Source organism: Chrysemys picta, chromosome 1, assembly GCF_011386835.1.
Source record: "Chrysemys picta bellii isolate R12L10 chromosome 1, ASM1138683v2, whole genome shotgun sequence".
In the NCBI taxonomy this organism is placed as follows: domain Eukaryota; kingdom Metazoa; phylum Chordata; order Testudines; family Emydidae; genus Chrysemys; species Chrysemys picta.
Genome location: NC_088791.1, coordinates 92,252,138 through 92,761,560, shown reverse-complemented (window position 1 = coordinate 92,761,560; position 509,423 = coordinate 92,252,138). Strand labels below are relative to the sequence as shown.

At 45.4% G+C, this 509,423-nt stretch overlaps 13 protein-coding genes and 1 long non-coding RNA gene across 40 annotated transcripts; 10 read left to right on the top strand and 4 right to left on the bottom strand.

Annotated features, from left to right (window-relative positions):
• The first annotated feature begins 2,638 nt into the window (after window positions 1-2,638).
• On the top strand, window positions 2,639-4,471 carry MCHR1 (melanin concentrating hormone receptor 1). Its single transcript, XM_005302559.5, has one exon. The coding sequence runs from the start codon at window positions 3,265-3,267 to the stop codon at window positions 4,195-4,197; it is 933 nt and encodes a 310-aa protein (XP_005302616.2). The 5' UTR covers window positions 2,639-3,264; the 3' UTR covers window positions 4,198-4,471.
• Window positions 4,472-35,625: 31,154 nt separating this feature from the next.
• SLC25A17 (solute carrier family 25 member 17) lies at window positions 35,626-457,003 on the bottom strand. Of its 7 annotated transcripts, XM_065580685.1 has the most exons (11): window positions 87,670-87,838; window positions 80,653-80,709; window positions 80,158-80,381; window positions 67,449-67,509; window positions 64,080-64,146; window positions 56,437-56,588; window positions 50,417-50,533; window positions 49,458-49,603; window positions 39,204-39,299; window positions 36,983-37,065; window positions 35,626-36,240 (listed from the first exon to the last, which is right to left on the bottom strand). In XM_065580685.1, the coding sequence occupies exons 4-11, from the start codon at window positions 67,492-67,494 to the stop codon at window positions 36,093-36,095; spliced, it is 855 nt and encodes a 284-aa protein (XP_065436757.1). In that variant the 5' UTR covers window positions 67,495-67,509; window positions 80,158-80,381; window positions 80,653-80,709; window positions 87,670-87,838; the 3' UTR covers window positions 35,626-36,092. The 7 variants fall into 7 exon arrangements, with proteins under 7 accessions (XP_065436757.1, XP_065436744.1, XP_065436739.1 ...); XM_065580672.1 differs by lacking the exons at window positions 80,158-80,381; window positions 80,653-80,709 and adding an exon at window positions 456,999-457,003 and having other exon boundaries at window positions 87,670-87,812; XM_065580667.1 differs by lacking the exons at window positions 80,158-80,381; window positions 80,653-80,709; window positions 87,670-87,838 and adding exons at window positions 96,343-96,576; window positions 98,695-98,987.
• LOC135980745 (uncharacterized) lies at window positions 51,439-53,579 on the top strand. Its single transcript, XM_065580645.1, has 2 exons — window positions 51,439-52,015; window positions 53,010-53,579. Exons 1-2 carry the CDS (start codon window positions 51,439-51,441, stop codon window positions 53,483-53,485), a joined length of 1,053 nt encoding a protein of 350 aa, XP_065436717.1. The 3' UTR covers window positions 53,486-53,579.
• Window positions 87,936-91,946, top strand: LOC135980748 (uncharacterized). Its single transcript, XM_065580656.1, has 2 exons — window positions 87,936-90,726; window positions 91,322-91,946. Exons 1-2 carry the CDS (start codon window positions 90,183-90,185, stop codon window positions 91,822-91,824), a joined length of 1,047 nt encoding a protein of 348 aa, XP_065436728.1. The 5' UTR covers window positions 87,936-90,182; the 3' UTR covers window positions 91,825-91,946.
• Window positions 103,350-144,973, bottom strand: ST13 (ST13 Hsp70 interacting protein). Of its 2 annotated transcripts, none has more exons than XM_005302561.5 (12): window positions 144,648-144,937; window positions 139,883-139,937; window positions 138,434-138,503; window positions 138,230-138,300; window positions 137,535-137,601; window positions 136,085-136,169; window positions 131,173-131,283; window positions 128,626-128,728; window positions 121,918-122,034; window positions 120,995-121,046; window positions 119,637-119,737; window positions 103,350-105,205 (listed from the first exon to the last, which is right to left on the bottom strand). In XM_005302561.5, exons 1-12 carry the CDS (start codon window positions 144,755-144,757, stop codon window positions 105,077-105,079), a joined length of 1,071 nt encoding a protein of 356 aa, XP_005302618.2. In that variant the 5' UTR covers window positions 144,758-144,937; the 3' UTR covers window positions 103,350-105,076. The 2 variants fall into 2 exon arrangements, with proteins under 2 accessions (XP_005302618.2, XP_065436637.1); XM_065580565.1 differs by lacking the exon at window positions 103,350-105,205 and adding an exon at window positions 109,410-109,911 and having other exon boundaries at window positions 144,648-144,973.
• On the top strand, window positions 108,120-110,874 carry LOC135980746 (myb/SANT-like DNA-binding domain-containing protein 1). The gene is made up of 2 exons (XM_065580649.1): window positions 108,120-109,404; window positions 110,399-110,874. Exons 1-2 carry the CDS (start codon window positions 108,828-108,830, stop codon window positions 110,872-110,874), a joined length of 1,053 nt encoding a protein of 350 aa, XP_065436721.1. The 5' UTR covers window positions 108,120-108,827.
• Window positions 145,082-172,343, top strand: XPNPEP3 (X-prolyl aminopeptidase 3). Its single transcript, XM_065580495.1, has 10 exons — window positions 145,082-145,497; window positions 149,173-149,289; window positions 151,838-152,245; window positions 156,083-156,285; window positions 156,853-156,915; window positions 159,767-159,880; window positions 163,557-163,642; window positions 164,313-164,496; window positions 165,734-165,854; window positions 166,536-172,343. Exons 1-10 carry the CDS (start codon window positions 145,416-145,418, stop codon window positions 166,700-166,702), a joined length of 1,545 nt encoding a protein of 514 aa, XP_065436567.1. The 5' UTR covers window positions 145,082-145,415; the 3' UTR covers window positions 166,703-172,343.
• On the top strand, window positions 197,560-211,664 carry RBX1 (ring-box 1). Its single transcript, XM_005302563.4, has 5 exons — window positions 197,560-197,718; window positions 200,380-200,458; window positions 208,218-208,288; window positions 209,982-210,067; window positions 211,477-211,664. Exons 1-5 carry the CDS (start codon window positions 197,605-197,607, stop codon window positions 211,487-211,489), a joined length of 363 nt encoding a protein of 120 aa, XP_005302620.2. The 5' UTR covers window positions 197,560-197,604; the 3' UTR covers window positions 211,490-211,664.
• Window positions 239,265-262,505, bottom strand: LOC135974763 (uncharacterized). The gene is made up of 4 exons (XR_010591845.1): window positions 262,236-262,505; window positions 256,598-256,749; window positions 251,094-251,288; window positions 239,265-246,815 (listed from the first exon to the last, which is right to left on the bottom strand). It is a non-coding gene; the product is annotated as an uncharacterized LOC135974763 (long non-coding RNA).
• Window positions 270,450-424,626, top strand: EP300 (E1A binding protein p300). 11 transcript variants are annotated; one of them, XM_065563265.1, is made up of 35 exons: window positions 270,450-274,044; window positions 295,636-296,294; window positions 317,320-317,496; window positions 321,989-322,250; window positions 324,218-324,331; window positions 325,598-325,834; window positions 342,480-342,573; window positions 343,271-343,408; window positions 344,012-344,129; window positions 344,794-344,968; window positions 347,466-347,543; window positions 348,146-348,255; window positions 348,728-348,886; window positions 349,286-349,741; window positions 350,311-350,499; window positions 351,779-351,935; window positions 361,775-361,893; window positions 363,266-363,505; window positions 364,379-364,467; window positions 366,871-366,981; window positions 370,299-370,355; window positions 371,767-371,844; window positions 373,063-373,130; window positions 375,815-375,965; window positions 376,520-376,666; window positions 377,193-377,306; window positions 378,803-378,968; window positions 379,661-379,825; window positions 380,738-380,812; window positions 385,458-385,619; window positions 386,108-386,389; window positions 388,119-394,779; window positions 415,490-416,434; window positions 420,534-420,606; window positions 422,406-424,626. In XM_065563265.1, the coding sequence occupies exons 1-32, from the start codon at window positions 273,951-273,953 to the stop codon at window positions 390,378-390,380; spliced, it is 7,503 nt and encodes a 2,500-aa protein (XP_065419337.1). In that variant the 5' UTR covers window positions 270,450-273,950; the 3' UTR covers window positions 390,381-394,779; window positions 415,490-416,434; window positions 420,534-420,606; window positions 422,406-424,626. The 11 variants fall into 11 exon arrangements, with proteins under 11 accessions (XP_065419337.1, XP_065419325.1, XP_065419349.1 ...); XM_065563253.1 differs by having other exon boundaries at window positions 420,461-420,606; XM_065563277.1 differs by lacking the exon at window positions 415,490-416,434 and having other exon boundaries at window positions 348,731-348,886; window positions 366,901-366,981; window positions 420,461-420,606.
• LOC135983814 (histone acetyltransferase p300-like) lies at window positions 440,925-450,584 on the top strand. The gene is made up of 7 exons (XM_065597219.1): window positions 440,925-441,015; window positions 444,812-445,015; window positions 445,679-445,772; window positions 447,019-447,156; window positions 447,862-447,979; window positions 448,785-448,947; window positions 450,321-450,584. The coding sequence occupies exons 2-6, from the start codon at window positions 444,934-444,936 to the stop codon at window positions 448,929-448,931; spliced, it is 579 nt and encodes a 192-aa protein (XP_065453291.1). The 5' UTR covers window positions 440,925-441,015; window positions 444,812-444,933; the 3' UTR covers window positions 448,932-448,947; window positions 450,321-450,584.
• On the top strand, window positions 456,497-479,416 carry L3MBTL2 (L3MBTL histone methyl-lysine binding protein 2). Of its 8 annotated transcripts, none has more exons than XM_065579601.1 (17): window positions 456,497-456,708; window positions 458,725-459,001; window positions 459,344-459,477; window positions 459,851-459,974; window positions 460,081-460,160; window positions 465,213-465,330; window positions 465,734-465,868; window positions 467,590-467,678; window positions 469,381-469,612; window positions 470,658-470,737; window positions 472,289-472,393; window positions 473,830-473,977; window positions 474,691-474,773; window positions 475,505-475,739; window positions 476,484-476,549; window positions 477,584-477,706; window positions 478,449-479,416. In XM_065579601.1, exons 1-17 carry the CDS (start codon window positions 456,688-456,690, stop codon window positions 478,556-478,558), a joined length of 2,160 nt encoding a protein of 719 aa, XP_065435673.1. In that variant the 5' UTR covers window positions 456,497-456,687; the 3' UTR covers window positions 478,559-479,416. The 8 variants fall into 8 exon arrangements, with proteins under 8 accessions (XP_065435673.1, XP_042699442.2, XP_042699443.2 ...); XM_042843508.2 differs by having other exon boundaries at window positions 456,534-456,801; window positions 465,734-465,901; XM_042843509.2 differs by having other exon boundaries at window positions 456,535-456,801.
• Window positions 479,417-481,825: 2,409 nt separating this feature from the next.
• On the bottom strand, window positions 481,826-488,998 carry CHADL (chondroadherin like). Its single transcript, XM_005302566.4, has 4 exons — window positions 488,840-488,998; window positions 486,276-487,949; window positions 483,934-484,100; window positions 481,826-483,134 (listed from the first exon to the last, which is right to left on the bottom strand). The coding sequence occupies exons 1-4, from the start codon at window positions 488,996-488,998 to the stop codon at window positions 482,897-482,899; spliced, it is 2,238 nt and encodes a 745-aa protein (XP_005302623.2). The 3' UTR covers window positions 481,826-482,896.
• LOC101936552 (chondroadherin-like) lies at window positions 484,073-508,099 on the top strand. 3 transcript variants are annotated; one of them, XM_008179271.4, is made up of 7 exons: window positions 484,073-484,109; window positions 488,913-489,016; window positions 496,639-496,832; window positions 500,747-500,870; window positions 503,055-503,500; window positions 503,823-504,421; window positions 506,207-508,099. In XM_008179271.4, the coding sequence occupies exons 5-7, from the start codon at window positions 503,062-503,064 to the stop codon at window positions 507,077-507,079; spliced, it is 1,911 nt and encodes a 636-aa protein (XP_008177493.2). In that variant the 5' UTR covers window positions 484,073-484,109; window positions 488,913-489,016; window positions 496,639-496,832; window positions 500,747-500,870; window positions 503,055-503,061; the 3' UTR covers window positions 507,080-508,099. The 3 variants fall into 3 exon arrangements, with proteins under 3 accessions (XP_008177493.2, XP_008177492.2, XP_065435845.1); XM_008179270.4 differs by lacking the exon at window positions 500,747-500,870; XM_065579773.1 differs by lacking the exons at window positions 484,073-484,109; window positions 488,913-489,016; window positions 500,747-500,870 and adding an exon at window positions 489,966-490,062.
• The last annotated feature ends 1,324 nt before the right edge of the window (window positions 508,100-509,423 follow it).

The window sequence follows — 509,423 nt, the reverse complement described above, 5'->3', positions numbered from 1 at the left end:
AACCCACCTGCTACCAGGGGCAGCTCTGTTTTTTGCCGCCCCAAGCACAGCAGTCAGGCAGCCTTCAGCGGCACGCCTGCGGGCAGTCCACTGGTCACACGGATTCAGTGGTGTGTCTGCGGGTGATCTGCTGGTCCCAAGCCTTTGGCGTGCCCGCCGCCGAATTGCCACCGAAACCATGGGACCAGTGGACCTCCCGCAGGCATGCCGCTGAAGGCTGCCTGACTGCCGCCCTCACAGCAACCGGCAGGCCGCCCCAGGCATGCACTTGCTGTGCTGGTGCCTGTAGCCGCCCCTGCCTGCTACCATTCTGGGGAAGAGAGGAAAGAATGAAGAAGCAGGAACAAGATTAATCTTTAAATAACATAGCCCAAACAGGAGAAAGTTGATTTCTTGGGTGCTGTCTGCAGGCTATTTCCCACTGTTTCTGTTCCACCAATTGTGAGAGTACTAGTTTGGTAGGCTCCTGTCATTTTAACCACCATGTCATCTACCCTGTTTGGAGCAGGCCTAGATGAGAGGTTTGGCAATGCTAGTAGCAGCTGGTACCTTGTCTACACAAGAACTTCCACTATCACTGCTACTGATGGAGCTGCACCAGTGTTACAACTGTGGGGAATTTAAAGAAAAATACCCAGTTTCTGGTATGTTGGAGCTGATTTGCACTGTCCATTGCTACAAAGCAGTACTAAACTGAGCATATCAAGCCAGTTGAAGATTTCCCAAGAGTAAAGGAATTCTTGGGTGACAGAGTTCCTACAGAGCCGCCTAGGGTGACCAGATGTCCCGATTTTATAGGGACAGTCCCGATTTTTGGGTCTTTTTCTTATATAGGATCCTATTACCCCCCCCCCCCCCCATCCCCAGTCCCGATTTTTCATATTTGCTATCTGGTCACCCTAGAGCCGCCTAAGGTATTCCCGCCACCCCTCCTACCCCCCAGCTATTGGTGTCAGGGGCATTGCTAGGGGAAACTGAGTGTAGCCAAGCTCCTTTATACTTTCTGATCTCCAGCTGCCATTGGTAGCCAATTTATCAGAACAGCCTGTGGGCTTTTAACATATACCAGGGACCAGACAGAGATGACCCCCAAGCCATTGTTGCAACTCCCTTCAGTGCTTGCAGGGAGGGCTCCTTAGCCATATCATAGGATCAGGGCTAAAAGTACAATGTAAAACAAAAAAAAGTTCTGTTTCAAGCTCTTTTCTCAAGAAAGGAGTAAAATACACCCTCACCTGGCATATTGGTGTATAGTTCCTGCATTTCAGGGTCAGAAGATCTGCTCTTGGCAGCACTGGGGACTCAGCATCTACATGGATCTATCACTCAGGCATCCTGGCTTGCAGAGGGGCAATTTAATATGCAATAGCTCAGGCCTCCTGGGTGTGGCTGGGCCAATAAACAGGCTGAGGCCTCTTGGCCTAGGGATTAGCACTCATCCAACCCTAAATGCAGGGCCAGGGGGTCCCAGCCCAGGGCCCTTTAAGCAACAGGTGATCCCATCACTGGGCTGGCAGGGAAACATGAAGTCACTGCCTTGCCTCCAAGCAACACAAGACCAATGTCTCATTTCCCTGGACTGCCTCCTATCAGCATCTGGTTGGATTGCTCAGCAGCTGCTGGGGCCTGATTCCCAGTCTCTCTGACGAGCAGCTCACTCTCCACTTTCTCTGTGGGTTTCTCAGCCTGCCTGGTCAGTGTCTTGCCTTTAGAGCCCTGCACAGATACAAACTTATACCCATGGATGCAGATATAAATCGGTATCCACGGAACCGCAGGGCTCTCCCAGGAACCACAGCAGCAAAAGGAGCAGAACGTAGGGCCGCCTCTCCCAAGAGCCAGCACCCCACACCAGCAGCTCCTCTGGCACAGCTGTATCGCCCCCAGCCCTGCCCACTAGGGCACACACCAGGCTGACCAGCAGCTGTCCCTAGTCATGCTCTTGTGTTCAAGTGGCATGCATGCCCCCAGACAGGAGACAGACAGCTGTGTGGAAGGAACAGGGGTGGGGCTGGAGGTAGAACAGCCATACCAGAGGTGCTGCCGGCACAGGCCACTGACTCCTGGGAGCAGTGGCCCCATGGTCTGCTCCTTTCACTGCTGCGGATCCCAGGAGAGCCCTGCAGTTCCACAGATACCAATTTATATCCACGGATATAAATTTGTATCTGCACAGGGCTGTACTTGCCTCATCTCCAGGCTTGTTCAGGAGAGACATTGCCTGCCACAGCCGGTCATGGGCTCCACAGGTGGTTCAGCTCCCTGGGAAGGATATCTGGCTCTTTCCCTGGTCTTCTCTCAACTGAGGGGCAGGTTCCTGCCCTTATATTTCCTGCTCCGCCCCTGCACTTCCTGCTAGGGGGAAAGGGCAGGGTTAGCTGAGCCCAACAGGGTGAGTTAACACCCACTGTGCAAGAATGAAGTTGTTCCACCTCATTACAATTGGGTTCAGTCTGGTCACTGAATCTCAAAGATACTGCAGAAATGGAGAGGGTCCAGAGATGGGTTTTAAAAACAATAAAGGCACAGAGAGATTTCCATGTTGAAACTGAAAAGACTAGAACTGTTTTAGAGAAGAGATTAATAAAAGAGAAAATAATAGAGGTATAGAAAATAAAATAGAGTACAGAGAGGGTAAATTGGATGCTGCTTATTGCTCCCTCTTCAACACATCAATAAAAGGGGCATTTACACAACTAAAAAGAGAGACGTTTTTATACAATACATGGTTCTGTTGTGGCAATGAATTTCACAAGTTATCACTGAGGCCAAGAGCTTATTGTGATTTGAAATAGGATTAGACTTCCTTTAAAACAGATAAGGAGAACATCTGCAGTTACATTAACTAGGATAATAAAGTATAAGGGATAAAATCCTACATGCTTCAAGGTATAAGTTAATCATAAAATGTCTGGATTCAGAAACCCTTTCTTGAAGGGTAAATTATTCCATAATTGTGCATTATGGGTTTTCTTTAATCTTCCCTTGAAGAATATCTTATTGCTCTCTATTAGAGATAGGATACTAGACTCCAGGGGCTACTGGCTTGATCTGGTTTGGCAATTCCTGTGTTCCTGTTGAGGTGTATTGGTAGAGCTGTGTGGCCCAGAACTGGAATAACAAAGCTGCTGCAAGTCTCACCCATTGGCAGAGTTTGTGTGGAACAGCAGAGAGTGTGATAGGGCTAGTCTGGAGGTGCATTGGCAGAGCCATTTTTCCAGCACCAAATTCTGTCACAAAGGTAAATGACAAGTCCACCTGTTAATGTTTCCTTTGTTTTCAGAGTGGCCACGACTGCAGAGCATTTCTTATACCAGCATCATCATGCCCTCTGTGTTTGGCATCATCTGTCTCTTTGGCATTGCTGGCAACTCTATGGTCATCTTTACAGTGGTGAAGAAATCCAAGTTCCATGGGTGCCACAATGTCCCAGACATCTTCATCATCAATCTCTCAGTAGTGGACCTCCTTTTCCTCTTGGGCATGCCATTCATGATCCACCAACTCATGGGCACTGGAATCTGGCACTTTGGTGAGACCATGTGCGCACTCATCACTGTCATGGATGCCAACAGCCAGTTCACCAGTACTTATATTCTTACTGCTATGTCCATAGACCGATATTTGGCCACGGTTCACCTCATTTCCTCTTCAAGGTTCAGGAAGCCCTTTGTCGCTATCTTGGTGATCTGCCTCCTCTGGGGATTCTCATTCATCAGCATTACTCCAGTATGGCTCTATGCCAGGCTCATTCCATTCCCTGGTGGTACTGTGGGCTGTGGCATCTGCCTCCCCAATCCAGAGACTGACCGGTACTGGTTCACTTTGTACCAATTCTTCCTGGCCTTTGCTCTTCCCTTTGTAGTTATTGTTGCCGCATATGCACAGATACTTCAATGCATGAAGTCCTCTGTAGCCCCAGCTAGCCAATGCAGTGTCCGGCTGAGGTTGAGAAGAGTGAGACGGATTGCCATTGCTATATGCCTGGTCTTCTTTATCTGTTGGTCACCATATCACTTGCTACAGTTGATACAGCTGTCTATCAGTCACCCAAGTCTTATCTTCTATTACACATATAATGCAGCCATCAGCCTAGGCTATGCGAACAGTTGCCTCAACCCCTTTGTGTACATTGGGCTGTGTGAGACTTTTCGCAAATACCCGGTTCTCTCTGTCACTCCAATGGCACAGGAGTAGCACAAGTTCATTCTGCCATTACCAGATAGCTGATACCTGACCTAAAAGGGATAGAGAATATGGGGATGGGCACCTTAAGTCCAGAAAGACTTTGAACAGCTAGAGAATATTCCAAGAACACCAACAACAAAAAGATGAAGAGCTTGATGCACAAGAAAAGATTAAAATAATTAAATATAAAACTTGATTGAACAACCACTACAGAGGGGAAGAGGATGACTACCTAGAAAATTGAAGGATGTAAACACCATGGAAGAAGGATTGATTGAAATAGTATTAGGGATATAACTCGGAGTAACTGAGTGAATCTGAGTAAAGGAAAATTTTAGCTGGATATAGGAAACAAATATAACTTTAACCCCCCCCTCCCCCGCACCACTCTCCCCCCTCCTAAAAAAAAAACAACCCAGAAACACATTGTGACGTTGTGCAGTCTATATGGTTTATAAAAATATAATTAGTGAATATAATGTAACTGGGATATGCTTCATGCAAAAGGTCTCTTGTAAGGTATCATTACAAAGCTTATAATCTACTGAGTGTGATCATCCTATTTGTATAAATGTACCACTCTTATATCTGAAACAAGGAATATGAAATATAACTCTGAGGGCCTATTGTAATTATGCAAACTGTGGGCCATTAATGATGGTTTGGAATCTTGATGACTCCCATTAACCAGAACCATTGTCTGCAGATGGCTGTGTTTTACCTGTGAGTCTTCCTATATACCTGTGTGCTGGCAAGTGGGTAATGAAGTCTTGCAGTGACATGTGATCATGTCACCTGAACTGGAATCCATCTTTAACCTGGTGCTTTTCCGGGGGGTGGGAGTGGGGGTGGAAACCCAGAGGGACAAAGCGTTCCTGCCTTATGCAAAAGATATAGATAGATAGATATACACATTCAGGGGTGGAACAGAACAAAAGGGAGACAGGAGCCATCATGAAGAATCCCCTAGCTACCACCTGAGCTGGAACAAGAGCTGTACCAGGGGAAAGAATTGTGCACAGTCTGAGAAAAATACTTACTGAAGCATCTCTGAGGGTGAGATTATCTGTATTCAGTTTGATTAGATATAGATTTGCACATTTTATTTTATTTTGCTTGGTGACTTTCTTTGTTCTGTCTGTTACTACTTGGAACCACTTAAATCGAACTTTCTGTATTTAATAAAATCACTTTTTACTTATTAATTAACTCAGAGGATGTATTAATACCTGGGGGAGCAAACAACTGTGCATATCTCTCTATCAGTGTTATAGAGGGCGAACAAATTATGAGTTTACCCTGCATAAGCTTTATACAGGGTAAAACAGATTTATTTGGGTTTAGACCCCACTGGGAGGTGGGCATCTGAGTGATAAAGACAAGCACACTTCTGTGAGCTGTTTTCAGGTAAATGTGCAGCTTTGGGGCAAGTAATTCAGACCCTGGGTCTTTGTTGGCGCAGACGGGAGTGTCTCGCTCAGCAAGACAGGGTGCTGGAGTCCTGAGCTGGCAGGGAAAACAGGAGCAGAGGTAGTCTTGGCACATCAGGTGGCAGCTCCCAGGGGGTTTCTGTGATCCAACCCGTCACACGCATCAAACTAAAAAAAGGTAAATGAACCCCATACCCCAACTAAAATTTTTGCCCCAAAGAGGGAGAAGTGGCAGCTACTCCATTAAGTCCAGTAGGGACTTCACTATTGCTATCAATTTTATTTGAAAGGTACTCAGATACCACTGTGGGTGGCAGTATTACATTTAAAATAGATCTCCTGTCAGTGATCGCCATTTGACTGGAATAATCTCCCAAGTGGACCTCGATGAGGCATAGGTGCCAATTCTGAGGGTGCTTTTCATGGAAAAAAAATAGTGGGTGATTAGCACCCACCAGCAGCCAACTCCTCCCCTCCCCCCACAGCACCTCCCATCTGCCAGTGGCCCTGTTGATCAGTACCTCCCCCTCCTTCCCAGCACCTCCCACCCACTGCGATAAACTGTTTTGTGGTGTGCAGGAGGCTCTGGGGGGGAATGGGGAGGAGAAGGGATGGGGCGCACCTGGGGGAGGGAATGGAACTGGGGGGAAAGAGCTGGGGTAGAACGGGGGTGGGGGCTTGGGGAACGAGGTTGGGGGGCAGGTCCAGGAGAAGAGCTGGGGGTTGAGCACCCCCAGGGCCCAGAGGAAACCAGTGTCTGTGCAATGGGGCATACAAACTGCACACTTGCCAGGAATGAGCTGCTGTGGTCTCAATCAGCCCCACCCCAGCATACCTGCAGTAGGTGGCAGGTTTAGAGGGAGAGGTTAAAAGGGGAGAGCACAGCTCAGTTGAGGGCTGACTCATAAGTAAAGCAGACCTTCAGCTCTCACTATGTGAGACAGATCTGGCTGGGAGGGAGGGGCTGTTTAAGAGATGGGTGCCTATCACCATAGTATGCCTGAGGGAAAGCAAGCCTGATGCAGGACTATAGTTGTGATGTCCTAGCTATGATGTGCTTGAGGGTCTACAGCCAGTCAGAGCATCTCTGAAGGGAAGGTAGGCCTGACATGTGAATGTCATACAACCTTGCTACCAATGACTTCCCTATGGCTGCAAAGGCAGGCAGTAATAGATGGTGCCCTGCCTAAAGGGGTGATAGCCAAATAAAACCCCTCTGGTTTCTTTACTCTTGAATGGCGACTTGGTAGTGATTTGGCCTGAGCCCAGGAGTGGCCTGAGTCAGTGTGCAATAGAAGCCCCACAGGAACTAAACAACACACTGGAATATATACTGTACTGAGTAATCTTTCACTGGTCAGCAAGCATGGAGGATGAACTACATCATGTTTTTTTTAATTTCTAACGTCTGTTATTATGTAACAGGTACTTTTGCCAATTCTGGAGATAATTCATTTGGCACCAGTGAATTGTTTTCTCCTGCTCCAGAATTGATTAGTTCTTTCTGTCCTCCTTCCCCAGAGGAACATGGCTTGAAGAGACAATTGTCAGCCCCTTTAATCACAGAGAAAAAGCTGGCAGGCAGAGGACAGTATGGCATGGAAGAAAAGTCTGAACTGGAGACTACTGTAGTAGTTTCTTAACAAGCAATTGCCTCCTACTCAGAAGTTGGGTATACTTTCTCCACTGGGATGTGTGATGGCATCCCCGGGATGCAGCCTGGGACTGTGGGACCGCTGTGCCCCCTGAACTCTCTCCAGTCTGGGCTGTCTCTCACAATGCCTTGCTAGTGACCAGCAGCAAACCAAACCCCTCCAGGTGCTGTTATCACTCAGCACAACTTTATGTGGAGCCCCAGGCCCAGCTAGATTGCATGAATGCTCCCAGAGCCACTCATGTATCACACAGAGAAAGCCACCAGAGCCAAATCCCACCAGCTCCCAGCACTGTACCTCAGGAATATATCATCTTGCACTACTCAAGATGAGCAATACAGATTTATTAATTGGTTCACCACTTTATCAATGGAAAATTAATATAAATCAGCCTTTGCAAACCCTGAGCAGATTTGCCACACACTTCATACAAACTCACCGGAAAAGATAAACAGTAAAATAAATTTATTGACTACAAAAGATAGATTTTAAGTGATAGGCAAAAAGTCAAAGTTAGTTACCAAAAGAAATAAAATATAAGCACACACAGTCTAATCTGTCAACCCTATTAGACTGGGCAACATCTAGATTAAGCAGTTTTTCTCACCCCACTGGATATTGCAGTTCATAGTGTTACACCCCAAGGACCCCTCCCTCAGGGAGTTCCCTGGGAAGGCAAATTAGCATTGTATATTGCTAACGCTGTTGCTAGCATTGCAAAGCATTTTGGGGAGGGTCAAAGGTGTGTGAGTGGGGAGTGGAAGATTCCTTTGCAGGTTGTGAGAGGCCAAGAGGGGGAAAGAGGAAGAGAGCAGAGAACGGGTTAACTTGGCACCTTAGCTAGCTCTGTGTGAGAATAAGACGCTTGCCCCGGCCCAAGGTCGTGGGGTCAAAAAATTAGCAGCTGCCCAGCCATGAGAAGAGAAGAACTAAGTTGAGCAGAGTTGCAGAAATAACAGCAAGAACAGTAAGAGCAAATGAGACATAAACCTGCAGAACTGCAATATCCAGTGGGATGAGAAAAACTGCTTAATCTAGATGCTGCCCAGTCTAATAGGGTTGAGAGTTTAGACTCTGAAGTTTGATCTATGTTTATAGTATGCTAATCTGTGTTTTCTCTAAGCTGCGTGGCCGCATTGCTGCCCAAGAGTCAATCAAGTGCCGCGAACTTGATTAGCAGAGCCATGCACATCTAGCGACGTGTGTTCAGATGTCCCTCCCACCCGTTGCTCTGCAGCCGTGTTGCTCCTACCCTCTGCCTTGGAGCCCCTGACCAGCTGCTCCTGGGACCCTCCTGCTTGCTGTGCAGAGCAGAGGGAGATAGGGGGGCACTGATGTCAGGGTGTCCCCTCCACCCATGTACCCCAGGGATCAGGGGTTTGAGGTCCAGGCTGCTTCAGGGCTACGGCAGGGAGAGAGGACTCCCCCCAGCTCTCTCTCCCTGCAGCAGTACCTGGGCTCGGGGTGGGGGGTAGAGGTGCCTCTCCCCACCATGGCTGCTCTGGGGCTAGTGCCGTGGGATAGGTGCCTCTCCCCCATCCGCGGCAGGTCTGGGCCAGACTGGGTTGGGGCCGGGGGAGGGGTGCCTCTCTCCCAGACGCAGCAGGTCTGGGCTGGGGCTGGATGCCATCTGCTGTCTTATTATATTACTACAGCTTAACTGTACTGGTTCTTGCCTATGTAGACAGAAACATGTTAGACTTTGTCTATGATAAGCAAACATTTCTCACCTTTGCTAACATCAGCAAAGTTCTACTGGTGATACTAATGGAAAAGTGCTAGCGTCAGCAAGAGTCCTATGTGTTTAGATCTATTTATGTCATCCAGACTCACTCTGAACAGGGCTGGATGATACAGTGGTAAAAATACCAGGCCACTGTCTACACTGGAACTTCCACTGCTGGTGGGACTGCAGCTGTGGGAAATGTTAAGAAAAGCTCAATGTAGGTAAGCCTGAGAGGAATAAGGGCACGTACATAAGCCACGTTTAAGGTGAGTAGTAGTTCAGCTGATTGTGACTGGATGGCTTACATTGTCTGTAGTTAGATAACAAAGAAACCCTGAATGTTATCAGAATTCCCAGAAAATAGTGCTAGAAAAATAAATCCTGGTCCTCTGCTTGATGGTGTTTATTTTTGTGTCTACATAGAAGTTCTCTGCACACGTAGGAGGCATCTGAGAGGTTCATGCAAGCAGTAACTTACTTAGCTCTGCCTGGGGGTGTTTTCTGTGTTTCCATGTGACCTCCGACAGAAAAAAAAAAGAGAGAATTTTGTGCTCATTTTTGCATCTTGATGATAAATAAAAATGACCTGAAAAGGGTCCTTTTCCCCGCCCATGGGATTTTTTTTCCTGCATGTCCTTTTACAGCAGAAATTCAGGCCTTGTCAAGCTTGTTTTTCTTGGAAGATTCTTCAGACAAATGGAGAAATAGTAGGCTCACAGATAGCTACAAGTGCAACCCGATGGAGAAGGGAACTGACTTTTATTCAGATCACTTGAAACACTTCTAATTTGTTTGCTTTTGATACAATTGTTTAATTCAAAACATTAGAAACATTTGGGAGAAACAAACTGGTGGTTTAAAAAAATGTCCTGAAGGAAGAAATTTATTGTATGAGATTTTACTAATAGGTCCACTTTGTTCTCTAATACAGAAACTCCTAAAAATTGATGCCAGCCTTATTATGAGCTAAACCAAGGGCTTCTTTTAACTGAAAGTCATAGCTCCCTGTGCCAATTACAGCCCTACCAATTTTACAGAGCTTCAGTACTTCCCATCACACTCTTACTTGACCACTAATTTTTATTCCCCTGCAGTTTAAACTCTACTTGGTTATTCAGAGAGCTAGATTGGTTGTATGTGTTTAAAAAGAAGCTTATATCCTGTGTGTGCTGCTTAAACAAGAGCGCTTCAGTGGCAGTCTATTGTTAGTAAATACTATTTTTTGTATATGTTTAGCATGTAAAAGAATTATAAGTTTACCAAAATCCTTTTTATGTTATGTATCCATATATTTAGTGCCCTATATCAATGGAAACTAAAAAGTTATTTGTCCATCAATTGAATCTAATGGATGAAAGGAAAATGAACTCAATGGAATGTGTGTAATCTTTTACTCCTGCCTTTGACCTTAATTTTACTAATATAGTCCAGGTATCCAAGGAAGAGACCTCTGACCAATGAAAAATGTCTGCACACGTATGTTATAAACAAAACTGGGTGATGGATCAGTGATACTTGTTGTAGATAGGTTCTGTAATAGATGAAATAATGACCCACTAAAAGATGTTTTTAACTCATTGAGAACTGTCAGTTGTCACAACTGTTAGTAATAATGACTGGATTAGAGAATCCTGTTTGCTTGTCAATCAGGTAAATTGAGGACCATAAGAGATTCCATTAGTAATTAGGAAAACAGAACACATGCTAAAACTAATCATGGGAAAGTATTTTCCATCCAAAAAAGAGTTTTCTTTGTTTCATACCTATAAAATGATAGAGGGTTTGGAAGAGACAAAGTGGGTGAGATAATATCTTTTTTTGGAACCAACTTCTGTTGGTGAGACAAATAAACTTTTGAGCCACACAGAGCTCTTCTTCAGGACTGGGCAAGGTACTCCTAGCATTACAGCTAAATGCAAGATGAAACAGTTTGTTTAGCATAAGTAGTTACCACGCTGGTGTTGTTCGTCCGTCGAGTTTGAAGATGACCATGACATCACTGGTTGGTTTGGTTTCTGTGTACACATGAGTGGCTGATCAGGCCAATTTGAGCTTTGAATGGTCTGTGGCACACAGAACAAGAGATGCCGCTATGGGTTACTTGATTAACAGCAGACATGTTGCTGTTGTGAGATTTACGCTGCTGGTGCTCTGCTCTGCCTCAGCAGTTCTCCTCTGCTCATAGACTGTAGCTCCAGTATGGATGAGGCTTTGCCAGGTAGAATGATCATGAGCTAGGTCTTCTCAAAACTCTGAGTCAATGTTGAAATGCTACAAGTATAACTTGAGGGACTCCTTGAAACGTTTCTTCTGGCCTCCCTGAGAACGCCTTCCCATCGTTAGCTCGCAGTAAAAGATTTTTGGCAGTCGCTCATCTGACATTCTGGTGACATGGCTTGCCCATCTCACTATGAATTCATCAGAGTATGGATGCTTGGAATATCTGCCCGTATGAGAACCTCAGTATCAGAATCTTGTCTTGCCATCATATCCTCACCAGTTTCCTCAAGCAGCCCCTATGAAAGTGATTCCGTTTCACAGCATGGTGTCTGTACACCATCCAGGTTTCACATGCATACATCAAAGTTGGCAACATGATGGCTTTGTATACCTTCAGTTTTGTTTGTTGACTAATGCCTCTACCCTCCCACACATTTGCAAAAGTCTGCTAAATGCCATACTTGCTTTAGCAATTCTGGCTTTGGTTCATCCATGCAAGATGGAACAGATTGTTTAGCATAAGCAGGGCCACCGAGAGTGGGTTTGGGCCCCGGTGAAAAAAAATTTTCGGGCTCCCCCCAGCAAGGGTGGACCGGCTAAACAGGGCCGACGAGAGGGGGGGGAAGCCAGGCCCCGGGCCCCTTCCGGACCACCGGGCCCTGGTAATTTGTATTGGCTTCCCTCCGCTCTCGTCGGCCCTGAGCATAAGTAGTTAGCACATATTGTAAGGGACCATTCAAAGTAGACAGGTTTCAGAGGGGTAGCCATGTTAGTCTGTATCATTCTCTAAGGTGCCACAAGGACTTCTCCTTGTTTTTATTCAAAGTAGAGTGGACAATTAACAGATTGTTGTAATAAACTATAAATCCAGTGTTTAGAAGTTATTGTGGGGAATGCGGGCTGAGAGAGGTCATCTCTTTACCTTACATTCACACCTTTGGTGTATCTATTCGTTTGTATTCTATATAGTGCTGTATTAATCAAAGATTAATAATCTTTGTCAAGTAACAGGCTCAAATGGAATTATTTAATCTCAAATTGTTATTAAATTCAAACACACAACAGTATGCACAAACATTTGCTGAATACCACGCAAAATTGATGCTAAATATCAAACAATAGGGAAAACTCCTACAATAGAGATGGAAGTAAGTGGCACAGTAGAAACAAACGTACAAACGTCAGTGATGGAAAGGAACAGTAAATTGAGCCTTAAGCACAATATGTTCCTCTTAAAGTTAATTTAGTGCTCAAGAAAAATGCTGTATTGACAACCCCTGGAGGCTGTCGCATTTTATCCACAGAATACAGCATTTGAAACAGTGCCTTTAGTTCACCTCCTGCATACGTGCTTTGTTTTGTGTGGGGCCATCTCTATGGGGTACAAATGGAGTTCAGTCTCCATTACACTAACAATCTTTGGCTTCTCTATCGAGATTGCCAACTTGGGTGTCAAGTACTGCCAAGTGTGGGGGTGGCTTTTATTATGTGGACACTTGTCTCTTAGGAACTGAAATGCAGTACCTTTCCTCTCCCCTACAACTAATTTCACATCAGGCCACCAAACAGCCTTCAAATTGTAATGACTCGGTTGCTCCTGACCTGGGATTACATTTGAGTTTCTGCATTTTTAACTAGATCAGTACAGCTCTGGAAAAAACATTTGTTAGTTGGCTGACTTTTTGATGCAATAACTTTTGAATGTGGCATCCAATCAATTCCAAAATCTCAGGGAATGTTCTAGGCATCAGTGGCCAAAACCTTATTGATTATTGGGGACATTTGGAACATTGGAAGGGGAAAGGGGGAACACATGCTGCCATCTGTTCAGTGGTACTCATTAACATCTTGCAACATAACAATAGCCCAGCTTATCCTCCCAACAGAGTTCAACATGAGAAATAATTGCTCTCTGCTGGGAGTTGTGAGGTAGATACAGTGCCAGCAGAGGTGATATGTGGGGGGGCATGCAGGGTCAAGTGCCCCCCCCCCACCCCGATTACAGGGAGTAACCAGAGGAAGAGGGGAGAGAAGGAGGTTTCATTCATCCCTTCCTACTATCCTACCTCCTCAAAGCCTGCTCCAGGTGAGGGAGGGAGTTCAAGGAGGCATTGCCAGAAGATGGGTGAGTGTAGCAGAGGTTACCATTGGTTGTGGACAGATATGGGGAGGAAAGTGAGAAGTCATATTTGAGGAGCATAGGGAATGCATGGGCTAGTGAACAGAAAGAGATGAAATTAGGAATGGAGGCAAGTAAGATAACATGTCATGATGCTGACATTGTCTCCTCATGAGTCACAAAACATCGACTCAGCCCCTCTTTTTGGGAGATCCTTTCACTTTCTCTCTCATGCATACACACAGTGTTTAGTTTCTGATTTAACATGAATTTGCCAACCCAGGGGAAGACATGGGAAATGCAGTTGCTATGCCAACCATCTGCCTTCTGAATTATCTTGTTGAAATGGTTTCAAATTGTATTCTATGCAGTGTCAAAGCAGCATGACCCCCTCCAGCTCATCTTTAGGGGGGGCAATAAAGGAGCTGAAAGACTGTCAGATCCTCGGTATCTGAATCGCTGTCCAAGGAAACAAAGAGGGAAGATTTCAGAGAGAATCTGTTACTCATCACCACAAGTGGAGCCTCCAGATGATACCAACACTAGGTTCACAGGGACAATCACTTTTACGGACAGGGTCCTGGTAATGTGTCAACCCACACAGAGGTTCACTGATCATAGTGATCTCATATTTGTATAGTGTGGGCCTTGTGATGCAGTGGGTTACTATGTTCACCTTTGACCTCCTGCCACAGGAGTTACCCAGCACATACATGGAAAGGAGTAAGAGTTGGATGGGGAAATAGTCTCTCAGTTCAATCTCCCATTTGCACACTTCACAGAATCAATATACAATTGCCAATCTCGGTTCAACTTAGTCCCAGGACTGGAATAGGCAGCAACAGAATTGGATGAGTTTGAATTAGTTGATACAAGATGTTGACAGGTCAGGGGGCATTGAATCAGGCAGTGTTCAAGTGTTTGCCTATGCTCTTCACATACATGTGGGGTCATTCCTCAGCTTCCACTTGGTCATATTGTCACCAGTCTTTGCCATCCCAGCTCTCGCTTGATTTAGAGTATGCCAGTGTTTGTCCATGTGCGGGGTGGTTACCTGCTCTTGCCCTGAGGGGTTTAAAACAGCCCTGGAGGAGGGCTGTGGGAGGAGAAAAGCAGCGAGGCTGACTGGGGGAAACAGCCAAAGCTGGAGGACACGCCCCAAACAGACCCAGCTGGCCCTATAAAGGTCAGGGCAGCCAGGAGTTCAGAAGGCTCTCTCTGGTCTGAAAGAGAGCAGGGCCTAGCTGCCTAGCAGAAAGGGTACTAGGAGTGAAGCAGGGCAGGGGAGAGCCAGAGGAGCAGGGGAGCTCCTGGCTAGCAACTCCCCAGGCTGCAAGGCCTGGTTTAAGGCCTAAAAAGGTACTGGGTGGTAGAGGAAGGCAGCAGGTCCGAACCCCCTTGCCTGTGATGAGTGGCTTATACTGCAGTCTGCCCCAGGGAATGGGGCTAGATGGTGACTGGCAGTAGCTCAGACTGAGGCGAGGTGGGGTTAGTGGGTGGGGGTTCTCCAGGGTGGGAGACCCAGAACCTGAGAGTGTGGGGGTACAGCCAGGGGGGCAGTAACCCAGAGAAAGGTGCACTGGGGTCTGTGAGGGGCATGGGGGGCCAGCGGTGAGCAGGACACTGGCCTGCAGAGGGTGCTCCAGGCTGGAAGAAAGCTAATTCCCAGGACACCAGCAGGAGGCGCCACAGGGGTGAGTCCCGCACGGCTACAGTCCACTACACCCAGGTGTAGCGAAGTGTAGAAAGTAGACTAGACAGGCCTCAACCAGAAACTAGCAAGATTATTTGTACTGCTGGGACAGTTACACCAGTGATCTCCACCAGTGGAGACCTGGAAATGGAGACTTCTCAATAGATAGCCTGGCTTGAAACAAGTGTAATCCAAATGATGGCTTCAACATCTGTGCATCATTGGGAACACTTGTATGAGGACAGATAGTGTGTTATAGGTGTCCTAGAGGGATCCCATAGTGATTAACTTTGTTTTTGTTTTTTTTAACCCTAGACAAGCCTGGATCAGCTTTGTCCCATCAAAGAAGATAGACAAAACTTTCTTGGAACAGAAACTTGTACTTGAATACGAACAGCCCATTAACAGCTTTACAAGTCACCCTGAGGGAAACTATGAAAGCTTGTTTCAGAGGAAGAAAAGCAGCATTTACATGCAATGAAACAAAAAACAAACAAACCCCAAAATCCCCCAGCAACTTAATTTTGACAGATTTCCCAATTAAATGGAAAGAATTAAATAGTTGTCCCCATTCCTGGAAAGCTTGTGAAACTAGATATTAAGTATAACACCCAGGCTGAATTAACTGCATTTAGGCTTCAGCAATCCTATTAAGCATCCAAGGAAAGGCAAAGAAACTTGTAACACATTGATTTAACAGAAAACAAGGAGAGCCATAATTACTACAGTCCAAGAATCCTATGACACATTTCACACTTCACAGCACGGATAGGAACCCAGGGTCAGATCCTCAGCTAGTATAAACTGTCATCAGGGGTGAAAGTAAGTGAGGCCATTTACCGGGCGGGGGGGGGTGTCTCCGGCCCCTGGAAGGGGCGGGGCGGGGGGGGGTCAGCATCCCCAACCAGCCCTTTCAGGTCACCTGGCCCGTGCCGCCCAGGGCTCCCGTGTTGATTTAAATAGCCCGGGGCTTCGGATGCCGCTGCTGCGTTAGTGGCAGCAGCGTTTGGAACCTCGGGACCTTTTAAATTGCCAGCCCCAGGGCAACTGCTCCCTTTGCGCCCCCCCCCCCCCGCCCGTCAGCCGCGGCAAAGGACCATCCTTAAAGCACTGCTGCGGCAGTGCTTTAATGTCCCTGCCCCTTTTGTTTCCCCTGTTGATGGCCCTGCCGGTACAGACCCTACTGGCAGGGCCGCCGACAGGGGGGAAGGGGCAGAGCTTTAAGGACAGAACTTTGCCGCAGCAGCGCTTTGACAATCCTTAAAGTGCCACTACAGCAAAGGACGGTCCTTAAAGTGCTGCTGCCGCAGCACTTTAACCTCGCTGCCCATAACTCCCCCCCCCCGTCGGCGGTCCTGCTGGTACAGACCCTACCGGCAGGGCTGCCAACAGGGGAGGCAAAAGGGGCAGGGACATTAAAGCGCTGCCAGAGCAACGCTTTCATGTGGGCTGGGTATGGGCCGGTGCAGGTTCTTACCGGTATGGAGTACTGGCTCACTTTCACCCCTGACTGTCATAGCACCACTGAAGTCAATGGAGCTAGGCCAGGTTACATGAGATGAGGATCTGGCCCTCAGCAGACTTTTGTACGGCATTATACCCAATTGATCCATTCCCCTCAAATGAGGACCTTGATAATGTTGTGGATATACTACCATGCTGTAAATTAGCCAAAGACTAAATGGATTTCTCTGAAGCCCCCACTGAATTGTAGGGAATAAAGAAGGCTTCTATTTTGCAGGGTTTATTTTGTAGCAATTTTTGAGTTTTATGAAGAGGCCCAAAAATCAGAAGGTTTGGGGGCTCTCCTTATACATATTGTAATGAGTAGTGCATATTATACACATCGCTCATTACTTATCACAGTTCATACAACTGTAATCTCATTGTAATGTTCACTAGCGCACTTTAATGTAATACTGTTTCAAACAGCACTGTGGTAAAGTGACTAGAGCAGAGGTTCTCAAACTGTGGTCAGTGGTCTGCGAGCTCCATTTACGTGGTCCGTGGATAGTTCCCTCTAAGGTGCGCGCCTGGGCAGCCGCACATGAGACTGAAGGGCTACCTGTCTAATTAGTGGAGCTGCGCAGGCGTTGCTCCACTAATTATGTGCCTGGACCCTGGAGAAGACACACATGTAAGATGAGGTGGTGACCTTGGGAAGAAATAGGGGGTCGGTGTGAGGGGGCAGTGGGGTGAGAAGAGGGGGTAGGGGGGAATTTGGGATGTGCAGGGCTGCGGTGGCCAGAGAAAGAAGCTACTTTCCCCAGCTCCAGGGATGCGGCTGCTGGGGAGAGACCCGCCTCCTTCCCAACCTCAGCTCTGTGGCTGGGGAGAGACCCCCCCCTTCCCAACCTCAGGCTGCCGTGGCTGAGGAGAGACCCCCCTCCTTCCCAGACCCAGCTCAGGGGCTGCCGCGGCAGGGGAGAGAAGGCATATCCATTGCATTAGAAAGGTAAGATTACTGATATTAAAATGAGTTGTGTGCTTTTATTTGTAGAACTAAAAATGTTTATATAGTGTTTTTATCCAAAGTGCTTTAGAATATAGTAACTCCTCACTTAAAGTTGTCCCGGTTAACAGTGTTTCATTATTAGGTTACTGATCTATTAGAGAACATGGTTGTTTAAAGTCGTGCAATGTTCCGTTATAAGGTTGTTTGGCTCGCCCTGCTCCGTCCACCCAGTGCTCCTGCCGCCTGCCCGGCATTCTATCTGGGGAGTGGGGTCAGAGTTCGGGGGCTTACCCCACTCCGCCCACCTGGCATTCCAGCCAGGGAGCGGGCAAGGTCCTGACCCCGCTCCCCAGCAGGAACGCAAGGTAGGAGGAGCCGGGCAAGTCGCTACGCCCCTGCCTCAACCAAGTTTCAAAATCATCATTGGTGAGTACAGTATTAAATTCTTTGCTTAAAATTATTTAAAACTTATACTGTATATGTATCTAATGTCTTTTATCTAGCGAAAAAAATTCCTTGGAACCTAACTCCCCCATTTACATTAATTCTTATGGGGAAATTGGATTCGCTTAACATCATTTCACTTAAAGTAGCATTTTTCAGGAACATAACTACAATGATAAGCGAGGAGTTACTGTAGTTAGCTAACAGTACAAACAACATTTGGAAAGATCATTAAGTGGTCCACCGAAACCCTCAGCAATTTTCAAGTGGTTCAGGAAAATAAAAGTTTGAGAACTACTGCTCTAGAGAACCTTTAGTGCACACCTGCAGGTTCTACACGGACCAATTAATGCACAACATGTTAGTGTGCTTTAGAAGTGACATCCCTGTAGTCCGCATTACTGCGCTGTGTTGAGTTAGATATAAGTAACCATTTCCAGTGCTTATTGGATAAGCACTGATTTATTTATTGCTGTATTGCATGTATTTTATTGGTTAAAACCTAAAATCAGAAGCTCTAGGAATAAAGGATGCCACTAAAAAATATGGAGGCAGGGAAGACCCTGGGATCTGATACAATTCTGTAGGAGAACTATCAGTCTCTTTAAAATCCGCTAGGCATGATGATTCTTGACATGCCAATTAGGCCAAAGCTACAGAAGAGTGCCCCTTACTGTACAGACAGCTCTCAGATCAGTTCTATTCAAACTCAACAAGCCTATGGATAACTCTGTCTGAAACACTCCCATAGCATTGATTAATTCAAACTGCAAAAATCTGTCTAAGTCATTAAAAGGTTGAAAGTTATTCTACACTGTATCATCCCATCCTAATCAAGTAGGCTTTATTGGGAGAAAGTATGAGGTGGGTGATCTTTGCCAGTTTATTGGTATTCTGGCATTAACACAAGAGGTTGTTGACCTCTGCGCTATCATTTTTCTCCATACTGAAAAGGCATCTGATAGGGGAGGCATGGATTCTTCACCCCTTCCCCCATCCCTTGTTCCCCCTAATACTTTAGAAAACAATTGGATTTGGTTTTAGATGCTGAATAAAATGACTATAGAAAGGTGTTGTGACTTCAATTAGTGTACTATGTTCAATGAGTGTTGCACTGCTCTGTGCATCGATGCAAGTACAGCTAGTGAGCACACACTCCACTGACACAATGAGCATGGACACGCATGACCGACTTAATTACTGCAGCAGCTGGATGTCAACTTACATTGTCAACTTAACTCTGTAGTGTAGACATGCTCTCAGTTCGGCCCCCTTCCATGGGTGTAACACAGTTCCAGATACTGCCCCTTTCCTGGGCTTGTTTAAACTCCTTTTCTCAGGGCATAGCTACTTCCACAATGGCTCTTGGGAGAGGTCGGGCCTACCCACTACTCAGAGTCTCAACCCAGGGACCCTCTAAGTAGCAGCCACATTTCATGTCCCTTTAACTAACTATGTTGCCCTGGGCCACTTCCCCACGGCCCGCCCTCATCTTCTTTGAGGCCAAGCAGCCAGCCAAAACTCAGAGCACCTTTGTTGCTCCCCCACTCCCTGCCAGCAGACTGAACTCACTCTGGCCCTGCAGCTCCTTTTATACAAGCTTGATGGGCCCTGATTGGCTGCTTTCCTGCAGCATCTTTCTGATTGGCTGCAGCCCACACAGCCCCTCTAGGCAGCTTGGAGGACCCACCTCCATTGTTCTTTTTGGGATGGGGAGTGGTAGGACTGTGAGGCCTCCTGTAGGGGACCTCTGAGACTCATACACCCCCTCACAAGGCCCTTTTACTTACTTTTCAGTATTGTAATGTAGGTTTTTTGGAGAGGGTGGGCATTGCAAGAAGAGGGGGGAATGTATGACCCCATTGATTCTATCTTCTTGTCTTCAATTGTATTATTTTATGTTTGTATTAATTTCAAGATAGTAATACAAATATTTAATTACACATGAAGAAACAGCCAGTTACCCTTGAACTGAACTGTAGTTGGTAAATGTCATCCAGTGAAGTGACAGAATATACATTTAAAGGAGCAAGACTAGCTTTGATAGCTAGAATTTAATCATTCCTTTTGTATAAATATCCTAGATTGGGGACAATATGTTAAAGACCTTTATAAAAATTAAGTTGAATACTGTTTAGAAATCTGTACATGTACTTAATAATGGACATAGTGCATTTTAAGTAGGGATATTTTGGCTAAAAGCAAAGGGTAATTTTATGGGGAAATAAATCTGAATATTATTGTTTAGTGTTAATCTCATGAATGGTGTCTTGGTTCAGAAACCAGTATTAAGAAACCCAACCACCTATGCTGCTGCCTAACTGCTGAGTCACATCTGCCACTCTTCCCAGCATTTGACAATGGAAGAGATCACCACAAGAAAGAAAAGCTGGTTTATCCTGGCAGTTGGTATATTGGAAAAGAATTATAAAAGTGTCATGATTAAAGAATGAACCCAGAGAGAAGGCACATAGCTACTATTAAAGGAGAATGATCTTTGGCTACCTTGAGAAACAATGCTCAGCACATCAAACAATGAGATTGGAATCTTCCTTTTCCTATCTTTCTATTCTAAGCGTGAACTGGTGCCTTGCCAAACAATGACAGTTAATTTCTGTGAGTTGGGTGTGTACCACCACAAAAATTTCAATCTCTTTATGTCAGACACGAGGAATGTCACCCCAAATATCCAAAACACTGTACAGATTTACAACGCCCTCTACCCAAAAGTCCCATAAGTAAAGAGTAGGTGATTCTCACACATCTCTCACAAGCTGGCTACAGAGAGTAGAGGGCTTGTTGAAGACAGAACTCCAGAATCCACAAAGGATGCCCTCAGGACATACCTTGTAAACCATCTTCAGAGAAATACATGGTTTCTTATCATCCACTGTAAAAAATGCCAAAGGGAGACAGGGATTTTGGTCTGGTTTCTTGAACAAATGTTCACTTCCCTTAGGTTACAGTCATTTAAAAACCAATGCACACTCAAAATACTTCAAAGGCAGATCACAACAAAGCTGGCAATTCAAGTGCCAAAATTTTTAAAGATAACCTCACATGATTCTAAATTCATGGTATATGGGGAGGGTGAGTGAGAGAAATGTGGAGTTTTATTGTTAGTTCTACATCCACCTCTTGATCAAAGTATTGCTTGCTTGAGATCTATGCTTTATTACAGGAGGAATTACATTTGGCAGGGGGTAGGGCATCCATTCCTCTCCTCCAATATCAGCAAAGTGCCAGCATCTTTTTCTGCTTTAACACCTCTATGACCGAGATCCTAGTGGAGAGCCAGCTGTGGTTACTCAATTAGAGTGAACTGCAAAGAATGGGGGGCAGACAATCCCCCAAAAACTAGTGGATCTTCCAGTACTTAGATTTACCAAGCCAGCATAAAACAGCTTATTTATTACCTTACAGGTTACTCAGAAGTCCAAACACAGTTCCCTTAAAGTGATCCAGCCTCAGACCTCCATCTAGGTACCTAAGTCACATATGATGTAAAAAGAACAGGAGTACTTGTGGCACCTTAGAGACTAACAAAGTCTCTAAGGTGCCACAAGTACTCCTGTTCTTTTTACGGATACAGACTAACACGGCTGCTACTCTGAAACCTGTCACATATGATGGCTTCTGAAAATCTTATTTCATCATATAAAAGAAAAGTTTCTACCAATCCCAAAGGATCGGACACATTACCTACCAGGTGATTGAATATTCCAGATCTTACCCAAACACGCTACAGCCAATTCTTATTAACTAAACTAAAATTTATTAAAAAAACAAAAGAGAGAGAGTATGGTTAAAAGATCAATATACATACAGACATGAGTTCAATCCATTTAGGTGCAGATTCATAGCAGAGATGGTGACCTTTGTAGTTGCAAAGAGTTCTTTTAGAAATAGTTCATAGGTTACAATCCAATGTCCAAATATCATATTCAGGGCGTACCAGCATAACTGGGACCTCAAACTTGTGACTCAAACTTCTCCTGATGAAGCTTAAGCAGATCTGAGATGACAGAATCAGGACCCAAGGATCTTTTATACGATTTCATGTCTTTTGACAAGTTGGGAGTTCAGAAGGTAATTAGCATGACTTTGAAGGAGGTCCATCACCGGTACTTAGCTATAGAATTAACATAAGGCAATTTGCTTGTTCCTCCGCCATTCATAGATTGTATTAATCTCTCTTTGAAATGTATAGCAAATAGACATATCCCATGTTTACAATTCATTTAAATGATAGGATGTTCTTTTCACCTCTGAATTATCAGAATACAGCACAGACAGGGACTGTTGATTACATTGTCCACCCTACTCATATACAGGTGAGTCTCATCTTACATGCATTTAACATGCGCGAATTCAGCTTTGTGCAGTCGGCAAAAACAAAAAAAAGGAGAAAAATAACAATTAAATACTGTACCTGTAGTGCGGGCGATTCCACCCGCCATTACGCTCAATGTAATTTTGACTATACGCGATTTTCGTTTTACGCGCTGACAACGGAACATAACGCCAGCGTAAGATGAGACTCACCTGTATATGTAAATACACAAAAACATAAACATCATCTCCCCACATGTCTTTTGAGGGTTATTTATTTTGCAGGATGTTTAACCCTTTCTAGCCATGTGTCACAACATCAATTGCACTGGATGATGCAGTCTCAAAGTATATTTGGTGTGATTGTGTTTATACCCTACCTCTCTGCCTTGTGCCTGAATTGAGGCTACCTTTGGGGAACCCCAAATTGAGGGCACTGCACAGGGTGCCATCCATCCACATCATATCCCATAACCTCCTTCCCCACTCTGTATGGCATCAGGCATGAAACAAAGTTGCTTGATACTGGTGCTGTGACAGTACCTTACCAAATTAGTAGCAGCCAGGGAAAGGTGGTAGAAATATGGCAGCAGTCAGTATGAAGTGGGGACAGGGAGAAACTGACAGAACAAGGGCCAGTAGCTGCAAAAAAACATGATTAGGGAAAGAGTAAAAGAGAAGGGACCTGCAGTAGGAAAACCTTCCCTCACATCAAGCTGAAATGGGTAAGCCGAAAGGTTATTCTGAGAATGAAGGTGTCTGCCTAACCCCAGGTTAGGAAAAACAAGATGCATGAACAGAACTTACCACACCTCTGCATCTCTAGTCTCATCCTTCAGGCAACATTCCTGATATCCTGCACTTCAGTAGAGGAAACTGTCTCTATCTCATTCTCCACTAAGGGCTTGGCTACACTTGCAAGTTAGAGTGCATTAAATCAGCCTTGGGCGCCCTAACTCCTGAGGTGTCCACACTGGCAAGGCACATAGAGAGTCCGGACCCTGCGGCTGGAGCGCTCCTGGTAATCCACCTCCACAAGAAGCATAAAGCTTGCTGCGCCCCGGCTGGAGTGCCGCAGTGCCAGTGTGGACACCCTGGTCTATTAATGCGCTCTGAGTGGCCTCCAGGAAATGTCCCACAATGCCTGTTCTAGCCACTCTGGTCATCACCTTGAAGTCTACTGCCCTGCCCTCAGGTGACCAACCGTCAGACCCGCCCTTTAAAATCTCTGGGAATTTTGAAAGTCTCCTTCCTGTTTGCTCAGCTAGGCATGGAGTGCTCTCAGTGCATCTTTCCAAGTGACCATGCCTCTACGTGCCAGGCAATTCCCAGTATGGAGCAATGGCGAGGTGCTGGACCTCATCAGTATTTGTGGGGAGGAAGCTGTCCAGTCCCAGCTGCGCTCCAGCCGTAAGAATTACGATACCTATGGGCAGATATCAAGGACCATGATAGAAAGGTGCCATGACCGGGACGCACTGCAGTGCAGGGTTAAAGTGAAGGAGCTGTGGAACGCCTACCACAAAGCGTGGGAGGCAAACAGCCGCTCCGGTGCTGCCCCCATGACCTGCTGGTTCTACAAAGAGCTGGATGAGATACTTGGGGGTGACCCCATCTCTACTCCGAAGACCACCATGGACACTTCAGAGACCGTGGCAGCCCAGGGTGCAACAAGGCAGGAGGAGGAAAGTGGGAGCAAGGGTGCTGAAGAGGGGGGCCCAGAATTAGAGGACGGCACGGCATCCCTAGATGCATGCGGCCAGGAGCTGTTTTCAAGTTAGGAGGAAGATAGCCAGTCTCAGCAGACAGTGCTTGGGGAAGAACAAACAGCAGATGAGGTGCCAGGTAAGTGGCTTTTATTTTGAGAAGGGAGTTGTTGGTGCAGGTTGTTGGGGTGAGGAGGGATTGGGGCTACGTGCATGATTGCAGAAAGAGGGATTGGGGCTACGTGCATGCCTAGATGCGGAATAGGGCGTTGATGTGCTCTCTCACATCGTGTAATTGGCCTCAGTGATCTCATCGAAGGTCTCATGCAGAAGCTGGGCAATCCACTTGCGCAGGTTCCTTGCCAGAGCTACTGTGCTCCTTGTCCCAGTAAGGCTAACATATCCGCGCCAATGGGGGACCATTACTGCAGACAGGCAAGCCACATAAGGGCCAGGTTGGAAGCTGCATTATTGCAAAAGACCCTCTCTTGCTTCCCAGGTCACCCTCAGCACAGAGATATCTTTCAGGACAAACCCATCCTGTGGAAAATGTGGGGACAGTGTTGAGTATAGGGGCCCCCTGCAGCTGTTGGCTCTCCCCAACGCACAGGATCCCAGAGTACAGTAGGGTCCTGGAACAATCAGTCCTCCCTGCCCCTGTGGTTACTCACCATTTTGGGGCCGTTGTGGGTTATGTGCACTTGCCTTGGGACAGGCAGTTTGTGCTATTGTGTGTACTGTGCTTGTCTATAAGTTCGGCTGAATCATTGCTCTGTCTAGTGTTAACAATGCTGCCTCTGTTAAAATGTTGCATTTTGGCTTTACAGATGCAACCTTGAGATCCCAGCCAAACTTGTTATCAACGGCCGAAAGGCTGCGAAGACTCAGGAAGCGGCCATGAAGAAGCAAGGAGGACCTTCTGCATGAAGTCATGCAGCAGTCCCTTACTGAAAATAAAAAAGCATAGGAGTGGTGGGAGACCGAAAGGAGGGTCCACCAGGAAAATGCGGATCGCCAGCAACAAACCATGGAGCGGCTCCTAAACATTATGGAGCGGCAAGTGGACTTGATGCAGGCGCTCATAGCACTGCATACAGAGCAGATCCGCGCTCCCCCTGTGCCCACCCTCCCCCCCCCGCAGCCCTTGTCCCAAAACTCTTTCCCTTGTGCCCCCATGTCACCGCCAACCCACTTTCCCCAACATCTGGTTTCTTATTGCCACCAGCTGCCTCCAACACCTTTAGCTTCACCACCCAGCCCTGCAAAACTAGGACCCTTACCCACTGCACTCAACCCCTATCACCATGCATTTTAGCCAGCCTGAAGTGCAGCACTCATTGAATGGCACTCCAGACAGGAAGGCTGACTATGATAACAGGACATACGCAAATCTGTGATTGAACTGTTCCCCACCCCATCCCCTTCCCTCCTCCCACACAGCACAGATGTGTCATGCCATGTGCGTTTCTCCAGCAGTTGTGTTTCTTTTCAATAAATTAATTTTTTGGTTTTGGAAACATTAAGTAAAAGATAGCATAGCACAGGAAAGCAACTGGCACTGCTAGTCAGTGCATCATACGTAGCAAACACAGATGCCTACTAGAATTGGAACCACTGCACTTCACTCCCGTGCAGGGCACCAGACATTACTGGTGGCTTTCAGCCTCAAATTGCTCCCTCAAGGCATCCCTAATCTTTATGGCCCTGCGCTGGACCCCTCTAATAATCCTGGTCTCTGGCTGTTCAAATTCAGCCTCCAGGCGTTCAACCTCAGCGGCCCATGCCTGAGTGAAGCTTTCACCCTTCTCTTCACAAATGTTATGGAAGGTACAGCACGCGGCTATAACCCTAGGGATGTTGTCATCGGCCGGGTCCAGCTTCCCATACAGATAGCACCAGCGGCCCTTTAAACGGCCAAAAGCACACTCAACAGTCATTCTGCACCAACTCAGCCTGTTGTTGAACCGCCTGACGGGACTAGCAGCTGGAGCCGGGGGCACAGTAGGAGCCCCCGGCTGGGGCGCCCCCAGCCCTGCCCCTCCCCTCCAATAGCTAGATTTCATAGAGAAGGTCTGATTTCATGATCCATGACACGTTTTTCATGGCTGTGAATTTGGTAGGGCCCTATTGATAAGCAGCAGGGAAATCACTCCAATTTTTATCATATTTTAAGCAAGAAGTTCCTGACATCCCACTCCAGCACATAATTGTAAGGTGCACAGGGCACAAAGTTTTCTGTCTCCATGAACCAAAGTGTCATCTATGAGGCTATGGCTACACTTGCAGATAATTCTTTTCTGACACGGATCCTTGCAACCCATCTTCTGCCCCTGTCAGAAGAAATTTTACCCGAGTCACAAAGTAGTTTCCGACCATGTCTTGGAACTGTGGATATGATCTTCACAGCATGGCAGCTGCAAGAGAAGTGTGGGGAGCAAAACCGACCACTGTACATAGCTCTTATTGACATAACTAAAGTCACATCTCAGTCACAGTTTGCTCAGACTACCTTTGGCCACCCCCACCCAATCCATCTGACCCTCCACAGATGATGGAAGGGGCAGGCTGCCCTCCAACCAGCAGTTCCCAGAGAGCACAGGATCTGCAGGACCACGTCATCCATCTGCAGGCGGAGAATCTTGCACTGCAGACCCATGCTATGCAGTGTCCACTCAAAGAACAGACCCTGCACGAGCAACTAGCCTGGTCGCAGGCTCAGGTGGCGCCACTCACTGCTGAAGTGCAGACCCTGCACGAGCAGCTTGCACACTTGCAGGGAGAAGCAGCGACCCTTTGTGCCCAGACAGGCCACACATCACTGGAACAGCCCCACAGTGGCCACTGCCCAGACAGTTCAACAGGGACCATTGAAAATTCTGGGGTTTCCTGAATGCAGGCTGCTCTTCCTGCTCTGTCCCTGAATGTACCCCACAGACCAGACTAAGGTAGGGCTGGTAGTCAGTCTGCTCTCTGGTGAAGCGCTTGATTGGGCCTCCCCCACTGTTGGAGCAGAAGAGCCCTGAGCTCTCTGTCTGCAATGCCTTCCTGCAAGCCATCCTGACGAACTTTAATGACTCACATTGTGTCTGCTCTGCAGAGGCTACCCTCTTGAAGCTTCACCAGGGGCAAGGGTTGGCCACCTCCTACACCATTCATTTCTGATGACTTGCGGATGATGCTGAATGGAATGAGGCAGCCCAACTTTACCAATTCCAGCAGGGGCTCAATGAGGAGATAAAAGATGAGCTAGCCCGCATTGAAACCCCACCCATCTAGTTCCCTTTATTGACCTCACTGACTCCCGGCTGCGTGAACAGACGGAAAGGAAGGGTAACCCAACACCTCCATGCCAGACTTTCATACCAAGGCCTGTAGAAATGAGTCCTGAACCCATGCAAGTCAACCTTGGAAGAGAAAGTGTGTCAACAACAGCTGAATCTCTGCTTTTACTGTGTAGAACCAGGACACACCCTTGCCTCCTACCCTGCTCAGAAGAACTTGGGAAACAGACAAGACCAGGCCCAGTAGGAGCACAGCCTGGGCACCACCAGAGCTCCATGCTCCAGAACCATCCTGCCCACCCCTCCCCCAAGTAGAACCTGACTTGGGAACCCTGGTGCCTCCCTGCACTTCCAATTGCTACTGCAGTTGCAGGTCTTGGGGCAGGTGCAGCAGATTCTCTCCCCTCCTTTGCCCCCCTCCCCCCCTAGCTAGCAATGATAGACTCTTGGACTGCTGCCAACTTTCTAGATATTGAGGCAGCCAACACCCTCCAGATCCCCCTCCAGTCAAAACCAACAGTGGGCCTGGTGGAGCTGGTTGATGGGTTGGGGTTGTCTCTGTTGTTGGGATTATTGACTCAAGAGACTGTCCCTTTAGAGGCCATAGTGCAAGAGCACCAAGACACAACATGCTTTGATGTGCTCCACTCCCCATTCTCCCCCATAATTCTTGGCATTCCTTGGTGGAAGTGGCAGGACCCAACAGAATAGAAACACAAATAAGGTGCTTTGCACGTTCTTGTCTTTTTTATTATTGTTTCTTTTGCTTTTTTTGTAAAAGTGGTTGTCTGTATAACAGTTCTGAAGTAAATTAAAAAATGCTTTGACCTAATAGAAGTCCAAATAATAATGAAAAACATATCTGGGTGGCTTGGGTCTGAGGAGGGGAGGGGAGGCATGGCTTTGACCAGCCCGGGGCTCCTCTAGGCAGGTGTGTGTGTGTGTGTGTGGGGGGGGGGGGTGGTCTTGGGGCCTCGGCCAGCCCGGGACTCCTCCAGCCACCGGGGGGTGGAGAGGGAGTGCTTCTCCGGGCGGGGGGCTTGTGGCTCCAGGTGCAGGGGGCCTCAGGTCTCTGGCTGCCAGGGGGGGAACGTGGGCAGAAGGGGTGGAGTTGGAGGCTAGCCTCCCCAAAGGGGAGCTCCATCCACTGTCCATGTGCCTGCCGCTCACCTCCTCACCCCCCCACCCTATGTCCCTCTTCAGTCCCCCACCCACTGCTCGTCTCCTCCCATCCCGCCGCTCGCCTCCTCTCTGCCCTGCCAGACACCCCCCTGCCTGATGCAAGAATTCCCTGGTGGCTCACTGCTCACCTCCTCACTCTCCCGCTTGCAGCTAGACCCCCTGCCTGTCTCCTCACCCTGCTGCTGGCTCGCCATTCGCCTTCTTACTCCTCCACCAGGGCCCCCCCCGCCACTCGCCTCCTCACCCGCTGCTCGCTTCTCCGCTTGCCTCCTCACCCCCGCCAGCTGCTCACCTCACTGCTTGCCTCCTCACCCCCTCCTTGCTGCCTCACCTTGCTCCTTAAGCATTGTGTGTCCCACCTGTGTTTCCAGAGAGGCGGTGGTGCATGCAGGAGCAACAGGGAGGAAGAGGAGGGGCTGATGCTTCCCCCCACTGCCCAGGAAACTGCTATGGCTGCAGGGAAACCCCCTAGTGGCTGCATGCGGTCATGGTGGCCGCATTTGAGAAACGGGGACCTAGACCACATGGAAATAAACACCACAGGAAATACCACCTGGGAAGGGTGAATATACACTTCCCTCATGGCTCCTAATTGGCCCCTTTATTTAAGCCTAAGAGAAGTTCCAGGAAACGTCTGTGCAAGGAAGTTGACTCCACTGCAGCCACAGTGATAGATTTGCCTCTCGGTTCACCCTCAGACCATTGCCCTCAACTCTGACACTTGGCTCTGACTTCTGGTTCCTGACCCCGTCTCTAACCTTAGGTGCTGCTCTTGGCCTTGGACTCCTCTACTCCGACCTGACAGTCCAACTCCTAGTCATGACACCTCCTGCATCTTTAAGAGATAATTTACAGCAATGAAGTGCACATCTGGAAGCACACATTGGGAAGACACATTTCTAATGAAAATCAGAAAGGTCAGGATGTCCTAGAGGAATCAACCTATATGTAGCACTTCAGTCCTTGGTTGCTAAATTCATTTTGTACTCAGGTTTGTAGTGACCATGTAATGGCTGTTTACTCTGTGAAATGAGATGGCCAGATGTCCACACAATATATAAATAAAAATCACCAATTCAATAGAAAGGCCAGTAACTGAATGGGACGGATGCCTCCAGGGCAAGGCTGAAGTCCACTGCCAGTGGCTACTAGGAGGTAAAAGCTTTATACTGCTGCTGCATGTGCTGTCCAAGTTTGATGGAAAAAAGGGAGACTCTGTAGCTGCCAAGGCAACACTGGTCACCAGCCCTTAGTTTATTTAAATTTAAATAAATCAATATATAAATCAAACTTTTAAATTATTAAAAAAAACGCTTCTGTGGTTGTGAAAGGAAAAAAGCTAGGACTAGCAAGCGTTCTTTTCAATACTGTTTAATATGCATTTAATCTAAGATTACTGAGTTACCTAGTGGGAGTTAAATGTCAGCTGGTTATTTACACATAGTATTTAATGAAAAGATTAACAACTGCTAAATATTTGCATTTCAATTCAGAAAATGAGTTGGGAATTTAACTGACACAGAGTGTGCTGGTCTTGATTTAAAATATTGACACCCTAAAGAACCTGTCTTTAGTTGTAGATTAAAGCTGGATCAGCCAATGTAATCCCTGTAACTTTTCCCAATGGGCCTTTCCAGTTATCTCTGAAGCCACTAAAAATTTTCATAGAGGATCCCAAATTTTATTAGACCAGCCTCAGCCTCAAAATGTGAGTCCCAAACTCACGAATGTTTTAGAAGAGGCCTTAAATTTTCCAGTTCCTCCAATACCCTCTCCCCATCTCCAGACACCTATAAAAAGGTCTTAGGAGCCCACACTCACCATTCCAAACATGGAGGTTTTCAGACCCTTTTGCAATGAAAATTCCTAGTCTACAGAAAAATCCCTACCTGACTGGTTGCTCTTCCCCAGACCCCTCAGCACAGGGAACAGGCAGAGCTCCCCCCACCTATGTAAACAGAGTGCTGAGCCCTTCAGCGGACTCTGTAGGTCCCCAGCCCTGCTTTGGTTCTTCCTGCCCACCTTGTCCCCAATGCCAGGGAAAGGGTGAAGATGCTCGCTCTCTCCCTCTTCCCTCCCCACACTGCAGCTTCTGGCCAGTGAGGCCCAAATTGGGAAGATCAGGCTCTCAGTGTCGTCAACCTCCTCCCAGAATTCCCACTCACCACCTGCCACTGCTCCATATGTGTTGCTGTACTCCATCCCCACACCTAACCCCAAGTCCCATCTCCCTTCTTACAGGTGCCATTTTGCTCTTCCCACTGGCTTTAGGGCAGCAGTTCTCAAACTGTGGGTCCGGACCCCAAAGTGGGTCATGACCCCCTTTGAATGGGGTTGCCAGGGCTGGCTTAGACTTGCTGAGGCTCAGAGCTGAAGCCTGAGCCCCACTGCCCAGGGTCAAAGCCAAAGCCCGAGGGCTTCAGCCTTGGGTGGCGGGGCTCAGGTTGAAGGCTCCCTGCCTGGGACTGAAGCCCTTGAGCTTTAGCTTTGGCCCCCTGCCCAGAGGAGTGAGGCTTGGGCTTTGGCTCCCCCAACCGGGGTAGTGGGGCTTGGGTTGGCTCAGGCTTCAGTTCCCCCTCCTGGGGTCGTGAAGTAAATTTTTTTTTTTGTCACAAGGGGATCGCGGTGCAATGAAGTTTGAGAATCCCTGCTTTAGGGGATGCCTCTCTCCCCCTTCTGCAATCTTCCAATCTTCAGAGAGCCACCAGGAGGGGCCACTGCCCTCGCCCATCCTGTAGAGAGAATGCACCAGGATCTTCAGGGGAAGGGATATAATCTCCTCTTCCTGCTAGCACAGGGCCCAGTCCCATTCACAGACTGGGCTTTGCTGTCCTGGGCCATGCCAGTCAGGGATAGCTCCATTCCTGTAGGCAGGGTTTGCCTGTGATAGGGATAGGGAATCTTATCCCCAGGGACTGAGGTCCCCTCAGCCAGCAGGTCCTGAACCAGCAGTGCTCAGTCTGAGAGTGGAGCAGCGCTTGGCCGTACTGGGTGGGAGGAGAATGTCCCCCTCCCGTGAATATCCCAGAGCTCTATCTATGGGATTTAGGGGGCAGTGGCCACCCCAAAAACTGGAAGATGCAGAGACAGAGTCTATTTTAAGGTCATTTTACATCACTTTATGGAGGGGGAAATGACCTCAACAGACTATAGAATTCAGACTGTTAGGTTTATCATGTATTGTCATTAAATAGTTACATCTTACATCATGAGAAAGAACTCTGAAGTATTTTTGCACTAGCCATTGGGTGCATTGAATAACGTGACTCACTCATAATCCTTGATAGTTCCTTTTCTCATAACCACATTGCTCCATGTGGAACCTTTAGCAGAAAAAGGAAAGTGATGTAGTGGCTTGTAACAATTCTGGAAGTGAGGTTCAAAATAGAACTCCCCTTGCTGTGCTGACCACTTGTTCAGCGTATACCCTATTTCAATAAAAATGTTTATGAATGATCGTACAGTAATTCCTCACTTTACGTCCTAGTTATGTTCTTGAAAAATGCTACTTTAAGTGAAACAATGTTAAGTGAATCCAATTTCCCCATAAGAATTAATGTAAATGTGGGGGTTAGGTTCCAGGGAAATTTTTTTTGCCAGACAAAAGACATTAGATACATATACAGTATAAGTTTTAAATAATTTTAAACAAAAAATTTAATACTGTACTCACCAATGATGATTGTGAAGATTGGTTGAGGGAGGGGCGTAGTTGGTCGGGGCACGGGGGCTCACCCCATTCTGCCCACCCAGGGCTCCTGCTGGGAAGTGGGGTCAGGGCACAGGAGCTCACTCTGTTCCGCCTGCCTGGGGCTTCTGCTCCTCTCCGCCCGCCTGGCATTCCACCCAGGGAATGGGGTCGGGGTGCAGGGGCGCCAGGCGGGGGTCCCTGGCAGGTGGCTGGAGCCAAACAACATTATAAGGGAACACTGCAGGACTTTAAAGGAGTATGTTCTCTAATAGGTCAGCGACCCAATAGCAAAACAACATTAACTGGGAGGATGTTAAGTGAGGAGTTACACATCTACCCCGATATAACGCAACCTGATATAACACGAATTCGGATATAACGCAGTAAAGCAGTGTCCGGGGGGTGGGTGGGGGGGAGAGAGGCTGCACACTCCGACGGATCAAAGCAGTTCGATACAACGCGGTTTCACCTATAACGTGGTAAGATTTTTTGGCTCCCGAGGACAGCGTTATATTGAGGTAGAGGTGTACTGTAAAATAAAAATTAAGAAGAGAGGAACTCACAAGATGTATAAGTAACATAAGCATCTCTCAGGGAATGTCTGCACTGCAGAACGAGCCCCATGACAGTGAGTCTAAGAGCCAGGGTTAACTGACCCGGGCTCACATGGCTCACGCTACAGGGCTAAAAATAGCAGTGTAAATGTTTGGGCTTGGGCTGAAGCCCACGCTCAGAAACCCAGGAAAAGGGGTGGATCTCAGAGTCCAGGCTCCAACCTGAGCCTGAAGGTCTACGCTGCTATTTTTAGCATTTATCTGCAGAGGCATGTGTTGGGGTGAATATACAATGAAAAAGGCTCATCTGGTTTACTATAAATGGATCAGAGGTGCTAGCCTTTACTGCAGGAATCAGCAAGGAAGTAGAGTGGGATCAGCAACTGACTCTAGTTTCCTTCAAAAGGGAGAAATGAGACATGCTCCTGTGCTGGCAGCCCTCAAATGGAGCAAGCCATTTTGCGATTGGGCAGGCTGAAGTAAACCTAGCTCCTTTTCCCTTGCAGTATGGTGCATCAGATTGAAGAGTTTGGTTGGTTTACTCGACTTAGCTGTTAGGAAAATGAAAGCTGTGTCCTGTTCTTGTTAGGTATGAGTAAGAAGGAGTTATTGACTGGAGAGCACTATCTGGTTTTAATTTTATTACCTGCAGCTTTCAGATAAGTGAATTCCAAAGCACTATACAAACTCACTGACTGTACAAATACTGAATATATGAATGTCTCTGTGTACCACTAAAGTACAGCCAGTTCTGGGATGTGCCACGACAACTGTTTACAATGCACAGCAATACTACACCATCATTTAATGCAGGAAGTGAAGATAGTGTCACAACCCAGTGGCCCCCTCCCTCAGGGGGTTCCCTGCGGAGGCAGATCAGCATTGTATGTTGCTAACGCTGTTGCAAGCGTCGCAAGGCATTTGGGAAGGGTTAAAGGTGTAAGTGTGGAATGAAAGGTTTCTTTACATGCGGCGAAAGGCCGGAGGGGGAGGAAAGGAGAAAAGAACGGGTTAACTTGATGTTCCAGCTACACCTGAAGATAAGGAGCTGACTCCAGCCCAAGGCCATTGCACACTCTGCTACCTGCCAAGAAAGAAGGGGGGAGTCAACCCCCCACAACCAGCCGTGAGAAAGGAGAGTGGCTGAATAAATTGCAGGGGGCCGCAAAAAAGGAGTGAGACAACAAGGTCAACAAGGGAAAAATAACTGTCTCACGGCTGCTGGTGTATTTTGGGGAATGCTGAGAAGGCCACAGAAAGCCAATTTGGACTAGTACAAAGAGCACCAGGAACAGAGGTGAACACCCCCAAAAGAAAAAAGGCAAACACCCCCAAAAGAACCCAGGACTTAAAAACCCTCCCGAGAGCCAAAGCAAGTTGGAGATCACAGCAGACCCTGGATGACCTGGGCCCAGGACAAGAACTCCTGTCCATCCCTCCCTCTCTTCTTCTTACGTTACACCCAGGCTTGGCCAGCCTCGGGTAGTGCGGGTGTGAGTATGAAAGTGGGTTAGGGCTTGGGGCACTAACGCCTTCTTTCTTCCTCTGAGTGACGTGGGGAACCCATCCCCAAGCACTCACTGCTGTTATTTTATTATTTTATTAATAAGCTTTAAATTAAAACTCAGACCCGTGGTGTGTTTCGTCATCTCCTCTCCAAACGATCCTGTGACCTCAGCCTGATCACGTGACGCCTCAGGCAGATTGGTAACAGCAATCTGTCACAATAGCAGTTCTCAAACTCTAACCTGTGGATCACTAGTGGTCCATTACACTAACAGGTGGTCTACAGGGAGTAACAGGTCACAGGGTGCTGGTTCTTCTCCTTGATTCCAGCAACTAAATTGCATTGAAAGACGCTTAAAATATTAAATACCCCACTAATATCACCTGCCTATGTAAGCAACTGCTGTAATTATCAGAGGGATGTACTATAAATGCAAACTGGAGTGGAAGTGGTCCCTGCAATCATGAATGGAAGGAGAGGTAGTTCATGAGATAATCATTATTAAGATGTTGTCCCACTGAAAAATTATCCACTTATAACTGAAGGGGGAATTTAAATAGGCAGAATAGAATTATCCATGTCAGAATTTGGGCTGGATTTACTCTACTACTCTCACAAGGAGTGCTAGGAAGTCAAGGCCTCAATTTTCACTCTCATCCATAAGATAGCAGATCAGCATTCCCCAACACTACAGGGATGGGATGAGTAATGCCTCAAGAGTGTGCCATTTACTAAATGCTACTTCCTGCAGTACCTGACTTTTCCCCAGAGGTCTTTGCTATTCAACTACTGACCCAGCATGATTTTACCTGGATTATGAGATCACATATTAAAATGCTATTGCTGCAAGCCTGGCAAAGGCTATAATAGGACTTAACAGACTTTCATGAACTAAGACTATTCAACAATAAAAATAAGTAAGAAGAGCACGTGCAGTTACACTAGCTGGAACAACAATTACCTCATCTCATGCTTCATGGCACAAGCTGACCAACCTGCAGAGGCCAGGAGAAAAACAACATTTACAATTAGGTGTGCTATAGGAGGGATTCACTCTCCTCCCCGAGGTACCTAGCATTGGTCCCTGTTTGAGGCACAGTACTGGATTAGATGAACCAATAATTAGTTTCAAGAGGGAAGGAGCTGGAGTACCAGACTAGACAGAATACATGCCTGCTACAGTATGGAAATCCCTATATTCAGTTAGGAATATTGAGAAAGCCAGATGCATTGCCATTCATACAGAATCTGTGTTTGGGTTCCAAGTTCACGGGGGGGGGGGGGGGGGGGAAGAGGGTGTTCCAAGGGACAGCACACTCAGCCCTTAAAATGAGCATTCTAGTTTCTCACAAGTCTCATCTTCTGATAGATATTTGGAATAACATCCAGTCATGCTCCAACAGAAAATAAAATCAGAAATTAAATGGGAACTATGCCAGAAACCCAGTTCTGCATGAATTATTTTAATGAACAAATATCAGGTGAGATGAACACCTGACAGGGAGCTGCTGACAACCAGTACAGGGAGGAGAATGGCTGACAACAAGTTGAAAAAAAGGAAAATTAAGTGCAGTAAAAGTACTCCCTCCCCCTAAGAGAGCCAACCAAACCACTCCAGTAATTAACAAATCTTCTTTTCCATTTAATTTCTTAACACAATCGGGTCGCAAAATGTCAATACAGTGAACAAGCCACCACAAAGAGAACTGGCAGAAATCCTACTGGACTTCACTCTAAATTTCTCCTCACGCAGCTTCCGAGACAGAGACAATAAGAATGGAAAGTAATGGAGAAGGAGGTGACCTTAGAGAGAGAATTCTTTGCTACCCAGCCTGTCCTCAGATTTTGGATCTCCCTCTCCAGACCCCCAGTTTATTTCCATGCTCATTGTGCTGCAGATATCACTTTCTCAGTGCTTCTGTGAATGCTTTAATCCCATGACTGTGAAGGTAGCAGCAGTCAGTTTTTCATAGACTAGGAACATGAGTGCGGCAGTGAGGACCGTCTGCAGGAGCTTTGCTTCAAGGCCTTTGTAGAGTCCCACCAATCCAAAACGCCTAAGAAGAAACAGGTTTGACAAATGTGAAGTTTTCTCTAAGCAAATTACAGCACTAATGAGAAATGCTGCATTGACAGCTCTGCATGCTGAAGCTCTTCTTTTATCCCTAGAAGAGGGATAAAGCATGGGAAACTGAACAAGCTTCTCACACACTCTACCCCACCAAAATACTTCATATTTTGTTGAGGAGAGTAAGTCAATTTCCGTGGCATAGTCAACTTTTGGCCTCCATGCAGAGATTGTTAGCAAAGAAGCCAGTTAGGATGCAGACATTTGCCTGTCAGACTTATCGGCCAACTAACTAACAGCCTTAGAACAGCATTGTCCTACAGTGACTACTAACCTATTACTAATTAAAGTTAGAAATTAAATTACAGACACAGAATTAAGATTCCTTATCCTATTCCCAGTCTCCTAACTACTTAGATTAGAAACATATGGGTTCAATAGAGAAGGGTAAGCATTCTTTGCAGGAAACTTAACTCTTTTCCAGAGGAGAGGCTGACTGAGTTGCTATCTATAGAATCACCTCACTCTGAACAACGTACAGATATTTAATTTGAAAGTAGTTACTTGCTCTCCCATCCCTGTTTTCAATATTCGACAAGTGGAACTGGGTTACTAGTTCAAGTGGGTGAAAATAAATAATGGTCAGGCCCAGCAATATTAACTGCCAATATGTTAAAAACCCATTCTTTTGTGGGAGTGTGCGTCATTAAGACAGAAACTAGAAAGCTCACCTTACTCTCTGTCGAAGAAGATAGAGAACATTCTTAAGACTGCCTAGTGTCCGGTTTTCGGGGTTCAATCTGTGACGTCCAAACTGAAAGGGAAAGGAAAGAAACAGCGTTAACAATTTATTGGGATTATTTCCTCCTAACCACAACCCTCATTACCAGACCGAGAACCCTGATGAACAGGTAAAATGCGCAGAGGCTACTAAATTCTATGGTAATTTCTAAGATTGATTATCCTATATCTATTTTCACATCTTCCAGCTTGTGCTGTTGTCAAAAGGTTGCAATAAGTGCAGAAGAGTGTAGCCAAAGCTTTTACTGCCCTGAGTTTTACTGCCCTGAGTTTATACTGAACTGATATCATACCTCCAGCAATAAATCTTTGTTTGCTAGAAGTGAAATCTTATTGATTTTAAACTCCAGTTCCATTCCAATCATAAACACGGAACTACACAATGCTATTATGTTTCATTCACTCCCTGGAAAACAATTCTCATTTTCAAGATTATTTTTTTAATTAACAGTCCTGCAAAAATCAATCTGGGATCCGAAATTCAAGCTGAGTTCTTTCTGACTTGTACATCACTGAGTTAAAGATTCACTAGGACAGATTATGCCCTCCCATCTATGCAAAGCTGTTAACTTCAGTGAAATTACACAGGTGTAAGCACGGGCAGAATTTAGTGCTAGCACTGGAACTTCATTTACAACTATATTGATGATTAAGGCTAAGATTTAATCACGGGTATTTTTAGTAAAAGTCATGGACAGGTCACCGGCAATAAACAAAAAGTCACGGCCCGTGACCTGTCCATGATTTATACCATAAATACCTCTGACTTAATCTTTTTTTTTTTTTTTTTTGGGGGGGGGGGGTGTGGGAGAGGGGGGGAGACGACGACTGTGGGGGGAGAGCCTGCAACATCAGCTGCGAGGGGGGCTAGGGGGGACCTTACTGCTGCTCTGGCAACGGGCGGGGGGGGGAGGGAGGGAAGAGAGGAGCCCCACTGCTCTGGCCACCCCGGGATCACAACGGTTGCTCCCGCTGCCACTGGGACTGCTGCTCAGGCAGTCCCCAGGGCCAGCCGCATCAGCCGCTGCTCGGGCGGTCCCGGAGCCAGCTGCCCAGGCCGTCAGAGCAACAGTTGGTATGGTTGGCTGTGAGGCCACCTGAGGGGCTGGCTGCAGAGCCACTCCAGCAGTGGCCATTGTAGCTGGCCCCAGGGCCGCCCGAGCAGCTGGCCACAGGTCCAGCTGCTCGGGTGGCCCTGGAGTCAGCCACACCGGCCGCTGCAGAAGTCACGGAGGTCACAGGAAGTCACGGAATCCGTGACTTCTGCGACCTCTGTAACAAACACAGAGCATTATTGATGATCCATGCTCCATGCAAACATCCAGCTAATTCTACCACATTTGGCTCTGCAGTGCTAACTACTTAGTATTAAAGTAAGCAGATATGACTTTGAATAGTTACTAAAATTTTTATCTCTGTTATAATACTACACCAATGTCAACATGTATAGTTACCCAAGCTAAAATAAAGGTATTCACATTACATGCTGCAAGATGAACTGACTGCTTCCAAGGATCAGGAGTGAGCGATTCCCTCACCACTCCAATTAGTGTACAACACTGGGCAACTGGCTAGGTGCATTATTTATGAGTTCACTTTCCTCTAATGCGTCAAATATTGGCCACCGCTGAAAGCAAGTAGTGGTCTGACTAAGTAAAGCAAACCTTATGTATATTATTTGCTTTTTTAGTTTACCTTCAATCATTTGCTCTTTAGTATTTAGTCTTTAAAATTTATTTTCCATGGTTATGGAACCTATTTTCTATTTATATTCAGAATCCACATTTTATGCAGCCTTTAAATCCACATTTTATGCAGCACTTAAATTGTAAGGTGCCTCAAGAGTTTTTGTGAAAGACACTACACAAATGTATTATATTGTAATTACTATTAGCTGCTTAGGAGACTGCCCTATGCCTACTGAAGTTCCGGCAGGCTCCATTGGCAAGGCAACAAAAAAGCCCAAGTCTAGGCCCTTACAAATGGTGAGACCTGCCAATGACCTTCAACATAATCAGCAAGATAAGAGAAGTCCGTCTAGCAAAGACTCATGAATAGACAGGGCTTGGGTTGTACAGTAGTGGCCTCCAGAGGCAGAGCTGCCTTCGCCTGGAGTTAGATGGACCTATTTTCAGCGTAACAAATACTCACCCGCAAAATTGATTGTACTGTCTGCATGGGGTAGGTGATGGTGGTGGCAACTGCCTTAGCTACTGCACCAATGACGAATGCATCCAAAGAGGTAAGCTGTTCAACAGTGTAAGGAAAATATTACTTGCATGAAGAAACAGATCAGATGTTACAGTTTTATACCTATCACCATAATGTCTGAGTGCTTTCCACATAAAATCAATAGCAAAATCCCTAGTGGACTTCATGGAATTTCTGATACTTCTCCCTTTTCAGGGTCAAAACTATAAATAAACCCACACAGTTAGAGAGAGGATTTACAACAACCTCTTTCATATCTAATATCTCCATTACTGAAACCCAGTGGGAGGAGCCACATGACTGGAATGTTTTAAAGTCACTGGATACACCCTATTTAGCAAAAAGAGCAGGTAGAAGGGAGGGGGATGGCACTCTACATGAAAGATACCATTATGAGCTTTAAAGTTATTGACAATTGAGAGGAACAGGATCTGAACTGCTTATGGTTCAATGATCTGATAAATCACAAGATGAGGTACTGGTGGAGATCTGTTACAGGCCATTAAAGCAGATAAGGGAATAGGATGAGCAGATCCATAAACATCTATCTGCAATCATAGAATCATAGAAGATTAGGGTTGGAAGAGACCTCAGGAGGTCATCTAGTCCAATCCCCTGCTCAAAGCAGGACCAACACCAACTAAATCGTCCCAGCCAGGGCTTTGTCAAGCTGGGCCTTAATGTTTAGAAACACTGAGTTATCAAGGGTTATTTCCATCATCGAAACATATGTTAGAGTTCTCATGCTGCCATTAGTAAAGCATCCTTGAGTTCTAAAATTTATAGATGGTAACTTTCTAGCACAAAAAAACAGTGTGTCAAACATACAGAATTACCCCAAGTTGGTTGCACTATTAGACCTCAGTCTAAGCAATAAAGATGAACTGATCATTGACCTAAAAACTGATGATTGCTCAGATGCACATGATCAAACACTAATTTCATTTGTTGTGTGCAAACAGAATGTAGTCCTGACCAGTAATATATACGTACTTGGTGCTTTAAAAATGAACAAATTGCTGGTGCTAAAAACAAACATGAGAAAAATTGAGTGGGAGAAAACATTTAAACATAAAAATAAAAGTGATAATGAAGAGTTAAAGAATGCTTTTTTACATGCCCAGGAAACCCACAAATCTGCAATCACATTGTGACATTCTATACTTTGTGGGAGCGTCCTGTAACCCCCATATTCCTCATTGATATATAATTGTAATCTTGCATATAAAGCATGCCATGTAAGATATCAGGGGAAAGGTTATGATCTGCTGGAAGCCATTGTTCTATCTAAATATGTATATCATCAATGCATACGAAATTATAAGAATTGTGTTATATGGTTTTCACTAAAATATGCTGTGGGTGTGGGAAGTGCCCAGATACTAGCTCAAAGGAGACAATGATGAGGGAAGAGGTAACCAACAGATGCTGAACAGATATCACCAGCCATTGTCCAGCAGAGGAGTTATAATTCAATGACTCACCCACAGGAGACACACCAGGGTATTGCTTCACCTTGTGACTCAGCAATGCCCATCAGACATGCCTGGACTTGTGTTCTCCAAGTACATGGACTAAGGGTATAAAACAGAACACAGGGGCCACATGCTTTGCCTTTCTCTTGCCCCCATCTATGCTGCAAGCAACAAAGACACTCAGAAGACTGGAAACTCCAACAGAAGAAACTGGCCCAGGTTTAAGGGACAAACCTGTATATTAAGGACTGCAATATCCAGCGGGGTCAAAAAAACTGCTTAATCTAGATGTTGCCCAGTCTAATAAGGTTAAGAGTTTAGACTGCGTGCTTATATTTTCTTTTCTTTTGGTAACTAACTCTGACTTTTTGCCCATCACTTAATATCACTTAAAATCTATCTTTTGTAGTCAATACATTTGTTTAGCTGTTTATCTTTACCCGTGAATTTGCCTGAAGTGTGTGGTAAATCTGCTCAGGTTTGCAAAGGCTAGTGTATATCCACTTTCCATTGATAAAGTGGTGAACCAATTAATAAATTTGCACTGCTCATCTTTAGCAGTGCAAGATGGTATATTCCTGAGGTACAAGGCTGGGAGCTGGGGGGATTTGGCTGGTGCCTTTCTTTGTGTGATTCATGAGTGGCTCTAGGAGCACTCATGTAATCTAGCTGGGTGTGGAGCTGCATATGCGGTTGTGCTGAGTGATAATGGTGCCCGGAGGCACTAGCAAAGCGTTTATCACTGTGAGTGACAGGCTGGAGAGTTAAGGGGGCACAGCGGTCCCATAGTTCCAGGCTGCATCCCGGGAATCCTGTTACACACATAAGAAGGCTTCTTGTGTGAAAAGAAATCCTAGTTAAAAGAGGAAATGGAAGTATCAATTAAAATAAAAAAGAATACATATAACATATGGAAAAATAGGAAAGTGGATAGCAATGAGTATAAATCAGCAGTTAGGAAATGCAACAGTTGACAAAGGAAAATAAAGGTATAAAAAAAATAAAAAAATTACTATGGCCAGTAGGATTAAGGACAATAAGGAATTCTTTAAATATATCAGGAACAAATGAAATCCTAACAATGGTATAGATCCAACAGTAGATAAGGATGGTAAAATTGTCAATAGCAATGCAGAAAAGGCAGAAATAGTCAATAAATATTTCTGTTCTGTATTTGGAATAAAGCAGCCTGACGTATTCATATCTTACAGAGATAAGGAAATACTTTCTATTCCATCAATACCTATGGCAAATATTAAAGCGCAACTATTAAAGTTAAGCATTTTAAAACTGTAAGGACCAGATAATTTGCATCCAGGGGTATTAAAAGAATTGGACCAGGGAGCACTCTGAACCACTGATGTTGATTGTTAATAAATCTTGGAATACTGGGGAAGCTCCAGAGAACTCAGAAAAAAGGAAATGTTCTGTCAATATTTAAAAAAGAGTAAATGTGATGACCCAGGTATAGGGTAGTTAGTCTGACATCACTCCCAGGCAAAACCATGGGAAGGTTGATATGGACACGATCTGTAGATAATTTAAAAAAGGAAGCACAGTGAATGCCAATCAACAGGGTTTTATGGAAAATAGGTCTTGTCAAACAAATTTGGTACTGTTTTTGAATAACTTACAAGTTTGGTTGATAAAGATAATTGTGTTGACATAATATACTTGGACGTCTGTAAGGCACTGATTTAGTCCTGGATGACATTCTGATAAAAAATAAGATCTATACAAAAATCAATGTAGCCTATATTAAATAGGTCATAAAAAGTAATTGCAAATGGGGAATCCTCCTCCTCGGGGGATTTCTAGTGGGGCCTTGGTGGAATCTGTTCTTGGTTCAATGCTATTCAATATCTTTGTCAATGGTCTGGAAGGAAATATAAAATCAAGGCTGGTAAAATTTGCAATGACACAAAATTGGTGGAGCAGTAAATAATGATGGAAATAGGTGAGTCATGCAGATGAGTCTGGATTGCTTAGTAAGATGGGCTCGTTTGAACAACATGCATTTGGCTATATTAAAATGCAAGGTTGCAGTGTTGTAGCCATGTTGGTGCCAAGATATGAAATAGACAAAGTTGGTGAAATATTATCTTTTATTGGACCAATGTCTGTTGGTGAAACAGACAAGTTTTTGGGCTTCACATTTGATGTGCCAGGAACAACTACGTTGGTGAAACCATATAATCACTATGCTGTTGAATGAACTCATATAGAAACATGATAACAGCCAAAAAAAAAACCCTATCACCCATGGGCAAACACTTTTCACAAAGCGATCACTCTGTATCTAACCTATCAGTCCTCATCCTCAAAGGAAACCTGCATAACACCTTCAAAAGACAAGCACAGGAATTTAAATGTATAACTCTGCTAGACACTAAAAACTCATGGTTTCAGCAGAGACTAGTTTTATGGTTCATTTCAACAATTTGTAATCTACTAACTCTCCTCTGTCCTGTGACTGCAGAGGTGTTAATTGCCCACTTCGTTTTAAGTGGTTTCTTGCAACATGTGTTAACCTCTTATACTTCATCTGTCCCATCTTGTATTTATTTATGACACAGCTATCTATTTCAGACCTGAAGAAGAGCTCTGGGAAGCTTAAACATTTGTCTCTTTCACCAACAGAACTTAGTCCAATAAAAGATATCTTATCCACCTTGTCGCTCCTAAAATGCAAGGACAGATATCTAAGAACAACAAATGTAGGTTGCACTTACAAGATGCGAGACAGTATCCTGGAATGCAGTGACAGTGAAAAGGGCTTAGGTGTAATTGTAGATAACCAAATGAACATGAGCTCCCAGTGCAATGTTGTCACTAAGAGGGCAAATACAATCCTTGGATGCATAAGTAGGGGAATATCAAGTAGGAGTAGAAAGGTGGCATCATACACAGCATTGGTGAGACCATTCCTGGAATACTCTGTCCACTTCTGGTGTCCACACTTCAAAAAGGATGTTGAAAAATTGAAAAGGGTTCAGAAAAAAGCTACAAGAATGATTTGAGGTCTTGAATATATGCCTCATAGTAAGCTTTAAGAAGCTCAATATATTTAATTTATCCAAGAGAAGGGTATGACAAATATGGCAATTTCCAGTGATATCCTGGACAAACCATATTGAAAAAAGCTAAACCTTATTAAATTAAGTTTAAGTATCTTAGGAGTTCATTGTATTAATAATACAAATGTTTATGTAATGTTGTGGAATTGTATTAACATCTCTAGAGGGAGAGACATGACTAATGTAGACCCTAGAGCTTCAAAAGTCAGATAAGTGAACTTTTAAAATTAAGTGGGTTTCCCAGGAAATTTCTGGGGAAGATGAATACATAAGACAGAAGAATGACCATAAGTCAGACTAATGATCCATCTACCCCAGGATCCTGTCTCTCTCAGTGGCCAGTGCCAGATGCTTCTAGCAAGTTGGAAGTTTAGGGACACCTGGAGCATGGGGTTATACCCCTGATCATCTTGGCTAATAGCCATTGATGGACCTATCCTCCATGAATTTACTAATCCTTTTTTTAAACCCAATTATATTTTTGGTGTTCAAAACATCCCATGGCAAGGAATTCCACAGATTGACTGTGCTTTGTGTGAAAAAATACAGTACTTCCTTTTGTTTGTTTTAAACCTGCTGCCTATTAATTTAATTGTGTGACCCCCTAAGTTCTTGTGTTATGTGAAGAGATAGGTAACACTTCCCTACTCACTTTCTCCACACCCTTCATGATTTTATAGACCTCTATCATGTCCTCTCTTAGTCATCTCTTTTCCAAGCTGAAAAGTCACACTTTTTAATCTCTCCTCATATGGAAGCTGTTCCATACCCTTAATCATTTTTGTTGCCCATTTCTATACTTTTTCCAATTCTAATATACCTTTTTGAGATGGGATGAAAACTGCACACAATATTCAGTGTGGGTGTACCATGGATTTGTACAGTGGCATTATGATATTTTCTGTTTTATCTATCCCTCTCCTAATGGTTCCTAACATTCTGTTAGCTTTTTTTGACCACCGCTGCGTATTGAGTGAATGTTTCCAGAGAACTATCCACAATGACGCCAAGATCTCTTTCAGGAGTGATAACAGCTAATATAGACCCCATCATTTTTTAGGTATAGTTGGGAGTATGTTTTCCAATGTGCATTACAGTAACTCCTCACTTAACGTCGTCCCGGTTAACGTTGTTTCGTTGTTACGTTGCTGATCAATTAGGGAACATGCTTGTTTAAAGTTGTGTAATGCTCCCTTCTAACGTTGTTTGGCAGCCGCCTGCTTTGTCCACTGCTTGCAGGAAGAGCAGCCCGTTGCAGCTAGCTGGTGGGGGCTTGGAACCAGGGTGGACCGGCAGCCCCCTATCAGCTCCCCGCTCCCCTAAGTTCCCTGTGCAGCAGCTGCCAGCAGGCTAGCAATTGCAACTATCCCTCCCCCCACTGCCATGTGCTGCTCCTGCCCTCTGTCTTGGAGCTGCTCCCTGTATGGGGGAGGGGGGAGGAGGGGGTTAATGTCAGGGTGTCCCCCTCCCCCCTGCTCTGACACCCCGCTTACCCCTTCTCCTCCATATAGAGCAGGGTGGGGACACAAGGGAGAGAGACAGAGAGAGCCTGGAGCAGCAGCTACTGTCTCAACTTCCTGATCCACTTAAAGACAATACACTTAAGAGTGAGTCAGCTTACTTAAAAGGGCAGTGTGCATTTCTCTTTCTCTCCCACACACGAGGTGTGTGTCTGTCTCTGTCTGCTATGCTGTCTCCCCTCCCTTGTGTTCCTGCTGCCTTGTAGAATGCGAGGCTACATTAACAACAATGTGTTAACCCTTCAGGGCTCAGCCCAGTGCTAGTTCATCAGGGGTTCTCAAATTGGGGGTCGGGACCCCTCAGGGGGTCACGAGGCTATTACATGGGGGGTCGCGAGCTGTCAGCCTCCACCCCAAACCCTGCTTTGCTTCCAACATTTAAAATGGTGTTAAATATATAAAAAAGTATTTTTAATTTATAAGGGGGGGGGTCGCACTCAGAGGCTTGCTATGTGAAAGGGGTCACCAGTACAAAAGTTTGAGAACCACTGATTTAGCAGCAAGGCATTCCCTGGGAAATATCCCTCCCTCTTCCACCCTCTAACTTCACCACCTCAACCAAGCATCACAACCATCATAGCCGTGAACAGTATTAAACTGTTTGTTTAAAACGTATACTGTGTATAGAGCTATATAATATATAGTTTTTTGTCTGGTGAAAAAAATTTCCCTGGAACCTAACCCCCCCATTTACATTAATTCTTATGGGGAAATTGGATTCGCTTAACATCGTTTTGCTTAAAGTTGCATTTTTCAGGAACATAACTACAATGTTAAGTGAGGAGTTACTGTACTTTGCACTTAACACTGAATTTCATCTGCTATTTTGTCATCTAGTCAAGAGAGATCCCTTTGCAAGTCCTCACAGTCAGTTTTGGACTTAAGTACCTTGAGTAATTTCATAGTCTGCAAATTTTGCCACTTCACAGTTTACCCCTTTTTCCAGATAATTTATGAATGTTGAACAGCAAAGGTCCCAGTACAGATCCTTTGGGGACTGCAGTCCATTGGGGGGAATGGCCCCTCCCCCTCTGGGTCTGTGGGTGGCCAATTCGCCTCACTACGTCTCTGGGAGGTCCCCTGGAGTGGGGAATCAGCGGGACGACGGGAGACGTGAGCATGGGTCTGTGATCAGGGCTGAACGACAAACACGGTTACAGAGCCCAGCCCCTGGTCAGGGTGGGGCAACAAAGAGTCTGAGAGCTCAGGCCTGTACTCAGGCTGAGCTGCAAAACAGTCGGGTCTCCTAACTCTAGCGGAGGGCTGACAAGCGCAGGCTTCTTGCCTAAGAGAGGGGGAGACTGCCACTCACGGATTGGGGTGGCAGGGGGGACGCAGGCCCACCCACTCACTGCGTCCCGGTCCAGGGCCCTAGCAGTGGCAGAGTGGTCTGCCACTGGGTCAGCAGAGATCCTGACCACAACACGGTGACTCATTCGCTGGCAGCGTTGCAGCCAGACAGGGGTCAGCTACCCCTGGGCCACTTCCTAACTCCCCCTCAGGACACACCTGGCTCTGTAGAGGGTCATCCAGGAAGAGGGCCTCTGTCAGGGTTTGGAGCTCCTCCATGTTCGGGTCTGTAAATGGCCCTGGCTAGTACTCAGCTTCCTCGGGGTCTGTGGCAGCATTCCAGCTCAGGAGCTTGCAGGAGGCATCTGGTTCCTCCGGTGGCTGGGCCCCAACTGAGTTATCTAGCCCGCCTTTTGTACTTCCTGCCCCGCCCCCTGAACGTCCGGTGGGAGGGTTGAGCATGGAGTGGCTCCGCCCACCAGGGTTCAAAGTGAGGGGCCCCTCCCCCTCCGGGTTTGTGGGCAGCCAATCTGCCTCACTACAGGGACCCTGCTATTTACCCCACTCTGTTGTAAAAACTGACCATTTCTTCCTACCCTTTGTTTCCTATCTTTTAACCAGTACTGAACCATGAGAGGACTTCCCTCTTAGTCCATGACTGCTTACTTTGCTTAAGAGCCTTTGGTGTGGGACCTGTCAAAGACTTTCTGAAAGTCCAAGTACACTATATCAACTGGATCACTTTTGTCCACATGCTTGCTGACTCCCTCAAAGAATTCTCACAGATTGGTGAGACATGATTTTTCCCTTTACAAAAGCCATGTTGACTATTCTGCAACATATCATGTTCATATATGTGTCTTCACAATTCTGTTTTTTACTATAGTTTCAACCAATTTGCCAGATACTTACTGGCCTGTAATTGCCAGGATAATCTCTTGAGCCTTTTTTAAAAATAGGTATTACATTACTTACCTTCCAGTCATCTGGTAGACAGGCTGATTTAGCAATAGGTTACATACCAGAGTTAGTAGTTCTGCAAATTCATATTTGAGTTCTTTCAGAGCTTTTAGGTGAATACCATCTGGTCCTGGTGACCTATTACTGTTTATCAATTTGTTCTGAAACCACCTCTACTGACACCTCAGATCTGTCACCTAAAAAGAATGGCTCAGGTGTGCGGATCTCCCCCACATCGTCTGCAGTGAAGACCTATGCAAAGATTCATTTTGTTTCTCCACAATGGCCTTATCTTCCTTGAGTGCTCCTTTAGCACGTCATCTGAAAGTCCCCAACTATGGGACAGTTTCCCTCCGCTCTAGCCTGAAGTTCTCCTTATCTGAGACTTTCATCCTCCATCATCCAGCAGAGAGGCTGTCAAACTGGAGTGAGACCGCTCTATTGTGTCCCTGAAAGTCTCCTCTATGTGGCTCTCTGTCTCCCTTAGCTCCTCAAGTTCAGTCACTTTGGCCTTAAGAGTCTGTTTTATATAGTGTGTGTGTGTGTGTATATATGTATATACACACACACTATATTTGCATATACACACACAGATTATGCAAGAACTCATCCTTTTGAAGTTTCACCATGAGGAAGGACCATCTGCTGATTACCTGTTACTTGAGGACAATATCAGAGGCCCAAACTGTACAAAGGAATGATTCACAGATTCATGGGGATTCTTGTTCTGAACTAACAGCTGTTATGAACACGTCAGCACAGAAACCCCGCTGGTGAGATGTGAAGGATTGATCACTTGCCAGAGCCCTTGTTGGAAATGAGGTTCTCTCTGGTAAGCTTATTAGCAACATATGTTCTTCTATTGTTTTTAATTTGTTTTCTCTATAATGCTTTCACCTTAAGAATAAATATGCTTGCTTAGGACAAGCTGTGTAGTACACTATGACTACGGGCAATTCTGCTGCTTATAGCGTCTGGCGAGAAAGCAAAGCAGGCTTGCTTAGAAAGTCTGACTTGCTGGGAAACCCAAACTGTAGGCAGGGAATTGGGCAACCTGCAAAATCCCTGGTCAGGAGGGAGAGAGACATGGGTCTCCACCCAAGAGAGGTGATGGCTGGGGAGCCAGGATCCTAATAGAGGGTGCCCTTCATGGACCACAGAGGGGGAATACACAAAGTATTCCTGTGACACAAAGTAAGAGGTGACTTGATTATGGTCTACAAGTACCCACATAAGGAAAAGATTTCTGACAATAGAATTTAAATCTAGCAGAGAAAGGCATACTAAGATCAATAGTTGGAAGCTAAAGCAAGACAAATTCAGACTAGAAATAAGTATTAATTTAATTTTTTTTTAAACTGAGGGGAATGAATTACTGGAACAACTTCCTTAGGGATGCAGTTGATTCTCCATCATTTGAAATCAGGAATGACGCTCTCTCTAAAAGATAAACTATAACTCAAACAGAAATTATGGGCTTCATCAAGAAGCTAGTAGTTGAGGTTGTATGGTCTGTGATATACAGGAGGTCATACTAGATCAGGATTTCTCAAACGTCATTGCACCCTGACCCCCTTCTGACAACAAAAATTACTACATGACCCCGGGAGGGGGGACTGAAGCCTGAGCCCCACAACCCCAGGCTGGGGGGCCAAGGCAAAAATCCAAGCCCTGCCATCCTGGGGGGCGCTGAAGCTTGAGGGCTTCAGCCCTTGGGGATGGGATGTGGCTCAGATTTTGGTTTCAGCCCTGAGCCCTAGCAAGTCTAATTAGCAAGACCCATTAAAACAGGGTCGCGACCCACAGTTGGAGAACCGCTGCACTAGATAATCATAACAGTTTCTTCTGATCTCAAAAATCTATTACTCTCACCTGCAGTCGTGTCTTCAAAAGCTTTCGTTTAAACCCTTCATAGAACATGAACTGTATGGCAGGATTGAAGACCAGCAGCAAGGAGGGGAAAGTACCATTCCACAAAGCCAAGACTCCTTCATCCCTTATTATCTGATGAAAGGCATCTGAAGTGGAAAATGGAGCGAAGCAACAGGAATTCTTAACATACAGAGTGACATTCTGATTGCAAAGGGTATGATTAATTCTACATTTTGAATATCATCCTCCATTGTGTACGGGTCATCTCAGCAGCCTGGACCCACTGCTCCCTGTGATACACTTCTTCTTTTGCCTTTTAAACTAATGAACAGTCAGCAGCACTGGGTCATGGTCATAAGGTCACTCTCTGGAGTTCTCAGGCAGCAAGAACCTCCCTACCCCCCTCCGGAATCATGGGATGTATATCCTACCTCCACCAATAGAACATTTACTATATAGGAGCTATACAGGAATAGAGCACTGAGGCCTATTTCAAAAAATGGAGACAGTTTGGAGGACTGGATAGCTCAGGAGATTAATGATGGTAAATAAAGTCTCATATTTCTAGACTGACAGTTCAAACTTTAGTCCAGTTCAGTGATGACTGGAAGCCACTGTTACCTCATTGGCTAGTCAATAACCTATATGAAATCAATTTGTGGGCCTAGCAGAATAAGTGTCCACAACCCTAACAGCTACAACCAGAACTGGCAAAAGTTGGCTTCCTTGCCAGTTTCTACAAAAAAGTTCAAGAACTGAATGGGTCAGGAAGACTGTACAACCCTCCTCCCTTAGGTGGGGCCCTCTTCAGGATCAACAATGGGCACCGTGCACACATACAAGGAGGGTGGGAGACTTACGCTACTGTGGATAAGGGTCTTTGGTCTTCAGAGCCATCAATCCAATCTTTTTCACAAACATGAAATTCACTGAGAAAAATGACTTCACCAGGTGCTTACCCACAATGCCCTTGTAGTTGGTTGGTACAATATCTTCATTTCTAAACTTTGCTCCCTGCAGTTTCAGTCGTGTGTTCACGACCCAGAGTGGAGTGGTCAAGAGTACGTTCACGACACCTAATACAAAAGCACCCCACAAGGAGAAGAAAATAAAACTTAACAAAAGTAAAACAGAAACAATGGGTATGTCTTTCTACATTTTTTCCTTCTTTAATTTCAATGTACAAACTAATTCAGTAGTAATTCACATAGTATAGAAAACTACTTAGCAGGAATTTTAAAAAAGATCAACACACAGCAAAGGTAATTACATAACTTCTAACTAAAATTATTTCTGTAGTTTCTCCAATGAGGCCAAAGAAGTCAAAACAATGGGTTTTTCAACAACTAATTAAAGGTTCCTTAGGTCAAGCAAATTCCAAGACAGTCTTCAATGGGGTTACTTCCGGGATTAATTTGGCCCAACATGTTGAAAAGCATATCTATTAGTCACCATCCAGCTAGACTCAGTTATAAGAGAAGTCATGTTGTTTACAGCTTTGGGAATTTTTAGAAACCTGACAAGTTTTGTTAAAACTCTTCCAATCTAGTTTTGTTGCCTGCAAAGGAAGACCTCTCATCTGTTAGGCCTGGTCTACACTAGGCGTTTATGTCGAAGTTAGCGCCGTTAAATCGAATTAACCCTGCACCCGTCCACACTGCGATGCTATTTAGTTCGACATAGAGGTCTCTTTAATTCGACTTCTGTACTCCTCCCCGACGAGGGGAGTAGCGCTAAATTCGACATGGCCATGTCGAATTAGGCTAGGTGTGGATGGAAATCGACGCTAATAGCTCCGGGAGCTATCCCACAGTGCACCACTCTGTTGACGCTCTGGACAGCAGTGCGAGCTCGGATGCTCTGACCAGCCACACAGGAAAAGCCCCGGGAAAATTTGAATTTGAATTCCTTTTCCTGTCTGGCCAGTTTGAATCTCATTTCCTGTCTGGACATCGTGGCGAGCACAGCAGCACTGGCAACGATGCAGAGCTCTCCAGCAGTGATGGCCGTGCAGTCTGGGAATAGAAAGAGAGCCCCAGCATGGACTGATCGTGAAGTCTTGGATCTCATCGCTGTGTGGGGCGATGAGTCCGTGCTTTCCGAGCTGCGATCCAAAAGAAGGAATGCAAAGATCTACGAGAAGATCTCTAAAGACATGGCAGAGAGAGGATACAGCCGGGATGCAACGCAGTGCCGCGTGAAAATCAAGGAGCTGAGACAAGGCTACCAGAAGACCAAAGAGGCAAACGGACGCTCCGGATCCCATCCCCAGACATCCCGTTTCTACGAGGCACTGCATTCCATCCTCGGTGCTGCCGCCACCACTACCCCACCAGTGACCGTGGACTCTGAGGATGGGATACTGTCCACGGCCGGTTCCTCAGACATGTTAGGGGACGGGGAAGATGAGGAAGGAGATGAGGAGGGCGAGGCAGTTGGCAGCTCTCACAACGCTGATTTCCCCGACAGCCAGGATCTCTTCATCACCCTTACAGAGATCCCCTACGAAGCGTCCCCAGCCATTACCCCGGACACAGAATCTGGTGAAGGATCAGCCAGTAAGTGTTGTAAACATCTAAACATTTATTTTTAACAAAACAGGAATATTAACAATTAAAAGAATGGGTTGTTCATGATTAGTGTGCCCTAGGCGCTTAACGGTTTAGTAAGGGGCAGTGCAAGTTTTGAAAAGAAATCTAGCAATGTCCGGTTTTCAGTGATTGTCCTGCACAAGCCGCTCTACTGTGTATTCCCTGCTACTGCAGCTACAGTAAAATGCGGTCTATATGTGCGGGGATAGAGCAGTAATCCTCCTGGGACATCTCGATGAAGCTCTCCTGGAGGTAACTTGAAAGCCGTTGCATGAGGTTCTTGGGGAGAGCGGCCTTATTGGGTCCTCCGAAGTACGACACGTTGCCGCGCCACGAGATTATCAGGTACTCGGGAATCATTGCTCTGCACAGCAGGGCGGCATACGGCCCTGGTCTTTGGAGGCTTTCCCGGAGCATTCTCTCTTTGTCGCTCTCGGAGATCCTCATCAGGGTGATGTCGGCCATGGTGACCTGCTTTTAATTAGGTAGGGGAATGTTAGTGTTGGGACTGCTTTCCCGTTCCTTTACAGAACTGTCACCGCTGGTTTGCAGCCACGCGGTGGAGGCGGGAGAGGGGCAGCCGAAAGGGATCATTCCCGGGGACAGCCGCGAGGGGGTGGGACAGGGGCAGAGTTCCCGCTTGCCGGATTGCTGGCAGCAGGGACTGACATTGATTTAAATGTGAAATGAGGCCAGTGGTAATATAAAAGTTTTAAACTGCCACAAGTGTACGGCTTACCATGTCTGCCTGCAACAGAAATTCCGTTGTGCTGCCTCGCTTCTCAAATGTGCTGTTCAAGACCCCAGGCACAGAATGCGAAGGCCGAGAATTCGACCTTGTGCTGAGTGCGCATGTGAAAGGTGCTGTGCATGGTCTTGTTCACAGAGAAAGACTATGTTCTTTGTTCACAACTACATTTATCTTTCAGAGGAATTCACTCCCTTTTTCCCATTTCCACAGCCCCGTCTGCGACTGTCTCACAACCTAGCCTGGAATCACACTCCCAGAGGCTAGCGCGGATTAGGCGTAGGAAGAAGAGGACACGGGAGGACATGTTCTCTGAGCTTATGGCCTCTTCCCAAGCCCAGGCAGCACAGCAGACCCAGTGGCGGGAGAACTTGACCCGAATGCACCAAGCCAACATGGATCGGGAGGAGAGGTGGCGGCAGGAAGACCAGCAGGCGACTCAAACGCTGCTTGGACTACTGAGGGAGCAAACGGACACGCTCCGGCGCCTTGTGGATGTTCTGCAGGAACGGAGGCAGGAGGACAGAGCCCCGCTGCAGTCCATCTCTAACCGCCCTCCCCCGCCACCAAGTCCCATACCCACCTCACCCAAAGTGCAAAGAAGGAGAGGCGGCAGAGTCCCTGCTAACTCTCACTCCACCCCTGCAGAGAGCTCTAGTAGCAGAAGGCTCTCATTTCCCAAAATTTGAAAAGTTCTTTCCTTCCCGCCTGACACAAGCCCACGTCCAAGTTTCACCTCCCAATGCCATGTGTAGTTGATAATAAAAAATTCGTTTCTGTTAACTACTGTTTCAATCATGTTCTTTTGGAGGAGGAGGGGAAAGGGGGTTGGAAATTGGACAGGACAGTCTCCTTTGGCAGGGTACATAGTCGGGGGCAGGCACAGCAGCAGGGCACATACACAGTGCAGTGATGCAGTGACTAGTTGCCCCGGTTAGTCTGGGAGGTTGTTTTGATGTAATGTTGGGGGGGGTGGGTTGCTCTGTGACTTTGTGGCGGGGGAGGGCAGTTACAGATCTTAAGCGCCGGTCCTTAGACAGGATCACAGAGCCACACAGCATGGGATCTGTAACCGTCCTCCCCCTGCCACAAAGTCAAATAGACCTCCCATACACACAGTCCCGATCAGGAGGGGTGACAGGCTCCGTTGAAACAAGCATCCCACCGCAGCGGAGCCTGTCAATCCTTGAGTTTAGAAGCTGCATTCGCATCACAACACTAGACCCGCCCCGCACCACAGTCTGCGTCCCAGTTTTAAAAAATTCCCGCTAAAACAGTATTAAAGAAAACGGTGTGCTTTAACAAAGTAGAACTATTTTTATTTCGACACGTGTGTTGGAGGGGGGGTGAAGGGGGTATGTAACTGGATAGGATAGTCAACATTACCTGGGTAAAGAAACGGGGGCAGGTTTAGCTTCTCAGTACACAAACTATAAAATCACAGGTTACCCTGCTCACTCAGGAACTTTGCTTTCAAAGCCTCCCGGATGCACAGCGCTTCCCGCTGGTCTCTTCTAATCGCCCGGCTGTCTGGCTGTGAGTAATCACCAGCCAGGCTATTTTCCTCAACCTCCCACCCCGCCATAAAGGTCTCCCCCTTGCTCTCACAGAGATTGTGGAGCACACAGCAAGCTGCTATAACAATGGGGATATTGGTTTCGCTGAGATCACAGCGAGTCAGTAAGCTTCTCCATCTCCCCTTGAGACGGCCAAAAGCACACTCCACCACCATTCTGCACTTGCTCAGCCGGTAGTTGAAGAGTTCTTTTTCAGTGTCCAGGGCGCCAGTATAGGGCTTCATGAGCCAGGGCATTAGCGGGTAGGCTGGGTCCCCGAGGATGACTATAGGCATCTCCACATCCCCAACAGTTATTTTGTGGTCCGGGAAGTAAATACCTTGTTGCAGCCGTCTAAACAGACCAGAGTTCCTGAAAACACGAGCGTCATGAACCTTGCCCGGCCATCCCACGTAGATGTTGGTAAAACGTCCCCTGTGGTCCACCAGTGCTTGCAGCACCATGGAAAAGTATCCCTTTCGGTTAATGTACTGGGTGGCCTGGTGGTCCGGTGCCAGGATAGGGATGTGAGTTCCATCTATGGCCCCACCGCAGTTTGGGAATCCCATCGCTGCGAAGCCATCTATGATCGCCTCCACGTTTCCCAGGGTCACTACCTTTGGCAGCAGTACATCAACGATTGCCTTCGCTACTTGCATCACAACAACCCCCACGGTAGATTTGCCCACCCCAAACTGGTTCGCGACTGACCGGTAGCTGTCTGGCGTTGCAAGCTTCCACAGGGCTATGGCCACTCGCTTCTGTACACTCAGTGCAGCTCGCAACCGGGTGTCACTGCGCTTCAGGGCAGGGGACAGCAACTCACAAAGTTCCAGGAAAGTTCCCTTCCGCATGCGAAAGTTTCGCAGCCACTGGGATTCATCCCAGACCTGCAGCACTATGCGGTCCCACCACTCAGTGCTTGTCTCCCGTGCCCAGAATCGCCGTTCCACGGCATCAACATGACCCATTGCCACTGTGATGTCCTCGGCGCTGGGTCGCCTGCTTTCTGACAGGTCTGTGCTACTCTCAGACTTCAGGACATCACCGCGGTGCCGTAGCCTCCTTGCCTGACTTTTCTGCATCTGCCTCAGGGAAACCTTTATGATAAGCTGCGAGACGTTGAGAGCGGCCACAACTGCAGCGATGGTCGCAGCGGGCTCCATGCTCGGAGTACAGTGGCGTCCGCGCTGTCAATGACTGGAAAAGCGCGCAAACTGTTTTCCCGCCGGCGCTTTCAGGGAGGGAGGGCGGGAGTGATGGACGGATGACGACAGTTTCCCAAAAGCACCCTCGACTCATTTTGTTACCCAGAAGGCATTGCCGGCTACACCCAGAATTCCAATGGGCAGAGGGGACTGCGGGAACTGTGGGATAGCTGACCACAGTGCACCGCTTCGAATGTCGACGCTATCACCGTTAGTGTGGACGCACAAAGTCGAATTACTGTCCTTAGTGTGGACACACACGTTCGACTTTGCAATATCGATTACAAAAATTCGATGCAAGTAAAATCGAACTACTCTCGTAGTGTAGACAAGGCCTTAGATATCTGCTGGAAGTTCTACTCCACATGATTCAATGATGGTGGTAAAAGCTACTGATTCAAAACCTAGTTAAAGAAGATTTAGTTATTCAAAATATTGCAAAAATCTTCTTTAACAAAGAACTCTAATATCAGTAGGAAATCTACTCCCACTTTGATCTGTCCTGGAAGATAATGGCATCTAAGTACCATGGTAATGGGTACATTACATAGAGAAAATGACTCAATATCGGATTTTTTTTTTGTCCGAGCGTTCAACAGAAATCATTTTATAATTGTGTGTGTATATATACGCCTACACCCATGCACACAGAGAATGTGGGGTGGTAGAAGACCTAGAATAAATATGTATGACAAATAAAGAGAGCCATAATATGAAGCGGTTCTCTATAAGATACAAAATACAAAACACCCAGGCAACATGACCTCCAATGGGCTTCATAAAGCATGGTCATTATGTAATTTGGTTAAAAATCTGAATTTCACAGAATCTCATGTTATGACATACTATGTCATCATGCCTTATAGGTTCCATTACCTGCAACAAACCCCAGGACCAAATCTTTTCCTGTGGTTGAATGTTGGCCTTTGACCCAGAGAGCTCTGAGACTGTTAAATGTATAAAAATAGACAAAATTGGAGCAGCAGAGGCTGGAAATAACAGGGAACCACCCTCGATATGGTGCCAGGCTGAGGAGAAAAAACAACAGGCAAAGTAAGGGTCAGAAAACTACCATTATAAATTTAAAGCATCTGGGATCTGACCCAAAGCTCACTGAAGTCAATGTGAATTTTTCCATTGGTTCAACAGACTTTGGATCAGGCCTCCAAAGAGAAAAAACATACTGGAAGCCATTGGTTAAACAGATCCACAGAGAACAGAGTTGTGGACCCAAGAAGGAGTTATACAGTGGCTTTCATCCACAAGGATCCCAAAGTGTTTTGCAAATCCATCAATAGAGGAATTGTTTATATGCTACTGAAATACTGTACCTTTGGGATAGAAAACAACATCTACTCTTTGCCAGGGACAGCACACAATTTTTAAAAATTGCGTTTATTTAATTTTCTTTGTATGTTTGTGGGAAGATTCACACAGCTGGCACTATATATAATACCATTATATTGAGACAATTTCCAACCAGTAACAATCACACTGACTCAATATAATTCTTAACTCTATTACTGGTTAAAATAAAGCACTCAATTCTTTGCTTATACTGATAACACTCATGAGTAATTCCACTGAAATAAGTGAAGTTACAAAGGCTGGTATAAGTGAAAAGAGAAACAGACTCGGGAAATCTATAGTCGGTGTATCTTCAAATTGTACATATCAACATTCCCCCATTTAGTTGGGAAAGTACAAAGAGTTAAGTTTCTAAAGTTACAGGCTTCCATGATTAACTATCAGTAGTACAGTTACTGGTGGGGAGAAAGAAGATGGAGAAGGAAAAACCAACTCTTGCATGTTTCTGGTCCCTTCTATCTCAGGAAAAATATATATACACCTTATATGAACCATATACTCTATTTAAAAACAAAATAAAGCCCCAAAGTCTTCATAAAAATCAGAGATACTTCCGATGATCTGATTACAAATATTTTTTCAGAAGAAACCTCCAGAAGTGCAAAACAGCAAACATCGAAGATAAGAAAAATCAGTTTATTTTAGTGGCTCAAGTTACCAGTACCCTCAATCCAAACCTGTTCTGGTGATAAGAGTAAAGTCCAAGTTACTGTTCTGAATTTTATCCAGGTGTTGAACTTGTCTCATCTAGTTCACATCAGCAAGATGAACTAGACCACACCAGCAGAAAACTGTTTTCAATGTCATTTGAGAAAGGTGGGAGTGAGAGGAAATAGATAAAGCAGTTTTTGACACGTTAAGAACAGTGTTTTCCTGGTGCAGACAAGAGCCTAAGAAGAAAACTTGTGTTAGCGAAACCGGTTTTTAAAAAACAAATTCCACTACCACAAATATTTGTATAGCGTGAAAGGAGCCTTTGCCAACTAACACCCACAGTATGCTTGGGATCTTGCACCTTTTATTGTTTTTCCAGTTGTCCCATCCATTTCTCCAAAACTAGCTTTATCTAGGGCTCTTAAGTGTCTTGAGGGAAATCAATAAGTTTCCCATTGCCAGGAAAAAAACAGTTACGTACCTGTTTGGTAACTGTTGTTCTTCAATATGTGAAGCACATAGCCATTACACTTCAGGTGGTGCATGCCTGTGTCGGAGATTTTTTTCTCCCATAGCAGTACCCATTAGGGCAGTATACGTGCCCTCCATATGCTTGTGGTGCCAGCTAAGGGTAAAAGGGGCGGAGCCCACCCCAAATTCCTACACACCAGCAGCCCATATTTTTGACTCCGATGTAAGAGGGAAAGAGGCTGGGTCATGGAATGGACACATGCAACTTATCTTGAAGAACAAGTTACAGAACAGGTATATAATTTTTTTTCTTCAAGTGTTTGCACATGTCCATTCCAGGTGACTCACAAACAGTATGAGATCAAGGAGGGTATCGGAGTCTAGCTGAACAAGGACTGCAACACAACTGTCACAAATCTAGCATCATCTTTTGGGGCTTGGGAGACAGCATAATGACTGGTGAAGATATGAACAGATGACCTAGTTGCAGCCTTGCAAATGTCACTGTTGGCTAAGAAAGCAGCTGATGCTGCTTGCAGTGTGCTGAAACTCTCTCAGGTGTAGAAAACGTAGTGATATCATAGCACAGTAGAATACAGGAAGAAATCCAGGAGGAAATTCTCAGAGGAGGAATGAGTTGACCCTTCATCTGTCAGCAAAGGAGATGAATAATTGACGGGACACTCTAAACTGCTTAGTCCTGTCCAGATAAACTAATGCCCTGCGGATGTCCAAAGTATGGAGTTTTCCCTCATCTTTATGAGAGTGAGGCTTTGGAAAAAAGGTTGGTAAGTATATAGACTGATTTTGGTGAAAATCTGACACCACTTTAGTTAGAAATGTAGGGTGTGGATGTAACCAGACCTTACATGTATAGAACACCATATGGGAGATGGAGGATCAGCAACTAAAGCCTGAAATTCTGTTGTGCTACTAGCCAAAGTAATAGCCACCAGGAACACTACCTTCATTGAGAGATGAGAAAAAGAGCAACTAGTCATAGGCTTAGAAGGGGGAGGGGAGGTCCCATTAAAGCTGACAAAATCAATCTTAGATCCTATGATGGTGTGGGATCTCTTACAGATGGGAAGACCCTGTCCAACCCTTTCAAGAATCTAACAGTAGTAAGGTTAGAAAAAACAGATCTTCCTTCTATAGGAGAATGGAATACGGAAACAGCCACCAAGTGAACTCTCAGGGAACCGACAGAGTTATTTTCTGTTAGGTGAAGCAGATAATCCAGAAGAAAATATATGGAAGCCTGCAAGGGAGGGGTACCCTTCTGTTGGACCACACAGAGAATCTTCTCCATTTCATGAGCAGGGTCCTGTGAAAATTCCAATTTCATGAACTGTGCAGAAAATGCTAAATTAGTCCAGTATCACTATTTTCCAAACAGCAGAGAGGTAGAAGTGGGCATTCATGCAAGCCAGTCTTGTGACTGGTATGGCTTGTAGTGTGTTCTGGGTAGTAGCTGCACTGCCTACTTTACGTCACATAAACCAGCTCCTGAGTCCCTCCCACAAACTATTGTTCTGACATGATGATGATGCCGCATGTTAGGAGCCGCACAGAGCACAAGACTGGTGCACATGGATGCTCATTTCCAACTCCCTGCTGTTGGAAAAAATCACAGTAGTTTGGAGGGGACTTGGCAATCATGCATATTCCACAAAATTCTATATTTTACCATTACACTGCCATGAATTTAAAAAAAAAAGCCATGATTTTCTCAGGGCCTATTCATGAGGTAAGTGCATTTGGTGGATGGCTTTCTGCTATTTAAAAGCATGTTTTGAATTTAAAGGAACACTCCATTTCCTGGGGAGTTAACCAAGGAGCATCCTCATAGATCTACTAATTGTCAGGAACCAGGGAGGACAAGTCAGAGACAGTGGCTTCATCAGGAGAAGGTGAGAAAGTGTTCAGTGAGGACATTGCAGTATCAACCTGTTCTGATGCCTGCTGAACCTCCTTACCACATGGGCCAGACACTGGAGATTTAAGTTCCACCACTTACCGGGTACTAGGATTGGCAATAAATCGAGTGCCTGGACAGAGACTTAGTAGTAGCAGGTGCAGGAGATGAGGACCTAGTGTCTGGAGGGACACCCTGAGGATTCCAAAAAAGCCATTACTGGATCTGAGATGGTATCAGAGACCAACTCCAAAGCATCCTATACCTGGACCTGGTCCAGTGAGAATGCCAGTGCCAAGACCTCAACTAGCAGAAAGGGAAATCTGAGACCTCCTGTAATGTATGATCCCACCTTCGACTCCAGGGAGGAGTAAGTATAATCAGAAAGCCAAGGTGGTGCAGTACCAGGCAATGCAGCAGGACATTGGGACCAGGAAGGACAAGAAGTAGATGGTAACATGGGAAGCATTAGCAGCTTTCTTGCTGATGGTACTGTTTGTCTTCCCTGCTAAACAGCACAGCTTTTGGCTACCATCAGTATCGATTGGAAGGCAGAAGCTTGCTGTGAATTGGGAAGCAGAGAGGGATAGGAGGGGAAGCAAGGGGAGTTACTAAGACTCAGAGGGAGGGAGTAGCCAGCTCCAGGATGGGATGGGGCATCCCAGCAATTCCTATACCAGTTCCTCAGTGGCTGGCACACTCACACCTGCTCTCTCTGGACTGGGTATCTCTATCAGCAATGGCTGGACGGTCAGACCCGGCTGGACTAGGGACTCACATGAGTGACCATCTCTCCCAGCCAGCCCTGTGTGGTCCCTGCACACTAATCCCAGACAATGTAAAAGAAGAAGAGGAGAGGAGAGTTATTGCTACCTGCTCCCTGGCGGCAAACCTGAACCCATGCACCAACACAACCATTCCAGACCCTCTCCAGATCCTACACTGGCCTTCGCAAGATAGTATGGGGGCAGAAAATATTGGGGGCCAGAAACATACATCAACCCTTGTAATATTTCCATTACGTAGGTGCTAGCCCTCACCACCTCCCAGTTCCACCACAATGGTACCAAAAACTGCGTAGCCCCTCATGGTGCCAAGGATGAAACAGGTACCAAAGCTTGCATTGCATGAATGGGCAATGCCATACCCCAATGTCTTGCAGCAAAGGTGAGTCTGGAACCAAGAAGCAAAGGAGGTCCCTCAGGTGTCATCTGTACCAAGAGGGAGAGATGTCCCAAAGCATTCACTGAAAATTAAGTTAATGCTGCAGAAGATCCTAACAACGCAGTCAGTCTCCATGGTACCAAAGGTGGTGCTGGATACAACAACTCTACATTGCTAGTCAAGTCTAGGATACCAGGGAGTTGCCTAGCTGGGCCTGGAGATCTAACCTCAGTTCCCACCTTTTTCCTGTGTGACGTAGTTGCGGTCCTAGCCCTCATGAACGAAGAGGGCTTTTCTGGCTAGAAGAACGCGAACTGTCTGATTTCTTCTGCCATTTGTGCAGTACCAGACAAGGAGAGTGGCATCTTTTCTCTGGCGAGGTGATACTGCCAATCTAGTAGTGCAATCCTGGATGGATTAAGTCTGAACCCCTGTGTACCGAGTGGCTAGGTTCCAGTGGAGGCATAAAGCAGTTTCCATGAAGAGGTGTCGAAGTCTTACTTCCTGTAGAGAAGTGAGCCGGGGCTCATCTCTCTCTGGGGTGGTGGGGACCCACACCACCTCACTAAATTGGGGACTAGGTCTTGCGGGAAATTAGTCCAGCTGCAGGAGTCGTACTCTGTGGCCACAGTAAGCCCAGGCCCTAGGTCAGGGAAGGGCAATGGTGAGTCAGGCCCTCAGGCAGAGGCTGAGCAACAACAGTATATAAACAGTAGGCTCAGGCCCTTGGTTCCAAAGGGCCTGGGAGAGGGGGAGACTGCCACCCGCGAGTTGGGTGGCCGGGGGGACGCAGGCCCTCCCACTCCACTGCGTCCGAGCCTGGGGTCCTAGCAGCAGCAGAAGACCCACTGCTGTGTCCGTGGGGATCCTGGCCGCAATACACTGACATGGGTTCTGGCAGTGCTGCAGCCAGATGAGGGTCGGCTGCCCCTAGGCTACTTCCAGACTCCCCCTCTTGAGGTACCTGGGTCAGGGTGGTGTCCTCAGGGGAGTCTAGCACCATGGGTTCCTCGGGATAGCTGGAAAGGCGTAGACTCGGCAACTCCTTCTGGTAGCTGGCACAGGGCAGGCTTGGCAACTCTTCCAGGTAGCTGGCGTAGGGCAGGTCAGGTCAGTCCTCGAGTTTACTGCAGGCCACTGGGGTTTCCCAATTGCGAGCTAGGCCGGAGGCGTCTGGCCTCCCTGGCAGCTGCTCTCTCAGTGAGCCCTGAGGTTGGGCCTTTATACTTCCAAGGCAACGCCTGACCCTCTGGGGGGGCGGGCTCAGAGTTCCCTGGCTCCGCCCACTCTGGTGTCCGGAGGGACTCGTCTCTCTCCAGGGCAGCAGGGAACCACACCGCCTCACTACACTTCCCTAGACTCAAACCCTTGCAGATAGGGCACCTATACCTAATAGGTCCTCCCCTCAAACCCTAAACAATGGGAGTGAGGATTTCTGACTACCATAGACTTGTTACAGCCAGAAAAGCACTTAAACCCTGGGGACTTAGGCATGCCCCAGGACTGAGCTTGAAAAGCTCCAACAAAAACAAGCAAAAATTTGTCAAAAGCAAGTACACTAACTAAAACTATGAACAATAATAATTTTTAGAAAACATTATCTCATAAGAGAAAGGGAAAGGTGTGATGAGTACACACATTCCAACCACCATGGTGAGAAGGAACTGAGGAGGATTGAGGCAGCTCTGCCCTTTGTACCTTAAGCTCACAGCGAAGCTTGCTGAGAGCGCATGCACCACCCTGACAGATATCAACATGGGGAAAAAATTGACTGCCTTGGGTGCACTGGCACACACACACTTGAAGTGAAATGGACATGTGCAAGCATTCGAAGAACTTGGATTTTCAATTTTGCTGTAGGTGTACAAAGTCTCATTTTTACAGTCTTTCAAATCCAACTATTACATCCTCAAATCTCTCTCTTATTGTGGGCTCCTTGATTTCTGTAACTGTTTATACCTTCTATAAATTCCTCAGAGTAGATAATGGAAATACAGAACTGTGAGCCAAAGATGGTATCAACTGGTTTACAAGTGTTTTTTCCTCCCCATGCTCACTCTTACTTTTTGGCATTTGCTTTCCCAGAGCCTTACACACATTTTATTGTTGATTCTGCATGATTCTCAGGTCACAAAATCATGCCATCCATGTCAGTGTATTCCTCTTTCACTCCTCTTCTATTTTTAGGGGGTAGGAAAAGTGTTTAACCTAGGCCTGGTCTACACTGGAAAAATAAGTCTGCCAGGGATGCAAAAAATCCTCACCCATAAGCGGTGTAGTCAGCGCTAGGTCAACAGAATTCTTCAGTCAACCTAACTACTGCCTCTTGGGGAGGTAGATTACCTATGTCAATGGGAGTTTTAAGTGTAGACAAACTCCTAGTTTCACCAATTGTAATTGCATGGGTAAAGTCTGAAAAAGGCAAAATGTTATTATGCAAACTGGAACCTGGCTAGGATAGACAACTCTACTCTAGTGTAAAATACCAGGAATTCTTGGAGTGAGCGCTCCAAGGGAGGGTTACATACACACCTACTTGTCAGTCAGTACTTTTCAACAAGGTTCTGCGGTCAGGCATGCAACTCCTACAGCATAGCTCTGTGCAAGGTCATGAAGGTTAACTTCTGCTACACAGGATCCTAATTCTCCATACTGGGTCCCAACAGGGGTTTGTGGGGTTCTCCAGGTGATGGGGGAGAAGAAAGAATGAACCTTTGACTGGAAAGCATATCCCAAAACAGCTTATTATTCAAGGTGGCTAGGTTATCTAAAAGGAGACTGCACCTGTATGATTAGAAACTGATGCCCCAGAGAATCCAGACAAATGAAGAGAATGATATATGGAGAGTAGTATATCCAGATATATGGAGGCTCACTGGATGCACATGCCCAGCACTTCTGAACGTTTACTTTTATCAAGATAATTGTGAACATCTGTACTTACAGGCCTTCTTCTTTGATTATCTCCAGTAGCACTGTGTGAGTTGTCTTGGACTTGCGTTTCTCATCAACTGGAAGACAAAAGACAGATCTAATTTTTAGCACTTTAAAAGTTGAAAGTACTCATCATCAGCTCCTTATTCCTCTAAAACTGCCAATTTCGCCTTCTCCACAAATGACTGTTTTCTCCCAGCTCCCTAGCCACCCCTGAAAGCATCTCTCTCTTTCCTCTTGATATTTAAGGTTTCCTGCCTCCTTATTTGTTTACTCCCCAACAACACTAAGGGCAGGTCTACACTACAGGGCTCAGTTGACCTAAGTTACGCAACTCCAGTTACGTGAATAATGTAGCTCTAGTCGACATAGCTTAGGTCGACTTTTTCCGGTGTCTACACCGCACTGGGTTGATGGGAGAAACACTCCTGTCAACTTACCTTATGCTTCTCATTCCGGTGGAGTATGGGAGAGCAACCAGCAGTAGATTTAGTGGGTCTTCACTAGACTCGCTAAATCGACCCCCATGGATTGATCACTGCACGTCGATCCCCTGGTAAGTGGAGAGAAGCCCTGAGATGTGCCCCCTGGGCAGCTGCCCCTTAACTTTTGTTAATTCCTGATCTGATAATTGGACCATGAATCGGAGATGGGGCTCACTTCCCTGTTTCACTGTCATAAACATTCCCTGACCCCCAGACCCTAATAAACCTGCCTCTTACAGCCAGTTTACAGGTGACCATGCATTGGGAAAAAGCCTTGTTTTCTAAGAGCTGAGGATTGCTGTACAGTATTATGGGGCTAATTCAAGCACACATCTCTGAAGATTTGTCAAATGATCTCATCCCAGTTCTTAATAAAGCTTTAGCCACAATATCAGATGCCTTCTGGTTCTGTAGTTTATAAGTAGGAAATACCCAGGCTTGACTACCCAGGGCTGTTCAGGAGTTTAAAGTTTAATTTTGGGAAACATGGGATACTTGTACTCCCAATTTCGGTCTCACTCTGTGCTTTTAAATTCCCCTGTGGCACAATGCCTTAGGCAAGAACATGCTGGTTTTACTCCTGCACATAGTGTTGTTCCCACGGGCTGGCAAGACCAGCTGCACAAAACTAATGCAATCCTGGGCAGTTTCTCTCTAACTCTCAATTTTGATCAACTCTTCTAAATCTGAGAATATTCCTAGAGAGAAGTACTTAGGACAAGTCTACACTTAAAATGCTGCATCAGCACAGCTGCTATAGCACTTTAATGAAGATGCTCTAAGTTGACAGGAGAGACTGTTCTCCCATTGGTGTAGTTAATCCACTTCCCTGAGAGGCGGTAGTTACGTCGATGGGAGAAGCAGTGCTGTCTACACGGGGGGTTAGGTCGATATAACTATGTCACTCAGGGGTGTGGATTTTTCACACCCCGAGCAACAAAGTTATTCCAATATAGGTCTGTAATGTAGACCAGACTTCAGACATTCAAATCTGAGCCATAAGTCACACAGCAATGACTTTTCAACTAATTAAAGAGTAAGTCAGTGCTGTTCCTAAAGGGAGAATCAGCCTCAACTAGAAGAATGTTGCTGGTGATGAGGAAGGAATAAAAGGAAAGATCCTTGTTTACACAGAGGAGATCCCTATAATGGGGGTGTGCCAGGCCCTTTGAGGCCCCCTGCTGGAGGCCTCACAGTCCTAACACACCCTGCCTCAGGAAAGGAGCAGTGAAAGTGGGTCCCCCAGGGCTGCCTAGAAAGGCTGCAGGGCCTGAGCAGGTCAGTTGCTAGCTGGGACCAGAAGGGTGAGGAAGGACTGGAAGACAAAGAGACTCTCTAGGAAGGAGGCCTGGGAAAGACCCTGCTCAAGCAGGGATACGACAGAGAGAACCCAAAGACTGTAACCCTAAGGTAATGGGCGAAGGTGATGGGACTCAGTGGGAAGCAGCCCAGGGAATACAGCAGCAGCAACTATTAATGGAAGCAGTACAAGGCTGCTGTTTATAGGGTCCCTGGCTTGGGACCTGGAGTAGTGGCCGGGCCTGGGTTCCCTGGGGAAATGGCCTAAGCCCTGAGAAGGGCTCAGAGAAGCTGGGAATGGATCACTTGATAATTACCGGTTCTGTTCATTCCCTATGGGGCTGTGGTGGGGCAGCTGCCCCACTCCCATGAGAGAGAGGGCTAGAGTAGGCCAGAGTGACTGCGCAGGCCGGCAGCCAATTAGAGAGGGGCCTACTGATTAGAGCCAATCAGGGCTAGGCTAGGCCCTATATAAAGGCTGCCTAGGAGAAGAGTAGGCAGTCTGTCCCAGACCTTCATGGGAGAAGGTCTGTCTCTGGAGCAGGAGGCCAGCACTTTGGACAGAGCAGTGCTGGGGAAGGGCAGAAGGAGCTGAGGAGCTCCAGCCAAGGAAAACCCCAGGCTGCAGGCCTTGCTACAAAGGGCAGAGCAGGTGCACAGGGCCGAAGGGGAAGAGGCCCAGGGACAAAGTCTGACAAGGGGAGAAACGGAGGGAAGGGAGGCTGCCACTGGAGGGTCCCTGGGTTGGGACCCAGAATAGCGGGTGGGCCTGGGTTTCCCCCCCCTTCCCCCTTGTACTACACTTGGTTGAGGAGGAGCATGGCCTGATACAGGCTGTGGCAGGCCCCTGTGACAAAGGGGCTAGACTTAGAGGCTGCAGCTGGCTATTAGAACAGGTGCAGCTGGAGGACTGCTGATAACACCAGACCCCTGGAAGGGGGTGAGACCAGAGCAGTGGGCACTGCCAGAGGGCAGTGTCCTGAAAAGGATGCCGTCGAGCGGGGAGCAATGCGGGTCCGGACTCCAACAGAGGGCAGACGACGGATGGGACACCACCGGCAGAGGGCGCCCCGCAAAGAACAGAGCTAATTCCCAGATACGCCAGCGGGAGGCCCTGCGGTGGTGAGCCCCAACCCTGTCACGGGGCACATGGTATTGGCGGCTGTCAGAAGATGGGATACTGGGCTAGATGGACCTATGGCATAACTGTTCTTATGAGTTGGGGCTGAAGACCCTGGAGAGAGCCAACCATTAGTGGGACTTTGTTACTCCAGAAGGGGACTGAACTTGAGAGATGATCTGACTGGATGGCTGGGGCAGCAAGAATGGATGCTTGATACCCCAGAAGGTGTTCATCCATTTTAGACTGTGATGTGAAGGGAGGACTGAGCCACTGAAGACATGCCCTGCAACAGCTGACAGGGCACCAGGAACAGAAAAAGAGTACAGGATCATACCCAGGTGACGGGGTGCACTCACCTCTTGTGAGTGCCTCCTATCACAATCCCCATGCAACTACTCCCAGAAGTGCCGAGGTTAAAAGGAAATGGAAACAAAGACAGGAGTCACAAAAATACTGGTGTTTACACACTTACCCTGAAGTCTAAGTCTAGCGGTATCCAAAGGAAAAAATACTGTCATTGCAGTCACACTGCCCTGAAAAATGATAGAACAGTTAATTAGATAGCATTTTTTTATATCTGTCTGTAATGAGTTACATACACAATCATTACAAGTTTCTCAGCAAAATTAGTCCACATAATCAAGAACTAAACTATATTCTTTGTTAAAAACTGCTTAACAATGACCTTTTGTTTACCCCTGTAAATTCTGTTCCCACCCAAAATCAAAATTTGCTGAATAAAGGTAAAGAGTAATATGCATATCAAAATTTAACAGAAAAAGAAAATGAACCCCACACATACCACTGAGAACTGGACACTTTTAGTCAGGGTTAGAGAAAAGACTTTCAAATGTGATTAAACAAATTATAAATAAAAAATGGAAATGATTGCAAAACTCTCCTTTAGCATAAGTTTTTAGAAGTCTGATGTCAGTAAGCATATAAAAGAGCACTAGTTTTTCTCCATTCTCACTTCTACCCCACCTATACAAGGCTGATAAAAGCTAATGAAGGAGGAATGTTAAAATTACATGGCATTCATCCCTCTAAATTAGGACCAAAACAGTGCCCTAGAGCACAATACAAGGGACCATTGTTTTATGGGAGGTGCTGCCTTCTAAATGAGACAAAATAGCAGTTCTCATGCTCATTAAAAATTCAGATGCAATTTTTGCAAGTCAATCCCAGTGCTTAGCCAAATTCCAATTTAGGAAATTACAGTCTGCTTCCATAAAATTCACCATGTAGTTTTAATTAGATATAGAGGGTGAAATCTTGGCCAATATTTTCTACTTCGTGTGCAGCACTGCCGTTGGATGCTGTAAACACAGGCACTGGTTTCTAATTTTCCCTAGGGGTGGTAAACCCTGGCTCAGACCAGGCCACGCCCCTAACTCCACCTCTTCCCCCAAGCCTCCACCCCACCCTGGGAGGGAGGGGGAGGAGTTGATTGGCAGGGGGGCAGCTGGTGGGTGGGAAGAGGGGGGCTTGGGTGCTAAGCACCTGCTAATTTTTCTCTGTTAATTTTTCTCCCATGCCTGTAAATATGGCAATATGTAAATATGGCTCCTCCCTCCATGAATCTTACTTTTAAAACTGTAAGCTCTTTAGAATGGAGCAGTCTTTTACTGTTCAGCACCTAGCACAATGGGAGAGATGCCCTATCTTCTCCGCTTCAAATTCCAGCTAATGTAGCTCTGTGGTATTGAAAGCATGAGAGCACTGGGCTTGAGTCTTTTGTTGGTAGAGATTGTTTAACGCCCTTTTGGGGAAGGGCAAGTTACCAGGACATGGGCGGTCAGACCTAATTGTCAGAGCAGAAGTCAGACCGAGTCTGGTACCGGGAAGTCAGAGTCCATGACAGGCCAGAAGGCAAAGAGAATCAAGTATCAGGAGGCAGGCAGGGTCAGAAGCCAGAATATAGTGTCTCTTGCGAGCAGGGTCTGGAGCAGAGGCAAGCAGGCAGTCTATGTTGTTGCTCACACAGCTCCCCTTCAGGGCTACCTGTTTTATATATTGGTATTGGCCAATCAAGGAGTTGTCTGAGACCGCCATTCTGGTTCTGCTGGGTGGTACTTCCTGCCAAGCTGAGCCCCACAGGGTCCTCAAGTAGGAGCAGAGTCTAAGCCTCTTGTGGTGATTGTGGAGGCATCAGTAGCCCTGAACCCGCCCCCCCCAGATACCAGCCTTGCGGGTTGTAACATCATCCCTGCCTACAGACCCCCCTTCGAGATGGTGTCAGTCCAGGCTTGTCAGGGTGAGTTTTGTGGAATTTCTCCACCAGGTCAGGGGCATGGACATGGGAGGCAGGCTCCCAAGCACATTCTTCAGGGTCGTAGGCTTCCCAATCCAGCGGATAGCACAGGCAACCACGTATCTGTCGGGAACTGAGGATGCCAAGCACTATCGTATTCATCGTGACCCTGGATTTCAAGTGGTTGAGGTAGTGGTGTGGTTTGGTTGGGGAGAGGGTGTTCATTATAGGACTTCAGAAAGGAGACATGGAAAACTGGGTGTCGAGAGACTGGGGAAGCTGGAGTTTTGAAGATAAATTGGTTAATCTGATGGCATATCGGGAAGGGTCCCAGGAACTTGTGGTCCAATTTGCAGAGAATCACCTGGTCTGGAGGTGTTTGATGGCAAGCCACATCTTTTGGTCTACCATAAATACTGGAGCTTCTTGTCATCAACAATCTGCATGCCGCTTGTATAACTCCTTCGCCTCTTCAAGGTGGTTCTTGAGCTTTTCCTGAATGAGATGGATCTGTTGGACCCCATCAGTGGCAGTGGGATTCGGAGAGATTGCTGGTAACACCAGGTGGAAATGGGGATGAAATCTATAATTAGTGAAGAAGGAGCTCCGACCCTTAGAGGCATAGTCTGCATTGTTGTAAGAAAACTGCATATGGCAGGAGTGTGGACTTGGTTCACCCATTTAGTTTGTCCATCTGTTTGGGAGTGATATGCAGGAAAAGTGGATATGCAGACCTCCAGTAATCTGAAAACTTCACACGAGAAGCAAGAGCTGAACTATAAGCCTCAATCAGAAACTGTGATCTGGGAGTCTATGGAGCTGGATCACATTGTGCAGTAGCCTCAGCAGAGGGCAGCCAGTTGCAGGGGATGAAGTGGGCTATTTTGGTCAGGCAGTCCACAACCGTTAGGACTACGGTGTGGTCATCAGACGGTTGGAGTTCTGTGGACCAAAGCCTAGCCAGTCTCCAGGAGTACTAAGGTGCCAAGAGGTCTGATTTGGGGTGTCTTGGTATGTGCACAGCACTTGCAGGAGTCTACATATGCTTGGACCTTTGCCTGCATGAAGGACCTCCAGAAAAAGTGGGTGACCATGCGGGAGATCTTCTAGTAGCCAAAGTGACCCACTGTTGAAACATCATGGCACAACTGTAGCAGCTCCAGTCATAGTCACCCTGGGGGCACATACATGTGCTTGTAGAAGTACATTACACTATCCAACACAGAATGATGCAACTTAGCCCCTAATGCCATGGGCAATGTCCCTTGGGCAACTAGATCTTCTTTCTAGGCGGATCAGATAAGAGAGCAGGTCTTGCTGAATTGTGGCATTAGCAAAATTACCAGGCTTGAGGAGGTGGGGGGCGTGGAAATTGGTTCTTTTCTTCCCTGGTTGTAATCTCTGTTTCCACAGAGCAGCGGTTCTCAACCAGAGGCCGCATGCGGCCCAATTAGCACACATCTGCAGCCCACAATGATAAATTAGTTGAGAACCACTGCCATAGAGCATCAACCTTCCCATTTCATTTTCCTGGGAAGTAGGTAATAGTAAAATCAAACAGAGAAAAGAACAAGGCCCACCTTAACTGTTTCTGGTTCAACACTTGGGCCTTGCGGAGGTACCTGAAGCTCTTATGGTCACTGAAGACCTGTAGTGGGTGCTAAGCTCCCTTGAGATGGTGACACATCTGCTTCTACTATACATGGACAGGTCAGGTCAGGGTGTGCCAGGATTGGGGCCATGGTGAAGGCAGTCTTTAGCTGGTCAAAAGCAAGCTGAGCTTCAGGCAACCAAGCAAATGTCACATCTTTGCGAAGGAGTGAAGTTAAGGGAGTTATTACTTCAGAGATGTTAGCAATGAGTCTCCTATAAAAATTCACAAAGCTCATAGAGGGCTTGGGTGCTGTCCAGCTGTGAATGGCTTCCAACTTCTGCAGATCCATTTGGATTCCCTCCAGAGTGATGATATACCCCCAAAAATTCAATGGTGGCCTTGTCAAAGATGCACTTTTCCAGTTTGGAACCCATGCTTCTGTAGGTCCCCAGGACAGACCAGACATTATGGTAGTGCTGCTCTGGGTTCTCTGAGAATACCAGTATATTGTTAAGATAAATAATCACATACTGGTCCAAACATATTGTTCACAAAATGCTGAAATGTTACAGGGGCAGTGGTTAAGCCACACAACATCACCAAGTATTCAAAGTCCCCATATTGGGTACCAAAAGCAGTCTTTTATTCATCCCCAGGCCTTATGCGTTTAACACAGTACTGTACTTGCTTTTTTTGTCTCTGCTGCTGCCTGATTGCATACTTCCAGTTCCAAATGAGAGGTGTGGTTGACTGGTCAGTTCATAATTCTGGTGTTCGTAACTCTCAGGTTCTACTGTACTTGTCAAGGAGGCTGAGGTTCTTGCCTGGGGCCACTCCTGTCTGGCTAGCCCGCATTGTAAAGAGTTCTGCTTCCAAGGGTCTCCTTCCATCCTGGGGACCCAGGTGCAGGTCAGCTGAGAGTTGGTTGCTTTGTTGGAGGTACGCTTTCTGAAAGTATTCAGGGAAGCTAATTTTCCTCTGCCATCAGGAGATACATGGCCGCTCCAACCAAGGAATTCCAAAGAATGGGGACCGGATCACATCGAGGCATACTGTTTCTTGGTGCTTCTGTACTACAGCCTCTAGTGTGGCAGCCTCTTGAGTTACTGGTCCCGATGATAGGGGCAACCCAACAATCATCTCCATAAGGTCCAGTGTGGGTTTCAGCCAGAAGGGGATCTGGAGGGTTTGCGCTTCCTCAGCATCTATAAAGTTGGCAGAGGCCCCAGAGTCTATCATTGTTAATGTGGGGGGATCTGCTGTGCCTGTTCCAAGACCTGCAACTGCAGTAGCAACTGGAAGTGCGGGGAGGCGCCATGGTTCCCAGGTCGGGTTCTACTTGAGGGTAGGGTAAGGAGGGGGTAGTGGTTATGGAGCTCTGGTGCTATGCAGGCTGTGCCCCTCTACTGGGCCTGGGCTGGTCCATTTCCCAAGTTCTTCTATTCTGGGCAGGACGCAAGGGCATGGACTGATCCCCTGCACTAAAAACAGAGGTTCAGCTGTCAATGACACTCACTCACTCTCTCTCTCTTCAGGGTCAGATGTTAGCAACCCAGGTTGACCTGCATGGGTTCAAGACTCTATTCTACAAGCCTTGGCATGGAGGGCGGGTGGGGGGGACTGTTGGGACACCCTTCCTTTCCTTGTTCCATTCATGCAGCCAAGAGTCAATGTTCAGGGCAAAGTCTACAAAGGTGCCTAGGTAGGTGGGGCTTTCGATGCAGGTTAGTTCATCTTTTACCTTGTCATTGAGCCCCCAGCAGAACTGGTAAAATTGGTCTGCTTCATTCCATTCAACATAGGCCACAAGTCATCGGAAATGGGTAGGGTATGAGGTGGCTGGCCATTGCCCTGGTGAAGTTTCCGGAGGACAGCCCCTGCTGCACGGATGTGAAGCAAGTCTTCGAAGATGGTCACAAAGGCTTGCAGGAAGGCATCCCAGTCAGAGAGCACAGGGCTGTTCTGCTCCAACACTGGGGAGGCCCAATTAAGTGTTTCACTGTTGAGTAGGCTGACTACTATCCCCACCTTAGTCCAGTCTATGGGGTACACTTGTGGGGCAGAGCAGGATGAGCAGCCTGCACTGGTTCAGGAAGCCCCAGAATTTCCAATGATCCTCACTGAACTGTTCAGACAGTGGCACTGCATGAACTGGTTCAGTCAATGCATGGTCTGTTTGGACACATAGGGCACTGCTTCTCCCTGCGAGCATGCGAGCTGCTTGTGTAGTGTTTGTGCTTCGGCAGTGAGCTGCGCCACCTGAGCCTGTGACTGGCCTAGTTGCTCGTGCAGGACCTGTGCTTTGAGTGCACACTGTGTAGCATGGGTCTGTAGTGCAAGGGTCTCTGCCTGCAGATAGGCAACTGGGTCCTGGGCCCTCAGGGACCCATGGTTGGGCGGCTTCCCCTTCTATCATCTCTGGAGGAGATAGATGCATTTGGGGTGGCAGCGAAGAGGGTCTGAGCAAACTGTCATGATCAGGATGTCGGTGGTCAGACCTAGTGGTCAGAGCAGGAGTCAGGCCAGGAGGTCACAGTCCAGGATAGACCAGAGGGGAAACCAAGAGTCAGGTGTCAGGAGGCAGGCAGGGTCAGGTTACCAGGAAGTCAAAAATCCAGGACAGGCCAGAGGGCAAACCAAGATTCAGGCATCAGGAGGCAGGCAGGGTCATGGGTAGGTATGGACCAGAGACAGACAGGCAGTCTGTGGCTCACACAGCTCCCCTTCATAGCTTCCTGGTTTACATACTGGTTCTGGACAATCAGGGAACTGTCTAAGGCCACCACTCTGGTCCTGCTGGGGCGAGTCTTCCTGCCAAGCCTAGCCACACAGGGTCCTCCCATGGGAGCCCAGCCTAAGCTTCTTCCTGTGATGCAGGGGCATCAGTGGCCCCAAAACCCCACAGTTCCAGGTTCCAGTCCTGCAGGTTCTAACAGCCTGATTTAAAAAAAGTTTGTGTATGACTTGTGCTCAAAAAACTATTTAATGCAAAAAACATCAATGCAAAGTTAAAATCACCCCGTGGTAACTTGTGGTCTTCCTGAACATCAAGTTTGGCAAAACTCAAACTTCTGAAAACCAGAAATACAGAGTTAAGGAAACATCCATGTAACCCATACTCTGCCCCTTGGAGCTGGCAAGAGACACTGGGAATTATCTGCATGTATTCCAGTTGCTTTCAGTGGTTTAGGTATAACTGTACTGAATGTTGGAAGCAGTAAGTGGGAAAGGTTGGCAGAAGAATGTTTGTGATGTGAGCAGATCTGGGGATTAATTTTGAGGAACTGTTACAGAGCTGTTGTTATGATATGAGGTCATCTGGGTCTGAGTCCCCACATGTGTGTGATCAAAGGAGAAAGATGAATATGTATCTTGAGGTTCCAGTCTGGGTCATTTCAATACAGAATTGTGTAGGTTGTGTCAGTAGCAGGACACTGAGGTCTTCTTGCCATGTGCATTGTCAGTAGTGAGGTGGGACATGAGAGCAGTCTGTAGATTAATGATAGGTTTAAAGGGTATTCTGTGAGTGTGAATGGGTTGTAAAAGAGTATGAACTGGTTGTTACATTTTAGAAGTGTGGTACTCTGTAGGGGAAGTAGGCTCCATGTTTGAGCACAGGGCAAATGCAGGTAGCACCTGTCAATTACAGCGAAGAGTGGAAATGTGTGTACTTGGGCATGGCTCAAAGAGGACAGAGTTATGGTTGTGTGGGCATTTACCTTAACTCTGTATTTCTTGGTGTTACACCCTGACACCCCAATATTCACCACTGTCATGTAATTAGGATATGTCTTATACAAAGTATGCCTTGTGAGGTGTCATTCTAAAAGTCTTGATCTGCTGGACAGTAATATCTCGTTGGATTGTATGTGCTATCATCATGTGTGAAGTTATGAAGTTTGGCTATGTATGTGTTGCTGAAACATGTCCTGAGGTTGAAACCACACACAAGCAGCCTTTCAGGTAAGAAAGTAAAAAGGCCAAACAATGTTAATGGTTTATTGAGGAAATGCACACGAGCACAAGGATTACCCCAAGAACTGTGTACAATAGAAACCTCTCAAAGATAGCACTACACCATGGCAACCAGGTCATAGCAAAAGAGCTTTCCAGCAAGTGGGGAGAAGATATAAAAGGGGGGAAATGACATGATGGGGGGAACCTCACTCTTCTTACATCACACCTGGAAACACCTGAGGAACAAAGACTGAACTGTGGGAAGTGATGGTCCCAGGCTAGAAGGATTTTTAGCCTGTGTATGAAAACCTGGGAAAGCCAAGGCAACTTGTGCCTTAAGAATCTGCCAGCCTGTTTATCACGCAGGGTGAGAATTTGCTAATTTATATCTTACCTATTTAGTATATTAAGCGCAGTTTGCGATTTTTATTTACTAAGGTAATCTGCTTTGATCTGTTTGCTATCACTTAAAATTTACCTTTTGTAGTTGTTAAACTTATTTCTTGTTTAGAACATAACCCAGTTTGTACAATTCATATCTGGGGGGGGGGGTGGTCAAGAAGCTGTGCACATCTCTCTCCACATTGAGAGAGAGGGCGAATTTTTATGAGCTTGCACTGTGCAGATCTTCCTATACAGTGCAAGACAGTATTATTTTGGGCTTATCTCCCAAAAGATAAGTGCACTTGAGTGCTGGGTGAGTCCTCTCATTCAGAGCTCACCTCAGTCTGTGTCTGCAACTGGGTATGGCCCTACCTGTCTGTGTGTGCTGCAAGAGGCCAGAAAGCCTAATTCAGCAAAACAGGGAGAGGGAATCCAGGCTGGTGGAACAGGCGAGGCTCAGTGAAACCCCAGTACATCAGGTGGCATCCTGGATAGGGGGTCCAACCCATCATGCTTGGTTTTCAGAATTTTAAGTTTTGCTGAACTGGATGTTCTGGAAGAGCACAAGTTACCACTTTAACTTTGCAAGAATTAATTTTTTTGCCAGTTAATTTCCTAGTTTTTTAAAGAGAAAAATGTTTGTTGGTAGGAGTTAGTGGTCATTCAGGCAGTTGTAGTTCTCATCCAAGTTCACAGTTGATATGCTGCAGTGGCTAGGTAATAATCAAGAGGCATAGTTTTTTATATAGTGCTTTTCATCAGTAGGTCTCAAAGAACGTTACATCATTATTCCCATTTGGGAAAGTGAGGCACGGAGAGGTGAAGTGACTTGCCCAAGGTCACTGGGTTACCCTGGCTTTGAGAGGTATGTGTAACACAGATTTTGATCAAGCTAACTACAACCATGTTATGTGCCTTCAGCCACCACGAATTAATAAAATAGACTACCACCTAGTTAAGAATTAATTTGAACAAACAGGGCTTCTGGAGGCAAGGTCAAACCCTTGCAGGCTTGCAGTTTCTGCTAATCAGAATGGGAGGAGGGAAGAAAGTCAATTTGAGACTGAAAGAAACCAAGTGGATAGGAACCTTGAGTTTTGGGCGTCTTTGATATAGAAACAATCATAAGAAGATTGTTAGGAATATTTGTTAAGTTTATTGAAGTTAGGAGAGGTAATGACCCAGTAGGGGTGACTATGAGCAGTGTGTTTTGTAAATGTTAGTTATAAAAGACTGGATAATAGAGTGTATTTTGGAGCAGTCCTCTGATGCTATCCGGAGAGAGTCCCACCCCCGACATTTTACTCCCCGATGGGGAAGAGACCGGCCATCACAGAACTGCTGAAAATTACTCAATACCCTCCCAGATTCTAGGTAATGATTTGGGATGTTCTAAACCTATTGCTTATGTCCATGTGTGCTTAAATCTTATAAATTGTAGTTTTAGATAAGAGCACGCTTACTTGTATAAATCTTTCATCAGACGGAATTGCTGTGTTCTCATTGATTTATTCCTTACACCGCCTGGAGTGAAATAGGTAAGTTACCACTGCCTTGGGTTCTGAAAACCCTGAGTAACAACTGAGCACGCCAGTGGCAGAGCTAAGCATAATTCCAGTCCAGTGGTCTTTCCACTAGGCCATACACAAGTCTTCAGTACTCTTCCCCCTCTCTCCCCTGAAATTTTGTTACAGTGGAATGGGGATAATGGTTGTGCTTAGAAAAGTTTGCAAGTTGCTAACAGGGACAGTGAGAAATCTCATCCATGGTCTATGTCCCGAAATCATGACAGTTTTAACACATGCTTAAAGTTACTGAAACAACCATGTGAGAAAAGATGGTCTCTCTCTCTCCCCTTCGCCCCACCCCATTTCCCACATGTAGTCTCCATCCCCCACCATTTCCAGCTCTCCCTCCCGTCCCATTAAGCCATTAGTTGGCACTGTAGAAGCCATTAACATGTAAGAAGTTGCACTTTGCGGTCTCCTGCCTTATGCAGTTGCATACGCATCATCACAGCCAGTAGCTTACTAAAGGGCCGGATGCTACCTTGGTTATGTAGCCCAAGCTACATATTGCCCTCACTCCCACTACCTACCTCCAGGTGAGACGCCTACCCCTGCTTCAGCCAGGCTTCCATAGCCAAACTTCAGGTCCACCCAGGCACTTCTCCTCCAAACCAGGCTGTTCCTCCACACATTCTGGCTAGCCCCTCCACCTCCACAGGGGTGATGTGCATATTAACTATTCATTTTCTGGATTTCAACTGTTTCAGTTTACCTTCTGACACAGAAACCCCTTGGCAAAGTCCCCTGTTCTTTGTAAACAGCTCTCACATCAGACCTGTCAAACTCATTACATCAAACACACACAGCAGGTACTGAGAGGGATTCAGACCCTGCAGAAAGGTAAGGCTTCCTTGTATCCCAGCACATAGGTGAAAAGAGAAAATTCAGGACTAATATGCCCTCCCAGCCCTAAACCCCCTCTGCTACCCCTCATTCTCTAACCTCCCCCATGTTAGCCCCTTCCCTGAGCCCCCCCAACCCTCTATCCTACCACCCATTCCTAATTAATCCCCCAGGCCCCTCCCCACAAGACCCCCGCCCCTCAGTGGAGCCCTACACCCTTCTGCTCCTATTACCACCTAGTCTTGCACCCCTAATCCCAGGTAGGGGATGGCAGAAAGAGAAAGGAATGTCTCATGTCCAGGGTAGCATTCAACTGTCTTGATCAAGTGGACAATATCCATGCCTCTGAGATGCTGGGCAAATCACAAACTATACATTTCACACATGGCCACTAATTGTGTGGTGTTCATTTTCTGGATGCCTAACTTGAGATTCCAAGCTTGGCTTTGCAGAAGTGCTGAGCAATCACAGTTGCAGCCAGTAGAAGCCCTGCTTTGAACATGCAAAATGCTATATAAAGCTAAGTACTGTGAAAAATCAGGTCCTAGACATGTCATATTGGGCACCAGGGTGGATTTGATTTAAATCAAATTGATTTAAATCACTAGGCAGGAAGACTCAATTTAATCATGGATTTCTACGTAAGTGCATTCTTGTTGATTGTTATAAGGTTAATACATATTCTTCACAACTCAATGTAGGTTTCATTTTTAGAAGGTACACACTATACATTTTTAAAGTGATTTATTTTGAAAACTTTTCAGATTAGTTTTACAGTTATATCAGAAAATGAATGATTGTTTGGTTATTTCATTTACCAACTGTAATTGAAGCAGATATTTATGACTATCTCCAATTCAACAGGCTAATCAATATTTGGAGGATTTTCTTGCCATGCTGTATTAGGAGGAGAACATCACCAGACAGGCATTTAAATTGTTTTATTTAACTAAAACAACATTATGTATTCTGGATTTTTTTTTCTTCAACAGCAAACAATATTTTAACAAAACAAGCATATGAATTTTTGAATTTACTTAAACATTCAAGTTTTTTAAAAATCAGGTTTGTTTTAGTTAAAATTGTCTAACTAAAATAGTTACATGGAATATATATATTTTTTTAAATAAAAATTAAATTGACCGTCAGCCAGGTCAACATGAGAAACGTAAAATATTGGCTTCTGCAGCTAACTCAGTCGTCTTCATCTTCATTTTCCTGTTTGTTCATAATCTGGAAAAGAAAAACAAGCTTTCCTGCTTTTTCAGGTCCCAAACGATTTCACAATTTGGAATGAATTAGTCCAAAGGAAGAAAATATTCTTTCTACACCAGCAGAAGAAGCTACTGCTGTTAAAAGTAAGATTATCACTTTAACAATCTTGGAATCCAAGTGCTTAAATGACTTCCACCCCTTCACTGGTGTGACTTTCTTTAAAACATCATCAGCAAACATATATTTCTTGAATAGTTCACCCTTAACGCTGAAGTTTCTTATAGTTGCATTATGGAGGGATGATTGCTTAGTGTCCATGTCATAGCCAACTCCTCTTCTTCAGCAGTTAAGGTTTGACCCAGATACCGAGTATTGAGAATATCTGCAAGAAAATGAGCTGGAGATAGAGTTAAATTACAATCATTAAAAAAAACAAAGGGGACAAGTACTGTCATCGCATATTTCTCTTTTTAAGATCTCACGCAGTTCCTTCCAAATTTCAACAGCATCAGCAATAAAACAGCTATTTCCCCACATTTTGTTCAAGGCTACAGAAATAGGCTTCAGGGTACTCAGCACGTGTTCAACATTTCTCTTCTTAAGCCCAATGTTGAGAACTTTGGCTGTGACAGTGCCATCTGTTTTTTCACGATTTTGTTCACAAAGTGTCATCAGATTAGGCCAGTTCTTGATATAGTGCTCAAAACAGTCCACTACTGAGTTCCATTGCACGTCTTGTGGGAGAGTGACCTTGGTTCCTTCCACTTTTTTCAGAGCAGCTGCTGCAAAGTGGTTGTTACGGAAGTATTTTGCAATTTCAACATTAGCCTTTATTTCTGGAACACTGAAGTCTTTGGCTAGGTGGTGCATCAAATGAGCACTGCAACCGTATGTTATTAGCTTGAGACTCTCTTCTAAATAATTTCTTATCTTGGATACATTTGCAGCATTGTCTCTGACCAAGCTGCATTCTAGATATTTGAATTTTTTCCCCCAGAGTTTGTTATAACTTTTACTGCTACTTCTTGTAATTCTGCTGGGTGTGCATTTCCTGATGTATCAACTGTTTCTGTAAGGAAGACATTCCCTTCTTCTGTTGTCACACAAGCACATACAACAGGATCATTGTGGGACATTGCTCCACCCGTCAAGACTCAGGTTAACAATTTTACCCTCTAGACCTTTTGCACACCGCTCAATTTCTTTCATACACTTTATCCAGCAAATTGCCTGCAACATCTGCTCTGTTGGGTGGACTGAATCCTGGTCTTAATCACTGAACTGTGTTAATGAAGTGTGGGTTCTCAATCATACAGAAAGGAGAGTTTGTTTCATAAACAAACCAGGCAATTTTTTCATCAATTACCTCTTTTTGTAATCTGCTGGTTCGTATCACAAACTTATCTATGGTTGTTCCTGGATGATGGAGATTTTTTTTTTCCTTTTTGCTACAGGTGATATACTGTGGCTATGATATACATGATGTGACTGAAACACTATCATTGGCAGATAACTCTGAAACTATAGAAAATGATGGTGATCTTGAAGGTGGATAGTCTTCAGAATCCTGTACGTTGAGGATGGATTCTCCTAAACAAAATAAATCAATGCAGTTATTTAATTATCATACTGCTCATTTAGCATTACTCATTGCATTCACTGACACTCAGTACTACTTTAAAGGTGAAATTGTAAAAGGAAGATCTGCCTATTTCAGCTATTTTTTAATCACTACTGCATCTAAAATGATAGTACCATAGAGTAACAACTATATTTTTTGCTCAAACATGAGAATTCAAGAATAGTCCAGAAGGAAGACAGGCAGTCCTTAAGAAAGAAGTATGAAATAAAGTTTACCAACCTGAAGATCCTGCATGTTCAGACCTGTTCCTTTCACCATCTTCAACGCAGCTTCCTCCTGAGAAGGAACACTTCTCATGATGATGTTTCATTCAGGCAACCAGGCCTTGCATTTCTTTGTTGCACTGTTTGCATTTTGCACGCATGCCTGTCTTACCCACAGGTAGAGGAACTTCATTAAAATATTCCTAAACTCGGTCTCTCTTATGGCCTGCTGCCATTATAGGTTTTCCCTTCTAGTGAGACAATGGTATGGTAGATCTCAAATCAATTAAGGCTACACTCAGAAAGACCTCAAGACATCTGGAATATGCTGCTCAAACAGTTTCACTTTTGTTTCTGCTCCGTCCCTCCCTTCTCACATTTATCTCCAGACTACTTCTTCTCCAGATCTATTCCGCCCCCAACAATCTTCTATTCAGTGAACTTTTTGAAACTTTGCACTTTTAGAGAGAGGTAAGGGATTGACTCTGTGTACAGAAATTTGCAGAGGGACAATAGGATTGAGGTCTTATTTCTCACCTCTACATATTTATTTATTTAAAAACATTTTTGCTGTTAACGAGCATTTTATCTCTGGACACACAAAAATCCACAGTTTGAGAACTGCAAAACTAAGCATTTCTGATGGTATCTTCTAGACTGAGCACTGAGTCCCATTGGGTAGATAGAAAGATTAACCTAAATAATCTATACAGAAGCCCCTGGAACCCCATAAGATTGGGCCCCTAATCCATGAACTATTGGAACTCATTTACAAAACTTTTCTTAAACATTACATGAATATATTGGCTCATACTATAGAGTTATAATTTATAATTCCTATTCCATGATGAGATATCTTTGAGCTATAATGTAGCTTAATTAAAACCATCTTTGGATAGGTTTTTTCCTCAAAGCATTTTATCAAAAAAATCTGATTTAAATAAAAAAATTTTTTAAATTTTTATCCACCCTGCTTGGCATCGAAAATTAGTCAACACTTGACTTCTCTCCCTATGCCTCAGTTCCCCATCTCTAAAATGGTTATAATACCACCTCACCAGTGTGTTTTGAAAATAAATCTGTTAATGTCTGTGAAGAACTCAAACTATAGTGATGAGTACCACAGAAAAACAAACTAAGTAGTTGATAATTCTGTACGGAAAGCAGGATTTAAACAGCATGCAGTACAGATCTAAAACCATACATTGTTCAGTGAGGAGAAAAAAAAATGAATAGCTACTTATTCAAGCCATCTTGTGTACCAAATGAAGCAGGGGCCTGTGGTTTATATAATTAAAGATCATAACGCATATGCACAATGTAGCTGAGGGTTGCATACACCATTCTTATGCCTTAATAGTCTTAACACGGGTTGTGTGCATAATTTTATGTTTATGTTGCTACAAGAGTAGTGCTCTTCCATGGTCAATTGTTGAGTCTACATATAAAATTTATTTGTAAACAACTAGTCAGGGATGCTAAGAACCAAGGAAGTAGGTTCTCTCTTCCCCCCTCCCCAGCATTAGTATAAATATCAACAAAATAATGAGAGACAGAGTTATACACTATTTTAGCTACAAGTATTTCATGTACAAAAATCCTATGTCTGCCAAGGAAGCAACAGCATATGCTGTGAGAAATTAATCCATATCCCTCATGAAAGCCAGGAGCTATGTCTCAGATCATTATTAATGGAGACCTCTAATGAATAGGCCTTCCTTAAGAGGAAAACACACTTGATGATGATCTTAACAATTGATACCTGGTCTTGAACTTTAGGCTTTAAGGATACGTCTTCCCTGCAGAATTAACTTATATGACCGGTATTTGTGTGCAACCACTAGAGTTGGCCTGGCCTATATAAGAGCTGCCACATTGCAAACCCTAATTCCAGGTCTGTGTCCATGCTGCTGGTGCCCTCTCCCAGGTGTAGCATTGCAACATCTGCAAGTGCATCCCATGGGTCTTATGCAGCACTGAAGCTAAGCCCCTCTGAGTTCTGTGTCGGTGTTAAAGTGAGACAACTTGTCAATCCTTCTGGCATACCTACACAGAATGGCCTTAACTTACAAACTTAGTAAGTAAAGTACTTGCAGTCTGGTGCACACTAGCATTTGGTCTATGGCCTTCATTCAAACAAGCAGCAAGGCATGGATTCAACTGAGAATGAGGATCTGTTCAAATTGATGGCATTAATACAACTCTCATTTCAGGAACAGGAAGCAGATGCAGGACAGGAGATGCAGTGGTGGATGATTAATCATCAGCTTTTTGCCAGAAGGCAAGGGCAGGTTGTTGCTGGGAGAATGCAACAGAAGACTATATGCAAACATAGTAAAGCAAAGACAGCTGATGCAGGCTTCAGTCATGTAACTTGATCTTGTAACTCATGTTAAGACAAACTACCTTGTCTTCACTACAATTTTATCTTAACTCAAATTAACACTTTTTTCCCCCGCAGTAGAGACAAGGCCTTATTCATCTATTCTGTTCTTGAACTATTGCAATGCACTCTATTGAAGGGGAAGGCTAACGTTGAAGGCACTTCAAAATGGAGATGTGTTGGGGTAAGCACATTAAACTAGTATTACATGAACTGCAAGGGGCTTTTGTCAGTTGCTTCTGCGTTAATTTAAGATATTTGTTCTAATCTATAAAAACCCTCTCATTTCTTCCCAAGTACTAAAATCTCTATGCACCTTACACTCACTGAAATTACATGAGAGGCAGTTGTTAAACACCTGCTGTGAATGCTTGAGAACTAGTGGATAGGCCATTTTTGGTGGAAGGTTCTAGGCTATGGCATAAGGTTCTTGAAAAGCACAAGGGGAAGCTGAATTTTTATAGCTTTCACATTCCCATGCAATGTCAAAGGGGAATAAGGTCCACATTCTAGTGGATGCTGTATAACAGAAAAGAAAATCTTTGCCATGGGAAACTTCAAACCTAAAAGGGTTATGGTATTACCTAGCAAATGGCTTATTATGAATAATTTTGTTGAATAGTCTATTAAGGAACATTTTTAACCCATGAAGTTGACATGGATTAAATCCATTTACTGTTAAATTATCACTCATTTTATTTAATGTGTGCTAACGGAGCTCTACAAAAATGAAATGCTAATTCATTGTTCCAGGGCAGGTAGGGTTTTTTGTTTTGTTTTTAACCCTTAACAGCTTTCAAAGCCCAGACCCACCCTTAGATGATCAGCTTTTAAAGTCAAAAGAGAAAACACTTTCTTAAAATGACTAGATAATACTTTAATCCTGTATAAATGAGGTTACTCCCACATAGGGTGACCAGATGTCCTGATTTTTGGGTTTTTCTTATATAGGCTCCTATTACCCCCCACCCCAGTCCAGATTTTTCACACTTGCTGTCTGGCCACCCTACTGTTTTTATGACAACAACCCCTAGTGCCTATTGCACGTGTCCTCATTTTCCAGTGACAGTACCCAAGCAAACAAACCGAACAGCCTGAGACACACACGGATACAAACAGGTATACACCAAAGTTTATGATTTTTCTATTTACAAATACTTCAGCTAAGAAAGTTAAGAAAACTACCAATTATGGCTACAATGAGACATTCAGATATATATATTAACATTGTAGGCATAAGTAAAAACCTACAATTTAATTTCCTGGTGCTAAGTATGTCTTGCTTCCTCTGGGCCTTCACTCTGCACACTTCTAGAACTCAAGCAGAACCCTTGTGGTACAGTAGTGTGTAACAGCAGTTCTGCTTTGGGAGACTTCAGACAAATAGGGCAGTTCCATAAAAGTCAGAGCACACAAATTTTCAAAGTGGTAACTATACTCCAGCAGGAGACAGGTATTCCTGTAAAAAGGGGAATACAGAATTCATGCCACGCCACCCTCCCCCTCTTTGCTTTCATTAAGCCAACGCTTTCTATCAGGGGAAGGACAGTAGTCTCCCTGGAGCTCATCAAGGCTGCTTAGCAAAATAAGAATACAATAGCCTTAAACTTCATTGTGCTGGCCCAACATTGGAACTCTCAACTTTGTTTACGCTGAGTCTCAAAAAAAAAAACACTTTTGTTACTATTGACAGAGATAACTTGGCATCTAAATTATACAAACCAAGCAGTTAACTCCCAAAGTCTCAAATGTCTATCAGGGAATACATTAATACATGTACAGCAAGCTCTTAGCCTTAGAGGGTCTTATCAGTGTTCGTTAACAAGACACATTTAATGAGTTTGGACTACACTATTCTGTACATGAACTAAATGGGAGAAGCCCCACTGCTTAAGGCAGCGGTTCTCAACTTATTTACTATTGTGGGACCCACACATGCAGCTCTATGCGCGCACACACACACACCCTGTATGGCCCTGAGGATGTCACATGGGCCACAGTTGTGTGCTGATTGAGCCACATGTGGCCTGCAGGTTGAGAACCAGTGGCTTAAGGTGCTGTGAACTCAGCAAACCCTTTAATATTGAAAGAGAACTCTCTCATATTTGTCAGAGATGATGAAGTTGAACAAGATGACTTTAAAAATCTATTCCAGATATAGTTTCTGTGGCAGATTATTTGGAACTGTATCATTTAATAATCAGTGTCTCAACTGTAAGACAAGACTGAGGAAGGAGCTTATAGTCTAAATAGACAAATTACACAAAAGTCAGATGTACTTGGGGAGCCAGGAGGAGACTCAAGCTATATTTATATTTGGAGTACTTTGCCAATATAAATCTGTTCTTACCAGTATTCCTTCTGCCAGTACAGCTGTGTCAGTCAAAGATTACATTACTTCAGACCCCTGTCTGACATAGCTGTGCTAGCAGAAGCCTATAGTGTAGAGACTGCCTTAGACCTTGTCCAAAACCCACATGCAGTTATATTATAAAGTGCTGATACCAATATAGCTTATTCTAGTTTGGGGAAGCAAGATGAGCTATACCGCTATAGTGTCTTATATAGATAACTGCATGTACACTAGACCTTTTACTGGCATAACTAGGTCAGGGGGAAATAAATCAGACTCCTTACTGACAGTTATTCCTAGTAACACTTCAAGTGTAGACAAGGTGTCAAAGTGCTCTTTAAATAGCAAACATGCATGACAACTTTTTCTAAACAGTGGTATATTTGTTGAAGTAATGAATTTTAAGGAGAGATGTAAATGGAAAGGGTTAACACCTAGTATATTCCAAATACACATCAAAAAATACATAGAAATACCATTACCAAAATAAGTCCCTGTCTACACTATTAATGTGAGAACTACTACTATAAATTAAAAAAAAAAGTAATGATGAATGCATTAGTCATCTAAGGACCCATTAATTAGACCAGAAAGTTTTGCCAGAATGTAAGAGCAGTATAGGTTACTAACACAGCTATTGCACATGTTTGAGTCTGGTTTTGATCTTGGGAACTGGCAGGCAACTCCCACACCTTGAGCAACCTCACAAGAAAACCTAAGGGGAACATCAGTTTGCTTGAAACTCAGGAAGGCCCTCTTCCCAACAGGGGAGGGTTAATTGATAAGATGTTGCAACAAGATGCTGTTGCTTACTTATAAACACTAGTTCTCTTCCACCCATGGCAGGCTCTACCAATAGGCCAAGGAACTTACACAAATTTGGTATTACCTCCAACAAGTTTATACCAATTTTCTTCCAAATCTCATTTAGCTGCAGTGCACTTGTTTGATATATTTTCTGATCATTCAAATATATAGTGGCTTTCATCTTTACAAATATGACAAGGCTAATTCTCAACACATAACTTGGAGGTAAATATTCTGATCCCAATTTACAGAATCTAAGATACATCTCAGCTTAAGGCTGACAAATAAATTTTGGGTGCTCAAATCAAGACATATAGGGTACACTGCAATATAAGCCCAAGCTCATGCCCAAATCTGTAGAGGCTAACTTTTACAGATGCTGAGAACCAGCAGCTCCCACTGCTTTGGTGGGAGCTGCAGGTGCTCAGCCTGGAAGTCATCCCCTAAGTGTCTCAAGTTGATCACTCAAAAAGAGAGACAAGCAAAATTAGTGGGCATTTTGAAAATTTGTCCCCAAGTGATTTGCCCAAAGAAATGAGTGACAGAATTGAGACTATGAGGAGTCTGGTGGCACCTTAAAGACTAGCATTTATTTGGGCGTGAACTTTTGTGGGTAAAAAATCCACTTCAGAAGAAGTTCTTCAAAAGAAGTTTTTTTACCCAGGAAAGGTTATGCCCAAATAAGTCTGTTAGTCTTTAAAGTGCCACCAGATTCCTAATTGTTTTTGTGGATACAGACTAACACGGCTACCCCTCTGAGAATTGAGACTGGAGTTCCTGGCTTCAAGACCTGTGCTCAGACCACAAAGATGTTGGTGTCCATATTACAGGTGCTATCTTTATAACCAGCGAGCTCTCACCGAAGTCAGAGTAGGTAAAGCTCAATCTGACATCACAACGTGCAGCTGTGGCGGCGTTACTGTCCTCACACACAGGTGAAGAAGGTGACAAGTCAGGGAGGAGGGCAGCAGAGAGGAGACGCCTGGTGTTTACCCCCCTCCACGTTTTGCTGTTCCAATAGGGCAGGAAGGGGAAGAAAACTCAAGCGGTGGGTGCATCAGCTGGGCAAAAACGCAGCCCTGACTCCTCCTTATATGCGATATCGGAGCAGTGGCGGCCCGCAGGGCAGTGAGAGCGTCTGACACCTGGCCCCCCTGAAGGGTTTCCGCCCCCCACACACAGCCAGGCGAGCAGGAGCCAGAGACGTGGGGCCCAATCCTGGGCGTTCGGGACCGCAGGATCGGGCCCACCGAGCAACTTCTTCTGGCCCTGGGAAGCCGGAGCCGCTCTCCGCCACCAGCCCTGTCCTGCCGCGCTGCCAGAACCCCTCCCCCCGCCACGTCCTCCCCCTCCCCCGGCGAGTCACCGTTCAGCTCGGGGCAGCGGCGCGCGATAGGGGCAGCTTGGCGGCCCCCTGCCCAGGACCCAGACCCCGCTTCCCTGCCCACTCCCCACCCGACCCCGGGCGCCTCGTCCCGCCCCGCACTCACCACAGCCCCGGCCACGGCATGGACCAAGCTCTCGTAGGAGGACACCGCCGCCATGGCTGCTGCTCCTGCGGGCTCAGCCGCAAACTTCGCCGGCGACCGAGCGGGACAGGAGTCAGCAGGCGAGAAGGGGAACCCCGCTCCCGCTCCCGCCGCCCCGTCCTCCCGCTCCATGGCTTCCCCCGCGCACGTGATCTCTGACCCCTCCCCCTCCAGGGGCCGGGCCAGCTGCCGCCAAACCCCGCCCACTCCAATCGCCGCGCCCAGCCACTCGGCTCCTCGCGCGCCGCTCGCTTTGCTCTCTGGCCCGGGCTCACGCGCTGCTGAGCCGCTGAAGCGCCGGCTAAGGCTTCCCCTTCCCCTTCCCCCCTCGTGGGCTCTCCCGTGGTCACGCGGGCTTTCAAACAGGGTTGCAGCCGTTGGGCTCAACGGCCCGAGGGTGCGCAGGGAAAGCCAGGGGGGTTCCCCACGGTCCTGCTCCCACCGAGGGTAAAGGGAGGGACATCGCCCCCGCCTCTCACTGCGATACCCTCAGCAGGGGAGAGCAGCAGCCATTTTTGGGGACCGGCTCTCCCACAACTGCTGTGAGTCGCTTGAGCTCAGCTCCTGACTGCCCACAGGGCCAGGCTCCCCCGACTTAGCTCAGTCTCTGAAAGGGCTGCCCTCAGCAGCCACAGACACAGACCATGCTCAAAACAAACGTTGGTACCCTCTGAGCGATGCCTGCCCCAACTAGAAGTGCAACCAGCCCCAGAATTGCACCCCCCACCAGTTACCAACTCTCAATTTTATGATCTGCCACAATATGAAGTGCTTCTTAAAAAGCCCTGCACTCGGAAGCTTATAGTTAGGTGGTATCTCAGGCTTTCATTTTAATTCTTGTGGTTGCAGAGAAGAGCTTGAAAAGCTGATCCAGGTGTGCTTTACTAGCTCAAAAAACAGAAGGCAAATAAGAGTATTAAACACAAAATGTTGGGTTTGGGGAGGGGGTTAAGCCTATTCGTTTAGGAGAAGGGGCAGATTCATGATTTTTAAGCATTTGGGTTTGGCAATGCTGAAAAAAACGTTCCTGCCTTCAAGATCGGAAATTAGCTTGACCAGATTTACAATGTCAAAGAACAGGCCACTTGTTGGAGAGCCAGGTAGGAGCAACAGTTTGTGGGATCCCTGTATAGGGGAGAGAGTTGTGGTATCAGTAAATGGGGAAGAAAGGGGAGGAAAAGGGTGCCAACTCCAGGTGTTCAAGAGTAATGAGTCAGGCTGAAAACATGAGATTTAAAAACAGTAGATGTAGGGTGTCTTATTTTGCGTTGTGTTTTTTAAACCTTTAGGATGCATGTGGTTCAGATTTTCTAGCTTTTCTCTGCAACCATGAGAATTAGATTTTTTTAAATGAAGCTGAGGTTTCATCTAATCACAAGCCTCCAGGAGCTGGAGCTTTAAGAGAAGCACCAATAAATTAGTTGGCAACACCAACTGGGTGCCTTTTCCTCCTTACTTTCAAGCCAGCCAATATTCCTTTTTGCCCATGACCACCTTCCCCGTTTAGAACAAGTTATAGTAAAGGGTGGGTTGAGAGAAAACGGCATTTATGCCTCTGTATTCCCTTTTGTGCTTTGTCCCTGTCCCAATACCTTTTCCATATTTTCTAGGCTGTATTTGCAAGCCCAGCTTGTTTATTTAAAAAAAGTGTTTCCTGTTTCAAGTCCTAAATTATTTCTTACTCTTGTAGTTTTGGCTCTCTCCTCTTGTTGCCTTCATCTACACTGTCTGGTCTTACATTCCTCTTTATATCTTTCACACTTACTCTTTTGTCTATTCCTCCCCCCTTCTCTCCTACTCCCTTTCCCATTCCCTCCTTATCTTGCTCACTCTTACAGTTGTTTTTCCACCCTGGAACAATCTCCTTTTTGTCCTCCTGTGACGTTATTGATATAATCTGGGACCATATAGATCATTGTTGCAACCAAGGTCCTGTAGTGGCACGCAAATCTTGTATAAAGGGGGTCAAATGGGGTGTCTAAGACAAGGTTATGGTTTACTGGTTATGATTATGCTGTCTATATGTGTGTATCACTTTTGTAGTTGAAGTTATGAATATTGGCTCTATACTGTCTGTATTTCAAACTCAGGCCTGGTCTACACTACGGGTTTAGGTCGACTTTAGCGGCGTTAAACCGAATTAAGCCTGGACACGTCCACACAACGAAGCCCTTTCTTTCGACTTAAAGGGTCCTTTAAACCGGTTTCTTTACACCACCTCTGACGAGGGGATTAGCGATAAAACCGGTCTTTGCGGGTCGGAATTGGGGTAGTGTGGACGGAATTCGACGTTATTGGCCTCCGGGAGCTATCCCACAGTGCTTCATTGTGACCGCTCTGGACAGCACTCTCAACTCAGATGCACTGACCAGGTAGACAGGAAAAGACCCGCGAAGGTTTGAATTTCATTTCCTGTTTGCCCAGCGTGGAGAGCACAGGTGACCCCGCAGAGCTCATCAGCACAGGTAACCGTGATGGAGTCCTCCCAGGATCGCAAAAGAGCTCCAGCATGGACCGAACGGGAGGTACGAGATCTGCTCGCCATATGGGGAGATGAAGCAGTGATAGCTGAACTCCGTAGCAGTAAAAGAAATGGAAAAGTATTAGAAAAGATCTCCAAGGCCATGAAGGACCGAGGCCATAACAGGGACACACAGCAGTGCCGCGTGAAAATTAAGGAGCTACGGCAAGCTTACCACAAAGCCAGAGAAGCAAACGGAAGGTCCGGGGCAGAGCCGCAAACTTGCCGCTACTACGCGGAGCTGCATGCGATCCTAGGGGGTGCAGCCACCACTACCCCAACCGTGTGCTATGACTCTCTCACTGGAGAAACACACAGGGAAGACGGTTCGGGGAACGAGGAGGAGGATGACGATGGAGGTACTGTAGGTAGCTCACAGCAGCAAGGAAGCGGAGAAACCGGTTTCCCCAACAGCCAGGATATGTTTGTGACCCTGGACCTGGAACCAGTAACCCCCGAACTCACCCAAGACCCTCAGGGCACACAGGAGACCTCTGGTGAGTGTAACTTTGTAACTATTTGTAAACATTACAAAAAAAAAGCAAGCGTGTTTAATGATTACTTTGCCCTGGCAATCGCGGCCAGTACATCTACTGGAAAAGTCTGTTAACGTGTATGGGGATGGAGCGGAAATCCTCCAGGGACATCTCCAGAAAGCTCTCCTGGTTGAAATGGGGTGATTTTATTAAGGGGACATTCAGAGGCGCCCGTTCCTGCTCTTCTGACCAGAAATGTTCCCCGCTGTTAACCACGCGGTGGGGGGAGGGGTGAAGTGATCATCCCAGAGAATCGTGTGTGTGTGTGGGGCGGGGGGGTTTACTTGTGTTTGTGCCGCATGTTAACCGGGAAACCGCAGCCACTCCTTTTACATTGAAACCCCATTTTAAATGGACAACCCAATTCATCCTTGATATGGGAAATGCGCTGCTGTTTGCAACCTTTCCCGCATGTTAAGAAGGTTAAAAAAGCCAAAACACTGTGGCCTACGATGGCTGCCTGCAAGCCGAAATATGCGACCTTGTAATGAAAGAGTGTACCCATTGTTCTCTAAAATGTGTCTTTTTTAACCACCTCTCCCTTCTCCTCCGCCAGCTGCAAATGTTTCTCCTTCGCAGAGGCTCGTGAACATTAGAAAGAGAAAACGTAGGACGAGGGACGAGATGTTCACGGAGCTGCAGATGTCCGCCCAGGCTGATAGAGCACAGCAGAATGCGTGGAGGCAGTCAATGACGGAGATGAGAAAAGCCCAATATGAACGAGAGGAGAGGTGGCGGGCTGAATCGCGGGAAGAACAGAGCAAGTGGCGGGCTGAAGACGATAGGTGGCGTCAGCTTGCAGACAGACGGCAAGAGGCAATGCTCCGTCTGCTGGAGCATCAAACTGATATGCTCGAGCGTATGGTTGAGTTGCAGGAAAGGCAGCAGGAGCAGAGACCGCCGCTACAGCCCCTGTGTAACCAACAGCCCTCCTCCCCAAGTTCCATAGCCTCCTCACCCAGACGCCCAAGAACACGGTGGGGGGGCCTCCGTCCACCCAGTCACTCCACCCCAGATGATCGCCCAAGCATCAGAAGGCTGGCCTTCAATAAGAGTTAAAGTTTTAAAATGCAGTGTGTCCTTTTCCATCCCTCCTCCCCCACCCATCCCAGGCTACCTTGGCAATTATCCCCCTACCTCTGTAAGGAACTAATAAAGAATGCATGAATGTTAAAAAAAAATGACTTTATTGCCTCTGCAAGCGGGAGGGGAGGGTGGGGTGGGGTGGTTGGTTTACAGGGAAGTAGAGTGAACCGGGTCGGTGGGGGGGGTTTGGAGGGTTCATCAAGGAGAAACAAACAGAAGTTTCACACAGTAGCCTGGCCAGTCACAAAACTCGTTTTCAAAGCTTCTCTGATGCGCACCGCGCCCTGCTGTGCTCCTCTAACCGCCCTGGTGTCTGGCTGCGCGTAATCAGCGGCCAGGCGAGTTGCCTCAACCTCCCACCCCGCCATAAAGGTCTCCCCCTTACTCTCACAGATATTGTGGAGCGCACAGCAAGTAGCAATAACAATGGGGATATTCTTTTCGCTGAGGTCTGAGCGAGTCAGTAAGCTGCGCCAGCGCGCTTTTAAACGTCCAAATGCACATTCCACCACCATTCGGCACTTGCTCAGCCTGTAGTTGAACAGGTCCTGACTCCTGTCCAGGCTGCCTGTGTACGGCTTCATGAGCCATGGCATTAAGGGGTAGGCTGGGTCCCCAAGGATCACGATAGGCATTTCAACATCCCCAATGGTCACTTTCTGGTCCGGGAAGAAAGTCCCTTCCTCCAGCTTTCGAAACAGAGCAGAGTTCCTGAAGACGCGAGCATCATGTACCTTTCCCGGCCATCCCACGTTGATGTTGGTGAAACGTCCCTTGTGATCCACCAGGGCTTGCAGCAGCATTGAAAAGTACCCCTTGCGGTTTATGTAGTCGGTGGCTTGGTGCTCCGGTGACAAGATAGGGATATGGGTTCCGTCTATGGCCCCGCCACAGTTTGGGAATCCCATTTCAGCAAAACCATCCACTATTGACTGCACGTTGCCCAGAGTCACTACCCTTGCTATCACCAGGTCTTTCATTGCCCTGGCAAATTGGATCACAGCAGCCCCCACTGTAGATTTGCCCACTCCAAATTGATTCCCGACTGACCGGTAGCTGTCTGGCGTTGCAAGCTTCCACAGGGCTATCGCCACTCGCTTCTCAACTGTGAGGGCTGCTCTCATCTTGGTATCCTGGCGTTTCAGGGCAGGGGACAGCAAGTCACAAAGTTCCATGAAAGTGCCCTTACGCATGCGAAAGTTTCGCAGCCACTGGGAATCGTCCCATACCTGCAGCACGATGCGGTCCCACCAGTCTGTGCTTGTTTCCCGGGCCCAGAATCGGCGTTCCACGGCATCAACCTGCCCCAGTGACACCATGATTTCCACATTGCTGGTGCCTGTGCCTTGTGAGAGGTCTATGTCCATGTCAATTTCCTCATCACTCTCGTCGCCGCGCTGCAATCGCCTCCTCGCCTGGTCCGGGTTTCGCCTTGGCATGTCCTGGCTCTGCATATACTCCAGGACAATGCGCGTGGTGTTCATAGTGCTCATAATTGCCGCGGTGATCTGAGCGGGCTCCATGATCCCAGTGCTAGCTATGGCGCCTGGTCAGAAAAAAGGCGCGAAAGTAGTATCTGATGGACCAGGAGAAGGAGGGAGGGCGGGAGGGAGGGAGGGCCGAGTGACGACATGGCGTACAGGTACAGGAACAGGGAGAAACACAAACAACTGTCACACAGAATGGTCCCCCCAAAGATTAAAATGAAAACCCTGGGCTTAGCAGGCCATTGATTTCACGGAGGAAGGGGAAGCATATGAATACAGAACAAATCTATTTTTTACATCTTAAGGTGGCAGCCGACGGTGCAGCATGAGTGACAGCCATACCAGTACGACGATGACGGATACCAATCATAAAATACCATCATCTGCCAAAAGGCAAGGGGCTGCTGCTGTGTAGCAATGCAGCCCCACGTCTGCCAGCCCCACGTCCGCCAGCACCCAGCATCGCCCTCGGCCTCTTCTGGGTGCTTAGCAGACAATACTGGGCAATTGGCAGAAAATAGTATATTACGACTGGTAGCCATCATCATCGAAACAGTAGCATGTCTGCCCAGGTGGCCATGATTGACAGCCACACCAATACGATGACGACGGATACCAGTCATAATATACCATCGCCTGGCAAGGGGCTGGTGCAATGCAGCCCTACGGCTGCCAGCCCCATGGCTATCACTCATGCTACACCGTCTACCGCCAAAAGGCAGTTAGCAGCTGCTGCTGTGTAGCAATGCAGTCCCACGTCTGCCAGCACCCAGAGGACATATGGTGACGGTGAGCTCAGCTGAGCTGAGCGGGCTCCATGCTTGCCGTGATATGTTGTCTGCACAGGTAACCCAGGTAAAAAGGCGCGAATCTATTGTCTGCGTTGCTGTGACGAGGGGGGAGGGGCCTGACGACATGTACCCAGAACCGCCCGCGACACTGTTTTGCATCATCCGGGCATTGGGATCTCAACCCAGAATTCAAAGAAAAGGCGCGAACCGCTTCTCGGCTCTCTGAGCTGTGGCGCAAACGTAGTATCTGACGGACTAGGGGAAGGAGGGAGGGGGGCCGAGTGACGACATGGCGTACAGGCACAGGGAATTAAAATCAAGAACGGTGGCTGTGCATCAGGGAGAAACACAAACAACTGTCACACAGAATGTTCCCCCCAAAGATTAAACTGAAAACCCTGGGCTTAGCAGGCCGTTGATTTGACGGAGGGAGGGGGAAGCAAATGAATACAGAGCAAATCTATTTTTTACATCTTAAGACGACGGTGCAGCGTGACTGATAGCCCTCGGCATCTTTCTGGGTGCTTGGCAGCAAATACGGGGCGGCGTATGACGATGGTCTTCAGGCCTATTGCACAATCGGCTGCTCGGGGAAGACTCTGCTAATGTGCGATGACCCGACTTGTAATAGGACGGCTAATAGTCGTAATACACCATTTACTGCCAAAAGGCAAGCCCCACGGCTGCCAGCACCCAGATCGCCGATGAAGGCTACCAGTCTACTGCACCGTCTACCGCCAAAAGGCAGTTAGCAGCTGCTGCTGTGCAGCAATGCAGTCCCACGTCTGCCGACACCCAGAGGACATATGGTGACGGTGAGCTCAGCTGAGCGGGCTCCATGTTGTCTGCACAGGTAACTCAGGTAACCCAGGTAAAGAGGCGCGAATCTATTGTCTGCCGTTGCTGTGACGGGGGAGGGAGGGGCCTGACGACATGTACCCAGAACCGCCCGCGACACTGTTTTGCATCATCCGGGCATTGGGATCTCAACCCAGAATTCAAAGGGGCGGCGGAGACTGCGGGAACTGTGGGATAGCTGTGGGATAGCTACCCATAGTGCAATGCTCTGGAAGTCGACGCTAGCCTTGTACTGTGGACGCGGTCCGCCGACTAGAGCACCTAGAGCATTTTATTGTGTGGACACACACAATCGGCTGTATACAACCGATTTCAATAAAACCGGCTTCTATAAATTCGAACTAATTTCGTAGTGTAGACGTACCCTCAGGCTATGCTGCTGGGTGACATCCCAGACAAACTGGTGTTAGCTCTGCCTAGCCTGCTTGATGGCCCATTAAGGACCATCAGCTATACAATGGACCCATTGAGAGAAGGCAGATACGCCTTGTAACTCAGCAAAGTATGCAGGGACTGGCCCATGTGACTCCAGACTCCATGTTGCTGTAACTTTCCACAGTAAGAACAAAGAGGTGTGCTTACACCTGGAAAAGACTATATAAGGCTGATGCCTCATCTCCATCTTGTCTTCAATCCTGCTTCTTACCTCTGGAGGAACTTTGCTACAAGCTGAAGCTTTGAACAAAGGACTGAGGACCCATCCCAGCGGGGGATGTATTCCAGAGACTTGATTTGAACCTGCAGTTTATTCCATCGCTGCTGCAAGCCTGAACCAAGAACTTTGCCATTACTGTATGTAATTGATTCCATTTAACCAATTCTAACTCTCATCTCTATCTTTTTCCTTTTATGAATAAACCTTTAGATTTTAGATTCTAAAGGATTGGCAACAGCGTGATTTGTGGGTAAGATCTGATTTGTATATTGACCTGGGTCTGGGGCTTGGTCCTTTGGGATCAGGAGAACCTTTTTCTTTTACTGGGGTACTGGTTTTCATAACCATTTGTCCCCATAACGAGTGGTACTGGTGGTAATACTGGGAAACTGGAGTATATAAGGAGATTGCTTGTGAGACTTGCAGTTAGCCAGTGGGGTGAGACTGAAGTCCTCCTAGTCTGGCTGGTTTGGTTTGCCTTAGAGGTGGAAAAAACCCCAGCCTTGGGCTGTAACTGCCCTATTTGAGCAATTTGTCCTGAGTTGGCACTCTCAGTTGGGTTCCGCCAGAACCGCATTGTCACACCTCCTTACCCTGACATGATCTAATACTCACCTCTGGCATGGAAAAGAGAAGCTTAGCCACTGGCCCATGCTGCATCAACAGACACAAATTACAAACAGAGCATCTATAGACTTACCATTTGCAACAACAGCTGGAGACAGAACAAATCATATTTCAAAGACATGACTATATTTATTTGGTGAGAATCAGCTTGCTTGAGGACTTGTGCAGTGCAGGGTTCACAGGGAGGGCTTGAAGGAGACATGGCAGCAGGACTGCACTATTGAACAGGCAATTTGGGAGGTGGTCCTTGAGGCTTTCATGCTTTTATCTGTTCCACTAGCTAGCAGCTTCCTCCGGTAAACCGATCCTGTGAGATGGGAGGAGAGGAAATAAAAAAATAGGACAAATTACTTTTTGTAGAATCAGCTAAACTGCTTGTACGTTTCTATTATCTCATGACCACCAACATTCCTCCAGGTTACATGGTCGCTCACTATTCTGCAATTGACTTGAAGTTTCTCCCTGACAATCAGTCTTTCCCCTCTTCTACCAAGGAAATGTCATTAAGGAACTTTTATTAAAGTTATTTACTTTACTTTTATATGACATTGCTTCTATTTTTATTTCCCATTTCTTTTTAGTCCATTTTCACTCTTCCCATCTCTTCATTCTCTCACGTGAATAACATTCTTCCTCACCCACTCAATTTTCTTGAATTTTTTATACAGTATTTCTTAGCACCTTATCCAAACCTCCAAAATTCCCCTTGCTTGAGGGCTCATCATAACACTGCTGCTTCCCCACTTAGAACCAGGTCCAGGGTCACCCTTTAACCAAGAACAGAAAACCAAAACACACTCACAAAACAACTTCCTGTACCACCCAGTTCTCCAGGCTGTATATCCAAAAAGAATCTTTAAGTTGCCTTCTGACAACTTGACAAGGTGGTTTAATCAAACAGTCAACCAAGATTTCCCCTCTTAGCAGAGTGACCCCAACCCTCCTTTGGCAGGGTGGCTATAATCCCAACCCTCCTTTGTCTAGAGGAATAAAGAGAAAGATCTAATCTGTCCCCAGCCTATGATCATTCCTGACTGGAAAGGAACTCTACTCTTTCCTAGTCCACTGCACTCCGAAACAACCTCCTCGCTCATGAGGTACAGCTGTTGGGATCCAGCATCTAGCCCTCTAATAGACCACAAGTGTTAGCTCCAATCTCTGAAGTCTGACTCCTCAGGCAGTCCCAATAAGAAGGGCTTTTCTCAGCCCAGTAAAGGGGTTTAAATCATCTCAGGGTTAAGTTATAGATAGAATGGGCTTCACAAAAGGACTTAGATACCATGATGCTCAGCATTACAACACCTAACTTTTAGAAACCTAGAAAAATCCCAGGAACAACACTGTGGTCCACAAAGCTGAGTTAGGGGCCTAAGCTTCCTATATGAAAGGGGAGAGAGAGGTGCTTAAGAATATGATCCACAAAATCAAGCACTTTAGGCAGGGAGCTGCCTAAACTAGCCAGTGGGAGATGCTAAGGAGAGGGATATGTGCTAAACCCCACCACTCTCTCAGAGATAGACACCTGAGTCCAGGCTGCAGAGAGGAAACATAGCTCAGCTTAGCATTCCACCAATTGGAACCCACTTCTTGGAGTCAGGAGGCTTAGATGCCTATGCTCTTTTTTGTGGGAATGGGTTAGGAACTTGCCTCATGCCACACGAAACAGTTGGAAGAGGAGGTGGTGCTTTTGACCAACTTAACACTTTTAGCCTAGTGATTAGAGTACTTGCCTGGGATGTGGGAGACAGAGGATGAGTTCCCCCTTCTCTATCAGACCAGTCAAAAGGATATGAACAGGCAGGGCCAGCTCCAGCGTTTTTGCCGCCCCAAGCAGCGGAAAAAAACCAAACAAAAACAAACAAAAAGGAAGCGATTGGCGGCAGCTCTACTGCCGCCGCTTCATTCTTTGGTGGCAGGCCTTTCCCTCTGAGAGGGACTGAGGGACATGCCACCCCTTTCAGTTGGCCACCCCAAACACCTGCTTGCTGCGCTGGTGCCTGGAGCCGGCCCTGTGAACAGGGCTCACCTAGCTACCACTGAGGCTTTGTCTACACTACAAAGTTTTGTCAGCAAAAGCTGCCTTTTGCTGACAAAACAGGGAAGGGGTACACGCTACAAAGCTACGTTTGGCGGCAAAACTCTGCTGTTTTAAACCACTTAAAGAAGAGGCATAAAGCTTTTTGTGGCAAAGTTAAAGCAACAAAGCATCAGTATAGACTGCTGTTTGTTTTGTCAACATAACTGGCTTCCACCAGTAGCCCACAATGCCTGTCCTGACCACTATGCTCACTGTTTTGATCTCCGCTGCCCGGTAGGTTTTCACCCCTCCCCTTTCAAAACTCTGAGAAGTATCAGACAGCTGAGCATGCTGTTCTGCTCCAGGAACAAAGAGCAAATCATTAACATGGAATGCTCCTTTTCTGACCTGTTCTAGGAACACTGGTGGCTTGCTGGGGGACAGACGACACGACTGTTATGCTGCTTTGACATTCCTCAGCACAGAGAGCTCACAGAGCTGCTCAGGATGCTGCTCCCGGAACTCGGAAGGAATCACAGTACCGCAGGCAGAGTGGGCTGATTCGGGAGAGACTGCCGTGATGAGCAGAGCTGGGGGCTGACCTCCCTCTGCTTCAGGATAGGTCGGTCAGCCTGCTGTCTCCCCCGCTCCAGATACACCACTCCCCTCTCCCTCCTCAGTTGAAAAAGCACCTGACAATCTACTAGGATGCCCCTGGAATGATGGGATTGAGAAACCTGCATCATGTGATGCTGTACCTGCCCCATGAGGCATTGCAAACCCTTCCCAAAGCACCCTGCGGCCAGCTGCACAGTGGGATATTACCCACAGTGCACTGCTCTGTGTTGATACAAGAGTTGCTAGTGTAGATGCACTCTGCTGACGTGAGCTAGTGTGGACATGCAACAGCGGTTTTAATTAAAGTGCTTTTATTAAAGTGGCATAACTTTTGCTGACAAAACTTTGTAGTGTAGACAAGGCCTGATTTAAGGGATATTCTGATGTAGGACTCCCTCAATCTCTCCTGTTGAAGCTTATCCACGGTTAGGGTTGCCAGGTATCCGGTTTTCAACCGTAACACCCAGTTGAAAAGGGACCCTGGCAGCTCCGGTCAGCACCGCTGACTGGGCCGTTAAAAGTACAGGTGGCGGCACAGCAGGGCTAAGGCAGGTTGGCTAAGACTGGGAATTGCAGACAATGGGAGCTGTGGGGGTGGTGCCTGTGGGTGGGGGCAGTGTGCGGAGCCCCCTGGTCGCTCCTCCACCTGGGAGCTGGAGAGACATGTTGCCACTTCCTGGGAGCTGCCTGAGGTCAGCACTGCCCAAAGCCCGCACCCCTCACCTCCTCCTGCACCCCAACCTCCTACCCCAGCCCTGAGCCCCCTCCCGCACTCCAACCTCTTGCCTAGGGTGACCATATTTCCCAAAGAGAAAATGGGTCACTGTGTGGGGCTAGCCTTCACCCCCCTCATCTTTCCCCCATGCGGGGCTGGTCTGAGCCATTTGTCTGAGCCTGCCCTCCCTCCCCCCACCCTGCGAGGCTGGGGTCGCTGCTCGCCCAAGCCCTGCATACCCCCCACATGCAAGACTGGGGCTGCCCTCACTGTTCACTCAAGCTCTGCCTGCCCCCCACCCGAGCCCTGCCTTTGCTCCCTGCATGGGGCTGGCATCGCCGCTCACCCCTCGCATCTGACTTTTTTGACAAAAGTGGGCATTTGTCCCATTTGTTCTTGCTAACTGATCAAGGACAAATGCCCACTTTTGCCAAAAAAGTCAGGACAGTCAGAACACTGCTTAAAAAAGGGACTGTCCTCGCCAAAACAGGAAATATGGTCACCCTACCCCTGCCCCATTTCTGGCCCCACTCTGGAGCCTGCACCCCCAGCCCAGAACCTAGGGTGACCAGACAGCAAGTGTGAAAAATCAGGACAGGGGGTGAAGGGTAATAGGAACCTATTTAAGAAAAAGACCCAAAAATCAGGACTGTCCCTATAAAATCAGGACATCTGGTCACCCTACCAGAGACCCTCCCACACCCCAACCCTCTGCCCCAGGTTGGAACCTCCTCCTGCATGTAAACTCCCTCCCAGAGCCCATACCCCCCACCTCTTCCCCCAAGCCCCTCAACCCCATCCCCCAGCCAGGAGCCTCCTCCTGCATCCCAAACCCCTCATCCCTGGCCTCACCCCAGAGCCTACACCCCCAGCTGGAACCCTTACTCCCTCCCACACTCCAACCCCCTGCCCCAGCCCAGTGAAAATGAGGGGGTGAGTGAGGGTGGGTGTGGGACAGCAAGGGACAAAGGGAGGGGAGATGGAGTGAGTGGGGGCAGGGCAAGGGTGTTAAATTTTCTGTAATTAGAAAGTTGACATTCCTACATGAGAAGTTTCCTCTGCTGACACACCTGGCAGACTGTTTGAAGCTCCTCTACCATGAGAAGTTTTCTTGCATCATTACCCAGGAGTGGAGTAAAATTCAGGCCGGTATAAACAGGATGCTGAACTAGAATGCAGCAGTATAGAACCTCCCCAGCTGTGTCTTTGCAACCCCAATCACTTCCACCCATGGCAGCTGGACCTGTATTTCCAGGAGACGTTATAGATACGCTCAGGACTTAATATCAACACAGGCTATGCAGTGGATTTGTTTCCTAAACCAGTCTTTAAGTGTTGACTGCTTCTAAAAATGCTATCTTGGTTGAGAAAAAGCCAAGTTATATGTGACTCCACAACTATGCTTGTCCCACTCCTGCAGCTCTTGGTTTGGAGTACTATAATAATCCCTATTTTGCACATATGCAGCAGTATACACCACTATAAGTCACCACTTGCCTGTTTAAAACATTTTCTTCCCTGCTTGGAATCTGTCTTGGACAGCATGTGCATGAGGGGAAGAGAGCAGAACGGGACAATTCTTTTGCCCTCAAAGTGAAGCAACAATATGCATTGCATAAAAAGTCCAGTCTCCAGCATGCAACATCTCCCACTCCAGCAAGAGAGTGGTCCCACACAGGTAAGGACAGCCCCCTTTTCTCATATTCTCCCACCCATAACACTAATGAGTCACTTTACTCAGCTGAGTTGATGCTGATTCCTCTGCTATATCCTCTCCCATGAGTTCTTCTACCTCCTCCCTGAAGAGGGTCTGGGAGGGCTAGGTGAGGTGAGACAGGCTATACCTAGAAGTGGTGAGCATCTGCTCTACCCTCAGCTGAGATTGGCCCCAGTTCCTCTGACTCAGCCCTTGATCACCCATGTACATTGCCCAGGACCCTTGAGATATCAAGGGGTATTCAGGAGCTCCATGCTTGAGGTACTGTTAATCTCCTGGTCCAACTCCTCATAGAACAGTGATATTCTAGGGGAGTTACCAGAACAAGAGTTGTGGTCCTTTGCCCAGTAGTACAGGTTCTTCAGAGATTTTATGTTTCCCTGGCAGAGGTCTAATGTTGTGGATCCCTTTGTCAGCTTGCTTCCTGGAGATATCACTAAGACTTATTTCTGGCCCCAGACCCAAAATCTTAGGTCTTGCTGGCCTCACACCAGTCTCACAAAAACTTTATCAGCCTCAGGCCAACTAGTCACCCACTGGGAGTATGCTCTCCCAGAATACCAGGGTAGATTATTTTAATCAAGGCCATTTAAATCAGCAAACAGGAACCTTGATTTAAATATTTGATTTTAATCTTGTTTTGCATTTGTACTTATTTCCCTTAAGAAAAGTGGATTCTTATTGGGTGGTATCCATTAAAATATGTTTTTTGCCATGAAGTATAGCCTTCACACTAACTTTGGTGTTTGACTGACCTACACATACATTGCATATATCTATACATATTTAAGCAGTTCTATAATTTAATATGCATTTATCCAGATTTTTAATTTATATTTAGTATATTAGAAAATCGTGAATGAGGCATTTCTTATTTACTGGATTTTTTCACTCATGATTTGCATTAAACTGTATCTGGATGGAAATTGAAATTAAATTAAAATTCACAAAGACAGCATTTTAAAATTGTTTATTATTTAAAACTTAATAAAAGGAAGCAACTGTGATTAGCTAGTTCAATTAATTGTTTCTGGTCACCCTATCCTTCAAGATTTTAGAACTAGTAGATCTCATCCTCTATTTTTATTCACAAATTGAGAGAAGAAAACAAGCTTTACTGGTTTTTCAACTCCCAACTAGTTTCTTAACTAGAATGAGCTAGTCACTGACCTAAACTAGTTGAATAAACTGAAATGAAGAAAATATTCGGTGTCTGCAGAAGAGGCTACTGCTGTCAAATGTTGTTTTAGCACTTCAGCAAGTTCTGGTTCCAGGTGCCTAGCACAGTGACTTCCACTAATTCAATAGTTTGACTTTCAAAGAAAGATCAGAAGCTACATGTACTCTTAATATTAGCTTAAATGTTGTTATAATAAATTCAGGCTTTAACATAGGTTGTCATAATTTCAATTCTAAAGAGGTTTCTCTTAAAAACAAAATTAATTTAAAATCAATCAGGTTGAAATAAAAAATTTTAAAGTGAATTTTTATCCACACTGCAAGATGTACCTGTTCAGATCAGAAGGCAATAAAAGTACTATATAAATATTACTAGTACAGAAAACTGCATGCGGAGGTGAGGTCTGAACACCAAAGCAGGCTAAGTAACTTCCGGTCCAAAACCAGGGAGTAGGTAGGTAGACAAAGGCCCCAGGACTTTTGGGAAGACAGCTGCAGGGGGGAAAGGGAGGGAGACTGTACTAAAGTGGACTCTATATGCATTCACACAGCATAGTAGCTTGAGCATCAGCAGCACCTGAGCTCAACCTATACTCCCTTAGGTTGCTTGATTTAAAGCACCATCACTCAAACCAGAAATTTTTGTATATGGACAGGAGCTGGGTTAGGGGCAACACTTGCACTATAATTTGAGTTAACTTTGCAGGGAAGACAAGCCCTTAGTCAAGCATTTAGTCCAGGCTGTATGCAGTTTAATCATAAACTGTGTGCTTACATTAGGGTTTCCACTTAATGAACAAGTTTTCAGTTACAAAGCCAAGCCAAGAAACTTAATTTTTCAAAACCATACTTTATTTTTTTTTTTTTAAAGGCAACTAGAAGTATTTCAGAACTATATTTCTTAAGCAAAAAAAGAATTCACATCTCTTTCCATTTTGCAGGGTTATTAGTATGAGAAATAAAGCATTTGGTGTGTGTGATTTTTGCATCTGTTGTTGAGTTCCTAAACAAGTCCAGATTTAATTAAAAACAGTGACATCCATTATGGCTTAAGACACAGAATTACAAGATCACTGAACAGAAAAGCTTTCAGAAGACCCAAATGTGACCAAAAGCTAGTTATGATAAACTTTCCAACATGAGCAGGAGGCAAAGTTTAGTAAAGACAAACAAATGGAAGCAGCAAGAACATACCAGCAAAGACACACTGTTCCAAAGATACCCATGCTGTAAATTCACAAAGTGTTAAAAAGTATGCGTCATCTGTGCCAACTAATCCACCTTCTCATATTTATCCCAAACCCCAAGAACCATGAATTGAATGGAAGTGTTGACCATTGGGACAGCATCATATTAAAAAAGAAAGTTAAAGATGGAAGACTGGGGTGTGCAATAGTAGGAAAGGACTTAACTGCTCTGACAAGAGGACAGAGACAAAAGTTGAAGACTTTGGCCAAGAGATTTAATCTATAAGCATATTAGGACTCAGACTCCCTCAGAACCCAGAGTTGCTCTATTGTGGGGTTTATTCTGCCTTTAACTAATAATAATAATAGCATTTTACACCCCATGTTCAGGATAGCTTGCCCACTTAAGGGGACAGAGGTGGTGGTAGGGATAAGTTTCCTTCCTTCTAATTTTCAAATGGTTGAAGCCTGGCAAGAGTTGCCTCATCAGAAAGAGTACAACTAGTTAAAGACCTGCCAATCAGGGAAGGAAAGGAGTGCACTGCTACAGACAATAGGGTGCTCTCCCTTATCCACCTGGACAGAGATAATACAACAGTATTACATAAATATGTTGGGCAAGAATATAGCAAGTAACCTACCTAACCTCAGTGGTATTTGCAATAAAATGTGTTTCATGCCAGAATGAGCAAAGGATAGCCACAGAGCAGGGGGCAATCCTAAGTTTTAAACATTGTTGGCAGTACTGCCAGAAGTTCCAGTGTATAAGTAGTTAGAATATTGGTGACCCTTATTGGTTTTGCTCTAACCACCATCTAAAGTCAGCCACACATCAAAATGTAAAGCAAATAAAAGGGTGTGTAACAGTACCTGCAGACACCTCCTTCATCCAGTTAATACTTTAAAATAATTGTCCCCACCATACCCTCTTCTACAATTAGACCAATTTTCCTGTCTCAGATGGATAATACAGGACCCTGGTGTTACAATTCCTGCTTCTTTACTTGCTGGGGAAGTGAAAGCCAGGATGACAGTTTGATTTAAAACTGCTTTTTGTTAAATCAGACTACCTATTGAAAGATTACAATCTATTAGAAGTCTTAATTCAAAGGAGACCGCATTTAATACTTGTAACAAATGGTTGCAACTCTGGGGTAGAGAGGGAGGATTGAAAGTGTATGTTACCGAGTATAATTTGAGTAACTAAACCAATCTTTGCAAAAAGTTTGATGCATGAGGCAGACTCTCTTTAGAGCACCCCAGTTCTCTTCATGAGAAGATTAGAGGTACAGTGGTTTGTGTTATTGCAACACCTGCATTTGTTAAGTAATCAATTCTTTTTTCCATACACTTATGATTGTATTAAAAGGGAATTTATGGTTGACTTCCAAATTTGGCTGACAGTTTGCTGATGAGGTTCATGACCTTGGGGTTGTTCTGGTACTTGGACATGTTTGCTGGGTTCTGGGCAACATCTTGGAATGCGACCATAACTTCCGGATCCTGCAAAAGCAGAGGAAAGATGTTATTGTAGCTTTATTCCAATACAAAAAGCTTTAAAACATTTCAAGTAAATTTAGCACTAGACTGACAGCTCTGGAGATTAAAGCCAAAGGTAGGGACACTCCTTAAGTCTATCTAGCTGGGTCTTGGATGAGAGACCTCTAAAGAAAAATCCAGGTGATACAGGATGTGAAGCTGGCAATTCATTAGGTAGCATGTGAGTCAGTACTGAGCTAATGCCACAACAATGTGCAAGAGATACTATATTTTGGATGAGATGAAATTGAGTCTGACTTGAAGATATTACTGACACCATGTCACTTGACATGGGTAAGGATGTCAAGTTTGACAGTATTTGAATTTCCATGACTATGTTCTGACTGAATGTTCCCTCTGCAGTTTTATTTAGGTACACAGAATATCTCACTTTCTTTGCTGAAAAGTTCTTTAAGTATGTTATTAGACAAAATAAAACTCCTAGAAGTTGGAAAAGCAAAAATCTTCCATGTAGATTAAGATTACAAATACCACACTTGTGCTTATGTAAAGTGTGTACTTCATAAAGGCACTGGTGCAGTATAAGAATCACACTGGAGGCCTCGATGAGGCACAGGAGCAGATTTTGGACCTTAACCGTGACCAAGAAATGAAAGCCATCTATTTTAATGTCCTAAAGACTCAGGTACTCTGGGGTGTAAAACCCGGAGCACAAGGAGTTTGAAATAAACGTGCAATCTAATGTCTTCATATTCCAAGGAGTTTGGAGTTAAAACACCCATATGAAGATGGCAAAGTTGGACAAAGTCGGTCTGCTTTCTCAGCCTATTCAAGAGGTGTGCAGACTTTCCCAGGGCACGTCTCCCAATCTCTCACCTCAATGTGGAAGTGCGATTTAAAACTTTTGGGAAGTTTCATAGTTCAATGATTCAACAGAACTTTCATATGCTAAACAGATTTTAGACCAATCAGTTCTATGTCTGAGGGCTATCTGCATGCTCAGTTTGACAATTCAAAGAGTCTGCCTTAGATTTTTCCCTTACAGCTGTAGGGATTTCCCTCAGATTTTCACCTTTGGGCTGAGATTGAGCACAGATTGTTTCAGCCCAAGAATAATGAGATAAAGTTATATATAAAAAAAAAAAACAGGGAATTTTATTAGAAGCTACTTTGCTATTTTAACTAGTGTGTTTACCGCTGAAAAACAAGAACAGGAGTACTTGTGGCACCTTAGAGACTAACAAATTTATTAGAGCATAAGCTTTCGTGGACTAGTCCACGAAAGCTTATGCTCTAATAAATTTGTTAGTCTCTAAGGTGCCACAAGTACTCCTGTTCTTGTTTTTGCGGATACAGACTAACATGGCTGCTACTCTGAAACCTGCTGAAAAACAAGATTTTTATCTACACCAATTTTAGCTTCACTACTTAGTATGGAGGAGTCATAACTAAGATATGTAAACTTTTCTGTACTGTGAGTGCAACAGCTTTGACATTTGCACTATTGGTCTAAGAGGCTCTTTTCACATTTAACTCTGTGGTGTGCTTCTGAATGATCTTACTGAGCATCTGGGCATGCACATATTACAGTCTGTGTGGCCATCAATGATATGGTTGGAAAGGCATTTCCATGATAAACTTCTTACACTTCAGCCATATCTGCACTAGACAACTGAACTGTTCTTAACTGAACTAGTGAGAACACCGGCTTAAATTCAAAAGCAGGAAGTGACAATGCCCAGATAAAGACAGTTATAAATACAAGAAAATAAAAATATGATAGCCACTCAAATGTAGCTTCAGAAAACAAACATTAGGCAAGCCACTTTCCTCCCTTCCCCTCAACACCCATCTCAGCTGATTCTTTCAGAGACTAAAAGCTCAACAGATGTTGGCTAAAATAAAGTTTATTAGAAACAATTTCAACAGGTTGTAACAGTAGACAAAAGGAAGGCCAACAAAGGTCTTGAAAAGATGAACACAGTAACAAGTTGGGGGGGGGGGGGGGAGAGAGAGAGAGACTGTCTGTAATATCACTCATTACAAAACTCAGATGAGGACAACTTCAACGGAGACCACCCTAAACAGGACTGGACTTTAGGGGCAATTACAGTTTATGACTTAACAGGAAACAGCTTCTATAAACATAGAAGACTGAACTCCTATCTAGGTGTCAATATTAAGCATTACCATTTGCTAAATGTATGCAGAGCCAGTCATTCCAGCTACTTTTCAAGTCACCTATACATTAGGGAAAGGCAGCCAAAGGCCTGCCATGTGGTACCGCTCAAAAGCCTAGGAATCTTTTCCCATTAACTTGCAGAGAATGACCTAAACAATCAGCATGTGAAAGATGACCATCACCAATAACTAAGGACAACAGAGCAAAGGCGTTGCCCTATTAAAGGCAGTGCACATTAGGAACTTAAGCCATTTTCAGCAATAAATCTACAGCACTGACAACTGTTTCATTCTGTCCACACTGGGAGTTAAATCACTTATCAGAGAGAAAGACTCTTTTAGGATTGAGCCAATCTCTTAAGGCTGTTTTTAAAAAAGTCCTTTCTTCTAACAGTTTCCCCATGTTAATTACACTGGAGTTGTGCCAGTGCTAAGCTGATCACGGCTACTAGCATTTTTACCATTAGAATATGCTTGTTCTGGGCAGAATTAAGCCACTATGGAAGAACACCCATGGCCACTGGTGCCGTCTACACCAGAGCTTCCCCTGTTGCTACCAGTGGAGTTACACTGGTATTAGCAACAGGTGGAAATTTAGGGAAAAAGGCTAGTTCAGACAAAAGCCTGGTATAGTCAGGGCTTCAAAATGCCACTAACAAAAATCTGAAACCATGTTAGCAACTTTCTAGCAAGAACAAAGGTTTAAAGACTCCTCTAGAAGGAAAAAGTCCTAAAAAGTTCCTCACTGTAAAACTGGTTTACCAGTGGTGCCAATTCAGATTTCTTGCCTGGGTAAGGGGACACAAATCCCCCCCCCCATCCCGGGCAACAACCCAGTTCATCTGATCCCATGCATCAGGTCACTAAGCTACTAACTGATTCGGCCCAGTCACATTGTCTGTACGAATGGTGACTGGGATAAATTTCAGAGGCATTACAACTGGAACCATGCTCTGGCAGCAGCCATACTGATTTATTACAGGACCACTGCTTAACTGTGGTTGAGCCATGCTCCCTCCCCGACTCCTCATGATCAATGGAACACTAAGGCCTGGTCTACACTAGGCGTTTATGTCGAAGTTAGCGCCGTTACATCGAATTAACCCTGCACCCGTCCACACCGCAAAGCTATTTAGTTCGACATAGAGGTCTCTTTAATTCGACTTCTGTACTCCTCCCCGATGAGGGGAGTAGTGCTAAATTCGACATGGCCATGTCGAATTAGGCTAGGTGTGGATGGAAATCGACGCTAATAGCTCCAGGAGCTATCCCACAGTGCACCACTCTGTTGACGCTCTGGACAGCAGTCCGAGCTCGGATGCTCTGACCAGCCACACAGGAAAAGCCCCGGGAAAATTTGAATTTGAATTCCTTTTCCTGTCTGGGCAGTTTGAATCTCATTTCCTGTCTGGACATTGTGGCGAGCTCAGCAGCACTGGCAACGATGCAGAGCTCTCCAGCAGTGATGGCCGTGCAATCTCAGAATAGAAAGAGGGCCCCAGCATGGACTGATTGGGAAGTCTTGGATCTGATCGCTGTGTGGGGCGATGAGTCCGTGCTTTCCGAGCTGCGCTCCAAGAAACGGAATGCAAAGATCTACGAGAAGATCTCTAAAGACATGTCAGAGAGAGGATACAGCCGGGATGCAACGCAGTGCCGCGTGAAAATCAAGGAGCTGAGACAAGGCTACCAGAAGACCAAAGAGGCAAACGGACGCTCCGGATCCCATCCCCAGACATCCCGTTTCTACGAGGCACTGCATTCCATCCTAGGTGCGGCCGCCACCACTACCCCACCACTGACCATGGACTCTGAGGATGGAATATTGTCCACGGCCGGTTCCTCGGACATGTTAGCGGACGGGGAAGATGAGGAAGGAGAGGAGGAGGACGAGGCAGTCGACAGCGCTTACAACGCTGATTTCCCCGACAGCCAGGATCTCTTCATCACCCTTACAGAGATCCCCTACCAACCGTCTCCAGCCGTTAACCCGGACACAGAATCTGGGGAAGGATCAGCCAGTAAGTGTTGTAAACATCTAAACATTTATTTGTAACAGAACAGGAATATTAACCAAAACAACAATGGGTTTCTCATGATTAGTTTGCCCTAGGCGCTTAACGTTTCAGTCCTGGGCAGTGCAACTACTGAAAAAAAATCTAACAATGTCCGGTTTAGCATGATTGTCCTGCCCAAGCCGCTCTACTGTTTAGTCACTGCCAGTGCAGCTAGAGTAAAATGCGGTCTATATGTCCGGGGATAGAGCAGAAATCCTCCTGAGACATCTCGATGAAGCTCTCCTGGAGGTAATTGGAAAGCCGTTTCATCAGGTTCCTGGGGAGAGCGGCCTTATTGGATCCTCCGTAGTATGACACGTTGCCGCGCCACGAGACAATCAAGTACTCGGGGATCATTGCTCTGCACAGCAGGGCGGCATACGGCCCTGGTCTTTGGAGGCTTTCCTGAAGCATTCTTTCTTTCTCGCTGTCTGAGATCCTCATGAGGGTGATGTCGCTCATGGTGACCTGCTTTGAATTAGGTAGGGGAATGTTAGTGTTGGGACTGCTTGCCCGTTCCTTTACAGAACTGTAACCGCTGGTTTGCGGCCACGCGGTGGAGGCGGGAGAGGGGCAGCCTACACGGATCGTTCCCGGGGACAGCCGCGAGGGGGTGGGACAGGGGCAGAGTTCCTGCTTGCCGGATTGCTGGCAGCAGGGACTGACATTGCTTTCAATGTGAAATGAGGCCAGTGCTAATATTAAAGTTTTAAACTGCCACAAGTCTACGGCTTACCATGTCTGCCTGCTACAGAAATTCCGGTGTCCTGCCCCGCTTCTCAAATCTGCTGTGCAAGACCCCAGGCACTGAATGCGAAGGCCGAGAATTCGACCTTGTGCTGAGTGCGCATGTGATAGATGCTGTGCATGGTCTTGTTCACAGAGAAAGACTATGTTCTTTGTTCACAACTACATTTATCTTTCTGAGGAATTCACTCCCTTTTTCCCATTCCCACAGCCACATCTGCGACTGTCTCACAACCTAGCCTGGCATCACACTCCCAGAGGCTAGCGCAGATTAGGCGTAGGAAGAAGAGGACACGGGAGGACATGTTCTCGGAGCTTATGGCCTGCTCCCGAGCCCAGGCAGCACAGCAGACCCAGTGGCGGGAGAACTTGTCCCAAATGCACCAAGCAAACATGGATCGGGAGGAGAGGTGGCGGCAGGAAGACCAGCAGGCGACTCAAACGCTGCTTGGACTACTGAGGGAGCAAACGGACACGCTCCGGCGCCTTGTGGATGTTCTGCAGGAACGGAGGCAGGAGGACAGAGCCCCGCTGCAGTCTATCTGTAACCGCCCTCCCCCGCCACCAAGTCCCATACCCCCCTCACCCAAAGTCCAAAGAAGGAGGGGCGGCAGAGTCCGTGCTAACTCTCACTCCACCCCTGCAGAGAGCTCTAGTAGTAGAAGGCTCTCATTCCCCAAAATTTGACAAGTTCTTTCCTTCCCGCCTCACACAAGCCCCCGTCCAAGTTTCACCTCCCAGTTCCATGTGTAGTTGATAATAAAAGACACGTTTCTGTTAATTACTGTTTCCATCATGTTCTTTTGGAGGAGGGGGGGAAAGGGGGTTGGTAATTGGACAGGACAGTCACCTTTGGCAGGGTACATAGGCGGGGGCAGGTCCAGCAGCAGGGCACATACACAGTGCAGTGACTAGTTACCCTGGTCAGTCTGGGAGGTGGTTTTCATGTTATGTGGTGGGGGGTGGGTTGCTCTGTGACTTTGTGGCGGGGGAGGGCAGTTACAGATCTTAAGCGGCGGTCCTTATCCTGGATCACAGAGCCACGCAGCAGGGGATCTGTAACTGTCCTCCCCCTGCCACAAAGTCACATCGCCCCCCCATACACACAGTCCCGATCAGGAGGGGTGACAGGCTCCGTTGAAACAACCAGTCCACCACAGCGGAGCCGGTCAATCCTGGAGTTTAGAAGCTTAATTTGCGTCAGTACACTACACCCGCTCCCCACCACAGTCTACGTCCCAGTTTTAAAACATTCCCGCGAAAACAGTAATAAAGACAACGGTGTTCATTAACAAAGTAGAAGTGATTTTATTTCTAAACGTGTGTTGGAAGGGGGTGAAGGGGGTAGGTAACTGGAGAGGATAGTCAACATTAACTGGGTAAAGAAACGGGGGCAGGTTCAGCTTCTCTGTACACTAACTTAAAAGTCACAGGTTACCCTGCTCAGTCAGGAACCTAGCTTTCAAAGCCTCCCGGATGCACAGCGCGTCCCGCTGGTCTCTTCTAATCGCCCGGCTGTCTGGCTGGGCGTAATCAGAAGCCAGGCTATTTGCCTCAATCTCCCACCCCGCCATGCGTACGTGGGGCGAAATGCAGCAGACGCCATTGCACACGCGCAGCAGCGGACTTTCCTGTCTTCCCCCCAGGGGCTGCTAACAGGGAGTTTCGCAAGGGAGTTCTCCAGGTGAAGGAGGAGCAATACAGCACCCTTTTGGGGACCGTGTGCTGTGGCTGGCAGTTGGAAGCTGTGAGCTTCAAAGGAAGGTTTGAAAGCTAGAAGCCTCTGGTAAGTGGCTGAGCCTTCATCAGTGGGCGGGGCATTCATACAGGCCAGGGCTTTATAAAGCAGCGCACAAGTGACCAGGGAGCTTTGCGAACAGGGAGTTTCGCAAGGGAGCAGGAAGGGGGCGAGGGTCCCTTGCCGGTTCCATCTGTTTTCTCTTGATTCCCCTTAATACCTATAAACCAACTACATCCAAAACTTCTTGCTTAAACAACCCTTTCAGCCGACAGGAGGCTGCAGACAGGAGTTTGACAGAGGGAGGCTTATGATGGTTAGGAAGACCCGCAACACCTATGCCAGCACTGCTTCTGTCTCCTCCACCTGTGCCTGTAGCCAGACAGAGCGCCTGAGCATGGATGCCTCTACCCAGATCCTGGTGTGGTTTTGCAGAGACTGTAACTTGCAATTTCCACTTACGGATATCCAGGCTGGGGGGACCATCCAATGTGAGAGGTGCCTGCTGGTGGAATCTCTCAGGCAGCAGGTGGGAGAGCTACAGGAGGAGGTGGCTAGGTTGAGGAGCATCCGAATCCACGAGCAATTCCTCGACAGTGTCCATGTGGAGACAGCTGAGGTAGCTGTCCCAGTACACAGGACTGTGGATACACCACTGGTGGAGGAGGAGATGGCTCAGGGTGGACACTGGCAGCTGGTTACTTCTGGCAGCAGGCAGTGCTCCACCCCTGCTCCAAACCCTCCTGCCGTGGTTATAGGTAACCGTTATGCTCTTCTTGATACAGGAAAGAAGGAATCACTCCCTACAGTAAAGGAGGAGAAGCCTCGTACCCCTAAGGCTGGGAGGTCTGCTGCCACCACTGCGAATAGGAAACGTAGGGTAGTGGTGGTCGGAGACTCTCTGCTGAGGGGGACGGAGGCGCCCATCTGTCGCCCTGACATTTCATCTCGGGAGGTATGCTGCCTGCTGGGGGCCCGTATCCGAGACGTTACGGAGGCATTGTCGAGGATTATCCAGCCCTCTGACTACTACCCCATGCTACTCATCCATGTGGGCACAAATGATACTGCGCGGTGTGACACTGAGCGGATCAAGAGTGACTACAGGGCTCTGGGAGTACGGGTGAAGGAGTTTGGAGCGCAGGTGGTATTCTCTTCAATTCTTCCTGTCAAAGGTAGGGGCCCGGGCAGAGACAGATGCATCATGGAGGTGAATGCCTGGCTGCGAAGATGGTGTCGCCAGGAGGGCTTTGGCTTCCTAGACCACGGGGTGCTATTCGAGGAAGGACTGCTAGGCAGAGATGGCGTTCACCTTTCGAGGAGAGGAAAGACCCTATTCGGACATAGACTGGCTAACCTAGTGAGGAGGGCTTTAAACTAGGTTCGACGGGGACAGGTGAGCAAAGCCCACAGGTAAGTGGGGAACATGGAGACCGGGGAGATGGGTCGGAAACGAGAGGGAGTGTGGGCTATATTGGCAGAGAGAAAGGAGGGTCAGGACAAAACTGGGAGGAAAGATCAAACCAGTATCTTAGATGCCTATATACAAATGCGAGAAGTATGGGCAATAAGCAGGAAGAACTGGAAGTGCTAATAAATAAATACAACTATGACATTGTTGGCATCACTGAAACTTGGTGGGATAATACACATGATTGGAATGTTGGTGTGGATGGGTACAGCTTGCTCAGGAAGGATAGACAGGGGAAAAAGGGAGGAGGTGTTGCCTTATATATTAAAAATGCACACACTTGGACTGAGGTAGAGATGGACATAGGAGATGGAAGTGTTGAGAGTCTCTGGGTTAGGCTAAAAGGGGCAAAAAACAAGGGAGATGTCATGCTAGGAGTCTACTACAGGCCACCTAACCAGGTGGAAGAGGTGGATGAGGCTTTTTTCAAGCAACTAACAAAATCATCCAAAGCCCAAGATTTGGTGGTGATGGGGGACTTCAACTCTCCGGATATATGTTGGGAAAATAACACAGCAGGGCACAGACTATCCAACAAATTCTTGGACTGCATTGGAGACAACTTTTTATTTCAGAAGGTTGAAAAAGCTACTAGGGGGGAAGCTGTTCTAGACTTGATTTTAACAAATAGGGAGGAACTCGTTGAGAATGTGAAAGTAGAAGGCAGCCTGGGTGAAAGTGATCATGAAATCACAGAGTTTGCAATTCTAAGGAAGGGTAGAAGGGAGAACAGCAAAATAGAGACAATGGATTTCAGGAAGGCAGATTTTGGTAAGCTCAGAGAGCTGATAGGTAAGGTCCCATGGGAATCAAGACTGAGGGGAAAAATGACTGAGGAGAGTTGGCAGTTTTTCAAAGGGACACTATTAAGGGCCCAAAAGCAAGCTATTCCGCTGGTTAGGAAAGATAGAAAATGTGGCAAAAGACCACCTTGGCTTAACCACGAGACCTTGCACGATCTAAAAAATAAAAAGGAGTCATATAAAAATGGAAACTAGGACAGATTACAAAGGATGAATATAGGCAAACAACACAGGAATGCAGGGGCAAGATTAGAAAGGCAAAGGCACAAAATGAGCTCAAACTAGCTACAGGAATAAAAGGAAACAAGAAGACTTTTTATCAATACATTAGAAGCAAGAGGAAGACCAAAGACAGGGTAGGCCCACTGCTTAGTGAAGAGGGAGAAACAGTAACAGGAAACTTGGAAATGGCGGAGATGCTTAATGACTTCTTTGTTTCGGTCTTCACCGAGAAGTCTGAAGGAATGCCTAACATAGTGAATGCTAATGGGAAGGGGGTAGGTTTAGCGGATAAAATAAAAAAAGAACAAGTTAAAAATCACTTAGAAAAGTTAGATGCCTGCAAGTCACCCGGGCCTGATGAAATGCATCCTAGAATACTCAAGGAGCTAATAGAGGAGGTATCTGAGCCTCTAGCTATTATCTTTGGAAAATCATGGGAGACGGGAGAGATTCCAGAAGACTGGAAAAGGGCAAATATAGTGCCCATCTATAAAAAGGGAAATAAAAACAACCCAGGAAACTACAGACCAGTTAGTTTAACTTCTGTGCCAGGGAAGATAATGGAGCAAGTAATTAAGGAAATCATCTGCAAACACTTGGAAGGTGGTAAGGTGATAGGGAACAGCCAGCATGGATTTGTGAAGAACAAATCATGTCAAACCAATCTGATAGCTTTTTTCGATAGGATAACGAGTCTTGTGGATAAGGGAGAAGCTGTGGATGTGGTATACCTAGACTTTAGTAAGGCATTTGATACAGTCTCGCATGATATTCTTATCGATAAACTGCGCAAATACAATTTAGATGGGGCTACTATAAGGTGGGTGCATAACTGGCTGGATAACCGTACTCAGAGAGTTGTTATTAATGGTTCCCAATCCCGCTGGAAAGGCGTAACGAGTGGGGTACCGCAGGGGTCTGTTTTGGGACCGACTCTGTTCAATATCTTCATCAACGACTTAGATATTGGCATAGAAAGTACACTTATTAAGTTTGCGGATACCAAACTGGGAGGGATTGCAACTGCTTTGGAGGACAGGGTCATAATTCAAAATGATCTGGACAAATTGGAGAAATGGTCTGAGTTAAACAGGATGAAGTTTAACAAAGACAAATGCAAAGTGCTCCACTTAGGAAGGAAAAATCAGTTTCACACATACAGAATGGGAAGAGACTGTCTAGGAAGGAGTACGGCAGAAAGGGATCTAGGGGTTATAGTGGACCACAAGCTAAATATGAGTCAACAGTGTGATGCTGTTGCAAAAAAAGCAAACATGATCCTGGGATGTATTAACAGGTGTGTTGTGAGCAAGACACGAGAAGTCATTCTTCCGCTCTACTCTGCTCTGGTTAGGCCTCAGCTGGAGTATTGTGTCCAGTTCTGGGCGCCGCATTTTAAGAAAGATGGAGAAATTGGAAAGGGTCCAGAGAAGAGCAACAAGAATGATTAAAGAATGATTAAACATGACCTATGAAGGAAGGCTGAAAGAATTGGGTTTGTTTAGTTTGGAAAAGAGAAGACTGAGAGGGGACATGATAGCAGTTTTCAGGTATCTAAAAGGGTGTCATAAGGAGGAGGGAGAAAACCTGTTCACCTTAGCCTCTATGGATAGAACCAGAAGCAATGGGTTTAAACTGCAGCAAGGGAGGTCGAGGTTGGATATTAGGAAAAAGTTCCTAACTGTCAGGGTGGTTAAACACTGGAATAAATTGCCTAGGGAGGTTGTGGAATCTCCATCTCTGGAGATATTTAAGAGTAGGTTAGATAAATGTCTATCAGGGATGGTCTAGACAGTATTTGGTCCTGCCATGCGGGCAGGGGACTGGACTCGACCTCTCGAGGTCCCTTCCAGTCCTAGAATCTATGAATCTATAAAGGTCTCCCCCTTGCTTTCACAGAGACTGTGGAGCACACAGCAAGCTGCTATAACAATGGGGATATTGGTTTCGCCGAGATCACAGCGAGTCAGTAAGCTTCTCCATCTCCCCTTGAGATGGCCAAAAGCACACTCCACCACCATTCTGCACTTGCTCAGCCGGTAGTTGAAGAGTTCTTTTTCACTGTCCAGGGCGCCAGTATAGGGCTTCATGAGCCAGGGCATTAGCGGGTAGGCTGGGTCCCCGAGGATGACTATAGGCATCTCCACATCCCCAACAGTTATTTTGTGGTCCGGGAAGTAAATACCTTGCTGCAGCCGTCTAAACAGACCAGAGTTCCTGAAAACACGAGCGTCATGAACCTTGCCCGGCCATCCGACGTAGATGTTGGTAAAACGTCCCCTGTGGTCCACCAGTGCTTGCAGCACCATGGAAAAGTAGCCCTTTCTGTTAATGTACTGGCTGGCCTGGTGGTCTGCTGCCAGGATAGGGATGTGAGTTCCATCTATGGCCCCACCGCAGTTTGGGAATCCCATCGCTGCGAAGCCATCTATGATCGCCTCCACGTTTCCCAGGGTCACTACCTTTGACAGCAGTACATCAACGATTGCCTTGGCTACTTGCATCACAACAACCCCCACGGTAGATTTGCCCACGCCAAAGTGGTTCGCGACTGACCGGTAGCTGTCTGGCGTTGCAAGCTTCCAGAGGGCTATGGCCACTCGCTTCTGGACAGTCAGGGCTGCTCGCATCCGGGTGTCCTTGCGCTTCAGGGCAGGGGACAGCAACTCACAAAGTTCAAGGAAAGTTCCCTTCCGCATGCGAAAGTTTCGCAGCCACTGGGATTCATCCCAGACCTGCAGCACTATGCGGTCCCACCACTCAGTGCTTGTTTCCCGGACCCAGAATCGCTGTTCCACGGCATCAACATGACCCATTGCCACCGTGATGTCCTCGGCGCTGGGTCCCGTGCTTTCTGAGAGGTCTGTGCTACTCAGACTTCAGGCCCTCACCGCGGTGCTGTAGCCTCCTCGCCTGACTTATCTGCATCTGCCTCAGGGAAAGGTGGATGATAAGCTGCGAGGCGTTGAGAGCGGCCACAACTGCAGCGATGGTCGCAGCGGGCTCCATGCTGGCACTGCTGTGGCGTCCGCGCTGTCACTGACTAGAAAAGTGCGCAAACTGATTTCCCGCCGGTGCTTTCAGGGAGGGAGGGCGGGAGTGATGGACGGATGACGACAGTTACCCAAAAGCACCCCCGAGACATTTTTTTTAACCAGAAGGCATTTGCGGCTCCACCCAGAATTCCAATGGGCAGCGGGGACTGTGGGATAGCTGCCCACAGTGCACCGCTTCCAATGTCGACGCTTTCCCCGTTACTGTGGGCTCACAAAGTCGAATTACTGTCCTTAGTGTGGACACACACATTCGACTTTGCAATGTCGATTCCAAAAATTCGATTTAAGTAAAATCGAACTACTCTCGTAGTGTAGACATACCCTAAGTAAATCCTCCCTCCACCCCTAAGTGTCACCACTACTGTCTACATTAAACAAAGAACGCTGTCCACATTACATATTTTTGCAATAGTTCAGAAGAAAGATCAACACTGGCAGAATCTCAGAACTTATACCAAGTGCTTCCAGGCTCTAAAATGCACTATCATTAACACCAGCACAGCTGCTGAGAACAGAGCTTCTATGTGATTTCAAAGGACTGGTTGGCAGTGTGAATTATGACAACTAGACGAACCAGTGAAGCTGAAATTCTTGTTTCTCACGTAAAGCTGTGTCAATAGCCGATTTTTTGGTTCACTGGCCATTAAAAAAAGAAAATAAATATTTTTGAGTTGACCTGAAAAAGTTTCTCAGCAAGCCAAGAAGTTGATTTTTTTTTGGTTTCAGATCAAACTAAACCAAATCTTTTTATTCAAGATTCTTTTAATTTTTTTTAAAGGGACAATGAAGTAGGTTTTTAAACAAAGGAGTTTTGAATCAGGAAATTGAAATGTTTAATATTTCCAAAATATCAAAATGAAATGTTTTAATTTTTAATATTTGTAGTTTTTTTGGTCTTTCAACCAAAAACACTGACCATTTTTTTTTTTCAAATCTATTAAACTTTTTGGTTGACCCAAAGCTGAATTTTTTGGCAAAGAAAGTTTTAATCTAAAAAATTTCTTGCAGTATTATTCATGCATGCCCTGGAAGCCATTACTGCAGATCTCACCAGTTCAGGTAAAGATTTGCTCCCAGGTATTGCTATCATTAAAATTAATGACGTCTGCATGGGCCAAAAGCATTGTACACATTTTGCAAGATTAAGACATTCCAAACAATTATTTCTTGCTATGCTTTTGCTTAGCATAGAAGGCTTCAAAACAGCTATGAAAAGCTGTTTCAGCAGGTCAGTGTGCCCAGGGTACTAAGTATTTCACACCTGAAAGCCATCCAGGACTAAAGCCCAATTTACTTGTTTAAATAAGATCAATAAGACACCTTTATACCTGCCCATGTAGACTTTTCAGAGTCCCTCAGTTTTGTTTCAGCCCCACCCATAATTTTTCTTCGACAACTTCCAACAGATTTGCCTTAGGGCCCGCTAGTGGAATGCTTCTCCTCTGAATTCCGACACCATAACTGGTTTAACAGGGTATGGAATGGTCTTAGCATGGGAAAAATGGGCTTTAATATATGGTAATATGGAATTTGCCAGATCAGTTCATCCAGCCCAGTGTTCTGCCTTTCAATTAGCCCTATGACCTCACTCCTGTCCCTGTTTTATCTTTAGTTGTCCCCCGTACTCACTTGGAATCCCGGACCTGTGGATACTCCCCTTAGGCTGGGGGAAGGTCCTTTAGTAGAGGGCGGGCTTCCGCCCACTCACTTCCTGGATCCCAATAGGAACAACAAGATTTATCCATACACATTCAAAAGACAACAAGCCTTCCCATTCACAGTAGGGTCAGATCTCGTAGAAGTTGTGTAATGAGAGTCCCACAAAACCATGCAAAAAGAGAGAGAGAAAATAGCTCCAAAAAGCTAGAGTGCATGCTGTATTGTACAATTCTAGTTTTGTCTAGAATATCTTGGGGCAGTGGAAGGTCAGGAGTATTAGCCACAACCAGCTAGACAAATAGCCTATATGGTCATTCCAAAAAGAGTGATGCCACCCATGCTGTTGGAGAGGGTTTCACTAACTGCTTGTCATTTGTCTTAAGGGAAAAAAACTCCCAACTTGGATAAGAAAAAGATTTTTCTTCCCCCTGTAAGTGACAAGAGAACATATGTTGTGTCCTCATTTTGCATGTTTATGTTTTATCACTGCAAGTCCTCACCTGCATGGCTGCAAGAACCTCTGGGTCGCTGAGAATTTCATTGAGACCAGGCATCCCTGCCATGCCTGGCATACCTCCAGGCATACCTCCAGGAAACCCACCTGCAAATAGAAAAGACAAGAATACACAAAGGAAAAAGTTCAGTCATCTATATACAAGCACATGCACATAGCCCAGGACAGCCCATCTTTTACCAGTCCCAGCCAGGAAGGTGAACAAACAGGTCTTCCACAAGGCTACTGTTGTTCCACCAACTAGAAAGTAGGGGCTTCATCACCTTCTCTTCCTGTGAATATATGCATTTCATTTCATCCATATTTTGGGAATCTAAGGCAATAAGAGGCTCATAACAAAGGCTGCAGTTATTTCGGGTTAACTCACCAAACCAGGTAAAGCCTATCAGCACAAATCCAGTAGCATAAAAAGAGTTTAAGTGTCTGAGGCAGAAGTAACATGGGGCAGGAAGTCAGCAGAGACACACCTCATGAACAAAGCACACCCAGTAGAAATCTTAGGCTTAATGCTTAGTCATGTATTAACAAAATAAACAAAGTGCCATAAGAAATGCCAATTTTGGACACTAAACCAGAATACATCATGTGTGTTGAGCATGGGGTGGGCTCATTCATCAATTTCCTGGTAGAACTAGTTTGAAGCCAGCCTGCACTTAGTGTACCCCACCCTCCAGGAAAGTCTTCTCATGCACTGGCACAGAAGTCCCAATTTCTCCCCAATACTCATTGCAAACAAAATATAGTGCCAAGAGCATGCAACTATAGCAGGTTTATTATATCCCAATGCTGGGGAAGAGATGGGTTTCCTCTGAACAGTACAGAAATTAGGTCTTATTAAATGGATTCTACTATGTCTTTTGAGAAACTACTCAACTGAACCACATCTCACTCCCAGCACATATTTCCCAATATTCAGTCTGAATTTCCCTTCACCCAATCTCATCATATTACTCTTCAAGAGAGCCCTCCAGGTCACCTTGGTCAACTCCTTTCCCTCCTAAATGTATTTTTACAGAGTTCTATTCCTCACTCCTGGTTGGCTAAGCAATACATCATTTTTCTTCTCACACACAACTCTCTTCAACCCAACAATCTTCACTGTTGAGCTCTGAATCCCCTCACCTTTATTTACTATACACCATGAGTTATACTCAGTAGTTGGTAGGAGGAGTCCCTCTCCCCTTCATCCCTCCAAAATTAAAGGCTTCTCAATTTCCTGCTCTCTCAGCCTTGTCCTTTCGCTGAATGATATCGAGAAGAAATGAAAGCTCTGGCCCTGCCCCACATGGAAAAGCCAACCTCCTTCTGCGCCTAATTGATTATGATTCCCAAAAAATGAGGTACCTGGAAAGCCACCAAACTGAGCTCCTCCTGCCTGTTGCCGGGCTTCTTCCTCCTGCAAATGAAAGCACATCATTCCAGAAAGAGCAGTGAAATGGAAGACAGCCTCCTACTACTTAAGTGGCCTTGTGGGAAAAAAACAGCATCAGCTAGATTCGAGACACTGAAGAGCAGGGGTAGTCAATAGGCAGGACCGCAGAATGGACTGCAAAATCTTTTATTTACTTATTATAGTTTTTTGGGTTTTTTAAAAATGTTCTCTGGAGTCTGGACCCTGACTATACCTTGACCAAGAAATTTTGACCTAGCAAAAAAACTACTCCTGCTTAAGAGTCTAGTGATGAGGGCCACATAAGTACCTATATACAACAGAAGTGAGAGGAAAACCAGATGGCAAGGTGGGGAGGAGGGTACGTGAGAAACTAGAGAGAGAGGGAAAAAAGCAGGGGGCGGGAGGAGGAGGAAATCAGAATCATGTTCAGCAAAAAAACCCTTTGTGCTGAGATTCAACTTACTGCAGCTCAGCTGTGAATACAGGCAATTCATATGCTTTAATTACTGTTAAAAGTTAAATTTTTCAGAAAACCTTTGCTCTGTTGTGTGGTCAAAAAGGAAGTGAAAAGTTCAGCGGTGGTGAAACTGGTAACTGGATATTCCAGATTCAACAGAATCTGAGGATGCAGAATCCACCTCTGATTTCACTTCTCAGATAATCAAGTAACCAAGACACCTAGCACAACAACTGGGTCCTGGTCCATGATTAAGACTCCTAGACGTTATCGTAATACAAATACTATAATTCCATTTTTAAAAATATACATGAAAGGGGTTGCATACAATAGAATTTCTATCAAAAAAGCTAACCTTGCACTACTCCCAAGATTATGCAGCGCTTTTTAAAAAATGGTTTTGTATCAAAAGCTCACCCTCTGTGCTTTCTCATGTTCCTCTCGGGCCTTCTTTACTCTCTCCAGCCTTTCCTTGATTTCTTTTTCTTCACGCTTTCGCTCATACTTCCTGCGATGTTCAGCAATCTTCTGAGCCTGAGGCAGGAAGAAACAGTGAGTATTCTTGTGCATTTCCAATAGAGCCATCATAGTATGGATGTTTTCCTCTGAGATACAGCATACATTTAGCCACTGAACTAGTTTCAGTGAGTTTTTAAAGAAGTGTTGATGACTTCATCATGTAGCATTAACTGACTTTAGAGATTACGTTTACCACACGTACCTTACAAATAATGTCAGCAGTATTGGGGCGTAACAATATGACTGGACTAGTCAAAATATGCACTTCCCCAACATACTCCCTTTACATGAAACTCTGGGATTTACCATTCCCCTTATCATCCACATCATAGAGCTCCCCAAGCTAATACCTTTGGCCAGCAAGAACAGTAATAGAAAAGCCTGGACTCTTCTGTAGACAGTCAATACCAGTTGTTTGCCATACAAACAGGGAACTTCCACAAGAATAATAAAAACATTTTTGCTGCTTCCAAAAACACCACCGCTGTGCATGCAAAATTTGACAATTAGGGCAAAAGATCACTTCCTGATTCTACTTTTGTAAAACGTTGGGCTTTTTGTCTTCTAGATGTCTTCATATGTAAAAACACTTACATGCAAGTTCCTTATTAAACCAGAGCTTCCCTGAACTCAAGTAGGGAAGGAGAGGTGGAAAAGAAGTTGTTTCTCACAAATGTTCTCCAAATGTATTGCCTCTACAGAGTCCCACTGCAGAAGACTACCTACCAGTGATCTCCTTAAGGAAGGGAGCCAAGTGAGGACCCCTACAAGTGGAAAAGTAATTGAAGCACTGCCTTCCTGAAACCAGGTTCTGCTTTCGATAGTGTTGGGAAAATGGTTCATGTCTTAAGTCACTGAATTCCACATAACAACCCTGCAGATTTCAGATATTGGCATGCATCTGTAACAGGGGTCGGCAATCTTTCAGAAGTGGTGTGCTGAGTCTTCATTTATTCACTCTAATTTAAGGTTTCGCGTGCCGGTAATACATTTTAATGTTTTTAGAAGGTCTCTTTCTATAAGTCTATAATATATAACTAAACTATTGTTGTATGTAAAGTAAATAAAGTTTTTAAAATGTTTAAGAAGCTTCATTTAAAATTAAATTAAAATGCAGAGCCCCCCGGACCGGTGGCCAGGACCCGGGCAGTGTGAGTGCCACTGAAAATCAGCTCGTGTGTCGCCTTCAGCACGTGTGCCATAGGTTGCCTACCCCTGATCTATAATTTGCTTGAGGCGGTCATTCCTCTGTCTGAAAGCTCACACCCCGAGACTCACGCACAAGAACACTACCTAGTGCATAAATGACTGGATATACTCTTATCCTTTTAGAAAGCCTTTGAATTGAGATGGCTTGACCCTTATCTCTCTCTCTATAGAGGCTACAAAGCTTAGTTCTAAGTAGTAAACATTCCCTCAGAATCCAGAGTACACAGCCTTACCTCTCCAGGGGTTTCTGGGGCTTTGACAAATATACAGGCAGTAATATATTGATGTGGAATATGAGAATAAGTGTTTGCCATTGAGGCTGCAACTTCTAGACTCTCCTGCCATGGTAATGACCACTAAAAACAAGGGATAAGTTTTCAGCAGAACCCAAGTCTCATTTTCAAAAATGAAAGACACTTAGAGCCTAAATCTTGCCCCTTCAGCCAGAAGTATTACTGACTGCAAAAATCCATGGGCTCAAAAGGGCCTTTTCATGAATCTAGCAAATACCAAATTAGAGTCTGAAAGATCAATAGGCTTTTAGATGGGAGAGTATAAATTTGTAAAATGTTTTAAAAGTCTTAGGATTGACAGACGTGGTCTCTTTCACAGAGACACACTAAGCAGATCACCAGCCATGCTGCTGAGTAAAGGAATCTGAGGTCCAGAAGCGTAACCCTGTTTCTCTGCTGGGCGAAGGAACACTTGACTCATGAGAAGAATGAATGGACAGGCTGGAAACTTGGAGAAATAGGTTTGCCACGTTCAGAATGACATGATTAAGATTACTGTCTCAAAGCAGCTTTCCCTTAACTCTCAGTATAAAAGAAAGACATTCACTAAGCACTGTGGATCCTTGCCCGCTCAAGCAAAACTTCAGGCACTTATTGTATTGATTCGTAGCAAAGAAATCCATATCTGGATGAGCCCACAAGGCAGCTAAGATGAGCCACCAAGAGTCTGAGTCGCCACTGGTAATGATCAGTATCAGATATATACTTAAAAATGTAGCCTATAACCTAATAGGGCAGAGCAGACAGGTTCACTTCATTTTGGATGCTCAATTCCTACAGAAAGACTGCCTCCTCACGGAAGCAACTGAGTTTCACTTTCTCAAAGTAATATATTGTAACTAAGGCTGCAAGTCTTTCACAGAGATCACAGATTCTGCAACAGCAGTCCCGGGTTTTGCCCGGAGCAGCAGTGACAGGGCCCCAGGCTGCTGACACCCCCACTCCTGGAGGAGCAGTGGCAGGACCCTGCCCCCTGCCCCACAAGCAGCAGCAGCACCCCAAAGCCCCCCAGATTTAGTCTCAGGTATTTACAGCACAAGTCATGGACAGGTCACGGGCTGTGATTTTTTGATTATCGTCTGACCTGTCCATGACTTGTACTAAAAATACCTGTGATTAAATCGTAGCCTTAATCATAACCAAGTTATCAGTAGGAATCTACATCAATTACCCTTCAACCTCTGGAAGTAAAGTTTTATGAAAGAGTCTGATGGCTCCCAATTTGAGGAAGAGCATATGGAGTTTCATTCCTGAGGCTTCCACACACCATGGTAAGTTTGAGGAGTGCTTTTAGGATCTCTATTGAGACGAGTCAACCAAGACGATCATCTAATTAATCATCCAATTAAACCCTTGAAGATTGCTCTGGGCAAATACTGCCAAAGAGTGAGTACTGGACTTTCTGAAGTGGAAACACTCACGTCCAGCAGCAATTGTTTGAATCTGGTGTAAAAACCAGCCACCCTTTCAAGGGTTGTGCACCTGAAGCCTTGCAGAGTTGGAGACAAAAGTGCAGTAGACATCAGGCTCAACACTACCTCCACTCTCTGTATGAGTTCTTGGACCATTTCCCTAGGCAGTCAAGCTAGAGTTCTTGCAGAATCTAAGGGTGTCTTCTGTGAAGACTAGCCCTTGAGCTGTAGCCAAGATATATTCAGTTTACTGTAGAGATCTGAAGGAGCAGCAAGGTAACTCTTGCCTTGCAGGAAAGACTGATCTTTTAGCAGTCAGCCAGATATGGACACACCTAAGGCCCCCCCATACAGATTAACTGCAAAAACTGCCAAGCATTTGGTGAATACCGTTAGGGGTGCTGCCAGTCCAAAAAGTAGAACCTTATATTAGTTATTGCCAAACATACTTCCTGTGCTTTTGCTTTATCAAGGCGTGGAAGTAGAAGTCTTCAGAGCTATGGTTCCATACCAGTCCTGAAGATTGAGAGGATTATGCTCCCCAGAACAGACAGGTAGAATTTTGTTTTCCTTAGGTAATTTCTTCAATTTGCAGAAGTCTAGAACAGAGCCTTTCCCAATATGGTTGCCAGGACCTCCTTTTGCAGCAGTTTCTGAGAAGGATGCTTGAAAAAGTAAAGGGAGTTAAGATGTGGTATGGCTTATAACTGGAAGGAATACTCATTTATGGGATCTAGGACCCACTGCTCCAGAGAAACACTTCACCATGCCTAAAAAATACTGGGACAAAGTCCCCAAATGGAGAGGCAGGAGAAGAGAAGAAGATCTGATTTTTTTGGAACTGGTTCAGGATCCTTTACCACATCCTTGCTTTTGAGATGCAGCATATGTTAATGAGGTAGTCAAGGGAAAGGAGGAAGATCTTTGCCTCCCAATGGGGATAGAGAGATTCATAGACTGCCTGCGTCTATATTGGAGACCAATCCAGAAGCGGTCTGTTGAAATTCCTTTTTGAGGAACCTAGAAGATGACTTTATGAGGAACAGATTAACCCAGCCCCAGAGATCTGGCCATGGACCCCCTGGTTTTTAATTTTTAAGGCTTCATCGGTCTTAAAACAGAAAAATGGTCAGCTCCTTTCAAAGAGTAAATCTATTATTTTGGTTTGAGTCATTAAGAGATCTGAATGTCTGAACCAAGAGAGTGTCTGAGAAACAGCTGTGGACAAAAGCCTGTCAGCACTATTCAGTGTATCTTAAGAAGCCCTTAATTATTAGAGACCTCTTAGCATTCAAAACCCTATAGGAACTCCTGCTTTTTGCCTTAGGGGGATGATTTAGACTCATAAGACCATCCCAGGCTATAAGCTATGTCAGGCCACATAACCAGAGGCCCGCAGAATCAAGATGGAGAAGAAATAAGCCTTCAGGCCAAATATATTACTTTCTGGATTTTTTGTATTTAGGGTAAATTTTACTTTTTCAGCTTTTAATTTATCACTTCCATCTCAACTAAATCTAAAATACAACTCATCCCTTCCTCACAACATGACATGGGAACCTTATTTCCTGTAAAGTGAACCTCACAGGCAGGGGGGCTCCAGACCTACCTGACGAATTTAAACAGACACTTTTAGCTTCCTGGGCACAGCCACTACCATGTCCTGAAATCACTTGAGACCAGGAGAAAGCATTTGAAAAAGCCTCAGCTAGGGAATGAAGTAGAAGGGGGGGGGGGGGTGTAAATCGAATCACTGATTACCCTACACACCAGGCAGAACCAGTATAGAAGGCAGTAAAGTAAAGAAGGCAGATGGCAAAGGATCATGTGGGAAGCCTTCTCTGGAATATCACAGCTACCACTTTTCAAAAGAGCATTGATGCAGGAAGACCACCATAATGCCCAAGTGCCAACTTCCCCATACCCCCTCCACATGGATGAAAGCAAATTAGCTAAGTCTGAAGTTGTCCAAGCTGACATCTGAAGTGATAAGAATGTTCCTATGCCTGCACTAGCTTCTCCTTGAGGTGGAGCGGTTGTAGAATGGCAAGGAACCTTTGTAACAAGAGACAAGTAGCCCATGGCACCGAGCTTAGGTCTGGAAAGAACCATGCATAGCAAGGATGATCGCACCAGCTTGCTTCAGCAATAGTCTCACCTGAACCAACCCAGCAGACCTAAGGGGGAGTAGTTAGTGCAAAATCCCCTTCCGCATCAGAGCCTTCAAAAGATGCTTTTGGCAGACCAATCCAATTGGTGTCTTGATGCAAACAAGCCCAGATCTGAAGAGGCCCTATCCTTCCTTAGGATCAAGGAAAGCCAACTGCCTCACACTTAGCTAAATTTGACAATGAGATCCGTGGAGCACTGCTGTCTTACCAGGACTGGTTTTGGCACCACCGGCACTGTAAGAGGCGCTTTTCTTTGCCCCAATTTAAGAACTCAAAGCCTAAGAAACTGCCTTCTTGGTTCCTATGGCTTAAAGGGCACCTTTATTAGAGAATAACCCCTTTCAGCCTGGGATTTAGCACAGACTTCTACTCCAAGGATGGCCCACCAGACAAACTACTTATACCTGGGGAGACTTTTTTAGGAAAAGTCTCAGACTTGAGCTACCAGACCCTCTTGCATAAGCAGATTCTGAAGCAGAGATTTCAGGACCTTTTTGGATAAAGCCTTGTAGACATTCCAGCATTTGGCAGGGTCCCTCTCTGAGGCATTTCACGTCTATCTGAAGCAAGGAACAGTGTGTGCAGGGTCACAGGAACCTGCCCTACAGGATTCCTAAGTGGCTCTGTGATCTTGACCAAGACCCAAGGCAACTAAAATGTTAACAAAAAAACTTGATCCTATTCCATACCTATTAAAACTGCACATGACCTATTTACCACTATGTAAGAATAACAAAAGAGAAAGGGATAGAGTGGTCACAGAACCAACCTAACAGGTGAATGAAAAGAAACAGAGGAACTATTAGACAAGATATTTATACCATTAATTTATGCAATGTCTAACTTGGAGAAATATTACACACCTTCCAACTGTTAACTACTGCTCAGAAACTACTGATTACATGGCTCAGCATGGGATGTCTGCAGTGGTGTTCTGCAGAGGCAAATTCATAAAGGAGAAGGATAGCTGCTTTTAAGGAAAGCATATGCTTCCCCCCAGTGGTAGAGTAGTGGAAGAAATTTACTATAGAAATCATGAGTTGAAAACATTGCTTCTGCATATTCACACTATAAGAGGAGTCCCCAGTGTCTCTGAGCCTCAGGAACTTTCTGGAAAGCAGTATCCATTGCAGCTATTTGAGTGTCCTCAATTCTGAATACTCAGAGCTGGGGTTACAAAGGGATGCATGACCCAAACTGTCTCAGCTCCTTCTGCTAACCTCAGATTATAACCCGAAAGAACAAGAGGGAAAGGGGCAGGTAATTATAAATATGCAGAAGCACCACACTCAAAGATCCAGTTACCCACAACTGGAAATGGAAAGAAAATCAATGCAATTTAAGCCACAGAGTTGTTTTATAACCTCATCTCTGAATGTTTGATACTGCAAGAGCACTTATGTATTCCCAAAGGAAAATGTTTACAGCCTTCAGAAGCTTTCAGAAGTCTCTCTAACAAGCAAGAATAGGCAGAAGTCACCATGAAGAAGCCAGTTTATTCCATCATCCCACCCCACTTACTCTTGGCTGCACCTCCTTCAGCATGGCACTAGCCTCTTCATCATAATCCAGTTTACATGCCAATGCAAGGTCATGTGCCGCCTCCTCCCAGTGACCCAGGAGTCTGGAATTGAAGAAATCAATATGGGGTTAGTAGCGCTCTCTCTTCCCATCCTTTAATTCGCAACAGACAAGGTGGTAGTCAATGTCCCTCTGGATCCACATGAACCTCTTATAAGTGGACACACAAATGAGCACCTGAATGGTTACAGAAAAGTCCAAGACTTGATAATTACTGTAGATCATGGAAAAAAAGCCCCAAGAGCATGAAGCCCTCAGGGGATACTTCCCTGCTGCTTTATACTCCTACAACCCAACTACCACTTTTGCTGGCAGAGAAGCCAAATGAGTGCTGTGAAGCCAATTAGTGCCATTCCTCTGAACAGCAGAAAAGAGGTTGCTGTTATGAAAAACAAGGTACTCCCTACCCAAAGTGGAAAGGTGTATCTCAGTAACAGGTATTGTATAGTCAATTAAAATTTTTAAGTGACTAATAGTATCTATTGCCAAAGAGTTTGTTACTTCCGTAGGCTGAGCTGTACACCCAGCCAGGCCCTTGTCCGCTCACTCTGGTCAGAACACCTTGTTGATTTTGGTGAAAGTCGGAAATCCAAAAAAGCTTGCTTTTCCAGTTTTCACCAATATCAATATGGTTCTGACCAAAGCGGGGAGGGGCCTAACGGACCCAGCTTGAGGGACTTTCAGAAGCCGGATTTCCACTAAAATCAGGCCCACATAGTGTCCATTTGGTGGTGCAGGCAGAAGCAGCTCCCTGGCACCCTAACCACTATTTTCGAGCCCTGAGGTCACTGCCTCACCACTATATCATGAGTAACCAAACGGTGATTTTAGTAGAAGTCAGGCTTTTTCAATTTTCCCCAAAATCAATATGGTTCCGCCCATTGATACACAGAGAATTTCCTATAATTTTGCAATTGATCAGATGCAGTTTTTAAAAGTTATCAGACTACATACAGACAGAAAAAGATAGAGACATGCCATCAGTTTGAGTGCAGAGCTTTGCTTCACTTGGTCAATGAGTGTTGAGCCTCATTTTGCTTGGCTAGTTATATTAAGGATAATACCACCTGACTCTTACACAGCACTTTTTGCCTATAGATCTTAAAGTGCTACACAAAGGAGGCAAATATCATCCCCATTTTATGGATGGTGAAAATGGAAGTAGAGGTGCAGTGACTTAACCAGCAGGCTAGTGGCACAGCCAGGAATAGAATCATAAAGCATGGACATTCCCCGACTCTATCAGGCTCTAACAGTACTTTAGGGTGTATTAGAGTCAACCACACCAAGGAAAGTTTTAATATCATTTGGATATGTTACGATAAGGGCCTCCATGGTCTTGTAAGTAGTTCTCAAGTGAAAACACTGCAGATCGTGATCTAACTAGATCTCATATAATTTAGCACATGGTGCATTGGTAATGAACCAATGCCCCAACGTGATTCAAGGGAACACTGGAATCATGAGGTTGCTAGAGGTGCAATTTTTAGGATGATGCAAAACTCTGGTCCTGATTTCCAAAAATCCTTAAATATACTACAGTACACTTTCTCAAGAGCAGAGTTCCTGATTATTCACTAAATGAGAATACATATTAGACATTTTCAAAGTCCTTTAGAAAACGTTGCTAATGTTTCATTACCAGTTCTGCAAATAGGATTGTTATCCTAGTGATGGTCTGCTATCTTAAGCAGATACCACCCATCATGGACCCTGTTAAGGGATGTATGTAGAAAAAATAAGCTTGCCCAAAAGAAAGCAGCAAAAATTGATTTTCAATGTTAAGTAGCTTTTTTACTAACAGTTTAGTTTGTTCCTCCTTAACTGTTATATGCCTCCAAAACAAGTTTAAAAACTTTAGATCATCATTCTTGAGATGTGTGGGTGCAGAGAGAAGAATAAGACAGTTAACCAAGACAACACCATAGAAAGTAATTACAGAATTTACTAAACTTGGCTTAAAAAATCCAGTTTTCATTACTTTAATAGCAAAACTCATTCTATCCTATTCATAAGAAGGATGTCAGAACACCTACCCATTTAATTGTTAATTCCTTATTACATTTAATACTTGAAATACTATAATTTTTGTAAATTAATTTACTTTTTGTAATACATTACAGGTTTTTGGACATTTTAGATTGGAGCCTTCACTACTAGTCCTAAACAATTTACTTTTACTAGTATAAAGTGTGTTGGGATTCTTTGGCATGTGGAAGCAGAGAAAAATTATACCAGTTCACGAATAAAAATCATAGCCCTACAGTTAAGAATGTTCAATGACCAATCAGAAGATTTTGGTGATGGCTAATAAAAGGACATTTGGTACCAGAAACATTTACCCTCCCATTAAATTTCCTCCTCCTTCCCACAAAACATCAGATAAACAATTCACAAGCCATAATGGATTAGGGTAGAAAAAGAACAAAAATTGCCTCCCTCACTAATGAGTGAAGGGAGAGGTGAAACATGGCTGCAATTCTTTACCTGTGAGCTTTCCCTCGCCACTTGTAGGTCTGTGCTGAATCTGGGTTTATTTGAATGGCTCTGTCACAGTCTCTAATGGCAGCATTTGGCTTCTGTAGTTTCACAAAGACACTGACAAAAAAGGACAAGATTTATTGTACATATTTAAAAACCAATCTCCATCCAATGTCTTCCATTGCCAACTCTCACAGGCAAGAAAACTAAAAGGCATTGTAGCGAGGCACTGTGGTTCCCTGCCGCCCCGGGGACGGACAAGCCTCTCCGGACACCAAAATGGGTGGAGCCAGTGAATCCTGTGCCCGCTCCCCAGAGCTCACTAGAAGAACAGCCGCTAGAGAGGCCAGATGCCTATGGCCTAGCTCCCGGTTGGGAGACCCCAGCAATTGGCAGCTGACCTGAAGACTGGCCGATGCCTGATGATGACCAGAGCCTGGAGGAGCTGCCAAGCCTACCCCTCGCCAGTTACCCTGAGGAGCCCATGGTGCTTAACCCTTTGGAGGACACCATCTGGACCCAGGTATCTCTAGAGGGGGAGTTAGGACGTAGCTTGGGGGCAGTTGACCCTAGTCTGGCTGCAGCGCTGCCCGAGCCTGTCAGTGTGTTGCGGCCAGGATCCCCACTGACAGCAGCAGGCCTTCTGCTGCTGCTAGGGCCCAGGGCTGGGACGCAGTGGAGTGAGTGGGCCTGCGACCGCCCTCCCCCCCAACCTGTGGGTGGCAGTCTCCCCCTCTCCCAGGCCCTTCGGAGCCAGGAGTCTGGACTTGCTGCTTACCTATTTGCTCAGCGCCTGCCTGAGGGCCTGAGCCATTGACTCTTTGTTGCCCCACCCTGACCCAGGGCCGGGGCCTGCTCGTTATATAACAGTTGCTCTGCTCCTGTCTGAGGACCTGAGCCTGTGACTCAATACTGCCCATGGACCGGGTGTGAATAACTTATGTTTGCCTCTACTGCGGTCATGGCATGAGACCCCCACGGTCAGGCTAATTCCCCATCACAACTGAACGGAAGTAGTGAGGCGGTATGGTTCCCTGCTGCCCCAGAGAGGGACGAGCCCCAGCCAAACCCCTCTACAGGCATGTATTTAAAGAATTCTAAAGACAAAAGATTTTGTGCTGGTGAGAGTTCTATCTTGGTTACTGAAGTCTGCCATGTAGCCCCTGGACAGGTGAATCATGAGCTGGGACTGTGCAAGCTTTCATCAGTGTGTCTCAGTCTTGATCACCAAGAACCACTTGAGGGTGGAAGGAAGACAAGGAAAGACAAGGTTCAAGTTCTATGCAGAGTTCAAGTTCTATGTTAAAAAGGTTTACTAAGTCCTACACACACAACTCAGATGCACTGTAAAGTTGGGATCAGCAAGGGAAGAGAATTTCTCAATTGGTGGTAGAAACCAGACAGAGCTGGTGCTAAGAGCCAATTCATAGAATAGTGAACTGAGAGATTAACAGGGATGCTGGGTTTGAGGGTAGACTACATGGAGCATTGGCCAATGACCCAGACTGGACAGAAAGCTGTACTTGGATGAATCATTTATGGTAAGTCAGTGTCCTTAAACAACTGATGTTTTCTATGTGGTTTTTATTCAGAGAGTAATTTCAGTATTCAAGAACCACCCTGGATTTTGTTCACTCTAATTTTTCTTCTAAAAGGAACCAGACCAAAAAAAGCTTTTAGCAGGCCTATTCCAAATAGGCAGAAAATCATTAGTGACAGAAACAGCGGGTACAGTAACTCCTCACTTAACGTTGTAGTTATGTTCCTGAAAAATGCGACTTTAAGTGAAACGATGGTAAGAGAATCCATTTCCCCCATAAGAATTAATGTAAATGAGGGAGTTCGGTTCAGGGAAAATTTTTTCAATACACACATATATACACATACACACTTTTAAACAAACAATTTAATACTGGTACACAGTGATGATGATTGTGAAGCTTGGTTGGGGTGGAGGAGTCAGAAGGTGGGATATTTCCCTTACTGCTAAATGATGAACTACCAATTGGCTGAGCCCTTAAGGGTGAACTCTGTCCCTCTGCAAGGCAGCAAGAATGGAGGGAGATATACCCATTTCCCTTAAGTACACTGCCTTGTTAATTAGATCAGCTTGCTGAGACTGCAACTGCTGCAAGCTCCCTGAGCCCTGCTCTATGGAAGATGGGGGTAAGCGGGGTGCAGGGGGAGGGGGACACCCTGACATTAGCCCCCCCTCTTCTTTCCCTCCCCCCCAGCACAGCAAGCAGGCGTCTCGGGGAGCAGCTCCAAAGCAGAGGGCAGGAGCAGCACATGGCAGTGGGAGGGAGGGACACAGCTGAACGGCAGGCAGCTGCTGCACAGGGAACTTAGGAGAGCGGGGAGCTGATAGGGGGCTGCCAGTCCACCCTGGTTCCAAGCCCCCCCCACCAGCTAGCTGCAAGGGGCTGCTCTTCCTGCAAGCAGTAGACAAAGCAGACATTAGAAGGGAGCATTGCACAACTTTAAATGAGCATGTTCCCTAATTCATCAGCAACGTAACAACGTTAAACAGGACGACTTTAAGTGAGGAGTTACTGAATTTAAGGAAAAAAGGCCTAATCCAGGTCAACTTTCACATTGGTTTTATTATGGTCTAGTTTCAGAACATGATGTAACTTATAGCTTGTCACGTCAGTTATAACTAGATGGCTGTGGACAAATGAAGGGCTTTATTACCAGTACTGAATGTGAAAAGATGTTTTTGGCTAAATGGACATACCATGGGACCAAATAGAAACCTTGAAGATCATGTAACATTTTGGGACTCCAACATGGAAAGCTGGGACAGAAACCTTTAGTCTATAAGTACACAGGATATTTTAAGCTGTATACCATAGGTAACATTTCAATATTCTATAAACTTTAGCTTTGGGACTGCTTAGCAAAGCTTTTTGTAATATTCATCTAGGAGAGCATGTTTTATTTCACAATTTCTTCTGTTTCAATAGTTGCAATATTGTCCTGGACACTGCTGGATAAGTACTATGACTGAAAGGTACCTTGGACTAAAAATGACCTTGGGGAAGGCAGAATCACGAACATGCCAATGGCTACAAAATCCTTCCTTAGTGTCATAAGGAGGCTGTTAAGAACCAATGCAGGCAGGGGGAGAGACAATCATGAAAAGTAGTAAGTTCTCAACTGCTGTTAACAAAAAAGTAGTTTTCAAAAGCAGCAGCTTCTCCCTGTAGTCCATGCATCATCTAAAGTTTTAACCTTTATACTGCAGCTCGCTCCTATCCCTCCTCAATCCACCATCAAGAAATTCACCAACTCCTGCTAGTCTACTGCTACATCATGTAAATAATGATACATTTTATAAATGTAAGTTTTGTTATCAAAATAATTAGTGATTAATTAGCAAGGAAATAAGTTATGTGGTTATGAGCCACTTCAGCACTTCCACCCCTCACACCATTTTATCAAAAGTGTTGCAAGAAAATTTTTAAAGGTATTGAAGAATTAAGAGCATGTTTGAAGCTATACAATTCTGTGACATACTGACCCACATTTTCATAAGCTAGGTTGGAAATACAGTGCAAGCCAGATAGAAAAGGGGAGTTGCATTTGCACGATCAAGATCTGGTCTCAAACAACAAATGATGGAGGTACCTGGTAACCACTCCAAAGTTAGGGACTGTATTCTAAAACAGGGCATAAATCCCTTTATTTCTCCAGAAGTAGGCAACCAAGTGGTGTTACGTTTCACACTGTTTTTACGACCCTTTATATTTTCTGTGCAGTTTTTTTTCCTCGTTTCTCTCCATAAATTTATAATATGAATCTGGGCACTGGTTGAAATTTTTCCTTGTTTCTTACTTTTCATTGTTAATCAATCCAGACAAAAGCTTGATAGAGGTGGATCCTAAGGCTATTTAGTGCAGCAAGTAGCTTAAAACCCCCCAAATGTTGTATTTGGGGTCATCTTTAGCAGTTCCTCATGTTATAACTGGAAGTTTGTGGGCTACACACACAAACTTGATTGATATAGAGGTGTACAAAAGTGATTTTCTGAGATAGAGGAGACTGGGTGCCCAGAAGCCTGATCATTGAGGCTATGTCTATCTAAAACCTTCTGTCAGGAGGTACACTTTTCTGTCAGGTTTTACCTTACAGCAGAAAAGAGTTCATATGCAACTACTGACACAATGGTTAATACACACCTTTTGACAGAAAGTATTCTTCATCTTCTACCCACCACAAGTCTGCTCCCCCACTTTGTAGAACCTCACCCACAACATTAAAAAATATACAAAAACTTCATTGAGTAGTTAGGGTTGATACATCCACCATACCAGACAAAACCACCATGGTTTTGAGAGATGTGGTCTAGAACATATTATAATGGCAAGACATGCTGATGGATGGATGGATGAATGGCAGGTATGTACTGTTAAGTAATTTAACTTCTAATTTATTGATTCTGTATAGCAATCTCAACCATTTCACAATGAAGGGCCGCAAATATAGCTGTACACATGCACACAGAACAATGGTCAATTGGCCAGAACAGAAAGTGGAGGTTAGCTGGACTGGATGACCCAGGAAGTAATTTCCGTATCTAGGTGAGAAAAAAATCTAAACAAAGTTAATTGCAGATGGTCTTCTTGCTAACTATAACACAAGAAACTTTAGATTTTCCTTATAAGTAGGGCACTACCAAATTCACAGTCCACTTTGGTCAATTTCACGGTCATAGGATTTTAAAAATAGTAAATTTAATGATTTCAGCTATTTAAATCTGAAATTTCAGTGTGTTGTAATTGTAGGGGTCCTGACCCAAAAGAGTTTTGTGTGTGTGAGAGTGTGAGTGAGAGAGAGAGAGAGAGAGAGAGAGGGGTCACAAGGTTATGGGGGGGAGGGGGTTGAGTTACTGCTACCCTTACTATATATCACTCACCTGGCTCGCTTAGCATACAAGATGGCTAAATGAGGATTCAACTTGATTGCTTCAGTGAACAAGTTAATGGCTTTCTGAAGTTCACCTGAAAGGCAAGTACCAGTAAAGTTTCAATTACCCCCCAGTGAGATAAAATCCAGTTTTCCATCATCTACTGGGTGTTGTGTACCATCAACATAAGAAGAAAGTCACATTTCTGTCTTAAAGTTTACAGTATTGTTGAAAACCAACACCACCCCAAATTACTATAAAATAATCTATTTCAATGTATTTTGCATATCTGACTTTTTTTTTGACTAGTCATTTATGCAGTTTCCCCTTTTATTTATGTGGGTCTTCCACACAGCAACAGGGGAAAGTTGAAAATTGGAAGTGCAATGATAAAACAAACACATGCACAGGAACTCATGGACAGATGTAGTACCCAAAACCAACTTGAAATGTAGTCAATTTAAAAATAAAAGTTAAATATGTCCATTTACAATTCCCTATAGAAAATATAATGGCAGATATTTTGGACCAAAATTAGTAATTCCCAGAAAGACAGCCCAAATGTACTTTTAACCACGATTAAAATGGAGAATTTTAAATTTAATGTGTTTTTAGTAAGAAAAAAATATCCCCTAAAATACTTTTCCTAATCTTCAAAGGGTCCCTTTAAATAAGACTATTTGCATGTACGGCAACGCTGAGATTAGCAACAAAAACATTCCAAAACAGTGGAAGGCAGCAGAGCAAGGAAATCCTGAAGACATCAAGATTTTGAGCTAAAGCATGTGGACTGCCTAGGACACAACACATGCTGCTGTGAAAACAGACTTGGGCAAGATGGACACATGTTTTTTAAAATGGATAATCCATAGAGCCACATCAGGTTCCCCATCAGGCTGCAGAAATAATGTTCTATTCATCAGCTTGACGAGTGGCAATCTTACCAGTGTAAGAGCTTTGTTCTCTGCTGGTTTCCCCCCCCTGCCCCCAATCTCTTCTTTTCCTGGGCTATTCCTTTATTTGTTTATTTAACAAAGGTGTTTCAGAACACAATTTATACAGAATCTTATATACAAAATGAAGTTGTGTTGTGCCAGGATACCACTGAGGGAGTGGAGGGTGTAAAACAAGCAGCTTTGGCAGGCAAGAAGAGTGGTATCCATAACCAAAAAGCAGGGTGTGCAGACCAGGGCTCCCCCATTGAACTTCAGTATTACCATGCTTCTAGGCATCTCTCGTTAAGACTACAAATTATATCTGGAACTCAATACAAGGAATGAATTCCACCAGCAGAAGCTTTTAAACAGTCCACTCCCTAGCCCCACTCCTTCCTGCAGACTGGAAGAATTCCAGGACGCTTTAAGTCAGATTTTAACAGACTTGTAAGTGAAAGCACTGGCCACAACAGCAGATAACAGCTACACCCTCCAAGTATGTGCTAAGGTACAGAACCCCTCACCTTCACCTAGGGCATGAATGCCCTCCATCTTCTTCTCATTGGCCTCGTCCATCATCTCTTCAGTTACCTATGAAACAAAGGAAACAAAGTCGAGACCAAAAGCAGCAGACTTAGATGGAGGGTCAGGAAAGGGAACTAATGTTCTCTAACTCTAGGATTCTGCCTAATTTGGGCTAAAGATTCAGTTAAGCAAGCAGAGACTCCCAAGTGTATTTAAGTTCAATTTCAAAAAAGAAGGGAGGAGAGCAGCACACTGCTCATAAGGAATAGGAGGACACCCAAATATTATTTTTCATTTGTTAGTGAGGGATTTCTATATTTAGTTTTCAATCAGACATTTAAAAAAAATTTAGTTGCTAATTTTTATGTCCAGCCATGATTCTCACCAAAGTTAATGGGAGTTCTGCTACTGTCTCTGATGGAAGCAGGCTTTTAATGAGGAGAGATTTTAATTTTCAATGGATGAGTTTCCTGTTCAGAAGGGAAGGATGGGGGTGGGGTGGGGGAGAAGAGGGAGAACTGAAGGCATTAAAAACAATGACTGGCTGTCTAACCAATATATGTTTCCTTTGAGTTTAAACTTCACTCAAACCGCCCCCCCCCCCCAAAAAAAAAACCACAATCAAAACAAAACACCAAAAACTATACAGAAGCAGCAACTCCTCCAATGCAATGGAAGTTGAAGATGTGTTTACCTCCACATTTTCGTCTCCCATTTCTTGGGGATCATCCTTGTCTGGTTCAATCACTCCCTCATTGTCAATTTCTGCAAAGACAAAAGTTAAGGATTTGAACACTAATGTGGAAAATTAAATTCTTCCACCTACAAATACAATAGATAGTGCTACATTCATGTTCAAATTGATGAATAGTTGCAGTAACAACAGTTACTTCCTTACCCAAGTCACTCTCCTCACTCTCAGGCTCTGGTGGCTTAACTGGCTCCTCTGGCTGCTTGTCTGTTTTGTCCTAATAAAGGGAGGACAGAAATCTGTAGGTATGTGTAATCTATGGTCAAGTAGTCCATTTCCAGGCCAACAATCCCAAGGCATCAGAAAACTCCACTACAAAGTCTTCAGCAGCTAAAGGATATCCCACGTATGGCTAAGGAGATTTATTTGTAGTTTTAAAAGTATGACATAAAACCCTTCTCCTCACTTTCCTACACTAATGCCAACTTCTGACCCATAAATTGCTGTTTGTCAGACTTTCCTTCAGGGTTTATGCTTTAATAACTTTCAAGTAAATTGGCATATCATCCACATTACTAGAGCCAACATTGCAATGAACACTAGTTTGCCCCTTACTTCCAGTCTCAGCGGAACCAAGGTTTGAATGAACCACAGAAACTGGATTTCCCTTGCCCACAGATGTGCTGATTTGTGATCAGAGATCCTCTCTGCATAGTAGCTAAGAAACAGCTTTTCCTATCCATCCATACAGCTAAAACTCAGCTTGTGTCTCAATTACTGCAGCACCTTTTTCTATGGCCTTGACAACGTAATCGTGCTCCACTCATATCCATTCAGAATGCTGATGCATAGATAATTTTCTTAGTCTGTTGCTTAGGCCATAACACCTTTTTTAGCATCCCTCCACTGGCTTCCTCCACCTCTTACGCATCAAACATAAAAGTTGCTTGACTTCACTTTCAAGGCACTTCATGGCCAATTCTCTACCCTATCATATCTCCTACACTGTCCAGATGTTGATTCCAGGCTCCACTGAGTATAGTTACATTTTCCAACAAGCACCTTTGTGCTTTCTCCCATGCTGCCACTCATATTTGGGAAAAGCTTCCAATAAAAATCTAACAGCTACCTCATCATGCGCCAGCTCTCCTTTGCCATGATGACTACAAAAAACTTGACAATAGGTAAACCACTGGTGCACTGATACCACTGTCTATCAAGCTGACCAACATTGTCTCATTGTGTCCTACATTCCTGTATGTAGCCATTTGTTGCCTCATCTCTTATACTTAGATTGTAAACTCTTTGGGGCAGGGACCATCTTTTTGTTTGTACTGCAGCTAGCATACTGGGATTCTGGATCATGACTAGAACACCTAGGCACTATGGTAATACAAATAATAAGAGCTCAGGTACATTAGACAGAATGGCGTGTGGCAAGTCTGCAGACACTATTAACAAAAGGCTCCCTTCAGTCTCTGAAATGGTCACAATCCAGCACCAAATATGCAAGATTCCTCGATGTTTCCAGTCACCATCTTGAAAATTTTAAACAAACCCATTTCTCCCATTCTTCATGCAAATTCTGACAGCAAATTTAATTTTTTTTTGGCACAGAATTCTAATGTTTATAATTATAAATATCCCATCTCTTACCTTCATTGTTTCTGCAGAGGCATTGTCCGGAGCAGGTGGTATTGTCCCTCCCATGCTTTTTAAAAAAAGGGGGGAAACAAAAGTTATTGAAGTGCGGCCTTTTCAGCAGGGTTTCAATTAAAGAGAATGAGAAAGGACTGTCCCAAGAAAAACTGAAATGGAACCAACCCACCAGTCAACATCTGTCAAAGGGAAAGCATCCAACAGCAAAAAGCAGATGCACACCAGCGCTTTTATCTGGCTTAATGCAGCAATAGTTAGTTCTGACTCAGTTGGCCCCTGCATCTTAAATTCTCTATCGTAAGACACTCATTTTAAAAAAGAAATGTTGCTTTTTTTTAAAGCAGAAATTGGTCATGCTGCTCTCTGACCTATAGATAAGTTTTGGAGAAAGTTGGATACAATTTTGTTAGATCCTTTTCCATCTTTAGATAATGCAGCATTAAAAAATGCTAGCAGTTTTCACCCACTAAGAACAGACTTTCTGATGGAAGGAACCAGGTAATGAAAAACTAGCCATTTGAAAATGGTTTATGCTACAACCATTCATGTTCTGCTGTATAAAAAAACATTAAAAAAAGTTGTATGTGAAAGGTCCACACAAATAAAAGGCAAACTAACTACACAACAGAAATATTGAGTCTGCCATACACAAAATACTATCAAATGCAAATGAAACACTAGATAGTGATCTGTTTGAGTCCTCAAGTGTTTCTTTAACACTAGTAGATTAGTAGTATTTACTCGACAATATCCTTTTAATGCAGCATAAACACGCTGCATTAAGACTTTGGATGAGCAGCAGGGAAGGAGAACCAGTGTTTGAATAGCCTAGCTCAGTATTTCTCAACCTTTTTGTGCTGGCAACCCCTTTGGACTTAAAAAAAATTGTGACTCCCACCTCCCCAAAAAAACCTGCAACCCCCTACCTTAAGCTCAAGGTGCGGGGCTTCCGCCTTGCTCGGGGGTCCAGGGCTGTAACATGTAAATTAGCTTTGCAGGGTCCTCTGTGACGTGGGGATCCAGGCAATTGCCCTGTTTCCTACCCCCTAACGCTGGCCCTGCTTGCGACCCTCACCCCAAATCCTTCCATGACCACCCTTGGGGTCTCAACCCTCAGCTTGAGAAACACTGATTTAGCTCAATAAGAAGTAATAGGGTATGTAAGCATATTCTATAACAAACAGTGCTGCATACAGGGCCGCCTTTAGGGAAAATGGCACCTTGGGCAAACTTGCATTTTTTGGTTCCCCTGGCCCCCATGGGTGTGGTGCCCCCCCCAATGCTCCAGCCCCCAGAGGCTCCCCTTCTTCCCTTGACCCCAAAGGCCAGTTCCCACTCCTAGGCCCCTAATCCCTGCACCCCCTTCACTCCTAACCCCTGCATCCACCTCCTACACCCACACGAGCAAACTGACCTGGATGCACAAAGCAGCTGGCATTGCTGCTCGCTCCCCCCCAGACTACTGCTGCTCCTGTGCTCTGCACACCCCTGGGGCGGGGGTGGGGTGGGGGTGGGGGGGGGGGAGGAAAAGAGAGGGAGTGCGAGGAGCAACATCAAGGTTCCCTGCATTCATGTCACTTTCCACCTGGGCTGCATAAGGAGAGGGCACAAGAGAAGCATCTCCTGATGCCTCACTACTGCGCAGGCTGGGAAAGTGACCTGGATGTAGGGAGTCCTGGTGTGTGTGTTGAGGGACGGTGTGTGAGAGAGCGTGCGGGGGTAAAAACAGCTAACAAAAGCAAAAGCTGGCCAAAACACCAACCATGTGCTGCGCCCACTAAAAGGGAACCATCACACTCTCTCATCCTTCACATTTCTCATATGAACTACCAGGGCTTGAATTAAATTTTTGTATGAAATTGGGGCGAATTAAAAAACTGTTTAAAGTGTTTTAAAAATAAAAAAATATGAAAAAATTTAATACATTTTATTTACAGTGTCTTTATTCATACTAGTCTTGCTAGCCCTTCCCTCCTAGGCAGAGAGGGACAGAGACTAGGATCAGGATCAGCGGTGCCCCCAAAAGACCAGGTCAACCCTCCAAATTGGACCCACCCGCATCCCTCCCCAGACCGAACCCCTCCCACATCCCCCACCCAAACTGGACCCAACCCACACCCCTCCCTAGACCAGGGGCGCTGGTGGGGGGGATAGGGCAAAGGGACTCCAGTTGCTCCGAGGGGGCTCACCTGGAGCAAGGAGCACCCACTGGGTGCTGCTTCCTGCCCAGAATGGTCCGAGACCCCCACGCTCCCCAGCGTCCGCATTCAAATAATGGTGGGGCAGAGCTGCATGCGCAGCACCCTCCCACCAGTAATGCCCCAGGGCCAGCAGGAGCCATGCCACTGGGGGAGCCCACCTGCCTGCGGTGCGCAGCAGCCAGAAACCACCAGGCCTGTCGCTGAGCCCCCCTCACCCCCCCAGCGGAGCTGCAGCGCCTGAGGGCTCCCCCCCCCCCCCGAGCCCATAGCTGGCAGCCAGAGGAGCAAGTGGGAGGGGGGGGAGAAGGCAGCCCTGGGCCCACTGGCCGAGAAGAGCGGTGGGGAGGGGCTGGGCTGAGAGGAACAGTGGCCGCAGCACATGGTGCCCTCTTTGGTGGGCCGCTGCCCACCCCAAAGGCTGGCCCTGACTAAAAAAACCCTTGGGTGTAATTACTTTGCTCACTTTATGTTACAGGTGGGAATGCAGTGCACATGGCAACAGTTCCTTCTAAACTTTTGCCCTTAACAGGTTCTCAGACTTCAGGTGCAACTTCTAAGCATTTATTAAAGCCAACCCAAAGAGATTTCACGGTAACCCCCCCACCTCCAACAGCCAGCAGCTCAGCAAAAGTGAGCAACACTAATGACTAGTTGAGGCTACCCTGCATGTGCTTACAGCCCACAGGGATGCTTGCTCTTCTGCACAATCCATGAAAGGAAGCCATTAGTTGAGTTCTAAATAGCTTGAATATTTAATAGTTACAGCGCCAACATGGACCCTACCAAGGAATTAAGATTCACATGCATCCATCTAATGCTTTTAACAACATTTTAATGCCACTATTATGCTTAATGAGAAAAGGAAATGTGTTAGGAACGTTTTCAACAACTGGTTCATTTGCTCAACATATGGGGGGGAGGGGAGAGAAGAGGAGTGACCATATTCGTTTTTGGTTTTTACTCAGGAGGTTTTCAATTCATTAACCCTAAGAAGCCAATAAATGCTGGGATAGACACTTGTATTATTCTGAGATCTGCAACTAATACCCCTAAACAAGTGCTAAATCAAAGTTGGTCTGAAGGATGAGTGAGTTTTAAGTTCTGATACTTTGAACCATCTCAACCTGAAAAAAAATGCAATATACCGTACTGTTGATGGTGTGTGGAATTTATTTCTAGCCCTTGTGACTCAGAAGGTTCTGGACCCTAGGGTACAGGTAAAATGTGATATGCCTGAATTCAAGAAAAAGCTATATAAACTACCCAAACTTCAACACTCTCAATACATAAAAAGGGATTTGATATTCAACTCAAAAGATTCCTGTTCTCACGCACACAGTTGAAAGGAATATTCAACCTGAAGTAATCAGTTTGAAAAATTAATAGTTTTAGGCACTGCATCAGCCCCAGACCCCTGTCAGTTTTTGTTGTTTTGCAACATTTTGGGGGCTTTATTTTTCCTCCAATGTTTCTCTCCCATTTGAGACATGTAAGTAGTATATTAAAAAAATGTTTCTCGTTTAGTCTTTTACATGTGGTATCTTAGATGTTACCTACAATAGTGGGCAAAATATTCTCAAAAAAAGAGAGTGCGCTTTTTAAAACAGGGTCTTTTTTACTTACTGCCAGATTTCCAATTAATAATGCTTCCTTCCTCTCTGAGGAAAATATCAGCAAGGACTTATTTTCTCCTTCCCAAGTTCTTCTGGAACATCAAGAGGGAACTAGCTGTTGGAACCAAATGGGTGCATTCCATAGATAGATTTATTTGGATGGTAGAAGTCACTAGACTTTGGCAGACCTTATATTTCTTGTCTTCTGTTTCCAAACAATCAGCACTTGTATTTTCATTGTGAGAAGCACCTGTCTCAAATCCATGTTATTTCCAGCAAAAGCTACAGTGCACACATACTGCAAGTGTCTTACTATATGGAACCTAGATTGATGGTTGCGGAGGAATAAATCACATCTCACAAGAAGTACTTTGGGCACTTTGTATTGTAAGCCACCACACACTTCTGGGACTGTAAAATCGGATCACTTGGGCTTTCTGAACCAGGAGGCTAAAACCTGTTGGATGGTGGAGGACAGGTAAAGTTCGGACAGTAGGGTCTTGTTTGAAGGCGTTTAACACGTGCTATACGGTGGATGCCCCTTGCTGCTAGTTACTTTTGGGGCTCTGAACTACCGAGTTACATCGGGGGCAGATTTATTGAGACAGACGGACAATTGCTGCAGCTACGCGGGTCAAGACACGGGTCCTCCCACGGCCTGGTTTAGGCGCTAAGCTGAGCGCCCCGTGTCTGGAGGGAGCGGTGCCTCCCTGCACAGCGCCTCACGCCAGGCTACGCCATGGGCCGGGCAGCGCCCGAGACTGGCTACTGCCGAGGGTCCGGCCCCAGACCCAGCCCGGACGGCGCGCTGATCGCGCTCCCCCGCACACGGCTCCGCACCCGGGCAGCGCCGGGCCCAGGGTCCGACCGCCGCGCCCTGCCCCCCAGCCAGCCCCGCGACACCCCCCCGCGAGGAGGCCCCTCCCCCGGCACGCGGCGCCGACTCACCTCTCCACCCACTCGCGCAGAAAGCGCAGCTCCTCGCTGTGCAGCAGGCCCGGGTTCTCCTTGCAGAGCTTCACGAAGGCCCGCAGCTCGCTCACCTTCCGCGGATCCATGGCCGGCCGGACCCCCTCACCGCCGCGCTGGAACTTCCCAGCCCCCGCGTCCCGCTCCCCGCGCAGCTCCGCCTCCGGGCTCCCGTCCCTGTGCTGCTGCTGCAGCGGCCGCCCTACCCCGCGCGCAGGCCTGGCAGTGCCTCGGTCCCGCCCCGCGGCTCCGCCTCCGGGGTCCGCAGCCCCCCGCCCCCGCTCAAGCCCCGCCTCTCGGCCCTTCCGCTACGCGGCTGCCGGAACCTTCTAGAAGGCGAACGTGTGACTGTCCGTTACACGTCCTGCCTCCGCGCGACCCACGCGCCAGTCCGACACCCCCCCCCACACACTCTGTTACGTCATCAGCTACCTCCTCGAGTCACACAAGACCCTACTCGGCGTTGGCCGGGCAACCCCTAGCACTCGCCTGAGGCACCTCCTTTATAGACGCGGCGGTTTGTATCGCCACCTAAGGCTTGGGACACGCCAGGGGATGGGCGCTTGTAGATGACGTAATCAGCCAGGGTAGTCGGCTCAGAAGGCCCCGCAATGTGCAAGTGGTGTATGTGAGGCCGCTGGGGGCTGGGAGCGCTGCCACGCGTGGGGGTGGGGATGGCAGCCGCCGTAGAGCAGAGGATGTGGGACGCTGGTTTCCGTACAGAACAAGGCATCCTGCAGTAGCGCGATGCCTGCGGGGGGCGCAGCCATGCTCTGGCTCCCAGCGCAGAGGCTTATCCCGGCTGTGAAGGGCTTGTGCAGTTTATCAGGTCAGAGACTTTAATTCCTTTTAATGGCGAATCTCTCCCCCTCCTGGGGGCCTGGCACTCACTGCTGCGAGGTGCCCCCTTCCTCGCTCGAGGGCCTGTGTCTCTCTTCCCGCTGCCGCCTCCTTTTTTACTCCATGCATTTAAGGATCCAGAGACTATTTGGCCTTTCCTCTGTATCTTTAATAACCCAGTTCAACACATTTGATTGTCATGATAAAGTGTAAAATAGACCCTTGTGGGGAATCTAACTACAGTTAACTGTAAGGTCTGTGAGGCAGGGATCCCGTGTATTTGTGCTGCTGTATAGAAATAATAATCACTAGATGTTCAAGATGACATTAATGCACATGTTAATTCCCTTTTTGTGACAAATAATGTGAGTCAGATATTTGTTTCCTTTTTATTGGTAAAATTGATGTTAAGGAAAATACATGTACCTCACTCCTGCTTTCAACATTGAAAATTACAAGGTTTGTAAAGCTAGGATATCCACTTCAATACAAAACCAAGTATTGCTGAAAGCTTTTTAAAAATGTGTTTTACTTCTCATTTTAGAAGACAATTAAAACCAAGTATCAGTTTTTGGCATACTCCTGCAGCTGCACAGAGCTCCTTGAGGGATCTGGGCCTTACTTATACAGCACATGCATAAAAGGTGTCAAAGCACATTACGAGCACTAAAAGGCTGCTGGCAGGGCAAGAATCATATTTTTGAAAAAGGTATTTAGTAACATAGATAAGGAATGTGATAAGGATAGAACTTTAAATTAGTAAAATTGAAAGATTTTAAAAGTCAAATTTTTGTGTCCGCCCTTTATGCTTTATATTTATGTACATTTAGGTCCAGATCCTCAAAGGTATTTAGGAGCCTAACTCCCATTGAAACCTTTGAGAATCTGGGCCTTTGTGCTTAGCTTGGAGAATGAAGAAAGACTAGTTAGTTTTGCTTCCTGGTACTCCCACTTGCAGAATGAAGCAGTATTTAGTTTTGCAAAGACTGGAGCAGGGGTAGGCAACCTATGGCACGTGTGCCGAAGGCGGCACGCGAGCTGATTCTCAGTGGCACTCACACTGCCCAGGTCCTGGCCACCGGTTCGGGGGGCTCTGCATTTTAATGTAATTTTAAGTAAAGCTTCTTAAACATTTTAAAAATCTTATTTACTTTACATACAACAATAGTTTAGTTATATATTATAGACTTATAGAAAGAGACCTTCTAAAAACGTTAAAATGTATTACTGGCACGCGAAACCTTAAATTAGAGTGAATAAAGGAAGACTCAGCACCCCACTTCTGGAAGGTTGCCGACTCCTGGACTGGAGGAATAAGTCCAATCAAAAAACCAAAAGCTTTTCTTTCAGGGCGCAGCACAGTGTCAGAACAGGTAGAGACTAGCTTGCCTTAGCCAGGCAGCACTGCTGGCGGGACTTTTAATGGCCCGATCGGCAGTGCTGACCAAAGCCGCCGCAACCCAGTACTGCACTAGGGGGCTATTCCAGCATAGCTATGTAGAGGTAGAATCTGTAGTGTAGACATAAACCACATCTATGCTATGGGGAGTATAGTGGCGTAGCTACAATGCTGTAGCTATGATGATATAACCCAATAGTGTAGACACAGCCTATGGTGAGGGAAGGGGTTAATCCCATTGCTGTAGGAACCCCACCTCCCCACGAGCAATGGTAGGTTGATGGAAGCATTCTTCTGTTGACTTAGCTGCATCTACATGAGGGATTTGGTCAGCATAGCTATGGTGGTTGGGTCTGGATTTTTCAGACCCTCTGAGCGCCGTAGTTTTGTGAACCTAAATTTTAAGTGTAGACCAGGCTATAACCAAGTTCCTTAATACTACTCTAGCAGTATAATAGGACCTTATAATTGGCACTGCCTCAGGGCATGTCTACACTAGAAACTTACATCCACCTATGTTAGGTCGACTTACAACTACCAGTCATTACTGCGGTGGTTCATATCCACACTACCCTCCTTCTCTCAGTAGTGCACATCCCCACCAGAAGCACTTCCCTGACTTAAGAGGGACAGTGTGGGGGGCTGAGAGTCTGGGCTCTCAGCTCCACAGGCAGCTCCCTGCTAGGAGCCTCTTCCCCCTCTCCCCTTCCCCCCGGCTCTCAGCTCCTGCCCTCCCCTCCCCCCTGGGCTCTCCGCTCCCTGCTGCCAGGATTCTGACTGCCCCCGGGCTCCTGGCGGGGAACTCTTCACCCAGAGTCCAGGTGGTTCCCGGGCTCTCTGCGGGGAGCTGCCGGGAGGGGAGTCAGAAGCAGGGAGGATGCAACCTGGCTGCGAGTGGGGAGTCTGGGGGGCAACTGGCCTCTAGCTGGAGCTCCCACATGCCCCATGGTGACAGCCCGGCTTTCTTGTCAATTTCACTGTTCCATGGAGTTGTAAAATTGACAAGAATGACAGCCAACAGTCGATATAAGTAACCCGCAGTGTCTATGTAGACACTAACTAAGCCCTACGTCTCTCGTGGAGGTGGAGTTATGATGTCAGTGTAGTAGGGCACTTACATCTGCAGGAGCAAGGCTGTAGTGTAGACACTGATATAATTAGGTCGTCGTAAGATGCCTTACATCGACTCTGGTGTAGATCAAGCCTGAGTGATGTAAAGGAGAATTAAGGTCAGAGGGTCTAGTTACTGGGTGCAGGAGGTGGCTGTGGCTGGGAAGCTCAATTATTTAGTTAAGTCCCCACTAGCATTGGCAGTCTTGTAGCCAGGCACCACAGTAGTTATCCAGTAGTGAAAGACTGTGATACAGACTTGCTAAAATAATAATTAAAAATCCAAATCTAGAAAGTTGTTTTGAGGATAAATAGATGATGAGGGATATTCAATGATATTAAAGTTATCATGTTCTTGTTTTTCCCTTCCTATGCAGTTCCCCAACCTCTCTGCACACTGCTAGTTCTTATTGTAGTTGTCTGTTTTGCCAGTGTGACTGGCTCTTGGGATTGGGAATAGGCTATGGAGACTTTCACTTCTGAATGACTAGTTCCAGTTCAGTTTAGGATGATAGTAAATAACTTAGTTAAGTACTAACTGGAGACTCTGAGGCAGCCTCCATATGAATACATCTATCACAATCACACTCACTGGCCCTTTTGTTGGCAGTCTCAGTACAAAGATTGATTGCAAAGGCCATAAAAACTGAACTACCCTTTCCCTCATAAGGTGGGCCTTTGAGGACATGATCAAAGCATATTGGCAGGATGATGGGGGAGGTTGGTTGACAGTGCTGTGTAATCTATTTTTTCGTGGGTAAATTAAACATTTCATTTTTCCTGCATGCCCATCATGCACAGATAGAGGAGATTAATCACACACAAACCAGCACAACTCTCCTCTTTCAAGCATGCAGTCACTGGTTTGTCAATTCCAATGTACTTTAACTTTACGTAATTTATTCATCCTAGTCCAAGCTTATAACTTTGCTATATTTATTTCATCTGTAAATCAATCATTATTTGAGTTTGTATTTTAATGGTTTTATAGTCATCTATGCGAGCAACAATTTGAAAAGTGTTAAGAAGAGTTATCATTGCAAGAAAAGTGGGATGAACAGTGCTAAGAGTGAGATCTTTAGAGGGTATATAAATTTGCTGTATGATACCTGGAAAGGTCTTTCATCTTCATACCGTGCATTTCTTTTTCTTTAGGCTGCAAGTCCTGTTTCCTTCGGAGATTTTCCATCCAGCCTGCCCAGCAGAGGAAGATTCCAAACCGGTACCTGGGCCAGCCCAGCTCCTTCACACATCCACACCTTCTCAAACCAGGTAAGGATCCTGAGCCATTGGTAGTTAACTAGTGGCACCCATCATATGTTTCTCTGAGGAAGTACCTTAGTTGCCTGCATCATATAAAGGGGTCTGTAGCTTGGCTATCATTTATATTTACTTTATTCCAGTAATTTTATTCCTTGTGGAATTCTCTTGTTCTGAGACAGCATCTGATTCTAGAGAGAGGCTAGGTTCCTATACCCTAATCCATAGATTGACACATTCCAGATTTATTTTCCTTTCCGATGCAATCTTCCTCTTGCCACAGACACAAGTACTATAGACCTTTTCTGTCAGTGACACTTCCTTAGCTGGCTATCCTGCCAATATAATCTAATTCATTTTTAGAGTCCTTTTCACACTCCGTATCACAGAAATGTTTCATAGACAATACTCTGTGAATCAAAGAGAAAAGGAAGGTTTTAAGAAGTGAGATTTAAAGAGGGGATGTGGCTCAGAAGAAGGGGTTGGGAAGCAGAATTCCAGATAAACAAGACAGCACACATTTAAAGAGCACTTTCCTCCTTTCCCCCAACTATGGAGGGATGTGTAGAAGGAAGAAAGGAAGACACCGGCATAGGTGACTCTAAAATTAGAGAGGTACAGTAGGGAACAGGAGAGCAGATTAAGTTGGTGCACCATTGTGAGATCAGAAAGGTGTGCTGGAGATCAGTGAAAGTGAATATGTCAAAAAGTAAGGCATTAAGCAGATTTATAAGAGTAAAAATATATTTTTAATTTATTACAATGTAGAAAAGAGATGCTGTATAAAGCTAAGAATTCTGTTATTGGTTAACAATTCCCACATAATCAAGGCTGGTATTGGGAAAAAATAAGTTTATCGAATAGTTAAGAATTCACAAAACTTATTAAAACAGCTAGGATTGTAAATGGGTATTGATTTATTTAAAATAATAATTGATCATTTGCAGTCATTCTGAAAGCCTAAAAATGAATAGTTAAGGCTAAAGGAGTTTACAAACTCCGTTGGCACAGCTGTAATGCCAGTGGAACTCCCAAATTGCATTAGCCACTACAAACAACTTTTAAACATCACCAGATTTGCAGTGACATGTATGAAGCCCATTGGAATGAGATAGAGCATTCAGAATTTCAAAATTCCATAGTGGATAACTCCAGAATTCAGTATCTGACCATAAAATATATAGATCTGTGCACGTTGCCTCTTCTAGGGCTATAGAATAAAACAAATATGAAGTTTCTTAGACCAAACAGGTTTTAAGATATGTTTTTATTTTTTCTAAAAGTTAGAATTTAATTAAAGTGAAACACTAATTTTTCAAAGTCCATTTCCTCAGGAAAAATTAGTTCCCCCAAATTCTCCTCTGGCTAGAAACCACAAATGCAAATTTTTTTTAGAAAGGAAGGAGGCAGCCGAGTGAGCTAATACCTCACAACGAGTTGCAATTTTAATCATTGAGCCATTATTCCATAGTATAACAAACAGGAAAAGAAGTATGAAAATAGACATTAGAATATGAAAAATATATATGTCTCAAAATAGGAAGGACATTAGCCAAAATACCCTTTAAGACTTGCATTCTGTTAGTTGAAATCATAGTTAAACTAATCTCCGATATTTTTAAAATACTTAGGCTGTTCTTGTGTCCTCCCTCTGGTTTCAGGTTTCAGTGACAGTCTCTTGTTCTGTGTACAGTACTTCTTATTCTTTGCTAGTGAAGGATGGTAACATGTGAAGTTCCAAGAGAGAATTTGTATCGTTGGATCATTAGAAGTGTAGCTCCTTTTCATGTTCAACAGATCCCACCTTATTAATCATTGGGATAAATTAGGTCTTTTATGGAGGAGTTTTCTTTGCTCAGTCAAATACTCTGACATCATCCTGGAAGGCTTGGCTTGTTTCTAAATTGAGCCCCTTGATTGGTTAAATATTCAAGGACAATCTCTCTGTCTCTGATTGATCTCATGTGGTACCTGTAAAAATGACTTTGCCTTTTACACTTTAGAACTAACTAATATATGACTTGACATGGCACCAGAATGTCTGTCGAAATACAACCTTATCTGATGAAATTAACACTAGACTTAGCACCACAGTGTTCTGTTCAATGTCCAGATGCCATAAAAGCTGATGGTTTCCAACAGGGTTAAAGTTTAGCTTGTTTTGCCACCACTTTTCCCCCTCCCCTGCCCAGTAGTTGTTGTCTGGCTTCAGTTTGCTCCCAGAATGCTTTGAGTTTTTGTCTAAGGTTGCTTGATCAAAATCTTTGCCCAGAAGTTTTAGGGCAGTAAAGTTAATTGGTTTAAAACAGTCTTTTTCCCTGCACAGTGTAGGAACAGAGTGAACCAAGGATGTGGATATCTGAGATCAAAGAGGCAGGATGGAGAGCAGTGGAAAGTGGGTTCTGAGGTCAGAACGATCAGAGGAATGGGAGAGCAGTGTAGTGGGAGGTATGAGGTTAGCGAGATAGCATGGAGTTTTAAGGAGAACCTTGAGCAGGAGCGGGAGAAGGTGATTATGAGATCAGAATGTTACTTCATCCATTTTGTTTTTCATTCATAGGGGAGGTAACACCGGGATTGTCACAGGTGGAATATGATCTACGCCGACACAAGCTGATGACTTTGATCAAGAAAGAGGCGCAAGAGTGGGGTGGGGTGGACCACACAGTGATTCTGCTATCCAACCCCACTTACTACATGAGCAACGACATCCCATACACCTTCCACCAGGACACCAACTTCCTGTACCTGTGTGGCTTCCAGGAGCCTGACAGCATCCTGGTGCTGCAGAGCTTGCCTGGAAAGGCACTGCCATCCCACAAGGCCATGCTCTTTGTGCCACGGCGAGATCCAAGCCGAGAGCTGTGGGATGGGCCACGATCAGGCACCGATGGGGCAGTAGCTTTGACAGGAGTGGATGAAGCTTACCCCCTAGAGGAGATTAGACACCTGGTGACCAAACTGAAAGGTAATGGAAACGAGATGAGATGGAACCCAGGTTATAGGGACCACGTTCTCTGTCACTGGTTCCAACCAGACCCCATATTGGGAGGCACATGACACTGGGAATGGGAAGAGATTTTCTCGTCTAAGCTACTGGTTGTAATCTGGCCCCAGTTCGGTGGTGATAGAAAAAAACCTGTGTATGTGGCTCTTTAATGGCTTGTGGGTTAGTGGTCTGTATCCAGGTACTACTGAACTGATATCACTGAACACACAAGTGGCACTAATTGGTCCTTTGTTGTCAGTGTCATGAGAAATTAAGTAATCATTGGGCCACAGAGACTGACCTTCCTCCTCTCCCCTTAATATGGCCCTTCCATGTTACGGGGCAGTACGTTAGCACAGATGTTGCCTGTGGGATTCTTGCACTGCTGCTGCCCATACTGTATTGGTCTTTTACTAGAGGACTCCAGTCTCTAAAGGCTCTCAGCCCAGCATCTTCACCTGCATTAAATTCACTTTAAAAACCATATGTGGTGATACACAAATCCATCTTCACAACTCTTCATTTCCTGGATTGTGTGTGGTATATTTGCTGCATCATGCCAGATTCTATTACACAGTGAAGCTTATAAAAGATCACTCTTATTAGACAACCTCCTGATTTAACGTCCCCAAAATGTGCCCAAATATATTAAGTACAATTCTGCTCCACCTTTATTAGAGCATCGGTTCTCAACTGGGGGTCCGTGGTCCCCTGGCAGTCCGTGAGCCCTTTCAGGGGGACTGAGGGGCCCCATGGCAGAAACTCAGTGCCCTGATCCCTGGTGCCACTCCCCCTGGGCCTGAAGCCAGGAGTGGTGGGGTTGTAGGTGGGAGCCCCACCCCAGGGCTGAAGCCCTAAGCTCTCTTCCTCCCTCCCCCCTTGGCTGAATCTGGGAGCAGTGAGGCTGAAGCCCCAATGTAGCAAAAGCCCTGAGCCCATGGGCAGAGTTGGGAGGGCACAAGGTTGTTGCCCTCCCAAACTGCAGTGCCTTATCCAGAGTGGGGCAGTCTGGGGGCAGCTCCCCCCCCACACACACACACTACCTCCTCAGGCCCTGCCCTCTGGCCAGGTAGTAGGCGGGAAGCTGGAGCCAGGCAGTGTGGGGCAGCTGCTCTCTAGCTGGTGGTGGCATGGAGCGGGCAGCTGTGGCATTTCCCCGTCTGCTGCTGGTGCCTGGGGTTGCGGCTGCTCCTCAGCTCCCAGCCCTCTTTGACTGCTCATGCAGCTGGTAAGAGCCGCCCAGGTCTGGGGACACAGCTCTGGGGCCAGCAGAGCCTCGGGGAGCAGCCACTGCAGGGGGAGCAGCTAACGCAGGGAGAACCCTCCTGGCACACAGCCCCTAGCTATCCTTGTCCCTGCACCCTGAGCTACCACCCTGCCTGCACACAGCCCCTAGCTACCGCCTGTCTGCACCCTGAGCTACCACCCTGCCTGCACACAGCCCCTAGCTACCGCCTGTCTGCACCCTGAGCTACCACCCCACCCATACACAGCTACCTCTCTCCCAGCAATCTGAGCTGCTCTCCTACCCGCATATAGCCCCAGCTACCTCCTACCTGCACCCTTAGCTACCACCTGTCCATACACAGCCCCTGGCTGCCCCCTGCCTGCACTCTGAGCTACCCCCTGCCTGAACCCTGAGCGGTTTTCAGACTTTGAGCTGAGTTCCTCCTTTGAGTTATATTTTTGGTTGTGTCCCCTCCACATCCCAGACAGGTGGATGGCCTGTTGAGGTGAGTCAGGAAGTGGAGGTGGCGCTTCCTCCCTGGACCCTGCTATGCGGAGATGGCCCAAGCCCCACCAGTCCTTGCCCCTCCAAAATAGAGGTCAAACTGTGCCTATGCCCAATGGTCCTACCCCTGGCCTGGAGCCCCAAGTCCTCTCCGCTGGGCCCTGGATTTTTTTATAGCATGTTGAGGGTGGGTCTCAGAAAGAAAAAGGTTGAAAACCCCTGTATTAGATGACTATCTCTGTTAAGCAAATGTTTTTTGTTAATGTTTTCTGGGGTCTCCATAGAAATGTTTTGATGAAGATAAGGGGTGTTCCACTCCTATCTTAACCTCTCCTCTTTCTTTTTCTCTGTATACAGTAACTCCTCACTTAACGTTGTAGTTGTATTCCTGAAAAATGCGACTTTAAGTGAAACGATGTTAAGCGAATCCAATTTCCCCATAGGAATGAATGTAAATGGGGGAGGGGGAGTTAAGTTCCAGGGAAATTTTTTTTGCCGTACAGTACTATAGCGCCTTACCCCACACAGGCACAGCCCACTGGCGCTGGAGACAATGAGGCAGGTAAGGAGGCTGAAGGTGCTGTAGGCTAGGAGAAGCATGATGCGCAGTGGCAGCTTCCCCTACTCTGCAAGCACCAAGTGCCGCATCCTCGCTCCTCCCCCCTCCCTCCTGCCTGCAGCAATCAGCTGGCGCGCGGGCTCCCCCCTCCCTCCCCGGCCTCCTGCCCACGGCAATGAGCTGGTTTGCGGCGTTCGGAGGCAGGGGAGGGAGGGAGCCTGTGCACTGAGTCCTCGCTCCTCTCCCTCCCTCCTGAACGTCGCAAACCAGCTGATTGCCGTGGGGAAAGGTGCTGATCTGCTGGGTCTGCCAGCGGGCGGGAGGCACTGGGGGTGGGGGAGGGTTGGGGAGCTGATAAGGGGGCTGTCAGCTGTGGACAAAGCAGGCAGCCAGATGTTATAGCGAAGCATTGCACAACTTTAAATGGAGCATGTTCTGTAATTGAGCAGGGACGTAAGATCGAAACAATGTTAAGCAAGAGGACGTTAAGTGGGGAGTTACTGTATAACATTATGTTTAAAAAAACCTGAAAAAACAAGAGAAGAAAAATGGAATCCAGGAGTTAGACTTGTTGTCCGTCTAGTTCCTGACAGCGGCCAGTACCAGATGCTGCAGAGGAAGGTGCGGGATACCCCTTAGTGGACTATCATAGAATAAACTGCACAGAGAGAAAAATTGTTGTAGACTTCCCTTATGCCCCCATAGCACAAGAGTTTATTTCCCTTGTATTTTTTATCCTGTCTAGTGTACCTGGGTGGTAAGTACTTTTTTGGAATTAATCAAAGGGTTGCTGAATTGCTGGACATGTAGAGATGCAAATGTGAGGTCCTGACTTCTCATTGTCATTTAAAAAAAATCCCATTTCAAGACTAGGGGTGCTGCTGATACCAATGTTCTAGGCAGATTTCAATGTGGATAATTACATTCTTCCTGAGGAACTTCACTTCAGTGGAAGGACGGAGACAGGATTTCCAAACAATCCATCCCAAAACATAATTGTTATTGACTCCTGCCCCAGCTGGTCATGAACAAGAGGTGGATTTGTCTTATGGGTTCTCCGTTGTGATCAAACAGGGCTTCTAAGCTCAGGAATCTAAATTCTCATGCAATCTTGCAAGGTTATGTTTTTGTCATGAAACATTTTCCCCCAGTTTACTGTATCCCACTAGTGCAGCTTTCTCTCTGAAGAGGAAATGTATATGGGGAAAATAACTAATATTTATAGAAATGGCTATTTACTTATTGAGTGTACTCTTTTAAATTCATAAACTATTATTAAATCTACAAAACCCAGATAGACTTGTTTGCTTGTATGTTACTAACCTGCTAAGATATAAGGAGATCATTAGTATCATGTTACACTGAGGTCATATGTCAGGTATGAGGCCATATTACAAATCTAGGGGAAATTACCTTTCAGATGACATGTCGCATCTTCAACTTTTTCTAGTCTAGGAGGAGTTCGCTCATACAGTGACCACAAAATATCTTTAATATTAGTATGTGTCTGTTTTGTGTGTCTCAGGTGAATCAAACATGGTTTGGTATGATTCTGCAAAGCCAGTGCACACACAGCTCCACTCTGACTACCTGCAGCCTCTGGCCGAGATCAAAGCTGGAAGCAAAAACCGCATCCGAGCTATTCATCATCTAGTACAACAACTCCGCCTGATCAAATCCCCTGCAGAGATTGAGAGGATGAAGGTTGCCGGAAGGGTGACATCACAGGTATGGGATGTGACCCCATCAAGTAAACAAAGGCAGTCATTTCTTGAGCGTGGGGTAGCATGGACTGGTACGCTCATGTAAAAGGAAACTGGGTCGAATTCAGCTGGGCTGGAGTGGTAACTTTAGTATTGCCTGATCTCCCTTCATGGAGGCACAATTTCTTGATCTCTCTGTTAACCATACTCTACTTCCCTCCCCCATATCACAAGGGGTATGAGGCCTGCTGCTTGAACTGCTAGAGTGCTCAACCTTGACATAATTCCAGTCAAGACAACCAAGGAATTGTTGCATATTTGATGTCCTTTAAAAATGGTACCCACTCCAGAACAAGGATATTTCTTTGTGCTCCCACCATCTCCCCTGCTTCCTCATGCCATTCTTTCCCCTTCTTTTGCTATTTTCCTCTGGTTCCTGTATTACAGACCAGGGTGAGAAAGAGGGACTGTCCAGTTTTCTTTACATCCTCATAACCTTGAATATTTTTGTCAAGGAAAGTGAAGTCAAAGGAGACTCTTCCCTCCCCTTCAGATCACATGCTAATGAAAGATCTATATTGTTGTTTGACAGGCTTTTATAGAGACAATGTTTGCCAGCAAATTCCCAGTGGATGAAGCATTTCTCTATGCTAAGGTCAGTACCTTGTTGGGCTGTGGATGGTTCTGGGGAGGTAGAGAGGGCTGCGTATTGTTTTTCTCCAGGAAGAGTAAAAGGATCTGAGAGCTGCCTATGGCTGATAGGGGTGCAGAGCTGTGAGTGGAACCCAAGCCCCTTCTCGCCCAACTTTTCTGGTTCCTCTGATATTCCCCAACAGCTGCAGCTCTGTCAAGTCTACGCCTTTGAATTATAGCAACAGAACAGCAGAACGTTTTGAAGTGTACCATGGGCAATCAGCGGGCTTTCAACCCAGGACCTTTGATACTAACAGCTGGATTTTTTTTACCCATTGAGCTAAAGGAGTAACTCCCTAAGCTGAGAGATGTAGTAAACTCTTAACCTCTTATGTGGACTAACCACTAGAAAGTGACTGACGCTGCCAGTGTGGGTTACACATCTTTCTCAAAAGGCTCTTTGTTTTGGTGCCTTTGCTTCAGAAGAGCAAGATGAATGGGGCTGTAGCTTCTGGAAGGGTTACTGCAAATCTAAAGGGTGCTTTAAAAAATACTTGTGTAAGGAAGTGTCGGACATTCTATAAACTGGATCATGCATTTTTCAGAACCTCCCATACGTTTCATAAAAATTGTCTCTGAAGCTACAGCAGCCTATCCCATTCCTTTTAAAGTGCAGCAAGTGCTGTAGCAGAGCAGAGGGTATTCCTGGGGGTGACTTTCCCACCTGGGGAGTTGGGGTGGGATGCTAGTCGGGGTGGGAAGCAGCAATAAGGGGGGGAAAGGACAAAAAGATTCAATGAATAAAGAAATATAAACAAATAAAGGAGACAGAAAAGACAGAAGAAAATAAAAAAGAAACAAAACAAAATAAAAAATGGGGGCTGAATCCAGAGCCTGTGGTATGTGCTGTAGAGAAGAGAACTCGCAGTGCACGTGGGTGTAGGTGAATTGGGAGTGTGCATGATGAGGAGAATGTCATAATACACTTTATCTAAGTAATGTGAGATTGGAGGAAAGTCCGTCTAAGTGGAGAATTGTTGGTGTGACGAATAGGGAATTCTGGGATTGTGTCTGAGGCTTTAGTGAAGATCCACAGGCTCTTCCATTCTCCCTTCCTTGTGCAAGGTATGAAAAGCAAGTGATGAATCCCTGCCATATGACGTTTGTCAATTATGTGGAACTACTAATGCGGTTAGTACAGTATAGTACAGAGACAAGGCATTAGTGTTCTTTAAGGTATTGTTAACTATGAATGTCAGATATAGTCTGTATCCTAATGATTGTAATATAGGGTATCACTAAGGGGGAAAGGTCAGAGAAGAGCCAGGAATGTGTAGGAGAAGGAGGGAGAGAGCAATGAGTTTTCCAGTGAGGAATAAGGCTTTCCTGTTTAGATTTCATTGCTCTCCACACTGATGTACTTCCTGTTGTTGTTTTGGCTAAGAACTAAATTTCTATGCTTGTACAGCTCCCTCTTTGCATGTCTGGAGAGATTAATATTGGATGTATGCTACCCAGCTCTGCCAAGATCCAACCTCCATGAATTTCTGCTTTTACACTAGATTCAGTCCTGGGGGATTCTGAATATTTACCTCTCCCCTGCCTTGCAAGATGTAGTGAATATCCAGTTTGTCCACTGGTAATGCCTTTTCTCTAGCGTTTTGAACCCAGAATATACCCAAATAACAAGTGATGTGATCTTAAATCTTTTTACAGTTTAGTTTATTACCCCTCCACATATGTACAAAATTAATCCCAAAATAATTACAATTACAAACTGCCTGCCACAGTTCTATGCAAAATTACAATACCTTCTCCTCTGAAATAACCCTCTAACATACATGCAAAAAAAAATAGACCTTTCCCTGAAACAAATGTTTCCCAGAAGGATTTTCAGAATACCTATAAATTACAAATTGAGGACCGAATCCTGCTTACTTTTCTCATCCAAATAGTCTTAGGGATTTTAGCAGGACTGCCTCGTTGAGCAAGACAAGCAGGATGTGGCCTTTGATGTCTGAGTTGAGAGGGGTCTGTCTGTGCTGATCAGTAGTACAGACTTCTCCTAGAGAAGCTGATTTCATTTAAGATGCAATTTTAAAAAACACCCTCCACCCAGATCTGTACTATACAATTTTCTACCCAAAGCATTTATATTGTGGGTATCATGGAGCATTTTGTCCCACACAGCTTGGCAAATTTTAAAAGATGTTTGGTAATGGTACTTTTTGTACTTGTATAGCTGTTATGTCTGAGGACATTAGTTAATTCAGCTTCACTCTATTATCTACTTCAGCTTGGAGAAAGGTGAGGAGCAGGAATTTCTTTCATCATTGTGGCACAATAGTTAGGCATAACCTGTCTGAATCTGCTGATGTCTTCTGCTCTGATGGGCAATCTCTTAATCAGGTACTGAGACAGGGTCACAAAAATAGATATTGATCTAAAAGTTAGCTGGTATTTTGGAATTAAAACACCTCCCAAAGCTAGATAAAGAAGAGCTTCAAAAATTTGCTAAGTTGTATGAGAAGTGAGAGCAATGCTTTAAAAAATGCACAAAACCCCACAAAAAATGTATTAAAACATCATTGTTGTAGCATTTACGAACTCAGACAGAGAGCTCTTCTATGAGACCAAACACTGGGTTCCAGACACTTCCGTGAAAAATAACTATTCTGCGTCATCTTCTGCTGTTCTGTGGAACCCTGGGCTGTTTTCATTCAGGAAATGCTGTTCTCGGTTTCATTTTCTTCTGGGTTACTGCCTTCTGCATAGACAGAGAGAATGGCTGTGGGGGCAGGAGCTATGGTTGCCCAGCACAGTTGCTTACTGTGCCAGAACTAATGGGCTTCTCTCTGAATTGATTGTTCCAGTTTGAATTTGAATGCCGGGCACGAGGGGCTGACATCTTGGCTTACCCACCTGTGGTCGCTGGTGGCAACAGGTCCAACACCTTGCACTATATAAAAAACAACCAGCTTATCAAGGTAAATCAAATGCCTTCCATGTGTTTAAACTCCAGTGTACTGATATTGTGTCCATTTACCAGCCCCTGACCAGGCTCACCTGTACCCTCGGTGCCTCTGTTGTGACAAGAAGAGCTGAAACAAATTGGGTGGAATGAAAGAATATTTACACAGCAATGGGAGATGGGAACCTAATATAGTTATCTGTTGTTGGCAGTAAGGCCAACTTCAAATCCATCCTTACCTTTTAATGCACCCATTGCTCTATTTTCTAAAGAATGCTGAGCTTCTCTTATAGGATTGCAAATCTGCTCCTGTATCCTGCATTTCTGTAGTTCCTGTGCAGCAGTCTAGAATGCTGGGTGGGTTTCTGACATTGTAAAAGTGAGAGAGTAGCACCAGTCACACTGAAGACAAAGTTGTGGTAACAAGGATACTAGGGCCCCTCCTCTCTCATCTGAATTCTTTGGTCTTGCTTTACTTTGGTGCACAGTAAGCTGCAGCAGCAAATTTCTGCTCTTTTATGACAGAAAGAAGTCCAATTAAATCCATTTAGTGTGGCTGAGAAGGGAGAGGGAAATGTTTTGGGGTCTTTTTAACTTGTTGTTGGTGAATCTGTCTGCCTTGTTTTCCGGACTCCAAACCATTGACTCCTTCTCCAGCAATTCTGACAAAATAGTCTTAGCTTCATGCAAGTCTCTGGAGGAGGTTACTACATTATTATACTATATCTAGGACTCACTTTTCAGTAGAGCCTGTTATCTTGTCTCCTCATTTATGTAGGCATGAGCTTCCTTCCTGGCTTAATCTTTTGTTGGAGAGAGTGCTAGTTGGGTCCTTGAAATATTCTTCTCACACACATGCATCCAGGATAAGACCAGTCACTGTGGCAAAAAAGGCTTCTATTGTTACACTCCGGTCAAGGTCAGGCTTGCGAGCATAACTCAGACTGCTTCTGATAAAGTCAGTTCAGAGCACTTTTATTAGTTTTATGAGGAACTGATTATCATGAGGATACAATCATTAACAAGACCTTTGCTTTGCTTTTCCTCTGAGAAGAACCTTTCTGCCAACTAGCATGACAGTGTGTCTAGTTTGGAAGACATCCCCAAGGAAAAGCCTAACTCCTCTTGTCACTTCCTTCTAGAGGACTTGAATTTCCTATGTGGAAATGTGATTGAATCACTCTAGAATTAAGCCCCCCATTTCACCTACACTTTTGGAGAAGGCTCCCCCTTACAATGGAGGAAGAAGGCGGTCACTGTGTCAGGTAGCATTGTTAACACCTTGGCAGCCACCCGTGCAAAGCATGCCATTCCCACCAATTCTGATGAACTCAAAAATTTCTACTGATAATGTTAAAGTGTGGGTGGCTACTCCCAAGCTAGACTCCACAGTGACCTCTTGTTCCAGAGAAACTTCCCTTCCCATAGAATGAAAATTGAGTCCATTAAAAGATCCTATCGTCTCAGACGGCTAGGTTCTCTTCATAATGTCTTGGAGTTACTTCACAGAATAATTAAGTAGTGTCGTCACTGTCTCAGTCGCTACAGGAACAGGATGTTTGGCATAGTGAGACTGTCAGAGGGTGGCCCTGCCTGGAGCATCCTCCAGCAGCCAAACAGGTGCACCTGCCTCAGTTTCCCTTCCTTCAGAATCCCCAATAACTCTGTCATGAATCTCTCGCCTCATATTCCTCCTCCTTGGGGATGGCTTATAACAAAATAGTGCAAATAGTCCAAAACAAAAGACCCAAAATATCATCCATTTCTCACACAGAGTGTATATCGTTCTTCAAATCCCAAGCTCTTTTTCAATCCTCTCCTGTCCTTTTACCAAGACGGCCACCCATGTTTCCCAGTGGGAATTCCCACACCCTCTCTGCTAGGAGTTCATCCTTACCAGAGGAACATCCCTGACTTCCCCTGGTTCCAGCTGTTCAGTGTGGAGACATTTGTGGGTGAGCCCACCAGTGCTCCCCAGCCTTCTGTTGTCTCTGGCCCTCTCCTCCTTCTCTCCAGGTTAGAAGTCAGCAGACAACTCCCTCTGCTGCTTTCCAGCCTTCAGCCCTGTGACCCTGGATCTCTAGCTTGGGGAGGTCAGCCAGCAAACCTTTCTTGCTGCTCTTCTGCCTTCAGCCTTCCCCCAGGAACCTCCTACAGTTTCCTCCAGGGACCTCTTGATCTCTGGCTGTTCTGACCTGCCAAGCTCTCCCTCCCAGGCAGCTCTCAACTGCCTTTTTTCCTGACTGACTCGTCCACCCTCTCCGTTTCTTCCCTATTGATATGGCCAAGGTGCCTTCTCTTAATCCCAACTGGGAAGCAGCAGAGGAGTCGCAGGGCTTAAAGGGCCCGTGTCACCCTTTGACAGTGACATTTATGAGATATTCAAACCCTGATCTTGAGTGTCTTCAGCAAAACAAATTCTCCATCATTTACTCAGTTTATTTTATTATTCCCAAGAAAACAAGCAGGGGATCATCCCACATTGAACTAAAATAATTTAACCAATTGCTTACAGGAGGTTTAAAATGGAGTCCAAATGGAAGTCAGACTAGCAGTGAGTCCAAACTACTAATGTAAATGTTCATAATATTTATCTACCTATAGGGATAGCAGCTAAACACCAGGAATATCTAAGATTTTGCTTCATGGATTTCCCCTTAGTGCACAGAGAACTACACCCTCCCATTGACTGTGAGATCAGTGGTCAGGGGGCCAAGTTCTGTGCTGGCTGCCATGCTGTGGAATGCCACTAAAATCACTGGGATGACACTTATGTAAGTCAATACAGAATTTGGCCCAAAGTTTTTACAGAACTGACTGCATGGTTGGCAGCCCGTTTAAGAAAGGGGAGGGCATGGCAGTTTCTCCATACTTGGACCCTGGGCTTGCACATGGTCACTTTCTGTGGGAGACACAGAAAGCTATTTGATGAGCACTGGAACCATTTGGCTGAATTGGACTAAAGTGAATAGAAGGTAAAGTGGATGTGAATGTGTCCTAACGTCTCGGCTTCCCATGACCTGATGCACCTCAGAATCTCTCTCTGCATTGCTTTGGCAGTCCCAGTCCCAGGAGAGAGCAGTGAAGATAACAGAAATTGTTTTAAGACTTCAGTCCCAAAACGCTGCCCTGTCCGAGAGGGAGTACGCCTGTTGAGTCTCCTGATATCCTGTAACAAAGATGATTCCCTGGGCTAGAGCTCTTCAGCTGTCCCTTTTCCTCTCTGAATCCCATGCATGAGAGGCACTGGACAAATCCTTTCTCATCTCCTCTGTAAAACCCTTTCAGTACTGATTATTATCACAGAATTCCTGTTAAAAGAGATCTCTCAATTGGAGACAGTCTGATGCAAAGTGATGACCACAGACGCCAGCCTGTTTGGATAAAGGTGGCTCCTTCCGGGTGCGGAATAGTTCAGGGGAATGGAGTTCAGGCTTTCTAGGTATTGGCACCATTCAAGACTACCTGGCAGGGTAACTGAACAATTCAGCCATAGTTGCTTCTCTGAACATGGGGGACCTGGAATGCTTTTCTGTGAGGGGAGTCCAGTCTCCACTCCATCTTTGCAGAAAAAAATCCCCTTGTCCTAGGGGTCAGCCTCTCACAGAGAGAGAGAGAGAGACCCTTTCACAGAGGAAGCAGGAAGCTTAGCCGCTGGCCTGAGCCATGGTATATTTCTTCTTCTTCTCCAGGATGGAGAAATGGTCTTACTGGATGGTGGATGTGAGTCTTCCTGCTACGTAAGTGACATCACTCGCACCTGGCCCATCAATGGCAGGTAGGATGCCCACAGATGGAAATGTGCCATGTGTTACCTCTGAGAGCGCATGAGGATTGTGGTTGAGTGTGGGCATAGGTGCATTAATCTGTGATTAGCCATAAGTGTGTGTGTGTGTGTGTGTGTGTGTGTGTATACATTGTCTGTCTATGTAAGTATTTTAGTATACCCATCACTATGGTATCCCAGAGTAACCAAAATTACATAAAAGAAACATTTAGGGTGAGGACCTGTATTCCTCAGCCTTTCCTTATCAGTCACTGTAAGAAAGTACATGGTTATTGTTATTTTTTGATTTTCCCCCTTAGTGCATCTACCAAAACAAATCTAAGGTTACAGAGATGGGTCTTGCCTTTCCTTGTGCAGGGGCTGACTCTGGGCATGTGAGTGAGGCGTAAGGGAGCAGGTGTTTAGTCCATGTGTGAGTGGCTGCCAGTCTCAGGTCAGGAACGTTCCATTAAGTGTCCCTGTGATGGTTGGGTTGGTTCCAGTGTCTCTTTGCTCACGTCCTTCCCTTCAAACTGCAGCTTTGCCCTGCTCGGCTTCAGGCCAAAGATTCCAACCAAGAGTCCCCTCTCCACAGCCGGGAGAGTGCCTGACTCAGAACTGCGCCTGACCTGGGAACTTCCCATTTGAGACGTGACCGCCTTCGTTTTCCCCTGGCTTTCAGGTTCACTGATCCCCAGGCAGAGCTGTACCAGGCTGTCCTGGAGATCCAGAAGTCCTGCCTGAGCCTCTGCTCTCCAGGTGTCAGCCTGGAGAACATCTACAGCCTCATGCTGAGCCTTATGGGACAGAAGCTGAAAGAGCTGGGGATCCTAAAGAAAAGCACCACTGAGAACCACCTCTTCAAGGTACTTTAATTCTCTTCACCCTGGCATCCCCAAACCAGATCTGGTCCCTATCTCCTTGCAGGAAAGAGAATCTTGTATGGCAATCCATGCACAAGCCCTGGGGACCTGGGTTCAGGGCTCACTTCAGTATATGGCTCTCTCATGTTGTTACAGCCTTGAGAGGAACATGGCCAATAAAAATGTGAAGCAAGGGGAGACGATGCCTGTTTCTCTCAGCAGGTGGCAGCACGGCCAGATCAGATTGCATCAGCAGTTCTCAAGAAATGTAAAGGGGATGGGGTGGGGAACGGGAGGTGGGATTAGATGTTTTGATTCTTTCTTACAATGAGATCCTTAGGTGGGGGAGGAGATTAGGGTGGTGCAGTGGGGTTAAGCATTGTAGGGAGGGATGAAGTGCAGCATTCTAAGCCTAGTTCTTAGAGAACATTTTATCTACATCACAGAATCACTGCACAGTTTGCTGCAAATTGGCAGGCTCTGTTGATGAGAGTGATCCAGGCCTGGAGTATCCAAGGGATGCAGAAGGTCAGAGCGGAACTATATTAGCGGAGCTGTTTGGGGGGGCCTAAGACTGAAGTATGTGGTGTGTTCAGGCCAGGAGTGAAGAGATCTGGCTACTCTATTGAGGACAGCAGGGAAGCTGCCTGCTGTAGGCTTGGCTCAAGCCAGTGATCATCATTCGTTTTCATGAGCACCCAGTTCCCTCGCAAGTTAACATGAAATGGAGGAAAGCCCCCAGTGATCCTTTGGGCATGAGACTGATGAGCACAGTCCCTATGACAAGCACAAGCCATCCTGTTCCTGTACATCCCACCCTCCCTCTCTTTTCTTCATGATAAGTCTTCAAGTATGTAAAAGGTTGTTATAAAGAGGAGGGTGATGAATTCTTCTGTTTAACCACTGAGGACAGGACAAGAAGTCCTTAAATTGAAGCAGGGGAGATTCAGGTTAGACATGAGAAAACCTTCCTAACTGTAAGGTTATCTAAGCACTGGAACAAATTACCAAGGGAGGTTGTGAAATCTCTGTCACTGGAGGTTTTTAAGAACAGGTTAGACAAACACCTGTCAGGGATGGTCTAGAGTAGAAAATACTTAGTCCTGCCTCAGTACAGGGGACTGGACTAGGTGACCTATTGAGGTCCCTTCCAGTCCTACATTTCTATGATTCCGTGTTGGGATGGAGGATCAGGGGCCAGGTTCAGTGGCTGTAGTAACAGTGTTTTCCTTCCTGCTAGGTTGTTCGGAAGTACTGCCCGCATCATGTGGGCCATTACCTGGGTATGGATGTTCATGACACACCAGATGTGTCCCGATCGCTCCCACTCCAGCCGGGCATGGTGATAACCATTGAGCCAGGTAAAAGGACACACTTTCAACCCTAATTCAGTAACAAGTCACAATGTTGTTGATATAATGTACTTTTACATAACTCCCTGCAGATTCAGACTAAAATGCTTGAGGTGCTTTGCAATGGAGTTAAAAACACATACTGTACTAGGAAAGCATAGTGAATTATTATCCTCCCAGTATATAACCAGAACTAGCTAGTTGCAAGGGTGAGCTCTTAAAGCGTGTTCCTTAATCTTTACAAAGTAAGCATTCTACTGGGACACTTTCCTTCAGATCGTTACAGTTGGATTTGCAGCCCTCAAATAGAAACTGGTCTCTGACACTGACTTTCTTTTCTCTGCCCTTCTCCCCCATTGCCCAGAGCACTGTCAATGTCTCTTCTCATATGGGCAGCACTGACATCGAGAAATGCAGAAAGGCTGAATGGAAGCGTTAGGGTTTATATTCATATACGGAGGTCTGTACGCAGCGGGGAAGTGCTCTCTTCCCTCCCCTTCCTATAGAAGCTGCCCCAAACAGAGGTGAATGAGAGAAACTTTCCTTGACAAAGCTCTTCCGGTTTGACCCCCTCCAGTATTGCTCAGCGCACAGTCCTGCCCTCATCACCGTGTGAGCCAGTGAAGGGCGGGAGCATTCTGTGGTCTCATCCTGCTCTTCTGAGGGGTTTTATTCCCTCCTTTCCCTCAGGCATCTACATCCCCCAGGATGACATGGCCGCCCCAGAGAGGTTACGTGGCCTCGGTGTGCGCATTGAGGATGATGTGGTGGTGACGGAGGACGTGCCCCTGATCCTGTCTGCAGACTGCCCCAAGGAGATCTATCATGTCGAGCAGATCTGTGGCCGCAGCCTGTGATCTCTCTCCTCTGCCTTATACACCCTCCTTGGGTTCCTCAGGAAACATGCTCCCACACACACATGCAGTGATGTATATTTCTGTGAATGGACCTTGTTGCAGGGCAGTTGGGGAGGTGGGGGGTTGGGATGGAAGTTGTTGCTGGTGTGGGGACTCTGTTAGGACATGAATTGGATTGCTAATGGCTCAGGTAACATCACTGTTAGAAAGTGAAGAAACCATTTATTTACATAGTTAACGTCTGTTCTAGTTAGTGCTGATTGAAAGATCTAGAATGCAGGAGGTGGATCTCTCCGCTCCTGCTCTCATGCACATAATCTTGTTCATTTCTGTCAGCAGGACAGTAGTGTGCCCCTCACCCCCACCCCCACCCCTGGCTCGTTCTTCCTTGCGGGTCCTTGAACAGGGTGCAGCAGCTGAGTGCGAGGTGCCACATGTTGCCCTTTGTTGTCAGTTTCACACCAGCCCGGTGAGACACCGATTTAAATGAAAACGTTCAAAAGTTTGGGAGAGGGGGCAAGTGGGTTGTTTTGGGCTTCTGTGGAGGAATGACAAGAGGGGGTTTGGGAGACTGGAAGATGGGGTCGGGTTGTGGGAAGTTTGTATTGATGCAGAAGGGTTTTAGCATCTAGGGAAGAGACTATGTTAGGCTTTCTTTCTAGGAGGTTTGAGAAAGATTGGCAATAGTAAGGAGGGGTCATCTGAAGGCGTACAGCAGGGTTTGGTATTGGGAGAGGGGACTGACTGGGTTCATTGCACTTGGTGCGTGTTTGGATTGCCCATTCATCCGTCCTTCTGGTCTCTTTTCCCCTCCGCCCCCCCATATTCTTAGCTCCAGACTTCCACTCTACCTCCCCGCCACTCTACCCCCAATTCTTCTACCTGAGATCAACTTGACTGTACTGGTCTGCACTGATGAGCTGCTGTTTCTCTAGTTCAAATATGTGTACATTATTGTACAATTGTGTCTGGGACAGTCAAAATCCCATCCAGTGCTTGAATGGCAGGTGCAGGCAAGCACACCAATGCCCCTTGAGCAGCCCAGACGTATTTCGTAACTTGTTAAGAGAGAGAAAAATAACCTCCAGTAGGGGGTTCCAGTACTCTCCCCTTTGAAAGTTTTTTGAACATATACGGCACCTGCCTTTTGGTGATTTCCAAGTTTAAAAAAAAAAAAAAAAAAAGGTCTTTGACGATCTCTCTGAGCCAGGTATAAATGTGACCCCTTGCCTTCAAGGGTAGATGAATGAATTTGCAGGTTCTAAAGAAGAGGATGAATCCTAATTCTCCATTCCCTTCCAACATTCAATCCATTTCAAACAGTGGTAAATGTATCTATAATACATATATACTGTGTTTGGTTATTTATTGGTCATATTTTGGCAATTAGCTTTATATTTAATACATTGTGAAAAATATCACTTACTACAATGTATATCCCTTGTTTTATTTATACATTCTTTTGCTTCACTCCCTTCTTTTTTCCTCATGTAAGGTAGATCTCCCTGTATTTTCTCCTATGTTGTTTTCAGTGTAGTTGTTTTTTTTATTTCGTTCTCTCCTTTCCCTGTGCTTGCTTTCTGTCTTTCTTCTAAAATTTAACTTCCTAATCCCCGTGCTTCTCTTTTCTAATCTATCCCTCAGTCTCTCCACCAACTCAGCTCCATGACTCTAGCAATTAACATATAGGAATAGGAGTCAGGACTCCTGATTTCTGTTTCTGGCTCTCTGCTGATTTTGTGTGACCTTTGGCAAAACCTTCTATACCTCTTGTGCTTCGTTTTCCTCTTCTGCAAAATCGCGTACCTCTTTCAGGTGGGTGTTGCAAGACTTGTTTAATTAGGGCCAAATTGTGCACCCTAGTGGACATGTGCATCTCCCATTGCCTTCAAGGGGAGATGGGTACATGCATCCAAGGGATGAACTTGACCCTTTAAAGGCAGCTAACTTACCTGACCTGTTTTTTTTGTTTTTGTTTTTTTAAATAAGCAAGGGGAAAAAAGGTGAGGCTTTTAGTGAGTTTTACAGATCAGTCTATGCCTATTTAAAAGAATCTACTATATTTTGATTGTGATAATTTTGTTAGATCACAGCTACTACAGTGACAAGTACAATATAAATTGTTAGAAAGAAGGCGCACTAAAGATATATGGAGATACATAATATTGCTGCTAATGTGCTAACTGATAATCATTTAGCCTGTACTCTAAATCTGTTACACATAACATTGTTATTCCAAACATGCCTTTGGTGCTGTGCCAACCAATACCTACAGGTAGTAACTTTGGACTTTGAATCTACATGACTAGCTGTGAATAGCATTCACCGGTAAAGCTGTATTTTCCCATGTACCTAACTGCAGAGTTGATGATTGTGTATCTATCTGTAAATAAAACTTTGAAATACATAGTTATTTTTGAAAAAAGAATAATTTGTATTAAGTCGTTTCTCTGACCATAAAGTTACATAAGATCTAAGAACTTCCAGTAAGTACTTCCTTTTTCAGGGAGATATAAGCCACCTGTAAATAAACTCAGAATGAAATAACGTTCTTGTTGTTTTCTGTTATTGTAGCACCTATGAGTCCTAGTCTTGGACCAGGACCCCATTGTGCTTTTACTAGCTGTACAAACACAGTACAAAAAAATGGCCCCTGCCCCAGGGATTTATAATCTGAGTGTAAGACAAGAGACAACAGATGGATACCGACAGACAAGGGAATACAAGTAAACAATAACCCAACATTGGTCAGCATGATAGGCAGTGGTCTTTTATTGAATATTTTTGAATGCAGGCACATAGTAAATAGTTATCCAAGAAAATGGAGTGTGATTTTTCCTTACAGAGGTGGGTCCTGGGAATGTTGGAGTTTAATTTGTGTTTTAGTACAGAATCTAAATTGTTTGTTCATAGTTCTACTGAGTGAAGAGTAATGGATCTCCTGGAGCAGGGTGGGCAAACTTTTTGGCCCGAGGGCCACATCTGGATATGGAAATTGTGTGGCAGGCCATTGATGCTCACGAAATTGGGGGTTGGGGTGCGGGTGTGGGGTGGGGCTGGGGATGAGGGGCTTGGGGGTACAGGAAGGTGTTCCAGACTGGGACTGACCGGTTTGGAGGGTGGGAGGGGGATCAGGGCTGAGGCAGGGGGTCAGGGTGTGGGTGGGGGTCAGAGGTGCAGGCTCTGGGCGGCGCTTACCTCAAGCAGCTCCCAGATGTAGCGGCATGGTCCCCTCTCCAGCTCCTACGTGGAGGCGCGGCCAGGAGGCTTTGCTGCATGCTGCCCTGTCAGCAGGCGCTTCCCCTGCAGCTCCCATTGTCTGCGGTTCCTGGCCAATGGGAGCAGTGGGGGCCGTGCTTTGGGTGGGGGCAGCTTGCGGAGTCCCCTGGCTGCCCCTATGTGTAGGAGCTGGAGAGGGGACATTCTGCTGCTTCTGGGAGCCGAGCGGAGAGGGGCAAACCCCCAACCCCACTCACCGGCGGGAGCTCAAGGACTGGATTAAAACGTCTGGAGGGCCAGATGCGGCCCTCGGGCCGTAGTTTGCCCACCCCTGTCCTAGGCCTGTGTCTCCTCAAGACAGTTGTAAGATTGTCAGATTCAAGTTGATTTGCTCTGGATTCTATATTTCTTCCATTTTGTTTAGCCATTTCTTCAGTATAGGAATTTCTTTAGGAGCCCTAGCCCAGTAGTATATTTGTATGTGGCTGCAATTAGTTTTTTGAATAAGTGTTGCTCATTGTTGTTCTGAATGATTAAGGAGGGTTTATCCCCCAGAACATTGGTTCTCAACCAGTTGGGTTTACACAGAGGTCTTCCGGGGGTACAATAACTCATCTAGATATTTGCCTTGTTTTACAACAGGCTGCATAAAATGCACTAGCGAAGTCAGTACAAAGTAAAATTTCATACAGACAGTAACTTGTTTATACTGCTCTATATGCTATACAGTGAAATGTAAGTACGAGATTTATATTCAAATTGATTTATTTTATAATTATAGGGTAAAAAGAGAAATTAAGCAATTTGTCAGTAATAGTGTGGCTGTGACACTTTTGTATTCTTATGTCTGATTTTGTAAGCAAGTTGTTTTAAGTGAGGTGAAATTTGGGATACACAAGATGAATCAGACTCCTGAAAGGGGTACAGTAGTCTGGAAAGGTTGAGAGCCAGAGGACTGGGAAAAGGCAAATACAGTACCTAGTTGTAAAAACAGGGAATTATAGTCCAGTCAGCTTAATTTTTGTACCTGGAAAGATAATGGAGCAAATAATTACACAATCAGTTTGTAAGCACCTAGAACAGGGGTGGGCAAACTTTTTGGCCCGAGGGCCACATCTGGGTATGGAAATTGTATGGCGGGCCATGAATGCTCACGAAATTGGGATTGTGGTGCGGGAGGAGGTGAGGGCTCTGGGGTGGGGCAAAAATGAGGCATTCAAGATGTGGGAGGGGGCTCCGGGCTGGGGAGTGGGGTGGGGTGGTGAGGGCTCCAGCTGGGGGTGTGAATTCTGGGGTGGGGCTGGAGATGAGGATTTTGGGGTATAGAAGGGTGTTCTGGGCTGGGATTGAGAGGTTCGGAGGGTGGGAGGGGGATCAGGGTTGGGGCGTGGGGAGAGGCTCATTGGTGTAGGCTCCGGGCAGCACTTACCTCAAGCAGCTCCCGGAAACAGCGGCATGTCCCTTCTCTGTTGGAGCGCTGGAGGGGGCCATTGGAGCGCATAGGGGCTGGAGGCGGGCCATGCCGCTGCTTCCGGGAGCCGCATGGAGCGGCCCCTGACCCTGCTCCCGACAGGAGCACCGGAGCGGGGCCATGCAGCTGCTTCTGCGTAGAGTGGGTCCCAACCCTGCTCCTCAGCTGGAGCGTCGGAGCGGGTCAGGCCCCAGACCCCGCTTCCCAGGCTGGTGAGCTGGATCTGGCCCGCGGGCATAGTTTGCCCACCCCTGACCTAGAAGATAATAAAGTGATAAGTAACCATTAACATGGATTTGTCAAGAACAAATCATGTCAAACCAACCCAATATATGTCTTTGACAGGGTAACAAGGCTTGTGGATGGGGAGAAGCAGTAGATGTGATATCTGGACTTTAATACAACTTTTGGTATTGTCTCACATGCCCTTCTCATAAGCAAACTAGGGAAATACAGCTTAGATGAACCTGCTATATGGTAGGTGCACAACTGATTGGAAAATCATACTCGGAGAATAGTTATCAATGGTTCGCAGCCATGTTGGAAGGGCATATCGAGTGGGGTCCCACAGAGATCTGTCTTAGGTCTGGTTCTGTTCAATGTTTTTATCAATTATTTGAATAATGGCATAGAGAATACACTTATAAAGTTTGCGGACAATACCAAGCTGGGAGGGGTTGGATGTGCTTTGGAGGACAGGATTAGAATTCAAAATGATCTAGACAAACAAGAAATGATCTGAAGTAAATAGGATGAAATTCAATAAGGGCAAGTGCGAAGTACTCCACTTAGGAAGCAATAATCCATTACACAAATACAAAATGGGAAATGAGCATCTAGGGAGGAATACTGCAGAAAAGGATCTGGGGGTTATAGTGGATCACAAACTAAATAAAAGCCAATAATGTAATACTGTTGCAAAAAAAAAAAACATCATTCTGGGATTTATTAGCAGGAGTGTTGTAAGCAAGACATGAGAAGTAATTCTGCTCTACTCAGCACTTATAAGGCCTCAACTGGAGTATTGTGTCCAGGTCTGGGCACCACACTTTGGGGAAGATGTGGACAAATTGGAGAAAGACTAGTGGAGAGCAACAAAAATGATTAAAGGTCTAGAAAACATGACCCATGAGGAAATACAGGAAAAATTGGGTTTGTTTAGTCTGAAGAGAAGAAGACCTAGGGAGGACATAACAGACTTCAAGTACATAAAAGGTGGTTATAAAGAGGAGGGTGATAAAGTGTTCTCCTTATCCACTGAAGACAGGACAAGAAGTATTGGGCTCAAATTGTAGCAAGGGAGATTTAGGTTAGACTTTAGGTAAAACTTCTTAACTGTCAGGGTGGCTAAGCACTGGAACAAATTACCTAGGAAGGTTGTGGAATTGCCATCATTGCAGGTTTTTAAGAGCAGGTTAGACAAACACCTGTTAGCAATGATCTAGATAATACTTAGTCCTTCCATGAGTGCAGGGGAATAGATTAGACTTTCCAGTCCTATATTTCTATGATTCTATCATTGCGGTTCTGGCTATATGAAAGATGCCTCTCACCAAGCATTACTATGGCCGATGAGATCTGCTGAAACACTCAAGCTAACAGTCCTGATATGTAAACATCAGGGAATTCTAATAGTCCTCAGAGAGTAGTTAACTGCAGAATTCACTTCTCCTGTTGATCTATAGGAGCCTGAGTTTGATGACCCCTAACTTTAAGATATCTTTGCTCAGGGTTTTGGTTGAGGGAGGACTAGGGAACAGGTGCAAGTGTATTTGGAAGAGAGTTTTTGTTGAAATAACGTAACAAGTCTTAAAAGGAGCCAAGGTATAGATGAAGATTCTCAAACCCACGCAGACAATCAGAGAAGCTTTCTGAATTCCATAGTCCTGAAGAAGGCTTAGCTTCACATTCCCATTCTACTTTCCCACAGAGCAGTCCTCTGATTGGCAAATGGATGGCAGCTATTTCGAATCCAATAGTTACCATACAGTTTGGCCTGTGCTCCCAGCCTGTTTTCCAGGATTGTGTTAGTATTATGGAGGCACTGGTCACAGCTCCATTGTTAAGGTTGAGGTGAATTTTGCACTTATCTATGAAATATACAGCATATCCTCCCTAAAATTACAGCATGTATTCTGAGAAGAATGCAGGGGGTGCAAATTGGAGATACAAATTGAAGGAGAGGCAAATTGTGATCTGTGCATGCAAGGGAGAGCAGAGAACAGGAGAAGGGGAAATTGTGGTGTATTTGTGTAGGGGAACATGGAGGCCAGGTGTATTCTCTGGCTGCTTTGTGGTGTTCTAGTGACACAAAGCAGCTTATAACCTGGTCTATTTGGCCAATACACTATGGCTTGTTTATGCTGCTCCAGAGTGGCAGAAAGCAACGAGAGTGTATCAATGAATCTGGTCCTAAAAGTTAAAATTCAAAAAATTATTTAAGGCTGATATTATTTATCTTCCAATCATTAGAGATATCATGGTGCAGTTCTCTGTAGTTCTTCTTCAGTAGGTTCATGTATGACATTTTTAATAATTTTAAAATAAGTATATTCCCTACAAAACCCACATTAGGGTGGAGATAAGGTTGAGAGTATGTATCAGTAACTGGATAAAATACCTTATAGGGATCATAGAAGTGTAGGGTTGGAAGGGACCTCAATAGGTCATCTAGTCCAGTCCCCTGCACTCAAGGCAGTACTAATTAATAACTTGACCATTTCTGACAGGTGTTTATCTAACCTGTTCTTAAAAACCTCCAGTGACGGCAATTCCACAACTTCCCTAGACAATGTGGATGTTGTAATTGTATCAGAAACTAGCATTATAAAGCCAGGAAATGAAAAGTGAAGATCACACTTACAAGAAATCCAAATATGTCACTACGGGTCAGAGTTAAGGTTGTTTGGCTGCCGTAACTGTTCATTTCCATACCTTAAAATATTTGGATTTATTTTAAACTGTGATTTTATTGTATTATGGTTGTGTCTAGAACCTTATATAGGTGTCTTATTGTTATGTACATCTAAATTAAATTAACTTGGGTTTATAATGCCTAAGTTACTGATCTGACTTTCAGCCTTAACTCAATCTTAATATTGTTTTGTTTGGGAATTAATAATAGCTTTCAGCAAGAAGGGAATTAATTCCTATCTGATAATTCTGCTAACCAGAGCTTTGTGCAGAGAGAAAGCTGAAGTAAGAAGGCACTAAGATATGATAAACACAGAAGAAAGCCATACAGAGACAGGGAAGATATCAAAGACCAGGGGTGTGTGTGGTGGGGTGTGACATTTCCTGGGATATCTAGGGTTGTGAGGCACCTCGCTACCACCTGACCTTAGCGTGAGTAAGCCTTGTCTGGCTGGCATGGGTCAGCTTCCCTACTCCACTAGCCAAGGGCAACACAAGCACTTCCCTCTGAGCCTGCATAGGCTCCTCTGTCTCTCTACAGGTTAGTGAAAGGCACGCTCCAAACCCTGAGCTCTTTGAGAGTCCCACTGGAATGTCCAGCCCCTGGTCCACTGGATGTTCACAGTATTCCCAGATCTGCTGCTTCCAAAGAAACAGTACAGCCCCAGCTTACCAGTTACACCTCAGATCACTGCTCCGTTTACTGTTTATAGTGAAATCAGGAATAGGTTTAACAAAATATAGCAATTCAAAGTCATAGCAAGTAGAAGTATTGGGGGAAAAAATGGTTATGTGTAAAATTATAATACATTCTAGAGCGTAGACTTAATTAACAAGAGACTCTCTTGTCTAATAAAGTAGTGCTTACCAAAGCTTTACAGCCAGGCTCGCTGTGACCCCTCTTTCATGAGGCATAACATGCTGTCAGCTTGCCTCCTCGGTAATGGGTCCAGGGTGTTAATTGGTACCCCTAGGTACATCAGAACAATCCTTTGTCCTTATTCATAAACAGGACCTCACCCCCACTGATTGTTTCTTCCTGTGGCTTTCCTCTCTTGTGGATTTCTCAATCTCTCAAATGGCATCAGGGTCAGTATGCAGATAGGCGTACGCTGTAAGGCAGACAAGGAACATATCAGACCGGGAGAGAGGCACCTGTTATCACCTGCCTGAAAAGAACATTCCTGAGGTATGTTACCTCCTGGTGATCTGCCTTAATCCCAAGTCTTTAAGAACATACTTTTCAGTATAGATACATCACTTCTTAATAATTATCTGTACAGGCTTTTCCCACCCTTTGGTGAACTAATGTGCATATAAACCCTGTGAACCTCGTGTGCTCTCCGCCAGTTGGCTCCAAGAGGCCTTGGGTCACATGGAGGTGATAAGGTTACTATCAGGTACAAAGTGTTCTTTTCACAGGAACGTTAACGAAAGATGAAGATTGCCATAAAAAGAACAAGAAGGTACCACAGAAATAAAATCCAGTCTCTATTGGAGCCTAGTAGGAATGTTGATCTTATGCACAGATCTGCTCAAATTGGACCATAGTTCATGGGACTTTGACTACTGCCAATCGTCTGTTCTGCAGGCCCTCCACACTGTGGAGAATCAGACTTGTGGCTATGATAGCATGCCTGCTGCAGTTTGGATAAATAAAGTGTGGCAATATGAACAACCCTACACCAGCGAGAGGCTTAGAGCAGAGCAAGATTCCCTCTCTATGTACTGCTCATCAAGGAGAAGATGAGCCCCAGAGTTCACTGGTTTACAGGCAGAAGTTAGATTAAGCAGAGTAGACCCCAGCAAGTAAGTGTGGTAAGTTTGGGGAGGATATGCTGTATTCATATATAATACAAAATGTTGAATCCCAGCTTTAAGTGCAAGGCTCAGCTCCACCATATCTATTGAGATATGACCAGCACCTCCATAATTAGTAGGGTTACATCCTAATCTTGGATGTGCGCATGTTACTGTGTATGCTCAGAGAAACCATAACTGTAAACATCTGTGGACTCACAGGGGCAGGTTTTTGAGCCATGGTCAGTGTATGCCAGATTCAAGACTCAGTTTATAAAAACAGAGATTTTTTTAAAAGCTCCTGAACACCTTTTTATCTCTTCCTGACAAAGTCTGGCCATTTAGCAGCTTTGGTTTAATTCTCCGACTTAAGTCATTGATTTACACTGCTACACAGTTATCCTGATGTGCTATCAGGTTCCTGGTTGTCCCCGTTGGTGAATATTTATATATTGTTGCCCATGGGCAAGACAGTGGTTGATTCTAGGGCCTTGCAAGAGGTGGAAAGAAACTGATGTAATGGAGTCAGTTCTGGCGTAACCTGTTTATTTACACCATATTTTTATTGACACAATGCACGGGAGCCCTCTTACTCTTAATCTGAGAGAGATTCACCTACACATAGGCAGCTCCAGAATTCTCAGCTCAGTCACCCTGAGCTGCTACCTGAAACAGCTGCCTCCATCACTGACTCTTCAGGTCTCCAACCATCCTCTTAACTACCCCAGACCTTCCCCACGTGGCTGCCCTGTAGCCCCCCAAACAGGATCCAGAATAGCAGCAGCAGCTTCATCCTCGGCAGATTCATCACACTGATCTACTCCTGGCTGGAAGATTCATTATAATATCACTGAGGCTCCTATTGTGCTGATCTCTGGTATGTATATTGTATTTTTTCTTTTTTTAAATCCAGAAGATGTGTTGGGGGTTTTGTATGTGTGTGTGGGTTTTTTTGTTTGGTTTTTGGGGGCTGGGGTGGCAGGGTGTTCATGGTTGTATGAGCGTGACCATGGTGAGTATAGCCACGCAAAAGACGTGTAATTACCACTGAGGTATTTTAAAGTTTGTGGACCAACTTTAGATTAAACTGATTTTTAAAGGCACTCCCCCCTCCTCCTTCTCTCTCTGTCCCCCCAACCTCCTATGGTGTCACTACAGGGCCGAGTTAAAGTTTTTGCTAAGGATAAACTTTTAGTTATGAAGACTAATAATGGGGAAATTTATCATTAATCTTAAAAACTATGTATTCAAAGATTGCCTATGCAATGAGTTTCAATTACACCTCTACCTCGATATAACGCTGTCCTCGGGAGCCAAAAAATCTTACCGCGTTATAGGTGAAACCGCGTTATATTGAACTTGCTTTGATCCACTGGAGTGCGCAGCCCCGCCCCCCCAGAGCACTACTTTACCGTGTTATATCCTAATTCCTGTTATATCGGGTCGTGTTATATCGGGGTAGTGGTGTATTATGAAATTTTGAAGGGTCTCTGACAGGGCAGAGTTAAGGTTGCTTTGGTGTCCTGTGTGTATTTTTATTCCTGATCATTTTTGGATTTTTCTTAAGTTTAACCTGATCTCTGAATTTCCTGGATTTATAATGCTTAGTTTTGGGATAATTACAACATCCCTGTATTTACCCTAAATTACTGCTAAGTATTCTAAACTTTAACTTCATCTTAAGGTAATTTTTCTCAAATAATTTTACTAAATAATGCATGTACATTTTGAGGAGTCTGCTTGCTGTGATTTTTAACCAAAAGGGTGCCCCCAAAAAGGTGAGACATGCTGCCTGAAAAAATGTGATTTAAAAAAAAAATGCTGTAATTTAAAAACTATAACTTTTGAACCCAAAAGTATTTTTGAAAATACAAGCATGCTAAGATTTATATTTCCAAATGTTTTTCAAAAATGATTGAAGACTGAACAGATAGAAAAGTTTACAAAAGTCCGATTAAAAGGAAAATTATGGGGCAACCTTATTTATTAACTTACACTCATGTTTCCAAAATAATCATAGCAGTGAGATACAATTACTAATTTTCTTCCAGTGTAACCTGTGGCCAAGATTTTAATGAGTTGGAATTATGTGGTAACTTGGAAAACTGTTTGTTTTATTCCATCATTAATTTTAGGACAAGAAATGGTCTGGCACCAAATGCAAAATTTCTTAAAGCACCCATTTTGAATGAATGTGAACTCTTAAACTAATAAAGAATTACTTGTAAATTCTCAGACAATTCATTCTATACTCTATTCATAGTTTTCATAGAGTGCAAGGCTGGAAGAAACCATTAGATCACATAGTCTTACCTGTATATCACAGGCCATTAAATTTCACCCAGTTATCCCAATAACTTGTGTTTGACTAAAGCATATTTGCCAAAAAGACATCAAGTCTTGAAGACATCAAGAGATAGAGAATCCACCACTGACCTCGGTAGTTTGTTCTAATTGCTAATTACCCTCACTGTTTAAAAAAATTAAAATTATGCCTGATTTCTCTTTTGTCCCTAAATTCTAATTAAAAGTAACTTCTCTAATTTTGGGGAGGATACATTGCATCACACCCCATGTCATGCCCACCCAGTTACTGATCATGAAAAACCATGAAGGCTCAAGGTGGCTGATCCACCTCAGCATCTGGCAGACCTCTGCAGTAAAAATTGTTTTGTGAAAAAGAAGTAGCTGTGTGATCAAAAAGTCAGCAAGGTTCAGAGGTAGTACATTGTATTCTTCCTGCGTAACAAAGAGGTTGCCTTATGTGCAAAACTCATGACTGGCATTTCCATAAAAAAGTATAAAACACTGAATTTAATCTCTGGCCCCAGTCACTTATGTTACTCCAGGGTTGATACCATGTCACATGACAAGGCTAAATGTCTTTTAAAAAAATGCAGATAAAACTTTTTCAACCAAACCAATAACTAACTAATCTAGCCGGTTATTTAAAATACACAAATTGAGATGTCTAGGACGGAGGCCAGGATAGACGACCTGAACCTGTTTGTCAGATGAGAGGATTATTCTGACTCTAAGGGCTGGTCTACACTGGGGGGGGGGTGGGGGGGAGATCGATCTAAGATACGCAACTTCAGCTACGTGAATAGCGTAGCTGAAGTCGAAGTATCTTAGATCGATTTACCTTGGGTCCTCACGGCATGGGATTGACGGCCGCGGCTCCCCCGTCGACTCCGCTACCGCCGCTCGCTCCGGTGGAGTTCCGGAGTCGACGGGGAGCGTGTTCGGGGAGCGATGTATCGCTCCCCGATAAATCGATCACTACCCTTGAGCCTTTGTGGTTTTTCATGATCAGTAACTGGGTGGGCATGACATGGGGTGTGATGCAATCAATTGTGGTCACTGTGACTAGCACAAAGGTCCTTAGTAGGCTATGCATGTTTGATGATGGTGAGCATGTGTTCCTTCTGTCAGTGTAAGAGCATTGTCTGTGCACTCTGGATGCCACCAAGACAGAGGACTAGTATCCTCCTTTGTTCTGTTCCACCTATAGGACTGACTCTCACCTCAGGGTGGTTATAATGTAACCTTTTAAAGGGTCCACTGTTTCAAGATGATGCCTCACCTGGGTTTTCTCTGAACTTTGTGACTGGTGCCTAACTGAGATTGGGGGTGGGGTCAGAAGAGGCTGCTGAACAGCCATTCTGAGAGATTATTTCAGACTCAACCCAGAGGGCAGAGGGGGTGGGGCTGTTTCAGGACAGCAGCCCTGTGGAACTTGGGGTGCTGGGAGTGCAGGAGCACCCCCTGGTTTGAAGTAGTAATAACCAAATACATGGTTTCTGCTTTCAGCACCCCCGCTATAAAAATTGTTCCAGCACCCCTGACTGTATCTGAATTTGTTTACATTCATATTGGTGTGCATGAGATGCTATTTTCCCCTGAACAGTTTTTACTGCACATATGACAAGAATATGGTTAACTGTTTTCCTCCTCTTTTCTTTCCAGTGATAAATCTGAACAGAGGTGGTGATATAGCTGTATAATAATATGCAGTGGTTACAGAACTGTACAGTAGGGGTAAGTCTCTATTGTTTATTTTGCAATAATCAACTGTAGTTTCCCGCTCCCTTTTGAACTGGTCTGAGTTCTGTGTTGCTCTTGCTGGGACTTGCTCCTTTATGAGCTTTACTCTGATCAGGGTCAGGTATTCAGCCTGTGGTGGCCCTGTTGCAATGCATCCCTGTTGTCAGGGTTGCATTTCTGGCTAGGGTTAAGCTAAGGACTCATATCCATTTAATAACATTTCAAATGCTTAGCAAAGCCAAAGGTGCGCCATTGTGTAAGAGCGACAATTGACAGTACCTCCTTTATTGTGTGTATTACTTCTGCCCCAAAAGTTTGTGTTGGTGGACATAAGCATATGGCATGAAAATAGAAGGAATCTTCTAATTTACACTTACTGCAAATGCTCTTTTTGACATATTGTCTCGTAGTTTAGGAGAAATAAAGCTCCTAAGGCCTATAAAGATCCTGGGAGGTGGCTGAAGTTGATTCCTTTGTCCCCCTTCCTTATTAAAAGGCAGGCTTTTAAAAAAAATCAGTGCAAGTTTACGTTTTTAGAAATTTCACCAAAATAGTGAGATTGACTTGTATAACAATATATATTCATGGTTTTTAAGAATATACTTTCCTGAGATGAAAGCAAGACCCCAAATCGCCATAGCATAATTGCCTCTTAATCTGAATAACTATTTGAGATTTGAAGATGTGTAAATGACAAAATCCTTCTCGGGTCATCCCAAGTGACTGTCCCTGTGATTGTTAAACTGTTCTGAAGTTGCTGGCACAAGCCACTCCCTGCCCCCTAAGCGTTATTTCTGCACAGTATAGTGCCACATGTCATACCTCGACTCCACCATCATAGAAACGCCAGCGCTCAGTGTTACCGGTATCAGGCTTATGGAAACATTGTGAGTTCCAGTGTTATCCCAACAACTTTATTACTAATGACAGGACCTTTACTTACTTAAACTCAGCTTTTTTATGCAAACAATGTTCAGGTCCTCTATTAAACTAATCAATATTTGAAACATCATTTTAAATATTGTTACATTCTAGCTACATGGAAAAGAACTCCTGGCCCTCCTGCACCCATCCCTTCGCTAGTTCCCCCCCATCCACTCCCCACAGGCAAATGTTTGGTGTAGTAGTTGGTTGTGTCGGGATAACAGACCATATAAACTTCCTTATGGACAGGCAGACAACACCAAATGATGCAGGAATTCTAGACCATGATGATGCAGGAATTCTAGACCATGATGAAACGTCCATTCTGTGCAAAGCAGAGTCTTCTAATGTAAATCCTTAAGAATGTGTCAGGAACAGTCAGCACTAACAACAAAAGGAACAATTCCTCGATTAATATTCTGTGTTATATTACTAAATAAGTGCATCTTATTTTACAGTTCCAGCATCAAAGCAAACAAGTGCAATGGTTTGTCAGTTCAGTAAACAACATTTCATTTATGGTGAATCAGGCATCTTTCACATTATATTTGCAATTGAATCTGGTCCCAGAAAAACTGAAAAATTTGGCCTTTGGGTATTTCCACTAGAGACTTCTGTGCATGATAGAGGTAAGCTGAAGGAAAACAAGATGCAATTTGTTTATTCTGTCAAAGTACTGGATTGCATCTTTTCAAATACCATTCGGAGGATGAAATACCCAACCCCAGAAAAAACTGTCATCTGACCCTCTCTGTTGTTCTTTTCCATGTCATTTGAATGTAGCATTAATATTTAAAATAGATTAATAAATAGCCATATATAATAATAGAAGTATTTACTTGCATACTTAGCCAGTCTAAGACAGATTCTTGTTCAAAAGAGAATTTGCAAAATGGAAGGTGGGATGGAGAGTGTCATGTGGCACCATATTGCGTAAATATCAAGCTTTGGATTTAGGAGTGGCATGTGCCAGCCATTTCAAAACAGTCTAATGGTCACAGGGACCTGTCACTTGGGGTGACCCAAAAAAGATTTTGTCCTTTATAAATATCATCAAATTTCAATTACTTATTCAAAGTAAGAGGCAATTTACACATGTGGGATGGAGGTCTTGCTTTCATCTCAAAAAAACCTATCTTTAAAAACACACACATTGCTATAAAATTCAATCATATTTCTTTTCATGAAATTTCTAAAAATTTAAATTTACAATTTTTTTTTATTGTGTACCTTTTGAATAAGGAACTAGGAAACAGGAATGAATAACCATAACCATCAATAACCGTAGATCTGGTTTTGCATAAGGTGTTTTATTTCTGGAAATACAGTATGTGTTTTATATAGCATCCAACTGCTGTTTTTGGTTAAGTTTGATGTTTAAATCTTAATTCCAAAGGGTGATGGCTCCTACAACGTACCATTGTGAAAGGTTAATTTGTACATTATAATCTGCTGAGATAAACCTTTGTGGGTTGTATTAAAAAGTTGATTATTACAACACTTGTTCCTGTAGACCTTTGTTGGTATTGAAATGTTTTAAAATGTGGCTTCTGAGCTGTAGATAGTGTTGCTTGTGCTTATTTAAAATTCCATGTTGTACATGTGGGCAATCTGCTATTTGTGCTTTCTATTTTTTTGCATAGTGCAATACCGTCGAAGGTCCAGAGTTCCAAATTTATCCATGTTTGGAATACAGGATCAATTAGTCGTTGTGAGAAACACAGATCTCCTAATACTGACAGCACCCATGAAGTTTTATATCTTATTCAGAGGCCTTTCTCATCTTGTGCCACATTTTGATTGTATCTTGTACCTGTATATGGGGATGGTTCACAGCTGTAACATACAAATAATCACTCTTGCAAAATCCAGCCTTTATTAAAGCAGCTAGAGGAGATGTAAATTATTGTATTCTCAGTCAAGTGCTATCTTTTGGCTCTTAAGTCTAATGTGCAATGTATTCTAGAAGAATCACCTAAAAGGACTCTTTGAAATCAGCCCATATCACCCTTCTCTTTTGGGCAACTGAATTTATTTAAAGCAACATGTGGTTTCTTACCCCTCCATAAGAAATCAGCGACAATTCTATAAAGGTTAACAAAAAGATTGTTATTTAAATTAAAGGGATATGTCTGGATTGGATATAATATCTTGGACAGGATATTAACCTATTCTACCCAATAACGATACAGGGAGTTTTTCCCCATTTAATAAGGTATTAACATCAATAATTATTCTGTGTAATTTTATATGAAAAATTGGCACTATCAAAACCCTCTGTATAGCCTATTTGGAAATGTAAAGCTTGGGCTTACATGAGTTTTATGAAGAAAGTGTATTCTATTTTGTGCACTATTATGTCACATCTGAATTCCTGAGAAGTTATTCAACTATCCATAGTAAATGGTTGACCATACCTATACGATGATTCCTCACCTATTAAGTCATTCAAAAAGCTCCTGATTAAAATGTACATGTTAAATATTGTGAATATCTGCAACTGTTAAACATTGAAATAAACTCCCTGTAACCTGGTACAACCAATATTTTCATACTTTTATATATCTGACCGAAAATAAGTTTCAACCTGTCCAGCTATTCTAAACAATACCATGATGCAAGAAAAGGCCTGAAGTCAAATTTGGAACTTTCCCTATGCTCAATGAGAAAAATGGATATGATTTTGAACTAAAACAATTCCCTGTGGAAAGATTAAATGTCGGGGAAGGAAGTGAAATATATGAAAGCTACTGAATTTAAATATTTGCTTTCTAAGTAATGCTAAAAATCAACCACTGGGTCTGACAAGAGGAGAATTCTTCCACCCCATCTCCCTCTTCTACTAGAGAATGGACCTACTGATTTTGAGTCAGAAATTTATCTCCCTTTTACAGTCCATATAACACTGCCTATGTCTAAATATGCTTTAAAAGTTCTCTGTAAACTTTTTTTTAATTATACACAAAACAAGTTAAAACTTCATTAATCTAGAACAAAGAAAAGATTAGCACAAAACTTTTAAACATGATTCCAGTTAAACCAACTGGAATGGAAAGGTAGATTTTTAAACATCTTGTTTACTGTCTGATGGTCAGACCTTAATTTTCCTGGAAGCTCAAACTACAATGAACAAGAAAACTGGGCTCCAGAGGAATGACACACTAACTAGATGAATGACAGGGGAAGGAAGACAGAGTTGGGGCATCCCCAAAGTTCTCCTTTGGCTAATCTAAAAGTGAGTTTTGTGGAACTGGGCACCGGAACTGTTTTGTGGACTTGGAAGTGAACGTGTGCTGAAGTTTTGGCTTCCCTTGACCTGGTGCACCTCAGAATCCATCTCAGCGCTGCTGAGGGCAGTGTCTCAATCCCAGGAGAGAGCAGGGAATAGAAAAAATAGAAATTGTTTTAAGGTTTCAGTCCCAACAATGCTGCCCTGTCAGAAAGGGAATACACCCATTGGGTTTTCTGATGTCCTGAAAACAAGGATGGTCCCCTGGGCTAAAGCTCTTTAGCTGTCCCTTTTCCTCTCTGTAGCCCACCAGAAGCATTGGACAAATCACTTCCCATTTCCCTCTCTGTAAAACCCTTTCTGTCCTGGTAATTTTCAGAGTCCCTCATTAAAAGGGATCTCTCTATTGGAGCCTGACTGATGTAGAGTGATGATCACAGATGCCAGCCTATTTGGATGGGGTGGCTCTTTCGGGGTGCACAAAAGTTTAGGAGAAATTATGTCTCTGCTCCTGTCACTATTTGGAGGAGATTATCAGGGCACTTAGTAACTGGGCAACCGTTAACTGCTATTCTTTTTTAAAGGAATGTGTCAGTTATAAGAGCCCAGGTAGACACATTGCTCTCACCTAGAGACTCTCTGGTCCATTCACCAAGCTTCCTTTGATCCTCTGAGCTCCATATTTATGTGACTGTCAATCCGTAGATCTTACCTTGGTTGCCATAGTTTCCATGAGGAGGGCTCAGGAGGTGGCTGTTGTATGTATATAGTTTTTTCACCCATGACCTTGGTGTCTGGGCCTTCTAGTGTCTTCGCCTCACTTCCTTGGTGTTTCACCAAGACAAAGTGGTTTTAAGAATGATTCCTTCCTGTGACGGGGTGCTTGACGCACCTCTAGGATGGTACCTCCTCCTGGTCACTCTGGGGTTAGCTTGTGATATTGACACCCCTTTCATGCAGTCTCTCCTCCTCTCTCTCTGGGTCTGCAGTCCCTTTCTCGCTCCACGAGCTGCAGCCTCCTCTTCGTGACTCAGCCCTCCGGGCAGCTCACTATCCATTTCCTCCTTCGGGAGTATCAAAATCTTCCTTCAGCAATCTTGGGCAGTAGTCTTTCCTAACCAGGATTCTCAGGCAGTCTTCCCAGTCACTGCTGCATAGTGCCACTCCCTCAGTGGCTGGCAGAGGAACCGGGGACTAACTTCTACTCTGGGTTGCAGCTCAGGGACCCTCTAACCACCAGGCCAGACCTGTTCCCCCCTGGACCTTACTGCCTTTCCCTGAGCCCTTTCCTCACCATCTGGCTTTCCTACCCCAGTTTGCTAGCTTCATCACTTCCTCCTCCCTGGCCGCTCCTTCCAGGGGAAGAGGAAATCCCGTCCTCCCCAGCCCAGCTGGGACTAGCAGCTGAGCCCAGCACAGGGTAGGAGCCACCAGACGGGGCATCTCCAGCTTTGCCCCCCACTGCCATGATTTACTTCTCTGGTAGTTACTCCAGGCACCAGAAACGACATGCCTGAACTGCTGGGGAGGAGTGCATGATCACTTTTGCAGCTTTCCTCTTTTTTCCTGTAAGAAGTTATTTTTCTGTGGGGAAGCAAAGAAATCTGTGGGGAACATGAATTCTGTGCACATGAATTCTGTGCACATGCAGTGGTGCAGAATTCCCCCAGGAGTAACTGCAAAATGACAGGGCATGGACCTGAGTCACAGTGGGACTCTGGCTCTGACCTACCCTCCTAGAAGGGTACTAGGACCCGAGTCCTGAGTACTTGCTGACCCAAGTCAGACTAACTTGTGTGTAGACGGGAGCAGGGCTTGGGCTCAAACCTGAGTCAGAGCCCGAGCTTAGCGAGCAGTGTAGATATACCTTCTGAGTATAGTGCTGAGAATAGGCTCTCTTTACTAATTTCCAACCCGTTCTCTCAATGTGAGACTGCTGGAGAGAGTGCTGCATTCCAGACCAGCATATAGGAGTTGTAGGTATTAGAATATCTCTAAACAGTTTTTTAGTATCTCCCACGCACCAGTCTGGAACGGCCTCCTCTTGTGTTACTGAACAGACATGGATTTCTGGAATCAGTAGGAGTTCATTGATTTTAGTATGCAGAAGCATTTGTGTTACTACTTTGGTAGCTTCTGCAGCTTTTACAGTCAACCTATTGTTCGCAGATTATCCATTGTCATTCAGGGACCAGAGTACAATACATGCTTTTTACTAATTTAACTGAATCTTTTTAACACTCTCCCTATTAACATTCTTCTTCTTTTTGAGGGCCATAAAAACTTCCTCTAAGCATTATGGGAGACACATGTTGGGAACTAGAGTCCTTGGCACCAAAATATTCCTTAAATGTGATTAGTGATACTGTGTCTTAGTCCTGTGATGTCACAAGACCCCTCATCATTCCATAGTGGTGTACTGGAGATGCAGAAATAGAATTTTTACCTGAAAACAGTAACTTCCCAGATTTTTGTCTTCCTGTTATTCTCGACTCCAGACCCATCTCCAGACCCATTCTGTCCACACTAAAATCTCAGCCTGTCTCTCTGACATCTCTTGGATGTCTAGCTATCAGCTCAAGTTCAATATGGCTAAAACAAAGCTCACAATCTCTCTCCCAATGTCCTTTCTTGATCACAATACTACCTTCCTGTCACTCAGGCCCATAACCTGGCACCATCTTCAACCCAGACCTCTCTCTCTGCCCTCACATTCAGACTATATCTAAATATTGCAGATTCTTTAAGAAAAACATTTTCCCATCTACCCAAGCAGCTAAAACTCTTGTCCAGGCTCTCTTCATTTCATTTTGTGATTATTGCAATATCCTTGTCTCTGACCTTGACAAATGCAATCCTATCCTGCTTCTAACCATTGAGAATGCTGCTGCAAAGATTGTTCTCCTATCCCAGGGGTAAGCAACCTATGGCATGCGTGCCAAAGGCGGCACGCGAGCTGATTTTCAGTGGCACTCACACTGCCCGGGTCCTGGCCACCAGTCCAGGAGGCTCTGCATTTTAATTTAATTTTAAATGAAGCTTCTTAAACATTTTAAAAACCTTATTTACTTTACATACATCAATAGTTTAGTTATATATTATAGACTTATAGAAAGAGACCTTCTAAAAACGTTAAAATGTATTACCGGCACGCGAAACCTTAAATTAGAGTGAATAAATGAAGACTCGGCACACCACTTCTGAAAAGTTGCCGACCCCTGTCCTAGCCTGTCACTTTGACCAAGTAACCCCTTTCTTTGCATCCCTCCACTAGCTCCCCCTTTTCTGTTGCATCAAATGTAAGATGCTTGTATTCACTTTCAAGACACTTCATGGTCTTTCCCCACTCTACCTGTCACCTCTCATTCAGTACTGAGCTGTCAACTTCTGTCTCCGATCAACTGCTTGTTAAATTTTCAAAAAAGCACCTTTGTGCTTTCTCCCATGCTGCCCTTCACACTTAAGAGGAGCTTCCTGTAAATAGCCACAAAACTAATGCACTATCCTCCTCCAAATACCTCTTTAAAACTCCCCTTTGCCATGATGACTACAAAAAAATTGACAACATTTAAGTCACTAGTGCGCTTTCTGTCATGTTGGTCAATATTGTCTCCTTGTTTCCAGATACTCCCCGTCTAGCTGCCTGTGTCCGTTTGTTGTCTCTTGGCTTATACTCATTTGTAAGTGCTTTGCGTCAGGGACTGTCTTTTTCTTCTGTATCTGTAGAGCACCTGGCACAATGGGATCTTGGTTCGTGACTGGAGTTTCTAGGGGCTTATTGTAATAAAAATAATACATTATTACTGAGGGATATTTGTGTAATGACACAACCTCTTGTGCTCTGGCTGCTTATTTCCCTGCATGATGTCACAAGTTTCAGCTCGTGACATGGCACGTGGTTGCTGTAGAGATGTTTGTAATCTCTAAATGGAAGACTGAAGTATCATGACTTGGTATTCAAATTGGGCAGTCAAGGTTTAATGACCCTGGCAGACAATCAAACCACTGACCCCTCCACCCCTGAACACACACTAGGTTGGCCCTGTGAGTAAAAAATGAAAGAGGAGGATTTGGAGAGTGGTACACAAAAGTACCCCCAGCCTGGTTAAAAGGGGCATGGAAAGGTTGTCATCGTGACCCCTTGTTGTAATGTGCTGCTCTGCACATTATGGGGCCGATGTTTGAATCCCACTGTGTTTTTCTTCTCTAGCACCATCCCCCAGACCTGTAATGGCAGAATGCCATAGCACTGGCATTAGTGGTGGTCCAAATTATACAAGGGAAGGAAGGAGGAAATGTGCGCTTGCAGTATGTTGACCCCCTACTAATTTGGGGAAGGGGTCTGAAATACTGGGACCATATGTGGGAGGTCTGGGTCCCCTCCTTGGCTAGGGGATACTGGCAGAGCATAGAGAGGGTTTGAAGGGAGTCAGCCTCCAACAGGAGCCAATAAGCAATGACAACACATCCTGGGGAAAAATTACTTTATAGTTTTACATTTTACTTGCTGTCCCTATATATGCATGTGAGATTCTGTACACAAACACAACACTATCTCACGTACACATACACACACACCACTATCTCACAAACATAATGCTGGAAAAGAGGTCGGGAGGAGAGAAGCCCTGACCCTTCTGCTTTTGCTCATGGAGAAATGGTCTTATTGGTTGGTAGAGATGAGCGTGCTTCTGCTACTTGAGTGAAATCACCTGCATCTGGTCCAGCAGAGGCAGGCAGGATGCCCATAGTTAGTAATACACCACACACCAGCTTGCAGAGAAGGTGAGGAATGTGTACCTGTGTTCATTTCTGATTAGCTGTGTGTGCACATGCAGACTTGCTGTCTAGATAGTTTTAATGTATCTAGATTGACTTTATGATTTCTGCGAGTATTGTTTTTTTATTTCCCCCTTAGTGCAACTGTTGGGGTAAATCTAAAGTCACAGAGATGGGTCTTGCTTTTCCTTGTGCAGGTGCTGACTCTAGGCATGTGTGTCAAGTGTAGGGGAAACAGGTGTTTAGTCCATGTGTGAGTGGCTGCCAGTCTCAGGTCAGGAAGTTTCCAGTAAAAGTGTCCCTGTGATGGTTGGGTTGGTTCCAGTGTCTCTTTGCTCACGTCCTTCCCTTCAAACTGCAACTTTGCCCTGCTCGACTTCAGGCCAAGGATTCCGACCAAGAGTCCCTTCTCCAAAGTAGGGAAAGAGGTGACCTCAGTAGTACCTTGTGTGCCCTTTCATATTGACAGCCATTGTGCTCTCTTCTCAGTGCTTCAGCACTGAGCTGTGCCTGACTCAGAACTGCGTCTGACCTGGGAACTTCCCATTTGAGACGTGACCGCCTTCGTTTTCCCCTGGCTTTCAGGTTCACTGATCCCCAGGCAGAGCTGTACCAGGCTGTCCTGGAGATCCAGAAGTCCTGCCTGAGCCTCTGCTCTCCAGGTGTCAGCCTGGAGAACATCTACAGCCTCATGCTGAGCCTTATGGGACAGAAGCTGAAAGAGCTGGGGATCCTAAAGAAAAGCACCACTGAGAACCACCTCTTCAAGGTACTTTAATTCTCTTCACTCTGGCATCCCCAAACCAGATCTGGTCCCTATCTCCTTGCAGGAAAGAGAATCTGTATGGCAATCCATGCACAAGCCCTGGGGACCTGGGTTCAGGGCTCACTTCAGTATATGGCTCTCTCATGTTGTTACAGGCTTGACAGGAACATGGCCAATAAAAATGTGAAGCAAGGGGAGACGATGCCTGTTTCTCTCAGCAGGTGGCAGCACAGCCAGATCAGATTGCATCAGCAGTTCTCAAGAAATGTAAAGGGGATGGGGTGGGGAACGGGAGGTGGGATTAGATGTTTTGATTCTTTCTTACAATGAGATCCTTAGGTGGGGGAGGAGATTAGGGTGGTGCAGTGGGGTTAAGCATTGTAGGGAGGGATGAAGTGCAGCATTCTAAGCCTAGTTCTTAGAGAACATTTTATCCACATCACAAAATCACTGCACAGTTTGCTGCAAATTGGCAGGCTCTGTTGATGAGAGTGGTCCAGGCCTGGAGTATCCAAGGGATGCAGAAGGTCAGAGCGGAACTATATTGGCAAAGGTGCTTGGGGGGGCCTAAGACTGAAGTATGTGGTGTGTTCAGGCCAGGAGTGAAAAGATTTGGCTACTCTATTGAGAACAGCGGGGAAGCTGCCTAGTTGCTCCACAATTTATCATGAAATGGAGGAAAGCCCACAGTGATCCTTTGGGCATGAGAATCACAGTCACTCCTTTACTGATAGACATAGCAATTAATGCAGGTGTAATATTGGCTCAAATCAGCAACAAGGCAGAGCAGCCTTACCTGGGACACTACTGATCATTGTCGCCCCTCTTCTGTAATGATCCCTAGAATGGTGCAGCCTGCTCCCCTCTCTGTATTCCCCCGCTTTTGTGGCTGGTGTGGTTGGAGGAAAAAAAAAAAGGCCCCATCTCTTTCTTCACCTTTTTGTGATTGGATTGTAATCCCAGTGGCATTAGGAGGAACAGCAAACATGCCCATCTGCTGCACAACATGCACGATGGGAAGAAGAAAGGATGTTTGCAGAGACTGAGGCACAATGTGGCCTATAACCTATTGAGCAACATATTCCATAAAATCTACGTGTACCTCTTTAGTCCTGCAGTTAGAACTCTGCCTTCCAATGCAAGAGTCATTGAGTGAATGGCTCATTCCCTGGGGTGGGAGAAGGCCCTTTCGCTTATTGCTTAAAAAGACAGCTGTTTTGTGGATGCAAATAATTGCTGACACTATTTTGACCCAATTATTATTTGTGGATTTAATGTGTAGTGCTTGGGCATCTAAATAGCAGATTGTACCTGCAAATCAGGTACTAGTATCTTTAGCTGGCCTCAGCTGCACCGACAGATTATGAGTGTGCAAATTGGAGGGGGAACCCTCAAAATGTTACACTTAATGTTTACAAACTAAACATGTTCCTTAAACAGTGAAATTTTCCTTCTGATTGTTACTGCTGGATTTGCACCCATCAAGTGAAAACTGGTCTTCAACACTGGTGTCTTTCCACCTTTCACTGCCCAGAGTACCATCAAAGTCACTCTTCAAGCCCAGCCATCAGCAGCAAGACAGCTGGCTGGAATAGTGAGGGTTTATATACAGTGAGGAAGTCCTCTCTTCCCTCCCCTTCCTCTATAAGCTGCCCCAAGCAGTGGGGAATAAGAGAAACTTTCCTTGACAAAGCTTTTTCGGTTTGACCTCCTCCAGTATTGCTCAGCGCACAGCCCTGCCCTCATCACCATGTGAGCCAGTGAAGGGGGGGGGGGGGGGGGGAGCATTCTGTAGTGTCTTCTCATCCTGCTCTTCTGAGAGGCTTTCTTCCCTCCTTTCCCTCAGGCGTTCATATCCCCCAGGATGACATGGCCGCCCCAGAGAGCTTCTTCAGTCTCAGTGCATTGAGGATGACATGGTGGTGACGGAAGATGTATCACTGATCCTGTCTGCAGGTTGCCCCAAGAAGATCTGTCGTGTCGCTGATCCTGTCTGCAGACTGCCCCAAGAAGATCTGTCATGTCGAGCAGATCTGTGGCCGCAGCCTGTGATTTCTCTCCTCCGCCTTATACACCCTGCTTGGGTTCCTCAGGAAATGTGCTCCCACACACACATGCAGTGATAAGTTGTTGCTGATGTGGGGACTCTGTAGTTTGGACAGGGAATTGGATAGTTAATGGCTCAGGTAACGTCACTGTTAGAAAGCAAAGCAACCATTTATTTACCTAGTTGACGTCTTTTCTAGGTAGCGCTGATTTAACGATCTAAAATCCGGGAAGTGGATCCCTCCTGCCACACAGATACCTTCACTTCTGCTCTCATGCCAATGGGAGTTCTGTCAGCAGTTCAGTTCTGTCAGCAGGACATTAGCCTCCTGGCTTGTTCTTCCTTGCAGGTCCTTGAACAGGATGCAGCGGCTGAGGGCCAGGTCCCACACGTTGCCCTTTGTTAACCAGCCCAATCAGATGCTCATTTTCAAAGTGAAAAAAGTGAATTTTTCAGGGTAATTGCGCAAAGGTGCAATCGTTTTTCCAGCAGCAGAGGTGGTGATTAGAGGGGGTCAGGCTGGAAGGAACTTGTCTTTATTGGGTGTTGAGAAGGTTTTAGCATTTGGGGCTAGTGTGTTGGGGTCTTGTTTTAGAAGACATGGGAGGGTTCAGCAATTGCCAGGGAGGTCAACTTGTGTTGAGGCATGGGAGAGGTTAGCAATTGGGTGTGGGGACTAATTTGGTTCAGGGCACTTGCCATGGGGTTTGGACTGCTCAGTATTTCTGCTTCCCCATCTCCTCAGCTTTGCCGTCTCCTTTCCTTTCCCTCTTCATCTCCCTGGTGATTTGAAAAATGATCCAATCTTAAAATCATCAGTGGTACTTTGGACTAACAATGTTTTATTTCTTCTTGGACTGATGCTTTGTACAGCAGCCAGTGCCACCTTCCTCCCTCTTCTGATAAAATAATAAACAACCTTAAGCAGGGGACTGGGCTTCTTCATTGAAGGAAGGAAATTAGATGGGGGCACCAAAATGAACTGAAAGTAAAGTTGAATCATTTTTAAGTAAACCAAGACTGATCATCTACTCTCTCAGCATTTTACAAAGTGAAGGATGGTTAGAAAAAACCCACCAATTACACTTTGTCTGTAAAGCACTTTGGGACCTTTAAAAGAAAGGTGCTATCCTGGATCTGTCTATGTATATATGTAGATATACAGATTATATATCACACATTCCATTCAGCACTGAGAGAAATGATGCACATCTCCATTTAGTATCTCTATATTGCAATGCCTTTTAATAAAGAGATTTTTTAAAATTACCTTTTTAGTACAGCAGGATTCAGTTAAAGATTTTTATTGCCACATCTTTTCCTTCACTGCCAGACACTGGATCATAAACCCAGACATACAAGACTGCTGATTGCATGACTTTTACCCATCAGCGGCCACCTCCCTGTAATGACAACAGCTGAGAATGGAAGGTTATAGTTTTCCATGGAAATAGTCATTTTAAATGAATTTAAAAATTCCTCCAATGCTTGCACCCTAATGTATGTTTTCATGTCTCAGATGTGCAGGAGTCTCATTTAATATACGGAGACTGATGCTCGTTATTTTAAAGGGACATTTGTCAACTAGATTTAGGATTGAATTCAGGTTGAGTAAAAAGAAGGGATTTGGCAAACTTAATATAATAGAGTTGTTTTCATGCAGGGATAATACATTTCTCAAAACTTTTCCCCCTTTTCTCTAAATGATTCCCTTGTGATGCCTAACACTGCACAGCATTAGGTTAGTGGTATGAGAATAAAGTGAAAGTGACCATCTAGTTTTACTATTCACACTGCATGATGTGCACATAAATGAATAGCATCAACATGGAAAAGCAACTTAGATGGTAAATATTTTCCATGTTGATAATTTGAGGTGTTGGTGTTAATAACACAGATAAGGCATTTTCATTTATTACGACTTTTGTCTTGACAGCCTTCGTGTAACTTGTAGACTTAGGCCCTGATCCTGCAAACACTTATGTATGTGCCTAACTGTAGACATATGAGAAGTCCTCTTGCTTTCCAACCTTTGTTCCATTGAAAGCAATGGTAAAACTCCAATCTGTTCAATAGGACCAGGATCTTGCCTTTAACTGGAAGTTTATGTATACCTGACTAAACACTTCCAAACAGCCTGTCCCAGCAAGCACTGCGTCTCAGTTAAAACCTAACATGAACGCTGTAGGGAATGGGGGAGGATATATTCTTAATTTTGGTAGTTCCAGAGTCCTGGTCAGGAACTTTTAGAGGGGATATTTTCCAGGAAACTACATGTATGTGTATATGAGGAAAAGCTTCCTCTATTCCTGTGCACCTTCACCGTGTCCTGCTCCTTCCTGCATCCAGGCAGAAACCCACTGTAGATTCCCTGAAGGGCTCTTGGCCTTTGGTGTCAGCGTAGACATGAGATGGCAATGTGACCAAGTGGGTAGAGCATTTGCCTGGGATTCAGAAGTTCTATGCTCAGCTCTGTCCCTGGTCTGCTGGGTGACCTTGGGCATTTCGCATCACGGTTCTATGCCTCAGTTTCCCCAACTGTAAAATGTAGATAATGATGCTGACCCTGTTGCTAAGGTGTCTGGAGATCTATGGATGGAAAGTGCTCCATAAGAGCGAGGAGTTGTTATTTTCAGTGCTGTCCCTTATGCCTGCCATTCTCACATTTTTGACTGAAAGTGGAGCAAGAGTTTATGCAATGCTGGCAACTTAAAATCGATGCTGGTTTTAACTATCTTTTTTACCTAACTGTTGTGTGTTAATATTAGGATATTGTATATTCAAGACTAACACATGGTGAGGTCCTGTCCATCAATTAAATTGTTACAGTTAGAAGAAAGTTTTAACTGCCAATAAAGGAATAAATCCCAACAATAATGTGTACAAGCCTGAGCCTGTCCGGAGGTAGATGGGGGTAAGAAGAGGTTACGATTAAGGAGTTAGGTCCCAATTCTGCCCTTGGATTGGCACAGGCAAACCTCAGCTGACTTCAGTGGGGCTCCACACAGGCCTGAGGGTTCACCTGTTCAGAGCAACTTGCAGGATCAGGGTCTAATTTGGTAGTGATTCCATAGCTAAGGTTCCTAACTTTCCATTAAAAACACAAGTTCCTTTGGCTCTGCTATTTCCCACATTTAGTCTCTGGGCAGAAGTGAACCTTATGTACAATTAAATTATTGATTAAAAAGAAGGAAATTCCTACACCAATGAAAAGTCCAAGGTTAAGGCTGAGAATTTTAAACACAAAAAGGTCAGGACCTTCTCAGTTAATATTTCAACACCACACTTACGTCTGCCACTTTCTATAGCTCTCCACCTCTCCTGGCATGGACCTGTGCCCCCTCCACATTACATTGCCCTTCAGCCTCCAAGTATAGACTTGAGATCTCTTCATACCACCACCCACACTTCACATATTAGCTGAAGAATCCTACGTACTGCCATTCAGCCTGCATCTATAGGTCACAGCATCATTTCCTTGCCATCCAGTGTGTACCCTCTAAATATCCCATCATCCCCCTCTTCTCTTTTGATAACTTTCACCGCTTTCTCAATTCTTATAAATATTAATGAAATCCCATCTGCTCTCCCTCTATGAAGTGGGTTATTGAGTTTTCTTATGTAATAAAAACAGTAGCTATGCATAAAAGTAAGACAACTCAGGCTTGTGGTAATAGCGTGTAGGATATGGTCTAGCCCTGGCCTGTATGCAAAGACTTAGGTTAAGGTTAGCAGCCTGCTTTGGGAAGATGAGCCTCTGGTTCTTATCGGGAAAACAGGTTGCAAGAATCCAGGGGAGAGAAGGGAGATGAGTCAGAATTGGCACTGAAATCTTAATTGAATAATTTAGAATTTTTGTTTAAAATTTTCAGCCTTTACTTTGTGGTAAAGTTGACTTTGCTCCTTTTCTGTATTTGCTAGCACCCTAATTTTATTATTTATACACAGTTTTCTTCCCATAATAATGGGGGCTTCCTTCCCCTGCAATCAACAGCTGGAGGTAAGGTAGATTGGTCATGGAATAGCTGGATTTGAGTTCATGTTGGCAAATAATTGATGGCAGACAGTACACGGGACTCGGATTACCCTATCCAGAGGCAATTACTTATATCACCAAGGGTGACCCTCTTTTTTGCATCCTCCCCCCCGTCTTCCTTCGCTGTCTCTTCCCACAGGACCAGTATGACTGAAATCCATACACTTGCTACTTAAGCACATCCCTCTGCTGTCAGCACAAGGAGAGGAAGGATGCCATGTTGCATTTATTCCCCTTCCCTTACCTGTATACATCCAAAGGCATTCTCTGCATTCCTGATGTTTCTCCTCTGCTAGGTATCACACCAGACTCTGGCCTTCAAGGTTTGCCAGCCACTGCTGATTTTTTAATGGATCTGTGCCAGCAGCCTTAGCTTTTTAAAGGATGATCATCCAATTTATTTCAAGAGCCAGAATGCTACAGCATATATGATGCAATATACCAGAACAGTAGGATAGCATTTGTGCTTTCAGATCGTAACAGTGAGCTGGGAAACAGCATTGTGATGTGATACAAACTATTGGCAGCTCTTTAGCTTTATAGCTAAAGAGAAGCAGCTGGGGTGTCATTCAACACTGCTCCTTAATCAGTAAGAAAAGTTACTGCTAAGCTACATGAGGTGCAATGCATCGTTCCTGGTGGATTTAAACATGTTGCCTCCATCAGCATTCCCAACACTCACTTAGCAAGGGAACAGGAACTGAACAGTTTTCCTGGCCCCAGGGGCAGTGGGCAAGAGCCTCAGGTCACCAATGTGGGATTTTCCCGTTGAAAACCATGCTTTGCAAATGCTTGTTAGGGACAGAATGAGCCTTGGGACAGGTCAACACTAACTGGTGGAAGCATCGCAACTGAAAATGAGTTGGACACTGTAGTCTCATGCATGGTAGCACAGAGCGCTAGCCGACCCGCATTGTTCCCTGCTGCCCTGACGACTAACACTATGAAAGACCGTGTCAAGCTACATTTGTTGGGAAGGAGACACTTAGTTTGAATTTCTGTAGCTGGAGGCAGCGGGCCAAGTCCTGCCTGTGGCTGCCCCAGTGCAATCTCCTGTGGGTCGCTGGGGTCACCGCCATGGAGCTGAGAGCAGCAAACAGCCGCCCGTAGGCGGCCGGCCTAGCCCTGGCTTTACGCGAGTCTAGCGGCACCCGGCCGGCACGGGGTAGCCACGCGGGGCTCTGCCCTGCCGCATAAAGCCCCGGCCGGTTCCAGCCCGAGCCACTGGGTCGAGCGAGGCCTGCAGCGCGCCCGGGCTTCGCGCACCTCGCGGCCTCAGGCCAAGGCTGCGGACGAGGCGCTGCGCGCGCGCCACGGGGCCGGACGGGGCCGCGCAGATTGGCGGGCGAGCGAGCGGGCGGGGCTGGCCCCCCAGCAGCACTCCGCCGCTCGGGAGAGAAGTCTTGCGTCTCCCTTTAAATGCTGCAGCTGCTGCTGCCGGACCCAGCCCCTCCCCCCATCGGGTTGCGCAACTCTGTCATGGGGGCGGGGGGAGGCTGACTCTGGGCTCCGCCCTGGCCGGCGCCTTTAAGAGACCAGTGTCATGTGACGCTTCATTGCTCTCATCTCCTCCCCCCCCCCCAGCATACACCTGTTTACGTGCGGGGAGGGGCGAGGGGAAGGGAAAAGGGAGGCTGTCGCGAGTCTTCGTCTCCGTTTCCAGCCCCGCGCATGCGCACGAAGGGGACCTGGAATCGTGTATTCAAAATGGCGGCGGCGATGGATGTGGACACCCCGAGCGGCGCCAACAGCAGCGCCAGCAAGAAACGCTTCGAAGTGAAGAAGGTGCGGTCTCTGGAGGGCGCCACCTTGACAGCTGCGGAGGGAGATGGGGGCGAACGGGCCGGTCACTCCGGGGCGAGGAGGGGGCGGGTTTTGTTCTCCTCAGGGGCCGGGTCTCCGGTTCCGCACTCCTCAAGCGGGGGCGGGGCTCTGGGTTTCTGGCGAAGTTTGGGGCCAATGGCTGAGGCGGGGTCGCTGTACGTGGGGGATGGAGGAGCCAATCAGCTGCGCTGTTGTTGCCGGGTGACAGCGGCGTGCGGGGAGGGGCGGAGGGGCGGGGCTGTGTCAGGGAGGCGCCCGCTCTCTTACAGGGGCCTGGGCGGTGGCATGCGGGGACGGATGGGGGCGGGGCGACGCTTCGGCTCAGCCCCCTCTGCCAGGGCGATGCTGCGGGGCGTGGCCGGGGGGGACACGGCTGCGTGCCGGCTGCCTGGGGCCTCTGGTGTGGCCCTGCCCCCACACGGAGCCACCCGTGACGGGGCCTCGCTGCCGCTTAATTTGGTGATGTCAGGACGTGGGAGCTCTCGCTTGGGTAGCTCTGCCGCCTAGCTGAAGGCTCCTTCTTCCTGACCCCGATCTAGTCTTCGGGGTGGCGCAGGGGGCCCTTGGACAGCGCTCCTGCTCCTCTGCCAGTGGCTTTAGCTCCTCTTCCCCACCCCCGGACTCTGCCTCGAAGCTGACTGGGGCCCATCCAGGAGGAAGAACGTCTTGTCTCATTTCCTTCTGCCCTTCAAACCCCAAAACGAAGGGTCAGGAAGCCAGGGGTGCGCTGGCAGCCCAGGTGCTGGCCCTGCGAGATGAGGCTTCTCCTGTCAACCCAGTGAGAAGTTTGCCCATGGAGACCTCCACTAGGCAAAAGTGAAAAGAGTGCTCAGGACCTCTCATAATCTCCCTTTGACACCTGAGTGACAGCAGTAGTGGCTGCCCCACGCCAGAAGTGTATGTGAATGTGTGAGTTTGATTGTGGGTCAGACTGTCTCATGCTGAGTGAAGCTTGTCCTACATGCTCTCCTCTGGCAACACATGATGTCAGAGATCTCGTGACTCTAGTCAGAGCTCCTAGTCACAGGCCTGTTGGTTACTCCAGCTTTGCCCAGTGGGCATGGATACAACATCACCAGAAATGAAGACTCTCTAACTGTAGCGTAGTTGAATGGATCATCATCTTCCTTCCCCTGTAGCTATATTGGCTTTACTGACCTAACAGAAGTAAAATAAGCAATAAAATCCTGATTTTCATCTCTAAATTTAATAGCTGTGACTTGGATACATCAGCTCTCCTGAGTTAGAAAGTTTTTACAAGCTTACATTGTTACTTCTCAGTTTAGAAAAACACTTTAATGGTAGCTGTGGTCAGAAATCTGGGCCTGCAGTTTATGCAGCATGAAAACACTGAGCGGGAGGGAAAGTATGTTGTACAAAGACCTATAATGAGCAAGTAAGGAGAAATTTAGGTTGAGTATCAGGAAACACTTCCTAATGGTGACATCTGTTGGTAGGATGGACTCTGAGGAAGTGATGGAAACATCACTTGATTTGCTTATATACAGGAAAATATATAATGTGGAGAACAGTCACTTACTGGAAAGGGAGTTAGACAATAATCTCTAGACTGATTATATTGCAGTAATATAAGTTAGAATTGCCACCCACAATGTCAGGCAAGCGAGTTCTGGTATCCTGTATAATTATGAAGTGTCTTCTAATTTAATCTTTTTGGGGGGCAGAGAAGGGGATGGGATGCACTTTCTGTTATAATTATGTATCATTTGGCTAAGGGTTCCAATCTTGTGTTGATTTTTCCCCCCCAAATATTGTCACTTTAAATGCATAGCAGACCCTCTTCTTGTAGGCTTTTGTGATCATGGAAGCCAGAGTCCCTTTTGGGGGGGGGGGGGAGCGCGTGACACTTCTTAAAAGATGAGATTTGAAGGATTCTCAGCTGCGCTCTTCCCCCCCTCCCCCCCCCCAATGTATTCAGACACCCATATTGGATCCTCAGATGTGCCCTGCAGTCCTTTGTGCTAGCTCCCATTGTGTTTGAAATAAGGGACTTCAATGTAGGGTGGCATATAAACTGTCTCAAGTAATTGGTTCTCATTGTTCCGCAGTGGTGACTTATTGGTAGGGCTACTGCTGATAGTGGTAGTTTCCATTTTTGTCAAGGACATCTGGCTTGGACTTCCAGTAACGTGCACACTTTCCGTCCAGTCCATCAGTCCTAAAGATATGGCTCTGGGAGCAAAAGACCCACCTGAATATGTGATTCAGGTCTCTTGAACAGAAATACGAACAGTTGCATTTGTTTTTGTAAAAATAAGGGACTTATATTTAAGAGTGACTGGCGTATGCAGGTAAATAAACCTCTTTCCTAACTAGGAGTCTGTTTTTATATTTATATTTCTTGTGTAATAAATAATTCCTCTTGTTTCCTGGGTTGGCAGGAAGTGCTTGGGTCTTGGGTGGATTCAGTAGTGTCTGATTACTCCTAAGCAACTCTACCTGTTCCAAAGAGTGGTGGTGGTGGGTTTTCAAGGAGATCTCCCCATCTGTGCTCTGAAGAGCTGTGATCTCAGGAATAGTGTAACAGGGAAGGAGGGCCAAGGAATCCTCTGACAGATACTGTAAATTCAACAGAAAATGTGTTCTTCTTTCTCTTTGTAGTGGAATGCAGTAGCTCTCTGGGCCTGGGACATTGTGGTTGATAACTGTGCCATTTGCAGGAACCATATCATGGATCTGTGTAAGTAAATGGAGTGGGGGGAAATTACAGGCACTAGGGCTATTCAGACATGGCAGTTCCCTCACAGATGTAATGCACAGCCAAAATCACCTCTTACAGTCAGATTCTTTTCAAAGCCTGAAATTGCAAGCCTGTGTTTTGGTAATGTCTAAAGGCCAGGATTCAATCTCTTACCTTCTTCACCACCACATTTCCCTTTTCCCCCCACTTTAAAGAGGGACGAATTGAGGAATTAAATTGGTATATCACTGCTACGCAGGAGCCAATGTTGGCTGGGCAGGGATTTGGAAAGAAGTGTGGCGAGGTGGAGTAATGTTGAGGGGCCAAAGGAGAGGTGAGATTATTTGGGGGCAGGAATCATGCATAAACTGAACTAGTTAGAAAACCCAAATTGACTGTTTCATTAAACCAGTGAAGATTGTGACACTCAATACTTCTACAATTACTGACACACCAAGAATCCAATCAGACCGCTAACTTCAGTTGATATCACTCCACAGAAGATAGCATTAGCTACCTCATGCTGTGTATAATAATCTGGAATTGTGTGGTGGCTATCCAGAGACACATGGATTGTTTTGTTATAGAATAAACAAACATAAATACTTGAACAATACAAACGTTACCCTTAAATGTCTGCTCTGCTTTATCTGGGAACACTTACAATAAGCTTAATTTTACAAATAAACATCAAAACATTTATTCCATATGAAGGGTATTAAACTGGAGTTCAGTTTTGAACATTTCAAACTTGAAATGTACATGCACACACAGATCAGTCACTGATATCAATTCTCCAGAGAGTTACACAATGGGTACAAAAACAGATTCTCAGAATCGAGAGTGGTACCAGAGGCACAAAATCTAACTGCTCCCCCCGCCTTAGTGTAGATGGACAAATATTTGGCATCCTCTAGGTGAATGTATGAGAACAGGTTTCCAAGGCTGGTCCTGCTTTGTTCATTACACTGGTCTACAATTTTTGAGAAGTCATCTGCTTCAGAGATAAAATGTGCTATTTATTATGTATTTTGATGTGCTGACTTCAAATATGACAATTAAAACAACTGGCTACTGTTTCTAAGATATTTAAGTTTTTACATTTTATGTCTATGTATATTGTGTAGATAGAGTTTTAATCATAAATTGTAAACCTAGGTCTTTTCATGTGTTTATGGTTGCTTTACACGATAATATTTCACCTGTCCTGTTTATATAACACTATAAGAATCAGCAAAAGGGTTATATAAATAAAATTTATTATGAAACAAAAGGCAAAAAACTATTATGTACATAGTTTAGTCCTATTCAGTGTCTACTCGGCGCTTCTTGGCTCGTCTCTTGTATTCATTAAATGGAGCATCTCTTGTCACTGTCCAGGAATAGTCTGCAAGCATTGATGGGCTCCATTTGCCCTGATAGCGTTTCTCCATTGTTGCAATGTCCTGGTGAAATCGCTTGCCGTGCTCGTCGCTCACTGCTCCGCAGTTCGGTGGAAAAAAATCTAGAGGAGAGTGCAAAAAAAGTATCTTTAGTGACCTGTTGCAACCAAGGCTTTTGTATGCCTTGAGGAGGTTTCCACCAACAACCTGTAGTTGTCTGCCTTGTTGTTTCCGAGAAAATGTATTGCCACTAACTGGAAGGCTTTCCATGCTGTCTTTTCCTTGCCACGCAGTGCATGGTCAAATGCATCATCTTGAAGAAGTTCACGAATCTGAGGCTCAACAAAGACACCTTCCTTTATCTTAGCTTCACTTAACCTTGGAAATTTTCCACAGAGGAACTTGAAAGCTGCTTGTGTTTTGTCAATGGCCTTGACAAAGTTCTTCATCAGACCCAGCTTGATGTGTAAAACAAGTGGTGGATGCTGAACACTTTTCCTCCCAGGCTCCAATGACTGTCGGAGTGGCCAATCTTTCTTGATGTAGTGGGAATCTCTTGCACGACTATCCCATTCGCAGAGAAAACAGCAGTACTTTGTGTATCCAGTCTGCAGACCAAGCAAGAGAGCAACAACCTTCAAATCGCCACAAAGCTGCCACTGATGTTGGTCATAGTTTATGCACCTCAAAAGTTGTTTGATGTTGTCATAGGTTTCCTTCATATGGACTGCATGACCAACTGGAATTTATGGCAAAACATTGCTATTATGCAGTAAAACAGCTTTAAGACTCGTCTTCGATGAATCAATGAACAGTCTCCACTCATCTGGATCGTGAACGATGTTGAGGGCTGCCATCACACCATCAATGTTGTTGCAGGCTACAAGATCACCTTCCATGAAGAAGAATGGGACAAGATCCTTTTGACGGTCACGGAACATGGAAACCCTAACATCACCTGCCAGGAGATTCCACTGCTGTAGTCTGGAGCCTAACAGCTCTGCCTTACTCTTGGGTAGTTCCAAATCCCTGACAAGGTCATTCAGTTCACCTTGTGTTATGAGGTGTTGTTCAGAGGAGGAGGATGGGAGAAAATGTGGGTCCTGTGACATTGATGGTTCAGGACCAGAAGTTTCATCCTCTTCCTCTTCCTCGTCTGACTCAAGTGAGAATGATTCTGGTGCATCAGGAACCGGCAGTCCTTCTCCGTGGGGTACTGGGCGTATAGCTGATGGAATGTTTGGATAATGAACAGTCCACTTTTTCTTCTTTGACACACCTTTCCCAACTGGAGGCACCATGCAGAAGTAACAATTGCTGGTATGATCTGTTGGCTCTCTCCAAATCATTGGCGCTGCAAAAGGCATAGATTTCCTTTTCCTGTTCAACCACTGGCGAAGATTCGTTGCACAAGTGTTGCAGCATATGTGTGGGGCCCACCTCTTGTCCTGATCTCCAATTTTGCAGCCAAAATAAAGGTGATAGGCTTTCTTAACCATAGTGGTTAGACTGCGCTTTTGTCATGCAAAAGTCACTTCACCACAAACATAGCAGAAGTTATCTGCACTTTTCACATAAGTACGAGGCATCTCTGCTTACATTTGGCTAAACAGAAATGTGTCCTTTTGCAAAATCAAACACTGACAAATAAGAGAGCACAACACTGTATGATTTCTAGAGCTGATATAGGGCAATTTGTTCAGCAGAGTGATGTAAGCTTCGTTATGATTGCATCATCCATGACTTCTAGGAATAACATGATGCAATTCATATCATGTATGACGCAATACCAGCTTCAGATTGCATCATTCATTGTTTTGCCTAAAAAGCAAGTACTGTCCAAACCCAGTCATAGATTTATTCATAGATCCGGTCAAAGATGTATTTTAGTCATTTCTGGTTTAAATTGAGATCCTTTCCCTTTATAACTCACTTATCCTCCGCCATTCCCAAGTCAAGGGTCGTATATACTGACCCAATAGCATATCTTGAAAACTAGAGCCAATCAACAATTTTAAGCATCATTTTCGTTCTCAGTGACCCAGAATTAGTAAAGTTTGACTACATTTATTTCAGAAGCATTTTGGCTGTAGAGCAGTGTTATCTCGTAATATAAAAAGTAGTCTTCCCCCTGCCCCCAAGGAGAGAGAAATCGCCCTGGGGTAGACACCTGCCATGTAAAATTTCAGCTTAAATGGGTAAGGTTTGGCAACGTTTATAGGCAACTGAAAATATAATAAGAAACGTAAGGCAATATGAATGATATGCAGTATTACCAGCTTCCTCCTATAATGAATATGCAATGTAATGCAGTAGCAAAAAAGTCTAGTGCAGTCTTGGGCTGCATACATTGAGCTATTAAAGAAGCCTCTCTCTGTGCAGCTCTGGTGACGCTGCACCTGCAATACTGTATTGGGTTTGGCCATCTCATAACCACAAAAATATATACAAACAAGATTGAGTCCAGAGAAGAGAGAGACAATGATTAAGGGGTTGAAGGGATTAATTTGAGAAGACTAAAAACTAATTGTGACTAGTTTGACTATGTGATAACTAAGCCTGGAACATAACTGTCTACAAATATTTGAAGGGTGTAAACATTAATGCAGGAAGGAAATATGGTAGAAGTGATTATAACTAGAAGTGATCATATGACATTGAGCAGAAGAATGAGGCTAAATATTGAGATGATCCAATAGAAATCTATGAAGTACTGCAATAGTCTTCCAAAGAGTGCAGTGGAATCCTTTCCTGTACCAATTTTTAAAAACTGGACTGGGGAAGCCCTAGAAAACTTTTTGTAGGAAACAGATCTGCACTAGTAATAAGGTGATTAGTTGGCTTGATTGTTTCTTCCATGTCTGACTTCTGATACAGTACAGTAGCTGAAGTCATGAATAGTTCTAGAAGGCAACTTCGCAGGGAGAAAGAGAATACCATGTAGTGTGTATTTTCACAATACTGTTGCTCAAAAAGGAGCCACTCTAAGAAGTGTCTCTCCTGGGTAGCCACACCTTAACAAGTATTAATTTGGAGGCCCATTAATATAGCTGCAAATAAAGGAGAACCATGCCTTATTTTCGGTCATCAACTATTAGGGAGAAAATTGAATCTTGGGTTACTTCTCTTTCCATATTAAAATTCCGAAGGCTGCCAGAATAGTGTGGGGAAACAAAAGCGGGGCTCTTCATGGAGAAATGCTGAAATACATGTTTACTGTGGGATCCTGACCACTCTCCTAGTGCAAGACATTTGGGCTGCACTTCTTTCAAATACTACAAATAGCTCATGCTTGTCCACAAGACTCCAGGTCTCTGCCACACCCCTTTTGCCTTCACTTCAAATTCTCTGCCACTAGCAGAGAGAAGTAGTTGAGCACTCCCAGGTTATCTACTATAATCTCTGCTTTTATAGTTTAATTTTGGGTAGCAGCCAGCAGATATCTCCTCTGCTTTTGGGGGGAGGGGGGCAGAATTTTCAGGATTCATTCCCTGAATGAAGCCACCCATGGAGCTCCTTCTCTTCCTTTGTTAACCCCTTGTCTGTCATGGTGGAGCTGGATACGTGGAGAAACAGAAGGTCAAGAGGTGATTCATCTGCAAGGACGTTGCCTTGGGAGCTAAAGAATGGGAGTATGTCTATGATTGCCTCCAGCCTGCCAAAACTTGCCCTATTAGGGAAGGAGTTCAGTCTGGATGGCTAGTTTGGGGGCCTTTGCATCCATCAACACCAGCTTGGGGCTCCCCCAGAGATGTCTCTTCAAGCGGTCTGCCCTCTTAAGTGTTTGGGACTCTGCAATATGGACCATACTTGCTGATCATCAATTCTTCAGGAAGAAGTCCAAAACTCCTTTCAACATCCTTCTCCCACCCCCATCCTGTCTCCCTCTAAAGGGAAAAGCTCCAGGATCCTACTTCAGGTATTTAAAGTGAGTAATTTTATTTGCCGAGGAATCTGGTGTCCTGTTTTGCCCATCCTATTCCCAAGCGGAAGATCTGGACGCTCAGGGAAGTTTTTCCCTACGTTTCCTCTCCAATTCGAATACTGAATGATGCGGACCACCAGAGCTCAAAACATACACATCCCTACAGATTAGCCTGAGACAGAACACCAGCTGAGACAGAACTTTGTAGATGACCATGATCACCTCAAAATGGCAAAAGTGTTCTAGATCCTAATCACCTTCCACAAGTTCTAACTTCTCCTTCGGAGCAAAAGATCATAACCCCAAGCCAGAGAAGCAGGATAGATTCTTTCCCCTAGAAATATTTGAAATGGCAAGAGGAAGAAAGAGGCCATCAAGATCAAGCCAGCAAAACAAGACAAACAGACTAAAACCAAGGATAAGTATCTCCTATCCAACACTAAGGAAGAGTTTGCCACAAATGACGACAAATAAAATAAATCTTTATACTGTGTTGATGGAACCATGGACTCGGGGGGGGGGGGGGGGGGGGGAAGGCAGAGCTGGGGAGGGACACACAGAGCTATGATAGCTAATTTAGTGAGCAGGTGCCAACTTTGGTCTAAGTCCTGGACAAATGGATAACTATTCAAAGTAAATCCTTTGTGCCTCAGAATTATCAGGTGGAATATGTTGAGAGAGAAGCTTGATGGGTTATACCCAATACTATGGACATACCAAAGCATTTTCTCCTCGCTTTTCAAAGTCTGGGAAGGAGCAGAAGTTCTTTTAATCCTTACCCCTAGCAAAGGTAGCAGAGAAGGGATGACTCCTGTTCTGGATGTAGGTATTACCTCTGGAATGTCTGAGGGAAGGTAGTACAGACCAAACCGTAAGTATGACTAGAGTCATCTTACCTCCATGCAGAAATAGGGTTAGGGCAAGATATCCTACTTCTCAGAGCGTAGGTCTCAGTTGATTTTGGAGAGATGTATTGGTGATTGCGCAATTCAGATGCTCTGTGGAACATCAGGCTCTTCCATATACCTTTACTTCATTTTTTCAGTCTCGAGAAATCTGCATACAATTATCCTGAAAGTAATTTCTCACCTCCTATAACTATGGGTGATTGAGCTTTTTCTCTCAAGATGAAAGGTGCTCAGAGATCTATTCAGTATCCATAGTAAGAAAAAGACCTTGTGGAATCTCCGCCATCTTAGACCTTGAGAGTCTAAACAGTTCCACTAAGAAGATAAAATTCAGGATGGATTCTGCCAGATTCCCCAACATAAGGAGGTCTTATGGAGACACTGCATCAACAGACTATCTGGAATGGTCCCCAACCCCCAAGAAGTAGACTAGCTGATATCCAAGCACCTACATTATTCCTAGGTTGACTTATTAATTTCAAGCAGGAATGCAAAGGCAAGACTCTTCTGCACGAGGAAAGCAGGCCAAAGATTACTAGGAACGGACACTGGCTCATAGATGATTGAATAAAGTCTGTGGTCCCCCCTTCTGCTCCTAGGAAGAGTGATTTTGATTAAAATATTATTGTTTTTTAAATTTGCCACCCCAAATTGGCCAAAGGAAAGCTGTTGCAGCTGTCTCTATTCCTGTCCTAGGATGTCCTCCTGCTTCCCAATTCAAACTATATAAGATTGAGTCTGGGCATTGAAATGACAAATTCCAAACCAGTGGGTCATTCTCCCAAGTAACAGAAGCTCTGTTAGCCTCCTGAATGCCTTCCATCTTCTTGAGCTACTAAAGAATTTGGACACAGTTCCATTGGTGTCAAGATTGAAAGGTCAGCAGCAAGAAGCCAGGTGTTCGGTTCTTCTGAATTTCTTATGAGATGGCCTAGATTTTGAACCTAAGACTTTCCACAGTCACATCTTTTCATGCAAGATGTGGCCAAGCTCTGTGCTACATGAATAAGTTTGCACAAGTACTGATAGTTACAAACCAAATATCTTGAACAAGGGGGAGAGGTCAGTCCCAGATAGAGAATCTTGAATAACAAATCTTCCTCTTAACTAAATCTTTTCTCACAATTTTGATACAATAACCCATAATAATTAATAAAAATAAAAACCCTTCAAAAGTCAAACAGACTTTGGTATGACCAAATTAGAAATATTTATCTTTACAATTTGGCAAGCAGACACATTTCACTGGTAGATGATATAGGTACTCCTACACAGTAACACCCCCCCCCCCCCAGTCTAAGAAAGTGGACAGAAAAATCTGTCTTCATTAATGAAGTCCCTAGTCCCTGACTAGTCCCTCCCTCCCCAATTTGAAAAAATCTTACTTAAACCCAGTGATTTCCAACACTTTGTTTGCTTGTAATAAGTCCAACAGAACAAAGAGCTTGGATATTTTTCCACATTTACTGTAGTAAAGAGGACTGTTTGATGTTACAAGTAGAAAGGGTCCCACTTCTGAATGTGTGTTTAATCTTTTTCTACAGGTATAGAATGTCAAGCTAACCAGGCATCGGCCACCTCTGAAGAGTGTACTGTTGCATGGGGTGTCTGCAATGTAAGGCAAACTGCTTTCACTAACGAGCTATTACGAAAAAATTAGGTCTCCTCTTTTCTATTACTCAAAATCAGAATAGAGAAAGTCAGCTAATCCATTAAGATGGTCTCATAGTCATTTATTAGGAAAGAATTTTCAAACCCTGGATGCTTCCTGGGACATTGAGATGACTAGAAGAAGGGAAGAGGAAAATGGAAAAATGAGAGTTGGGAATGTGTACAACAAGACAGACTGGGAAAAAGAGAATGCACAAAAGGAAGGGGTGAAGGCTAGAGATACCTCTGTACCTTGTTGCATGGCAATATTGTAGGAATTTAATTTTGAGATGTGAGTATCTCTGAATATTCAAGGGACAGGCTCATAGCTGGGAGTTGTCCCACCATCAGAAAACAAAGTGTTATTTGGATGCCCACACATTGATTGATTTCTCTTGATGTGCAAACCTATGTGAAGGGACAATTTTTGTTGACCGGAGGGTTTGTTTCTGTATTAAAAAGAGAGACCCAAATTGTTTGATCCAGTTAATTTCAGATTTTCCCATTTTGCTGAGGCATCACTGTCCTTCAGACAGGGTACCAGCCATGTCTCTAGACTCAAGCATGCAAATCAGCATTTCCCCACCACCTCGTGTCCTGGCAAGGGCATACTGTGTATGTATGCAAGGCATGCATTGCATGCCCGAGGACTGGTTTTGCCTGCAGAACAGTTCTGTCCAGCCCCCGAGCGCACATGAAGGATGCATTTTTGTAGAACAAAATGGCATCCTGCACACAGCGTGACCACGTGCACTGTATGTGTGAGGTACAACACATGCAGGATGCTATTTTGCCTGGAGGTGTGGCACGGTTTGCCTGACTTAAAGTGTCATGGCATGCCACTGTGTCCAGGGTAGCATTTAAAGAATTGCATGAAGAAACTACTCTTGCCAGACTTGGACCTGGCTACATTACAAAAACTACTATGTGGTGGTGGTACAACAAGATAGTGCCTCAACAAGGCTAAAAACAAAGTTGTATCTGTCTACAGAGCGAGATCAAATGATGGCTTTTAAACATGTTGAGGAACTTGAGTACTGGAACTGGGATTCCCAACATAAGCCTTTAATGGTACAGACAAATGGGACTCTAATTTTTAAGGAGCTGTATGGGGAAAGCAGGACAGTGTCTGCAGCAAATATGTAATAGAGCTTTCTCTCTGGCCTCCCAAAGTCACTTGTATTCAAACCTCATTTGGTTCAGAGTACTTGCAGAATGCCTCCTTCAGCCTGTTCCTTCATCTCCATCATTCCTGCCCTTCAGGACGTCCTCTGGTTCTTCATATATTTGTCCACTATGAAATTCCTCTTCTTTGCTCCATAGACATGTCTCTATCGGCCTCTGCTCTGCTAGTACTGACAGCTTCTGAACCCTCCTCTCCCTCCTTTGTCAGAAATCAATCATGTGCCTTGGCATCAGCTGTGAAACAGCCTCTCTGCTACTACTTCATTGATATTTCCCTTCCTTTTCTAAACAGATCAAAACCGTCCTCTTCCTTGCCATTTATCAGTGAGCTCAGTCAGGTCCCCACATCTTTGTTTACAAACACACTGTGTATCTTTTTTTATAGTGACTCTGTCATTGCTTTAATTTCTCTGTATTAAGAAATTCATGAACAGCACCTTATGAAACTATGTAACATGGACCTTCTCTTTCAGCATGCTTTCCACTTCCACTGCATCTCTCGTTGGCTTAAGACTCGCCAGGTGTGTCCGCTGGACAACAGAGAATGGGAGTTCCAAAAGTAGGTATCCTGTGCCTTTCCCAACATGGAACATGCTATTGCCCATCCATTGGCTCTTGTGATGAGTGCTAGGCATTGTTCATCTCTGCTAGATCTTGCTGATAGAGCACCTGGGTATCTTTCTCATTTCTGGGTCTGGCAGCATACTCTGTTCCTACTGGGAGGAGTTTTCTGTGGCACTGTACAGCGATCTTTGCTAACAGAGTTGATGGGCTCTGAAGGGTGTCCAGATAGTCCTGGTGTAAGTGAGAGCAGTTATAAACTGGAGCTCTACATCGACATTTTCTCTAGAGAGCATAGAGAAGTGAAATTCACTGATAGCAGAGCCCCACATGAGTGACTTGGGTTCAGAAACTAACCTGGGTTAAATCCGTTGCTCCAAAACCTGGGTATTGTGTTTGTCAAGATGCCAAAAATTGCATCAGGTCACTCTGACCTTGCATTGTTGAGTTTTGTTTTAAAACCCTATTAAGGTTACAGATGAATAAAACTAACTTAACTGTCTTGGCTTGGTGGATGTTTGCTTGCAGTGCTTGCAGAACCACCAAGTAAATGAGCCAGACTGATGGCCTTGCCTAAAGACCCATCATTAGAAGAGCCAGAGAAGCTGCTGATTAGGATTGAGGGGCATTGACCTATTTATATGGGGGTACAGATTGGGTTGGAGATGAAGTAAGCTGAAAATGGTATCAAGAAGCTTACCTAGCTCCCACCCCACTCTGTGCCTGGTTTAACTGAATCCTTTATCCATTAACCACTTACTTTGCTAGCTACAGATTCACCCAGATTTTTTTAAAAAGAGCATTCTCTTTAAACTGAGTCCTGACTTCTAAAGCAGGAGTGTTAAAATTTCTCAGTCCCATATTTGGGCATTAATTGGCACTCAGTTGTGTAAATGGCTGCTTCTGTGACAACTTCAGCACCAAAGTGCAGGATTTGAACATCTTAAGGCAGCCAAAATTGAAAACTGGACCCATGGGGCAGCTATTCTGTTTGGCTAGTGACTAAGATGCCTAGGTACCAGTATGAGACATGAACTGGCTTACATTTTACACAAGCCTAGTAATGTATAAGAGGTAATGACATGCTCCAGCCTCTCTACACCAAGGACAGACCTGAGAAGTGCAGTTTGGGCAGAGGATTAGGATGATAGGGTCACAAGTCCATGAAATGATGAGCTGTTTAGTCTCGTCCAATTAATCACTAATGTCTGGGAGGTTTAAGGAAAAAGTTAAATAGGTACCTTTTGCTTTTTGCTATTTCTACTGAGGTTGAAATATATATTTGTATGTTGCATGTTAATTGGATTAAATATTATCATGAGAGTAAAGCTGGTGCCAAAAAATCAACATTGGTATTCAATATAAAAATAACAAGCATGGTAACATAACAAATGTTTGTATTTTCAGGTATGGGCACTAAAGAAAGATGGTCACCAAGTTTACCATTCTGTCACCAACGTAATTGGCTCTTGTTAATGGGTCTGTTTTAGGAATTCTGTAAATCAGTTATACATACCGGTATGTCTTGTTTTTTGCTTTAATCTTAATGCTGCCATATTGTATACTCTTAAATAAAATATTGTTGGAACATCCTATCTAACTTTGTCTTGTATTCATGAATGAAATGATTGTGAACGGGGTGTGATCCTTTTCAAAGGGAAGCCAACTGGCTTTTATTAGTCAATTTAGTGTTAGTGACAGTTCTGGGGACTACCATCCTGTGTTCCACAAGACAGAACTTCCCATACAACTTGCCTTGTCAGTGTGCCTGATTTCTCACCAAGCAATTTTTAAAATTGTTTTCAAACCCACAAATGGGGCGGTGAATGAGCAGATTAAAACTGGGTGACCTTCACTTCTAGATCCCCAGTTGAAATCAAGCCTGGGGTCATATGACCCAAAGTCATTAATGTCTGATCACTACGTAGTGGTCTATGTTAAACTTGGTCTGTCTAGTTCCCAGTTGACAACCATCCATATAATAAAATCATAATGCGGCATCTTTATTTACAGTCTCAGCAGAAAGGCCAGGGACTCAAATGACCATAGAGAGAAAATCTTATCACAAAATATGGTCCTACCACATTAGAGTTAAGGCATATTGTGGTACTTTAGGAAAATTAGCATTCCTATGCTGTGCTAGATCTATAAATGAATGACTTTGGTTTCCAGGGCTGTTGGTTTCGTACCTTTCCCAAGTACTAAATTCCCACCAAATCTCTTTTTAAATTGACATTTTTTAGTCTCTCAATGCTGCTTAAAAAAAATCCCCTGCAGATCATTGGCTTCTCTCTGATTTCTCATTCTCGTGTAGTAAAATTAAACTATTGAGTCTCTGATAACCAGTAGCTTTGGCTTGAGGTATTAGTTTAATCATTGGAAGTACCATGTGCACAGTAGATCTATTCCAGTTATGCTGCCTTGGGATCTCTACACATCCTCTCTGGCCAGTTGTTGAGGCTGGTTAAGCTTAGTAACTAATGTGCTGCTGAGCACTAGAGCAGTGGTTCTCAACCAAAGGTACATCAGCTCATCTAGATAGTTGCCTGGTTTTACAATGGGCTACATAAAGAGCACTAGTGAAGTCAGTACAAACCTAAAATTTCATTCAGACAGTGACTTGTTTATACTGCTCTATATACTATACACTGAAATGTAAGTACAATATTTATATTCCAATTGATTTATTTTATAATTATATGGTAAAAATGAGAAGTCTGCAATTTTTCAGCAAGTGTGCTGTGACACTTGTATTTTTGTTTTTTTTATAAGCAAGTAGTTTTTAAGTGAGGTGAAACTTGGGGGTACACAAGACAAATCAGACTCCTGAAAGGGGTACAATAGTTTGGAAAGGTTGAGAGCCACTGCACTAGAGCACTATAGTGCTAATGAGCAGAAGGTTGCAAATGCAGGTCCTGGCAGTGACAAGTTTTTCAGTGTCTGGGGCCTTTTTTGAGCTGAGTGCAGATGTGTAAGAGTGGCAGAATTGTTTGTCAGCAGGTGTTGATACCTTATAAAGGAAGAAGTTACTTACTGCTGACCTACTAGGATAGGTATGGCATACTACTTTGATTTTTTTCCCCCCTGGAGGAAAGGGAGAGAGAGGGAGTTAAGGTCTGAGACAGATGTGTCCTAGAGAAGGAACCCTAAGAGCAGCCACATCACAAAATTCATATACTGTTTTGGAAATATTTTTTTCTCTTAATTGGACTGCAGTCTTTGACTTTGAGCGGGTAGATTTTTGTTTGCTCTGTATAAAGACTCATTTGAGAGCGGTTATTCTCATCAACACCGCAAACCCCAGATGGAGCAATGATCTAGGGCCAGTTCAAACTACTAGCCCCAGGAAACAGGGAGCTTTCACACCAGGGACATTGTGGTAGGATAGCAGAAATAGCATTATGGGCCCTACCATTGCAGAGGCAATCTTCATGATCCCTGTGGATTAGTTCTCTGGTCCCTCTATTATATTGTCCCCCATTTCCCCTTCAAGGTTGATTAATTTTAACCTTGAGGAGAAGAGAATGAGTCTCACATTTCAGTACTGTAGATGAAAGAAAGCTAGCTATCATTATTCTTGGATTAACAGATAATTGTTGTTGACCAACCCATATTGGGCAAGCCTGCCAATTCCAGCTGTTGCTGCTACAATAGCTACATTTCCTCCTCTTAAAAAGGCCTGTTTTGCCACCTTGACCCTGTGAGTGTCTGTTTTCTTGTGCAGAATCCTTCACTGGTTGAGGTTGCTAGGAGTCTCCTGCCTTGAAATAATTAAGCAACTGTTAATTATTTAATTGAACACATACATGGCTCTCTACCAACCATTAACTAACCAGTCTCTTCTCCCTGCACTACCCATGAGGCCCATGTTATCCCCACATTACAGATGGTGAAATTGAGGCATTGTTGACTGTCAGAAGAATTGAGCTTGTGGGATTTCAGGAGCTGGATTTGTGAAGGATCCTGACAAGGTGGAGAAGCTCTGTTTTGTTTTAAAAGCCAGAGGACGGAGAGTATGGACATAGTTTGAACACTTCGGCAGGCACCTTGGAAATTCTACATTCCACCCTATCAGCCTTAGTCACCAGCATTCTTCTGATCGAGGTGGAGTGGGTGGCTGTCCATCTCATGATTCTTCCTCCTCTGTGCCCTTCCAATATCTGCTGTTCTGCCAGCTAGCCAGCCAGTAGGAGAGAGGGGTTGCCTCAAACATCCATAAATCATGTTCCTCTGTGGTGTTCCCACAGGAGACCAACAAAGGAGGATGACAGCACTGACAGGCTTGTCTGTGAGCATGTGGCTCCTCCAGTAGCCTCCTGATGACCTAAAAATCTCCCTGCAGCAATCAATACCGAGGGTAGTCCAGAATTTTTCTCCTATTAGGTTTGTCTCAATTCTGTTGTCTCTTGCAAGGTGATGGGAATGGAATAAAAGGAGATGCCCCTCCACCTAGGTGAGGATGATGATGCACCAAATCACCCTTCCACTTTAGGCACATGGGAATACAGTTGAAGAGACTTTGTTCAGGCAATTTACCAATGCAAAAGTAGAATTATTAACATCCATGGGAATGTTCAGGAGTCTGTAGCTTCCCTGCAGGAAAACTAAACAAGCCAAAGTAAATGTGAATCAATCAGTCAACTGAGCTGTAAGGCACTTCTTGGCTTTGCTTCAGGAGGTTTCATCTTCCATGTTCACTGTGGTATTGGCTCCCATTTTGCAGACAGCCACCAACAGGGGATATCATGCAATAGCCTCCTTATCCCCTTTCAGTCTTGATTCCACCATCCTGAGACTGAAGATCCAGAGATGCAAATGTATCCTATGTGTACGCTTGACTTACTCCCCCATGACACCCTTGTCTTCTCCCCGGGGCATCTTTTAAGCATCTCTGCCTTTGGCTCCTACTCCAGGTACACTGACTCACCCACATGGCATGTGCCATCCAGTTTATGTCTGGGAAACACGGGCAGTGTTGAAACCTCCTCAAGTGGAATGGATACTCTCAGAAGCAGAAGATATCAAAGTCTTTAGACAATGGCATTATTGTAGCATCTCACAAACAACAGCAAAAATGTTTGTTGTGAGCTCTTTTTGAGCCTTTACCCTTTCTCAGTTGTGTTGATTTCCATAGCTGTTTATGTATTTTTGTGTTTGTACATGTAACTGACAGTGCTGTTGGCAGCCTCTTGTGTCCCTGGGGTTGGGCCCATTGGTGGTTGACCCTTCTCCCCAATGATGAAAACCACCTGCTGGGGACTTGAGCACACTCCCTCTGTCTCTCCCCTCAGTAGAGCTATCTCCTTATGCTGCTCTGAAAAATTGTAATGTGTTTGGTTGTCTTTTAATAAGTGTGTGATGGTGTCTTTTTTTGAGTGCTGCATCTTTGTGAGAGGTGTTTAGTTCTACCTGAAGCACAAATAGAGCAGAAGTCGCTATTTGTGTGTGATCACTGTTAGAGCTTTTGAAAATGCCAGATGAGCGCCCATGTGAGAGTGAGGAACAAAGAGGAAGGACAAAGGTGTGGGAAAGGGCATGGACACTCAGGGACCCTGGTGGTCACTTTCTGAAAATGCTACGTGTGCCCAGAAGAGTCAACAATCCTTTTTATACACTCAATCATTTTTGTCTGCACAGTCTTTTGAAAATGTTATCCTTAGCTTCTGTCTCAGCTGTCTCATTTATACAAGGGGGAAAATAATACATACAATCTCATCGGGGTGCTGTTAGAATTAGTCAATGTTTATATAGTGCTTTGAAGATGAAAAGTGCAGTATAAATATTTATGCGGTAAATGTAAGTGCTTTTTGTAAGTTTTGTTTTTAAAAAAATCAGTGCCTAATGAAAATGGCTTAAGAAGATGAGACTGCTGAACTGCGAAGTTCCTGTGGTGAGTTATAAAGAGATCAAACATAATCTGTCTGTAACTTCCTGTCCTCCAGTTGTCCATCCTGCACAGCCACTTCCTGTCCCACTGGCCTGATTCCAAGCAACAGTAAGCCCAGTGTGGCAACATTCAACATCTTCAGGGCAGATTGCATGTGATTTCACCTGTTCTCCAGAAGTCAGGAAGATTTTTTGTAAACATATGTACACCTCTACCCTGATATAACGCGACCCAATATAACACAAATTCAGATATAACACAGTAAAGCAGTGCCCTGGTGGGGCGGGGCTGCGCACTCCGGCGGATCAAAGCAAGTTCGATATAACGCGGTTTCACCTATAACGCGGTAAGATTTTTTGGCTCCCGAGGACAGTGTTATATTGGGGTAGAGGTGTATTCATTTTTTTTGGTGAATCGTGCAGTACAAGAGAGATTTATGCTGGATCTAAACTTTATGCTCTTCCATGAACAACTTGTACCTTTTGAGATTTCAAATTAATCTCTAAAAGAAAAACAAAATGCAAGTAGCCACCATGTCACATTTGCTGCCCTGTACGCTGTCTCATACAATGTTAGAAACAAAGTACAGGAATATTTGGCACCACAGAAAATAGCTAAAATATCTATGATCTATACAAACCAATGCTAGAGGCTACATGGTATAACTGGAACTTTGTTTAATGTTTTCTGGGATTATCCACTCATAGTAATTCTGCATAAAGATATTAGTGATGCAAAATATTACATATATTGCTGTTCTGTTCATTCCATATTGGGCAGGTATGTCTAACATTTGCAAAAATATTTTATGGTCTCAATCCACCACTGTTCTTGGATTCTTAGGGAGCAATGGGGTCCTGAAGTGCTTTCCATCTATGGTTGGTTTAAGAAGTTGCAATCTTTCTTCCTTAGAGTTGGATTAAGGCATAGGCGTTATAGGGCAGTGTCAAGGCTCCAGCTCCTGGAATCATGTGATGAATTCAGAATCTTAGCTCTTTTTTTTTTTAAAGAAATTAAAATGTCAGTCCTTATGATTTTGAAGAAAAGCTTGAAAACACAACCCAAATGTAAGTAACGTAGAGATGTCTGCATGAGTTTGCAGCTAGCCTGAAACAATAGCTTGGAGAGGTATGAGCTGTTCCATGTATCTCAAAGGAGACATAACTACAAGATCCACTGCTCTATGGGCCTCCTGCAAACACTGTGCCAGCAGAGGACCCCATGTGGCAGGAGGAGCACGGTAAGGAAGCCCGTCTTGCCCATCAAGCAGATAGCACCTAGCTGTTGGGGTAAGAACACAGGCAGCTGTTCTGCTCCCCTGCTCCTTCATACAGACCTTGACACAATTATCAAAGCCTTTGTCAGCTCCAAACTGGTCTACTACAAAGCACATTATGTAAGACTTCCCTTGAAGACCATCTGGAAGCTTTAGCTGAATCCAGAATGCAACAGTGTCTGCCTGCTTAATGGGGTAAGTCCCAGGAAGCATATAACAAAAGGACTGGATTCTGAGTGCTAGTGCATGGGAACATAAATCATGAGGTTGGCCCAAAAATCATTAGGGGTGTCAGGTGTTTTTGTTTTTTTTTTAAACCTGTTCATGTTTTGTAGTCTATCTTCTATCCCCTCTGTTCCTCTGCCAATGTGTGTGTGGTAATTTCAGGGTGATAAGTCAATCTTTAATGCACACAAACGCATGCCTCTCCCTGCCTGCTCAGGTGGAGACTCCATTTACCCTCTCCTCACCCCTAATATTGGGAAACTGCCATCTATTTCTTATTGCTGTCTTGGTCCAGCAGCAACTTTTCTCTTCCTCGGAGCCAGTGGCATCACTTCCCCAGCTCCCTAGCTCTGGGACTTCTCATCTGCCTGGGCCCCAGCAGCACCACTTCCCCAACTCCTCCCCTGCCTCCTGTTGCCCCAGGACTCGTTCACTCTTACAACTCCAACTTGCAACTTCAGGTGCCTACATATCTTTACAAATCTGGTCCTGGGTGTTCTCAGCAGGCTCCTCTCACTCTGGAATTCACTTCCTCTAATTGGACGTCAGAGCCTGGGTTCTTCGGCCTTCAGGGCACAGTGAAGGAGCAAGCATTCAATGGCAATCATTATGGAAATGCGGGGTGCTCATTTTGACAGAACCATGTAATCAGAGAGCAATGGCTGTGGTGATTCACCGAGTTACCCATGTGGGGTCTGTCTGGTATTAATGTCCTGGCACCCAGGTGCTTGAATGGAAGGTGATTCAGACGTTTCTCAAATAAACTAACCCTTTTTGGACACCACTTACATTTTCTTCTTCGCTTCCTCTTCTTGCCTTTTTTTTTTGACCAAGTGAAAGTAATGTGTATGCTGTGGTGAGATGTATTTTGCCTATCATTTCCTCATGAGCGACACAGTGGAGTTGGATTGCGAGGCAGTTGTGTTCTGGGCCACATGTGAATGTGACATGGTACCCCATGCAGAGTTATCTAGTTGAAGAATGTGGAGTGATAAACACAGTGAGCTAGATTGTGTTACATCTCTTAGGAAGCAACGCACAGAAGATGCAGCTGAGAAAGGGGATAAAGATGGCTTTAAACCTTCTGTGTGACTCCTGGATTCTGCCTGCCCTGGGAGTTGATATAACTCCTAGCGTAAGTTGGAACAGCCCTGGGGACTGCTGTAATTTATGGCAGCCTCCCCACTGCTGCATATGGGCTGATCTGCAACCCAAAATAGCTCTATTGCAAAATACTCTTCCTCCATGCCCGGGCGGCCCACTCTCACCCTTGGCAGGCCTTTATGCTGGGGACAGCAGGGAAAGGGGTAACATAGGGCCACCTTCTCCCTGGAGCTGCTGCAGCTCCTTTACAACCCTTATATATGCTGGAGTAGAGGCCAGACTCTGACCCGGTGACTCCATCTGTCATAGAGTGGAAATGACACACTGCATGAGGTGACTGTACAGTAAGGGGTTTTTTAGACTACAGTGGTTTACTAAATTACCCTTTTTAACATTTGGGAAACCTTGCAACAAGTTTGGTGGCTTCTCAGTCTAGTTCAGGGGTGGCCAAACCATGGCTCATGAGTCGCATGTGGTTCTTTTATAGTTAAAGTGCGGCTCTTGGAGTCCTCCCTCCCCCACCATTCTCTGCCTACCAGCCTGTTTGGGGGGGGGTCAGGGATTCTGCCCTGCAGTGGAGTGGTGGGGTTAGAAGCTTCTGCCCAGCAGGCAGGGCCAGGGGGTCTTGTGGCTTCAGCTCCACAGGAGGTGCCTGCCAGGGCTTGGAGCTTCAACGGGAGATGGGCTGAAGTCTTGTGCCCTGGCAGGCGTGCCCCACTGAAACCCCTTGACCCTGCAGGGCAAAAGCCCCTAGCCCCACCACCTCACCACAGAGCTGAAGCCCTGAGCCCCGGCAGGTGCGCCCCAGACTTCTGAAGATTGTATGTGGCTCGGAGGGTCAGTAAGTTTCCCCCCTCGCCCCCAGGTGTATTTTATGGTAAAAGTGTATCCACGTAACTAAACTACAGCATAATCTTTCATTTTTGGAAACTGTTGCTCTGAAGAGGCTCCAGACTGGAAGAGCATTATGTATGGAAGGCTGGGATTAAAGGACCCTAACAGAATTGTATGGAGATCCCCCCCCCCCCCAAAAAAAATGGAATGGAAGGGGCAACACTGCAGGGCTTGACGGAAGTAACAACACAGAGTGACACTGTTTTTCCTCTAGTGCTGTTCAAACAGAACAGAATGTTTTGAGTTGTCCTTTTTAGGAGCAGGGAAGGAATATTGGACTCAGAAGGTTTCATGGCAGCTGGAAGTGGGCAGTTCAGGGAGAGCAGAAGATAACTGAAGTGTGATGAGGACAGCAAGACCCCGTTCAGGAGGAGAGAGGCAGGGAATCGCTAGGGAGAGCGATTTAGGAGGAAGATGGCAAAAACGTCTGAGAGAACAGCAAATCTAAGGGGAGGGAATGTGAAATGAAGCATTTGTCTCTAGCCAGCACTATTGGTCTCTCACTTTTGTGAGCATCCTGGTCATACACTTTGGGCGTATCTACAACCACAAAAACTGCCATCTTGAGCGGCTCGTTTACAATGTGCTTGTCTGTCAATGTGACTAAAAGGTGGCTCTGTAGTAATGGAGATGGAGCATAACAACATTGTATTTGGGTCCTCAAGCCGTGATATGTGACCATGCCTGGTTGGTTTTGTAGTGGCAGACGGGCTCTTTTTAACAAAGAAAAAGAAAACAATCGATTGTTCGGTAATTAATTATTTGGCCCTGGCACTAAGTGTTGCCCTTTCAATGCCTTAAGATGGAAAATAAGTGTAAACAGGTATTTCCAGACACCCCGTCCCCCTTTTTTTTAACTGGTTCAAACATAATAGGATGTTAGCAGTGCTGGCCACTATACACTCAGCTCTGTCACATGATCAAGGAAAACTGAGATGATTAATAATTCCAACATAAAATGATGGATTGTAGACCTGCCTGCCTGACCAAGAGATGTTATGACATGTGCAGTGACAAATTCACACACATTGTCTCTGTACTTCAATTGCTTTAACAGTTTCAAAGGTGTAAAAAAATCAATCTTGGTCACAATGAGAGACCTCTAGTCTTATTTGGATAAATGTCCCTTGCAAAACTTTTGTAAAAGTGGGCAGCTATGCACAGATTCCCAGTACTTCTGCAGCCAAGGGCTGGATTGGGGGTAGCCTGAAAAATACCCACACCCACACACCCTTTGCTTAGGAATGTGATCTCGGTGGAAAGGAGTCAGTTTTGTTGGGGGTGCCCTGAGTGGATTTTTGTTCCTGAATGAAGCTGCCTTTTGTGACGAGCAGTCGTTTAAGTTCTTTGTACCAAAAGCTGGGATTTCTCCTGATGCTAGTAACCTTGTCACTAATGCCTACAGTCAGCTGAAATGTGTGGAATGGGCTTTGCTTTTCATGACACCTGTGTCTGCCCCAAATGTTTCTGGGATGTTTGTAAGTTTCAGGAACAGCTACCCTGCCCCCAAGAAAATCAGGACGGTAGCACAAAAATTGGGGAGAGGTAATCCATCACTAGATGTCTACATGTACAGTGCTGCAGCGGCACACCTGTAGTGATACAGCTGTGCTGCTGCAGCATCTAGTGAAGACGCCCTATGGAGCGATCTCCTGTTGGCATTAAAAAAACACCCCCGCGAGCAGCATAAGCTGTGTTAGCAGGAGAAGCTCTCCTGACAACGTAGCGCTGTGCACGTTAGCACAGTGGTTCTCAAACTTTTATACTGGTGACCCCTTTCACATAGCAAGCTTCTGAGTGCGACCCCCCCTTATAAATTAAAAACACTTTTTTATATAACACTATTATAAATGCTGCAGGCAAAGCAGAGTTGGGGTGGAGGTTGACAGCTTGCGACCCTCCATGTAATAACCTCGCGACCCCTTGAGGGGTCCTGACTCCCAGTTTGAGAACCCCTGCATTAGCACTTATATCGGTGTAACTCATGTCATTCAGGGGGGTGGAATGTTCACACCCCTGAGCGACATAAGTTTTGCTGACAGGTGGTAGCATAGACATAGCCTTAGGGTTTTCTCGTCAGGACAGGCCCAGTGTTACGCAGAGGCCTCTGGAATCATCAAATCAAGAGAGATACTTTGCACCCTCTTTGAGAATGTGAAAACTACCCTCACTTGAAATGCTTCTTCCAGAGATGGCCCTTGAGACCTGGAGGACTTTTATAGTTAGAGGTTCCCACAAATGTGCTTGGCCAATCCTGTCTCTGAGAGGTGCCTAGTCAGTACTGTCACATTTATGTCTGTAACATCAAGTAACTTGCAGGCAGTGTTTTCTGTCACTTTAATTGTAGCAATGAATAAAATCTAGGGTATGTCATTTCAGGAATAATTATTCTCAGGTAGTCACTGGCCTTAGTGGGAGGTGTGCTATAATCTCCCAGAAATGTTTGACTATTCCTTGTTTTATTGCTGAAATGTACAATCTCTTTTCCTGTCAAATTCCAAAAGCACATGAGGTGAAATAGATGCAATTTTGGTTTGTTCCTATTTCCAGGTGAGTTTTCTTCTGTACATGCACAGACTAAAGGGCTAGCTTCCACTGAATATTTCTTCATTGGTATAAAGAACCAACAGCTTGTTTTATTAGAGGAGCAGGTCTTGGCAGCCACTAACGTGCAATTAACCAGCTCCCTTTGGGAGTGTAATTGGAGCTTCAAGGAAAGAGCTGGATTGGCTGAGACTGAAATCACCAGTGAGCCAATTGTCTGGGAGTGAAATTGCTTGTAAATGGATTGGCTGTGATGAAAAGTGGTAAATTGCACTACCCTCTTGTTTCTTCCTGCCTTTCAGAAAAAGCCACTGGGAAACATAAGCACATCTGCTTCCTCCTAATAATCTGTGTAAGCATGATATGCCTCTCACCGCATACACATACAGCACTGGGAGGGAAGTGTGTGAACAAGGTGAGTTCACCAGACTTTGCATAGAAAAACAATGATGCAGGTTGACTGAACAGAGCTTTCTGATTCACTGGGTGCTGACTGCAACTTCCCCCACATGCACACACCCTTCGTGATTACATAAAAGAGAGGAGTGTCCATTTTTTTAAAGGGACACTGTCAAATAGCTTCCCTACATGTTGGTTTTGCAAATAAAAGGAAAGGGTTTGACAAAACTTGATATTAATAGGTATGTTTCTTCTAGGATGTACTTTTAAATGTTGATAGTTTTATGTAAAAAATCCACCACCCTTTAGAAGACCCAAATCCAGAGTACAGTGCTAGTGACTGTAAATGCAAATATTTAGAAACAGAAAGTGAAACGAATTAGATGTAATTGCCCAAGTTCAGTGAAGTCCAAAAAATAAACACCGTGTAAATTAATGGTAAAAAGTCAATTAGAGTAAAAAAACAAAAGACTTTTTAAGCTGGAATGTTAATATAGTTCAGGATATTTTTCACAAATCATTTTTCTCTTGATCACATCTCTTTACATGTTTATTATAAGTTAGTTGGTAGCTGTTTTAATTACTTGTTGCCATCTTTTATTATAATGCAAGCTCATATTGCTACACCATATGTTTTGTTAGTAGTTGCTATGTAAAAGAATTCATACCTCAGCCACAAAGACTTCATTCCTTGGTGTGACATGTTGCATTCAGGTCTCATGTTCAACAGCCATTTACTAGAATAACAATTACATATAAAAGCATAGTTCTGCTCTGACATGAACATTCTGGGGCTACATGTTTACTGTACCTCAGCTTCTGTCTCTCACCTGTTCTGTTTACTCCCTACTAGCCCTGCAAATGCATCGTGGGATTTGAGGCCAGACCTTTTGATGGAGCTCAGTGCCCACAATCAGGCCTAAATTTTCAAAAAGTTCAACACTTAACGTGTATTTTGAGTGCTGAGAATGTTTGGAAAATGGCCCCCAATAGTCAAACTGAGTTCTTTTCACCTCATCCAGTCTCCAGTAATAAGGGGACAATGTCACTTGTGCTCCCTCATTCTCTTTAGTGGGTTTGCATGGCTGTAACAGACTGGAAGATAGCGAGCAATTCTGTTTATGAACTAGACTCCAGCTCACACTTCCTAACTGTGTTTGACTCTGGAGCCAGGGTTAACAGAAGTAAAAAACAATGAAATCTTAGGCCTTGTCTACACTACCAAGTTTTGTCGCCAAAAACTGCCTTTTCTAGACCAAACAGTGTGTGTGTACATACCATGCTGCGACTTTTGTCAGGAAAGATGCCTGGTTTTGGCGACTAAATATGTCCACCCTGATGAGAGATTTACGTCTTTTTCCTCTACATTTTTCTCAACAAAGTGCCAGTGTAGACCTAAGTTCCCTGTAAGCTGTGTGGCCTCGCAGCAGCAGCAGCAGCAGCCTATTAAGCGCTGCACGGGCGCTCAGGGCTATGGTGGGGAGAGATGCCTCTCCCGCAGCCCCAGACCTGCCAGGGTGTGGAGAGGCACCTCTCCCCGCCGGCCCCAGCCCAGCCCTGGACCTGCCACGGCTGGGGAAGAGGCGCCCCTCCCCCAGCCCCAGCCCAGCCCAGCCAGTACCGGGTTTATAATGGCAGCAGGCCCCTGCTCAGCAGGGGCCCTGCTGGCTCGGGGCTCCACTTCTCGGGCTCCTCTCTTCTCCTCTCCGGTCCTTCCCCAGCGCTCCTCTAAGCCTGTGGGCCCAGGGCTTCTCCCCGAGCTTCCCCCCACTTGCTCCTCCCAGCTGGCCAGCTGAGGGCTCCTCTCTCCTCCCCCATCCTCTGTCACCGGCAGGCAGCCGATGGCTGCCTGCCAGTAACGGGGGTTGGAGGGCGGAAAGGAGCCCACAGCCGCTGCCACTCCTCTGGGCCGCAGTGACAGATGGTCTGTCACTTCAGACTCCCCAGGGAAGCCTGAAGCCATGGACCATCACCAGCGGCCTAGACTGCAGATGGACCTGCCACAACCAGGGGAGAGGCGCTCCTCCCCTGGCAGCAACCCAGCCCGGCCTGGACCTCTCACAGCTGGGGGAGAGATGTTTATCCCATGGCCCCAGCTCCAGAACTGCCACGGTGGGGAGAGGCGCCTCTCCTCCTCAGTCCAGGTGCTGCTGCGGGGAGAGAGCAGGGGGAGTCTCTCTCCCCACTGTAGCCCCAGGGCACCCTGCACCCCAAACCCCTCATCCTTGGCCCCACTCCAGAGACCGCACCCCCAGCCAGAGCCCTCACCCCCTCCCGCACCCCAACCCTCTGCCCTGGCCCTCAGCCCCCTCCTACACTCCGAACCCCTCGGCCCAACCCTGCCACGTGAATTTTGTTATGTGCATCAATATGAAGGGGATGTGTGACACAGCAACTCCATACTGGTGCACATAACAAAATTCATTCCACACATGCACAGGAAAAATTAGAGGGAACACTGCTGTAGATACCACACTTGATTTCATCGCTTTAATTGGCCTCCAGGAGCTAGGAGGTGTCCCACAATGCCCATCGTGATCGCTCTGGTCAGCGGTTTGAACTCCACTGTCCTGCAGCCAGGTAAACGACCATCCACCCCTGCCCCTTAGAAGCCCTGGGAATTTTTGAAATTCCATTTCCTGATGGCTCGGCATGGAGAGCTCATATCGCATCTTCCCAGGTGACCATGGTGGGTTATCGCACCAAATGCTCTCCTGCTTGGACCACTGCAGAGCTGTTGGTTCTTCTTCGAGTGCTTGTTCATGTCAATTCCAATCAGGTGTGTGCGTGTGCACAGTAGCCAGAAGATATTTCCCCTAGCAACAACCGTAGGGTCGGCCTGGGTGCCCCCCCTGGAGTCGCGCCTTCAGGGTGCCCAATATAGAGCCCTGCTGACCCTCCTCAGTTCCTTCTTACCACCAGTGACAGTAACTGGAACTTACTCTTGCACTTCTCTTGCTTCAGCAAGTGGATTAGCAGTGCTTTAGCTGTACACTGTACATAGTTCGTTTTCAGTAGTTAGTATAGTCTAGTAGTTCTTTATAAGTTTCAGTTCTGGGGAATTCCCCCCCGCCCCCGTTCCACCCCCGTTTCTCCCCCTCATTCATTACTGGGGCATGCCACGATCCCCCGGCTTTAAGACTTGCCAGATTTGCGCAAAGTGCATGCCAAAAAGTGACCCCCACACCTCCTGCTTACGGTGCCTGGGTGAGGATCACCAGAAAGACCGCTGCAAGATCTGTCGGGAATTCCGACCGAGAACCATTAAGGAGAGGGAGCAGCATCTCAAATTTTTTCTTATGGAGGCACCTCTCTGACTTCAGTCGGACCCAGGCGCCAGGGATTCTTCTCCCAGCATGTCGTCTTCAGCGCAAAGTGCTACGGAGCCATCTTTGAAGGATCCAGCGCCGAAGAAAGATGCTGGCAGGGAAGGTCGGCACCAGCATGGAGACTCTTGGGGACATTCCAGCCTTTGGCACCTGTCCCGATCACCGGCACAGAAGAAAAAGAGGTCAGAGAGAGGCCGATCTCCCTCAGCAAGTCCCAGGGAACAGCCACCAGTGGCACCTCAGTTGGGCGATGGCTTGGAGACTCAGAGTGGGGCCACGTTGACTCCTGCCCAAGCAACGCAGTCGAGTCCGGGCCCGTATCGCTCACCGCACCCATCGGAGCATCTACTGCTCCCATCCACTCCAGAGGCTTTTGTGGCGGCGCAGGACCTATCGAGGCTCATGGCGCCATTCTTGCTGCCGAGACAGGAGAGCGTTCCAGCACTGCAGGTTCCATCCCAGCACCCCATGCAGTCAAAGGGGAACCCAGCAACGATGGCATGCCGATCCCCATCACGTTTGCACCCTTCTACTCCTGCACCACCATCCAGGGAGCGCAGTCGGTCCCCTGCTTCTCAACGCTCTACCTCGAGAGGAGCAGTGCCACCCTGGTTCTCCTACTCAGAGTCAGAGTCGGACTCATACCGCTCTGACTATAGCAGGAGCAGAAAATCTTCCTTGCAGCACCATAGGTGGTCCCACCCAAAGCAGTGGGCCCCTGAATGGCAAAATCCACCGCAGGGGCCCTTTTGGACTCCGTGGGCTTTCCATCAAGACCAGGGTTGAAGCCAGGGATCCCACTTGGGTGCAGCATCGGTGGCATCCGCGATGTTCGTTCCACCATGATTGGCACTGGAGCCAGTGCTTGGTCATTAACATTGGCACCTGCGGTGCCATTTTCAGCACCGACTGCAGCACCGACATTGATCACTTCGGCACTGGAGGCATCAATGGCCCCGATTGTGGCCAAGGCACACAACGCACCCTCGGCACTGAGAACGGCAATGGCACCAACACCACCTCCGTCATTGGCGCTGGCTGCGACAGCGCCTACGGGAACCCCAGTGCACACGCTGCACCAGGCACCAGCACCAGCGTGGGGCACGATGTCGGCACCAACACCTGCACCTTTCACAGCACCAGGACCAGGCCAACCTATGGCAGTTCCCATGGGGACGGTAGGGAGCAACCACCTCCTCTGGTGGTCTCTTCCTCCTCCTCACCAGATGAGGCCCTAGCAGGCACTTCAGTAGCCCCAGCTCTGAAGATGCCAGGGTGTTGGAGCAGCTGCTGTGCCGGGTCACCCAGGGTCTGGGCATTAAGGCAGAGGAAGTTATGGATGATGCGGACTCTATGGTGGACATTCTATCTCCCTCCAGTCCTGCCCGTATCGCCTTACCGCTGATAAAGATAATCACAGACATGACCAGAAAAAAGAAGAACAGGAGGACTTGTGGCACCTTAGAGACTAACAAATTTATTAGAGCATAAGCTTTTGTGGACTACAGCCCACTTCTTCGGATGCATCCGAAGAAGTGGGCTGTAGTCCACGAAAGCTTATGCTCTAATAAATTTGTTAGTCTCTAAGGTGCCACAAGTCCTCCTGTTCTTCTTTTTGCGGATACAGACTAACACGGCTGCTACTCTGAGACATGACCAGGACTCTTTGGCAGACCCCAGCCTCGCTGCCATCTTCGGCCAAGTGCAATGAGCACCAGTACTTTGTGCCCTCCAAGGGCTATGAATACCTTTATTCCCACCTTCAGCCTGATTCCCTGGTGGTGGACACTGCTAACCAGTGGGAGAGGCAAGGATTTCAAGGCCCTTCACCCAAGAATAGGGACACCAAAAAACTAGACCTCTTCGCGTGAAAGGTCTACTCCATGGGGGGGACTGCAACTCTGAATATCCAACCAGCAGGCCATCGTCAGCAGGTACTCCTACAATACCTGCTCGGCGATGGCTACATTTATGGAGTTGCTCCTCTCGGACTTCCATGCCGAATTTTCGGCTTTGGTTGAGGAAGGGAGGCTGATCTCCAGAGTGTCCCTTCAGGCGGCACTTGACGGGGCAGATGCGGCAACCAGAGTTATGGCTACTGGAGTGGCCATGAGAAGGAGCTCATGGCTCCAGGTTTCTGGCCTCCCCTGTGAGGTACAGCAAACCATCCAAGACCTGCCCTTTGAGGGTGAGACTCTCTTCTCAGAGAAAATGGACAAAAGGCTATGTGACGTTCCCCTCTGGTGTTGTCTGGACCAGTGATCTGCTAGGCCACTCCAAACCTTGACTCTGGGAGCCAGCCTTACCCTGCTCCGCTGTGAGAACCCCCACTCCTAAGCTGCTCCTTGGATTGTGCAACCGAATGACACTAGCCAATATCTCCGGTCCCAGAAACTACCCTAGGAACCTCCGCAAGCTTATATAAGTTTGTCAATTTAACAAAGAAATTGATACGTACCAGGCTTGTTCTCCCAAGGGGAGTCTCTGACACACTGCAAACCAAATGCACTGCTTCAGGTAGAATAAACAAACAGATTTATTAACTATAAAAGCCGGCCAGAGAGAAGCGGCATTTTGAAGGGGAAAATGCCTGCCGGGAAGGAGGGCGGAGGCAGCTCCCAGAATCGCGGCTCCCAGAATCGCGGCCATGGGGGCGGTGCACACAGCCACCTGCACCCCCCTGCACCAAACAGGAGCTGCCCCAGGTAAGTGCTCCGCACCTCCTGCCTGCCCTGCCCTGAGCCTCCTCCCGCACCCCCACCCTGCGCCCTCGCACACTCTAATTCCCTCCCAGACCCTTCACCCCCAGCCCTGAGTCCCAGGGGTAAGCCAGGGGCACCTCCCCACCACAGTACAGTACAGTACTGTACAGTATATAATGCCTTTTTGTCTGCCCCAAAAAAATTTCCTTGGAACCTAACCCCCCACATTTACATTAAATCTTATGAGAAAATTGGATTCGTTTAACATCGTTTCACTTAAAGTTGCATTTTTCAGGAACATAATTACAACGTTGAGTGAGGAGTTACTGTACTCCTATTGGTGCCAAAATGGGAATATGTGTGCCAACTATCGCCCCTCCACAGTTAGGGAACTCCATTTCTGCAAAGCCATCCACTATTTCACGCACATTTCCCAGAGTCACAGTCCATCGTAGCAAGATGCGATTTATTGCCCTGCATGCTTGCATTAATGCAGCCCCAATGGTCGACTTCCCCACTCCAAATTGATTCGTGACCAATCGTAGCAGTCTGGAGTCACCAGCTTCCACACAGCGATTGCCACATGGTTCTCTACCAAGAGGGAAGCTCTCATTCTGGTGTCCTTGCACCACAGGTCTGGGGCAAGCTCCACACACAGTTCCAGCAAGGTGGCTTTCTTCATTCGCAAGTTCTGTAGCTACTGCTCGTCATCCCACACCTGCATGACAATACAATCCCACCGTTCAGTGCTTGTTTCCCAAGCCCAAAAGCGACGCTTTACCCTATGCAGCTGCTCTGTGAATGCCAAAAGCAATCTAAAGTTGCTCCAATCCATGTCACTCAGAATGTCAGCACCTGCAAGTCTTCTTCAGTTAGGAACTTGATGATTAACTGCACTGCCATCCACGATGTCTTCATGACAGTTAATAGAGCAGAGGAGAGCAGTGTGGGATTCATCCCTTCTCACAAAGATGTTGGGGCACACAGCAGAGAATGGCCGTTGCAAAAATGCCACGAAAGAAAGCCAGAAGCCCATGGAGTGCTGGGACACAAAGCAATGCATCCTGGGACATTTAGCCACGCCCCAAGATGTGCCGCGACCCACTCCGCCTTCCCACAACACCTAGCGACAGAAGGTAACGAGCTGGACAGTGGGATAGGTACCCACAGTGCAATGCTCACACTGTCAATGATGGTGCCCCCACCTGTCCCGCGATCTGCCGACAGAGGGAACAAGTATGAACATGAAATTCCGATTTTGATTATGTTGCCTTTTGGCATCACTTTTTTCGACAAAAATTGGTAGTGTAAATATGGCCTTATTTTTGTCAGGAGATAGTATGGTGACTACCCACAGGAAACAGGTCTGTTTGATCAAAAGCTGTCACTTTTACATATGTATGCAGTGGTGTTGTAGCCATGTTGGTCCCAGGGTATTAGAGAGACAAGGTGGGTGAGGTAATATCTTTTATTGAACCTACTTCTGTTTGTGATGTTCTCACCAACAAAAGTTGGTCCAATAAAAGATATTACCTCAACCACCTTGTCTCTCTGTTGTCAGTTAGCAGAACAAAAACAATCCAAAGTGCATGGAGCACATAAAAGATACTGGCCTATTTGACCTCTGTGGAGGTTGAGGGGTTCCACCATAGAAACACCAATGGCCAGCCTCCCTTTTGTGGCGGGGATGGGGTGCACAAAGGAACTGAGGTTTATGAAAACCTGGAGACTAATCCTAAAGGCAGGGGTAGGGGTGGAGATTAACAAAATGGCACCAGTGTGGGACACTGAGCAGAGAATCCCAAATGACACCCACTTCTCCAAGAAGGGACTCGTGGAGTCAGTGAAGATGAAAAGTGTCTGTCTGACAGCCCCAGAGACCCAAGTCTTCTGTTTAGCCCCAGAAAAGGTAAAGCAAAGGCAACGGCAATGTAAATTACACACGCCCATTCTGCTGATTTGCCTCTCCCCTGCCCTAAATGTGTCATCAGTAATGCTGGGCAGGGAATTCAGTCTCCCTAGCCCAAGCAGAGAGGCCAGCTTTGATGGTTGGCTTTATATGATCACCTGTCCTGAAGGGACAGTCTTTTTTTTTTAATATTTTTTTGTAAAATAAGTTTTGTGCTGGATGCCAGACTGGGAAGATGAAATCCTTGCTTTATCCACAGAGCAGGTAAAGCAGTGGTAGCAGCAAAGCAACCTGCCCTCCACTCCTACCCAGTGCTGCAGCCCTACTCTTGAAGAGATCATCACTATGGTGGGAGGGGAGTGTGTGGGTGGGGCGGGGAAGAGGGGTGATATTTGTCTTTAGTGAATTATGTAAAGTTAGCTCCTATTGTCAATCCACTTCCTAGTGTACAGGTGTCTGCATCTCCCTCCCAAAAACCAACCAGCCAACCAAAAACAACAACAAAAGCCTACAATTGGTACAGTCTAGCCCTAGCCCTCTTGCTGGCGTTCTCAGCAGAGAGGCCTGAGGATTGAATGAGTCATGGAGGCTAAACGTGCCTCTCAGCCTAAAAGTGGTATCTCAAGGCCAGACCTGAACCCCATTGATCTGTGTGCATGTTGTACCAATTCTGTGGGGCTAAGTAAAGAATTCTCTTTCTAAGAGCTGTAGCTCTGGAACCTACATCAGCATAAATTCCATTCAGCGTTTTTTGTTTGTTTTTTTCAATAAAGTGATGGAACATGCAGGTTTCTTAAAGTTTATCTTTGTAGAGTATCAGTATTCTTCCCGACACTCTAAAACACCTAATAAACAATGAGTTGAAATAACTACAAATGTAAAGCAGCCAGAATAATTTCTGACTGAAATAGGTGGACCACAAACAGACTGTCAAGCTGCATCCAGTCGCCATAGCGACAAGACTTCCAAAATGATGCAACGAAGGCTCAGCATCAAAGAGCATTGCTGGAGTCCCTGACAAAATGAGAGGCGCAGCCAGACCAAAAGAAGGGTTGAGATTACCTTCCTGAGGGAATAATCCTGCACTGACTTTACAATTTGCAGAAGGTAGGAGATTAGACAATGAGATGCTGCATTGCTGGTCCCACAGCCTAAGAGAGTAAATGGGCAGGTCAAGGAGTTGTGGGTTTGTCTGAGGCCTCCAGAAACATGGGGCCCAAAGCAGTCAAATTTGTTGGCAGTGTTCAAGGCAGACCCCGGGGAGAGGAAATGACCTACATGGTGTCCTAGGTCTTTTCCAGCTCTAATTTCTATTTGTGAGCAAGACCACGAGAAGTTTAAAAAACATTATGAAGCCAGCAAAAACAAACGCAACCCAACACAGGACTAGAGAATCTTTCCCATCATTCAGCCGTGAGAAAGATCAGCTAAACATAATGGCTACTATCTGTCACGTGGGGCTTCCTCTCCATTCCTCTTCTGGGGGGAAACTGCATAGGAGGTTTCTTTTTGAATGTGAGCGGAAACACTATGTGTTGTAATCTGAGAAGACGAGGTTGCAATAGCATGCTTTGCCCTGGACTAGAAAGGTGTGAGGTTTGTGGTAGTTCTTGCAGGAGTAAGTTTTATTGTCTTGGGCCAGTGCCCAAGAAAGCTCTGTCTCCTGCACACACAAGCAGCTCTCTTGCAGTAGACTGTGCCAGAGCTGTCCAGAGCAGCTGAAACCCCAAAGGGTGAGGTTGTCTCTCATGCATCCTGGACCCAGACTGTTTCATGTTAAGTACCAAGACCTGAGACTTGATACAGTATTGAATGGGATTTAGTGGCGTGAGTAGGATACGGAGTGATGGGGTTGCAGTAGCCTGTAGTTCTGATGTGTGCTGCAGCATCTGTACCAGTTGTAGCTGTCTCAGGACTGATGATTTCAAACCCAGGTCAATTACATCACTATAACTCAACAGGTGGTAAACAAAGGCATATATTACTGAGGCCAGAGCATCATCCGCAAAGCTGTGATGCAGTTCTCCTAGCCTCACCGAGATGATTGATCATGTTTCTCATGGATGTTGCTGTTTGCTAACTCAGTGAACCATGTAGAAGATCACATGAACTATAGCTGGCTTGACAATTTTGTGGGAAAGCATCCTTGGCTGGAGAAGACCACACTGTGGGCCTGATCCAAAGCCCAGGAAAGTCAATGGCAGGGGGGGAGGGATAGCTCAGTGGTTTGAGCATTGGCCTGCTAAACCCAGGGTTGTGAGTTCAATCCTTGAGGGGGCCACTTGGGGATCTGGGGCAAAATCAGTACTTGGTCCTGCTAGTGAAGGCAGGGGGCTGGACTCAATGACCTTTCAAGGTCCCTTCCAGTTCTAGGAGATGGGATATCTCCATTGACTTCACTGCGCCTTGGCTCAGGCTTAGTAGGAGCAAGCTCTTTTAATCAACTTCCTCTGCCTACAGCTACAACTGCTGCCTTGCTCTAGGCTTTAATGTCCACTAGCTCTTCCAAAGCTAGACACAAAAGGTATGTCTACACTGGAGCTGGAGGTGTAATTTCCAGCTTGGATAGCCATACTTGCTCTAGCCCTGATGGAGTGAGCGTGCTAAAAATAGCAGTGCAGCTGCCTAGGTGGCAGGACAGGCTAGCTGCCCCGCACACACTCCTTTCTGAGAGCCTCGGTGCACACTCACGGTGGCTAGTTCAGCCTGCCTCCCATGCAGCCACGGCTGCACTGCTATTATTAGCTTGCTTGTTCGATCAGCACTAGTGCATGTACGCCTACCCTAGCTGGAAATTACACCTCCAGCTCCAAGGTAGATGTAGCCTAGGAGAGCTGAGTGACAGTGCTGCTGTGGTAGGTTGCCAGTGACAGCAATAGTTGCACATCATCGGCATATTGTTGGCATCTGAGCCCAGTAGGTCTTACTAGTTCTCCTAGTGACTGTATGTTAATATTGAACAGGACATGTGTCATAACTATAAAGGGAAGGGTAACAGCTGTCCTGTGTACAGTACTATAAAATCCTTCCTGGCCAGAGACTCCAAAATCCTTTGCCCTGTAAAGGGTTAAGAAGCTCAGGTAACCTGGCTGGCATCTGACCCAAAGGACCAATAAGGGGACAAGATACTTTCAAATCTTGAGGGGGGGGAAGGCTTTTGTTTGTGTTCTTTGTTTGGGAGTGCGTTTGCTCTCGGGACTGAGAGGGACCAGACATCAATCCAGGTTCTCCACATCTTCCTAAACAAGTCTCTCCTATTTCAAACTTGTAAGTAAATAGCCAGGCAAGGCGTGTTAGTTTTCCTTTGTTTTCTCAACTTGTAAATGTACCTTTTACTAGAGTGTTTATCTTTGTTTGCTGTACTTTGAACCTAAGACTAGAGGGGAGTCCTCTGAGCTCTTTAAGTTTGATTACCCTGTAAGGTTAATTTCCATACTGATTTTACAGAGATGATTTTTACCTTTTTCTTTAATTAAAAGCCTTCTTTTTAAGAACCTGATTGATTTTTCCTTGTTTTTAGATCCAAGGGGTTTGGATCTTGATTCACCAGGAGTTGGTGGGAGGAAGGAGGGGAATGGTTAATTTCTCCTTGTTTTAGATCCAAGGGGGTTGGATCTGTATTCACCAGGAGTTGGTGGGAGGAAGGAGTGGGGGGATGGTTAATTTCTCCTTGTTTTAAGATCCAAGGGGTTTGGATCTGTATTCACCAGGGAATTGGTGAAGGTTTTTCAAGGCTTCGCAGGGAGGGAATCCATTGGAAATGGTGGCAGTGGAACCAGAGCTAAGCTGGTAGTTAAGCTTAGAAGTTTTCATGCAGGCCCCTACATTTGCACCCTAAAGTTCAAAGTGGGGATACAGCCTTGACAACATGGGAGAGAATTGAGTCAGGTGAGACGTCTTGTGGCAGAAGTGCAATTTCCCATCATTAACCTCTGCATGTGGCTCTCCAGGAAGGATTCAAACCATTTTAATGAATTTTCTTGGGTCCCCTACACCCCTTCTCTCAATTAGGATACCAGGAGCAGCATCTCGTGATCGACCATACTGAATGTTGTGGAGAGATCCAGGAGTATATTTGGCCATTATTCTTCAACATAGGATGAACAGACATCTACCTTACAGAATCACAGAAATGTAGGGCTGGAAGGCACCTCAAGGAGCCATCAAGTCCCACCCCCTGTGCTGCAGCAGGACCAAGTAAACCTAGTCCAGTGGTTTTCAACCAGGGGTGTGTGTACCCCTGGGGAATCGCACAGGTCTTCCACAGGGTACATCAACTCATCTAGATATTTTTCTAGTTTTACAACGGGCTACATAAAAAGCATTAGCAAAGTCAGTACAAACTAAACTTTCACACAGACAGTGACTTGTTTATATTGCTCTATATACTATACACTGAAATGTAAGTACAATATTTATATTCCAGTTGATTTATTTTATAATTGTATGGTAAAAATGAGAAAGGGAGCAATTTGTCAGTACTACTGTGGCTGTGATACTTTTGTATTTTTATGTCTGATTTTGTAAGCAAGTTTTTAAGTGAGGTGAAACTTGGGGGTACTCAAGACAAGTCAGGCTCCTGAAAGGTTGAGACCCACTGACTTAGACCATCCCTGACAGGTGTTTGTCCAACCTGTTCTTAAAAATCTCCAATGATGGGGATTCCAAAACCTCCCTTGGAAGCCTGGTCAAGTGCTTAACCATCCTTATAGTTAGGCCGTGTCTACACTATAAACTTTGGTTGATGGAAGTAATGGCAGCATAAAGTTACTGGAGATACTATATCACTTGAGTGCATGCATACTTGGCTCCTTGTGCCGGCATTGTATGTACTCACCAGGAATGCATGTGTCGATACACAGTACAGTGCACCATGGGTACGTGTGTAACTTGCCATCGTCCAGCACGCTGTGGGCGATGCATGGCTGGGCAGAAACGAGTCCCACAGGGGTGACTGGGAGCAAGGGGTCATGTTTCCATCATGCACCCTTCTCCAGCCCATAATTTCTCGCCTTTTTAAAAATCCCACTAACCCAGACAGCACTTGTTGCTGGCCACCATCTCTGATAAAAGCATGGAGCCCATGTAGCTCTGCACTATTATCATGAGCCTTGCAAACACAGGAGGCACACTTCTCCAGTATTTGCAGAGCCACAGGAAGAACCACAAGTGTGGGGGACATGGTGATTTCATAGAGAACAGATGGCTGTGGGACATAGCGAGAGCCAGTTCAGGGGTGTTGGGAGCATTCACAGAGCAGCTGCAGATGGTGAAGCACCACTTCTGGGCCTGAGAAATGAGCACTGAGTGGTGGGAGTGCATTGTAATGCAGGGTTGAAATGACAAACAGTGGCTGCAGAACTTTCCAATGTGCATGGCCACATTCCTGGATCTGTGTGCCGAGCTCACCCCAGCCTTCCAAAGCAGGGTTACCAAAGTGAGAGCTGTACTGACAATGGAGAAGCGCGTGGCGATCACAATGTGGAAGCTTGCAACACTGGCTTGCTACCAGTCAGTGAGAAATCATTTTGGAATGGGAAAATCCACAGTGAGGGCCACTGTCATGCAAGTGTGTAAGGCCATTAATTATCTCCTGCTACACATGCCTGTGATGCTTGGCACTGTGTAGAACATAGTGGCTGGATTTGCAGCAATGGAGTTCCAGATCTGAAGTGAAGCAATAGATGGCACGCATATCCCTATTTTGGGAAAGTGTTACTTTTCTATGGTTATACAAGCATTGGAGGAACATCGGGGATATTTCACAAACATCAGTGTTGGCTGTCAGGGAAGGTTCATGACGCTCACATCTTTAAGAACACAGGACGGTTCAGAAAGCTGCAAGCTGGGACACTTTCTTCACCAGCAGATTACCACTGGTGATGCTGAACTGCCAAGAGTGATCCTGGGGGACCCAGCCTACCCCTTGCTACCCTCTCTCACAAAGTCATACACTGGCCATTTCAACAGCACCAAGGAAATATTCAATTACTAGCTCAGCAGGTGCAGAATGATGGTTGAATGTGCTTTTGGTAGATTGAAAGGATGTTGGTATTGTTTACTCACTAAATTAGATCTCAGAAAAATATCCCAATGATTATAGCTGCCTGTTGTATCCTGCATAATATCTGTGAGGCTAAGGGGGAAAAGCTGCTGCCAGAGTGGAGGGCAGAGGTGGAGCATTTGTCTGCTGCGTTTGAAGAGCCCGACACAAGGACTATTAGAGGAGCTCAACACGGTGGTATGCAGGTGCAGAAGGTCTTGAAAGAGCACTTTAACCGTCAGCCAAAGTAATATGGTATGGTGGACTGTGCTCTACCTGGCCCTGAAGTTTTGGAACCTAATAGGAATTATGTGGTGCTTGGAGTACATCAGGGGTCAGCAACCTTTCAGAAGTGGTGTGCCGAGTCTTCATTTATTCACTCTAATTTAAGGTTTTGCGTGCCAATAATACATTTTAACGTTTTTAGGTCTCTTTCTATAAGTCTATAATATATAACTAAACTATTGTTGTATGTAAAGTAAATAAGGTTTTTAAAACGTTTAAGAAGCTTCATTTAAAATGAAATTAAAATGCAGAGCCCCCCGGACTGGTGGCCAGGACCCGGGCAGTGTGAGTGCCACTGAAAATAAGCTCACGTGCCGCCTTTGGCACCCGTGCCATAGGTTGCCTAACCCTGGAGTACACGTATGAATCTAACACTGTCTGTTTGTGCACCTATTAATTTTGTGGTGCTTGCTGTAAATTTGTAATTATTATACTGTGTTTGTCACTGATCCTTTGAGTTCTGTCATCCTGTACCATAAGAAATGGGTGCTTTCAGTACTGCTAGGCATTCTGCAGCCTGTATTGTGAAGTAATAAAGATTAATTAATTTAAAAAAATAGAATTTTATTGAGTCACACAACCAGAACAAAAAAAAGTGCACTTTAAAAGCAAATACAATGGAAACTTTTGAAATAAATGAATGAAACAGAACTTAACAAGGGGAAAGAACATTCCTGTCCATTTCGGTTCATTTTGGCTACACTCAACATCAACCATAGCTCTCACAGGTCAGTTCTCCTCACTGTCCCCCAAGTGGAATCATAGGGGTAGGGATGCAGCCAGGATGCCACATGGAATGTTGGGATGGGGGAGGTGTTCAGGGAGGTGCTAAAATGGAGTTCTCCATTGACTACAAAGGGAGGTGAGCCCATGCCTATTGAACCTGTAGGTCCACAAGAGTCTGCAACAACTGTTTGCTGCCAGAAAAGCCCCATTATGTCCTGGTGCAGCTCCCTCCTCTTCCTGCAGGACTCCTGGGGCCTTTCCCCATCCGCTCTTTTGTTCTTCATACAGTCTGAAATATTCGCCCTTCAAAACTTCTGCTTACAGCCTGATGCAGCACTGCCGTGCAGGATTTCACTGAACATGTAATCCCAAGTCATCTTCTTTCTCCTCCTTACCTGGGTTAGGCATGCCGCGGGTGTGGAGGGGGAACCTGTCAATGCTGCAATGGCAGCAGCTACAGATAAAACACACAGAGGTGTTATTGTCAGTATAGTCGCAATTGAAAGTGAAAGTTAAGATTCAGAACTCCCTTCCCTTGCATCCCTGAAGTTTTAAACAAGACCTGCTTATTGACACTTCAGCCTTGGAGTGCTTGTGCACAACACCGCTCTTCAGTCCCAGCCATGGTGAGTATGGCCCACCAGGGCAAGCAGAGTGAGCAATGAGTAGAGAATTGTTCAGTTGTATGAAACATGAGTATAGGGCCATTGCACTGAATACTGGCACTATTTTCCACAGGTGCTGGTGATTTTAGTTGATATCTCACCCCGGAGAGTAACAAAGGCAGAGAGAGCTCAGCAGCTACTTGTGTCCTGAAGCTGCCTGGGCCTGTATGCTGCTAGCTTGTTTACTGCAATGGTGCCAGTTGAATCCATCATGCAGTGGCATGGGAAAATGTTCTACTGTGGAGGAAGAAATTAGGCTGCCATCCCTAGAAACATTCAGGGGAGGAGTGCAGAGTAGCTCCGTTCATCGAGATCTCTCATGAGGATTCAAGGGACATCCCTGTGTACATAACCAAATGCTCTAGATGCCCTCCTCCCACCTAACTTTACAGGGGAATGAAAAGCAAATAATAACTCTACCTCTGTTTGTAGTACCACTACCTCTTCTAGTATGAGTAAACTACTGAAAAGTCAATAGCTATCCGGCTACTTTGGGGTCAGGCATCATCAGTACATTTAACTATTTTAATTGGAAATGCATTCACACGCTTATCCAAGGTTCCTTCCTCTCCATCAGGCTTGCCCATGCTCAACTGCCAGGACTGTGGTGGAGTCTCTGCCATGGAACTGCCTTGCGGCATAGCTGGACCCTACAGTTGCATGTTTCCCATCCTCCTCCTCCTCGCTGGTTACTCCAGGGACCTGTAATTCGTGCTCCTTGGAGGTACCCATAGTGGTATGTGGGGTGGTTGTGAGGTCTCCGCTAGTATGCCATACTGCTCATTGTAAAAGTGGCAGGTCTGCAGCTCAGCACTAGATTGACTGTTGGCCTCACTGGTCTCCTGGTAAGCCTGCTGTAGTTTCTTGGCTTTCATGTGGCACTGCTGCTGGTCCCTGGCATAAGAACATAAGAATGGCTATACTGGGTCAGACCAAAGGTCCATCTAACCCAGGGGTGGCCAACCTGTAGCTCCAGAGCCACATGCGGCTCTTCAGAAGTTAATATGTGGCTCCTTGTATAGGCACTGACTCCGGGGCTGGAGCTACAGGAGCCAACTTTCCAATGTGACGGGGGGTGTTCACTGCTCAACCCCTTGCTCTGCCACAGGCCCTACCCCCACTCCACCCCTTCCTGTCCGTCCATCCCCCCAGCCTGCAGTGCCCTCGCTCCTCCCCCCGAGCCTCCTGCACACCACGAAACAGCTGATCGGGAGGTGTGGGGAGGTGCTGATCGGTGGGGCTGCTGGTGGGTGGGAAGCGCTGGGAGCGGGGTGGGGGAGCTGATGGGGGGCTGCTGATGTATTACTGTGGCTCTTTGGCAATGTACATTGGTAAATTCTGGTTCCTTCTCAGGCTCAGGTTGGCCACCCCGATCTAGCCAGTGCCAGGTGCCCCAGAGGGAATGAAGAGAACAAGTAACCATCAAGTGAACCATCCCCTGTTGCCCATTCCCAGCTTCTGGTAAACAGAGGCTAGGGATACCATCCCTGCTCATCCTGGCTAATAGCCATTGATGGATCTATCCTCCATGAATGTATCTAGTTCTTTTTTGAACCCTGTTATAGTCTTGGCCTTCACAACATCCTCTGGCAAGGAGTTCTATAGGTTGACTGTGCGTTGTGTGAAAAATACTTGCTTTTGTTTATTTTAAACCTGCTGCCTATTAATTTCATTTGGTGGCCCCTAGTTCTTGTGTTAAGAGAAGGAGTAAATAACACTTCCTTATTTACTTTCTCCACACCAGTCATGATTTTATAGACCTCTATCAATCATATCATATCATATCATATCATATCATATCATATCATATCATAAGTCATCTCTTTTCCAAGCCGAAAAGTCCCAGTTTTATTAATCTCTCCTCATATGGCAGCCGTTTGTACCCTTAATCAATTTTGTTGCCCTTTTCTGAACCTTTTCCAATTCCAATATAGCTTTTTTAAGATGGGGCGACCACATCTGCACACAGTATTCAAGATGTGGGTGTTCCGTGGATTTACATAGAGGCAATATGATATTTTCTGTCTTATCTAGCCCTTTCCCTAAGGATTCCCAACATTTTGGTTGCTTTTTTGACTGCTGCTGCATACTGAGTGGATGTTTTCAGAGAACTATCCACAATGACTCCACTCTCTTTTTTGTGTGGTAACAGCTAATTTAGACCCCATTATTTTATATGTATAGTTGGGATTATGTTTTCCAATTTGCATTACTTTGCATTTATCAACATTGAATTTCATCTGCCATTTTGTTGCCCAGTCACCCAGTTCTGAGAGATCCTTTTGTAGCTCTTCACAGTCTGCCTGGTACTTAACTATCTTGAGTAGTTTTGTATCATCTGCAAATTTTGCTACCTCACTATTTACCCCTTTTTCCAGATCATTTATGAATATGTTGAATAGGACTGGTCCCCATACAGCCCCTGGGGGACACCACTATTTACCTCTCTCCATTCTGAAAACTGACCGTTTATTCCTACCCTTTGTTTCCTATCTTTTATCCAGTTACCAATCCACGAGAGGACCTTCCCTCTTATCCTATGACTGCTTACTTTGCATAAGAGTCTTTGGTGAGGAACCTTGTCAAAGGCTTTCTGAAAATCTAAATACACTGTATCCACTGGAGTCCCCTTGTCCACGTGCTTGTTGACCCCCTTGGAGAATTCAGGTAGATTGGTGAGGCATGATTTCCCTTTACAAAAAACATGTTGACTATTCCCCAACAAATTATGTTCATCCATGTGTCTGACAATTCTGTTCTTTACTATAGTTTCAGCCAGTTTGGCCAGTACTGAAGTCAGGCTTACCGGCCTGTAATTGCTGGAATCACCTCTGGAGCCCTTTTTAAAATTGGTGTCACATTAGCTATCTTCCAGTCATTTGGTACAGAAGCTGATTTATATGATAGATTATAGACAACCATTAGTAGTCCTGCAATTTCACATTTGCGTTTCTTCAGAACTCTTGGGTGAATACAATCTAGCCCTTATGACTTATTACTGTTTAATGTATCAATTTGTTCCAAAAGCTCCTCTAATGACACCACCTGGGACAGTTCCTCAGATTTGTCACCTAAAAAGAATGGCTCAGGTTTGGGAATCTCCCTCACATCCTCAACCATGAAGTCTGATGCAAAGAATTCATTTAGCTTCTCCGCAATGGCCTTATCGTCGTTGAGTGCTCCTCTATCATCTCGATCGTCCAGTGGCCCCACTGATTGTTTAGCAGGCTTCCTGATTCTGATGTACTTAAAAAAAAATTGCTATTACTTTTTGAGTCTTTGGCTAGCTGTTCTTCAAATTCTTTTTTGGCCTTTCTCATTATATTTTTATACTTCATTTGCCACAGTTTAGGCTCCTTTCTATTTTCCTCATTAGGATTTAACTTCTACTTTTTAAAGGAGGCCTTCTTGCCTCTCACTGGTTCTTTTAGTTTGTTGTTTAGCCATGGTGGCTCTTTTTTGGTTCTTTTACTATGTTGTTTAATTTGGGGTATACATTTAAGTTGAGCCTCTATTACGGTGTCTTTAAAAAGTTTCCATACAGCTTGCAGGGATTTTACTTTTGCCACTGTACCTTTTAATTTCTGGTTAACTAACTTCCTCATTTTTGTGTCGTTCCCTTTCTGAAATTAAATGCTAAAGTGTTGGGCTGCTGTGATGTTTTTTCCGCCACAGGATTGTTAAATTTAATTATATTATGGTCACTATTACCAAGCAGTCCAGCCATATTCACCTTTTGGACCAGATCCTGTGCTCCATTTAGGTCTAAATCAAGAATTGCCTCTCCTTTTGTGGGTTCCAGGATTAGCTGCTCCAAGACGTAGTCATTTAAGGTGTCAAGAAACTTTATCTCTGCATCCCTTCCTGAGATGATATGTACCCAGTCAATATGGGGATAGTTGAAATCCCCCATTATTATTATTGAGTTTTTTATTTTAATAGCCTTTCTAATCTCCCTGAGCATTTCATAGTCACTATCACCATCCTGGTCAGGTGGTCTGTAATATATCCCTACTGCTATATTCTTATTATTGAAGCATGGAATTACTATCCATAGAGATTCTATGGTATAGTTTGGTTCATTTAAGATTTTTACTTCATTTGATTCTACACTTTCTTTCACATATAGTGCCACTCCCATACCAGCACGACCTGTTCTGTCCTTCCAATATGTTTTGTGCCCTGGTATTACTGTGTCCCATTGATTATCCTCATTCCACCAAGTTTCTGTGATGCCTATTATATCAATATCCTCATTTAATACAAGGCACTCTAGTTTGCCCATCTTATTATGTAGACTTCTAATATTGGTATGTAAGCACTTTAAAAACTTGTCACTTTTTAGCTGTCTGCCATTACATGATGTAATTGAACGAGACTTTTTTTCTTTTGACTGTTTCTCATTAGATCCTACCTGTATTTTATCATCTTCCATCCTCTCCTCATTAGGACATAGGGAATCTCCATTTATAGATCCTCCCCAAAGGGATGTCTGAACCATGTGCTCATCCGCACCTGTCAGCGTTCCCCAGCCTTTAGTTTAAAAACTGCTCTATGACCTTTTTAAGTTTAAGTGCCAGCAATCTGGTTCCATTTTGGTTTAGGTGGAGCCCATCCTTCCTGTATAGGTTCCCCCTTTCCCAAAAGTTTCCCTAGTTCCTAATAAATCTAACCCTCTCCTCCCTACACCATCATCTCATCCACACATTGAGATCCAGCAGTTCTGCCTGTCTAACTGGCCCTGCGTGTAGAACTGGAAGTATTTCAGAGAATGCTCCCATGGAGGTCCTGGACTTCAATCTCTTACCTAGCAACCTAAATTTGGCCTCCAAGACCGCTCTCCTATCCTTCCCTATGTTATTGGTACCTACATGTACGACAACCATCAGCTCCTCCCCAGCCCTACACATAAGCCTATCTAGATGTCTTGAGAGATCCACGACCTGCGCACCAGGCAGTCAAGTCACCATGCAATTCTTCCAGTCATCGCATACCCAACTATCTATATCAAATCCCTTTGCCTGCATCCCTTGTGCAATCTGCTCGTAGATGTCAATGTTTCAATGACTGCTTCATAGCTGTGCTGGCAGAACCTCTTCCCCCCGCAGGCCCAGGAGATCCACTATCTCCTGTCTACTCCAGGCAGGAGCACAGCTGGAGTGTGTATCTGGTGTGATTGGTAGGGCAGTTGCACACAAGGGAAAGCTACTAGGTGTGCTCACCAAGCTAGGCAATCAGGAAAAGACACTTCAAACATTTGTGGGGTTTTAAAGGGGGATGTGGGACTTCTGGACTCCATGAGCCCAGGCAGCAGAGGTCACACTTGCGACCAGAGTGATCAGTGTTGGGTGTTGGAGGACTGTGCGTGTTGGTATAGGTCACACAGTGTCTATACTTGTGCTACATCAACCTCAGAGTATTCACCATGGCTCAACACCATTTGGGGAGGTAGTTTTACTGTATCACTCTAATAGGGCACTTACATGGGATGAAGAAAAATGTAAGTGTAGACACATATACAGCTAGTTTGACAGGAGGTAGCTTACATCAACCAAACTTTGTAGTGTAGACCAGGCCTTAGAAAGATTTTTGTAATATTTAATCTAAGTCTCCCTTGCTGCAGATTAAGCCCATTCCTTCTTGTTCTACCTTCAGGGGACACGGAGAACAATTGATCAATATCCTTTTTAGAACAGCCCTTAACATATTTGAAGACTGGTAGTAGGTCCCTCCTCAGTCTTCTTTTCTCAAGACTAAACATGTGCCCCCCCCTTTTTTTAACCTCTTTCCTCATATGTCAGATTTTCTAAATGTTTTATCATTTTTGTTGCTTTTCTCTGGACTCTCTCCAATTTGTTCACATCTTTCCTAAAGTGTGGCACCCAGAAATAGACATAGTACTGCAGCTGAGGCCTCATCAGTGTAGAGTAGAGTGGGACAGTTAGCTCCTGGGTCTTACATATGACGACACTCTTAATACGCCCCAGAATTACATTTGCCTTTTTTGCAATTGCATCACATTGTTGACTCATAGTTAATTTGTGATCCACTGTAACCCCCCAGATCCTTTTCAGCAGTACTATCATTGTGTCAGTTATTACCCATTTTGTATCTGTGCATTTGATATTTTCTAACTCAGTGAAATACTTTGCACTTATCTTTATATACTTTACCTTATATATTATAAACCTAGGTCTTCCCACCACCTACATGTTCCATCCTTTGTAAGCGGAGACAAGCCTTTGCAAATATACATAATTGAAAAATTTTAACTTCACCTAGTTGAAATTTCTTTCAGAAGTGTTTCAAATGTACATGCCAACTGTGCCAAGCTGCAATAATACAGAATTTAACATCCTTAGTAAACAGTATTTCGTTCCCGCACTGTGTGCACAGTGCTACAACTAGTCAGGATTTAAGATGTCAGAGGCTGTGAAGTGCAGACTTTAAGTTGTTAGAAAAACATATCTGCCTCATGCATCATATGGGCAGAATAGTGGGGCAGAGTTGAAGCTGTTTTATGACTTTAACTGTCCATTTCCATACTTTTTGGCCTTTTCCCCCCTTAAAGTTGGTGTTCAGATAGGTATTTTATAAGGCACGAATCACATAGATTAGATAGAGGTGTAAGCAAATACCCTTAACTTTTAATTGCTTGCTTTACTAACAGTTGTTGTTTTAATCTATAATACTTACAAAGCATTATGTTCGTAGCTTTAAAAAAAAAGGTTGCTAAGAACTGCTGTGTGACAGGAGTCCATATGTCTTTGATAATGCCAGCATTAGGCTATGCAGGGTTTAGACCTTGATCTTCTCCCTACATAGATAACTCCTACTTTTCTGCTCCCCAGAACCCAAGCACCTCCCCACTCCACTGCCTGCCACATGTTTACACAGGCTAGATATTCTGCAGCAAAGCCCACACCTCCCAGCACTTCCCTGTGGCTCCTTGTTTCCCATTTCCCCCTTTTTCCCAGACTGGACCCACCGGGACACAGAGAGGCTGCTCTGAGTTAGGCTCCAAGGCCTATCAGAATATGCAAGGATTAGAATATATTATAGTGCTGTGTGGGTCCCTTCTTTCAATCCAGCTCTATCCACCTTTCTTAGGCCTAGATCCTACTGAAGGGCTCTTCAGTATGTTCTGTCCATCTATTTCTAGCAGCCATACTGAAGGACAAAGGTCTGGTATATCATGTCAATATTCTCAACTCCCTTGTGTGGCCTCTTTGGTGCTTCTCTTGCCTATCATCCTTTTCCTCTGCCATCAGTCGCACTACTGGGTAAAAGCTTTGTCACTGCTGATCCCATCCTCTCAGCTTCACTTCTGAGTGGCTGCCTCTTCATTGTTGCTCCAGCCTGTGATGATCCAACCATCTCAGCCCCAGTACCTGGCAGCAGTCTCTTCAGTGCTGTTCCTGTCCATCCACATCCATCTGCCCTTCTCCACCCCACTGTAGGATCCCTCTACATTGCTAGGTCTCAAACAAAAGGGAAAGTAGGTGAGTTTCTAAATGAGGTTTGAATAAACATTGCAAGTCAGCTGAGACACTAGGTCAAGGTTCACTGATATTGCTCCCATGCATTATCATTTTGCTGATTTCAGTCAGTCAATGGAAGAGAATTCTGTGGGGGGAAAGTAAGTGGCAGGTAGCCAGTAGAACTTGTGTCTTTTGGTTGCTGGATTGGTGACTTTTAAACAGTATAACAATATCCAGTTTTCATTCCCTTTCCAAGAGCCTACTTCCTTCCCTCTGGGACCCAATAGAGCATTTAGTAGTTGTCAGAACTCTAGTAATGGATGCAGCCTACAAGGTGTCTCAGAACTACTTGAAATACAAGGGCCTATAGCTGGCATGGGGGGGGGGGGGGGAAGGAGAGAAGGGGCAAATTCATGGCTATTGAAAGCTTGGGACTAGCAAAGAAAATTGAGTGAGGAGGAGATGAAAGGACAAAAGGATAAATTAAATGAGGGAGGTGATTAACCCTATTGTTTTAGGCAGAATCTTTGTGGAAGAATCAATGGGCTTTTGGTAGATGGGGTTAATCATTGATTTTTATCTGTGTGCAGAAGGTAAGTAGCAATGAAGGCATCTCCCTCTCCTTATAGGGCAAAGAGCTCAAGCATAGAATCCTGTAGAGAAGGGAGAGAACACCTGGGTGGGAGGGGTGTGTGGAGAAATCCTTCTATCATTAAAAGAACATGGGGTTTTCAAACCAGCTCAGACCATGTTCATTAGTCTGTTATCATACCTTCAATAATGGATAGTAGCTGTTTCTTCAGAAGAAGGCCCAATCGGACCCAAAAACATCAGTGCATCCATCTACTTCTTTACATGCAGAAAGAATTCCTTCCTGATCTCCAGGAGGTACTCACTTGGTGCCCTGAAGCCTGATAACAGAACCCTCACCTTACCTTGTTTATATTTTTCATGGAAAATTTCAAACATATTACACTTCAGCATCTGTAATATTTCTGTATATGCTGAATAAAAACACCTTTTGGGTTAGGAAAAACATACCATAATAAACACAACGAGAAAAGTGCATGGAACAAGGAAAAGAATTTACAACGTAAGGAAGGTAAAGGGGTAGGAATAGATTCAGAATGTTCTCTAGAAATCCTTAGCTTGTGACAGTGTGTCTGTGAGGGTGGGCCATGGTTCATCCAGATTCCGTATTCCTCTTGCCGACCGTTATCTAGGTAGTAGTCAGTCCAGGATCTGATGTTGCAGTCGGTCTGTACCTGGCGTTCCATCTGCAAGTATAGTAACACCATTGTTTGTCACCCATATTTTAAGGGGTAATTAGGTCTGGGCTCACTGCCTACAGTTCCAAGTTCAACCACTGAATTATTTGTTTACTATTTTTAATTTAATAAATTTTTGTTTCATTTCCCTAGAGATTAGTCATCTTTCCAGTGATTCAGAGGTGGGAGGGTCTTACAGGTGATAGATACTGAGTTGGGTTGAGCCTTTACCACATGTGGCATACCTTTAATGCTGCAGCTTCTAGCTATGCAATAGTTTATGGTTACCGCAGCTGGATTGAATGTTAAGACCAGTATGCCATAGCTGTGAGTCTACTGCTCAGATCTCTACTGGTCTCTGGCTTATGTCTGTTTTATTTATTTTCCTTTACTCATGTGGTATGAGCTTAGGTCCCTTGTGACCTGTGGGAGGTGAACATCACTCCCATCCTGGAGTGTATGTATTTTAGCGTGAGTGCCGGCTGCTGTTAGATAACAGGGTTGTGTCCTAGGCCTCTTGGTTTCCTGCACCGGGAGGCCGGGACTAGTGCCTTTCCAGCAAGGCCACATCTCTGGGTGGTTGAGTGTTCCCTTTCCATAAGCCAGTGGATGGGAGTGGGAGATATAAAGGATCCGAACCCATGGTCCCATTTTAAAATCCCTGCGTGACACCCAGTTCAGTGGTTGAACCAGAGGTGGCTGGTCTTGGGTGGAGAGTGGCAGGGTACAGCCTGATCTGGTGAGACTCTGTTTGGGATCTGTTGGATACAACAAGCCGTGTGGCTGTTGGAATAAATGTCCGACTGGGTAGGTGGCTAGTAAGGAGGCTTCTGTGTCTGAGGTATGGATGCCTTGGAGGAAGCAACAGCGGTCTGCCTGACACCAGTTGGTGGACACAGGCAGGCTTGGAAGTAGAGTGCTGTCTGGGGAGAGGAAACATTGGTTTCCCTGGGTGGGACCTGCAAAGTCACAATCCTCCTGTGTGAGTCGTGTGAGATTGTGGGTGAGAGCCCCTGGGGGAGCAGGACTCCCTTGCAGGACCCTCACTCAGAGTGCATTAGTAAGTCCCCCTTCCCCCACCTTGTTAAAAATACCTCCAGGGGTGTGTGTGTGTGTTTGACTTTTGTATTGCTTTATTTGGGAAGAATAAACCGCCCTGAGCCGATCCGTTCAATGGAGAGGATGCTATGGTTAAACTGTACAGAACATGGGAAAAGTTGGAGATGTCTAAGCATTCCCCCATTGAAAAGGCTAAGAAAAAAAAAAAAAAAAAGCTTTGCTCTACAGGTTGGGTATGACTGCGAAGGAGCCGGATCGGCAACAGACTGAAACAAGAAGCCGCTTCTCAAGCTGTAAATGTAGCTATTTCTCAAGCTGTAAGCTTCTGAAAAGGAAGCGGAGGTAGAAAAACTCAGCTCCCAGCAGGCTGCTGCAACAGCCCAAATTGCTAACTTGACAATGCAGCTTAACCCGTTAGAATCCTCAAGTGCAGGAGTTGAATGGTAACTTCCTGAAAAAGAAGAAAGAAATATATGTGCTGTCAAAAAAGTTACAAGGCTCTCAAGCTGCAACTAGAGAGTTAATGAAAGGTAAAGACTGTAAGACAAGGAACATCTATGAACCTTAATGTATGTGATCAAAAGATAAGAATGTTGAAGCAAAGGTTGCAGCGTAGGCAGGGTGTCATTAAGTGCCATAAAAACGGACCTCTTAAGAGTGCATGAGTCTGGTACATCTATTGACTTGGATGGGAGTGACAGAAAGAGAAATGTTTCATTCCTAGTATACCTAGAAGGAGGTGGTATCTGTTTCCTCCTCCCCCATCAGCACCACAGGAACCCCATTGGGGGTCTAGGGGAATTCAAGCCACTCTCCGATTGCTCCAATAACCACTACTGTGGTTCATTATGGACATGGCAGACCCTTGGAAACAAGGTATGAAATCCACACCCTGGGGCTGGAACAGGTGTGAGCTATGAGCAAGCACATGGGCCCCCTTTCTAAAGAAAATGCATTAGATTGGCTGGCAAAGCTTAGTGTGACTGCCAATTTAAGTTTAGAAGACAGTTGTGTTGGTAAAAGAAAGTATGAGTGCAGATGAGTTTGGGGCCCTACCTACAGAGGTTCAGATGGGTTGTGTTCAGGAATCTGTAGAAATTTACCTTGCCATTATGAAGCTGTACTACCCATACAGAAGTCTTAGGGGCAAGATGTACTCTGACAAACAGAGGATCTCAAAAAGACCACAGAAATTTCTTGCCAGGAAATGATTACCATATTGGCTTACAGGTCAGCTTCCGAGTTATGTAGAACATCCCTGAATTCTGGGAGATGTTTGTTCAGGGTTTGCTCCCTGCAATTAAAATGACCATGGCAGCTGCCAAATCCCAGAGTAACTAGTCTCAAAGAATTGGAAACCAGAGCTCAAGAAGCATATGAACTATATAGGGAAGCTTACCCTAGCAGCAATAACCTCCCAGGACACACACCAAGTGGGTGCCATAAAAGGTGGGAATGATGAGAAGGCTAGTTATAGAAAGAATAGCAAAAATAGAGATCCTGACTATGGGTTTAAGATTAGCCTTGTGGAGAAACTCTGCAAGTGCTAGCCTGTAGAACAACTAGATGGTCTGCCAACTTGACCCTTGCTGAAAAAGCTAGCACAGGATGAGGGAGAGGATTTAACAGGGGAGAAGGTGGTCCCTCGAGAGGAAAGAGCACCACCCCAAAGCTCCCTCTGAAACCACCGAGCTCTCCCTTCCCCATTGCATGTAGCCACTATTGTAAATGATAGGTGGGGAAGGCTGGCAACTAACATCTGTCAGAGGGGAATTCGGTAACATCAAGCAGAAAACGCTGCTGGACACTGAGGCCACAATGAGTATGATTTGCACAAAAGCAGTTCCTTCAATAAAACAGCTACCAATTACAGAAATCAAGGTACTTGAAGGATATAACAGGAAGAAAAGTCTAGTGCCCTTTTCAGAGCCAACAATTTGGATAACTGAGGCACTGATCACTGAAGCTTTCTTTGGTTTCCGGAAGCTTGATGGACCGGGTATATTAGGGAGGGATGTGTTGAGGCATGTGAAAGTAAAGTAGAATGAATTAAAGAAATGTTGTATGTTCCTTTAAGCAGGAATGAGGAATGTTGAGATAAAGTTGTCGGGAAGAGGAACATTAAGGTATTGAACAATGGGTCCACTTACGCTGATGGTGGGACATTAACAGGAGATTGGTGAGAGTTAATAAGGACATGAGATGTGTGTCTAGCCCCAGGTAAACTTATCAGTTCTGCTTCCTTTGTAATCTTGTTAATTTCGTGCCCCTTTATCTGTATAAATAAGGTGGTTTGAGCCTTGTATGGGGCTCACATTTTCTGGGTTTATTAGCAGAGCGCTTTTGCTAATAAATAGAGTGGTCTGACAAATTGCGAGTCCTGAGTCTGACTTTGGGAAGATCCACTATGACATCCAAGCGCCTGTCAATCAGAGGCTTGTTAAAGGCCAGGGTGAAGGAGGAGTCATACCATCAGTGCATTGAGTGTGCTCTCAGGGCGCCTACCAAACTCAAGTTGCCAACATGGGAACCAGACATCCTGGAAATCACTAAACAGATACTTGCAAGTATTTGCAAAGAATAAGTTAGACTGTGGATGTATTGATGTGGAGATTATGGTGGAAGGATCCTTGGCCTCAGCACCAGTACAAATACTGGAGAGAGGCCCCAGGAAGAAATGGGAGCACCATTGATGCTTTGAGATCCCAAGAAGTTCTGGTAGAGACAAACAGCGTGTGCAATGTGCTGATTTGGCCAGTGCTTAAGTCTGATCAATCAATGTGGAGGCTCACAGTTGATTACAGAGCTCTCAGAGTGTTACCTTGCAAGGCACCTGTTGTCACCAAGTTTCCAGAAATAATGTCTACCATTGAAGGTGGGGCTGGATGGTTCTCGGTCATTGATATCACAAATGTGTTCTTTTCTATACCACTGCATAAAAGTGCATGGTAGAAGTTTGCCTTTACATTGGGCCATCAGCAGCTGACTTTTACGAAAGTAGTGCAAGGTTATCACAATGTGCCCACGATATGTCATCTGCATGTTACCAAGATGTGGAGAAACCTAGTCCACAAGGACCGGGTTATCAGCTATGTGGATTATATATTGGTGGCTACAAAGACCAGGGAGGAGAACTTGCTTGTTTTGAGTGAGGTCCTGAACATCCAAAGAACCGGCTTCCTTGTTAGCCTGCAAAAAGCCCAACTTGTACAGCAGAAAGTCACTTACCTTGGAGTCGAGCTCAGAGTTGAAGGGCAACGTCCAGATACCGATTGAATCAATCTGATCTGCAAATTACCAGCTCCCAGGGACATAACTGAGATCTCGCCTGGGATTGGTAGGCTTTTCTTGGGATTTTATATACGATTATGCAGAGCTTGCATGCCCCTTATACATGCTGCTCTGCAAGGGACAAGAGTGGTCCTGAGGAGAAAGAATATGAAGCAGTGTTTAAGCTAAAACAGGCCTTAATGCAGGCTCCTGCATTGGCCTACCCTCAATTGGTTAAGCTGTTCATATTACAGCTTGCTACCACTGAGAAAGGCATCAATCTAGTTACAGGCAAGTCTCATCTTACGTGGGGGTTCCGTTCCACGATTAGCGCGTAAAGCGAAAACCGCATATAGTCAAAATCACATTGAGTTGAATGGCGGGCAGAATCGCCCGCACTACAAGTACAGTATTAAAATTGTTGGGGTTTTTTTGTTTTTGCCGACTGTGTAAAGCTGAAATCGCTCATGTTAAATGCGCGCAAGATGCAACAGACCTGTATTATGCAGTCAAGTGGCACCAGCACGAAGCTGTTGCATACAGTTCAAAACAGCTGACTGAAGGGGAACAGCGTTATATGCCCTGTGAAAGAAGCTTTGGCCATCAAACCTTGTATGGTCCATCAAACACTGGAATACATAATTGGAATGGCTCTGGTGGTGCTTCAAACATCGCACATGCCAGTCAGGTACTGTACATCTTATCTGGGAAGGCAAATGATGGCTGGGTGTCCAATCCCCATCTTGCAGGTTGGACTCTGCGCTTGTTAAACCGGGAGGTTATGGTGGACTAAGTGCAGTCTCGGTCTACTGTACCGTTTGCTCTATTGTTAGAAGGTGAAGACCACGAGTGCCTGCTTCCATTGGAGGAGACTAATACCATCAAGTCCCCATTCCAGCTAGAGACCTCATATGAAGTAGCTAAAGCAGTGGGCCATGACATATGGGTCATCAATGGGAGTGGTTTCCATCTAAAAGGCACCCCCCCCCCATACAGGTTATGCTGTACTCCAGGTAGCAACAGATAGGGTTTTGCAAGGCATTGTGTTGCACCATTCTGCCCAGGCAGCAGAAATTGTTGCCATAGTAGCTGCATTGGATGCTGTGGACAGAGACTCTGTGATAATGATTTGCTTGGATTCTGACTGGGTCCTGAGGGCCCTCATTTACTGGATGATGGTGTGGATGGCTCATGGCATGAACACTGCAGACAAGCCAGTTACTCATGCCAAATATCTTATTCATGTATGGAAACTTGAAGGCAGGAATCAGAGGGGTAGCCGTGTTAGTCTGAATCTGTAAAAAGCAACAGAGGGTCCTGTGGCACCTTTAAGACTAACAGAAGTATTGGGAGCATAAGCTTTCGTGGGTAAGAACCTCACTTGCATCTGAAGAAGTGAGGTTCTTACCCACGAAAGCTTATGCTCCCAATACTTCTGTTAGTCTTAAAGGTGCCACAGGACCCTCTGTTGCTTCTTGAAGGCAGGAGAGCTCTGACTTTCCTTTTTAAGGTATTGGCTCATTGGAAGAACATGGCAGAGGTATCCATGCTTAACAGGGTGGACAGCCTATTTAAAGAGGCGGCATTAATGGGCCCAGACACGTTGTGGGTAAAATTGGACAATATTATGTGCTCACTGCAACCTGCAGCTGTACAGCAACAACTTGATATTTTGCAGATACAAAAGGACAAAGATTCAGGATCTACTCTCTAAACATTGTCGTAGGGGGTACCAAATATTTGAACATAAAAGTGGACTGGTAATGGTAAATTGAGCAGAGGTGAAAAATGACCTTCCACTATTGGTAGTTCTGGGTTGCCTACATAAGGAACTTATAAATTTAGTGGATCAACAAGGTCATTTTGGCATCGAGAAGACAGTAAAAAGGCTCTTCACTGTTGGGTGGTGGCCAGACATCACCAGGGATGTAGAGTATCATATCTGGAATTGATTGGCATATGTGCAGAACCCAGACTATCGGGTTAGGAAGGGACTAGTCCTCCATCAGCCCATCAAAGGTCCCTGGCATTGGGTCCAGGTGGACTACATTGGCCCACTACTGCACACAGAGCAGGGAAACTACTACTGCCTTGTGGTAGTGGATCCATTTTCCATGTGGGTGGAGACCTACCCTTTGAAAAATACTGCAGCCACCACCGCACACTTTCCTGGTATGGCCTTCTGGAGGTCATTGACTCTGACCAGGGGCCCCACTTTGTGGGTGACCCGGTTAAGAACATTTACCTTGCACTTCTCAAACAGCATCTCCACATCGCTGGATATCCCAAGAGCTTGGGGATTGTTGAACAGACCAATAGGATGATTAAAACAGCATTAAGGAAGATCATAGAGCCCATGGGAAAGGAATTGGGATAAAAAAAAGCTACCCTTTGTCCTAATGGCCATCAGGTCCTCAATAGGAGCACATTGATTTACACCCCATGAGATCTTTATGGGCCAGCCAATGAGGACTCCCGAGATGTGGTGGGGGGAGTGGGGGCACCACCTGATAAGTATCAGCCCCAGGTACAAATAGACCAGTACATAACCCAGCTGTTGGTTAAAATTAGTGATGCTCAGAAGGAGGTAGCTACCCAATTAAAGTAGAACATATGTCAAATGGACAAAAGGCTGAATGCCGACCTTAAATTTCATGAATGGCAGGTTGGGGATAAAGTTTCATTTCAATTCTACTCAGAGAAACATCACCCTCTGAGTCCCAGCTAGGTAGGGCCTGTAGTTATAACCAAGAGGGCCAGTCCAACAATGTATCAGGTCGAGTTAAAATCTGGCAAGAGATGGTTTTTAAATGGTTCCATTTGTCCCAACTAAAGGAAGGGAAGGGTGGTGTTGAGCCATAATCAGTATCAATAACCTAAATCTCTGCTCTGTCTATTCCAGGAAATTCATCCAGCCACCTGGATTGGAAAATGTTGCATGTTAATATTATTGTTTGTTAGGTTTATAGACTCTTATTGTAAATAAGAACAATACAATGGCTGGGAGATGGGATATACCTGTAGGGGTTTATGAATATAATTATGAGTTGTTAGAATCCATGTATAATGAAACTGATGATTATGATGAAGATGTGGTGGATAATCCTAAGGGCAGAAGTATACTGATGAATGAAGCTGTCTTGAAAGGGATGATAGTGGTATATGCCTATGTAGATACAGGCTATCGTTATCTTGTATGGGCAGAAAAAGGGGTAACACTCGGTTAATGGCCTTCACAGCAGATGAACAGAAGCATGAGCTCATATTAGATAAGGAGGCACAAATTAAATCTAAGGAAACGAGGGGCAATTGTTCATGGCTCTTTGATGACCCTTTCCTAGATGGGTGCTCTAGGTTGATTGAGGCTTGGGAGCTGTCCAAGTGTCTGTCCATCATAAGTGACCTCCCTCTACAGGTAAAACCTGGGGATTTAAGTGTAATGGTTTCAGTAGGCATCGGTAATGTTAATCACCCCTTTATAAATGCTCATTTGTATTTGCCATCAGGTCATTATCTAGCAACTCTGAAATGCAGTCATTGTATAGAATCATGTGTTAGTAATTATAATGCCGGTATCATGAATGGGTTTTGTAAAAAAATTTACAGAATGTAAGTTTCCCTGTTGTATGTATTGTGAATGCTTGTTACCTGTGTCATTTGATGACACTGACTGGGTTATCACAAGTCTGTATAGAACTAAGGTCAGTGTAAAGGTATCTGTGGTACCTTGACCATACACAAGTCCTGTTGGACCAGTGGTGGTCAAACAAAATGTTAGAAAAAGTACTGATGATAAATCCAGTCTATTCCATCAAAAGGTTAATAGTGCCTCTACAAATTTCCATGCACAATGTTAACCAAGGAGGTTTTGCACACACTGCACCTCTAATTGTGGGATGAAGTGGTGGTTCCATCATCCAACTCTCTCATAAGGAAACCTGGGGATACCCTAGCTAAAATATTAGGAGGGGTTGGAACTGGACTAGGTGTGTTAAATACTATAGATGACTAGCTGATAAAATAGGAGCTTTGGGCCATGATGTAGCCTTTTTATCATACCCTCTTACTACCTCCTTAAATAGGATTAGTGAGATTGAGTATCATATAGCCAATTCCTGAATTTGCATCCAGGAGACAGGTCACCTCAACATCATAGGGGCCTTAAACATTCTTCAGTCTAACATCTCCCTTGCTTTAGCATATGTGCAAGTACAGCAATGGAACCTAGATGTGGCTAAGTCCATTGTGAGGGTTGGCCTGAATGGGCTTATTCCAGCAGAGATAAAACATGTTGTGGAACTCTCTCACTCCTTTTGAGCAAGAGCACCAAGGGTGGTGGAAGTTAATTAACTTCTTACCGCCACCACAACCACTCAATAATTGCTTATGTGCTGACCTTAAAAGCAGCAAACAAGGAATGGGTTTACCCTTTTAGTGCCCATAGGCTAAAATGTGGGACAAGCTGTACTTATTCCTATGGCTATCAGCAAATGGGTCCATCGGAAGGGTGAAGAATACCACACTGCGAGCCTCCAGCCTTGCCTAGAAGAAGAGGCCTAGGCTACACTTGTAACACTGAAGTTTTGGAAGGATCCCATGTATGTTTACATGCCCAAAAAGGAATGCGTCATTATAAAATGCACTCTTCAGATTTTAATCACTCCTCCGTTGTGCTCACAAATGTCCTTTGTTTATGCCTAAGGAGTTGGTGCAGTGAGTTTACTGTAACTAGTTATTATAGAATTACACAGGACCCCTCCATCAACCTTTGACTGAGCTCCATCTTTTCCTTCAAGGGTTGTGAGAGAGACTTTGTCTGGCATGACATCACCACCAAGACTATAGATGTACAGTATACTTTATACGACCACTTAGATCCAGTCCACCTTGGAGCAAATATAGCAGGCCTAAAGCAACTCATGTTCCACCCAGAAATGAAAGCCCACTTAGAGCAAATTGAGAAGGAAGGGAAAGATTGCGGACTGTGCATCGTGCCTCTAATCAGATTAAGCGGGTGTAAAAGCAAATCAAAGATCAGACTGCTTTTAGTCAGTGGTGGGAGAATCTATTTGGGGGACTGGAAAACTTTAATGTATGAATTATTATGTTACATCCTATTATTGTGGTCCCAATCATCCAATTTGTAATCATTAGATACTTGATCTGCCTCGCTGGATCAAAAGAAAAACATCTGTACCTATAGCTTCTGTGCCTGTTTCATCTTTCAAGTTAAGTAATGTCTATGGAATGTGACAGTTAAAGTTCTATGGGTATCCCTTTGCCGTCAAGGAGGGGCAATGTAAGGTGTTCCATGTCATTTGGTGTAAAAGAGCGGGAAGACCACTGGGTCTAAAGTCACGTGGTATGGCTGAGAGAGAGACTATATAAGGGGAGAACACCAGAAGTGGTGCTGTCCTTCTGAGCAGCAGCCCGTGAGATACATGCATTGAGAGGCAACGTACCATCAAGAGAGCTTATTTGATCTCCATCCAAGGTGCTCCATAGCCGTGGTTCATCCAGATTCCATATTCCTCTTGCCGACCTTTATCTAGGTAGTAAGCAGTCCGGGATCTGACGTTGCAGTCACACAGCCTGTCCACGTCCAGAGGTCCATCTGCAAGTATAGTAACACCGTTGTTAGTTACCCATATTTGTAAGGGGTAATTGGGTCCAGGCTCAATACCCACAGTTCCAAGTTCAACCACTGAGTTTTGTTGTACTATCTTTTGTTTAATAAATCTTCCTTCAGTTTAATTTCCCTAGAGATCAGTCACCCTTCCAGTGATTCGGAGGCAGGAGGTTCTTACAGGTGATAGATACTGAGTTGGGTTGAGCCATTACCATGTGAGACATACCTTTAATGTTGCAACTTCTAGCCATGTAACGCTCCCAGCGCCTACTGCCCACCACGATCAGCTGTTCTGTGGTATGCAGGAGGTGTTGGGAAGGAGAGGAGAGGGGATGGGGTGTGTTCAGGGGAGGAACTGGATGGGAAGAGGCAGGAGTGGAGTGGGGGCAGGAAGAGGCAGAGCAGGGGGTTGAACACCCCCAGGGCCTGGAGGAAATCAGTGCCTGATGCACCCCCTAGAACACAACTCATTTAGATATTTGCCTAGTTTTACAACAGGCTACGTAAAAAGCACTAGTCAGTACAAAACTAAAATTTCATACAATGACTTTTATACTGCTCTATATAATATACACCAAAATGCAAGTACAATATTTATATTCCAATGATTTATTTTATAATTATAGGGTAGAAATTTGGAAGTCAGCAATTTTTCATTAATAGTGTGGCTGTGACACTTGTCTTTTTATGTCTGATTTTGTAAGCAAGTAGTTTAAGTGAGGCGGATCTCGGAGGTACGCAAGACAAATCAGACTCTTGAAAGGGGTACAGTAGTCTGGAAAGGTTGAGAGCCACTGCTCTAAAATAGTGGGTTGAATTAATCTCTGGTATAACTCCATTGATTTCAGCGGAGTTACACCAGGTATGAATTTGGTCCTGTTGGTGACTATTCATAAGTAGTAGAATACCAAGTTTTGGCACTTTTCATTTGTTGATCTCAAAGTGCTTTATGAAGGCAGGGAAGTGTTGTCTCCATTTTACAGGTGGAAAACTGAGCCACATAGAGGTGAATTGATTTGCTAAGGTTATAAAGCAAGTCAGATGCAGAACTGGGAAGAGAATGTAGGTCTGAGTAACAACTTTCAGTTCATACTTTAATCAGTCGGTGAATTAAAACATGAAAAAAAAAAAAAGACACAGGGAGAGGTACTGGAGAAGTATTTAAAGTGTAATTTGTTATATTCAGGAGATGTCGAAACTGACTGCATTTCCTATACACAACCTACCCCTCACTCCTTACTAAACAGAGTGGCCAATTCCCTTTTGCTATTCACTCTTACCAGACAATAACATATGTTTGTGAGGATAGAACGTTGCATTTGCTAATGAAATAAAGTGTTTTGGAGAACTCCCTTTAAGCAAAAACATGTGTTCCAGGGAGGAAATTTTTTTTCTGGTAAACTGCTGAGCCCTACAGATTTAGCAACAAAACTCTGGAGATACTGAAAATACTGTGACTAAGCAAGATTGTGTTTCTGGGGCACAGCATTGGAAGTATTTTATTTGTTGCCAAAAATCCAACCTTTTTTATATAAGAATATAAATTTGGATTCAAGAACCAGTTTTTGGATGGTTATTTCTTATGTGTTTAATAGAACTTGACTCATATCAAAGTGCTCCTGGGTTTTAACTTGGATAGGCCATTCAGCGGAGTTACTTACTCCATTGTCTCTTGCCCTCCAGAAATAATTGATGGACACTGGCATTACTTTCTAGTTCAAGCCAGACCTCTCCCCAGATCTGTGCACAGAGGGGCCCTTCCATGCATGGGTCTCCTCATTCCTATGTGGAAGGGGGTAATTTCTCCTCCAGACCTCATGGGTCAGAGATGTGCATGGGAAGGTGGTGTAGAGGAGTGGGCTCGGAGCAGGAGGAGCTGACTGAGGCAGGACATGCATCATATTCATGCCAGCCACATGGAGATTCCCAGAAAAAATAATGCAGCTTGGGGCAGGAAGAGTCCCAGTAGCATGGCACCAATGATTCAGTTCGCCAGGGAGTTGTGGGAGCTCAATGGGAGCCAGATCAGCTGAGGCAGCACAGAGCCTCCAGGTACATATCCCTAGACTTCCACAGGTCCCTCAGAATCCATGTTTGCTTGGGTGCAGGCCTCTAACCTTTTCCATGGAGGCCAGCCTCCTCCTGAGCCCTATACTACAAGTTTTACCATGGGAGGGGAATGATCCTTGCCCTGGGGATTAAGGAGCTGTATTAAGTGATTACAGAATTGTGTCAGATTCCCTGAGGTGTCATGTTGCCTTGGATAACACTATATTTGCTAATAGTGCTGGAAATATTTATTTTCCTTTCTAAGTGAATTGAGTTAATAAAAGATGCTGGCCTGACAGCTTCAGAGACTGTCTTCTATGTGTCCAGAGAGCTTTAGCAGGAGCACCATAAAGCAAGTTACCAGAAGGCAGCAAATTAATTCTCTTTGTCCATTCAGTCCTTTGCCTTTCTGCTGAGTCTGGAAACATGACTGATAATTAGTGCTGATTATAATGTAGACACTTATAGTAGGAAGGGGATGTTGTCATCTTATTTTTCCACAGGCCACAAAATAGCTTGCATATTAACAGCTTTTAGTTACTACCAATCTCAGGCCAAATTAAAGCAGTGATATCAGTACAAGACTCCATACTCCTGTTCTGTTACCATTTCATCATTTCCCTAAACAGATTCTCATTCCCATTCCACTCATGGTCTAGCACCTTTCATCCAATGATTTCACACATTACAATCAGAATTACTAGTAATAAATTAATTACACTCTACAGCACATGTGTAGTAGTATTATCCCCACACTACAGTTAGAGAAATTGAGGCACAGTGGGATAGCTGGGTAAATAGACTTGATGTTTTTTATTGTGTAACCTTTCATTGTGTTTTGTGAAAATGGATACATGAAGTCTCTTTTTTGACATTGTATACGGTGTATTTTCTGATTGCTTTCTAATAGTGTACCTGGTTGTTTTGGCATAGGAATAGAATGTTTAGTGGGACCTGGCCAGATTGGTGCCATGTGTGAATACTTTAATTAAATAAAGCATAGGCATTTTAAGCAATAGAGAGACCCAAATATGTTCTCTCCTTTGGTTGATCTTAACCCTGTGTGGGGTTTTACCTGACTCCATAATCCCGGTCTTCTCCAGAAACCAGGGCTGGCGCAACCCATTAGGTGACCTAGGCGGTCGCTTAGGGCACTAACATTTGGGGGGGGTGGCGACCGGATCTTCAGCCACCCCGGGTTGTCAGTGGTATTTCAGGGGTGGGACCTTCCGCCGCCTAGGGTAGCGAAAAAGCGGGCGGTGCTCCTGCCAGAAACCAATAAAAGGTATCTCACTTTTCTTTTACTTCAGTTGCTTTCCCATGTAATTCAGTCCATATGTTTATTCCTCTGAGGGAAGCAGTTTGACCTGATTATGGAAAAAAAAAAGTTTCTACAGTGATAGAAATATTATAGGACATCATTAAGATTGAGGTGTTTACTAGCTTAATCCTATCAAGTCTAATCTATGGATTATTTTATTATTAATATTTTATTAGCATCACACTTTAGGAGCTACCACAATCTAAGCATTTTCCAGACATTCAAGAGGTCAGTCTCTCCCTGCCCCACAAAGCTTATGGTCTAAGGACAGACAGCTAGAGGTAGGGGATGGAAAGCAAATAGAGGCTTTTTGTTTTTTCTACAAGTCAACCTGCTATTTTACTTTATCTAGCTATCTTTTTGGAATGACATAACTCCACATTTGTTTTAGTCTTCTCTTCTAGGCCCCAATCCAGCAAACACGTATGTACTTAACTTTACTACCACAAAGAGTCGCATTAAATCAATGGGATTACTCAGGTAGTAAAGTGAAGCACACATGTACATGTTTGTAGGACCAGGGCCCTTGAGAACCAGAGCTTCTCAGAATTTTTACTTCTAACAACAACTTAGCTATGTTTGAGTTGGTTGGGCAGTAAGGGAGGAATTTTTAAAAAGGTATTTATGTAGCTAACTCTGCCTAAATATCTTTACAAATCTGGCACTAGTTCCTTACCAGATGGGTTCATGGACTACAAACTTTGTCTGTACATTTACTGAAGCCACAATAAACTTTAAAGGGACACGGATTGTAAACCCACACAAAAAATTCAGTATCTAAGACTAAATTAGTCTTAGATACTGCATGTGTCCCCGAGTACCACTGCCATTTTTGTGTGGGTTTACAAACAAACATTCTATTACAAAACATGTTTTTCTTTTTGCTGTTGCTGTGTGAAGGAACAACACAAGCAATCGGGTAGAGTCAGTTTCCCCTAAGTGCTGTCAAATACAGAGTTAACAAGAACAGAAAGTGTTTTTTATTCTCTGTAATATTTTAGTTATTGTAACCTTAGGAGTTATATTACCTCTTATTGCTACAAATAATGTGAGACAGGTGAGTTTTTTAAGGTGATGCCTTTAACTGACACTGACATAACAATGTCCATCTTTTATTTCCAACAACCCCTTTGGCCCACCTACCATATTGTCACAAAATACAGCTTCTATGTGTTTGATAAGGACTACAAACTCATCTACTACACTGTATATATAATTTGTGGACTGCTCTCCAACAATCACATAGGGACCACCAATAAAAACTCAAGCCCTCTTCCACAACTTCCTCCTGTACATTGGCAAAAAGAAGCCCTGACATATCCTCTGTTATCCAACTCATGTAGTCCAAAACTAACATTGTCTCAGATTTCTAGATTGCCTGGTCCATAAAGAATAATCTACCTCACCCTCCTTCCAAAGCATATAGTGGCTGTATTTAGTCTCAATACCTCCTTTACTCAGTTTGATAGGGCTCAGATGTTAGTCCATAAAGAAATTGTGTACCTTTATCCTTGCCTGAAAATATGCAGAAACCACCTAATAAGATATGTATCATATACTGAGACTGCAGGGTAAACAATATATAATACAGCAGTTGAGAATATGAGTTCAGAGAGCAGGTTGTTTGTAACACCAATGAATTTCAGACTTTTAATCTTTAAAAAACAAACAAAACTTACTGTAACAGGGCACTCCTCTCATGAGCACCCCCATCCCCCCCCTTAGCCAAGTGGGTGTGCCTGCACACTCTCTCTCTGTGGTGTGTCTTTGGTGACTCAGCCCTCCAGCCGAGTCTCACACAATCTATGTGATGGAAGCAAAGCAGAACCCCTTCCAGGGTTCAAGTCCACAAAGGGTCTCTTAGTGCCTCCTATAATGTCTCCCACAAGTTGTCCCTGCTCCAGGATAGAGCAGTGCCCCAGGGCTCCCTCCCTAGTGACACAGTCTTCACCCTCTTAGGGCCTTCCCGCCCACTACTCCAGGGCCCAGCCCAGGGACCCTATTGATAGCAGCTGTTTGCCATGTCCCTTTATTTAAGTCACACCACTGCTCTAATTCCCTGAGCCACTTCCACACAGCCCTGCACCCTCTTCACCCTTACCTCAGGGCCTTGTTCTGATGGAGTCATCACAACCAGCTCAGGGCTCCTTCTCAATCTCCCTGGCTTCTGGCAGCACTAGGTCAGCCAAGGTCCAGCAGCTCTATCCACACTCCTCCAGCTCTAACAGGGAACTGCTCTCAGGCAGGTCCTGCAGCTCTTCTTATAAGAACTAGCCTGCTGGGCCCTGATTGGTTGCATCCCACACAGCCACTCTCTGCAGCTTGGAGGACCTCTCTACTGGCCTTTTTTGGGGGTGGGGTGTAGCAGGGCGCAAGGCCTCCAGCAGGGTGCCTCAAGGCCTAGTCCATCCCGTCACACTTACTCTTAGCTTTGAATTTCCTGGATTTCAAAATATTAATTTTTCTATAATGTCAATGTTTTCATAAGGCTTTAGTCTTAGATAAATTATCTTTACAACCCTGCCTCTGCCTTAAAGATTTCTCTCAGAAACTAATTATATATGCGCTATAGAAGTAACTTTGGAAGAGTTTGAGCAAAACCCCATTTGCATAGTCCCTTTTGGTGCTGGGGGAGACACCAACAAGCTGCCTTAAACGCTGAATGAGGGAAACTTGTTGAGGTCAGCTAAGGGAAAGAATGGGAAGTTGTGGGGGGCTAGAATAAATGCAAGTTTATTTCTCTCATCTTTTTTCTGAAAATGGCTCTCTTGCTTTGGTGCATCTTCAAGATTACTCCTGAGGGCATTCTGCGCCAAAAGATTAAAAATTCTGCACAAAATATTTTAAAATTCTGCAAATGTTATTTGTGAAATAAATGTGGAGGCTCTGGCATGGCATTGGGGAGCACAGGCCACTGGCTTCACAGATGTGGGAGATCACTGTGCAGCTCGCCCCCAGGATATGGACTCAGCGGTGAGCCTGCACCCAACCATGACACAGCAGAAGGACCAGGCCTGCCCTAGAAACACCCCAGAGCTCTGCCCCTCCATGCCAGGTGTACCAGATGTGGGCAGGCAGGCAGGTTCAGCAAGGCAGGATCCAAGTGTGGAAGGGCTTAGTGTTGGGGGGATCCAAATGTGGGTTGAGAGGGTTCTGTGTGGGGCAATCTGGGTGCGGGCGGCTCAGTGGGGGCTCCAGGTGTGTGGGGGATCTGGATGCAAAGGGGCTTGTTGGGGGGTTCTGGGTGCAACGGTAATGGGACTCTGCGGGGGTTCCAGAAACCTGGGGATGGGTCTGACACCGCCCGGAATACCGTGCAAGGGAAGAAGTAGTTCTGTCCTCCCCAGCCCAGCCCGGACTAGCAGCTGAGCCCAGTGCAGGGTAGGAGCCACCAGCTGAGTCTTCCCGAGTTCCGCCTCCTGCCCCACAATGATTTACTTCTCTGCCGGCTGCCCTGGGCACCCAATATATACTGATGGGGAGAGCTGCCTGACTGCTTTTGTGGCTTATCTTTGCTTCCCTGTCAAAAAGTCATTTTTCTGCAGGGAAGCAAAGAAATTTGCGGGGGACATATATTCTGCACATCTGCAGTGGCACAGAATTCCCCCAGGAGTAATCTTCAGAGAATGCAGTTCTGGGTAGCTGAATGTGGATGGCGTGGGGAAAAAAACGGTTGAGAACCCTGGCTGGGATCCAGAAACAGACTTTGGCATTGCCATACTGGTCATCGTGATGGCACCTAACTTTTAGGCACCTAGAAAATCACAAGAACAACTCTGTGATCCACAAAGTCAAGCGAGGGGCCTATGCTCCCTATACAATGAATGGGGAGAGGGAGGTGCCTAAGAATGCCATTCACAAAAGCCAGCATGCTAGTCAAGGAGCCACCTGAGCTTGCCAATGGGAATTCTCAATTAGAGGCATGTGTGCTAAGCCCTGCCCCTCTCTGAGATAGGTGCTGAAATCCAGGCTGCAAGGAGGTGCCCCTCTACATTATCTTTGTAATCCATGAATGGGAACCCACTGCCTGGAGTCAGGTGGCTTTGCAGCCTAAGCTGGTTTTTGAAGGAATGAATTAATTAGGTGCCTGCCTCTCTCCACCTAAAATGGGGGTGAGATGAGGTGGCACCCACCTTGTAACTTTTAGCCCAGTAGTTAGAGCTTTCACCTAAGATGCAGAAGGCCCAGTATCAATTCCCCCCCCTCTGCTAGAGGCAGGAAGAAAGGATTTGAAGAGGGATCTCCTACCTCTTAGGCAAGTGCTTTAACCACTGAGACTGGGGATATTCTGATGTAGGGCTCCCTTAATCTCTCCTGTTGAAGCTGCTGCACTCTGGATAACTAATGAAAGAGTTCTGGAGCAGCAGGACTGGGCCCAGGGTCTCCCACCTCCGAGATGGGTGCCCTAACCACAGGGCTACAAGAGTCTCTCTCTCGCTAGCCCAATAATAGTTCCACTGTGAATAAGTACTTAATCATTGGGGGGCAGTAGTGCTCATGCCCAGAGGTAGGAACATAGGAATTGAGGGAACTTTTAATCTGAAAAGCTTAGGCACCAAGTGAGTTTAGGTGCCTACAAGGTTCAGTGGGAATTTTATGGATTTCAGTGGGGCCAAAACTGGGACTTACATGCCTAATCCCCAGAGTTAGGTGCCTAAATCTAGAATTTAGAAGCCTAAGTGCCTTTGTTCCCACACACGCACCCCTTAGAGCTCCCACAATACTCGCATACTGAGGAAGTAGGAAGAGGGTATTAACACCCCGCCCACAAACTCCCTCCCAAATTCATGTAAAGACACCTGCAGAGTACAAAAACACTCACGAAAAATGTAGTATTGAAAAATGATTCGTTGACAAGCTAACATAATAGGCATTAATTCTTCATAAATATCCCATGCAGACCAACTGAAACTACATTTCTATTTAAAAATATGCAAGCCTCTGCTTCATTTCCATTTTCAACTTTACAAAAGCAAAGCAAATAAACACAAAACAAAAATAAACAAACTACCCCCTCCTCTAAACCTTGCTGCAGGGTATTTCCTGGGTAATACCTGACTAGAGCTAAAGATTTTAGGAACTCTTGGCCAGTCAATAATCCCCATTAAACTGCAAAAAGGCTCTGTGACTGATGGTTATTAATTATTGTGTAACCTAGCGTATAACATAAGAGATTTGCTGTGGGTTCATACCAAGCCTAGAAAGGGGAATGTGTGTATATATTTGAAATACACCGTATAATTTTATATATATAAAATATCACCTTATATATGATTAAAATATTATAGTTCTGTATAATACATGTGGGCCAAATTCTGTTTTGTAATTTGGTGTAAATCTGCAGTAACTTCTATGCCACTGAGCTAAACTATGCATTATAGATGGTGGGAAGCAGTAGATATGGTATATCTTAACTTTAGTAAGGCTTTTGATACTGCCTCGCATGACTGTCTCACAAACAAGCTAGAGAAATACAACTTAGATGGAGCTACTATAAGGTGGGTGCATAATTGGTTGGAAAACCATTCCCAGAGAGTAGTTATCAGTGGTTCACAGTCAAGCTGGAAGGGCATATTGAGTGGGATCCCACAGGGATGGGTTCTGGGTCCAGTTCTGTTCAATATCTTCATCAATGATTTAGATAATGACATAGAGAGTACACTTATAAAGTTTGCGGACAATACCAAGCTGGTAGGGGTTGCCAGTGCTTTGGAAGTTAGAATTAAAATTCAAAATGATCTGGACAAACTGGAGAAATGGTCTGAAGTAAATAGGATGAAATTCAATAAGGACAAATGCAAAGTACTTCACTTAGGAAGGAACAATCAGTTGCACACATACAAAACGGGGAATGACTGCCTAGGAAAGAATACTGTGGAAAGGGATCTGGGGGTCATAGTAAATCACAAGCTAAATATGAGTTAACAGTGTAACACTTGCAAAAAAAATCCCAGAATTATGTTTGCTGTATTAGCAGGAGTACTGTAAGCAAGACACGAGAAAAAAAATTCTGCTCTACTGATTAGGCCTCAGCTCAAGTATTGTGTCCAGTTCTAGGCACATTTCAGGAAAGATGTGGACAAACTGGAGAAAGTCCAGAGAACACCAACAAAAATGATCAAAGGTCTACAAAACATGACCTATGAGGGAAGGTTGAAAAAAACAAACAAACCTGAGTTTGTTTACACTGGAGAAGAGAAGACTGAGAAGGGATGTGATAACAGTTTTCAAGTACATAAAAGGTTATTACAAAGAGGAGGGAGAATAATTGTTCTCCTTAACCTCTGAGTCTAGGACAAGAAGCAATGGGCTTAACTTGCAGCAAAGACAGTTTAGGTTGGCCATTAGGAAAATTTTCCTAACTGTCAGGGTAGTTAAGCACTGGAATAAATTGCCTAGGGAGGTTGTGGAATCTCCATCATTGGAGATTTTTAAGAGCAAGTTAGACAAACACCTGTCTGGGATGGTCTAGAAATACTTAGTCCTGCCATGAGTGCAAGGGACTGGACTAGATAACCTCTTGAGGTCCCTTCCAGTCCTACGATTCTATGATTTTCTTCTTTTCAATGCCTCTTGAAAAGCCACTTGTATCACAAGGCTTTCAAAGACAAACCCACATGTGAATATACTACTATCACCCTTCCAATTTTTTATTTCCTGTGATGGGGCAACCAGCTCCCATCAGGCATGTATGTCCCTGGCTGACGGATAGGGGAACATCCTGCAGAGGCAGAACAGCTGCAATTTTCCAGCTGCAGAGCAACTGGTGGCATCTCTTAGCAGGGCATGGTGGGATAGCTGGTGGTGTCACTACCTCTATCAAATGCCACATAGATCCTATGATAAGTATGTCTAAGCAAATAAACACAGTCTTAAAATAAGTTTTGCCAGGGCAGGTGAGGCTTGGTAGCCTTGACAGGGACCTAGGAGAAGGGAAACACCCATTTCAAACCAAGGGTGCCAGCTTGGACAGAGGACCCGAAAAGCTTGTCCAATAGATATGTTAATGTGAACTGATATTGATGTCACATAATGTCCATGTCAGATGGTTAGGGTGTTCCCTGCAAGAGACTTACAGTCTTATCTGACTATTGTAACTGGGCAATGGCCGCGAAAATTAAAGAAGCAAGTCGAGTGGAGTGATCTAAGATATGCAAGTTGAAATGCAGGAATGGTGACCGGAAGAAACTTTGAGGTATTTAAGGTCTTAAAGAGGAGAACAGTAAAAGTGGCACATGTACAAAAGACTAAATGGAAAAGGTGTAAGCCAAGATACTAGTGGAGGGTCACAAATCTACTATTCAGAGAGTTCAACCTCCTATAATGGTGTTGGAGTTATGCTGAATTATACCATGCACAGGCATATGATAGAGGTTTCCAGAAGGTCAAACCAACTAATGAGTGTTGAACTGTGCCAGGGAGAGGTAAATAGCCATATAAGTGGGAATGCACCACAGCTAGGATAGAATCAAAAGGTAAAAGAGGAATTTTTAGATGAGTTATTGTGCCTTATTGGAAAGATATCATCCAATGAGAGAGGAGCAGATCACAGTTCCAACATGTGCATTTAGAAGGATGGGTACGAAGCAGTCCACAGAGGGCATGGCATTGGAACCAGAAACTTCAAGGGGGAAACGGTCTTACAGACTTTTCTGCAAAAAGAACAGGAGTACTTGTGGCTCCTTAGAGACTAACTAATTTATTTGAGCATAAGCTTTCATGGGCTACAGCCCACTTCATTGGATGCATAGAATGGATGGAACACACAGAAAGAAGATATTTATAGACTTTTCTGGCATTGGACTTGGTGATTGCAAACACACCCTTTCTGAAGAGGGAAAGCCACCTAATAACCTATGCCAGTGGTGTCAAATTGATTTCTTTTTAACAAGAAGAAGAGAGAGATCATGAATAATGGCTTGTAAGGTAATACCTAGCTAATGACAGAGTGCTGGGAAACAACAGCTGAGCTAGCACTCTGGTCACTTCAACACCAGTTAATCTGTACCTCTCCCAGGTAGATCTGACAGGGCCCAATTAGTGTATTAGAACGAGTTGGGGAGGACTAATGAGCCAATTGGCCCATTAACACAGGAGGTGTAAAAAGGCATGGGAAAAGAGTGCAGGAGAGAGATAGGCAAGCTAGCAGAGCCAGAACCAAAAAGGATCACTGGGTAGAGGGATCTCTTCCCTTTTTTCTCCTGGTAGAGAACTGAGGAGAAACTTGAAACTGTAAATAATTATGGTGTATGGATCAGTAATGTGGTGGAAAGAGCAAATGTAAATAGACTGCACTGGGGGGCTTAACAACTGAAGATCTGAGTCTGCATAGAGAGAGCAGAAGACAAGAGCAGGACATCACCGTGTCACCCCAGTGAGTGTACTGTGAACCAGCACAGACTTTTTCTTATGGACTTCCATATGCAGAGTCCTCAAAACACCAGAACCCCTGAGCACTGGAAAAGCCTAAGTGGTGGAAACTTAAAACTGGAAATAAATAAATAAATACAATCTTTAAACAAGTAGTGATGGGTAGACTTCTTGACTACACACAGGGATGTGTGGAGGATAACTGGCACAAATTAAAGTTAACATTGCTGGAAATGGCACATGAAGTCCTTGGAGTGGTGAAACCAGTACCAAAAAGGATTTGAAGGGAGACTTAGTGGTAGAATCCTCAAGTTAAAGAATCCATTGAGAAGAAAAAGGGAACCTTTAAAAAATGGCAGGCCAGTGGCTTGAGCAATAAGATGGCATATATGGAGGAAAATAAAGAGGCCAAATAAGTATTGTGACAGCTAAAAATTTGGCTTGTGGCAAGCTAGATAACAGATTAGGAGGTTATGAGAGAGAACAGACCATCTACAAGCTTAGGCGAGAAAGAAAACGATAAGGGATGTAAAAGAGTTTGCTTATATTAGAAATTAACATGGTTATTGCAAATGAATGGTGAACCAATCAACAAAGTCTGGACTGATCATTTTGAAAGAGTGATCAATGAGGAGAATCCAAGAATCTGTAAGCCAACCTGTGGTGTGATAGATTGCATACAGGAGGAAGAGGATGTAGAGGCACTTATGAAAAAGAAAAGGAGAAAGCACCTGGGACTGATGAAGTACTGGTGGATGTGCTGACATCATTGGAAAGGGAAAGTGTCAAGTATTTTACAAGTCTGTTCAATGATATTCTCAAGAAAAAGAAATTGTTGGATGAATGGTGTAAAGTGGTGTAAATTGTCAGATGAATGGTGTAAATGGTGCCTTGTAGCAATGTGGTGACTCACCCCTGTGGCACCTCCTGTTGGTCATCCTGGGAATTAGCTCTTTTGACCCAGAGCACCCTCTGCAGGCCCGTGTCCTGCTTGCCACTGGCCCCAATGCCCCTCCCAGACCCAGTGCCCCTTGTCTTTGGGTGCTGCCCCCTAGCAGTGCACCCACTCTCTGGGTCTCCCCACCCAGGGGAACCCCCACCCACTATCCCCACCTCACCTCAGTATGGCCACTGCCAGTCATTAGCTAGCCCCCCCTCCCTGGGGCAGACTGCAGTGGAAGTGCCACTCATCACTGGCAAGGGGGGTTTGGACCTGCTGCCTCTGTCTAGCCTTGGGCTGTTCCCTACAACCCCAGTACCTGTTTGGCCTTACATTAGGCCTGCAGTCTGGGGGGTTTGCAGGCCAAAGCTCCCCAGCTCCTCTGGCCTTCCCCCAACCCTGCTTCACCTTAGGGACACGCCCCCTCAGTCAAGGCCAGCACCCATCTCCCTCCACAGCTAGAGGACACTGTCTGCTCTGGGGCCCCTGCCCTCTTATAAGGGCCAGCTGAGCCCTGATTGGGGCATGGCCACAGCTGAGCCTGCGTCCCCAAACAGCCTGGGAACTGCTTGCTCCCAGCCACAGCCCTCTCTTGGGCTGTTTTAAGCCCTTTAAGGCTGGAGCGGGTGACCACCCTGCTACATGCCTGTTTTAAAACATAAAGGAGATATTACACTGTATGCTAATTATTGCCCAATTGAGCTGAAATCACATCCTATGAAAATGTGGGAGAAGATTACTGAAAAGCATTTGTGTGGATCAGTTGAAAGCTGGAAGGATTAGTAGGGACTTATTTGTGGAAGGAGTAAAATTTATGCCATCATTCTATGAATCCTCAAGGAGAAGCTCAGAGAAAAAAGGGGTGGCAACTGGGTATAGTCTTTGTGGACTTGGAGAAGGCATATGATTATGTACCAAGAGAATGAGTTTTGTGGAATTTGCAATGGAGAGGTGTGCCAGAAGGATATATCCGTTTGATCTGGTTATGTATGATTGAGTGACTATCACAGTCCAAACCATATGAGGCTACAGCAAGCATTTCCAGTAAATGGCCTGCATCAGGGGTCAGCATTGGAGCCTTTTTTTGTTTGTGGTTTTCATAGATGTGATAAGTGGGAATATATGAAGGGAGTCATCCTGGAATATAGTGTTCGCTGGTGACTTAGTGATATGTGCAGAAGATTGTGAGACACTGGAAACCAACTTTGAACAAGTGGGACTTACAGTGAACTTTGGTGAGACTGAGGCTTTGATAACCGAGGGAGGAGGACCCACCACAAAGAATATTGCAGGCAGACAGTGTAGAAGAGTGAAATAATTTAAATACCTAGGATCAATGGTTGCTGACAATGGTTCCCTCCTACATGATGCCTGGCATCATATCAAAGCTGCTTGGTACAAATGGTAAGAGCTGACCTCAGTTCTCTGTGATAAAAATATACCAATACATTTAAAAGGTAGTGTGTAAAACTGTAGTTCAACCCATCCTAATGTACAGAACAGCATCCTGGCCCTCCACAAGAAAAGAAATCAGTATGCTCTCCATTATGGAAATTAAGATGTTGAGATGGTGAGATGACTGGACATTCCTTGAGAGGAAATGAACTGAGGTTGTAACGGGGCTAATGAGGGTTGTCCCAACTGAAGACAAGTTGAGGGAGGCTACGCTACATTGGTATGGACATGTTCAGCAGAGACCTGAGAGTTATATTGGTAGAATGGCCCTTGTGCTGATCTTGGATGGAAGATGACCAAGGGAGAGGACAAAGACATGGTACATGGACCAGATATCAGCAAACCACAAAAATACTAATTTGCTTGACAGCCAGGTGTACAGTTATGAGTTTGAAAGAAGGCAATAAATGTTGCTTACCCTGAACAGAGAAGTGGCAAGAAAGAAGAAGACACTAATGTTTTTATTTAACCAAACAACTCCCCCTTCTGAGTTATCACCAGATTTTGTATCCCTGGATACATTCTTGCCTGTCTTTTAGGCCTAGCTCTTACAACTTGTTTTGCATGCATGGAGCCCTCTGGCTGCGGGGTAGAGCAAAACACAATGTTGATGCATAGTAAATAACATTGTACAGTAGAGTAGGTGAGATCAGAATTTGTGTTTGTGAGAAACCAACCTTGCAAAATTGTCATAAAGGCATATCAGTCCCAGTACAAAAATCTATGAAGCTGTGCTCGCCGATGATGATAATGGTGGAGAAAAAAGTGTCCATGCCTGTATTTTAAATAAATAAAATTGCTTCTCCCAGGCAAGCAGGAAGGTGGGATTTTGCAAGGCTGGTTAGACACAGCTTTGCATCACACGCCTGCACGATGATTTTATCAACCATAGGTAGCACAATGATGTAATATACATATAGGTGCAGACAGTTTATCACACGTATACCCAGCTGCCTGTGTAGAAACCTACATAAAAAATGGGCCAAGTCCTGCTCTGCTTACACCTGAGAAATCTCCCCCCACACGCCCCTAAATCAGGGGCTTAGCTGTGGGGCCTTTGTCTATGCAGTGTATGCCGTGCAGGGGGAGCCGCGCCGCGGGCTGTCGTGTCCCCGCCCCGCTGTGCAGCAGAGGAGCTGCCTGCTCCAGGTTGCGCCCCCCCGCCCCGCGCCTCAGCTGTAGGATTACAACAGGCCTGTCCCAAGCAACCACCGCGCTGCATTTTTCCGCCGACTAATAATTCACGGTGTGGGTGTGGGGGGGAGAGAAATGTTTTTTTCCCCTCCTCCTCTTTCCCCTTTAAGAGGCGGAGGTGAGGGAGTTTGCGGAAGGGAAAGATGAGCAACGCACGCTGAGTGGTCGGCCTGGTCTCGTGACTGCAGCTAGCCACGCCCCTGATTCTTCCCCCCCCATTCTAGCCTCCACCCCCCGTGTTCCATTGTGAGTGCGAGCTCCGCGCAGCCCCGCCCCCACCCCTAGCCCCGCCTCCTTTTTTCTCTTGGCTCATTTCCGGCCGCCGTCGCTCGCTTCCCTGTGAGGACTCGGGAGAGTGAAGAAACAACAGCCGCCATTTTGTTTGTGTGTGAGCGACTGAGGGAGGGCGAGAGAGACCGAGCCGGACGGGGCGAGCCAGAGGGCGGGCAGCGCAGAGAGACCCAGGGGCCCGGGCGGGGAACGGGGAGAGAAGAGAGAGTCCGAGACCCATCCCCCACGTACATCACACCAGCCCCACAGCCAGCCGCCGAGAGCCAGGCAGGGGCACTAGGGGCCTCCTCGCTCAAAGCCCCGTCCTACCCCGCCCCGGAGCAGAGGAGACCCCCCCCGCGGTCTGTTTAATCCACAAGGGGAGATTTCCCCTCTTGGCCCGGTATTTTGGGAGGCGTCTGGACCCCCGTTGGGGCCCCCGCCCCCTATGGCGGAGGCGAGAGGGCGTCCCAGCAGCGCCTGAGCGGCAGTGGGAGAAGCGGAGAGTGACCATCGCCGAGCGCAGGGGGTGGGAGAAGAGAGGAGCCTAACACCCCCCGCCCTGCCCAAACCCAGCGCTAATAACCATCCTCAGCCACTGGGGAGGGGGAAGGTAGCGCGAGAGAAGGGGGGAGGGGCCGGCTGCTTCTTCCTCCTCCTCCTCCTCCTGCTTTGGGATCGGTCCCTCCGCTTGCTCTGGGGGGCACCCTGCTCTTCGGGCTGAGAGAGAGCGCGGAGGGGGCGCTGAAACCCGCCCCTGCACCCCCACCCCGAGATCGGCGCTGCCTCCATCAGGACAACAACCCCTCCTTCTTCCCCGCACAACAAGATGTGAAGCGGAGACTCCTGGGACTTATCCTCACCCTCCTCATCCTTCCAGCTCCCCTCTCTGCAGCCATTAGTGCCTGGCGAGGAAGAAGCAGGGGGCGCTGGGGACCCCGCACACGCGCTGTCTTCCTCCCCTCCAGCCCCTTCGCGGGCGGTGGGTTTTTTTTTTGTTTTTTTTTTGCAGGGTGGTGTTGGACAGGGAAGGAGCTGCTAGAGGAGGGTGATTTTTTCTCTCTCTCCTTTTTCCTCCTCCTCTCCCCTCCTTCGCCCGCCTCCTTGTGGCGATGAGGAGGAGGAGAACGACGCCGAGGAGGAAGAGGCTGATGGCGGCGGTGAGGCGGCAGCAGGAGGAGGAGACCCCCCGGAGGATGAAGATGATGGTGGCAGAGATGAGGAAGCACCAGCAGCACAACAGCCGGGATTAATTTGACTAAAAACCCACCAGCCTCTTCTCTCCCCCCCCCTTTTTTTTTCTGGCGGGGGCGCTTTCCGTGTTCTTCCCGTCCCCTCTGCCCGTGGCCCGGGGGAAAAGGCCTCTTCCCCACCCTACTCCCCACCTTTCCCCCCCGCTGAGCCGGTGCCACCCTACCAGAGACCAAACCCGAGGGGCAGAAAAAGGGGAACTTGGCCCCCCGCGTCCTCCAGATCCGTCGCTCGCTCTCCATAGTCTTCAGCTGCGTCGGGGGCCCGAGAGGAAGGCGAAGATTTTGGGGATCCCCCGTCTCTCTGCTCGTTGTGTTTGTCTAAAAAGAATTAAAAATGGCCGAGAATGTGGTGGAGCCGGGCCCGCCTTCAGCCAAGCGGCCTAAACTCTCCTCACCGGCGCTCTCCGTGTCCGCAAGCGACGGCACAGGTCAGTCTCAGGGGCCCAGACCCCCTCCTATATTCCAGCTGTACACCTAGAACCCTTTCTCTCGCCTTCTTTTCCCCATCTTTTTTTTCCAGCTCCACTTCTTCTCTCCCCTTACTGTCTTTCCATTTGTACCCCTTTTTCCTCTGCACCTATGTGTAATAATCTCCTCGGAGGGTATTTAATTGCTCTTGTCCTTTATTTGTTGGACGTGATTGAAAGGAAAGCTGTTTGGTTTATTATGCATATGGCCATTTGCAGAAAAAGACTAACAATTTTACCATTTTCATCCTTTTCGTTGTAATAATTATATCAAGCACTCTCTCATATATCTATCTAAATTCTGATTATATGCATAAAATAGTGCACACAAGCATCCTCTTAATCACTCTTAACTGTGTGTGTGTATATCCTTACATATAAGCCGACAAACATTGAGAGAGAGGTGTGTATATATACACACACACACACACCTCTCTCTTAATGTTTGTCGGCTTATATGTAAGGATTTTTATCACTTTTTTTTCTAAATAAGGGATTGAATTCTCTTCCATTCCTCATTTTAGCCCTTGTTTGCATTCTGGTTATTCTATTTACTTTTTTACCTTTTCCCTTCACCCTTTCTTACCCTATCTTTTCTCTGAGGAAGAGTGGTTCTGTTTTTTGTTAGAAATTTAGCTTAGTCTTAGTTTTTAAAGACCTAGATTGCAGATTTTAGTGATGTTGTAGGGCTTTTTAAGAGCCTTTTTATCTTGATGCAAACACATAGCGTTTCATCTTATTTGCATTAAGAATCAATATGGAGCGCAGTTCATTTTGCATCTCCCATTTCTTTGCTGTGAGGCCAAAATGTCTGAAATTCCCATGTAGCTTTATTGGGTTGTGAAGATGAAGGGGGCTTGTTCTTTGCAATCCTGCAAGGATTTTTAACAGTTTTTTTTTTTAGGGAGGAACAATCCATAGTTGCTTTGAAACCAAGCTAGAGGGTGTAAATTTTGGGTGTCCCAATCCCCAGCAAACGTAAACTGGTTGTACTGGAAATTAACAATAAGCTGTTCTTCTTTTCACTGCCTCTTATTAAGAAGCAGATAAATATTTGGTCATTTTGCTTTGAGAGTACTGAGCAGCCTGCCCCTAGTTGCTTCTCAAAACTCGCTTTTAGACTTCTTAGCCAAAAGAAAACTTCGGGGACTCCCCCAACTCTGTCTCCCCCTGCCATACATTGTCTAGTTAAGGTTGTTGTTCCTTGTAGGCACCAGTTTTCTTGTTCATTGTAATTGATTGAGCTGCCAGGAAAATAAGTAAAAAATGGCTGGCCATCAGACAGTAAACAAGATGTTTAAATGTCTAGCTTTCAGTTGTGCACTGGTTTAACTGGAATCATCTTAATTAAAAAGATTTTTTGCTGATCTTTTCTTTGTTCTGGATTAATGAAGTTTTAATTGGTGTATAATTTAAAAAAAAAAAGTTTGCTGAGAACTTTTAGAGCACATTAAGGCATAGGCAGTGTTACAGAGACTGTGAAAGAGGGGTAATGCATTTCTGTCCCAAAATCAACAGGTACAGTCTCTAATAGAAGAGGGAGATAGGAAGGGAGTTCCTCTTCCTCCACCTCCTCAGACCAGTGGTTGATTTTTAGCATTACTTAGAAAGCAAGTACTTGAATTCAGTAGCCTTCCTATATTTCCTTTCCCTGTCAAGTTGATCATTCAACAGGGAAATTGTTTTAGTTCAAAATCATACCATCCCCCGTCCCCCCCTTCATTGTGTGGAAAGTTCCAAATTTGACTTCAGGCTTTTTTGGGGAGGAGGGAATCAGGATACTGTTTAGAATAGTTGGACAGGTGGAAACTTTTTATGTATTTGATTGAAAGTATAAAAACACTGGTTGTGCCAGGCTACAGGGAGCTTATTTCTATTTAACAAGTGCAGATGCTCAATATATTTAATATAATGTGAGCATTTTAATCAGGAGCATTGGGCGACTTAATAGTTGAGGAATCATTGTATAGGTCGGATCAAACACTTACTACAGATATTTTAACTATTTCTTAGGAGTTCAGATGTGACATAGTGGACAAAACAGAATGTACTTTGTTCATAAGACTTGTATAAACTCAAACTTTACTTCATTCAACAGGTAATGCAGAGGCTTTGGATAGTGTCAATTTTTCATATGAAATTACACTCAATAGTTATTGATGAAGACTTCTTTACTCTGGGTTCTCATGTTAAGTAACATATTAACATTGCGGGCTTTGAGGCACAGTACTATGTTTGTTACCTGGGCATAATTATGCATTCATCTCACAAGCGCACTTATCTTGTAAAGTTGAATATTAGTGTTTCTTTAAGTCAAAACCCATCGTTTGCGGGTTATATTCCTTCACTTCCATTGCATGACTGTTTTTTGTCTCATGTCAACCTATTTCCATAAACACCACAACTTCAGTTTCTACTATATCTTAAGGCTTTTCCCCTTTCTTTTCCCCAAGTAACTTTGAATTAGTGATGTTGTGTAGTGTGGTAGGTCCCGGCTATAGAAAGGGGTGTGTTGCCCCGCTCCTAGGATAATTATTGCATTATGCTTTTGATCTTACTTTAATTATTTACTAGGAACATTACATTTTTTTTCTGCAGTAATCTAAATATTAGATTGCAAACTTCATTATGTGCTCATAAAGTGAGGAGTCAGAAATTTCTAAATTGTTTTGGCTATTTCACTTTGCTTGCAAGCATGAAGGGGATTCTTTTTGTATATTTCTCACTGTTGGCTTATTTGGTTCAGTGTTAATTTAAAATATGGATTTGGCAGGTTGGAGACCTAAGAGCAGTGGTGAGTCTAGTTGAGTTGCTAGAGCTGAAACTAGCAGATGTCAAATATTTTCAACATACAGAAGCCATAATTTATCCCCAATTGTGTTTTTGTTACGTACCAAGACTATATAGTTAATTGGTTTTCAGAATGTACACAAAAAAGGAAGTTATTGGGATTCACAAAATGCATTGGGAGAATTCAAAAGGTGTTCACCTGGGTTGCACTAGTAAACCTCATTTCTCTGCTCATCCATCCAGTAGCTTCTTGCCCACTGTGTCGCAGTGCTGGATCTCTTTCTAAGAAGCCTTGGCTGTTATTTCTTTCCTGTTTTGAAAGTAATGTTTGCTCTGAAGCCATAGAAAGTAGTATAACTTAAGAGCTTTCACAGTTTAAAAATAAATGCGAAAATAAATTCTAATAAAGGCTAAATTCCTTGTCCAGGGGAAGAAGAAGCAGGAAGGGAATACTGTGTTACCAGCCAGCTCAAGTGTTTAACTGCAGGTTCATATCATTTGCCAACACTAAAATACTGTTACTCCTCAGTATCCAGTAGGTATATCAGAAAATCTTGATGATGTGAATGGTTTTCCTTCTAGTAAACTAATGGTTAAACTTTACATATTGTTTTGTCATCCCTTGTAATTCTTAATGCATCCATTAAAAACTCTTGACTTTAGGAGCTGAACATCTTAGATTTTCTCAATAGTTACAAAAGTACTGGTACCACTTCAGTGTGAACAGTTGACAAAACTTGGTGGGAAGGAGGACTAATACCTGTCTGTGCATGTGAAGCCCTAAATTGAGTTCTTCAAAGGACACTAAATCGGAACACTTGAGCCAGGTCTATGCTAGAAACTTTTGCTATTATAAGCAATATCAGTTAAGGGTGTTTTTTGGTGACATTTATGTCCTGGCGAAAGCCTTCGTGTAGATTTGGTCATTCCTTCATAAAAGTGATTTAGCTGATGTAGTGCATTTCGTTTGGGGTCCTGGTATAAGCTATACTAGCAGAAACACTGCTAAAAAAAAGCGTAGATGCAGCTTTCACTTAGATTCTGTTGGTATATTTATACCCAGCAACCCTTTCTCAGTGTAGTCTAGGCTTTGGAGTAAAAGTCTACCATTTTCATTTTTCTTAATACTGTAATGAAATGCTTGACAAGAGCTTTATGTAAATTTAGCATCCCAAATAGTCTTCAAAAATACCAAATGTGTTTTTAAGTTCATTTTGGGCAAGACTTCCTTCCATTAATCAGGCGTGTTAAATGGTGTTATGTATTTGGAGAGGATATCCTGAAGTTTGTATTCCTTGATAAATGTCATAACATTGTAGTAGACAGTGCAAGATCTTTTGGTTGTTGGATATAAAAATATTGTTTGACATGTAAGTTGAAAAATATTGAACAACTCTATCATTTCCTGAGATAACCGTTAATATACAGATTTGTGGTAGAAGAGATCTGTATGTATAGTTGTAGTATGGAATTTAGCATCCTTCAGCTAGGCATATCCAAAAATCAGATTCTATTGATTAACAGCAGCCCTTAGAGCCAAATGTACATCCCCTTAATATCCCTTCCAATTGGTATCCATTTTTTTATAAATCTTGATTTTGTTCTCATCTTGACCCTTAATTCTTCTACATCCCTCATATCCAAGGTGTATACATTTCTCTATTGTATTGAAAAGCTTCAGGACTTGCTCCTCTTATAAAAAATGATTCATATTATCTTCTGTCATCTGGATTACTGTAATTCTTTGTATAGAAGATGTAATTTTCATTGATTTTTAAAATGTGGAGGATTGTTTCTTCATTAGGAACACATCACCTCAAATTTTAACCTGGCTCCCTATCTATTTCAGAGATTAATACAAAGTCTCGACCCAGTTTTCAGGCTCCTTCTTGGAGTTTCTCTCCATTTGTTTGACCTCACCTTTTTTCTTTCTAGCCCTCTCTCCTTTCAGGTCTGACTCCTGGCCCCTTTCTTGCACAGCAATCAGATCTCACTCCTGAGTTCCCCTCCCTTTCAACTTTACATGTGCTCTTTCTCTCTGAAACTTGGGTGAGTGAGTCTGTTGCAGTTCACTTTATTTTCATTTGCTGCCTCTTTAATAGATAACTTACAAAGTTTTTGTATTATAGCAAATAAAACTATTTTTACTTGTATTAATTATAGTTGTGCAACTGAGACTGTGCTAGACATTGTATAGACTCGTAGTAAGTTATAGTTCTTCTCCAAAGAGCTTACAGTCTCAATAGACAAGATATGCAAAGGATAGGGAGAGGGATCAGAGGCACGGAGAGGTGAAGTGACTTGTTCATGACCATGTAACAGGTAAGTGTCAGAGCCAGGAATAGAACCTTGGTCTCTTGACTCATGTTCCTGTGCCCTATCACAAAGTCACACATCTTCACACTCCCTTTACTATGAAATACTGTCCGTCAGCAACCAAGCTGTAGGCAACTGTCAAGAATTCACTTGGAAATCTTTATTTTTATAACTCAAATGTATTTTTCACTAAAACTGCTTGTTCTGGTACCTGAAAAAATAGAGAATTAATTAAAAAAACCCATAGGCCTGAAATTATTACATGTATTTAAATATTAGAAATTATTTAAAAACGAGATTTATTACCTTTTCTGGTGAGACCCAGTTCTAGTTTTTTTTTCTCTTCACTGTTTTTGTTTTTTGAAGTGTTAATGGTGTCAGTCGTTACAAGAGAAACAGAAAACCCTTAATTTGGGGGTTGGACAGGTAGAAAATAATGTAATACATACTGTATTGTTACAGTTGGCAATTATTATTTTAATTGACACTGAATAATTGGTGTGAGGGAACTGAAATAATTTCTAGTTTGTAGTCAAGTGGACTGTCAAAAACCCTATGGTTAGAATAAGATTTTTGAGAAGAACAGTAACTTGATATTTCTATGGTGGTTGATTCAAAAATCAATGATCCTGCAGACTTCACAACCTTGCATTCCATTCCTAATCTTATGATACCTATAACTATTTATTTTTCTTTCCTACACTCACTGAATTACGTATGTAAAATTGCAATGTTCTACACATTTTAAAAATAAAAATATATACACATAAGTAAAGCTCTATGGAAATATAAATTTTATGTGTGTGTATGTATGTATATTATGCAAACTACAAGTAAAAACTAAGTCCTGGGCACTGTACAGTGTAAGACACCTGAGATCAGAAGGGGGTGTGTACTACACCTCTACCCCGATATAACATGAATTTGGATGCTCGGGAATGGTGGGGCGCTGCGCACTCCAGCGGATCAAAGCAAGTTCGATATAATGTAGTTTCACCTATAACGCAGTAAGATTTTTTTTTTTTACTCCCGAGGGCAGTGTTATATCGGGGTAGAGGTGTACTTAAAAGTAAATAGCAACTAACAAATGGATGTCTGAAATTTCAGGAGAAAACCTTGCTGCCGAATTCAGGAATTTTAGATGCTAGATTCCAACAAACCCTAGTTAATTTTAAGTAGATGCAATTGAGATGGTCTCTTGTTAAATGATCTATTTCAGGCTGAAAACTTAACTCTGCCTAACAGGAGCCATCAGTTCAGATCCTTAATCAATTCTTTGTTAAAACACTTGTGTAGAGAATTTTTTTGTTTTTTACTAATGCTTGTGGGTTGGGTGGAGGGAGGAGAGATTAAGCATATTACTGGAAGAATTCTGGCTCTTTTCTATGGATTGCTATGTTCTCTGCCAGTGGATTTAATGGGATTTATAAGTATATCTATTGCAAGTCCCCCCCCCCCCCCCCCCACTTCTGGTTGGTTGTCTCTAGTCTCTCCTCCATGACTTGCTTGTATGCTTCAGTGGGACAGTCTTCCAGTGCATGCTCTATTGATGTAATGATCTTACTTTAACCATTCTCTGCACATTAACCAGTGCCCCTCTGTGGAGATTGAGCCCAAAGTCATTTAGTTTGTCAGATAACAAATCTAAGTAATTTTGCTGATTTGTTTACCTGTCAGCTTAAACTACTTATATGGGTCTCCAAGGATTTGGCTTCTCAGGCTTTACCAAAACTGTAGCAGCAGGTTGAAGTAAAATACATCTGTCTCTGCATATGGTTGTATTCAGTGACATGCAAAACATCGTGATCCCACTGAATTTGGATACATGAATCCGACAAGCAAGACATAAATCAGCTATTTTATACACAGGAACCTCCTTATTTGCTAAGCAGTAAGCAACATGTCCATGGGCATGATCCGATATTTCTTTCTTAAAGCATGTTTCCTGATATTAGGTTGTTATGTGAATCACAGCACAAAATAACAAATGTCACTTAACTTTTCTATGTATTTTGAAGGCTTTACTTTGTCATATACAAATAACTGTCTTCAGATATGCTTTTGTTGTAGGATTTTTTTTAAAGAAAATGTTGACACTTTTTCATTTTTCCAAGAATTCCAAACAGCTCCCATTTTTAGATGGGGGAACTGTAATGGGTAACTCAGCCAGTTGTGTAGTTCTCAGCTACATTTGCATCAGCAGAGATGTGGAACTGATGTGGCACTAGTTAGATTCTCTCCACTTCTGTTGTGAAAATACTATGTGCAGGAGCAGCAGTAGTACAGGTGATTCATCACTGCTGGTGTGAGGTAGAATGGCAAGAGAAGTTTTTCTCTTTTGTCCTCCTGTCCTTTTCCACAGCACCAGTACAAAACCATGCCTATATTAGCTCTTTCTGCTTTTAGGATTTTTTTCAACAGGATGCTGGAGTTCAGGACCACATCAATTACAAGTCTCTGCTGGTGTTGCTGGGAAGCATGAGCGAGAGTGAGCCATGGTGATTCTCCTACAGAGGAATTTCTAAAATCTATAGTGACTATAGATCAGGGGTCGGCAACCTTTGGCATGCAGCCCATCAGGGTAATCCGCTGGTGGACCGCGAGTCATGTTTATGTTGACTGTCCGGAGGGAGGCATGGTCTGTTGCAGTTCACCGTTCCCAGCCAATGGGAGCTGCGGGAAACGGCGGCCAGCACATCCCTGCAGCCGATGCCGCTTCCTGAAGCTCCCATTGGCTAGGAACTGTGAACCGCAGCCACTGAGAGCTACGGGGGGCCGTGCCTGTGGATGGTCAATGTAAACACAATGTCTTGCGGCCTGCCAGCGGATTACCCTGATAGGCTGCGTGCCGAAGGTTGCCGACCCCTACTACAGATTGTTTTCAACCCAAGCCGCTGGCTTAGTTTTTCTCTTTGTAGCTCGTAAGTATGGGGTGAATAGGTGGGCTGTCCTAGTAAGTTAGAGTACCTTGCAAATAGGCTGTAGACTGCTTAAACCAGGGGTCGGCAACCTTTCAGAAGTAGTGTGCCGAGTCTTCATTTATTCACTCTAATTTAAGGTTTCACGTGCCAGTAATACATTTTAACGTTTTTAGAAGGTCTCTTTCTATAAGTCTATAATATATAACTAAACTATTGTATGTAAAGTAAATAAAGCTTTTTAAATGTTTGAGAAGCTTCATTTAAAATTAAATTAAATTGCAGAGCCCCTCGGGCTGGTGGCCAGGACCCAGGCAGTGTGAGTGCCACTGAAAATCAGCTCGAGTGCCGCCTTCGGCACACGTGCCATAGGTTGCCTACCCCTGGCTTAAACCAAAGGTCGCAAAGTATTGCAGGGCTAGTGATTTTTTTTTTTTTGGTATTCTAGGTAGAAAATTCATCCTTTTTTGGGTTAATAGTGAATGGTTGCTTCATTGTGCTTTCTTCTGGTGGTCCACAATGTTAGTATGCTAAAATAGACTCATTCACCTCTAATTGCAACTTGTACTAGGGCCCTTAGTGCTCAGAAAATTGAGACTCTTCAGTAATACTTACATATTTGAAAACTGCTATACTTTAAGGCTGGGGTTAAAACTGTACAAATGAAATTCCTGTCTGAAGCTTGTATATTTTTCTTAGACTGAGTATTATTTTGAATCAGTCTAGCTTTACAAAGCCTATGCTATATAAAGGTGGCACATCCTTGGCTGGGGAATGTACTAGGCAAGAAGTTGATTAACAAAATGTTTCAGTTGATATTAAGCTAGACTCTTACCTTGGTATATTGGGGGCCATTATTAACTATTAATGTCCAAGGCCCCTCATGTTGTTTATAACTTGGGCCAGTAGTCGCTGAGCAAAGGCTTTGCATTGTGTATTTTTAAATCTGGTTTACTCAGATAACTTTTTTTAACTTCCCCCTTTAGTTATTGTTAATCGCTTTCAGCATGGTGAATGAGCTGAAATGTCTCCCTAGCTCATGTTGGTGAATAGCACTCTTGATCATTTATAAATCTTAACATTTTATTTCAAAATATTTTAGTGACCAATTAGTAACAAAACTTTAACTTGTTAATCAGTTTAATGTTAAAGCAGTAAAGTTCTCCAGATGTCAAATCCAGAATAAAAACAGGATGGAAACTGGGTTACAACCTCTCTGAATCAGATGGCTCAGTTTTAGTGCTCTTGATTGTGGCACTGATCCAAAGCCCATTTTGAAGTCAGAGTCCTATTAACTTCAGAGGGCTTTGGATCAGGCCCTGAGTGAACTTTCAGATCACTATTCTGAACAAAATGGAATGTTTGTTCTTTCTTTTGAGGAAGAGCGGTGTGGTGCTTGGCATAGAATCTGCACTCTGATCAGGGAATGTGGGGTGTATACAAATTACACGGTGTAAGAATTTGCACAAAGAATGAGCACCCCAAGATAGATTCTTTTCGGATTGGGCTAGAGCAATAAATGGTCTTTTTTATAACATTTACTTGTCATCTTGCCCTTTGCAAATTAATTATATCAAATGTGTGACAATTCTCCTCCCCCCTCTCCCCAACTGGTAGATGAGGTAATGTGTATGTCTGCCACTGCGTTGAACATTTTCACCAACAAACTTTGTTGGGTTGCTGCTACGAGCCTCTGTCTGAAACACTTGCTTTACTCTCCTAAAATGGCTTACAGGCTTCCATTTGCAGACTTTCAATGATTCTGATCACTAACATGAGGTATTGAAAAGTTGTTCTGGTTAGGCACAGCTGTTGGGTAGGGTTTTGCTGGCAGTCCCAAACTTTGAATTCAGGCATCTTATTTTCCCTTTGAGTTCCTTGAGGCAGAATGCACATGAATACTGCATTAAAGTGGGGTCTTCAGGGTGTGAGGTGGTGGTGAGGGGAAGCAAAAACCACAATTTCTTACAGTGAGGAGAATTAAAAACCTAATGCCAGAGGCTCTTGGAGTTTCCAAAACACACATGGTGTATTAAAACAAAAAGGTTATAGCTTCCTGAAACAGATGCAGGGAAAAAAATTTGCAGCTTTGGATCAAACTTTCGTATTCTAGACACAAAGAGGTGAAGTTACTTCTGGTTGTTTAGGGACTAGCATCCTAGGATGTTGTGAGGTTTGATGTGTAACTGAACTCAATAGCTTTTGTGGCTCTGAATCTTGTACTTTTTTAGGTCTTGTTTGAATTTCTGCCTTTATTTGATCTTAAATCAGATTATTGGATTCTGTCTGAATACAGCAGTGGTATAGTTAATTTCTGTTGCCCTCTAATTAAAAATGGCTCCACAATTTAAAAAAAAGTAGGAAAAACTATCACTAAATTTCACCTTGAAGGGGATTGTTGCTTCAGAAGTGTTTACAATGAAAATGCTATTGGACCTTGTCATAAGCCCCATTAAGGGGAAATAAATCTGACCTTCTCTAAATATCATTTGTTAGAATCCTCACATTTGAATGTTTCCTAGACAGAACAGGGTGGAACTCTGCAAGTGTTAAAGGTTTGTGTTTGTTGTTTTTTTTTGTTTTTTGTCCCCAAAGAACAGCAGAGCATCTACTGGCGGTCACACTCCACCTGAACTTCTAACGGCTGCCATCTGAAATTTCCAGTCCTTTCCTTGATCAGTCAGTGATGGAGCTCCCCACAGGAGCTTTGCCCCTTCAACCAAAGTAGTGACTCTTCACTGCAGTCCAATTTCTTGTTGCTTCAGTTTTCCTTTTTACTTCAGTCCCTCCCTGGCTGAGGTTCTTTCTGTGTCACATCTCTCCTTGGAAGAGTCATTTTGTCTCCCCATCAGGAGACCTTTAGGCCCTAATATTGCAACTTTCAGAGCTTGTTGGTAGTTACTTTTGTTTTACCTCCTCCTTAGCTTTATTTGACATTTTATCTTTATCTTTGTTTCAGGGTATTGAACTAAGTTATTCAGGGCATCTAAGTGTTTTGCCTTGTGAGGATCCTTGGCTCATTGTCTTCTCAGCTTATCTTTTTGTAGAGTACTTTAGGTCATGAGCCTCCATTCTTGGATCCCCAGTGTAGCTGCTTAACTGTGAACCCAAATAGCTGGTTACGCTATGGTGCTTAGTTGTGTCCTGTGGGTTGGTCTTTTCTTTCTTGCTTCTAGGCCTTGTGCTGGATAGCTTTCAGGTCTCTCTGCAGAGAGTATCTTGATCTCAGCATTTCACGGCCATTGCTTCTGCCTGAAAGCACAAAAGGGATGCCATATGTTTCATATGCAGTAGCCTGCATTGTGTGGCACCCAGCAGTCAGTGTTGATAGTAAAGCTTTGAGGTGCACCTGTTAATGCTTGCAGGGCTCTAGGGTTGGAGTCCTGATGAGGTATGTTGCATGGAATGTTGAGTGCTTGTTGTTAGTTTTGCCTGATGTGGAAGACTGAGTGTGCCAAGTACAAGACAGTGCTGCTTGAAGTGTCTATTGGACAAAGCAGAGAGAAGCGCTGGTATCAAGCCTTGGCCACTCGTTAATTCATTTTGTACATCAGACAGAGCTATTTCATGGTCTGATTTACTGATGCATATCAGGGCTGCTGATGGGTTGTTCAGAAGGATGATCGTTCTTTGAAGTCCCACTTTGATTCATCTCTCTTCCCATTGCAGTGCTGTAAAGGGGGATCTAGACTGGAGCCTCAAGGCCCTGTCTTGCCTGCTATAAGAATCTGCCTCAAGGCTTATTTGGCACGTTCTGTCATCTTACACAGCTTCTGTGTCAAGATCCTTCAGGCATTTCTGTGCATACAAAACTGTCATTTCAATTAAACATCTATTCTTTGAAGATTGACTACTTTGAGGCCATTGTTCCCATCTGCAGAACACATTTAGGCAATGAGGTCAAAAACCTCCTTAGGTATCTGGAGGCCTCTGGAGCAAGTTCCCAAAAAACTGGGATTATTCCATCCTCTGTTATTAGAAGCGAACTACCCAGAAACTTAATATACTTTCAGAAACAAGTAATACTGATCTTAATTAAGTGAGAACTTCCTCCAGTTTTCTAATCTGAATGAGATTCACCTGAGCTAGAAAACATGAAAGAGGGACTAGCATTGAGTGCCTCAACCCATTTGCAAGTTTGCTTCTCTGCTCTGTAATAGGTAAGGATATATTTTGCCTAGAATGTCAACTTCTTGTGATAGGGACCATTTTTTGTTTTCTGTTTGTAAAGTGCCTTTTCAGTGTGGTCCTGGTCCCTCACTGGGACTCCTAGGCATTACTGCAGTATAAATAATGTTAGAGAAACTGTTTTCCACCTTAAATAGGACAACTTTGAGATGCTAGGGCATTGAGTTCCTAGCACATTAAAGGTCAGATTCACCTTCAGGATCTTGATTAGTAATCATAGAACGCTAAGGGACCTCAAGAGGTCATCTAGTCCAGTCCCCTGCACTCAAGGCAGGACTAAGTAATAATCTGCTCTTAAAAATCCCCAATGATGGAGATTCTACAACCTCCCTAGGCAATTTATTCCAGTGCTTAACCACCCTGACAGTTAAGGAAGTTTTTTCCTTATGTCCAACCTAAACCGCCCTTGCTGCAATTTAAGTCCATTTCTGCTTGTCCTATCCTCAGAGGTTAAGAACATCAATTTTTCTCCCTCCTCCTTGTAACAGCCTTTTATGTATTTGAAAACTGTTATGTCCCCTCTGTCTTCTCTTCTCCAGACTAAACAAGCCCCGTTTTTTCAATCTTCCCTAATAGGTCATGTTTTCTAGATCTTTAATCCATTTTTGTTGCTCTTCTCTGGACTTTCTCCAATTTGTCCACCACATCTTTCCTGAAATGTGGTGCCCAGAACTGGACACAATACTCCAGCTGAGGTCTAATCAGCATGGAGTAGAGCGGAAGAATTACTTCTCGTGTCTTGCTTACAATACTCCTGCTAATGGATCCCAGAATGATGTTTGCTTTTTTTGCAACAGTGTTACAGTAATGTCTGACAGTAATGTCTGAATTTGAGTAACTTAAGGCCACCTAGGTGTCAGGTGAGTCTCCAAATGACTGGTAGGAGGAAAACTACTCCCAGGCTGAATGCCTGGACATGTTGCAGGCTGGAAAACCCATAAATCCCATGCAGTACCAAAATGATCTGTGTTAACACAGGATAGCCAGGGTCCCCAGAAAAGCTGGCTCTCACACTATGAAAGTAAAAAAGCACCACATTCAGTGCATGACTGAGACCAGCTGGTCTATACCTTGCTTAGCGCCAGCAGGGAATAACCACTATCCCGTTGTAAGGTCAGAAGGCTTCATCTGACTTGAGTTAACACATGTATCCCATGGTGTGCAGATACTTCCAACAAGTTGAGATCTAAGGAAGTTTAAGGTGAGCCCTAGCAGTGCAAGTTCTTGATGGTGTCACAAAATAAATCCACAAATTAATAATGGACCAAGATAGGAGAAGACTGTGTACTAAGGGTAGTGCAGGAAAGCTGTGTCTGCTGTAAAGAGGTGTGTTAGCAGCTGGCAGCATGGGTGAGAGGTTAGGGCTGTTATGTCCCATAAGGCAAGAGAACACACAAGGGAATTGTGAATTGAGTGATGAGACAAATTGGCCATTGTTGGTTTATGAGGGTTATGATTTTGTCCGTATTATGTCTGTGAAAGACTGTAGGATTGAAGCAACTTGTTCAGTCTGTACCTTGCTCATGATGTGGTTCCTGATAGGGTAACATTTCATGGGGTGTTTTCTTTCACAGATGAGTTCTATGGTTGCGTGGGCAGTAGCTGACAAAGGGACTTTGGGCATAGCAGAAGTATCTGCTGGTGGCGCAGTTGATAAGAGAACTGTTGCATATCATCTTTGCACCTTGAGGCTATTCCACACTAATGCTATTTTTGTGGGTAACCTTTTGGATATGGCCTAATTAAAAATAGGTCATTTGTCTCAGTAACCCATCGTCAGATACTTAGGGTGAAACATTCCCTCCTCTCTACATCTTCACTTTACCTGTGAACCCAGGGTATTAATGGATCCCCAGATTAACCTAATGTAGGATTCTTCTGAACCACCCTAACACTGAAGGTCGCTTCCTGGGTATTGGTGACTTCTGCGTTTTACTTCAGAGTTTAAACCAGAGTGCCTATTTCCCCCATGTAGTAACTCTTCTGTATTTGGGAGGGTGCCATGATGTCTCTAGAGATCATAAATCATTATCTTGATGATCAAATGTCTGCATACTCCCTTACTTTGGTCAGATCTTCTTTGGTGCATTCTGGGTGAAAGAGAGAGGTTGCAGAAGACTCTGTGTTGGAAAGCCGACACCAGGTTCTTGAGTAGCTGGTCAGTGGCCAAGCCATGCTAGTGCTGATTTGGTCAGAGCCAAAGCAGCCTCCACACTCTGCCTCAAGATGCATATTGTCTGCAAATAAATATGAATATGAAATAAGCTGTGACTCTATCATGTACGTAAGTACACACAAAGCAGTACTGCTGAAATCAATTTCCTGAGGCTGTTCATATTTTGATCCCTCAGTCCAACGGGATCTGCCTGTAAAATGTGGGAATGCAAACTCGTTGCTGGTCTTCAGACTACTAGTTTGGTTGACTTTGAAAGGAAAATCCTACAGTTTGAACATTCTGTCTGGTATTTGTTTCCTTTCCTTTGGCTGTAAAAGACTTCGTAGATTTGGGTTTCAATTTGACTTTACCTGTCATTAAAAACAAAACAGAATACCGTTATCCTTGCTCAAGTTCACTTCATATTTTTGGTTAATACTTACTGCTATTCTCCTGAGACAACCATTTTGTACTCTTCAGAAGTGAGAATCTTGGCAAATGATATCTTTCAGGGTGGATTTGGTTTAAATCAAATTGATTTAAATCATGATTTAAATCACTAGTCAGGAAGACTCAATTTAATCATGGATTTCTACATAACAGTGCATTCTTGTTGGTTGTTATAACCTTAATACATATTCTTCACAGCTCGGAGATAGATGAAGGTTTCATTTTTAGAAGGTACACACTAGATATTTTTTAAGTGATTTATTTTGAAAAGTTTTTTCAGAGTAGTTTTACAGCTATATCAGAAAATGAATGATTGGTTATTTCATTTACCAAAGGTAATTGAAGCAGATACTTCACCTCCCAGTGACTTAATAAATATCTCCAATTCAACCGGTTAATCATTAATATTTGGAGGATTTTCTTGCCATCCTGTATTAGGAGGAGAACATCACCAGACAGACATTGTTGTTTTAGTTAAATAAAACAATTTGAATGTTATGTATTCTGGATGTTTTTCTTCAACAGCAAACATATAATATTTTAACAAAACAAGCATATGAATTTTTGAATTTAGTTAAACATTCAATTTTTTTAAAATCAGGTTTGTTTTTGTTAAAATGACTTTTACTAAAATAGTTAATGAAATATTAAACAAAAATTAAATAGACCGTGTCAGCCAGATCAACATGAGAAACTTAAAATATTGGCTTCTGCAGCTAACTGTCGTCTTCACCTTCATTTTCCTGTTTGTTCATAATCTGGAATAGAAAAATAAGCTTTCCTGCTTTTTCAGGTCCCAAACAATTTCTCAGTTTGGGATGAATTAGTCCAAAGGAAGAAAATATTCTTTCTACACCAGCAGAAGAAGCTACTACTGTTAAGTGAGATTATCACTTCGAGTCCCTGAATCCAAGTGCTTAAGTGACTTCGACCAGTTCACTGGTGTGACTTTCTTTAAAACATCATCAGCAAACATATATTTCTTGAATGGTTCACCCTTAGCTCTGATGTTTATTATAGTTGGCATTATGGAGGGATGATTGCTTAATGTCCATGTCATAGCCAACTCCTCTACTTCAGCAGTTAAGGTTTGACCCCAGTACTGAGTATTGAGAATATTTGCAAGAAAATGAGCCGGAGATAGTGCTTGTCCCATTTGTGTTTTTTTAATGCTTGTAATTTAACTCTGTTATTGCATATTTCTCTTTTTAAGATCTCACTCAGTTCCTTCCAAATTTCAGCAGCGTCAGCAATAAAACAGCGATTTCCCTGCATTTTGTTTAAGGCTACAGAAATAGGCTTCAGGGTACTCGGCATGTGTTCAACATTTCTCCTAAGCCCAATGTTGAGAACTTTGGCTGTGGGTGCCATATATTTTTTCATGATTCTGTTCACACACACACTCATCAGATTAGGCCAGTTCTTGATATAGTGCTCACAACACTCGACTTGTGGGAGAGTTAGCTTGGTTCCTCCCACCTTTTTAGAGCAGCTGCCGCAAAGTGGTTGTTACAGAAGTATTTTGCGTTTCAACATTCTCTGAACACTGAAGTCTTTGGCTAATGGGTGCATTGAATGAGCACTGCAACCGTATCTTATTAGCTTGGGACTCTCTTCGCTCCTAAATAATTTCTTCTCATCTTGGATACATTTGCAGAATTGTCGGTGACCAAGCTGCGTGCTAGACATCTGAATTTTTTTTTCACAGTTTGTTATAGCTTTTACTGCTACTTCTTGTATCAATTGTTTCTATAAGGAAGACATTCCCTTCTGTTGTCACACAAGCACATACAACAGGATCATTGTGGGACATTGCTCCACCCGTCAAGACTCAGGTTAACAATTTTACCCTCTAGACCTTTTGCACACTGCTCAATCTCTTTCATATACTTTATCCAACAATTTGCCTGCAACATCTGCTCTGTTGGGTGGACTGTATCCTGGTCTTAATGACTGAACCCTGTGAATGAAGTGTGGGTTCTCAATCCTATGGAAAGGAGAGTTTGTTGCATAAACAAACCGGGCAATTTTTTATCAATTATCTCTTTTTTTTGTAATCTGCTGGTTCTTAATCACAAACTTGTTTCTGGATGATGGAGATTTTTTTTTTCTTTTTGCTACAGGTGATATACTGTGGCTATGATGTGACTGAAACACTATCATTGGCAGATAACTCTGAAACTATAGAAAATGATGGTGATCTTGAAGGTGGATAGTCTTCAGAATCCTGTATATTGAGGATGGATTCTCCTAAACAAAATAAGTCAATGCAGTTACTTAATTATTATTACTATACTGCTCATTTAGTATTACTCATTGCATTCACTGACACTCAGTACTACTTCAAAGGTGAAATTGTAAAAGGAAGATCTGCCAATTTCATCTATTCATTTTTTATCCCAACTGCATCCATAGAGTAACATCTATATTTTTTTTTTTGCTCAAACATGAGAATTCAAGAATAGTCCAGAAGGAAGACAGGCAGTCCTTAAGAAAGAAGTATGAAATAAAAAAGTTTACCAACCTGAAGATCCTGCATGTTCAGACCTGTTCCTTTCATCATCTTCAACGCAGCTTCCTCCTGAGAAGGAACACTTCTCGTGATGTTGTTTCATTCGGGCAACCAGGCCTTGCATTTCTTTGTTGCACTGTATACATTTTGCACGCATGCCTGTCTTACCCACAGGTAGAGGAACTTCATTAAAATATTCCCAAACTGGGTCTCTTCTACGGCCTGCCCCTATTATAGGTTTTCTCATCTAGTGAGAGAATGCTATGGTAGATCTCAGATCAATGAAGGCTACACTCAGACCTCAAGACATCTGGAATATGCTGCTCAAACAGTTTCACTTTTGTTTCTACTCCGTCCCTCCCTTCTCACATTTATCTCCAGACTTCTTCTCCTTGTCCAGATCTATTCCGCCCCCAACAATCTTCTATTCAGTGAACTTTTTGAAACTTTGCACTTTTAGAGAGAGGTAAGGGATTGACTCTGTGTACAGAAATTTGCAGAGGGACAATAGGGTTGAGGTCTGTTATTTCTCCCTCTATATATTTTATTTAAAAACATTTTTGCTGTTAACAAGCATGTTATCCCTGGAGAGACAAATCCACAGTTTGAGAACTGCAAAACTAAGCATCTCTGATGATATCTTCTAGACTGAGTATGGAATCCATTGGGTAGATAGTATCAGGGGGTAGCTGTGTTAGTCTGTATCCACAAAAACAACAATCTGTTAGTCTTTAAGATTGGGTCCCTAATCCATGAACTATTGGAACTCCTTTACAAAACTTTCTTAAACATTAGATAAATATTTTCTCATACTCTAGAATTAAATTTATAATCCCTATTCCATGAGACATTATAGCTCAAAGATATCTTAATTAAAACTATCTTTAGATAAGTTTCTCTTCAAAAAGCATTTATAAAAAAAATCCGTTTTAAATAAAAACCGAATTTTTTGATTTTTTTAAAAAATCATTGATTTTTATCCATCCTGATAGATAAGAGAATATTTATAATTCTGTATCTCTGAATGTTTAATGCCAAGAGGATTATTTCCCAGCCACCTTCCCTCAATCTAGTATGATTTTGTTCTTGTTTTTTCTGCATGTACCTGTTCATTTCTTGCCTTTTGAGGGAACATTTTTTGTTTGATTATTTTGTTGGTGTATTTTCCCTGCTGAAAGGCTCATTTGGCATGACTACCAATGAGGGGTAGGGGTTGGCTTACATTTCTGGATGCTAGAGTTGTTCTTAGAGACCAGAAACCTTTAAAGCTTAGAATTCTGCCCTCATGTACTTAGAAGTGGAGATCTAAGAGGGAGAATCCCATGTGATTGTTAGATCTTCAGAGACATGCTAAGTGATCTTTTCATTACATGAGGAAAAGCAAATATGGCTTTAGAATTCTGAAAACAAGAATTTCATACTAGTTTACAGGATTGGCATATACTTTAAATTCCTTACACAAGCCTTTCCATGGAAATGATGTCCCATCATATTTTGAAGAGGGAGTTGAGAGTTCTTCATGTTCAGAAGTTTCCTTATTCAGTGACTTTCTGACTTTTTGTTCTCTGACTTGCTTAATAAGATGCACCATTCATGGACCATGTTCTCTTGCAAAATTTCACTGCTTTAGTTCTCAAAGTTTTATTCCGCTAACCACCAGGAATGGCTCTCCACATCTTTGCTGGACCATGGACTGTAGCTTGTGAATCACTTTTCTCTTGTTTCTGACCTTCCTTACTGATCCTCTTAGTCTGACACTACTTAACCTGAGTCTGATAGTCTCTGAACGTTTGACATGCTTTTTAGTCTTTTCAGGGTACCACATGTCCCTTTTATTGCTTTCCCATTTCTCTTGTCCTCCTGCTATCTTTAAGATGCTTCTCCATTGTAATCCTTGCTGTTTCCTTTCACTCACTGATTTGTTTAGTTCTCAGGAAGCAAGTGAAGTCTTTTCTATTCCTTCTGATGTGAAATTATATGAAGTTTAGGCCTGCCTCCTGGAAACTGTATGCTTAGCAGAATTAAGGGCCCCTTTTTTCTCCTCTTCTCAACTTCATCTGTAAATAGTAACTAAATTACAAGACTGTCGAAAGGAAGCTGCTATTGGAAGATCCACTGTTGAAGTATAATGCAAGGCCTGTCCTTTGCACAAACTTCCCCCAAATAATGGAGGCTAAAGGATGGTCTGTTTACATTTTACTGAGGCAAATGACTGCAGCAATTTATGAAGTAATAAGGGAGGATTGGAAAGTAGGCCTTTTGGGCAAGAATTTTGTTTGTATAGTTTTATCTGTGGTGCTTGGATACTGCAGTGTTGGGGGCATTAAAATTTAAATAGAATTGAAATTGCTTCATCTTAGTCTATCCAACTAATTCTTCTCTTGCTAATCCCCAGCAGCAAAACTTTCAGAAGGCTTTTTTTGGTGATTTACTTTTCATTTCTGAAGTAATGCTTACTTCCAAGACTGCAGATACTAAGGTCTTGCAACTTGGTACTGTATCATTGTGATCCCTATTGAGCAAATATCTAATGGAATTCAGACTTAACCTGCTTCTTATTTCTGATACTAATTCTTTATCTTCAATTTTAATATTTTAGTGAGGACTACTGTGGTCATACTCTTTGACTTTCAGTAGAGTTGGCACTTCCCCTTAATCAGCATTATAATAGTGTGAAAATAGTGTATTGGCAGCAATGTCAGTTGTCTAACAAAGTTTTGAATAATTTCTCTTTGAAAGTAAAGTAAAATATCTGCTATAATAGAGCATTCATGAAATGAAAGTTGTTTTAAGAAAGGTTAAAATTAAACTTGATCACTAACTATTTTATGTAATATAGTGTCCAACTGTAAACATTAGGCAGCATGCTCCTTAGTCATTAAAATTGTATGAATTCATAATATAGTAGGTGATCTTTTGTGGAAACACTTTTTGGTTTTATATTTAACTGTAAAAATAATACACAGATAACTGACTCAGTACAGATTAAGAGATGCACAGTACCTATGGCATATCTCTTAAGTATTTGTGATCTTCCTAGATAAGAAAACTTGGGGCTGTTGCAACGTATCTTGCCAATGACATTCCAAGCATCTCCACATGCAAACTATCTGAAACTATGCCAGTTTGTTACCTTAGTGGTGACACTGCATAGCCACGTGAGCTATGGGTTTAATTCCTGATCCTGCTGTCTTTTACTCTCGTATTCTTCCTGTATAGGGAAGGAATGGTTTACATTGCTTATAATTCTACTCTTTGCAGCCAAATAGGCTCATAGTGGGCGTTACCCAGTGAAGATTCATTGAATTTTGTAACTTTGTTTTGGGTCTCAAAATTGGGATAATATTTTAAGGTGATGAGCAAAAGAAGGGAAAAAGGACCTCTCCTTTTAGCTACTCCATGATTTATAAAGGAAGTCTTCTGTTTGCTTTTACACTAGAAACGCAGGTCGTACCTGTTCAAAAAATGACTGACTTAGGCTTTGTCTACACTGGCACTGAAAAACAAAACTTTTGTTGTTCAGAGGTGTTACCTCCCACCCCCGTAAGACAAAAGTTTGCCAACGAAAAGTGTTGTTGTGAACAGCGCTTTGCCGGCAGGAGCGCTCTCCTGCCGACAAAGCTGCTGCTGCTTGTTGGGGGTGGAAGTTTTTTGTTGGCGGCAGAGCTCTCTTCTGCCAACAAACAGCAGCTAGACTGTGCGCACTGCTGTGTCACTACAAGGTGCGTAGTATAGACAAAGCCTTAGTTAAGTGAAAGCTGAGAAATTGAGGGGAAGGGATTTTTAATGATTCAAAACTTTATTTTTTGATAATTAAAACCTATTTAACTTCAGTGACCAGCACTTTGGAAAAGGACATCATTGTTAAAAATCTAAAACTCCCTCACTTACGGTGCAAGAGCTCATAAACATGCTCTGAGACATCCAATAGCTCCTCCAGCAAAATTGGTGTATGTGGGGTTGGGAGTGAGGCATTTTTCATGTATCATAAAGAAACAAAAAAGGTGTAATCTCATTAAGTTTTTGCAGTTGAGGTGGTCTGCATGAAGGCGAGCTGGCTAACTTCAAATACTAGCTGATGCTGTAATAATTGCTTGAATAGTTGATGTGAAGGTGTGCTATTCATCTGACATAGACGCTTGATTATTTTGTTCTGGTTTATCTTCAGATCTCATTAGTTGATCTGAATTTTTTTTAAAACTTCTTTTTGTTTTTCCTTCTAGATTTTGGATCCCTCTTTGATCTGGAACATGATTTACCAGATGAACTAATCAGCTCCACAGATTTGGGACTTACCAACGGTGGTGACATTAATCAGCTGCAAACCAGTCTTGGCATGGCACAAGATGCTGCATCTAAACATAAGCAGCTGTCTGAACTGCTGCGGGCTGGTAGTTCCCCAAACCTCAACATGGGGGTTGGGGGACCAGGCCAAGGCATGGCAAGTCAAACCCAACAGAACAGTCCTGGAATGGGAATCTTAAACAGCATGGTTAAAAGCCCCATGGCACAGGCAGGTTTGACGTCTCCAAATATGGGGATGGGTACAAGTGGCCCAAATCAAGGTCCTTCAGCCCAGTCAACTGCAGGAATGATGCCCGCAGTAAATAGTCCAGTTAATCAGCCTGGCATGGGAATGAACACAGGGATGAATGCTGGCATGAATCCTGGGATGCTGTCTGCAGGCAATGGACAGGGGATGATGCAAGGGCAAGTCATGAACGGTTCAATTGGAGCAGGAAGAGGGCGACCCAACATGCCATATCCAAATCCAGGAATAGGTAATGCTGGTAACTTGTTGGCTGAGACACTGCAGCAAGGTTCTCCCCAGATGGGAGGACAGACGGGACTGAGAGGGCCACAACCTGGAGCAATGAACAAGGTAAGGAAAGCTTGGTTACTTTACTTATTCCATGTGGTAACTTTGACATCATTTATAAGAACTAGGGTAGAAAACTCATTCTTGACCTGTCTTCAAAACCCGTATTATAAGGGAACACTTCCTTCTAGATAATTTGGTACAAAAGAATTGGCAGCATTCAAAGGAGTTATATAAAGGTGAGAATTACAGATCTTATAAGAAGCTACATTCATTAGAGACATGTACCAAAATTGCTGGATAAAGGTCTGTTACTTTTTTAAAAAACCTGTTAATTTTTTACATTGTCATCACTACCACTCTAAATTAAACTAAAGATTCTCTGATGTATTTTGATCTGAGAATGTAGTTTTTATTACTGTCCATAAATACGTTCCTTGGTGGAACAAGTGGATTTGAATCCTTTTTATTAAACATTGACTTAAATTTCTATGGACCCATATTGGAATTCTTACTGGGTAAGTGTTAATCTGCCAAATTTGGTATAAAATTTGGAAGACTCATTCCAAGGTGAGGGAATAAAGAGGAAAGAAAAAAGAATAGAAAATATTCTTGGGTAATGGGGAAGGAAATGAGTTTTTAATATTGGGATGGGGAAAAGAGTAAGGAGGAGTGGTACTGGGGCATTTTGAAAATGGAAATGATCTGGCATGACAGAGTTGAAACTACAAATACGCATTCCCCTTTTCAGAAATAGTCTGACCTGGAATATTTTTCCAAGCTTTGGGTTCAACTCTAAATCAAAAGTCAGAACAATCAGTCAACTATTATGCAATTTCCATCCAGAGTGAATTATATCATGTCTTGGTCAAAGAGGGAAAGTTATTCTAAACAACACTTTAAAGAGAGATTTATTCAGATGCTGTAATCAAAATGAAAATTTTGGAAGCTTATTGGGTTGGGATGCTTTTTTCCAGCCACCTTATTCCATAAAAAGCACCCTTAAACTTAAAAAAACCAACCAAACAGATTTAGAATATTAGTCTGTAATGTGGACTAGATCTTAACTAGTATTAATAAAATGGTCTGAAATAATTGCCTTACAAATATCCTAAGAAATAAACTTTAAAAATCAAAACTGACCCTGTGAGCTTGATGTAATAGTAAATATGGTACCTAGTGGGTGGAAGCATATCTAACAATGAACTGGCCTTTGATTGGATTGATTGTTAATATTAATCTGGTAGACTACGATCACTTGGACTGTTTGGTAAACATGACCGTTACAAAAGGATGTGTTGCAATATATTGTTCAAATGGTGCTGTAAAAAGGAAATTAAACATAATTGTTCAATGTAACTGAAATTTCTCTAAGGGCAGAGTCAGAAGCATATCAAAACAACTATACAGAAAGGAATTTTGATGCATTGTTCTCTATAGTCCAATGTGGAATTTTATTTCAAGTTAAAAATTGACACTAATTTCAAGATTAATACATTGCAGTTCAAGATGGATTTTAATTACTAGATTTAAGTATCAATAAAGCTGATCAAATTTCAAAACATCTGTTTAATTTGGAGAAAATCTTTGCTAAGATTGCAAGGTCAGTCTTTGAATTGATATAGTTAATTTACACTGTCCCCAACCTATTTCAACCTAAGCCCTGAAGTGTGCCGTGTGGATCCAAATAAGGAAGGAAAGCATTTCAAATTTGATCTAGTTGCTTGCTTTTTGGGATTTCAAATCAAATACATGAGTGCAGTATGTGGAATTTTTAATTTGCTATCTGAGTTGATAGAAAATATATTTGAATAGGGTTTAACGTGGAGAGAGAAACCTTAGCTATAAAGATGCATGAAATTTTGTTTGAGCCTATGTTTCAATGTCGTATTTGATTGTAATATACATTGCTCATAAAGTAGCTGAACTGCCTGATGAGAAGGAACAGTCTGAAATGGAGGCTGAAATTCCAGAATGTCTTCATTTGGTTTAGTTGTTGGCAGGGAGCCGATGTTTCACTACTTGCAGTGGAGTTAGCAGAAGCTAATAACAGTAATATCTCTGACCATTGTATCTTTCCACCCATCTGGCCTCATCATTCCCACCTCCAAATTTTCAAAAAATAGATGGAAAAGGAAATTAAACATAATTGTAAATATAACTTTTTATTGGCTGTTTAAAAATATTTTGGTAAATTACAGTGGTAGTTTTTTAACCTGGGAGCCTGGATTTACTAATGTGTAGTGGCTCTTCAGTTTGAGTAGCAGAAATATGCTTTGAAGGCCTATTGTTGCTCTATGGAGTTAGTGAAACATTTCCTCGGTGATGTTTAACTGGTGATGTAGTGGATCGGGGTGTGCCTAAGAGGAGCCGGCAGAACTTGAGAAGTGGGAAGGGAGCTAGCGCAGGGTGTGCTTTGCCTGAATGAGCCTGCTGCTAGCTGTGTTTGATTTAGGTTAAGGTGGGGGGTGGGAGTTCACCTATTGTTCTTGCAACAGGAATTTGAAGGCCATCTGTTCTGTTTACAACTACTGAGACTGTTTCAAATGTAAGCATTTTAAGGACACTTTCAAGTTAAAATTTTGATTGTGTTGATGAATGAAGGATTTTAAAAAATACAGGAAATAGGTAACATTTTATTCATTCGTACTGCATAAGTCCTGCAACTTAAGTTAGGTGCATAAATATAAAATTCATCAGTTCTATAAATAAAAACCCCACTTTGTTAAAAGTCCTTATACTTGTTTTGCAAGGTAGTATCTTCATGTCTGCATCAAACTTATTTCTAAATAAATTCCTTAGTTTCAGTATGAAGAGGAAACTTTTATTACCAAGGTTCCATGATATTGAATATGCAGGGTGCCGGCTTTGCAATCCAGTGGAAGAAAGCCTGGCACACCCTTGAGGACAGACAAATCTGTTTTAAAAATTTTCCTGAGATGAGCTTTATTGCATGTTGTTACCAAGCTTGTTGGGATGCTTATTTGGAGATAGGATTGTGTGCTTGGAACAGAATTGCTCTAAATTTACAGAGGATTATCCTTTTTGATAGCTACCTGGACTTTATCTTCATGACCAAAGGTTTAGTCTCACCTCCTGAATAAAGCTGGACTTAGGAGTAAGATGGTTATTTGAGGCTTATTTGTCTTTAGGAGCCTAGATATACTAGCCTCAAATTGGACAAGTTTCCAATTGGTATTTTATAAATTCACAAGTCAAATAATATCTATACTATCCCAACTCCATCAGCCCTGAGCCAGTTAATCTTCAACAAAATACTCATTTTATTCTGCCTCTTTGGCTGTTCAGCAGCTTGCTGTTAGCACCCTCTGGTTACTATCATGTTGCCTGGTCTACTCATGTTCTTCAGAATGGGAAGGTGTTTCATAAACAAATATGATAATTTGTGTAATTCTTTGGTGGTGGTTGCACTCTGCTGTCCTGCGTGCCACAAATCTGAAGGTAAAGTGACGCCAGCCATTTGAAATAAATATTTTTAATGTCTGTTCTTCCAATAATTTTTCTCCTAGTATGAAAAGGAGAGGAGACTAGTCAGTCCTGATACATCATGGACACCAATCAGAACGCTTCATTTCTATGTAAAGCTTTAAATCTGTTTGAAATATTTTTAAAGAATTGCAGTTGAGCAGTCCTCAAATCATCTGATTCAATACATAATTTTGGGAGTATACAAAGTTCAGAAGTTAGGCTGTTAAAAACATGGGGCAAACTTGTTCAGTTCACTTTGTAAAAATCTAGAATTGGTTTATATTAGAGGATGGTAACTTGGCTTGGTCCCTACCTTACTGTAGTAAGATGAGGCCCTGAAACATAAACTCTTGTGTCAGAGGCCCAGTCTGAGGCCTGAACCAAAGTACTTCCAGGCATTGCTAAGCAAAAGTTGGGCTGGGAGCCAGAGGCAGGCCCCACTCACAGAAGTTGGCGAGAAGAGGGCTGCTAGAAGCAGGTGCATCCACACATAAGTGCTAATAAGAGGAACTTGTGCCAAAATGGCATCAGAACACTCCACAGAGATAACGAGGAACAGGCAGGTGCATCTTAAAGACAGGGTCAAAAGGACAGCATGATGGATAGATCATGTTTGAAACAACATGATCAAAGGGGGAGACAGCACCCTAATGAGTCTAGGGGCTGTACCTCAATATGTCAGTAGGGATGAGTAATCTGTCCTGTAACTTGTATAAAAATAGGTCCCGGAGTGCGCATCTTTGTCCAGCCTAGGGGGCAGTGGAGTGTCCCGCCACTGACTGAGCTGTGTCCATTGCCAGGGGGCACATATTCGTAGTATGTCCTGTAGAGTCTATAGGAAACTATTACTGTGCTTTGTTTGTTTAACAATAAACCTGGCTCGGGTTCCTTCGTACCCTACTAGAGTCTGTGGTCTTTGGAGGTTCTCTTGGGGTTTGCTGTGTCGGCTATCTGCGCAGAACTGGGGTAGCACACAGAAGGAACATGCACGCAGCCGACTGTTATCATCGAACAAGAGCAGAGCACCACACCGGTAGCCACTGACAACACTTACCAACAAACAAAACTTTTAAAAAGTAGAATTCAGTTGTAACTGAATGAAGAAAAGATATTCTTAATTTTGTAGAAAGAACTTTTTTTTCCCTTCACAACTTCAATGCATCCCAGCTGAAATTATGCCAAATTAGAATCCTCCAGGTAGCTTAATTTTAAAATGACTTGAGTCTTATGAATTGTGCTGCCCAAGGCTTGAAGAAGGGGAAAAATTAATTATTGTAGTAGATATGGAACTTCTGAAGTTGGTGCAGTTAAGGGACATAATAGAAATGGTCTTCTCTTTGGCATCATTAAATCACACTTTTAGGGGTGATATTTTGGCCATAGTATTGCTATGCATTCTTTAAATAGCTGCTGTTTTCCATCCCAAATGTGGACATTTCAGTGGTGGGTGGATTGATGTGTGTGTAAAGTGCTTTTGGATGAAGGGTGCTTTTATGATTGTATGTTGTTCTATTTAAAGAATTAAAATTCACTTTTAGCTGGGTGTATAACTTTTTTTTTCCTGGGTGGGGAGGAGAAAAATCTGACTAATAGTCTGCTTTTCCAAGCAATATCAGAGGTAGACAGGTGTTCAAGGGGGAGTATTGGAGCTGTGGAGACCCTTGCTTTTGCTGCAGCCAGTAGACTCTTAGGGTGGGTAGGAGAGAAGCTCTTCCAGCAGTCACTGGTGAGGTAGTGCTAACATTTATTAGGCATGTACTACCAGAGACTGATATGAAATATGAAGCACAAGAGTAGTGTCCAAGGTCAGCAGCCCAGGATAAAGAGTAATGCTAAACGTCTCATCAGTTTTGCCATTGATACTTGCTGGCTGTCTATTCATATTTTGTATTGGTCTTTCAGGATAATAGGTATTGGATAAATGGACTTTAACAGACCTCTGTGACTTCTTTGGCCTCAACCCCTGCCAGAGTGGTGGCTGGTGGGGCTTGCGCAGTGGCTGGTGGGCAGCTGTCAGGGCTTGTGACAAAACTTTCTTACTCATGAATAAGTGGCCACAGAAGTTCACCAATATGCGAGTGTGCTAGGGCATCTACTATAGCTACCACTAATGGAGGTGCTTTCAATGATAGTACAATGGTGGGAAATTAAGAAAAACGTGAGTGTAGACAGCTTCTTTCCCTGTCCATGCTTCCTTGCTGACTGGCTGATGTCTACATTTTCTGTGACTGCTGGTAGGAGGTAGCTGTGGTAGTCCTCATTTTCAGCTAGGTCTGTAGATTCTTTGAAGTGGTCCCTCGCTCTCAAGTGGGGAGGGAGGCCACTCCGCCTCTCTGTGTCAGGTAACAGCACTTGGGCTCGGGTTCCGCTGGTGGGGCCAAGCAGTACGAAGTCTATGGCTCTGAGGCCGCTTAGCAGAGGCAAACAACAAGTAACAATTTGGTGCTCTAGTCCCCTTGGGCTGGGCAGAGCAATGAGCAGTCTTTAGCCCACAGCCTCCTGTCTGAGGCTGGCAGTAACTAACAGCCTAAAGCTCTGGCTCTTTGTGCAGGGCAGAGCAGGGAACAGACATTAGTCTAAGCCTCCTGGCTAAGGCGGCCAGCACACACACACTAAGGCTCACGGTCTTCTGATGGGGGACAAGCCAAGCACAGGCCTTCTGGCCTAGGGGTGCAAAGGCTGCCACCCCAGGGGTGGGGTTGGCATCAAGGGGGGTAGGAGGACCTCAGGCCCTAACAGTGGCGGAGTGTTCTGCCACTGGGTCAGCAGGGATTCCAGCTGCAACGTGCTGACCCCTGCTCCAGCAACAAAACTGGAGTAAAGTCTGGTTTCCCTGGGCTACTTCCAGCCACAGTCTGGAGACGGGGTTATGTAGTCCAAGTGTCCTCTGTCTCCTCAGGGTCTACTGTGGATGGCAGTCCTGGCAACTTCTCTCCAGGTTTTGTCTCCTCCAACGGCAGGGCACTGCGCAGCATGGGCTCATCTGTGACTCCTTCCGTGGCTTCTGCTCAGCTGAGCTGTAGGTCCCTCCCTTGTACTTCCTGTCCTGCCTGTCTGGCGAGCTGGGGTGGGGGCAAGTCTGGCTCTGCCCGCCAAAGGGAGGGTAGTGGTCCCTCGCTCTCCAGTCTGGAGGGAGGCTACTCTGCCTCCCTACAGTCTTCCATTGAAGAGCTTGGCTAGCTAGAGAAGTAGCTGGAAACAAGAACAATGCAGTGCTGTTTCTTGATTATGGTAGTGTCTACTATGAGCAAACGTTTCAGAAGGCTGGTCCATGTTCCAAGGAGTTTACAGCCTAAGGAGCCTCTTAATATCTAACTCTGCTTCTGCTTAACTTTCATGAGCAGCCACACTACTGGTAGGCACAAGGCACTCAGTAGTGCCTGCTGCACATTGAAGATTCCTAATTTTAGAGGCATCTGCTTCCCAGTGTGAAGTGGTAGTGTTGGAGCTCCTTGCAGCTGCTGTTGCATCTGGCCAAAGCAGCCTTTTTTGCTGCTGTCTTTTCCTGAGAAGGAGGGGATGCATTTTCTGTGCCACTGCTACTCCTGGCTGAGAAGAAGGGACTCCAGGGTCTTCACCACCTCTCCCAATCCTGGTGGCAGCTTGCTGCTGCTTGCATTTTGGGGCAGGGAGGGAAAGCAACGCTGCCTACTTCTCTTCCCTTATCTGTTCCTCTTCAATTTGTGTGCAGAAGAAGTGACTACCTGAGCTTAACTTTAAAACCTGTGACTTCATTTTCTCCCTATTCCTCTTTTACTCTATCCGTTTCCCTCATTCAGTCTACTTAATTCACTTACGTTTTTCTTCCTTCATTCATTCCATAAACCACTTTTATTATATCTTCTCCCCTTCCTATGTCTCATTCTTCTCATCACATGCACCCTCTCCCCTGGTTTCCCTGTACATGTAACCTTTCTCACACAGTGAAAGTGAGGAAGAGGGTGTGTGAGATCAAGTGTTATTTACTCCTTCTCATAAAACAAGAAGTAGGGGTCACCAAATGAAATTAATAGGCAGCAGGTTTAAAACAAACAAAAGCAAGTATTTCTTCTCACAACGCACAGTCAACCTGTGGAACTCTTTGCCAGAGGATGTTGTGAAGGCCAAGACTATAGCAGGATTCAAAAAAGAACTAGATAAATTCTTGGAGGATAGGTCCATCACTGGCTATTAGTCAGGATGGGCAGGGATGATATCCCTAGCCTCTGTTTGCCAGAAGCTGGGAATGGGCGACGGGGGATGAATCACTTGATTACCTGTTCATTCCCTCTGGGGCACCTACATTGGTCACTGTCGGAAGACAGGATATTGGGCTAGATAGACATTTGGTCTGACTCAGTATTGCCATTTTTATGAAATGGAAGAATGGGGGGAGGAAAGTGAAAGGAGAGGAAAATATTAATACGGGCTATGGCATGAATATGGAAAAAGTGGGAATGAGAGAATGAAGAGGTTAGTGGGAATTGGGAGAGGAATTGAGCGAGGGGGAGAGTATGTAAAACTGTATTCACTGATTTTTAAACTTGCTCTCAAACAGTTTAGTTATGTACACAGATTAAAATTAGAGGAAATATTGTCTACAGCCTCTCCAAAGATCACTATCAACCGCGGTGTATAATTGCTAGAGAACTGCTGCTCTAAAAGACTGCAGCTATCTTGCAGGAGAATTCCTTCTGCCTTTCAAATGAATAAGCAGTGGGGACCATGATGAAAACAGCTCCAATACAAAGCCCCAGTTCCAGTAACGCAGGAGAAACTGGAATATTTTTGGTGAGATTTGTAGCTGACATTCTCAAGATGAAGATGCCAGCCTGTAGGCTTTTTTTTAATGCTGGAATGATGGGGACATTGTCTAATTCTGGTTAGGTATGTTTTTATAGGTACTAGATGAATACTAGATCACTCCAAAACTGCTTTAAGACAACACATGCTGGCTATTTATATACAGGAAGCTGTTGGCTCCCATGATCAATCTTTTTGTGTTTCCTATATAAAATCCACTGTTCGAATTTAAACGTAATATACTAGAGATGTTCTGGATTGAAAAATTGCATGTGGGCTTTATGCAAGGATTACTAATTCTTCATGGTTGTCCTGGGTGTCAGAGTGTACATGTCCTGTGTTTCTAGAGCTTTTCTAGACTGGCTTACACATCCACAGACTGGTGTGATCCAGTGTTAGATCTGAGGGAATCTTAAGCTTTGGTTAAAAACTTTTGTTTTGCCATTAAAGCACTGTGATGCAGTGTGAGTGCCTAAAGTTAGTTATTTAGGAGGTATGAATGCTGTTTGGAAGAGTCTTTTTTCTGTGAACTTGATCTGAGGAATTCTTCAACCAACAAATTCAAGCTCATGGTCATCCTATTCCAGGATTCTTGGGTTGATTAGGGATAAACTAGATACTGTTCTGAAGGAGAATATTAACTTTTTGACTGCCCTAGGACATGTCTTCCTTGCAATGTGCAACACAAATATTCTTTGTATGAGATGATTCACTCTTGCGTCTCAGAGAACAAAGTCCAGGTCAAGCAGGCAAGGGGATTGTTTTCAGTTTATCTTCCATTCACCAATAGATGGAAATGTTGAATTCCCTCCTACAATGGGGATCTGCTGCATCAGTCTTGAAACTGGTCTCCCCCCCAACCCCCCACACACTCTTTCTCAAAGATAGGTAAGTGGTTCTTCTCTTTCTAGTGCAGCTTGCCTGTCCATGCTTTCTAGAAGCATGCTTAGTGAACTATAGCGGTGGTGGTATTCCTGCAACATTTTGTCTTTGTGCTCTGAGGCAGAGGTTTTCTCTGTGGGTTTTCTTCCTTAGGAGTTTTTCAATCTTTACCCTTTTCCAGCTTAGACTTACAAAGGCAAACTTCTTTAGGCACACTTTGATGGAATGAAACTCTTAAGCAAGCTTCTCCTGAAAGCTGTTAAAAATTCTTCAGGTATGATTTAAATTGTTCCCAGCCATCCATTTTTGACAGATACTTGGGGAACTTCAGGTTTATTTCCCTGCAACTGTCAGCTATACAAGAATTGTCAAACTCTCGTCTTTTGATTTATCAGGACCAAGAGATTATTCTTCTTTGAGTAGTGTCCCTGTGAGTGCTCCACTGTAGGTATATCTGTGCCCCTGTGCCTCTGATCAGAGATTTTTAGGTAGCAGTGTCCATTTGGCTTGCACATGCGCTTTCTGCCTCGAGGCTTTCTAGTGCTGTGTGGGTGAACCTCCTGCAGTTCCTTATCAACTGCCCTTGCCCTGAGACAGAGCGAGTAGCAGTCCGGTTTTCTTATCTCATGTTTCATTATAATAATGTTTTTAGTCTTATAGAGTTTTATTTTTGTAGCATGCCGAGCTTCCATTTTTAATTTAATTTTTTCTCCCTATTTTCCCCCCCCCCCTCTTTGGGGATCACCCTATGGAAGGGGCATGCTTCGCTACCCTAGCTGTAAACGGTGCCTCTCCTGTTACAGATGGACACGTCTGCTGCCTCCCATCCTGCAGAATTGTCTCTTCTGTCAGCAGTTGAAGGCTAGATCCTGAAAAAATTGAGTTTTAAAATTGAAATTCCTCCTTATGGAGGGGTTCTTAAACCGGTATCCGACCCCAGTCCTGAATCCTCTCTGCGGCAAAGATCATCCCTAGAGCCTTCAACTTCTAGGGAGAAAGAGCTGACGAGACAATCTTCTGACTCCCCTCGCAAAGCTTCCAAATAAAAAGAGGGCTGCAAGCCCTCAAGCTGAGCTCCTCACCAGCCAGAGGAGGTCCTGGCACAATTGGTCACTTTGGCACTGGTGGCTTTGAAACATGGTACCCAGAAAACACAGGGACCCTCGGGTACAAGCTCCGCTGTAATGCATAAAGACATGAAGGGCACAATCTTTGCAAAACTGGTACCACCAAAGAAATCCTTGGGCACCAACTGCCTCAAAGCAACGTTTGTTTGGACCGCGACGCCCATAAAAGATATCGGTATTGATGAATCAGCACCGATAACCCCTGATGATACCGATCGCAACCATACCCTTACAATCACAGAGATACCAGTACTGAGTAGCGGGAACTCTGGCATCAAGCATGTCCTGGTACCCAGAATCACCAGAGGTTCTGGTGCGTTCACCTCCCGCTTCCCTGTCAGCCCCACCCTATTCCAGCAGGAGTGACCTGGTGGTTGTGACGACAACCTCTCTCTGGCCTCTCACCATCCCTCATAATTACAACAATCGGTACCTTCCCAACTACACCCACGCTCCGGTCCCCAACCCTTCTTATATGGCCACCTGTGGGTGCTGCCACTCGTGTCCTTTCCTCCTTCCCAGCGGCCGTACTGAGATCCGTGGGCAGCCTACAGGCACCATACTACTTGGGCATCCAGTGTCTCCTACAGAAAGTCTACTAGGAGATCTCCTACAGTCTCTGAATCCAGAGCCCCAGAATGTCAGGAGGAAACTTTTGAGGAACAGGAGGCCAAACTAGAAAAGGAGACTATACCCCCAGCAAATATCTCCTTCTCCTCACTGGATGAGGCAGTGATGTCCCCTCCATCACAGGCCAATGATTTTAAACGTTTTCAGGATCTCGCTAAGAGGGTTGCTGACACACTGAAAATCTCCCTTGAAGTGAAAGATACCCACCACAAATTGCTGGACGTATTACACACCACCTCCTCTTCAAAAATTGTCCTCCCAGACAATGAGCAGCTTTTAGATCCTGTCAAGGTCATCTGGCAGACAAGAGCCTCCACTGCACACTCTTTTTATGCATCCTCAGTCTAACTCTGTTGACATGGATGCTGTTAATTTTCAAGGAAAGCATCACTATGCTAAATCAAATCCTTATGATAGAGGCTGGAAAAGGCTGGACTTATTTGGGAGGAAGGCATACTCCTCAGCAACTCTGCAATTCAGGATTTCAACCTATCAAGTTTTAATGGTGAAGTACGAACACATGAATTATGGAAAACTCAGTGCCTTTATTGACCACTTGCCAGAAGCACAACGAGAATAGTTTCAAGCAGTCATCCGTGAGGGCCAGCTGGTAGTGAGAACAGAGCTACAGACCACATTGGACACTGTGCCTACAGCAGCCTGCTCAGTTTCAACGGCAGTGGTAATGAGGCAGGCTTCATGGTTACACCTCTCAGGGCTGCCTAAGGAAGTACTGACGACGATTGAGAACTTCCCTTTTGAGGGCTCCACTCTTCTCTGACGAGACTGACACATAGCTTCACCCTTTAAAGGATTCCATAGCTACTCTGCACTCTCTAGGAATGTACTCATTAGTTTACAACCAGCTCGCAGAGTTCCCCCCCCACCACCACAGTGATGCTACGAACCACAACAAAAGACCTAGGATGCAGAAGCGGAAACAGTCAACCTCCCAATCTTCAACATTTCAGCCCTCAACGTCAAAGCACCGGTTTTGAAGCCTTGGTCAAGGCCCTGAGCAACCACTCCTTATAATAGCTGCAACACACAGACCCTTCCACATCCCTTTGGATATTGCCTAGCTTTCTTCCCCCAGAATTGGGAAAACATCACTTCCGACAAATTGGTCTTGGAGATCATTTCCAAGGGTTACTTAATCCACTTCTCCCTCCCTCCCTTCTACCTACCTTCTCTCCCCATCCCTCTTCAGGGATCTTTCTCACAAGAGACTCATGTCAGGAAATAGCAGGTGATCTGTACCTAGGGGCCATAAAACCTGTCCCTGTTCACCTCCAAGGCAAAGGCTTTTATTCAAATATTTCCTGGTCCCCAAGAGAAAAAAGGAGGTTGGAGACCCATATTAGATCAAAGAGCACTAAACAGATATGTGAAGGTGCAAAGATTCAAGATCACACTAGAAGCAATTATTCCATCTCTAGAGCAGGGAGATGGGTTCTCTGCCCTTGATATACAGTATGCCTATTTCTACATCTCAATCCTACCGTCCCACAGAAGATTCCTTTGATTTACCTATGGGCAGGACCACTGCCAGGACAGAGTACTTCCATTCAGTCTCTCACTGGCACTCAAAGTATTCTCCAAGGTTCTCTCTGTCGTAGCAACACATCTACGAACACTGGATATCGTAATCTACCCATATCTGGATGACTGCCTTCTCATTCCTTCAAAGATGCCCTATGAGCCACCCAAAGGACACTTTTGCGCAACTGGGTCTACAACTCAATACCCAGAAATTAGCCTGGACTCCAGTAAAGCGTTTGGAGTTTATAGGGGTTGAACTCGACGCAGTTTAAGCAAGAGCATTCCTCCTGCTGCACAGATTCAACACTCTGACCAGTCTCCTAGAGACAGTTCAGGCCAGCCCACAAATGACAGCCAGAAATTGCCTTAATTTTCTCCGGCACATGGTGTCATGCATATTTTTGACATCTCATGCCCAATTACATATGAGGGATCTACAGACATGGCACAGATATGTTTAGAATCCAAACAAGGACAGGCTCAACAAGCTGCTGTCGATACCCTCCAGAGTCAAACACTCCCTAAAATGGTGGAAAGACCCATCCGATGTATGTGCAAGGATCACATTCACACCACCATCAGCAGCACTGATTCTAACAGCAGATGCCTCTCTGATAGGCTGGGGAGCCCAACTCAACAATCATAGAGTTCAGGGCAAATGGTCCCCGTGGAAGCTGTACTCTATATCAACCTTAGGCTTGTGCGCACTTTCTCCCATTCATCAGGGATACTCTTTCGAATATCATGACAGACAAGATAGTGTGCATGATTTACCTAAACTGCCAGGGGGCTGCCAGATCACCTTCCCTTTGCACAGAAGCACTAAAACTCTGGAACTGATGCATGCACTACAGTGTATTCATATCAGTCGCTTGCCTGCCAGGGATACAAAATATAACAGCAGTCAGTCTTAGAGGTAATTTCTCTCACAACCATGAATGGGAAATGAACCCAAACTGTGCTCCACAATGTATTTGGTCATGGGGAACCCCAACAATAAAACTGTTCACTACTTACCAGAACAAGAAATGTCTCCACTACTGCTCCAGAGCCAGATTTGGGAAATAGTCCCTAGGTGATGCTTTCTTTCTTCAGTGGGGCAGAGAACTGCTATACGTCTTTTCTTCATTCCCTCTGATATCAAAGGTCCTATTAAAATTAAGGTGTGAAAAAGCAAGCATTATACTGATTGCTAGCTGTGTCAGGTATGGGTAACACACTTTTCTCTGTCAGTTGGGGGGCAATGTGTCCTCCAATTCCTCTTCAACCCAGTCGTCACCTACTCTCCCAAAATGACTGACACATCAATCACCCCAATTTACAGATCCTTCGGCTCCAGGCTTGGCTGCTTCATTGTTCCAACACACCAAGAGCTGCTGCTCTGAGGAGCTGAAAGAAGTGTTACTACTCAGTAGGAAATTAACGACTTGTTGCACTTACTTGCAAACGTGGAAATTATTCCAAATTTGGTCCAATTCCAAACAAGTTGCCCAGACAGCTTCCTCCCTCCCTTTGATCCTAGACTATATACTCGTTCTCAGAAGGGACTGGTCTCTCACTCAAAGTACATCTCATGGCCATGACAGCCTTCCTCCAGCGGATGGATGGCTATTTGATATTTGCCCATCCAACAACACAAAGATTTCCTCAAGGGCATGGGAAACCACCTCCTCACACCAGATACCCAGTTCCAACATGGGACCCTAACTAGACCACTCTTTTAACTTTGTTCTCTTCTACACCTGTCAATAAAGACAGCATTTCTAGTGACCATCACCTCAGCATGACGAATAGGGGAAATAAGTGTTGATGGTGCACCCACTCTTCATGGTTGTCTTTAAAGACAAAATCACTCTAAGGCCTCACCCAAAGTTTCTCCCCAAGGTGGCCTGGTCCTTCCACATGAGCTAGCTCATTCATCTCCCTAACTTTTTCTCAAAGTCGCATTGTGACAACATGGAGGCAATACTACATATGCTTGATATTAGGAGAGCTGTAACATTTTATTTGGACAGGTCAAAAGGGCTTTAGGGAACCTTCTAAACTCTTCCTCTCAAATGCGGACAGATCCAAGGGCTCCACAATCAGCTCAAAGGCTCTCCAAATGGGTTTTGAACTGCATTAACTATTGTCATGCCCATAACCTGCTACCTCCATCAGAAATTCGCGCACACTCCATGAAATCATGTTCCACCTCGGCTGCATTTATTAAAGATGTTCGCATCTCAGAAATCTGTAGGGTAGAAACTTGGGCTTCTGCTCGTACTTTTCTGGAACACTACGCAATTACTCGAGACTCAGCTTCTGATGCCATCTTCATCTCCACAGTATTATCAATAATAGATTCCACTCTGAAGCCTCAGCCCTCCATTGGGGGGAGGAGGGAAGCGGGAATGCTGTGAAGTCACCTACTGTACGGCACCCATAGGGACACTATGCAAAGAAGAGGAAGTTACTTACCTTGTGCAATAACTATGGTTCCTTGAGATGTGTCCCCCTATGGGTGCTTCACGACTCACCCTCCTCCCCTCTACTTCAGAGTTCTCAACAAGGGGCTCTGCGGTAGAGAAGGAACTGAGGGTGGTTTGCCCACACAGGGCTAAATTAGCCTCTAGACGGAGCACGAAGGAGGGAGATCATAAGTGTGGGCCGAAGGAGACTGCTACCTAAAATCTCCCATCAGAGGCATAGGGACACAGATACATCTACAGTTGAGCACCCATAGAGAGAGACATCTCAGAGAACCATTGTTACTCCACAAGGTGAGTAACTTCCAGTACTAACCAGAGAAGTTGTCCAGAAAGGATTCTCTGCAAGACAGTGAAGGTCTGCTGGCATGGGGCCTATCTTCACCTGGGAGAAAGGATTAAGAATTTCTTTTCAGTCTGGTCCAGTATCACTTCTAATAAATTTCAACTCCATTTTCCTTGGGATGATAAAAATTCTGGAGTGGTCCATCTGTAACCTCTCCATGTGCATAACCGATTCCAGGATAGAGACCAGCTCTTCTTCTGAACCAAAAACTAGCTCTGAGATTTATATTACACGGATCTCAAGGAGCTTTATATTTCCAATGTGTCCGAGCTAACAACTTATGTTTTGCATTCTGGAACAACCGTAAGTTTCAGGTAATGACCTTTGGTTTGGAATCCTCTCATCTCATGTTCAGACAGTTTATTTCTGGTAGATAGCCATAGACAAGAGGGGATTCAGATCTACCACTGTCTGGACATTCTGATGTTGAAGGTGCAGTCCTACAAGGTCACACTTGCCAAGCTGCTCATTGTTTTGTTTTTAAAGCGTGGAATTAGCAATGAACCATCAAAGCTGCCATATCCTGTCTCAGTAACTCTAAACCTGTGAGCTCTCTGCATAACCACTCTGAGCCTCTTAATATTTCCCAAGGAAAAGCTTTATAAAAATCAAGTCCTCCTCAGGCTGTTCCTCAAGCACTCTCCAGGCATCAACAGACCGATGACTTCAGCTGGTCAGCATGGGGGCGTTTTTTATGTAAACTGTTCCATAGACAGTGCTTCATCTTCACCTCTTCAGAAGTTCTGAACACTGGGTCTCTACTACATAATATCTACCACCACTTGACAATCCCTTCAGATGTTTGATGGGTCCTTCGTTGGTGGTGATCACGTCATCTCTTCCAGGGCAAACCTATGACAATATTGAGAGCAATTCATATGACTATCACTGCAAGCCTGTTGTGGTGACTGGCTCATATGGGACTCTGTGGCTCAGGATGAGTGATCCAAAGATTTCTCCTCCACATTACATCTTGTATTAAAGTTGTGCAGTCTTTACATCATTATCTAAAATGATGGAAGAAAATATTTAGAAGGGAAAATTTAAATACCCAGACAGGTCAGTCTTCACCTCACTCACACTCACCCAATGCATCGTTGCAGTATGAGAACCTACTCCTGGATGAATGTAATCCACGGAACAGGGTCCAAAGAAGGCAGTAGCAACTGTCCAAATCCCAAGGCAGGCCTGTAATTGTCTCAAAGCACTAAATTCATTGCCAACATGCATATCATGAGCTATACTTAAGGAAAAAAAAAACAAAAAAACAGGATCACTTTGTATCTCTCTGCTCTTCTGACTGGAGAGGAACCACTTATTGATATGTTCTTTTGTTTCAAGGGGGATATATGCTCTTTGTACCAGAAGCAGACTGCCTCAAAAGATCAACAGAGTAGAGCCTCCAGTTAGATAGTCTTGCTACTTATCTAACAATTTGGAAAGATAGAAATGGACCTATTTGCCTTTAAAATGAAGATTCTCTGCTACTTTGTCAGATAGAGACCTAGGGGCCAAGATAGAGGCTCTTTCTAATGTGAGTGCGCCCCCCCCCCCCGTTCTCTGTATTCCTACCACATAATTTGTATTATCACAGGGATCAGTTCTGCACCCCAAACCAGACAAGTGTCAGCTAGCTTCTAAGTATTTGGCAAGTATCTAAAGAGAGCTACTTGGATAATCTCACACTGTTAACGTCAATTAAAAAGTTGTCAAATCTGTTCTAAGACTTGAGTGAGGTTTAGATACTGGTGAAGAGACCATGAATTATTTATCGCTGTCAAAAGTGAATCATGTCCTAGAATTCATTTGGAGAGTCCTAACTTGGGCGTATGAAGGCTGCTATGTTGTATGAGACCACATCTTCACTTCGTTAAGTATTCTCTGTGCATCTGGCAAGAAGAATGTATTTGCATCTGGGCTCTATGATGCATCCTCTGCAAAAGACCATGACATAACCCTGGAATCTTATCTCCTACCTGTTGCACTTGTGGTATACTTGATTGAAAGCTGGAGAGAGATGTCTTGTACTTGCAGTCCATCCAGGTGGACTTCCTGGTGGTGGTGGTCACAACTGCCAGATAGGTGTCAGACAGGAGCCCCCTTAGTCTTGGTATTGGGTATATATGAAACAGATGTTTCTGACTGAACTACTATTTATCCCCCCAAATATCAAAAAACATATCCTTGTCTCAAACCTTCACACTGAGGAAAATTTTTGGTACATCTCTGCCCCAATATAACGCTGTCCTCAGGAGCCAAAAAATCTTACCGCGTTATATGTGAAACCGCATTATATCGAACTTGCTTTGATCCGCCGGAGTGCACAGCCCTGCCCCTCCAGAGCACTGCTTTACTGCATTATAGCCAAATTCGTGTTATAGCGGGTCACGTTATATCGGGGTAGAGGTGTATATGCGGGACATATATGGGGCTACCAGAGTCTACATTGAACTAAACTAGAGCCTCTAAATCATCTATTAAAATTGAGATGGAGATCAGATGGAGAACTTCAGAGATTTAAAGGTTTTTACGAATATGTTAAACCTTAGAATCTGTTTCTTTAATACTGTTGTGATGTCATGGGCAGAAGTCCTATGCTTATCAAGTGCATTATAGCCGCATTCATCCATATTTCACCAAATTCTACAAAGTAAACATCCATTCCTCAGCTGATGGGCTCTTTGGGTGTTAATTGAGTGAATAGGAAAAATTTATTTGCTTACCTAGAAATGTCCTTCAGGTAATATCACTGTATCTAGACAGAGGATCACTCCTGCTTAAAATTAATACCAGTTTTTATTCCATTATTTTTAAAGATCCATCCCATGCGCGGCAGTAGGTGAAACTATTAACTAGTGTGAGGTTTTTGTATTAAAAGGTTGGCTTTTCTCAGAGTTTGGTGAAATTATCTTGCCTGGTAGAAGTTCTCAAGTGGCAGGCTTTTCAGTAAGAGAGTCACTCCCCTTCTGCCAGTAATAGACCAGTCTGGTTCTGACCTAGAGATTGCATACTGGCTGAAGAACCACTGTAATGGATCATTGAAAGCTATTACTTGAAGAAAAGAAGCCTTTAGATAAGCACAGGTAATCTCACGGCAGTAATTAAGTTGAGAAGCAGGACGCTTTCACTCTGCAGCTTGAGAAACTTATGAACAGTAGAAGCAGCCACTTCAGTTATTCACTCTAGGAAGAGGACCCAAGAACAGCCTAGGCGAATGGTAATGGAGGAGACACAAACCTATCACAGCTGCCAATAAGCTCTTTTATTGAGTGGGGAAACAGAACAGCCAAAGGAGATTGAGTGGCTTTAAATTGACTAAATACCTGCTAATCAGAGGCCAGTATATAAAATGGAGTTTCCAAATAGATGTCCAGAATAATATTCTGATGCATATTTCAGCATCCTCTTTCCCAAGTGCTATGGGATGGAAGGATGTTAACATCTCACCTGGATAATGGTGAGAACTTTTTATGCTGACCTTTATTGTATTTTTAGTCTTCCTGCTGTTACATTCCTGGAAAACATTTCCAAATTGTCTGAGGAAAAAAGTGAGATTTTAAAAAAACGAAGATGGATGCTTGGAGTTACAAGGATGAACCGTGTTAGAATGAACCAAGGTTAGAGGAAGTGTGAAGCCAGTACCAATTATAGGAAAAGCTGAGGAAATTCAGGCTTAAATCGTTTGTCCATGCAAAAAATCAGATATATAGGAAACAGGGTGTGTTAAAATTGAAAAGTGGAGCTAGATGAATGTCCTACAAAAGGATTTGATTAACTGCAGGGTTTTGAGGAACAGACTGGAATGGTGGTCTCCAAGAGCTGAACCTATCCATATAGATGGGACTAAGGCTAGAAGAAAAGAGACGTATAAGAGCTTTGTGTGGATAGGAGGAAACCAAAGGAGGAATGGAATATTGGGGAATAACACAGTATAGGGAAAGAAATTGGTGGAGGGGGTGGAGGAAGAGAAAGGGCGGGGGGACACAATGTCCTCTATACTTCGTGGGAATGTTGACCTAAATTCTGAGGCAGGTGTCCTGGATACTGAGGCATACCCAGTGCAGCAGATTGGAAATTATCTGGCATCTTTCTGATGCGCTGAAAACAGAGGATTTTACTGAATTAAATATATAAATGAGTAATGCATCTGCTACAGTGATAGATATATAACAAGAGAATCCATGGTGATGGTAGAGTAAGGACTTTAAAACCTAGAAAAACTGCTTTGAAAAGGATATAAATTTCAGTGCGGGATAGGAGGAAATATCCTATAGGCAGATTTCATAACTTCATACTGCCTGCAGGGTACCATGCTACACCTTCCTCTCAAACATCTGGGACTGGTTACTTTCATACAGGGTACTGGACTACCTGGATCACAGGTCTGATTCGGTATGGCATTTCCTGTGTGTCTATGATATTTAATGAAATTTTATACTGCCTCTTGGTTTTGTATTGAAAGTACACAATTGTAGAAGGTGTTTAGTGTGCAGAGTACTGGGGCTGGAAGTTTTAACAGATGGGTAAGAGTTATTTGGGTTAAGCTCCATTGATGAAAATAGTGGTATCGCTTGCACTGATGCATCTATGCAGGTGGTTGACCACTGATTGCTGTAATTGGAGCAAACAAAGGGCTAGTCTACATGGAGACTTGGTGCATAGCAAGCCAGGGTGTAAATCTACACAGCATACTAGCCTGCCATGCACTAGCTGGCAGTATGGACCCTGCTACCATGCACTAAAAGTTCCTTAGTGTACTTTGATATACTGATAGCAGTATATCAAAGTGCATTATAGAGCTTCTAGTGTGTGGTAGCAGGGTTCACATAGGAGGCTACTGTGGGCAGCTATGCTTGCCACTCACTACGTCTGTGTAGACAACCCTTCACTATAGATGAGATCTTAGTAAGTTTAAACTTTTGTCCTTCTCTTCACTGGACTCAACAGTGCTAGCTATAACTGGATATAACATGGTTATTGCTAGCAAGACTAGCAATGTTTCCAGGACAGGTTTTCTTTTCCAAGAACTCTGCTAGCCAAACCTGCTATAGATTTGTGTGTGTGTGTATTTCATAACATTGTTCTGGGGGCGAGGAGAGAATATGGTCTGGAAAACAGTGATAGAACACAAACTGCTCTGTAAAAATGACTGTGACTAGCTCAGTTATGTCAGAGTGGAGTGAGGCCGTGTTTGATTAACTTCTAACTGGGAACGATGTTGTGGTTAAGGCACTGTACTGGAACTTGAGGTGTCTGGGTCTGTTCCTGCCTCTCCTACTGTCTACTTGTATGACCATACGCCAGTCATCTAAGCTCTCTACTATGCTTGAGTTCTCCAACTGTAAAATGTGGATGCTTTTTTACCACACACTGATGCTGCAAGGATACAGTCGTCATTTGTAAAGTGCTCTACTACTATATAGTGATGAACACCATAGTAAGGAATAATAAAAGGAAAGATAACCTTGAGTGATAAACTTGCTGGACTAAATGCTTTACAATGAAAATATTGCAACAGTTCTAACCAGACTAGCATAGGTGTCAACTAGTTCTGTGGAACTCTTAAAGAAGACAGCCTAATCAGTGTGTTAGTCTTGCTATGGTAAGGGTATGGAGGTACATAAAGTGGTTTTGGAGGAGGAACGGGCAGCATGTGTTAGGGCCTCATGTAGCAGACTACTTTTGGTTCCTGGCTCTTGATGTGCCAGCTAGTCTCTTCTTGTAGTATGCTGTATGAAATAGTAAGCTAAGTAAAATTAAATGGAAACACATCTTCCTAACTAAACCTAGTATAACTTTTTAAATTTCTTCTTAATTCCTAGATGGGAATGATGAGCAATCCCAGTCCTTATGGCTCACCGTACAGCCAGAACACTGGGCAGCAGATTGGAGCCAGTGGACTTGGTCCCCAGATGCAGAATAAGACTGGGCTACCAAACAGCTTACCCCAGTTTCCAATGGACAAGAAGCCAGTTCCCGGGGCAGGAATGCCTAACATGGTAGGTAGAATTATAGGTTCCACTTTCAAATGGTAGCAGATCAAATATGGGCTTCTTGCAATATTCTGCTTGTGGTACTTTTGGATTTTATAGCTGTCAAATACCGTGGGCATTCTCTTTGTCCCCTTGTGTCATGGGTATGCATGGAGGAGGATCTAGCTCTCTCTATGAAAGATGGAGCCGGGAAAGGAGGAAGAGAGTGAGTGGTACCGTAGTGCAATCTCTTTATCATGAAAGTTGAATTTACAAATGTAGAATTATGTACAAAAAAACCTGCATTCAAAAATAAAACAATTTAAAACTTAACGCCTACAAGTCCACTCATTCCTACTTCAACCAATCTCTCAAACAAATCTGGTTACAATTTATAGGAGGTAATGCTGCGTGCTGCTTGTTTATAATGTCACCTGAAAGTAAATACAGGCATTCATATGGCACTGTTGTAGCTGGCATTGCAAGATATTTACATGCCAGATGAGCTAAAGATTCATATGTCCCTTCATGTTTCAACCACCATTCCAGAGGACGTGCGTCCCATGTTGATGCGGGGTTCTGCTCAATAACGATCCAAAGCACAGTGGACAGACGCGTATTCATTTTCATCATCTGAGTCAGATGCCACCAGCAGAGGGTTGATTTTCTTTTTTGGTGGTTCGGGTTCTGTAGTTTCCGCATCGGAGTGTTGCTTTTTTAAGACTTCTGAAATCATGCTCCACACCTTGTCTCTCTCAGATTTTAGATGGCACTTCAGATTCTTAAACCTTGGGTCGAGTGCTGTAGCTATTTTTAGAAATCTCACGTTGGTACCTTCTTTGCGTTTTTGTCAAATCTGCTGTCAGTGTTCTTAAAACGAACATGTGCTGGGTCATTATCCAGGCCTGATATAACATGAAATCTATGGCAGAATGCGGGTAAAACAGAGCAGGAGACATACAGTTCTACCCCAAGGAGTTCAGTCACAAATTTAATTAACACATTGTGTTTTTAACGCGCATCATCAGCATGGAAGCGTGTCCTCTGGAATGGTGGCCGAAACATGAAGGGGCATACAAATGTTTAGCATATCTGGCACGTAAATACCTTGCAGCACCGGTTATAAAAGTGCCACGTGAACGCCTGTTCTCACTTTCAGGTTACATTGTAAATAAGAAGCAGGCAGCAGTATCTCACGTAAATGTAAACAAACTTGTTTGTCTTAGTGATTGGCTGAACAAGAAGTAGGAGTAAGTGGACTTGTAGGCTCCAAAGTTTTACATTGTTTTGGTTTTGAATGCAGTTATGTTAAAAAATAAATAAATAAAAATCTACATTTGTAAGTTACACTTTCATGATAGAGATTGCACTACAGTACTTGTATGAGGTGAATTAAAAAATACTATTTTTTTACAGTGCAAATATTTGTAATCAGAAATAAAGTAAGCACTGTACACTTTGCATTCTGTGTTGTAATTGAATTCAATATTTGAAAATGTAGAAAAACATCCAAAATATTTAATAGATTTCAATTGGTAGTCTAACAGTGCGATAAAAAAATCGCGATTAATTTTTTGAGTTAATCGTGTGAGTTAACTGCGATTAATTGACAGCCCTAATAAACACCTTTTTCTTACTATTATGAACATACTTGTTTCTAATAGGTTCATCCTTAAAAAGAAAAGAGATTTCTCCTTTCTCTTAAGCATTAGAAGCTAGGCTTTTGTTTTAGCAGATGTTTGTGATCCAAAAGCCACTTCGAACTAGTTTTCTAGAATTAAATTGGGGATATTAAAGCACTCTGAATTTAGTTTTCGTTGATCTTATTTATACAGTGTTCACGCAGAGGCCCTAGGGGTGCTACACAACAATTTAAATCCAATGCAATAAAAAAATCTTGCCATTAAAAAACAGGAAAGGGAGAATCCCATACAGGGACTGAAATTACTGAAAAAAGTTCTGGAAGGAGTGGCTGCTGATTCTTTTGAAAAACGGGAAGGGTGAATGGAGTGGATGTCTCAGTGATGTAGCGCATGGGTGGCCAACCGGAGCCTGAGAAGGAGCCAGAATTTACCAATGTACGTTGCTAAAGAGCCACAGTAATACGTCAGCAGCCCCCCATCAGCTCCCCCACCCCGCTCCCAGCACCTCCCACCCGCCGATCAGCACCTCTCCCTCCCTCCCTGCACCTCCCAATCAGTTGTTTGTGGTGTGCAGGAGGTGGGGGGGAGGGAGAGCGAGGGCACTACAGGCTCGGGGTGCGGGGGCAGGAAGGGGTGGAGTGGGGGTAGGGCCTGTGGCAGAGCCAGGGGTTGAGTAGTGAGCACCCCCTGGCACATTGGAAAGTTGGTGCCTATAGCTCCAGCCCCGGAGTCGATGCCTATACAAGGATCCGCTTATTAACTTCTGAAGAGCTGCATGTGGCTCCAGAGCCACAGGTTGGCCACCCCTGAATAGTGTACCACAACAGCAAAAGTGTGATGATGAAACTCTTGGTATGAGATTGGTTACCTGTCAAAATAAGCAACAAGAAAAGGGTCCTTAGGGTGTCCTGGTCCATGATTAAGGCTGCTTGGCACTACAGTAATATAAATAATATGAGGTCCTACAGTCTTTCAGAGCTCTAAAAACCAACGGGACTATCTTAATCAGTTTGTCACTAGCAGGCAGGCAGGGCTTATTCCTTAAGCAACAGTGTTGCTGCAGTCTGTAAGTGAAGAGCCCTGCTAAAAGTTCTACTAGGAGAAAATTATAGTCACTAAACTTTTTGTCTTGGGAATACATTGCTGTTACAAAAGTTGTTACAGGATAAGTCAAAGCGTGGCTGGTACAAATTTAGTCGAAAAACACTTTTGCTAGATGCTAGAGTTCTAGCATCATTCCATTTAACATATCCCCTCAGAAGATGGGGAGGAGAACAGGAGGCACCAAAGAAGGGGATATCCTTGTACTGACTACCACTATATATTATTAAACGTTCAGTCTTCAGAGGTTGAGGAGGAGATAGCATTAATGGCTTTGGAGATCAGTATTGACCAAGCACATCTCCAAAGCAGATATTGATCAAACAGGATCCAAGGGTCGAAATACATGTGATTGTTTGGCATACTCATGATACTCTACCTCATGTTTAGAGGCGATCTCTGTAAGAAACCTTATATATACATTGAGTATGGATGAAATAGGATAAAGTCCTGAACACTGCATATCAGGCTATTCTGAAGAACGGTTGTTCATCACTAAGTAATTCCAATCCTTTACTCATACATCCAGAGGGTAGTTCCATTCACAGCACCGTAGACATAGTTTCTGAAACAACCTCTTGTACTCACAGAATCCTTGGAAAGGTCCAGCATGACCACTATAGCCATGTAACCCAAATGTCAAAACATCAGGAAGTTGTGCTAGTCAGGGTCAGGAACAATCTCCTCTTCAGAAAGCTTCAGTTCAGACTTAAACCTGCTTAAGATGACTTATGCATCCAGGTGCACCTAGAACCAAACAAACACCACTTTCCCAATTCTCCTACCTAAAAAGGAAAGGTTACAAACAAGCCAGTAAATGGCAGCACTTGAGCATTAAGACTTAATGGTGCCCTTAACCTGGCTCTCCTCCTTTTGCGGAAGGAGGATGTTGATGATGCTATTCAAAGCAACTAAAAGCATGGGGACAGAATCAGACAGTGAATCTCAGAAGATCCCAGAAAATATTCAGTCCTCGTCAGAAATTACATCAAATTAATTAGAAGTGGACAGTCCATCAGAAGCCTCAGGTTTTCACATTGAAAAGGCACAAAGAGCGGCCCCGAGCCCCTCAAAGAAGTCATCACAGGCCATTTGAAGGTAATACTAACTGGAACAACACAATCTAGGCTAATTATACTGTGCATTACCTGGAAGTTGTGTGGCATCTCTGGTAGAGAACAGATAAAAGCTTTGTGTTCTGTATGCCTGCATGAAATCTTTGTGACCAGGCAACTTCCCAACCATCTCCTCTCCAATTCGACTGTTGCTTTCGAAGGTGGAGGACTTTTTTGGTTAGTACCTCTTTAAATAGTGGTACAAGTGCTACAGGAGTTCTGTCTGTTAGATTTATCTTGCATTTAAACAGCTGCACCCACAGCTCTTTGATGTTTTAAAAATGAAGTCATATTTAATGAGACTTTAAATAGTGTGGCCTCACAAGTCAATCTGAAAGCGAGTGTGAATTGAAGTGGTCTTAATTCATATAGAGAAGGTAGGAAAAAAAGGAAAGGGGGGTGAGGGAGGAGGAAAGAGGCTGAAAGTACTGTTGTCAGCAACAAGTTTCAATACCAGCTTGCCACAGTGTTAATAAATATTTAATTCTGGTAATCCGTGGTTAAAGGTAAGTGGAAGGTATAGTTCTCAATGCAAAATTGTATTCATGATCTGTTTTAGCAGATGTGATTTTGTGTATAATCCTAGCTAATCAGAAAATTGACCCTTTTTTAAAAGGGACTCGATTTTAATTTGTGTTTGTCTCCATCACTTCCCTCAAGGGCCAGCAGCAGGCTCCTCAAGTTCAGCAAGCTGGGATGGTGCCAGCTGCTCCCCAGGGAATGGGGTCAGGTGCACCCACAGCAGACCCAGAAAAACGCAAACTCATTCAGCAACAGCTCGTTCTCCTCTTACATGCTCACAAGTGCCAGCGGCGGGAACAGGCAAATGGTGAGGTGCGACAATGCAACCTTCCTCATTGCCGTACCATGAAGAATGTCCTCAACCACATGACACACTGCCAGGCTGGCAAATCCTGCCAGGGTAAGTAGAGAGTGAGCATTTGAGTGTACTTACAAGAATAAATATAGGATTGGACAGGACTCCATGAAGGAGATGATGCAGAATTTTTCTCACTTCTAGATACTGGGGAATTTAGCTTATAAAAGGGTTTTGACAACAGGATGCCTCCATGATCACGGAATCTGCATGCTAAGAAAAGAAAGGGTTAAGCACCTTTTGTGATGCAGAGGCATAGCCACTCAAGTTTTACCCCCATTCTGAAATACAGTAAAACCTACCAAGAGTGATTACTTGTGAGAGTTAGCAAAAGTAGTTGCTTGTAAGAGGTCTCTTTTCAAAGGTTTGCACACCAGAGAGCAGTGGTGTTCCATGGCCTCGGCAAGAAGCCACTTGTGACAAGTGGTCTCTCGTTAGAGATGGTCTCTAAGGCAGGTTTTACTGTAACTGCAGTATCTGTTAACAATGGCCTGCGGCCATTTGACCTCTGGCCAGGATATTGTCAGATCTCACATGGTAGAGGGTCAACTTTGACAGTACTTGGTTTGGAAACTGCCAAGGGAAATCCCAATGCTGCAGTAGCTGGTGTTGGGGGTTCAGAGGGGAGAGTGCTATATATAAAGTCATTAAGCATCTAATGCCTCATATGCGTGTTTGGAGACTGGTGCTGGAAGTGACCGTATTTAGAATGACTAATAAAAATTGAGCTTCTGACCACTTCTTTTATTAAAAGACCTCCAATGCTAGTTTCCTAGAGAGTAAAGTTATTGGTCTCTGTGTTCTGCCCAGCTTCCAGTATGGATAACTATTGTCTGACCTAAAATTCTTCCTGCAGTTTTAGCTAGATTCGGTGTTCTTTACTTGTCTCTTGTGACTGTTTGTAGGATTTCTATTTGCTGGTGAACTGCCTTAGTCAACTTAGAGACATTTGTATTTCAGTGGTGGCAGAGTGATCCCTGTGTATGCAATCTGTAAAACACTTTGGGATGTCTCAGGAAGAAAGCGGGCTATATAAACATAAGCCATCAAGGAATACACTTTTTTATATGCCCCTTTTGGCAGTGGAGCAGTTGTCTTTCATGTTGTAGTTAATAATGAGTCAAAATGGACCCCATGTTTTGTGGATACTTTGTAGTCTTGTTTTAACTTATTTACAGTTCTACACAGTTCATCTTAAGTTCTGCAGTAAGTCTTAGGCAAACACTCTTGAATTTTTTTCTCACTGAAAGTATAATTTAACACCTAGGAAAATTGATGATTTGGGATTCGTTTAATGGCACTGAAGCCTCTTGTCTCTGGTCTGTATTAACCTGGGAGAAAGTTGAAATAGTGACAGTTGTTGCATATTTCTGGCTATTTATTGGCTTTTGTACAATTAGTTGATGGAAAAAAGACAACATCAAACAGTTTCTAGTGGCTAGTGGGCAAGTGCACACTCTTCTGACACCTGTACCTCATTTGGGGATGCTGACAAGGACAGCAAGCAAACATGAAAAATCCCCTCTGCCCCAAAAACTGGTTCCTTCAGGTGAAGCATGGGTCTGTTTGGCTAAGAGCACTTGGTATGGATGGATGCATGTGTGTATAAGTTTGCTTAGATTTCCGTTTGCTATTCTGGAAATTCTCACCTGCACTAAATTCAAATTTAAAAGCAAAAATGAGTAAGAAGAGCAGGGTGGCGCATATAAACCTAATGGAAAAGACCTTAACTTTCGTTTAACAACAAAACTGAACTGTAAGACCTCTTGATTATTATCTTCTGCTACGAAAATACTCTAAATCCTGCCCTGGTGATAAGAGATTAGACCAGATGTCTTAATAAATCTGTCATCTCTGATTAAGATATTTTGTGCTATTATACTTCATAGAGCCGTGACTTGATGGTTCTCGTGTGTGCATGCATGTGTGCGTGAATGAGAGAGAGAAGAATGTGGAGAACTGAACATTTAGAATTCTTTTTAAAATGTTTTTGTTTCTCTTCCCTTCCCTAGTGGCACACTGTGCATCTTCACGACAAATCATCTCGCACTGGAAGAATTGTACAAGACATGACTGTCCTGTGTGTTTGCCTCTCAAAAATGCTGGGGACAAAAGAAACCAACAATGTAAGCCTCATGTGGTCTTTTGCATAAAATGTCATGTTTAGTGTTAGATCTGTGTTATTGTAAGCCCCTAAGAATATGGATCAGAGCAGAGCTGCCATGTCATCCAGGAACTAACGTGAGGATAAGGGTTTTCATGTTGCTTTGGAAGGATATCCCCCCTTTCTCTAGTCAGTACCCAATATAATGTTGAAAGACCCCTTAGATCACTTAATTTAGCTCTTTTTAGCTGGAGAGAGGAGGCCAGCATGATGCTGGGCCTAAGGGCTGGTAGTTCTGAGAGAAGAAATGTTGGGTGTGTCCACTTTCATCCTTGTCAAAAGTGTGAAACTGGAGTTTGCACACTAAAGATTAAAAAGTGGTGTGTTCTAAAAACTTTTGCCTGCTCAGATCAATATGAAAGTATTAAATGATATTAGTTATTTATGCCAGGTTATATACTACTTGAATTCAAAGTCCAATTTTGGAATTCTTAAAATTTTTGGTTTATAAATGCCCTGATAACAGCACACTATATGTGTAGTTAGAGCAAAAGATTTGTAGGGTTTACCACATACTCTTGACTTTCAGCTAAGGTTGAATGAAAGTAATTCCTGCCTCTCACCTGACCAGCCCCTCTTCTTCCCATTCTAAGCTGACACTTTTCTGCCATGTGAAGAATATTGTACATAAACTTTTTTTTTACCCTGGCAGCTTCTGCATTATGTCCCAGCATGCTTCCCCCATCCTTCTCCTAGTATTACTTGCCCGAAATTTTTCTTGCTGCCTGACTCTCCCTTGTGTCTAAATATCCCGATGCTTCTGTTTCCCAGTATTCCCTCCAGGAAAAAAACCCCAAACCATTCTCCTTGCTACTTTGTGCTTTGCTCACAACTGGTCCTCCAGGCTGTTTAACTCTATTCTGAAACTATATATCGAGAGAGAGAAATAAACAACACCATGACCAATCTGAAGGACTCTGCTCCTCGGGCCTTTAACATCTGATTATGTGCTGCTTGAGCTTTAAACTGTTTAAAGCAAACTGACATGTCCTATACATTTAATAATAGTGTACATTTACTGTTCCCAGTTCATAGTGAAAGTAGTACATTGTGGTAGGATAAAATTCCTCAAACTTCTCATTGTGGACTCTTGACCAGGGTGCTCATGTAACTGCTCTTCTAAGGGTATATTTTGGTCATACCAACCACTGAAATTTTGTGCACTTTTACCTTTTTCTTTGGTCTCAGTTTCTGACATTTTTGTTAATATGGAATCTGTCTTTTCCAGCATTACTGGGGGGAGCTGCTGCAGGACTTGCAAATACTGGCTCTGTAGGGGTAGGGCAACAGACTACGCCCTCTATAAACACTACCAGTCAGATTGACCCTAGCTCCATTGAGAGGGCGTATGCAGCCCTTGGACTGACCTATCAAGGGAACCAGATGCAGACGCAATCCCAGGCTCAAGTGAAGAATCAGCAGCAAGGGCAGTCACCCCAGGGTCTGCGCCCTATGAATCCCATGAGTAAGTTGACACTCAAGTGTTAAAATATAAACTATATACAGCTATCTTCTGTGCTTTGTCTAATGCATGCTTCATGTTATGAAAATGCTTCAAGAATTCCTTAAGTATTTTTGTTTCCAAACTGTTTTGTGTATATTCACACCTGGCACAATACTGGAATGCAGGTATGACTTCATGATCAGATGCGGATTGAAGCATTTTACAGCATTGTCATTTGTTTTGTAGTGTTTGCTTAAAAATTTGAAAGAGCTAAATAGGGAATTGCTGTCCTCAACTCATTGTTTAGATGCTTAGAATCATTCTCTGTCTCTATGCTTATTTTAGAACCATCAAAGAATACTTAGAGGTCTTACCTGGTATCTGAACTACTCAAGGAGTCAAACTGGAACCGGAGAACCAGTTTGAACCAGTATTTTTACTTGAACCAGAACCAAACCTGAACCATAATTTTGTCCTACCTCCTGAACCGAAACTGAACTGGGGGAAAAAAAATTGGGGTTACTGCTTAAAATACATTTTCAGCAATTTTAAGTTCAGTATTTTAAAAAATTCTTCTGTGATCTTATTTTCATTATAAAACAAGACAAAATAATATAAGCGTGTGATTGCTACCAGAAAGGCCTGCCCCAGTATAATGGGAAGGGTAATAGGAAGAGACCAGCCCAGAAAAGTAGGAAAGGAGAGGGAAAGCAGGGGACCCTAGAGTGAGATGAGCTTTCTCCTGAGACTCCCCTCTGGGAAGAGAAGAGGTAGAATGTTCCCTCGTCCCAGAAGTTAACAGTAACTCTTCAAGCCCAGGGAAAAAGGTAATGGCTCCCCAACTCTTCTCCCTCTTCTTCCCTGTGGCTCCTCCCTCCAGTTGCCCCAAACTCAGAGTGCTTTCATTTACAACTTTAAAAAAATACATAGCTGTGTATCTTTAAAACACTTCAGAACACCTTTTAAATGTGACACACTGAGATGAGATTCTCATGTGGCCCTGTAGCAATCCATACACATTCATGCTTGCTGTAAGTGCAAATGCACAAAAGTAAAATATTCCATACCACTCCAGTGTGACTACTCTTGGCAAATAAAGATGGTGCATTTGAGTAACCTCATTTAACCAAACAAAATCTAATGCAAATTAAATGGATGCTTTGAGATTAGCATAGCCATTCTTTGGGTGGTTTTACCCAGATGAAAAGCCCAGAATAAGCAGAATTTTATTAATTGTTTTCTGTGAAGTAACCTATGTGGTGCATTTAAGGTTCAGTTTGTGGATATCAAGGGCTTCCCAACCCATTCTGGTTGATATGGCTTTCCTCATGTCTCTAGACTATTTTCTGGAGAATATTTTCCTATTCTTTAGTCATAGGAGAAATGTGTGCTAGAGCTAAATCCTATTTCCAAGGACAGTTGCTCTCAGAAGTTTCTGGAGAGCCTGTTGAGATTCATGTTCTTTATTATTGGGTTAGTGGAGAGAAATTAGACTGCACTACCTCAGTGTGGCTCCTTTTATCCTCAAATTCTCCATTTTAGCGAATCTGTGCTATTGTCATCTCTGAATATGAAGACTGTAGATAACATCAAAGGACACAGTTCTGCCCTGAATTAGTGTTGATTTTCCTCAACCTTGGTCTGCTCTTACTCTCATGCTTGGCCTTGCTGTTGATGTACAGTATCAATTATTATGGTCAATAGCTTCATCAGAACAAACCTTTTCCTCTCATGCTTGTTTCTATAAATGCAAAATGCTGCTGTAGTTTGCAGATGGCTGATGGATACTTTACTTGACTTTGAAGGTAGCCTGCAAGAGTGTCCCCTTTTTTTTCCAGTTTTGGCTATTATGCTGGAAGAATCAAGCCTGAATGACTAGTCTCATGTTATCCTACAAGAAACTGAAACCTGAGCAGTTAAGAGAGGAAGAGATTTTTAGCGAGACAATAAAACTCATCGTTTTATAGTACCTGTTTGACTCAGATTCCCATCAGACTTTTGGAAGGAAAGCTCCTTGTGGAAGTTTTGAGTACCACAACCCCTTTAGATGAGAGCTATGACTTTCTTCAGTTTTCCGATTCTAAAAGAGAAAAAAAAAACCTCCAACAAACCAAAATATTTTGAAGTAAAACAACCAACCATAAAACCGTAAACTTCCAAACCTTTGTACATCATGAAGATAAAACTCCTCTTTCCCCTCCTCCACTAGTATCTTGAATACTTGTGAATGATTTTTGCTGTTGTCTAGATATTCTGCCACCGTCTGTAAAGAATAACATTTATGAAGACTAGCCAGTTTGGAGCTGATCAAGAGGGGGGAGTAATTCTTATCTAGATTGTGCTTGATAGGTAAAATGGTAAACTTCTGAAAATCTCTTCCCTTGGTGGTGTCAAGAGGTACAATTTCAAAGGTCTCCTTGAGAAATTGGCCCATTGAATCATCTTCAAACCAGTTGTCATTGATTTGTTCACCTGTGTCCCTCTCAAGCACACCCAAATTTGTAGGAATACACCATTCATAGTAATAGCATCATTTTTAAAGAGCCAGCACTATGATGGGAGCCTGATTGGACTTGGGACTCCAACTTTATGTAGTCCTTTGTGATTGTCATCCTTCTTTAGATACTTATTAGCCTCTCAAATCAGGGATTGTCAGTTTCTGGTATTCTTTCCTCTCCCAACCATAACTTATGAGCAGCCCGACATGCCTTCTGAATAGCTTTGCAAGTTAACATGGATTTTTTTTCTGACTTAGCCACTCATTGAGGTAAATACTGATGTTCATGTAGATTTGTCAGATTGGTTTGACCTCCCCTCAAATGCTGTGCTGAGTTTTGTCAGAGAAATAGTAGAAATAGAATGGGTCTTTAGAAGGCTAACGAATTCATGCCTTGGCATGAGCGATGGCAGGTGAGGAATTGAGAAATTTAAAAACTTGCTTTTTACTTGGAGAGGATAAGAGAAATGATGGCAGTAAATAAAAATAGACTACAGAATGCCCAGGGGGCACTCCTGTTAACCAAATGCCTTTCTGTTATGGATAAAGGGTGAAGTTAAAGGCAACAACAATAAAACCAAGAAGAAATTTTCATTGTGTGAAGAGACTTCTGTGGGTCAAAGACATAGCACAGGAATAACTTTACAGTGGAAAATAAAGCTGCCAGGGCTGGGAATCTGAAATTTCCTTAAATCAGCAGGATCACTGATCATTCTCTTTTATTGCAGGCTTCCTCACTTCCTTGATTTTCCCCACATAATCCCATAGGTGGAAGTCTCTAGTGAAGAACATTGAGACAGATCAAAATAGCATTACACAAGTGATTAAAACTGGTATCTGCAACTAAATGTTAGAAAAATTACAACCTTCAGGCCTCAGGGCTGATCACCATCTGAGATTAGAAAGAAATGTCCTTTTTTCCATGCTGTAGTATTCCACTATTACAGAAACTTTTAACTGATTAGAAGAGGAGGAACTCTTCCTCTGACAGCACTAGCTCTTGTCAAACAGTATACCAGTGTAGATGGACCATGGCTTTCTTTGGTATGGCAGTGTGTGTCTTGTAACTCTCTCCTGTCTTAGATCTGCCATTATCACCAGATGAATTGTCCATGGAATTGTAGCTTATCTGAATAGCAGAGTTTAGTCCTGGGACTATGACACACAACACACTGTATAAATTAGTGGAGGGAGTGTGGCTAAAACAGCAAACAAGATGGTGCCTAACTCCAGCTCTGCAATAAAGAGGAGAGGAAAAGAAAACAATTTAAGAAGATAAAAAGAACAAAGCCAGTCTGAATCAACAGTTCTGTGCCCTAAATATGAATAACCATCCGTGGAGCTAGTTTTGGAAAGAGAAAAAGGGTGAAGAGAGTTGGCCAGATCCCAGGCCCAGAAAGCCGCTTCTGAGGGAGAAAATCCAGCAAAAGAATCCAGTGCCATCAGCCTGCAGAACTTATTTAAAAAAAATTGTACTAGTGTAGCTCGGGGAGGAAGTGTGGCAGTGGCCATTTTGGAAAGGGGGAGAGTGGTAGCAACCATCTTGGGGGAGAGGCACAATAGGCAAGGAGGAAGGATGATCTAGATGTCTGGGAAGGGAAAGGAATCCTCCAATACAAAGATCTGTTCTCCCCCCCCCCCCCCCCCCCAGAACAAAGACATGTCCATGGAAAAGAGTAACTCCACTTCCAGCAAACAGACTATGGAGGTGGGTAGCAAAGCCCCAGTCACAAAGGGTGACCTGAAGGGCCTGCTGTTAGGAATCAAAAGATGAATAAGATGATGAGGGAAGAGTTCCAGGCTTTCATTAAAGATATCAAAAAATGAAATGAGATTAATAGTAAAATATTCCACATCAGATGTGGAAGCAGGATTAAATGAGTAATTGGACAGCACTTTTAATCTCGATGAAAGAATCAGAATTGAAAAGAGAATAAAATTAAAGCTAGAGGACATGGAAAGTAGAGAACACAGGAATAACATAAGGATTTAAAGGTATTCTGGACACATTGGGTGATATTTTCCATGACATACTAAAACTGGGCAATAAGAATTACATTCATATTGAAAGGGCTCACAGATCCCTTTCCCCAGGCTTCCAGCAGGCTCCAAACCAAGAGATGTGATTGTCAGTGTACACTACTATCAAGACAAGGATATAATACTGAGTTACTATTTTTTGTTTCTCTGCATCCCTGTTGGTATTCCTGACATGACATTAAAACATGGTAGCATGCACTATTAAAATTTTATAGAAACATAAAAGAAAAAGGGTGAGAACATAAAAGAAAAAGGGTGAGTTCTAACTTTCTGGATAAGCCTACCAAGTGGGGTGGGTTAGCTTTCCCTAATTTGGCTTATTATGAATCATAATTAAAATACGATCAAGTGGGTTAACAATAGACCATCCAAACACTGAAACTTGAACAAGACTGGACCCCAATTACAGCTGTTAGTTTAAAAAAAGGTTACTAATCTTCTCTAACTGTTGTTCTTCGCCACCCTCTCAGTTCCTTCTTGCTGGCTAATTCTGATAGTGAGGTAGGAGGGTGGGTTTTGGAATGGACATGAGGAATACATATTGAACAACAGTTATGGAAGGTTAGTAACTGTTTTTTCTTCAAGTGCTTGCTCATATTCATTCCAATGTAGCTGACTCCCAAGCAAGTGTAAGAGCAGGGGTTCGGAGTTGATTGACAAGCAGACCATAGCACTGCTCTGTCAAAAAAAGCATCTCTGGCCTGCTGAGTGATGGCATAGTGAGATGCAGAAGTGTGGACCGAAGACCACATTGCTGCTCTACAGAGGTCCTGGATAGGAACCTGTGTCACAAATGCAGCTGAAGATGCCTGTACCCTTGTGGATTGTGCCATTAGGGCCAGAGCCAGGACTTTTGCCAAGTCATAGCGTGTGTGGATACAGGAGGTGATCCATGATGAAATTCTCTGGGTGGAGACTGGGGAGCCTTTCATCCTGTCTGCAGTCACCACAAGCAGTTGAGTAGTTTTCCTTTCTATGAAGACCAGCGCCTGAATTTCCAGGTTCTGAGATACCCTCCTTAGGAGCTCTTGCTGTGACTTATAATCCTCCTACAGGGGTGCAACATCAGTCTCCATGACCGCCTCATCTGGGGAAGAGGAGGAGGATGCTTGGACTGGCACCGGGCCTTACTCTTTATCCTCGGCACGAGCCGAATTCCGTAGTGCCATCTCTCGGCATATGGCACCGGCCTTGGTACTGGATTGTGCTCTGGTGGTGGAGGCAGTCTGGGCTGTGAAGCCACTAAATATGACCACCTGGAATGGGACCTTTGTTGCGCTGGAAATGCTCAGGGGTTCCAAAAAGGTCACTATACAGGGAACTGCCACTGTCCTGGTGGCCACACCGCCAGTGGGACCCTTTGGCTCGGGTCAGCAGCGGGATAGTGCCTAGACTGGAATTGCTGGCTCCTCCGTGAGACATAGAACTCCACCTCAGAGTCCATCTCCAAGGATCCCTCTGGAGACAGGGATAGAGCAGTCCCAGCCAGCACTGATGAGCGGTGCTTGGAGGGATGGGACGGGACTGGGCTGTGCTATCATGGCTGGTTTCCCCTTCGAAACCATCTTCAGACTCGAGCCTGCAGAAATCCTTTGTGTCGGTGTCGCCATTGACGGTTCTTGTACAGCCAGGAACATCGGTACTGACATCGTAAGTAAGTCCCTTACTGCCGTGAAGGCCTCTGACATCAACGACACTGGCAGGGTTGTGGGCCTCCAACTTGTCTCACGTTGAGTCTATCAGTGCCAGATTGAACAGCTCACATTCTGGGACCGGAGTCAATGTCACGGCATGGGTTGTCGGCATCACAGGGTGGCCCAACCTGGGTCTCACCCTGGCAGTGTCCCCTTGTCCTGCCGATCTCAGTGTTGGAAATCAGCCCGTCAGTCTTCCTTTGTTTCTTCATAGGCACTGGCGATGGTGAACGGTGCCTAGTGTCTTGCCAGTGCATCTTTCTTTGGCACCGGAGATGTTTGATAGTACCGTGGTTTCTTAGATGCAGTTGTAGCGTCTTGCCTCCGTGCCGGAGACTGGAAACTCTGCTGGGTGTCTCAAAGTGAGGCTGGGGCACTTCTACTGAGGCCAAAGTACTCGGCGCCAAGTCCCACTGGCCTGGCTTTGATGGAGGTCGGAGCGCTGCCTCCATGAGGATAGAATGAAATCTAGCATCTCTATCCTTCTTGGTGCGGGCTTAAATTCTCTACAGAGTTTAGAGAAAGTCCACTGAGGAGTACTTGCAGAAGCAGGAACGAAATGCAGTTCCAGCCACCGTTACAGGTGGTAAGAAGGAACTGTGGGGGGGAGAGTCAAGAGAGCCCTTTATAGTGGCGCTATGAGAGCAGGACTTCAGGCGGCATCAGAGCCGACCCAAGAGATACCACTGAGGGAAAAGCTTTCTGGTGGCAGTGCTCGGGGCAGGCACACACCTACATTGGAATGGACATGAACAAGCACTCGAATAACAAAATTAAAATTAAAAAATCACCCTTTTATCCAAACCACCTTAGCTTTGGATAATTTTTTTTAAACACCTGTTATCAAGGCCTTTTCCCTTAGCTACTTTCACTAGTAATCAGGAATTTATCTCTAGAAAATATCAAAGTGACTATTCATTGTGGGTAAGAGCTGAGATTACTCAATTTGGAGAGCTGTTCCTGGGTCCTGATTTGAAATCATACCAACAGATGCATAATAATGTAAATAATATGAAGATCCCACATTTCAGTATTTACAAATCAAACATTTTATTGTGAAATCTGCATACAAGATTGTTCTATGTAGACCTTTTAACCACATTTGAGGAGCTGAACCAGAAGCAAGTGTGAACAAAAAGTTCAGTTTCTAAGATACGTACAATTTTGATTGAAAAAGATGTTGATAGGAAAACAACCCCCATGAAAAGACAGGAGAGGGATATGGTAAAGGAAATTGATCTAGGTGAGAGGTGATGTACATCTTCAACTTTTGTAGCTCACAAAGAAATTTTTTATAAATTACTGTATAGATAACATTTGACTCCAGTTAAGATCATCATCATATTTTTGCTACCAGGGATGTACTCTGTTGGAGGGATTGTGGGGAAAGGGGAACATATTTCATATGTGGTGGTTGTGTCCGGGAATTAGATGGTTTGGGGAGGAAATTATTAGTTTCATTTTGCAACAAAATGCCAGCTTCCCTGAGATCCCCTAACCTGAATACTTTATATTCCAGTAAAGGAGCTCCATTTTAAAAACAGAATGACAAATTAATTTTTTGTTAGCAACAAGACTTTGTATTGCATATTGGAAAAATAGGACCTCTTTAGAGTTGTGGTACGGTAAAGTCTGGACAGTCCTTGGTGTGAAAGCTTTCACACCAAGTATATGCACAAGAGAAGTGCCAAAAAGAGGAGATAGCTATGTAGAAATTTGGTCATCCTTTTTTAGCATACTCTGAGGAAGAGGCTCCCCAACCAGTAATCTGGAATCTTTAGCCAGGTTCTTTGACTATTAAACTGATCCTGAATAAGTACTGTATGATGTTGTATGTTAACATTTTACTGTAACTTTGCCTTAATAGGTATTTAAAAAGAGTGGAAAAGGAGTATAGAAGAATTCGTTATATCCTGAGCAAAGGAATTTCCCTCAATTAGTCTCAATTTTAAACCGCACGTCCCCCTGAAAAGTCACTCTTGACATGGTGAACTGACTAATACTTTCATGTCCTCTTGGACACAAGTGATTCACACTAAGGGCTTGTCTATACTTACGCGCTGGTTCGGCGGCAGGCAATCGAACTTCTGGGTTCGATTTATCGCGTCTTGTCTGGACGCGATAAATCGAACCCAGAAGTGCTCCCCATCGACTCCGGTAATTCTGCTTGGTGCGAGGAGTACGCGGAGTCGATGGGGGAGCCTGCCTGCCGCGTCTGGACCGCAGTAAGTTCGGACTAAGGTACGTCGACTTCAGCTACGTTATTCACGTAGCTGAAGTTGCGTAACTTAGTTCGAATTGGGGGGGTTAGTGTAGACCAGGCCTAAGAAAATTTCCCCTTGGTATTTCAGAGGTATTTTTTGTCAACAAGCAATAAGAGTTTGTGACTTGGATTGCCGTTTTGTTTGGAATAGAAACAAATGATTGTATAAGACTTGGTTTTGGAAGCAGATAGGTAGTTGACTTCTGCAATAGTGACAATAATTAGCACTTATTGTACTCTGTCAGAAACTTTTGTACTCATTTCCTACTTGTGCATGCACCCTTTCTCTCACATGGAGGCCTGCTTTTAGGAGAGCCTTCAAGTGATGTTCAAAACTCCTCCTATAAGGAATTACTTTGAGCTGAAATATTACTGTTGTTTCCCAGAAATTAGGTTGCAGGAGGTAGCATCTAAAATTTACTGAAGCTGTTCCTATTAAAACTCCTGAAGGAAGTTAGATTTTTGTTAGAGACTTGTACCAGTCTAAGGGATTGATTTCTGCCATGGATGTCAGTAATTACATCTCCTCTATAAATGAGCCATTTTCTATTGAACGATGTGGCCTCAGTTGCCCAGCTGCTATTTAAACCATAAGGCCATAGGGCTTAGACAGTGACATTTTTCATGAACAGGTTTAAATCACTTAAAGTCTTGTCATTATTATTGCTGTAGGATGCTTTACAATGTGTAAAGCACACTAAACAAAATCTCTGCTTCAGAGCTCGCTTTTTAAGTGAGAGTTGGTATAAGAGTGGAAAAACATGTTTTCTAAGAGCTAGTGTATTTTGCAGAACAGGTAGATTTTCAGAAGTTGTTAATGAAATGTTTTGGGGCTGAATTTAAAAAAAAATTATAGATAGAAAGTAATTTGTCACCTAATCCATCTTCTTGCTAGTAGATTGTTTCCTATAATGTGTTTTCTAGTGCTTTGACTACTTTTAAACTGGAGAGGAAGGGGACTTGGTGTGTGTTACTGGGAAACCATCCCAAGAGTAGAATTACTATAAATGGCATGAAGTGAAAGAAAAGACAAAACAAGCAGTGAAAACTATGTAGTGTAGGAGATGCGATGTTATGAAACTCTGAAAGTGAGGCGCTTGAGCTACATGTAACTGCTACAAGAAAGGAGGCGATGATAATTCTTTGAGTAGCGTCCTTGTGGGTGCTCCACTTGAGGAGCACATGCTCCTTCAGTCGGAGATTTTAAGTAGCCATGCCCATTTGGCTTGCACATGTGCCCTATGCATACTTGTGTTCCTTACCGAGGAGATATAGGGCACTACTGGCAAACTGCCCTCAACAGCCGTGGCCTGACACAGAGCAATTTGTAGCACCTGCCTAAGCATGGCTTCTATTTTGCTAGTGTATTTTTTAGATCTTTTCTTACCTTATTACTACTTAGTTTTTATTTTGTTCTTGTTTTGGTTTTTCCATTTTTCTACGGATTGGGACTTTCCTCATCCTCCACCCCCCTGTACGGGGGTCCTTCCTCAGAAATCTTTTTTCTTCTGTGATATGCCTATATCCCAAGGTTTCAAAAGTTCTCACTTGCCAGAAACCCTTCCCAGTGAGTGGCAGCCATTTGTGCTGTATTCACTGCTTTAGGGATACGCGTGTACTATCTAAGTGCAAGTTTTGCACTAGCTTCAAGAGCCACTCAAGAAAAAACAGAGATGAAAGCATTGACTCCTTTTGATGGAGCTCTGTCTTTGTCTCACTTCAGATCCAGGCTCAGAAATGGGGGCATCAGCCTCTGAGTGACTAGTATTGCAACAACTCCTGTGGGTAGCTCACCCTCTAGGACTTTGAGGGACAGACCTATGAGTGAATCTGGAAGACCATCCTCCAAGAGGAGTGTCAGGTCTCCTCACAAAGACTATTCTAAAAGGTCTACCAGACTGCAGACTTTGCACCCTGCAGAAACTTCAAGTGGTCTTGGTACTGAGAAATCATCTATCCTAAGTCCTTGTCAGTTTTTCAGAGTGCACAGTACCCACCACTCGGTACAGAAGCCATCGGTACCATTCAAACTTGGGTGAGACTACTGATCCTAAGAACTCTAGTAAGAAGGCAGCACACTCTTCATCTTCCACTGTCTTGCTCATACCTAGAGCATCAGTGCAGCGGGTATGAATACAATCATCTGACCCTGGATACCTCTCATCTTTGTCGCTGGGACTCACTATCTCACCACACTGGCTCACCTGGTATTGCAGGAATTGAAATTCTCAGAGGACCCATTTATTTCCAGGGATCCAAAGTCTCCTCGGTGTTTGAGACTCCAGTACCACAACTGGTGTTATACTTCATATCCCACCTTTTGCAGAGACTGTCTATATCACCAGTACTGGCACTTTCTGAAAGATACCAGTTACTTCTCTTTCCGTCTGCCTCTCCACTAGACTATAAAGAGGTGGCGAGTACTTTAGATTCTCAGATTTCTGCACAGGATTCTGCTGACTACCTACTATGTTTGACTATCCAGAAGCTGACCTATGGGGAGAGAGACTCCGGCTTCTACCATTAAAGCCCATCAAACATCTCACCTGGTACGACCAACCCAGGATGTCCCCTCCATTCTCTCTCTCTCTCACACGTCTTCCCAGTGGACATACTGGGATCCCTGGACTATCTACTGGCAAGAGTGTTTTTTAAAGTGCCCAGTGCTCATGTGGATTACTTTTCTACAGTTTTACAGCAGAAGCAGGATGCCTGTGAAACAATCAGTGGGGCCACTGGATGATAGTGTGCTAATAGAGCACTCAAAAAATGAAAGGCTGCTGAAGAGAAGCTAAATGAATTCTTTTCATTGGTCTTCACTGCAGAGTATGTGAGAGAGTCCCATACCTGAACCATTCTTTTTAGGTCAGAAATCTGAGGAATTGTCCAAGATTGAAGTGTCCGTAGAGGTGGTTTGGGAACAAATTGATGAAATAAACAGTAATAAGTCACCAGGACAAGGCAGATGGTACTTGCCCAAGAGTTCTGAAGGAACTTGTATATGAAACTGCAGAGCTATTAACTGTGCTATGTAACCTATTGCTTAAATCAGCCTCTATACCAGATGACTGGCAAATAGCTAATGTGATGCTAATTTGTATTGTTTTTAAAAAGGCTCTGGAGGCAATTCTGACAGTTACAGACCGGTAAACCTAACTTGAGTAGCAGGCACATTGGTTGTTACTATAGTAAAGAATAGAATGATCAGTCACTTAAATGAACATGATACATTGTGGAAGAGTCATCACGGCTTTTGTAAAGGGAAATCATGCCTTACTCTCACAGAATTCTAATAGATTGGTATCAACACCCATTTAGACATGGGTGATCCAGTTGATATAGTGTACTTGAACTTTCAGAATGCCTTTTAAGGTCACTCACCAAAGGCTCTTAAGCAAAGTGGGCAGTCATGGGATAAGAGGGAAGGTCCTCTCATGGATCAGTAACTGGTTAAAAGATAGAAAACAAAGGGTAGGAATAAATGCTGTTTTTACAATAGAGAGGTAAATAGAGCAGGGACCCCAAGGATTGGAACTGGGACCAATGGTGTTCAACATATTCCTAAATGATCTGGAAAGGGGGTAATTTAATGAGGTGGTAAAGTTGCAGACAATACAAAATTACTCAAGGTAGTTAAGGGAGGGATCTCACAATATTGGGTGATTGGGCAACAGGATGACAAGTGAAATTTGGTGTTGATAAATGCAAAGTAATGTACATTGGAAAACGTAATCCCAACTATCCATGGAAAATGACAGGATCTACATTAGCTGTTACCACTCAAGAAAGATCGGAGGCATTGTTAATAGCGCTCTGAAAAAATCTGCTCAGTGTGCAGCAGCAGATAAACAAGCAAATAGTGTTAGAAACCATTAGGGAAGGGATAGATAAGAGAAAATATCATGACACTATATAAATCCATGGTACACCCACCCCTTGAATTCTGCATACAGTTCTGGTCACCCCCTCTCAAAAATATATTAAATTGGCTAAAGTACAGAGAAGGACAACAAAAATAAAAATGATTAGAGGTATGGAACAGCTTTCCTATGAGGAGGGTTTAAAAAGACTGGGATTGTTCATCTTAGAGGTGAGTGAGAGAGAGGATATAATAGAGGTCTGTAAAATCATGAATAGTGTGGAGACTGTGAATGAGGAAGCGTTACTTATTCCTTCACATAACGTACGAACCAGGGGTCACCAAATGAAATTAATAGGAAGCACGTATAAAACTAATTTTAAGGAAGTACTACATCACACAATACATAGTCAACCTGTGGAACTTGTTGCCGGGGGATGTTGTGAAAATCAAAAGTGTAACTTAGTTCAAAAAAGAATTAGATAAGTTCATGGAGGATACCTCTGTCGGTGGCTATTAGCCAAGATGGTCAGATGTGCAACCCCATGCTCAGGCTGTCCATAAACATCTGACTGCCAGAAGGTGGGAATGGACAACGGGATGGATCACTTGATCAATTGCCTGTTCTGGTTGTCCCTCTGAACCATCTGGCATCAGTTCCTGTCAAAAACAGGATGCTGGGCTAGATGGACTATTGATCTGAACCAATATGGCCGTTATTATTGTGTCCTTATGTTAATTCTGAATTGCTAACTTTCACGCAATTGTAGCAAAATAGTGATACTAATTATACCAAGTTTAGTTTTTGTTTTTTAAATTTAACATATACCACAAGTGCAAAGAAAAACTTCAAGCCATTATTGCAAAAGGGCAGCTCTTGGCTATAGCAACCGTGCAGGCTTCTCATTCCATTGGTATGGTAGTGGTAGTAATGCACAGGGTATCGTAGCTTCTGGACATCACAGGAAATCGTGATGACTGAACACTGTAGAGGGACCTCCTTTTTGATGTTCTAAAATTATTCAGTGACACCACAGACAATTGGCTGCATACTTTGGAGGACTTCAGGAGGACCCTTCACTCTCTAGGTATATCTATGCCTGCAAATAAAGAGAGGTTTAGTCTATCTCAGACCGCTCCAGAGATCACGCCCTTCTCAATTCTCTGCTTTCCATAGATTCAGTGCCACCTAGAATAAACCCCAGATTTCATAAGGAAAGTTATTTAAGTTAAGTGCCAGTGTGGACACAAGAACAAATGGATATAAATTGGCCATCAGCAAGTTTAGGCTTGAAATTAGGCAAAAGTTTCTAATTCTGAGGAGTGAAGTTCTGGAACAGCCTTCTAAGGGGAGCAGTGGGGGCAAAAAATCGAAGCAAGCTCAGTCTTGAAGCCAATAAGTTTATGGAGGGGATCGTATGATGAGACTGACTACAATGGCATGTAGCTGATCTGCAACTGCTAGCAGCAAATAACTCCAATGGCTGGTGATGGGACACTAGATGGGGAGGGCTCTTATTATTACAGAGAATGTTTTCCTAGGTGTCTGGCTGGTGGGTCTTGTCCATATGCTCAGGGTCTAACTGATTGCCATGTTTGGGGTCGGGAAGGAATTTTCGCCAGGGCAATATTGGCAGACATTCTGGGGTGTGTTTTGCCTTCCTCTCTGCAGCATGAGGAACAAGTCACTTGCAGGTTTAAATTAGTATAAATCGTGGATTCTCCATAACTTGAAGTCTCTAAACCATGATTTGAGGACTTCAGTAACTCAATCAGAGGTTAGGGGTCTATTACAAGAATTGGTGGGTGAGGTTCTGAGGCCTGCAATGTGCAGGAGGTCACACTAGATGATCATGATAGATTCAGAAGGTTGGCAGAGACCATCTGCTACAGCAACCTCAACTCAGTAGCCCAATGATAGCCAAACGTTCTTTTTGACTCGATTGAGGAGCACGAACATGCCGATTCAGGCCTCTTGCTGCATCATGTTACCCTACCCAACTTTCCACCCTTTGGAGATCATCTCCATTTTTCACACCTCATGAGAGCAGAGTATCTTTGACAGATGAGTGTCGAAGTTATAACAACTTTGGGTTACTCCATTCAGTTCCATTCCATTCTCCCTTTCCCTTCACTTTGGAGGGACCCCTCTCATGAACCTTTTCTGAAGCAAGAGGTTCAGTCCCTTCTCTGTTCAGGAGCAGTTCCTACTCAATACAAGGAAAGGGGGCTCTATTCCAAGGACTTCTGTTCCTAAATAGAAGGGTAGATGGAGACTGATTCTAGATCTATGGGCCACCGTTCTCTGGGCAATGCCTTTCTCCTTTCCTGGGCAAAGAAACTCCTATGTGTTTCCTCCAATGACACTGATTCTCAGGGTCTTAAACAAAATCAAGCAGGACAAAGCCACGGTCATCTTGTTTGCACCAACTTGGCTGAGATGACAAATTTGGCTTCCTTTTTTTCTTCTCCTGACCAGCTATCAATCTTCTGCTGATGCCTGGTCTTCTCACACAGGACTCAGGGAGTGTCCTTTAAACCAACCTGAACACACTGCGGCTCGAGGCCTGATACCTAGATGGTTCCCGGAGCTAGTACTATCTTACCGCCATAAGGATTCAGGAGATTCTACTGAACTGTAGGGAAGATTCCATCAGAAAGACTTAAAAACCTTTTCCATTTCTGAAGTTGTCATTGATGTGTTCACCATAATTTGTCTCCTATTGATCTCCCACTTCGAAGTATTAGAATACTTATTTACTTTTTGAAGAAAGCAGAACTTGCTTTGAGTTCTGTTAAAGTTCACCTAGCTGCCATCACAGTATTCTATTTTCCAGTACAAGGCTTCTCGATATTTATCTTGCAATGTCAAGATTTATACAGGATCTGTCAATCCTCTTTAGTAGTAGACACCCTACTCCCTCCTGGGACTTAAATTTAGTTTTCAGTGCTTTTGATGAAACCACCCTTTATAGTGTTAGTGATCTGCTTGCTTCTGAACCCCTCCATAAAAGCAGCATTCCTAGTGGCTATTATCTCTGCCTAAAGCAGTGGAGAATTGGGAGCTTTAGTGGCTGACCCTCTATATTCCATTGTTTTCAAAGATAGTTTCTTTGACCATTCTATGCTTCTTACCCAACATTTCTTCAGATTTTCATGTCAATCAATCATTTCATCTCCCAGTATTCTACACCAGTCATCAGTCAAAACAGGAAACTGTTCTTCATATCAGATGTCAGAAGAATGTTGGCTTATTATCTGGGCAGGTCTTGACTTTTTTCAATCCCTTCCTGAGATTGTTTTTCTGTTGTGGACAGAGCTAGCTGTGACAACCCAGTGGGTTTTTGGTTTCATAACTCACCTGTTATGTGGCTGCTAACATTCTCTCCCCCTCTAAAGTCATTGTCAGTTCTACAAGATCATACTCCATGTTTGGGACTCTGCTAAAGGACTTGTTTATTATGGAAATATGCAAGACTGCTATGTGAGCTTCAATTCACACTTTCTCTAGACACTATGCCTTGGTTGATGCTTCCTACATAGAATGTAGACTTTGCTGTCTTACAGACAGCCTTAGGGGCTTCGGCACTCAGTCTGTCTCCTTCAGTGGGTACTGCTAGGAATTCTGGTGCTTGATGCCCACAGAGAGACTACTCAAAGGAGAAGAGGTTACTTACCTTGTACAGTAATTGGAGTTCTTTGAGATGAGTCTCTCTCTATGGGTGCTCCAGTACCCTGCCTTCCTTCCTTCCCCTCTGCTTCAGAGTCTCATCTCTTTAGGGCTTTGCGGTGGAGGAGGATGTGTAGGGCACATGCATTAGCCTAACAGGCACTGCTACAGAAAATCTCCTATGAAGGCGCATGGGGCATAGACACATTCAAAGTGGAGCACCCATAAGGACATATATATTGAACTCCAGTTACTGTAAAAGGTAAGTAACTTCTCTCCTCTGTTCTTTTCTCCTGCCTCTCTGGTCTTGGTGGCATTGATGGAGAGGAAAGAGGAGGAGATTATAACAGCCGATCCAAGAAATTATCAGAGCTGATACACACGTTGGCCTCTGATGACCTAGTAATATACAAGTCGCAATGTACACGGATTGGCAAAGGAATCAGTATTTGCTTAGTGAAAAATGACTATTAGTGGAAAATGTCTTGAAAGCCTCAAGTGAGTATTTCATAACTCTTCAGAGCTATCCATATTTCTTTTTTTTAACCAATGTTTTTCCCTCTCTTGAGGGAGGAGGATTGAGTACAGAGCTTGTGTGGTGGTGAGTCATTAATTTTAATATATTCTTCCTTTTGCTATCTAGATGCTAATCCTATGGGTGTGAATGGAGGTATGGGGGTTCAAGCCCCTAATCTGCTGCCTGAGTCGATGTTGCATTCGGCAATGAATTCCCAAAAGTAAGTTGAACATTTTACATGGATTAAAAAAAAGTCTGAAAATACTGAACAGAATTCACTTCAAAAAAACCTGAGGGGGAGAAATCCCTACTCCCATGTTGAGAGATTTATATAATCTTTGCAATTAAGACTGGAAAAAAGGAGTATCCTTTGGATTTGAGGGCATTTTTGGTATGGTTAAAAGAACATCAGGTCTCATGGATTACCACTGTTAGGCTGAGTGAGTTTTTTGCTAGACCTCAAACATGCAGGTGTTACTGGATGTGATGATGTATTGCAAATCTGTCATCCCTCTGCCATGGGGTTAAGAGCCACTCTGGTGCCTCATCTTTCAGATGAGATATAAAGAGGTAATTACAACTTCTGTCAAACTTTTTGCAAGGGAAAAGAAGTAAACCCCAGTGTCAGGGCCAAATTCCTTTTAGGTAGTTGCTGTGTTTTCCATTGGATTTGGTAGTGTTCATGTCCGTCTCCTAAATAGTTTTGTAGTGCTGCTGCATACTACTAAACATCCATTTTGCCTCACTCCAGAGGTGGGTGTGCGTGCTGCCTTGATCAGTGAAGTGATTCTTATATAGTGTGTAAATCAAATAGTAAATAGTGATTTGTCATCCTTACGTATAAAATAGACTATTCATGTAAGATCATAAGTTTAGCACTTTTTCCTCCTCTAACATCATCTTCTTCTATTTCAAAGTCCCATGATGAGTGAAAGCGCCAGTGTTACCAGTTTGGGAGCTATGCCAACAGCAGCACAACCATCCAACACCGGAATTCGAAAACAGTGGCATGAAGATATTACTCAGGACCTCCGAAATCATCTTGTTCATAAATTGTAGGTATTTGGTATCAAAACAAGGTCTCCCTCTGCCAAGGAAGGTTGGGAGAACTGGAAGGGTTGTAGTATTTTTCTAAGATTAGGAGGCTAAGGAATCAGTTGAACTTAAAGAAGTATAAACACAAACTTTTTAATGTTTTGTAGTTGCACCCCACTCTGCTCCACCCAAAAAAGTAGAGAAAGAGCTACTAGTGAGTAGCTTAAGCTCTAAAGTTGAAGAAGCCTGTTGCTTTGAGCAAGATAGGACATGGAAGTGGATTTCGGATGGGGTGAAGGTCAGAAGAAATAATGGCAAAAATATGGGATTACTTGCTTTCCTTGTGTTAAATCTTAAAATTATATCAGAAGCTACTTTAGGTCTGATCCTATTGTATCAAACATGCCCCTCTGTGCTCCAGATTGGCAGTATTGGGGGAGAGATCTGGAAAGCAATGGGGTTATAGAGACCCCTAAAACTGCAACGTATGATGATCTCTAACTTTCTTTAGATGCTTGAAATAGAGATTAAAAGTCCTTTGTGTTTGAACTTCATTTGGGGCCATTTATTTAAATTCAAAAGATGCATCTTTTTAATCTGTTTCATGGTTTTTCCCTCTTCAGAGTCCAAGCCATATTTCCTACCCCTGACCCTGCAGCATTAAAAGACAGGCGCATGGAGAACCTGGTGGCATATGCGCGGAAGGTAGAAGGTGACATGTATGAATCTGCAAATAGCAGGGTGAGTTGCCATATTTTCCCTCCAGAGCTGCAGAGAGCCCGCATGAGTTTGTCAGTATAGTGAACAGAACTCAAAACTGCTATGGAGACTAGGCAGCTTCTAGTATTCATGGGGTCAGTGTTGAAATACTGTCTCAATGCACCATTCATAAATGAAGTGGTGTTTGTGGGGTGGGAGTAGAGGCCTAACTGACAAGTTGGGTCCCAAAAATGAATAAAAGTGCAGAGTTTTTTTTTTTTTAAAGGTGATGCTGACATACACAAGGGCCAACAGCAAGCTCCAATCTCTTCCTAGTTTCAGATCTTGTCTTTTTGCTTGAGACTTGTTTGTGGTCTGAAAGCTTTTTATCCTAATGTGCCATGCTTGAGGTTTCTCATTTTCTCCCAAATACAGTATAAACCAGAGTTCACCCTTTACTGTGATGTGTGTCAAATAAATGCACAATATTGGTAGAATAAATCTCCACTGTCAGTCAGTCTTCAGTTGCAGGAAATACTGTGGAATATGCTCGCCTAATCCTATGGGAAAATCACTTCTCAGCACTCTAATATGCAGGGGAGAGACGGAAGTTTTTCCCAGCCCTAAACTTGGTCATCAGTTTTTAATCTGTAAACTTTACTTATTGTATGTCTCCACTATCTCTTGTCTCTTTATACCCCAACAGGCGGAGTACTACCACTTGTTAGCTGAGAAGATCTATAAGATTCAGAAGGAACTAGAGGAAAAGCGAAGGACCAGATTGCAGAAGCAGAACATGATACCAAATGCACCAGGCATGCCTCCAGCTCCCATGAATCAAGGGCCCAACATGGGGCAGCCACAACCAGGGATGTCTGCAAGTAAGAACAGTTGGGTTAGTTAATAAAAGGGAATAACTTGTGCAGGGGAAATCATTATAGTGGGACAGAATGGGAGCCTTTCTCCCCCATTTTACAGCTAATCTTACAAAATTATAATTGCCTAATTCTCTAGAAGAACTTGAAGTGGCTCAGTGTGTAATAGTATGTGGTACGGTGGTGAGAGCATTTTCCTGTTGTTGCCTATTCACTATGTGAGATTTTGCAAGAACTCAGATTTTGCAAGTAGTTAACTTGCGCTCAATTGGTGGAGAAAATGGTGTTTGACAAGACAAAACTTCACATGGGATCTTGTGCACTAACTAAACTTGCCACTATCTGTCTGTTTTGGAGAGTGTAAGCAGAGCTGTCCTGTATTGTGTCCTAAAAGTGGCAAGACTTAGATTCTGATGGATCAATTGAGTGAATTCCAGAGCTGAGGCTATTTCTGAGAATACGCAACCACAGTATGAATGAAGAATTCAGCTCTGGGGACTGAAGTCAACCGTTACTTGGTTAACGGCAGTTGTTATAGCGGCTATGGGAAAGGCTCTGAGATAGCTGGGTCATAAACCATTTACAACTTTAAAAAAAATAAAGAATTGGAATTGTAACCAGTTTAGAGCATTGGTGAGATGTGCTCTTGACAGCCTGCCCTTACCTATAAAGTTGCCATATTCTGCACTTTTTGCAGCTTCCCAGTGGCTATTTAAAGGTAATCCAAAGTGGAGAGCACATTGCTGTAAGCTAGCCTGGAGCTACATATGCCTAGAAGACACTGTAAAGGTTGTCATTGGAGAGAAAAGGATGTATATTAATCTCTTGAAAATTCAGAAGTAAAAAAATATTTTTGCCCAGAAATGCATTTGGGAATTCAGAATTAGAAGTCCAATAAGACCCCAAAAAATGCATGTGACCTTGACAGATGAACAGATGCCTTCAGTTGTGGGTGAAGTCAAAATCTCAGTGTAATTCTCATAATGCTTCTTCCTCCTTCACAATAATCACTTCCATGTTAACCAAATGGAGTCCCTAAGTGCTGTGGATGCAATGGATTTTGTCCAGGTTTCTCCTTCAGCCAGGTGCTGGGATATCAGAGAAATAATAGTTTGGTCTTGATGGGGGGGGGAAGTAGAACTAGATATTAGCATGCTGATGTTGAAGTCTGTAGTATCACTCCAACAGTCCCCCAGACATCATAAATAAATGGGGTGACAAGGCCAAATTCTACAGGACTGCCTGGATATTAGCGTGTTTAATGTCTTTAAACATCATCAGGTACAGTGTGCTTCATCTGGGTAATTCTAAGCAATAACTTAAGGGCTTGGATTGATGGATGGTTAAATTTCCAATCATTTCTTGCTCAGATTCTCACATTACACTTACAATGTTATAACTCCCACCACCAATCCAACAACAAACAAATCTGCTCATGGCCAAGGAATATTAGACAATGGGTGTAGAAATGTCAGCTGTGGTGATCAGTGTGATATAATAGACTGGGGGGTAGGGTGGGGTGGGACAGACACCATCCTGTTCTGTCCTCCTTTCCCCTTCCGGTTGGTCTGTCTTTCTTTTTTATATTTCTGTAAGTAAAACACTTTTACAGTAGTAATGACAAATTACTTGTGCTAAAACATACTTGTTTAAGATTAGTTTTGTGTTGGTGCAAGGTGCTGAACTGACAGCTCTGGAGACTGAAGTCCTCTAAGTACAATTGCAGCTCTGTAAACTTATTTCACAGAGCTATTCCCCTTGCTCAGTATGGCCATTCTCCTAACAGGCCACCTACCTCTAAGAATGAGGGGATTTTTTTTTTCTTGTGCTCATTCAGTTCTTGAGCTTTAGAAGCACTTTACAAATAGGAATTTAGTTAAATATTGAATTTCATGCAGGTGAGCTAAACAGCCATCATATTGTAATGTGTTTTGCTCACCAGACTGGGGTTAGATGGAATTAGTGATGTAGAGGCAAAAAGCTAAACATTTTTCCCAATCCCCTGAGCCATCCATTCACCTCAGAATGTCACTGTACAATTGGGTTAGTCACTTTTAAAAGAGGATGCATTTTGATAAAAAAGTTTGAACTTGATTTCGGTGTGAGATACAGGTCCTTTCAAGGTTGGTACTCTAATTGAATTTGTCAGTCTGCAGTTTAACCTATACAGAACAGTGTTAACACTGCTTAATAGTGCATGAGACATTTTAAGCCTCTGGCCATCTAGTCATTGTAAGTGGTTAATATGCTGTAGATCAGTCCTCAGCTTCACAAAGTTCAGAGGTCTTAAACTCTTTTTGGTTAAGAAATAGCACACGTGTTTGTATTTACAAGTTTTTCCATCTTTGTTCCATTGAGTCATCTTTTAGGGCCTAACATGGTCTCACTGTGTTTGGAGTTAATTTGAATATTTCCCAATAAAGTAATTGTTGTAAAAGTGAAGTTTGAGAGGGTGGACTGTTGTCTTAACTCCCTAACCTCTGTTTCTCCAACTCTTTTTCAGATGGTCCCCTTCCTGACCCAACCATGATTCGTGCCAGTGTGCCAAATCAGATGATGAATCGCATGCAGACGCAGCCGGGTAAGTGTCCAAAGAAAGGAAGCGCATGTAATTCCAAATGAATGTGCATAGAATCTTGGATTCTGCCTTCCTCAATGGCTATATGACATCAAGCAGTCCTCACTGGAGTCTATTAGAATGTAGTTTTCTCTGCTCTTCACCAAAACTCATACCTGAAAGCAGGGACATGGATACACAAGTCTTTCAGGAAAGCCTAGTTTTCATTCTGAAGGAATGTGAAGGAGTTTGGGTTGACATATTAAACTTGATTTCAAACTCTGCCAAGCAGCTGGTTAATGTAAAGACAGATTTCTCTTAGCATATTGGAGTTGTGTGTAAAATACACTTTGTAAACAAAAAAAAATCCTTTCTCTTCAAAGCATGCTCAAAAACAATTCCTTTGACCCAGAAACTTATTACTAGGTTTATGTGCATTGCTTTCGAAAGGCTTAAAATACCTAAATTAGAGCCTGAAGTACATTATGTGGCATACTCAAAGATATGTGTTGGTAGAAATAAAATTAGGAGAGTAGAGGCAATATTTGTTCCTGTTCAAACATTGAATGATGTCCAAATGAGAACTGAAACTTTTGTTTTAAAATCTTTTTGGGGTAAATACACAGGAATGAACCAGTTTGGCCAGATGAACATGCAACTGCCATCCATGGGTCCCCGGCAAACCCCTCCTCTTCAGCACCCTGGACAGCTAAGCCAGGCTGGGGCCATGAATCAGGTCAGTATGTTGAATTCTTTAGGTTTGATGTTCCTGTTTAACTATGGTTATCCAAACAGTAATTCTTTGCTTGCTCTGTGGTCCCGTTGTTTCTCCCATTGCATCTCCACTATGAGTAGCCAGTCTTTACAAATCAGTGAGGGAACTGCTAATATTGGCTTAGATTTAAGACGGTGTGTGCAGTAACACCCTTGAAACAGAGGAATTTATCAGAAACTAGCTCAGAAACTTGAGGCATGATCTCAGTCTGAATTCCTGAACTCCTGTCCTAAACTGAATTAGGAAGTAACTAAAAATATATTCCTGCTTTTAAGCAGAGTATTAGCATATTTGCCATGCTGCATCACATCACATGCTGCCAGATGTGTCAATTGCTCTGCCTTGCACTGGATGTTACTTTGTAGAATTTTACTTTTAAGGGTGAGTGAGTGGGTATGTATACACTGTGAAATAAGCCTTTCCTTTTTCCCAGCAGATGGGATTTGCTTCACGTATGCAGCAGCCGGGGGTTGGCCAACCTTCCAGCCAAAGTCAGTTTCTGCAACAGAACCAGTTCCCTGCTTCCTCCCCAGGAATGAATGCGACAAACATGCCTATGACCCAGCCTGGCAATCAGACGCCAGTGTCTCAAGTATGTTCTTCACTTAAGGGAGCAGTTTCACTGACAGGCTCTGCAAGCTGGTTTTACTGTTCTTTTTCAATTGGGTAGTTGGATTAATAGGGAATGTTGTTCTTTAATGCTTATTTAAATATCAGTGAAAACTAGTTAATTGTATTTACATTTTTCTTACGAGTTCTGGGAAACCTAAACACTGCAGCATTGTGCATGTGAACAAAAATGTCAAATTGAACAATCCTGTTCTGCTCACTAAAGTAAATGAAATGCAAAAAGTCAACAGTATTGCTAGTCGTACTTTTAAACTGATAGGTGTTAGTAACTCAGGTAAAAAGTGCCCACTTGAAGGTAATCCCTTCCCTCTTCGCACTTACTGTCTCAAGTCATTGTATATATCTACTTGTTTTCCCACAGGCACAAATGACCAGCTCTTCCTGTCCTGTGAACTCTCCTGTAATGGCTCCAGGTTCTCAAGGGAGCCATATTCACTGCCCACCTCTTCCACAGCCTACCTTGCACCGAAACTCTCCCTCTCCAGTACCTAGCCGTACCCCAACACCTCACCACACTCCCCCAGGTCTGGGATCCCAGCAGCAGCAGCCGCAGGCAACACCAGCAGCAGCCGCCACCACTGCCCCCACCGCCCCCACCCCTACGGCAATGCCACCTGGACCGCAGTCACAAACTATGCACCCCCCTCAGAGGCAGACTCCAACGCCTCCACAGGCACAGCTGCCTCCACAAGTCCAACCTCCAGTTCCAGTCACCCCTTCGGCAGAGCAACAGCAGCAACCCCTGTCACAACAGAGCACGACTGCATCTGTGCCCACCCCAACAGCACCACTGCAGCCTCAGCACCCCACAACACCTGTAAGAAAATATTTTTATTTCTATGCTTTCCCCAGGGATACTCAGATGTGAGACTCTTTCAGACAGGAGCTTTGTTTATTTGTTCTATGTCCAAGACAATGGTGAACAACCTGTTTAAGAGGCATCTGAACCAATATGGGTATGCATTACATTTGAGAAGTACATTTTTGTGTCTGAAGACCCAGGACCAGTAAACTGGACACTGGAACACCTGACACTTCCATGTTGGAAGGATTTTAGAGAATTTTAGTGCACATTTAGGAGTCTACTGCAAAATATAGTAGATGTCTCTCATAATGCATTTATTTCCATGCATGTGTAGGGGTGGGATTGTACAGTAGGCATATAAAATTGTTAAAATGCCATGCTGTCCAAAGCAGATTTCAATAGCATGTTTCCTCAGACCACAGTTGTGCAGAAGTCAGTTTTTTTTCAAGGGAGGGGAATAAGTAAGGGGAATAAGTGAGGTGTAGTTAAATTTGAGGAAACATGACAGCAAATGAAGTAATAAAGTAAACTTGGCAGCATAATTGCTTGGCCCTTTTTAGTCACTGTGAGTTTCCCCGCAGCTTTCGCAGCCGGCTGTAAGCATTGATGGGCAGGTATCAAACCCACCATCCACCAGCAGCACAGAAGTGAACTCTCAACAGACTATCCCTGAGCAGCAGCAGCCACTCTTGCAGGAAGTGAAAATGGATATTAAAATGGAAGAAGAGGGGTCAGAACAAACAGAGCTCCAGATAGAGGAGAAACCAGAGGTAAGAGGATAGTTAATTTTTCTGGTATGAATTGATTGGGCAAGGTCAGTACTTGGATGGGGGATTGAAGAGAAATGAGTGCTGTGATTCAGAAGAGGGTATTCCCTCTAGGACTCTAGCTAAGCTAGTTGTAGATCCCAGCTGCACCATAATTTAGGCACTCTCTCCTAGACCTGGTTTTGAGCCGGGGTAGATGGGTGCTTAAAATGGTGGCAGCAGCCAGTAGGCTCTCAGCACTGAGGTCCTCAATTTTGCTAACCCGGTGAGAGCTGAGCATGTGCCTGCAACTGGTTTTTTTCCTCTGTAAAATGTTCCCTAGTGTAAGCAGTCACTATAGCAGGGGTGGCCAGCCTGTGGCTCCGGAGCCACATTCGGCTCTTCAGAAGTTAATATGCGGCTCCTTGTATAGGCACTGACTCTGGGGCTGGAGCTACAGGAGCCAACTTTCCAATGTGCCAGGGGGTGCTCACTGCTCAACCCCTGGCTCTGCCACAGCCCTACCCCATTCCACCCCTTCCTTCCCCCTCCCCTGAGCCTACAGTGCCCTCACTCCTTCCCCCCACCCCCCCAGAGCCTTCTGCATGCCACAAAACAACTGATTGGGAGGGAGGGGGAGGTGTTGATCGGCGGGGCTGCCGGTGTGTGTGGGAGGCACTGGGAGCAGGGTGGGGGAGCAGATGGGGGGCTGCTGACGTTTTACCGTGCCTCTTTGGCAATGTACGTTGGTAAATTCTGGCTTCTTCTCAGACTCAAGTTGGCCACCCCTGCACTGTAGGTTTGATTCCCTATAATAGTGAATTGTGCTCCTGTGGGTTATATCTTTGAGCTGAAAAACTAAGGTCCTAATCACTTTTCATTAAAGGAACTTGTGGCTTTATGGGAAAGTAGCTTCACTTTTTGTCTTGCGGGGATAGAAACTATAGTGTCCTCACATTAAAAGCCAAAAAGGAGACTGGATCCTAGTGATCAGGGAGGTGGGATTCCTCACCAATTGGATGAGATGGGGGAAGGGAAGGTGGAGGTCAGTCTTCATGATTTAGTGTTAAATAAATTACCCATAGAACTATTTGAATCTTGGCAGAGACCATATGGGGAGGAGTGAAGAATAGGCTTAGGTGAGAGCCAGGATGAGTGAGCAAGGGTCATTTTTTCGTAGGAAGTAACGACAGGCAAGCTGTAGCTAAGCCCAAAAGAGACACTATCTTACTATATCCTCACAACAAGAGCAAGTGAGGGGCTTATATTGAATTAAGTGAAGGGAATCTGATCTGCTTTTCAGATTAAAGTGGAATCAGTGGTGAAGGAATGTATGACAGAACCAATGGAGCAAGAAGAGAAGAAACCAGAAGTGAAGTCAGAAATGAAGGAAGAGGAAGAAAGACCCAATACTCCAGCTACTCAGTCTTCTCCAGCACCAGGACAGTCTAAGAGGAAAAGTAAGCAAGAAAACTGTTGTGGTCTTGGGATTCAAATCTCTGGGGGAGTGGGGATATCTAGGCAGAAGCTGAACTTTCTTCAGTGTTTCCATTTTGCATATATGAACTCTTCTCTTTGTAGCTCTTGGACATAAGTATTAATATTTTAGTAGTACAAAAGTGGTTCTAGTGAACTGTTCTCAAATGTTATCTGACACTGAATCAGGTATTAGACACTCTCTGTAAAATAAGGATCGGAGACCCTTTCCTGTTTAATAGACGTCTGTAGGAAATCATCTTACATAAAAAGGCTGTATTCTGAGTGTATAAATTGGCTCTTGGAAGAACTATAATGCAGGAAGACCCTGTTCTCCTTCAAGTGATTGTGAACATGTACATTCCACTGCAGGGGCATGCACCCCCCCACCCCCCCCCAATGCACTCAAGTCGGAGAATTTGCCAGCTGTATAACCAAGGCAGTGCATGCGCCACTGTTGTCTTCATGATGGGAGCTGAGGGCATGAAAGGGGAATGGCCGCCACCACCTCCCACTCAGTTTCTTCATGGTGCCTGTGGTGAGAGTTGGACTCTGTCATTGTTTAGCTTTGATTATCCAGCCTCTAGAAAAAACTTCTGTTACTCATAATTATAGTTACAGTTTAGGCTTCTTATAGTTTTCTTAGTCCTTTCATTTGGAGATTTAATATGGAAAAAAATCCCCAGGATTCAAATAAACAGGGCCATGATCTCTGTTATGGACAGTCACAAAAGCTGCCTAATTTGCCTGGGGAGGGGGATGGGCATGGCATGGGGAAGGGTCAAATGTCTTATTAGTGCTTCTTTTCCAATGTGGACGAAGAAACAGGAATTTCTGCCTTAAAATCCATTTTATGGAAGAGGCAATGCGTTCCTCTTCAGAGTGTGACCCTAATCACAAGAGAATGGACAGCTTGTCCACGAGGAGTGTCCCTCCTGCTGTCTCAGCTTCTGAGCCCAGATTTGTTGAGAAACACCGCTCTTTCTCTTCTCTCGCAGCCTCCTCAAGACATTTTAACCATCTTTGTCTTCTGAGACTGGTAGGGAGTTGAAGCCTCACTCTTTAGCTCACAGGAAAATATCAGAGAAGATTTCCAATGCCAGGTCAAGGTCTAGTTGCACACTGATTCTCACCAGTACTATCTGAGGCAGCACCATCCCCTGGGGCCATCAAGACCAGCATCTCTACTGTTATCTAGAGCATCCTCATCCTCAGCATTTGGGTCCTATACATACCATAGGCAGTGAGAACAGAACATTTGCCTCTGAGTTTGGTGCCACCAACACTGCAGGCCTTACTTGCAGCAAAAGGACCTTTTGTATCTTTCCCCTACTGGACTCTCCTTTACTATATCGTCCAGCATCAGTCTTGACCGGTACTGTTGGCCGTGACATCATTTACAATCATGGCTCCATCATTTTAATTGGCTTCTTGAATACAGCCCTTGGTGACCGCCTCAACTTATCCTTTTGCCTTCCTGTCCCACTTCCATGACTGTTGGATACATCCTCCATGTCGGTACCTTTAGGACATGATCCCAATTTTGATGGTGCTGAGATGCCCACAAATGTCAATTGGAACAGCTCCTCCATTCACCAAGGGGAGCCATATCTCCTTCAGACTTTGACCACGGTAGACCCATATCTCCACCAAGGAGGGTTCAGGTCATGCTCTAGAGATGCCTGAATCAAGGGGCAAGATTGGCATTCTTACAAAGCGGCCCCTGTGTGGTGCATACCACCATGTGTGGTTCAAAGATTGGAATGGAACACCTACACCCACACCCCCCAACTTTATTAGGCATCTTGGACTGATCCAAGAGAGTCTAGACGCCTGTCAGTCTGAGGAGATTCCTTTCTCTCATACTGGGAATTTCTAGGGAAGATTCTACAAACCCTCAGCCCCTTCTTTTGTTGGAGCAAGCAGAGGAAGAGGATGCAAGGGAGGAAAGCCTAGGTGATAACCTCCCCCCGCCCGATTTAATCTTCCCGGATGAGGCCGTCACCCCAGAATCGATGTTACACCCCAGTAACAGAAAAAACAGCTTATGCCTCAAACATGTTACAGACCATTCTGTTAGCTAAGGTCTCAGGAGACCTCTAAAAGAAGGTCTAAGCATGCTAGACGTTGTCAGTTGTCATTGTCCATGGCAGCCTCTTCTCACCAGACCTCTTAGGGCTCCGATGATAGTTTTGATTACTTGATTGAAGACAGCACACCAGCTATATCTCATCTCCCACTATTTAGAAAGCATGTACCTCTCTTTTTTATAGTTTTTGGAGAAAGATTACGTCAGACAAGTGGGCACTCAAAACAGTAAGGGAGGGATTCATTATCGAGTTCAATTCCTTTCCCTTCCCCAGCCCACTTTTCCCATCCCTTCTTCAGGAAGTAGTGTCTTTTTCCAAATTGGGAGCCACAGAGCAGGTTTTCCTTATCAACACAGAATGAAAGGTTTCTTTTCCCTGTACTTCCCAATTCCCACCAAGGTGGTCTTTGATCCAGTCTAGACCTTTAATAAAAAAAAAAAGGTTAGAAAATCAACTTGCTTCAGTTATCCTTTCCTTGGCGATCATATGCTGCCCTCAATTTATAGGATGTTTACTTTCATGTGGCAGTACACCCTGGCTACTGAAATTATTTTCAGTTCATAGCAGGCAGCAAGAACTACTAGTATGTGATGCTTCTCTTTGGGTTATCGTTGGCCCCATGGGTATTCACTAAGTGCATGATGGTGGTAGCAGCCCACTGCCTAGGTATACAAATGTTTCCTTACCAAGACAGTTGGCTAGTTCAGGGAAGATCAAGTACCCATGTCCAAAACAGCATTCTCATCTGATATCTGTTCTCTCATCTGGGTTTAAAACTAAATGTAGAGGCATCGGAATTGTGACAAGACAATGAATAATCTTCAAAGGAGCAGTCCTCTGTGCACCATGGCTTACTTCTCCACAGACAGGTTTCAGTCCATAGTCTCTCTGTCCAAAACCCTCAAATCCAACCCAAGGACAACAGAGCATTTGTCTACAACTCCTGGGTTACATGGCCGTGCACATGTATATGACTCTGCATGCTAGACTTCACGTCAGATGTCTGCAGACCTGGCTCCACTTAGTATATCAGCCAAGCAGACGTTCACAAGACATGCTCATTTGCACCTGCCTGAATGCTTTAGTCCCTGGATTGTTGGTTGGACCATCAGAACATATGCAAAGGGGTTCCCTTTTTCATACCAGAACCAACTGTGACTCTTGTAACAGACACATCTACCAAGGGTTGCCGTGGCAGGATGTGTATGTGGAGGTGGGAGGGATCTCAGTCAACTTTAGGCTCAAGTACTTAGGTTGCTTCAGGAGGCTTCACTCCATATAAATGTGCTGGAGCTTCAAGCTATTTGTCGGACCCGCAAGATGTTTACGTCAACCATTAGGAATCAGGTGGTTCAAGTTCTCAGACAACACCACTGCTATGTTTTACCTGAAAAAGCATGGAGGTGCAGTATGCTAGGAAGCGATCCACTTGTGGAACCTCTATATAAAGAAGGTCTCACCAGAAAGCCTTTCACTTTCCAGGGGTGAAGAATGCTCTTAAGGATTCCTTCAGCAGGTAGTTTATAGACCAGCACAAGTGGTCAATAAGAAAAGACATTTTGCTCTAGGTCTTCTGCCAGTAGGGTTACCCAGTAATAGACCTTTTTGCAGCCAACCTGAGCAACAAATACAGGAGATTCTGCTCCAGAACAGGGTGAAGCCCAGGGTTCCATGACAGACGCCTTTCTTCTTTGAGTACTTGCTCATGTCCAGTCCATTCTATTCTAGGTGTGTGCGCACCCACTCGCACAGTTGTCGGAGACTTCTGCCTTAGCAGTATCCGTAGGGTGCTGTGGCGCCCCCTTGAGAGCCATGCTCATGCGTCGGTATATTAGGCGCTGCCAACCCTAAGCTTTCTCAGTTCCTTCTTACTGCCCATGATTATTGGTTGGAGCGCCTTGTCTTGCAGATCGCAAGAGCATTAGCGGTTCTTTACAACCTTTATCTTCTTTGTATATAGTTTGTAGGTACTTAATTACTAATTAAGTATTAGGTTAGTTGGTAGTTAGCGTCCCGGCTGGGACTTGGTCCTGAAGTGGGGCATGCTCTCCCAGCTTCAAACCATGCTCGACATGCAGCAGGCCAGTGCCTATCAGTGACTCCCACGACAGCTGCTTGAAGTGTTTGGGGGAATCCCATAGAAAGGACAAGTGTCAAATCTGTAAAAACATTCGACCTAGAACCCAAAAGCGGGATATCCGCTTGATGGCCCTCTTCATGGAGGCTGCGCTTTGTCCTGCATTGGAGCCCTCCCGCTTCGGTATGGAGAGAACCGCTGGCACCAGGCGCCGACTAGCACTATTTCCCCCTTGCCAGCACCTAAGAATGCGGCAAAAGAAGAACCCCTGGCACTGGAAGGAAAAGGGGTTTTGGGCGAAGGACAGATGTCAGGCCAGGTGCCGGCCCCGGGGCTTCACCAGGAATCCAACTCCGGGGAGAGGCAGGGGGCCCTGGTCTTGGACCTGCGTCGTCTCAAGTCTCTCAAGAACTTGAAGTTTCACATGGTGTCCCTGGTCTCTGGCATCCCCTCCCTGGATCTGGGAGACAGGTACTCCACCCTCGACTTGAAGGACACGTATTTCCATTTTCCGGGGGCGCAGGCGCTTCCTTTGTTTTATGCTTTGCCAGTGCCATTTCCAATTCATAGCAATGGCCTTTGGTCTCTTATCAGCCCAAAGAAAGTTCACAAAGTGCATAGTGGCAGTGGCTGCTTACCTCCAGCATCAGGGCTTTCAAATTTACCCATACCTTGATCGCTTGCTACTAAAGGGCTGGTCCCAGGATCAGGTGCGGTGGCATCTCAATCTGTTTTTTTTCACCTGTCATGACCTGGGGCTGGTAATAAATGAGAGAAAGTCAACCTTAACCCCACTATAGTGCATAGAATTCATTGGAGTGGTGCTCAACTCTACTCAGGCTAGACCCTTCCCGAGGCTCGGTTCCAAGCCATGGCGGACCTCATCTCGTGCATGCAAGCCCACCCTCTCACCACCACTCACATGTGCCTGCAGTTGAGACACATGGTGGCTGCAGGTACGTGGTCTGTCACACATGGCTTCGCCTTAGGCCCCTGCAGGCGTGGCTGGCATCTGTCTACATCCCCAAAACACACAGCGTGGTCAGGGTTCCAGATCATGTACTGTTGTCACACACCTGGTGGCAGAATCCTGCATCAAGTTTGGAAGGAATCCCTTTCGCTGCTTCATCCCCATCAGTAATCCTCATCTCTGAGGCATCGGACCTGGGGTGGGCAGCCCACCTGGGCAATCTCTAAATGCAAGGTCATTGGTCCAGTCACTATTGCTCCCTACATATCAACATCAGGGATCTCAGAGTGGTTTGCCTGGCCTGCCAAGCCTTCCTACCTCACATAGAAAGCAAGGTGGTTCAGGTCCTAACGGACAGCACAGAAACTGTTCTATATCAACAAGCAAGGCAGAGCCAGATCATCTGCCCTTTGCCAGGAAGCCCTTAGGCTCTGGGACTTGTGTGCAGCATGACATCATCTCTTAGTTGCTCACCTCCCCAGGGCCAAAAACGCTTTGGCAGATCGCTTTGGCAGATCTGGAAGTGGTCAACTTCCACTTCCACAAGTGGGTAACTCCCCAGGTGGACCTGTTTGCATCCAGACAGAACAGGAAATGACATATTTTCTTCTCAATTTGGGGGATCAACAGGCTACTTGTCAGACGCTTTTCTGCTCCTGTGGTCGGGGGCTCTGTTTTATGCCTTCCTCCCATTACTGTTAATTCCAAGTCCTCATGAAGATCAAGCAGGAGAGGGTGAAGGTGATCCTCATAGCGGCGGCTTGACCATGCCAGCACTGGTTCAGCACGGTGCTGGATCTCAGTGGTTGTTCCATTAAAGCTACCGCTCCCACTGGACCTGCTGTCCCAAAACCATGGCAGTCTTCTGCATCCGAACCTGGCGGCGCTGCACCTGATGGCATGGCTGCTGCATGGTTGAATGAGCAGGAGCAGCAATTCTCAGCTGATGTCCAACAGGTCCTATTGGGTAGTAGAAAGCCCTCCACCGGAGCGACTTACCTGGAAGCGGTTCGCCTGCTGGACCTCAATAAGGGCGTTCAGCCCAAGTGAGCCTCGCTGCAGTTAATCCTGGACTACCTTCTGCATCTCAAGCTCCAAGGCCAGTCCCTTTCATCTATCAAGATCCACTTGGCCGCTATTTTGGCCTTTCGTCCGCCGCTCGAGGGGAGGTCAGTTTTCGCCCATGACAGCCAGGTTCCTCAAGAGTCTTGAGCACCTCTACCTGCATGTCAAGGACCCTGTTCCTTCTTGGGACCTGAATCTGGTGCTGTCGCAGCTCACGGGGACAGCCCCCGCGCGCCCCCCCCCCCCCCCCACCTGCCCTCCCTCGGAGCCTCTGGCTTCCTTCTCTCTTCTTCTCCTGTCCTGGAAGGTCGCGTTCCTGGTTGCAGTAATATCTGCTCGCCAGGTCTCTGAGATTAGGACACTCACCTTGGAACCGCCCTATACGGTCTTTTACAAAGACAAGTTCCTGCTGAGGCCACACCCGGCTTTTCTGCACAAGGTGGTCTCTGTTTCATACGAGCCAGGACATTTTATCTCTTTTTTTCCAAAGCTACATAAGTCGGAGGAGGAGCGTAGGTTGCATTCCCTAAATGTCAGGAAATCGTTCGCCTTCTACATTGAAAGGACCAAGCCATTCTGCAAGTCGGTACAATTGTTCGTTGCGGTGGATGACAGGGTGAAAGGTCGCAGTGTCTGCTCAAAGAATTTCTTTTTGGATCACCACCCACATTTGCTACTGCTATGATCAGGTGAAGGGGGCCCCCTCCAGCAATCGTAACCGCCCACTCGACCAGGGCGCAGGCCTCTTCAGCAGCTTCTCTGGCCCAAGTGCCTATCCAGGACATCTGTAGGGTGGCCACCTGGTTGTCCGTCCATCCATACGTTCATGTCCCACTATGCACTTACCCAGCAGGCCCGGGACAATACTGGCTTCAGTAGTGCAGTACTACAAGCTGCTAAACTGTGACCTCCAAGCCCACCTCAGAGGATACTGCTTTTGAGTCGCCTAGAATGGAATCCACATGAGCAAGCACTAGAGGAAGAAAAAAGTTACCCACCTTTTGTAATTGTTCTTCGGGATGTGTTGCTTATGTCCATTCCATTACCCGCCCTCCTACCCTTTTATCAGAGTTTCCGGCAAGAAGGAACTAAGAAGGCGTGTGGTTGGCGGTGCCTAATATACCGGCGCATGAGCGCGGCACTCAAGGGGGTGCCACACCCAATCCTACAGATACCGCTAAGGCAAAAGTCTCTGACAACTGTGCAAGTGGGCACGCACGTACCTAGAATGAAACGGACATGAACAACACATCTCGAAGAACAGTTACAAAACGTAGATATGGTAACCGTTTTTCCCCTGATCAAGCCATCTGCGGTACACATTCTCTCCAGTCCCTCTCATTCTGAGGGTGATCAGGAGACTAAAGAGACAAAGCAACCTTCATTCTTGCAGCACTGGCCTGGCAGGGACAACATTGGTTCAGACCTTAATTAGCTCTCCACTTGGTCACCCATAACTTTGTCACTGACTGAGGATCTTCTGTCTCAAAACCAGGACAGGTTTCTGCATCAAAACCTGCAGTCTCTCCACCTCACCACATCGATGATCTCTGGTTGAGTAATCGTGAGCAATTATGCATCCTGGATGTCAAAGCCACCTTGGTGAGCAGCAAAAAAGGATTCCACCTGAGCCATGTATGCAGCAAAATGGAAAAAGTTTTCGATCTGGGTGGAATCTCACCATTTACCACCAAATCGCACAGAGATTATACCTTTATTGGACTATCAGCTGTATCTAAAATACTGATTTTTTCAATTATTTGTTAGCACACCTAACCTGCATCTCTATGGTGCACCCTCCCATGGTTAGCTTTTCTGTGTTTTCACATCCCGTGTTTTCTAGATTTCTAAGGGATCTTGTTAATGCGTACCCGCCTGTGTCTGATCCGGTACCTTTATGGGATCTGAATCTAGTACTGGCTTGCTTAATGGCACCCCTTTTGAGCCCCTGGCAACATCATTTCTTCTGCTGTTCTCAGAAACAGTGTTTGTTTGTTTGGTTTGTTACCAAACAAAAAAAACAAATTCATGTGTTAGGAGAGTTTGAGCTTCAGGCGCTTCTGGCTGATGCTCCTTTCACAGTTTTCCACAAAGATAGTTTCTCTTAGGCGCAGCCTCAATTTATGCCTTATGTAGTATCAGTATTCCATCTTAATCAGACAGTCTCCAGTATTCTTCCCAAATAGAGCCCTGTGCAGATACAAATTTATATCTGCGGATATAAATCGATATCCGCGGATCTGAAGGGCTCTACTGGGAACTGCAGTGGTGAAAGGAGCAGCACTGTTGAGCCGCCACTCCCAGGAGCTAGCGCCCTATGCTTGTAGCTTCTCTGGCATGGCTTTACTGCCTGCAGCTGCATCAGGCTCACTGGCTGCTATCCCTGGTCACACTAGTGTGTTCAGGCGGCTCACGCCCCCTGGACAGGAGATGCAGACCACTGCGTGGAAGGGACTCTTATCTGGGAGTGTGCGTGACGCTTGAACGCACTAACGCGACCAGGGACAGCTGCTGGTGAGTCTGGTGCCCACCCCAATGGACAGGGCCAGGGGCGGTACAGCCACGGCAGAGGAGCTGCCAGTGTGGGGTGCTGGCTCCTGGGAGTGGCAGCCTGATGTGCTGCTCCTTTTGCCACTCCTTTCACAGCTCCACGGATACAGATTTTATATTCACGGATATACATTTTTATCCGTGCAGGGCTCTATTCCCAAGCCCTCATCTTCCAAGACTTAAGAAAAGCTTCACTTCTCGTGTGTTTGCAGTGCTTTGTCATTTTACCTGGACTGTGCAGTTTTTCACATAGTCTCGCAGACTGTTTATAGCCTGTGCTCAGCATCTCATTGGATTTTTGGACTGCCGATTTTGCTATGATCTTGGTCTCTCTTCCACTATGGGTAATGGCACACTCCACTAGAGCTCATTCCACTTCATCAACCTCTCTGACCAACATTCCTGTAGTGGATACCTGCAAAGCAGCAGTGTGGTTGTTGGTACATGCCTTCTCCAGACACTACTCTACATTAACATCAGCAAGTTGGTGCTTCAGTTTCTTTTAATCTGAAGTCCCTCCACCTGTAAGAAAACTGCTGAGGAGTCACGTGCAGTGGAAAGTATATGTGCATAATCATTGGAAGAAAAAATGGCTCCTTAACTATACAGTAACTGTTCTTTGAGATGTGTTGTGCACATATACACATATACATTCCCTGCTAATTCAGGTATTAGACGGCAGTGCAAAAGAGCAGAGGGAGGGGGGCAACCATGCCCCTTTTATGCTCTACCTTGTGGTGCAGCTGGTAGAGATCTCAAATTTAAGTGCATTGGGTGCACACACACTTGCAATGGAATGTATATGTGCACAACGCATCTTGAAGAACAACAGTTAGTGTACATGTAAGTAAACGTTTTTTCTTTATTTAGTATGTCATTTCACATTATGGGCTTCCAGTCTAATTTCTGTCTTCCACAAAACCCAGCATTGCAGTGAGTGGTGTAAGCGCAATATGTTTAAGTGTCTTGTATATACAGTGTGTGTAGTGTTTTCAACAGCATTCAAATTTTACAGCAGATTTCTTGCTTCTGGCTGTTACTCCATCTTTGCGTGTATTTATTTTTCAAAAGTTTTCAAACCAGAAGAGTTGCGGCAGGCACTTATGCCAACATTGGAGGCGCTATACCGGCAGGATCCTGAGTCCCTTCCTTTCAGACAGCCTGTGGATCCCCAACTACTAGGAATTCCTGTAAGTTTATTATCAAGCTGTTTCCCTGTTTTTTAACTTATAGCTTCAACTCCAGGACTTGTCTGCCCGAGGAGACCAGATGGCATGCTGTAATCCTGTCTCCATTTTTATATAGATGGATTGGAAGAGCTTGGATTTGGGATTGGCTTGTACCACATCTGTGGCATAGAGAAACTTATTTTTAAGGCTTGTTTTTCTGTCTTCTGTTAAAGAGAAAATAGAAGAATGGGAAGACATCAAATTATTCTTATTGATGGAATCCTACATATACTGGCTTTTGCAGGACATTTGCATACTGTCCTGTTTCTGCAGTGTCACAAAGTCCTGGGAAACCAGGGAAGCCATTCTCACCCGAAGTGTGTGGCAACAGTTTAGTTTCTCAACTGTTCAGGAAGCTTATCAATGCTAAAATTTTTGGAAAATTCATTTAAACAGTAACTGATATCATGCACTGCTAAATACTATAGAAGCAAGTAAAACAAAACCCAGGTCAAGGTGGTTGGATGTAGCCAGTGCTCTTTGCAGCACATGATATTAAAACACTGTGTGATTTAATTATTAACCAATTAGGGATGCTTTTACTATTAACCAATCAAGTTATGAGTTTGCACTAAGTTATTAACTTATTGGATGTGAGATTTGTATATAACGCTATAATAAATATTTCCCCTCTCATACTGTTCAAATATGAACAATACTATAGTAAATGAAACTATTAATTCACACAACTATGGCTCCTGGGTAATGCTGATTGCTAATTTGGCTCCTGAACCAGAGGTCTGAGTATCATTGCCATAAACTAATTTCAGTTCCTTGGTGCACACAAATGAGTGTATCAAAAGTTAAAATTCATGACAGCAACCTGATTCGGGTGCTTTGGTCCACAATTCCTGCAAAGACCTGTTTGGTATGTACAGTCATTGTTGTTTTTTACATGATTTCTATTTCAGTATGACACTTTCAGAACAATACTAAATTATATAACTGAATATCAAACTAAATAGATACCTAGTGAAAATATGTAATAGAATAATAGTGATTGTAAATGTGAGCTTCTAGTCTCCCTGGCCATCTTAGTCCTTGTTAACCAATAGCAAAGTGGTTTTATTTGGCCAAGGTTGGAAGGGCAAAGTAAAGTATCCAAGAAATGTGGTGAAAATAAGGGAAGGAAGGCCTTGCATGGGAGAGATGCATTGCTAAGGGAGAGCACTGTATGTCACGAACAGTCCATGTTTGGCATTACATGTTCTAGGGTTGTTACTTCTAATGCTTGCAAGAGTATTGAAGAAGAATCTTGTCTAAAGAACACACATGCTATCACATTGTAATACATTTTCTCTGATCTTGTTTGAAATGCCCCTCATTCTTGCAGGATTACTTTGATATAGTGAAGAACCCCATGGACCTCTCTACCATCAAGAGGAAGCTAGATACAGGACAGTACCAGGAACCTTGGCAATATGTGGATGATATCTGGCTCATGTTCAACAACGCTTGGCTCTATAACCGCAAGACATCCCGCGTGTATAAATACTGCTCCAGACTGGCAGAGGTGTTTGAACAAGAAATTGATCCAGTTATGCAGAGCCTTGGTTATTGCTGTGGGAGAAAGGTAAGGAAGGGCAACTTCCTTATAGACTTTTTCCCATCTCCATGTGTAATATATAATATGAAAGAGCATAGGAGCAGCAGTCAGTGGGAGCTGTTGGGTGCTCAGAACTTCTGAAAATCAAGCCACTTATTTAATTATTTAAGGACAAAAAAATAAGTGTCAGTGAATCTGAGGCCGGTCAGCTGGCTCAGGCTTGGGCTATGGAGCTTAAAATAGCAGTGTCAATGTTCCCACTCAGGCCTTGAGACCCGCTCCTATCACCAGGTTTCAGAGCCTGTGCTCCAGTCCAAGCAGGAATGTGTGTGCTGCTGTTTTGAGCCCTGTACCATGAGCCCAGGTCAGTTGAACTGGGCTCTGACACTTGCTGTCATGGAATTTTTTGCTGTTAGATATGACCTTAGACTCTAATTTTAGGTGTCCATTTTAAAATCTTGGTCATAAAATGTCTAATACTACACAAACTGCTTAAAACCAACATTTTTTTAATATAATGCACCAGAAGCAAGCTTGTGAGGATATGTATTACGGCTTAATGTAGTTTGAAATAGGTACATCAGCTTTTCTGAGTGTTATAACAAAGTGATCGCTCTGTGGTATTATATAATTGACTCACCCAATCATAGAACGGGGAAATAGATTCCCTGTTGGGAAAAGTGTATAAAGAAATGGCTAACTTGTAAATGACAGCTGAACAGAACATTTTTATAGTGTTAACATTCAGTATAGACTCTCATACTGTACTGTTCAGATTTGTGCACATAATGGTGCAATCTTAGTAATCTAAATGATCTTCACTGTAAGGGTCATACCCACTTCTCAGGGAGAGCCAGTGGAAACATGCATGAATACTAAGAAACTAATTTCTTTCTGCAGTTGGAGTTCTCACCACAGACTTTGTGTTGCTATGGCAAACAGTTATGCACAATCCCTCGAGATGCCACTTACTACAGTTACCAGAACAGGTAAGTAAAACTGGTTACAGCATGCATCACCAATCAGTCTATGGGCAGAGGCGTGCCTGTATATGTATGCATCCTTCATACATGTGTATACCTTCACGTCACATTCTAAATTTCTGGAAACATCCTAAACAGCTTACATTGTGTATTAGCAAGCTGCCATTCTGCAAAAAGGCTTGTTGCACCCTTTGCTCTTACTCCTTTGTCTTAAAAAAAACCCTGTGGTATTCAGTAGACTTTTATCCTGTAGTCAGATTTTGTTTTCATCAGTATATTATGCTATAATAAATTATATTGCTCCTTGCCAAACAATACACAACAGTCCTTCAGCAGATAAGTTAGTAACTTTCTTTTGTGCAGTGAACTTCTGATCATATTCAGCAAGTAACTGGTTCTCTATGCTATTGTTATGAAGAATTTTGCAGTGAATAATGTAGCTGTCTTTGACACATACTTCATTAATTATTCAAATCTTGCTGAGGGAATTAGTGCTTTTCTCATCACAAGCCCCCTTGAGTGAATTGTTGCGTTTCTGTGGCTGTCAACAACAATATAAAATACTGTCACTTCCAAAATTCTCTTCCTGGCTAATATGTTTGACCTGCAGTTTATTAAAACCTATTTAACTTCCCAGGGAGGGTTTCTTGCTAGATATTTCTTCTTATCCTGGAAGAACACTGTGCTGTGCTTAACATTCAGGGATGGCAGCCCTTGGTTTGTTACTAAACACTTCAGTCTAAACAGAGGGATGGAGATATCTTTCAATTATGCCACCTTTTATTCAGTATGGTTCTTGCTTTCTGTTCTCCGGTCTGGCACCTTTCAAAGAAAAGTCTTTCATCTTGAAGCCAGCCAGGTCTTTCAGGAGGAGAAGTGTATTCAGCCTGTAGGGGTGGAAAGAAGCATTGAGAATCTACAGAACAGTGGTTGCATCCAGCCCTCTTTGACTGCAGGAAGAGGATTGCATTGCACAATGCATGAAGGGAGTTTTTATGGGTGGGAATGGAGGAGTGGGGAAAAGAGGCCATAGTGTCTCGTAAAAAGAAATTTGAATCTGGATTTTCAGTGGTTTTATATGCAAGAACATTTCATGCCATGAGTCAATAGTTTCTCCTCATGTGCCATCCTTTGGTGAGCACTAAATGGACCAGAAGAATCTTCTTCCTAAACTTGCTTCCATAACTTGAGTATCATTCACTTCTGATCTTTAAATATATGTGTATGTAATATATAAACTGTGTATATATAATATATATTTAAGTAAAATCATGATTCAGCTTCCATCTATAATGGAGGGAGCTCAGAGGATAAAGTGACTTCTTTAGCTTTACAGATCCCATAGTGTTGGTTTGTGTTGCTTTATGATAAACTGTTGCAACTTTTTATTTTTCTTTCTTTTGTTTTTAGATGTTTTGTGCACTCCAGTTAACATGATTAGTAATGGAGAGACTGTAGTTTCAATAGACTTTTGAGGGGTGGGGAACAGATCTTGAATAAAACACTAGTTTCATTCAAATGCAAATAAACACCACAGAACGGTTTCATTTTGTTGAAATCTAAAGTATTTTGTGTCTCAAAATTGGGGTATGGCAATACTGTGCGAATCTAGAGCAGTATGAATGCAATTAATATATTTCAAATACCTGTTTTACATGTAATTTGACAGACCTAAAACAAATGGATGGTGGTTTTGAGGACTGATTACTGTCCCTTTAAATTGATGAAAATGAGAATCTTGTAGCTTATTGCAAGCCATGGAGTCCACTTCAGTGAGGAGAGAATCCTGTGGCCCTTCAGTCTGAGTGTTTTTTTTTTAAGGTGGAAGATTCCCCCTTCCAGTCATCTCCTAGCAGATGCTCTTGCAGACAGAATTGCTATCCTGATATAGTTGCCAGAGTAGCAATCCTTCCGTCCTTCTACCCTCTTCCCTTTCCTCATTTTGATTCTTTGCTTTATATTGCGTTGCTTTTTAAAATGAAGAGAGTGCGGGTATGCTAAAATGTAATACTCTTTTGTTTTATTTGCTATAATCATTTGCTGCTTGTGATCCCATTTGAGATTTAATGCTAATCTGTGCTTTGCCTTGGCTTTCTGCTTTGTGTTGTCTTGTCCTGCTTTTGTGTTTTTTGTTTTTGTCCTACAACCCCCATTTCTTTGTTTGTTCGTGTGTGTGTTATTTTTTATTTCTCCTTCATGCTTGTCGTTGTCTGCACTTGGCTTTGATTGCAAAAAAACCAAACAAAAAAAAACAAACCAACCAAACACAAACTGTGGGGCCCATAAATCTACATCATTGAATATCCCTGTCGCCGTTGATGACCTGCTCTCTGCTCCCGCCCCCTCCTTGGCCTGCTGTGATTGGTGGCTCCGTTGCTTGGCTTGGGCTGTTGTGTGTGGACGGAACAGTTCACCCAAATATGGCCTTCTTGCTGACAGGTATCATTTCTGTGAGAAGTGCTTCAACGAAATCCAGGGGGAGAGCGTTTCTCTGGGGGATGACCCATCACAACCTCAGACGTGAGTAGCCATATATCTGCTTGGGATAGTTATTTATATATTTTTATTTTTGTGATTTCTGATCTATAGCATGATCTAAAATGCACTCTCAAAGATTAGGAAATACCTAGGCAATAAAGGGGTTTGCTTTAATCTTTCTTCAAGAGTTGGACCAAATACTGAGTGGGGGGAAATTTAAAAATCTGGATTTTATCTTAAGTGTGAGTGGGGACATCTGTCTTTCAAATCCTGGACAATACTAAGAGGTCAGGATATATCTTCACGTGAAAATTGACGTTTTTTAAAGGGTAGGGTGCATAGCAAACATCCTTCTAGATCTCCGCTGAATCTATGCCCTTCTGCTTTAGGGAGTTTTTCTGTTCACTCTTCTGTCTTCTGCCTAAAAGTACAAGCAAGAACAGCTCAGTTTTGCCATTGAGCTATTTAAGACCCTTTTTATTGGAGCACTATCTTGTAATCATATAAGACAGAGGTGGGCAAACTACGGCCCGGGGGCCACATCCGGCCCTCTAGACATTTTAATCTGGCCCCCGAGCTCCCGCCGGGAAGCAGGGTCTGGGGCTTGCCCCGCTCTGGTGCTACAGCTGGGGAGTGGGGTCGGGGTCTTGCCCCACTCTGCACAGCTCCTGGAAGCAGCGGCATGTCCCCACTCCGGCTCCTATGCGTAGGGGCAGCCAGGGGTTCTGCATGCTGCCCCCACCCCCACAGCTCCCATTGTCCAGGAACCGCAGCCAATGGGAGCTGCAGGGGCAGCACCTGCAGACAGGGCAGCGTGTAGAGCGGGCTGGCCGCGCCTCCGCATAGGAGCCAGAGGGGGAACGTGCCGCTGTTTCTGGGAGCTGCTTGAGGTAAGCACTGCCCAGAGCCTGGCCCCTTGACCCTCTCCCGTGCCCCAGCCCTGATCCCCCTCCCGCCCTCCAAACCTCTTGGTCCCAGCCCGGAGCACCCTACTGCACCCCCACCCCTCATCCCCAGCCCCACCCAAAAGCCCACCCCAGCCAGAGCCCTCACCCCCTCCCGCACCCCAACCCCCATTTTCGTTAGCATTAATGGCCCACCATACAATTTCCATACCCAGATGTGGTCCTCGGGCCAAAAAGTTTGCCCACTCCTGATGTAAGAGATGCTGCACAGTTGCTGATGGGCAGACGATTTGGAGAGCTTGACATGGATTTAATTGTTTTTTCTGTAGTAATAGTAGTGGAAGTGATGCTCTGACAACTGCTAGGACTTTGTTTGCTTCCTCATGGCTTGCAACAGAGAATTCCAGTGAGGAAGGAAACCAATAGCATGGGCAGATGAGTGCACGGTTGTTAGTTTGCAGATTAGGGCCGATATTGGACTCTCCAGGGAAACTCCTTGGAGCATAGATTCTACAGGGGGAAAGAGGTAGGGAACGCAGAAAATTCCCAATCTGGGTGATTGGAAACTGGCATATAGGAAGGAAGGTACAAGATGATGCCTTTGACTGGAAACAAAGGTTATCAGAAGCACAAAATGGCCAAATCTTGGTCACAGTAAGGGATATGCTACTATCTAGAATAGCTGCAGAGGGATCATTTATACCTTGGATTGCTGTGGGAGCACTTGTCAATTTTCTTTGGGGCAGAGAGAAGTGGGTGTTGTGGCCTTGGTATGCTAGTCAGCATTTCCAATAGTGTCCCTAGAATCAAAGGTCACAGTTTACTCATGTTAAATAGTTTTATGATCTGAGATCTGTAAGACTTCTAGACCATATGAACTGCCACTTGCCAATCGGCAATGTATAAACCACATTGCACATAAATTAGGCAAGTGAATAGCACAATTTGCAACAGCGTCAGGTAGAATGAAGAAAGGCGGCCCTCTGTGGTGAGTGCTGCTTAATTTCTGTATACCAAATTTTGTACTATAATTGCAAATACAAATAGTTGAACTGTATTCATTATTAAATTTAACTAGTAAATGGTGTTGAAATGTCTATTAACAGTAGTAAAATGAAGAAAATAATTCCTAATATGTGGTGTACTCCCCCCCCCATCCTATAAATAAGTGGTTACTACATAATGAATTTGAAAGTCTCCTCCTTCAAATGAGTCAGTAGTTAATTTTTTTGGTATGCCACCACCCCTTGTTTCATATTAATTTTGGTGCAGCCTGTAAACTCATAGGCCCCATTACCTTGAGTCCAGTCTTCTCACTCTGACAGCATGTTTTTAGAAGAAAAGGGTTGGGAGAGAATAGTAACAAAACCAGAACTTTTTGATGTGTGAGATGAGGAATAGCATGTAACTTCTGAGATGATAGGGAGGGTTGGCCCTTTTATATAAATCTCATATTTGTGGGGAAGGATGACTGCATCCTGCAAAACCCAGGCTGAACCCTGAAATAGAGGGGATAGGAAGGGGAAGCAATCCCATGCAACTTGGACTGATTCTCTGTTCCTGTGATAACTTCAGTGCATGCTTCTCTCCACACGCTCAACCCCTCCAAATCTCACAGCTCTACCTACTGTCATTTAGTGTAGTTTTAGGTATTGATAGTTCAAAGCTGTTTAGTTCTTTGAGCCAATGTTACTATGCCATAAACCACATCCCAGATATCCATGGCTGGGACCCCATCACCAAAAGACTCATAAAGGTTGGAGGGATTTTTCTGTTAAATGGGGAAAAAGATAGTCCAGATTAAGTGAGAAGCGGTACAGCTGGGTACCAGGGCCAGGCTGCAGGGGGAAGCAGAAGTTTTTTTTCAAGTGTTACTCCAGGAGGAGGCTATTATAACTGGTCTCATTGTGAAAGGGTCTGAATAATCCAGGTTGTTTTGAGAATAGAGTATTCCCTCCATAATAGCTTATACCAATTTTTCCATAGATCCTTGTAGGAACTATCTCTCATAGAGGAAAGGTATGTTTCATAAACTAACCCAAAACTAAATTTTAAAAGGCTTTCAAAAAAGAAATATAAAACTAATGAGCCCCAAATTGAGATAGCTATATGCCATTCCAGGGTGTGCATTTAGACTACTGGTGCACTTCTCCGGTTCAAATCTACCTGAGGCATGCACTAGTAATCTCATTTCTGGGAGGAGCAAATGTCTGTACAAGTCACTCTCCAATAGAACAGCATCCTTGCCCCAGGGCAGGAGCAAGCACATACTTTGTGCTCAGCCATCTCATTATGAACTCTTTCTTACTCCTATACCCACAGCATCGTAAACACTTAAGAAATCCAGTTACAGTGAATGTGCCTGGGCATGCTCGAGATGCGGGAAATTAGTATACTATGAATGCTTATCTTATATCACAACTAAGTTTTTATCACCTGTCTCTTTCTCCTTAGTACGATAAACAAAGAACAGTTTTCTAAGAGGAAAAATGATACACTAGATCCTGAACTGTAAGTAATACTCTGGCAACTCAACTTATTTATTTTTAAATCTATATCCCCAATCTCCTCGTTCACCCCCTGTGAAAAAAGCCATCACTTCATAGTTTTCTTAGCTTAATGCTGCTCCATTAATTGGCCAGCAGGGGCTGGTGTGCAAGCACTAAGTTTTGCATTCTGTCCTGAGACTCCAGATCGTCACAGATCTGCCTGAGAAAATGCGATCTTGAGGTTATGGGCTGCTGGAGTTGCAGAGTCCATTTCGTTCTTCTTGAATTCTGATGTTTGATAGAAAACTGCAGTTAGCTGTGCTACTTGAAGCTCTTTCTTTTGGTGTAGTGCGGGGTGGCCAAACTTACTGACCTTCTGAAGATTGTTGTATGCGGCTCAGAAGTTCGAGAGCCATGGCACACCTGATGGGGCTCGGGGCTTCAGCTCCGTGAGAGGCACCTCATGGGGCTCGGGGCTTCAACCCCGCTCCTGCCGAAGCCCTGAGCCCCGGCAGGTGAACCCAGTGGGTCTAAAGCCCCGTGACCCACCTCCTCACAGGGCAGAAGTCCCTGCAAGGCAGAGGGCCAAACCCCTCTTTCCTCCCCCCTCATCCCCCGTAGGTGGAGAATGGGGGGTAAATAGTGCGGGGGGCGGGGGCTCAGTGAGCCACACTTTAATGGTAAAAGAGCTGAATGTGGCTCACGAGCCACAGTTTGGCCACCCCTGGTATAGCGTATGGAGAGGTCAAAATTTAGTTCAGATCATTCTGCAGCAGCATTTTTCTGCTCTTGGTTTCTGTAATCTTCCTACTTTGCAGGCAGCTATACCAGGATGACAGAGTATGTTAAATTATACAGAGTTGGCTGCTATTCTGTCCTTCTTACTGGAGAAAGAGTAGTGGACATTCAGGTGCTGGAGCCAGTGGTGACCAGATAGCAATCTGCTTCCCCTACATCTCCCCAATGCTTTTTTATCATCTTTTAGCCCTTAATCCAGTCCCTAATTCTGCCACCCACATTGCAGCTGCTAAAATGTCTTAATTCCTAATGAATAGGTCAGAGGGGCTCATTCCTACCATGGGATCAGTCAGTGTTGCTTTTCAATTTGGCAAGGGTCATGGAAGGAAAGAATGAAAATATGGCTCATAACTCTATCCCTTCCATCGTTGTTGTAGTGCCTCTGCAGTCCAAAGAGTAAAATTCAGAGGCTGCTTCTGATCCCAGGCACCTAGCACAAATGACACCGGTCCACCCTTAAATCTCTGAACTCTCAAGGAATAGGGTCCCTGTCTCCCTTTGACTCTGTGTGTTAGGGAAGGCATGAGGTACGAGTCTTAGTACACATTTATCTTTGAAACATTGTTAGCTTAAGTAACCCTGTAATTAGTGTAGTTGATTTAATGTGCTCTCTACACTTTTTTTCTGACATCCAGGTTTGTTGAATGTATAGAGTGTGGGAGAAAAATGCACCAGATCTGTGTGCTTCATAACGAAATAATCTGGCCATCTGGGTGAGTTTCTTCAGCTTTTGCTCCCTTTCTTGAATAGATGACATTTGGTTGGTGTACAGGTGTTGATGTGTATATACCTACATTTTGATACGTTACGTTTTATATATATGAAATCCTATGTCTAAAAAAACTTGATCCAATGGGAGACATTCCATTAGCTGTTAACATTTTAAACAATATCCAATGTCCAATAAACTTAAATATTGGATGGTGTCTTGATTAAAATGTTCTGCATTTCTTACCATTGCTGATCACTAGGATACCTTTATGTAAAAGAAGAACTTTTAGATATTAGTTCACTGAAGTTACGATTGTCCTTGACCAGGAGTGCTGATGTCATAATTACTAATTGCCATTGCTTTATATTGGTCTGTTTTCCTTACTCTTTGGGATATGTATTTCTGTGTAATATAAACTTCAGTTTAAACATTTTGGCATCACTGAAGAATTGAACTGGTAGACTGCATCTTCTTGACCCCAGCTACGAACTGTTTACATCCTGAAAGGCAAAGGTCTAAACCTCCATTTGTATCTTGGCTGGACTTGCTGTAGATCTTTCTTAATCAGGAAACTCAAAAGTACAAGAGACTTTAGTAAATTTAAATTTTATTAGTGTTTCCTAATTATAGTGATTAAGATAACAAATGATCAATTATAATTCTGCTGTAAGTAAATTTCTGTAAAAAGAACTCGTACTTTTTGCTGATTGCACAATTTGGGGATTTGCCATCTTGCTACTCCTATTCCTGTTTTTATAAGGGTGGTTGGCCCTTAACTGCTTGGGGAAGAATCCTAGGGTTGTCCAGAATTTTTTTTGTGTACTAGGATCCTAGAATTTTCTATATTCCCATCAGACCACTAGTTCCTCTAACCAGGATCCTGTCTCCATCAGTGGTAATACCTCAGGTTTCAGAGGAATAAGCCCATATTGTAAAGATCAACTGTGTTCATGCTCTGTTCATTCAGCTTTCTCATGTTCTGTCTTGAAAAGCTCCAGATGTTAAGATGACAGTAACTTTCCACTAGTAGAGTTACTGCCATTCTCTTCCTCCTATCCTGTTTTATCCAATATTTTCAGTGTGGCTGTTCCCTAGTCTTTTACATCTGGTAGAATGTTTTGTTCCTGATGTTTCAAACCTATGTTGTGAATCTTACTATGAGTACCTTAGCAGCATTAGGTATGGGGTTATTCATTCCTTTTTCTTGTTTCCACTTCAGCTTTGTGTGTGATGGCTGCTTAAAGAAAACAGGACGAACCAGAAAAGAGAACAAATTCTCTGCTAAAAGTAAGTCCTCCTGATACTTGTTTAGAGAACATTTCAGGTGTATTAGCTAGATTTTAACAATGTATTGGGGGAGAAGGGGAACTTTCCTGTTCCTCTTTTATTTTATTTTTTTTAGCATTTTAAGCTTTTACTTAAATTCTGGGGTTCCATGTGTTTTGGGATAGAGATGGGAAGATAATTTCAGCCAGATCACTTCCCTCATATTTATTCAAAATGCACACATCCAACTTACTAATCAGTACTGGGTTTATAATGGCAGGCGCCGGGCCCATGCTCAAAAGGGGGCCGGGCCCCCTCCACTTGCGCTGCGCACGGAGCAGCTGGCTCCTTTCTACCCCCCGGCTCACCAACACCACCATTCACTCCTCTCGGCCTGCCGGCCAGGACATCTCTCTGCCGCTGGCCCCACCTGCCGGCTCCTCCCCACCCCCGGCCCCTCCTCCCTGCCCCTGGCTTGCTCCTTTCAGCCAGCTGAGAGCTCCTTTCTGCCCCCGTCACCAGCCAGCAGCCGCCAGTGGATATAGGGGCAGAGGGGAGCCCGCTGCCGCTCCAGTCTGGTCACCGTCCACTTTGGGCTCCCCTGGGCAGGGCCCGTCTCTCCCTGCTGCTTTGTGGAAGTGTCGGGCTGGGGAAGTTGGAGGCTGCTTCACCCCCACCCTCCTTGCCCATGCAAGGAAATGTCTCCTCCACTGTGAGCACCATCAACACAGGCGGGTAGGGCTGGGTGGGGCCCCCAGGGCACGGGGCAGCTCTGTGCTCCCGAGTGTCAGCTGTCCTGACTCCTAGCACTGTGCTGGGAGGGGGGGATCCCTGCTCTGCGCTGGCGGGCCAGGGCATGGGGGAGTGGGTCTGTGGGGGGCGGGGGAGGGAGGGATGCTGAGATGTGAGGGGGTGGGAGGTGCTGGGCAGTGGAGGAGGTTTGTGTGTTTTGGGGTGCTAGGCAGTGGGGGTCTGTTGGGTGGGCACTGTGTAGTTATGGTGGTTGGGGGCTGTGGGGAAGGGTACTGGGCAGTGGGGGTGTGGAGATCTGTGCATGTTGGGATGCTGGGCAATGGGGGGGGTCTGTGGGGTACTGGGCATTTGTAGTGGGGCTGAGTGCGGGGGAGAGGGTGCTGGGTAGGGATGGTGGTGTGCAGGGCACTGTATTTGTGGGGGGGGGGGTGCTGGGTGGGCGGTTGTGATATGCAGCGTGGACCCACCCCCACGGGGAAGGGGCACAGGGCTGGGCGGGCCAGTATGCATCTGGCAACTGTCAGTTTGTAAACAGTGCCCTCGCGCTGGGCGGAGTGGGGTCGTCCACGCCGTGCCTTGCCCCGGCCAGCCGCTCGCTCTAAGGCCTGACCGCCCCATGCCATGTTCCATTGCCCCCATAGGGGCCCACAAATATGTTTGGTGCCAGGTCAACAAAAGATTAATCCGGCCCTGTTACGAATGTATTGGTTTAGGGGACTGTTAATGTGGGATACAGAGCCTTTTACCCCAGTCACTAATACTACTAGTGTTGAGTGGCTCCTGTATGATTGCTGTTTTGCTTAAATGTGAAGATAACACATTCAAGTCATCCCCACAGCTGGGACCTCTAGAAGTCTTGGCAGAGTAGACTATTTGGTTTGACCACAAAAACAAAACCACTCTTTCTCACTACTAGAGGTGGCTTCTCCTTGGGCAGGATTGATATCAGGGTGAAGGCAATGTGTAGGAAGCTTCTACTGTCATTGTCTGTTCTTTAGACAAAGGGATTATTTTTAAAGCTTTTCAATCTGACACCTTTCACTCTGCTTTAAAATGCGTTTAAAAAGTTGAGTAAATAGTTGCATTTCATTTTGCTCAAACAGCCCAAACAAAACTTGACTGACACTGGGGTGTTAGTAATTGCATAGTATAAAAGTTCTACCTTTGTAGTGAGCTTTTCTGACAATGGGCAAGGAGGCAATTTAGAGAACTGAATTGTCTTGAAATGTTGAAAAAATAGTTGGGTTTGCATCTTAGCCATCCCAGAGCTTTTCTCTTCAACTGCATTCTCCTAAAATGGAAGCCAAACCACTTTTAGACTAGTGCTTCAAATTAGACCATCTGTATGCTTTTTCCATAATCCAAGCGTCCTGGATTTACTGAGAGGAATGGGAGGGCTGCTTCCAATTTTGTTCAATTAGCTGGGGTTTCCAATTACTTACATGCAAATTTTACTCACGATACTATTGTATAGTGGGGATTTTCAGGAATGTGCCAAATGTGAAAGTTGGAGGCTGTGGACAAGAAACTGTTAATATTACAGGAGTGTCTACAGGCTCAAAAAGAGATTGGGGCCTCATTGTGTTCTTACTTACATGAACTTCCAGTTTCAGCTATTCCTTCAGATGCCTGTATACTTGCTCTTCCTTTGTTTAGGTTTCCTTTGAAAGGAGAGATGACTGTAATCCTTGTGGATATAAGTGGAATAGTTCTATTTAGTAGGGGTTTTATTTATCAAAAAAATGGGTGAATTTGTCTTCAAGAGAACGAAGGTATTGACAGTATTGGCTAGAACCTGACAGGGATAGGCAGCCTGAAACTTCCACATGCAGCATGTCCTACTTACTCTAATCCTGGGCCCAGTGCCCTCATTCATAATCTAATACATAAATAGAGAAATAGAATTTGAATGTCCAGTTATGCATATGTTAAGAGTTTTATTGTTTGTGCAGGGTTGCCATCTACAAGGCTGGGTACCTTCTTGGAGAACAGAGTGAATGAATTTCTGAGAAGACAGAATCACCCTGAGTCAGGAGAGGTCACAGTCAGGGTGGTTCATGCCTCCGACAAAACTGTAGAAGTAAAACCTGGAATGAAAGCAAGGTACATCCCTTCAAGTCCTAATGTTGCCTGCTCCCAGCATCATCCCAAAAGATAGGTGTTTGAGTTTTCTACATTTGCTGCTATTTGGCAACTGCAAAGTGTGTGTCTAGTATTCAGAACACCACCAACAGAGCTTTCTTGATTGGCTGTCAGTGATGTCACACCCACCTGTATTATATTGCATGAAGTACATTAAAGTTCTGGAGATTAAAACTAAACAATTTTAAAATAAAGCTGTGTTCCATTGTATTGTAGCTTTGATTATTTGTATTTGTTGCTCTCTAGTTTTGTCCTTTATGTAAACACTAAAATCCCTCCACTCCAGAAAGATTGAGATGAAACATGAACAAACTTTCAGGATAACTTGGGACACTTTTCCTTCTCTGGGATCTAGTTGTCAGGGTTGGCTTTCCCATTGCCTGTGACAAATGGCTCTGACCATGCGTTGCAAATCCTCTCTTAATTACTATCTTTATGTATCACCATGTGGTGTTCTCTGTCCTGATGGAATGAAAGTATTTATTACTCTCCTCTTTATCTTATGATATCTGCAGGTTTGTAGACAGTGGAGAGATGGCAGAGTCCTTCCCTTATCGAACAAAAGCCCTGTTTGCTTTTGAGGAAATTGATGGTGTAGACTTGTGCTTCTTCGGTATGCATGTACAGGAGTATGGCTCCGATTGCCCCCCGCCTAATCAGAGGTGAGGAACTGCAGTGCCAGTCATGGGAGGTTAAATTTTACTTTGCTCAGAAGTCTCAGTGGGATGAACCTTCTGAAGTCCCAGATTTAAAACTTCAGTGTAGCATAATTAAATTTTTGTTGTTCATAATAGTATATCCCAACACAAAACAGTTACAACAATAAGGTTATAGTAAGTAGGAATTGAAGACAGGTGGGTGACAGAATGGGCATCTGGTTGTGGTGTTCCAGCAGCAGGAAACAGATGGATTTTGGGGTCTAGTTTGTAAAGAAACAGGGAGTCAGTGAGGAAGAGGGAGCAGACTGTTCTAGAGAGTGGGGGAGGTCAGATTTTGCAGACCAGAGGTGATGTAAAGGAAGGTGAGTTCCTGGAGGTAGATGGGACCCATAGCCTTTGAAGACAGTGGCTTGTGCATTAGGTACTTCAAGGACAGAAAATACCATGGATGAATGTATATAAATACTGTGAAATATTTCTGGCCTTCTGTTCTGTAGTGTCATGTATTTTTTTCCCTGTCTTTGTCTAGGCGCGTATACATATCTTACCTCGACAGTGTTCATTTCTTCCGCCCTAAATGCTTGAGGACTGCTGTCTATCATGAAATATTAATTGGATACCTAGAATATGTCAAGAAATTAGGGTAAGCCTTTAATCCTTCTTCCTAATTTACAGCATCCAGTAGTGTGCTAGGCACCTCGCAGTGCAGACAAAATGATATGGACCCTACCCTGAAGAGCATGCCATCTAATTTCAACCAGTAACTTAATGAAAGGGGCAACAAAACCGTGGGGGATAGGTTTAGGAGGAGGAAGGGGATATGACACTGCAGTGAGTTGTGGTTTCTCAGCAGAGACTTGTGGAACAGTTTTTTAAAGGTATAAAAGACTTGGAAGCAGGCCCCATGTATTATGCTATGTTCCCACCATGGAATTTCCTTACCCCAGTATCTGTTAAACTGCTATATGAAGCTCAGTCCACTACTTTCCTGGCATGGAGGGGAGGACTGCTGCTAGCTAAGCTTCCGAAGGCTTGTCTTCGCTACTGTGCCAAATCGGCGCCACTGTGATTTAGCACATCCGGTGATGACACTGTACATTAATGGGAGCTCTCCTGTCAACGTAATTAATCCACCTCAACGAGAAGTGAAAGCTATGTCGCGCAAGAAAGCATCTCCCACTGACATAGCATGGTGTAGACACCACCTTAAATCTATATAAGTTACATTGCTGGGGAGTGGCTTTTTCACACCCTGGAGGGATGTAACTTAAGCGGTAATGTAGACAAGGCCCTAAAGTGGGATGGGGGATCTGCAGAGACTGTTCTCAGTGAAGCAAGGAAGGATACTTATAACTGGAATTTTGAGTATATTGTCTACTCTCTTTTCCCTGGTTTTGGGCGTCTTTCAAATTACCAATAGATGGAAAGGAACTGAGGGCAAATTTGGCTTTGTGGTCCTATAGCCTTTCACAGTTATTAATTTCTAGATGATTTCAGGTTTCATGGTACTGAAACATATGCTCCCTAGGAGCTACAGAGGAAATATACTTGGAGAACTCCCAGGTATAGAGGAATTTTCTTCCTTTAATTGGCCTTGAAGGCCAAGGGAAAGGAATCAATGCTGGGAAAGTAAAGTAGGTTTCAGAAGACAAGGTAGTTTTTGGAATCTCATCTGGTAAGCAGTTCATCTGTCTTGTTGGGGAAGGAAAATCCTGGCTCCTAGTGCTGAAATAATCTGTTTCTTTGCTCTGAGAATTTACACTTCTCTCATCTAATTATAATGCAGTTGGTAGATGACCGTTGCAAGTGTATGTCAGGCTTTAGTGATTTTACCTGTAGATTGGGGGAAAATGCTTTGTTGCCGCACAGTGTAGGTCTGTGCATTAATTAGTAAAAATATGCATGCCCATATTGTATGCACGTGCCAATCAAAATACAACTCAATGTTTTTATTAATGGTATCCATTGCTTATATATAGCGACTGCTCTAGAATTTAGATCAGGAAGAGGATTGCAGTAGTTGTCCATCTTGTAGTACCAGCAGACTTTGTGCTGGCTCCACCTTGTGGCTGAAAGGAATAAAAGACCCTAGTGATAAACATCAGCATTCTGATGTATTGATGTTTTTTACAATGGCAGATATACAACTGGACATATCTGGGCCTGCCCACCTAGTGAAGGAGATGACTATATTTTCCATTGCCATCCTCCTGACCAGAAGATACCCAAGCCCAAGCGACTGCAAGAGTGGTATAAAAAGATGCTGGACAAATCTGTGTCGGAGCGCATTGTCCATGACTACAAGGTTGGTTAAATGTAAACTAGATGCAGTCGGATTTCATGAGCAGTCTCTTTTGGTTCTCTTCCCACCGCTTGTCCTGCAGTGTGGGATTATTCAAAGAAATTTGTAAGGCATTAACTTGTGTTTTAGAACTGGCTTGAGTATTTAGCAGTCTGGGGTTAAAATACGTAAATCCTATCTAAATCACACATCTTTTGAAGCCATTTTAGTAAAAGAGGTATGAGGTAATGTCACATCTTCCTTTGCTCCCAAAGAAATAGAAAATCAAAGCTATAGGCCATGGGAATACTAAAGAACAGCCAATATGGAGTTAATCTTTTGGGGATATCTTAGCGATTTAAAAAAAAACCAACCCTAACATACATGGTTGGGCTGCTGATGCAGTTAGGACCTCAAGTCTACAGGTTTATGTTGACTTGAGATCAAGGACTGTAGGAAGTGGTGTGATATTGCTGTTCTGTCTAATAAATGGGCTTGCAGTGAGTGGCTAGCAGTCTACTAATGGGGTTTTTTCCCTGTGGGGACTAAATGTCTGAATCATCGGCCCAAACTATCCGTAATTGAAGCACCACTAAATGTGTCTTAGCTTTTTTGGATGCTGTCTTCAGTGCTTTTTTTGCTGCCTCTGAGAAGAGGGTGCCCTGGTTCGCTTGCATAGTTATGATAGCTGTAACCAAGTTTGTATGTTTTTATAGGATATTTTTAAGCAGGCAACAGAAGATCGTCTAACAAGTGCAAAAGAGCTGCCTTACTTTGAAGGGGACTTCTGGCCCAACGTGCTGGAGGAGAGCATTAAGGAACTAGAACAAGAGGAGGAAGAACGGAAGAGAGAAGAGAACACTAGCAATGAGAGCACAGATGTAAGGAGACTCCTTTTACCTAACTCTTCATGATGTTTCTCCATCTTTTCTTATATCTTCATTTAGTTTCCCTAGGTCCCTGGTGCAGAATTAAATGTTAAGGTTTAAAGCTTCCATTTGGGGGTGGAAATAATTGTCTTTAGGTTTATCTAAAATGCATGTTTATTTTGAGACTCAGCTCTCCCACTTTCCCAGGTGCTGCCCATTTCCCCCTCCTGTTTCCCTACCTGTAAGTTGAATTCTTGCTATCATTCTACTTAATTGGGAGCCAGAAAATCATTGTGTGGGAGCCTTGGAAACCATTATCAGCCAGCTTATCTTCAGATTCAGGTGGACACATTGTGTCACTGGACTTTAGCCTTGGTTTGTCTTAATTGGTATGAGAGTGCTGAGTAATGCAGAATGAGCATAACAGTGAGTCCATTACTGACATTTTTCATAGATTACAAGGCCAGACAGGATGACTCTGGTCATCTAGTCTGACTTCCTATATAACCCAGGCCATAGAACTTTCCTAAAATAATTCCCAGAGCAAATCTTTTAGAAAAAATCCGAACTTGATTTTAAAAATTGTCAGTGATGGAGAATCCACCATGGTCCTTGGTAAATTGTTCCAATGGTTAATTACTCTGACTGTTAAAAAATGTACACCTTGTTTCAAGTCTGAATTTGTCTGGCTTCTACTTCCAGTCATTGGATCATGTTACACCTTCCACTCCGAGAGTGAAGATCCCATTATTAAATATTTGTTCCCCATGTAAATACTATAGGCTGTAATCAAGTCACCCCTTAACCTTTTCTTTGTTAAGCTAAATAGATTGAGCTCCTTGAGTCTATCGCTATATAAGGCATGTTTTCTAATTCTTTAATCATTCTCGTGGCTCTTCTCTGAACCCTCTCCAATTTATCAAGATTCTTCTTGAATTGTGGACACCAGAACTGGACACAGTATTCCAGCAGCAGTCGCACCCAGTGCCAAATACAGAGGTAAAATAACCTCTCTACTCTACTCAAGATTCCCCTGTTTATGCATCCCAGGCTTGCATTTGCTCTTTTGGCCGCAGTGTTGCACTGGGAGCTCATGTTCATTATCCACCATGACCCTCAAATCTTTTTCAGTCATTGCTTCACAGGATAGAGTCCCCAATCCTTTAAATATTACCTACATTCTTTGTTCCTAGATGTATACATTTAGCCGTATTAAAATGCATATTGTTTGCTTGTGCCCAGTTTATCAAGTGATCCAGATCGCTCTGAATCATTGACCTGTTCCCAGTTTTTGTCATCCACAAATTTTATCCGTGACGATTTCATGTTTTCTTCCAGGTCATTGATAAAAATGTTAAATAGCATAGGGCCAATAACAGTCCCTGCAGAACCCCACCGGAAATGCACCTGCTAGATGATGATTCCCTATTTAGTTATATTTGGAGACATATCATTTAGTCAGTTTTTAATCCATTTAATGTGTGCCATGTTAATTTGTCATTGTAGTTTTTCAATCAAAATGTCATGTTACCAAATCAAATGCTTTGCAAAAGTATAAGTATATTACGTCAACACTGTCTTTATCAACCAGACTTGTAATCCCATAAAAAATACCAAGTTTGACAAGATCTGTTTTCCATAAACCCATGTTGAATTGCATTTATTATATTGCCTTCCTTTAATTCCTTATTAATTGAGTCCCATATCAGCCACTCCATTATCTTGTCTGGGATTGATGTCAGCCTAACAGGCCTGTGATTACCCGGATCATCCTGTTTACCCTTCTTAAAAATTGGAACAGCATTAGCTTTCTTCCAGTCTTCTAGAACTTCCCCAGTGCTCCAAGCCTTATTGAAGAACATCATTAATAGTCTATCGAGCTCCTCAGCCAGCTCTTTTAAAACTCTTTGGATGCAAGTTATCTGGACCTGCTGATTTTAAAATGTCTCACTTCAGTAGCTCCTGTTTAACATCCTCCAGAGATACTATTGGAATGGAAAGAGTGTTACCACCATATGTTTTTTCCTCAAATACAGAACAAATATTTATTGAACACTTCTGACATTTCTGCATTATTATTGATGATTCTACCATTTCCATCTAATAATGGACCAATATCATTGTCCGGATTCTTTGTCCCTAAAACATTTTTACAACTCCTTATTGTCCTTAACTCTGCTGGCCATAGATTTCTCCTTGTGCCCCTTGGCTTCCCTTATCAATTTTCTACAATTCCTAACTTCTGATATATATTCATTTCTATCTCCTTTCCCTTTCTTTCATTTGTTATATATTATTTTTTATACCTGCCTTCATTTCCCCTCTCAGGTCGTTTTTTACGCAGTACAGCCTTGTTCCTTGATTGTGGAATTGTGGCTTTCTATGCATCTAGTAACCCTAGTTTCTTAAATGATTCCGAACTATCATTCACATTTTTCAGATTAAATTCTTTCTCCCAGCTGAGTTGGCTCATAATTGTGTTCAACTTTGTGAAATCCGGACCAAGTGTATACATATTACTGGTCTGGCCTTTATTCTGCTTGCATATTATAAATGGGATCAAGTCATGATCACTTATGCCTAAGCTACCATTATTTTTTAGTTCTGTGATCACTTCCTTTTTTTCTGTTAAGATGAGGTCTAATAAATAATTCCCCCATGTTGGCTTGCAACACTTTTGAGTTTGGAAATTGCCATCTATAATGTTTAGAAATTCCAAGGATGTTTTTAGTACTGGCAGCGTATGTCACTCAAGACCTCCAGCATATGTCACTCAAATTGAAGTCCCCCATGATCACACAGGTTTTTTTTCGCCTACAGATCATAGAGAGGTACATAAGGAGGCAGTCATCCTGTTCCTTAGTGTGATTTGGTGATCTGTAGAAGACACCAGCTGATACCCCATTTGTGCTTTATCTGTTAGGATATTGACGTATGAGCATTCAGGGTCACTTTTGTCCGAGTTATGAGTGACTCGGAAACAGGTAATGCCATTTTCAACATAGGGTGCCCCTCCCTCTCCCCTTTTGCCCACTCAGTCCTTCCTGAATAGATTATAACCATTCATTTAACATTCCAGTCATGTGAATTTCTGCGGTTATATAGTCTTTCAATCTCTAACAAAGCTGGTCTAAAAGTTGAGAGTCAAAGATCAATTGGGGGAGGTGATCAGGGTTTTAGCTTGACCAGCTAATATCCATCCAGGATATTCAAGGATTCTGGATCCTTGTTTTGGGTTGGGTTTTTTTGTTGGTTTGTTTTTTTAAGGAAATGACTCTGCATCAATTTTATACATTTTATTTAATCTATTAAAATAAAGAAAGCATATCATTGAAACTAAGTTGCAGTTAGCCATACTAAATGAAACCTAAGGATAAAGCAAAAAGATCAATCAAGGCTAAATCAGCAAGTTAGTAGATTTGAATTAAATGATCAAATTAGTCAGATCATCAGATTAATTCAACAAATAATTAGTCCTTATAAATTCAAAGAAGGGAACTAAGGAGGTGGCTGTCAGTTCAGTTACAAACACCAACTAAGAATTTTACCAAGGTTAGTCAGTCTGAACTTGGAGCTGGTTAAATATTTGATACTGAAAACAAACTGTATAATTTCTAAACCACAACCAAACAAAAGCTTCCTCTTTAGATTTCAGTTCTCATGTGGTAGCTAATCCTCCTTCCCTCCCACTCCCTCCCCCCCCCCCCCCCAAAAAAGCAACTAAATACAGGTCTCTACAGAATACTTTGATAAGCAGAAGTCTGACAACCCTGACTTAGCAGTTTACATATCCTAGTTTACAGCTGACAGTTTTAAGTTGCTTAGGATTCAGAAGACGTTGCTTTAATGAGTATTTTTGAGACTTTGTTGTGGGGTTACGTAAGCCTGTGGAACTTACTTTCTGGCAGCTTCCCAGGGTGGACTTTACTGATGCTTATATTCTCAACCACATTTTTACACCCTAAAATTAAAGAATGAAAGGCTGGGATGTCACCCAGCTAATAAAAGTAAGACAAATAGAAAAAGGGAAAAGATACTTAAGATAATAGAGGGCTTACGTAGTATTCTAGGCTCTTTAGAAATAGGAACGGGAACTTCAGTCGAGCCAGACAGCGATGTTGCTGACAGTGCTGCTTGCTAGCAGGCTTTTTCATGTGCAGGTAGACTGGCCAAAGCCTGGCATAGCCTATTTGTTGATGTTGTGACTTCCTCCCCCAGAGGTGATCAGTCTTGGGATTCTAGAACTTTAGACTTTCCTCAGTGGCTTGCTGATCCAAAAGGCAAAACTTCTCAGTCTTACCCTTAATTCTTATGGTATTCCTATGCCGCCTTGCAGCATCTTCCTCCAAGGCCTTTGGACAAAGCGGATGAGAGTCTTACCTTGAAGCCATGAAGCTTGATCTGATTGTGTTTGAGTTAGGTCATCTTTTTGGCTAGCATTGGGGAGTGGAGGGGGAGAGAGTCTTGCTAAAACCAGCAATTTTTTTTTTAAAGTATTCAGTATTTGCATTCAGGGAGTATTTTGAGACCACCAAAAATATCAAATACACTTCTAAGGAAGCTGACATGGCCTTGTCCAGGTGAAAGGGTCTTGAAATGGCATTATGCCAGCAGCTTATGGAAAGTTCAGCACAAAATAAGTGTGATCATTTTAGGATCAGATGTCACCATTCTTCTTGCAAACAAGACAATTTAGTAATCTTTATTTAGGAATTGGGGATTATATCAAATAGCTTCTTTTTGGAAATTTTCATCTTGACAAAGTTACTTTAAAGTTTATCAAAATAAAGCCCACTGAAGAAATAAACTTTAAGGTCTGTATTCCCATACTCAATTTATCACACAAAGTACATAAAAAGCATCTACAGAAGGGACTGCTACTTTTGTCTGTATCAATTGAAATTGTTACCCCTTCCAGCTACCATTATCCTCACATACACATGTTAATCAAGATCAAAGTGGGACTAAAACCCATTTCTTGGCCATAAAGGCACAACTTGGTATAAACCTCCGTTGGAGGCAATCTAGAGAGATGAGTTAAGCTGGAATAAATGGTTAGGGAGGCTGTGTTGATGGGAAGATAATAGAAATGAGAGATACTTATAAAGTCACATGGACTGTCTACTCCTTCCCCAGGTCTCTGGACAGTGCACTCTCATTCCTTATGTGTTCTTCAGTGACTTCTCCAGGTTTAAATGGATCAAGGTTGTCTGTTACATCCCATGGAGATGATTCCACAATCTGAGAGCTCACCATTAGAGAACCTTTTTCTGATTGCCAGTCTTTGATGAATTTTATCCCTTTTCTCTGTTTTACCCTTTCAGTCCAACCTAAACAAATATCTCTTTTGGGTGTTTACATTCTTCAAATACCTTTTAGATGGTTATATTGCCACTTTGGCATCTTTGGAATGACTGATCAAATTAATTCAGACTTCCAGGACAGTTGGTAAGAACATTTTCCTAGCTTCATAGTAAATTATTGTGAAAGCTTTTCTTATAGTTCTCCAATGACTGGAGGTGCTAGCCTAATAAAGTGCTTTAAATTTTGATATACTGATTTACTGTCTTTTTAAATAATTGTAAGAGGCACCTAAACGCCTCTTATTATTCTACAAATTCAAAGTTATTGGCTTCTCTGGCAGGTGAGTAAGGGAGACAGCAAAAATGCCAAAAAGAAGAATAATAAGAAGACAAGTAAAAACAAGAGCAGCTTGAGTCGTGGCAATAAGAAGAAGCCTGGCATGCCCAATGTCTCCAACGATCTCTCCCAGAAGTTGTATGCCACTATGGAGAAGCACAAAGAGGTAAAAGCCGTTGGATTGAGAAGTATCTACTCTATTTGAGCAGCCAAGTGTCCCCTCTTCTTATGTTCTATGTTCTAACATTTAATATAGAATTTAGCAAGAGAGTACGTATTTGTAGATGGAATCCCGATCTAGACTCTTTCCTATCAGGGCTATGGGAATAAATACAGATCACAGCTGTGCTGTGTAGAGAACTTTCATAAGTAAAAGTCTTTGCTGTGCCAGATTGGACCATTGGTCCATTTAGTTCAGTGCTCAATATTTGCATCAGAGGAAAGTGGAGGGGAGGGATTCATAGTGCACTTGGTGAATTATGTAATGTTGTATGTGCAGAAGTGGAAATTCCTTCATGACCCATGCAAATAGTCAGCTTGATGTGAAGCCACCCCACCCATCACAGCATGCTAACATCAGTAGCCATGGAATGTCCTATACTGTGTAGTTAAGGTTTGTCAATGGCTGATTTTAACTTCTGCTTTACTTTTCAGGTCTTCTTTGTGATCCGTCTCATCGCTGGCCCTGCAGCGAACTCCCTGCCTCCCATTGTTGAGCCTGACCCACTCATTCCATGTGACTTGATGGATGGGCGTGATGCCTTCCTCACCCTTGCTAGAGACAAACACCTGGAGTTCTCCTCACTACGAAGAGCTCAGTGGTCAACCATGTGCATGCTGGTGGAACTGCATACCCAGAGCCAGGACCGCTTTGTTTACACCTGCAATGAATGCAAGCATCATGTAGAGACTAGATGGCACTGCACTGTCTGTGAGGTATGCCTGATAAGATGTTTTTCCCCACTAGCTCTGGACACCAAGGTTAAGGAGACTCTTGACCTGAAGTCACTTCTAAACCTACATTCATAGCAATTTCTGTCCAGTCTACATTGTGGCAGTTTGGAATGGGAGGTGTTAAGTGTGCTAGCCTGACTAAAGTAGCTGTGCTGCTCTGTGCCCCCAAAGGTCACAATCACCTTAACCATGCCTGTTTCATTTAAATCTTCACTCCTCCACCAGTAAATTAACTGTGCCCTAAATTCAGTTCTGAGAAACTGCAAATAAAATTTAACATTCTGCCTCCCACATACACCTAAGTAAACAAATTCTGGGTTCTCCAGTTAGTGAATTTTGGGAGTTTTATTTTCTTCACTAATTTTAGGAATACCAGGTCCCCTACCGTTTGGCAGGACTTCTGCCCTCCTCAGAATTTCAAAGCCGCCCAGCCTCCCATCTGTTCTCCATGTGGCCCCTCTGCTCTGTGCTCCCCTTCCGCACTGGGAAAAGCAATTTGCTCCTCCCTCTCCCCTTCTTAAAGAAGTGTCACTATAGTGTCCCACTCCTCTTTTGAAGAAGAGCAAGCAGATGAGTGGCTACTCTGTTCCCTGAGGTCCTCCTTCCCTCCAGGGGAAGGAGCCAGTGGTCCCCTGACCCCACTTGGTCAGGTGAAATTTCTACTGGCTCAGGGCAAACAGGTTTTCCAAGCCCTGGCTAATCAGTCTGTATAAATGTCAGATACTATTTTGCACCCACACTTTTCACTGTTAGTTGTTTGGACTTCTGCCAATACCTGGGCCCAGAGGACATTATAAATTACCTGAAAGGAAAATATAAAATTATTAGTGATACTTTTCAGATGATCCAAAGACTGGGAGAGTGGTAAATAATGGCCAGCACTGGTCATAGGGGACTGTATCTTGGGAAGCAGTCACTCTGAAAAAGACTTGGGCGTCGCGATGGATAATCACTTGAACATCAGCTCCCAGTGTAACGCTGTGGTCAAAAGAGCTAGTGTGATCCTTGGATGTATAAATGGGAATATCAGGTAGAGGGAGTTTTATTCTCTCTTTGGCACTGGTGGGGCTGCTGGAATATTGTATTCAGTTCTACTATCCACAATTCAAGAAGGATAGTGATATATTGGAGAGGGTTCAGAGAGGAGCCACAAGAATGAATAAAAGATTGGAAAACGTGCTTACAAGCAGCTCAGTCTATTGAGCTTAACAAAGAGATGTTTAAGGGGTGACTTGATCAGTCTAGAGCTACCTACGTGAAGAACAGAAATGTGATGAGGGCCCTTCAATCTAGCAGGCAAAGATATGATGAGATCCAATGCCTGAAAGTTGAAGCTAGAGAAATCTGCACTAGAAATAAGATGCCAATTTAAATGACAATAATTAGCCATTGGAACAATTTAGCATGGGTTGTGATAGATTCTCCATCACTGCAAACTTTGAAATCAAGACTGGATATTTTCCTAAAATGAGTGGTCTAGTTGAATAGACATTAATCCAGGGAAGTCCTATGGCCTGTGTTACACAAGAGGTCAGACTAGATGATCACAATGGTCCCTTCTGGCTTTATAATCAACAAAAAGGCCAATTTTTCCCCCTCCTCCCAACCACAATCCATATCCCTTGTTAGTGACATGACCCCATTTGTATATTTATTGTGCCAGGTTATGTAGACAGCTGTTTAATTTTCAAAATGGTTTGTCTCTTTGCAGGATTACGACCTGTGCATCACCTGTTATAACACTAAAAACCACGACCACAAGATGGAGAAATTGGGCCTTGGCCTAGACGATGAGAGCAACAACCAGCAGACTGCAACCACCCAGAGCCCTGGTGACTCTCGCCGCCTGAGCATCCAGCGCTGTATCCAGTCCCTTGTCCATGCCTGCCAGTGTCGTAACGCCAACTGTTCACTGCCGTCCTGTCAGAAGATGAAGCGAGTTGTCCAACATACCAAAGGCTGCAAGCGCAAGACCAACGGAGGGTGCCCTATTTGCAAACAACTCATTGCTCTTTGCTGCTACCATGCAAAGCACTGCCAGGAGAACAAGTGCCCGGTGCCCTTTTGCCTCAATATTAAACACAAGCTTCGCCAACAGCAACTTCAGCACCGTCTGCAGCAGGCCCAGATGCTCCGAAGGAGGATGGCGAGCATGCAGAGGACCGGTGTGGTAGGTCAGCAGCAAGGATTGCCTTCACCAACCCCAGCCACACCAACAACTCCAACAGGCCAGCAGCCCCCAACACCACAGACCCCACAACCCCAACCACCACCCCAGCCTGCCTCGCAACCCCAACCTGCACCTCCCAATACTATGCCGCCCTACACCATGCCGAGAACTCAGCCCCCTGGTGCTGTGTCCCAGGGCAAAGCAGGTGGCCAGATAACTCCTCCAACTCCACCTCAGACTGCTCAGCCACCAGTCCAGGGTCCTCCTCCAGCTGCAGTAGAAATGGCCATGCAGATCCAGCGGGCAGCAGAGACTCAGCGTCAGATGGCACAAGTTCAGATTTTCCAAAGGCCAATTCAGCACCAGATGCCCCAACTGAATCCGATGCCACCAATGGGGATGAACCCTCCTCAGATGGCTAGAGGGCCTGGCGGTCACATAGATCAAGGGATGGGGCCAGCGGGAATCCAGCAGCAGCCACCATGGGCCCAGAGTGGGTTACCCCAACCACAGCAGCTCCAGCCAGGAATGCAGAGACCATCCATGATGTCAGTAGCCCAGCCAGGGCAGCCTATGAACATGGCGCCTCAGCCAGGAATGGGTCAGGTTCCTGGGGCGCCTCAGCCAAAACCAGCATCTCTGCCCCAGGCAGCCTTACAAAACTTACTGCGGACTCTCAGGTCTCCCAGCTCCCCCATGCAGCAGCAGCAGGTGCTTAACATCCTCCACTCCAACCCTCAGCTACTGGCTGCTTTCATCAAGCAGAGGGCTGCCAAGTACGCAGTGTCTCAGAATCCACAAGGTATGCCAGGGCAGCCTGGAATGCCACAGGGTCAGCCAGGGCTTCAACCACAGCCAGCCATGCAAGGGCAGCAAGGAGGGGTGCACCCAAACCCAGCCATGCAAAATATGAACCCCATGCAAGCCGGGGTCCAAAGGCCCAGCATGCCCCAACAGACGCAGCAGCAGCAGCAGCCTCAGCAGGCCATGGGTGGGATGAATCCTCAGGCACAGCCGATGAACATGAATCACTCTGGGATGTCTCCGCAATTCCGGGATCTTTTAATGAGACGGCAGCAGATGATGGAGCAGCAGCGCCATCAGCAGCAGCAGCAGCAGCAGCAGCAAGGAGCCGGTCCGGGATTGGGGCCTGGGATGGCCAACCATAATCAGTTTCAGCAGCCCCAGGGTGTCGGTTACGCTCAGCAGCAACAGCAGCAGCAACAGCAAAGGATGCAGCATCATATGCAACAGATGCAGCAAGGAACTATGGGACAAATGAGCCAGCTTCCACAGGCAATGAGTGCAGAGACAGGAGCCAGTTTGCAGCAGGCTTTCCAGCAGAGGCTACTTCAGCAGCAAATGGGATCCCCAGCTCAGCCCAACCCTATGAGCCCCCAACAGCACATGCTCCCCAGTCAGGCCCAGTCCCCACACTTACAGGGCCAGCAGATCCCTTCATCGCTCACCAATCAAGTGCGTTCTCCACAGCCTGTACCCTCACCACGACCCCAGTCCCAGCCCCCCCATTCCAGCCCTTCCCCTCGGATGCAACCTCAACCTTCTCCACACCATGTCTCTCCGCAGACCAGCTCCCCACATCCAGGACTGGTAGCTGCCCAGGCTAACCCCATGGATCAGGGGCACTTTGCCAGCCCGGACCAGAGTGCAATGCTTTCTCAGCTTGCTGGCAATCCAGGCATGGCAGGCCTCCATGGTACAAGCGCCACGGAACTGGGGCTCAGCTCCGATAACTCAGACTTGAATTCAAACCTTTCACAGAGTACACTAGACATACACTAGACACATTGTAGCATTTTGGGAGCAAAAAAAAAACTTATTTTCTCAAGACTTTTTGTACTGAAGACAAATTTTTTTGAATCTTTCTTAGCTAAAACAACATTTTTCCCTGGAACACATCCGAACTCTGCAGCAGTAATTTGTGGTTTTAAAAACAAGAAACCAACAAAATGAACCTGAGGGACAATAGAATACAAAGAATATATTTTTGTTATGGCTGGAATCATAACCAGTCCTTTTTCTTGTTTTTCCTCGCATGCGTGCGTTGGGAGGTGGAGGGGAAAAGGGTGGTCTTTTGGCCACTGACCAAATTGGCCCCCTTCTCATGCCTCCAATAGGTTTTATTTTTTTTTAAATTAATGAAAATATGTAATATTGATAGTTATTATTTACTGAGGCAGATGGTTAACATTTTCCCTATTCTGGTTTTTCCTCACATCATTGCAAAAAACCCACAGGAGAACATTTCCTAAAACCGGAGGACAAAAGGGGTTAATGTTGCTTTAAAAATACATTACATATATATAAATATATATTAAAAATAAATACCAGTTTTTTCCTCTTTGGTTGGAAAGATGTCAATTCTTTGAAAAAATGTAAAAATATTAAATAACCCATCCCCTCCTGAAGTCTACTTTTGTCCTCCAAGAATTTTCTATACAAGAGTCTGAGCTTAAAAAAACTTCAAGTATTAAAATAATTTGTACATGTAGAGAAGACAACATTTTTGCAAATACACAGGGGCAGCTGCCAAATGGATGTAGTATATATATTGTGGTTTCTGTTTTCTTGAAAGAATTTTTTTTTGTTATTTTTACATCTAACAAAGGAAAAAAATAAAAAAGAGGGTAAGAAACAATTCCGAGAGGATGATTTTAACCTGAGAAAAATCCCTGGGGTTTCTTCTTTATGCTTGCTTTCTCTCTCTCCCCTTTCCCCACCCTCTTCCACTTTCTGTAAAACTTGAAAATAGAAAGCAAAAAACCCTCAAATGTTGTAAATCATGCAATTAAAGTTGATTACTTATAAATATGAACTTTCGATCACTGTATAGACTGTTAAAATTGATTTCTTATTACATATTGTTAAATAAACTGTGTGAGACAGACAGCCTGCTTTTTACTGCTTCCCTTCTCCTCTCTCTCACCTATGGTGCTTGTTTTTAAAATGGTGAGGACAGCGGAGTATATGCTGCTTAAACTTTTGGTGGTCAGAAGTTGGAGAATTATTCACTGTATTTGGTTTTTGCCATTGCTTTTAAAAAAAAACAACTTACAATCTGGAGTTGTTTATAATTAGCATTAGAAATGCACATTTTGGTAAGACTCTGTAATTGCATCTGCTCACTCTAATTTACCAAAAAACAAGGCCTGGTCCCCCCGCCTTACACAACTGCCATGCCAGTCCGCTGGGCTCCAGTCGGTGTGTTTTAGCATCTTGAGTTCCAAGGGCCGCTCCTTAATATGAAACCCAAACTTCTGCTTGGGTGATACAAAATTGAAAGACCACATTCCTTCTGGAGTACCCTGTAGAGCTTTTTGTGCCAACCTTGTGACTGTCTACACTCTGAGCTGGGTGTGTGATTCTCAGCTTCGTAGATGTACCCACAGTGGCTCTACTCAAGCTAGTGCACTTAAAATAGCAGTGTACCAGGGCAGCACAGGCTGCCCAAATACATAGCCAGGAGATCCTGGTGGGGACATCTTCAGAGCAGCTAGTTTGAACAGTCACCTCTTCTATCCTGGCTGTGCTATTTTTAGCATGCTAGCTTGAGTATAACTATGTGAGTTGGGCGTTGCAAACTCAGCTCCAAGTGTAGATGTAGCCTCTGGGTCAAACTGGAGGAATAAGGTTTTGTGGTTATTGATTTGTGAAAGAAGACTGAAAGAAGGAACATTGTTTGCCACAAACTATGGGAAGGGAGGGGAATAAGATAGCTACTTGGAAATATTTGAAAGGTCTAAATACTAAAAAAGGAAGAGAAATATAGTGTAGAAATGACAGCTTTCAGAGTGGTAGCCGTGTTAGTCTGTATCAGCAAAAACAACGAGGAGTACTTGTGGCACTTTAGACTAACAAATTTATTTTGGCATAAGCTTTCGTGTGCTAAAACCCACTTCATCAGAGGCATGGAGTGGAAAATACAGTAGGAAGATATATATACAGAGTAAATGAAAAGTTGGCAACCCCCATCTTTTCGTGTGTGTGTGTGTGTGTGTTCCTACTGTATTTTCCACTCCATGCTTCTGATGAAGTGGGTTTAAGCCCACAAAAGCTTATACCCCAATAAATTTGTTAGTCTCTAAGGTGCCACAAGTACTCAGTGTAAAAATAAGTATAACTTGGGCTAACAGACAAAAATACACCTACTAGGTAGAGACTACATGAAAGCTGGTGGGGAGCCCTCATTAGGGTTTATGGAAAGCACTCCAGTGAGAAGCTTGGGATTCTTTCAAGTATTGTTAATACAGATCACCACTCCTGACCTGTATCTACACACTCCACACCAAGCCAGAATTCTCCAGCCCATTAATGCAGGCTTTCTGTTGTGCCATGGAAAGGAACAGGGCCTATTGGAAGGAACTAAGGATGCATATACATACATCAGAACTCCTCCTCCTCCCTCAGCCTCTAACCAAAAGGTCCAGTTTGCTTCCCCCTCCAGCTATGCCTAGTTCCACTGTAAATAGATAAACTCTATTTAGTGTTGATTTGTATTTCTTTGTTAGGGATTTTGGTTCCAAGAACTATTTCGCCTGATACCAACCTTCTTCCAAGGATGGAGGCTCTGGCAAAAGTTTAAAGACTGCCCATTTTCTAACCTTAGATTTCCAATCTGTCCCACAGACCCAGTGCCTTTAGAGGCTTGAGTGAAGCCTGTTTGCTTAGCTAGTGCTAAATCCGCCCTAAATTTACACCCTGAGTATGCAATGATCAGCCTCTAATCTCATCCATGCTGAGGGAGGAGGCCCCAAGAGCTTCAGGTGGATTTGGAGTTGTGACCAGCTTTGGCTCTCCTTCAAAATCCCAGCCTCAGCTTGTCACAGTCATGGATCTACAAGGTTTGGTGTCTGCCCCAGAGTGTAACCAGCTCCTTGGGGGCTGAAGGGGTAACTCCCCAGGATCCAAACAGTTCCCCAGGGAAAGGCCCATAGCCTCCATGACTCCGAAATGGCCTTTGGGGGCCAGGGATCCATATTTTTCTGTGTGGCTTCCTGCACCAACCCCAGCCAAGCTAGGCCCCTGTGAGAGACTTGTTCTTCACCCCTGGAGGGAGCAGTGCTTTGATATTTGCAGCAACATCAAGCCATCCCCTGGCATACCGCATCTGAAAGCCCAGAGGTCAGCATCAAGAAGCAAAGATTAAGACAGAGTTCAGATGCGAGCATCAGGGGTCCCTGAGTCATGGTGCTCTAGGAACCATCTCTGCTTCTTTCTCTCCCTGTTCTTTGTTCCCATCCCAGGGGAGAGCACAGCCATGTGGTGCCTTTCCCCTTTCCTCTCCAGCATGGGGCCAGTTTGCCACCCAGTGGAAGTGGGGAGAATGGTGGTGGCTAGGTGGGGTTTCCTTTGTGTGTTCTGCATCCTCCTGTTCACAGGTGTAGCCTTTATTCAATTTAATGGTGGTTATCTCCAGACCTGGTCCCTTCCCTTTGCACTTAGTGCATAGCACTATAAAGTCCAGAGAGAAACTGGTGTGTGCATAGAAATTAAAAAAAAAAAAAAAAACCCAAAATTCCCACATTCATCAGTCACCAAGTGTGGCTGTGGGCTACAGGGAGCTTTGGCTTTACTGCCATGCAGAATCGCATCTACCTCCCTCTTTCCTGGATTCTAACCCAGCATGACGGTTCTACTTTGCTAAGTTAGTAGTACAGGAGGTCTGGCAGATACTACTAGAGAATTGGAAACCGTGGGTAGGAAAATCCTGTGTAGCAGCAAGGGGAAAGTTTTCTATTTGGGCAGCACAGATAGAAATAGACCATCTCTTTGTGTCAGCACCTGTCCTGGGCTCTATGAACTGTAAGGCAATAGGGCTGCTCAGTAACTTCCCTTAAAGTTAATCTCTCAGTGACTGGCATATTGTATTCCAGGGGAAGAAGTTTCAGTTTTTCCATGCTTGCCTCACAGCATTTGAAAGGGGCCATTTAAGATCCCGCCTCTGTGTTCCCAATGCCCTTGAAAGGCTTCTCCCTCATCCTAGGCAAACTTCTGGTGTCTATTTCAATCCCAAGGAGAATGTTCTGTCCCTGGCTCTGAAGGCTGCATTCCTTGTGACAGCGCTGGTCAGGAGAGTCCCAGAGCTCCAGGCTGTAGTGACTAGCCCTGTTTAGGGAGTGCTTCTCAAAGATGCAGTGGTGCTGCAGCCTCCTGCTGAAAGTGGCCTCAAACTTCAAGCTAAGTAAGACCAATGTACTGTGGGGTTGGTCAGGCTGTCAAGGCTAAGATGCTGGAGGTGCCCTTTTAGCTACTAACCTAATGGGACAAAATCCTTCATTAAATCTCTCAGAAAATTCTTGGGCTAGTCATGGGTGGAAATATCTCGGGAGAGAGGGTATGTATGGGCCATCTACAGGAGCTGTCCTGTATTACTTCTCCTGACAAACTCCCTGCTATTCACCTGTTGCTGTGAAGAACAGGGGAAGGGGTCTGTTGGAATTACTTAGAGGGGTATCATCGCAATCAGCCTCATCTGCTGCTGAACTTTACTGTTTGATTGCTGAGAAATGGTGGGGAGAATTTTTCCTCTTCCACCTGCTGCTTTTTGCTTCATGGCCCTGGGATTCCTGTAGTTTTATTGAAAAGTGAAATGTTTGGTGGTGTTACCTGCCTTCGCAAACATGGCTCTCCTTTTGGGGTTGCTCTGGTATGATCACAACCAGCGTATCAGCAGTAACTGCTGGAACACATCCATCCCAGTGCTGCACCTTTGAGCACTCAAGAACACACTGAAGTGGCCTGATCTTCAGACGTGCTGGTCACCAGCATCCTATACATCTGAAAACCTTGGCCCCAGGGTATTATCCTCCCTGCTTTCTACTTGTCCCAGATGGGTTGAGTTACACATTTCATTAGTTTAGAGCTAAAGCTGTTTGTCAATAAGCCATCTCCCCTCTAATGTCTGAAACTATTTTGATGTATATGTCATTAGGAATCCATTTAATGTGATCTTCAGGACCATTATTTTTTTAAACTCCACTAACATGCATCAGTGCTAATCTGTAGTCACCTGTGTTGGCTGCATGCCCTAAACTAACCCTAGTTAGAGTATATACACACAGTGGCCTTGGCTACAGTTGGGGATTCACAGCGCTGCGAGAGAGCAAGTACTCCACCTCTCTGAGGGGAATAGCTTGCAGCGCTGCGAGCGAGCGTGCGGCGCTGCAGGCACTGATTACACTGGCGCTTTACAGCGCAGCACTTGCGCTGGGGGGGGGGGTGTTTTTACACCCCTGAGCGCAGCAAGTTGCAGCGCTGTACAGCGCCAGTGTAGCCAAGGCCAGTAACACAATAACATGCTTACTTCTCTACCAAGTGCGAACCTCTGCTGTGTAAGTCAGACTCTTCCCAGAGGATGTATTTGCAAGTGACTGTGCTTCACTACTCACTTTGCTAATCATTCATTGTTGTGAGCTGGAATAATAGCCGGAGATGCAGTCAGGCACCCATGAGGTGCAGTGGGGTATCTTGCACACTGACTGCTCTCACTGAACTTGGTTTTGTTCAGAGTCAATATTGTATGAATGTTAACAATCAGTTTAAAGAAACAGGTTTTAGCTGAATTCAGAGTTATAAGGCTCTTCTATCACTGCCTTTTAATTTTGGCCATGCAAGTGTGATATAACATTTTTCAGTTTCTTTGGGGGGGAGAGGAACGGGGATTGTTGTAGGGGTGGTGATACCTGGCCTTGTCAAATACCAAAATAAGGGCTTTTAAATGCATGCAACTCCCCTTACAGAAGGTGAATGTGTTTGTTTCCCATATAACGTATAGGTGGAGAGGGCTCAGTACACATGGCCAAGAAGCCCTTTGCAAAAAACTTTTGCATCTTCTCTCTGCATCTTTGTTCGGTCAGCTTCATAGATTTTTTTTTTTAAGGCCACAAGGGACCACATTGATCATCTAGTCTAACCTCCTGTATATCACAACTTATAGGATTTCACCCAGGAGTTCCTGTATACCACCCAATAACTGCTCTTTGAGGTAGAGAATAGAGAGAGAGCACACGCGCCAGTCTGGATTTAAAGTTGTGCAGTTTAGCACTTTCACTGCACATTAAACAACAAAGGCCTCTCCAGGGCTGCTAAGCCTTGAAGAAGGGATTCATGGGGTTTGTTTAGCTTTCTAGTTTTTTACGTTAGTAACTTGGATGAGTGGGTACCATTTTTCTGGAAGGATACTGTGCCTGAATGAAGAGCTTTTTATTGTGTTAGTAGCTAGAGGTTTCCCAGCATGGATCAGGGCTCTATTGGGCTAGGAATGGGATGTTTTGTTTTTTTTTTATATTCCCATCCCAAAGAGCTTCCAACCTTGGCATATAACGAGACAACCGGTGTATTCAACAGACAAATGAAGAGGGGGACGACGTGACAATGAAGAGACTTTGTTTAGTAAAATGAATGCCACTGACCGCACCCAAACTGTCTAGTGGAGCTAATCTGCTGGAGGAGAGGGGTTTAGGCTCAATTTTTTTTTTTTACTCCATCATTTAAATGCCTAACAAACACCACCACACCTTAGACTAAGGGCTAGGAGAGCGGCTGCTGGCTTCTTCAAGGCACAGCTGCTATTTCGAAAGTTTTATTAACAAAAAAAAAGGTGGAATGTCTGATGTTTCTGAGGCGGTAATGGAGGAGAAGCAATCACTAACCAAATGCCTCTCTTCGTCCCTTGGTAAATTACTTTTTAAGTAGAGCCTGTAAAAGCAGCTGGTGATGAGGCGTCACTGTGACTTCCTCCACTTTAGTCCAATGTGGAGGAGAGGAAACAGACACCAGCCTCAGGGAGTGAGAGGCCGGGCTGGATTTAGGGACAGGCAACCCAGGTGGCCGCATGGAGTTCCAGGCTTGGGGGGCGCTGGGCTCGGGAAGCTGTTTCTGGTGTTAGCAACAAAAGGGAAAATAGAATGTTTGAAGTAACATTTCAGGTATTCTGTATGTGGATCAACTTTTTACTAACCACCTAGAATGTTCTGGACCTTTGTAGAATCTCATGGAACCTTCCAGACTGTGAGAACTACATTTTCCTGGAGCCTCCTAGAATGTTGTCAGCCATGCCCTCGTGGGTATACAAGGGGCAGGGCGTCGCCAGTCAGTGAGTAAGAACAAACTGAAGTGAGAGCCCAGCTGCAATATTGTGAACCTTGTGTAATTGTGAAAGCATACTTGTGTTTTAAGACTTGAAGAGTGCAAGTAGTGACTATATGACAGGGATAACTCATACATGCAAATTGTGCATCAAAGCCATGAAATGGGCTACAAATGCAATAAAAAATAAGGTATTCAAAAGTTTAACAAATGAAGCGTGGGCCACTGAAGACGCTCCTCGCCTGGGGCACCATTTGGTCTAGGGTCGGCCCTGGTGAGAGGAAAAGGGAACCAGCCGGCAATTACACCAGCTAAGAGTGGCCCATCCAGCTGGTTCTGTCAGTCATACTAGTACAAGCCCTATGAAGGCAACTAGGAGCAAAGTGGTGAAGGTGGCATAGATGTCACTGAGGATTTCACTTGGGCTGCAGGCAGTGCCAGTGCTAGCCCATTGGTGGCTCTAAGCAGGAATACTTTTGGGGCCACCCCACCCACAACACATACTATTAATTAATAGGGGTCCCCCGGGGGCCCTAAGCAATGTATCGTCTGCTTATGCCTAGCACTGGCTGCAAGACCTTTTTATTGTCTTCCTTTGGAGTTAGATTAAAATGTTACCTCAGATAGATCAATGTTAGCCAAAGCAGAAGAGACAGGGGCTGTAACAGAGCCATTTTAATTCATTTTGCTGTGGAGAAAAGTCCTCAAAACTACATAGCAGGTGAGAGAATGAAATAGTTAAACATCTTGTCTATGAATACTGAAATAGGACACTCCTATTCTTGAAATACATGTCCACATACTGACTTGTGGCTAACAGTGTAAAGCACGACCACTTTAGTTTTTGGTTCCAGTTTGTGTGTAGACAAGGCTTGACAAACACTTACTCATAAACCCTTATGCCTATTCTTTTGTGTCTGCTTTGAACATGGACCTGGAAAAGTCAGGTTTCACATCTGCTCTATCTCAACTGCTCTTGGTCTATTGTGCAATAAAATGTTATGTTGTTTAAAGGATGCCTCTTCCTTCAATTCCATCCCCTCCAACATGTCTGCCGTGTTATGCACACCATCCCTGTAAGTCTTCTGACATGTGGTCATCCTGGGGGACCCCAAAAATGTCCTGGGAGCCTGGTAGTTCCCTGTCATGCTCCTCCGCATCCTAGTCTTCCCCACTACCCCTCCTTATCATCCAGCATTAATGTTGCTGGCCTCTCAGTGTCCTTGAGTGTTGGTTGGGCTGGGAGGAGAGGCGCAGCCTCAGTGTTGAAGGGGCCTGTCTTCTGCCCACTCTGGACTGGTTATTCTGGTCCTTGATCATATAATTTTGTCTTGCCATCCTTAGTTTTTGCCTGGCATTGCAGGCCAGTTGGATGATAGTCTTCTCTGAGATGTACTATTTAAATGCACCTGTAGAAGGGGAAGAGTTGCTTGTTATGGAGATTGCCAATGAGCTGCGGTGTGTTTGCAGCAGTATTTGTATGACTAAGTGACTTCCAGCCAAGCTGCGCCCTGGGCAGTGGAGTGCAGAAAGTACACCAGATAGCCCAACTGGAGAGTGACTAGTGCATTGTGGGACAGTGCTTAGCAGACTTTCTGAACCAGTCACATTAATCTCTAACTGCACTGGCTTAAATGGGCAACTTTAGGACACCATTAACTTCCCAGACAATTGATGATCCTCAAAGGCATTTTTCTATGTGTTTTTATCAGAGGTCATAAGCTTTAGACAGTTATGTCAATGTTAGATTTCTCAAGTCCAGGCCTCCACACACGATCCCACACTGGCAGAGGGCTTGCCTGGCATATAGACCCTAGGAAAGTAAAAAGATGGGGGAAGGGACTGTCTGGTGTATTTTCTGCATTCTGCTGCCAGAGCTAAATCAGACCGTAGCACACACAAAGCACCCAGAGCAGCACGGAACCATTTCCAAGACCAGCTTCTCTCCAGCAAGCTTAAATTCTGCCTAAATAACTGGGTCAGCAGAACTCTCCTGTCCATAATAGCATCTGTACCACTAGAAACCCCAAGATCATGAGTCAGGCCCCTCACAGTGTGAACTAGGCATAAGGCAAAATAGCTAAAGCCACCTCTGTGCTGCATGAACAATCAGAACATTTTTGTTTTTTTTAAAGCACAGCATTTTCCCCAAGCAAATTCAGCAGGTTGCATCAAGTCTACAGAGTCGAATACCTAGAAATGAAATTCATGCCTCCTTTCCCCAGAGAGCTGCGTGTGTTCTGTCAGTCACAGGATGTAGCAACTGCCTTGTGGTGGGGAGTGGGAGATGCATGACATCGATTCCAGGAAATGGCTCCATCCGGCCAGGCCTCTGCTATTCCAGCACAGGCCCGACCACTGCAGGGATGGACAGGGGCAAACATGTCCTCCTCTTCCCCCAGCTTTTGACTCTGCCAGGATTTCTCTCCCTCAGTGCTGTTACACAGCCTAGACCGTCTTAAGCAATGTTTTAATGTGTCTGCACCACTGCATTCCTGGTCTCCCATAGCAGCAGGGGAGGTGTGGTTACTTCGATGCCCCTCTGTAGTGGGCTCTGCGATACTTTCCTTAGGGTTACCATATTTCAATAGTGCAAAAAGAGGACACTCCCCGGGACCCCACCCCAACTCTGCCCCTTCCCTACCTCTGCCCCCTCCCCTGAGCACCCCACATTCCCCCTCCTCCCTCCCGCCCTCCGGCTGCTGCTGCGCTGGGGCAGTTTCTTCGGCCCCCACCGCGGTGGAGAGCGGCGGGAGCCGGGAAAGTTGGAGCCCGGGGAGGAGGCGGTCCCCTTACCATGCCTCCCTATTTTCCTGGACATGTTCGACTTTTTGGAAATTCCTACCGGACGGGGATTTGAGGACCAAAAAGCCAGACATGTCTGGGAAAATCCGGACGTATGGTAACCCTACCTCTGACACTCACCTCTCCCTCCACTGGAGGGACTCCCCTGTCCATACCTGTCCCGGGGCCTTCCTTTAAAGGGGCATCCCCATATCAGCGGGGTCTACTTGGAAAAGATAATATTTACTCCCTTGTGTGGCTGAGCTGCGCTGTGACAATCCAACCCATCGTGAGTACTGTGAGAAATGGGGCACAACACTAACCAAGGCAGTGTCATTTCAGGGACTGTATGGGCCTCAAAGTTCAAACAAACAAGCTATATAAACTCCTTTTCTTTACTGGGAAGCCAAATGGAAGTTTTTCTAGAAGGGTATTTTTAGAAATCTCAGTATAATGACAAATTTCAAGCTCAGTGAAATAATTTTTTTGTGAAATGATGCAGAGGACAATTAGTACAGAGACATGAATAGTGAGAGATCCAAGCTGGTTTGCCTGATACTGTGTAAAAATGTGTGTACCTTTGATATAGAAGGCCTTGCCAAACTAATTATCGAAGCATATGCAACCATCATCGTAGACAGTGACTTGTTTATACTGCTCTATATACTATACGTGTTTCTCAATCTGGGAGTCGTGATTTATTTGATAATTTATATGGTAAAAATGAGAAAATAAGCAATTTTTCAGTAATGCTGTGATACTTGTATTTTTATGACTGATTCTGTAAGCAAGTAGTTTTTAAGTGAGGGGTACTCAAGACAAATCAGCCTCCTGAAGGAGGTACAGTAGCCTGGAAACATTGACAACCACCGCTCTAATTGACCTGGATCAAGAATGTCTTTGTTTTACTTTCTATTTCTATAGTAAGGCTATTGGGATCTCAGCATTAAAATACAGTCTCAGAAGAATTTTTTGAATCATGTTTTTAAGATATTTTATAAATGGACCACTGCACTTCCCCCAAATTAATGAGTCTGATGGTTCGTTTTTTAAGACCAAAGGTCCCTGCATCTTCCAAGTATTAGAGCGAGTTGTTTTCCAGAAACCCAAAGGTGGAAGTTCATTAGCAATCTATTTGTGTGTAATACATTTTATAGTAACAAATAAAAAGGAAGTCACAACTGGTCTACTCAAATTTGCTTCCTGCCCTCTAGTCAGGGACATATCTCCCTGCTGTCAACAGTTCTCTCCGGAAACAGCAAAAGAAAGATCCCAGATCAATCTATGAAACTGTAAAGGGTATTCCCAGAAACACTGAGAAAATGAATGCCAAGGGCTTTTGTTACACTTTACCAGGAAGATCAGGAGTGAATGCACCAAACCGAAAACTCATTGCTGCAGAAATAAACACTCAGGGCCAGACTCTGCTTGGAGACAGCAGAATCTGCTACCATTTGCTGCTCTGAGATGTACAGTGCCTCACAGAGCTGGGGAAAGGAGGCAAGACTGTGGCTGGCAGTGCAGGAGAGAGTAAGGTGCATCGCTGGCCTCCCCTCTGCGCTGCTATGGGGCCGAGCACCCCCCTCACGGGGCCCCCCAAGCGCGGGGTGAGGTGACACCCCCACGTGCCCCAGGCCGGGCCAAGCCAAGGTAGGGTCCCTGTCCCTTTAAGAGCGGGGCTGGGCTGAGCCGAGCCGGCGGGTGGTGGCTCTGCTCCCGGCTGCAGCCTGATGCCGGAGCCAGACTCGTCTCCTGCACCAGCTCCGGGCGAGGCTTTGCTGCGGCTCCCCCAGTCCCCCCGGGCCGCCGCACGCCAAGCGGGGCGGGGCGGGGGGGGGGGTTGCTTGAAGCAGGGCAGGACCCGGTGGGGCTGAGGGCCGAACAGGCCCGGCAGGGCGGTGCGGGGGCTGCTGGAGGGGGAAGCTGGGGAAGGGGTGGCACGGCCTCAACCCCCCGGGGCTGCCTGCCCCGCGGAGGAGGCAGAGGGGCGCAAGCCGCAACAGGACCCCAACCCCCCGGGGGAGGGGATCTGGGGCCAGTCCAGGGAGGCAGGAGCAGCCCCGGGGGTGCTGGGCACGTGCAGGGCAGAGCCCCGGGAGAGCCCCAGCCCCGCGGCGGGCAGCGCTGCAGAGGGGGAGCCCCAGGCAGGGGGAGCCGGGCCGCCCGCACCCACCTCTCGCGGCCGCTCCATGCTGTTCCCAGTACCGCTTTCTGCCGGCGCGGCTGCCCTGTCAGCCGCTTTTGGATCTTTAAATAGCCGTCGGAGGGAAATCCCGGACATTTTTAGCTTTTTACAAATTCCCCCAACGGCTATTTAAAGACCCAAAAGCCGGACATGTCGGGGAAACCCGGAAGTATGGTAACACTATACGGTAACCCTACTTTCCTTTGGGTAACGCACTCTATGTTAATGAGAATGCTTGCAGGGATTTCCTTACTCCCTTCCCCCTCCCCCCCAAGTTTTGTGAACTAGTTACTGTTGCCAATTTAGTGATTGTTTGGAAATTTGAATTGAAATTGAAACATGAATACACACTTTCATATGATAAATACATGTATCTGAAAAAAGTAGAATAGATTTGAAAAGTATGAATATAGACTAGCTTCCTTATACGGCTGTTGTTTTTATGACAATGTCAATGCATTCATGTTGGTGATGGTGGCCGACCTAATCATTTCAAATGATGATTTGTGAGCAAAGTCTAAATGAGCTCTCCCTGACAGCTAGTGATGAGCTGGGGGGAAAGGCTTCAGGACCAGATTGTATTTACATTCACACCTAATCTACCTCGGTATCCAGCAAACAGAGCTGTGTCACCCAAGTGATAGATTTTGGCTGGGGTTGGGTTACAAATCACTTAAATGCGGCAGGGGGAATGGGGGGGAATGAAATGTTGTTGTTCTTATTGTATGAGTAAAGGGCAGTAGAACTGTATTTAGCCTGTGCTGATTGAGGGCATCAAGGGACAGGTGTTTTGATTGATGGTCTGCCTGAGTCACAAGTACTATTTGACCTGCCCCTCTCCACTGTTTAAAGACAGAGCTGATTAGGCTCCATAGATCAGGGGTGGGCAAACTACAGCCCGGTGGGCACATCCAGCCCTTCAGATGTTTTAATCTGGCCCTTGAGCTCCTGCCAGGGAGTGGGGTCAGGGGCTTGCTCCACACAGCTCCTGGAAGCAGCGGCACATCCCCAGTCCGGCTCCTACACGTAGGGACAGCCAGGGGGCTCTGCACGCTGCCCCCACCACAAGTGCTGCCCCCACAGCTCCCATTAGCCAGCAAACGGGACCAATGGGAGGTGCAGGGGCAGTGCCTGCAGACAGGGCAGTACGCAGAGCCACCTGGCTGCACCTCTGCATAGGAGCCGGAGTGGGGACATACTTCAAGCAGCTCCCGGAAGCAGCGGCAAGTGCCGCCCAGAGCCTGCACCCCTGCCCCCCTCCCGTGCCCCAACCCCCTGCCCCAGCCCTGATCCCCCTCCAAACCCCTCAGTACCACCTTCCTGCAACCCAGAGTCCTCACCCCCCACCCGCGCCCGGAGACCCCTCCCGCACCCTGAACACCTCATTTCTGGCCCCACCCCAGAGCCTGTACCCCCTGCCAGAGCTCTTACTCCCTCCTGTATCCCAACCCCCAATTTTGTGAGCATTCATGGCTCACCATACAATTTCCATACCCATATGTGGCCCTCGGGCCAAAAAGTTTGCCCACCCCTGCCATAGATAATCTTTTGTTTTAAGTGACCACTACAGCTGAAATCACTGATAATCAGGTCTAAGCACTTAGACCTGCTGTGGGACAGTGTTTCTGTGGAAAAGGCAGACTAGTCTGCACTAGCAGCGAGGTTCCCCCACTGAGAGCTCAGCTGAAATCACTGAGAGCTGGGTGGAACCTCAAAAGACCAACTCATGTGAAAGCACCTCTGAACTCTGAGTCTCCACTGACCAAGAACAACACCGGTGAGTGCTAATGAGGCTCTTAAGAATGCTGGAGACACAACACAGTTCATGTGAACAAACATGGCTGTGGCATCATACTTTCTATTTAAGCAAAAGATACCACACACTACAAACTGGAGGCCAATGTTAAGTGCATTTTCACTTGCTCATCCTGAAGTTGAACACTGGTTCTGAACAAGACCAGCAAATGCTCACTGTCTTTCTGCAAGAAACTCAACTGACTGGCTAGGAGCATGTGGTGCAACAGTGAAAGACTCAACAGTTGAAAAAGTGAAGAACTCTCTCACCACATTAAAAAAATTTGCATACATGGCTGATGAATGCACCAATGCAAATGAGCATCGAGTATTAAGTCATTGTGTAGGTTATCTTGATGTCAGTGGTAGGCCAGTAGATGCATTTCTAAATGTTCAAGTTGTAGAAGACACATTGGCTGCATCTGTGACAACCCACATCTTAGAAGAGTTAAATGCTTGTCAATTGGACCCCAAACAGATGGCTGCTTGTGCATTTGATGGAGCTGCAAACTTCTCTGGAAGACATGGTGGAGTACAAGCTTTGTTCAGAGAAAAGTGTAACCCTAATCTCTCCTATACACACTGCAGAGGCCAGCTACTCCAACTAGCACTAATACGAGCTGCAGACTCTTCAAAAGACATTTAAAAAGCTATACATTTGCTGAGTCCAAATGAAGACATGAGAGCCCAAAAAGACTGAATATCTTGGAAAATATAGAAGATAGACTGGGACTGAAGTTCAAATTAGTCCAACCAGGGATAACCCTCTGGCTTTCTCATGAGTGATCCTTGGCTGTTGTCTTAAAATTACTCCAGCCATTATTACTGACTTTCTGGAAAGTATCTACCAAGATGGGATGGATCTAAGTAGTGAGGCTGGTGGATTACTTTTGCTACTATGTTCAGAGAAGACTATTGCCATTCTCTCCCTTGTAAGTCTACTGTTGAAACCACTTGGGTCACTAAACAATGCCATCCAGGCATCTGCTACAACAGTAGTAGATCTTTGATCCAAATGTAGCTTCTATTGCTGGACAATCAGAGAGCTATCAATTGAAAAAGTACTGGAAGAAACAAAGACTTCAGTCCAGAAGTTGACTAATGAAGGCATTTATATTGAATCCTGAAGTGAAGAGGACAAGAAGTGTTTAAGACAACTGAAAAAGTACTCAGACTTGATTCTTAAAAATCGACAACAGTGACTTCTAGATTCTACTCAACCTCTACGTAGCTTTTACAGATCCCTGTCCTATAAAACACCGACAATTGAGCGGAGTGAGGCACCACCAGCAATGGGGCTGCCGTGTACCCAGGACAGAATAGCAAATTTGAACACAGAGTAGAATATCATACGATGAATGAATGTTTGACTTCAACTTCTTTTTTATCATCACTAATGGCTCGAATCGATCTTTGTGTTCTGTTTCCTGGGATGAAAGAAGTAGGAACTCATCTCTTGCTACTCCCAGTCACAACAGCTACAGTTGAGCATTCTTTTTCATCGTCGAATAGAATTTTGTGTTCAGGCAGAAGGCGGCTTCTTTCAGATCATGTGAATGAACTAATGAGCATATCAATTGAAGGAATGAAAGTACCGGACCTACGAGAAGCCACCAAAGATGAACGCATTGCATTCAAGAAGTTCATTAACAGAGTTGTGCAAAATTATAACAAGAAACCAAGAAGGATGTGCTTCATAGAAGGCTTGAGTAGCCAACTTTAATTTGTGTGATGATTTTGAAACATGAGTTAAATTTAATAAAATAGTCATGAAACATTTTTTAGTTTTTACTATGGTGCCATAGTACCATACCCCCCTCCCTGTAAAATCGAACATCCCCCTCCCCCCCCTAATTTCAGTTCCTGGGGGAAACACTGCATGCTTGAGTGCAGTCTGTTGGGGGTAGGAGGGAGCACGCATCTCAGGGCTTGTTTTAATAGGAATGTGCTGCATTGGGTTTCAGTGAGGGCTCCCTCTGCGATGGTGGTGGAGGTTGGTGGCTCCCGTCCCCAGGGTTGATTGGCTGCACACTGTCAGGGGCGAATGCCCATTGGCTGTGCAACCTGGGGGTGAGTGATGGGGCTGTGGTGGCAAGCTGGCTGGTGACACCGGCAGGGCTAAGTTGAGAGTGTGGCACTGATGACACCTGGGTGTGACACAGCACTTCTGCGCCTCTCCCCGCCCAAGAGATGCACATGGCCGGGAGCAGCCGGATGCAAAGGGGAGAGGTGAGGATATTGAGGGACCCCCTTTCCATTGGAGGAGACAACCCCTGCCTTGTCAATCCTGGGAGAAGGGGCAGGGCCATCTACCCACAGAGAAAGGGAGGGACCCTGGGAAAAATCCATATCCAGTGGGCTGTTGGGCATTCCCTCCGCCCCACAGGACCCACACTTAGGGCAGCACAGCGGAACAGAGGGTCCAGAAGATTTTTTTTTTTTTTTTTTTATTTAACATTTGGTGTTTTGCATTTTCCTGCTGGTTTCTGAGCCTGGTGGGGGTTACACTCCCATCACCTGGTCAAGCTTTTTTCTGCACGTGGGAGGCTGAGGAAGTTCCTTTTATGTTTGTTTGATTTTTAAATGAAAGTGGAGCCCCTCGGGCTTCAGGAAGATCACCAGATGTTGCCAGAGCCACCAAAAAATTGCAGGAGTTGGCAACATGGTTAACTCCCATTTGTACCTTTTAGAAATCTCCCCACCTGTGTGATGGGGCCTTTCTCTCACCCTGCAACCTAACTCTGGGGGTTGGATTTAGGGAGGCGGATGTACCATTTAAAGTGTGTGGGGGATATAAATTTGCCTCCCTCTGCCTGACCTGCCTTTTCCCCTCTCCAGTGCACCACCACCCACCCAGAATCCTGACAGCCCTGGCCCAGGAGCCACTCCACCCCTCCCCCTCCTCCACCTCCTTTAGTGCTTCCTTGCTAAATAAGCAAGGAATTGCTGAGCCAGTCTCATTGTTTAGATGCTTAGAATCACTCTCTGTCCTACTCCCTGTGTTGCGTATTTTAGAACCACCACAGAGCACTTAGACGTCTTACCTGGTATCTGAGCTGCCCAGATAATCTATTCTGCCCAGGGAGTTGAACCAGAACCAGAAACACAGTTCAAACTGGTGTTTAAACTGGAACTGAACCGGAACCATAATTTTGTTCTACCTACTGATCTGGAACTAGAACTGAACTGAAAAAATATTTGGTTTACTGATTAAAATAAAGTTTCAGTATTTTTTCAGCTCTATATTTTAAAAACTACTGTGAGCTTATTTTCATTATAAAACAAAACAACAACATAACAAATAGGCGTGTGGTTGCTACCAGAAAGGCCTATACCCCAGTATAATGAGACAAGAATAGCTGTGCACAAACATTTCCCCCCCCCCCCCAAAAAAAACATTAATGGAATCTGTCTGCACCTCTCCCCGCCATTACTGCCCAGCCAAGGATTCCTCAGCAGCGGAACTTGGGCTGAAGGTGGAGCTGGGGATGGGGGAGGAGCTGGAGCTAGAGGTGGATCTGGTCAGGGGGCGTAGAGAGGAAATGAGGGCAGAGCAGGGCTGGGGGTGGAGCAGGGAGCAGAGTGGAGCTGGGGATGGGGGTGGATCTGACCTGGAGGTGTAGCATGACTGGGGGCTGAATCGGATTGGGGATGCAGTAAGGCTGGGAGCGGAGCAGGTCTGGAAGTGTGGCACTCCCTCCCCACCCCCAGTAGGGACTGGCCTAGGCCCCGCAACACACCACCCTGCACGCCCTCCCCCCCCCCAATATTCCTACACACCAGCCTAGGGGGAACGTGCCTCACAGTTTGGGGTCACTGGACTAGAAACAGGCCAGCCCACAAGAGTAGGGAGGGTATTGCTTGATTTTAGGAGGTTCATATTATTAATTTGGATATTATGGGTTATAGGCTCGTCAGATAATCTGATCAGAAGATAAGGTTCTTGTCCCAAAAGCAGGCTACATAGAATTTGCAAGGACCCTCGGGATGTAAGACAGGACACTCATACTGAGACAAATGTAGCCTTTCATTGAGCTAAATGGAATAATAATCAAATAGTAATCAAATGGTAAAATAATCAGAGTTACAAATGCAATAATATAGTCCTAGAAAGATGTGTGATATTATATACTGTAAAGTTTTTGATTACTATACTTACACCCATCCCTGATAACCTGGCAGTAAGAGACAAAGGACCAGCCTCACCTCTGGCATGCCAAGAGCGTTCGGGTCCAGGTTCCTCAGTTCTTGAGTGGGAGGTGCAGAGCTTAGGAGATGCTAAAGACCTAATTGCTAAAGAAGCTAACTTAGTTCTTAATTGTAAGTTTAAGTCAGTAAAGTACGTTAGTTAAGTAAAACATTAACAACTAATAGACAAAGAACTAACGAAGCTGCCTTGGCCCGGTGGGTCACACCTCTTATAGGGCTTGAACACCTGAGTCCCCGCTTCTATGTCCAAACTTGGTTTCCTCAGCCACAGTACATTAGGTTACACTTACTCCATAGGCTGGCATGTTTGTACATATTGATGACATATGCATACATATTAATAACATTAGATCATTCTCATATTTGTTATTTCTGTCCTACTCAGTTATATCAGTTATTTCCTTGTGGTGGACCTGTTACGTTTAAAGAGGATATGAACTTAGGAAGCCCCTTATGCCAACCTGCTTCAATGCATCTTTTATCTATCTATGTTAAAGATCACAGCCATATATGGACCTTATGCTTTAACTCATCACCACCTATCTGGGTGAAAGATCACAAACAGATGTAGGCTAAATTTGCCTTAGCTCAACACACAGGATGTGGCCTGTAGGTCCCTTGCGTTACAGCCAGAATACTTTAATATAAACCTATTATAACCTGTTATAAGAAAATAATAGGGACAGTTACAATGCCATATTCCACATCGTGGGATGGAGGAAGGGTATCGTAAAGGTGAGACTCAGAGTCCTGATGTGTTTCCGGAAGGTACCCCGGTACCATGGATATATTTTCGCCATCATTAATATTTGGTACCTGTCTAGGTCTTTGCCTATACTTCTTGGGTTTATACTGCATACATCCTAAAACAATGCAAATAACCCCTATTGCAATTCCTTGGGCAATAACCCACCTTTTAACCCAACATCCTTCCCGGGGGTTATTGAAGACTCATCACCTTCATTAATTAATTGAGTAATAGCTTAGCTTTAGCCATATTGTTAGTAATTTGTCTGAGGTGGGTCTCCTTACGAGCCAGTAATGCCTTTAATTGTAAGCTTAGCAGAGGAATATAGACAAGAAATGTGGGTGTACTTTGAATAGTTAAATCCTAATAGGCTGGGTCAGACTGAATGATGGTGATGTTTTCAAAAGTGGGAACAGGGGAAATTGCTTGGTTCCCTATCAAAGTAGGTTGCTTTGGAGTAAAACAAAAATTTGGGTCTGTGACAGGACACACCAAGGGACCATATTGGTACCTCTTTTGATTGGTTACCATGCAAAATTGGCAATTTCCAGCATAGGTCACCCTCTCCATCAGAGTCTTCCACTTGGTCAGCGTCACCAGGCACGGCGATGATGATGAATTATTCCGTAATTCTTCTCCCTGTAGTCCACAAAGGACAGTGTCTGTCTCAAACACATAACATCTACAGATGTACCAAGGTCCTTTTTCAGAGCAACAGGCCATCTATGGAATTTTCCAGGTTCAAGCTGAAGTGTGATGGACCACCAAGGGAGCCACATTGACACGTTCACTGTAGATATCATCTTCAAAGTGACTTATAGAATGAACAGCCACCAATTGCCTGTACACATCCTTGTCTCGGTCAAACACTGGTAACGAGATCATGTATGAGACATACAAGGATCATGTCATTATACAATCTTTAGAAAAAGAACACCTCTCTCAGTTGGGGTGAGGTGTGTCAGATCCCAGCTGTCTCATTGTACCTACTGATAAATTCTGGCACAAATCCAAACACATGGATCGCTCCTTTCCCAGCCTTTGAAACATTTGGGGCAATACCAACTCAACAACTGGTCATCTTTCTTTATTACGTCAGGAACCTTTCCCAATCTTAGAGATTGTACTGCATCAGTGATTGTAGTTACAACATACGTTCCATACGCAGGGCAAATAATCTCTTTCCCTATATATTGATCCTTGTGCTGATTGTTGTTTAAAATGACTAGCTGGTTCATTTTAAATTGTACTTCTGGAGGAATTATGTGCCATTGCACATGTGCAGAATTTATCTCTCCCGCAGATTTCTTTGCTTTCCCCCAGAAAAATGACCTTCTGACAGGGAAGCAAAGGGAAGCTACAAGAGTGGTCACATGACCCTTCCCAGCAATATGGTTTGTGGGCCCAGGGCAGCAGGCAGAGAGGTAACTCACTGTGGGTCAGGAGGCAGGACTGGAGAAGACCCAGCTGGTGGCTCCTACTCTGCACCGGGCTCAGCTGCTAGACCTGGCTGGGCTGGGGAGGATGGGACTTCCTCTTCCCCTGCACAGCATCCAGGACTGGGTCAGACCCAGATTTCTCCCCCGGCTGCAGAAAGCTCTGCAAAGTCCCCGCTTCCTGCTGCACCCATCGCTCCTCAGCTGCAGGGGGAGGGATCCCTGTACAGGGAGCTGCTCCCCTGGGCATCCAGACCCCCTCATACCCTGGCCCTCCTGCCGAGCCTCACCCCACACACTCAGAACCCTCCTGCTGAGCCCCACTCCCCCTGCACCTGGACCACCTTGATGAGACACCCACACCCTGACCTCCACCCCACCGAGACCCAACCAGCTGCACCTGGATCCTCACCCCACTGAGCCCCACTCCCCCAGTATCTGGACCCCCCACTGAGCTCCCCACACCCAGACCCCCCTGCTGAGCTCTATCCCCCCCCCCACCATCAGACCCCCCTCATTGAGCCCCAACCACCATCACCTGAACGTCCCTGGAGAGTCCCATTAACATTGCACCCAGGACTCCCCTGTGCATCCAGATCCCCGTGCACCCAGATTGCCCCACACAAAACCCTCTCAACCCTCACCTGGATTTCCCCCACACTAAGCCTCTCCATACTTGGATCTTGCCTTGCTGAGCCTGCCTGCCCACACCTGGTGCATCTTGCACAGAGGGGCAGGGCCCTGGGGTGTTTCTGGGCCAGGCCTGGTCCTTGTGCTGTGTCAGGGTTGGGTGCAGCCTCACTGCTGAGTCCGTGTCCTGGGGAGAGCTGCACAGTGATCTCCCACCTCTATGCAGCCAGTGGCCTGTGCTCCCCAATGCCATGCTGGAGCCTCCACATTTATTTGACAAAATTTGAGAATTTTGAAGAATTTTAAAATATTGTGCATAGAATTTTTATTTTTTGATTATTTGGCACAGAAGGCCCTCAGGAGTATACGTTGGGTCTCATTAAATAGTTGGGTTATGTCATGCATGTTGTAAACAGTAAATCACTCTTCTTCTGCCAGGTTTCAGAGTGATAGCCATGTTAGTCTGTATCAGCAAAAAGAACAGGAGTACTTGTGGCATCTTAGAGCCTAACAAATTTATTTGGGCATAAGATTTCGTGGGCTAAAACCCACTTCATCGGATGGATGCAGTGGAAAATAGAGTAGGAAGATATAGATGAAAAAATGGGTGTAGCCATACCAACTGTAACAAGAGTAATCAACTAAGGTGAGCAATTATCAGCAGGAGGGAAAAAAACTTTTGTATCAATAATTAGGATGGCCCATTTCCAACAGTTGACAAGGTGTGAGTAACAGTAGGGGGGGGAAATTAGCATGGGGAAATAGGTTTTACTTTGTGTAATGACCCATCCACTCCCAATCTTTATTCACGCCTAATTTAATGGTGTCCAGTTTGCAAATTAATTCCAATTCTGCAGTTTCTCGTTGGAGTCTATTTTTGAAGTTTTTTTGGTTGGGGTATTGTGACTTTGAGGTCTGTAATTGAGTGACCAGGGAGGTTGAAGTGTTCTCTGATTGGTATTGAATGTTATAATTCTTGACGTCTGATTTGTGTCCATTTATTCTTTTGCGTAGAGACTGTCCGGTTTGGCCAATGTACATGGCAGAGGGGCATTGCTGGCACATGATGGCATATATCACATTGGTAGATGTGCAGGTGAACGAGCCTCTGATAGTGTGGCTGATGTGATTAGATCCTATGATGGTGTCCCCCAAATAGATATGTGGACAGAGTTGGCAATGGGCTTTGTTGCAAGGATAGGTTCCTGGGTTAGTGTTTTTGTTGTGTGGTGTGTGGTTGCTGGTGAGTATTTGCTTCAGGTTGTGGGGGCTGTCTGTAAGCAAGGACTGGCCTGTCTCCCAAGATCTGTGAGAGTGAGGGATCGTCCTTCAGGATAGGTTGTAGATCCTTGATGGTGCGCTGGAGAGGTTTCAGTTGGGGGCTGAAGGTGGCGGGCTAGAGGCGTTCTGTTACTTTCTTTGTTGGGCCTGTCCTGTAGTAGGTAACTTCTGGGTACTCTTCTGGCTCTGTCAATCTGTTTCTTCACTTCAGCAGGTGGGTACTGTAGTTGTAAGAATGCTTGATAGAGATCTTGTAGGTGTTTGTCTCTGTCTGAGGGACTGGAGCAAATGCGGTTGTATCTTAGAGCTAAGCTGTAGACAATGGATCGTGTGGTGTGGTCTGGATGAAAGCTGGAGGCATGTAGGTAAGTATAGCGGTCAGTAGGTTTCTGGCATAGGGTGGTGTTTATGTGACCATCGCTTATTAGCACTGTAGTGTCCAGGAAGTGGATCTCTTGTGTGGACTGGTCCAAGCTGAGGTTGATAGTGGGATGGAAATTATTGAAATCATGGTGGAATTCCTCAAGGGCTTCTTTTCCATGGGTCCAGATGATGATGTCATCAGTGTAACGCAAGTAGAGTTGGGGCATTAGGGGACGAGAGCTGAGGAAGCGTTGTTATAAGTCAGCCATAAAATGTTGGCATACTGTGGGGCCATGCGGGTACCCATAGCAATGCCACTGACTTGAAGGTATATATTGTCCCCAAATGTGAAATAGTTGTGGGTGAGGACAAAGTTACAAAGTTCAGCCACCAGGTTTGCCGTGACATTATTGGGGATATTGTTCCTGATGGCTTGTAGTCCATCTTTGTGTGGAATGTTGGTGTAGAAGGCTTCTACATCCATAGTGGCCAGGATGGTGTTTTCTGGAGGATCATCAATGGATTGTAGTTTCCTCGGGAAGTCAGTGGTGTCTCAAAGATAGCTAGGAGTGCTGGTAGCGTAGGGCCTGCGGAAAGAGTCTACATAGCCAGACAATCCTGCTGTCAGGGTGCCAATGGCTGAGATGATGGGGTGTCCAGGATTTCCAGGTTTATGGATCTTGGGTAGCAGCTTGGGTAGTTGGGGCTCTAGGGGTGTGTCTGTGCAGATTTGTTCTTGTGCTTTTTCACTGGGGCAAACTGCAGCCTGTAAAAGGCCACTCATCATTGGCAAGGAGGTCGGACCAGCTGCCTCTGCCTAAGCCCAAGCTGCACCTCTGCAACCTCAGTACCTGTGTAGGCCTTCACCAAGGCCTGCGGCCTGGGGATTTCCCAGGCTGGAGCTCTCCAGTTCCCTTGCCCTATTCCCCAGCACTGCTCCAGTTCAGGTACCATCTCTCTCCCCACCTAGAGAGAGACTGCCTCCAGCTTCTGGCCCACACCCTCCTGTCAGGGCCAGCTGGGCCCTAATTGAGCTGGCCACAGCTGTGGCTGCTACTCCAATCAGCCTAGCTTGGCTGTTTTAACCCCTGTTCTCCCGGAGTGAGGCAGCCGCCCCACTACACTTACCCTTAGAGCAATGCTAAGGGGGCAGCAAATCAGAAAGATCAGTGTCCATTTCATGGTTGGGATCTGCTGAACTACAGCTATTGCAATTCTGCTGGGTGTTGCTCACCTGGCTCCTGAGGTGAAAGTTGCTCCTGTGACCTGGATGATCGATACAGCTTTAACGAGTTAGCATGGTAGATTCTGTCTCTATTACACTTGCCTCCTGTTATCCTAAGTTTATACACTGCTGAACTGAGATTACTGATGATTCAGAAGGGTCTGATTCATCGATTACACAGCCCATGCTCTGGTGCTTTGTAAGATAACAACATTATAACATTGTAACCTTCCAAGTATTCTCTCTCTGGTTTTTGTCAAAGTAGGCCTTTGACTTTCCCCAGTTTAGCAGCTATCTGCAAGTGGACCTGATTTAAATGTTCTTGCTGATTCTGCAGGTAGGCATCCATTTTTATTCCCTCCAATTGAGTGCCACTGGTGTGGCTGGCACGGAGCTAGAAGCAGGGCAGCAGGTCCCTGAGGACGAAGAGGGTCCAGAGGACCCAGTTACCCCACTAGTATCCTCATCATCCTCCCCGGACAAGGCGGTGGTATAGCCCAAAGGATTACTTTGTTAGCTACTATATCCTACTAATCCAGCCAGCCATATCAAATAATATGTTTCTCTTTCTGAATTAATCCATTTCATACATGATCCTTATATTTTATCAGTATGAATTCCTATGAAATTGGGATGTGTTGAGGCATATGATATGTGTTTCCTAATAATTATACATAGATTAAGTTTTGCTGAAATGCAAGAAGCCTACGGGCCTGTATCTGGTAAAATCAGCTTAATAGCTAAAAGTATGATCAGTTAATAGTAAGTCAGCATAAAGGCTGGCAACCAATGGCACAGATAGAAATGGTCCCTGAACTTTGGGGAACCGAAGGGAGGAACTACACCCAACACTGAACAGGTTTATCCGGCGTCTGCAACCGGTTGGTAACCGCAGGGTGCACCACAAACCTGGAAGTCGCCAAGAGAACCTAGCTTGGCAGTTTTTGGAGTGAGACAATCCTTATTAATAAGTGGAGAGTACGTGTCATAATCCACTAACCTATAGGAGAAGGGTACCCATAAATTTCTTAGGGTACGGAAGTAAGATTTGGGTATAGTAGGTTGGGCCTGAATTACATAGTGTCAGGATCCTATAAAATACCATGTAAGAATATCTTAGAGAGCTTTTTTCTTCTCTTTGTTCTATAGACTATCTTTTTATCTACCTATCATTCTATCTTCCATCACGCTATCAGCTCAGCGTGTGTAGTACAGTATAACTATGCAGCATTCCTAACTATTGGGGAAGCCAGAACCATTGTGTTATCGGGCATGTCAGGAGTAAGGCTGGTCCTTCACCTCCTATTTCCAGGTCCTCGAGGAAGGGTGTGAGTATGTTAGGTTAAGCTATTTATAATAGGAATGTTACCACCAGGAGTTGTGGAATTCTTTTACTGTTTTGCAGTCATGAGTTTCATAGCATTTATTATTCTTTTGTTAATCTCAAAATTTTTATCAATGTAACCCCCAAGGAGATTACATAGATTCCTGGAGCTCTGTCTGCCGGCAGCTCAGGGAGGAGGAGCCAAGGCAAACTCAGAGTCTGCCTGGCAACCAATAGGGAGTGAGATGCTCCTCCCAGGGAGTTCAGGAGAGGGGAGAAGCCCTTTTGGAGAGGCTGGAGCCAGCCAGGGCAAGGGCAGGACTGGTTGTGTGGGGAGCTGGTGAGTCCCAGGCCTGCAAGCAGGGTTCCCCCTGAGAACTGGCCTCTAGGGACCTGACAGCTGATCCCTCACCTCGGTTTTCTTTCCCCACGGGTGAGTCCCAATTGGTAGTGTTTTTTGAGAAATTTCCCCAGCCAGGCTCCAGCTCCCTAGGTGAGACTAGTCACCACATGGTCAGCTCTGCTAGTCCAGGGAAGCTGCCTGCTGAGTGTGTGACTGGAGGCTGGGCTAGGAGGCTACAGTTGGGATGTTAGGGTAGTTGTATAACCTACACCTTGAGCCCTGCACCCCTTTGTGGTGAGGGGAAATCCTGGGACCAACGCAGCCTGATTCCTGCTTGAGGAGGATCCCTGACAGCAGACAGCAGCCCTTCTGCAGTGACTGAAGAGCCCAGCATCATCTTCAAACCTGAAGATCATTCATGGAGTTCGTGAGTGCACCATCTTTTAGTTAGTCAGGGAATTTGTTTTGGGGACCCCCTACTCCCTGAACTGTGTCCTCAAGCCAGGGAGTAAGGGTTTGAGGATTTTATAACCTGCTGCTTATTATACCTGTGGAGGGATTCACCACCTCCTCCCACTTGTGGGTCCTTTGGGCTGTACTGAACCCGGTCAGCCACACAGCTAAACCACCACAGAGAATTGTATAGGTCATCAAGGGCCCCAGCAAAGTACCCGTACCAACAGGACACTAATTTTACACTTGTTACATCAAGTCACGGGTATTTTCAGTGTGGGCACCGGTGACCCTAAAAATAGTGTTTCACCCTGTTATGTTGTATTTGTTGCCTGTTTAATATCATTATTGTGTTGAATATATTTTTATGTGTTGTGTTATTTCTTGGAAGTCTCCAACTATCTGGCAAGTAAATGGGGATTACTCTGTAGTTAGAATTTTCCGCCCAAGCTGCCCTGGTGATCCTGCCAGGAAGGAGCGAGGGAGGTGGAGTCACTGCCAAATAATTTCATAGAAAAAAAAAGAACAAAGATTCACCCTGATGAATGGGTGGCGGGATCCAAAAGAACCCAGACCTGTCCATCAAAACCTGTAAGCAGATTTCCATTAAAGGAGGTAACCAGGTGGAGAGAGGCACTACATCAATTTGGTATTGTCCTCAGTGTACGTGTTTTTGCCAAGCACCCCGACAGTCCTCTCCCGATATAGAACTCTCTGAGTTCTCGGACTCTGTAGTCTGAATTGGACAAGAACCTATAAATCTTCTGGTCGGATGCGAACAGTGGCAAGCCATAACAGCTAACCCATCAAATTCAGGTCAACAGTGGCGGGCACCTCCGTCTCGGGGCCGCCCCCTCTAGATAGTCGTGCCCACCAGGAACTCCTGTGTGGGGTGGCACAGAATATGAACCTGCAGGCTGAGGCGGTGGTAGAGTCGGAGGACCCTATGGTGGACATCCTGGCACTAGAAGGACCATCCAGGGTCACTCTACCTCTCATCAAAACTATACAAGCCAATGCAAAGACCATTTGGCAGACCCCGGCCTCCATCCTTCCCACTGCTAAGCAGGGCCGGCTTTAGGCCGATTCGGCTGAATTGGGCCCCGCACCAAGAGGGCCCCGCGCTGCAGCTGTCCGCCCCGCCCCCAGCTCACTTCCCCCTCCTCCACGCCCCGCCCCCTCCCCTGCTGATTCGCGGGAAGTCTGAGACGAAGCAGTGGCGGGCCAGCAGCATGAGGTAAGCTGGGGTGGGGGCGGGAGAAGGGCTCCGGGGAGGTGCGGCCCGTTCCCGCGGGCCCCAGGGGCTCTGGCCCGGCTTGGCTCCAGCCCGGCCCCCGGGTCCCAGTCCCGGCCCGGTCCCCGCGGCTTGGGTCCCCCCCCCCCGGAGCGGCTTCCGCGGCGCGGCTCGGGTCCCCCCGTCCCCCCCGCTGCGCGGCTCGGCTCCCCCCCCCCCCCGTGGCGCGGCTCGGCTCCCCCCCCCCCCGTGGCGCGGCTCGGCTCCCCCGTCCCCGCGGCGCAGCTCAGCTCCCCGTCCCCGCGGCGCGGCTCGGCTCCCCCCCCCCCCCGTCCCCGCGGCGCGGCTCGGCTCTCCCCCCCCCCCCATCCCCGCGGCGCGGCTCGGCTCCCCCCGTCCCCGTCCCCGCGGCGCGGCTCGGCTCCCCCCCCCCCGTCGGCGCGGCGCGGCTCGGCTCCCCCCCCGTCCCCGTCCCCCCCGCGGCGCGGCGGGGCTCGGCTCCCCCAGTCCCCCGTCCCCCCCCGCGGCGCGGCTCGGGTCCCCCCGTCCCCCCCCCGCGGCGCGGCTGGCGTCGTCCCCACAGCGCGGCCCGGCTTGGGTCCCCCCATCCCGTCCCCCCCCGTGGCGCGGCTCGGGTCCTGGGGGCGGCTCGGGTCCTGGGGGGCGGCTCGGGTCCCCCCTGTCCCCGCGGCGCGACTCGGGTCCCCCCGTCCCCCCCCGCGGCGCGGCGGGGCTCGGGTCCCCCCCGTCCTCCCGCGGCACGGCTCGGGTCCCCCCCGTCTTCCCACCCCCCCCCCGCGGCGCGGCTCGGTCCCCCCCGCGGCGCGGCTCGGGTCCTGGGGGCGGGGCTTGCAGCAAGCCCCGCCCCCAGGAATCGGGCCCCGCTCTTGCTAAAGCCGGCCCTGCCGCTAAGGGTGTGGAGAGGAAGTACTTCATACTCTCCAAAGGGTTCAAGTACCTGTTCACACACCCACAGCCTTGCTCGTTGGTAGTGTCGGCAGTAAATGAGAGGGAGAGGCAGGGTCAGCAAGCAATCTAAGGACGCCAAGCACCTGGATTTATTTGGATGCAAAGATTACTTCATGGGGTACTTCCAACTCAGGATTGCCAACCAGCATTGGGTCTTTGCTTTAGGTTAGACAGGATGACCACTCCAGCTTGTCCTGTGTGCTAGTTATGTTCCAATAGGGCTACTGTTTCTTTAAAAGATCTCTCTCCTACCATATCCTCAGGGAGTAAGGTACTCCATAATGCTCAATTCACTGTGAGCTGTAGGATTTTAACCCAGTCTTCCCTTGGTAAGCCAAATACTTTAACTGTTTCTTGCACATGCTGTGCATGCATCGCAACCGAAGAATCCTCCATCATCCCTACTTGCTTAGCTATCAAATCTAGGGTCTTAATATCTGTAACAGCTGCCACAGGACAATTTGAATCAGAATCTGGGGTTCACCTCCCTGGATCAGGATGTGGGTGTCTTCTGCCTGGATCTGAATCTATGGTTTCTGGGCCTTGACTCCTCAATACAGGATATGGGGTTCTCTTACCCGGATCAGCACTTTCCTCATCAGAGCTATCAGAACTTTCCCCTGCCTATAATCCTGCGTGAGCAGGGTAACTCTCCATAAAACCTCTACATCCTACACTTAAGGCATCTCCACACTGACACAGGACATCCCTCAGTCCATTAAGACTGGGTGTTACTGGGTGTTCTACAGGTACACCAGGTGATACCAGCATATACCAAGGGGGTGAAGATGGTCCACAAAATTCTAGGGACCTAGGCAGTGCTGGTGATCACCCAAATGTCAATAAGTGCCCACCCGAAGGGGGTGGGTCTCTTGACCTATATGGTGTCAATATAACATTGGGTGGAGGAGCAGACATGGCATCCCTTGGATGTTGTCTCTCTCTGTGTTGTAACCTAGAGATTACTACATCAGAGGCACTAGCTACTTGTGTCACCTGTGACACCGCATCTTCTAGTCCAGAGGATCTCAAACTGTAGTCCGCAGACCACCAGTGGTCTGCGAGCTCCATTCAGGTGGCCTGCAGATAGTTCCCTCTAAGATGCATGCCTGGGCGGTTGCACATGAGAGAATGAAGGGCCACCTACCTAGTTAGTGGAGCCGCACAGGTGTGGCTCCGCTAATTAGGTGCCTGGACCCTGGAGAAGACGCACATGTAAGGTGAAGTGGTGGCCTTGGGAGAAGTAGGGGGTAGGTGGGAAGGGGTAGTGGGGTGAGAAGAGGGGGTGGGGGGAATTTGGGATGTGCAGGACTGCAGCGGCCAGAGAAAGAGGCGACTTTCCCCAGCTCCAGGGCTGCGGCTGCCGGGGAGAGACCCCCCTCCTTCTCAGCCCCAGCTTGGGGGCTGCTGCGACGGGGAAGAGAGGGCACATCCATCACATTAGAAAGGTAAGATTACTGATATTAAAATATCAGTTGTGTGCTTTTATTTGTAGAACAAAAAAAGTTTATTATTATTACGTTTTTTATAGCACTTTTATCCAAAGCACTTTACAATTGTTAGCTAACAGTATAAATAACATTTGGAAAGATCATTAAGTGGTCCGCCGAGACCTTCAGCAATTTTCTCGTGGTCTGTGGGGAAAAAAAAAAACTTGAGAACCACTGGGCTAATTCCTGAACAATCTCAGTCTCTAAAAGCACCCCCTCTTTGCTAGTAGGGGCAGACACTAACAGAGGAGAGGATGGCTTCTCCCCCTTTGCTCCGCTCATCTTATCCTGACCTTTGCACCCCCAGTCACTTCCTCTGAGATGACACTTGACCCCACCTCCTGCTGTGCCACTCTGGAACTTCCCCTTTCTGTTTGCAGACTACGCCCAGCTGCTACTGGTAACTGACGGTCCCTGTGGCTCCTCAGACAATCTCCGTCTCCGCTCCTGAAGGTACCGTGTCAGCCTGTGCTAACTCTCCCGCCCTGCTTCTAGTAATTGGCCCCACAGGTTGCTCTATCTCTGTTGGCTCCACCATACTAACGGGAATGGGAACCGATGCGCCGGTCCTCTGATCTCTCTCACAATCTGTGTCACCATCTGTACCTCCGTGCTTGCTTCTTCTCTCAAGAAGCTTGCAGCGGCAGGCATTTTGTAGCCCTGCTATACTTGGCACTGTGTCCCTGGTCTGTCTCTCTAACACATCACAAACACTTTCCAACTCCCCGATTCTCTCCAAAAGCCGATCCCGGTCTGATTTATAGCCCTTCAGAGATCTTCAGCTGGCAGCCGCTTGGTCCTGCCAACAGCGTGTTTCCTCTCTTACTTTCTGTACCCGATACCTACTCTCTTCAAACTTCTCCTCTAACTCCTGCATCTTTTGAAAAAGTACTAATCGCTCCTCTGACACTGAATGTAGCCGATTTGTTAACTCCTTAATAGCCTTCTCTTTCTCCTCCAAAGCTTTCTGGGCTTTTCTGAGGGCCCGTCTACACTGGCAAAGTTACACTGCCAGAAGTTACAGCGCTGCTCAGAGAGGGCAGAAGGGAAATGGCTGTTGTATGTTCACACTGACAGCTGCCGGCACAATAGTTAGAGGGAACCATGAGCGGCGTATGAACCGCTGGCTGAGGGAGGCTAGCCCCTAGTCCTGCCCCTTCTGCTGGAGGCCCCAACTCTTCCACCCCTGCTGGAGCCAGCATGCCCCCCGACCCCTGGAACTGCCCCCCACACACACAGCCACCAGCCTAGTCCCGCAGCTAGACCCCAGCCCCAAAGGAGCACTGGGAGGGTGAGCGGCGCACGGCCTCAGTCTCCCCAGCTTTGGAGCGTGGGAAGGTGGCTGGCCCCACCCCCAGACCACTGGGGTCTGGACTCGGAGCCAGAGGACTGGAGCCACAGCCGCACGCAGGGAGCATCATGGCAGGGGTATGCCTGGCTGTTTGGGGAGCAAAGCCTCCCCCAGCCTATGCGACCCCGCCACCCATGGACGGAACATTGCAAGGCCATGCAACACTGGCTAAAAGAGCTAGTGTGATCCTTGGCTGTATAAAAAGGGGAATATCAAGTAGGAAAAGAGCCGTTATATTATCTCTATTTGGCACTGGTGTGACTTCCACTGGAATATTGTGTTTGGTTCTACCGTTCGCAATTCAAAAAAAATTTGATATATTGGAGAGGGTTCAAAGAAGAGCCACAAGAATGAATAAAAGATTGGAAAACGTGCTTATAAGCAGCTCAGTCTATTGAGCTTAACAAAGAGATGTCTAAGGGGTGACTTGATCAGTTTAGAGCTACCTACGTGAAGAACAGAAATGTGACGAGGGTCCTTCAATCTAGCAGGCAAAGATATGACGAGATCCAATGGCTGGAAGTTGAAGCTAGACAAATCTACACTAGAAATAAGGTGCAAATTTAAATGACAGTAATTAGCCATTGGAACAATTTAGCACGGGTTGTGATAGATTCTCCATCACTGCAAACTTTGAAATCAAGACTGGATGTTTTCCTAAAAGCAGTGGTATAGTTGAATAGACATTAATCCAGGGAAGTCCTATGGCCTGTGTTACACAAGAGGTCAGACTAGATGATCACAATGGTTCCTTCTGGCTTGATAATCAACAAAAAGGCCATCCCCCTCTCCCCAACCACAGTCCATATCCCTTGTTAGTGACATGACCCCATTTGTATATTTATTGTGCCAGGTTATGTAGACAGCTGTTTAATTTTCAAAATGGTTTGTCTCTTTGCAGGATTACGACCTGTGCATCACCTGTTATAACACTAAAAACCACGACCACAAGATGGAGAAATTGGGCCTTGGCCTAGACGATGAGAGCAACAACCAGCAGACTGCAACCACCCAGAGCCCTGGTGACTCTCGCCGCCTGAGCATCCAGCGCTGTATCCAGTCCCTTGTCCATGCCTGCCAGTGTCGTAACGCCAACTGTTCACTGCCGTCCTGTCAGAAGATGAAGCGAGTTGTCCAACATACCAAAGGCTGCAAGCGCAAGACCAACGGAGGGTGCCCTATTTGCAAACAACTCATTGCTCTTTGCTGCTACCATGCAAAGCACTGCCAGGAGAACAAGTGCCCGGTGCCCTTTTGCCTCAATATTAAACACAAGCTTCGCCAACAGCAACTTCAGCACCGTCTGCAGCAGGCCCAGATGCGCCGAAGGAGGATGGCGAGCATGTAGAGGACCGGTGTGGTAGGTCAGCAGCAAAGATTGCCTTCACCAACCCCAGCCACACCAACAACTCCACCAGGCCAGCAGTGTAGCCCATAGAGCTAGTTTAGCCTTTTATTATATTTAGCAGTAACGCAAGGAACCTACAGGCCTGTACCCTGTAAGACATTACCTTAAGCAAGATAGAATAAGAATAGCGTAGCATAGTAGGCCTATGTCCCTTGGCATAGATAAAGGGCCTGACAAGGAGAAAGTTTTCTATATGGGCAGCATGGATAGAAAGAGACCATCTATCCGTGTCAGCACCTGCCCTGGGCATTATGAACTGTAAGGCAATAGGGCTGCTCAGTAAATTCCCTTAAAACTAATCTGTCAGTGATTGCAGCATATTGTATTCCAGGGGAAGCAGTTTCTCCATTGAAAGGGGACATTTAACATCCCTCCTTTGCGTTCCCAATGCCTTTGAGAGGCTTCTCCCTCATCCTAGCCAAGCTGCTGGTCTCTGTTTCAATCTCAAGGAGAATGTTCTGTCCCTGGCTCTGAAGGCTGCATTCCTTGTGGTGACAGCGCTGGTCAGGAGAGTCCCAGAGCTCCAGGCTGTAGTGACTAGCCCTGCTTAGGGAGTGCTTCCCGAAGATGAAGTGGTGCTGCAGCCTCCTGCTGAAAGTGGCCTCAAACTTCAAGCTGAGTAAGACCAATGTACTGTGGGGTTGGTCAGGCTGTCAAGGCTAAGATGCTGGAGGTGCCCTTTTAGCTACTAACCTAATGGGACAAAATCCTTCATTAAATCTCTCAGATAATTCTTGGGTTAGTCATGTGTGGAAATATCTCAGGAGAGAGGATCTGTATGGGCCATCTACAGGAGCTGTCCTGAATTATTTCTCCCCACAAACCCCTGGCTTTCTACTAGTTGCTCTGAAGACCGGGGTGCTTTGGAGGGGAGGTTGGATTTAGTGCAGCATATGCCCCCTTTAAAGTTGGGGGAAATAGATTTGCCACCCTCTGCATGACCCTCTTCTTCCACTCTCAGGTGCCCCACCATTCCTGAGAACCTGAAATCGCTGGCCCACTCTACCCCCTCTCAAGAGCCTCAGCCCCCTGGAAGCCCCTCCCCTCTACTGTTCTCTCCCAGGACCCCATCTCCCCTACTCCACACCTGACCCCCTCCCTGCTGGCGAGCCTGGCCATTGGTGATGTCTGTCTCACTTCCCGGGTGGCCCTTGGTGCTGAGAGGTGCCATCGTGGTTTTGGCAACTGTCAGGTGAGGCCCCGGTCTGCTGCGCATACAGAGTGGGACCTGGGTGGCTTCTGTTCCAGCCATGATGAGCATGACCACTAGCTACAAGATCACCAAACAGGCATCAACAAAAAGAAGACCAGCCAATGACATCTCTTAACTGGCAAGAGAGTAGAAAACCCAGCCCAGTCAGTGGCAACCCTATTTTCCATGTACCTGCTTAAAAGTGGTCAGGCGGTGGCCCAGGTGTCATGCCCCCCCTCCAGCTCTGCAGCCTAGGGCACAGGCTCTAATCTACCTTTGGTAGTGGGGGTCGTCGCTCAGTGATTAGTGGCTATTCTGGGCTAGAACTGTTCTGTACTCCTGGTTGTGAAAATGCTTTAGGATATTGTTTTCTTTTCTGGTGCAGTCAAACTATTAAACAATGTGTGTTCACCACTGTTATTAGAGTATGTGATTTTAACACCCTTCCCACTGTACTGCCAGTACCAAGTGTTCGAAGAGCATGAGTCCCAAAAAATCATGTGATTAAATAAATATAGAACATTTTGGGTTCTGTGGGTTTGTCTTAGGGTTTTGAGACACGTTTTCATGCTTTTTTCTGTACCGATGCAGGCTCGAAACAATTTTTTTTTTTAAATGAAAGCTGAAATTCTCATTAAATCACCTGACATCTGGGGCTAGGGTTTTAAAAAACGTACCAAATATTGTGAGACTTGTGTAGCCCCCCCTTTCCTTCCTGCGTTACTCGGGAGCAGGCAACACTCACCTGTGTGCCTGATATTGTTGACATTAAAGAAGATCCTGAGTATCCCAGTGGTGCTGTTGGATAGATGGGAATCCTCTATCCACCCCTCTGCTGCAGTCCCTTTACTCCTAAAGGAATTTAAAATTGGCGGTGCCTCCACCTGGCTGGGCCCTGTACACACTCAATGGCGTGCCTTGGGAACCTCCAGGAATAAAGCTATTCTAATAATAAATAATTATGACATAATTTGTGGCATGGGTGTAACTCAAAAATACCAATTATAAATAATATACATCCAATATATTTACATTAGAGTTAACATACCTTTACTTAACAACTTAAAAAATCAGTGTCTAACCGACTAAGATTACATGTCACTACTAATTTAAATCCACAGGGGGCAACTGAATAAAATCAATTAACAAATATAGTATACAGCAATAAACGAAACTTATCTAACTGGCATTTACACTGCCACCATTGACCCCACCCCGCAGTGCACACTCCTCTGGATTTCGGAGTCCTAGACGCTTGTGTGGGCGTGCTGGAAGATCTACAGCTGGAGACAGCACTCTGTCGGTTCTGTGTATCAGTCCAGCCAAGGCAAGAAACTGCACAACCCCTCTGACGATTGGAGCTGGCTCCACCAAATGTCAGCAGCTCTGGGTCCTGGTTCGATGGGAAGATCACTCTGCGTCTCCTCAGACTGTCTCTCTGCTGTGCCCCTTCCCTTGCAAATACTTTCCCAAACCAGGGAGTTTGGAGAGTGGGGGTTACTTAGGGTTACCATATTTTAAGTGTCCAAAAGGAGGACACTCCCCGGCCCCGCCCCAACTCCGCCCCTTCCCAGCCCCGCCCCAATCCACTCCCTCCCCTGGACGCTTCGCCCCCCCCCCGCCCCTCCCGCTCCCCTGCTTCCTGCGAACATTTGATTCGCGGGAAGCCTGAAGCAGCAGGCAAGCTGGGGCGGGGGGGCGCGGCCCAGTCTGGCCCCCCTGGCCGAGCGGCTTCCTTCGCCGGCTGGCCCAGGCCAAGAGGCTCTGGCCCCGGCGTCTCCCGCCCGGCTTGGCTCAGGCCCTGGGGCGCCGGCCCCCAACCCTGGCCCTGCACCGCCGGCTCCAGCCCCCGGCCCCGGGCAGAGCACCACTGCCCCCGGGCCAAGCACCGCCCGGCCCCAGCTCCGCAGCGCCGCCCCCCCGGCTCCAGCACCGCCGGCCCCGGCCCCGGCCTGGCCCCCGGCTGAGCACTGCCGGTCCCTCCCTCCCTATTTTCCCGGACATGTCTGGCTTTTTGGGATTTCCCCCCGGACAGGGATTTGAGGCCCAAAAAGCCGGACATGTCCGGGAAAATCCGGACGTATGGTAACCCTAGGGTTACTCTCAGTTCCTTCACTGCAGGCCCACCACCTCAGTCAGCGCTAGGCACAGCAAACGTCTCTGACCTGGCTCCAGTGAAGCCACCAACAGCCTCTGAGGCTCCCTGCTTGATCAAAGCCCCTGCAGGCTCTCAGCAGCAGCTCCTGGTATGGACAGAGCTCCACAGCTGCAATCTCACTCCTTTTCCCAAAATAGAGTCTGATGCCTTCTCTCCCTGCACGAGGTAGTCTCCCCCTCTTTCCCCAAGGCATCATGGGAGTTGTAGTCTCTAAGGCTAGATTGCAGCACACAGGCTTTTCCCCTGGAACACTCCCAGTAAAGTTCAGAGGCCCCTCTAGTAAAGGGTGCCTATACTTGCAATTAAAATCATGAGTTGGCACCACTGCTCACAGCACAGATAAAAAAAATGATAATCCCTGCCCTAGAGAGTTTGCAGTCTAATTTCAGATCATGATAGACTGAAGGGGGTCACAGTACAGTAGGGTGGGGTGGCAGATGAAGGATTGGGTGACAGCAGTTAGATTGCAGGGTTCCTCAGTGACATTGTATGCCGAGAGTGACGCGTTCCCAGTAGGCCTTGTGATATAAGTGGGTCTTCCCAACAGATGTGAATGAGGAGAGGGTGATGGCCTTATGAACCAGCTTTCCAGGGCTAGAGGGCAATGTGGGAAAAAGCCTAGAGCTGGCTGTGGGAGAAGTGACAAAGGGAGCACCTAGGCTGGCATCAGTGGTGGGATGACATAAAACAGAAGGTCAGATTAAATAGGTGGATGGAGTAATGCAGGGCCTTGAAGGCAAAGAAAAAGGGCTCAATTCATCAGTGTGCTTGCTGCTGCCGGGACAAACTGCTATTTTTTTCCAGCACTAGCTTGAGCAGAGCTAGCATATGTACATCTACCCAAGCAGGGAATCCCATCTCCCAGCTGCTGTGGAGCCACACCCACAGGGCACTGTGATGGGGCCCCTCCCCTTCATTTGACAGAAGCAGTCAGCGCCTGCAGTGCATTCTGGGGCATTATGCTGCAGTGCTGGTGTTACGCCAGCAGACCCCGGTCACCGGCAGGATCGATCGAACCGGGGACCTCTGGAGCTTAGTGCATGAGCCTCTACCGCATGAGCTAAAAGCCAACTGGCTGTTAGCTAAGCTGTAGAGCAGACTCTCCCCCCGTCCCCCCAACCCCCACTCACTCACTTACTGGGACAGAACACCACACCCACAAGGCGTGGGTTACACAGGCACTACCAAAGGAAGGCAGTGCTGAGGGGCCCCCCTGGGATCTGCCTGTGTGGAGTGCTGAGGCTTTTCTCTGCCAGTTTTAAAGAGACAGGATTCTAACACCGCCCCCCCCCCCATATTTTTAAGCTGTGCGTGGTTGGGGGAAGGGGCCTCCTGGGAGATTTCCCAGTACCCCAGTGTGCTAGACTGACCTTAGGTTGAGGTGTCAGTGATTGAGCGCGCCAGGTGGTGGTACAGCTCTACCAGATTATTGCCCCAATGGTATGACAGTCTATGTTATTGTCTCCCCTTGGTTGCTTAGGCACTGGCTTTTAAGGCCTTCTCTCCAAGGCTGATGAAGGCTGTTCAAAGATGATCAAGGCTGATCCAGGGAACAAAGGCTCAAACAGCCCCCAAACACACACTCCCAACTTACCCTGTAACTTTAAATAACCTGAAAGAGAAAGAAAAACAAACAGCCAAAAACCAAAAACAGCCAAACAAGCTCGCTCACTCAGCCCGAGATTAGTACGCGCACCTTGTTCGTTCAGCAGGGGAATCCCCTCTCCCTCTTAAATGCCCCTGTTTGCGGTTCCTTAGTTGCTTAGCCTCTGGCTTTTAAGGCTGTCTCTCCTAGGTCAGCCCGACCCCCTACTAACCAGTGTGAATTGACTTGGTCTTTAGGAAAATACACCTCTACCCTGATATAACGCTGTCCTCGGGAGCCACAAAATCTTACCACGTTATAGGTGAAACCGCGTTATATCGAACTTGCTTTGACCGCCGGAGCGCGCAGCCCTGCCCCCCCTCCCCCGAGCGCTGTTTTACCGCGTTATATCCGAATTCGTGTTATATTGGGTCGCGTTATAGCGGGGTAGAGGTGTAGCTAAAGGACAAATTAAAATATGATTAAAATCAGTGATTTTAATCACCTGTTTCCTGCTTGCTGATTTAAATCATGATTAAAATTGATTTGCATAGCTTTGATTTAAAATCTAGCCAGACTGTTTGCACCTACTCACTAATGTGTATAGCAATAAAGAAGCTGGAGATAAATGAAGGGGATGGGAGTGATTTTTAAACTACATATCGGGAAGTGGTGTTGGGAGCACATATGCGGGAGCGCCGCCAGCTTTTCCGCCCCAAAATGCCGCCCCCCCACAGAGGCGGCGGAAGGTCCCGCAGCTGAAATACCGCCGCGGTCGTCGCCCCCCAAATCGCAGCGCCCTAGGCGACCACCTAGGTTGCCTAATGGGTTGCGCCGGCCCTGCACATATGGCAGACAGAGCAATATGCAGGCTCATTCAGCAGCAGCTCGTTCTCCTCTTACATGCTCACATGTGTCAGTGGTGGGCAGGGCCGGCTTTAGGCCGATTCAGCCAATTCCCCTGAATCGGGCCCCGCACCTAAGAGGGCCCCGCGCCCTTGCCGCCGCCAGTACGCGTACCGGGGTGGCCCGGCTTCCCCAGGGGGCAATTTAAAGGGCCTGGGGCTCCCAGCAGGGACAACCTAGACTGGGCTTTAGGCAGTAGCGATCATTCCCGTGCAGAAGAAATTGAGGAGAGAAGCATAAATGATGGAATTCCTATTGCTAAGGAATTAGCAGATTTACCTGAAGATAAGGAATGGAAATGTGAGGAAAGTTATGGAGAATTGCCCAGTTTTCCTGGCGGCATAAAGGAGAGTGATGGTAAAGAAGAATGTGGCTCACATGAAAAGGAGAGTAATGAGAAAAAAAATCTGGTTTACATGAAAAGGAAAGAAACAAAGAAGAATCAGCCTTTCATGATGACAGAAACAGCGGTGAGAAAAATGGCACACCACAAATCAATGCGTCAGATCCTGCTTTATGGCCTGCAATCCTAAACGCTGCTCATAGTGACCGTACAATTTTGAACAAACGGGGCAAATACAAGGATATGACATTTCCAGTAAATGAGTGGAAGTGACACTTCTCAAAGTCACACTGTGAAAGAGTGCTTGACAATGGTGAGATGCTGAATCGGTGTTGGCTAATTTACTTGAAATCAACTAACAAAGTGTTCTGTTTTTGTTCCAAAATATTTGACAAGAATGCAAATCATTGCTTGTGCTTTCTGGGTACAATTATTGGCATAATTTCTTAGCTGCTGCACTGAAGCAACATGAAAAGTCACCCAGCCATTTTACAGCCTACTCCAAGTGGATGGAGGTAGAGTCCAGACTCAAGCTGAATAAATGCACAGACATAGAAAACCAGCTTATTATTAATGTAGAAACCCAGCATTGGAGGAACGTGCTTGAGCATCTGATCTCAATTACACTCTTCCTTGCAAAGAATAATTTGGCTTTCCAGGGCTTGTCAGATAAGTTGTTCACTGAACATAATAGTAATTTCCTCAGTTTGGTAGAGCTCCTTGGGAAATACAACGATGTTATGCATGAGCACCTACATCGAGTAGTTCTTAAAGAAGCTGTGGACCATTACTGCAGCAAAACAATTCAAAACAAATTGATTGACCTTATAGCAAGGAAGGTGCTTGATAACATATTGATGTGGTTCAGCAAAGCAAAGTACTACACCGTAATAATGGACTGCACTCCCGACATTAGTCACAGTGAAAAGATGTCATTTACAGTAAGATTGGTTGATGACGAAGATGGCTGTATCCAAGTAAAGGATTTTTACTGGTTTGTGGACAACTCTACTGGATAAGGCCTAACAGGACTGTTTACGAACATTTTGAATGGGAATAAAATAAAACTTCAGGACTGCCGTGGCCAAGGCTATGACAACAGCATGATCATGAAAGGAAGAAACAGTGGCAAGGATTCTTGTGCTGAATCAAAGACCTTTCTTTGTGCCTTGCAGCTGCCATTCCCTCAACCTGGTTGTATCAGATGCAGTGTCATCTTTTTTAGATTCAATATCGCTCTTCTGAGTACTGCAAAGGATATATGTCCTGGTTTCAGCATCAACTATCAGCTGAAAGATCCTCACGGACAATGTTTCAAATCTGACCGTGCAGCCACTAAGTGACTTTCTGGAAGAGCTGCATTGACAGGATAAGGCCAGAGAGATACCAAGTAACTGAGGTTTACGATGCCCTGGTGGAACTGGCGCTGTTGAGTAAATCCAAGGCCAGAATCCGACATGAGGCGCAAAACCTGGCAAACTAGATCACTACCTTCAAATTTCTGCTCTCAGTTTTGGTTTGCCACAATATCCTGTTCCAAGTAAATGTTGTAGGAAAGGCATTACAAACTCAGTCGATGGCCATCGCGACTGTTAATACTTTGATGAGAAGCTGCCTTGATTTCGTTATGGCCTACAGAGACAATGGGTTTGAAAATGCCATCACTGCTGCCAAAGAAATGGTAGAGAACTTAGGAGTTGAGCCTGTCTTCAAGAAATCTCATATTCAGCAGAAGAAGAGACAGTTTGCTTATGAGGGCAGAGATGAGGTGATGGGAAGCTCGGAAGAAAAAATCAAGAGGGATTTTTTTTTGCTTGCTTGCTGACACTGCTCAAGTGTCCACTGAAGTAAGGTTTGGACAAAGGAAGCACCACAAAAAGACCTGTGGGTTTTGTATGACCTTAGTAAGCTGCCAGCAGACAGGAAAACACTCTTGAACAATTGTACAGACCTTCACCAGACACTGACACATGGAGAATGTTTGAACATCTTGATGTCAAATTGGACATCATCTGTCACATTTTGCCATGTGGGAGGCACTCTCCACTCCTAGTTCTCCAATTCATTCATGATGCAAAGCTGAAGGACACTTTTCCTAACGTGTGGATAGCTGTGAGGATTCTGCTCACGCTGCTGGCCACAGATGGAAGCGGTGAGCACAGCTTTTTGAAGCTCAGGCCCATTAAAACTTATCTTTGATCGACAATGACCGATGAGAGACTGACATTGATTGCTATTTTATTGCTTGAAAATGCCATTGGCCAATCTTTGGATCTCTGATGCTGTGCTTCAGTTCGCGAGGACAAAGGCGAGAAAAGCGACCTTTTGAACTAAAGGACTAGGGTTAATGTTCTAAGGCTGTCACCTACTGTAACACTATTTAATACTGGTCCAACTAATGTTGGTGCACAGTTCAATTTCTTAATATTAGTACATTTCAGTTATTCCTAAAATTCAAAAGTTTCTATAAGCTTAGAGGAAACATATTTTTTATTTGTTTATATATGGCCTGAATAAATACAGATGTACAGATCCTAGCATGAAAATTTATCGTCTTGTATGACAGGGATAAACATGCATCAAAGTCGTAAAATTAATTACAAATGTAATAAAAAAAGGTATTCAAAAGTTTAACAAGTTGGGGGGGAGGTGCACGGAAGATGCTCCTTGCCTGGGGTGCCATTTGGTCTAGGGCTGGCCCTGCATCCGTCTATGCTGTATTTTCAAGAATAAATATATGATGAGGGAGAACTCCATGAAGGAGACAGTGAAGAACTTTTCTCACTTATAGACACTGGGGAATTTAACTTATGAAAGGGTTTTGACCAAAGGATGCCTGCGTGATCCCATCTACACCCTAAGAAAAGAAAAAGGTAAGCCCCTTTTGCGACATGGAGACTCAGTCACTCAACTTCTACCCCCATTCCAAAATAGTTAATTCCGGCATCTATTAACAATGGCCTGCAGCCATTTGACCTCTGGCTGTGATATTAAATTCTACGGTAAGTCTCAGGAAAACATTCTTCCATTTTTTCCTAGTTGAAAGTACAAAATAATAAGAATTAACATATATGGCAATAAATGACTCAGGGGATTGGTTTTGTGGCATATGGAGTCTTTCATTTTGGTCATTGGCTGAAATTTAGTCCAAAAGATAGTGACCCAAATTGTTGCCATTTTGTGTCTGTTTGCAAAATTGGTTGGGGGAGAAGAGGCTTCCGTGCAGTGGTTTAATTCAAGCCCCTACTGGAGAACTACCCACATCACACAAACCACAGTAACAGCTGGCAATATTTAGTACCCTCATTGGTTCTTTCACATTAAGGACAAAGGACCTGATCCAGATCTCATGAAATCAATAGAAAGACATCCCAGTAACTTAATTGGATGTTGGTGAAAGCCCTAAATGTGACATTTAGATTCAACTTCCCACCCATCCCAAAAGGAGGACCCTCTATTTCAAGCCTGAGGCACATTGGCAAGGGAATGGTGTGTATGGGAAGCTTGCACAGGCTTTGGCTTGTCAATCTGGCGTATTTCACCAATGCTGAATTCAGCTAGGTCCTCGAACCTCAGAATGTGTTTGGGGGCATTGAATTTGTCTCCTTCCCTAGGTCTAGTACAGACCAGCATCTCAGTGTTGCCAGATCTGACTTTTGTACCAGCTTGTGTCAGAGCTGAATTTGATCCAATATTTAACTTTCTTCTCCCTTTTTGAGAGGATGGTACCTTGCAGCACAGTCTCTCAGAAAACGAAGCAGGAAATCAAAAGCGTTCACCACACTGTCAAGATTTCTGTGAAGAAATATTATGTAGCCTTAATCAACCATGTTACCCAGTTTAAGGGCCTGCCATCTGTAGCTACTACACACACCTACTGCTAGCGCCTTTCAGTATTGTACTGACACATTAATAATGTGCATTAAAGCAAGTTACACACTATTTGCCCAGCATGTTGTATTCAAGTTCAGGTCTTATCACTCAGCATTGCAGAGGTTTGCAGGTGTCAGGGTTCCCCCCCTCCCCCCCCCACACACTCTGAACTCTGGGGTGCAGATGTGGGGACCCGCATGAAAGATCCCCTAAGCTTATATTCTACCAGCTTAGGTTAAAAACTTCCCTAAGGCACAAATTTATTTCCTTGTCCTTGGATGGTATTGCTGCCACCACCAAGTGATTTACACAAAAATTCAGAGCAGGGTCACTTGGAATCCCTTTCCTCCCAAAATATTCCCCCAAGTCCCTTCACCCCTTGCGGAGGCTTGAGAATAATCTACCAAACAATTGGCTTTAATGTAAGTACAGACCAGACCCTTTATCTTTAGGACACTAATATCAATCAGGTTCTTAAAAGAAGAACTTTATTATAAAGGAAAAAGTAAAAGAATCACCTCTGCAAAATCAGGATGGAAGGTAACTTTACAGGGTAATAAAAAGATTTTAAACACAGAGGACTCCCCTCTGGACTCAGCTTCACAGTTACAAAAACAGGAATAAAACTACCTCTTAGCATAGGGAAAATTCACAAGCTAAAACAAAAGATAACGTAACGCATTTCCTTGCCTAACTTACAATTTTTGTAATCTTAGATGGATCATTTCAGGTATGTTTTCAGGAGGAGATGTACCTGCCTGGTCTCTCTCTCTCTGTCCGGATGGGTAACAAACAAAGAGAGCACAAACAAAACTTCCACCCACCTCCAGATTTGAAAGTATCTTCTTTTCTTATTGGTCCTTCTGGTCAGGTTCCAACCAGGTTATTGAGCTTCTTAACCTCTTACAGGTAAAACGATTCAGTACAGCTGCCAAGGAGGGATTTTATGCAACTCTTTCCTTTATATTTATGACAGCAGGTTTAACCATTCTTGTTACCCGAAATTGGGCCAGCTAGTAATCTTAGGGAAGACTAACGACCCACCAGAATTTGGCAGAAAGTAGCATGTTTATTATACTGATAGCTAAGCTCAAAAAAAGGGGGTGGGTCACACTCACACTCGCATACTCACGCTCCCAGGACAGGCATGGCACTGGAGATGTCAGGATCCTTCACGGTAAGTGTCCCCACAGCACAGCGATGGATGGTTGGATGAAGGTAAGTCTTCCCAAGGCACGATGGAATGCAATGCGGCGAACCACTGGCCAGGCGGTCCGGGTGAACGGCCTTCACGGGAGGTGCAAGCTTGTGAGTGTACTGCCAAGCACATGGCCCCTTCCCCTCTTAAGGACCTGCTCCTCATGGCCTGCGACTAGAGATGACTTGGCCATGTCTGGTTAGTCACACTCCACCTTGGCCAGTGTCCATGCATTGGGTGTGTGAGTGCTGCCTAATTAGAGTCCCAGACACCTTGTCTACCTGGGAGTTCTTCTGATCTTCCAGCTGTTCAACCAGCCCATTCATCCCACAAGCATTCCAGGAGGGAGGGGGAAAGCCACTTCACAGGTATTCAAAGAGGGAGAGGAGACAAAAGGGGGTGGGGAAGTGTAACGTACCTTTTGAGCATACAGGTTATACATAGCATAGTCATACAGATCACTGCTGCTCCTACAACAATTCTGACATTGAGTTAGTTGGAGTGTCTTAACTGGACAAGAGGGTGGGAGTGCCTTTACTTCAAGTGTCTTGACTTTACCTAGGGATGTAACATGGGAGACTCTTGGTAGCCATTTGACTTCAGCAGAATCAATCCTTCCTCCAGCAGCATGAGGAGGATTTCTTCCCTGGTGAAGACAGGTGGTCACAGGAGTCTCCATAAGTGCATGTCAGAGGAATTGAAGGGATCTGTGCTAATAAGCCTCTAGCACCAAATGTGATTGCAGAAGGATAATTTCCTATTAATTGTATTACAGTAGCACCTCGAGGCCCCAGTGGACATCAGAGCTCCATCCCATTAGGCACACTACAAACATGTAGTAAAAGATAGTGTGCGCAACAAAGGGTTTATGTTCTAAATAGACCATGGGTGGGAAGGGGAAAGAGGTGAAGCGACTTGCTCAAGATTAGAGCAGGCAAGTGGCAGAGGTGGGAATAGACGCCAGGTCTCCTGCTACCTAGTCCAGTGCCCTATCATTTTCCAAAATCCCTACAACTTGACTGTCCCACTGTAAGTGCTTAAAGGAGTTTTCATGTCAAGCTGGGAGAGTGTCCTTGCAGGTGGTCTAGGGGGGCTAGTGAATTTCCAGGGGTTCGGCGTACATTTTTCATTTTAACTCTGCAAGTTTCTTAGGGCTTGTCCACATAAACACTTAGCTCATGGCAAGCTGGGAGGTGACTGTACGGCACACTAGTTTGCGGTGTACTAAGGGTCCGTGTGGATCCTGCTGCCGTGCATTAAAAGTTCCATAGTGCACTTTGATCTATCCGGCTTTGAAACGGGAGTAGGCTAAAGACACTAGGGAACGTGTAATGTGCGGGAGCATGCCCCACTCAGACACTGTGTCCATAGCATGCTAGTGCACCGTACATTGACACTCAGCTTGCTAGGAACTAAGTATTCATGTGGACAAGCCCGCTAGTTTCCCTACTGAACTATACCCAGAAGGACTAATTTGGTTTCTCTGCCTAAGAGATGGAACCTGCTGTTGGCATATCCAGCAAAATTTGCAGATAGCCCAATAAATGTGAGTTAAGGCCCCCTGTGTGTGTTTCCAGTGGTCCTGTACAATTCCCAGAGAGGCTTTGTGTGCCAGTACCATGAGTTTAGACTTCTGTATAGAATTCTCTGCTTTTATTCCCCCCATGATGTCTGTCCATCCCCTCCCCTCCATACTGTCCAATTTGTTTCACAAGCAGCAGGAACATACCACTCATCATTTATCATTAAATATTTAAGGGGTGCAAGACGCATGTCGTCATATATGGCCACTGCATTCAAAACACCCAGTTCTATAGTCTCTCTTTTTTTCAGTTTGGAATTGAAATGTTTCATGGCTGAACTCAGACCAGGGCTCAAAAACTTCAGCAAGGTCTGCTGAGCAGGAGCGCCGCCAGCTTTTCTGCCGTCCTAGGTGGCGGAAGGTCCCGCCCCGAAATGCCGCCCCCCACAGAGATGGCGGAAGGTCCCACCGTGGAAATACCGCTGTGGTCGCTGCCCCCCAAATTGTAGTGCCCTAGGCGACCGCCTAGGTTGCCTAATGGGTTGCGCTGGCCCTGCTGCTGAGCCATTCTGGAGTTACGAGAGCCAGGTAAAAACACATCACTCTAAAAAGCACACATTGTTTGGGGGTCAGATAATTTTATCCATTGGCGCTCTTGCCCTAATTTTAATCTGTTGGCTATTGTGGGGAAATTCATATGAACACAACTAAGCTTGCTGAAATTGATTCTCTACTCTGGATTTAAGTAGGCTAGTTGGTTAGGTTTATAAAACATCAGTAAGCACTTTTATATAATTTAATTTTTTCATATCACATCACATGACAGACCAGTCTCTTCACCTGAATAAACATCCACTAAAATGCACTATTACAAACGGCATCTCCACCATCATCATGGCAAATCCCATAGCCTCCTTGGAGATCGAGTGCCACCTGGATCAATTTCTAGCTAGGTCCTTAAGATGGTCTGGCTGGAGGTTCAGTTTATTTCCCTCACTGGTGATTTTATCATGCCACTGCAGCTTTTGGTGACCATGTGATTTCTGGCTGTGTAGCAGAATTTCCTTGGCAAACATGCATCATAATTTGTTGGTCTTCCATCCTAATAATATGTCCATACCACGAAAGCTGCCAAAAGGTATCTCCAGACCTCCACAAATGCCTGAGAAGAGGGGTTTTGTAGCTTGAAGGGTCCTACAGAGGTATCTACTGGCAGCTCCCTCATGTTCAAGTTGAAGTTTTTCCTGGTGTGGGATGGGGAAGAAGGGGTCTCTTGGATCATTGGTTTGGGGACCAGGCTAGGGCTTTAAGAGGTACTTAGGTGCCTAAGTCCCATTTTCAGGCACCGCTACAATCCACAGAACTCCCATTCAGCTGCTGCCTAGCCCTGGAGAAGCCTAAACTTGCCTGTGCCTAAGTTTTTTTTCTTTCGGGCATGCACACTGCTGTCTCACTCTAGCTGTCCGGATGCCTACCTAAGCCCCAGAGCCACTCACAGCAAAAGACAGGCATTCAGCTGCCCAAGCCACATGCAGGGGCCTGATCCTGTAAACAGCCTCTGAGAATGTCTACTGGATCGGGCCCCTCAGGTGAATCTGCACAAAGCCCGTGAAGGAAAGGAGCAGCAGCCCCTTTATCATCTTAAACCTAGTGGATAGGGTCCCAGGATGTGGGAGATCCTTGGTTCAAGTCCCCCTTGCCTGATGAGGAGAAGGGATTGGAACAGCCATCTGCCACCTCTCAGCTGGGTGCCCTAACCACAGAGTTATAGAGTCGTTCTAACTCTGTCTCAAAGTATTCCACTGTTTCATTAAAGTGGCACAACTTCAGTAGGAGAGATTGAGGGAGCCCTGCATGAGAATATTCCACAGCCTCGTGGTTAGGGCATGCCTCTGAGAGATCCCTGTTCAAATCCCTTCTCATCAGAGGGAGGGGGGACTTGAACTGGGAGTCTCCGACAGCATAGGTGAATACCCTAGGCTGAAGGTTATAAGGGAAGGCCTCCTTCTCTCTCCCTGCCCCACATTTTGTTTCAGGTCCCACATGCAACTTAGGCAGCAGAGTGCCTATCTTCCCCCATTTCACAGATCACTAGCACAGCTAGGTGCCTCCCTGCAGCCTGGACTTGGGCACCTGTCTCCAAGAGAGGGGCAGGATCAGTGGCGGATGAATGATTTTGCCGCCCCTAGGCCCTGAAATAATTGCCGCCCCCGGCCCAATATGAACTTGTTTTTGTTTTTTTACAAATTTGTTTGAACTAAAATGAATCTAAATATCATGAAAAAAATTGAACATTAACAAGTTTTCTTATAAATAAAATTACAAGTACAGCGGACCCTCGCTTGAATGCGTGTCTGTATAGCGCGATTTCGCTTATAGCGCGGGACCGCGCATGGATCCAAAACTGAGAACCACTTAATTTTTTCCTTCCGGTCATATTATTAACGTTTAGGATTCTCGTGAGTATGTTTACTAAATGGTGTTGCGCCGTCATTGGTGGTTTCAATACGCGCTATGATTGGTAGAATCGCAGCGTCACTGATGCTGCGATTACAAAAATGCTGCTATTATACATTTGCCGCCCCTGCAGATTTGTCACCCTAGGCGATAATACGCCGCTGGGCAGGATTGAGCACACATCCTCTCTGGTCAGCATCTCCTATTGGATAGCTTAGCCACTTAGCATGCCCGCTTTGTGGACCACATTCTGAGATCTCTCTCTCTCTCCCCATTCAGTGTTTAGGGAGCCCAGCCTAACTCAGGCTTTGTGGACTGCAATGCTGGGGTTCTAGAGATTTTCTAGGCACCTACGGTATAAGTTAGGCATTGCAATGCTGAGAGTCACAGCACCTCCGTCCCTTCCTGGATCGCAGCTCTGCTCAGTTCAGCCTTCTGAAAGACATGGCTTAACCCAGCAAGATGATGTCTCTTGGCAGGAATCACTTGCACAGCTCACACACATTGCTGGCTTCTCCATTAAACTCTAACTGCTCAAAAGAGACACCCAGGCATCACTCAATGGACAGCTCAATGAAAAGCCTCTGCAACAGCAGTCAGAAAAACAAAGCTAGGACGTGTTAAGGCTGCCTAAGGAATGAGATGGAAATACTGAAAATGTCGGTATAGAAATCCTTGATTCACCCCAGATCATGTTGAGGTTTAGTTACCCTCTCTCAAATCAAGGGGGTGCAGAAATTGAAGTCATTCAGATACAGGCAAGAAAAGCAGTTAGAAGGAGGGAAAGACTTGTGTGTGAGAGGATAGTGCAGAGACTGGGACCATTTAGTTGAGAGAAGGGACAGAATAGAGATCTATAAAACAGGACTGGCCTGGAAAAGGAAGATCAGACACTCTGGTTTACCCTGTTCATAATATAAGAACAAGCAGACAGGCACCAAAACTCAGATTTTTTTTAAACACACACACACACTCTCTACAATATTCTATCACAAAATACAATTTAATTCAAAAGCTTAAGGAACAGCCATTTAAATGGAGAATGAGGACAGACACAGTTTATGTTAAAAAGGAAAACAGAGAATTAGCAATATAATGAACGCTCATATTTCAGAGCACAAGCCAAACTAGAAGTGACAAGGGCTAACACACAATTTATCCTATGCACAGATTAGTCCATAAGGGTCTACTAGAGCAGTGGCTCTCAACCTTTCCAGACTACTATACCCCTTTCAGGAATCTGATTTGTCTTACATACCCCACGTTTCACTTCACTTAAAACCTACTTGCTTATAATATCAGACATAAGAATACAAAAGTGTCACAGCCACACTGTTACTGACAAATTACTGACTTTCTCATTTTTAATCATATAATTATAAAATAACTCAATTGGAATATAAATCTTGTACTTACATTTTAGTGTATAGCACATACAGCAGTATAAACAAGTCATTGTCTGTATGAAATTTTAGTTTGTACTGACTTTGCTAGCGCTTTTTATGTAGCCTGTTGTAAAACTAGGCAAATATCTAGATGAGTTGTTGTACCCTGGAAGACCTCTGCGTGCTCCCAGGGGTACATGTACCCCTGGTTGAGAACCACTGTACTGGAGAGCTTTTTGCACCATCTTCTGAAACATCTGGTGCTGACCAGTCAGAGAGAGGACACTGGACTAGATGGACTGGTGGTCTGATGTGCTATGGCAATTCACATGCCCCTACCTTTCTCAACTTCAAATGCAGGTTTCTGCCAATGCTATGCAAACATGTAAAAAAAAGAGTGAAACTTTTTGTAAAAATACATAACAGAAGACTCACCCGTTTTATGACTTGTTGGGTTTATGCCTTAGCTGCTGGTATTGGGCAATGGAGCCAGCTTTTTGAAGTGCTTGGAAAAACCCCATCCCTCCCAAATGCCAAACTTTCTTCTCTATAACAGAACATTCACCAATAAACTTAATGCTAAGACTAAACCGTGACTCAGCATTGTTGACCCAGGCAAGATGTATGTCAAAAATACACCAAGGCAGCCCCTTAATATGGCTACAAGGAAATCTTCGTATGTTCTCAAACAGTGGCTCTAGAGAAGGGCTGCTTTATATTGATTTATTAAAGGCAGCACCTTCTAGCCCATCCCTCCAGGATCATGGAAAGCCTCATCTTAATTCCTTCCCCTTCTAACCCACGTTGAAGTGGCAGCCCAGCTAATGTTCTGTCCTACCAAATCCCTCACTTTGCTTAGGCCCTGGTCCTGTCATGAGCTCTGGGCAGGTAAATCCTTGCACCTGTGCAGAGCCCCAGGGAAGTCTCTAGGCCTGGGCATTAGCACAGACGTCCACCTTCAGAGAGCTCATTGAAACAGGGGAGGGGGCTTTATTCATAGCAGTACAAAAACTCTGCACTCTCAGCCAATCAGAATTGTCTGGGAGCCCTTTCATTGATCAGCCACTGACACAAGGTGTAGCTGAGGAAGATTCAAAGGAGGATTTGCCATTATATTAATAATGTGGAGCAGATAGTTAATCTGGTCTATAGTTTAAATGTAAAAATTACTCACTCGGTACAGTCCCTTTTATTACCTTTTCCCCCAAGCAAAACTGATTGTGGATAGGTAAGCTGGGACTCCTGGGCAGGACAGACTTAATAACATAGTTGTATTGGCTTCAAAATAGGTCTGTGGGTGATCCTGTGGTTGTGAGCCTTTAGCTAATGAGATGGTAACTCCTTTCTACCACACCCTCACCCCAATTATTTATTGATTGGGATTAGGATCATTTGCTAAAGAGGGGTAGCGCTAGTAGCAAAGCTAACTGGTATATAAAGAAAGCCAGGTCTCTATAGTTAAGCTTTCCTGGAGGGAAATACATGTAAGTATGGGAATAAGGAAGTGTGTAGTAGGGAAGCTGCTATTAAGTAAACTGTTTACTCTGGCATTGTGCTTGAAAGCTTTTGATTTTTGTGATCTTCCTTAAAAAGTGGATGTGATTATTTAACAGTTCTGTATAGCAAGGCTGCTAAGTACTGTTCCTCCATCCTCTTAAACCTAGGCTGTTTTATGTTGCTAGGCTGAAAGAGAACTTTCTTTCCTTAAGCTTTAAAACTTCACTCATCCCTATCAACTATTTAAATGGACCTCCTTAGCCTGCTCCCTCCAGGTCTGTCACTCCATGGAAAAAGCTAGTGTGTCAAGAATGAGAACAGACAATATCTACAACTACACTAAGTAGGAGACAGCCACAGGATAGTAGAAAACTGGTGGTGATATGTATGTATCTTGTCTCTCTCCCTTTTCTATGCTCACAACCACAGAGGGGGAGAGACTCTAACTTCTGGTAAAAGGTGACTCTGCTGTTGACCGTCCTAGATGTGTTGCTGCTACTTCTCCATGCTGCCCTGTTAACGTTGGGCACCTGGGGTTTTTCTCTTTTGCTTGTACCACCCTTACTGTGAGGCAAAGCCCTATGTTGGTTTCTACAGACATGTGGCTTAGAAGACACTCTGACCTCCCTAACAAATGTTGGGAAAGATATTTTTCTCCTTATGTACATCCACTAACACTTTATTGCAGCCTTTTCTCTGGCTGCTGTTTGTGAAAACTGTAGACTTTTTTTACTACACAATTGCATTCTCCTCAGGCAAGAGGAAGAGGCTTCATATGTTATTTCTACGTAGTCTAGTTTTCAGATTGGCTAGGGGATGGGTTTTCAAGGTCAGTATGATGAGGGTGATTAGCTCTGGGGGTTGGGTAAAGTGGAAGAGGGGCCCCTGAGATGAACAAAGGATGTGAAGAAATGGGGAGAAAGCAGCGAGGAATTGTATTTTTAATGAAGGTTTGTGCTTCAGATCAACAACAAATAAAAAAAAATTGTCAATTTTAAGGCTGTAAGAGCGAACTATCCCAATGCAAAGGAAACTTAAGCAGTATGGTTAGAGACCATGTTGGCTTAACGAGGAGATCTTCAATGACCTGAAACTCTAGTCCTACAGAAAGTAAAAACTAGGGCCAATTACAAAGGGGCAAAATGAGATTAAACTAGCTGGAACATAAAATGTAACAAGAAAACATTTTTATAAATACATCAATTGAAGACCAAGAACAGAGTGGGGGGCCTTTGAGGGGGCAGGGCGACTTTAGGACCTGCAGGGCCCAATTTGAATACCCGGTCCGGGTCTTCGGCGGCACTGAAGGCCCCCGTGCTGCCGAAGACCTGGAGTGGACCGCCGTCAGGTGAGTAAAACAAATTAAAAAATTTAAGACACCTTAGGTGCGGGACCCAATTTGGGGGAATCGGCCTAAAGCTGGCCCTGTGAGGGGGCTGCACTGCTGTACCGCTGCAGTGAAGATGCTTGATGCAGACAGAGCTCTCCTGTCAACTTAGGCCATGTCTACACTAGAGACCTTACACTGCACAGCTCTACCACCAAGATTTCCCTTGTAGCCACTCTATGCTGATGAGAGAGAGCTCTCCTGTTGACCTAATTAAACCACCCCCAAAGAGGTCTCCTGCTGACCTAGTGCTGTGCACACTACCACTTATGCTAGCAAAACTATATTGTTCGGGGGGTGTTTTGTTTTTTCATACCACTGCGCAACATAGTTATATCAATGTAAGCTTGCAGTGTAGGCCTGGCCTTAGACAAATTAGATGTCTTCAAGTTGGCAGGGCCTGATGGAATGCATACTAGACTACGTAAGGAACTGGCTGAAGAGATCTCTGAGCCATTAGTGATGACCTTTGGGGACTCCTAGAGGAAGGGGGAGATCCTAGAGGACTGGAAAAGGGCAAGTTACCCATCTATAAAAAGGGAACAAGGACAACCCTGGGAAATACAGACCTGTCAGCCTAACTTCAGTACCTGGAAAGATAACAGTGCAAATAATCAAACGATCCATTTGTAAGCACCACAAGATAATGTGATCAGTAACAGTCAACATGGACTTGTCAAGAACAAATCATGTCAAACCAACCTAATATCCTTCTTGGACAGGGTAACATCCCTTGTGGATAGGGAGGAAGCAGCAGATGTGATGTATATCAATTTTAATAAGGCTTTTGATACTGTTTCACATGCCCTCTTCAGAAGCAAACTATGGAAATCTAGCCTAGATGAACTTGCTATAAGTTGGGTGCACAACTGGCTGGATAACTACTCAGAGTAGTTATCAATGCCTCAGTCAAGCTGGGAGGCCATTTCACGTGGGGTCCCACAGGGATCTGTCCTAGGTCCAGTTCTATTCAATATATTTATACCATTATCCAAACTGAGAGTGCACTTAATTTGTTGATACCAAGCTGGGAGGGGTTGCAAATGCTTTGGAGGACAGGATTAGAATTCAAAATGTACTAGAACTGGAGAAATGGCCTGAAACAAATGGCCTGAAATTCCATAAGGACAAATGCAAATACTACAGTTAGACAGGAACCATCAATTGCCCAAAAACAAAATGGGGGAGGGGGGGAATGAGCACCTAGGAAGGAGTACTGCGGAAAAGGATCTGGGGGTTACGGTGGATTGCTGCTATATTGTAGACATCTGTAATTCTGTTTCTTCCCCCCTCCCCCCCCCCCCCCCCCCCAAAAAAAAAGTGACCATCATTCTGGGATGTATTGGTATGTTGTAAGCAAGACACACTACTCAGCACTGGTGAGGCCTCCGCTGGAGTACTGTGTCCAGTTCAGGGCATCACACTTTGGGGAAGATGTGGACAAACTGGAGAGTCCAGAGGAGAGCAACAAAAATGATTAAAGGTCTAGAAAATGTGAGCTATGAGGAAAGACTGAAAAAATTGATTTGTTTCTTCACGAGATGATTGAGGGGGCACATATAAAGAGGGGGATGATAAATGGTTCTCTTTATCCACTGAGGACAGAAGTAATGAGCTTAAATTGCAGAAGGGAGGCTTAAGTTCGACATTAGGAAAATTTTCCTAATTGAAGGATGGTTAAGCTGTGCACAAACTACCTAGATTCCACAACCTGCCTGTCACCAGAGGTTTTTAAAAACAGGTTAGACAAACCCCTGTCAGGGATGGCCATGAGGTCCCTTCCAGTCCTAGGCTACATTTCTACAATTATTGATCTAATTTGTTTAAACTATAAGCTTTCTAGAGCAGGAACCGTTTTCTTCGTGTCAAGCACCATGGGACCCTGATATTTGTTGGAGGGTCTCTAGGTGCTACCACAATATAAATAACACCAAGCAGGTCGCATGTCAGCAAACTGACATGTTAGATTCCTCTAAAGATAAGAATTTCTCTTTCGTCATACTGTTGAAGGGTAAATATAAAATGACGCTGCACTTCTTGTCATACATTGCTTCATACAGTACTTCCAGTTTGGAAGGATTTTTAGTGTAAAATTTATCTCTGGCAGTTCCAGTGGAATGAGGGGGGGGGGGGGGCAGGGGCAGGCTTCACAGAACAGTGTTCCTGGGCAGATTCCAATCTCCCTCTCCTATGAGAGGAAAATAGGACAGCCATGTGGGGAGGGGTTGGGATAGAATGAAGATCAGACCATGTTCTTGTGGCCACGTGGGAGGAGAGTGCATGCCTAAAACCAGACATCTAGTCTTGTGCACAGTCTGTGTGTGTGTGTCTCTCTCTCTCTTAACCCCCCTCCCCCCCCCCCCACCTTGGTAGTTACTGATGTTTCCATCCAACAGTGCTGGAAGAGAGCTGAGGTAGAACTTGGAAATTCTCTTTGTAGAGTCTGGAGTACAAACTACTATTTGATTGACACCAGCTCTCTCCACACCTACACAACAACTTGGCCAGGCACCTCAAGATGGAGGGATTACCTTGGCCTCAAGCAAATGGTCAGCGGCCAGAACAATCTCTCCAGGGGCCATCTCCCAGGAATCCACAAAGTAAGGTCACATTCCAGCAGACAGTATATTGTCCAATGTCTCATGTTCTAGTGACCTAAATCTTTAGTCTAAATGCTGGAAAAGAAATGCAACTGGATTTGTGGCTGTCTTCCGGACTAGAACATCTTCCAACAGTACCACTTGAGTTCCTGAAATATTTACCTACAGTTTCCTTTGGTTAAGGAATCGTCTGAATCTTGCTGCTCAAATCTGATCATCTGCCTTCCTGAATTACCCAGTTTGTGAACATTCACTAGTGGTTGCCTGCTATGCCGCTACTAGCGGCAAGAACTAGGAGAAGCTGAAGGAGGTTACTGCCTGCTGGGGGAGCATCCAGCCAAGGCTTTGCTTTTATTCTTTGCTAGTTCAACAAATGGCTTGTTGAAACCAGCCATGGTCCTTCCTGGCAGTGATCTAGGAAGGGTTTCTTGTGATAACAAGAGCTACCCCAGTGGCTGGTCTGCTCTTCAGAACAACTCCAAGTAAGCCCTGTTTTCTCTCCTCTCATCACTCTTCCAAGATAAGTTGTAAAGGATTTTTCACTTCCCAGATATTAAATTGGTTTTCTAAATGGATAGTTTCTTTAAAATAACTGTGCAAAGCCCAGTAAAAGTGTGGCAAACTATTAGTCAAGATGCAGCAATTTTTTTTCTTGATCTCTAGATCCCAACACTCTGAGAGTGAATGCAGGTGTAGAGGTTCCACGTCCCAGTCTCCCTCCTGAATCTGTGTTTCCTTTGGGTATGAACTTTGACAAGTAAGTTCTTGTCTCCTAATTCACATGTCTTGTCTACATGAAAAAAAACTATATTCTTCCTTAAATTCCCTTCTCTCCCCCTCCCCTGCCTTGCCCCAGACATAGATTTAAAAAAAAAAAATCCCAAATTGGAAAAGTTGTACCCAATATTGATCAACCTATCCCCTCTTCAAACTAAGAATTGAGCATCTATCCTTGGATGTGAAGACACTCATGGTGCAGCTACACAGGCTTCTGTCTTCCAATTCTATGCCTGGACTGCAAACTCAGAATCCTCTGGACAAGTTCATATAACTCTGTCTACAGACAGACCATGACAAGCGGTGATCTTTGTCAATGCTTGGACAGGCTTCCAGGGAATACCAAACTATGGCAGGCAGTGGAGTGAGTTGTTCCTGTTGGGGGCACACTTCCTGTGGTGGTAGGGGCCTTCAGGAGGTGCGATCCTTTAATAGTGCTCATGGTCATTAAATCCCTAGTGCATCTCTCAAAAACAGGTGGCTGTTATTCCTGGAGTTGTCCTGGCCATACTTCTGTTTGGCAGAGTTCTGCTGACCCAAATTCCTTGCATGTCTCACTGGCGGTGATGGGATTTGCTTCCTGGGCTAAATGAAGGTGTTGCCTCAGACTTGGGTACAGCCACCTCCTCGGTATGTTAGAGCCATGGTTTTCCCTCCTTGGCACAAACCCAAGGCAGGTGGTGTGTAGCTCAAATATCCCTTAAATGGTGAGCTGCAGACACACATCACTGCAGTGTCACGTCAGGGACTGTTCTGAGGAAGTCTGTGCAGAACTGAACAACTGCTGGGCAACCTCCTCTGAGTGGCTCCCTGGCTGCATACAGGTCTCTTCAGGGCTCCATTCTCACTGGCTCTTCCTGGGCAACGCTGCTACCCCAATGGACAGGTGGCATTGAAGATGATAGGGACTTGCTTTGGGTTCATGCAGCAGAATAGACACCTGTAAATCTGTGCTCTTGAGCGAGGTCACAGGGCATCCCCTAGCCCTGCCCAAGCAGAACATTTGGGGAGGGGGGGGGGGGAGAATATGCCATGGAGGTGTGGCTTGCCAATAAACTTTAGGCTTTTTGTCCTGCTTTACACCCCGTGCACCAATGATCCCCATGTGCTCTGGTCTAGAAACCCATTGCAAAAGGTGTTAAGATGAAAGCTGCTACCTAAGACTTGGAGTTACAGTTAAGATCTTAACAATCTCTTCTCTCCCCCTCCCCATTCTTATTTTTAAGCCCAGTGATGGGTGAAATGGCAGCTGTTGCCAACCTAGGTCCTTTGCCAAGAGCACCACAATCCTCCAGCACTGGCAGGAATAACCAGTGGCAAGAATCAGTGAGTCTGGCACAGCGTGAGCATGTTGTACAGAGGATGTAGGTATCTGGTGTCAAAATGGACTTCTTCCCTCTTCTTGGAGGGAAAGGGCTTCTGAATTAAGAAGCAAAAACTTCAGATGTCCATTGCCCTATATCAAAGAACATGGGATTTCACATGAAATCCCTTCTCTGCCTCTCTTCACCGCCCTTTTCTACCCTTGCCAAAAAAAGGCAGATGGTGGCTGATGCTCCAAGTGGCTTGCTGAAAAGTAAAAAGAAGGGACCTGTAGGCTTCAGTAATGTGTGGGTGTGTTGGTTGGTTTTTAGGGGAGTGAAGACCATAGACTGGAAATACTTGGGTTCTATGCAATATTAACTTATAACCAAGGAAACTTTGTCTTCATATTACAGTAAAGCAAAGATCTCCAATTGAGATCAGAGCCCAGTGAGCTCTGCTCTTTACCAATAAGGGACTGCCTCATTACTTCCTTGGAGCTACTGAGTTTCTCAGTATGACAAAATGCTTTCCTGGTCTTTCACCTTTTTATGTGCTGCATGACATGTTGGGCTGGGGTGAGACTAGATACATGGTTGTCAGTCAAAGCTTGCCCCTCCCCGCCCCCCAAAGTGTCCTGCTCAAGGCCTTAGAATTACTTTCCTGAGATTCCTGAAACAAAAACCAAAAGCCCATCACTGACTGAGAAGCAATCTTTCAGTTAGATGAAACTGATTAATCTGTTGCATGGGTGTCTTCCTGTTTAGAGTCCAAATGATTTATCCCAATCCTGATCCTGCCGTATTAGGAGATGAGCGCACGGAGAGGCTGATGTCATTTGCTCGGAGAGTGGAAGGGGAGTCATATGACCAAGCAAACAGCAGGGTAAGTGGCGTTATCTCTGCTACCAGTACTCCAGATAGTACAGACCAAACACAAATCTTACTGTATTGGTGACAGCTTAGGCTTGTGCCAAGTCTTCCTCCACTGATCCAGCCCTAATTAGAGTCCTAGTTAGATGAGGCTGCCAGCACTCTTACTTAGGCCTGCTGCCAGCACTCTTACTTAGGCCTGCTCAATACCATCAAGGTGACATAGCAAAAAACCTCAATTACCACTCCAGTGCCCCTGGACTGGTGATAGCAACAAGGGAGAACTCTGACCAAAAACAAGTGTAGAAAAATGGCTTCCAGCATTCCTTAAACCCTGAGGCTTGAGACCAATCTGAAATAGAGCTGTCCTGAGAGCCATGAATGACCAGAAGGTCCACAAAATGCAAGCTAGTATGTCACAAGCTGTGTTTTTTTGTTTGTTTGTTTTTTTGGTTTTGGTTTTTAAGGGAATGGGGAAGTGAGTGGAAAGCATGTGTCCTTCTTGCTTAGTATTTGCATTTGTTCACAGCAAGGAAACTCTCTTCCCATAGTGCCATACTTCAATGTCTGCTTTCCTCGCATGCAATAAAGAATGGATGTTGAAACCTAATTCTTAGACCTCAACAAAAAAGCTTCTTAGTGGTGGTGGTGTTGCATTTGCAGGGAATCAGTATAGTATCTGACCTTGACTCTCCTTCATTGCATAATTTAGGATTGGGACAGCTTCTGCACATGCACAGCATATTGGTAGGGGGTTCTTTATGCAATCTGTCTAATCTATAGATTTTTTTCCTTTCTCCCCTGTTCCCTAAAATCAGGAGGAATACCACCATCTGCTAACTGAGAAGATCCATGAAATCCACAGACACATACAGGAAGTACAAGAGAACAGGCTGCTGGGGCAGCAAGGACTTGGTGTACTGCCAGCTCCACAGCAGCAAGGACCTGGCATGGGTCAGCTGTAACCAAGACTCTCTGCTAGTAAGAACAATATGGGTCTTTTAATGTTTCTTGATGTATTACAGCGAGTCTAACCAGTTATCCATACCACCAGAAACTAACATGACTGTCATACATCTCTTGCTAGTTATAAGACTATAACAGTAGTGCTCATCAAGTGAGATGAGTCTCCTTTCAAGTTGCTTGACCTTATTAAATCATTCTGCTGCCTGGTAGGATGCTTTCACCACTTGTATTCAGGTAGCACCAAGAAGCCCCATTCAGAATCTGGGTGGATCGTACTGTGCTAGAAGCTGTACAAAGTATGAGACTAGATATATCACTTTTGGACATCTAAGCCACATGCCCTAATTCACTGGATACTTCTTAAGAGCACTCTGGTATTGGCTGAGAATAAATGTCCATAAATGAGCACTGATCATATTGTGTCTCATTCTAGGTCCAATAAAGGACTAGGTCATTGGTGGGGGAGAAGTGGTTTGCCAAGCCCTTCTGATATGTGTGGGCGTGCTCTTGACAGTACCCAAGTAACTTACAACCAAACTAGAACATGGGAAGAGCATATCTTGTTGATGCTATACCTGATGACTCTGCTCCCTAGTCAGCTGCACAATAAAACTGTATTGTGCCCCTAATAAATGAATCCCCAAAGTCTCTATCTGGCTGCCCCTTAAATGTTTCTATATCATACAGGACTAAAGTGTCTCCCTGGATCCCTGTTTGACTACTGTGCCATGTGCTTTAAATGCACCCTTGTTAACTCTGATAATACAAGTGAGGATAGTCTACTTAAAATCTACCTGTTTCCCCTGCCTGGTGGTGAAGATGGCTTTAAGAACTTGTATTTCTGTATCCTTGGTTAAAATCCATCTTCAATAGAGGAATGGAAATGTTACCCACTATTGAAGAACAAATGCAGAATAACATGGCTTAAGCTGTATGTACCTGTTAGTGGCTTCCTTGTCCATGAGTTTACCCTAATCTTTGATCTAGATATCTGAAGATGGCACCCCTTCAGCAATCCACATGGCTTGACCTGCCTTCCCTCTAGGAGGGGCAACCTAGCTCCTATACCAGACACTCTGTCCTTGACATGACTCCCATGATGGATCTGCTGGTGACATGAGCAGCCTTTTCTGAACTGCCTCTCTAGTCTCCCCAAGTGAGCTTTTAGAATTTGGAGCCTAAGGCTCCTTGGTAATGGCATGTAGGAAGCCTAATAGTGCATGGAACCTGTCCATTCAACTCCATAGTATTTCTGACCATTCTGGCTACTGTAAGAATGGGTGCAGCCCTTCTGTATCAAACTGGAGGGCTTAACTGTGTCTAACGAAGTTGTTGGCAAATGGGCAGTCTTCCTCCAAGAACTTTACTTCTAACTATTTTTGTAATAGGCTTTGTGGAGAGCTGAATGGTAGATCCCAACCTTCAGGAAGAACTGTCTGTCTGGACTATCCTCATCCAAGCTGCCTCCTCCGGGCAAGATTAACAAGTGAATACAATTTTAGTGTATACTTGGTGTTATGGATTCAGATTTTTAAACGCAAAGTAAGTTTAACATGCTCTACTTCCCTACAAGCTTATTTTAATAAAACTCTTATTAAATCTCTAATGCTCTCTGACTCTGTACAGCTTGGAAGGCTTTTTTAATTTTTTTTTTTTTTTTTTTTTAATTTTTAAAAGATCTCCACACATTCAAATTTGAGTTCAGGTGACTGGAAAGGTGTCCAGGAAAACCTGGATCTGAATCTCTTCTGAATTAAATGGATGTAACTCACTGAAGTCACGGGTCACTTGCTGGAAGATTCTCTGCACCTTGAAGTCTTTTAAACCATGATTTGAGGACTTTTAATGGCTTAGACATAGGTTTGATACAGGAGTGGGTGGGTGAGGTTTTGTGGCCTGCGTTGTGCAGGAGGTCAGACTAGATGATCATAATGGTCCCTTCTGACCTTAAAGTCTATGATTCTAATATTGTACTTCTGGTGTAAACCCAGAAGAAAACTCCACCAGCATGTCTGGATGTCTCCAGATAACTGCTGCTCCCAGCACCTTTTATTTAAATAATCCCAAAACAACTTCCTGTTACCACAGCTGAGGTTCTAGGGTTATGATTGTGGAATCTTTCCCCTTTGTCTTACCACATACCACCACTCCACTCAGGATGCAACTCCTTGAGACTGTTTTGCTAAGCCCAGGTTCGGAAACTAGCAACACCCAAAGGTGACTAGAGCAGACACACATGGTCTGCCTCTTTATTTTACTGCTCTGAAATGAATGAACCACTCTGAAAAGGGGAGAGAAGAGAAACCTTTCACTCTCCCACCCCTACAGAACAGGCTTCCCTTCCCCTCCCCTCCCCTCCCAAGCTGGGCTCGAAAAGTTCAGATCAACTTTTGCTCTGGCATTGGCTTGGGGTCCAGCCCCACCACCTCTAGCCTATGGTTTGCCTGAGTCAACTCCGACAGTGTGTGAAACTAATTCAGAGCAGATCAGTTTTGCTAGAAGGAGTAACTCCCCCCCTCCTTTTTGTCCAGCTACAACTGTCCCTGGGTGGGCTGTGGAACTGGAGTCTTTGCAACATGATGCACAGTAGGGGACCTACTTACTTCTGGCAGATGTTGCCAGTCTCTACTGACTAATTGTCAAATAGTAAAAGCAAAACACTCCAATGTAAAGGGGCTGGAAACCTCCTAAGCTTGGTTTGTTTGTAGAAATAAATGGGCTACCAACATCTCTTAACTTTTTCCCCCACACCCCTCTTACTGTTCCATTAATGAAATGGTAGCAGTGTGCTGTGTCACTTCTACAGTGGGGTTTTCTTTATTAGGAAACAAGGCCACTCTCAAATTGTCATTAGGTAACCCCCAGCTCACTTAAGGTTTCCCTGATTTGAAGCAGAGTTCAGCAAGACTATAATAAGAATTAATGCTGCACTTCCCATTCATGCCTGTCAAAGGGTTTGAAGGAGTAGCATGGGTGAGATGGACATATATGTCAAATGTTCTCCAGAGCCTGTGGTAGGGGGTAGGGTGTGTGGTGTGTGTTTTTTTTGTTTGTTTGTTTCTTTCTTTAGCTACTATAGTGGTGGTGGAGGGAAGCCCCCCCCCGCCCCCCCCCCGCCCCCCCAACACACAGCAGCATAATTCAGCCAGAAATCCATGCAGACTCAGAACTGAACCAATAGCTCTGAGGTGTAAACTGATCATTCGTTTCACTGATGCTAATGATATCCTTCAATGTAAGATGGGTTAATTATTTTGCCATTTTATCAAATGAAGGGCAAAGATGTGGATCATAAAAATGTATCTAAATCTGTGTCCCAAACTGTGAGGGCAACTCCTTTTTCCTCCAAAGAAGATCCAAATGAGGAGCTGTTGCAGGGAGAGCTGTAAAAACTCAGCTGTGTAGGACTTTCGTAAGGGGGGAGGGGGAATGGCTAACCTTCCTTCAAAGTCTCAACTTTTAAAGAATCAGGACAGGAACTACAGCGCTAATGATTGCTACCACTCTTCTCTGACACACAAGTTACCCCAGTAACCTGCCATCTTCCTAGATTTTATGACTGGCTGTATTCTCAAGTAAACCAGTGTGTGTAGTACCTAAGTGCTGAAATGAACAAACAAAAGCTGGGACCAAAAAAAGCTGCACTCTAGCCCACCACAAATGTTCATAAGAAAGGCCATACCAGCTCAGACCAAAGGTCCATCTAGCCCAGTATCCTGTCTACCGCCACTGGCCAATGCCAGGTGCCCCAGAGGGAGTGAACCTAACAGGCAATGATCAAGTGATCTCTCTCCTGCCATCCATCTCCACCCTCTGACAGACAGAGGCTAGGGACACCATTCCTTACCCATCCTGACTAATAGCCATTAATGGACTTAACCACCATGAATTGATCCAGTTCTCTCTTAAACTCTGTTATAGTCCTAGCCTTCGCAACCTCCTCAGGTAAGGAATTCCACAAGTTGACTGTGTGCTGCGTGAAGAAGAACTTCCTTTTATTTGTTTTAAACCTGCTGCCTATTAATTTTATTTGATGACCCCTAGTTCTTGTATTATGGGAATAAGTAAATAACTTTGCCTTATCTACTTTCTCCACATCACTCATGATTTTATATACCTCTATCATATCCCCCCTTAGTCTCCTCTTTTCCAAGCTGAAGAGTCCTAGCCTCTTTAATCTCTCCTCATATGGGACCCATTCCAAACCCTTAATCATTTTAGTTGCCCTTTTCTGAACCTTTTCTAGTGCCAGTATATCTTTTTTTTGAGATGAGGAGTCCACATCTGCACGCAGTATTTGAGATGAAGGCATACCATTGATTTATATAAGGGCAATAATATATTCTCAGTCTTCTTCTCTATCCCTTTTTTAATGATTCCTAACATCCTGTTTGCTTTTTTGACCGCCTCTGCACACTGCGTGGACGTTTTCAGAGAACTATGCACGATGACTCCAAGATTTGTCCTGACTTGTTGTAGCTAAATTAGCCCCCATCATATTGTATGTAAGTTTGGGTTATTTTTTCCAATGTGCATTACTTTACATTTATCCACATTAAATTTCATTTGCCATTTTGTTGCCCAATCACTTAGTTTTGTGAGATCTTTTTGAAGTTCTTCACAGTCTGCTTTGGTCTTAACTATCTTGAGCAGTTTAGTATCATCTGCAAACTTTGCCACCTCACTGTTTACCCCTTTCTCCAGATCATTTATGAATAAGTTGAATAGGATCGGTCTGAGGACTGACCCTTGGGGAACACCACTAGTTACCCCTCTCCATTCTGAGAATTTACCATTAATTCCTATCCTTTGTTCCCTGTCTTTTAACCAGTTCTCAATCTATGAAAGGACCTTCCCTCTTATCCCATGGCAGCTTAATTTACATAAGAGCCTTTGGTGAGGGACCTTGTCAAAGGCTTTCTGGAAATCTAAGTACACTATGTCCACTGGATCCCCCTTGTCCACATGTTTGTTGACCCTGTCAAAGAATTCTAATAGATTAGTAAGACACGATTTCCCTTTACAGAAACCATGTTGACTATTGCTCAACAGTTTGTTTTTCTATGTGTCGGACAATTTTATTCTTAACTATTGTTTCGACTAATTTGCCTGGTACAGACATTAGACTTACCGGTCCGTAATTGCCGGGATCACCTCTAGAGCCCTTTTTAAATATTGGTGTTACATTAGCTAACTTCCAGTCACTGGGTACAGAAGCTGATTTAAAGGATAGGTTACAAACCTTAGTTAACAGTTCTGCAACTTCACATTTGAATTCTTTCAGAACTCTTGGGTGAATGCCATCTGGTCCCCGTGACTTGTTAATGTTAAGTTTATCAATTAATTCCAAAACCTCCTCTCGTGACACTTCAATCCATGACAGTTCCTCAGATTTGTCACCTACAAAAGCCAGCTCAGGTTTGGGAATCTCCCTAACATCCTCAGCCGTGAAGACTGAAGCAAAGAATCCATTTAGTTTCTCCGCAATGACTTTATCTTCTTTAAGCGCTCCTTTTGTATCTCGATCATCAAGGGGCCCCACTGGTTGTTTAACAGGCTTCCTGCTTCTGATGTACTTAAAAAACATTTTGTTATTACCTTTGGAGTTTTGGGCTAGCCATTCTTCAAACTCCTCTTTGGCTTTTCTTATTACATTCTTGCACTTAATTTTGTCAGTGTTTATGCTCCTTTCTATTTGCCTCACTAGGATTTGACTTCCACTTTTTAAAGGAAGTTTTTTTTTCGCTCACTGCTTCTTTTACATGGTTGTTAAGCCACGGTGGCTCTTTTTTAGTTCTTTTACTGTGTTTCTTAATTTGGGGTATACAGTGAAGTTGGGCCTCTATTATGGTGTCTTTAAAAAGCGCCCATGCAGCTTGCAGGGATTTCACTTTAGTCACGGTACCTTTTAACTTCTGTTTAGGGTTACCATACGTCCGGTTTTTCCCGGACATGTCCGGCTTTTTGGTAATCAAACCCCCGTCTGGGGGGAATTGCCAAAAAGCCGAACATGTCCGGGAAAATGCCGGCCGGGCACTTCCCCTCCCGCGGCTGCTCTGCTCCTCCCCGTGACTCTTCGGCTCTGTTTAAGAGCCAAGCTGCCCGAGCGCTATGGGCTTCAGGCAGCCCCCTTGCCTCCGGACCCCAGCCGCCGGCCGGGCACTTCCCCTCCCGGGCTCCGGCGGCGCAGGGTCCGGAGGCATGGAGGCTGCCCGAAGCCGGTAGCGCTCGGGCAGCTCGGCTCTTAAACAGAGCCGAAGAGTCAGAGGAGGAGCAGAGCCTCCGGCCGTGGCGGCTGCTCCTCCCCGACTCTTCGGCTCTGTTTAAGAGGCGAGCGCTACGGGCTTCGGGCAGCCCCCGTGCCTCTGGACCCTGCACTGCCGGAGCCCGGGAGGGGAAGTGCCCGGCTGGGGGTGCAGGGTCCGGAGGCATGGGGGCTGCCCGAAGCCCGAGCGCTACCGGCTTCACGGTTTGCCGGGCAGCCTCCAGACCCTGCGTCCCCGGCTGGGCGCTTCCCCTCCTGAGCTCCAGCTGCGCTGGGGAAGTGCCGGCCGGGGTCGCAGGGTCTGGGGGCTGCCCGGCAAACCGTGAAGCCGGTAGCGCTCGGGCAGCCCTTTTCACGTGGCTGGGAGTGGGAGGGGGGCGGGGAAGGGGTGGAGTTGGGGCAGGGCGGGGCTGGGAGTGGGAAATGGGCGGGGGCGGGGCCAGGGCCCTGTGGAGGGGTCCTCTTTTTTTATTTGTTAAATATGGTAACCCCAGTTTAACTAACCCCCTCATTTTTGCATAGTTCCCCCTTTTGAAATTAAATGCCACAGTGTTGGGCTGTTGAGATGTTGATCATGACTCATAAAAACAACAAAGAGTCTGGTGGCACCTTAAAGACTAACAGATTTATTTGGGCATAAGCTTTCGTGAGTAAAAACCTCACTTCTTCGGATGCCAAGCTTCATGACTCATGCTCATCCAAAATCAAGAGATTGGCTTTAAAAATCATGAGATGATGTAAAACAATTTGGTGGGTTTTTTATTTACCTTCTGCTGTTTGAGTCTTTAGGCTCTAGTGTGTGTGTCTGTGGGGAGGGGAATATCACATTGTGACACTTTCTCCACAGCCCCAAGGGCTAGAAGCTTACTGCTTTAAGAAGGAAGCCTGAAATCATCACACAGCCCCCTGGCTCCAGGCGCTGAAGGTAAACAAGAATCCGCATCAGGGCTGGCCCCACTGGGTAGCGCCTGGCTCCCTGCGCGGGGTAACACCGGGCAGGATTCGCTGCGTGCTCCAGCGCAGGAGCGATCCCTGCTGCAGGTTCGCGCCTCCCTCCCAGCGCAGGCCGCCCCGCCCCTGGGAGTAGACGGAAGGCGGCTCGGTGTGAGCCACGCCGCCCCGCCCAGGGCTGTAGCGAGAATGACGCAGGCGGAAGGACGGAGCACGCCAGGAGCCACCTGCCTCAAAGGCGGGGCTGTAACCCCCCCACGCGGCCGCCTTCTGCCAAGCTACCGGGCCCTGCGAACTGCAACTCCCAGAATGCCTCGCGGCGGGAGGGACGGGTTCCCGGCTGTTTCCGGTTGTTAAGCAATCTCTCCGGGGATTGGCCCGGAGCAAGGGGCCAATAGGCTTTTCCGGTACATGGGGGACGGTGAAGCTAACGCGCTCATGGCTGGCGTGTGACGCCCTGCCGGGGGCGGGGCCTGATCAGCAAAGGCAGCCTGTGCCTGGCGGCGGCCTCCAGCTGTTAGCTGGGCCGGGCGGGAGCCATGGAGCAGGAGAGGGGCGAGGTGAGCGGCGGGGTCCCTGGGGGCCGGACAGGGGCCGAGAGATGCTGCAGCCTCCGATCCCTTTGCCTTCCCCGGGACCCGCCACCGGACACGGTAGCTCCCGCCTCCCCCTTCTCGCCGCGGAGCTGGCCAGGCAGGCGCTGCCCTGCGGGGCTCCGGGGGCCCTGCGCTGCAGCACGGTGGGTCTCACCCAGCGTTATAGTGGCAGGCGCTTTGGGGCGCCTCGGCCACCTGTGGATGAGAGGCCGCCATTCAGAGCCCTGCTCCGCCCAGGGGAGTGGCTGGGAAGCCCGCCCCGTCCCCTTTGCGGCCCCCGGCCAGCCCGCCGCAGCAGGGGGACGTACGTAGCCAGCGGGGCTTGGCAGGGATGTGGGCAGCCAGGGAAGGATCCTTCGCAGAGGGTCCCCTGGATTCTGTTTGTAAAAGGGCCTGGTTTGTGGTGCGGTAACGGGCCCCCACCTGCCTGTGGGTAGATAAGGCTCCTTCAGTTGAGGTAACGCAATCAGTGGTGCCTGGCTTTGGGGTGGGGTGTAGTCGCTGAGCCCCTGGACTTCTTTGCTGCCGGCTTTTGGCTCTGGCCCGTGCCCAGGGCTGTGAACAATATCCCGTTTTCCTGCTGCTGCCTCGGCGGGGAACTGTTCAGGTTCGATGGGAGCAGCTGGAAGCCCCCTGTTCTTTAATGGGAGTTGGATCTGTTTACACGAGGACCGAGCCTGTTTCACTGTGTCCCAGTATGTCTGGCTGCTCTTGTTTTGAGGAGGGAGGAATGAAGAGGGAAAGCAGTATGGAGTGCAGGGATTGGAGACTGAAGGGTATCTCTTGCCCTAAAAGTTTGTTACTGTATTGCCACCTGGGAACAGTAAAGGACTAGTGACTTTGAAGTAACCAGTCAACCTCCAGTGTGACTACTGTATTGTTGATCTTTCCTTGCTATGTGTCTCTGTGAACTGATCTCTCCTTATACCGCCACTGTGGCATTTCTGGCCTCTCCATCCTTCTGCCACACCTCACCATGCACTACCTCATGGAGGCTGATGCTTTGCTGCAGTTGCATGATCTCTTAGGAGCAACTTATCCCCTAACTTCCTTCATCCCTATCCAAAGCCCAGTTCAAACCACCTCTTACCCTACATTCTTGCAGTCATCAACCCTTCCTGTCTTGCCTTGTTCACTGTCCCTTTACCCTCTTGCTCCTCCTTACTAACAATCCCATTGCTGTAGCAGCTTCGGGTCTGGACATAGTCATGAACAACTCATGATGAAATTAAATGTTAAACTCTTTCATTCATACAAATCTGTCTGTCCAAGGTTTAATATGTGAAAATGTGACTTGTCCTGTTTTCCTGCCACTGCGTCTGCTGAGCCAAATTCAGCCCTGACATAAGGCAGTGCAGTTGTTCCTTAGGAATTGCACCTCCTTGTTTCAGGACTGAATTTGATCCCCGAGTCCCAGGCTTTATTGGGGAATGTTGGGGTGGCATGGAGTTCAGTGACTGAAGCTGAAATGTCTCCTCTGTGTTAGACATGTCAGTGCCTTGCCATGCTGCACAGAAATATCCAATGCTGCCAGTGAACAGGTTCAACTATTGGGAAGAAGAATGGATGAAAGGACATGTTCTCTACTCTTCCCCCCCCCCCCCCCCCCAACTTATTACTACCCTCTTCCTTTAATATGGCTGTAGGTCTCCTACATTCTCACTCCTGATATCCTTCCTCCACCCTCCACTTTCTGCACTTCTGAGACTGAGTTCTTCTTCTCTGGGAATGCTGAGTATGATGGGTAAAACATTATAAGAGAACTCACTGAGCAGATGGGAGTCCTCTTCCCCCCCGCCCCCCACACTCCCAAGTGAGTTGGACACACTTGCTCTTGGGTCTGCTAGATAGAATCCTTAACAGCCACACCAGGTTTCCCCTCCCGAAGCCTTGTGGGACAACCCTGCTGTGCTGAGGTCACGCTTACTGCATAAGGGTATATTGAAAATCTTGGGTCTGAAGAGTTGTTCTCTCCGCTAGTTGTCTTCCTTCTGCCACAAGACGTCATCCTTGGAGCGGATGGAGGAGGAGGACGACGAAGAGGAGGATGAAGATGACGACGACTTGGACTTGTTTGGGGGTTATGATAGTTTCCGGGGTTACAACAGCAGCATGGGCAGTGACAGCAGCTCCTGCCTGGATGAGTCTAGTGATAATGATGTGGCAGATCGTGAAGCTGGGGAGCTGCCCACCTCCCCTCTGCCGCTACATCCGCCCACTACAGGCCGATTGATGGAGGACAGTGGCTCTGAGCCAGGTACTGTATGCGCTGCATGCAACAAAGAGGCACAATAGCTGATTAGAAACCGATATGGACCCATTTGAAAGCAGTACAGTGCTTCAGGATATGTGTGGTGGTTTAGCTTAATACTCATGCCCTGGGAGTGGAACTGCCCAGTGATTTAAAAAAAAAAAAAAAAAAAAAAAAGATTGTGTTCTATGCTCTCTGAGTTCTGTCAAGAGGCTCTCAGGGTTCTGCTGGGGCTAGTCAAATTAGTTACACTTCCCAGTGCTGTAGCATTGGTGGCCTGGGCTTGGCCCTTGCAGGGTTAATGCTGTATCCCCCAGCTCTCGTTCTGTGCATCTTCCTCTCCCCCAGCTGTGTGTGAAATGTGTGGGATCGTGGGTACAAGGGAAGCTTTCTTTTCGAAGACCAAACGCTTCTGCAGTGTCTCCTGCTCCAGGAGCTACTCCTCAAACTCCAAGAAAGCCAGCATCCTGGCAAGGCTGCAGGTGAGTGACACCCACCCGGTGGCCTTTGAAATCAAAGTGGGAGTAGCCTGTAGGGGGAAGTGTCAACCATCTGCTGATAAGCCTCTAGCAAGTGCAGTCTAGTCCTTATTGGTGCCTCCCTTCCTTCCTTGAGGGGCACTAGGGCATGCTAAGGGTCCCGCTCTCTGCATGGGTGGGAAAAGATGGGGAGGGCAGAACTGCGCTGTATCCATGGTGTTTCTGGCTCTTCATGGCCCAGTGAGTGTAGAAGAATGTCATGACCTCTGAAATCCTTCAGCCAGAGATAGGGAGGTGAGTCTGCACCTTGCCTTCAGGAACACATTATCCCTGTGCCTCTGGATCCCAACTTCCTCTTCTTTTTATGCTTCCACAGGGCAAACCACCTACAAAGAAGGCTAAAGTCCTGCACAAGGCAGCATGGTCTGCCAAAATTGGGGCATTCCTCCATTCCCAGGGGACAGGGCAACTGGCAGATGGAACGCTGACGGGCCAAGATGGTAAGTGCAGGTTGGGGTGGAGAAGAAGGAGCTGTGCATTAGACAGGCTCTGCATACTCTTCAGAACCAGCTCACCTTGATGCTCTTCTCTTGTGTCCTCCTGTAGCCCTTGTCCTGGGCTTTGACTGGGGAAAGTACCTGCAGGACCATGGTTACAAGGCTGCCCCCGTCAGCTGCTTCAAACACGTGAGTTTTCCTTATTTTCTGTGCCTTTCTGCCTGTGTGTAGTGTCATGTCACCTGGGCTTATTGGCTTCTTCCTGTGTGCATGAGGTGAGTGAGGAAGAGGTTTGGAAGCCACATGGTATAGAAGAGCTTGATATCAGACTCTGTCTCTGAGCCTTGCTGGTCATGCTGGAATCCTGTGGAGGGAAATGGGCAGGGATCTTGGTGTTATCTGAGATAGAAATGTCATTGAATGGCATCAGCCATTCACAGCTGTAACCAGTTCCAGCCACAATGACTTGGGGCCTTTGGAGGTGGTGGTGGGGCATGGGAGGGAAGTGGGACTCTGTCCTCCCAAGTTGTGCTGGAGGGAACCCCAAACTTTTTAGAAATAGAAACCGTGTCTCTGTCGGTCTTCTCCCCCTGCCCCCATCCCCACCTGAGCTGTGGGTGGGTCTTCGCACTATGCCTTTAGTTTTTCTGGTATTACTTTGTTCTTCTCACTCCATGGTCATGTCGTGGACTAGGGGAAATGGCCGTGCTATCTGCCATGCTGTCCCCTAGCATGCACATAGCACACATCACATCCAGACACAGCACTACTGCTAGTGCACCAAGGCCATGGTCATCTGGATTAGCTTGCTTTGGGTGAAGCTAACAGCCACTGGTTCTCTGCTATGCCAGTCTCCATCAAGACAGGGCCATTGTGGATGGAGCTTGCCTGTTGTCTTAGCCCTGCTGATGCCAATGGCCTTCCCAATAATTATCCCCATCACGCTTGTCATTGCCTGTGAGATCCACATTCTGCTGTGTAAAACTTTAGTTGGCTGGAATCCACCTGTCCATACAAGTAGCATCGCACACACCATTACCACGGAGCTCTGTATTCTCACAGCGAGCAACATCATCTGCTTCTGCAACCCAGCTGATTCTATTGCCAGCATGTCTCAGAGGAGACCATCTTACAAGGTTGCTGCCACTGACCTGAGACTGATATATGGTCTATGATGCCTGTCTGGGGAGAGGAAGAGGTCCCTGGCCAGCTCAGCCTGGTTTAGTGTATAACTTGGCAACTGAGTTCAGACTGGCCGAGATGGACATTTCTTGGCGTGTCAGATGGTGCTGTGAGGAGATGGAGGCAGGGAAGATCTAGTATGAACGGTTCAGAACACCCTTCCACTCTGCCTGATTTGCTACTAACTAGCATGGAGACAACATGCAGTGCTTTGTTGAGGGGACTCGAAGGAGAACTCTCAGAAGGACAGTAGATCCATGGCCTAGCAGGACAAGGAGCTGGACTGGAGCTGCTGGTTGCATTTCAGGAATCCTGAAACTGGAGAAGACAGCCAAGTTGAACTGGCAGAACTAGGAATTGGGAGATATGTACAGCAGCAGGTATGCACCTTCTTACTGTTTTATGTACTGATTGGGGAAGTGGGGAGGTTGATTTCACAGGGGTGGGGGAAAGGGTCTTCTGGATGCTGTGGTTAGTGTATGTAAAAGGGCAGTTATAACCTTGCATGAGGGTGGAAATATCCCTTTTCCCCCCCTTCCCTTATTCTAACAGTCTCCACCCACATGCCTCTGCAGCTCTTGCCAAATCCCTCATCAGCTCAGCTGTTTTGGTTGCTCTGTCATCTCCCAGGCTCTCTACCTGTTTGTGCCCCTCCTTCCTTTCGGCTCATAGACCACTGTTCCCAGTCAAGGTGGAAATGCCTGCATTGGCCTGCACAGGGCCTGGCTGAGCCACACTATGTGGCTGGACTCAACTTGGCAGATCTTTGGGGAGATTGCAATGTAAAAAGTCTTAAAAACAAGAGACTTTTTAATTGCAGGAAACTACTGGCTGGGCACAATGGCCACAACATTCATGTGAGATTATATCCGTCTGCCCCATTTGCAGTGCTGGCTGTCTAACCAGATTGCTGCCTCTATCTACCTGCAATCTCCCATCAGTCTGCCTTCCTGTTAAAAACATGGAAAACACTCAGGCATATTTTATTGGCAAAGGGGTAAGCAAACAAAAGAACAGCCCATAGGTTTAGGATACAATAATTGCACTGCCTATTCCCGACTGTCTGTTGACATGCAGTAAAATCCTTTACATTTATCAGACACTAATTAGTCTTGGCCCTTGGCTTTTCCCACACCTGGAACATTTTATTTGGAAAATCTCTGAGCAGGTCCTTCAATCTTGTCATCCAGTATTAGGGCAATGATAGTTTCCCTTCTCCCCCACAAAAGCTCTCACAAAGCTTGGTCCCCCCTCATCTGTGTGAACCAAGTCTCCAAACTTACCAGCTTTCTCCCTTGCTCTCTAAAATGGCTTCTTTCCCTTGACGGGAGCCCTGTAAAGAGATGGTTGGCAGGATCCTTTTTGGCCCACAGTAAGGATGGCTCACAATATGTGCTGACAGACATACCCTGGTTGAGTTAAACTAGTGCAAGCCCCATGTGTGGGCACTGCCAGTTTTAAAGTAATGTATCTGTAAGCCAGGGTTAAATGGATTTTAAGGAGTGTCAACGCAGAATTGCACTGAATTAATGGAAGGTGCGATTTAAGCAGATTCAGTTAAACTGGTGCAATTTTGTGTATAGGCCAGAGATCTAAGCCACCTTTCCTAATTCAGTTAGGATCATTCCTTGCTCTTCTCCCTCTAGCCTATCAAGTAGCATCTTCACCCACCCTTATTCCTAGAAGTGATGTGTGAATACCAATGCTATGTCCTTACTTTCTTCTGAGACTAGAGATGACATCTTGCAGGAAGGAACTAGTTTGAAACTGAAGTGAAATTATTACTTTTATCATGTTGGTTGGTATATTGGATGTGCTGTTGCTTTGGCTGTTAACTCTCTCTTCATTTCAGTGACCATTGCCCCAGTATAGACCTCCCAGAGCAGGCTGGGAAGAAGCTGATCAGATCCACTGTGGTGAAAAGGTTCACAGACCTCGGGGACCAGAAGAAGAGCGGACAAGACGTGTTCCAGAACATGTGCCAGGGTTCTGAACTCATGTATGAGTTTGAGAAGGTGGTTAAAATGAGGCTTGCCTATGAGAGACAAGGGAAGGTTCTACGAGGAGGACAGGAAAATGAAGCAGAACTCTTTCTGGAATGAGAAGTGCAAATGGAAGAGATGGTTCCTAAAGAAAACACCAAATCAACAGTCACTCAGGAGAAAATGGCTGCTACATTGACCCAACATTAGGCCTCCTGGCCAAGGCTACAGTGTAAATGTGGCTCCAACAAATCAGTCACTGTGATCTGTTGCACTGTGCTGTTATGTCTTACTCCTGCAGCTGGCCTATAGCCTTTAGTGTTCAATAAAAATATTCCTGGATAAGAGAGCCTCTGGTGCCTTAGACAGCCCCCCTCCTCCTCTTTAATTGTAATACTGCAGTGAATTATTCCTGTTTACAATTCCCTCCCCCTACCACCTCGCTCACCCAAGCAGACGTTATATACATGCATACAAACAAGGATGTGCTCCCTCCACTCTAATGTTGCAGAACATCTCTTAATTGCAGCAGTTGGCCCATCAGTACACCCCCCCCCCCCCCAATGCTTTCTGCCATAAACTTCCACACTGTATACATGAAGGGCCTAAATCTGTCACCTACATTGTTTTCAGGGCAGATACTAGGCAATGGGGCTACTACTAGTGAAAGCTGCTAATCAAGGTGGCAGAGCTGAGCTCTAAGCTAAGGGGATAATGACTATACATCACTTCTGCCACTGACGGAGAAACTGAACCCCAGTGCAGCGGAGTCCTGGTGCAAAAACTGAATCCCCATATCCATTAGCACTTTGAAGGTGGATGCACAGAGAGCTTCTATCTCGTACTTCACCATTGTATGCAGTACTAATATAAATAACTGCTTCAAATGCAGCAGTGTGCCCTATCAGCCGCCTGTAGCTTGCAGTCAATTCTGCATCATAGACGTCATCTCCCTTGGTTTCACATATGCAGTAAACAGATGTTATAATTGCTATGCTTGTCCCTGTGCTGTCATTGCAGGTCAGTGGATAGCTCTGCCTTGCTCTCAGCCCCCCCAAAAACCCATTCTACCACCTTCCTGCTAAATATATAGCTGAAATGGCATCCTCTGAGTGGGTGTGATTAGGAAGTGGCTATGCACTTAGGACCCCACTGGGAGTGGGGACACCATTCATGTCAATATTTTATTATGGGAATAATTTTCCCTCCCTCTGGTCCATTCTTAAACTCTAGACTTTTTCTGTATTGTGGCATCATGTGCTTTGGGTGGTCTTCCTATATACGTGTTCAGGTACCTGCTATGCTGCTCCACTGGGGCTGGTGTCACTATAAGGCAGTGCTGCTGTGATGTACTTGTGGGAGAAGAAGGGCCAAGTGAGTTCTATTGATAGCTCCTAAACCGTTTGGAAAGTGTAATACTTCAAGTCCTTCAGTGATTTCTGGCACGTTGGCCACCTTGCTCACGCACCCCTACAACACTGTACTGCCATGCATGCAGCCCATGAAATAACAACCATGATAGTAGCACCTACTGTGGTCTTCATGATCTCAAACTGGTGTCCAGCTGCTGGGTGATTGTCTGGGGTAGCCAGCTTCCATGGGGCAATTGCCTCTTTTTTTTCTCCTGGTGATTAGCACGCTTGTCCTAATGGACTGGCACCGCAGGGTCATAGTTAGCTCACCAGAGGTATGGAAAACTCTTCTTTCTCATTCTGAAGTTATGCAGTCACTGTTGCTTGTCCCAGAGCCAGAGAACAGCTTGGTGGTGTCAGTCTTGTTATGATCTGGGCGCTAAAGCCATCTTTGGATTTCAAAGTCAATACCCCATTGGGATGAACTGAACAGTTCAGAACTTGCTGTTTCAGGGTGTGTGCAGACTTACGAAGGCAATTGTACCTCATTATGCTGGGTTCGTGTTGTCATAGTTTTTCTTTACAGCCCTAAGGGCTAGAAATACCTGTGGTTTAAATGAAAGCATACATTTTTGGAGCACAGCTCTGTGAGCAAGAGGCAGATTGTGTCTGCAAAATACCATTCCCTTCTCTCCTCTCCCTTCATTTCTGCCCCAATCTTGCAGGTGCCGCTGTTTGAGCAGTGGGAGGACGTGATGAAAGGGATGAAGGTGGAGGTGTTGAATAGTGATGCTGTGCTCCCTAGCCGGGTGTACTGGATCGCCTCTGTCATCCAGATCGCAGGTAGGTCTCTGAGAGGCTTATCAGGAACTGAGAAGGATTGGCGATAATTGAGGAATGTTTAAAAGAGCTAAATCTATCTGGCCTGGCCATATGACAACTTAACGGGGCTATGGGAGCCATCCAGGGGTCTTTGAAAGGGGGAAATGCCAGGAGGGAGAAGAGTTGTTTAGGAGTAATAGATGGAACCTAAACAAAGGTAAACCGGCAGGACTCGTGGAAGGACTTTGTTGCTGCGCTCCATTAAGCTGTGCTAGTCTTCCAAGGGAAGTGGAAGTCCTTTTGCTTGAGTCACTGGAAGCCAATTTCCATGTAGTGCTGGAGAATGTATTGTAGGGAACAAAGTAACCAGTGCAGAGAAACCGTCAAGATTTAATGCATCTCTTCCCTCTCTTGTCTCCGGCAGGATATAGGGCGCTGTTGCGCTACGAAGGCTTTGAGAATGACTCCAGCCATGACTTCTGGTGCAACCTGGGCACAGTGGACATTCACCCCATCGGCTGGTGTGCTATCAACAGCAAAATCCTGGTACCCCCCCAGAGTGAGTGCCTGTCGGGTGCCGTGCTGAGAGGAGGTGCCAGTGTTTAATTCCACATGTAGCAGTCTTGGTTTCTCTCCTAATTTAGTCTTGCGATGTCCTGTTTGTAACGCTTGGGAATGCAGATCTGCTGCTGTCTTCTGTTTATGAAGTGTTCATTTCTCTTGGTCCTGAGAAAGCAGCTCCTTGCATTGCTCTCTCTGCAACTCCCTCTGGTTGATTAGGAGTGGTGCTGGAGGGTGATGGGAAGAACTGTGTCTATCCATCCTCAACCAGAAAGCTCACTAGAGGTGCTGGTAAAAGAGCAGAATTCTGGCACATTGGGGGGGAAGGGGGAGTTAAATGCTACTTACATAGTTTGAAATTGACATATCTTGACTTACATGTCTTACTCAGATGATTTCCATTTCCAAAGCCTATTCCAATCTTCCCCCCCGGCCCCTATGACCTTGGAACAATTTACCAAGGCTCGGGGTGGATTCTCCATCCCTGATCATCTTTAAATCAAGACTGGATGTTTTTCTAAACTATCTCCTCTAGGAATTATTTTGGGGAAGTTCTATGGCCTGTGTTTTACATGAGATCAGACTAGAGCAGAGGTTCTCAGCCAGGGATATGCATACCCCTGGGGGTATGCAGAGGTCTTCCAGCGGGTACATCAACTCATCTAGATATTTGCCTAGTTTTACAATAGGCTACATAAAAAGCACTAGCAAAGTCAGTACAAACTAAAATTTCATACAGACAATGACTTGTTTATACTGCTCTGTAGTCTATACACTGAAATGTAAGTACATTTATATTCCAATTCATTTATTTTATAATTGTATGGTAAAAATGAGAAAGTCAGCAATTTGTCAGTACTAGTGTGGCTGTGACACTTTTGTATTTTTATGTCTGATTTTGTAAGCAAGTTTTTAAGTGAGGTGAAACTTGGGGTACACAAGAAAAACTTGGGGTAGTCTGGAAAGGTTGAAAGCCACTGGACTAGAGGATCATAATGGTCCCTTCTTGGCTTTGGAATCTATGAATCTATACAGCCTCATGTCCCAAATTAGGCCCTGGTCTGGCAATCATATCAGCATGGGCAGACTCTTGCTCCCAAGTGAAGCCCCTTTGAAATTAGTGGTGCCCTGCATGGATACACAGGTTCATGTGTGTCAATCCAGTTGCAGGATTGGGATCTTAGTTTGTAAGTTTTCCAAGGCACAGATCATGTCTTCTAGCTCAGTATCCCACCTCCAACCGGCCTTTGGGTTGAGGGGATTTCCTTTTATCCATTCTAAATTTGGTGCCTTTTAATTTTCATCAAGTGCTCCCTAGTTCTTGTGTTAGGGGCTGACTGACCTCCTCTGTACCAACCACTATTCTAAATATGTATACACCTAGCACAATGGGATCCTGATCTGTACTGGGGCTCCTTGGTGCAAAGATAATAGAATAATAACAACTAATTTTCTTCTGCTTTCTATGCCAAATGGTTGCAAAGCCCCTCGAGCTCATCAGACACCTGACATTCTGCCGGTGCATAGCTGCAGTGTGGCTGTGAATGTGTGAGTGGAAAAACTAGTGATCATTGGTGTATCTGAATGGGAAGAACATCTTGAATTGAGACCGGCAGTTCCTGGAAAGGAGGGAAGGGGTCAAATGCATTGTTAACTTTGTGCCCTCATGAAGGTGCAACGGACATGTAACATGAACTGTTATTCTCTGTTCCTGCACAGCTATCCACGCCAAGTACACAGACTGGAGGGGGTACCTCATGAAAAGGCTGGTGGGAGCAAGGACCATCCCTGTGGATTTCCACATCAAGGTAAAGGGGAAGGTTCTACCATCCATCCAGCTCACAGAGGGAGACACAGCACTGTGGGGGGAGTCTCTCTCTCTCGGTTCAAGCTCTGTTCACCTCTCCTGTTGCTCGTTGGCACTGGGAGGGAGAACAAGTATAGTGCAGGGTGGGGGAGGGCATTTTTCTTTAAGGGCTGCCTGACATACCTGGAAAGTAGGACAGAATGCTCCTTTGGCAGTGCGGGTTCTTTGACCCAGTCAGCCTGATTGCTTCTCTTTCAGGACAGGGCTTAAAAGGATGTTCTTAAACAGTTGAGGCCCAAATATTGGTGGGGGTTTTGTTTCCCTTTGTGCGTGCGCACACAAGCAAATCCTGCTGTTAAATGTGAATTGTTTTATTTCAGTGAATGAGTTGTTTGTTTTGAACAGAAACATTCTTCACTTTTGGAAGCACAGCAACATGCTGGGGAATGAGAGAAAGACCAAACTGACTAGACTAGCGTCACTGGCTCTCCTGAAATGCACAGAGTCAGTAGCACTGGATGTGAAAAGTCATTTAGATCTTGACAGTTCGGCAGATTTTTTTAATAATCTGAAAGGATGTTAGTAGATGCGACTCGTCAGTCGAGCGAGAAGGCAGGCTCCCCCTGCTGGCAAGTTTTGAAAAGTTTCTTTCTAAATTTCTGATGGGGAAAATAATACCATGAAATGGCAGGCAGAAAAAGAACTTGACGGGATTCACTTATCTGCAGAATCCAGGGTAGTCAGGGACATTGAACTGGAGACACTGAACTAGAGTCTTCCATGGTTTCTGAGGCGGTTGTGATTACAATGAAGCTGTTTGTTCATGGGATAATCTGTCAGACCCACTGAGCCGTGGTGGAGACAAGCTCTGGTGAGAGTTGCCACTGACTAAGGGGAGAGTTGGCAGTGAAGTGCTAGAGAGAGACTGGAATGTTACCGTGTCCAAGGCGTTTCCAGACAGAAATACTCTTTCTCCTCATGCCCAAGTCTGGAGAAAAACTTCTACAAGGCACATGTGGGGTTGTGGCCCCATAGAGATGTTGCTAACGTGCATTTTGCCACATGGCACTAGATCTCCCTGCTCTCTGAGCCCCTGGGCTCTGATATACCTACTTTATAAATGCCTTTGAACGTTCTCAAGGATAGGTTGGGTTGGGCCTGATCAAAATTTGGGAGTCCCCCAAAGGAAAAGCCAGGGTGATGCGGGTGACTCAGTATGAAGTCCCTTAGTTAGTCTGTACAAGTGCTCCAGGATAGTGGTGGGATTGGAGGGTGTTGCTGGAGGTTCGGTCTTTCTAGGAAGTGTGAAACAAAGGGCTTGATCCCACGCCCCTTGAAGTCAATTGAGAGACTCCAATAAGTTTCTGACCTGAGGTGGCTATGGAAGACCTTTTGGCCACCTTCACCGGAAGTGAGGAGTGAGACCCCTTGCCCTGGCCCAGTTTGGGTTGAAGCAGTTGCATTCTGCCAAACTATAATTATCACAGGGATTTCACTAGGACTGGTTATTCAGCCCTTCTTGTCCCCAGTTGTGCAGCGGCACGGTCTCAGAATGGCTGCTGTGTCCCTCCCTCGAGGTGTCTGTTCCTCCCAGCGCTGACGTGCAGCCAAGTGATCAGTGTGCATGTGGAGAGGGTCATGTTGTATAAAGCGTTTGGGGACGAAGGGCTCTGAGAGATCCTGTTTGTTTGTTGTCCTCGCAGATGGCGGAGAACATGAAGTACCCATTCCGTCAGGGCATGCGGGTGGAGGTAGTGGACAAGACCCAAGTGTCTCGGACGCGCATGGCGGTAGTGGACACGGTGATTGGTGGCCGGCTGAGGCTCCTCTATGAGGATGGGGATAGCGATGATGACTTCTGGTGCCATATGTGGAGCACTCTGATCCACCCAGTGGGCTGGTCACGTAGGGTGGGTCACAACATCAAGAAGACAGGTACAAATCCATGTGGCCTTTCTCGGGACTCTCCCAGCCTGCTGTCTATTGGTTGGTCCCAGGGAGACACTGACACAAGATTAGAGTTGACCCTAGTCCTGGGTTTTCATGGAATGGTTCTGATTCTGACACGGCCATCCCGTGTCCTGCAAGCTGGGCCAGCAGTGATAAAATCACATCATCTGCTTCTAGCCGTAGCAGACCAGTGGTTCTACCTGCCCATGTAACCTACTCTCTAGTATCCATTATGAGATGTTGCAGAGGCCAAACAACCCAGTGTAATGCACCTGGCCAAATACGCTCTGCTGCATGTCAGTGGTACAAGTGTAATTTCTTATTCGATTCCTCAAGAGGCAGTCAGTTTCTCCCCGTGAAGTGTGAGTACACTGTACCTTTATGTTAGCCTGCATAGTTACAGATGGTATTAATGGCTATACATTTATTGAGCCTTATGTGACAAAGCTTGCTGGCCCCTTTAAAAGCAGGTGACATTAGGTCACCACTTTCTGGGGCTTGGCCTTTTAAGGAGAGGAATTTGTGGGCAATATAGTTCCCCAGGGGAGTCCAGAGACCAAGAGGCATCATATGATCTTGGACTACTCTTCCCATCAGTTCCTAGAATTCTTTTCATTATTATTAAGAGGCAGGCTAGCAGCACCCACTCCTAAAGGGGCCAGCATGCTTTGTTATGCTTTAAAAAAGAAATCCAAGTTCAGCGTAGGTGTCCTTCCCTTTCTCCTGCTGACCCCCCAGAGCACATCTCCGCCTGGTTATCATATATTGTGTATAGAAGTTTATATCCGTGATAAATCTACCATCCTTTGAGTTCAAGGGACCCTTTATTTCCATAATACAGGATATAGTAATACAAAGGGACTGATGCATTTTCCCTTTGTAATTTTGAACATCCCCTTCCAGCCCTTTCTGACTACCTGGTGCCTTCCGGTTTCTTATCAATGCTGACCTCTGACCTTAGCAGGGCTCCCCCTCTGTCACAGGAGATCTCTCATTTCTGCTTCTCCTTCTTGTTTCTCTCCCCCGGCAGAAGAAAAGCGCAGTGACATGGCGAACCATCCCACCTTCCGGAAGATCTACTGTGATGCCGTCCCCTACCTCTTCAAGAAGGTAGGAGAGCTCAGCCCTCGCGCCTTGAGACTGCCACAGCAAAGAGGGGTGTTAGCGAAGGAGCAGGAGGACCCAGAGGCGGATTGAGTAAACGGGTTTCTTTATTGCGGTACTTGTTCCCCTTGACCCAGTTGTCGAGTAAGCACTGGAATAGTTACAGCACACTCCTTTTATCTAAGTTAGTATGTAAATACTTACATTCACTACAATGCCCCCCAAACCCTTATCGAGTAATATGAATGCCCATATAGTGAATATTAATAGCTATATACTGAATATAATTATCCCAGCCCCTGTTTACTGTTTACAGCATTAAGCATATTCTACAGACATTTTATCTTGAAGATACATTTTTTTGCAGTAATTGCAGCCAAAAGTTCCCTTAATCAGCAGTTCTTAGGGAAGGGAGGACGGGGCCATGACCCCGAGCTGGTTTATGTAGCTGGGAAATGAAGGGAGGGGGAGATAACCCTGCTTTACACAAAGAGTATCCCTTAGATCCCCACAGTCCTTATGCAGCTGCAACGCTTATCAATCCTTAACAAGCAGAAGGGAAGGGAGAGGGGTAGCACTTTATCAAGTTCAGAAACTGTGCCTGCCCGTGCCTCTACTCCCTAATACCATGTCAGCACACCAGCGGTTTCCCAGGTCTCTACTTAACCCTTACATATCCCAACAAGGGGGTGATGGGGGAAGCTTTGCCAGGAGATGGTGGGACCCATCCCGCACTTCCGCACTGCTCTTTGGACTCTAACTCATGTAGATGCTGAGCTCTCTTCCCCCTCGCGGCAGCAGAGCAATGTCTGGCCCACAGAACTCAGCACGGTGGGCTTGTTTGGGGCTGGGATGAGGGGGTTCACTTGCCCTGAGGCTTTGCTTGATGTTGGGGATGTGGGGGCTTGGAGCTGGAATGGGGGATGTTTGAGGATGGGGTGGGGGACGTGGTCAGGAGCCGGAGAGGACATTTGCTCATTCAAGGTCAGGATGGAGGGACTTGAGGATGCAGGCAGAACTAGGAACTTGGGTGAGGAGTAGCTGAGAGGCTCGGTTGGGGACAGGGCTTGCGTGGGGGTCGGGAGGGAGGTGTTCCTGCACTTAGATCAGGGGGTGGATGCACAGTAGTCGTCAGCCAAGGGTGGAAGGGGATGCTAACACGAGGGAGGTCTGAGGGAGCTCAGGTCAGAGGCTTGTGTGCTACAGAGGCTGGGCTGGAAGGAAGGGCTTGCTCCATGGGAGGCTTGTTGGCTCTGGGTTGGGGATGGCATTGGGGTGGCTGGCTCTTTGATTGATTTATTGATTGATTTTATGGGGGTTTCTCTTTGTTCCATTGGGCTTAGTTTGCCTCTGTTTTAGAATCAAATTAGCACCTTCCCCCCTTCTCCCCCCCCCATCGTGTTTCAGTCATTTGGTTTTCTGCTTTAGGGCAACCTTTCCTTCCCCTTCTTCCACCCTGCTGTGCCCCTCTGGGTCTTTGAATCCCCTTTGCACTCAGAGACGGGCCATGGTCCTGACGGTGACTCCCAGTTTGTCTTTTCCCCGCGGTCTGTTTAGGTGCGGGCTGTTTACGCTGAGGGTGGCTGGTTCGTGGAAGGCATGAAATTGGAAGCTATTGACCCCCTGAATCTGGGCAACATCTGCGTGGCTACTGTGTGCAAGGTAACCTGGGCTGAGAGGGGACAGAGCCTACGGCATTGCTTAACGACACCCAGTCGAAGCTGGTGACATCCGAGCCTCTGCTCAGCATCCTTAGAGGGCAGGACGAGGTAGGGGGCCTGTCTGGGGCTTGTGAGAGGAGTCAGGGCTCCTGTTTTGGGAGGGTTCTGAGGGAGTGAGGCAGCAGGGAAGGAGGTTGGGTTGGGGCACTTGTTCAGGGGCCAGCAGACTGCCGGCGGCTTCAGCAGTGGGGGCACTCAAGGCTGGGGTCAGTTTACAGGTGTGTATATGCTGCCTGAGGACAAGTGGACTTGCTGCAGCTGGTTGAGTTCCTTGCCAGTGCAGCCCATGTGTTATGCACTTCTCCCACATCCTCTGCCCCTGGATAATCAGAAGGGAGGATCTGCTTTCCCAGAAGATCTCAGCAGCTCCTGGAGGGTGTCAGCACAGGGTACAGAGCATGGCTTTGAGGAGTAAGGGATGCAGGGAATGTTAGGGGGAAGGGCTGTGTGTATTCCTACATTCTGCATTGCCTGGCTTCCCAGTCTTGCTTTCTCTCCCATCACTCCCCGCTCCCTGTGGAGCGCCTTGCATCACTTACCAGGGCGATGGGCGATATGATCCCCGGGAGCCTTTTCCTTCTCTAGACTCTGTAGTCCACTTTGCATAACTTGAGAGGCAGCATCACCAGGGGCTTCCAATTCTCTCCCAGAAAATCATCGTCTCCTCGCACAACCCAGAGGGGAGGGACTTGAAGCAAAAGGTTGACTAGAACTTACAGGAGGGCTCTTTATTTGTCCAGAAATGTTCCCCTGAAGCCATGTCTGGCACGAGCCATTTTGAAGGATTGGAACTGTGGGAACGAATAGGCGACTTTGTTAACTCCTGCATCATGTACGCCTGCTATATTTTATAGGTTAAGCAGGGTCAGGCCTGGTTGGTGATTGGATGGGGACTCCCAAGGCACAGAGTGGTGGTGGTGAGACAATGGGTTGTGCTGTTCCCTCTTGAGTCAGTAGTGAACCAGTGACCCATCACTGCCTTGAGGGGGCTCTGAGCTGCTGGAGGAGGCACTGTCCTTTGAGATGGAAAACTGAGCTCCTGACCATTTAAGGTTATGGCACTTTTCACAAGAGCGTTGACATCAGCCCTGTGTCCCTGTCAAATTCCATTCCAGGTCACTAGGTCCTGTTGACTAAAACTCCTGCTGCAGTTTCAGCTGGAGAAGCTCCCACTCCTCCATCTATGATACAACATTTCAGTGTATTGCTGTGCATTGTTTAGCACCTACCATGCTCCACCCCAGAGGTGGCTGCATTTCACTAGCGAGGGTATGATCCTCCGATAGACAAACCATAGAGGCCTTGGGGATCTTTCAGGATGAAAGGCTTTAGAGCAAGCTGAGCTGCTCTTCTCATGCCCTCCCCTTGTGTTGTCAGGTCCTGCTGGATGGTTATCTCATGATCGGCATTGATGGGGCAGCATCTGCAGATGGCTCTGATTGGTTCTGTTACCATGCCTCCTCACATGCCATCTTCCCTGTCAACTTCTGCCAGAAGAACAACATCGACCTGACCCCTCCAAAAGGTGAGACTCTGAAACCTCCTACCCCCACCCCGAACTCTGAGGTCCTTGGGCTACACCGCTCCTTAGGGCACATGATGACTTAAATGTGGCTCGGACTGACCAAAATTGTGGGGCCCAGGCCTGCTTGCTTCTTTTTTGAAGAGTCAGGGTTGGTGAGGTTGCAACAGCTGATCCATTCGAACTGGCCTTACTCTCACGTCTTGCTCCAAAGAATGTTTAGTATTTGATGGCTCCTAATCTGAAATAAAATGGAAGTCTGATCTGAACTTGCCTTCTCTATCACTGCCAGCGGATTCTAGACCCCCTGGGTTGTCTGATCCAGAAAATGAGGGTCTCCTCCTGCTTTCAACACTGCCCTTGACATTCCTGGTGGCAGGAGAGAGATCATGCCTAGTAATGTGTTTAAAGTCCATTTCCTCCTGCATGTGGTGATTGACAGGGGCTGTTTAATTTCAGCTGAGTCCCTGTTGGATACATGTTTGTCCATGTCTCAAAGCTATTGTACCGCTTGATGCTGTTCCCAATCTGTGCTCAGCAAGGGAGTCCCGGACTGCTGTGCATTGGCAGAGCGGTGCAGTTCCTCTTACCTTCCTTTGAGCTGCATCCTGGAAGTGCCGGGGGATAGTTGTGCAGCCTTGTGAGCTACTGCTCCTTCCTTGCACACTCTCTCTTTCTGCCGGCTCTTATGCCCTGGGACCTTTCTACTTTTGCAGGGTATGATGCAAAGAATTTCAATTGGACAAGTTACCTGGAAAAGACCAAATCAAAAGCCGTGCCAGTGCGGCTCTTCAACATGGTGAGTGCCGGCTGGGAGGGGGGCAAGGCAGACACACCGGCTTGGACCCAGCATGCTGGCAGGAGCAAACACACCATGAGAGTTTCTGAGCTGGGCTGTTCTGGGAGGTTTCACTCCCGTCAGTGGATGTGTCCTGAGTTCTTTCCCATAGGCTCCATGAGGATGGCACTTGGTGGCTGGTGATGACAGCGGGTGCTGTCTTGCTCTGAATTTCATAATGGAATGGGCTTTTGATTAGGGCGACTTGCATTTCTTTAAAGCTCACACGGGTCTCCAAGCTCATCACAGATTGTCCATACAGGGATCAGTCTCTGCACTGAAATGCAGCCCTCTCTGGGAGGGGGAGGCAGGAGTCATTCCACACCAGCAAAATGGCATGATGGTGTCATGGGACAGTGCCACACCTGTCTCACTTCCTCGGTCCCCATGACTGTGCTGGCTCACGGGGCTCAGTCAGACGTCCTTCGAACCCTGCAGAGCTGTACCCCCTGGTTTAGCATCTGGCATCTCTGTGGTCAGGCTGAGCTTCGCTGGGGATTGGGGCTGTTTGTATGGGGGTAGCTGAAGTCCCCCATAGGTATCCTGATATGGACTTTGTTGAGAGACACCAAAGAGGCATCACTGTGCTCTGTCTCCTTTTCCTGAACTACAGGCATAATCACACCGGTGTATTTGCATTAGGACTTGGGATTGGCCTGGATGTGACTGGGTTGGGTTTTTCCTCTTCCCAGGACTGCCCAAACCATGGCTTCAAGGCCGGCATGAAGCTGGAAGCAGTGGATTTGATGGAGCCGCGACTCATCTGCGTGGCCACCGTAAAGCGTGTGGTCCACCGGCTCCTCAGCATCCACTTTGACGGCTGGGACAGCGAGTATGACCAGTGGGTGGACTGTGAGTCACCAGATATCTATGCTGTAGGCTGGTGTGAGCTGACGGGCTACCAGCTGCAGCCACCAGTGGCCCCAGGTTGGTGAACGCTGATTGGTTCTTCTGCCCCGATTTGTGGTGACGCTGAATTTGGTGGCAGGTTTCTGACCCACTGCTTTGTATGTCCTGCTCTTCTGTGACTTGTGGGGAAGATAAACCGTCTCCCTAGTCCCACATGGACTCCATACACCCCTCACCCCCCTCTCAGCTCATTCACTGACCAGAGGAACCAGATCTGCGTGGTGAGGAGAGAAGACTGACAGTTTGAGGTGGATTTTAGTCTCCCTTGTTTTCCGTCCCAGCAATCAATGGGGGATTGCTCCTGCTGAAATGGGGCATCACGTGAGCACTTCCATGCCCCCTTCTAGCTGTACTCTCCCTCTTTCCTTACCCCACCCAACCTTGCAGCAGGTGCAGCTCTACCCCCCTCCCTTTCCCAGGCCCTGTGATGACACGGGTGTCACTCCTCTCTTCAACTAGCAGGGGCTGCCACTGCTGCACTTCAGATACCTTCCTTTCTTCCATCCCAGAATCGCTAGCCTCATCCCTGCACTACCCCATCTTCCCTGGTGTACCACTGCGCCCCCAGCTATGCCCAGCCTGTCATGCTCACCTCACATCCATACACCTAGCAGCACCACTATAGCCAGCTCTTCCCTCTGCTTTTGTGGCAGGCTGGCTCAGGGAGAGGGAGTGGGTCTTGTATCTGCCTTATAACGTGGCATTCCAGTTATCTGCTGGTGATGGAGCCCAGCTTTCATTTCCCTCTTGTCGTGATGACAGAGCCCACGACGCCAGTGAAGGTCAAGGAGGTGCCGAAGAAGAAGAAGAAACCCTATGGAAAGAAAAGTGAGTGACAGTTTGATTAGCCCCGCCTCCACAGCGCCCTCCTTTTCCCCCATTGGCTGGAAACTGTTAAAAGAACCCTCTCAGGTGTGACTCTCCGCAGGCAGGAGAAGGGCCTTTTTTGACTCTGGATACACTTGGCCCAGTGTGTGTTTATAGCTGCATTATTCCTCTTTGCATCTCGTCATGCTGCTGTTGCTGAGGAGAGACCTGGGCACTGTGTGGGGGGAGGATGCTAAGCTGTGTCTGTTGGCTCCAACATAGACTAGGACTGCCTGCCTCTTGAGAACTTTCATCGGCAACGTGCAGCTTCCCTGTTGTCTGTAGAATGACGGGGAGCCCGGTCTGGGTAGCTGGGATCAGTCCATGATGTGAGCTTCTAACAATTAGTGTTAGGGGATGAGGATGGTTATGGTGATGGACCAGAAGCTAATGGACTCAGACCATGTTGTGTGTGTGAGAGAGCGAGAGAGAGAGAGAGCACCTAAAATCAACAACCCCACGGTGCTAGGTGCTGTACAAACATAGTAAATGACATTTCCTGTCCCACAGAGTTTATATTCGCCATAATGCCCTAACTAACATTATACAGACACCAAATACAGGGTCACCCCTGCCAGTTTTTCAGGATCTAGGCCCTGAGCATTAAGCAAAGCACTTACTGAGCTCAGTGGGCCTGCTGAGGTGCTTAAGTGCTTTGCTGAACCAGAGCCTTAATGTGTAAGAACTTGCAGCTCGATATTTAGGATGATGGGAAGAGTGGTTATAGCCATCTTCCACTGCCTCTCTTCGGAGTGCGTTTATGTGGAGTGCGGGGAGTTAACCCCTGCAGACGCTCCCCACCACTTCAGAGCGAGCAGCGAGTTGGGAGTGTGTCTGATTGGGAGAAATATCATGACCTTCCAGCCAATCAGAATGCATTTTGCTGGTCAAGTGTGCTTAGCCCCGCCCTGTGACGCCTCTGCGCCGGGGAGGTTGAACACGGTGTTTAGTAAAAGGACAGATTTCCCCAACACTCTTTATTCTTCTTTGTTAAGGGAAAAAGATGTCTGCCAAAACCCGGTCCCTCAAGCAGGCAGCCAAGAAACCAGCTGGCCCAAAAGCAAAGCGAGAAGCAAAAGCTGCAAGCAAGGCCTTACTGGAGCCAGCACCTGATGAGAGTAAGGAGAGGGAGTCGCTCCAGCCTGCAGCCCCTCCCCTTCATGCTGGGTGCCATTAGCAATCCTGTGGCGTGCTCCCCTTCCTAGCAGACATGGCATGGGGTCCCTATGGCCTGGGCTGGGGAGACAGCACAGCCAAGACTTAACTGTCTTCCACAGGGTTCTGGGGGGTTGCATAACTCCATGGCAACGAAAGCCGAGGGTTAGCGCAGCCCCAGCATACACAGAGCAGCCTCTAAACAAAGGAACTGACTGCTGCATAATGCTGTGAGCAGCTGTATGTGAGACACGCCTCGCTGCTGGGTCCCTCATCGGCCTCCGCAGGTCCCAGTTGGGGGGTGATGCGTTTCTGACTGTGTGAGAGAGGGAGAATTTCTCCCCAGAGAACGGTCCCAGAATATGACAGCTGCTTCTGGAGGCTGACTGGCCCTGTTTAGTCCCAGAACAGGTACAGCACCCATAGCATGGGCTTCCCCTGACCTGGAGGCCTGAGATGGGAGGTCACTCTGTGTTCTGCTCCCATCTTGGTCTCTGCTGAGGCTGCCAGTAAGAGGGGCCAATTGGGCTGGTATTTGTATGTGATGTGGGCACCTGCTCGCTGGGAAATGGGACTGATGGGACCCCCAAAGCATTTGTCACTGGGTGTCCGTATGAACAGAGTGGGCCCCATGGAGCTGTTGACACCAACTGTTAATGAAGCTTTCTGGGTGGACTGATTTATCCTCTTTCCGTCTCTCAATAGTTATCACTGTGCAAGTGAAAGAGGAAACTATCGACCCGTCAGCAGTGGAATTCGGAGCCCCAGAACTTCCCATTCTGATAAGCAGCATAAAGCAGGAGGTAGAGGACTAATCCCTGCTCCCTTGGGTGGGACCTCCTGGCCTTGAGCAGGGATGTGCACTGCACTCTGGGGAAGCCCCAAGTAAAGCTGTGCAGGAGACAAGAAGGGGCGTCGTTCCTTTGGGCTGGGCACTCCCCAAATGTGTCAAAACTCCCTTTTGTCCTTGCCAAAGAACAACCCCCAGTACCTGCAAGCTCCATTTTTTGTGGGGGGTTAAACCCCAGGTCACAGCTTCCAGAAAAGGCACCAAACTTTGAGAGCAATACAGCCCATACTTAGCTGATGGGCTGGCATCTGAGGGTGGATTTCTGAGTCTGGGAAATCCTATTAGCCCACAGACATGACTCTTTCTGAGCGCTGTCGGAAGCTGCTGCTGCATATGGGGAATGCTAGCATTTCAGGCTGGTGTCTGGAGCCTGCAAACTGATCTGAGGAGCATCGAAATTACAGAATCACAACCACTGTGTGCGGTCTCAGGGGGAGCAAGTAAGTCAGAAACATGGCTGCTGTCGCTAGGGGAACCACCATGATGTGCTGCTCATCCCTCTCTCCCATCCTTTCTGGGACATGGACATGGAACCAAAGAGGGCTCTAGAGAGTAGCTGGGAAATGGAGGCGATAGAAAACAAGTTACAGCAGGGAATCTCTCTCTTGGTTTTACTCATAAATTAATTTTTTCACCTGCTGTGAGATGAGCTAAATCTTATCCAGCCCAGAAGAAGACAGCAGGGTATTTATGTTGGCTCTTTTCCCCACTCCAAGACGCACAATACTGCTGGATGATTATTATATTTTTACAATCCCAGAGTAAATTCCACCAATGAAATGTACTGTAATGCTCTGTAAATAAAATGTAATAGAAGGTCAAAGACTTGCCGCCTGGTTTCGGGAACTGCAAAATGCCTGCGCTGATCAAGAGGTGAGAGGGGAAGTCTGAACACGAAAGCAATGAGGAGGGTGTGGGTGTGGTGGTTGTATTGTAGCCCTCAGGTACCCACCTTTGTTTGTAAGATCTGCAAAGAGCAAGTGCCAGCTGCTAGCAACATGGCACAGTAGGGGAGGCTCCTTGTCAGCTGCTCTGGTAGAATTACTTTCTAGGACTCTGCAAGGGTCCCCAAGTCAAGTCCTCAATCATGGTAACATGAAGGATGTGCATGTACTCCCAGCAAATGGAGCCGCCAGCTAGGATGGAGTGTGTGTAGGGGAGGTGAACTTTGCCTGGCACCAGTTGGCACAGAAGTGTTTGTTCTTGTGGCGTTAGTCTGTCCCCCACCCATGCTGAGCTCTGACTTTCATACAAGCCGATGCTCAGGTGTGCAGTAATAGATGTTCTAGCTCCTTTGTCGAGTTAATTTTTTTTCAGGGGGTTCTGGCTTTTTCCTTCCATTGCTGCTTTCCTTAAGCTGTCAAGTAACTTTAAACCCCCAAATACTTAATATTTATATAACTGCTTTCCTGGAAATTGTTCCTAATTTTAATAAAATACTTTTCATGTAAAAAAATTTCTCTGTTCCCCCAATGTGTGGGGAAACCAAACTGCAGCAACACTGGGCTAGCGCGTAAGAATGGGCCAGTGAAACTGGTCAATTTCACTTTTGTTTTACAATCTAGTTTGATAAGTGAAATGTAAAAGGCAAAAATTCTGTCAGTGGTGATTAACATGCTACATTTTAAACATTCTTTTAATTTTAATTCTCTGAAGGTGTCAGTGATACAGGTAAGAACAGTTTGCTCTCATGTCATTTAAGTATATGATACAGGAGAATAAGATAGTGGAGAATACTGTTTCAACGTGATTTTTACTTCCACTTAGAGTCCTTAGATGCTGTTGAATCATCTCTAAGGTTCCCTTTTCTGCTCTGGGGGCAGGGCATTTTGGAGTGTTTTGCTGTTCCTTGTGCCCTCACAAGCCGGCTGTTCAGTGTCTGCCACAGGAAGCAGTGGTTGGAATGGCAGGACCCCACATCCTGACTTAGGCCCTGCCTACACTAGAAATAAAGGTTGTGACTGAAAGACATTTTCAAAACATGACCTATTTCCCAATCTAGACGGGCCTATAGTGCAAGAAAAGGGTTCTCCGTCCTCCCTCCCACCATTGGAAAGGGTGCCAGGCATGGCAGATGTATTTTATTGGTCATGCTGCATTCAGGCACCAGCCTCTCATACTGTAATGGACAAATATGCTGCATTGAGCACTGCTTGTTGGGGCTGCAGAGGTGTGAAACTCCAGCCCCAATGGAAGTGTATATTGAGGTTTGTTTTTCCTCCTAACTGGAATATTAGTTGTGAGCAAAGGGGCGGGAGCATGTCCTCTAGGATAACACACCTGCCATTTCTCCTCACCACCCATTCACAGCAATCCAGAGAGCCCATGCAGCATGTGATACTGAAGGGACATGACTCTTTGAAGTGCTGAGGAATGACAACGCCAGTCCTTTCCTGCCACTCTCTTGCCGTATAATACATCCATATGGGGTAGGCTCTAAGCATTCTGCTGCTGTAAGTGAACTAGAGAATGAACACACACACACACACAGCCTCGAGTCACTTACTCAAACAGATGTGAAACACGTTTGCTGTCCTGAGCAGCTCTCTGCCTCTTCCCTGTGATTCTTGCATGGCCAAAGGCAAACAGAGATAGCTAAGGAAGTTTAGGTCCCTGCAGAATTCCTTGTAACTGATCAATACCTTCTCCAGTTCCCTAGAACATCTCAGTCTGCACGAACAAAGTCTAGAGGCCAAATTCTCAGCCAGTGTAAATCAGTGTAGCTCAAGGGCAGCTACACCAATATAAACCAGCCAAAGGTCTGGCCCTAGGTGTTGAAACAATACATGAAACTTGGTGATGGGTTTGCCATTGCAAAGGATTGTGGGTAACTGACACCCCCCTCTAACAAGAAACTAGATGACACCAGCCCTTAGAGTCTTTCACTGTCTAAGTGTGTTTTGGAAGGGGAGGGGGCAGAAGGGGAGGCGCTGAGTACGTCTAATTGCTGCCAGCATTGGGAAGGATCAGTGATACATATATTATGGATAAATGTAGCTTTTCCAACAGCATGTAGCTAATCACATTGGCTATAGAGCCTTTCTTCCCTACGGGGCTACAGAGAGCATTGCCACCTCGCTAAACGTAGACCAGGCATCAGCCAGTGCGCTGTGAGCGGGACCTACGTGCTGCAGCGTGGCTTCCTTTTGTCTGGCGAGATGGGAGATTCTGCAGCCCCTTCATGTAAAATAAAATAGGGGCTTTACTGAACAAAAATAAATAATACACTCAGTACAGTAGCCCCCTGTGCTGTTTATTTTGAGGTTTAAATCCATACATTTTCAATTTGATGCCGATGCTTGTATTAATGACGCAGACCTGCAGGGTGGCAGTGTGAGGGAGAGATCTGGGAACTTGGGCAGGGAGACAATTGGAGCTGTTCACACCTGGGAAGGTACAGAGAGTGGTTGGGGATTGTGGGATACGTACATTTACTGGACTTTTCTTCTGAAACCATCAGCAGTGGAACAGTTAGCAATGTTGGCATTTCAATATTCGTCACGAGGTTTGAGACCTGACACTCCATTGAGATCAATGGGGTGTGTTTCAGCCCCCTCCCACACACAAGTTATTGTTTCAGGGTCTCTGCAGACTCACAAAGTCAATACTGCACGTGTTACACTCGGTTTGTGTTTCCAGTGTTACCTGCTCAACCAGGCGGGCTAGAAATGTATTGTTTTTGACTGAAAGCTCCAATTCTGCAGCACGGGCTGGATTCCACAGCAAATGGCTGGCCATTGAATCAGAGATGACATGAAACCCTGTCTGTGGACAGCAGATTGTTCCCCCACCACTAAAAATCAGCCACCTCTGGGGTGAAACATAATGCACAGCAGCGCTTTAGGGCAGGAAGAGAACAAGAACATGTTCCACTGAAACTGCAAGAGGAACGTAGGGAGGCAAAATGGAATTGTTCAAGCTATGATTTGGCACAGAAGCGGGGGCGGGGGAGCAGGAGGGGATGCTCCCTCATGAAAAGCACCATGGGATTGTCAGAAGGAACTCTCACATCTGCCTTTTCCTCTCAATGCGATTTCCTCTTTGAATTCCCTCCCCTGCAACACACACTGCACACATACTTCCCTTCCAGCCCCCATCCCGCCAGAACCCCAGAGCTCAGTCTCCCATAGCTACGGTCAGGTCTGCTCCTTTCCGCTGTGCAATGGAAATCTCACTGCAACGTGGATAAAAGCCCATTAAAGCTTCTCTCTCACTAAGCGGCTTCCTACTAGCTGGTCGAGTGCCTCCACAGCCACACACTGCTGATAAGACACTTCAGCAGCTGCAGCATGGCCACTCCCTCTTACGCTTTGCTCTTCTTGGTGCCTCTGGCTTGTGCTTTTCCTGACCTCTTTTCCTTGCTGGGGCTTCTTTCTGCTTTGATTTTGGCCTTAACTTTGTCTGGATGGGCCCTTCTGCCTTTCTCCATGCCCCAGCCTGGGCAGCTTTTGAAGACAGCAGAAAGCTTCACCTTCTGCCCGCGGACTTCTGCTGGGGACCCACAGGTGGCTCCCACGCGCAGGTTCAGTTTGTCAATCCATCTGAAAATGGGGAAAGAGACAGAGGAAGGAGATGAGAAAAACTCCAGGTGGACTTAGCCAATTACTGGCACAAATGGCTGTGCTGGCAAACCAGGGCATTTGCTCTCTGATAACAAGTTCAAAGGGAGTTTGGGGCTGGCTTGACAGCCCTGGAGAGTGATGCCCTCTGTGTACCCCTGGAACGGGGACAGCTCAGGCAGGGCACTTCAGTCTCCCCACATGTGCAAACAGTTTGGAAAGTTTTAACACCCCAAAAATGCAGTTGTAGAGAGTAAGAATCGCAGCCGCAGTCACCCCAGCCAGGACATAGTTCAAGGGTTCCCAGTCCTCACACTTCAGGGTATAAGGTGAGCAGCAACTGAGGTCATGAAGAAGTACATGGCAGGCTACAGCACAATGAGGTGCATTATGTGGCGTTTACACCTCCCTTGGAAGCATCAGGCATTGGGAATTGGGTGAGACAGGCAACCAGAGGACCTGTGGTCTTTTCTGATCTGCCAGTTCCTTTGCTTTTCCTCTTTGCCCTCATCTACCCATATGCCTCAGTCCTACTGTGGAGAGCTCCTCTCTAGGCAGGAGGGCCCAGATCCTCAAAGGTATTTAGGCACCTAATTCCCATGGATTTCAATGTTCTCATGGATTAGCCTCCCTGCTAAGACTGGCAGCAAAGTTGCATATTGGTCCCCATTGCAATGATATTTTCAATGTGTGAACACCTCCCTGGCAGGAACTGAGCAGAGATCCACACCCTCTTATCAGTCAGACCCAGCCAGGCTGCTGGACCTAAGCAGTGACTCACCTGCGCAGTGGGAGGAGTTGGCAGTCGCAGTGGAAGGGGATGTCTCTCAGGTTGATGACCTCCAGCCCTGTGAAGCTGCGCAAGTCAGGCACGTTATACATGTTGTTGTTGTCCAGGTACAGACTCTTCATCCTGGGACCCAGACCAGCAAAGGCCCTTGAGGAAAGCTGCAAATGGTGAGATGGGGCTGATGAGTCAAAGGAAAACAGCTGTGGATGATTTTAATAGGGAGTTAGATATCTGCATGCACTTTCTGATTGTGTGTGTGTGAGAGAGAGAGAAATAGCTCTCATTGGTTCCTGTCTCCACGGTGAATGGGGCTTGTGTTACTGTCACTTCGTATCAATACTTCCCAGCACGCAGGTCAGTTTGATGACATAATTTGAGACAAAGGAAGTGCAGGAGCTTATTGTGAGAGAAGCAGAGACTTTCAGTAAAGTGAGTTCTCTGTCTTTATTGGTTAATGTAATTGTGGTACTTAATATTTAGTGCTAAATATTAATTCCCTTAAATAGCTCTGAAAGCCTCTACTTGCTTGACATATTGAAATATTGCACTTTGTGTCTCTTAACCTGCATCAGACTCAAGTTGTCAGTGTCCTATTTCATTTTGCATTATTTTCTGGATTGTAAACTCTTTGTAGCAGGGAATTTCACCTGTTCTGTGTTTGAAAGTGCAGGGTAAATGTACGGTGTTCTATACATGTGTGTGTGATTCTTAGTAGCTATATTTAACACCCTTTTCAATTTGATATTTTGTTCTTTTTGGCAACGGGGTGTGTTACGCTTAGTATAGCTTTTCACTTTGCCTCAGGTTTTCCTTTAACTAATGGCAAGGCACTGAACTGAGCAGATTGTAGTGGCTTTTTCAGTCCCTGGGTAACTGATTGTCATCTTATTTTTTATCTCAGTTTAAACAGGCCCCAGTCCAGCTAAGCATGTAAGCATGTGCTTAACTTTAAGTATATGAGCAGTGTCATTTTCAAGGTCGCTACTTGTGTTTAAGTGCTTAGTTGGGTCAGCGCCGTAGAGTACGTGCTTTCTACTTGCAAGACTTTGTGGATCCGATTCCCCTTTTTAATTTAATCTCAGTGGCAGAGATTGTCAGTTGCTGTGACAGTCACAAAGGGAAAAGCCCACTCCGCTTTCCCCCCTCTGGTTTTCAGGTTTGGTTCAGTCCCGCATGCTCAGGATGGTCTCTAGATTCCAGGAGCACCTCAATAACCACCATTCCTGCGGCACTTCCTTTGAGGGGCTGTGAAAACCAGCACTGAGGATTCTGGGGTCACATGTGAGGAAAGATTCGGTTACAAGTAGCTGAACAAGGGTTTCATGCTATGAAAAGCTAACAAGACCCCTTTAATTTACATAACCAGTTTGGGTTGCATTATTGGGACCTCAGAATGTACTCAAATTTCCTTTGAAAGGGAAAGAAGAATTTGGCAGGGACATGTTCCACTTCTCTGCAAGCAGGAGAAACGCTGGGCTCTGTGGTGGCCTCATTCTGGGTTTTGAGAGTAAAACCGATCAGGGTGGTTGAATGGCCAGGCAATCTCCCTGGACCCAAGTTTGGCGCTCTCCTTCCCCAGGGCTGGGAGATGCTGTGAAAGCAGCGTGGGAGGCCCTGGATGTGGCCTTGTTGAGCCTGAAAGGAGCCTTGGCTGGCAGGAGGATAGTGGCAATTTGGGGTGCTTGAGAGGAGAGAGAAACAGGTGAGTAGCAGAGGGGAATCCCTTGGAATAGGTCTTCACAGGACAAGAAGAATTATTGACAAATTGGAGGAAAGAGAAATATCAATTATTAGGACCCTGGGGGGAGGAGCTTAGGGCAGGGTCTACAGCCCATTGAAAGAAACAGGAATCTTTCTATTGACTATCCTTGGCTTTGGATCAAGCCCTTAATGAGGACAGATGAAAGGAATGAAGAGCCTGTAACCTGGCTGGGCTATGACATGGGGAGGATCTGGCACCTGTGAAAGGTGCAATTGCCAAGGAGGGGGAGAGAGGGACTGTTGGGGCAGGCCGAGGGGGCATAAACACTAGGAGTAACAGGATAAAACTGAACAAAGGTGCAATTCAGGCTAAATATCGGGAAGCTTTTCTTCCAAGTGAGGTCTCAGGCTGAGCAATCATCTCCCAAGGGAAGTGGTGCAAGTGCCAGTGTTGGGGCCATTGCTTTGGGTTGGAAGACCCTTCATTTCATCCAGAAGAAACATTGGAACGTGCTGCAGGGAAGCGCCCTGCAGTGGGAGCAGGGAGGAGAGGTGACCAAACAGTAACTTGTATAGTAGGATTTAGCTTTATCAGACTGGGGCACTCGCCCTTCTCCCTCCCTCCCTCTCACCTGTTCTAGCCCCATATTATCCAGATACAGGTGCAGCAGGGACCTGGCTACAGGGAGGAAAGCTCCATCCCCAATAGACTTGATGGGATTCTTGGACAGCTTCAGCTCACTAAGGACAGGCAAACCCCGGAGGGACCCCGTGGGCACTTCCTGCAATAGGTTCTCATCCAGGTGCAGCTTCTCTAGCATCTTGGCAGGGCTCAGGGCCCTGGGGGACACACGAGTGATGCGATTCCCGCTTAGGTAGACCCAGCGTAGCTGCCCTGCCCCAGCCAGGTCATTGTCTGACAGCTGGCTGATGGAGTTATGCTGCAAGTGGAGGGAGAAGAGGTTGGGCAGGAGGCTGAAGGCCCCCGTGGGCATCCGAGTGAACCCATTGCGGTCCAGGTACAGGTAGCTGAGCTGGGGGGCCCCATCAAAGGCAGCAGCATCTATGGCAGCAATGTTGTTGTTAGACAGGTAGAGGTAGACCAGCTTCTTTAAGCCCTGGAAGGCCCCCGGCTGCAGCTCCGTGATCTTGCAGCTTTGCAGATGGAGCGAGACCAGCTTCTTCAAGCTGGGGAAGGATCCCTTGGGAATGGAGTGGAACTCATTTTGGCGCAGGTCCAGGAGCTGGGTATTGCCTGGGAACCCCTTGGGGATCTTCTGGAGGCCTCTGTTCTCGCAGTTGCTGTGTTGGAAATCAGGGGAGCAGGCGCAGACTTTTGGACACCTCGTCTTAGCATCTCCCTCTGGCTCCCTCCTGGGGGTGGCTGGGCTGGGGAGCCGCTTCTCGTCCAGGGCAGGGCCCCCACACTTCATATCAATGGACCTCAGCGACTCCAGCTGCTCACCTCTGAAGGCGCCAGGGCCTGCACATGGCACATCGGCCTGGACCCTTGCTTTCTCCATCCACTCCTTGAAGGGCCGCATGTAGCAAGTGCAAACCACGGGGTTTCCTGTTAAGTTGATTTTCTTCAGGTGGGCGGCTTCTGTCAGCGGCTGCAGCACCTGCAGCTGGTTGTTGTGGAGGTCGACTGTGTGCAGCAGGGGGCTCTTCACAAAGGCTTTGTGTGAGACATCCTGCAGGGCCATGTTGTCCAAGAACAGCTGCTTCAGTGAAGCCATCTCAATGGCCTCCTCGCCGATGTAGGTGACAGGGTTGTGTCCCAGGTCCAGCCATGTGGTACCCGACAGCCTCGACAGGGCCTCTGTGGGCAGGGACTGCAGTTCATTGTGGTCCAGGCTCAACCTCCTCAGGGTCAGCAACCCACCAAAGGCCTCCGTGGCTATGACATGAAGTGCATTATGGGACAGGCGGAGCCACTTGATCAGCTGCAGGCCCTGGAAGACCATATCAGGCAGGTAGACCAGGAAGTTCTCGCCAAGGTTGAGGAAGTTGAGGAAGCCCAGTTGGCTGAAAGCCCCTGGCTTTATCTCTTCTATGCGGTTCTTCTCCAGGATGAGCTGCTGAAGAGAAGACAGCCCATCCAGGGACTCCTGGTAGATGAAGGCTATGTTGTTGGAAGCCAGGTTGAGGTAGATCAGTCGTCCTAGTCCCCTAAAAGACCCTTCCTCAATACTCTCCACGTTGCATCGCTGCAGGTTTAAGTGGGTGAGGTATGGGATAGGGAGGAAAGCTCCTCCAGGGATGACTTTTATGTTGTTGCCACGGAGATCCAGTTTTTGGGTGACCTGTTGATTACACAAGCATCAGTTATTGAAGATGGAATCCACAACCTTTCCCACCCCTCTGCAGCAGAGTGACGGGCTGTCCCAGTCCTCTCTGCAGCCGTTATCACTGTGACCTGGCCAAATCTCACAAGCAGGCTCAGTATTGGCTCATGCCTGGTCAGTACTTGGAAGAGACACTTCCCAGAGCACCTCCAGTCTGCTGCAGAAAGTTGTGACGGGGTCTCAATAGGGACCGTTCATCCTGCTGAACCAGGCTTCCTGCAATGCGGCAATCGCTAGCATCCTGAGTGAGCCTTAGTTCAGTGCTGACTCAGAGGGGAAAGTGCCTCCTACACCAACATCACCTTCCTACAGCCATCTGGGTTTCCCTTGTTTCCTTATTTCACCGTCTGACTCTGCTTTAGCGTATGGCCTGTAACAATCACCACCTTGGAGGGACCTGACTGTGTATTGCCCAGTAAATATTGTAAGTGTTTTTTTGTCTCGATCAGATGAGTTATTTTTATGTTGTTGTTCGGTAGAAGAGCTGACCCTGAGCAGACCAGCTCATCTTGCATATGGATCAAACCCCCCCTTCAGATTTTCACATCAACGGCATTGAAAAGCTGTGAGGTTACTGCACAAATCTTTCGGAAACCCAGATATCTGCACGAAGTGAACCACACCTGCCTGCATCTCGTTCTGCCTCTTCTCCCCTGTCCTACAACAGCCTGTGTGGCTCAGTGCTGTGCAGGGAGAGAGAGGATCAGACTGGTGCCCAGATGCCCCAGGGGGTGAGGAGCTTTGGTGGTGGTGGCAGCGGCAGCAAGTGAGTGGGGAGCAGTTTAAGAGCACTTTGTGCTGTGTTTGCCTCTGACTCTTCCCTTTCCCCGCTGTGCCCAGGGACTGACCTGTGGGATGGTGATGGGCACCTCTGTGAGGTTCTTGTTCAGACACATGACGTGATGCTTTATGTTATCGCAGATGCAGATCCGTGGGCAGCGTTCGGCAGCCGCTCTCCTGACAGGGAAGAGAGCTGACACCAGGAGGAGGCCCAGGGAACCCCACATCCTGGAAAGCAGCTACAGGTGAGAGAGAGAGGGAACAGGCACTCCAATCAGACAGAGACATGCATTCCCACAGTGCTTCTCGTCCCCACGGACCCTAAGTGCTCTGCAGGCTGCGTCCCTTGGGATGGCGGCGGATTGTGGCAGCTGTTTCACGGTGCATTGCAATGCTCCAGCCCCGTTTGAGAGACAGGGAAGGGGATAGTGTGACTAAGGGAAAGTGCAGCGGGAAGTTTAGATTACTTAGGTATGAGCCTAGTTTTAAGCAGGTGAGTTGTCCCATTGAACTCAATGGGAGCTGGATTAATTCTGGTTCCATTCTTGGACTCGAGGGGGTGGGGCTACGACTCTCATGCTTAAAGCTAAGCACATGCTTACGTGCTTCACTGGATCAGGGCTTTAGAGGGAAGAGCAACCTCGGCTAAATCACCAGTACCTCCTCCTGCAGCACTTGGACTTTCCTTGGAGGTTTCCTTTCCAAGTACGGACCAAGTCCAACCTGCTTCAGCTTGTGAGATCTGATGTAATCTCACTCCAAGGCAGAGTGGCTAAAGGACAACACTGGTGCTGCCAGAAAAGGAGTGGAGAGCATTCTGCAGACACAAGAGCATGTGCTAATGTGAATGTGACAACACGCTTTACCGTTGCCATATATCCCAAGAGAAGGAGGGTAGGAAATGGCAGTAACTCATCGCCATTCTGAGTAAATCACACTAGCAGTAGCACTGTTCCAATGCAGCCTTGCTCGTAAAAGATTGTAGTTGTACCGCAACTTCCAATTGGTAGCTGAGTGCTTTACAAATGCTAATTAGCTTAGCCTCACCCCACCCCTGATAGGCGGATCTGTAATGTCTCCTCATTTTACAGAGGGGTAACATTATTATTATTATTATTATTATTTTATTTTATTTTATTTTATTTTATTTTATTTTATTTTCAAGTGTCCCAAATGTGCAAGGTACTTCCCCATAACAAGTAAAAGACAATGATCCCTGCTCCAGCAAGTTTGCAATCTGTGTTGGAGTGGACACACCAAGGAAGGGGTCAGAAGAAGGCAACAATGGGAGGTGAACAGGAGGACAAGGTTGTCCATAATAAGATCAGGTGGTTTGGAAGTGAGGTGTGGACCCATCTGGATGGCTCATCCAAGCTGAGTCTGTGTTTGGTTTGTTACTTCCACCTTGTTTCCCCATAGACTTCCTGGCAGAGGTGGGTTCTTAGAAAAGGCTTGGATGAGGTGAAAGGAGGTGGGCTTGGCGACTGTATTGTGGGGGGTGCCCCAGTCATAAGGGTCAGCAGGGAAGAAATCATGGGGATGGGGGTGTTTGTGAGAGGCTGGGAAGGAATGCTGAGGCTGGTCGCACTGGCAGAGCAGGTTGGATGTGGAGGTGGGACATTTGGGAGGAGACCATGTCTGAGAGGCCGGGCTTAGGAGCAAAGACAAAAAGGTTGTATTTGCTGTTCAGGAGGGTGCGGAGCCAGTGAAGTGACTCAGTGGGAGTTGATGTGGTTGGAGCAATTAGTGAGAGAGAGGTGGTTTTGGCAGCAGCATTTACAGATGGATCAGAGGTGGTTAAGGCTGGTTGACTGAAGAGGGATGAAGACAAGCGACCTGATCCTCAGGGCAGAAAGGAAAGTGTGGTTTATTTGAAATATTGTGACGGAATGAGTGACGGGAATAAGTAATGGCCTGGATATGTGGGGAGAAGGAGAGACAGGAGCCACAGATGTCCGCCAGGTTATGGGCCAGGATGATGCAAGAGATGATGGTCTGGTCAGCTGTAACCCAGAACAAAGTCAGTGAAGATGTTTGGTAGGGGAGACTGTAAGCTTGTTTTTGGCCATGCCGAAATGGAGTTTACAGTGAACTGCCCAAGAGGAGCTGTTGGAGAGTCAGTGAGAGAGCGGTCCATGGCAGAAAACTGTATCTGAAAGTCATCAGCACACAGGTGACAGCTAAACCTCTGCGAAGAGATGAGGTCACCCAATGATGGGATAGAGAAGGAGAAGAGGAGAGGACACAAGATGGAGCGCTAGGGAGTGTCCATAGAGAAGTGGGAAAGGAGGGGGGAAGAGCCATCAGCGATGCAGGAGAACCAAGCAAGGTGAGAGTCACAGGTCAATGGCAGCAGAAAGGTCAAGGAGGATGAGGATGGAGGATAGGCTTGAGATAAAGCCAGGAAGAGGCCTCTAGAGACCTTGGAGGGATAAGAAGTAAGGCCTGGGAAGGTTAAATGACTTGCCTGAGGTCACAGAGTCAGTGGCAGAGCAGCCCGAGAACCCAGGGGCCTTACTCCCGACCCTGAGCCTGCCCACAGGCCCGTCCGTCCTGCCGGGGGTTACACAGGGCAGGAAGCAGCCAAGGCTTTGTGAGGCAGTGAATCCGCTCTGAGCGCTGGGGATGTGGCACACCCTGGGCCGGGGCCTTCCAGCTGCTGTTTTAGCCTATTAGTGTAAGCTAAGAATGTGGCTAGAAGCAAAATGGGCAGCATTAGCAAAGGCGTTTTGAAGGGTCAGTGGAGTGGCAAAAATGTATGTGGGAGAGTCCAGAGCTGGGGGAAGGGGGGAGGGGTGATCTCAGGGGGAGGGGGGCGAATAGCAAATGTCAGCGTTCACAGCTCTGTCTGCAGTAGGGCTCCCACCCTTGCAAACCCCAATGGAGCTGAGCTGAGCCGAGCCGAGCGTAGACAGGGCCCACGACGGTGAGTCTCCTGAGCCGGGTCAGTGCCGGCTTTCCAGCCATTGTTCTGTTAATGCATTTCCCTTCTGTGGCAATCCTGTGCCCCCACAAACAGCGCTGCTGAGCCTGTCCTCCAGCACCCCCGGCTATTCCACGCCTGGGGGTCCCACTCACTCCTCTGCTAGTGCGCCTCACTCCTGGCCTGCGGCATCCCCTGCCCTGGGCCCCACATGCACTGCCCCTCCCAGCCCCCCTGCAACAGCCCCAGCTATCCCAGCCCTGGGCCCCACACAGCCCTGCTGGCTCACCTCAGTGCTGACCAACGGCACCCATCCCAGACCCCACTCACACACACACATGGATTGCGATCCCCCTTTACTGCACCCCTGGCTTATCCCAGTCCTGGGCTCTGCCAGTACAGCTCAGTCCTGACCTGCAGCCTTCCTGGACACTGAATGCCAAGTCTCTCCTGAGCAGGGAGCGCTCAGCATACTGCTTGTGCAGTGTGGACAAACCTCCAGTACCAGGAGCTGCATTAAGATCCTTGAAATCATTTTGGCTTAGTATGTGAAAGTCGCTGCTGTCACAGCAGTGAGAGGCTGCAACCCAGCCTCGTCGTCCCCCTGTCCAAGCCCCCAACAACTTACCCAGCTGCTTCCTCCTGTTTGCACAAGGCAGATCCTGCCCCAGGAAAGCACGACTAGGGTAACGCGAAACCGAGGACAGTGAAGATGGGAATGGCAAAGCCAAAGGGACTGAAATCCTTTCACCCAGCAGCTTCCAGAGTCCTGTGAATTCTCCTGGTGGGACTGGGTGTGTGTGGTTTCCTTTACTCACAGAAATGAGGGCTGAACGGAGCTTTGTGTTGCTTTCCCAGCCTGGCTCATGCTCACACAGAGCTGGCAGGGGAAAGCAGAAGTGAAGTGAAGCGCAGCCTTTGGGAGAGCAGCAACTAATCCAATGCATCCCTCCCTACTTGCTGAGAAAGCCTTTGGTAGAGGAAGGGCTGAGGAATTTAACCCCCTTGTCTTGAATGTCACAATGCCATTAAAAATAATATCTGTGTTAGAACTAGACTGACTCCCTTCCCCCATGCCCCTCCTCTCCTCTCTCTGTGTATACGTGTGTGTAGACAAATGATCTGTAATCTAAAATATAGACATGACATTAAAATAAATAAAAACCTACTTCTCTCTAATCCAGCATGAGGCTTTACCTCTGAAATGCTCATAGATTAAACATTAGCAGCTTCCACTATAACTAATTTAGCCATTTTGTGCACATTTATATATTTGTATTACTATAGACTTAATGCTTTCTTATATACATAATGCTTTCTTTTAAGTCTACAGTAATATACATTACTGGTATGTGCTGAGTGACAGTTGATGTAGGAAACAGGTTTCTGAATGTCCTGACTGTTGTGCATTTAAAACCTAACCTTAATGCTGCATTCATTTGTTTTATTAAAGGAAGTGCCTGTGTCTCTGTGTGCATGTGTGTGGTGTTTTCGCTTTGCAGAAAGAGTTGGGAGGATGGATGGGTAGTTTTGCACCAGTGCTTTCTTTCACGACTGGAGTTTTAGCTTCTCTGGCAGTGGTGGTGTCGCCTATGAAATCTGTGTGAGGACCCACAGTCAGCAAGAGCTTAGGAACATAACCCTGCCATCTTTTTTTTTCTTTTAAATCTTCCAGGGCCCTGATCCAGTGACTTGCTGAGAAACTGATATTCTTTGATTCCAGTGGGAGTTGCTTGTTCTCTGCACCTCTCAGGAACTAGGGTGACCAGATGTCCCGATTTTATAGGGACAGTCCCGATTTTGGGGGCTTTTTCTTATATAGGCTCCTATTATCCCCCACCCCCATCCTGATTTTTCACACTTGCTTCTCTGGTTATCCTACTCGGGAACAGGCCATTAGTTTGCAGAGAGCTTTAGCTGTCACCCCATTGTGATGCTCAGACTCCTGCCAGTCAGGTACAATGCCCTGGATTATTCAGGTGGAGGGGAATTTGCATTTAAGCCTTTTTCAGAAAAAGGTTGAAATGTAATTTTCATAAAGGAAAATGCTGATTTCTCACTCACAAATGTCTCAGCTATTTAGGTCCCTGCTCCTCCTTAACGGATGCATTAGCATGTACCCCTGTGCCGTTATAGCGTCACATTGACATCAGTGGGATTCTGTGTGGGTGCAGGAGTCCCCAGAGTCAATGGAATCCCACGTTGAGAGGCAGGGCTAGTGCATCTATTTGCAGGATCAGGGGTCTACTTCTGGTGCTGCACCCTAATCTGTCTGAATGAACGTCAGCACTGGGTCTACTCGGACGGACTCTGGTTCCTAGGCTTGTACGAGTGAGGACTTGCTGGAGGGGAGATGCTTCAACTCTCTGGGTAGGCTCCTTGCTCAATGTGCCCCACTAGCATTGTAAGGAGAGTGAGGATGGCAAACGTAGCTGTGGTCACCTGAAAGGGGGCCGTCTTTCTGACAGGAGCGCAAAGTATTGCTCTGTGGGGATCATTAAAACGTTCAGGTGACCACAGCGTGCAGAGCCGGGCGTTGTGATCGTCAGCTAGACAACATCTGCGATAAACTCTTGGCTCCGGAAACGCAGACCTCCCTGCCTGCGGCTCAGAAGGCGGCAATGCCACTATCTCAGGGCCTGATACTGCTCCCATCTGGGCCCAGTGAGGGCAGGGTTGGGGGCTCGGTCACAAGCTGGACCAGCTAGGGGGCCCCATTGTTGCACGTCTTCCTCACCTGAGTGGTCCCACTGACTCAGATGTGGCTGTTTGTGTAAGAGCTGCAGGAGCGGGCTCAATGTTTAGTGCCTGATTGCCCCAGAGATTTGGACTGTGCACGTTGTATTGTTATTGTAGGGTTGCTCAGATGTTGGATCATGCTGGTTTGTGGCTGGGTACGGAGTTTACTTGTCTTGCTGAGCCAGACTCCATCTGAGAGATCTTTGGGAAAGGATTGTCCTTGAACCAGTGCACGGAATGGCTCAGCTAAAACTCTGCTCCTGTTTGAATTTAACAAGAAGACGCGTTGCAGAGGGAGGGGGCGGAGGCTGGGCAGCGGGACACAGGAAAGAGAAACACAGGCGACTTGTTTTGAATGTAAACGTTGTATGCACTGGGGAGAGGAGGGTGGAATTTTCCACTGTGCAGTGGAGTCTCTCCTTCCTGTGCGCACAGCGGGGAGTGGGGTGAAGGGAGGAGGATTTCTGTGTAGGGAGGAGACACACAAGACTCTGGCTTTTTCTGTCCTCCTCACAGACCTCAGCCTTGGAGGGCCTGCCCCTCCTCGCTCTCCCAATGACACTGGCTTCTTTGTGTGGGTTGGGTGGCCGCAGAAGCCAGACGATGCTGCTGCTCTTTGATCCAAGTAGAATGGGGCTGGCTTGCGGTAAATGTTAGGCCTGCGTCCTTCTAAGCGACAAATGCCCCAGCCTACCTGCCCCTGTGACCTCTGCCCTAAGGGAGTAGCCCTCACTCAGCAAGCCGCCCCTTTGGCTTCGCTAGGACGCCTTGTGTGAATGCGGCTGTTGCAGGATCGGACCCTTTGCTTTGAAAAGGAAACATGGCCGGGTTAAAGCTGAATTAATCCCTCCTTTGAGAGTGGGGGGCAGGGATGCCTTGCGATTGCTCAGCCGCTTAAAGCCAGCTTTTGGGGGGGATAGAATAACCATTTACCGCTCGGTCTCCAGTTCTGAGCCAGCCACAGGTCAGTAGAGCCCCAAACTTGATGTTTTCCTGTGGTTGTTCAAGGGCCCTTGTGTGTGGAGGGCTCAGGTTAATTTCTTGTAGGACAGGGATCAAATCGGGCTGTCACCTTTTTGAAAGTTTGCTTCAGGACAATTCCATGATACAAACCGTATTAAGGGACCCAGTGGCTGCCTGTTCTCCAGCCCCGTCACCACAACTGCCTAGAGACACCAGATTCCACAAGATGTGAATCCAAGTAATTTCCTGCCTGAATTATTGCAGACGCTGACATCAGCACAGTCATATCATCTGTGTGCACTTCACCAGGTAGATGTACCATCACAAATACAGTTCCAGAAAGGAAAGCATCTGTTTGGCAGTATCAAACAGGGAGCAAACCAAGCCAGTCAGCTAAACAGATGTCAGACTGCAAAAAATAAGCTCCATCTACAACCCAACCTCTGTCCACCTGTGATACCAAACTGAGATGCCATTTGCAGGAGATTGCACAAACCTTCATAATGTGATTCTCTTGCCTCTGATATGAAATTGTTAACAACACTGTTGACGTTCAAATGATCATCATTAGGCTTCAGAGTGTACATCATATTGAGATGATTGAGGCAGCTGATATTTCTCTCAGGCCTGATGTCAGGAAGACATTGCTGCCTCAGTTCATATCCAGTCTGATTTCACTTTTTAAGCTTAGGTTCTAGAGCACATGATGTAACCTCCAGGGGAAGGTATCAGTTTGTGAAGCTGCCATGAGCCAGCCAATGACTGGAGATTTCAGAAACTGCATTTCATGCAAAGCCTCAACAAACTCAGACGTATTCCCAGCGGAAGAAAACGCCAGAGGCAAGGAGTTGCTATTGACACTTCTCTGCTCCCCAGTGCCCACAAGTTTCATGCTTCTCTGCTCCCCAATGCCCACAAGTTTCACGCTATGGACAAAAAGCCAAAACTTCTGGACTTGGTGGGACATCACAGGAGCTCTGTGCGTACTGGGGTGTGGCCATTTCAGGCTTTATAGACAGGGACCAGCACCTTGGTTTTCACTTGAAAATGGTTTTCAAACCTGGCTCATTTCCTAATGCGGAGGGGGACAAAGGGCCTGAAGGAGGGCTGGACAGGCTCAGGTGTTTCAAACACTGATGCATGCTGGGTTCCAGACTTCGTGGCTGTATTTTTTTTATTTGTTTTTTATTTTTTTTGCTGCCTTTACTTTCTCCAGCTCATCTGTATCCTTTCTCCCTGCAGACAATAGGAGGAAACAACTCATGTCCTAGCACCGCTTCCTCCATCAGGTTATGTGACTTGTTGGATGCATATGAGCTGAAAGGGGGAAGAGTCACCAGGACAATCATTCCACAGCACATGGCGTGTTTGGAGAGGGGCTAAAGCACTGGAGCTGCGCAGCAAATAACCCCCAGCAGAGCCGTCTCTCAGGACAGGTAAGGGAGATGGAAAGCGCCAGCAACATTGAGTGTCTTTGTCAGTGAAGGGGTAGGGGGAGCCCCGGGGAGGCAGGGCAGAGCAAATGAGAAATGCTGTGCATTTGGAAATAGCTGCTGCAAATGGGTTATTTTGCTACATTCACTGGTTTGGAAAAAACAGTGAAAACATAGGTTTCATAGTAGCAGCTGTGTTAGTCTGTATCCGCAAAAAGAACAGGAGTACTTGTGGCACCTTAGAGACTAACAAATTTATTAGAGCATAAGCTTTCGTGGGCTAGAAGTGGGCTGTAGCCCACGAAAGCTTATGCTCAAATAAATTTGTTAGTCTCTAAGGTGCCACAAGTACTCCTGTTCTTTTAGTGAAAACATAGAGCAAGTACTTCTAGCTGAAAGCAAGCAAAATTGCTGCTCAGTGGAGGCTAGATGGGAGCACGAATATGCAGCCCCAAAGGAAACCATTCCTACACTATTATTAGTCACTTATAGATAAGCCTAGAGCTTCACAGAACTGCCCCCACAGAGTTTGCAGTGTTGACCTGAATTTTATGGGTTAGCTGTTATGGCTTGCCACTGATCGCATCCGACCAGAAGATTTATAGGTTCTTGTCCAATTCAGACTACAGGGTCCGAGAACTCAGAGTTCTATATCAGGAGAGGACTCTCGGGGCGCTTGGCAAAAACACTTACACTGAGGAAAACACCAAATTGATAAAAGCTTTATTGAGATTAACAAAAGAATAATAAATGCTATGAAACTTTTGACTGCAAAACAGTAAAAGAATTCCACAACTCCTGGTGGTAACATTCCTATTATAAATACCTTAACCTAACATACCACTCCCTTCCTTGAGGAACAGGTAATAGGAGGTGAAGGACCAGCCTTACTCCTGACATGCCCGATAACACAATGGTTCTGGCTTCCCCAATAGTTAGGAATGTTGAGTAGTTATACTGTACTACACACGCTGAGCTGATAGCGTGATGGAAGATAGAATGATGGGTAGATAAAAAGATAGTCTATAGAACATAGGAGAACAAAGAAAAGAAAAAAGCTCTCTAAGATATCCTTACATGGTATTTTATAGGATCCTGACACTATGTAATTCAGGCCCAAACTATTATACCGAAATCTTACTTCTGTACCCTAAGAAATTTATGGGTACCCTTCTCCTATAGGTTAGTGGATTATGACACATACTCTCCACTTATTAATAAGGATTGTCTCACTCCAAAAACTGCCAAGCTAGGCTCTCTTGGCGACTTCCAGGTTTGTGGTGCACCCTGCGATTACCAACCGGTTGCAGACGCCGAATAAACCTGTTCAGTGTTGGGTGTAGTTCCTCCCTTCGGTTCCCCAAAGTTCAGGGACCATTTCTATCTGTGCCAAAGGTTGCCAGCCTTTATGCTGACTTACTATTAACTGATCATACTTTTAGCTGTTTAGGTGATCTTACCGGATACAGGCCCGTAGGCTTCTTGCATTTCAGCAAAACTTATTCTATGTATAATTATTAGGAAACACATATCATATGCCTCAACACATCCTAATTTCATAGGAATTCATACTGATAAAATATAAGAATCATGTATGAAATGGATTAATTCAGAAAGAAACATATTTGATACAGCTGGCTGGATTAGTAGGATATAATAGTTAGCAAAGTAATCCTATGGGCTACAGCAGTAACACAGGAGACAATAAACTCAGAACAAACACAGACTCGCACCCAAAGGGTGGCAGAGAGACACATCCTGGGTCCAATCCAGTGGCTCAATGGGAGTTTCCCAGGTAGAGGGCTACAGGATCAGGCTCCCAGGTTAAAGAGAGAGAGTTGCATCCTGGGGAAGAGTGAAAGAGACAACATCGAGAGGCGGAAGAGGGGATTGGTAGGCGGGAGTCATACTCAGCAGAGGTAGATGGGGAGAAGTGCTGGGGGAGGAGAGACATGCAGTGTGAAGAGGAAGAGAGTGCAGAGATTCCCACTGATGGATAAGGTACAGAGCGATGAGAGACAGAAGATTAGCTGGTTTAGAGCTGGCTGTGCCCTATGGGGAGAACAGTGACATCTTAGGGGCCATGAAACGCTGAGCGCCTCTTTGCACACGGCTGTAGTGCAGGGTGGGGCCACACTCCTGTTGGCTGTGGTCTCCGTGCTTCCCTGGCCTGTGTTTCTCAGACGGACACTCTGGTCTCCTCATCCCGGGGAGCTGCAGCCGGGTCACCAGCGCGAAATAGAAAGTGGATATTGTTTTTTCTTTTTCATCGTGTCCCCAGCCTAGCCCCTAGGAGTGAGCAAACACAGTCTCCACTACACATTAACTCCACCACCCCACTTCTGTTACCAAGACAGAAAGAGACAGCAGCGAGATTCCATGGGACAGGGCAGAACTCTACAGGTGCCCAAGCAGCAGTTACAGTATATTGAAATGGAAAGAGGAGGGTTGTCCCTGCACCAGCTAAGGCGGAGGGGGGAGTTCTCCCTCTGATATAGCAGAGTGGGGTAGCTCTGCTTCCCCCTGTACTTTAACCCCAGCACCCAAGTGGCACAATCATCACTCTGGCGAAGGAGTGTCTGCAGTCAAGAACGGTGGCTTTTTTTAGGTATGATCTTTTTATTCTACACTAAATAAAACAGAACAGAACAGGAAAAGGACAAGCTGTGACGGTGGTTTGCACCATCATAAAGTCTTATGGGTTGAGGGCCTTACTGCAAAGCACAGGGCATGTATCCAACGGGGCCCGGGTCTCAGTGGTGCTGGTGTGAGTCCAGAGTAACTCCACAGATGTCGGTGGCGTAACTGCAAACTTACCCTGGTGTAACGAACACCAGAATCTGGCACATGGGGCACCGCCGCCGTGTTTAGGAATCTGGATGTCCTTGCAGTGCATATAGAGACCCATCGGAGGGTGTGAGATGAGCATCCTAGGACATTGGTTTCCCATCAGTTCAAGCAGCTAAGTCCAGTGATGAGTAAAAGGCTGCCGGGGAGGGGAGGAGAGATGATCTCAGACACCCCGTTCTTGGAGGATTATATTGCTGATGTCAGAGAGTGTTTAGTGGTGCAGGGAGACAAGTGATTTGATCAGGAACATCATCCTGTAGTCCCCTCTAGCTCCAGTGGGTCCAGTTCAGTTTACAGCTCCGACCATGATAATGGTTCTACCAGCTCCTCCCTCAGCACCCTGGGCTCTGGGTTGCTCTGCTCTCCCTGACCTGCCCACCAGGGCGAGGGATTCTGCCAGTCAGGACTGCTCTGCTCTAGTGGCACCGACTCTGCAGGGCAGAGCCTGGTGGCAGCTGGGACATGGAGCTATCCAGCTAGAAGGGGCCATGTTCCAGCAGAGACTCCCCTGACTGTAGCCACACCTTAACCAAGGAAACCGGGGCCGGGGGAGACCGCAGGGCTGCGTTTCCTGCCGGTCAGATTGCCGAGTCAGCGTTTCTCTAGAAGTCTGTTTTGTCGTGAGTGAACAAAAGGAGGAAGCCCTGGCTCTCGGCCGTTCCTGTTCGCTCCCTCGGCTTTGGGCTACACAAACTTGATTCAGGAGGAGACGGGAGAGAGAGTGTCCCCCTGCCATGGAAGAGAAAGAAAGGGAGCAAGACCAGGGCAGATAGAACGTAGAGGAAAACAACAGGAGCAGTCACAGAGACAGTGGGGGTCAGATCCTTTGGTGGTGTAAAACCGTTGCCTTCAGTGCAGGAAGGCTGATTGACACCACCTGAGTCTCCAGCCCTGGGAGCGGGAGGGAATCCAGAGGGAGAGGAGGAAGTAGAGGCACGTGGAAGCAGAACAGGTGAGGAGAAGAGAATAAAAGAAGGCAGAACAGCGAAAGATAAAGCTACCCAACCGTAGAGCCAATCTGACTAATAGTACTCCTCTTTCACCATGTTGTCCTGTTGCCCTGGCAGGAAGGAGAACGTTGGTATGAACTGGTGAAAATCTGTTGCCAGCCAAAGCCAGACCTGGTGATTATTCCAGACCACTTGAAGCCCTAGAAACCCTCCAAACTTGTGGAACAAAATATCATTAGAGGTGAGAAGCCTAATTCCCTGCTCTCCCAAAGTGGGAGCCCAGAGCAGTAAGTGTTGGCCACCGTGCTGATTTCTGGAATGCCCCTGGTCTGCCCAACTCTGGGCAGCAGGAATGAAATTTGAGTCTCCTCTCTGGCACAGCAGTGTCCCCTGGGAGGGCTCAGGGCAACTGGGAGTCAACCCTGGATGAGGATCTTCCTCATGGCAGGGTAGAAACCAGTTCGGGCATTGGGCCTGCTCTAGGACAGGAGAGTAGGAATCAAAGCCAGGTCTGCTATGTGGCACAGCATTGATCCCTAGGGGCGGTGAGGTGAGCAGCTTCTATTCAGAACATTTCAAGAGAAAATGACAGAGGAGAATGACCTGGGTGTATTGATTGATCACAGGGTGACTGAGCCACCAATGTGATGTGGCTGAGAAAAAGGCTAATGCAGTCCTAGAATGCATCAGACAAGGTATTTCTAGTAGAGACGGGGAAGTGTTACTGCCATTTTACAAGGTATTGGTGAGACCTCATCTGGAATAGTGTGTGCAGTTCTGGTCTCCCATGTTTAAGAAGGATGAATTCAAACTGGAACAGGTGCAGAGAAGGGCTACTAGGATGATCTGAGGAACAAAAAAGCTACCTTATGAGAGGAGACTCAGAGGTTGGCTTGTCTAGCCTAACCAAAAGAAGGCTGAGGGGAGATATGACTGCTCTCTATAAATACATCAGAGGGATACACACCAGGGAGGGAGAGGAGTTATTTAAGTTAAGGGCCAATGCTGGCATAAGCACAAATGGATATAAATTGGCCATCAATAAGTTTAGGCTTGAAATTAGATGGAAGTTTCTAACCATCAGAGCAGTGACATTCTGGAACAGCCTTCTGAGGGGAGCAGTGGGGGCAAAAATCCTAACTAGCTTCAAAACTGAGCTTGATAAGTGTGTGGAGGAATGGTATGATGAGACTGCCTACAATGGCATATGGCCCAGCTGCATCTGCCATTGTAAATATTCCCAACAACTGGTGATGGGACACTAGATGGGGGAGGGAGGCTCTGAGTTACTACAGAGAATTCTCTCCCAGGTGTCTGGCTGGTGGGTCTTGCCCACGTGCTCAGGGTCTAACTAATCACCATATTTGGGGTCAGGAAAGAATTTCCCCCCAGGTCAGATTGGCAGAGATCCTGTGGGGTTTTTCACCTTCCTCTGCAGCATGGGGCATGGGTCACTTGCAGGTTTAAACTAGAGTAATGATGGATTCTCTGTAACGTGAAGTCTTTAAATCATGATTTGAGGACTTCAGTAACTCAGCCAGAGGTTAAGGGTCAGTCTATTACAGGAGTGGGTGGGTGAGGTTCTGTGGCCTGCAATGTGCAGGAGGTCAGACTAGATGATCATGATGGTCCCTTCTGGCCTTAAAGTCTATGACACTATAGCAGCTGCTGACACAGCACAGTGAGTCTTTAGACTGTGGCACTGGAAACATCTGGTCCTGGCCACGGTTGGAGGCAGGATACCAGACAGGATGGAGCAATGGTCTGATCTGGTTTCAGCAGTTCCTTTGTTCCTATGGGTCTGCCGCATAGAAATGTAAGGCCAGAAGGGAGTTTGAGAGGTCATCTAATGCAGCCCCCTGCGCTGAGGCAGGACCCAGACAGTACATCATCACATGCAGCTGGCAGCAGATGAGCCATGTCACTGGTTCCGAGAACTTCATTCTCTGCTAGCTCTTGATAACAGAAACTTATTGATAAAGTGACGGGAATCCAGAAATGAGGATCTAAAATCAACGAAGGGGCTACAGGAAATGACCTACGGAAAGATTTAAAATAACAATATTCCCGTAGCTCAGCCCAAGCCGAGTGAGGTGACAAGCACATACACTGTCAGTGGGGTAAAAACAAAGGGGCTAAGAACAACTGTTCAGATTGATTCAAAGGTTTAGTAAACTTGGAGTGATAGGAGCATGTTGGCTGCATTATATTACATCTCCTAACAGTGAGATCTGCTGGGCTATGGAACAGTCCTCTGTGGACAGTGGGTAATTTAAGAGTGGTCTGGACAAATTCCCTGGAGAATATAGCATAGGGAAGGACAGTCTCAGGGAGGTGTGGACACAATGTGATCTATCCTGTTCCCAGCCCTTTTACAGTATGTATGAATCTGTTTCACTCACTGCCTGGCTTGTCTTGCAAACAGAGACGCTATGTCGAGGCTCTGGATTATGGTCCTTGTTCTGCTGTGGATTCCAGTCATGGCCATCGCACAGCTCCCAGGCAATGTCCAGTGCCCTGTGAATTGCTCCTGCTTCTTCTCCCAGTGGTTTGTCCGGTGCTCCAATGCCAGCTTATCCTCTCTTCCCCCTGGCATCCCCAATGCCACCGTGGAGCTCGACCTGCAGCACAACCAGTTCAGCACCCTCTCAGCAGGCTTCTTCCCAGAACTGGCTGAGATCAGCATCATTTACCTTGGCAGCAGTGGCATCCACCAGATTGAGCCGGGGGCTTTTCAGGGGGTCAAGAATCTGTACCATCTCCACCTGGACAACAACCTCCTGGAGCAGGTCCCAGAGGGTGTCTTTGAGAATCTGACAAATCTGATCTTCCTGCACCTGGAGCACAACCAGATTGCTCACCTCCTGCCAGGTATTTCTGGATGGATAGGCCTCCAGCTAACTGAGCAACCAGCATTACCAGCCCCATGCCTCTTCTCTACTAATCCCTGCCCAAGCCGTAGGTCTCCTGAAGACCCCACGCTGCTGAGAGGATGGGGGCCAGAACTGCCACCAACGGGTCCTGCATGTCCATGATACAAAGTCAGCACCTCCTTCTACCCAGGGGAAAATGGGAGGGAGTAACTCAGGGCTGCGGGAGAGGAGGTGCCTCATGATCAGAGATTATTGAAGCACAGAACATTTGATATTGGCTTGACCTGGTTGGGGGGTCTCTCTCTCTCTCTCTCTCTCAGGTGGGTTCTCTTCTCTGAAGCAGCTCAGTGTCCTGGACCTGAGTAACAACCTGCTGCTGGAGCTCTCCGACCAAGCCCTTCATGGCCTCCCGCGGCTGCGTCGGCTCTACCTGAGTGCAAACCATATTACCAATGTCTCCAGCAAAGCCCTCCCAGGCACCCTGCGGGCCCTCAGCCTAGACGGGAACCAGCTGGCGAGCGTGCCCGCGGCCATCCGCACCTCTCCCATGCTCTCCACTCTACAGCTGAGTGGTAACCCCATCCGGAAGCTGACGTCTCTCTCCTTTGGGAGGAGGCTTCGGTCCCTAAGGCAGCTGTTCCTGGACAGCCTGGCCCTGGAGCAGGTCACCAACTTGGCTTTCACCAGGCTCCGCTGGCTGGAGCTGCTGAGCCTGAGGAACAACAGCCTGGAGTCGCTTCTGCCTCTGTCCTCCCTGAAGTCGCTCTCCACTCTGTATCTGACCGGGAACAAGTGGCGCTGTGACTGCAAACTGATCTGGCTCCGCACCTGGCAGAAGAAGGTGCTCCGGAAAGAACGCAGCCCCGTGGAGTGCAGCTCCCCGGGGGCGCTACAGGGACAGCTCCTGGTGGACATAGAGGTAACGGCCTGTGGTTCCAGAGTACATGAAAGTGGTGGGCTGGGGCCAGGACGCACTGGATTTCCAGTCCAAGCCTCTCTCCCCTTCCGCCCCAAGGGCTGGGAGTGCTGTGAAGGGAGCCATGGTTCATGGCACCAGTACTTTGAAAGGGAGACGACCAGTGTAACCAATGCCCTTGCCGATCTCATGGCAGGGTGAGGCCTGGCCAGTATGCGGATGGGACCCGGACAGTTCCATACTTAAATAACTCCCACGCGCCTCATTCCCCTGGGAAGCTGAAACTCGGTCCTTTAGCTTGAAAACATGGGCCCCTTCCGCAGAGTTGAAGATCTCTCCTGGTTGGAGCTGATAGCAGCTCCCTGACCCTCGGTGCTGTGAGATAGCCACTTTCAGGCTCGGCCCCCACAGCGCTGCTAGCTGGAAGGTAGTGCTTTTTGGTGGAGGGGCTGGGGAGATCACAGGAAATCAGAAAGCAATTGGGGTGTGTGTTAATAGGTAGGCCTGGCATGGCATTAATGTGTTTCAGTGGTTGGGGGGGAAGGTGCACACAGGATGGGTTCGGCAGCCTGTGAAGGGAAGAAAGAAGCAGATGCGCACTCTATTTTCTGTGTGTTTTGTCTTCATTTCCTTCCTTTCTCCTCTGCTCAGTCCCTCTCTCTCCCCCTCCTTTTCTCTTTCCTGCTTCCCCCACCCTCCCTAGCTCTTGTGGGGACCAGGAGGGGCTGCTGGGCTAGGGTGTGGCTGCAGAGGCCATCCTGCAGTGCAGAAGGCGCTGGGTGTCAGCGCTCGGAGCAGGCCGCAGCTTATGGCAGGCTCTGGGTCCCATGTTATGTGAGGCGTGAATAAAAAATAATAAATTGTTCAAATACAAGCTCATGTTGGCTTAATGCAAAGACCAGCACAGCTCTTCCCTTCCTCTCTCTGCCACAGCCTTCTTCATCCTCTGTCACATTCACACTCAGCCTGTCCCTCCCCTCACCCCTCTCCTTCCGTGTCCTGCTGCGATCCGTTCACCTGCAGTGCAGGGAAGGTGAACACAGCACACAGATGCCTTTCCTGGTATCTGTCTGGGGGAAGTTGGGCCACAGCCGTTCAACCTGCTATCAGCTTTCCCAGCTCAGTTGGCTGGTGGTCTCCTCGGGGGACCAGAATAGTTCACAGAAACAGGACAAAATGCCACTGGAAACTGAGCCAGTCCTGGTTCCGAGACACATGGTCACCTGAAATCAGAGCCACTCTGACATTCTTGCCCATAAAAGACCCCCGGACTGATTGTGTAAGAGGTATTAGCTTATATCAGAGAGGCAGCCGTGTTAGTCTGTATCCACAAAAACAACAAGGAGTCTGGTGGCACCTTAAAGACAAACAGATTTATTTGTTAGGCACTCCATGCATCTGAAGAAGTGGATTTTTATCCACAAAAGCTTATGCCCAAATAAATCTGTTCAACTTTAAGGTGCTACCAGACTTCTCGTTGTTTTTTGAGGTATTAGCTTGGTATCCTGGGACAGTTCTAACCTGAGTAATTTATATCCTTCCAGTCTAACCGATGCCTCCACTACAGTTTTCACTGGAACAGGCATTCTCCACTTCCTGTCCTAAACCCCTCAAAATAATCTCCCACTCCTATCTGGGATTGGGGTGCAGGATGGCTGGGCTGTTCCTTCCCAGAAGCTTCTGCCTGTCAGTGGGGAGGAGTTATCCCTGCTGGTGCTTCATCCAGGCCCTAAAGAAATGGAAGACCTGATTCTCTCTCATGTGGATTTTTTTTTTCACCTTGCCCAGTTACAGAAGCTGACTTGCCCACCTTTTGGGACGGACTCCACCACCCTCAGCCCCGCTGAGAACACGAATACACCCATGGCCATTGCTCCACCCAGAGACATACCTCTCCCAGGGGCTGCTACTACAGCTACTGCCATGACCTCTGCCGCCCTGATCACCACGAGGAGGCTCCCCAGCTCCACCACGCGCTCACCTACCTCCCTTCACCGTGTGCCGGAGAGGTGGGACCCATGCTTAGCCGACCACATCAGCAGCGTCAGCATCAGGACAAAGGGTGACACCTCCCTGGTGGTTTCCTGGTCTTTCTCCGGTGACCACGACCAATTTGAGGTGCGGTACACGGCCAGCCGGGATGAGCAGGTGCTGCGGGTGGTGGGAGGGCTGGCCGAGGTGACGCTCCATGATCTCCTCAGGGGGACCGAGTACAGAGTCTGCGTCATCCCCCAGAATGAGAATCTGCTGGAGTGCCAAGCCCCTGCTGCCCGGCAGTGCACAGCAGAGCGCACTGCCGGCCTTCCTAGTGACACACAGCCCATGCATGCCCCGCTCGGCCACAGCCACTCAGCCGTGGGTTTCGGCGTCACTGTCGCTCTCCTAGCACTCGCAGCACTGGCCCTGGCTGTCACCTACAGACTGCGGACGCGGCCGATCCAATTCCAGCGCTACTATGATGAAGATGGGTCACCCCTTCATCGCAGGAGCAGCAACCAAGCCAAGATGACCACGGACCCAGTTGACGAGAGCATGGAGGACGAGGACTGGCACAGTTATGTGACAGCTGCCGGCCGGTGCCCAGAGGAGAAAGTAGACTGCACCGTGTCTGCCCCACCCAGGTTCACACTTACATCCACACCCACGTATGTGACTCTGTGATTCTAACTGCTTCCCAGCATCCTACGGCTGAGCAGGAATTGCCTCATGGGATCTGCCACTCACCCAGGGACCTGACACCATAGAGCCCCGAGGAGTAAACCAGACAGTTCTGTAACCGCCCCTTATGACTGACATGGACAATAAAACCGAGCCCTAGAAAGTTGAGATGGGAAAAGCCTGTGGCTTAGGGCCCTTTTTGTCCAGCCCAGTCCATGCCCGTTCCAGCCAGTGCAGGGTTGCTCCCGACAGAGAATCCCCAGGGAGGGTCTTGCACAGCCTCATGAATAGTTTTGAAGTGCTGGATCTCCATTGGGGTACCCATGTGATTCACAAAGCCTTTCACAGCCGGGGTGATGTAAAAAGGCAGGGTTGGTGACTGGTTTCCATGACAGGCAACTTCTACATCGCTGAGGGGTTGCTATTTATAGCAAAGCTGGACTGGAAATCGCAGGAGAACCCGCTTTTGGAGTCAATTCCCCCCCTCCAGGGTGGATTGTTTACAGCTTCTGCCACCCTCCACCCCCCAAAAATAGCAGCTCTCTCTCTTGCTCGTTGTTTTGGCATGTAGTTTTGCATTTGTGGGGGTGGGGTGGATATAAGAAGGACCCAGAGAAGGGGAAAGGCAGAAACAATGTTTGCAGCTCAAGTTTGACCAGAGCGGAGGCCCACTGAAGGCCAGGGGGGAGCTGCAGGAGCGGAGAAGGAATTTGCACCAGTCCTGCCTAGCCCATATGAAAGGCAGGGGAGGAGAGTTGGGTGTTACGCGATGGGGCGAGCGAGGAAAGAATTGAGTTTCTGGTGCAGTATAGGGTTCAGGTCAGTCGGTGCATCTAGAACCCTGACATCATGGAGGATGTGAATTCCTAGCCCAACAAGCCGTTCAAAGCTAACAGTCACTGTCCTTTGCTGGTAGCATTTAACCTTCCCGCCCACCCACCCCCACCACTGTCTTGGTGCAGGTTTTTTAATGTTCTGTTTTATCCAAAATAAAGGTGGGGGGGCTTCCAAGCTAAAACAAAACATCGTATTTTCCATTCTGTGCTTTGAAGCTCGCCCATTTCCTGGGGCAAAGGCGAGGTTCCCTAAGACCTCTCTCAGCATGAATGCCTTCTATCAACCAAGGCATCTTCCTAAAACTGTTGGAGGGCCGTGCAGAACACTGGAAAATACTGACCTTGCTCTGCTCTCCTCTCTGCCTGGGCTGTCTGCACCCCCCTTCCCGATCACTGGGCATTGGCCTGGCCCACACATTTCATTCTCACTCTGGAACAGCATTTGAGCCTCTTCTGGACTCCATGCCACTTCTGATTGCATTGGATTTGCCCCAGCCCATGAGGTGTAGAATGCTGTGGAATAATCTCCCAAGCCAAGTGGCGAAGGCCTTTATAGCACATTCCATTTCCAAAGCACCTAAGCACCATTCTTCCTTCCTCCCACCCACCTGCTCTGCGTCACTAACTATTTGACAAATGGGGAAAATGAGGCGGATGGTGAGTGGCTTGCTCAGTGCCACAAAGCAATTGAGCATAGCACTCTGAAAGTATGTGGGGCAGACAGACAAGATGTTAGGTTATTTCATCTTTACTCTCTATTAATCTAGAAACAAATAGGACAAAACCCTCATCATTCATCTCCCCTTTGTCTATGTGCAAAGTCCTGGTCTTTTTCTACTTGCCCCTCCCTCCTCCTTTTAGAAAGAAGTGATGTATCACCCACCTGGGCTCCTGGAGAGCACTGTGGCCTAAATAGTACATCTCTGCCTTCCCTCTGTTTGCTGGACTAATAAAGCACACGGTAAAACCGTTTCATGCAGCTGTGTTGCTCTTCTGTTGTTAGATGAGCTGGCTGCAAGAACAGCTGGTTCGACAGAGTTTGGAACTGGCGAGGGGATACAGACACTCTCCACTCCAGGGCACCAGTTGGGGGCCAGCCTAGCATTGGTAGTGCCCAAAAGGCACGACTGGATGAGACTCAGCCAGCAGCCTCCGGGGAGTAGGTGGCCCTAAGGACCATGGGAGTCAGATCAATGGTCCGCTGAGCCCAGTATCCTGTCTTCTGACAGTGGGTGGTGCCAGTTGCTTCGGAAGGAGTGAACAGACCAGGACAATTTATCATCCCTTGTTGTCCAGTCCCAGCATCTAGCGGTCAGAGGTTTTGGGCCACCGTGAGCATGGAGTCGAGTCCCTGCCCATCTTGGCTCATAGGTTCATGGACGCTAGGTCTGTCAATGGCTATCTAGTTTTTTTGAACCTGGTTATACTTTTGCCTTTCACAATATCCCTTAACGAGTGCCACAGGTTGACTGTGCAGTGTGTGAAGAAGTACTTTTTTGTTCGTTTGAAAC

Bases quoted from the DNA above. Each gene is read 5' to 3' on its own strand.
- LOC135980748 (XM_065580656.1), top strand. From the start codon at position 90,183: ATGGAGTCCTCCCAGGATCGCAAAAGAGCTCCAGCATGGACCGAACGG. The intron at 90,727-91,321 runs GTGAGTGTAACT...CTCCTCCGCCAG, and splicing joins GGGCACACAGGAGACCTCTG to CTGCAAATGTTTCTCCTTCG.
- XPNPEP3 (XM_065580495.1), top strand. From the start codon at position 145,416: ATGCCTGCGGGGGGCGCAGCCATGCTCTGGCTCCCAGCGCAGAGGCTT. The intron at 156,916-159,766 runs GTCAGTACCTTG...TGATTGTTCCAG, and splicing joins AAGCATTTCTCTATGCTAAG to TTTGAATTTGAATGCCGGGC. The intron at 164,497-165,733 runs GTACTTTAATTC...CCTTCCTGCTAG, and splicing joins CTGAGAACCACCTCTTCAAG to GTTGTTCGGAAGTACTGCCC.
- CHADL (XM_005302566.4), bottom strand. From the start codon at position 488,998: ATGTGGGGTTCCCTGGGCCTCCTCCTGGTGTCAGCTCTCTTCCCTGTC. The intron at 487,950-488,839 runs GTCAGTCCCTGG...TGTAATCAACAG, and splicing joins TGCCCATCACCATCCCACAG to GTCACCCAAAAACTGGATCT. The intron at 484,101-486,275 runs GTGAGAGGGAGG...CACCATTTGCAG, and splicing joins ATAATATGGGGCTAGAACAG to CTTTCCTCAAGGGCCTTTGC.
- EP300 (XM_065563259.1), top strand. From the start codon at position 273,951: ATGGCCGAGAATGTGGTGGAGCCGGGCCCGCCTTCAGCCAAGCGGCCT. The intron at 344,969-347,465 runs GTAAGAACAGTT...ACTCTTTTTCAG, and splicing joins ACAACCAGGGATGTCTGCAA to ATGGTCCCCTTCCTGACCCA. The intron at 348,256-348,727 runs GTCAGTATGTTG...CCTTTTTCCCAG, and splicing joins AGGCTGGGGCCATGAATCAG to CAGATGGGATTTGCTTCACG.
- LOC135983814 (XM_065597219.1), top strand. From the start codon at position 444,934: ATGGAGGGATTACCTTGGCCTCAAGCAAATGGTCAGCGGCCAGAACAA. The intron at 445,016-445,678 runs GTAAGGTCACAT...CTTGATCTCTAG, and splicing joins ATCTCCCAGGAATCCACAAA to ATCCCAACACTCTGAGAGTG. The intron at 447,157-447,861 runs GTAGGTATCTGG...CTTCCTGTTTAG, and splicing joins GAGCATGTTGTACAGAGGAT to AGTCCAAATGATTTATCCCA.
- MCHR1 (XM_005302559.5), top strand. From the start codon at position 3,265: ATGTTTCCTTTGTTTTCAGAGTGGCCACGACTGCAGAGCATTTCTTAT.
- LOC135980746 (XM_065580649.1), top strand. From the start codon at position 108,828: ATGCAGAGCTCTCCAGCAGTGATGGCCGTGCAATCTCAGAATAGAAAG. The intron at 109,405-110,398 runs GTAAGTGTTGTA...CCATTCCCACAG, and splicing joins ATCTGGGGAAGGATCAGCCA to CCACATCTGCGACTGTCTCA.
- L3MBTL2 (XM_065579668.1), top strand. From the start codon at position 456,750: ATGCTGCAGCCTCCGATCCCTTTGCCTTCCCCGGGACCCGCCACCGGA. The intron at 459,002-459,343 runs GTACTGTATGCG...CCTCTCCCCCAG, and splicing joins GGACAGTGGCTCTGAGCCAG to CTGTGTGTGAAATGTGTGGG. The intron at 459,975-460,080 runs GTAAGTGCAGGT...GTCCTCCTGTAG, and splicing joins AACGCTGACGGGCCAAGATG to CCCTTGTCCTGGGCTTTGAC.
- RBX1 (XM_005302563.4), top strand. From the start codon at position 197,605: ATGCGCACGAAGGGGACCTGGAATCGTGTATTCAAAATGGCGGCGGCG. The intron at 200,459-208,217 runs GTAAGTAAATGG...CTTTTTCTACAG, and splicing joins GAACCATATCATGGATCTGT to GTATAGAATGTCAAGCTAAC. The intron at 208,289-209,981 runs GTAAGGCAAACT...CTTCTCTTTCAG, and splicing joins TTGCATGGGGTGTCTGCAAT to CATGCTTTCCACTTCCACTG.
- LOC135980745 (XM_065580645.1), top strand. From the start codon at position 51,439: ATGCAGAGCTCTCCAGCAGTGATGGCCGTGCAGTCTGGGAATAGAAAG. The intron at 52,016-53,009 runs GTAAGTGTTGTA...CCATTTCCACAG, and splicing joins ATCTGGTGAAGGATCAGCCA to CCCCGTCTGCGACTGTCTCA.
- LOC101936552 (XM_008179270.4), top strand. From the start codon at position 503,062: ATGTCGAGGCTCTGGATTATGGTCCTTGTTCTGCTGTGGATTCCAGTC. The intron at 503,501-503,822 runs GTATTTCTGGAT...TCTCTCTCTCAG, and splicing joins GATTGCTCACCTCCTGCCAG to GTGGGTTCTCTTCTCTGAAG. The intron at 504,422-506,206 runs GTAACGGCCTGT...CACCTTGCCCAG, and splicing joins AGCTCCTGGTGGACATAGAG to TTACAGAAGCTGACTTGCCC.
- ST13 (XM_065580565.1), bottom strand. From the start codon at position 144,757: ATGGATCCGCGGAAGGTGAGCGAGCTGCGGGCCTTCGTGAAGCTCTGC. The intron at 121,047-121,917 runs GTGAGCTTTTGA...TTTCATTTGCAG, and splicing joins AACATGAGAAAGCACAGAGG to GAGGAAGAAGCCCGGCAACA. The intron at 119,738-120,994 runs GTACCTCATTTT...TTCTATTTGCAG, and splicing joins TCAGTTTGGTGGCTTTCCAG to GTGGGTTTCCTGGAGGTATG.
- SLC25A17 (XM_005302557.3), bottom strand. From the start codon at position 87,840: ATGGAGCGGGAGGACGGGGCGGCGGGAGCGGGAGCGGGGTTCCCCTTC. The intron at 64,147-67,448 runs GTAAGTGTGTAA...TTTGTCTTCCAG, and splicing joins CGCTAGACTTAGACTTCAGG to TTGATGAGAAACGCAAGTCC. The intron at 39,300-49,457 runs GTGAGAGTAATA...ACTGTTGAACAG, and splicing joins TTTTGAAGACACGACTGCAG to CTTACCTCTTTGGATGCATT.